Source organism: Podarcis gaigeae (assembly GCF_964106915.1).
Source record: "Podarcis gaigeae genome assembly, chromosome: 12".
NCBI classification, from domain to species: Eukaryota; Metazoa; Chordata; class Lepidosauria; order Squamata; family Lacertidae; genus Podarcis; species Podarcis gaigeae.
This window is the reverse complement of record NC_139688.1, coordinates 31989337-32477203: the sequence shown is the minus strand read 5'-3', so window position 1 is coordinate 32477203 and position 487867 is coordinate 31989337. Positions and strand designations below refer to the sequence as shown.

The window sequence follows — 487867 nt, the reverse complement described above, 5'->3', positions numbered from 1 at the left end:
CAGTGCCTACTCTTATGTCATTTCAACACCAGACACAACTATTATTATTATTATTATTATTATTATTATTATTATTATTATTATTATCCCACAGTGATCCCAGCAACTCTTCCCAGTAGGTCTTGCCCCAGTCAGGCAGTTGCAAAAACAAGCTCCCTGCTTTCCCACTACTCTCTAAGGCTCCTGCTCCTGTTCCTTCCCCAGCAGCCTAAGGCTCCTTCACCTTGTCTCTTTATTCTGCCCTTTTCATTCCTCTTTGTGGTCACAGGAGGAGAGGGAGATTCCTTGGCTTCTTCAGCAGCCTGTTTCTTGACCCCCACTCTGCTTCTGCCTCTGATTCTGGACTGCTCTCTGCCACAGCCTCTTCCTGCTCACTAAACCCTGTTACCTCTTCAGCTTCCGATACCTCTACCTCCCAGTCTGCTCCATCTTCCTCTGACTACTCATTGTCATCCCACTACCAATCCCCAGGTTCTGAGCCTTGTTCCCCTTGGGGTTCCCCAGCTGGTGCCTCCCACCACCACTTGGCAATCCATCCAGAGCCAGTGTGGTGTAGTGGTTAAGAGCGGTAGTCTCATAATCTGGAGAACTGGGTTCGCATCTCTGCTCCTCCACATGCAGCTGCTGGGTGACCTTGGGCCAGTCACACTTCTTTGAAGTCTCTCAGCCCCACTCACCTCACAGAGTGTTTGTTATGGGGTAGGAAGGGAAAGGAGAATGTTAGCCGCTTTGAGACTCCTGAAGGGGAGTGAAAAGTGGGATATCAAATCCAAACTCTTCTTCTTCATCCAGTCTACGACAGCCTCCTTGGTGGGCTCACGTGAGCCTTTAATTTTATGTTTTTTTCAAGCATACAAGCATACCCCAGCATGCGGCTGGCAAAATCTTGTCTCAGTAATATCAAGTAATGGTCAAGTTCCTGCTTTTCTCCTGCCAGCCGCCCTCCTGGCTCTAAACAGATATTAAACGATAATAAGATCTTTTATCATTGCCTAATTCAATATCGTTCCCAACTATTTGATTTTGATATTGTTCAGAACTACATTCATCTTGGGGCATTATTTCTATTCAAATCCTTTGCTTTTCATTATACTGAATTAATACTCATTACATAGCCTATTCCTCTGTCGATCCCACTTGCCAAATCTGTCAAGATTAGTGCATAAAATAGCGACAGTCCTCAGAGCCTTAAGAACTCCCCCTATTTTTGTACCATTTGCAAATTTAATGATCCTGCATGTAGGAGCTTTGTCTAAATCCTTGTATAAAATATTCAAGAGTGTCAGAGCTAATCACGAGCCCAGTGGGACATCACTCCTCACTGACTCACTGTGCCTCACCGCAAACTCCCGTTCTTTTTCCTACAGTGTATGCTAAGTGGCACCTCATTTCTCCTACTGACATTTCACAAGCAAACAACTGAAGTCACAAGATTACAGAAAGCGAAAATATCCTAGTGTGAGAAATATTAGTAACAGGAACCAAAGCGGCTCCTAATAAAAAAAACATTTTTAAAGCACCAAATTCTCAGCCTCAGGCATATTTCACAGGTACAATTTAACTGTCTTCAGAATTTATATCCTGTCACATGTTACTCCTTTGGGCGCATTCCATTGTCTCTCAAGACAGACAGATGCCAACAACAACAACAACAACAACAACAACAACATGTTACAGGGGTAGCCAAGCTGGTGCCTTACTGATGTTCCTTGAGTACAGCTCCCATCAGCCCCAGTCAGGGATAATGGGAGTTGTAGTCCAGGAACTTCTGCAGTAGGGGGTTGTTGCAACTGGTGCTGGGCCAAAGCCAGAAGAGGGCTGAGGCTTTTCTTGTCCTTTCTTCTCATTTTACTTTTTTAAAAAGCATTGCCATCACTTAACTAGGTGATCATCCATAGTTATTTAAAAAGAATAAAAGGAGGGGAGAAACCTAGTCTTGTCTCATTTTTTAAAAAAATTAGAATCCCCTCCCCAAAGGTCTTAGAACTTCACACTCTGAAACACAACAGATACCTCACTCTGAAATTTCCTTTGTGGAAGATTCCCTTTTGCCTCCAAGGCATTATAGCTTTCATTGTGGAAGATCCTGTTGCAGTCCCACCACTACCACCAAATTGTGCAGATGTGGGTTTCCTTCCACTGCCTTATCTTTTGCTGCCACCAGCCATTCCTGCTTGGTCTCCTTCTGAGCCAGGAAGTCTCTCTTCCCTCCTCTGTAGGGAAAGGACTAGAGGGGTCATAGAAGGAAATGAGAACGATTTGTAAAGATAATTTTTTTTTAAAGCAACAATAATAAACTGGGAATATGGAGAAGGAGAGGCTAAGGCAGGAAAGATGTTAAAGGAGGAAGTGAATATAAAAAATAGGACAGTGAGATGAACAAAACTCAGTTTGGGAGTTGCAAAAGGTACAAGTTAAGTGTAAAAGGAGAGAGGGAGAAGAAAGGGCAGGAGATGAGTGAAATATTTTTAGAAGCATGTGGGGAGAGGAAAAACATAAAGTTTTTGTCTCTTAAAGTGTTTGGTGCCTTCCAGAACCAGTGTCTGTGCTTAGATTGAGGAAAGCTGAAATATGGAACCCTCTGCTACAAGCAAATCACTGTTGCAATGAATTTAGCCATTTCCAAAGAAGGATTGGGCATCAATAGGAAATGATGTCAGCAATTGCCTGCTAATTATGTCAGTCTCCATTTCCACCTCCCTCGGCTGTGCTGCTGGCTCCACCCATGCACTATTTGGTGAATGATGGACCTCAGACATTTTTCGGCCTCTCAAGTGGGTCCCAAGGGTGGAAAGTTTCAGAATCCCATGTCTGTTCAACCACTTTCTGACATACTGTATACCAGTCATCTTTAAATAATAGACAATGAGTAAAGACAGAATGTTCCCACTTGGAAATAAGTGCTTGACCACTGTCCCCATTTTTATTTCACTGTCCAGTATAAAAACAGTTAATGTTACAATGGCACAACTGCAAACCTGCTAGGCAACACTTCCTTTTCTACAATGGTATCAGCTCCCCTCTTTCCTGGCAGATCACAAACTGTAGGCTGGTGTTCCTGTGATGGCAGAAGGACACAACACAGGAGCCAACTCCTAGGGGCTGAGGGGGTCTTTGCCCCCCCCCATTAAAATATTTGAGGGGGCCACCCCCAAAGTTGATGGGCATTGCCATTCAAAGTGCCATTCAAATGGTGTGTGTGCACTATGTCTTGTGATCGATTATGGAGGGGGGCTTACCTGCTCCCCATATTTTATTCATTGACACCCCTGGATAGTAACATTTGTGTCAGTTGCTTTAGAAAGTTTAAGGTTATTCCTTCAAAAGGAAATTCAGTTCTGAAACACATTGAGCTACACTACATGGCAATAGTTGACACTACGAAGGGCATGCATTGGCTTTCTGTGTGTACCCCAAATAATCAGGGTGATTTGGGTCAAGATCTCACATTTCTGACTCAGATTGTGCCATTAACAAGGTGTGCCAAGACAGGCCAGGGAGTCCCTATACTTCTGAGTAGCTCTGTTTCTTTGGCTTTTCCAAAACTTTTAAAACACAACATTTTCTTTTCTTAGTAATAAAACCAAGCAAACTGGGGAAACACCCAAAGCTTGAGAAAGGAGGAGGTGGGAAGGTAGTGGAATCTTTAACTTTGACAGAAACGGTCTAGCTATTAATCGCAGTGAATTATTTCCCCAGCGCACTCCAGTCACAGTGATTTCAGGAAGCGGATGTTGAAGTAAAGAGAGTTGTCCTTCAGATGGATCATCATTACTCTCAGAGTTTGGGCTGTATATATTTCATTTTAAATATGAATCACATTTGAATGCCCATATGCATGAGCAGTCACAACTATTAAACTATGCACACATGCCTGTCCTTTCAAAACCTTCTCCTTGGTTTCAGTGACTTTTCTGTGAGATTCTCAAGAACACTTATACCAGGGAACAATAGTTAAATCTGCTCAGGGGTAATCAGATCATATCATAAACCATTCACCATTGCTTTACTCTTTATTTGTATTAATGGAACCAATTAATTAATTAATTAATTGAATTTATATACCACCCTTCATCAAGAGATCCCAGGGCAATTCACAGAATAAAATACAAGATAAAACACAAGTAAATTATTAACCCCAAACAACAAACAATAACCTACCCTCCCTTCCAACAGACACATTTAAAAGGCTATAGGAAATTAAGCAGCAAAGATCTGGTTTAAAGGCCTGCATTAGACTTCTAGCCATTCCTCCACAAATAATTTCTTCATTTCCTTATTCAAATATTATAAAATAAGAGAGCCAGGCAAGCTGTGCCAGTTATATGCTCTGAAACAAAATGGATGAGCTATAGTTTCAAGGGTTTTGCCCTTGCCAACATGATACAAGGTTTTGTATTAAAGGGTAGTTAAAAACCCATTCAGTCATCATGACCAAAATGACCTCTAAAATATACAGAGGCCAGCACAAGAAAAAATGTGTGTTACCCAAACTTTTGTCTTGTGAATGGAAGCAGCCGGGAGCTTGTATGATTCTTGTATTGCAGTTGTACAAAGGTAATTGGGGTCATCCAGCAGTGATCTATCTCCTCCACAAATCTGGGTGATTGTAATTGAAGATTAAATAATGCACTGTGGAGGGATTATTCATGTCTGTGGCAGATAATTATACTTGCTGAAGTAAATAGCCTGATACATCAAACTGAGGCATTGATTAGTAATAAGGAATTAGCCTGGGTCTATCACGCTTTGAAGCAGTAGCATCCATACCTAGCGTGAATAAGTATTTTCAATCTTTCTTCCGTAACCTTTAGGTGTGAAGTTCCTAGAAATAGATTTGTACTTTATTAATGATTCTGAGCAACAAACACACACTTAATTATGCAACGTACTCGGACATGTCAGTATAGTTTATTGGTCTAGTCTAACAATTAATATGTCTTGGCACGGCTTGTATTTTTCCCCATTCAGCTGCAAATGCCATTTTTGGCATAAAAAATAATTAACACAGTGTATTTCAAAGGTCAGATTGATAAAATCAATAAATTATAATGCTAGGATGATAAACAGAAAATATTCCTAGCAGCAAATGGATTTATTGAGTTTTTTCAACAGCAAAATTTATCAGTCACAAGTTACTATTATGTCCAGATAATAGGACTCATTCTCACATGCAGGTATATTATATGCAGTTTCATTCCTCAATATAACATATAGTAGAGCTGAATGTGTCATCTCCTTCCCTTGACTAATATTGTATGGAAGAAAATTTGAAGGCTGCGCAAACAGACTTTAATTATATTAGCACATGTGCCTTGTATTTTTTCCCTGTAAGGAGATATTGTTGCATGCCCCCCCTCCCAATCTCCAGGCACTGTGAGATTTCAGGGGTTCCAGGCACTTCCCCAGGGTTTGTGTTTCCTTTTGGAAATGAGGCACGGGGGAGACTGTGGTGTCTTTAGTATGTATGGTTTATGTACAGTACACATATATACAACCTGCGTCTGTTATATCTGTTCACAGCATCAATACCCCCCAAAAGGTCTTGCTTTTCCCATAGCTGCAGCCTTGGATTCCAGCAGAGACTCAGCATGGTTCTTTGTCTCTCAGTTTGCAGATTTGCTTCTAGGTCACTTCACCCTTAACTCTCCACCCTTGTTGTTGTTGTTTAGTCGTGTCTGACTCTTCGTGACCCCATGAACCCGAGCATGCCAGGCACTCCTGTCTTCCATTGCCTCCCGCAGTTTGGTCAAACTCATGTTCGTAGCTTTGAGAACACTGTCCAACCATCTCGTCCTCTGTCATCCCCTTCTCCTTGTGCCCTCTATCTTTCCCAACATCAAGGTCTTTTCCAGGGAGTCTTCTCTTCTCATGAGGTGGCCAAAGTATTGGAGCCTTAGCTTCAGGATTTGTCCTTCCAGTGAGCACTCAGGGCTGATTTCCTTCACAATGGATAGGTTTGATCTTCTTGCAGTCCATGGGACTCTGAAGAGTCTCCTCCAGACCATAATTCAAAAGCATCAATTCTACGGCGATCAGCCTTCTTTATGGTCCAGCTCTCACTTCCATACATCACTACTGGGAAAACCATAGCTTTAACTATACGGACCTTTGTCGGCAAGGTGATGTCTCTGCTTTTTACTCCGGCTTTTGTCCTTCTCATTACCAGTGAGTTGAGGGAGGGACCCTAGCCATTCATATCTCCCACAGAGCCCCTTCCTTTGTTCTCCTTACACTTCACCAGGAGGCTAGCCTGGTTTGATTAGCCTTTAACACTTGCTGGATCCAAGGATTAAAAGTCTGGCACCCATCTTAACACCCTACACCTTGATTAAATTGTAACACTTGCTGGATACAGGACACTATAATAAGAAAATAAAATTAATAAAACAATTCCAAAAATGCATGAATGAACCAAGTTGGGCAGGGGTTATAGGAAGGTTTCTCCTTCAAGTTTCACATTTACACATAATCTGTTAATGCCAATTTCTTATCATGGTCTAGCACACACAAGGAGCTTAGTAAAAATTGGCATTCATGTCTTCTTCCTATAAATCTATTGAGGATTGTCTAACATTGTTCCCTTCAAAGGTGAGGACTATGTCTCAGGAGCTTCTAGTATGATGTGCAAAGAAGCGGGGAGCCACCATTTTGGGCAGAACTAATTGTTATCCATTTACTCTGGAGCATGGGTAGGCAAACTAAGGCTGGGGACTGGATCTGGCCAGATCGCCTTCTAAATCTGGCCCGCGGACATTCCAGGAATCAGTGTGTTTTCACATGAGTAGAATGTGTGCTTTTATTTAAAATGCATCTCTGGGTTATTTGTGGGGCATAGGAATAGGTTTATTCCACAAGGTCTGAAGGACAGTGGACCAGCCCCCTGCTGAAAACGTTTGCTGACCCTTGCTCTGGAGAGTTATTTTGAAAGCAATGTCAAGCTCTCATTGGTTTTTTTAACCATCCCATATTTATTGATGTCATCCACAAATGTCTAGCTACTGAATTTATAGTTGTTTGCAAGATCAGTACCATAACTGTACCTTGGATTTGATGGAATATTTCCTACCAATAATGACATGGTTAAATTTCTGTTTTCTGTCTCAACAAAATCAAGAAGACATCTTTTTTAAAACCAAAATGTCACAAACTATCCTCCTGAAAAAGATATTAACAGGCCAAATTGAAAAAGAAGTGCAATTTTAGATGTTCTGTTTCTTTCTAGCCAACCAATTAAAACATGGCCTGAGGCTGAAAGTCTGTATGAATATAAGGCACTTGGAAAATAGCTTCTACCTTTGATGTCAGTCAGATTCAACAACATGCTGGACTTCTGCCAAAGGAGTAAAGAACAACAAGATGTACAGCAAAACACCATGTCTAGCAAAATAGCACCAACAAAGGAATGGCATATACAGCTGGCCTTTTTGTTGAATATGGAGGACCTTCTCTGCACCTTCTAAAGCTATTTGCACCTATGTGCAGTGTGTAATCAGAATGGTGGCACTTTTCATCTGCTTGGCTCAAGTGTAAATAGCCTACTTTGAAAAGTAATCAAGAACCAGATCCCAGAAGCAAAGGTCTCCTAAGTCTATTGTAGACAAAAAATAAAATAAAAAAATCAGACATTTTGTTCCAAGATTGCTGGTATTGTTAAAGCCCTATTCAGACATTCATTATCTACCTGAGCAGGGCTTAAGAGTGGAAAGAAAGCACCTGTCATATCTCAAATATCTTTGTCCCATGTCTGACATTTGCACAAATAGTTAACATACTTTAAGCACTAACATAAGTGTCATACTTCAGTCGATCAATTGTACTTACAAGAAATTGTTTCTGCTTTCAAAAAAAAAGAAAAGATAGGGAAAAGATGTCAATCACAGAGAAGATTTTAATTACTGAGCCGAAATAAAAGCCTATGTCGCCGTTCCATCATTTGAATGGGGATTGTGTTGAAGATCCTGATGGATTGTGCCATTTAGTATTACTTGCAGAAACTTCAGAACTATTCTAGCAAGACAAATGATCAACATATGAATTGGCCTATTTGTTTTACACTATAACCATCTGCAGAATAATCTGGGATTATTCAGTCTGTATCAGAGGACTGCATGAAAGGATATCATGTTTAGATTTGCAGCAAAGTTGGTGTACTTTTATGCAAATCAGAGCGCAGCAACAAACATCTGGAGAGAGATGGATTTTAGCTAGAGCTGAGTCAACACTATCCCCCATTTTGTGTTTGTTTTTCAGGAATTTTCGGTAATTTTTAAAATGTGAACACATTTTGTTTTAGTGCTGTTCTTCTTGGAGCTATTTTCCTCCTTTGTTATCCCTGTCCCCATTTGTCCACAGTTCACTGGGGTACTCCAGTTCCACCATCCTGCTAAGCCACTTACACAATCCCTTCTCGCAGCCCTGCAGAGCCAGAGATCTGCTACCTGCTCCTCCACCCATCAAAGCATCTCCTCTCAACCCTAATAGCTAAATGCAAACTCCATGTTCTGAAGTAGTCTGTCTCACATTAGCAGTTGCTGGGAACAAACAGCAAAGGGGTTGGGGATGTTGTGAATTCACCAGAGAAGTTTGTTTGCCAACACTTCTTGTACTATTTGCTCATGTAGTTGAAGCTGAAGTTGACCTGACTCAGAATACAGTTTTTCCTCTCTCGTAATGCTTGGAGGCATCCTGGATTAAGTGTCATTTGCCTTCTGAATAGTGACATGATAATCTAGCAGCTCCTTGTTTATAATGTTTATTGACCCCATTTATTGGTTTCCCAATAATACAGTAGTATGAAGCAGCACTAAAATAGCTGCAATAAAATGGAAAGGGGAAAAAATTTAGTAAGCAAAAGGCAATGCAACCCTCTGCAAAAACCAAAAACCAAAGAGTAAACAAGCCAAATTAAACAACAAAATGCAGAATTAAATGTAGTCCAGCTGGTCAGCAATAATGGGGATTTTAATCCAGCAATATCTAGAGGGTACCACATTGTCTACCATTATTTGACAATGGTCTTAAGGTTCAGCATCTCACACAGGGTAATATGGATGTCCATTATTCAGATTGCTCTATAGCAGAGAATAATCCTAGAAGCAGAATAGATCATTACTCTAGTAGGAGAGCATTGCATTCAAGAGGTCTCAGGGCTTATCTCCAGGTTTTTTTGCTGAGGCTCTGAGATCTATTCTCAATCAGTGTTGAATATCTAGTGAAGCATCAACAAGCATTCCAGTCATATATATAGTGACTGTTCAAACATATTGCTGGTGTTTACAATACTTCCATGTAACTAAATTATCAAGGTTGAACTCTCCAATAAATTATGTGTGCTGCTGTGTATTAAGGGAAGCGTTGAGACCACAGGTGCTTGGTGGTGCAGCCAACAGTGTAGCATATTTGTAAGGACATGGTTGGTTGGCATCTGTCTGCCTCGGGAACAATGGAAGTGCGTCCTCGGGGGTGAAGTTAAATCATTAGACAGTTACAGCATGGCAGTGGCTGTAGAGACTGATATGGGAGAGATGTGTTTTGCTGCAGGTGGGGCCGATGAAGGTGTCCGGTTGTGCTGGTGCAGGTGCTTCCTCTTTCTGCTCTCCTCCCAGCGGTCATTCCTCCTCTATGCAAAGAAATGGTAGGCAATTATTTATTGACACTATATATAATTCGGTTTTGCAACTGACTGCCACAAACTGTGGTGGTCTCTGGTTTAAATGGTTTTAAAATTGAACAATGCAAATTCAATCTGTATAGTTCTAGAGGGCTGGAACTGTGCAATAAACAGGCTGTGAATGGGCTTAGTTGGAAACCAGAGAGAGGCTGATTTTGTCCTCCTGCTTCACATACTGAGATTCTGCATTCCCTAACACAGAGGTAGTCAGGAACATTGGCTGTTCCTGGCCTAAGGCATTTGTAGTGGAGCTATGCAAGGAAGAGAATGGGTCTATCAATGTCTATTAGCGATGTGAACAACAACAATAAAAACCTCCAGAAGCATCATCTCTTTGAATATCACTGTTTCAGGGGCAAAACATAGATGGTGTATGAGTTGCAAGGTATATTAATCAGCCTTCCCCAAATTGGTGACTTCTAGATGTTCTGGATTACAAATCCCATGACCCCTGGCCATTGGCCACACTGATGGTGGCTGGTGGGAATTGAAATCTTAACACCATAGTGGAGATGGGGAAGGTTGCATATGTTGCAAATGGCATGGGCAACTTTTAAAGGACAAATGGAAAGGGTTTCTAGGAGAGGTTTGGGCTGAATGGTTGAAAGCACCGCTTAAAGTGAAAAGTACAAAGCAGGCTTTTATTTTTTAGCTGCATGAAATATGCGTGGAACAAATAAACAAAAGTTCTTTTCAGCCTTGGCTGTTACATTTTACCGAGAGGGGATTAACCACCCACTACCTACAGTTTCTTCTGAGAATAATTCAATGTGAGGATTGGCTTAAATATAATCACATCAAGGGCTTCTGAAGGCCTGGTTATATTCCGATAATGAACAGATCACCTAGAAGTGTTTCATCTGCAGATAAGTGTTCTGGGTAATGTTTTCAAGTGTCTTGTGATTTGTACCCACTTCCCTTTGATTTTTAGTAGCTGCCTAGAGTGACCTGTGCTTCTGCAGTTAGGTCGGTATCCTTTCTGCACTGGATGTGTAAAAGGAACTGCAATAGCATACTAGTATCCCCTTCCTCTTATCAGGAAATGGCACAGTAGCTTCTGCAGCTCCAGTGAATCTAAAACACATATAGGATGCCATTTAAGATGCCTCGAGAGTGCCTTCCCTCTCTTTTATACATATTCTTTCCCACAATGCTGCTATACTGTACTGGAAGCATGTAGCAGAACAGTACCATCTGGGTTATATTTCCTAGTGCCAGCATAAGGTCAGGAGACATGCGTTTTGGCTGTCTTACTGCCTGAGCCTGTGAATCATTTGCAACAGTTTGCAAAAACATTTGCAAAATAGGAATTGCATCACAAATAGAATAGAATAGAATTGTCCCTCACCAATCCACTTGCACACCTTAACCCAGTGGTTCTCAAAGGGTGTGGCAGGAGACATTCAAGGACAATCAAATAAACATTTGAACATTTCAGTAGAGTATAGAATAATATTGAGCCTGATTTGTTTGCAACAAAGCTTGCCTGGAGGTTATACAATGTCTGATCCGAGCATTCATAGCAATTTATTTGCACAGAGGTTATATGAATCCCACTTTTTATTGAGCATCTGTCCTGATTTGTTCGTGCAGAGGTTTATGTCTGATCAACCAATTTAATGCTTTCTGGTGCATTTCTCATCACTTTCCTTACTGCAAAAAGCCTGGTTGCTTTGAAGTGGGTTTTCTGTGTGCGTAAGAGTGCTTTAATCTACTTTAATTGCACATATCTAAATTTATTGGAATGCAATCAATTCCCTCCTGCAAAATAGAGACAGGCTGGAAGTGACCTTAGTCATCAGTTTCAGCAGGTTTTACACCTTTGTGCTTTTTCTGCAGTTAAATATAATAGTTGTGGCCGTGCAGTTAAATAGAAACACCCTTCAGCTATTCTAAACTCGAAATAGCAGAGATCACAAATGTTTTAAATGAGGTCTAGTTTTCCTACCCAAAATATTCACACTGTGAGAAGTGTCCTATTTTCACAGTGCCTGTTAAGAACAAAATATGCGGTAAGGAAAAGAAGTGACTAGAAACCTCCAGAATACATACCACCACTGGTATGCGGTCCCCAATGAATTAACCCCAAAGGAACATGCCCTTGACAGGGGAGGTTACTCCCTTCTGATGTCTACCGTTATGCTGCTAATGTCAGATTTTAAAGCCCTGTTCAGGCATTACTCTTGTGTGGACAAGCTAGAGGGGTGCTGTGCTTCTCGCCTTCCACATCACTACTTTAGCTTGACCCTCTGATCAGTCCTGAGCTTTGTTGTCTGCAAGGGGATCCCTTTGCTCAGGCTGCTACTCCACCTTCTCTGGGGCACACAGTTATTTGAGGTTCCGGAATGCATGGAGTCCTTAAGTGTGAGCAATTGCATAGGCAAAGGGTTTCATTTGCAGATAGCCATGCTCAAGGCATTGTTGTTGAAGGGCAGAGCTAGTGTGGCAGCAATGGTAACTGGACAAGGAACTTTTGAGTGCTCCGCATGGAAATAATGCATGGATGGGACTCTATAGTTTGCCATTAACGCTACAATACTATACATGTCCAGTTGGAAGTGAGTTTCATCCTAGGTTTGCAGCTATAGGATTACAACCTTGACCTTGAAGACCAATACTATATTGTTTTAGGACCCCACCACCACTACCACTGATTTATTTATTTATTTCAGCAATCCAACCCAGACATACAATTTAGTTACTTCTATACATTTTAGTTGTTTTACTGAATGTTTTAATGATGATTATTTTGTGCATAGTTGTTTTTAATAGTTGAGTGGCATTCAGCTGTGTTTAAGCTACAATTTTATGATGTACACCACATTGAGTGCTCTCTGATTAAGCAGTTTGGAAATCTTTCTAAATAAATGCAATAAAAAAATAACACCGGCAGCTCTACATCCACAAATATTTGCAAATTCTCAAGCTGATCTTCTGCTGAAGATAAAGGAGAGGTGGGAAGGAAGTTGAAATATTTGGTTTTTCAAATAAATGTTTGCTCCTAATATTTTCTTTTGTTTGATATTGAAGACATTGGTTGTAGTTAAATAGTGAAGAGGGTTCAGGCTCTTGAAGCAAAGCTCATCTGTGCACATAAATGCTGTGAAATCCAAAGAAGCCATTTCTAATTCTTCTTGGTTCAAGGCTGAATTTCCAATTCTCTTATTCCCAAGTCATGCATAAGAGTGATTGCATGCATGACAAACATTCAAAGTCACTGTCCTTTCCATTTTGTTGTTGTTATTATTATCCCCCCTCCTCACATCTTGCACTTCTGGGGATGTCTGGCCCACTTTAGGCTAAAAATAACTCTGCTGCTGCTGAACGTGACTGAGTCATCGCCCGCGAGTTCTCAGCTTTGCAACACAACCTCTCATCTTTCAGCATTTCTCTGCAATTGCAAGCAGGAAGAGGCTGGTTGCAGGGAGTGCACTGCTTCAGTGAGATTTCATGTAAAGAGATGTCTGGGGATGTCTGGCCCTGGAAATAGCAGATACAGTGGTACCTTGGGTTACAGGCGCTTCAGGTTACAGACTCTGCTAACCCAGAAATAGTACTTCAGGTTAAGAACTTTGCTTCAGGATGAGAACAGAAATCACACAGTGGCGGTGCAGCGGCAGCAGCGGGAGGCCCCATTAGCTAAAGTGGTACCTCAAGTTAAGAACAGTTTCAGGTTAAGAACATACCTCCAGAACGAATTAAGTTCTTAACCCGAGGTACCACTGTACACACTTAAGTGAGCTGTGCAGACAGTTACTTCTAAATGGTATTGATTAAGGGCTGTCAAAATGCCTGTCACTAGGATGAATGGAATGCATGTGTATGCTGCAGGGATCCAGAGTGTGCAAGGTGTGTGTGTTTGTGCACTCTGCACACCCAAGATGTAATGCACTCCTCTGTGAGGCCCCAGTACAGAGAACTGATGATGGGCAGCAATGCAGCGATTGTGCCAGAATTTTCTACCACTTCAGTGGGGAAGCCCCCATATGCAGTCCTTCCAACCCATTGCCAGAGAGGGAGTCAGCAGCATCCCATGGTTCTTCAGATGCCCTCCCATGTTGTTCAGGGTTTCTCCGGACAAGAATTACAGTTTCAAATGGCTCATCCTGAAGTCTTGGGGAAGAAATAAACTTCCTGAGATAGCTCTGCTAACCACTTTGGCTTTTTGTTTTAGCCCCTGCTAAATGTAACCACGGGCTGGTTGAAGCGTTATTATTCCTGTTTGTTGTTTTTAAAAACACATGTGCAATTTTATTGCTTTTGATTTGAACTCTTCCAGATTTATGTTGGCACAGTAGAAATTCCAGGGCTGCAAGTCCATAAACAGTTAAGGGAGAACAGTAAAAACTATATCCATACTGGCCTGGTCCACATGTACTCAAACAATGGTTTTGCTGAGACTGCACTGCACTCCTGATCTTTTGTACTCCGGTGACATGCTGAGCTAATCCAACGTTTGGCTTAGCATGTCTTCCTAACCTGAGTTTGTGCTTAAGAAGAAACCTTGGCTGCAGCTCATGGTTAGCAAGGACAGATATTAACCATGAGCTTGAGTTTGGGCAACATACTAAGCCAAACCTTGACTTAGCTCAGCCTGGCTTAGGAGTCAAATAAAGACCAAGGCGGAACAAAGCAGCTGCAAGCTCCTCTCTGGAAGTCTGTATATTTGGCTAAGCAAGTTATGTGAATAAAACCGTTGTTTTATTTCAAATAAAAAATAACTTTAAAAAAGAGTCAGTTGGGTGGCCTTTGTGCCAAATGTATTGTTTGCTCTTAAAGTAGCTCCATGGGATCAGATGATCGATTCTTTTTATTCTTCAGCTCCAGTTCTTCTTTGCACATATCTGCAATGTGAGTCTAGGGAATACAGCTTGGTAGAATAAATGAAAAAGCCTGATGCTTCAGTATTGGTGCTGAAAAATTAATTTTTATTGCTGGTACAGTTGTATCACTGCAGAAAGTTATGCCCTAGCAAAGTCAGTCCTCCTGCAATATATGCTTCTACATGAACAAATCTTATTACAGGGATGGGTAAATTGTCCAGAAGGAGATTTATCTGCGTTCAGGATTCCTGCTATTGGAATTTTGTAACTGCTACCCAAAGTTGCCCATAGAAACAAGCGTACACCATCATCTTGGCACGTTCTGCAAATAACTTGAGGCCAAGCAACTGAATGTGGTCTTCTAGTCCTCTCTGTCTGACCTTTTGTAACTCTCCCCAGACCACATCCTTCACAAGCCCTGCTTTGCTCTCTCTTTACTGGAACATGTCTTTGAACTCCAATAATAAGCATAATCTTCAACTCCTTGAAAGATTGCATCAACAGTGTCTCCGAAAATTTTTACACATCACTTGGGAAGACAGGCGAACTAATGCCAGTGTACTGGAAGCAAAGATCACCGGTGTCAAAGCAATGGTTCTTCAACATCAACTTCGTTGGGCTGGTCATGTTGTGTGGGTGCCTGATTATCATCTTCCAAACCAACTACTCTATTCCAAACTTAAAAATGGAAAGCGTAATGCTGGTGGTCAACAAAAGAGGTTTAAAGACTCTCTCAAGGTAAATCTAAGAAAGTGTAGTTTAAACACCGACAACTGGGAAACACTGGCCTGCAAGCGCTCCAATTGGAGAAGGTGTTGTGGGCTTGGAAGATGCTCAAACACAGGACAAAAGGGAGAAATGTGCTAAGAGGAAGGAATGCTTGGCAAACCTTCACCATGATCAACTCCTGCCCGGAAACCTATGTCCCCAATGCGGAAGGACATGTAGATCCAGAATTGGCCTACACAGTCACTTATGGACCCACTGTTAAAACCATGTTTATGGAAGACAGTCTTACTCAGCTATCAGTGATCACCAAAGGAGAAAAAGAAGAATGTCTCTTGCTTGTCTGGACAGAGGACAGAGATGGGTGTGTGAACATGTGTAGAAGCTAACCTAGTGTGCAAAGGTAAAATTTGCATTTGTTGCTCTACTGCCATGCACATGGCACTCTGAAGGTTGCCCAGAAAGGAATGTGGGTGAAAAGGTTCCCCACCCTTGTCTTTAAGCTTTTTTTTTCACTTCAGCAAGTCTTTGGTGAGCAGTTCAAAGTGTCCCTTAAGTGTTTTGATGGTTTGCAATTTCAAAAAACATGACCGGCTGTCCAGATGTTTGTAAAAGCCCCATATAGAGGCAGGCATTGAGAGAGAGATCCATTAGTTGCCATGTGGAAACTGTGTTGTAGATCAGGAGCATACACTCCTGCTGCATATGTGTGCTTTGGAGAAGGGACAGTAGGCTGCATCAATATTCACAGACACATCAAGGTATATGCAGCTCTCTGCAGTTCTCTGAACTGGGGTGGCAACACATGTTTTTCACTGCAGCCAATCAAAATATCCCTGTGTTGTTTGTCTTCTAATCAGCAGAGCGTATTTGCCATTGACCGAGGCATTTTAAACCTGACAAAATTACACTGCTGAACTCACAGAAGATTTACTCTCATTAACAATGTACCGTAAGCTCTACAGAGGAATTTCACTGGGAAATTCTGTCGGTGGGAAGAACAGAGGATAATTTAAGAAGAGGAGTTTTTAATGAGTTGCAGCTTAGCTGTGCACCAAAGCCAAATTTTAACACATTTTGTAATTGTTTCCATTGTGTTCTTTAAACCACAGGGAAAAGAAACTAGTTATGAGGTGAAACCTCCAGAAAAAGTTGTTGTTGGCTGAGCAGGGAAACATGAGCTTATTGGACTCCAAAGCACAACCCTTAATACATCAAACTTATCTCATTTGTTACTGTCCATGGTGCTGCTTCTATTTTTCCCTTCTGCATCTAAGGTCACATCCACACCACTGCCATTTGTTAAGCATGCTGGGAAGTGTAGCTCACTGAGGGGTAAACTACAGTCCCAGAATGCCATTTTCATTCAATGTGCATTCAGTGAACGTTAAATGTATGGTATGGATGTTGACCTCAGAGCAATCTTTCTTGGGGGGGGGGGCTGTGGAGGAGCCAGTACCACTTCCTACCTACAGCCTGCCAACTTTTTGCAGCTGCAGTAGCAAGCGTGTACAGTGAGGTGGCTGTTTCCTTTTCCCCCTTCATTTTTTAAAATAAAATAAAATCCTTCCCATTGATGTCAATGGAAATGAACTCTGCCACAGATTCCTTTTTACCATTCCAAATTTAATATTCAAATTCAGCCTGAGGTTTCCTGTTTTGCGACTGGAGCTGTCTGCTTTTCAGAATCTTGGAAATGTGCAATTGAAGATGTGCAAAGTGCTATATCTTTAAAGACAGCAGGGTGAGACATTAGTGAGATTTCTCATTTCTCCGTAATAAGCTCAATTTTTATTAGATTGCACAAAGCACTCTGAGAGGCACTTGTATGGCAGTGTAATGGAAATTGAATTAAATCAGTAGGATGAATTGATTTGGTTTCAAATGTTACAAATGAAATCCTGGCTTCATATCATTTTATTCCACTTGTTTGCTGTAGGGCACAGGATAAAACTAGAGTCATGTGCAAATGAATGCTAACAGGAATTGTAGCATGATACCACAGTGATCCCTTTCTAAAAATCTTGGCTTTCGGTTCTTCCTAGTTAACACCAAGCATCAGTTTTAGAATATGTTCTAGCCACAACTGAAGTAAACTATGGAGCTCAAGTAGCGAAGGTGTTGCCTTCAGGTGTTGCTGGACTATAACTACCATTATGTTTTGGGGCCCAGTCTCTGAAGAAATGGCTCCTAGTGTACTAATCTTCCTGTGCAAGTCTTTGTGTTTTATTTTTAGAAGTACATTATTTGTGTACAAAAGAGAGAGGCTTCACTGTGGTGGCACCCTGAGTGTGGAATGCCTTCCTGATGAAGGTATGTCTGGCACCAACTCTGTATTCTTTTCAACTTTAAAGCTTTTATTCTTTGCTCAGGCATTTTAGATATTTTTTGTTAGCTGAATGGTTTCATTCTCCTTCGTTTTAATGTGTTGTTGGTTTGTATGTTTCCTTCTCCCAGCTCAAATTCTCTCTTAATCTAATCAAACATTGCCCCTGCTTTCTGCTTACAGGGGTTAGCCCGCATGAGATTGATAAATGGATGATCTTGCACTGAGAAAGAGCAATTGCACATTATATTCATCACCTGACCTCGGGTGGTATCATTCTACACTAATAAGGAACATCTTATGAAATACTTTGTACAATATATAATATTTGCTTTGCCTAACGTTCATATGAGCCATTTGGGGGAAAGGGTTCAGTTGCAATCTCTGTGTGTTTGTTGAAATTGTGAAAAACAGACTTAACATTAATATATATGAGATCAAGACAAGGACAAGAGAGCTGCTGCAGAGACTGCAGTAGAAATTCAATTCTCTGTACAGTGGAATAGAGAGCGAGGCCTGGTCCTCTAGCAAAACGGATTGCTATTCTGCATTCACAGGGCAAAGCTTGTAAGGGTCTAGTGCATTTCAAATTGCATTGCAATTTATTTATGCTTCAGGGCAGTGCGTTGTCTCAGAAAACATACCGTTTACTTGTATTGCTGAAAGTTATCCCGAGAAGCAACTGCAAGTTATACAACTTGACTGATTCTAGTCTAAGCTGTTTAATGGTACATTTAATGCCCTGGTTTGTAGAAACCGCATATCTAATATTTTTTCCAGATCAATTAATTCTCTGAGCAAAAAAAAGAATTAAATTATCTAGTCAGGCAGCACATCTTCTTAAAACGTTTAGTTCTTGTGCTCATGTATCCTGCCTCACAGCCAACACATGCAGACAGAGGCTCTTACAAGTAAGTAAGAAAGACATCATTATTCAAGCAAGTAATGGTGCAAACTTGCAGCAGACACAAAGTTCAGGATTTGCAGAGTTCATGCTTTTCAAAATTGCTTGCAAAATGTCACACAACTGATCATTTTCTCTGAATATTCATTGGACCATGATGCACTAGGCTGTCCTTTGGAAATGTTTTTTTCAAAAAACTTTTTTCATAATAGCAACTCCTGCTATGTTAGTTTCACTTTAGGCAAGTAATCTTAATAAAACAAGTTCGTTTATTTAGAGTCAATATATTCTGCCTTTTGATTTCTTTGAATTAAAATGGCATCAGTTTCCAGTAAAGCTTTGTGTTTATTCATGAAATATCGTTGTGTCAGCAGTTGCATGTCTGAAAGCATGCACTGTACCTTTTCCCTGGGATGCTTGAGAACATCTGTTCAATGAGAGGGGGGCAGTAATTCTAATAGAAATACAATTAAGGATTCCCTTCCACTGGTTAACACAGCATTGCAGGCCTGCTTTAAGGTCTGCCATTCAGTGACCCAGTCAGCAAATCTACATTGCATGTAAACTGCATTTCCATGCACTCTGGTTTCCGTCATGGTGTTCCATTGTGCCAGAAGTGCTTTTGCATGTGAAAGGGGCTTCTTGCATTTGCAGAGAGGTAGAGAGAAAGAAGCTGCACTACCATATGTCAGTGTTGTGTGGCATCCAAGATGGATTAGCTGCACAAACCACCTCCATTGCTCTTCTTGCCACCTGTGATCCCCCAATAAGGTAATGACTTTTTCCTTTTCTCTCTGATCAGTTGTACCCTGGAAGTCGAACAGAATCTGTTCTGGAAGTCCATTTGACTTCCAAAACATTCAAAAACCAAAGAGCGGCTTCTGATTGGCTACAGGAAGCTCCTACAGCCTATTGGAAGCCGCAGAAGCCCTGTTGGACATTCGGCTTCCAAAAATAGTTCATAAACTGGAACAGTCACTTCTGGGTTTGTGGCGTTCAGGAGCCAAAATTTTCGAGAACTAAGCTGTTCGAAAACCAAGGTACGACTGTACCTGTATTTGGAATCTGGACATCTCCACCAGGGGTCTTCTAGCCCCCTCCTTTCTTTCCTGCCTTTCAGTTCCTTCTATGCACCCTCCCCTGCAGTGGTAACCATTATAACCATTATATGGCCAGAATTCAAGTTATGAAACCCATATTGAGGTTCTTGAAAACAATTATGAAACTTTACACAGGGAAAGTGCGAAGGGCATCAAAATTATGAAAGAGAGAGAGCTGCAAAGTAGGATGGGCTCAATAATTCATGAAAAACCAACAAAGCAAGATGATATCTCGAATTACGTTCCTATTCAGGAGCCATGAATCAAGAGTTCAGGAATCAGGCAAGATATTCAGAACTAGACAGAAGCAATGAAAATGTCCCAATAGCTTCCATGCCCTGCCCACCAAGCTTTGAAAGATGAGGTGTGGCAAGCTGACTTGCAAAAATACATTCACTTTGTGGGAATGTTGAGATTGCAAATACGTGCTACTTTAGAGTGGGCAAGTCTGCTCCCATCTGTGAAGGTTTTGCCTGGTTCTAGGCAACAATTCTGTATCCCTCTGTTCAGGAAGCTGATCATTTGTTGCTACCTCCTCAGTTGCCTCCCTGCTTAGTTGCCCACGGCCCTTCCCAGCCTCCACTGAGACTTTCCTCTCCAGGGGTGGAGCTGGAATCACTGCCCCTTCAGATATTGCTGAGGTCAAGGTACAGGTGGGAGAGTCCCCTTCAACAACCTCAGTTCCTATCAGTCAGCACTCTATTTGCTGCTTTCTCCTCCTGTATGAGGGCCTCCCAATGCAAGCCTGATCCTGGCAGCATTACAGGGCTTCTGACACTCAGCTGTATTGATCATGCCTCAAGCATATTAAGTTTTGCGTGATAAGCTTAGTGCAGTGTCCATATTATTCCATTTCACCTGAAGGCTGTGGAGGACTTCATAAAGAATTTAGATGAAATGGAGCAATTCAGAACATGTGGTCTACCTTTTCAATCCTGCAAAAATTGTCCATTTTGTTCTTTAGAAATTTTGGTTGGTTGGTTTGTTGCCCACTGTATCCAAACAACTTTACAGCTTTTGACATGAGACAAACTAGACATCTTACCTTTTATTTAATTTAATCTTGTGCCCTGCGGAAGATTTTATTTATAGACAAAGCAGAAGGTGAAACGAGATTGCATTTCCCTTAATGTATCAGTGACACCTTAGGTTAAATAAAGCCCAGTGAAACCAAGTTCACAAATCTGATTAAAACTCAATGAGCATTTAATGCCACATAAAATGCTTCCATTTATTCTCAAGTAGGAATTAGTTTCAATCCTTGGCTAGATATGATAGGTTTAAATTTGAAAAAGAAAGCTTGCTGTGACACATGTGATGAAGTGTTAATCCTGAGACTGGATCCATATATTTGTTTAATTCATTTGCTTCCCTGAGGAAACAAGGTTTCTAGACCCTTACCACAGTTTTTAAAATGCCTTATTAGTGAAAACACAAACAACCAGGAAAAGCCATGAACTTCACAGTTGCTTCATCTCATCATAATGACTTTGCTCGGTTACAAGATGGCTGTATACCAAGAAAGACTGAAATGAAATTACATGACTTAACACTTAGAGTGCAAGTAGAGGGTTTTTAAGAGGGTTGTTTTGTTATCTTTTTTCTGACTTGCTTTGTTCTTCTTTCAAGCAGAGGAAGGGAGGTATGTGACAAAGATGCCCTTCCAAATACTACAGCAATTTATCAATTCCTTCCCTGTGTGCAGGCAGGCCTCTCCGGTTCAGAATGTAAGGACAGACAGCAGTCCGTTCCATGTCAGTTTCACATGTACTCAATCATATGTCTGTTTTGTCCCAGTTTTTGTGATTATTATTTTTTTTAATACCAGTATATTGTGGCATTTTGTATGCATTCTTCCCCAAAATATGCATTTTTGAATTGGTTTCCAATTGCATTTCCCTCTAAAATATGCATATTTGTATTTGGGCTGTGCATAGCTGCCCCATTCTGCCCCATGGCCCTGAGCCAGGGGTCCCTAATCAGGCTGACCCATCCTAGGATGGCCCATGGACAACCATCTCTGCCCTGGATCCAGTCCCTAATTGAACATACAGCTGGCAGGGGGAAGGAGACTGAGGTGTCAATAGAGGTTAGGAGAAACCCCAAAGTTTGCAGAAATACAAAAAAAAATCTTTAGGGGCGGGGAAACGCTAAGGGACAGATTTTCCCCAAACAGTCCAATCAGGACTGAGCATACTCAGTGAACATGGAATGCTGTCTTACTGCTGGGGAGGGAGAACAGAAACATAGGATGCTGCCATGTGCTGTGTCAGACCATTGGCCCATCTGGCTCTCTACTGTTTCCGTTTATCGGCATCAACTCTCCAAGGTTTCAGGCAGGGTTCTCTCCCAGCCCTACCTAGGGTTGTCAGAGATTGAACCTAGGATCTTTTGCTGCAAAAAAGATGCTCTGCCACCGTCCCCAAAGGAAAACTGGTGTTGTTGTTGTTGTTTAGTCATGTCCGACTCTTCATGACCCCATGGACCAGAGCATGCCAGGCACTCCTGTCTTCCACTGCCTCCCGTAGTTTGGCCAGACTCATGTTTGTAGCTTTGAGAACACTGTCCAACCATCTCATCCTCTGTCGTCCCCTTCTCCTTTTGCCCTCAGTCTTTCCCAACATCAGGGTCTTTTCCAGGGAGCCTTTTCTTCTCATGAGTTGGCCAAAGTATTGGAGCCTCAGCTTCAGGATCTGTCCTTCCAGTGAGCACTCAGGGCTGATTTCCTTCACAATGGATAGGTTTGATCTTCTTGCAGTCCATGGGACTCTCAAGAGTCTCCTCCAGCACCATAATTCAAAAGCATAAATTCTTCGGCGATCAGCCTTCTTTATGGTCCAGCTCTCACTTCCATACATCACTACTGGGAAAACCATAGCTTTAACTATACAGACCTTGGTCGGCAAGGTGATGTCTCTGCTTTTAAGATGCTGTCTAGGTTTGTCATTGCATTTCTCCCAAGAAGCAGGCTTAGGGGGATAGAATGCAGTATCCTGGGAAAGGACATAGGTACTGTAGCTGGCTGGAAACCTGAATGAGAGCCCTCTATGCTGCAACATTTTGCTTCAGGCCTCACTTTGGGGGGGTCTTTTTTTTTTACCCCCTGCTTCACAAAGCTGAGTGCCTGGATCTGTGATCCTCCCTGCAGCCCATTCCACCCACTCTCTGTATGCTAGAAATGACAATTCCGTTGTTGCTAGCTATCCCAGGGTAAAATGTGAATCGAGAGTCCCTAATTTTGCTCTCTCTCACTTCTGATTCACTACTTGAGCCTGTAAACAAGTCAGAAACTGAAGTGCATCAGAGGTAGCCACCCCAGGATAAACGATTATGTAAACAGGCCCTTAAAAGAAACCATGTACGACATCAACCTCTGGGTAAGCCTTGGGTGTTTATGTTCTCTGAATCAATCTTTCTTGCTCTCTGAATAAGTGATTTGAAATAGACTTTAACAATAATATGTAATTTGTAAGCTCAGTAAAATTGCTGCCTCCTGTAATGAGTTCTTCTCAGTAGAAATTCTATTTCCCAGGAAGCAATTTTATTCTTTTTATATAACACTTCGCCAGTGATAAAAAGGGGTATAATTACAGAATTGAGAGTACTTGAAGTTCTGGCTGTATAAAAGTGACAAAGCTTGTAAGATGGTGAGAGTGCATGCTCTGCTTTGATGGAGTTTGAAAATAATGACAAGGAGGACAATAATTATACAAAAGGCCATTGGCTAGATTTGTCCTTGTTTAGCTTATTTTTAATGCACCAAATCTAGTATTCATTTAGGATACACATGTAGTAGATAATCTTCTTTCTAAGGTATTCTGTGTTTGAATTTCCTATGTCTTTGGGTTGTTTACGTATCAGTTAGTGAACAAATGCATCACTTCACACCTTCAGGACTATGGTCCCAAGGAAAGGGTCCAATAGTACAAGATGTAATTACCTTGCTTAAAGGAACCAGGTTTGAGTCTGGTCAATTCTAGGTAGGAAATCACCTTTGAACCTAAATTACACCATCCTGAGTTCCATGATGGAACAAAGGCAGGTGTGTGTGTGTGTGAGTCTGTGGGTATTACCTTTTAATTAGGTCCTCAGAGAAAAACAAATTCTAAATTCAGAGTATAGTAATATGCTCTAGTGAGAATATGAATAGTGACCAAAGAGCCTGAACCAAACCAAAAAGAAAGTGAATTAAAAGATATATTAATCAAAACTGACAAATGGTATACAGTTGTACATACACACTTTCAAAATAAATAGTAAATAATGTAGAACTGATAAAACAGCAAAAGCATAATGCAAAATAAACAGTACATGAAAACGTTTACATAAATAAAGGAAATAATTGAAATGGGGCACTAAATAAAATGTAGAGCTGATTGCACTTGCTGCTTAAGGTATCTAATAAATTATAAATGGAAAATGAAATATAAGAGAGCAATTGTTTTCCTAGCACCCTCCTTCCAGTCCAGCTAACTTAAAGAGCAAAAGCAAGCAATGGGTTTCACTATATTTTGTGAAGTGGGAAAACATACTTGAGATGTTAAAGTAAAATATTGACTTAGGGGCTTTGCACAATAATGAGTCAAAGGTTGTTGGAGAGAGGTTTCCACTGGAAGATTATAAATGGGGGAGTATCTAGTTCATATCCTATATCCTCCTTTAACCTCATCATTAAATAGGGGTTTTCCCCTTGAACAGCTGCTTCTCAGTTAACTCAGAGACATAAACTCTTAAACTCTGAACAGGAAGCATGTAATATGAAAAGGTATCCCAACATATAAACCAGGCATAGGCAAACTTGGCCCTCCAGATGTTTGGGGACTACAATTCCCATCATTCCTGACCACTGGTCCTGTTAGGGATCATGGGAGTTGTAGTCCCAAAACATCTGGAGGGCCGAGTTTGCTTATGCCTGATATAAACTCATCAAATTAATGGAATATTTCATACCTAATGAAACAAAATATTTTGCATTGTTCCAGCACAGGTTGCAGAGATAAATTCTTTCATTTTCATTCCTTTTAATAAGACTAGGGAGTAAGCAGAAGTCACAGATCAGGGGAACCCTTTGGTGCTGCTATGAGAGAATTGTCAACCACCTAGTTGCCCAACTTCAAAGGTTGATATACAGAAGTAGCTACTTTTATCAGAAGAAGGAAACCCCTGGCTCCATCCAACCTAACAGAAATAAATTTGATATAAGAAGAGCTAGCTTCATTAGACCAATGACCCATCTAAGCCAGCATCTTGTTTTCACAGTGCCCAACTAGATGCCTGCAAATGGGATAGTGTTTTGCATTATTAGTGTTTTATGTTAGTGTTTGTTGTGATATCTATAGTATATGTCAGGCTTCAGGGAATCCCAACCTTCCCCCTCACGGCAGGCTGTCAGCAATAGATATACAAGAAGCTCTTACCAATGTCTTTTATTCAATGTTCACAGAGAGAGGCTTAGAAATGCTGCCTCTTTGGGTAATGGAGTTGCTCTGAGTAATCGCCTCCCCCCTTCCCTTCTCAGTCGTCAACAGCACAACCACCCTTACAGTGGTTCCTTAAGGCCATTTGCCTCTTTGCTTTCTGCTCTCCCACTTTCACTGCCCACCAGGTTCTGAGAGAAGCGGGGTCTGGAATGCTTTCTAATGATAACGTGTCAGCCAGCTGCTCTGGCTCTGTTCCTCCCACTTCTTCTTCTTCCATTATTTCCCAGCTTTGTCCCTTTTCTATCTCTAAGCCATGACCTTCTGCAAACCACTGTTGTAAATCTATACTATCTTCCTCTTCTCTGGAAGGTTCAGAAGGAGGGGGAGGCGGTCTCCACCATTCCTCCTCAGTCCAGTCCCTGACATCATACAGCATTAGGGGTCTACCTTTAGTAACTACCTGTGAACAGAGCTCACTGTAACTTGCATACATCACTTTCTCTATATGATGTGACTGCAGTCTTTATCAGCATGTGTTTGTCCCAGGGTATTGTCTAAAGGCATAGGAGGCCACCACTTTGCCAAAGCTAAGGAGGTCTGTGTCTGCTTGGGTGGGTGACCACCTGGGAACCACATTCGACTCTGTGGTAGAACAAAGGCAGGGTGGAAATGTAAGCAAATAAATCAACATGATTTCACAGCTTCCCTTGAAGAAGAATTTGTTGTGAAAGCCACGTTAATGTAATAACAGCCTGCTGGATGACACCAATGGCCCATCTATTCCAGCATCCTGTTCTCACAGTGGCCAGCCGGATGCCTGCGGGAAACCAGGGAGCAGAGCATAAGCACAAGAGCACCCTCCCCTCCCATAGTTTCCAGGAAGTGGTATTCAGAAGCATTTCTGCCTCCAACTGTTCTCTCACTTATTTCTTAGAAACCACGTTGACACATATACCCCTGTGATCCCAGGCAAGGCAACCACATTTGCTATGGGATGGGGCTGCCACCACACTTAATAATATGGTGGTATGTATTGTGATGCATGTTGCTAGGAGAAGAAAGGGGAGGGACACACGCTTAATTTAGCTGAACGCATTTGATGCCTTTCTATAGCATGCACCATATTATTGTATTACATTCAGTTTGTGCTTTAAAAGGAAATGTCAGCCAAGCGGGGGCTGCTTGTGATGACCCAGTTTTATGGCAGGTTCATGCATAGCTACACTGAAGACCACGGCTTACTTTTCCTTTATGTCCCAGTCTTTACAGTATCACACAATTGAACAAGAAAGTCTTTTATTCCACTTCCCACTGTGCACTATAATATATGCAACATGTATGAATCTCTGAATTACATAGGTTACATCACAGAGATTACAGATAGTTGGCTTTTGAAGAAAATAATGTCACCAAAGACTGCAGAGACAAATATGCAGCCCTTGAAAAAAAAGCACAAAATAGCAATATGCTGGTTAGTTGTCGGATAATTCCCTCCTCACTGTATTGATCTTTGGCACTATCCACGCATCTCATCTCTTTACACAAACAATCCCAGATGGGCTTTCAGCTGAAAAACCTGTGAAGCATTTACTTGCTTAACTAAAAGAAAGTGTTCTTGCCCAAATCCATTAGTCTCATATGGAACTGAGATTAACCTGTGATTTACATTGACTATGGCTGCAAAGGTGTGGTCAGCTTGACATTATTGGCTTGCATTTTCAAAGGGCATAGGGCAAAACTCCATTTTAGGTGCCAGGAAAGCTTGTCTTTCTAACATCATCACCATTATCACCATCATTGTTATTTTATTTTATTTTATTATTATTTATGGATCACTTCCTATGCAGCATCCTGAAGCAATTTCACAACACAAGAAATGTGTGTTTCTTTTTCACCTAGATACAGATAGGTAGCCGTGTTGGTCTGCCATAGTCAAAACACTGAAGAAGTGTGCATGCACACGAAAGCTCATACCAAGAACTAACTTAGTTGGTCTTTAAGGTGCTACTGGAAGGAATTTTTTTTGTTTTTCACCTAGACAATTTCTTTTGCTTAGTCTATGGGTATTTATTCAGTTGTGCTTTGGCCATGGCACAAGGAGAAGGGGACAGAAGGGGACGGCAGAGGACGAGATGGTTGGATAGTGTTTTCGAGGTTACCAGCATGAGTTTGACCAAACTGCGGGAGGCAGTGGAGGACAGAGGTGCCTGGCGTTCTCTGGTCCATGGGGTCACGAAGAGTCGGACACGACTGAACGACTAAACAACAACAACAGCTTTGGCCATGCCAGTGAGCTGCCACATGGGAGCATTTCTATTTTTTTATGTATTTTTTTTATTTATTTCATAGAATTTATACACTGTTTGATTGTAAAAACAAAGCAGAAGATAAAACAAGAAAACCAGGGGTCCCCACACAGATTCTTAATTGTATTGTTCAATAGGCACCAATGATGTTTCCAGACAGTTGCTATTTCCAGTTGCTATTTCAAATACTGGAAAATTCATGTTTCACGATCATAGTTGATTGGGAGGTCATGTGCAACAAACTCTCTTCTCCCAAAACTGAATTTTTTGAAGTGAGGAAAATGACAGGAAAATACACTTGACGTGTGGGATAACACTTGCTTGGAAACAATGTCATCTAACTCCCCCACAAACGAAGTAGAATAAATACTCATTAAATAGCTAACACTGTCTACTCAATAAACTGGTCACCTGCAAGTACCTATAGTGTCTTACCCAGGTAATATTGGCTTCTCAGAATGGGAGGGAGCCTTCACCCAGTCTTTCCACTTCCCCTTCCTGCTCAGCCTATGCCAACCCATCATTATCCATTTACCCTTGGTGGTAAAAGGGCACTGAATTGGCTACGTGCCCAAACATTTGTAGCAGCAATGACCTTATTGATTTTTCCCAGTGACTCACTTTCTTGGAGGCATCCCGTACAGGAAGTTCTTGATGCCACAGATACTTCCCCTTGGCCTTGGAGAATTCTGGACAGAAAAGGCTAATGGCAGAGGCCAATAGGTTCTTCTGTTAGTCATCTCCAGGGAGGCTGCTAAATGCCAAAGGCTGCTAAATGCCAAAACACACATTTGGGGAAGCCATAAGGTATGCCTTTTTTGGAACAATAATATTATAAACAACAAGTGATATTTGCAGATATTAATGCTCCTTAAAAATATACATCTCCCTGTACATAAAAAATGGAGAATAACAACTTAGATGTTTTAGTCTGAGATGCTGATAAGGAATTTCTAATTTACTTTTTGAAAACTTGGCCAGTATGACAGTGAATTTGTCTTTCCTTTTAATGGATCCAGTGTCTCTAATATTTGTGCAGTGGTCTTTAGAGAAGGGAAATCTAAAGAATTACCAACCAGTTGTCAATTTCCTTTTTCTCGGGCATGGTTCTTGCATGACTGGTCACAGACCAGATCCAGGACCTCTTGGAGGAAACTGATTTTCTAGATCCATTTCAGTCAGGGTTTGGGCCCAGTTTTGGCACAGAAACTGCTTTGGTTGCCCTGTATGCTGACCTCTGCTGGGAGAGGGACAGGGGAAATTCTTCTTGACCTCTTGGTGACTTTTGATACCATCAACCATAGTAGCCTTCTGGAATGGTTGCCTTGAATTATGGGTGGGGGTACAGCTTTGTGATGGTTCTGGTCTTACTGGATTGTCCTGTACAGAGGGTGATGCTTGGGGAGTGATCTTCGGTCCCATGGAGCCTTCAATGTGGGGTTCCTCAGTTTTATCCTGTGCTGTTTAACATCTAAATGAAACTGTTGGATGGAATTATCTGGAGTTTTGGAGTACTTTGCCAGAAATGTGCTGATGACATACAGCTCTTCTTATCTTTTACATCTGCTGGTGTGGCAGTGGATGTGCTGAACTTATCTTGCCTTAGTAATAGACTGGATGAGAGTCAAGAAACTGATAAGACAGAAGCACTGTTAGTGAGTGGTTCCCTCAACTGGATAGACATGAGGTTGCCTGCTTTTGATAAGGTTACACTCCCTCTGAAGTAGTGGGTATGTAGTTTGAGGCTACTTCTGAATCCTTTGCTATCGTTTGAGGCTTGGTTGGCCTCAGTAGCACAGAATGCCTTCCATCAGCTTTGGCTGGTGGCTCAGTTGCACCCCTGTCTGGACAGGGATAGCTGAACTTCTGTTGTCTATGCTCTGGTAACCCAGAGGTTAGATTACTGCAATGTGTTATACATAGGGATACTCTGAAGTCAGTTTTAGAACTTCGGCTGGTGCAGAATTCAGAGGCTAGGTTGCTCACCAAAGTAAGACAGTTTGAGCATATTACACCAATCCTAGTCTTACTGCCCAATTCAAAGTGCTGGTTTTTACCTAGAAAGCCTTAAATTGCTCAAGACCACAATACCTCAAGGATTGCCTCTTCCCATATGAACCATCTCAGACCCTGCGATCATCATCTGAGGCCCATTTTTGTTTGCTTCTTCCATGAGAGGCCCAGAGGCTCACTGTTTGTGAAGTTTTTTTCCCAAGGGAGGCTTTCCCAGTGCTTTCATTACATATCTTTTGGCACCAGGTGAAAATGTTTCTTTATAACTAAGCCCTTGGCTGGTTCTATGGTCTTTTAAATGTGCTTGGGGGGTTATTGTTTTGTTTTTGTTTTATTATGTATTTTGTGTTCTCATATTGTACTTTTATGATGTGAACTGCCTTGTGATCTTCAGATGAATGGCGGTATACAAAGTTAATAAATCATCATCATCTTGGGTCTGGTTTGCCAAACAGTATTTCAACATATTTCTAATATCCCCACTTTTTAAAAAGTATTTGTACGTTGCAGTGTTGGGGTTCTGATCTTGGGCTGAGATCCATACAGGAAACTGACACTTCCTAAACATGGTGTGATTGTTTTCAGCACATGTACACAATCCCAGCCATCAAGCTACATGCAGAAGCACAGGAATTGTTCATGTAAGTCAGCCTTAAGACTCTGAGGCTTTCCTTCCTGTCTTGACTTCTGTGACTTTCTCTGTGGCTTTATAGCAAGCAGTGACCTTCCTGTCTCAATGTCATGTATAAGTACATGCCAGCTTATATTGCAAAGACAATAAAATACTCTCATGTTGACAGAAGCAGAGGCAACCCGTTGTGTTCTACAGAGATGGCTTGTATTCACTAGAAAAATGTAGCTATTTTTAGATGCTGATGTATTCTTTTATGAGCATTGTTGTTTATTCTTTGCTAAAAGAATCTCTTCATTATGAAGAGAAATAAACAATCAGAAACATTAATGAAGTCAGAATTAAGAGTCAGGGCTTAAGTATTCACTATTTTCATATTGCTTTCTAAATGCAGCACACCATAATTCATAATTAATTTACCAAGGTTGTTTACGTTTTCTCTGTGCCACTTTGCGAACCCTGAACCATCTTGCTTTGGTACAACCTTCCTCCTTGAATTGGGAGAACCAACACTGTATACATTACTGGAGATAAAACGCGTCATTAGCCTATGCAGAGCTATTACGATGATTTATGAATTACTCCCTGCAACTTTCCTAATTGTCACAACATTATTTTTCTTTTTGATGGCTAGAGCAGGCAGAGCACTTATTTGTAAGCCTGATTCATAACGCTTTCTAGATCTTTACTGAGTGCATATATGCATTTGAAACTCAGTGAGAGCAACTTAGAGTGAAGAAATCATGGGGAAATGGGAACCACCCATCCCAGTGCTACCAGACTGGTGTTGGGTGATGGTGAGCACCTGGTTCTTCAGGCTCAGGGAAAGGTGTCCATGAGGGTGCAGGATCTGTCCTTATAGGCCATGGTGATCTGGGAGGTTCTTCTGAGAGTTCTTGTCCAACCACTTCAGGTGCAATGGTCTCTCCATCTTCTGCACTCAGCTCTGAGCCCTGACCCAAACCTAGCTCCCCAACTGGTGCCCATATAGTCTTTCTGCTTTGGTGTCCAGATCACTACTAGATACAGGAGTCATGACTTTATCTTAATTTCTTCCCTGTTACATTATGGCAGAACCATGGATGTGTAGGCCAAATGCAGCCCTCTAGGCCTCTATGTCTGACCCTTGGGACTCTCCTGAGGCCACACATCTCAGAAGCCCTGCTCTGCACCTTCCTGGAGTACGCAATTACCCCTGCTGGAATGTGTAATTGAGCTGTAACAATGCCATTTCTTGCTTGTATGGAGGATGGAAAGATACAATTGTGTGTGCAAAAAGTTCTGGTTTTTGTGTGGCTGGGGTGGAGGCTACTGTACAAAGATAAGAATCATAAACATTTTTTTCTGTCCACTTGTATCTGTGTTCTTTGCTGCATTGCACAGCACATAGTTAAACTATGGAACCCACTCCCACAGGAGGCAGTGATAACCACCAACTTGAGTGGCTTTAAAATAGGATTAGACAGATGCATGGAGGACAGCTCCTAGCTACAATGGCTGTGCTCTACTGAGCCAGTGTGGTGTAGTGGTTAAGAGCGGTAGTCCCGTAATCTGGGGAACCGGGTTCGCGTCTCCGCTCCTCCACATGCAGCTGCTGGGTGACCTTGGGCCAGTCACGCTTCTTTGAAGTCTCTCAGCCCCACTCACCTCACAGAGTGTTTGTTGTGGGGGAGGAAGGGAAAGGAGATTGTGAGCCGCTTTGAGACTCCTTAAAGGGAGTGAAAGGTGGGATATCAAATCCAAACTCTTCTTCTTCTTCTTCACTGTCAGAGGCAGTACACCTCTGAATACCAGGTGCTGGGAACTGCAGGTGGGCAGAGCGCTGTTGTGCTCATGTCCAACTTGCAGGCTTCCTATAGGCATCTGGGTGGCCACTGTGGGAACAGGATGCTGGACTAGATGGGCCATTGGCCTGATCCAATAGGGCACTTCTTATGTTATGTCTTTTGCCTTGTCCACCTTGTGACCCCTGAAAGCTTCCTGACAAAGACATTTTACCCTTGGGAAGAAAAAGGCCCCTGACCCCTTGCAACTGCATCCCACCTCTCCATCCCTATGTAATGTTTCAGTCCACATCATTTTCATCCTGCACTTCTGATAGCTTGCTCTTTCTCCCCATCAACTAATGTAACTTGGTCTCATTAAATAAGGTTGCAATATTGCATACCACTTCATTGATTGATCATGTTCTGGACCTCAGTGTTTGAAAAGCCCTCAAGGTTCAATGTGAATCAGTAAAGGTTGTTCAAATCTTACATAAATGTATGAATGATTCAGCAGGGATTCCAGGTAAGAACTGTTGATAATTAATCATGAACTTTGCTTGGAATTAATTAACTGAACTTATGCATATGACTGAGCAGCCAGTGCTTCTGTAATTCTTCTATATGTTGCCTGAATCTGTGAAAACATTTACCTGTGTTCCTCCCTGCATCCCAAATCCCTAAAGGGAAGGGAAGGGGAACACCACAGTAAATTACTGGAGGGCAGTGTGTAAAAATAACACACTTATTGAAAAAGCTCAATGGCGAAAGAAAGGATTTCAGTAGCTTCCAAAATATCCTTTCGAATAATACTGCATATCCATTTTAGTGATGTGATTAAAGGCAGAGAATTAATGTCCATACATTAGGGTCTAGTTCCTCTTGGCTCATAGGAACATAAGCAGGCCATTCCTGGATCAGTCCATAGACCCATCTAGTCTAACATCCTGTTCTCTCAGTTCTCTCTTTCGTACCCAAAGTTCACTCACAGAAACCCCATTTTCTCATCCTCACTGCCACATCATTCTGCCTGTTCTTACCCAGAAGTTAAACCTGGGCACATTCTCTGTTGTGGTTCTGCCTATAGGTCTTTTACAAAAACAACAACACATACTAATGTGTTTCCATATTTTTGTTTCATATGAGATTCCCATTCTTACTAAAGACAGTTAAAGACGCATATGTGTTTCAAACTGTCAGTTTTTGAATTTAAACTGTCAAGAATTTTGCTATGCCAGCATTCCGTCATCACTGCGCCACTCAGGCTGCACATTGTGTGAGTGTGTGGGAGACATTTTGTCAAACTCGGGAAGTGCACAAACAGTGGAGATGTGTGGTATGAATTGAAATTTTGGAAGCAACAAAGAAATTGAGTAGTGAGAGATTTAGTGAAACCATCTGTTGATGCTTGTCTCTTAAATTGTTTTTTTTTCCTGGCCTCAAACTCTTGAGTAGCTCCAGGATGTCAGGCTCTCTAGATCACATTTTAATTTATCACAAATGCCCCCCAATGTCAAGCATCACCCTGAGGAATTGTGGGGAATGTAGAGAATGGCTAGATGTAGCCATTTCACTTTGCTTGGGCTGCTGTAAACACAGCTTGGTAGGCCCCATTCACAGAAGGGGACATCCATTGTAGGACTCTTTGACTATCTTCTCAAAACTGAGTAGATACCACTTAAATAATTAAGGTAACTGACTTGCAAGAAATGTGTTTACTAAAAATGTCCATGACCACAGGTGGAGAGGGCAAATCACAAGGCAGTGTAAGCAGCAAAGAGTTGAAACTCACAGAGGACATCCTGTCCAGAAGTCCAGCAAAACTGAGAGTCATGTTCTAATGATACCCATAAGGCAAAATGCAAGCTGTTTTACTTGAGTCATTTAGATAGGTTCTGATGATAACCCCCCCTTTTTTTGCCCGTTATAGCTTGCATGAGAGGATCCCCTGCTAAGCATTTGAACTATCTTAGAAGCACAGTACAAAATTCTAGTTACATTTTAATGTTGTTTTGTCTCAACTCTGCCCCTCACTCGCTAACTTGCTCCTCCAGCCACTAACTTGCTCTCACTCCATTGTTCTCCAGAGATCACATTCTTCACTAACATACTGTTTAGCTCAGCCTCACTGCCTTGGTCTCACTGATTATGACTATCTCCCCTAACACTTCAGTTCCCTCCAGGTCTATCTCCTTACAAAGCCCTAGTCTCCACAAAGGCCTCTGACATGTCAGCCAGCAGAGAACATGTCACAATGGACTGCATGTCCCTGTTACTTGAGCAACCTTACTTGACAATGGACATTGATTCTCTTTATATCAAGCTTAGAAGTTTATGGCTTTTAATCTACTCAGCCTGTTATGTGTCGCAGACATATTTTATCAAGCTGTATGATATTTGTCTGGCCCTGCTAGCTAAGCCCACAATTATGGTTGTCCATATTCTATCCCACCCCTCCATAGAAGCCCTCCTGCACCAACTTGTGGGAAAGGCAGTAGTGTGGTTGCTCAGAAGGGAGCCTTGCAAGGCTCAAATCCCCAAGCAGCCATGAATGCATCATGGGTACCTTCCTTACAGCAAAGGTGGTTGGGAAACTTCCTGGTTTGATCAGTCACGGTTGAGGGTTATGCAGCTCCTCCAAGTAACTATGGAAACACCACAGGTGCATTTATTGCAGTTGAAGCTGACTGGGATCTTGGCTTTTGGAGATGAGGTATGATGGACACTCACCTTCCTACTAGAAAAACAGACACACAGAGACCCCTTCCTCTCAGTCTTCGGGTTATTGGCTTCCAAGCAGAATTCAGATTGTTGGTGTTGACTTTTAAAGCCATAAAATGTCCAAGATACCTAAGAGACCACTTTCTTGAACAAGGTAGAGGCCCTTTTCTGTGTCTCCTCTGTGGGGAAGGCTCTTTTGACTGGGACCAGAGTGAGCACCTTCTCACTTGCCACACCCAAATTATGGAGCACTGTGCCCCATGGAGCCCAGGGTTTCCCCTGCTCTGTTGTTCAGTCTCTCATTTTAAAAAGAGGGCAAGATCACCAAGAGACTCTACTTCCATTTTCTTTACATCTAATTATTTTAGTGGTTTTTGGCTTTGATGTTTCATCTGAAGAGATTATTTTATCTGTTCCTGCCTGTCTCTGTTCTCTTATGTTCTATTGCTAAATTTCTGCCCGGCATGTCTCTTTCATGACCAGCGTTCAGGTTTTCAGAGCTGTGAGCAGTGCCAATGGAGGCCTCAGATTCTAGAGTTGCTCTTGGGTCTAGTACTAGCAACTCAACTGCTAAGTTTTCATTTTCTTTTTGGTTTTCAATTTGCTCTGCCAAAACCCTCTCTTCTCCCTTCTTCCTCCATGGCTACTTTTTGCTGCTCAGAGACCTCTACCTCCATGGCCTCTTCACCACTCAGGGCCTCTTCAGCAGCATTGGAGGCAGATGGCAACTGGAGAACAGTTGAAGATGAAGGACTTGAGCAGGTCCCTTGATGTAACCGACCTTTACCCATAGGTCTTCTGATCACTGAGAGCCAGCTCTTGACCTTATTGTCTGCATGTTCTGCATTTTGGCTTGATATTGGGGTTTTCTTGAGAAATGGTGATCTAAGCCGCTTTGTGTACATGTCAGAAAGGCAGGGTGAAAATTCTTATATAAATAAAACAAGAGATTGCTTTCCAGTTCCTTCCAGGAATGCAATGGAATATCTAAAAGAAGGCATGGCTAAACAGGGATGGCCGAAGACATTTTGCTGCTTGAGGCATAATAGCAAATGACACCACCATTCAGAGTCAAGGTGCAGAATACCCAAGGTCAGCCACATTATTTTGGTTCATGATCAGGGACTGGTTGGATGAGGAAGAGTGCTGGGAGCTGCCCACCAAATAATTCCTCAGGGAGGACCACAGAAGATTACGACTTAGATCCTTGTTCGTGGTGGTAGGACACTGAAGAGCAGTCTGCAGAAGGGATGAGCTGGGAGGTGCTAGAAGCAAGGGGTTTGAGGGATCAAGGGGGGGGGGTCAGGAGAAGGAGGGAAGGGACTTGTCTCTGTGCCAGAGCATCTGCTTTTTAGGCAAAAGGTCCTTGGTTCAACTGCTGGTATCCCCAAGTAGAGCTAACAGAGAATTCTGTCAGAAATCTGGAGGTGCTGCTGCCAGTCCGTGTAGACAGTATTGAGACAAATGGTCTGGCTTAGTATAAAGCATCCTCCTACATCCTGTGTTCTTGTGCTCCATTATGCTTTCTCTCCAGTGAGAAGAAAACTGCTCTTTGAAACAATAATTTGTGGGAGCACATTCTAATGAAAATAAATACACTGGGCTCGATTGTCCAGACTTCATACTTAGAGTGCAGCAGTTGAAGTCAACATGGCTAAATCCTGAGCCAACCACTGAATTCCTTGTAACAACTTATGACTATCTCTACTTCCAGGTCTTGCACCAGTTCACTATTAGCCTACAGGGAACGGGTCTGAGATCCAAAGTTAAGGCTTAAGTGGAGTGTAACTGCCTCTTTCTGTGAACCATTAATATGCCTCTTGAATTCTGATTTGCACCCGAATTGGCAGTTTCTGACAAAGCTCTTTTCTGTGAGACTTTAGGCCAGGTCGGGGTGGGGGGTGGAGGTGGAATCGGCCTTGTTAGCTTATGAAATAATTGGTCATGCTGTCAGTAGAGCCTTATTTAATATCAAAGCAGAGGCTGTCTTTGGTGGATTCATAAGATAGCAATTTGTGGTCATAGTCAAGGGGAAACTGCCAGATGCAATCTTCTTGGTCATATGTCTTGTGAAACATAATGGATTTCAGGGGGAGGAGGAAGCATGGAATAAAAGGGGAAACATTGGCCAAGGAAATGCTTTGCCATTTTTGTTTGCCAAAAAAGTAAAATTGTGGCGTATCTTTCTTTATGTCCAATAATGCATGCTTCCCTTCTTTAATAGCAGCTGCTCAGATGTGGTTATTTCCAAGGCTCTGCTCAGGACTCATTTTAGACACCATCTCCGGCATGTTCCTTTTTCTGAACAGCATGGCTGTAGGTTTATCTTGGCAGTTTTAAAGTCTGGCAGAGAAGTTTTCATACAGAGCAATTGAGTTTGCCTGCAGACTTGAACATGGCTTGAATGAGAATGACTTATTCTCAGTGCCTGTACTTTATAATCCTTAGAGGTAAAAAAGTATCATTTCTCCACTTCACATCAAAACTGCTTATTGTTTAGAGGATGGGGCAGGTCTGATTTATTCCTTGTTGAGTGTGAAAAACGTCAAGATGACTAGCAAGAAATGAAAAGTCTAGAGGGAAAATACTTAGCAAGCCTTTATTCTCAAGTCTGAGTGTCAACGGATTCCCTGTCATGGACAAAATTATTATTATTATTATTATTGCTTGTGCTTCACACAATTCACACAAAGGTATAATAACAGTGTTGGCTGAAAGTTGAGATCAAAGCAGATGTTGAAGCCCTATCCCACTGAGCCCACTAAGGTTTTGACAACCATTTTGAAGATTTTTTTTTTTTATGGAAGAGGTTGCATTTCTCCTCATAGGTAAGCCATGTACCTACCCTGATTCTGATTAACCTTTCTCTCTCGGTTGGTGTGAATGTCAGTGCTGCTGACTTCACCTTGAAATGGATGATTTGCACAACAAATTCAAACAGGGATCCATCTTCCATTTTCCTCCTTCCATTTGTATTTCTGTCCCCTCACCTCCTCCACTCTCGTTCTATAACTGGGGAGCTTTCTGACAACTTCTACTACTTTTCTAATTGTCCTTCCCCTGTCCTGTAACCTTCACTCAATTGGTGAAGGTTTTGCTACTGTGAAGATAAATGTTGGGGGGGGGGGCTTCTTCACCTGTTGAATTTCTACATGTCAGGCTGCTGTTTAAAGGCACAGCTGCAGACCCAGTTGGAAACCCTAAGCCTGGCGAACTGATGAAGATCTAATTTATGCAGCTGGGCCACATAGCTGAATTCTGCAGTTCCAAATCTGTGGTCCTGGTATTATTTTTAATGCTCCCAAAGGGTAGATAGATATTAGGTGTTTTGGAGGGGGGATATCCCTTGCACTATTGTTGCAATCTTGCTTTTTCTATATGCCTACTATCTCTCTCCCCCTCCCACCATAATGTTTTATGCAGAATCATACATTTAAATGTTTTATTTATTTATTTAATTGTATGGGAGACTGGTAAATTGGGGCTCAAAATGAAATATTTGATTGAAATGCCTTTTTGTAATAATACTGAGTCTAGATCTATCTGGCAGAGGAGTGTCCAAATCAGAGCTAAACACAAAATGTTCACTTCTCCGTCCTTTTAAAGCACACACATTGATAATACCCTTTAATTAATGTATGCCCACAAGCTCTGCATGCAGGTTTTTCTTCTTCTGCCCTGTGATCTCTCCTCTGCTTTGTGTAGCCAGAGTTAATGCTGCTAATCTGTATTCAGTGGGATCCATTTTCTTACATAATCACTTCTGGCCTTTTTTTAACACGGCATACTGCAGAGATTATTCTTTTCTTGGAACAATTCTAAGTATCTGTAATGTGGAGATGTAATTTTTCCACCCCCACAAACTCCCACTTCCTGACTTCCACCTCTTGGGCCTTAGTACCAATAATTACAAATAATTTGCCCTGAATTCTAGGGAAGAGAGCCAAAACGACCCCAGAATGGGCAACACAATACCTAGAAGATTATTTCAAGGACAAGCCTTCAAAATTTTCTTACCTATTCAGCTTGCCCATTTTCCCCTCAAACCTTTTCTTGTTTGGCACTTCAGTGTCATTGCAAATGTTATCACAGTGTCATCCTTCCCGAGAAGTAAGATACGTGCACACAAAAATACAATATAAATTGAATGAAATCTGTTAAGTTAATGAAATAAATATTTCCAACTAGAAAAAAAACCCTTTTCATCAATAATTAACAAATCAATCAGCAATCGAGAAATCACATAAACGCTTTAAGAGCTGCTGAAGAATTATGTTCTCAAGTGGATATCTACAATTAAAACTGAGGACAGAGGTGGATTTAAGGCAGTGTGACCGGTTCTGCTGCACTGGGCGCTGAGCCTAGGGGGGCGACACAGGGCGTCACAACTATGACGTGGTGAATTGAGCAGAATGGAAGGTGAGAGGCAGGGGTGTGACGGAAAAGTTTGTTTTGCTGGGCAGGTTGGGTCTACAAGTATTTTCTTTTTCATTTTCCCTGCCAGCAATCAGGTAATAAATTGCAGCCTCTGATTGGCCAGGGTTCCAGGAGAGGGAGTTGAAAAGGAGAGGATCTTGAGAGATGGTTGGTTGGGACAGAGGTTGGGAGATAGGTTAGGAGTCAGGTTGGGAGCTAGGGAGTGAGAGGAGAGAGAGTTGGTTCTGGGTAGAAACATCCACTGTGAGGAAAATATCAGAAGCTAGAGAAAAGAGTCTCTGAGCTTAGTGTAAAGGACAGTGTGTGGTGTCCTGTAAGAGTAATAAACCAGGAATTAACTGGGAGGCTGAGGCTGAGCCAGGAGAAGTAAAAGCTGTGAAAATAAAGTCTACTTAGGACTCATTCCAGTCAGGAAGGGAGAGATTCTTCTACAAAAAGAGAAGACTCTCAAACCAGTTATGAGGGGTGTGGAGATCCCTTGGGTCTGTTACTTGGAGTACCTCAGGAGTAGGGTTGTCTAAGGGGTGTGTAAGAACCAAAGTATTGTGGTTCGAGGACCCGACCCCCGCAATGTGGAATGAATACACAAGGACATGTGATATAAGGTTAATGGGCAAGAAAAGGCCACAACTTTATTGGTTACAGCAGTGAAAAGGTATTGGCTTAGGCATTGGATGTCTAAAACAAGGAGGGTTTATTCACCAGTAGGTGGAGCCTGTTGATGCTAATCCAACTATAGGCTCTCCCCTGATGTCACCGAGGGTCGTGCCATGGCCTCCCGCCAAGCAGGCATCGGACAGAATACACGACCGCCAGATTCCTTTAACGGAATACCCAAAAAATTGAAGGCATAGGCGATGGCCACACCTAGCTCTTCGACAACACAACACATTTTTCCAATACCCACCAATACCACAAAAGTTGTGACGATTGCTACGAGGTGCTGGAGACTCCAATTTTTTAGGTTTTCTCTCACACAAATCCCCCACAAGATAATTTGGGGTAGTTTGTAGGAATTTGTGGAATTGGTGTTCTGTGAGGTGGGTGCACTATATTTAAGTGAGGGCGGCCCCAACGGCACCAGGGGGAAAAGTGCCATTGCGCCGTCAGAGGGGGCACCAAATGTTTGCCTCGCACAGGGCACCTGCTGGGGATTGTTTCATTTGCAAAACATTTGCTTCAACAGTTCTTCTAGGATTACCAGAGTGAGCCTAGCCCCTACTCTGCTGTGCTGGAGGCAGTTCAGATAGCATGGAAGAAGCCCAGCTGGGAAGGAACATCCCAACACTCTTATTCAAATGGTAGATGGAAATGACCACCAGTGACATCCCTGCTGGTTGTAGCATTTTAAAGGTGGGGAGGGGCTGGGCTGGGCTGGTTCAGCAGGATCCTCAGCAGACTCTGCTGCTAGGAATGGGCCCAGTCCAGGCAACTCCACTGCACTAGCCTGCAATACATTTTCCCTCCCCCTTACTCTACCACCTTCCATTCTGACTGGCACTAGGGCTGGGCTCTGAATGCAGCACTGACTGCCATTTCATAATTCACTACCATGGCTGGCCAAGATGACTTCAGCAATATTTGGGGCAGTGTGCCTTCCAAATTATTTCTTTACTGTGTGTGTGTGTGTGTGTGTGTGTGTGTGTGTGTGTGTGTGTTTAAAATGTGTTTCATTAACATGGTAGGCTTTATTCAGTTTCTGGGGTGTGTGTGTGTAAAACATAGATAGCATATTAAAGAAAGTGAATATTATCTCATTTCTCAAGGATGGGTAATGTATGATCCTTTACAACTCCCAATCTCCCTGTTCATTAACCATGCTAATAACTGGCCACAGGTTCTCACTCTCCCGAGTATAGTACTGAGGTATGGCTCCTATCTTTACTGTGTGGGTATTTTGCATGTGACATATCACATTCTTTGCAGTTGTGTTGTTGTTTTCTGATTAAGAGCTAGCGACCATGCATGGCATTGTGGGAGGTGGGGATTAATCCTTTACCTCTGTGAGAACCTGATTGCAATTGTGTACACACACACACACACACACACACACACACACGGGATGGAGGAGAAATGCAACATACATTTAAAGGCGAATGTATGAAATCTGCGCTTATGTGAACTGAAAAACAGCTATCTTTCAAATTTTGCACTTACTTGAATTTTGTAACACACTTTTACAACCAGTGTCTGAAAAATGTATATAACGGGGAAAACTGCATTAAAATAACTGTGTGAGTGAAAATAACATACAAAAATCCATTATATTATGGAAAATTGCTTGCTATCGCTCTCTTGCTCTCTCTTTTCTTTCTTTCTTTTCAATGCATTCCTATGGGAATCCGTGCTTCGCAAGATGAAAAATTCGCAAGACGAAAAAACTCGCAGAACGAATTAATTTCGTCTTGCGAGGTATCACTGTATTCCATGAATAAACAGACTAAATTTCCATTCATGGAAATCCTACCTGTTGCACATAAAACAAATAATTTACAGACAATTTTAAAGAGTAGTACACTACTATTATTTCTTTCATTAAATGAAATTAAATAAGGAAACTGAATCATCACATATCATTTCTGTGGGAATGTTTAGGGATGCGGGGGAGGATATATTGTCTAAGATATCCTATCCCAACTTGTCTTTACAAGTTCAACAAAATCAGCAGAGTTAACATTCCCCTTTTTTAAACACATGCACAGCTTCCTGGAGAACAGGCAAAGACCCAGCAGACTGGAGGAGGGCAAATGTTGTCCCTATTTTCAAAAAGGGGGAAAGAGAGGACCCAAATAATTACCGCCCAGTCAGTCTGACATCAATACCAGGGAAGATTCTGGAGCAGATCATTAAGCAAACAGTCTGTGAGCACCTAGAAAGGAATGCTGTGATCACCAATAGTCAGCATGGATTTCTGAAAAATAAGTCATGTCAGACTAACCTGATCTCGTTTTTTGACAGAATTACAAGCCTGGTAGATGAAGGGAATGCAGTGGATGTAGCCTACCTTGATTTCAGCAAGGCATTTGACAAGGTGCCCCATGATATTCTTGTAAAGAAGCTGGTAAAATGCGGTCTTGACTATGCTACCACTCAGTGGATTTGTAACTGGCTGACTGACCGAACCCAAAGGGTGCTCATAAATTGTATGCTAAAATTACATGGCTGCTAAAATTCCTTGCCTGGGTAGGCTGGCTGGCACACACACACACACTCGCACAATTTTTTTTTAGCATGAACTAAAGACAATACAGTGAAGGTGTAATGAAAGCTATTTGATAAAAGTCATATCTAGTTTGACTCTAAGTTGAATGTAACTTTCTCCCCTGCAAGTATAAATAAAACATGCATCTTTACTTTAAAGCAAGTCTCAGTGTTAGGTGGAGTTTTTTTACCAGGTAATCTTCAATGCAATCCTGTAAAGTCTACAAAGATAAGTCCCATTGAGTTTAATGGGGCTTATTTCCTAGTAAATGAGTTTGGGATTGCAGTCTAGATATATATAGGAGTGCCGCCTTAATGTAGTATTGTTCCCTGTTGGCTCGCCAAAATAAAGCACTCATGAGATTCGGCTGATCTTAAAAGTGCTTAATCTGGGCAATATTTGCATTTTAGTGGTGTTATGTGGGATTAGTTTCATTTTGCACTATTCTAGTTATACTACCAGCTGTCAACTATTAGCAGAACTATATGGTTTCATTAGGTGTGATAATAAACCTCTGGGTAGAAGTAGCAGTGCTGTTACCTTCTAGCCGCTATAATCAAAGCAATGCTTAATATTTCCCAGTGCAAACACTGTGCAAAAAGTATAACTTTGGCCCTGGGCTAGGTTTTCTGTGTATGTGGATATTAATAGAATCTACAGTAACAGAATATAAATTTTGGGGCTATACCAGCAGCATGTTCTTGATGATATTATTGAATATGAGTTAGACTTTTGACTGCTGTGGGATTTGCAACCCTGTAATAACCCTGGAACTACTGCCTTTGGGATTCTAAGGGTCCAAAGCTTGATCATATTTATAACTATGTCACCTCTGCGCTGCCACTGCTCTGGGCATTCATTGACTGTGGAACAAACTGGATGTGACAAAAATATGTCTTTGAATCTACCTTGCAGGGTTTTGCCCCCCCCCCCCAATTGCACCATTGTGTGTGGGTGGCTAACAAATAACAGAACCAGGGTCATCATGAAGAAGGAGTTTAACTCCCCCCCCCCCTGCTGTGATCTGGAGGAAAATCTCTTCTCTGAAGTTGCTGTTTGTCTGGGTGTGTGATTCCTCAATAAAGCCAAGAGCAGATTCTTCTCCCCACAATACAAGCTTCAGAAAAATGATTTTCCTCAGAGAAGGACAGGCTTAAATTCCGTCTCCAGGCTTGCTACAATCCCATTTATTCTCCCTCTCCCTCTCCCTCTCCCTCTCCCTCTCCCTCTCCCTCTCCCTCTCCCTCTCCCTCTCTCTCTCTGTGTGTCTCACACACACACTCCAATGATGCAGTTTGCCTTTTAAAAATGCTGTTGCCCATGTGCATTTTACCACTTTTATATCCTTCTGTTTTCAAAGTGATTTACAGTGCAAGCTTATAATGTCTATTCAGAAGTAAGCCCTATTGAGTTCTACAGGGCTTATTCCCAGATAAATGCATCTATGAATGCAGCTTTGGTGTTTGTAAATGTTTCGAATGGCTATTGGTTTAGTTGGAAGCATGTTCTAGAATAGATGGCTAAGAAAATGAGTAACTTGCAGTGTGCTGGACTTGGAACACATGAATATGAAATCATGTGGTAATATAAATTAACAGATATCTACACATAAAGAGAAGCAGCTGGACTTCTGCGAGCCATGAGGAATGTACAGCAGTTCCACAAGTATGACCTGCTTCACCTGTGTCAGGGGAAGGGGTGGGTGGTCAGGCATGGAACAGAGGGAGGTAGGGGAGAATCCTACGTTGTCTGGACTATGCCTCAATAGTTTAAAAAGTTATGAAACAAAGGAAAAACAGCAACTACCCACCCCCATAACCATCACATTGGTTGCTTTATAAATTCAAATTAAGGTTCCTCCCTTTGGGGCATACTTTATCAGGAAGCTACTATATCTTTTTTCTATTGAATAAACGTCAGTCTTTGATGACTGTAAAGGGTTATGGACTCGTTTACCACATTTCACAAACTCCTGTTTTGTGACTGGATGCAACAGACAAAGCAGAGAGGAAGAGCCTTTCAGTATTAGCTTACCTACATGGTTGTTTGTCATAATGAAGAAGGGTTGCCATGCCAACATGAAGCACAATGCTGCCACTCCTTTAAGTTCTCCCCTCTCCTGAACTCTTGCCCACACATTTGTTCACGTTGAATAGTGAGTACTAGTCATAATAGCTGTAATTACCTCCAGTACTAGACCCAGTGTGCCTCTGAATGCCAGTTGGAGCAGCGCACAGGACATAAAGTAACGTGCTCATGTCCTGCTTCCCATAGACATCTAATTGGCTGCTGTCAGAGCAGAATGCTGGACAGAACAGACCTTTGGTCTTTTCCAGCAGGGCTTTTCTTACGATTAGATGCATATTTGCCTACTTTCCCTTGTCATTGCTATGTCTTTTAAAAACACAACTTATTAAAGAGCAGAGGCCATCTTCTGGGATAGTCTCTTTAGACCCAAGACTGCCCTTTTAAGGCCAACCTGACTTGGGGTATGATTTTCTACTGTGTACCCACCGTTCTCTTAACTTTTTTTTTGTAATATAACATATATAACATATAACACAACACATATACCATCACATAAAACATAACATAAGATAACATGGTGATGGTGCTATCTGAACAACAACTCTTAGGTAACAGTATGATAATAATCCACCAGCTGAAGACCAATGTTCTAGGAGAAATCTGGGCCAATGGACATGAAGTGTTCAGAAGAATCTGCTTGAACAGGTCTTCCAGCACAGAAAACACAACTAGATTGCCTCCATGGATACGAAAACCAATTGAAAAAGGAACCACCTATATCACCTTTTTGTTGTTGTAAAATTGGGTCAAATTTGCAGGCATGAAATTCAGAGTGCATGAATGCTGCCAAATTTCAGAAGTATAGCAGAAGTGGTTTTCCTGTTAAGGACACCTTTACAGTTTGAGTTGCTTAAAAAGGGATTCACTTATTCTGCCCTTTTGTTTCATGGGCAATTTGAAGGAAAATATAATGCATGAGAGAAGTCCCCTTGACTCAGAATCTGCCAAATTTTAGACATTTTTTTTTAATGTGCTAGGCATCTTTAAGGTTGATTTGTGGGGAGGGGGAGAACTTATAGTTTTGAGGGCAACAATTTTATTATGAAAAGGGCATGCAGCATAGAGTTCCTTCGGAAAGTAACTTGCAAAATTTCAGAAGGATGCGTGCAGGGACTAGGGAGTTACAATGAATGGGAGGGAAAGAGCTTGAAGCTCCTATTCTGCGCAGCTGGCACCAGAAGTCACAGAAATTAAGTGCAGAGTTGATTTCGCAGACATGAATGTATGGGCATATGTCACAGAGGCAGAAGAACTTGGATGCCCCTCATTTTCCAAGTGTGCATATCTAGCAGAACTGACAAAGAGAACAGAACAGTCAAGTATAAGGTGATAAATTACTTCAGCATCCCTTTCCCCTTTAACAGAACCCAGGACTGTGAGTCACAAAAGAGTTCTCCCTGCCTTCTCTCCCCATCCTAGTGTATATGGCAAGCTTGGGGGGAAATTCAGTTTTTGTAAACCTGCCACCTGCAGGGGCTTTTAAAGATCTGAATCATCCTGGAGCAGTTCAGAAATTCTGGAATCAGTGCAGCAGGCTTCAGAGAGATTCTGCTTCTGCTCAGAAAAACCACATATTTGTTCAAAATGGTCCTTTTCCAGTTCTTGATTTGGGATTTGTCCAAATCTTTTGTAAACCCATAATATATCATGGATCAATGTGGCTGCCTGCATTTTGCAACTCTCTTTGACAGCATAGATCTGGACTTCAATAATGTTACCACCACACCACTGATGTCCATGCCCAACCTCTGGAATCACCTTCATGTGGAAGACCATCTGGCTCCTTCACATTTTCAGTGTGCCATGAAGATGATGTTGTTTAAATAGGTTTCTAAGGGTATGCTGAATATACCTGGATGCTGCTGATTCCAATGTTCTCTTTGCAAAATCTGCTCATTAGGATTGCTGCTGTTTTTATTATTACATTTTTTCACTGTTGTGATATTTTACTGCATCTCATTTTTTAAATATTCTGTTTGCAACCTTGGATGCCTAAATGACAGAAAGGCAAGATGGAAATATTTTAATCAACTGAATGAGTGAATAAACAAACAAACAATCCTGTAATCCTCATTGCTTTTCTAGTGTACGAGACCGATCTGTGATGAAGTAATGAACAGCCTTCACTAGGCTACCTAATTAAAGTCTCTAATGAAGATGGAAAGGAGAAGCTAAGATATATGACCTTCAGTTTTTATTCCCTTAAATCAAAACAAAGTCCTACAATCGTGTGCAATTACTGTGCAGTTATAAATTCCAGCCAGATGAGATATTGTTGACGGGCACATTTTCAGTTAGTTTCTCAGGAGCTGGGTACCTGGTGTGTACTTTTCCCGTCTCAAAAATTCATATTAGCACAATGTAACAATAGCTAGAGCTCCTCAATGAAATTGTATAAAAATATAAATTACGAGATGGGTGAGCTGTGAAAAGCTTGCCTTGGATTAGTTTGCAACTTACCTGAGATCCCCCCCCTCAAAACACACACACACCTCTCAATAAATTTATACCAGTCAATCCAAGGATTTAGCAAAATCGCCACCTATCCCATTTCCTTTGGTCTTTCTCATCAACAGGGGTCAGCAAACTTTTTCAGCAGGGGGCCAGTCCACTGTCCCTCAGACCTTGGGGGAGGGGGGTGGACTATATATATATATATTTGGGGGGATGAATGAATTCCTATGCCCCACAAATAACCCAGAGATGCATTTTAAATAAAAGCACACATTCTACTCATGTAAAAACACCAGGCCCCACAAATAACCCAGAGATGCATTTTCAATAAAAGGACACATTCTATTAATGTAAAAACCTGCTGATTCCTGGACCGTCCGCGGACCGGATTTAGAAGACAATTGGGCCGGATCCGGCCTCCGGGCCTTAGTTTGCCTACTCATGATATAAACTAACACAGTGCCCCTACTCCAGTAGTTGCATTGGGGGGGGGGATCCTGTTGGAACAAAATATGGGGGGGCAATCATCTTCTTGCTGAGGACCAGTGAGAAGTAGGACTCCTCAGATTTCACCCCTGCTTTGCTTTCTCTCTAAGCAAGTAGAAGATATTTGATCTAAGGGAGGACATAACTTTGCAAGGCTAAAGCTAGCACTTGGATAGTTTGGGTTTCAGCTTGAGCTGGAGAAGACTGTGAGGGCTTGTGAATATTGCCTCTTCTATGAGATAGTTTTAATGACCAAGTTGAGTACTTTTCTGAGCCGGACTCAGGAGAGCATCTCCAGTAGTTAGCATCCTCTGGAGTAGATTTTTAAATGTTTTGGTTCATGAAAGGTTTATTCGGGTACAAAGTCAGACATTGGGGTGGGGTGGAAATTGTGGGATGTAAAAATGAGGTGCAGTCAAACACAACATTACTAGAGTAGACATGAAGGTTGTCTCAGTCCTCCAGCTGGAACTTCCTGCTTTCCTGGACTGAGACGAAACTTCCTATGTGTAACTTGAGATGGGCGTGGCCTCTCCTGAAGTAGTAAGACCCAGAACCACAGGCTGGCGACCATCTTGTCTCCTCTTGTCCCTATCAATGCCATCTTAACAACAGCACTACTAAAATGCACACTTGGCTTCAGGCCAAGAGAAGAAAAGGGGGCTTTTCCCCATAAGGAGATAGTCACCACATTTAAATTATGTTCTAACCTTTTAAGTCTGCCTTCTGGGAACCTTTGTGTGAACAGATGATTACTTGTGAGTAAACATTTTATACTTTACAGAAGACTGCATAGCATCTTATTTTAGGAGGGATTAAACGGGGGAAATACCAGGAAATATTTACAGAGACTCTTAACGAGTCTGCGCAAGCTATCTTAGAATCATAGAATCATAGAGTTGGAAGAGACCACAAGGGCCATCAAATCCAACCCCCTGTCAAGCAGGAAACACCATCAGAGCACTCCTGACATATGGTTGTCACGCCTCTGCTTAAAGATCTCCATTGAAGGAGACACCACCACACTCCTTGGCAGCAAATTCCACTGTCGAACAGCTCTTACTGTCAGGAAGTTCTTCCTAACGTTTAGGTGGAATCTTCTTTCTTGTAGTTTGGATCCATTGCTCCGTGTCCGCTTCTCAGGAGCAGCAGAAAACAACCTTTCTCCCTCCTCTATGTGACATCCTTTTATATATTTGAATGTGGCTATCATATCACCCCTTAACCTTCTCTTCTCCAGGCTAAACATGCCCAGCTCCCTTATCCGTTCCTCATAGGGCATCGTTTCCAGGCCTTTGACCATTTTGGTTGCCCTCCTCTGGACATGTTCCAGTTTGTCAATGTCCTTCTTGAACTGTGGTGCCCAGAACTGGACACAGTACTCCAGGTGAGGTCTGACCAGAGCAGAATACAGTGGCACTATTACTTCCCTTGATCTAGATGCTATACTCCTATTGATGCAGCCCAGAATTGCATTGGCTTTTTTAGCTGCTGCGTCACACTGTTGGTTCATGTCAAGTTTGTGGTCAACCAAGACTCCTAGATCCTTTTCACATGTACTGCTCTCATGCCAGGTGTCACCCATCTTGTATTTGTGCCTCTCATTTATTTATTTTTTTGCCCAAGTGCAATACCTTACATTTTCCCCTGTTAAAATTCATCTTGTTTGTTTTGGCCCTGTTCTCTAATCTGTCAAGGTCGTTTTGAAGTGTGATCCTGTCCTCTGGGGTGTTAGCCACCCCTCCCAGTTTGGTGTCATCTGCAAATTTGATCAGGATGCCCTTGAGTCCATCATCCAAGTCGTTGATAAAGATGTTGAATAAGACCGGGCCCAAGACGGAACCCTGTGGCACCCCACTAGTCACTCTTCTCCAGGATGAAGAGGAACCATTGATGAGCACCCTTTGGGTTCGGTCAGTCAGCCAGTTACAAATCCACTGAGTGGTAGCATAGTCAAGACCGCATTTTACCAGCTTCTTTACAAGAATATCATGGGGCACCTTGTCAAATGCCTTGCTGAAATCAAGGTAGGCTACATCCACTGCATTCCCTTCATCTACCAGGCTTGTAATTCTGTCAAAAAACGAGATCAGGTTAGTCTGACATGACTTATTTTTCAGAAATCCATGCTGACTATTGGTGATCACAGCATTCCTTTCTAGGTGCTCACAGACTGTTTGCTTAATGATCTGCTCCAGAATCTTCCCTGGTATTGATGTCAGACTGACTGGGCGGTAATTATTTGGGTCCTCTCTTTCCCCCTTTTTGAAAATAGGGACAACATTTGCCCTCCTCCAGTCTGCTGGGTCTTTGCCTGTTCTCCAGGAAGCTGTGCATGTGTTTAAAAAAGGGGAATGTTAACTCTGCTGATTTTGTTGAACTTGTAAAGACAAGTTGGGATAGGATATCTTAGACAATATATCCTCCCCCGCATCCCTAAACATTCCCACAGAAATGATATGTGATGATTCAGTTTCTTTATTTAATTTCATTTAATGAAAGAAATAATAGTAGTGTACTACTCTTTAAAATTGTCTGTAAATTATTTGTTTTATGTGCAACAGGTAGGATTTCCATCAACGGAAATAAGTCTGTTTATTCATGGAATACAGTGATACCTCGCAAGACGAAATTAATTCGTTCTGCAAGTTTTTTCGTCTTGCGAATCTTTCATCTTGCGAAGCACGGATTCCCATAGGAATGCATTGAAAATCAAACTTGCAAGACGTTTTCGTCTTGCAAAGCAAGCCCATAGGGAAATTTGTCTTGCAAAGCAACTCAAAAAACGAAAAACTCTTTCGTCTTGCGAGTTTTTCATCTTACGAGGCATTCGTCTTGCGAGGTACCACTGTAGCCGCTTCTATGAATGGAAGTGACACAGATCTTGCTGAGTCTTCCATGAACAAAAGCTGAGGAAGGGATAGTTTTTACTGCTTCTTCTTGCAGCTTCCTGTGCCATCTTCCACATTGTTCCAAAGGATCCCCAACATATTTTTCAGGAGATGGTTGAGGTCTATGTGCAGAGACAAAGCAGAGTCCTTGTTCCTTGAGCAGAACTGCATTTACAGTACTCTGAATCCAACCCAATGGGCAAAAGGTTGGTAGGTGAAGCAGGGAGGGAGCCAGTGTGGGGAGGGGCTTGCTTGCTGAGCCCCACCCTTCCGTCCATGCATTCTGAGAATGAATGAAGGGAAATGCCTGAACAGGCATGTAATGGCAATGAGCTGAAAACACAGTCACTTGGCTTTTTTTTTTTACTCCAGAACAAGCAGAAAATTAATGTTTTACCCATTATCTCACTTTTGGTCTTGACCTTGTCTGAAACCACTTTTATTGCTTTCATCATTAAAATGGGCTTTGTTCGTTCTCTTAATGCCAACAGGCCATCTACCGAGTGCCCTCTTTGTACCCTAGCAAGGAGAGCAAAGGGATGACAGCTAATGTAATGCCCCGTTTGGTGACTTTTGACTGCTGAGCACATAAATTTAGCATCTTGCAGTCAGATCAAGCAAACACAAGGGGAAGCAGTTTCAGGGTAATTTACAGCCAATAGGACAGGCGAAGGAATGCATTTTACCATTTAGAGAGAGAGAGAGGGAGAGAGAGAGAGAGAGTAAAAGGTAGAAATTTATGGTTTTGGTCTTCAGTGTCAAGGGAAGTGAGTCATGAATTCTCCATCATGCTGAATTGCTTTGTCTGAGATCAAACTTGCTTAGAAGACTGTGCCCATCTGTGGGGCCAGGTGGAATTTGTATACTGACTCTGAACAGGTAACGCACCTTGTTTGCATTTTTGTTAATCATTGTTATATCAGGAGTAACATCTACACCAGGAAGAAAAAGTTGCCTATATTATGATTCTCCCTTTTGTAAAATTTCTCCCCTACTGAAACCAATGGCACTGGTTGGAGCTCTGGTCCATGGGGTCACGAAGAGTCGGACACGACTAAATGACTAAACAACAACAAGCTCCAAGCTGTCACTGTTCATAGTCAAGGAGCCCAATCCTGGGACCTCTTAGAGCAGTGATGGCCAAACTCGGCAATTCCCATTATCCCTGACCACTGGTCCTGTTAACAAGGGATGATGGGAGTTGTAGTCCAAAAACAGCTGGAGGGCCAAGTTTGGTCATCACTGTCTTAGAGGAATGAAGAGACTCCAGAGTCAAAGGACCCAGGGCTACCTCTGTCCAGTATCTGCTCCTCGCCCCCCCCCCAAACTCTCAATTTGAGAGCTTATCTCTAGATACCACCAGCAAAAGAAGTATCCAAAGTAGCCATTGGAGACTAGCCCATTAAAGTGAATGGGGCATTGCCTCACCAGCCTCACTTTCCCCTGATCTCAGCTGCTTGCCTTTTTTCTATATAATCAGTTGGGGTGGCTCTGCCTTTTCATTTGGCTCTGGTTTCCACCTACTGTTGAAGGGGCCTTCTAAGAACATTTGCCTGAACATGCTTAGACGTCTCCTTGCAATTGAAATCCCTGATAACACTAGATCTAGCAGGGCTTTCCCCGCCCTAGCCAAAACTTGGTTCTGGCACCAATCAGGTGGGTGCCATTGCTATTATAAGAGAACAAGGTGAGGTCCAGCACCTCTTTTTCTAGAAAAACAGCACTGGCTTCTAAGTACATTTAGAGTTGAGGGGGGGGAGGAGGGAGATCAGGACACTCAACATGGGGCTGGTATGCCCACATCTCCTCCTTGGACTTACCTGCTTTACATCCACATTCTTGTATATGCATAAAAAAGACTTCCATCTGATGATGGAGCCCCAAAAATTATTCTCCTCAGGTTCAGGAAGACAAAAAAAGTATCAGTCAACATGCTGTTTACAAAGGTCTCTCTCTTATTAGTACTTTGAAGATGGCTGCTGACAATGAATTGCATTAATCAAATACTGTTTTGGCTTTGTCCCTCAAAGCATATACTGTCTTTCAATAAAGTTTCACTATAATTCCAAGTGGCACCTGCATTTTCCTTCTGTGACACTTTTATTGATTGTCGTCCTTAGATACAACACTCGCTTTTCATCACCAGTCGTTCTTTTAAGGTTCTATCCCCCCCGCACTTTAGTTTTTTAATTGATTAAAGATCTTCTGTTATGTCTCAGAATACAAAGCATATTTTAATCTCTGCACAATAATACTGAAAAAAGCAACTGACCTGAATAGAATTATTGAAACAAAAACAAATAATTTTTTGAAATAATTTTTATTTGATTTTGCAAGTGTAAGATTATACCATTACCAAATACCTATCCATATTTAGAGATTTATCTGAATTTATAGACTTCCCACCTTCCCCTCTATGGGTCCTATTATAAACCTTTTCAACTGTGTATTATTTCATCATCCAAGTTCTTTGTCTCACCATTTTGTCCATAGCAATTTCTATGTTACAAGTGGTTTTTTTTATTAAAGATTTTCTTGTTTTACAGAAGTATGTGTAATGTTGCAATCCTGCTAATGTGTTCATCTGCTTACAGTGCTCTATCAAGTTTTCCCCATTCTTTATTAAAGTTATGGTCCTCTTTGTTCCTGAGCTTTCTGGATAGTTTTGCCAATTTGGCATTGTCCAACAGCTTGGTTTGCCATTCTTCTCTGGTAGAGATTCTTTCTATCAAGGAAACAAAAACAAATAATTTAATCAGTTTTTTGAAACATAAAAGCTAACCCTTCTGCTGTGATTGTCAAAGCAATGCTATGAATATTTATTCATAAGTAAGAACATAAGATGTGTCTGCTTGATCATCGAGTTCCACAGCCTGTTTTCATAGTGGCCACTCAAATGCCTTTAGGAAATTGACAAGCAGGGTTTGAGCACAACAGCACTCTCCCCTCCTGTGATGGCCTGGGACTTTGGATCAGACTCGGAGCCAGAGGAGTCTCAGTCCGCACCAGATCCTTTGCCTCAGGCGGCATCTGAACCAAGTCTGGGGCCTGATTCTGAAGAGTCCCAGTCTGCACAGGTTGCCCTGCAACAAGCACCAGCTGGACCAAGTCAGGGGCCTGAGCCTGCCCTGGCTCCAGATGCGGGGATTACCTCGTTGTTCTCTGCTGGGCAATCCCTTACAGCTGCTCCACTACCAGTTGGGTCAGGAGAGGCTGAGGCGGCCTCTGGGTCTAGTAACCCATCAACATCTCTTGAGCTGCAGAGACTGAAGTCTGAGAGAAGGAGAGACCTGAGACAGGTTTTTCTCCCAGCCCTATCTGGGGATTGAACCTCAGAGCTTCTGCATGGAAAGTAGAGGCTCTACCACTAAGCTGCAGTCCTTCCCCTTTTCAAACCAGCATTTCCAGGGCCTGCACAGAACATTTGTCTGTCTGATGCAGAACAGAAAATGACAGTCCCAAGACAAAATGCATGATATCCAAGGCTGGCCAGGTTGTTATGTTCTTGAGACAGAAAATCCCACAGACGCTTTTATCCAGGGAGTAAAAATCACAACAAGTGTAAATTAAATAATTCACTATGTGCTGCCCTTTCACGTTACCCAAATTTGTCTGCCTGAGGCAGCTGTTTCAGTCTGCCTAATGATGAAGCTGGTCCTGAGTGTTTCCTATCTAGTGATGTCACGGTCAATACCTTCATTCTCCAAGAAATTTTGTGCCCACCACCTTCTGGTAGTATGAAAGAGGCCAAATCCCAGGAGGAGAATTGTAATGAGATCATATTTGGGGGTTGGAAATTAGAAATGGCAAACAATAAGGTCTGTACTCAGGATCACGAATGTTCAAAGGGACAGGAAAACACACTCACTAAATCAGTTTCTGTTAAGAATTTATGCAGTTGTTTCTTTCAAATTCCTTCTGGCTTTCATGTTCCACTGTATGACTGCAAAGGTTTCACTACTGTGATAGGCTAAATTTATGTTTAAATGCCTTGAATCATTAAGGAAGTTAAGATGACATTAGGAAAGGTATCCCCACAACACCCCACCCCCAGCAAGCACATTTAAACATCAGATTTAAGCGATTAGACCTGGCCTGCTGCGCGTTAATTAGTTGCCATAAAATGAAAACAAGCAAATAAGAACTATGAGCCAGAGACTAGTTGGCATTTTGTATCTCTCTCTCTCCACCCAACTCCACCATGGAACTCCCCAGATGCCCCTAAAACTCCAAGCTGCTTAAAGAGAAAGTGAACCTGATGAATGCACACAATATCTCACAAGTTTCTCCTTCCGTAGCATTCATAGCAAATGTCTGCACTTTCTAAAGTCTTAAATGAGCCTTTAAAAGAGAGGTATACAGTGATGGTAATATTGTAGAGTTTGAAAAGTTTGGAAAAGGGAAACCCAAATGATCAAGGGGATGGAGCAATTCCCCTTGGATGAAAGGTTGCAGTATTTGGGGCTTTTTAGTTTGGAGGCAAGCAGGGGACAAGATGGAATAAGTCTATGTAAAATTATGTATGGCATGGGGAAAGGAGATACAGAAAAGTTGTCCTCCTCCTTTGAACATAGACCAAATATTGGAGGTTTCAGAACAGACAAAGCAAAGCACTTCTTCACACAGCATTGTCAAAATATGGAATTTGCTCTCACAGGAAACAGTGAAGACTACCAGCTTGGATGGTTTTAGAAGAGAATTAGACAAATTCTTGAAGGATAAGGCTATCAGTGGGTAGAAGCCATCATAGCTATACAGTGGTACCTTGGGTTAAGAACTTAATTCGTTCTGGAGGTCCCTTTGTAACCTGAAACTGTTCTTAACCTGAGGTACCACTTTAGCTAATGGGGCCTCCCGCTGTTGCCGTGCCACCGCCGTGCGATTTCTGTTCTCATTCTGAAGCAAAGTTCTTAACCTGAGGTACTATTTCTGGGTTAGCGGAGTCTGTAACCTAAAGCATCTGTAACCTGAAGTGTCTGTAACCCGAGGTACCACTGTATTCTGCCTTCAAGGTTGGAGGCAGTCTGTTTCTGAATACAAGTTGTTGGAGACTGCAGGGTAGAGTAGTGCTCTTGTGGTGCTTGTGGGCTTCCAGTGGCCATCTGGCTGGCCACTGTGAGAACAGAATGCTAGACTGGATAGGCCATTTTTTATGTTCTTGAATGAAATAGGAACATGCACACACAAGTAGGCCCTTCCAAGTTGGTGTGATCTTCCAGTGGTCTTGCCATTGCAGTAGACCATGGCATAGAAGCAGGTAGCAGAAGCATCATTGCAGCAGGAGCGGAGAAATGGGCAGTGACAAGGATGGGCAACAAATGGTTGTTTGAAAGTTGTTTAACTTTAGATTTCTGAATATAATCCTGATTGGCATAATTAACAAGTTTCTCCTTCACCGTAACCATATGTTGTTACTTCAGTGTCTATTTCTGTAGCTAAGTGGCCTCTTGATTTGCAAGCAATTCTTGATTGCTTACTTCCTTTCTTGTCCCTGTCTATAAGTGAACATAAAATAAATAGTTAACAACATCCTAGGTGGCATAACGTTTTTGCTTCCTAAGGAACTGATAAATAGATAGATGGGCCATTGCACACAGCTGCTAATGGCCAAATCCATTTTGTGCTGCATATGCCAGACATCATACACATATTCTATGGGCCCATACCCTCATGAGACAATCCCTTGTGGGCTTTAGGATTCGAGTGCATAGATGGAGCATCTATGCTTGCATAGGCTTGCTCAATGACTTTAATATGAGAAGCATATTATGCTTTGCCAAAAGGTTGCTGCCATCTGTGGTGATCACATAGGGTCCCCGGACGTTTAAAGGTCTGTTGATCCCTGTGTTACCACTGTGCTCGCTTCTCCACTGCCACCAACCCATTACTCTCTGGTAAGACACTGAGTCCAGACAGTTGTTAAAATTGAACCAAATAAACAAGTTTATTTTATAAGCATTAACAAGTTTATGGTTTCTCAGATAATATTCCTGTCAGTTTCTTAAGTTTAGTTTCTTTACTGGCCTATACCTTCCTAATACCTTTTGACTGATTATATCAACTGTTTGACTGACTCCTCTTAACAGAATCTCTCACTCTCTCACATCAGACTAGCCCAACCCACAGATGTATCCTCTCTGTCTCTTCTCTAACTTCAGACTGACTTCTTAACCACCCTAACTCTAACTCTAACTCCTCCCCTTGGGTTCCCATTGGTTAGTCATTTTACAATTAGTTAACCCTTTCCTTAAGACCCCAGTATGATGTCACACACCTAGGAGGGCAAACACCACACCATCTTACAGAGATGCCTTTTGTTATGTATGTATGTGGCTGCTACGCACTTCCTCGTCAAAGACGCAATATAACAGTGTTTGTGAGGCATGCCTATAAAAGCTATTTTGAAATTCCCCTGGATGACCAAGACAAGAAATGGGCTCCGCATATTGTTTGTCACAATTGTGAGACTGGAAAAAAGGAAAACGCAAGAGTATGCCTTTTGGGGTTCCCATGGTTTGGCGAGAACCCAAGGATCACACAAGTAACTGCTATTTTTGTTTCCTAGTGGTATCTACAATTGTTATTCAGGTACTTGGTAAAGCCTTTCTGTTGTCCAAGCAATAAGTTGACCATTTTGAGATCCAGATGATCCAGTTGTGCTCCTCACCATGTTTACTTCCTTCATCTTCAGAAGAGACAAACCTCTTAAAAACTGGAATTGGGAGTTCCTCAGAGTACGGGATAGGTCTAATTGCTGAAGGAATAGTGGGATAGGTGACAGAATGTTGGTTTTTCTTGCCAATACCCTTCGTATTGACCAGACAAAAATAGCATTAAAAAAGGCATCAGGCTTGTTAACACATTTTTGTCTACTTGAAGAAGCCATGGTCCAATCTGAAAAATACAAATATTTAGGTTACAAAACTGTAAAAATAAAGAAAAATTAAGTTTACATAACAATAATTACCACGTGGTTAGGGTAGATCAACGTGTCAGTGTCCACTTATCCCCAGTGTAAATATGACATATCGGCAAAAGTTGGAAATTGAAAGATAACTATAGAATGTACACGAAAATTGATTTCAGATTTGAAATCAGCATTGAAAGAACATATAAGAACAGTTGAAAAATCTCATGCAAAAGAAAATGAGAAAAAAAAATGTTCCCCAGTGTCAGGGAACTGCCATCGGAACCAGAGGCGGAGGGAAGGCTCCAGAGGGATGCCGGAGAGGGTCCCAGCAGGCAGAGAGGCAGCCCATCTGCTGGGGAAGGAAATCAGCATAACACCAGTGGAGAAGGGGGGCAGATGGGGGAATCGGAGAGGAGCCTCCAGGACTCTTCACCGGAGACCAGCGGAGAGAGCATGGGTGCTCCGCTGCCCACACCCTCCCTGCGCAGAAGACTTCCGCGCAGGGAGAGTAGGAGGAGACTTGGCGTCAAAGAACTTCTTTGCTGGAAGAAGTTCTAGAAACGCCCACTGACAGATTCTGCCAGCGACTGAAACAGCCACAAAGTGAAGGGCTGTCCAGACAGAAAGGGTTCAACCAGGTAACCTAGCCAGGAGTGGCGGCAACTTACGCACGAGCAACCCCTATAACCATTACACCCAGTATACTGTGCATCCCAAGGGAATACATTTTTTTGCATACCTCCAACTGTACATAGATATACATGTTATTTTCAATGCTATACATGTCATGTTCAATGCTATAGAAGCCACTTACATTTATACTCATATTGTACTACTTTGGCTATGTGTTTAATAAAATATTGAATTCTTGCATTGTGGAAAACAGGATTTTTTTTAAAAAAACCTAGAGCTTACAGAACAAAACCAACTTCAGATATGAAATCAGCACGTTGAAATTAGATTAGAACAGCTGCAGGTGTCAATGCAACAAAAAAATTGTTCCCCAGTGTTCTCATACCTACAATGCTGCCCGCATGGCCTGATGAGGACCACAGTTTCCACCTCTATCATTGCTGACAGCACTGCTAGATAAGTGTCAGAAGGAAAGGATGTGAACTTTCTCTGGTCTGAGCCCAAACTTCTAAGAGGGTTTGAATTCAGCTCATAATTATACTAGATATTCTGAGCTGGAAAAGTTTTACTTTCCAGTTTTTTCAAAGAAGCAAGTATCTGTGCAAAATCTGTTAACATCTCCACAGGGTAAACAGTAGCATCTCCTTGTTTGAGAGGGAGTTATTCTTAGGTCAAATCTCTTCACCACAGATTAATAGGAAAACATTATTCCCTAATAGGTTTCCTCTTCGCACATGCCATGCAATTTCTGCTCTTTTGAAAATTCATTGATGTATTGTCCAGGCATAGTCTAGTAAATGGATTCATGCCCACAAAAGCTGCAATAAGTGATTTAGTAAATGGATTCATATCCACAAAATAGCATTTGTGCAACGTAAGAGTTATGGCAGCTGTGATGTAAAATATCTCAACTGTATTTTATGGAGTTGTAAGTTGCTTTGAACATTTTTATTTATTTTTTGGTAGAAAGTCATGATTAAATTCTAATAATATAATAATTAGTAAGAATAATGGCACAAGATATTTGATTCTCAGAATGACATCTAATAAAATTAAACCAGGAATGATAACCTTTTGTATTGCCTGATTATCTAAACAAGGAAGGAATTTAAACCAGTCTGGATCACTGGTGCAATATTCACACCAGAAGTTGTCAGAGGAGGTAGGTAAAAAAGGTAAATGAGTGAGTGGAGTGAGAGGAGACCAGGGAACTTGAGAAAGTTTAAAGGATATGAACACATACTTTTAATCAGCCAGTTGTTTGGCTCCCTATTCATCCCAGCCAAGGTCACTGTGACCATTAGAAGACATGGAGGATGGTACTTATTCCTACCGTATTGGCCTGAATATAAGCCACACCTTTTTTTCCAAATGCCGACTATGAAAAGTTAGTGAGGCTTATATTCGCAACCTTACGATATCACTGCTGAAACAGCCCAGCATGCCACCACGAGGGCCGTCTCACCCTCCACTCCCAAACCTCCCCTGAACCATCAGAACAAAGGGGGAGGCTGCCGGCAAAGCAGTGTGGTGAGCCCCCCCAGAGTGCAGCCCAGGAGCACGGGGCAACGGTACGCAGCCCACCTGCTGCTTCCAAGCCTTTAACTCTTGCTGGAGCCCTAGCAAGTGGGGGTGGCGGGTACCTGGTGGCAGCGGCCGGTGCTGACACTTCACGCTGTGGGCCTCTGCTGTCATTGGTGGGGCGCCCAGTGCTGGGAGCGGTGGGCAGTGGGATGGTAAGTGCTAGTGGGGGCTGCTGCCGCAATCCCCCACTGCCTGCCCAACCAGCCCCCCGCACTGTTAGGGAGTGGGGGGTGCCAACTTGGCATGGGGGGGCATCCGGCAGCAGGTTGTGGGTGCCTAGGCAATCCACCACCGCCCTCCGCAAACCTCACCCCTGCTGCACTGTGTAGGTCCTCTAGGGCCACAATTTTTTTCTTGGATCACGTGGTTGCTGCCAATTTGAAGGGAGCATCTTATATTTGGGTATTGTCTCCCCCCATGAATTTTAAAGGTGCAGCTCATATTTGGGCCAATACGGTATAATGAATTCCCTTGCCATATCCTGATTGGTACCCATAGGATGTAGAGCCAACACAAGGGGACCAGGGGGCTTTTCTAGCCCTCACTCCTCCTATTTAGGCTATATCCTTCATGCATTATAGGGATGGGGCAGAAATTCAATTCAATCCACATTTAACTGCCTACCTAATTCTCACTTTCCAGAAACAATATGCATACTGAAACACAGCCATCCCTCAACAGTCACACTTCTCTGAATTTTGCAATGCAGTTCTTTAACCAAATAATGTGCACAGAAAGCCACGTGCTAGGTGTGTGTAAGAATGTGTATATTCCTGAAAAATAACAGACAAAAGTGCATTTAGGGAAATTGCTTTACAAAAATGTGTATGGTCGGCAAAATCACATACAAAGATGTTTATATTAGGAGAAATTCACATTAAAATTATTACAAATATTTATGAGCATTTTTAAAAAATGAAGATGGAAATGTGGAAAACTGGATTTAATGCTGGGGAAATGAGAAACTGAGAGAAACTGAAATTGACAGATTTGTCCCACCAGCCTCAATATTTTCAAGTCTTGAATGCAATTCTGGCTACTCTCTTTCCCCCTTTCTCCTGCAGCTCTTCCAGTTACTGCTGTCATATCCATTTTAAAATCATATGCACTGTAACTACCATAGGTCGATTGTACTGAAGCTGAACTTTCAGCTAGTAATGGGGAGGCTCCTGAAATCACTAATTATCTTGTCCAAATGCAAATTTGCTCACATTCTAAGACCAAAGACATTTTGCTGACTGAAGCAGATCCCAAATGCCTCACACCAGAGCCAACACTTTAAAGAATCTTGATGCCTCATTCAGACACACTGGCGCCTGCTTTCATCTGTCTCTCCCTCATGCTGCCTTCTGAATCAGATTGCTTCACTCTGCCAAATGCCAACTTGTCAAGCTCAAAAGCAAAACGAATGGCACATTATTTCCCACAAAGGCCTTTTTTCTCTTGGAATGACGAATGAGATGTGTTTGCTTGTTTATTCATATATATATTTAAAAACTGAATACCATCAATTCATATGAAATATCAAGGAAGTGTACCACAAGTACAATAGCACATAAAACGCCACAAAGGCAATACAAAAATCATCATTAAGATGACTGACTAATCAAGGAAATTTAAACAGTTGCATAGGCCTCTTGGTATAAAAGGGTTTTCAAGAGAAACCTGGTTCTGCACATGCACTGAACTCTTTTCCTCAAGTCTCATTTCAGTCAAAATCCTGAACTCCAAATGCTGCTCACACAGCTATAATTACCAGAGTGGTTTAAGGAACAATCCCTTTTCCCAGAAAACTCTGGGAATTGTAGCTCTGTGAGGGGAATAGGCACTTTGTAACAACTTTCAGCACCCTTAACAAAGTACAGTTCCCAGAATTCTCTGGGAGAAGCCATGCCTGTTTAAAGTGGTATCATAGTACTTTAAATCAGTGGTTTTCAACCAGTATGCCGTGGCACCCTGGGGTGCCTTGAATGATGGTCAGGGGTGCCACAGACAATACTGACCTCTGTCCCTCTTTCCTTCCCTCCCTCCCTCCCTCTGATGCCCTCTCGCGTCTCTGCCTCCCAAAGGCTTATGCAGCTGTTTGTTGAAGCAGCCCTGGCTACAAGCTCCCCAGGCAAATGGTGCCTCTAGGGCTGCTCAGGGGTGCTGGTTGCCAGGAGCTGAGGCAACTTCAGAGTAAGCAAGTAATTGCGTGAGGGAGCCCTGCCAGCCAATCCACCGGCCCCTGCTGTTGGGAATAATAATAATAATAGTAATAATAATAATTAATATTTATTTATACCCTGCCCTTCTTGGCTAAAGCCGGGCTCAGGGCGGCTAACACCAGTAAAAACATAATGGGGGGGAACCAATTTAAAATACAGGTTAAAATGCAATTTAAAATGCAGCCTCATTTTAAAGTAGCCGATAAATCAAGACCATAAGGGGAGGGAAAAATAAGGGTCAGACTGAGTCCAAACCAAAGGCCAGGCGGAACAGCTCTGTCTTGCAGGCCCTGCGGAAAGTTGTCAAGTCCCGCAGGGCCCTAGTCTCTTGTGACAGAGCGTTCCACCAAGTTGGGACCAGTACTGAAAAGGCCCTGGCCCTAGTTGAGACCAATCTCACCACCTTGCAACCTGGGACCTCCAAAGTGTTGTCATTTGTGGACCTTAAGGTCCTCCGCAGGGCATACCAGGAGAGGCGGTCCCGTAGGTATGTGGGTCCTAGGCCGCACAGACAAGTGGGAGTCTGGGCTAGCCGGCGCTGTGCTGGCCTTTATTGTGCTTGCTTTGTAGAAGACCTGTCTGGGAGCTGAGAGCCCAGTGCTGATGAGGAGCCTTTCTGCCATATAGGCCCAGCAGTGCCTGCTGCCACCACTGCTGCCTCCCAAGGTGAGTAATGTGCTGGCTTCACATTCACCTTTGGCCAGTCTCTGTTGGGCCACTAAGGGGGCAGCCTCTTCCCAGACCCCTGTGGGGCAGTGCGAGGAGGCACCTCTCTTTGGGACAGAAGGGGCAGCCCAGAGACCAGGGGCAGCAGCAGGCGGTGTCTTCTGGGTAGACGAGAATTAGGGAGAATTGGGGAAACTGTTCTTAGCAAGTTGAGAGCATCAATCACATTACAGCTTGGACTATGCTCACAGGTGGGAACTGCTGCAAATAAGGTGAAAAGAATGTGATTTCCTGGAACCTGACCTGCTCCAAAGTCACCAGCTTTAAACAGGGTGGGAAGCATTTTAGTGGGTCTTAAGGCAACTCTAACTTTATCTAGATTTTGTCCCTTGACTTTGCTCTTTCATATTATAGATTGCTCCTTAAAACACCCTTGCAGTAATTCTTAACCCAGAGGCTCTGTCACCTCTCATTTGTGAATATGGTTGTGCTGCCAGACATTAAACTAATGATATCTTTAGGCATTTATTTAAGATGGCAGGTAACAAACGGCACTTGCACACACAGTTAGCAGGTTTCAAAGAGCCATGCAAGGAATTTCTCCACTTTGTCTTCCTCCTATGCTTCCCTCTACTCATTACAGACTCCTCCTCTCTGTCAAAAGAGACTCCTAGAAGATGGATAATTTTTAAAATAATAATATTAATAATTGGCGGGAAATGGGGGCTGTGAAGCAATGTCACAACCTGCACATCCATCTGTTTGCTGTCTTGGATAAACAAATTTGGAGAGAGCAGGCAAAAGTATACTAGTTTCATCCACATCCACAGTTCCCTGATTCTAGAGTTCTACATCATGCAGTAGTCTTGGCATCTTGAGGAGGCTTCCCCAGTGCAGATGGCCTTGAATTTGTGTGGGGCAGTGAGGGTACGAGCTGAGGTTACTCTGCATGGCTTCTTTGTTTAGCCAAGATTATTGTTGGCATCCTTCTGTTGCAAGAGACAATGGAGTGTGCCTCTGAGGCTGAAGTCAACCCACTACAGAATCACAACGCCTGTTATGGCCGCAGAGACCAGTAACTCATAATTGCTGCCTCCCATGTTGCTTTTCCTGCATTAGCAGCAGCAAAGTGACTTCTCTGGGGCGTTAACCCGGGCAGTGTGTATGGGGGTCTTGGACAGCAAGATCCACCCCCTTAACCACGCTGATGTGGTCCAAATGAAAGCAGAGCACTGCATTTGGCACCAGCTTGGCTGCAGGAGTTGCTGGAAGGAGGCATCCAACCATCTTAGGATTTGTGTAGGGTTTACTCCTTAGCCTTTTCTTCTTCTGAAGTTGTCCCTCAAGGCAGCAGGTATGAATTTAATCCCAAAGCCTTTCTGGTGAATGAGAAAGCAGCAGAGGTTTAGGATGAGAGTTTTCCTCCTCCTAGTTGAGCTAACCTCCCAGGTTGATGAATCCCATTTGTCCCTCATTTCCCTCTACAGCGTCTGCAATAACTGCCTTCTTGACTGCTGGAACTACTATTTTTCTCATCTGCTCAATTCACCAGAGCCTGTCTTTGCATACTGGGGACATCCCTAACTCACTGAGGGTTTCAGCCCCACCTGGTTTAGCTGACCAGTTGAAGCTGTTTCCTGGGGTGTGGCTGCTGTCGGATGCTGACAGCTTCTAGGAACTGAGTGCAGAGTAGGGACCAAAGGTGGACAAACTACCCCAGAAGGAACACAACATATCCCCTTCCAGTGGTGTTAAAGGTAAAGGTAAAGGTACCCCTGCCCATATGGGCCAGTCTTGCCAGACTCTAGGGTTGTGCGCTCATCTCACTCTAGAGGCCGGGTGGTGTTACTCCTCCCTTAACACCGTATACACTGTTTAGCCAGTATGGTGAATGCCTAATTGGGCATTCAAAAAGGAAATCTGGTAAGATTTAAGTTTGTGTGTGTGTGTGTGTGTGTGTTCTTAAGAGAAAGATAGGTACATATATGAGACTTTTTTGAACCCACCAATCCCAAACTGCACACTCTAAAATTCAAATCAGATATTGTATAGATTGATAAGCACATTTCAAATTCTTTAGGGTCACTTTTGTTCCCAAGGCACTTTTCTCTTTTCCTCTGAAGAACACATTTAGTTTCCAATTTATATTAGGAAGCATCCGGCATATTTTCTCAGCCGATGATCCTTTCAGTGGAGATTTCAATGCTATCAAACCCTCTAACATGTTTAATCATCTATCATGTTAAAAGTGCCTGATTTGGTGGTACTGATAAAACACCCATTGCAAACCCTGCTTTTTATTCATTCACTGAAAAGCTCTGTCTTGTATTATTAGCAGTAGGAATCAGATCCTATAATTTAGTTTAGCTACGGATTTGTTAATACTTTTTTTAAAACTTTCTCTTAATCTCAGGTTGTAATAAAAACCCTAGTTAAATACGAATTCAAATCTATATGGCAATACTCTTCTGCCGAAAACCAATAAATCTCCAAATCACGACACACTGCTTTATAAACATTGCAAAAATCTATTACATTTTCATGCCTTTCTTTTGCATTGTAAATATATTAAGGCTCAAGGTAAGTACTGTAAAATGCCTCTTTGTACTTAACATGCAAAATTAACAAAATTAATTTATCCTGGGAAGCAAGTGGGGTGATGGGTAAGAATACATGCATGGCAAGGAATTGTGCAGAAAGGATGACGCAGGGGAATAAGTGGATTTGGCAGGGCTGGATTAACGAGTAAGCAAAATAAGCATGTGCTTAGGGCATCGAGAGAAGGAAGGAGGGCTCCACAGATGGCTGGAAGACCAGGTAGGGCTAGGTAGGACCAGGTAGCTGGAGATGAGAACAACCTCTGCCTAAGAGTCCCTGGAGAGTCCTTGGTCTGGATGGGCACTAAAGGACTAGATGGACAAACAGAAATATAGAGAGCTTCCTTATACCAAGTCAGACCATTGGTCCATCTACCTTGGTGCTGCCTGTGCGGATCTGCAGCAGCTTTCTAGTGCTTCAGAGAAAGGATATTCCCTGACCTAACTGGATGTACTGGGGGATCAAACCTGGGGGTCTTCTGCATGCCTAGGAGCTGCTCTACCACTGAGCTATGGGTCTTCTCCATAGCCTGACTGGTATAAAGAATCTTCCTACTATTTTGTACTATTTTGGGATGTTGCACCGTGTGTTGTGGTGAAATCTATGCAGCTATTGAACCAGCTTGATATCATGGGATGTTTTTAAACATGCTGCCTTCGAGAGAAATGCTCTTTGCAACATCCATTCACAATTCTAGTTTCTGTGAAGGATGCAGGGGGACGCGGGTGGTGCTGTGGGTTAAACCACAGAGCCTAGGACTTGCCAATCAGAAGGTCGGCGGTTCGAATCCCCGTAACGGGGTGAGCTCGCGTTGCTCGGTCCCTGCTCCTGCCAACCTAGCAGTTCAAAAGCACGTCAAAGTGCAAGTAGATAAATAGGTACCGCTCCGTCGGGAAGGTAAACGGCGTTTCCGTGCGCTGTTCTGGTTCACCAGAAGTGGCTTAGTCATGCTGGCCACACGACCTGGAAGCTGTACGCCGGCTCCCTCAGCCAATAAAGCGAGATGAGCACCGCAACCCCAGAGTCGGTCACGACTGGACCTAATGGTCAGGGGTCCCTTTTACCTTTACCTTTATATGAAGGGTGCAAGGGGTGGCTTTATTGGAGAAAGAGCCTATGCGCAGGTGGTCAAGAACAAAGATGGGAAGGGAACCTGTAACCCTCAATATGTTGCCCACATGGGGTGAAGCTCTCAAGCAATTGCTTCACTAAAAATTCAGCTCAGCACAAGAGCCATTCAACTGCCATACTGACTGAATCAGGGCGTTTGTATGAAGCAGCTTTTACTTGCAGGCCTTTGTCTACCATACTTCTTTTATTTTATTTTTTAAAAAATCAAATTTTGTTTGTAAATAGGCATTTATGCCAATGGTCTAATGAGGAGTCTGGTTAATTGCAAACTCATATTGTGTAGTCACTGATGTGTGTGATGTTGCAGCAATATCTATAAATTAATTTATTTTAATTATTTTGTGTCCCAGCACAGAGACAAATTCATCTCAAGTAGTGATCAAGCAGAAGGGTGTTACCACATACACATTCATTTTTATTTTTATTTTTGAATCTGAGACAACTTTTGGGTGTGTTTTCATAGCACTGCATTTAATACAGAGACCATTGCATAGAAGGAATCTTAGTTTCAAGGTTTGAATTAAAATTCACATTGAATTGAATTACTTTTGTATACTTCATGCAAGCACTTTCAGTTTGCAAGTACTAGCAAGCAGAACAACCATTGCAGAATATATACAGAAATAATTCTATTACATATCTGAGTCACATCAGAATCAAGGAAGCTAGGACTTCTTAATAACTGTTTTGAGTTATCTTGAATATTTTTGACAAATATAGGTTGGATCAAAGAGTGGTTGATGAAACAGTAGCATTGTTTGGATCCCTATAAAAAGAGATTCTTCTTTTATGCCTTAGATCAATTTAAGCAGCTCTTTTCAGACTATTTGGATGTCTTAAGATCTTTTATTCAGTAGTTGTGTGTTACAGATGGTATAACTGCATAATCTGGCAAAAGTACTTTGGCTCCAGTTGAGCACCTGGGCACATAAACCTAAGTTTAGTTTTGATGGCATATATGAATGAGTAATTGCATACAAGCCTAGATATATGGATGCATTCCTCCTCTTTCCCAATGGAGGATCAGGTGTAGCAATTCCAAAGGTCATCTGCTCCATCTGTTGGTGCATCCAGAAATCCTTAATTTAATCCCGGTGAGAGGCAGGGATGTGCTGTGCATTCATATAACAGGGCCATGACTATTTGCTGCCTCATTAGAAGCAACAAAGGTCTGAAAATGGAAGTTCTAATGAGCAAGATGAGGAAAGGGGAAAGGGGCCAAACTAGGCTGGCTTATGCCTCCCTCACCACAAATGTAGAGGGACACTTCTCACAATTACAATTACATCTGCCACTGACTGGGCAACAAAGGGACATACTGGGGAAGAGAGAGGACTCTACTTCCTCCTCCCATGCCTGTTGCATCTTCATTACTCTCATGCACTGACATTCACTCCCTGCCCTCAACAGAGAAGGAGCAGGACTTCAGCCTGTGAGAAGTGAGTTGATTTACAAATGTTGAATCTTGTAGTCAGAGACAGGCACTTAGCTTTGGTCACATGACCTCACTGAGTGTAAATGAAGCCACTCCTGAGCAAGGGCAGGCCTTTCTGCATTAGTCCCATGGATCATTCCAGCCAGTCGGCAAACATATTGTGAACGGGATGATGTCATAATGCTACATCACCAAGTAAAAACAAAGCCAATGCAGGAAGCATTGCCCTCATTCTGAATAGGCAAATATTTTAAGTTCCTTTGAAGGAATCACTAAAAATTTGCTATAAAGGGGGTGTTTTCTGGCATTGCCACAAAAAATGTGCCCTCCATTTTGACTTAAATCTAGTTATAGTTCTGGAATGCCAACCATGTTTTTGTTTTTTGTTTAAAAAAAAACTGGCTGGGCATGTGTGCATGAATGAGGCCCACTAGAGTCATTTCCAGAAAATCACATACAGGACACTGGTGATAATAAGGCCATGTGGTGAGACTAATTAGTTGTTTTTTTGTCATCCCATTGGTAATCTGGATTTCTGTAAGGAAATGTATCTGCAGTAGGCACTGCTGATAGCTTACTATCACACATCAAATGAAATTATCAGCCTCACCTCTTTTCTACAAAAAATGTGTAAAAAAACTACTAAAGGGAGGTGGGGGTGGAAATGCCACCTGTACAATTCCCTTACCACTGGTGATTTTCAGTGCAAGCATCGATATGGATCTCTGGTCACTGTGCCTCTTTGATCATCAATGCTCTAGAAGTTCCCATTGTTTTTTTATGTAGAACTACAGCCTTATGTTCAGTAAGGGAAGAAACAGCAGAAATACAAGGAAGATTCATACAGTGCTTTTTAACGCGGATATTTATAGAGATATGAATTTCCCCACATTTGAATGAAATAAAGAAAAGCTTGTAAATATTTCATTGGCTTAGCAATAAATACTCTTCTACTATTCCATAGAGCTTTTGTTCTTAAAATGAGGATTCCTCCCCCCACACAATTTGTTCTGCATCCATATGCAATAAGGGGAAGGCAGTTTGCATGTGAAACTGTTACTACACCCGTCTGTTGGTAGAGTACAAACACCACCTCCCCACGTCCCTAACATGAATCACATATTTAGTCACCAACAACTTCTGAACAGATGCCAAACCAACATGTTTGTAGACTACAGTGATACACATGCAAAGCGAGATTTGGGAGCAGACAGTTAACAGGAGCTTTTTTCTTTCCTTTTTATTCAACTTTCTCTATGGCCACACTTCATTAACTTATAGGCCTGGTTCGCATGTCACTTTAAACCATAGTTAAGGTAAAGGGTAAAGGGACCCCTGACCATCAGGTCCAGTTGTGACCGACTCTGGGGTTGCAGTGCTCATCTCACTTTATTGGCCAAGGGAGCCGGCGTACAGCCAGCATGACTAAGCTGCTTCTGGCGAACCAGAGCAGCGCACGGAAATGCCGTTTACCTTCCCGCCGGAGTGGTACCTATTTATCTACTTGCACTTTGACATGCTTTCATACTGCTAAAACGTAGGGCTTATTCATACCTACATTATGCCCAGTTCTTTCCAGGCACAGATCCACACTTAAAAGCTGTGTGTCTGAGCTTTTAGTTTCTTTGCTTTTCGCCCCTTAAAAAAGCACTCGGAGCAAACACTGGAGCAAAAGGAAGTGCAGATAAGCCCTAAACTATGGTTTAAACTAAGCAGTGGTTTCAATATGAATGTGCCATGTGCTGGTGCAAGCCATTGAAATCACAAAGCGCTTCTCTCTCCACCATCCCACTGCTGCCAGGAAACAAGCCAAGATCTGACTTAGGGTTACGTCAAAATCCAAGATTGTGCTTTGTTCCTCTCCAAACCATGACCACTCTTGGCTTACCCCTCATGGCTTGTTTGAGAGAAACAAACCATGGGCACAGGATCAGATATAATGCTAAGCCAGGCCACGGTTTATTTTCAAGCAACACAACAGTAGCAAGAATAGAGATGAGTGAAGCTCCCACCATTTCAGATAAGTACACCAGCATGCACTTAACCTTCGCTTAACAGTCGTTTAAGCAGATGTACTATTGAGGCCATACTAATTCTAGTGTGTTTTCCAGAATATCAGAAAATAGAATGGTAGTGGTTCCAAGGAGAGCATCTCAAATACTCTTTGGTAAAACAACAACAACCCCTAAACTCTCAGTACTCTCAGTATTATGATAGAAACGTTCAAGTAAAGAAGCTGGGGGAAAGTAGGCTAGTATACCCTTTATGCAGCCATTAGGAATGAAAAACTAGTTCTCATTCAGGCCTCGTAATGCATAAAGGCAGACGAGCACTGACTAAATAAGTATTTGAGATGTCTTTGATAGAAAGCAGGAGCTGGGGGGAAAATCTAGTTAGTCACGGTAAAGGCATAAAGACTCTGAGGAAAACAAAAAAGACAGTGGGAATAAAGAGCACTGGGGCAAGCTGGAAAAAGCCTGAGAGGAAACGTCAATGTACGGAGCAGGATTGAGAAGACAGGGTCAAGGGGTTGAGCAACCAATCCAGTTCATGTTTAGCTACCCTTGATTTGCAGTTAAATATACATAGCAAATAACTATGGTTTTCTTTCCCAGTTCAGACATTTTGACACCCCCAACCGGCTGTGACATGCACTGTGATGTGGTAGAGCAGAGTTGGGGAACCTGTGGCCTTCCACATGTCACTGAATTTCATTCAGCTCACATCAGCCCCAGCCAACATGGTCAGTGATAAGGGATGATGAGACTTGCAGTCCAACTGACTGATGGAAGGTCACAGGTTTCCTACCCTGTGGTAGGGGATGTGGTGGCACAAAGTTGAGTTGTGGTGGCACCAATGTTTGGACAAAGGGGAAGCCATGGTTGCAAACTTAGCAGCTTACCCCTTGAGACCTTTCTTGGCAAGCTCAAACTGCAGTGAAACCAGTCCCTTTTGATTTAGAGACTCTTGTTCGAAGGATCACAACTTCAACGCTTGGTGCTTTCAAGTGCATTTTGTAATGCAGAAAAAGATGACTAAAGAAAGGCTCCAACTCTTATATAAAGCTAAGATAATACTAAAATAAATGAATGAATAATCCATCTATGTTGAGGAACACATAAGTATCAATGGATAAAAAGTCATCTTTCTTTTACCATACTGCATAGATCAGTGTAGACACAAGCACATCTGATCAACCCTGCAGAAAGCAGTTGCTGCAATGTAAATGAAACATCAAAACAATCTGGAAAACATCATTAATTAGATAGTGTTTGTAGATATCTTTTGGATGAAACATTGTGAGCAAATACTGATTTGTATTCATTTGACCAATTTTTGTTCCTGACCATAGATGAACACGTAAACCACGGCATTTTCTGCTTCTGTTTACAGCTGAATTTCCTGACACCCCTATGTGTCATTAACTTTTTTTCTCAGCCTGCTCCTTCAGTGAGTTTTTTCTATCTATCCCAATATTTTGAATGAATAGCATATGTTTGGTCTAACACATCTGAAATTGTTCCTGTGGCAGATAACCAAGATGAGTTAAGACAGAAATATTTTCTTTCTGAACAGATAAATGGTGAAACCAGTTCATGGAACGTGACATATGACTAGTGATGGCGCCAACATTTGAAAAAGACTCGTCATTGCGAAGTTACAAGCTCATCTCTTGGTGTCACTCATGCCTAGCCTTGACCCCACTACCAGACACTGAGTCTTCACAGGAAAACCTGATAGCCTATAGACCAAGGACCTTGGAGAGCAAGCAGGATCCCCTGGAACCAGTGCTGAGGATTCTTTTGTGGGATCTTCCTGGGTGATACCCATTGAAGAAGCATTGTGGCTGTTGGAGGAGGAGACAGAGCCACCTCTCAGCTCTCAAGAATGCAAACACCAAAAGATCCAGGATGAAGAGTGATGAGGTAGTATGCAGCTCAACAGTAGGGATGTAAGAAGGCATTGTTTTCCATTTTGCTCTTCATTTGTCGCATGCAGGACTGTTTCCATTTTGCTGCGGTTCATCCCAGAAACTCCAGTGGGTGCAGAATGCTGCAGCGAGGCTCCTCATGGGGTCTCTGCCATGGGAGCATATTCATCCAGTGCTTTTCAAGCTGCACTGGCTCCCGGTGGAGTACAGGGTCAGATTTAAGGTGCTGCTATTGACCTTTAAAGCCCCTCAGGGCCTAGGACCCTCGTACCTACAGGACCGCCTCTCCCGGTATTCCCCACGGAGAGCCTCAAGGTCCATAAATAGCAACGCCCGAGTGGTTCCAGGCCCTAAGGAAGTTAGATTAGCTTCAACCAGAATCAGGGCCTTTTCAACTCTGGCTCCGGCCTGGTGGAATGCTCTGCCTCATGAGACCAGGGCCCTGCAGGATCTGATTTCTTTCCGCAGGGCCTGTAAGACAGAGGTGTTCCACCTGGCCTTTGGCTTGGAGCCAATTTGATTCCCTCCTTCTCTTTCTTTTTTCTTTTACTTCTCCTCCTGCGAGGAGGCTACATTTTAATATTTTAATGTTTCAATATTTTAATGTTGTGTTTTAATTTTGTTTTTAAGTTGTAATCATTCAACTTGTTTTTATTATTGCTTGTAAGCCGCTCTGAGCCCGGCCTTGGCTGGGGAGGGCGGGGTATAAATAAAAATTATTATTATTATTATTATTATTATTATTATTATTATTATTATCTTCCACCAAATTCTACATTATTTGTCTCACTGTCGTGGAATTATATAATTTACATAATTCATTGCATAAGTTACATTGTCAAGATGTTGTTCCACTGCATTCATTTCAGTGCAAAGGAAACACAACACAAAGGGGTGTGTGTGTGTGTGTGTGTGTGTGTGTGTTTGTGTGCAATCAATCATATATCATTTGCGAATTGAAAGTAACAAAAGCAGTGAATACTTATCATATTCAATGCATTGATTTCCATTCCAGACACTGGGGACCTGGGCACCCCAAAAAAATTGTTGTAGGTGCTTGGCACCCTCACCATGGGGACGTATAAGCAAACACCAGCAGTTTCCGCTCTTGTTTCAGTCAGAAGTCTCTGACAATGCTACTCACCACCTGTGGAGGTCTCAGTGAGACTTGGGGTTCGCCATGAGAACAAACAATAATACCTGAAAGAAATTTAGCAGCAGCAGCTGTGACTAGGATGTGGTATAGGTGGCTATAATATAGGTCCCCGACTTCTTGAATCTGAACCTAGCTCCTCTATTTAGATTCCTTTTGGCATTGACCTTGGATGGTTGCTTGTCCTTGCCTTGGGATTATGTTCTGGACTTGGACTGATGCCCTGTGCTTGACTTGGGTTGTTTTAAACACACCTGTGCCTTCATCCCAGCTCTCATTGGTGAGTGTTTTGGGTAGGAGGCTCAAACCACCATGGACTGGAATTCTAGTCCCTGATGGTAGCTAATGGAATATGACACCTGAGCCACTTCTGAGCTGATCCAAACTCCAATGAAATTAAGGACCCCTCTGGAAAAGCTTACGTATGCCATAATCTCACCACAACAATTATATTCTCTTGTAGCTGTGGCAACAGGAAGATCTCAGCTGCATATAGAAGCCTTGTAGGCAGAAATGCTGCATTTTAAAATGTTTAAGCCTGGGGGATTCATAGAATTCTAGAGTTAGAAGGGACCCTAAGGATCACCTAGTCCAAACCCCTGCAATGCTGGAATATGCAGCTGTCCCACACGAACCTGCGACCTTGGCATTATCAGCACCATGCTCTAACCAACTGAGCTATCCAGGTGCAAATATGCAATGTTTTCCATGTGAAACAAGAGTAAAATCTGCATAAATTAGCAACTTATTTCTGGACTGGAATATGGCTGGCACCCCTAACTGTTCATGCATTTCCCCCATTTAAATTCAGGTACCTTTTCTTGACTTGAAATTGTCACAATTTAGCTTTTGTAGGTAAGTGAATAATAGGCATCCATTACTAACTACCATATTATGTACAGTGAAAATAATGGTGACAGAAAGAAGAAAAAGGTATTGCCAGTAATATATTATTCCTTCAGCAAGAAATACCAAATGCAATAATTAGTCTATTCCCTTGAAAAATTACCTACTTGCACTTCTGGTCTCTACCCAATCCTTTTTATTAGCTTGATGCAAGAATTATTTAGTGGTGTCAGGACTGCCGCTAGGTCCCAGCTCACAGAGGACCAACGCCCAGTGGATGTTATATACAAAAGTCTTTATTAAAGTTTAGTTTCCATTTCCAAGCTCTCGGCACGCAGACCCACGTCTCGACGCTAGACCGGCTAAGTCCCCTCTGACTCACTGCTCCACCCACACCAGTTTAAGATTCTAGCCCGGCTCCACCTCTTGCGCTGCTCTTTCCTGCGCTGGGTCCTTCTCCCCTCTGGGGTTCCCTCCTTCCTGGACTCCTCTGACGCTGAGCCTCCTGAGTCTTGCCCCTCCCTCCGGCGGGCTTTAGGACCTGGCTCCCTTCCCGGGCTCCCCGCTGTGCCGCGCTCCTGTACATTTGAATTTGGTGCGCGCCCCCAGCCGGTGACTTTCCTTCTGACCGTTTCCCCGCTTCCTGATGTGGGTGTTGCCAAACCTGACTCCTCTCCTCCCTCTGGTGGTGAGGACACTGGTCCCGACTCCTGGGACTCTCCCTCCCCACTGCGCTCTGGTGGAGACGCTGGTCCTGATCTCCAGCTGCTGCTCAGGGACTCCCCGCTGGCCCCTTCCTCCTGGGGCTTCCCCCCTGGACCCCCCTTCGCTCTGGCCACCGGCGCTCCCTTCTGTGAGTCCTCCGATTCGCTAGAGAGGCTTGTGGAATAACTCTGGCCACTATCACTGCCTGCGCCCCCCTCGTACTCCTCCTCCTCACTCTCCATTTGCTCCCCCTCCTGTGTCTCTCCTTCTGAACCCCTGACAAGTGGTATTCTATAAATCATGCTCTGCAGTTTTATCCAGAAGACAGAATCACAGCACAGATGTTGATCATATTGCAGAGGCTCCTCTTAAGATCGATAGCTGTTCAAAACAGAATATTTTAGAGTACACTGATTCAGCTGTACTACTATTGATGCCTCTGAATATAGCTGTATTTGCCACTTGCTCGGAAGGCTCTTAAATTGGGCTTGGTTCTTGAGCTGGATGACAAATTGCAAATATGGAAATGAAGGTACTGAATAGGGCTTTGAGAAAAGGTGAAACTTGATTTAAATTGGGAAACAACTTCAACTGGTACTTTAATACAAAAGACTTTCTATGGAATTATCTAGCAACCGACAAGAAGCTCTGTGTTGTTTATCCCTGAACAGCTCTCTGGCTCAGAAAGAGAATACGCTCATAAAGATTCTCTCCTCCCAACTTTAGCTTTTTTATAGACCCAGGATTCTTTTAGATGACTTTGTAGAAGGCTGATAGAGGTACTTCTGCTAGTTTCAACAAGACATGGTTAGTTCTCGTTCTCCTTTCATACTCCAGATCAAGCAACGCAGAAGTGTAATAAGTCTCCCAGTGGCATGGACCATTCTGGCTGGAGCTGATGGGAGCATATGAATGGCCACAGGTTTCCCTATCCCTGTGTTACAATTCTGATCATCTGCCAGTGAGATACAAGAAACTCACAGCCAATTGTGCCTTTGAAAACCTCTTAAAATCACATCCACTGAATAATATTTTTCTTGTGCCATTGCAAATATACTTCTGCATTGCCAACATGCCAACTTTTGCTGCTTAGGAAAGGCAATGTGATTAGGACTACAAGGAAGAGCAGTCATTCACGGTGGGATATTTTTATTTGCTGTATATATACGGTTTGTATTTTGCAAGTGCCATGTGACCATTATTGACACCACACACCCACACACAAAAGACGAGTCCAAGACATTTCATTGCCTTGGATAAAAGATAAGCTGGCATCCCCATTTGACATACATAAGCTGATCAATCTGTAGGCAGCATTTTCCACCACACCTAAATGGCTGTAAGGTACACAAAGCAGATCTCCCTTTCCCTTTCTCTGTGGTTTCAAAATTCCCAGAGATGGTACATCTCTACAAGGGATGTATAAGAAGCAGCATTCCTGTATGTGAGCAGGGCTCAGATCCTGCAGCACTCTATGATTCCCACAGGCTCAAGCGAGATACGTCCTTGCACTACTTCCTCAAACTTTCCTGACACATAAGAGAAGAATCTCTGCAAGGCAATGCGCCTCCTTTCCAGTTCTTCACAGCAATTCAGGAGGATTTCATGGCTGATGGTACTTGGAGGCTGTTGAGAAATGGAGGAAATTCAAAAGGGGCACACTTCCGATATCTCCCATTTAGTGTTATTCACCAGCATAGCCAAGAAGCTTTGTACAAAAATCAGGTCTGAAGCCAGATTGAAATGGGACCATATAATCAATGAAAACTTGAGCTGGCCAGCCATAAGAATCAAGGATCAAAAAAACACGTGGCTCTTTTACAGACCATGCCAAATGTCTGATCCGCATCATCAGACGGCAATAACTGAAACTAATCCTAGCAATGAGCCAAGGCCTTGGTACAGACCCTGTCGCCAAACAGGAATTTTAAGTGTGAATGAATGTGAGAGATTTCATCGGTAACGTGTTTTAGCAAACATGTCCGCACAAGTTGCTGAGCCATTGGGATTCTCTGCAGAAGGCCTAAGCATAACTAGGTCGTGAAATACTTGGGGAAATTCTGCTGGATGACACTATGCAGACGCAATTGTATGAAGTCTTCGTACAATAGATTAAGGCTGTGCACATACCATACCCTTCAAAGCGCATTCAAAGCACATTATTTCCTTCAAAGTATTCCAGGCGCTGCAGTTTACCCCTCACAGAGTTATAATTCCCAGCAATTCTTAACAAACATTAGTGCGGAGAATTCTTTGACCAGCGAAATGTGCTTTGAACATTCTTTAAAGGGATACTACGTCAGACACTTCTTAGAGCAAGTTTTTAGATTTCAGGTATCTAACAATTAACATTTGGCAACTTTTTATTTTTTTAAAAAAACCTGAATATCAATAACTGGGGAGCAAAAGCATGCTTTGGTTGTGGGGTTCCTGGCTGGCTACTGTGAGAAGCAGAGGGTTGGATGAGATGGGCACTTGGGGTTCATTCAGGTGTTAGTTTTCTTATCTATAATGCTAGTGCTCCTGAACAAGTAACACTACTTTTCCATTGCATGACCTGCTGGCATTATGGAACTGCAGCTTGATAGTAATGCACTGCCATGCCGTGCTAAACTTTATTCAAACCAGTGGATGTGGTGTGAGACGACAGCTGGTGTCATTGGACCCATGTCACCACCCTCTATGAACATCCACGCTTCTGTCCCCCCATGATTCACCCATGAAAATGGCAGGAAAGAACTGTATGATAAAATAACACCCCACATTTCATCACATGGCGTGAGTCGTGAAAATGGCGGGAAAAATTTGCAGCAAAACTCCCATGATTTCCCAGCATATCAATTGATACGGAAGTGAGTATTAAACTTCCACTAGATTCCACTCAATCTTACATTGTGTTAAAGATCACATAAACTGTGGAAGTGAGCTGGTCAGGAAACACAGAGGAAATTGAATAAAGTGAATGCAGCCTTGGTGTTACCCAGCAGCCTTCTTATGCTCTTATTTTTCATTTTAACAAAAAACTTTAAAAGGTTCGCTAATAATTGTAGTATCTGAACAAAGATGTCAGGAGCAATGCAGAAATGTCTAAACACTGAAGGAACATTGTGTAGCATTCCTTTTGGAATCAACAGTTTTATTTACTTATTTTTAGCCAAATTGCTATGCTCCTTGATGTCACTGTCACTATGACAACATTATGATAAGAAAGGACTAGTCACTCTAGGCTACCTAGAAAAAAGATTTGTCATCTACATTTTTGCATAAAAGAATAAGAGCTACTGTGTGAAAGTTTATTGACTACAATGCTAGGTGGCTTGTGGTGAACTGAGCAGTGACTGCTTGGAATAATAATAAAAAAAACACCCTGCTCTTTGTGAGAGGTAAGAATTTATTCAACCTAACTGTTATTATTATTTTTACTCCACAGCAATCACAAGGGAAGTAAGGATGAATATTGCCATTCTGTTGGATGCTTAGTTTTAATTCCCCAAAATGTAATTGCTATGTTACTGTTCAAACTAATATTCTGAAGAGCAGGGTTGGGGGACTGAATGCGGCCCTCCAGAACTCTTTACCTGGCCCTTGGTACTATCCCCAGCTACGCAACCTTTCTTAAGGCCATGCTCTTCACTGCCCCTGCTCAGTGTCCTCCTTGAATGTTTTTGCTTCGCTGGAAGATGTCCTTGAATGCTTACTTGCCTGGATGGAAAGTGTGTGAGAGTGAATGTGGAAACTAACTAACTGTAAAAAAAGCAAACTTTGCATGCATTGCTCCACCTATTTTTTCTCTTTCCCTGCCCACAACTCACATGTGGCCCTTGGAATGTTTCTAGTACAGTGGTACCTCAGGTTAAGTACTTCATTCGTTCCGGAGGTCCGTTCTTAACCTGAAGCACCACTTTAGCTAATGGGGCCTCCTGCTGCCACCGCGTCGCCAGAGCATGATTTCTGTTCTTATCCTGAAGCAAAGTTCTTAACCTGAAGCACTATATCTGGGTTAGCGGAGTCTGTAACCTGAAGCGTATGTAACCTGAAGCGTATGTAACCTGAAGCGTATGTAACCCGAGGTACCACTGTAAGGGGATGTGGCTGTTCAAGTGAAAAATGTTCCTCAGCCCTGGTGTAGAAGATGTTTGAGGAGATCTAAAGCCTGCTTTTGTAACTACTGTGGAACTGAACATTGATGATCTTAGCTCAGGTATTTTTATTCCTTTTTTTAAAGAAAAAAACTGCACTTCAACCTCTAATTTCCTTTTTATTTTATTTATAGGAGGTTACAATATTAACTTTTAATGTGCAGGATCAGAGTCATTAAAGTCCTAATTTAAATTCAATTTTGCAACCTCAAGTTCTTCCCCATGTTAAAAATATTATAATTGCACTGGCAAAAGTATATTCCACTTCAACGGCAGAATCATCCTGCTCCTATTCTGCTTTCCTATGGTGGCCTGCCAACATTATGACACTTGCTTTTTAGGAATATGCAATGTGATTGTGGCATGGGAGTATGATTATATAAATGCTGTTTTCCCTGGCACTGTTTGAATTCTTACTGAATATAAGCTGAGTCCCAGCCAACATTGTTGGAGGGACTGTTTATGTCTCTGCGTTGGCTGTCTCTTACTGCACAAGCCTAATTAGTTAAATATAGCCACAGTGTGCTGACTTGCTTTATCTTCTTGGCTTACTTGTTACAAAAAGGAGAAGAAATTATCAATGAAGGAGGGAGGAAACCTGCCCCTCTTGTTGCCATTAAAAAATACTTAGCCGGTGGGAAGCACATTCTGGTCCCATCTGTTGGCAAGAAGAGTAAGGGCCACTGAGAGATGCACCTGCTTCCTCCCAAGGAGACATCATGGCAAGGAGAGAACCATTTGACTCTAGCTCTTGGTCAAAGAAGCAGCAGCTGCAGGGAGCTTACTTCCCTCCTCCCTGCCAGAAGGAATGCTTCCCATTGCCATATGGTTGACCCATGTGTGAACAACAATGCTGGACTGGATAGGCTTTTGGTACGATCCCACAGGGCTGCTCTTAAGCACTCTGGGACCTTGGACTATTGGTCCATCTGTCGCAGTAATGCCAACATTGACTGGCAGCAGCTCTCCAAGATTTCAGACATCTTCCAGCCCCAACTGGAGATGCTAGGGATTGAACATAGAATCATAGAATGATTGGATCGTAGAGTTGGAAGGGACCTTGGAACCTTCTGCATGCAAAGCAGATGAGCTACCGCTGAGTTACGTCCCTTCCCACTCTCTGCAAAGTGCCCTTTGACCTGGGCTGACTCAAAACGAAGTGTACTTTGTCCTCTGGATTAGCCTGTTGACTAAGGCCCTCTAAAACAACACATAGTCTGTTGTGAGGATCACTTTGAGGATCATTCAACTAAAAGACAGGCTAGAATTCAAAATAATAAATTAACTGTGCAGTCCTATATGAATATATGTTGTTTAATCGTTTAGTCGTGTCCGACTCTTCGTGACCCCATGGACCAGAGCACGCCAGGAACTCCTATCTTCCACTGCCTCCCACAGTTTGGTCAGGCTCATGTTTGTAGTTTCGAGAACACTGTCCAACCATCTCGTCCTCTGTCGTCCCCTTCTCCTTGTGCCCTCCATCTTTCCCAACATCAGGGTCTATATGAATATATAGGAGACCATATAACACTGGTCTGAAAGACCTACATTGGCTCCCAGTACCTTTCCAAGCACAATTCAAAGTGTTGGTGCTGACCTTTAAAGCCCTAAACAGCCTCGGCCCAGTATAGCTGAAGGAGTATCTCCACCCCCATCATTCAGCTCAGACACTGAGGTCCAGCTCTGAGGTACTTCTGGCGGTTCCTTCACTGAGAGAAGTGAGGTTACAGGGAACCAGGCAGAGGGCCTTCTTGGTAGTGGCGCCCACCCTGTGGAAGGCTCTCCCATGAGATATCAAGAAAATAAACAACTATCTGACTTTTAGAAGACATCTGAAGGCAGCCCTGTTTAGGGAAGTTTTTAATGTTTGATGTTTTACTGTGTTTTTAATATTCTGTTGGGAGCCACCCAGAGTGACTGGGAAAACCCAACTGGATGGGTGGGGTATAAATTATTATTATTATTATTATTATTATTATTATTATTATTATTATTATTATTATCTGCTGGATCAGGCCAGTGGCCCATTTAGTCCAACACTCTGTTATCACAGTGGCAAACCAGACACCTATGGGGAAACCTACAAGCAGGATTTGGGCCCTTGAATACTCTCCCCTTCTGTAGTTTCCAATAACTGGTTTCCAACATGTTTGCTTAGACCTAAGTACCATTGTTTTCAGTGATGCCTACTCCCAGTTGAATGCTGACAACGTTGCAGGGGAAATAATTCAAATGTCAATGAAAGATGAAATACTTTATCTCATATGGAATCAAGTGATGTTTTTGCCCAATCTGAGCTTGCTTTATTTATTTCACCTTTGCGGAGAGATTATTTTGAGTGAGAAATAAACATGCTTGCTCTCTAGGGCTTGTCATTTTTTCTATGTTTCTCCTTATTACACTGAGAGCAAGCAATGGAGCCATTTCAAAATTACAACTAAAAATAACAGTATACTATAAACTTCAGGTGGTTTGTGAAAATTAGATTACGATGATGATTCAGACAGTACCAGCTGCTATTTCAGCAGAGCTGGGGAAACTAGAAAAAAACCACCTAGGTTGCAATCCTAAACTGCTTTCCTGGAAGTAAGTCTTATTGAACTCAATGAGGTTTATTTCTGAATAGGCGTCCATAGGATTGCACTGTTAATGTATTTTCTCTCTAGAGTGAAATGCTGCCTCGGCATTAGGAGTATCAATGCAAGCTAGTTGTCATGTGCTGATCAGTATTTCAAATGATGGCTGTTGCTTCAAATTGAACCTATAAGTAAGCAGCAGCTCACCCATGAGAGCTGGGTTACTTTCTCTATGCTGCGACAAAGAACATGCAGAACTCCTCCTTGCTGTTCGACTCACACATTCTCCAGAGTGACCTTTGGAGCCAATCCTCAGTGGCTGAATTACCTCCTTTCAGTCTGATTGGCTCCAATCAGCACAAAAGGTGAGAAGGCTTCCCTGTGGTTGAAACTCTTCCCTTTCATGTTGATTGGGCAGCTTTAAGATGCTGGAGACAACGACCTTGCTGGGACTCTGCTACAGAAACACTAAAGGGTCTTTCATCTCCCCATGACCCTGGATCATTGCACCTCTTAGGTTTTGTCATTGCATCCATCCTCCAAAAGCAATAGGGAGGAGGAGGACCATCCGTGCTTACAATGTACTTTGGAGAGTCCCCACTTTTTGCTGCTGGCTAGGAAGGTGGAAAGTCCCTGGGAGCATGCAGAATGTTGTGCGCAGTGCCTTGGATTCTGGTTTACTCCTTTCCAGCCTGTGGGGTACAATTGTATAAATAAATGTCTTGAGGTTGGTGGTATCACACCTGCTCATATTTCTCAACTCATCATCATCTCAGGACTTGAAGAACAAGTGAGACATTGCCAAATATCATCATATGGTTATTGGGTCCCTTAGGTGGAAGATATAGACATTCAACAACAACTGGAACCTTGCATAGTAAATTCCCAGAAGCAGAGAAATACAGAAGGCAAATTCCCAACTGAAGGGATCTTGAGGCAGCTTAGTCTCAGAGATAAATTCCTCAGTTTGTCTTGGAATATTACCTTGCCAATCACAAAGTACTTGCCAGAAATTGTTGAAAGAAATAACTAATTACCGTACTTTTCCGTCTATAAGAAGAGGGTTTTTTATTTAAAAATTAGCTTCGAAATTAGCCCTCTTCTTATACATGGGTAGTACAGAGGGGGGTTGGGCGATTGGTCTCAGCTGTGAGCAGGAGATTCTCAGCAGCGATAGTGTGGGTGATTGGTGGCTGTGAGAAGGGCTGCAAGCAACTGGCTGCTGCTGCGTCAATAGGGTGGCCATTTTGTGGGTGCGTGTTTCGGCTACGCATGCAGTTGTCAGCAGCAGGTGAGCGATTTTCTGCACCCCTCCCAAGAAGCTCAGCAACTCTGGGAAATCCAAATCCTCCCCCCAAAAAAGCTCAACAACTTTGGGCAATCCTCCCCATTTTCTTAATTTTGAGTCCCCCAAAATAGGGGATGTCTTATGCATGGGGGCATCCTATAGACGGAAAACTACAGCAACCCTCCACAGAGTGATCATAAATTTGCATTCCCATTTAGCAACTGATATGGGCATGGGAGTCCTGATGCATGCATAGGACACCTCATCTCCTAGGACAGGTTGTTAAGACTTCAACTTCCATTAGCTCCAGCCAGCATGATCAATGGTAAATGATGATAGGAACTAGGTGATAGATTATCTAACAGCATCTGGAAGACCTCAGGTTCCCCATCTGTGCACTCATAAAAACATATCTCTAAGTGCATTCCTTCAATGTATGCAGAGGCTCTATATGTCTGTCACATAAGTTGGCTCAAAAAGCATTTTCAGGTTGTTTGTGCCCGCCATTTTTGTTGGATGTCTATTGTAGGAGACCTGCTGAGTGCTGGAAGTTCCTTACCAACTGCATGATAGAGATAAGCATTGAGTTGAATTAATTAGCTGTTTCATGTACAGTGCTTGAAAACATTGAAATAACAATGTTTAATTAATGGGGGAAACAGAACATTGTGGGGGAGTCTCAAATGTACTGATTGTTAAATCTAAAGAAAGAACGCCATTTACTTTTAGACTTTAAGCAATTATGTGGACCATGAACCAATGCTGGAGTTTCTAGGTTGCTGCTTGCTAAAATGTTTTGGATAAACACAAATATCAGGTGTTAAAGTGATTTGGCAAGTTCTTAGCTTTAACACTGTTAGTGTCAGCTGTTGGGGACAATTAAATAAGGAATCACAAATTATAAATGGAAGTAGAATAGGGTAAAAAAAAAAAGCCTGTTTATTTTGAAGATCAATAATGAGTGAATAAAAGACCCAACTTAAGCTTCTTCTAAGCCAATTCATGAAATTATTATTATTTATTTATTTATTTATTTATTTATTTATTTATTTATTTATTTTAAAGGGCTACAGGCTTGGGGCTTTTTTGATGGCAGGGTGGGAAGGTTTGAACTGAAAACAATAAATGAATTTTGTAACCAGAACAGCATTCTTGTGATATATCGCATTATTTTCCTCTCTGAATATGTTCACCTAGATGGTCTCCTTCTGTTTGATAGATGTTGATCTTGTGTGTTTAAATGTAGAACTCCTTTTTAGAACATAGTAGGTGTGGCTGGCTGAACTAACCATTCTAACCAAATTGTGTTGATATTTCTAAATCATTAATAAAACTGGCTATCCTGGGAGGGTTCCTTTATTGTTCATTGCAAACAGATTTTTGATGAAATTTACAATTTTAATTACACTGGCTTTTATTTCCACCTTCCCAGTGGGATGGTTACTGCAAAGATTCTCCAAACTAGAGCTATGCATGGACTTTGATGCCTACGTATGCGACTTTAGCATTTTATTTTAATACTTCATCCGCTGAAACAGAGGATCACTTATAAGTGGCAAGACCTCTGTGCTATTGTGTCTCTTGTGTTTATTATGTTAGATAGAACCCCAATGAAGTAAGGGAAACATGACAAAGTCCCATTGGAATTAACAAGGTCTAAGTTTACAATTAATTACATTTAAAAGCAAGGGGCAGTTTGTGCCTCATGTGGGTATTGCAACGTGGAACAGTTAAAATTTGTAAAAGCATTTTTCATATTAAAAGTGCTGTTGGAATATTCTCATGGTTCATTCGTTTCTGTGTATGGCTGATCTGCAGTCACCTGTGTTGGCTGGTGTCTATTGGTAGGGCAGGAGGCGGGGAGGCCAATGACAGGTGGAGCTAGAGTGAATAACAGGCAGAACCAACACATTCTCATTTTGACCCTGTCTTTCTCTCTGCGAACTTCTACAGAATCAACACTAAGATTAAGGAAGACAGAGCCAGCAGTCAAGGCCAACTTGTGAGATGGAAGGGTGGTTGAAAGCACATTGAGGTTGCTGGGGCAGTGTCTTATTCCTTCTAACAGAACAAGCTCCACCGTCCATAAAGAAGGAATATTTCAGAAAAATAAAGAAGTAAATCTCATCTCAAAAAACATGGTCCACCATTCCAGGGGAAAGGGGATGGTTTGAACAATATTTTTTTAAAAAATGGGTTGGTGCACAAATTAGATTCCCATTGGGAGAATGAACCAAGACATTTTCTGAGCAAAATATCTGCAGTGGAAGAATTACCACCACCCCCTTTTTAAGAGGAACAACATAGAAAAAGAGGGTAAAAAATATGACACCCACTCACAGACTAGCTCAGTTAAGTGCTAAGCATTGTTATTTTCAGAGACGCTAAAAAGAAATCCATTTCCCCCTAGAATTGATTATTTGATCTGTCACTTCCTTGACAAAAGTGACAGGAGATTTTAAAACTATTGATTTCTCTCCTTTTTTATCATCTAAGCATAATTAGAAAAGAAAAATGTATGATGAAGAATTTTCCCATATTTGTGTCTAACTAAAAAAAGGCCGAGGGCTTCTTTTACTGCTGCATAAATATCTCATTGAAGATGGACAAGGTGCTTGAAACACGTCCAACAGCTCTGTATTGTCTACATTGGCAGCAGCTGTCTAGGATTTCAGTTGTGTTAAGTATAATTGGTTTAATTCACACAGAAATTGTGAATGCTAGTGTATTGCTGAAAGGGCTTTAACATGGGGATTTCCCATGGGCTATATTAAAGCCAAGAGGTGGTCTCTGAACTCCTTGATAATTAACTATTGTTTTCTACTAGCTAATACATGAGTGTTTAACCTTAGATCATATGAGAGGTATTGAACTGAAATTTCGCCATCTCTGAAGGGTCGTGGCTGGGGTCATTATTCTCAGACTCAGTGAGAGTGAGGACATAAATGAAGCTCTCCAGGTAAACAGCTTAAGGCAGGAGAGACAGACCTTTGCTTTTGAGTCTGTTTGGAGTATTTCATATGGAGTGGCATATTATCTTATGGAACTGTTTGGATGTATCATTCTGTTTTGTTTTGAAGAAAGTTCTGCAAGTTAAGTTTTGAATAATACCTAGTGGGTCTGGGCAATGCTTCATTTTCAAAGGGAGTCAGTTTTCATGTATCCAGTCACTTCAAAATGCACAATATTAATATCTGGTTGTACCTGGAGATGGGGGGCTTCCTGCATGCAAAGCTATAGCTCTGCCAGTGAGCTATGGTCCTTAGCAAGCCAGCATTTGTCAAAATGCTGTTGAAATGCACTGTAGTGTTGTAACAGCTGAGGAGCCAATTGCCTGTGTTAAAGTACACCAACACCACCTTGTTTGTGGTGCTAGTGACTCACTGAAAGGCTTTTGCTGATTCTCTCTGATCATTAAAATGCAGGAAGAGCACAAAATTACTATAATTTGAGGCTTAAATGTATGACACTGCACTGACTTTTTTTGCTTGCCTGTATTTGGGGCTAAAAAGGTTAGATTTCTATAAATAGCACACAATCCAATAATCGGTAGAGTTGTCTGTCTTTGGCTCCTGGGAATCTTCGGCATTTTCTTTTCTTGATACCAAGCTCAGGAACTTTAGTTAACAACAATTTGGAAGGAAGAAAATAAATCCTGGATTGATTGCCTGCCACTTTGCATTTCTTTCTTAAATTTGCCAAGCTTTTGCAGCATTGTCTCATGCCAAAGAATACCCAGTTCTCTTGGAGAGGGTTTTTGGATCTTGCATTAAATCATGTGTGTGTTTCATTGAGTGCAAATTATCCTTACAGCAAATGGCCTTTCCACATGTCCAAGAAAGGGCTCCACAGAGTTTTCCTAGCTTATAGTTTATAGCTTTGATCCTAAATGTGCTTATGTAGAAATGAATTCCACTGAAATCATTTGACCTCTGATAGTAAGTGGCCCAAGGATGCGGGTAGCACTGTGGGTTAAACCACAGAGCCTAGGACTTGCAGATCAGAAGGTTGGCAGTTTGAATCTCCATGATGGGGTGAGCTCCCGTTGCTCTGTCCCAGCTCCTGCCAACCTAGCAGTTCAAAAGCACGTCAAAGTGCAAGTAGATAAATAGGTACCGCTCTGGCAGGAAGGTAAACTGTGTTTCCGTGCACTGCTCTGGTTTGCCAGAAGCGGCTTAGTCATGCTGGCCACATGACCCGAAAGCTGTACACCAGCTCCCTTGGCCAATAAAGCGAGATGAGCGCCGCAACCCCAGAGTCGGTCATGACTGGACCTAATGGTCAGGGGTCCCTTTACCTTTACCTTAGTAAGTGGCCCAAATGCATAACTGGCAGGTGCTGGCATATGTGGCACCAGAATATGTGCCAGCTGACGAACCTCTTCTGTCTCTTTCATTAAGGTCTTTGTGGCTGGGTTGTTCTGAAACCAGTCACCTCTTTGAATCTGAAAAGAGAATTTGGTAGCTCCCTCCCTTCACACATTCGGTGACTATGGGAGCTTTCCTACTGGAGCTTATAGCAATTTGTGATTTAGTGGTAGCTGTGAATGCAAAACACCCCAGTTTCAATCTACTGGTAGTGCTGGTAGACCCTTCTCTGAAATTCAGGAGAGCTGCTGCCAGCCCGTGTAGGTAATGCTGAGCAGGATGGCCAATGGTCTGACTTGAAATAAGGCAGCTCCCCGTGTTCAGGGAGGTGGATTCTTGTGAGGTCCACAGCAGAAGAGGACCAGGCAAACCTCCCTTCCTGTAGTAGTCCAGCTGCCCCCCCCCCCAGTGCATTAATTATCATTTTTGTTTAAAAAGAAAAAGAAAAGGAACACTGTCATGATTCCAAGTGACATATCTTGCCTTGTTTGGTCCTGATAGTGCTATACTTGCTGTTTGAAAATAGTGTGAATTGGTTCTTAGCCTCTGGGTGTTGGTTGAAGGCTCTTAGATGTCCTGTGACAGATGGGACATTCTTCTCTTTCTGCCAGGACATCTCTATCTCTACTACAGGTTTGCCTTTTGGACAGCTATAAATAAGACTTCTAAGACTCGTGTGGCTAGTGAATAAGTCTCAACGATCTTGAAAGCAGCCATACAATGAAAAGCAATTAGAGATGACTAATGTGTGTGCATCAGAGATGCTATGCTATAAAGGCTTTACTAAATTGTGGTTTTTCTTCTTAGGTGAGAACCATTGTGCGGTCTGCAATGAAGAACATTTTCCCCCCTAAGGTTAATTTCTGCACTGGGCAGGGGACATTATTTTTTTGAGTACTGGTGAGGCATTGAACCTCCTTTTCTTGGTGTGTTGTGGTGCTGATGAACACACACACACACACACACACACACACACTTTGTGTTAAATAACACAAAAGCAAGCACAGACAAAGCTCCATGCTGACCAAACCCTCAAAACTAACATTAAGCCGAGCAAACAGGATAAATGGGCGCATGTTAATATGCTAATAAACATACAAGTGAGGTCACTGACAAATGCACTTTTCTTCAGTGATAATTAAAGTCTAAGGGCTGTTGTGCCCCTTTCAGACTTTCAAATTCCATCTATAAATGCATATAACAGGAGTCATGTCTACTGTTCCCACTCTGGACCCCAATGTGTTGATCAGCTTTGTATACATTTTGTACCTGTGAAGACTCAATTCAAGCAAGGCCCTGCTTCCAGCTGAGGAATCACACACCTCCCAGAGCTAGCCACCCCCACCCCACCCCTTACCTGGCCAACTACAGAGCTGGGCTGTGGGCTCTTGCCTGTCTCAGCCTCCTATAACATCCCTTCCAGTGCTCCCTATGCCTCAGAACCTACCATGTTCATCGAGACAAGGGCCCTCTGGCATGGTGAAGGGTCCTGCTTCTCTGGTTCCTGTGCACTGACTCCCATCCTGCATCACACTGTAAATACTTCCTACACCAGCCCCTCCGCTCCCACCCACAGCTTGCCCCAGTGTGTTCCAGTCCTGGCTACACCCCTTTCCGGGATCTTCCTCCCCCCCCCTATTGTTCTGCCAGTTCATGACAAATAGACAAATGTTTGATCAGTTTGAGTCAATGGAGCAACAACAGCAACAACAACAACAGCAGCAAATGGCCTTCCCCAACCAGGTGCCTTCCCACCATCAACTCCCACCATCCCTGATCATTGGCCATGCTAGCTGGATGCACATTTCAAAGGACAGCTACATTTCACTTCATGTATTTTTTCAGGAAATGCAAATTAGTTAGGTTCACATTAAAATGCAAACCAAACTGAATTCTGCCCCATTGCTACTTCCAGCTAAGCCTATGCTGGTACAAACTGTGTGCCCCATTTGTACCCTACAACATGTAGGGCACACATTGCATGGAAAGAGACTACCTGGATCCAGCTTGTACCCATGTATGATCTATTCAAAAATCCTAATGAAGGTTAGAGCCAGGGGCAGCAGCTGGAATCTTGCTCTGTCCCCCTAAGCCTGATTTGTATGTACCATTGCACGTAGGCCTTATGTTATGGCTAATTGTCCATATTAATGAACAATGCACAATAATCTATATCTTTTATACGTATTTGGCTAGTCCTGTACTTTAAAAAAATGTTTTGAAAAGTATTTGTGGGACATTGTTGTTCTTAAATGTACTTTTATTTTACGGGAACTCTCTGAACTGTACTAGCCTTTCTGATTTGATTTGTGATATCAATAAGTTGTTAAGCACAGAGAATGAACTTAGTACATTTGAAGAAAGGTTAGTACATGTTGGAGGGCTAGAAAAGCTATTGCACTCTGTTTTCATTTTTTAGGATATCGGCTTACAAATGGTTGTCCAACAAACCTGTCTTTACTGCACATAAGTAGGCTATAAATAGCCCTCCAACTTAGAACGGTTTCAAAAATGCTATTGATTTGTATAGAATGGTGATCTCAGTGGGTGCTCCAGTTTGATATATGTCATAGGGTGATCCTTAACCTTGATGAACCCTGCCAAAGAATCAACCAGCAGATGGGTTGATGCAAGATTATTTGGCAGAGTTCATCAAGGTTAAGGATCACCCTATGACATATATCAAATTGGGGCAGCCCTCCCTTAGATCACCATTTTTTTGGGGGGGATCTATAGCTCATCAGCTGTAGTCTGACAGAAGCTCTTTCCCCTGGATCCCTTTAATGGTGTACCCTGATTCCTTGGAGAGGAGATCATATGTAATTGGCTTCCTGATGTCTGGGTCTGGAGGGTGGTGGTGCCTATGCCAGCCCTCCAGCAGCTTGCATAGATGGAAGTAATAACATGGGTTGGGGAACCGGAGTAATTTCCAAAAGAATGTGGTTGCGGCTACATGCAAGGACATGGTCTTGGCAGCTAACCCCCGTTCTTTATGGGACATGGAGTGCTGCAGGACATCTTCCTCCCATTCATGATAGAAGTGCGAGCCCACCCCAAACTATGACCTAAAGGCTTCACAAAAATTCCATGTCCTAGAGTATGTTCGGAATGTGGAAGGAATAACAGGATTGTAATACTCTCTGCATCATGGTGCGCCTCCAAGCACCCACAGGATCTCGGGAAAGGGCTCTGGCTGAGCCCCGGGTGCCAGAGCTTGAAAGCAATCATCCTGAAGTCAAGGAAGAGCTTATGCTCTGCTGTTATTGGAACAAAACAGTTTTTGGAACAAAACTGGCTGAAAAGAATAGGCTAGCCTGCAAATACTGGAGCGTCAACTGAAACCAAGGCCTGAGTGTGGCTGGCTTTTATAGCTAGGGAGTGGACCAGAGGGAAGAAGTTCTCCCTCTGGTCCTAGCATGGCTGGTGGAGAAGGCTGCGCCAAAGTTGGAAGGTCACCTACCTGCCACAGGCTGCGTCAGCCCGCAACTGGCAGTAAACACCCACTATTTCTTTAAAGTCACTATGTTGTAATATTTATATTAATCCTGGAGAAGGGAGGGATAATTATGAGCTACGTATTTGCAAATATGCTTCCTCTAGGAAAAAAAAAACCTCCTGAAATTAATTATGGCGGGAGAAACATTATTTTTAGAAGTGACAAATCATTAGTGTACTTAATTATATACTTGATGATTGTGAATTTTAGCCCAGAAATTGGATTTAAGTTCATACATCTGTTAATGGGCATTTAATCAACATGCAGTTCATGTTGGGTTTTGACAGGGTCCTAAAGTCCTCCTGTCTCCTTCCCAAAGCCTAATTGGTGCTTTCCCAGCTTTGGGAGAGCTTTAGGACCCTGCCAGAGCCTCCTGCCCAGTGCCTCCCTTAGCTGACTTTGGGAAGGCAGCGCAAAAACTGAGGGGGCATCACATTTTGGCCTTGCTTACCCTACGTGTGATGAGGCAGTGTGCAGCCCATGGGTTCCATGTTGAAATACTCTTGCGGCCCACTCAATATGAAAAAGTTGGACCTCCCTGGGTTAGATGGTTGAGTAATATCCCAGCAAGAGCCGGTATCCCACTCCTGACTGACTCATACACCATAGTAGCCATACTTCATCCAACTTGGGCATCTTGAGGGGCTTCCCCCTCCTTTTACCTTCCACTCAGAGTTTGAGAAAAGTGTCAAGGGGCAACAGTCCTGAGTTCTGGTAGCACCAAACCTTGTAAGAGTTCCATCCTGAGGCTAGATGAAGCCAGATTGTGTTAAGGCGAGGAAAAAGAGCCCTATGTACCACCCTAACAACCAAGAAACAGGATTTTTATGTATTTTATTGAATGGTCTCATCTCGATAAGGAAAGAGACATATGAGGTTGCTGATCAGTGTATTAGCACCATGGACAGCGATTAGACAACAGCAGGGGTTGTCTATGGTATTATTAATTAATTAAATTAATTAAATTTATATACTGGCCTTCATCCAAGGATCACAGGGCAGTTTACAATATTAAACCACACAAATACATAACATAGTAACAAACAAAAACAAATACCCCCACCAGTTTAAAAGGCCAGATATTGTTCAATTAGCCAAAGGCCTGGGAGAAGAGGAATGTTTTGCCTGATGCCTAAAGATACATAACGAACATAATGATGAATGCTCCAGGTGAGCCTCCCTGGGGAGAGCATCCCACAAGCTGGGAGCCACCACAAAAAGGCCCACTCTCATGTTGCCACCTTCCATACCTCTTGTGGAGGAGGCACACAAAGAAGGGCTTCGGATGATGATTGCAGGGTCTGGGTTGGTTCATATGGGGTAGGGATATCATCACCTGTTGGATGGCTTACCACCTGTTGTGGATCTTACTACAATACAGGAGCTTCCCTGGGAAAAGGAGGTGGCCATAAGGGGCAACTCCATGCATCTTGGTGTATATCTCATAGTGTGTCTCATGTTGTGTTGGCAGGTGGGAGCTTCTACCATAAATATATAGCCCCTCAACGGTTTTATTTTCAGTACTGGTTTGGACCCTCAAGTACTTTTTATAATGCGGCAGGTGGCCTAGTTTTGTCAATGTTGTGCAATTGCTTTCCATATTACCATGATATCTGAGAACAAAATAGAAGCTTTTATCAATGTTCTGTAGTACATTTTAATCAGCTTCTAGAACAGTGTTTAGCTTTCTTAATTTTGTTTAACAAGGCTCTTCATGTCAGAGTGCTTACATTTTTATTTCTAAAAGCATGGTACAGACTTTTTAAATTGGGATGGCAGATATGTGAAACGTTAATCACAGTTAACGAGAATTGCAGAGCATGTAAATAAAAGTGTTTTCCATTTAGACATCTTGATTGCAGATTCCATAAGCCTATTTTGCAGCCTTAAGAATATCTGCGGCAAATGTTTATTTATTTATTTAAGCATCCCATTCATCAGTCCCCAATAACAATCCATTTCCCCTCAAAATAAAAACAGATTAAACATCACAATTCCAGTGAAGCAGGAATCAATAAAGCTGCAAATAAAAGAACTCTAAAAACAAAACAATCATCCCGAAACAGAGAACTAGAGAGTAAAGCATTACAATAATCAATTAATAAAGAAAGCCAAAGGGATAAATTCTATAGAACTAAACCACTGTGTGAAAACCACAGTATAATGAACATCATCTTAAAAGAGAGAGAGAGAGAGAGAGAGAGAGAGAGAGAGAGAGAGAGAGAGATTACATATTTTAAAGATGTCGGGGAAAACAAAATGGAGTTTGCCCGATGCTGAAAATACATTTAGGTAGGTGCCAGACTGGACTGTCAGGGGGGAAAGCTAATCACTCTGTGACCAAGAGGGCAGTGTTTGTGTCTGTTTAAGTAATCAGAGGCTTGGTAGGTGCACGCAAAAGATTTCAAGGACAGTTTGGTGCCCATAGGCAGCACGTTGGCAACCCCAAGATTCCCTGCAGCTTCCTAGAGACTGAACTTAGGTGGCCTGCAAGATTCCTTACTCTCCAGTGCTGCTTCCCAGAGTTAGCTCCACTGAACCTAATAAGCCTTTCTTCTGAACAGACATTAGGATTGCACTGGTTATGGAGAACAAGGCTCTCAACTGCAATGGTTATATGTTCTTCCTCCACTGCCAGGGACATTAGGCTGCTGAATGCCAGTCTGCTGGGAACTGCGAGTGGGCAGAGCACTCTTGGGCTCACATCCCGCCTGCTAGGGTTGATCTACTATGAAATGAAGATTAAGCTTCAGGACCCCTAATCCTGGAGGGGCCCCAGAAGCAAATTTAGTCCACAATGGGTCTCATTGACCCAAATTTAGTCCACGATGGGTCTCGTTGACCCAATTTGAGTCGCATGACTAACATGGATTTTTGTTGGAAGCTGTATGCCAGCTCCCTTGGCCAGTAATGCGAGATGAGCGCCGACCTAATGGTCAGGGGTCAGCAGCAGAGAGGTTGCAAAGTGTGGTGATCTATCATGGAACAACCCCATTGAAGAAAGGCTAACCCAGACCTCCTTGCTGGTTGCAAAAAGGGCATAACAGTTCAGCCCCCCCCCCCCAGTATAGGTCTGCTACTGTGCCCTGCTTCCCACACAAGGGTGCCAACCTGAATAAAATATTGGAGGGGGGGAGGTACACCCTGTCCCAGATAATCACGTGACACACACCCCCCCTTTGAATGCCCATCAACTCAAATATTTTTTTGGGGGGGGGCAAAGGGAGCTCGGCCCCTAGGAGTTGGCTCATATGTTCCCACAGGAGCAGGCGCGCAGGACGCCGGCCTAGACGGCTCCAGACGATTCCATCATCTCCAGGTGAGGAGGCTGCGGCGAGCGCGCGGCGTTTCCTCGCAGCACCTGGCGGAGCAGCAGCAGCATCAGCGACCATTCGGCGCCTGCCGCCTCCGCCGCCACGCAGCCGGCAGCCCCTTCTGCGCCGCCCCCGGGAGACCCGGCGGCCACACGGCGCGGGAGACTCCGGGGCCCGCGTCGTCAGCCCTGCTCCGCCGCCTCCGTGTCCTCGCGAGGGAGACGGCGGGCGGGCGCGCGGGCGCGGGCACACACACGCTCTCTCGCTGCCCGGAGGAAAAGCGCCTCATAAGGAGCCGAGGCAGCGGGGAGAGGGGAGGAGAGCTACCGCGGCTGGCGGCCAACAGGTAAGGAAGGCAGCGGCGGCTGCGTTTTGGCGCGCTGGGCTGAGCGAGGAGAGCGTCGTGCTGGAGGCGCCCGCTTGGCTCTTCCCCAGTCCGGCTGCCCCCCAGCCAGGGGGAGGCTGCGGCGGGGCGTCCTGCTCCCTGGACGAGGGCAGCCTGTGGCGCTGCCCCTCCTTGGAGGCTTCCTGCGTCGAGGCGAGCAAGTGCCTGCTAAGTAGGACTTGGGGTGCAGATACGTGTATGTATGTATGTGTTTGTTTGTGAGAGAGGGTCGGCGTGCGCGCGCTATGGGCGCGCGAGACTCTGCTGCTGCTGCTGCTGCTGCTGCTGCTGCAAAGCCAGAGCTTGGATGCTTGCTGTGTTTCTGCCTAGTTGGTATTATCTCCTGTCTTCGCCACCCGCGCCCCAAAATCATAACCCGTGCTATCTTGTAATTGAGATGCATGCAATATCCTCGGTCTGCATTGCACCTGCAGCAAGTTAGCAAAATCCCTGCCTGGGTGGCTGGATCGATTGCAGCGTCGGGAGCCTTGGGGACAGCCTTTATTTATGTCTCTGTGTGTATGCGTGGCTGTTTGTTCGGCTTTTGTTTTTCCCCCTTCTTCGGTGTATGCATGTAAACATGCCAAGGGAACCTTAGGAAGAAAGTTGTGGCGAGCAGCCTTGATGCTCTTCCATTCATATCTTCCTAACTTCTGCCTTTTTTTCCCCCAGCTCAGTGAGTCTACTCTAAATTTATCTGTGACGTTGGGGTGATTTCATACGTGTCATGTTGGTTTATACTGCGTTTATATATGCTGCCTTGGTGATACAAGCATTTTTTTTAATATAAAAAACATGTTTTGTCTGCATATAGAAAGTTCTGCAGTGGCTGGTCACTAGAAACTTTACTTCATTTAAGGTGGCAGATTCTCCAAATGACTTGGGGAAATGTGATGCTTGCTCAAAGTTATATGGCTGCTGTGTATGTCAAAATGAGCCTCACTGGGTTCAGTGGAACTTAGCATAGCATAGCTCTGGAACCTAGCATTACAGTCTGCACAATTCAACTTTGATTGTACATTTTCTAGAGGACCTAGGCTATTGGGTGACTAACAAATATATTAAAAAATGGGTCCCACTGAGAATTGGACTGCAGCCCTATACAGACTAATCTAGTAGTATGTATAAATGAACTCAGTGGGACTTTCAGTCTGAATCAGAAGTATATACATTTATGGACAATTTGTGTTTTGTGCTAGTAAAAATAAAAAAGAAGGATCCTTATTTAAGATATTTAAATTGTTGGTTTCTAAAAGGTGATGCACCTGCTAGGCTTTCTTTGCACTGTTAAAATTCTGTGAGGTTGAATTCTGTTTTGGTTTTTAAGTGTTCTTGCAACACTAAGAAAACAAACAATGGGTTTGAATTCAGACTAATGCTTTAATCCTGACCCCATTTATCTGAGGGTAAGCCCCATTGAATTCATTTGGTGAGCGTGCTTTAGGCTCCGCTGTAAGTAGTCCGATTTGGGGCCCTGTTGACAGTGAGACCTAAGCGCAACAGAGGTAGGGTTTATAGGGTTTACTGTAGCTTTCAGTGTGATTCTATCAGTATTTACTTCAAAGTAAGTCCTGTGGATGTCCCTCAAGCTTATTTCCAAAGAAGTGTACCTACAACTGCTGACCAGGTCTGGTTTTGACTTAATATTTCAGTCATCTTTTAAGTAGAATTTACCTATGAAAATGTGCAATTGGAATGTATTCTGAAGCCATGAAGCAGAGGACAGTGCTGTTTCTGAATGGCAGCACAGAAACAGATTTTCTGCTCATGGGTTCTGGACTGCACTGGTTTTAAGCAACTGGTGTTTCTTCTCCTGCCTCCTGTGCACCCCTCCCACACAACTCCACAGTGGTGAAATGTGGATGCCTTGATTCCTTCCTTTCTGACGTCTCTTATTATCGCTTTTTTTGGAAGGGATAGTTTAGAGGCCCTCTTCTCCATCCAACTGAAAAGGTGATAAATGTTGTATAGCAACTGATTAAAAATATCTTCCATGCCAACTAGATTAAGAACATAGGAACTAGCTTATCCAAACCACTGGTCCATGACCATCTAACTCATTATAGTAGAAAATGACTTGCAGTGACTCTCTGAGATGTTGGATAAGGTCTCTAAGCTGTACCTGGAGAAGCCAGGGGCTGGACCTGGGAACTTTTGCACGCAAAGCAGATATTCCACCACCAGGCTATGGTCCTTACCCTAAAAGAATTAGGTCAGCATTATTTCAGTATCTTAAATTATTGTTTAATTACATTTTGTAAAAATGTGATTTTAGATATAGTAAACCCACCTCACAGTGGCCTCAGTTGTGTGTTCTAAAATCAATTTCTGCCCAGTTTGAGCTTAGAATCATAGAATTGTAGAAGTGGAAGGGATCCCAAGGGTCCTCTAGTCCAACCCCTGCAAAATGGTTATGTGCTTTGGATTTTGTGAAATGCCGACTCGGAAATTCTGGTGTGCCTAGCCTTCCAAAAATAGCATATGTAAACTGACAGCACCCCTGAGCGATGTTTCTGTTCTTTAAAAAATATTTCCAAGCTTCATAGTGTTGGTGACTCCAAGCACGGGTGATTAAAATGAGGTGCTTATAACTTTCCATAGCCAGTATGGAACATATTGTGATAACTCTGTGTGATGCTTAGTTCCTCTTTAAATTGTCTGAAGATTTTATAATTGTGTGCTGTGTTAAACACATGTGCTCCAAGTTAGTAACATACAAGTTTTTAATACAGCTGTGTTTAGCAGCTATTTATTTCTGTGTCATGTTGCTTTAATTAATGCAAATTGGCACACTGTGGTGAAAGGCACCAATATTTCCATAGTCAGTTCACATGAACCAATGCATGTGAAGATTTTTACGCTCTTAGTTCATGCATATAGTGCATTCATTCCCTGATAGAAACGTGTACTGAAATATTTGCCTAGTCAGAAGCAAGTAAAACTGTACATTTCTTCATTTACCAGTAATGGCTAACATTGTACAACTCTTACATCACAAGCCTATGAATGTCTACTCTGAAGTAAGCTCTGTTCAATGGGGCTTACCCCCAGGAAAGTTCGCATCAGATTGTACTGTAGCCTTTAAAATGCAGCCTTCAGCAATACTTTCTGCATATGTTGCCTGAAACAATGGCAGCATCCCAATATGGCCCCTGAACTCTCCTAAGGACATAAGAACAGCCATGCTGGCTCAGACCAAACAGTCATATAGTTCAGCATCCTGTTTCTCAAACACCCTGTTCCAACTCTGCCCCAAAAGCAGGATACCAGGACAATAGCACTCTCCTGCTGTTCCCCAATAAGTGGTATTCTAAGGCTTACTCCCTCTGATCCTGGAGGTAGTATATAGTCATCTTGACTGGTATCCAATGATACCATTATCATTCACAATGTTTTCTAATTTCTTTTTAAAGCCATCTAGGTTAAGTATGAATCAGAAGGCTTGACGGGACCACAAGGATCATCTAGTCCAACCCCCTGCAATGCAGGAATCTTTCACCCAATGTGGGGCTCAAACCCACAACCCTGAGATTAAAGAGTCTCATGCTCTGTGGTTGATGGCCGTCATGATATCTTGTGGTACTAAACTCCATAGTTGAACTATGCACTGTGTACATGGTATTTCATTTTGTCTGTCCAGCAATTACAGCTTCACTGGTTGACCATGGGTTCTTGTGTTATGAGAGAGGGATAATTTTTGTCTCTCTATCTGCTGGCTCCACACCCTGCATAATTCTATTGTTGTTGTTTCCTCTACCCCATTTGCTTGCCTTTTTTCTCAGCTCCAAATGTTACCATGCCCTTTGGAGAGTTCTTTGGTCCTGTAATCACTTTTGGTTGCCCTTTTCTGCCCTTTTCCCAGCTCTATATTCTTTTGAAATGCAATGTCCAGAACACAATACACTGAGTGTGGTCCCAGCATAGATTTCTTGGCCCTTTCCTAATTATCCCCAGTACGAAATTCACCTTTTCCGCCCAGCAGTTGCACACAGGGTTGGCATTTTTATTGTGCCCATGAGATGTCTTTCCCGGTTGCTTAGAGCAAGCTCAGATCCTATCTATATATATGTAGAGTTTGGATTTTTATTTTTTTATTTTTTGGCTCCAGTTTCTCCATTGGCTACTCGGAACAGCATTTGCTGCTTTAATGCCGTTCAATTTGGAAATAACCTTCTGAAGCTGCTCAAAATCTCTTAATAATTTGGGCTGTGTATGCATTAGCATTTACTCTGCCTCCAGTGTGCTCCCACCATTAGTCTTTGAAGCTGTGAATACAGAGCCGGCCTGCCTATGAGGCAGAGTGAAGCAGCTGCCTCAGGCTGCAGAAGCACAAGACCCTTCTGTCCCACCACTTTTGCCAGTGGCAGAACACTCTTTGGGAGCACTGCTTTGCTGCTCATATTCTCCCCCCCCCCAATTCTGCGTCAAAGCACTGCAGAATACTCCCCCAGGGGGTGTGCTCTGGCATGCAGCCTAAATGGGGTCAGGGCTTGGGGGGCAGGGAGCAGCACATTCAGATAGTGAAGGAAGATGGGTTGTTTCTGTAGGTACACAAACATGAAATATCCTGTTGTTTCCTGAGAAACACTCCTGTTTGATGCATTTCAAAACAGTTTCCATCCAATTTTAAAATGTATGCCACCTTCACTTAATAGTTAACCTGAAGTGTGTACATTTGAGAGATCCATTGCACATGTGCAGATGACAGTGAATGGACAGGCAGCCTCATAAATCTCTCTCTCTCTGTGTGTTGCTGGTACAGGGAAACCAAAAGGGTAATAATATTCATTGGGTAAAGACATCCCTGCCTCCTCTCTGGTTTGTACAGCAATGTGCAACCACGGTTTGAGGTGCAGCAGGGAAAAGCAACCTTGCTGTGTTTCAAGCTGCTTGTGTGTACCTAGCCTTAGTGTCATTAGTAAGCTTGACCCATCTCCGTGCTCACCCAATCTCATCTCATTTATGAAAAAGTTTGGGAAAGCCAGGGGGTATTCAGAGACAGTTTGTGAAATGAGGGTGTGCCTCTTTAAAATCCCACTGGGCACACCCAAGATTTTGGACATGCTTGAGGTATATTTTTACAAAGGTTGTATGCTACCCCCAATCTCTGCCGAGTGGTGCATGTGATTGCAGGGGGCTTCCAGGCACTCACATGGGGGCTGTGTTCCCTTTGAGAAGCAAGACGCAGTGGAGGCTGTAGTGTCTTTAAGAAATATGGTTTAATTACACATATTTGCGTCTGAGTTTAGATGAAGGGGGTGCAGATATTACAGCATTGTCATCTCAAGAGCAGCTTGTTCTTCATAGCAGCCCAGCACTGGCGACAGAACCATCCTAAGCATCATTCCTTTGATCCTGCTTCCCAGCCAGCTCTAATGTTCTGCCCTTCAGCCCTTGTATTATGTTCTCCCTTTTTGTTCCTTCTCCTTCCCAGAACACATAGCCAAGCCCAACACCTCCTCTTCTGCCTGCTCACCCCTTTTACTAAGCCTTGAGTCCAAGAGGCAAACTTTCCTGGGTGGCCTGAGGCCCTGCCCACCACATTGCCATCCCTTGTTTTGCACAGACCCAAACACCTTTCTTGATGAGTAGATGCCTGGTCATTGTTTCACAGTGACTTATGTTCAATCAGCCCAGCCAGGCTAGTTTGCATAAGCTAAACCCGGGAATTTCCATGGCACAGTTCAGGAGAACTGCAACAGCCTGTATCTTCTCTTCAGTGTTACAAATATGATCTAGATGCTACCACTGACTAATTCCTAACATTCACTAACAGACTCTTGTACCCTGGCTATTGCACTATCCACTTCTCAAAAAAAAATCATCTGACCAAAGATGCGATACAAAAAATAAAGGACAGAAGAAATCTGATTTATGCAAAGATACATACAGAACAGTTAGTAAGGCATTTGAAAAGAAACCTAGTTTCAGCACAACATTAGATCATTTCCAGGTAATTCCCAGCTCCCCTGGAATCTTTCAGGCTTTCCCCTTGGGGTACACTCTGGTCAATTCAGCATCCTAATACAGCTTACCTATTCACCCACATTGCCCTAATGGTGGTTTTCATAAGCCAGGATGCAAGCCTTGTTGCCAGTTATCTCACCCAAAAGCACTTCTCCATCATCATCATCATCATCATCATCACAATCATTACTTATCAGAACAATTCCTAAACTCCTGTATCCCAAAGCACTTTTTAAAAACACACACTGGAGAAGCCCCACAATCTCCATCGCTGTTCAGTTCTCTGTTCCCCATGTCAAAATGTTTACCTCCAGGGAGGAAGAAAGGGCAGTGGTTGGGTACTCCCATAGATGTATTAAATCCCAGGAAATATGGTGGTAAAAGAAGGTCCACGTTGTCAGGAGTTCAGCCTACCCTTGAGTAGGACCCTGGCAGAGGCACATGCCTGACTGGCATGTTCCCTCCCTCCTGGTTGTTTGTTCGGGAGCTTCAAAAGCTTTCTTCTGCCCAAACATCACAGTGACCGATGCCAACAGACATTGGCACACTTAGGGATCTGCAGAGTCTTCGCAGCTTTTTGTGACAGACCTCAGCAACTCAGCATTTTGGCTAATCTACTTTATAAACACATATAAACACACACAGAGCACTGCAACATGGCTCCCTCTCTCTCTAGCATCAGACAGCAAAGACAAAGAACAAAGGACAATAGTCCCACTTCACGGAACACAGTAACACAAACATCCTGTCTCCGTCACTTCCCACTCTGTGGAGTCAAAACATATACCGTCATGTCAAAGTCAACAATCCCATGACTGCAATCATGGAGCAGGAATTCTAACACATGTAACATTTGCAATCAAGGAAGGGGCTGCAAAGGAAAACATATGTGGGAATGTCTGCCACCACCTTTCATTTCTCCTTCCCCAAGGTAAGGTTTCTATGAGGGAGAGGAAATGAATGGAAAAGATCAGAGAGGCCTGATCATTGTGGGCTGTGCTTGCCACAATTTAGCTCTCAAGAACTGATTCAAGAGTGCTTGACTGTTATGAGAACTCCTCAATATGTAGAGGTCTTTACACGCCAAGTTTATACCTGATGCCCAAACTTTATATCTGATGTCAGAATTGTTGAGAGGGTCAAAAATGAAGGAGCTGCTGCGAACATCTTTTTAAAAATTATAGCTGTATTTCTGTATACCATATGCTGTTAGAAAAAGGTGTTGCTAGGTTTTCATTTCATAATGTCTGAAGATGAAATGGCATCTGTAAAATAAATAAATTGCTAAGTTGGCAATTTCTCAGATTATTGACTTTTTTGAGTAGTTTCTAATAGATCAATACAAACAAAAGAATTAATGAAGGCATTCCACAAGCAGACAATTTTGTTAGGAGAGAAACAGAGTTGCTTTTTTAATCCATAAAATTGTCTCCGTCCTGCAAATCTATCTAAAATGGTTTTGCAGGACTTATTTATTTCTAAGTAGTATTTTGTAGTTCAGTTTGGGGAGTGCGTACTTAGGTTTAAGATAAAGTTTGTGAGCATTTTTAGTAATGGGTCCATATATATGTAATTACTTTATTCTCTCTCTCTCTCTCTCTCTCTCTCACACACACACACACACGATGCTTAATATTTAATTGAGAATAAAAGGGAACTTATTAATAGTTTGTTCTCATTAGTGCTGCTATTCAGTGTCAGTTGTTGGCACATTGTAACTCTCTTTATTATGCTGGACATGAATGTCCCCATTCCATTTTTAATTAGAGAAAATCCTGTTCTGTTTGGACAAGTTTAGTGACCCTGCTTTCATATAGTGTTTGTTTTTTTAAAAGATCGTTTTCAAAATGTAAGGATAGTATACAGTGCTTTGTAGAAAGTTCTGTAGCTGTGCATTGGCAAGTTTTTTTTAGTTTTTTTTTAGTTTTTGGTTTTTTTGCTTTTAAAATCTGTGCATATTTACCCAGAAGTAAGTCCTACAGATACTTGGAAAAAGTAAGAATAACCACAGTGACCTGCATTTTATCTTTTTCTGCAGGGTTTTTGTGTGTGTTTTTTTAAAAGCTGAAATTAGAAACTGCAAATTACATTGCGGGAGGGAGAATCTGTGACTTGCTGTAAATGTACAAGAGTGAATGTGACAAATTTCATTCAGGGTTTCCAGCAGCCCAGACTGTTGTTTTAATATTTCACTTCTACAGCTGTACTGACAGAATGTTGACTACATAAGCAAACTTTGAAATAATTAAAGCTGTTATGTTGACAGCTAAGCAGCCAACGTGATATGTATCCTGTGTCCCTAAAGCTGGTCCTAATATATTTGCGAATATATTATTAAAAATTGGCTTCCAGCATTTTGATACTAAGCATTTGTCATAGCTCTCTTGTTCTGTTGCAGAGTCAATGGAACATGGTTTCAAAGAGAGCTGAATCAACACTGTGGCCTGGGTCATGCATCTGGCATCCTTGTGGAATGTATGAGGCTGTTGACAGGCTCATGAGCTGGGGCCCATGTGGAGAGCCATGTGGTTCATGTAAAAAATGAATAATAATGATGCAAACATGCAGATCCAGGGCACCATGTTTCATAAAAACATACTGTTCTAACTAGCCCTCTATTTTGTGATGTTGTACCAATATCACCACAACCCAGGCAGGCACAGAAAGCCTTCTGAACACTTTTTTTAGGACTTTCTGGACTATTTTTTTAAGCACATTGGTTGTGCAATTCTTGTATGAGGCCACAACATCCTTCCTCAAGACTTGTACTATAAATATCTTACCTTCTGAGTTCACAAACAGCAGTATTCTGTTACTGGTAAAAGGTGATCAGTTATTTTCCCCATGGCTGTTCAATCTCTTGTGATCATGAGTATTGTGTGGAAGGAGGTAAGTAAAGGATGTTTGTCAGTGAGTGCCCATAACATAGCTAGTGATGAATGACACAACTCCCTCCACCCCCATATCCTTGTCATTTTAGTTGTACATCACAAGTGATGGGAGTGCTGATTCCATATGAAATACCTACATGATTATTTAACTGCAACCAGGCCACATAGAAGTCACACACAGAAAATAATAACAATAACAGTAACAGTAATAGTAATAATTTATTACTTATACCCCACCCATCTGGCTGGGTCTCCCCGGCCACTCTGGGTGGCTTCCAACAGGAGATTTAAAATACATTAAAACAACAGTCATTAAAAAACTTCCCTAAACAGGGTTACCTTCAGATGCCTTCTAAATGTCAGATAGTTGTTTATTCCTTTGACATCTGATGGGAGGGCATTCCACAGAGCGGGAGACACTACCGAGAACGCCCTCTGCCTGGTTCTCTGTAACTTTGCTTCTCGCAATGAGGGAACCATCAGAAGGCCCTCAACGCTGGACCTCAGTGTCCAGACTGAACGATGGGAGTGGAGATGCTCTTTCAGGTATACTGGACCAAGGCCATTTAGAGCTTTAAAGGTCAGCACCAACACTCTGAATTGTGCTTGGAAACGTACTGGGAGCCAATGTAGGTCTTTCAGGACTGGTGTTATATGGTCTCGGTGGCCACTTCCAGTCACCAGTCTAGCTGCCGCATTCTGGATTATTTGTAGTTTCCGGGTCACCTTCAAAGGTAGCCCCACATAGAGTGCATTGCAGTAGTCCAAGTGGGAGATAACTACTCCACCACTCTGGTGAGACAGTCCGTGGGCAGGTAGACTCTCAGCCTGAGTACCAGATGGAGCTGGTAGACATCTGCCCTGGACACAGAATTAACCTGCACCTTCATGGACAGCTGTGAGTCCAAAATGACTCCCAGGCTGCACACCTGCTCCTTCAGGGGCACAATTGTCCCATTCAGGACCAGCAAGTCCCCCACCCCCGGTCCCCCCAAAACAGTACTTTTGTCTTGTCAGGATTCAACCTCAATCTGTTAGCCGCCATCCATCCTCCAACCACCTCCAGGCACTCACATAGGACCTTCAGCGCCTTCACTCGTTCCGATTTGAAAGAGAGGTAGAGCTCTCTTTCTGATTAGAAAGAGAGGTAAAGTGTTTCTTGCCTATGGAAAGTTTATTTTAAAGAGTTATTTCAACAGAGGAAGAAAACTGGTTGGAGTCTGTTACTTTGTGAGTTTTTTGTGATACATTTGTGATACCACTGTATATAAATATAATGTATAAATAAATCATAAATCACTGTTGCATAGTAAGTGTTTGAGGAATTACATCTTTCCTAAGTCCTGTACACAGTGGCTTGAGCCACATTTCTTGGACGAACGCATGGGTTGCATGGGTTGCAAATTAGGTGTCCACTGGATTTTGCATTTCTTTGAATGCCGTGACAGTTCTTGGCAGTTTAAATAAGCATTTAAAGATGTAATTGAGAGGAAAAAAACATATATTTAAGTAAGTACATATTTATTTTGTGTTACATATGTATATGTATTTTTAAAATCAGAAAGCAAATACTTATGGGTAAAACCATTAGAAATGAAAACACATATATTGTCCATTCCTAAACCATCTACCCAGGAAAGCTAATTCCTTACTGAGTTTCCTGGCAGAAGGAGAATTTTCTCTCAAATTCTCTGGGTTAGCTTTCTTCCTAAGGTTCCTTGAACAGTCAACTCCACACCCGTGTAAAATTGCCATTCCCCAATCATCTCTCCTGTTTTATCTGAGAGTAAAATACTCTACTACAGTTCTTATTTTTGCAAAGAAATGGTTGCTATGGGGAAATAGTCAAGGTGCTCTCCTGATCCTTTATTGTATATCACATGAATAGCTTAATGCAGTAGAAAGTGACTAATCCTAGTCAATTTTCTTCTACGCCTAGTGCATAAGAGCTGGAATACAGTCTATGATCTTAACAGTTGCATGTTGGAACTTCTCCTGGATAGCGTACTGCAGTTTGCATTGAAGGTGAGGGATTACCTGTTTGAGTGCATGTGCAAAATATAAGCTGCCTGTTCATACAAAACAACATGTTAGAGAAGGATTCTAGTTTGGGGTATGAATGAATAATTTTAATTGGGAGGAAAAGAAAATTTCTAAGCTGACACGGGGTCAATGTCATAAGCGAGCTTGTTTCTATTATATACAAGACTTTTCAAGTGGCATTTGTCTTGAATTGTGATGAAGCAGACTCTGCAGCACAGTTTAGAGACAATAGGGCTAGCACTTAAAACACTTTAATTGCAAAGAATTAAAAAAACCGTGAAAGTTAACAAATCTTTGGCAAACAGATCTTTGGCAAACACATGCCCATGCCCCCAATACAGACAAAGTTAGTTGTGCTTAGGTCTGAAATGAGTGATGTTTGCCTTTAGGCAACTCTGGGGTTGTGGCGTTCATCTCGCTTAATTGGCTGAGGGAGCTTTCGGGTACAGCTTCCGGGTCATGTGGCCAGCATGACTAAGCCGCATCTGGCGAACCAGAGCAGCACACAGAAACGCCGTTTACCTTCCCACCGGAGTGGTACCTATTTATCTACTTGCACTCTGACGTGCTTTCAAACTGCTAGGTTGGCAGGAGCAGGGACCAAGCAAAGGGAGCTCACCCCGTTGCGGGGATTCGAACCGCCGACCTTCTGATTGGCAAGTCCTAGGCTCTGTGGTTTAACCCACAGCGCCACCCACGTCCCGTGGATGTTTGCCTTTACCCTCTCTTAATTGAGCCATGCCTTTTTAGATATGTTCTAGAGCAAGTGAGTATCGCCCCACCTTAAATCATAGTCCCATAGTGTCTGGACTGAAGTAAGTCCCATTGAATTCAGTGGGTATAGGACTGAAGCCCTCATCAGTTTGTTTTAGCTTTGTGACATTTTAACTGTCCATCATTAAATGCACCAAAGGCTGGAAGCACAAAATTTCATATTGGTCTTGCAGAAGCTACTAAGGCATCACTTGAAATTATCATGATGGATCAGTATGAATTTCTTTCTTGGTTAATATTGCTCAGGATACCATTACTGTTTGGTGAGCTTTTCTTGTCTCTGTGATGAGAAAAATAAACTTGACGGATGATCCAGTATTTGAAATGCACAAGATTGAATTCTTACTTCAGCGTGGATGAACATAAGGTCACAGGCATGCTTTTTGTCATTGACAACACAGGAAGAAAATCTGAAAGCTCTCCAAACAGAATTTTGTGGCTCTTAAAATTGCAGTGATAATTCTTTTAGACTAAAATATTCCTTATGGTCACATACAAAATGGACATATAAATGAAAAATGGTGAATATAACCAGGATATAATAGCAGTATGCATCTATGGGAATTGTTATCTTTTCTATATTCAAAGTTTAGACACTTAACAAGCGATTAAAGTTTTAAATTAGAACCAGCTATTAACAGTGACTGCATTTTTACATGTTCTACATTTGTTTTGACAAGGGGTTGTTGCATAACTGTGATAGGATAGTCCATGTAAAAGGAATGAAACTCGGGGATTAAGAGAGAGTTCTTATTTTTGCATTCCCCACCCTGCAAGAGTTTCCCAAATATATGCTGCATGTACTGTTGCTGCCAATATCTTCTGGTTGATGAATTTTAGTTGGGTACCTAGCTTGCCTTATTAGTCAAACCGTACACCTACACCAATCCTGCAGTCCTGCAAAGCTTCTGTTAAAACTGTTCTATGCAGCTGAACAGAAAGCATTCACCTCCTTGACTTGTTTGATGGAAGAGACGCAGGGCCCATCCAAGACATTCTGATAAAAAGTTGCAAGACATTCTGAAGGAAAGGACAAATGATGTCTCCTGCCCCATTTGCCACATACAGAAGCTGACTGGAAAGACTGTGAACTTTACTTCATAGCTGGTGATGGGAGAGCAACCATTATTGCACCTGAGTCATGCAGGCCACAACACACATCCACAACACACATTTAAAGCACATATTTCCCTCTAGTCAAAGAATCTCAGGAATTGTACTTTTCCCCTTGTAGAGCTACAATTCCCAGCAACCCTTAACAAAATGCAGTCTCCAAGGTTCATTGTGAGAAACAGTGTGGTTCAAATATGCTTAAAATGCGGGGCTTTTTTCCCAGCCAGAACTTGTTGGAACTTTGTTTTGGCGCCTCTCATGCAGCTGCCATTGCCTTTATAAGAGAACAAGGGAGGCGTTCATGGTGAGTTCCGGCACCTCTTTTTCTAGAAAAATAGCACTGTTTAAATGTATGGAGTGAGTATTAGAGGCAGGTTATGTGGCATACACATCTCCAAGAGAGGAAAACAATTGGAGGATTCAGAAAGAACAGCTGGGTAGACCACCACTGCTGTCCTCTTCCCTCCCAGAGTCCACTAGCTGAGGCAGATGCCCCACTCTGCCAAACTGGCCCTGAGAAAACAGTGAGCATGTAGAATTAAGAAAGGATATATCTGGGTAACTTTGAGGTATTAGTCATTGCATCTAGTAGGTCCTGACCTAGTGACTGTGGCTGTAATCTTCAGATATACGTGCCAATGGAACAGTACACAGTCTCTCTTGCATATGCTGTTCTGTAACTGCTGTCATGGTGGGCTAAAGTGAAAGCAAACTAACTGTAATTCAAATGACCATACAAGAAGTAAAAAACAGTTGTATGTGTTGTTGTTTTTTAAAACAAGCCCATAGTCCAGGTGAAACAAATATAATGCAGGAACAGGTTAAAAGACTCAAGGTGGTGGTGGGGAGGTATTTGCCTGGAGTTGAAATGACATCAAGCTAGGCTCCAGATAAGCCTCTCTGAAGAGGGCATTTTGTAGCCACCATTCAAAGGGCTGCCTCCCTAGTTGCCATTTCTAACACTTCACCTGGCAGGGGCACTCTTTGAATTCCCTCTTGCTTGCTTTGAAAAGAAGGTCTCTGGTTTTGTCCCAGATTTTATATCTGCACCAGTCCTAAATATGGCTAATGCTAACCATCTTAACTAGGCATAGGCAGACGAGGCCCTCCAGCTGTTTGGGGTCTACAAGTCCCATCATCCCTAGCTAATAGGTTCAGTGGTCAGGGATGATGGGAATTGTAGTCCCAAAACAGCTGGAGGTCCGAGTTTGCCTATGCCTGATCTTAACCACCTTAATGACAGTTACAAATTGTTAGTTTTGATGGAGATGTAATGTGAGAATCCAGGGGTAGTCAACACACGGTATCCTCCAAATGCTCACAGAATCACAGACTGTAGAGTTGGAAGGGATGACAAGAGTCATCTAGTCCAACCCTCTGCAATGCAGGAATCTTTCACCCTATGTGGGGCTTAAACACACATCCCTGAGATTAAGAGTCTCATGATCTACAGTTCCTGTCAGCCCCAGGATGTAAAACCAGGGATTGTGGATGCTGCAATTCACACCATCTGCAGGGTATCACATTTGTTGACTTTATGCAAGACTAGGAGATTGTGCACTATTTATCACGGTGGCAGCGTATTGTATGGTACAGAATGAGTCACATCCATGTTATTCAGAATGCCATTTCATGGACACATTATGGATATGCTCTTCGAATTTCTGGAAACTGATTGTCATATAAGTGACTCATGGCACTTATAAGAGATGGATTTGATTACAAAGAACACTGATTCTTTCTATATGCCCAAGTGAACTTTGGACTTGTGTTTTCAAAGAGCAATCCCCCATGTTGCATGGAAAACTTTGATTGACACTAATGAAGTTTTCAAAAGCAATTTTAGTTATGGCCTAGGAGCCTGCTGTTCCAAAAGAAGAGAAAATCAGAAATTATGCTTGGCACATTCAAACACATCTCTTGGATCCTGGCCATTGCGTATTATCAGAACTGTAGCAGAATTTTATTTAGCTAGTTTAATACTTACAGCATAATAACCTGCAAGATTCCTTTAGAAATGGAAAGCATTGTAAAACTATAGTATTGCATAAACCCCAGTTTCCTACTGAAATCATTGTAAAAATATTTTTATGCCATTATTTAACTTCTGAATAACTTTTTTCCTGTATTTATAGTTCAGCTGCATATGTAATGAAGTTTGAAGTAATATAAGCTGTTAAATATTTTCATGATGAGTGCAGTGTTTATTGCTTATTAGATTAATGTCAGCTAGGGTTGGGCTGTAATCCATGAATAAAATCCACAGCTTCCAGAAAAAATATATATCTACTTTGTTTCTTCGGGACCGAAGCTGAACTGTTTCACAAGATCTATATAAATTTTGAAGGAGCTAATGCAGTCATTTATTTTTTGACAATTAAAAAAGGGCATGTCTTTAATCAAGCAAAACTGTAAATTGAAGCCTGGCAGTTTTTGTTTGGAACTTGTCTGGAGTTTTGTTTCTTAGCCACAAGTAATTATAATTTTCAGGGTTGAAGTTTGGACATATACTTTTTTTCTTATAGAATACTTTAAACACATCAACATCTTTTTGCCTTGAATTAAATTAAGTAGTCTAAAATACCATGTCTGCAATGAAAGAGCATGTTCTACAATTCCCTTCCTGAATTCAAATGGTGTCAAATATGCTCACATTTGTTTGAAGTGTTTCTAATGACCAGGATCTAAAGAGTTCCTTTAGGAGCACCCAAGACCTGGTATGTCTAGTGGGCTTTTTCTTCTTCTTTCTTACCTTGGCATTCATAGACTCCTGTGCTGTATCACAACCTACTTTTGAAGTTCCAGGTTAGGTTTGCTGCTGGTCAGACTTCCATTCAAGAAAAAGAAATCCAAATCTCCCTTGGGCACATGCAACTAGTCATACAGTTCTCTGGATCTAGTCCAATGTTTTTAGGATTAGGCTGCCAGTAAACTGTTTTGATTCATTCCTAGAAAGCACAATAGGGGGAAAATGTTTTCCTATGGTGTGCAATGAACCTCATAATTTCTTGGGCAAATGAAAATGATTCATGGCGCTGCTGCATCTGCACTGTGCATCTTATCTGGCTGTTTACCATTTTCTCATTGACTTGCCTTTGTTCTAATGGAGTAGATGCCTGAAAAAAACTGATAAGTGGAGGTCGGGCTTCATGCCTTTTTAACACGCCCAGGCTGTGCTGAAAATTAAATGAGTCATCACTGAAATATCAATAGCTGCAGCAATGCGAGTTGGAAAATGATATATGCTGCTGTTGCGGTAAGTTGGCAGGTGTTGCAGGCAAATGGGTGGTACAGATATTAGGACGGGGATCTTTCTATTTATTTAGTTCATTTAAAGGATTTTCATTGTGCTCTTTGCCCGCAAAAGGCTCACAGGGGGACGTACAACAATGAATACTAAAGACAGTCTAATGCTTACAGTCTAAAAGGCACGACACAAAGGGAAAGGGGACTGTGAGGGGCTTCACCAGGGTGAAGGCTCCAGCTGTAACCAGGTGGGTGGGAAGATACCATGGGCCATAATCAGTTCAGGTAACTAATCAAAGCTGCAAGGTGCTTTGGGGATGAGGAAAGGGCACTGGTCGCTTTGGATCTGCTTTATCCAAACCCCAACAGACCTGATCCTTGGACTCCTTGGCTTGCTAGCCTGGCACTAGCATACCCAAAGCTAGGAGAACAACAGCTATCCCCCATCATCTGCTCTAGCTGGTGTGAGCGAAGCTTAATATTTGGCAGTGGATCTGCCTCTCCGCTCCTCCCTAGCCCCGCTTAGGGCTGTCCAGTTACTCAGTTTAAAAATGCCACTGGGAACGGATAATTGATGCTGGAAGGAAGGGGGATTGGTTTTGTGGTTAAGTGTAGCAACCAGTGAAGGCAACCAGTGCTGTTCTCTTTGCTGTAAAGTTACAAAACCGCTCCCAGCAGCTATAACAGTATACTGCATTGAATCTTTTTCTTTCTTTCTAAAGGCATAAGCATAAAATTTCCCACCTACTGCATGACTAATGAAGCTGTAGGTTTATACAAAGAAGTGTGTTCACAGCTAATAAAGCTGAAGACCTTTATTCAGAGCACCCCAGTATTGGACATTTCATTTTCAATGTTTTCCAACTGAAAAAGAGGAATAAAAACAAACATTTTTTTATGTCAACTGATATTTCATACAATGCATATTTTTATGTGTGTAATATGAAGATGCACACACACTTGGGAGATCTAAGCCCTTGATGCCCTGTTTTCCCCTAACCCTTTTTATGCTACTGTGAACCAGTTAGCTACCAACATTCAAACTGTAAAGAGCATTGACATAATTTGTAATAAAAGCATAGCTGAAGCATAGGGAAGGTGAAAGAGAATTGCCAGAATCTGTAGCTGTTCTAATCTGGTGGGTAGTCTCTTCCAAATGTGATCTTGAACAGTTAAAGCAAACCAACTGAAGGTTCCCTTATTGGCTTGTGTTTTTCCTTTGCTTTTAAGTGTTCTTTCAGTTCAAGTTAAGGTTGTGCATCCCTCTCCTAAGCATTGGTGCCAGTAAGGCTGCAATCCTGGACCCACTTCCCTGAGAGTAAGCTCTATTGGATTCAGCAGGACTTTCTTTTGACATGCATAGGATTGTGTTCTAAATCTACTTGCAACGCTGTAACATTCTTTGTAGCATTGTTGTGTGATCACAGCCCTGTAAAGTTGGCCATTACTGTTATCCCCACATTCTAGGTTCCTGGCTAAGAGACAGTGACTTCTTTAAGACCTCCTGGTGTGTTTTATGACTGAGTTGACATTTGAACCAGCCGTCTTTTGATTGCTGCTCCTTCTCTTAGCCACTGTGCAACACCATCTCTGCATCTAAATCAACTCTGGCAGCTTTGAGACCAGTGGCTTAAGACTGTTTTTCACAATTTTAGATTTTTTAAAAAGAATAATTATGTGTTTGGAATCCATTGGGAGGAAGGGCAAGGCCCGGACACTGAGGTCCAGCATCAAGGGCCTTTTGGTGGCTCCCTCAGTGCGAGAAGTGAGGTTACAGGGAACCAGGCCTTCTTGGTAGTGGCCCCCTCCCTGTGGAATGCCCTCCCATCAGATATCAAGGGAATAAACAACTATCCGACTTTTAGAAGACATCTGAAGGCAGCCCTGTTTAGGGAAGTTTTTTAATGTCTGTTGTTTTAATGTATTTTAAATCTCCTGTTGGAAGCCACCCAGAGTGGCTGGAGAAACCCAGTCAGATAGGCGGGGTAGAAATAAATTATTATTATTATTATTATTATTATTATTATTATTATTATTATTATTATTGTAGCTTTAAACTTGGAAGCTAAGACAATGTTGATTTAACCTTCTAGAAGCAATAATCCATGATGCTTTAAGGCAGACTGGATTTCTCCTGGTGTTGCCCCTTTTCTCCCCCTTAAAAACAACAGCCACACACTTATTATTTTGTGAAGAAGTAGTACTTACTTACATAAAATGTAAAGCAGAAGTTACAGTAGCAAAATGAAGGCAGGTTTATAACTAACATCTAAATTAGAAAAGTACAGAATCTAAGTTCAAAATGGTGCCTGAGCTGCAGAGCTCAGACATGCATGTGTGGTCAGCTTCAATGCATGGTGAAGAAAAAGAGAGATGCCCAGGCCCAGTTGTAGCGTTACAGCTTCCTGTCAACACAAACAAAGGAAGTGATCTCAGGGTTCTCTCAAGCAAATTTTATAGGAAAGCTGTGAGTTCCTCAGCCCTTCCAAGTGCCTATCTAGCAAAACATGAATGGTTGGTTTGACTGCAGTAATGTCCCACATAAATAATAAATAGTGAATGTTAGGGTTTTCCCCTGTTGTAATTGTTGGGGGCCTTATGCCTCTGATGGCCACCCACTACTCTTTATCTTTTTCTCCCTCTTACTCTCCATCCAGACAATTGACTGAGGTCTGAACTGATAACTTGCAGATACTTTTTGTCCTCCTTTCATCACTTTATTTGTTTTCAGCCGAGGGCCTTACGCTGTTGCCCTCAGCACTTGAAGCTTGTTTATTATAATTCTACAAGATTAATTAGTGTCTAAGTAATCTTGTGGAAGAATAATAAACAGGCCTATGATGCTAGGAGCAACAGTTGATTAATTCCCATTCTTCCTTCCAGAACACACACACACACGACAACACGTGTTCTTTGACAAATGGTTCTTTATGTTAGGCTAGGACCCCCCCCCATCCCATGTACATTGCATAGTGAAAGCAAGTCCTTTCATAGAGATCCCTTTATTCTTCCATAAGTGCACATGCTTTGAGGCAGTGATGGGGAATTTGTTTCTATTTGAGGGCCACATTCCCTTCTGGCCAACTTTATGGGGGCCACATGGCATTAGTGGGTGAGTCTAGTGGACAGAAAGAACAATGAATGTAAATTGAGCAAGAGATTTTGTCAGAGTTCAATGACACATTCCAACTAGGAAAAAAACCAGAAAAAAACAGGTGTGTGAAGCAGAGCCAGTGCAGGGGGTGACCTGGGGAAGAATTGCATCGGAAGAATTCCAAATAAAGGGCTATGGAGGGGGCAAATTTGGGCCTCAGGCCTGAGGTTCTTCAACTCTGATGCAATACGATCCCATGAGTGAGTGCCCACCAATATCTTGGTTACTGATTTCTACCAACTGGAGTTTCCAAAGGATCTTCAGAAGCTGGTCCCATGCACAGTGCATTATAGTAAGAGTTTGAGGAAATGGTATCTAATGTGCAGGGTTAGAGCTTGTATGGCCCATATGAAAGAAGGAAAGGGGACCCCAAACAAACAAGCTGTCAACAATCCAAGCAGAAGTGCCAGTGTCAAGACTGCTTGTCTTATCGCTGGTTAAGGAAGGAAAAGGTCCCTGGATGCACACATTGCGCTGTGCTTCCCATTCCAAACATTGGGAACACCAAATCCACTAGGGTCTCTAGTCTGTGGCTGCTGGAAGCAACGAGCAGTGGTACATATCCCTATTTCACCTTTTCTGCCTTCAGTCTGTTCTGTCTATTCTTTTCAGTGGCATTTTCTCTTACAATAGATGCACTAAAAGTTACAGCCAGTATCTGAAGTATATTATTGTTCCAGTTATAAATGTTATGTATAATGAGTGGATCCGAGAAGAGAGATCGTATCTGAGAGAAAACATTTTTCTTACAATAGCAGAATTAAAAAAGATACAGAATATGTTTTCATTATTATGCAGGGGCACGAATACAGATTACAATGGAAGACTTTTTGCTGCTTTATATTTTAAATCAGACATTCTTTCAAATTACAGTAAAGCATTTAGAATTCTGAAAACAAGGTCCTTGAGATTTTTTGTAGAAAGCTCTTGAATTAAGTATTCACTTGTATGACTCAAAGTAATATCAAGTCTGAAAGATAATTCGATTTAGCTTTGTCACCCAAAAGGTACTCCCAACTGGAAAAGGAAGGATCTTTTGTGTGTCCAGAATTTTAACTAGCACATTTTAAGCATTTTTAAAATAATTACCACGGGTGCATTTTTTTAGAGAGAAAGACCAAAAATGTGAAACATGAATTGAAATATTCACTGCAGTGTTTAAAACATGATATTAAATACAGTATGGTCTTTTTAAACTAAGGAAAATATACTAGTGGTTGGATCCCAACTTAATCATACTCAAGCGTGTATTCATTGAAATAGGTGAGTAAAATCCCATTGCTTTCAGTGGGGTTGACTTAACCCAAAGCTCTTATTGAGTCTTCCTGTACTCTAGTGGATCAGCTTTCTTAAACACGGGGATCTCTTTTCAGATGATAAAATAAATGTGTGGATGTCAGGCGGTATTAGGATTGTGCATTTTCTCCATGCAAAACATCTGAAAGGAGCTTTATGTTTGTTGAGTTGACTCCTGATAAACTTTTGCGGGTGTAAAGAGTTTTAAATATTTTTTCACCTTTCTCCATTCCTACTAGAAATCTGTCAAAAGTATTTGATTTGTTGTCTTTCTTTCTTTCTTTCTTTCTTTCTTTCTTTCTTTCTTTCTTCCTGCTTCATGTTGGAATCTCTTAGTCATATAATGTTCTTCCAACATTCTAAGACCTTTTCTCCTTTGCAGTTAATTTGCCAGATTTACCATTTAAGCTTCTAATGGTTCTATTGTTCTCTGCATCATTGACCCAAGCATTGGCCCTGTTTGGACACATAGCTGGCTACAAGCCATAGTTAGACAAAGTAGTACATGTAGCTTGAATACTCCCTGCTGTGCTGCTTCCTTCCTTGAGCAGGAAAACAAATTATATAGTGGCTGGTTTACGGTTATGTCCTAACACACACCTGTGGTCCTTCTTCCCACCGAACAAACTTTGACTGAGAAGCCAAATTTAAGGTAATACAAAGTCAGCTGCTCAGTGGTTTGTTTTCTTGCTCAAGGAGGGGAGAAACAAAGTGAGGAGGGATTGAGAGGGGTGCACAACCATGCAGCATGTTCACAGGCTAATTTGGCTAAGAACATTCTTTATGGTCAATGATATGTGTAAATCATTTATGTCTAAATATGTCTATGGTCAGTGATGACTAAAAGTGATGACTGGTTTATACACAGCATCATCATTTTACCAAACAAGAGTGTCTGTCCTATTCCTTTTTCTTTCTCTGGGCTTACAATAGCTTCTTAATCAGCTATTGATGTGAATGTTGATGCTGATTTGTTCAAATGAAATCTCTTTTATTAAACTGCTGAAGCAGGCTGTCACTGAACTCTGCACGTTGACATTAAAGCTCTGGAATGTAATATAATTAGCAATCCCAGTAGTAGCTTTAATAGCATTAAGTGTTAAGACAACAATAAATTACATGGGACATCTATTTTAAAATAAGCTGGTTTTCAGAAAAATAATTCGCCGTAACCTGAAATGAAGCCTCCATGATTTTATTGAAAGTTCCATTCTGAACTTTTCCTCCTTTGACATATTAATTAACCAGAGAACATCCTCAAATTTTAACTGTAGACGAATGGCAGAATGAGCTGCACTGACTGTAGATCTTTCTTTTCACTTTTTTATAGCTTGCTGTAATCAGAGGAGAAGAGGTTTTGGGCACCAGTGAGAGTTGGGTCTACAGCTTCCCAAGGGTGCTATCTTTGTGCTACTAGCTTTGTACAGTCAGTACAATATGTCTCCTTGTTGTGTACATGGCTGGCATAGGAGAACATTCTGTCAGCATAGTTATGTACAGTGCGCAACTGCCTTCCCATTGTGGAGGTTGCTGGTGGTAGCAGAGGGGGATAAGGCGGCAGAGAGGTAGCCACAGTGTGATGATAATACAATCCTAGAGTTTGAAAGGATCCTGAGGATCATCGAGTCCAACCCTATGTAATGCAGGAATATGCAGTTGTCTCATACGGGGATTGAACCTGCAACCTTGACATTATCAGCACCATGCGCTAAGCAACCGAGCTATCCAGGTGTGTTGGATTGACTCCCCCAGTGTATCTGTCCCACACTGGCCTCCCTACCCCTCTCCCCCTTGGCTGCTGGCAGTGACCTCTACATTAGAAAGGCAGATGAGCAGTGCCTCCCCATCATGTTCTGCCCAGGTGACTGCTTTGAGTTAGTATTAGTGCCAACTTTAAGTAAATACAGACGGAGACCAGCAATAAAGCATTGCAGTGAATCACCAGGTCCATTTCTATTAAGCCCAGGAATTTTGAAGCGGGGAAAGGGTTAAGTTTATTCTTCCTGCATCTCCTGAAACCTCCCCAGTGTTGCATCTAAAGAGCTTAGGTTTGAGCCTTGCTGCTACTCCTGAAATTGGTAAGGGAGTTTTCAAGAGAGGGAGAAAGGAGAGAGAGAAAGAGAGTATTCTTTTTAATTTCCTTCCTCTTGAAAGAAGTGCAGGGCAGGAAGCAGTGTTGTTCATAAACTCATGTTGCATATCGCTCTCCAGATCGTGGCTACAGCTGCAAGCGGGCTGGCTTGTTCTCTTTCCACCCATCCACAATATGCACTCATCATTCCACAGGTCCTTGAAGCAAGTGAGCTTGTCGGGTCATTTGAAAAAATTATAGCAATTTGCAGGCTAATGTCTTTTTGTGTACCTGAGTGCGCGGAAACATGACCTTATGATTAGGTGGCCCTGTTTCACCAGCAAAATGATAGGCAAGAGACCACACAAGTTCATTGTTAGAAGGATGATAATTTTTACCTTGCTGACATTTTTGTGGCTTATTTACGGTGCTAGTTACATAGTTTGTATGTGCAGTTTTCTATTGTAACCTTTCAAGTTCTATGTTTTGTATGCTACCTTGGGCAATGTTCTATTTGAAAAGTGAAGGATAAATACAGAAAGTAATAAGATGCCTGCATCCACTTTTGGGAGACAACTAGACCACTGGTGAGTTTCAGCAAAAGGACTACTATCTTGCAAATATATGGTGAAAGATTAATATATAGATCCCTAAATGCATGTTTGGGTTAAAAGTGGGTCTTGGGTTAGAAAAGGTTGAGGATACCTGACCTAGACTATTGAATACTAGTATTATGTGCTAGTATGCATGGGACTGTAGCCATAGCCGTGGATTCCCTATGACGGTTACCAGATGCTCTTCAGTAAACTAACTTTCTTTGTTTTGATGACAGAGCTCTTGTGCCTTTGTAACACCAGCATGGTTGACAGAAATCCAGCTGGTGAAACTTCCTTAAAAATGCACCTCTATGGGACAGAAAGCACCACAAATTGAATTTCTGCCTAGTATGTGACTTTTGCAAAGGCTCAAGAGTCCTCCCAAAGACTTCACTCATACTCTGTCCCTTGTCTCCAGCCCTGCAATGGATGACATGCAACATCATGCTTTAGAAGGCAGAAATCTTTTGACCATTACAGGGTACCTTGGGTTACATACGCTTCAGGTTACAGACTCCGCTAACCCAGGAATAGTACCTCGGGTTAAGAACTTTGCTTCAGGGTGAGAACAGAAATTGTGCTCCGGAGGCGCAGCAGCAGCAGGAGGCTCCATTAGCTAAAGTGGTGCTTCAGGTTAAGAACAGTTTCAGGTTAAGAACAGACCTCCGGAACGAATTAAGTACTTAACCCGAGGTACCACTGTATTGTTCACCTGAATCCCCTTCCCCTGGAACTATTACAGTTCATTTGTCCGTTTACTGCACTTTTTTTTACATCTCAAAATAATTAACAACTTGGCATATGAGGGGGAAATATGATTTAGGAAGCAAAGGTGCCAGCTGAGCTGAGAGAGTGCTTTATTCTGCTTGCCAACTAATTAATGCGAGGTTTAGATGCTGAATCCAGAAAATAAAAGTCTCCAAGGGAACTCCTTCAGTAATTATTGACTTTGGTGCAGTAGGATCCTTGTTTTAATAAAACAATTGGGGGAAAGACTAGGATAAAAGAGGATGAAAGCTTCTATTGAGACACATCCGTATTACACCTTGAGGGTGAAATGCTCTAAAATAGTTTATTATAACGGGAAGTATTAGGCAACATGCTTGACATAAGAATTCCACTAGAACAGCCCTGGAAAAGTAGCACAGAGGTTTGAAGAAGATTCCTATCACAACATGTACCATTCTGATTCTTAACCATCCTTGTCTGGTTTGTATGTTATGTAAGCTTTTACTTCTGCTCTGCAAGTTATTGAGCAGTATGTCATGGATATTTTCCGGCTCACATTTTTCTATATAAAAAAAACTTCCTATCCTTGTTGAAAGTGTGTTCCCTCCTAACACATTGCAGATTTAACTTGCATTCTTAAACTTTTTTGAATCTTAACGGTTGTATCCGAAGTAGCGCTACCTGAATGTTCTGTTAGTGCAAGGATTACTGTGTGTGCAATCAATTTTTAATATATGTTTAAAATGTGTATTTGAAGTTATAGATATAAGAAGCCATTGGCTTCCATTCTAACCTGTTTGCTGCATGTACCATTGCTTCTGTTCTGCTGCACTTCAGTTTCTGAAAAGCTATGTCATTCATCTCACTGGCCACTGTGGTGGAATTTTACATAATTATAGGGAACCCAATGCAAATGGGGAGAAATGTCATGTATTGCTTGCAGACTGACAACAATGAATGCCAATCATAGTTGCTGGATTGATTTCTTTTCTAGACATGGGATGAGTCAGAGAACATAGGCAGTTTCTGTTTCTGTCTGAATTCTTCAACATACATAATTTGAAGCCCCAAATAAGTTGTTATGTCATTTGATGAGTATATAGTAGGGTCCAGTCTTACTGTTGTCCAGAGATCCTAGTTCCTTGTCATACAGTGTGTGAAACCTGCTTGACAGTCATGATATTAGGGTCAAAATTCCAGCCCTGATCTTCAGCAAAGTTGACTTCTGAAAAGTGTGACTAAAAAGTGTACCTAATACAGCATAAAACTTTGGAGGGCAACTAACTGCATAAAGTCTGGGAATTTCCCATGTCTAAAGCTGTTGGTGGTTGTGGCAGACAAAAATGATTTGCCATACTCATGGAATGTTTAGGAATATTTTAGCATATATCATCAAAAGCAGCACATGCACATTTCTGCATCTCCTAATCGTGGCTTTTACTTTTCTTTTAACAGTGTTTTCATACACCATCAGTGCCAGAAGCTTCAGAAAATTGGCACCATCTAGAAGTTAGCGCAGATTGATTTTCTTCTTCCTGGATATCTGATAATTTGAGAAACTAAACTGTAAAAACTTCTGGGGGGGGTATTTTGATTACCTCCACTTGAAGCAGACAACAAGACTGGTATGTAAACTGCACTTTGCCATCATTATGATGAACACAGAGAAATGGGCTAACCTCAGTCCTTCGGAATTCTCTCAGCTTCAGAAGTATGCAGAATGTAAGTACTCAATTTTTTTTAAAACTTTTATATTTCTGTGTATTTGTATCAAATTTTCAGCTATATGAAAATGTAAGACATAAAAGTGTCCAAATGCAATTTGCTGTCATAACAATTTTTTTGTAAGTAAACATATGTATATATAGAGAGAAATTATTCAGTTGTGTGTGTGTCTGTGTGTGTCTGTTTGTACTTGGTTTTCAAACAGCTTAGTTCTCGAATGTTTTGGTTCCCAAATGCCGCAAACCCAGAAGTGACTGTTCCGGTTTGCGAACTATTTTTGGAAGCCCAACGTCCGACGGGGCTTCTGCGGCTTCTGATTGGCTGCAGGAACTTCCTGCAGCCAATAAGAAGCCACACTTTGGTTTCTGAACATTTTGGAAGTTGAACGGACTTCTGGAACTGATTCCGTTCGACTTCCAAGGTACAACTGTGTTTATATATATATTCTGCCTTGACAATAGACTCTTGAATGCAGAAAGGTTCCCATTTCTGGGAACTCTTCCAAAACTCGGTATCAATTAATGAAAGGCCTCTAAAAACTGATGATAGAAGCTCAGATCTGTTTTCCGTGCCTATATTTCAGTTAGGTTGTTGGTTCACTGCAAGTGGCCCTGATCCGGTGATGATTGGCCCTCCTTGAGCTCAAGAGGCTATGTGCTCAGTCTGAAAATGATATATAGAGTAGCTCATGCATTCATACCTTTGTGCTTTTCCAAGGCGAGATAAAAAGAAATCTTAAATTTTCTACGATCTCTCTGCTGCCTGTTTAAAGTTTTCAATAAAACCTCCAGCTACCATACTAGAGGCCAGGATATTTTGTACTCTGGCAAGTAAGTATGGCCAGAGGCTAGATGACTGTGTATCCAGAGGCTTTGCAGCTTAATCTGAAGCAGAAGGAAAGAAAATCTGGAGTAGATTTTCTTTGTTGTGAGAGAGACTGCTGAAAATAGAGTCCTGCAAGTCCGCTGGTTAGAAACCTAATGGGAGAACAGGATCTGCTGGGCTTTTAATGTTGTAAATTTCTATATTACGTTCAGCCTCCATGCATATCTACATAAAACCTTACATCATAGAAATGCCATAAACCTGTCCTCTTCATTTCAAGGAAACCAATTTTGGGGCACAACCTGGAATCCCAGAATCGTCTTGATAGCTTTCTTTTTCTTTTTCTTTTTTAAAGTGTTCTGTTTCTAAAATTTGGTTTGACTAGGATAAAGTTGGCTCTTTGACATTTTGTTCAGAACACTGGGCAAAATTTGATCCAGCCTTGAAATTCAATTCAAGCCCAGCTAATGTAAATTGAAAAGAAATTGCTATTAAAGTGACTGAATGACGTATTCTAGGTACAGTATATGCAAAACCTTTTAGCTCTTTCTCACTGGAAACTTTTGAAGCTATTTTTCTCCCTCTCTCCTAACAAATTTGACATCACACTTCATTCTGATCTAACCATTGTGGTTGCAGCATATTAATTACCCTCGGAAACAAGGAAAGATATATGAAGCCAGCGCTATTTGTTTATTGCAAGCAGCCTGTTAACTCTTTTTGTATAATATAAGACATTTCTGAGATGCAACTGATATAAATCAGCCCACATCCTCTCACTTTGGGTGAGCACTTTTTATACCTTGCATCTATCCAGTTTGCTGTGTAGACATTTTCGCAAGGCATACACATAAATGAAAGTACATAATAAAAACTCTGCTTTCAGAAAATGCAATAGACAGGCTAGTTTACAGCAGAGGGAAAAACTTCCATTTTTTATGTCTTGTATTAGGAAGGTTTGAGGTTCATTTTGTGGTTTTTTCCTAACCTCTCCATCCCCACTCTTGTTAATTAAGTGAGGGGGGTGCTTGTAAATGCAGACATTAACTGGAAGAATTCTTATTTCTCCATTTCCTTCGGTATTTTAGAGTTCCACTTGGTGTGGGTGGGATTAGAATTCAGATTCTTAATTCAATAAATTGCAGCCATAGCAGTGGCAACTCTTTGCTCTTAAAGAGAACTTGTTGCCTTTTGTGCACTGGGGTGGGGGCATATTTTGATGGACACTTGCTTTTTCTGTACATCCAGAAAGTACCAGCACATACATCACAGCACAATCCTAACTGTGTCTACTCAGAAGTAAGTCCTCTTGAATTCAATGAGGCTTACTCCCAAATAAATGGCACGGTGGGGGCGGGGGAGGTTAGGATTGCAACATAAATCACTTTGAAAATAAAATTAGATTGCAAACCTGTCAAAAAAATAAAAACAAACATTATGCCCTCACAAAACCCCATAGATTTGGAAACAGGATATAGATTATATAAGAAGGGAGTAAATTAAAAGCTACTTACTTGATTTTTGTTCTTGTTTTATGGATACAGTGGTACCGCATGTTACACACACTTCGGGTTACAGACTCCGCTAACCCAGAAATAGTATCTCAGGTTAAGAACTTTGCTTCAGGATGAGAACAGAAATTGCATGGCAGCAGCGGGAGGCCCTATTAGCTAAAGTGGTACCTCAGGTTAAGAACAGTGTCAGGTTAAGAACGGACCTCCTAACCCGAGGTACCACTGTAATTAATACTTAAATTGTCATAATCCCTGATTTTCTGAAACTTGTACTGCCACTCAGTAAATTTGTGATGTTTACATCAACAGAATGCAAAGCAATTTGTAATATTAGGTGCCTTCTGGTATTGGTTGCTATTTCCCCAAAAAGTTGTGAAGTCCTCTGAAGCAACAGCCTATGAAGTGCAAGGAAGGTAAAATCAGGCATTGTGTGTACATTTGCATCCTTCTGGATATCCACTGCATTTGAAAGCTAGATAGCATAATTTATTTAAATTCCAATGCATCATGCAGACTTACGGTGTCCATGTTTTACAAACCAGTTCTAGATTTGTAAGGTACCATTGATAGGGAATGTTTATTTAGGTTATGAGACTTCATGGTTCCGTATACTGAATCAAGAATGGAGTTCATTTTTAGTTTAAACGAGCCTTCCCCAACCTGGTGGCCTTCGTGTATTTTAGACTTATAACAACAGCCGTGCTGGTTGAGGCTAATGGGAGTTGTAATCTATAACATCCTGAGGATAGTGGGCTGGAGAAGGCTGACCCTGATCAGTTTCTTTCACACATGTAAGACACACAAAAACCCCTACCTGGCACTTTGACCTGCATGCTGTGCGCAAGTTTCCCCTAACGCGGCAAGTAGCAGCACTTTGCGTGTGCAATTTTCACTGAGAACATGGAACAGAGAGAAAATGTTCACCCCCTTTTCTCCCCCAGTGCCACAGTCTCTGTCTGAACTGCTTTTGCTATGGCTGCCATTTGCATCAGCCACTGGCCTTTGAGTATAAAATGCAAACACGTCTAAACAACTAAGCATTGAAACTAATAATTAAAACACCAGCTGTTGCAATTTGTGTACAAGTATAAACACAAGAACACTATGAAGCAGATAACTGAGAAATATGGTAAGTCATGAAAATATCCGTTTTCTAGTACAGCATTATGATTCTAGGGCATTGTCACCAAATATTTACAAAATCTGTTCCAAATAATTCTACTCAAGACTTCTGTGATCCAGTTTACATTTTCATGTAGCTCATGAATTTTATGTTGCAGTTTACATTTTACACCACCTATTAGTAATTATATATTGCTCTTCTTTTTAGATTATAAACTCATTGACCTCTTGTTCTTCTAAGCTTGCTATTCCTCATTTGTGGTTCTGAAATCTTAAAAGTTTCCTATAGGGTCATAATATTAGGCTCCTTGTGATCCCCATGCCTCCTGTCCTTGCTTTTCTACCAGACATCTCTGATTAAGGATGGGACTGAGAACTGCTCTTTTTTTCCTGGCTGTTCTTGGAAAAACCTATTTTTTCCTCTAGGACTTAAAAGGATTTTGCTTCAATATTGTCTGGGAATCCTTGGATATCATTCTCTTGGTACTCACTCTATATTGCGCATAGTATTGTAGTAGTATGATTTAGGCAGCAATAAGTAACCTTTAAATAACTGCTAGGAGAAGCATTAATGTTTATAATTCAGCCTATGCATGTGTTGTTATTCATTAATGTTTATCTAATCTTCGCCATTCTGCTGGTTTTCCTTCTGATCATTTGGAGGATTGAAATTTTGACTATTTGTTGAAAACAGGCTTTGGTTTTGGGGTGGATGACTGATGTAAATATACTGTACTTTGTATTTCTTGTTTTGTACAAGATGAATAAATTGATGTCATCCGTCATTGTTTTTGCAGATTCTACAAAGAAAATTAAGGATGTTTTGGAAGAATTCCATGGTAATGGTGTGCTAGCAAAGTACAATCCTGAAGGGGTAACTTTGTCTGTCTTTTCTAACTTTTAGATATTTGCACTAGTTGATTGAAATTAAAGTTGCCTGACACTTTGTGCTCCAGTTGATATAAAGTAGGACTCTGGCAAATCAACAGCCCTGTGCAAAGAGCTGCAGTCGGGGTTTTGGCAGCTGGTCTCCACCCTCCATGCATAATTTTTGTTTTGTGAACTGAATAAACCTATGTGGATTCTGTGCCCATGATTTTGGCAAGACCATGCAGCGAGCCCACATGCATATAACTTATAGGCAGGTGGTGTCTTGCATCCAGAACCTAAATGTGGCTGTGTGGCAGTTTTGAGCCATATCCTGATTGTGGTCATGTGTGCAATATTTCATTCAATTCCTTACCTGTAAAATGGGAATGAAATCAATGGATGGTTGTAATGATGAGTATGAGGTGCTTCTGAATCCCCTTTAGAACCATAGAGAGAGATTCACCTTTGTCAAGTGAGAGTTTGGGCAGAGTTGGGTGTACTTAGATCATTAAAGGTAGCCTGTTCACTGGGAACATTCAGTACAAATATAGCAGTTCCTTGCACACCTACATTAAAAATGGTGGAAACAAGCCATCAGAACTTACCCATTTGGGGTCTTGTTTCAGCTGGACCCTTCAATTGTACTCCTGCAACATTAGCGATTTTCCAGACCCACACCAGACATGGTAACTTGTGCCTTCCTGGTGTGCTAATTCAAAAAGGGACTATCCAAAGTTTATACCATTTGTTAGTTTGTTGTAGAGCAATTTCTTTGTGCTTATTACTAACTACATATAAATAGATTTACTATCACTTACCGCATTATTACTTTCTGATCTTCATAGTTGTAAAAAGACTTTCGGCTGAAAATGCTGTTTTTTTAAGAACAGAAATTCAGAATTGCTGAACTGTATTACTATTATTTATATATTCTTCTTTTCCTTCATGCACTCCAGAAGCAAGATATTCTTAAACAAGTAAGCACCGTTGGTGGTTTTTTGTTTGTTTATAATGTATCTGGCATGTTACTGATTTTATGGAGCTTTGCAGAACTCTTGATACTTTTTTCTAGTTGCATGCACCTCTGCAAAAATAATACAGTTACAGAAAATGTAGACTATAGACTTCATGATTACTTCACTTTCATACTGTTCCATCCCACCCCCACCTGCACTGTTGTTTTTTGGGAAACTCATGAATAGACTTTGTTGCTGCTGTTTTCTGTGAAAGGTGAAGACACACATGTTTTGCTGGACCCTGCAAAGGCAGGGTCTCCATTGTGCTGTCGTATACATGAACTTTCCTGTTAAGATTGCATCCTTGTGGTATGTACAGAACAGCTCCAGTATTATATGGAGTAAGTAAGCCTATTCTTAAAATAGCATTCTGTGCACATTGAAATACTCATGGAGATCAGGATTGGACTGTATGTTATTTATTTTCCAAAAGAGATGGATAGAGCATTATGTATATGAACAATCAGATTTTCTGAATTCGCATGAAATGCATTATCTAGTTGCCTAATTATACTTATAAACTCCAGTCACGGAATAGCGGGAGGAGCTTAATTCATGACACTGGGTCTTATAGATATTGTTGGAACTAGAGACTAGTGATTCATTGTCTTGATCCATATTTTGTAAAACTGTGGCTTTAAGCTGGTGTGTCTGACTTGCTTTTGTCAAAGTCCTTATCTGTAGAATGAGATGTTCTTCTACCCTGTCACCTGTGAACACCCTTGTTCATAATAACCCCTTAACTTAGAAAGGTCTCTTGATAGTGAGATAGATTGGCTCCTATTTTGTGGTCCCATTTTGAGGATTAAGGACTCAGTTAAAAAAGGTAAAGGGACCCCAGACTATTAGGTCCAGTCGTTACCGACTCTGGGGTTGCGGCGCTCATCTCGATTTATTGGCCGAGGGAGCCAGCGTACAGCTTCCGGGTCATGCGGCCAGCATGACTAAGCCGCTTCTGGCAAACCAGAGCAGCACACGGAAATGTGATTTACCTTCCCGCCGGAGCGGTACCTATTTATCTACTTGCACTTTGACGTGCTTTCGAAGTTACACAGCTGCAAATAAAACTTTTCAAATGTGTTGTAAAGTGAAATATACAAATGTGACACTAGATGGCGAAAGTGAGCTATGCATAATTCAATGTATTTTCTGAAACTTTTTTTCCCCAAAGAAGCATTTTCACAGCATTTTTTATATGTGTGTAGATTCCACCTAAGAGCGTGGGAAAGAATAGACTAAGTTAGAGCAATAGAAATATATTTCTTTGTATACAGTCTTGCATGTTTTTGAACCTCCTTTGGCTATTCACATTGTACACCTCGAGAATGAGGAACTATGTCCTTTCTATTTGTATACCTACTAGTCATCAGCCTCTTGGACGGAGTAGGCGCATGTTTAAAGGAACTTTATAAGGATGCTTCAACAAAATATATTGTGCAGCCTGAAAGTCATTGTGCATGTATTGCTCTTATTGACATGCTTATTAATATTCTCTAAATTATGCCAGACATGATTTTTGGTTATGGGTGTCGTAAATGATTTCAGTATGATTCACCACCCCTCTCTTCTCATACTGCTTTCATTTATGATTATGGTGGCTGTGCATTTGTCGGACTACGTAGGGCAAAGGCATCTTGCTTGCTTTCCCTTGCAATTTGTAGCTGTTTGCATATAGATATTGCAATTTATTTTTAGTGTGTTTGCCATGACACACAGAGCAGGAGTGTGCGGATGTGTTTAGAGGACAGTGCGGACTAATAATTCTTACCTCACATGGTTCCCACAAGCTTGGTGACGCAGGGACATAATAAAGTGGATGAATATTCTTGACCACCAGCTGTAAAAATGAATAAGCTTACCTCTCCCATTAAAATTGCTCTCAGGATATTTCTTCCAAGACATCACAGATGCAGAGTCTGCTATTTCATTAGTTTTGTATTCTGGTGTTGTGTACTGCATTCTTTGCCTTCATACAAATAAGAAGTTGCTCCTTACTGGACTGGAAGAACTTGCAGTCTTAATCTAAAAGTATGTAAAACAGATTGCTATTTTCTAATATTGTCATTTAGAAGACCAAGGATGAAATTCATGTGATGGAGAAGTGCTGCACCTTTAGCATCAGTACTTAATAAGTTTCCCTCCCTCCTCCTGCTACACCCACAAAAATCATCAACAGTGTTGAGCCATAGACAGTTAAGAGTTTGACTATTGCTGGAGGGGTGGGGTGTGTGTGTCCAGTGCTTGTCACTGGGTTGTGTGAGTCAACAGTGATGCAGGTGGCACTGTGGTCTAAACCACTGAGCCGCTTGGGCTTGCTGATCAGAAGGTTGGCAGTTCGAATCCGCACAACGAGGTGAACTCATGTTGCTCTGTCCCAGCTCCTGCCAGCCTAGCAGTTCAAAAGCACACCAGTTCAAGTAGATAAATAGGTACCACTTTGGCAGGAAGGTAAACGGCATTTCCGTGCACTCTGGTTTCTGTCATGGTGTTCCTTTGCACCAGAAGTGGTTTAGTCATGCTGGCAACATAACCTAGAAAGCTGTCTGTGGACAAACACCAGCTCCCTTGGCCTGAAAGCGAGATGAGCACTGCAACCCCATAGTCGCCTTTGACTGGACTTAAGCATCCAGGGGTCCTTTACCTTTTATCCTTTGCAACAGCAAAAAAAAGCTAATGCTATCCTAGGCTGCATCAGCCAAAGTATAGTGTCCAGAGCAAGGGAAGTAATGATCCCACTCTATTCTGCCTTGCTCAGACCACACGTGGAATACTGTTTCCAGTTCTGAGCACCACAATTTAAGAAGGATATTGAGGAACTGGAATATGTGCAGAGGAAGGCAACCAAGATGATCAAAGGTCTGGAAACCAAGCCTTAGAAGGAACAGTTGAGGGAGCTGGGTATGTTTAGCCTGGAAAAGAGGAGACTGAGAGGAGATGTGCTGATAATCTTCAAATATCTAAAGGGCTGTCACATGGGAAATGGAGCAAGCTTGTTTTCTCCTGCTCCAGATAGTAGGACTCAACCCAATAGGAGATTCTGATTAAACATCAGAAAGAGCTTTCTTTCAGTAAGAACTGTTTGACAGTGGAACAGATTCCCTTGAGAGGTTGTGGACTCTCCTTCATTGGAAGTTTTTAAACATATGACCATCTGTCATGGATGCTTTAGTTGTGATTCTTGCATTGCAGGGTGCTGGAGTGAAACAAGTATTATCTCTGGTTTAGACATAACACTAAGGCCAGGGATCATGGTTTGTCTTGTCCTCACTAGTATGTGGAGGAAACAGACAGCTCAGATAGGTGTGTTCACTGTGAATCATTGTCTGGTTTGCTGTGACATACAAACTGGGTCAATAAGTATAAAAGAAATATAGAATTCAGTGTCTGGCAGGTTGAGAGGAGTTCCCTACCAGGACAGACTTTGCTCGTGTGCTCAAGACATTGATTCCATAAAACATATTTTGTTGCATTGTGCAAAATATGAGCAAGCCAGGGCTGAACTGGTGCTATACTATACTGAACTGATACCCTTGCTGGTACCTTTCCCGGGAAAATCAGAGGCTCACTATGTCAGGTTCCTACTGGAAGACCGGACAAATGCTAGAACATTAGCAGTGGCAAAGTTTTTATCGGTGGTTGAAAGAACAAATGAGCCCTATATTCTAAACAAAATGCTTGCTTAACCTGGAGGTAGGCTGTATGAATTGTGTATTGATTTGTAATGATTTGTTGGGTCTCTGGACCGTAATAAAGATTGATTGATTGATTGATTGATTGATTGATTGAATTCAGTGTCAGTTGAAAAATGGTCATATGTGTGCACATCCCATGTGTGATAGAGGCCTTGTGCCTGCAATGATCTTTATATATTTTTAGAAATTTTCAAAACAAAACATTACGTTTCATCCTAAAATACTCAGGTATAGATAATTCCCTGTCTTCTTCTACAGACAATTGACTTAGAAGGATTCAAGTTATTTATGAAGACTTTCCTGGAGGCTGACCTCCCAGAAGAATTTTGTGAGCATCTATTTACCTCATTTGGCAGCAAAATCCCTTATAGTAGTCCTATGGTAAAGAATAAGCCCCCGCTCCTTCCAGGAGGTAAGTAAATAAATAAATAAATAAATAGATAAAATGTGGTGCTTGGCGGTCTTTGTTATTGTTATCACTGGACCTATCGTTATAGTTTTGGTTAACGTGCCACCTGATCGAGGATTTAATGAAAAGGCTTTAATACTCTTTAGTGACTCACATCTTTTAGGGATGACTCAGCCTTCAGCTAGTGGGAGAGGAAGAAAAACAGCAGTCGCAATTTCAGTTTGGGCAGAGAGGGATAAAGGGTCACGCCAGGAGCTTTGCTGGAGTTAGCCGTACTGAATGTAGTCTTTAACAAATACATGTTTGAAAATGTTGTAGGAGGAAAAGCCATTGTTCGGGCAACAATTTGACAGGGGAATGGTTAATACCCCCAGCTGATTCTCCAATCCAAACCACTCTTCTCAAAGCAATGTTTTCAGTGGAACCAGGACATGTGGTTCGACCTCCGAGATGCTCAGTGGACAATCTTAGGTCCAAGTTTCATAGGTGCTTCCCAGTGTTTTATTCACCTACTCCCTTAATATTTTTACACGCTTCCCCAATCTCCATGAGTGTTGCGAGATTCCAGAGGTTGCCCGCATGCTTACCAGGGTCTGTGTTCCCTTTGGGGACAATGAGGCACAGCAGAGACTGTGATGTCTTTATGACATACGGGTTTTATTTAGACATATATACAATCTGACCCTAGATGGCGGGATTGCAGAGCATTCACATTCTGTGAGGGTCTGGCTCCCCTCTTGAGGGCAGCATTGGATTCAAAGGGCAGTGAAAAGCCGTCCTCTGTGTCTCTTCGTTCCAGTCTGTCTTCCCCAGTTCACATGGAGTTCTGCACCTCCTCTTCCTCCCTGCTAACCAACACTAGGTGCCTCCCCACAGCCTACATAGTTCAAAGTTGAAATGCTAAACCTGTGCTTTGCATCTGCCCACTAGCACACAGGAAAGAATGGGCCCCACTCCCCCTTGCCTGGCACTCTTGCCCTCCAGTGGTTTCCTTGATGGGCCACCACTGACCTTTCCAGCTAATGGGCCATCCAGCTGGCACTGACAAGTTGGCTTGGCTTGTTAGCATAACTAAATCCAGCAGGGGTTCTGTGTTTAGCAACGTTTAATCAGAACTTGATTAGATCTGACGTTTACTACATCCAGGTATTATGGGGTGAATCTGGCACCCAGGAATTTAGGCGAATCTGGCCCCACGCAAACTCACAACGATATTCATTAAGTACCGAAAGTTACATGCATAGTAGGCCTCTGCATTTTCTGTTGAAGCACAAGGACTGGGGGTGCTTCAGTATACAGCTTAGTTCTTATTTAGGTTTTTTTTTTTTCTTCCAGCACTCAATGCCCATTGAAATTACTGGGACCAGATTGTATTTGTATTACTGCCGTGGTTTGTACAAGGACTTTTAATTGTCTTGTTTTTGTTTGGATAATGTGCTGTTCGGGGGATTGCTGTTAATTAATATGTACTAGGTTTTGTTCCTTGCACTAAGCAAATAAATGGTTTGTTCTAAGAGGGCTTTTTGTGTCCAAATTGCCTTCAAAGGCAAAAGTTGCACATTCAAATTATACTATGTTGTTTTAAAAAATAACGGCAGGCAAGTTTACATGAAGGTGCAAATATTCAGAGTTAACCTGAGGAGCAAAGAACCAGTAGCATAGTACCATTAATTAAAAACATTTGGACACCTAACAAAAGAAGTGAGAAACCTTTTGATTCGTTGAAATTCCTCATTAAGCTGGGTGTTAAACAAAAGTTTCTCTCTCTCTCTCTCTCTCTCTGTGTGTGTGTGTTTGTGTGTGTGTGTGAGAGAGAAATACTTTTGTTTAATACTCTCTCACACTCTGTGTGTATGTCTGTGTGTGTCTGTGTGTGTGTCAAAGAAGAGAGAGAGAGAGAGAGAGAGAGAGAGAGAGATGCTTTTGAGCATGGTGAAAAGCTCTAGTTTGCAGTTTTTATAATGGGGAAACCCAGCCTTCTAACAGCTCTCAGTGCCCTTAACAAACCAGTTCCCAGGATTCTTTGGGAGAAGTAATGACTGTTTATCATTGTATCGATGGACTGGGGTCTTTCTGACTCTCCTCTCCCTCCTTCTACACTTGCACTTAACCCTGCCTTCCAGAACTGTTCCTGTCCCTTCTAAGGAGTTTAACGGCAGGTTGCTTTCAACTGATGCTTTCCACCAGGCTAAGGATTTAAGGCATCGTTGGTGTTTGGGACAGCTGCTATTTTCTTCCTCACATTTGTATCTGAAAAACTGGTGGGAATAGCAGAACATAGAATACCGCATTCATTGTACTCCCTTTTTATTATCCTAGCTGAACTTTATCCTCTTGTTCTCCAACTTTCCTCCACTCTTCTGCCACTTTCTCAGTCTCTAACAAGAAAGAAAAGCAGCTACTGAAAAGATTGCTCTGTTGCTGTTTTCCTTCCTTCTAATGGAAACGCTAATCTGCCGCTCAGTTGGGTAGTGGGGGTGAAGGAGGCTAGACAGGGCCCCTCCAGAGACAGGATCTGTCCCAAGGAGGCAGTGGTTCTCCATTCTAGGTTTTGCCCATCATTGGTACAAAAAATGGTAACAGGTTTCACAGATGCTACAGGGAGAAATAAGTTTTTCTGGGCAGGAAATCAAATGTGGGAAGTCATTTTTTAAAAGTTCTGTTTTATTGGTAAGCATTTTCTTAAAATTAAAAATGTGAATATTATTTCAGGTTTGCGAATTACTAAAAGCATGACACCATCTCGCCCACCGCCCTCCACTTTGCACATACCAGAAGTTATCCAGTTGAAAGATATTGTTTGCTATCTTTCCCTTCTTGAAAGAGGAAGACCTGAAGACAAACTAGAATGTATGTAGTATATGTAGAGTATATCCGTGCTGGTTTTTTGTGTGTGTGTTTTTAAACTCAGTTAACCAATGGCAGTTGTATCTAATTGTTGCAAATTTGAGGTGTAAAGGATGTTTATGACAATTTGTTACAATCTCCATTCAAGGCTTATTGACCCATGTATGAGGATATATATAATGTGATTATATAAATTGATTTTCTGAAGCTTTGCTTTCAACTTTCTCTCTTAGGTTTTATAAACTCAAGTGTGTACCTATTTATTTGGATCATCATTTGTAAATAGAGAGGTTTTACTCAGAGTACACCCATTGGATCCATTTCAGTGGGTCTACTCTGAGTAAAAGTTAATTGAATTCAATCAATTATGAAAATTCAAATGCCAGAATGTCACAAATTTCCCACTTTATAAAAAAATGTAATGATTAATATTTGATCCTGGACCATGCGATCAACTTTAACATGAAAATGACATGATACATTTTCATAAAACCTGCATCAGCTGATTTTTCAGATTTTGACATTTAACATGCTTAAAAGATGTGGGATTAATAAAACTGATTTCAGCTCATTTTGTAGAAAAGCTCTGAGACGCAAGGGCCTGACCATTAGCACCTGGGCGATATCCAATGCAGGTCATATTCATAGTAGACCCATTTAAATCAGTTGACTTAAATCCATTGGTTTCCAATGAATCTCCTCTGATTACAACTTTAATCACCCATTATCAATAGTTGTTGAAGCAGTTTGTTTTCCAGACGATGTTTTACGGATTTGCTACCTGTAGAATAGAAATGACCCAAACTCAGTTGGAACCCAAAGATGGATCTTTGTCCCATTAGACTGCAAGTATGGCTGAGCTCATGATGTCATTTAAATGTAAAAAGCAACTCAAAGAGAGAGGTTGCCGTACCCACAAAATAAACCCATTATGCAAATCTGTGGACCAAAACATTCAGTCTATCTAGTTAAGCCCTTTGGGGTCCCGACCTTCTCCTCCTTTAAAAACCAGTAAGAGTTAAAAGTGTGTAATATTGACTGAATTGCACTCCTTTCATTAAAAACCCAAGATCTTGAATGTTTTCAGGTCTTTGATGCACTTGGTAGCAGTATGGGTTGTTAATAACATTTGCTGTGAAATTGTAGACAGTAGGCTCTATCTGCTGGAGATTCAGGTTCACTGCAAGCTGAGAGATAAGAGTCACCCCCCCCCCCACACACACTTGTCCTGTTTGTAAAGTACATAACTTGCCTAAGGATGTCATGTGAAGCAGTTTATTTTCTGAAGATTTCATTCATATGGATCTAACTGTATTGTGTTCTTAGTGTGATCCTTTCTGTTATATTTCATTAAAATGTGTGGTGTGCATGTACATGAATGAGAGATGGATGGATGGATTTCTAAGGCCTGGTTTGCATGCCCTGTTAGACTACAGTTTAAAATAAACTGTGCTTTAATGTTCATGAGTTCTTGCCTCCTCCCACCTGACACATTGCCTGTGCCACGCAGGGGAAGAACAAACCAAAGTTTGGCTTGTGGTGTTGTCCGAACCTAGGCTGCTGGTTTGCTTCTCTCCATGAGTGGCAAGCCAAGGTTTGTTTTTGCCTTATGCTGCTTCTGACTTGTTTGTTTGTGGTTGCCTGTGTGGCCCACTAGGAGTGGGAGAGAAGCAAAGCACCTGTGCACGTTAAGCCAATGTTTACTTTATTTTACATTACTTTACTAGGGTTTTAACATAGAATGCAAACCGGGCCTAAGACTGGTTCACAGAAACTGCTTTCCTTCTGCACACATGGACCCCAGGCTGTTGCCTGGTTATAGATTTATGGAACTCAAAGAATGTGTGTGCTAAGCACTCTCAGATACAACTGGCCCATGAAGCCATGTGATGACGCTACAAGGAACGTGGATATTGGCTATACCTGTAAATTACCCAGTTCACATGTGATGCATATAAATTCATTTTCTGTACAAAAATATGCTTATTTTTTAAAAAAAGAAATAAGCTATGAGGGGAAGTAAGATGCGTACAAGTCTCCAACTTACATATGATAGGTGATTGCAATGATTGATCACATCTGGTTTTTCAAGGGGAGGGCATAGGGTGGGGAAGGGAATTGACACTTCTAGTGAATATTTCCCCTGTTAGGCATTTGCTGTTTCATTATAGATTCTTGCTTTAAAAATATTTAATATTTAAATATTGCTGAAAACTGAGTTAAAATATATGTGGTTGCCCTCATTCAGAAAAAGATGATAGGTTGATTCAGGTGAAACCTTAAGTCAGGCTGTGGAAACTATGATCATTCAGATGTATTGAACTACAGCTCCCTTCACATTTGCATACTGCAAATGATGGCAGTATGTGGGAGGATGGTAAATGGAAGAGTTCTGGTCTATTGATGACGTAAATTAAAAATATGAGCTCATTGCTTTCTTACATAATGGTTTTAATATTTTCTTTCTCCTTAGTTATGTTTCGCTTGTATGACACAGATGGCAATGGTTTCCTGGATAGCTCGGTAATTTTATTAATTCATGGCAGCATTTGTTAATGTTGTAATGTGACAGAAACAGAAAATTTGTAAGAATTTGCAGGTGTTTGTGTTAAATACACAACAGATAGTTTCATCAAAATTGCAGCTGTAGAGTTTGATCCCAAATAAGCTGTTCCCGACTAAGCTGTTTGCACTTGTTGAGTCAGAACTGATGTCAGTGGGAACTAAGTTTCGCTGAACAAATCACCAAAGTGATCTCACAAAACCACTGCTTTGTGAGGAAGTTCTTTCCACTTGCTAAACAATACCTTTTAGATTTAAGCCAATGTAAGAAATCCATGTAAATGAAACAGGGATTTGTATAAGCAAGGCAAGAAAATAAACATTTTTTTATATAAAAAAAGTTTTCAAGTGGTAGGTTGGAATGAAGCACTTAAGTTGTATGTAGTTGTGCAGAAAAAAAAATATTATTTGCCTCCATGACTCCACAGAGACAGCCATGTTTATTTGCACAGTTTTCCCTGAGAGCAACAGTACATGATGTTACTGTTGGTATATAAAGCTCTCATCAGCTTGAAACTAGTTTACTTGAAGGATTACCTCACCCCATATATGCTTAGATCTGTGGAACTGGCTTTTAAACAATGAATGGATCTTTCTGTGTGGTACCATCAATTCTTGCCAACCCTGCTTGATTCTGTAGCCCCTTTCTGCTTTCAGTCATGTTCCAGTACGAAAATTCTAAAATGTTATTATGTTATTTCAGCAAGATGAATTAATGTTTAATACTTGTTTTACCAAAAATAAACCCCCAAAAACATTGTCAATTAAATTTTAAAATACCTGTTTAGTTTGTGTTAAAACAATTCAGTTAACTTCATTAAATTCAAGGAGAAATATGCATAAATTAACAAGCAATTTTGTAAGCATGTTTAACAAGGATCATGTATCTTGCTTTCATGCCTAGGAACTGGAAAACATTATCGCTCAGATGATGCACGTTGCAGAATATCTTGAATGGGATGTCACTGAACTCAGTCCAGTAAGCATTTCTTCAGGTCAATGATTTAATTAATAATGAAGGTATCTAAGGTCTGTTTTGAATAATTTGATTTAAGGTTAACGTTTTGTTTGTTTGCTTATTTAGATCATTGCCATAGCACTTGTTATATAAAAATATGTACATAAAACGAAAACAGCAACGCACATATTACACAATATTTATAATAAATTGTTATTTAAAAAAGTCATTAATACAAATTGCTAACGTATGCTGATATTAGTGTCTTATCACAATACACTTCTCCACTCAATGCCACTCATTCTCTTGACTCTTACCATGACTCCAACCACCCATCTCACAAGGTTCCCTGGAACCTGCTGACATCAACCTGGTCTCTAACTCAAGGCTTGCTATTATGGGTAGGCACCAAGGGAGATGGAGCTCCCTCAGGTTGACCACAGATGTTTCTCATTTAGCCACTCTGGATGCATCACATTTAGTTTTATGAGTTTCCCATGAGGACCAAAGAATGGCAAATAGGACACTCTCTGCTCGGAGTCCTTTCTCTGACCTCTGCTTACCTCTCCTTCTCCAGCTGCTTTACTGTTATAGCAGAGTGGCTTGAAGTTAAACCTTTTGGCTTAATGTTGGCGCAGACATCAAAGTAACGGGAACTTAATTCAGCATCATTTGTGACTGGAGAATGGTCCTGAGTGGTCGAAGCAGCAGCTTCTGCCAACTGCTGTCATATTAAATCGTGATAACAGTGTGGTGGTGTAGTGGTTAAGAGCAGTAGATTCATAATCTGGTGAACCGGGTTCGCATCCCTGCTCCTCCACATGCAGCTGCTGGGTGACCTTGGGCCAGTCACACTTCTTTGAAGTCTCTCAGCCTCACTCACCTCACAGAGTGTTTGTTGTGAGGGAGGAAGGGAAAGGAGAATGTTGGGCGCTTTGAGACTCCTTCGGGTAGTGATAAAGCAGGATATCTAATCCAAACTCCTCTTCTTCTTGTGTCACGGACAAAGGTTTACCCGATTTGAGCTCTTAAAATAAGATGCAAGGTATTTTTTTAACGCACAAACCCTTTATCTCTGAACTTGACGAGTGCCTTCCGTTGCACTTAAGTTTTAGAATCTCTTGATGGAAGGACTGCCTAGGGAGAAAACAAAATCCTTGCAAGGTCTGCTCAGTGAATAGGTACAGCAAGTGACTCATTAAGTGTCGCAGATAGGATTAAGTACAGGTATATTTTTGTATGCTTTCCAGTCTGTTTCCTTAACTACACCCTTTTTCTACAATTGATAGTTAAACTGTAAAGAGCTGTGAATCAAAAGGGAAGAGGAAAATAATTATATTTAGATTTGAGTTCCTTTGTTCTATTACATTGTGATGGAGTGCAATGGTCATGGCGGTAAGGAAGAGTCCACTGGCAACTGGCTGAGCTAATGGAGTTGAGACCACACTATTCCACCTCTCCTTTAGATGCAGCCTGATGGAAAGGGATCATCCCCTTGGATCCACCAGTCAGACTGACCATTTTGTAGAGATCTGGTGCTCTCAGATGACAGTAGGCAAGAATTTTCACAAAAGCACACCTTAAATGTATTGATGTTTTATCTCACCTTTTCCTTTCTTTTACTATTATAAGTAAATTTACTAATATAAACAAATAAGACTGCAGTCTGGTTTTTTAAGTGCTTTTTTGAAACTTCCCTCTTTGCTAGTCAGAATTTCAGCGATAGAATTGAAGCAAGCACTGCTGGGAGATGAAAATGGAGAAACAAAACAAAGCAAATATAGCTTAAGAAGCTATACTGTTCCATAGGTAAGGTAAAGGGACCCCTGACCATTAGGTCCAGTCATGACCGACTCTGGGGTTGCGGCGCTCATCTCGCTTTATTGGCTGAGGGAGCTGGCGTACAGCTTCTGGGTCATGTGGCCAGCATGACTAAGCCGCTTCTGGTGAACCAGAGCAGTGAATGGAAATGCCGTTTACCTTCCCGCCGGTACCTATTTATCTACTTGCACTTTGACATGCTTTTGAACTGCTAGGTGGGCAGGAGCAGGGACTGAGCAATGGGAGCTCACACTGTTGGGGGATTCGAACCACTGACCTAGGCTCTGTGGTTTAACCCACAGCGCCACCTGCATCCCATACTATTCCATATTTCAATGTAAAATTGTCTCAAGTGAGAAAAAATGTTTTAGCTTTATGAGCTATGTCACTTTCTATTTTCATGTGTAGTAAGTGGTTCTCAGCTTTCATGCGTTCTTCCTTGATGTCATTTACTTTAATATTCGGTTTCCTTCCTTTATTCTAACAGATTCTTCATGAGATGATGGAAGAAATTGACTATGACCATGATGGCACCGTTTCCTTGGAAGAATGGATCCAGGGAGGGATGACTACAATCCCACTCTTAGTGTTGCTTGGACTGGAGAGTGTAAGAGCCACCAAAAAGATAAATCAAAGGATGAATGAACCACAACCCATCATATCATTTCTCTTGTGTCAGTTGGTGTAAACCCAGCATATGATTGCTTTTTTTGTTTGGTTGTTTAGGGCGAAACCCTTAGTGGCACCTCTGAGAACTTTTTAAGGGTCCTGGTATTCCTTTTATCCTGGAAATCTGGAAATAACACATGATAGGGTGGCTATAAAAATGAGAGTTCTACTCCCTCCCTCTTCTGTAGAGCATTAAAACAAATAATAGGATGCTTTGTATAGCAGCAGTCCATGCCTAACTGACAAGTGTTGTTGTGGGTTGGGTTTCATCACTCTTTCTGAAACAGAATTTTATTGTTGTGAACTGCTTTGGAAGCTGAAATTGTGTCTGGATTTGGGAGTTTTCTTCTAGATGCAAACACTCATGAAGAATTGCCCAATCTGGATAGGGATTAGGACTGTAGCAAAGGGTTAAAACCTGCCTCCCCCATGCCATGGTTCTGGTGTCAATCATTCCCCGTGGGGGTTCTCTTTAATAGAAAAAAGGAAGAATGCAAAAGCCAGTCATGTGACTAATGTCTTTCTGGATTGCTTACTGGGTCTCTTTCCTTGGCCCCTGAAGCTTCTTTTAGCCCCTCTCAATTTTTCTTTTAAAAATACTACCTTAAAGTGATGGCGATGCTTAACTTTGGAACCACTGGATGTATAAATTTAAAAAGTTGGGATTCTATAATTTCTATATAATCCATTAAGAAGTGCAGCTCTCTTACTGAATTAACAGCTTTTTTAGTCTGGAAAAACCATATAAGTACATGGAAGGAAATATTTTTAAGTGTCTTGTAGAAAAATGATGCTATTGTGAAATAATTATCCCTATCTTATTTTTCATTCACTTTCTTATTATTTCCCTTATTTATTTCATGCTCTTGCAGCTTCTCTGCAGGCATAGCTCTTATTGGGATAAATGGGAGATTTGTCTGCAGAGCAGCTGCAAAATTGACTAATAATAGTAATAATAATTATTATAATTGCATTTCTATGCCACCCTTAGTACTACAATTAGGTTGCTGAACAAAACAATTAAGATACAATGCAATTATATGGATTAATTAACTAGATCATATTTACATAATGCAACTATCAAAAGTTGTTTTCTTTAATGTGTTATTTGTAAAAGTCATTAGAAACAAAATTCACAAAAACGTAATAATTAATTTCTTTTATACTAACCCAAGAAGCCTTTAATGCCTTCCAGTTTCAATGAACAAAGTGTGCAGTTCCCTTTTGACATCTTCAGCATTATGAAATATACTTATTCTTTAGTTAGATTGGCTTATACCAAGAGCTACAGCCCAGAGGTGGAGCATATGTTTTGCATGGGAAAGGTGTCAGATTCAGTTCCTAGCATACCCAGTTAGGTAGAGTTGCCATATTTCAAAAAGTAAAAACCAGGACACCCTGAAAGTTGTTGAGTGTTTTTTTAAAGGAAGAGCCCAGTTTTTTGGCACTTTTTAAAGGAAAACCCAAAGGTTGGTAAGCTTTTCTTTTTACAGAAACACGTTTTTGTTTTTTTTTGTTGTTGACTTGCCTAAGACCCAAGACAAAGCGCTGCCTTTCAGAAATTCCCCCGGACATCAATTCCGCCTTTGAAATCCCTCTAATGTCCAGGAAAATCTGGACGTAATGCAGCCCTACAGTTAGGAATGGTAAGACTTCTGTTGAGAAGTCTGTGTAGATCAGGGATGGGGAACCTGTTGCCCTCAATTAATTTTGGGCTATAATTTTCATGAATTCCAGTGGTGGGAACTTGCAGCCCTGCAGATGTTCTTCAACTCCAACTTGCCCCAACCAGCATGGTCAGAGTTGATCTGAAGGGCCACATGGGTCTCCTCTCATTTGTGTAGTGCTATGATTCTCAGTTCTTCCCCCCTGTGATGGTTTGTGAATGCTCTTTACAAGAAATACCTCTGCTCACTCATATATATACACACACACACACACACACACACACATACATACACACATATACATACATACACACACACACACACACACACACATATATATGTCTTTATTTTACATATGTACAGGCAGTGCATTACAACCATGCATCCGAATCCTCCGGCTCAGATTCTGGGAGTGGCTTATGCCGGCTCCTTCTCCAACAGAAAAGGCGGGGAAGTTTCACGTGATGCCTCTCCCCCCTCCTCTTTAACACTCTCCTTTCCCTGGCAGACGGAATAGGCATTGTTTCACTGTCTGTGCCAGAACTTCCTGTGTGGTGTTGAGGCTCTGGTTCAACATATGTGAGCCGTCCCGCCTCCTGGCTTTCCCCTCTTTCCTCAATTGCCACTTCCTGCCCCCCTTCCTTTGCCTTTCTCTGCTCCCCCCCCCCCCCGCATTCTCTGGCAATACCATGACATCACCCCCCCCTTTCTAAGACCCCCCCCATCTGCATCACTCTCATTCTCTTCTGAGGATTGAAAATCTTCCTCTTCCTCAGAACCAGAACCAAACAGTAAAACAAGAAAGAAATGAAAAATTTGTCTTATACGATATTTTTATTCCAAATTCTTCTTTTTCGACTTCCTTCATCCTGTACACGGTTTTCTAGTTTCTCCTTCTAAACTGTCTCTTTTTTGAGTTATTTTTCAAAATTGTAACCTAAGAACCATCAATCTTCCTGCAGAAGTTAATTGAAACAAAACCAGGTATTTATTTGGGGGCACTCCTTTTAAAATATTCTCTACATTTCCCCATTCTTTCTGGAACTTTTGTTTGGGCCGTTCCCTAATTGCTTCCGTCAATCTGGCCAGTTCAATATAATCTAACAATTTATCTGCCATTCCTTTTTTGTGGGCGTAATTTCCTTTTTCCAATTTCTGGCAATAGGTATTCTAGCAGCCCCTGTAGCATAGAGAAATATTTTTTTATTTTCTTTTGTGATATCTGTGTCTGTTATCGCTAACAGGAAAGCTTCTGTTCTCTTTACAAACCTCTGTTTAAACATTTTCTTTAATTCTTCATAAACTAAATCCCAGAAGCATTTGATTTTGTTACAGGTCTACCAAATATGTATGAGTGTCCTTTCCATTTTATTGCATCTCCAGCACAGGGCTGTTTTTATTTTATACATTTTTGCTATTTTGCCTGGTGTTAAATACCATCTATAAAACATCTTGATTAGGTTTTCCTTTAATGCCTCACAAGCCGTGAATTTCCAATTCTTTTTCCATTATTCCTCCCATGATGTTAAATTAATAGATTTTCCTATATCTATAGCCCACCCGATCATTACATCTTTGACCTGTTCTTCTTTGACTTCCCACTCCAATAATGTATCATAGGTTTTATAGATTATTTTAACCTTATTTTGTAACAACACTTTATCTAATCATGAGAGTTCTTTAGAGAAGTCTTTCTTCTTGTCTGCCCTAAACACTTCATGTAATTGATGGTATTGGATCCAAGCTGTTAGATGTTGTTTTATTTCCTCGTAGTTTTTTAATACCAATTTGTCCTCTTTCTCCTTTACTAAATCCTTATATGTGGCCCAATTTACCTCCATATTTTTCTTTTTTATTGTTATTGTTATAACAATATGATTCTCAGTTCTCTACCTGAAGTACAGCTGGAGGGTATGGACCCCTAATGTTTTGCTGATGGGCACCACTCTGTCTTCAAAACAACCCTGTGGCATCTGCCTAAAGCTCCCCCTCCTGATTTTTTTATTTTTTAACTTTGTGTTTGTGTTTGGCAGGGGGACATTGCCTACTTTCTGGTCATGTTTTACTTCATGGGTGGGCAAACTAAGGCCTGGGGGCTGGATCCGGCCCAATCGCCTTCTAAATCTGGCCCCTGGATGGTCCGGGAATCAGCGTGTTTTTACATGAGTAGAATGTAAAATGCATTTCTAGGTTTATTTAAAATGCATCTCCGGGTTATTTCTGGGGCACAGGAATTTGTTCACCCCCCCCAAAAAAAAGATATACTCCGGCCCCTCACAAGGTCTGATGGACAGTGGACTGGCCCCCTGCTGAAAAAGTTTGCTGACCCCTGTTTTACTTGCTTCTTTCGGAGGTTATTTCTTTAGTGCCACTCAGAACCTCTCCCAATCTTTCTTCTGTGAAATGGGTATTTTGTGGTGCCCATGACAGCTTCTTAGATTTCCCAAGTGCCCCTGGAGCAAAAAGGCTGGAGACCTCAGATGTACGTCAATCATTTTATTAGTGTGCCTCCTCCTTCTCCTTGTTATTACTATTGTTAATTTATTATCTGCCCTTCTCCACATCCAAAATTTGTCCCTGTTCACAATTTTTGAACTATGCATACTTTTAAAAAGAAAGGTATATACTATATATAGCTGGATGATTTCTACCCGCTTCACCTTACTCATGCCATTTTTCAGAGCTCTGAATCCTCCTCCTTCTCGCTTGAAAACACATATAAAAATATATCAACATGAGATACAAAATCTCAGTTAAAACCAAAGCAATGTAATGAATAAAACAGCACAAGAGACATGAAACAAACAAGTGCAGAATGGGTCATGTGACAAGAAGGTTATGAAAAAACTAAATCAGTTTAATAACGCTTGTTGAAATATCCAAGTTGGTGTACAAAACACATTACAGATGGTGCCAGCTTCATTTCATTAGGGAAAGTGTTCCCTTATGCCTGGTCCAACTGCACTAAATGCCTAATTTCTTGTTGAAGACGCCAGGCCTAGTCACACTTGCTTCAGCAGCAGATTGCAATGAGGGCAGGGGTGTGAGAAATAAGGCTGATTTTAAAATACTCTGTCCCCAGGTTCTTTAGGACCTTATGTGCTTAATAGTAAGACCCTGAATTCTGCACCACGTTCACCTTCCAAACCAGTCTTGAAAGGCAATTCCACAGAACTGATTACAATAGCATATCTGTGAGGTAAAAAAAGGTAAAGGACCCCTGGACAGTTAAGACCAGTCAAGGGCGACTATGGGGTTGCGGCGCTCATCTTGCTTTCAGTCCGACGGAGCTGGCGTTTGTCACAGACAGCTTTCCAGGTCATGTGGCCAGCATGACTAAACCACTTTTGGTGCAACGGGACACCATGACAGAAACCAGAGCACACAGAAACACCCTTTACCTTCCTGCCACAGTGGTACCTATTTATTTACTTGCACTGGCAAGCTTTTGAATGGCTACGTTGGCAGCCATGGTTGGTTAAAGGCACTCCTTTGCCACTGAAGTCGCCTGAGCCTTGAGTGAAAAATTATCCTCCCTGCATCTCTGCTGGTCCTCTTCCTCCTCAAACAGCCATTCAGCCAACCCTCGCATCACTGTTGCTTTCTCTGCGTTGGTAAACTGACACAGGAGCAGCAGTGGTGAGAAAGGGGACAAGCTCTCACTTTTGGCAACCCATCACTGCTGCCATCATGAAGTTGTTACAATAAGTGCCACACTTTAACAACAACAAAAAGAGATGGCAGTATTGCATACTGTTGAGTACCCCCTGAAAAAAAACAACACTGGTTCAAGCCATGCTTAAGGTGGCTTACAACATGAAAAAATACTTTATTCCACCATAACAAAAGTAGTCATAAACAATAAATAAAATATCAAAAAAATCCACAACCAAACTGAACAATATTCACATTAATCATAAGAGCTAAAATAAATGTGCAAAAATAATATCAATAACAGCAACAATCCTCTGCCCAACAAAACTCTCTAAACAAATACTCGAGCCCAAAAATCTGTTCAGCTTTTGTAGCTGGAGACAGTCAGGGCCCTACCCTCCCAGAACAGGTGGAGAAATGTCTGCAAGGCAGGGAGCATGTCTTCCAGGGCTCACAGCCAAAATGAATTGGTTTGGTAAAATACCCGACACCATGCCTTTCCCCCTAACTATAAAAGAACTACGGTACTTTTTGGAGTGTGCTCAGCCTTTGTAATTTGTGTTCTCTTTCCCTGGCACTAGATGTCAGAGTTGCACTGCAATTTCTTTTCCTGTGTCATCCAAAATGTGATTTTTAAAAGCTTCGTAACAGGTGTCCTTGTAACATGCAATACTATAAGTCCTATGAGCCTACTGAGTTTTAAAATTAACCTTTTAAAAAATAAATATATGAATGAATAAGTAAATATGTGGCTGATGAAAATTTACATTCAAAGTATAGAGAGTTGTTGCTGAATTGGTCCACAAGCAGATAAGTATGATTGATGCCAGAGTGATTATCTCAATGCAAACCTTCATTGTACCTCCACTGCTACACTTTGCAAGAAGGATGCATAGTTGGGACTTGTTTTGCAGGGTATATATACAAATTTATACAAGAATGCACAATATATCTGATACATATAAACACTATTGAAAATTTTAGAATCCCTCATTCAGCTTAAGCAGAATGTGTTCTTTTATTCCAGTTTTAAAATGAGTGTAAAATGGAAGACTATCTATGACGATCTTAAAAGTCTGGAGAGTACTTCAACAAATTGTAGGATATTTCTACACATACTCTGACACTGTGAGATTTAGTGAGGTTTAAGTATGAAATCCTGTTTTCTGGAGAAATATTTCTTGAAGGAAGTTTTATTGCTGTTCTTTGGATTTCCACAGGAGGGAGTAGCTTTAATTCTTTTTGCAAACTATCTCAGAAACCGCTTTGGGGAGCTGTTGCAAAGTTCATATTCTTGAGCAAAGACGAAACTTTGCGAGTGCTAAGAGTTTCTGTTATAACCTAGAATGGTTTTTCCCACCCTGTTGGATTTTGAATTTTAATATGGGACATTGCTAAAAGGATTTTCTCATTCCCTTTTCTCTGATACATACACACTAAATAAGAATAAAATAAGGGTGGAGAGAGAGGCAACTGCCTTACCAATTCCACAGCACATATGCCAAGTTTATTTTTCTTTATTTTTTTATATGCTGCCTTTCATTGCCGCCTTTCATTGGTACTTATGCCAGGGTAGGGTACAACATAAAATAAACATCAGTAAAACAAAAACCAGTTCTCAAAAACAACAGCCAAAAGAAGCAACTAAAAACAGCGCTGCAAGAAGGCTAAATATTCTGAAGCAACCAGAACCCAGTGAAAATTGCTTTAGCTGTCCAACCTCTTTGCAGAATTCAATCAGCTTTACAGACAGTGAGGCACACAACTAGTGAAATAGTGTAACCCCTTTTTTCCCATTTGTACCCATTTTTACTGTTAGTACTGATAGTACTGAAGTCCATGGCAAGTGAGTTTTTCCCTTGGCCTCTTTCTTGTTCGCCACCTGCAGTCCATGCACAGATACCAAGCTAGTGCATGACATGGAAACCATAGTTAAGAACGTGATTAAGTAAAGATAGACAAATCAGCATTACTACATGTGGGAAATTGGAAAGAGGGGGAGAGAGCTAACAACTACAAATACGGAACAGAAAAATGGGTGAAATCTTTTTTAAAAATATATATATTATTTTTTTACAAAGAAAAAAAACTTTTCAAATTTTAATATAAATCATAAGTTACTTTATCAATTGGCTTCCCATCCTCCCCTTCCATGGTTTCCATATTGACCCTTAAATGCTGCATATTTTGCCTATACTATTCACCACATTCAATTTAATCTTAATAATTCACTCTGTTGCTCATATTTCAAATCCTGCTCACATTTTCTTCTTGCTATAGTAGTTCTTTAAATACTCAATAAAAGGTTTCCAGTCCTCAAGGATTATTTTTTTTTGTCATTTTGGTTTCTAATCTTTGCTGTTAATCTTGCCAGTTCCACATACTCCATCATTTTCAAAAGCCAGTCTACTTTTATTGGAACCTCTCCTTCTGAGTGAAATCTTAACTGTTGCTAAGTCTTCTTTCTCCCTTTTTTTTGCCTGTAACCATGAGGTTCAAGGGTGGACTACAACAATTGAAAGCACAATATTAAAAATAAGTTAAAACAAATGACAGTCAAGAGGCTAGGGTGGGTCCTAAGAATTTGGTATAGATAAAAGGAAGTTGGTGGGTGACTTGTGAGAATTGCTCAACGTAGTCCTACGTATTTTATTTTAAATCTCATTTATGGTGGTGATATAACAACATGACTTTTCCATTCTAGAAATTATTTAAGTTACAATTACACATAATTATATGTAACAGCTAAGGTGGCTGATATTTGGCAGAAAACCAGAGCAAAAATCTAATATGTTATTTTCCCAAAGTGCACTGTATTTATGTAATGGGATCTGTGGATCAGTTGCAGCCTGTAACTCAAGTATTTTAATTGGCAGAACACCCACATTCAAGACTTGTTTGTTTCTCTGATAAGGAAAATGCCAGCTAAGTCGCTCCATATGTTCTGTTCCAATGGAGGCGAAATCACATGTAATGACCATTCTTTTGAATAAATGGCAAAAATTAAAACTGCTGTGCAACTATAAATATCTCTTAATTATGCATTTTATGTTATTTTTTAAAATAAATATATTTGAGATATCTGTTCCCCTTTCCTGGGGGGGGGGGGGGCTTCTTGCTGGTGACCAGTTCAGTGTCTCTGTGTGAAACTTTCGGTTTAATCTGAATTCAGATGCTTTCATCTAGTGATAATCTTTCATGAACTGAAAGCCAAGCACAGGAAAAGATTATTAAAGGAAAATGCCTTGGCATAGCAAGGGCTATATGTGTTCACAGCCCTAGCTGGAGAAGAAATCTATGCATGCAAAATAATTAAATAAATGTATATCATTCCAGACACAATAACAATGCAGGAAAGGTTGCATACATGTTGCTTGGGCAGATATTCATTTTATGAACTTGAAAGGATTGTATTACAGTCTTAGCCATAGGTAAAAAGGTTCTGGAAATACAACTCTGAGCTTAAAAACCCAACCCCCCAACCTCTTGTTACCATATCAGCACATGTCTGTTTGAAAGAATTGTGTTTTGATCTCTTGCAAATTAATAAATGAAGAAGCAGATTGTCTTTTATGTTCTTGAGTCAATTTCAATTTTTTATTGGCACTTATGGGTTTCACTGTTTATGCCATTAAATGAAATCCATTTCTTTTTATGTCTTCTGCAGAATGTGAAGGATGATGGGCAGCATGTATGGAGGCTGAAACACTTCAACAAACCTGCCTATTGCAATCTTTGCTTGAACATGCTTATAGGAGTAGGCAAACAGGGCCTCTCCTGCTCATGTGAGTATACATCCCGTTTAGCTCTGATTGTGCTCTGAACGAGATCCAGCCCTGTTCACCATCCTAATCAGGACACAGATTTTCATTAGATCAAGAATTTTCAGGTGTAGAATGCCAAAGTGTAGAAAAAGAGACAAACATATGAGGCTCTCCTTATACGGTGGAATCTATTGATACTTTCCAAAAATTCAAGGTAACTTTTGAGACAAAAAACCGAATAAAACTAATACTAAATCATGGTGTGGGTGTCCTAGGATCCTTGAGAATGAGTGACTGCAGTCCTTGGGCACCTCCTTTGTCGCAGCCGCCAGGAGAAGTTTGGAAATTTGCTTCTACTTTATATGGAGTTTATAATATAAAATTATAATATAAAAACTGCCCTGAGAACTCCAGGTATAGGGTGGTATATAAATTCAAATAATAATAAAAATAATATGCATATAATATAAAATACTGTCACGTCTGAACCTGGACAAACTAGTTTATATTATCTATGGTTTGTTGAAAGAAAAGGCATCTTCAAATCATCGTGTATGAAGTTGGCTTGATTAAACTACCCCTAGTTAAGATAACCTATGATTTTTTTCCATGTTTGGATGACTTACTAAACAACAGTTAACAAAAAATAGAAGCAGAAACTTATTTTACGTCGAATATAGAGAAGGATGCATTCTCTCTACTTGCAGTGGCTAGTTCTTGTAATCTTAAACCGTGGTGTAGTATTATGTTAGAAAATGGCTTCTCTGCTCCAAGGACAAGATAATTTTGCATCTGGAGAAGATGATTTGCAGTCACTTCCTGCTTTATTGTACAGTTTATACCAGTGCTTCTGCTAAGAGAGGATTGTTCTAGTCCAGGGCAAGTCAAAGAAGAGTATGTGCCTCTGATAGCAATGGCCCATGCCTTTCTTTGGGAGACTCAAGTCCAACTTAAAAAATAATGTCAGTATATTTAAAATCATTCAGCCTGGATTTTGAGTCCCTCAACTTGATAGTATTTTGTAGATGCACACCCTTGTCTACAATCCATACTGTTTGCCTTGTTTTACCTTGATTATGCCTCATTTATTCTGGCTACAAAGTGCCTAGCTATAAGGTTTTTTGTCCTCCCCTTTTCTGTTCTTGTCACTCATCTCCTAATATGTTTGTAAATAGTTATTCACATTCTTCTTTAGTCATCCTCTGTGTATAACGGTATCTGTCAAAAGAGGCACTCACGCTTTCTAACTACATTTCTGACTGTTTCCCACCAGTCTTTTCTGGTGTCCAATAAAATGACGGCACTACATGATTGGGTATGCTATCCATGTTGAGCTTCAGTTTTCTTTTTTAAAATGATTATCTTGTTAAGCACATATTAATAAACCTGCTCATATGCTTCTGCACCCATCACTGGTTAGGGATACACAGCTTGCCCTTCTTCTTAAAAAATTGGCATTAGCATCTCTTGCTATTTTAAAAGCATTGTTGCTGCTTTTCATTAAAGTGTGGTTTGCAGAAGGGGGGCAGGGTTCTGGAGGATACATTTGGGGCCGCACAACCCTCTGTGGCCAATCAAGTTGCAGTATATTTGATTTATAGCTGGATCATCCATAATAAGTGCAAAAGAAGTGGTCAGAAAGCCTTGTACACGGCTACCCTTGAAAATAAAACCTGGGATAAATGGTGCTTTTGTTTTGAATGTGGGTGAGCTTTTGACTACAGTGGTACTTCAGGTTACATACACTTCAGCTTACATACGCTTCAGGTTACAGACTCCACTAACCCAGAAATAGTACCTCGGGTTAAGAACTTTGCTTCAGGATGAGAACAGAAATAGGAATCCGGCGGCGCAGCAACAGCAGGAGGCCCCATTAGCTAAAGTGGTGCTTCAGGTTTCAGGTTAAGAACGGACCTCCGGAACGAATTAAGTACGTAACCAGAGGTAACACTGTACTGAAGTTAGCATTAGTCCACCTCATAGCGGTAATTTTAACTGCTCAGTCACCACAAAAATATCAAGTGTGGAGTCCATTTGATGCCCTTGTGTTGGCCACTGCTAACAAAAGGAGAAGGAAAGTTCTCTCTCCCCCTGCAGCCCCCAGAGCCCCGAGATTGGCTCCAGAGGGTTGGAAGGCCTTCCAGAACTAAGTGTTGCGTGGAATGGGAGCTCCAGTGGGTAGCAGGGAATAGGCAGAAAGTTCATCCCTCTCCTGTTTTAGCAGAGACATCCAATGGATCAAAATGCTTCCATGAGCACAAGAGCATCAATTGGATTCCACTCTTGAGTCAGTATTCCATGAAACCATTTAAGCTTTATTGTACCAATAAAGGCTACAAAGTGCAGAAAAGCGATGAAGGGCAAGAGGGGAGATCTTGCAACAGAAGCTTTTCTGGGGAATGGAAATTGGCAAGGTGAATGATAATTGAACGTTGTGCATGATAAAATGAACAGATTTATAACGATTTCTATCCGGAAAGAAGACTACCCAAGGTTGATAAATCAATATAGGGAATAATATAAACTTGCTGCTTTTTGCATTTGGGTTTGCCAGCTGCTCTCATGCCTATAGTTGGTAAAATATAGATAGTTCCTTCTTGGCAATGACACAAATACATTTGGCAGGCATCAGTTTGTCTTCAGTATTTGCCCCTCCTTCAATTTAGGAACGATTGTTGACATTTTAGCAAGGGCTGATTCAGTTAAGCATTTCTTGCTCCACCATTGAGTAGTCTTAGATTATTACATTGACCATACTTGTTTTTCATTCGTTCGTTTTATTTGTATGCTGCTTTTGTTGTTGTTGTTTAGTCGTTTAGTCGTTTAGTCGTGTCCGACTCTTCCTGACCCCATGGACCAGAGCACGTCAGGCACTACTGTCTTCTACTCCCTCCCGCAGTTTGGTCAAACTCATGCTGGTAGCTTCGAGAACACTGTCCAACCATCTCATTCTCTGTCATCCCCTTCTCCTTGTGCCCTCCATCTTTCCCAACATCAGGGTCTTTTCCAGGGAGTCTTCTCTTCTGATGAGGTGGCCAAAGTATTGGAGCCTGAGCTTCACAATCTGTCCTTCCAGTGAGCACTCAGGGTTGATTTCCTTCAGTATGGAGAGGTTTGATCTTCTTGCAGTCCATGGGACTCTCAAGAGTCTCCTCCAGCTCCATAATTCAAAAGCATCATTCAAAAGCTGCTTTTACACACACAAAAAACACCCACAAAAATGTTCATTGCTGCTTACAACAAGCAGGAAAAAATTTCTTACAAACGATACAAAAACAATTTTGTAATAACATAGCAAACTTAAAACATAGAAACACACAAAATACCACATTTCAATATTATAAATATTGAATTACGAGATTACATAAACAACATGCAGCATCCAACAGCAAAAAATGACCATTTCACCTTAGTCCTAGAAACACTCCTCCCATGATGTTACTGATATTAAGCTGTATTTCATTTATTATATGGGCTTTTTGATTCAATGCAAATTGCTAGATTTGGATTTCCATGCTCCTGATACAAATAATGAACTGTCTTTTGATAACCTTAGTTATTCAAAATAGGTTTCTACAAAATTGTGTCAATAACAACATTGTTGCATTTTCAGTTTGTAAGTACACAGTCCATGAACGTTGTGTTTCGAGAGCACCAGCTTCTTGCATCAAAACATATGTGAAATCCAAAAAGAATACTGAGGTGAGCCACCATTATTGTCTTCACTGTGTTTTGGTGGGTTTCTAGCATCAATTCAAAGTGCTGGTTTACATGTTAACACCCTAAACAGCATGGGAACCAAGGTACTTAGAGGACAGGCTCCTTTCATTCAAACCTGCCTGATCTTATAAGGTATCGTATTTTTCGCGCTCTAAGACGCACCAGACCACAAGACGCAACTAGTTTTTGGAGGAGGAAAACAAGAAAAAAATATTCTGAATCTCAGAAGCCAGAACAGCAAGTGGGATCACTGCGTGTGAAAGCAGCAATCCCTCTTGCTGTTCTGGCTTCTGGGATAGCTGCGCAGCCTGCATACGCTCCATAAGATGCAGACACATTTTCCCTTACTTTTTAGGAGGAAAAAAGTGAGTCTTATAGAGCAAAAAATGCGGTAATTTTCTAAGCCTGTTTTTTGGGTATTCCCTCACCCTTTGAGGACAGTAGTGAGGTAGTCAGTGATAGCATCTCCTATGTGGAATACCCTCCCCAAGCAGTTTTTTGAAGGTGATTTCATCAAAGTTATTTAGGTATCAGGTCAAAACCTTACAATTTTGATTGATAGTTTTGTTGTTTTTGATTGTTTTTGTGGCCTGCTTGCTTATTCTTCAATATTTGTTGACTTAAGGGTATTAACTGTTCAGTTTTATCAGTATGTAGTTCCTCTTAATTGTTCAATGTTGCTTTGCATGCTTTGGTAGAGAAGTGACTCTTTTGAAAGTGTCTTTTTAAAAAGTAAAGAAATGAAATATTTTACTTACGGCTGCACTTTTCTTTCCTAGGTCATGCATCACTTCTGGGTAGAAGGGAATTGTCCAACCAAATGTGATAAGTGCCACAAAACTGTAAAATGTTACCAAGGATTGACTGGGCTGCATTGCGTCTGGTGCCAAGTCACAGTGAGTGCCTTTGAGTGATAATAGTGGTTGTGATTTTGCAGGCTGAGGTACCACAGCATTTTCTACTGGGGCACATGTGCTCCCTGAGGCTGTGGCTGAAGGGACTGCAAAAAAAGGTAGCACCAAAGCGTGGGGTCCTTACTCTAACCTGGGTCTGCCTTTGTGTGCATTTGAGAATTTAGAACACTTAAAATGCACAACTGGTCTGCATGCAAGGCAATAGAGTCTGGATGCTGAATTGTGCCTCAGAAGAGGTTGGGGGAGAGCCAATTTAAGTAGATTGGTTGAGAATCCAAATCAACATCATTGGTTGTAGAATGGCTTAAGTGTGCGTTATTATGGTAAAAATGGCTTCGCCACTAAGGCAGGGAATTAGTGTGACAAGTTTTAGATTATGGGGTGAGCAAAAGACACCCACAATAAAGCTTCAGTACTTGGAGGAAATATGTAACCTGTAATTCTACCACACTTAACCAGGGAGTCAGTCCCATTGAACCCAGTGGAATTTTATTTTGACCAATTTTTTTAAGGATTGCAATGGTAGTACTTGTTTGCTTAGGCTGCAATCCTAATCTCTGGGAGTAAGCGCTGTTGAATTCAATAGGATTTATTTCTGAGTAGACATGGTTAGGATTGTTCAGTAAAAGTCTAATTTCCAGAGACCCAGCTGTGTTAGTTCGTTGCAGCAAAAATACGTCATACCTGTAACTTCGGATAACACTTCATGTATCTGATGAAGGAGGACTTTAGTCCATGAAAGTTTATGCCTTAAAAAATCTTGTTAGATTTTCAAGTGTCATAAGATTCTCTGTTACCAAGTTTCAAAGGTTATTTGATTTTAACAGATTATTGTTGTTTTGCTGTTACTTTGTAAGTATCATGTTTTTCAGCTGGTCAACTTTTTCAAAGTTAGTAACGTGACTTTTACATACATATTTACTAAGTCATGCTTTCTCTGTGAAATCAATTTCAGTGCTACTTATTCATGTTCTATTTGAATTTGTACTTTTATCTAAAATTGGTCACCTTCAAAAGTCTATTGTGTTTAATTATTGTTTTATACATCGTAACAGCTCAGTGTATTTCAGCACACTCACATCGACCGACTCCTATGACATTTATATTCTTAATAATATATTTTCTCTCTCCCTCACTCACATTATAGCTGCATAACAAATGTGCATCACACCTAAAACCTGAATGTGATTGTGGTGTTTTGAAGGATCATATTCTACCACCCACATCTATCTGCCCTGTAGTATTGGTAAGTTCTTGTTCATCCATTTCAAAAGAGCTCTTCTGCATTAAAGGCATCTTAAGGCTACAGGAGAGCTTCAAGGCTGCTGTTACTACAGCCTTGTGCTGACAGCACAATCTAAACAAAATGCTAACTCACTAATGATAGTACGTTGTATTTCCCTCTTCCTTCATGCGACTGAATGTCTTCTAGAACGTATGCTGTAATTGAAACTGATTCTGGTTTTATCATTTAGTCATGCTGAATTTACGAGAAATTGTATAGGCCAAATACTTGCACATCCTACTTCTTTTATAGATCTAGCTTCCCAGAATAATGAAGTTATTCTTATGGACACATTTTGCTTGGGATGCATGTTACATATCTGCAATGCTAAGGGCTCTGATCTCCACCGGAGGTTACCTAGAATGATGGCCTTGGCCTTGCAGCAAGCAATGCATCAACATTATATGTTTTATGCTGCTAGACTGAGCAGTAAATTTACCTGTCTACAAATATAATTACTCAATGAAAATGGCAATACAGATGCTCTGTGAAGAGCGCTACAAAGAGCTTTTGAGACGGACCTTTAAAGTTTATATTTCAATAGAGTTGTGCAAACTCTGTACCCCTGTTGCACTCCCCTCCAACTGCAGGGGGGAAAAACCACTTGTTCGATTTGAGCGATGATGTCTATTGAACACGCCTGAAAAAATGTATGTGTGATTATACAGGTATTTGTAGGATAAGGGGGCCTTGGGAGTAGTACTAACAGAGGAAGCAAAATAATCTTGTAGGACTCTGGTGCTCATAACTCCATATAAGTGGGGATCTGTCAATGCGTAGCCTGACTCTGACTTCGGAAATTTGTGCAGGCATCAGCCTTTCATTTTGCACTCCAGAGCCATGTTAGGTGTGATCATGTTTTTAAAATACAATAAACAGAAAAATTGTGTACTCTACTAAATAGGGTACATTCTTCGGAATTTAAAGAACTACAGTGGCACACATCTTAAGCTGATATGCTGAGCTCAGCATTTCTTTAACCATAAATTATGTTAACAGTGGTCTTTCCGAATACAATTGTTTTTCTTTAAATAGGCTTCAGAGTTTTTAAAAAGTGATGTTGCAAAGCTACAGTAATGAGAAATGTAAAATTTGCAAAATTCAAACTTAACGCCACTATTTTCTCTGAACAATGGCTTTTCCTTTACTGATTTTTAAAAAAATGAAAATTGGATGGTAAATTAGAATGGGTAGCATTCGTGGGCTGTTTCTTCTGTTGATAACCTGCAGCAGTGACTTCTATAAGTTAACTGTGCACTGGGTAAAGAAGTACTATAATGTGTTCCTCCCATTGCTTTGTTGATGATACAATTGCTTTTCTTCCTGTAGGGCTGGTTTAGATGTAACACTAAATGTTACACCTGTAGCATTATGGAGGAAAGCCACAGAGAGCCTTAATCTCATGTGCCCCCCCCCCCCTGCCCACTCCATCCTTCTCTGGCACATCCATGATGAGTTTAGAAGCTTCCACTTTAGATTATTCACAATTTACCACTTCATCCACATCTGGACAAACTGTGGTTAATCTTTACTATGATTTGTTAATCCAGCTTCAAACCATGGCTCGTGATGCTGTATTCTTTCAGCTATAATTCACCTTAAAGTTTAGGGCTTAGATGGCCACTAAATTTCCAGTTAATCTAAAATGGAAGGTGGGTGGCGGGACATGCAAGACTAAGTTTCGCTGTAGCTCATTCTCATAATACTTAACCAGGATAGTCAATGTGGTTTCCTCCAGTTATTGCTGGACTCCAACTACCATCAGCACAAGCCAGCCTGGCCAGTGGTCAGGAATGATAGGAGTTGTAGTCCACGAACCTCTACATTCATGGAGGAAAGGATTTGAGAGAGTTGGCATTTGGGCTTCTGACTCCATCTCTGGCTGGTTTTTGGATGTGGGCAGGTCACTCGCTTCTGCCTCATTCAGCATTCTGTTTCCAATAAAGACCAACAAAATTACTCTGGGAACCTTACAAGCAGAACATGATAGAATGCAGTTTCCCTGTTTGTCCCAGCAAACTGATATCCATCCAGAGCTATACTGCCTCTTTTAGGTCTCAAGGTTTTTAAGTTGGGCACCTGTGGTTGGAACTTAATGGATGAAACTTTTTGGAGGCACTAGGCAATTCTGAATGCCTGTTAAGTTTTTTCTGTATTTGAGGCAGCATTTACTATGCCTTTACAGTGACATCATAATTCTGTTCATCATTCTGGAAAAGGATCCATTCACCAGCTTGGATCTATGAATTTTAAGAAATGGCCAAATCTGCACAATATGTTTTTTCACAGTAGGAAATTCAGCTTTTAATCTTGGTTTAGCAGTATGTGTTTGTTTGGTTCAAGTATGAAGGTTTTGTTTTGTTTTCCTATAACGTAGGAGATAATACTTTTACATTGTTGCTGTGGAACTCTTTCTTGATCTTAGGATCTTTCACTCACAGTCTAGTAACATTGTGAGAGTCTGCAGATAAGATAACTTGAAGTAATGATCTTACTGGTCAGTTTTCTATGCGAATAAAATTATGCTAATGAAGAGGCTAAACAACAGAGTTCCAATATACCTTTAATATTGTGGCTTATCCCATAGCATCTTAACTTACTACATTGTCTGTCCCATGTATGTAGACATGTGTAGATACTCATCATTGTATTTCCTTTTTATTGTACAACATGCTTGGTGATTGAACCAACTCTTCAAGAAAAAATGCAATAACAGTACTAGGTAAACTTGTATCCCATGATAAATATCACTCACAGAAAATAGGATTTCATGCTGGATTGTCTGATGCACTTTGCATTCTTGTCGTTTTCCTCACCACCACCCGCTTTTTAAGGACGCCACATTATCATGAATAGCCTCACCTCAAAACATGATGGGCCCAGGTCCTTCCAAATTTGGATGTGCCCCAGTATTGGCTTAGATTGCTGGCTGTCATGACCCATCCCAGATAAGGAAGGCATATGTGTAATAGTTAACTTTATATTGGCAAGAGAAACACCTACAGCAGCTTCCATGGTGCTCCACGCACACACACATGCTTCTAACCTCTAGATGCCTGTCCACAGGTCTGGGCCCAATGGAGCAGTTGCAACAACAGTGGGGGACCCTTCCCTCTTCTAGCTTACATACCCTCCTCTGACAGGTTGCATGACTGCAACCTGAGACGACTCCTGCATGGAAGTCTTCGCTGCTCTTCCTTTTCAAGTCTCTCCTGGTTCGAGGAGGCAGTGGTGCAAGGGAAGGTGGGGAATCTATTGACCCATCCCTCACCTGACCCATCCCTTCTTCCTCCACCACATTCTGCGCACCTTCCTTTGCCTCAGACTGTCCCGACTCTTCCTCCTTCACCAGCTCTTGCCTTGCAGGTTGTGTGACACCCCATAAATCACTGGTCCCCTCTCCTGGGTCACTCCCCTGGTCCCCTGCCTTTGCCACAGACTCTACGGATCCCTGCCTGTCCTTGACACTGGCCAGCCCTCCTTTTTTCCTGCCACTCTCTTCCTTCTCCAAAATGTACTCTCGTTGGGAGGTGAATGGCATCAGTAAGGTGTTTGTCTATCTGTCTGCCTAAGTTTGCCTCTCTCCCTGTCTCCGTCCTCTCTTTCTTAAAGAAAATGCTGCAACAGCGGTATTCCAGGCCTAAGAAGTCTTGGAAATCATTGTTCTCTAAAGCTCCTGAGCCCATGGAAATTTTTTAATACTTCCTGGCAGTTATTGTGTGGCCAGTTACTAATGCATCTTATTTTTGTGTATTTGGATTTTCATTTTACATACAGCATTTTAGGTTTGTTATTGCTGCATTTTATTTTATGTCCATTGGTCATATTTATGAACAGTGTTTAACTTTTAGTCTGCGTGATCTCCAATTTCTATTGCTTTTTGGAGCATGGAGTGAAGATATAGTCCAGGAATTTTGATATTTCTCTTTTCTTGACATTCCTGTCTTATCCAGAATGTTGTGGTCTTCCATATAAAATAAAGTTTAATAAATCTGGAGTACATCTTAGCCTTGTTCATTGCTCTCATTTTCACTCCAACCATCCAAAACAAAGTAATACTTCTGAGTCTCCCAGAAGAGTTATTCAAGGAATACTAAAACAGGAAAACTTTTTACCTTTGCAGACGTTATTCAAGAGGAACTCTGTACCTGTGTGCATTGATATATTTTATGGTGATCTTTGTGACTGAAATTAAATGATTTCAGTTACAATCTGTGCATGTAGATCTCATGGTAGTCTTAATAGATGCCAGAAACAGTTTATAGCTGCCCTCTTATTTCTGTAACATGTTAATTAATTCACACTGATCAAATAAATGTACACTGAGATTTGTTTCCTAATGAGGGTGCATTTAGAAGAAAGGTTTTGCATCCTTCTGATATCCTGTGGGTAATTATATTCTAATTATATGGTATGGGGGAGACTATAACTCAGTTCTGAAATTGTTCATTGGATCCAATTAATTGCATGCACATAATGAAAGTTCATGATGAGGTTGACGGGCAGTGAGTTTAAGGAAACCTTTAACTCAATTTAATCCTAGCTTTTGTATTACAATAGAATTAGATTATAACAAGATTAGAAGCAGAGTATTGGCATGAGGTGGTTGTATGCAAGGAGAAAAAATACCTCTGCCCTTACTATGGCTTATTTTATATAATTCTGCATATGCAACATAAATGCATGCAGTTGCAGTATTTAGATACATACTTTCTCAACATTTTACCAGTTTGTAACAGTACTATTTTGTGAATAGAATCAGTAACAGATTACTAATACTTTCGTGCTCTGAATTATAAATGGCAGATGTCCATTTAACAAACAACAAAGATGTGAATCTCTCTCTCTCTCCACCTGCAAATAATACTGTAATAATAGGACAACTGTTACTACTGATTACTGGAGAATTGAGCAGTACACCATCCATGGTTTTTTGTTTATTCACTATCAATTAAATATTTTAAAAGTTAGGGTTTTTTGGTTTTTTTGGTTTCGGAAGCCCACAATTTAGGATTGCACCTAAAGCCAAAATCTCATATAGTCAGAACACATGGGGTGCAATAGCAGGTGGGATTGCAAAACTCATTTTCCCCAGAGACCTGCCTCCTTTTCAAATTTGCCAAGCACATAAAGCTGAATATGTACAAGTTAAATGTAAGTTGTGAGTTTACTAGATAGATAGATGGATAGATAGAGCATTTAAAACACATACCATTTGCTGTGAAACATTGTCTCTGCGCTGAAAAGAGTTCACTTTGAGGACTCAACCTCTATCTAAGCAGACTAAATATACAGTTGGAGTGTTGCACAACACACAATGAATGCAGGATTGAAACCAGACATAAAATCCCTTTCTCCTTCATCCCATCGTGTCCATAGTTCCTTTCCAAGCAAAAACTGCAAAAACTGAAGTATAAGAGTGTTCTTATCTACAGCAAGAACTATTTTTTGTTTCTTCTTCATGTCAGATTGAAATTAATAACTGCCCCCCAGAGGAAGATGCATTTTTCAATTAACTACCATTGTTCAAGCTCCTCTCAGCTCCGTGTTGGGAATGAAGAGGATGATAAATTGTAGCTGGCACTATTCACTCATCCTGAATTTTACCTAGGGTTGTCAACGCTGTAAGCATCAAGTGTCCTGGGCAAAAGGGAACCAACATTTTGACAGAGATTGTGATACAATGATCTGTGCTGTACATGTAGCTGGTATGTTGTCAGGGCACTGACTCGATGGTAGAAGCATAAACTGCTGTGAGGCACTGAGGTGAGGGCTGATTCATAAGTCACCGAAGAGATGTGGGAACTTGTATTCCCTGTGGTTTGGTCACACAAACTTCTGGGAGTACCATGGGTGAAGTAAAGGGCATGGCTCCTTGCTGGTCCTGAGTCTTCTAGTAGCTCTTTCCAGCTTAAGCAGATATGATAGCACCTCATAAATAACTTCCATGATGATTTGTGTTTGAGGATGGTGAGCCTTTACCTTAACAAATGCAGTTTGATAGAAGTGGATATGCAGGTACATGAATCATCATGTTTGCTAACTCTTACTCTTAGGTTCTCCAGAACTTGCACATTACACAACAATGCAGTGAATTGAAAAGTTGCTAATAATTATGTTCAGCAGTCAGTAATGTAGCTAGGGCTATGCTTTGGGGCCGAAGTCCAGGGCCCCCAATGACTACCCTGAAGCCAGATATGATGAGGCAAGCAGATTCAGTGTCAGCAGCTAAAGCCATGTGGGCATACTGGGTTCTACTGGGGCCTAGAGTCTAAAATTTCCTAGATGTACCTCTGATGACAGAACACTATTTGGAAAGAATAAAAGGGAAGCAAAGGGTTGTGGGCTGTGTTGCACAAGGTTGAAAGAAGAATGGGAAGCTATAGTGTAAACCAGGACCAATTCTGTCCATGTAAACCTTACTGAGCCCTATGATCAGTTTAAGATCCCCTCTGGCTAGTCACTAGCAAGGATTCAGTTACTGGTAGCGATGCTTGAGGAATTCATTTGTTTGCGAGTTTCAGTATGGATTGACTTGATTTACACATACATTTTTTTATGGATTATTATTTTTTATTGAATTTATATACCGCCATATGCCTGGAGGTCTCAGGATTAATAAAAATAGATTAACGTAGTAAGAGGATGTGAAGGACTTATACATGAACCTATGCAAAGCCAAAACAGACTGGAAATAGACTGACCAAACCATCCTCAGTTGTCTGATACCAACCTTTCTACCTGGGGAAATCTGCCAACCACTGTCTCTTCCCATTTTCAAGTGAGCAGTGAAAATATTTTTGTTCTGAAAGCCATTTTATGATGAGTTTTTGCTTTATGCTGATCTGTATGGTGATTTTTTTTTATTGCTTTTAAGATTTTGTTTTTGTTAATTATCTTTATCTTATTTGTGAAAAATTTTATATAAACAAAATACATCCACATTACTTTTCTGTAATGACTTGACTTGTAATGGAAACTGCTTTACTAGCTCAACAAAATGGCCACACATTCAAATTTTATTTGCAGGAATTGTCTTTAATTAATATTAATATTGTAGCTGAAACTGTTTTTCTCCAACAGACTCTACCTCCTTTAGGAGTTTCGCTTCCTGAGGTGCGTAATATAAAAGTGTTCACAGATGCAAATAAAAGTTGTTTGGTGTTTTGACTTCCTGCCATAAAGTACATTTTGGGGCTGGCATAGTAGTTAGGACAGTCTGTATTTCTTGCAGCACTCCAAAAAGCAGAAGACCTGCACATTACATATTAAAAGAAGACTCTTTTATCAAAGGATAGACTCCCTAGAGTGCTCCTAAATTACTCACAGTTGAGATTAGACTGGAACTGTTGAAGTTTTAAAGGTCATCCAGGGTTGTTAACAGGGATAAGCAAGCCAGTAAGGCCTGCTTTGTACAGTTTTGGCAAGGAATCCATTCTGTTCCACCGAAGCTCAAGTAGAGTGTGATATCCGTAATGAATTCTGCTATATCTACTATTGGCGTGTGCAGAGACAGGTCTCTGCCCATGCTTGGAGACAACAGAGCAGCAATACTGACATTCTCTGAGCGTGATGGAGCCTTCACAGCAGACAAGGTGTGAACAAGTGTGATCCTTTGAACCACTTTGGACTGTTCCATATCTATTCTGAGGCCTTTGGCATGCCTAGTGGGTGGTCTTTTTGGTACTCCAGAGGCTCTTCACAGACTAGGGTAGAGCTTGAGCTGCCACAATAATGTCCTCCAACCATATTAGGCCTTGCCTTGTGAATACTGAACATGAGATATGGGTACAGCATGACATAGCAACTCACTTGGTTGTGCTATGCCTCATACGTTTCTGAAACTGGTTTAGGTCCTGGTGCATGAAGCATGCCCTGGATCCACTCAATGAATTCAATTCCAACCAATAATTGTAGTTCCAATGTGGATTCTGGTTTGGGTGGAGCTCTGCTCTATCTCTAGGCAATTTCCTAGAATCATAGAGTTGGAAGGGACTCTGAGGATCATCTTGTTCAACCCCCTATGATGTAGGAATATGCAACTGTCCCATACAGGGATTGAACCTGCAACCTTGGTGTTATCAGCACCATACTCTAACCAACTGAGCTGTCCAGGCTGAGCTATTGATAGCTAATAGGTGCATGAAGATCCTGTTCTTCAGAACTTTGCCTTCAGCATATTATAGAAGACCTTTGTTCTCATTTCTGGGACTTTATGAGTTGCATCACAAATGTTCCTGTGGCTTTTAGAGAATTTGAAATGGTGATGATTAGATAATATGGTGGAGGAGAGTGGCAGAAACAGATTTTCCCTCATGTCTGTGTGAAATTGATTTTTTTAGGCAGCAGAGATGACGTATACAGTCTTCCTGAACAAAATTCACTAGAAGTTTACACCATCAGCTAAACATCACTTTGTTTTTTTCCCCCAAAATATTTTTATTGCATTTTCAGTTTACAGAAGAAAAAGAAGAAAAAAGAATAATACTCCAACTTCTAAAATACATTTTTAAGTTATTATCTGGACTTCCCCACACCTCCCTCCCCCTGCGTTCTTTACAATAAAACATATCAGCAAATTATTACCTTGTTTCGTATCTTATTTATATCTTTCAAAATATTTTACTTCTGAATTTAAAGTACCTTTTATCCAGTGTTTATGCCTTGAAATAAAAAATATAATAACCTTAAATTTCGACTTTTTCTTAATTATAAATTATCTTCCAATTTTCCCAATCTAGTTGCAGGAGCTAAATTCCAAAACATGCAGATTCTTAACATTCATACAACTTGTATTGTTTTTGCAAATAGTCCTTAATTTTTTTCCAATCTTCTTCCGTTGTCTCTTCACCCAAATCTCGGATTCTGCCAGTCATTTCAGCCAGTTCCATATATTCCATCAACTGCGTCTGCCACTCTTCCAACGTGGGAAGATCTTGTGTCTTCCAATATTTTGCTATAAGTATTCTTGCTGCTGTAGATGCATACATAAAAAATGTTTTATCCTTCTTTATCACCCTTTGGTCCACAATGCCCAGGAGGAAGGCCTCTGGTTTCTTGGGAAAGGTGTACCTGAACACCTTTTTTAATTCATTATAGATCATTTCCCAGAAGGCCTTCACCTTTGGACAAGTCCACCAAAGGTGAAAAAATGTCCCTTCAGCCTCCTTACATTTCCAACATTTATTATCAGACCGATGGTAAATTTTTGCAAGTTTGACTGGGGTCATGTACCACCTATATATCATTTTCATAATATTCTCTTTCAAGGCATTACATGCCGTAAATCTCATTCCGGTGGTCCATAACCTTTCCCAGTCTTCGAACATAATGTTGTACCCAATATCCTGAGCCCATTTTATCATGGCTGATTTAACTATCTCATCCTGGGTATTCCATTTAAGCAGCAAGTTATACATTCTCGAAAGTACCTTGGTCTTAGGTTCTAACAGTTCTGTCTCTAGTTTCGATTTTTCCACCTGGAATCCTATTTTTTTGTCCGACTTAAAAACTTCTTGAATTTGAGCATAGTGAAACCAATCTTGCACCCTATTCTTTAATTTTTCAAAGCTCAGCAGTCTCCAATTGTCTCCAGTTTTTTCTATCATTTCCCAATATTTTGGCCATCCGACCTCCATATTGAGTCTTTTTCTAGCCTTGGCCTCCGCTGGTGATAACCACCTCGGGGTCTTACCTTCTAGTAAGTCTTTGTATTTTGTCCAGACCATAAATATAGCTTTCCTGACAATATGGTTTTTGAACATTTTATGAACCTTTACCTTGTCATACCACAAATATGCATGCCATCCAAAAGCATTGTCATGCCCTTCCAGATCTAGGACATCAGTGTTCTCAAGAAGTATCCAATCTTTCATCCAGCAGAAAGCCGCAGCTTCATAATATAACCTTGAGTCTGGCAGGGCAAATCCCCCTCTCTCTTTGGCATCAGTTAGTATTTTAAATTTTATTCGGGGCTTTTTTCCCTGCCAGACAAACCTAGAAATATCTTTCTGCCACTTCCCAAAACACTCCACTCTGTCCACGATCTGTAGGGTCTGGAACAAAAATAACATCTTTGGCAATACATTCATCTTTATAGCTGCAATTCGGCCCATCAAGGAAAGTTTCAATCTTGACCAAATCTCTAAATCTTTCTTAATTTCTGACCAACATTTTTCATAATTATCTTTAAACAGATTCAAATTTTTGGAAGACAAATTTACCCCTAGGTATTTTACTTTTTTAACAACATTTAATTCTGTCTAGCTAAACATCACTTTGGAAAGCATCATCTGATTCTTCTGCCTTAACTATATGAACAAAACATTGTTAATGCAGTAAGAAGGCTGAACAACCTCTGCTCCTTGAACATAAACAACATAAAATAGAGATCCGGTATAATGGCACAATAGAATCTTTGTGTTGTAATGTCAGTGTGCAAACCGAGGAAAACCTGGAGCAACTCAGTGTATGTTTTTATAGTTCCCACAAGGCCTTTCCTTGTCTGCATCAAAGTCCATTGTATGCCCATGGGTAGAAGATCAACAGTGATTGGACTTGTGAATGGAAGCATCCAAAGCAAAGAGAAGTTGCACTGGTACATTCTCTTAATCTGTAACACTATATAGAATAACAGGAATAGGATATTGCTACCTAATCAGCCTCTAATCAGGAATCCAATGTCCTGTTGCAATACTTTTTGGATTTTTTTTCTAGTCTAGAAGTTCATGGAGAAAACAGAATACTTTCACGTTGCAAGCCGTCAAAATGTGCATTAGTGTTTTATTGAGTAACTTTCACTCAGCATTGCCTGTGTCCATGAGACAAAATGATTACAGCCACATCAATCATTTTGTATACCCTAATAAAATAGTCATAACTAGAACATATATGCTACCCAGAAAATAAATATCTGCATTTTGCAGTGTCATTTATTTTCAATAAGTGTCAGCTTCACCTCCATTTTTATATAAGAATATCGCACAATCGCCCTGAGATTTTACATAGTTGTTGTTTTTTGAAGGACATGCCAAATGTGGTTTGATCTTCTTATTTTAAGGTTTTAATATTTCAGTCCTGTAGTACTACTGAAGAATTCTAACTGCAAAAGAAAAAGAAAAACCCTTTATTTAGGCAATGTTTACATCATCCCTTCTATAGAGATGAAAAGAATCTACAGGTAGAAATAACCTAGGAGAAACAGATAAGGATTTAGCCAGCCAGCAATTATGCAAGTTATATGGAAAATTGAAATAATTATCTAGGAGTTCAATGAGGAGGAATAAACATTGTATTTTGTATTTGAAAACTGATTTGAAAATGTCACCTTTTATAAAATAGTTGACACCCATTGTAAAGTATAATAACCCTAGGAAAATTAGGAAGATATGCAGTGCTGTTGATGAGATAATGTTAAGGGTGATGCCCATTCTAAGCATTTTTCTAAGAAATTTTTGAATAGGAATGTGCTAGGTATTGCTTTACCTTTTGGATTCTGTAGTGATCTTGATTTGATTCTTGGGAAAGATAAGAAACAGATTTTATTTAAAAAATATACACTCTAGCAAGACAGCTTACAAATGTTAAGAAACAATAAAATTATATACAATAAAGAACCTGAATACATATTTTCCTTAAAGATATATTTCAGTGGCCAAAAACCTAGTAAATGAAAATTGGCTTCAGAACAAATCTACCTTAGGCTGCAATCCTAAATGCATTTATTGGGGAGGAAGCCCCATTGAACACAGAGGAGTTTACTTCCAAGTAAACATGCAAAGGATTGTATTGCACGTTAAATCATAAACACTTAAGGTACCCACTGCATGAAAAAATAAAGTGAATATTTTGAATTATCAGTCAGAATACTATACACATGTATGTAAAAAAGATCTGTCCTCTGTGTTACATTTAGAAGGAATATAATATTCTCCTGAGGTTTTAGATGCCTTTGATTTCTCTTTTTATAATTTCTTCTGTGCTTCATTTGTAGTTTCTGAACATTGGAATAAAGGGGCGGCAAAGCGCATAATTGCAGATAGCGCTTCTTGTTAGCAGGCACACCTGATTTCCCTTTAACATAATAGGGGCCCAACTTAAAGTGAATTTATGAAGCGACCGCCATAGGTGAATAAAAAATGTCACAGCCTACTATTTTAAAAGACAACAAAGCAAGAGATGACATACCTTTTTTGGATGTTTATCTAGGTCTGCATGGATTCTGGAGGGCCTCAATATGATCTATATATTACTATTTTTTTTTTTTTCAATTTTACCACCATCCTTGGTTCTTTTCTTTCTCACTGCAGCAGCAGCAGCAGAAAAAATCTGTCAGTGTTCCTTACTTTGCAACATTAGTTCTTTTTCTATCTCTCCCCTCCCACCCCCCATCCCCCTTTTAAAGGCTGTAAATTGATCACGACAATTACGAATATTATTTCTGGCAGTCTGCATTTTTTCTGTGTTTAGATGTGTTTTGTTACTATGAAGCATAACACCTGCACAATTAATTTAGTTTCACTTAACAACGACAACAAGAAGCCAGTAGCATTACTGCCTACACCTGCATACTTTCCTCATGAATGTGCCTGTAGAAATATTTCTGGCAGCACAAAGTAGAGGTGTTTAATTAGTAGAGCAGGGGTTGCCAACATGGTGCCCTCTAGATGTTGTTGGACTCTCAACTTCCATCATACCTGGCCATACGTCAGGCTGGCTTTGACTTACGTGAGTTTGCATCCAACAGTTTCTGAAGGACAGCATATTGGATTCCCCTGCTCTCCTCATTGGAGCAGTTAGCTGTCCTCTTGAACTGTCACTTCTTGTAGGATATATATATAGTGAAAGGAGGGACGTGGGTGGCGCTGTGGCCTAAACTACTGAGCCTCTTGGGCTTGCTGATCAGAAGGTCGCTGGTTCAAATCTCCGCAATGGAGTGAGCTCCTGTTGCACTGTCCCAGCTCCTGCCAACCTAGTAGTTTGAAAGCACACTAGTGCAAGTAGATAAATAGTACCACTGTGGCGGGAAGGTAAATGGCATTTCCGTGTGCTCTGGCTTCCGTCACAGTGTCCCGTTGCACCAGAAGCAGTTTAGTCATGCTGGCCACATTACCCAGAAAGCTGTCTGTGGACAAATGGCAGCTCCCTCGGCCTGAAAGTGAGGTGAACGCTGCAACCCCATAGTCACCTTTGACTGGACTTAACCGTCCAGGGGTCCTTTGCCTTTACCTTTTATATAGTGAAAGAGGATCTGCAAAAGCTTTCAAGTCTAACTGAGATTGAGCGACTGGGATTGAGTGGCACAGAATATTGACTAGGCTATTTCTTTTTTTCTGTTTGTCGAATTAATCCTCAAAGAACAGTAAGGGAGGTGACAGAAAAGATGCTCCTGGTCTTGAGTTGCTTTGGCACAGTTGATGCCCAGCATTCTTGTCTCCTATTGTATCTGCCAAATTCCTTCAGCCATTATGGGAATAGGACCTAGGCTTCAAATGTAAGCCTTTGAAAACTCGGGGAAGTGAAATCTGGTTTTCCGATCTGCTGCCAATCTGCCTGGACCACCACCTGTTCAAATGTTGCTGAAGACCAGGATGTACTGGTCACAAGGGGGTAGGAAAAACCAAGGGATATATTGGGTAGCTCTGTGGACTCTGCAGTATAGGAGACATTATTATTATTTTTTTAAAAAAAAAAGTTTGCTAGGCTTATGCAACTGAGGAATGAAATTCCAGAGGTGCATACTTCCTTACTGTGGTTCCATGCTGGGTTCAGTAGTGCTCCCTGCCTTCCTGCCAGTTGTGTGGCTGTAAACACTGGAAGACTGTGAATATATTTCAGGAACAAGTCCTCAGTCTTGGCATTGTGTGCAGCGTATCTCCCTCTGTCCTATGGATATTAAGTGAATGTTATGTATTCCTAAAATAATTATTTCATTCACTTTTTCTGCTTGTTCAGTGTAGCTATGATTCCATGTCTTTTCCTGTCTAGTGCCTTTCTCCTAAGCCTCTTTATCTACAGTTGCTGAGGAGGTGACATATTTTCACCTGGAAAAATGCTTCTTAAAAGCATATGTATGTAAGAAATAAAAAATAAATAAATCACCACTTGGAGAATGTTTTTCTGCTTTTTGCATGCATTCAATCTTAACTTTGTATTATCCAGATAGTCCAAGTTTGGTTTTAGGGCTGAAATCCTATACACACATAGCAAGGACTAAGTCCCATTGAGGTCAATGGCACTTACTTCTGTGTAGACATATATAGGATTGTGTTGTAGCTAACTCAGATTAGTGAGGTTGTAATGTAACAAACCCTTTTGAAAACTTCAGATTTTGGGTAAAGCAGATTGCAAAAACAATTGTGCTTTTTAGTAGGTTTTTTTTTGTTTTTTTTAGAGACTGGGGCCAAAACGCGATTGATTGATCTCCTTTTTCGATACGCTTAACCATACAGCTTAGATGACCTCATGATTATTACCAACTTCATACCATTGCATTAGCACTTATTGTGACAAAATACAATATCACCTATCTATTTATTATGTTTAGATACATAAATAGATGTATATGAAGTTGGGCTTCATTTAATTATTTGATTGCAATCACTGAACCCATTATCACTGATGTGGTATTTGAATGTATAAAGCTAGAATGAGAGTCTTCAATTTCCACCATAGTAAGATACTATAATGCACTAATCTGCTGCTTCCAACCTCCCTTTTAGGAACGCCAGGCAACTATGAAAAAAGAAAAGGATGGTTCCCAACAAACAAACAAACTAGGTGATCGGAACAAGATGCAGAGAGCAAATTCTGTCACTGTAGATGGGCAAGGTCTTCAGGTGCGATTACTTCTGTTGTGTTTAAAATTGTGTACAGCTACTCTTCCAATGTCTTCCCATGTCGCAGAATGAGTTTGGCCCAATATGGGGCCCCAGCATAAAACTGTAGTATCCGGTATCACATTTCAGATTTTCCAATTACAGGACAAAACTTAGAACAGGGGTGGAGAGTCTGAATGAATGCTCTTGTATAATGTTAAGATGGTAACAGGATGGTTGCCTCCTTACATATATTTGTGCCAAGATCTCTACCTGCAACATGGTTTATGAAATCATACCATTGCCTCGTTCTGCCTTCACACAGAACAAAATCGCCTCCAGGTGTCTCCATGTTATCTTCCGTTAGGAGTGAAGAAGGCAATAGACTGGTAACGTTGAAGAGAACATTTTCTGCAATAAAATATAAATGCACAGTGAAACTCTTGGCAGATTCTCCAGTTCCTTTCTAGGAATGCCATCTGCACAGGACTTTCAAGCCTGCTTTTCAAAATTGGTAGAACATTTTGCTTTTAAAAGCCCAGTAGGTGAGAAGGCAAATCATTTGCTGGCTGTCATTCACATCTGCATTAGCATATATCCTGATCAGTGATATTTCACTCCAGTTGTGTGATTGGGTTTCAGACATTTAACAAAAACTCGGCTGTTATATTTAACACGAATAAGTTCAACTGTATGGGTTATTCCCTATACACACAATAATTTGTAAAGACTTGCACTCTGATTGGCTGAATCATATACAATACTGGGGTGACCTCTTAAAAAAAAAATCCATACAAGAACTCCCTCTCCTACCTCAGACACCTCTCTTAAGATATACTAGAAGCCAGCAGGTTGCAATATGTTTGTATGGAATTAAAACGTATATCCGCATAGTTATTTATTATTATCTGAGATATCAGCGATGATTCCCTGTGTAACTGGTAGATGGCTTAGAGCCAACATGTGGAAGCAAACAGAGAGGATCTCTGAGCAAAAAAGGGAAGCAGATTTAGCATTATACATAATCCTATAATGGCTTGTGTTTTAACACATGAAATATAACAGTATAACTAGATATTCAGTTTAAAGTGGATTCTATGCTCCTGTGACAATGTACAGACTGGTGAATTCAAGTAGTTTCTTAAATGTGTTTCTAAGCTTATCCTGGCATCAGAGTAAGGAAAAGATAACATTTCCCAGATCTGCTGCAATTTTTTAAATAAAAAAATGTATTACAGAAAGAAAAGTTTTAGAATATTCATTAATATTTTTATGCTGTTAAAAACATAGTCATATAAGACTATGCAGGCAACTCAGTGGCAGAGGAGATTGCTACTTAGGTACAACTATTATTAATCATAGTTAAGCACATTCATCTTATTTCTTTCTAGCTTAACCAGCATAATGATCAGGATTATTATTTCTAATTAGAGGAAGTAATATATCATGTATAACCTTAGGATGAGCCTCATTAATTAACCTGAATCCATAGAGACTTCTAAGAGGCAGTCCATCTTTGTCACAATGAGAACCATTGGTTTATCCTTCATTCACAGGAACAAACACCCCTGGAATTGGACTAAATAAGTAGAATTGATTAAAGCTCTAGATGAGCATTAAAGATATGACAGTTTTTGATAACAGGCTGTAATGTTATGCTATCCATGCAGAAGCGTATGGGACTCAATTCACAGGCCTTCCCCCCTCCGCCCCCGTTCAAACAGATAATTGCCTGGGGAGCTGAAAAGGGTCCTGAACAGTGCTGTCTTTCCTTAATAGCAGAGAAGTGGGAGTTACAGATGTTGTAGGGCTTAAACCCTGTTAAAAAATTAAACTTTATTAAAAATTTACACCCGTCAGCCAAGAGCGCTAGGGTTAATAACCTAACAGGATTGCAGCCATGAACAATGGCTTGGATCCTGAGAACCATCAGAAGGGGCAAGATGATTTCTCCCTTCAGAACCCCACATCCCATCCCATAGTGTTCAGAAAGGCTCATTGGTGCTATGTAGATGCTGTATAGGGGGCATAGGGTGCTACAAGGGGTAGGAGGGAATGAGAAATGAGGGAGTGTGGGAGGTGTGGGCCCTTGTCTGTGACTCCAGCCCTAACCAATTGTTCCTGAGGACCCACAAGAAATTATTGACTAGACTATGTAGGCACCCCTCTAAATCAAGGGGATAGGCAGCTCAGGGATAGGGGGCCTGGGTTCCTACTCCTACACATGTTGTTGGCAATCATTCTGAATTAAATATTATATAGACTTTAATATCTTTAGAGCAAATCATCGTAAAACCTTTTGGGAATGTACAAACACTTTAAAAAACCTTAAATTGAGGTCTTAGCTGGATATAAGTCCTCTGAAACACAGAAAGGAGAAATAATAATAATAATAATAATAATAATAATAATAATAATTATTATTATTTATATCCCACCCATCTGGCTGGGTTTCCCAGTTGTATTTACAGCCAAACCAGGCAATGAGAATTGTAAGCCTATCCTAGACCGATAGCACTATCAAGCTAGAAAAATTAAATACATTTTGGTGGAATATATTACTGGGTGTGAGTTATGAAGGGATCTTCAAGTACATTGTTTGGATATTTTTTTAAAAAACTATAATTCATGGATGCTTGGAAATTACAGTCTATTTGTTAACAATGATCTGGATGGCCATATGTCAAGTTTAGGGTGGGGGGAGCCCGGTCTCCCTACGGTAGATATTTGGTCAACAGGAATATGAGAAATTGCATGTGATTAAACTAACAAAGGCAATAAGGGTTAGAGGAAGAAAGCAGCAGGATAACAGGTTTTTCAAGAGATGTAGTTCAGTGGAAATACATTACTGGGGAAGTATCGATATGGTAAGTATTAAACTAAGTGTTAGTTTCATAGGGTGGAATGATAGCATAGCTTAACATAGTTATAAGGTAACAACATGAGTATTATGAATAAAGTATTTAGGATCGTTTTGAATAGTTATTAAAATTGGCAATAAATGACGTTAAAGTTGCACTAATGAGCTGATTTAATATTATCCAGTTATTACATTAAACACTCTTATTACATTAAACACCATTACATGGTGATGTGTTGGATGAAGTATGGATTTTTTAAAATAAAAAATGTATTTATTAATATCATTAGTATAAATTAAATGTCTATACTGTCCTTCATCTGAAGATTACAGGGAGCTTTATAAACACAAAAATACATAGTAACAAAAACAAAAAGCAACCCCACCAGAAACATTTTAAAGTCTCAGTAGTGTAACCTTGTGTGAGCATCAAAATAAAAACAAATTTCACTTATATCTTAACAAAATGTTTTAGCAATGAGTTAGTGTCACACACCCACACCCACACTGTCAATCAAAATGTTTATTCGGCTTTACGCCCATCATGAAACACACACAACAACAACAACAACAACAACAACAATAGATATAAGGAAGATATAAGGAAAATCAGAATTAAAAACTCAAGATTAATGGGTTTCTGTGGCAATTCTCTTAGATTACACCTACTCGGGGTACTCATCCACTTCTAGTTTTCGTCAACCCTAAGAGCGGTGGAAAACAAGGAGAAAGGTATGCATTTATTGCTCATGATTCTTTCCAATGTTTTTCTGTGAGGAAGTCAATTACTTGTGTTAATACTTGAGGGGGAAAATGTGTGTCTTACATTTCATCCTCCCCTTACACCTACCACTGATTATGTGACCCAGTGTACATTACTAGCAATAAAAATGAACTAGGACAATATCAAATATATAGATTTTTGTGTGATTATTTTGCTAAAAACAAGTCTTCATTCACAGTCCTACTAAAGTCTTCCTCCCTGCCCTGCTGAAGATGAGGGTGGGATGGGAAGGTGGGATGGTGACCAAGGAAATAATCTGTTACCGTTTCAAAGCCAAATAGTTTCCTAAGTAAAATGATATGATTCAGTATTTTAGGTTTTATTGCAGTCAAGCAGCATATCAACCTTAAAAAGTAACAAAGAGAAATGAAAGTAACCTATTACGACTAAATGTTGTTGGTAGAAGTCCTGAAATCATGAACTTGGACTGTGTACATACATTTAAAGCACGTGTCTCAAGAACTCCTAGGAACTTTTGTTTGCCCCTCACAGAGCTACAGTTCCCAGCACCCTTTAAAAACTACATTTCCCATGATTCTTCGGGGTGTGGAAATTTGCTTTAAATGCCTGGTGTGCACACAGCCTTGGTTTCCTTAGAACCAGGAAGCATAAGTTTAGAAAGCTGCAAGGGTATATAAAAAAAATCTACGTGGAACCACAAAGAAGCATCTCTCACAACCTAGAAACGAGGGGTGGGCATCTTATTTGCATTTAATTCTGAATCCTGGATGTGGTTCCTGGGAGGAATTTTGGCCTTGCCAAAGCAAGATCTGTACAAGGGTGCATGAGTTAAAGCACTTTTTGGCACTTTAGTGATCCAGAAATTTTTTTAAAAGTGCTGTAGACAAGCATGTGCTAAAAATAAAATAATGCCTATATACTTATCATATGGGGACGTGGGTGGCGCTGTGGGTTAAACCACAGAGCCTAGGATTTGCCAATCAGAAGGTCGGCGGTTCACATCCCCACGACGGGGTGAGCTCCCATTGCTTGGTCCCTGCTCCTGCCCACCTAGCAGTTCAAAAGCACATCAAAGTGCAAGTAGATAAATAGGTACTGCTCTGGTGGGAAGGTAAACGGTGTTTCCGTGTGCTGCTCTGGTTCGCCAGAAGCGGCTTAGTCATGACTTGGAAGCTGTATGCCGGCTCCCTCGGCCAATAAAGATGAGTGCCGCAACTCAAGAGTCGGTCATGACTGGACCTAATGGTCAGGGGTCCCTTTACCTTTACCTATACTTATCATATAAGAAAAATGTCACAATGTGTCAAGAAGGGAAGTTGCTTTTCAAAAACAAAACATCTATCTCTAGTTTAAGGAAAATACATGGAATGGGATGGGGGTCTTTATGACTAACAGGTTTAAACTGTAATGAAAGGTCATGATTTTACCAGCGCTCTCCAATTCCAGTGTTTTGTGGAAGGAAGCAGCTTTGTAAGAGTTAAATGTATGTCTCCAAACACTAAGGTAGATGCCAGCTTGGGGGCCGGGGGCAGAGAGAGAGTGTGTGTTCTGTTGTGGCTAATGGGTCAAGGTTGTAATGCCACAAAAATGGCAGGTTGCATAAGAATCAAGATGGACCTTTCACTCTAGTTTTCTCGCAGGCGCTTCCAAATAAATGTTTCTCTCTTTGGAAGACTTTATTAAATAGATTAGCATAGCATATCGACCCTTTTCTTACTCCAAAAGAAGATAGGGAAAGCACTGATAATTTGTGGAAAAGTTCAGTCCTGTTAAAACCCCAAGCATATCCACCTGTCAGAAGTCTAGTTTAGTCATTGTCATTGTAGTATTTCATCCATCCACGAGTCAAACCCAGTCACCCTGCACTGACTTCCCCCTTCCTTTGGATCACGTCCAGGCTAGGAATAGTGCATGAGTTTGGTTTCCCAAGGATTTGACTGGCATTAATAAACATTTGATAAATGATCAGGCTGTTCAGATGTGACCAACTTACAAGAGGGTGAAACTTAAATAAGAGATGCAGCTACGTACCTTTTTTCTGTTTTCATGTGTTATAAGAGTCTTATATGCAATCATAAAGGTTAAACCAACACACACTGGTTGATGCAGCTCAGGTGGGCAAGATTTTGTTTAATCCAAATATCTTGGTTTAATTTAGGATTACCGATTGACTATCTAATAGGGCCTGCTAAATATTTCTCCCTTTTTTTCACAACTGCAGAATTTACAGAAAATTTCAGTATCTTTTGAATCCTCGTCAAGTTTATAGCCTTGCTGGAAATGGGCCAATGCCAGGGTAAGTGTAATCCTAAATGTCATCAAACATGAGCTTTTGGGGGGTTGGGGGGAGAAATACAGCTTATTATTTTCAGTGTACTGGCAGCATAAATTTAACTGCAGAAGCAATGCATGGAGAAAGATGACACCCACAACTTGTGTGAAAGTTGCAATTTGTCCTTAAATTTCACTAACTCATAGTTCCTTTCTCTGTCTAATTCTTTCACTTTATCAGCATGCAGATCATCTTTTTCCTGTACCCTGAATTTCCCCCACATCAGTCGATTGGCTCTTTTTGAAATCTATGCCTTCTACCCCTCTATTCTTCTTGCTTCTCTATTCCTTCTCCTTCCGTTAGCCTGCCTCTCATTGTTTCTTAGCATCTTACTTCTTTTATTGACTGAGTTTCCCTGATTCCCATTGATGGAAGGTGACTGAGTTGTATTCCTATTGAAGAAACGTGTCTCCTGGATTCTCTAGTGAGGGCTTCTTTGAGCACGAGCACCTCTTCTCAGGCTTATCTGCATCTTTCCTAGGAAACAGAGATCTTGCTGCTGTGGTGCTTCCCCTGATGGTTAGTTGTCTGGACTACTGTAGTGTGTTACAGGCAGAGCTGCCCTTGAAAGCAGTTCAGAACTTTAACACCTAGTTTGACAGGCAGGTGTTAGCTCCCAGAAGCATATATGTCCCAACATGACAAAATACTGCATTACTGGTTTCTAATTTACTTCAAGGCTAAATTGAAGATGTTGGTTCTTGCTCTTTAAAAAACACACACCATACAGCATGTCTGAAGCTCTTACTATAAAATGACAGCCCCACAGAAGCCAAAGAAATTCCTCAGGATTACTGAGATGCATTACGTGAAATAAGATTCTGTTGTGGTGTGGCAACCACACGAAATACCAGTCTGTTCCCTCATCCAGGCTACTTAAATATGCTCCCCACTGCACTCTGTGGACCTTACTTCTGAGTAGATGTGTGCAGGATTGCATTGTGAATATATTTTTAAAAGGTTTGCAAGGATAAGGTGTAGCGTACAGCCACAAGAGGGCAGTGTTCAGTGAAGACTAAAATTTGAAGTACTTTCCCATTCTCGGTTTCTGCATTTAAGAAACTGTGTTTAAAGTCCAACTTGTCTTAGAAAAGTTAGGGAGGTGACTTCAAGAAATTTCTGATTAATTATCTAGCCAATATTTCATGGGGATTTTGAAAAAATCTTACAAAACTTAATATAATTGTCAGTTACCAATAAATATCCATATCTGCAATTATGTTGTTCTTCTAGCTGTACACAAATCTCTTTTTGCAGAATGCTTTGCAAATATGCTCAGTTCAGTGGGAACCATCTTGCAAATAACAAGTCAAAGGGTGGGTGCCACTCTCACACACTACTGTGCCTTTGCCCTACAGCTGCTAGCTGCTTTCCCCCCTCCCAGTTAAAGCGCTATCCTTGTGTAGCCCCACCCATTTTTGTAGCACCACCCATTTTAAAGGCAGCTGCCCTGAGTCTATGTTGTGACAGTTCGGTGTTTTGACAGCTCCAAACAATGCCACCCTTGGAGACCTCTCAGAGACTCCAGCTGCTTCAATACACACAAGCATAGGCTGCAACAATCTTGTCTTGTGCTGGCTTCCTGTGAATTTCCAAAGGGAAGTCAAGGTGCTAATTCTAACCTTTAAAGTGTGTCATTCCAGATGACCAAGCAAATCTGTGGCTGGAAACACTTCCACTTAATGAGTTGATTGTCAGTATTTGACCAGCATGTCCCACAAATTATTATCAGTGATCCAGAGTGTAACTTGCATGGCACAGAGGAGAAGCTACACTGTGGTATAGTGAGAGCTATAGCAAGTGGGCACTGTGGTCTAAATCTCCAAGCCTCTTGGGCTTGCTGATTGGAAGGTTGGTAGTTCGAATCTGCACGACGGGGTGAGCTCCCATTGCTCTGTCCCAGCTCTTGCCAACCTAGCAGTTTGAAAGCACACCAGTGCAAGTAGATAAATAGGTACTGCTGCAACAGGAAGGTAAACAGCATTTCAGTGTGCTCTGGTTTACATCACAGTGTACCATTGCGCCAGAAGCGGTTTAGTCATGCTGGCCAAATGACCCGGAAAGCTGGCTGCTGGCTCCCTTGGCCTGAAAAGTGAGGTGAGCGCCACACCCCATAGTCGCCTTTGACTGGACTTAACTGACCAGGGGTCCTTTACCTTTACCCTTTTTACCTATAGTGAGAACTATGTGAGAACTATGTTGAGCAAGGACCAAAAGAGCAGAGTTCAAATCCCCACTGTGCTATGAAGCTCACTGGATGGCCTTAGGGCCAGTCACTCCTCTCAGTCTGACCTACCTCACAGGGTTGTTATGGGGAATAAATGAGGAGGCAAAACCATTTAAGCCACCTTGAGCTCCTTGGACAAAAAGGTGGCATCTAAAGACAGCAAATAAATAAATAAATAAGTGTGCTCCTGGTGGAAGTGGAGTACTCTTGAGGTCTGTCCTCTTTATCTTGCTGCTGAGCAGGTTCATGTATATTAAACTCTCTTTTGGGGAGCTTATTAATGATTTGCGTACAGAAAGGCTAGTAGGTCTCTACTTTCAGGGAAAATAAAGGGCAATGCGTTCAGTAATTTCCAGTCCTCCAGTAAAAAAAGCCTTGCTTTAGTAGTAACTTAACATTTTAGTAAACACACTTTGTAAGTTTGAGAGGCCAAAATGAACCCTTCAGTTAATATTAAGAGTTGATATTTGAAAATTAGTAATGAGAAAAGTAGTGTAAATTGGAGAAACGATGCAGGCTCAACAGCTGAGCCTAAATATGAAAAGTACTGTATATTTATAAAGAGCCACAGTTAACAAGATGACGTGAAAATTGCCATTCTGATACACTGCACAATTTGTAATGAGCACTTGTTTTTACCCTGAAATGAGTTTCACTGTTCAGTGGTTATGTCTCTCTATAGGAGCCATCCAGCTCTGACAACAACTGTTACTGTAAATTTAATTATGCTGAAGCATTTGAAATTCAGTCATTATTTGCCTTCTAAGTGAACAACAATTGTGCAACTGGCAGAGAGGCCACCATTTTTCCTAGAAAGATTCCATAGTCCACTCCGTTCTATGCTTGAAATGTCTAAATCATGCCATCTTAAACTCTGGCAATTGGATCCCTCATTGTTGTATCTGTGTTAACTTATTAAGAATGCTATATTTGTGGAAATAAAGTTTTATCATTCGAAGCTTCTTTCTGTCCACTGGGAAAGATACACAAGATTGCAACATTAGTTATTTGGGTCTTGTCTTTTCCTTTGTGAATCTGCTGACCTTTTCATGCTGTGTATTTCCTTGGATGAAGAATGGTTACTCTTGACACCATTTCTGCCAAAAGCATATGTCAGAGTGGTACATAAATCAGGTTACAAAGCACAGGTTCAACAGGTGCACCAGAGGTTAGCACATGTGGCTAAGCACAAGCCAAGATATTCTAACATGCAACATGCCCTCTGTTGCACAGCTGTTTGTGTGGTAAGCAGCCCACGTTCCAGTGCAAGCAAGGACTCCATTGAACAGATTGGCTTCACAAGGCTTGCTTGCTCTGGTGCTGATGCCGCTAGAGACAGAGACAGAGCCAAAGCTGACTCAGTGGAATTTGCTGCCAAGGAGTGTGGTGGGGTCTCCTTCTTTGGAGGTCTTTAAGCAGAGGCTTGACAACCATATGTCAGGAGTGCTCTGATGGTGTTTCCTGCTTGGCAGGGGGTTGGACTCGATGGCCCTTGTGGTCTCTTCCAACTCTATGATTCTATGATTCTATGATTCTATGATCAGACTGGCTCCCAGTTGCACTTCCAGAATGGAGGGACTGCTCACTCACAGGAGGTGGTGTCACTGCAGTTGTTTTTCAGCTCTGGGCATCTAGTGTCTCTTGGGTAGAACGTCCTTCTCAGAGCCTGCTTGGCTCCTTCCTAGGATATGAACCTCAATCTTCCAGCTCACAGCCTCTACCCTAAGAATTAGAGATCTCCTGGGACCCACATCTCTCCTCCCCCAGACTGCTTGGCCCACTGGTGTCATCCAACCCCCCAGTCTGCTCCTGTTTCTCTTCCACCAACTGATCATCCTCTCCAAGACCGGACAGGTATAATAGAGTTGGGCTACAAACTGGAAAATCGTCTCTCCTCTGCTGAGCAATGGCATTTTGAGGGTTTCGTTGCCATCGCTGCTATTGACAAAAGATACTCAAATCATGATTTCCTACCACAGGGTACGTCCATCAGGTCTTTTCTCTTGTTTGCTGCCATTTTCTGCTTTCTGCTATCACCTTCCCCTTTTAGAAAATATTGGAGAAGAGGGTGCAATAGATACTGGAGAGCAGGGTTGGGGTACAAGCAGAATCGTGGCAGGTGGCCTGCTTGAGATGGGTCATCTCAATTCTGCATTCTGCCATTCAAGCCAGCATGCTCATATTTGCAGGCATCCCCGTTGTGAACAGTTACCCCATCCCTATTGGCCACCAATAAAATCTGGGTATCTTGGTACAGCGATGAATCTAGAAGGATGTTTAAGGGTGCTGTCAATTAGGATTCACTGGTGCTTCTGTTTGTGGCTGGCCACCATCAGTTCAGTTTATCTGAGTTGGCATATATATGTATCAAATCTTTATAGATAATAGATAAACACCAGAAGGACAGGAAAATTAAAATGGTGTGGAGACATTATCTGTCTGTGGATCACAGCTATATATTCAAACCTATATACATGGACCACAGACTTGTGTAAAGGTAAATGACACAAACCTACTCCTGAAACTAAGGGTGCCTGGCCCTGTAAACTATCTGGATGTAATCCACTCTCAGCGGTTTACATGGAAACCAGGGTCTAAGTCTAGATAAATAGTACTGTGCATTGTCTTTGTGTGCATTGAACTGGAGGGTGGTTAGAAGCTTATAGGTGATGTTTTGAGGGAATGGCAAGCAACCAACCATTTCCTTATTATAAACAAGTATAACTGCTACTTTTAAATTAAATATCTCTTTTCTTTATTGCTTGTAAAATGTTCTCCTAATTCAGGGGTCGGCAACCTAAGGCCCATGGGCCACAAGCGGCCCATGGGGGTTGTTTAACCGGCCCATGGACCCCCACCACCTGCTTGGTTGGCTCCCATGTGCTGCGCTAAACCGGCGCAGAGCAGAACAGGGACCGCCTTCTGTGACGCTGACCAGGTTCCCATTGGCTGTAGGAAGTGCCTTCAGCCAATGGGAAGCTGCGCACACCTCCTCTGCCCAGAAAGGAGCGTCAGAAACAGTGCGCGCACACACACACACTCTCCAGCGTCTGCAGGACCATGAACCAGTCCAAGCCACCAAAACTTTGCTTATCCCTGTCCTTATTCAACCAGGGATGAACTTCCCTTAAAAAAGAAAAATACATAAATAAAAATTAAATATATATATATCATGACTCCTAATGCCTTTTTTGGAATTCAAGTATTGATTAGGGCCCATATTATCAAAATTGCTCGCAGTCAACCTCAGTACTACTATTTCAACATGTGTATCTGTTCTTCAGCCTGCGACATCCATTTCTTCAAAAATTTGTAAGCTATGGCCAGTATAAATACATTTGTCCTTGAAATGTATCTATTTCTAGTTTATGCCTCCAAAAATATTGCCAGTAAATTATGGCTGAGCAGGTGCTGGCCTATATCATGTTCATAGCTAGTTTCTCTCTTCAGAATGAGTAGTGATGTTACCTCTCATTATTCCTCCTGTCATTGATACTGATTTCTTTCCATGTTCTATTGTGTTTTGTCATTAGCAGATAATAAATGGTGCAGAACTGGAAACATATGTGACTTATCAAGTGTGTTTCACTTAGAACGTGTACAGCCCAAGTAATTTCACCCCAAAAAAACCAACAGTTTATTTAACAGAAGTAATTTGTTTTTCTTTCACTGTATCTGTCATCTCTATTTTATGAGCATACTAGACACTCATGAAATTTATTGATGGAAACACACAATACACCATTAGTTCAGATATATATGCATGTGTGTATCTTCTGTGATTACACATGTGCATTTTTGAATAACAAGTGAATTACTGATCTACATTTCAGCTTGGAACTTTATCAGTCAAGTAATCTGTAATAATTCTTTTAATTAGTATTTATTAAAGATTTTCTTTTGTTACAAAGCAACCAAATGAACAAGGAAATGTGCATATAGCATCTCCATTTTTGATTCATAATATCTTTTTCACAATTTGTTTATGTATTGTATGAAACACAATCGTCAAAGACATCATGCAGTTGGGGGGGGGGAAAGAGAGAGATGGGAGAGTAATGTTTTGTTCTATTGCATAGCGTTTGTGTAGGGTATCGCGTCAGCATCATGTGACACATGCCCTTTATTGTACATTTATTTATTTACATTGGCATTGCAATAGTTTGGAGGGCCCAGTGCCTGCTTGGTTGCAGTATGGTTTGTTTGCATGCATGAGGTGGTGGTTGTTGGGTCAGATTAGCGATATTGATTCATATGCTGTTGGGGATAGGTCATTGTCTGCTTGTGCTGTGTATGTGATAAAGGGGGAACCACAATGGGTTGAAGACATCCTTTGTCCTCTTGCTAATTTAAGTTTTGTTGGTTAACTTTTCTAATAAGGCTGTTTCCCATACATTATAAGCAGTTTGAAAAGCATTGCTCATTTTGTTGAAGTTCATGTAACTTCACTATATAGCCCATGAAGCCCCCTTTGTGCGTTACTAATGTGAAGACAAAATGGTGGTGACTCAAAAGCAGGATAATGTTCCATTGCATGCACTGCCTGGTCCAGTCTACAGATCTCCAAGTACAGTTGTACCTCCAAAACGTTCAAAAACCAAAGTGCGGTTTCTGATTGGCTGCAAGAAGCTCCTGTAGCCAATTGGAAGCTGCAGAAGCCCCGTCGGACGTTCAACTTCCAAAAATAGTTCACAAACTGGAACAGTCATTTCTGGGTTTGCGATGTTCAGGAGCCAAAACGTTTGGGAACTATGCTGTTCGACTTCCAAGGTACGACTGTATTAGCATATAGCTGTATGCTGAAAAGAAGCCTTTGGGTGAGTAACTGCTTGCATGTAGACTTCCATGTTTTCAAGGCATTGAGTCATGTTGGTGTTCTGATTACTTGGAAGCCTACACCCAGGCTGCTGTTCGTGCCAGGCTTAGGACCAGGAGCTCCTCAGTTGAGGACAACACCACAGCTAGGGCCTCACTCCTTAGTAATCACATGATGCCTGCTTCACAGCATTTTACCACAGCTTGTGAGTAACATGAGAAGGGTGCTCATGTTCCATTTGTTTTAATTTGGCTTTTGAAATCATTTGAGAACTCTTGCAAGTCAGCCATAGGTTGCCTAGATCCCTCTCTGAAAAATGATGTTCTTTACAGCTACTTGGCATCTACATGCTAGTTAATCTTTGTACATTAAAATATAGTTCCCAGGAGATGAATATTTTACTGCTCGCCATAATAAACTGCATGTTATAATGAAACTAATTTTATTGGATCACTTTGCAGTAATTAGCATCTTATGACTGGTTCCCTTATAGCATAGCCCGTTGTATCTGAGAATTATATTCATCATGAAGCGCGTGCTTGCAAGCTGAGCAGAGGAACTGCTGTGCAAGTATTCTGTCCACAGAGCATTGAGAGAACAAGGTTGTGGGTCATAACTTCACACACGTCCTTTCTATTTCAGGTTGAATTTTTTCCGAGATGTGTCTGACTTTCGAGTATTAGCATGTGGTGGAGATGGAACTGTGGGATGGATTTTGGACTGCATAGGTAACATGCCATTTTTTGAGCGATTAACTCTATTTTTTGAACCTTTTATCAAAAGTCTGCGATTTGAGCTTTATGTACAGTTGACTCTTGGGATTCATCAGAGGTAGGAAAACTTCCTCTGCTCCTTGCTAAAGTAATCAAAAGAGAGGAGGCTGCAGAAAGGAAGTTGGTTAGGAGTGTTTGGGGAATTTTTGAAAGAGGCGGTTGAAGTTCTAACTTAAGCTCTCTAACCATTTTCACATATTGTTTATAGAGAATATCTCATTTTAGTGCTGATCCTCTTTCATTACACTGGACTTTTGGCAGTATTAGAGCATATGCCTCATTAAAATTGGCTCTCTTAATATGAAGAAGTATAGGAGTATTCTTTTTCTATGTCATAGGAAAACTGGAAGCTGGCTCATAATCAGTAAGACCATTAGGGTCAGTTATTTGTGTCTTCTTGTGGGAGCCATCAACACAGCTTACCCGACAGGTCTGAAAGCACCCATTTTAGCCAGAATATTGAATGCCCCCCTCCCTCCACACAGCGAGACTAATTTTATTGAGCTGTTCATTTCAAGGTTTCTGATGCTGCCACCGACCTTCTATATAAAGTTTCTGTAGAGAAGGTCCACTTATGGGATGTTCTAAGAAAGTAGATTCTTGAAGCAACTTAGAACTCCTATTCAATCACTTTGACCTTTGGGATAGACAGTAGGTTGTAGCCAGCTTGAGTTCTACTTGACACAGACCTATTGAAATGGATGGACCCAAGTTAGCCATGCCATTCACTTCAATTGGTCTACTCTGAGTAGGAGTAGTATTAGCTGCAACCCCATGAAAGCACATCTGAACAGTGTGTATATGGGGGGTGGTTGTGCAATTTTCCTATTCAATGAGATTGCAGGGTCTCTTCAAGCACCTATGAAGTGTAGATATCTCTCTGTAATTACTCACTTCAGAAAGGAAGCATTTTCTTTCCCCCCGTTTTGCATCTATTCATGTATTTACTTGATTTATAATGTACCCTGGCTTCATATAAAGGTGGATATGGAACATATATGGAACAGTTTAGAGGTGTTTTTCTTTAACAATCAAATGGTATATAGATATTATGAAATATGAAATAAACATATTAGGTTGACCTGTTCAATAATTATAAAGAATAACAATTATCAAAAGATGGCCACTTGAACAAAAACTTGAAATATTATCTTCTTTGCTTCTTTTCCAATATAAGTCAGAAACTGCCAGAGCTCTAGAGCTGTGTGATTCTCCCACTGAAATATGAAGCACTGGCAGCTAGTCAGTGGCTAATAGGCTATATGCCAAAAGCGTCTAAAATAATAAATAATGGAATAATGTATGAGAATGGCAGTTGCAGGAAAAATGATAACTCAATTAATTTGGAAGGCTGCTTTTTTCCTTCAGTAATACAGCCTAATGGTTGAGTCAAAACATTATCTGACCACAATATTTATGCAATTAAATACTTGTTTGATCTATACATTGGCTCATCTGCTTTTTACCATTTAACAGTATCTACTTCCTTTATCCACAGAAAAAGCAAATCTGATTAAGCACCCTCCAGTTGCTATTCTTCCCCTTGGAACTGGGAATGACTTAGCCAGGTGTCTGAGATGGGGAGGAGGTAAATAAAACATTATTTCACTTGCTAACATGTAGAATAAATTTCCTTTGTAAAGGTATATTGCATGCAGTTCTTTAACCACCGTTCCTGTTTCCAGGGTATGGAATGATTTTTCTCCAAAGCAATGCAATCAGGCAGTGGCTCATTGGTTCAAACATGACAATTCTGGTTCCTTTTTACCATTGTCGCCTTGATGTTTTCTTCTCAGTGCCTGCACATCACAGTCATGCCAGCCAATGAACATTGCCCCACTCTGGTAGGAGGAGTAGGGAAAGCTAGGAATGGACAGATCTGTCAATTTTGGTTTTTCTCACTTTTCAGTCTCAAGTTCAGTCCTCCCTTTTTCCACATCAGTTTTATTTTTTGTTAACTATAAAGTTCCAAATGAAAGTTCATGTGTACCGTATTTTTCGCCCTATAGGACGCACTTTTCCCCCTTCAAAAATGATGCTTTGGCATCACTCTGGCTCCCTTCTGGGGGCTGGGGTCGGGGGAAGCTCGGGCTTCCCCCGCCCCCTGCCCCGCAAGCTCCCAGAGCGATGCAGAAGCTGTGCGCATTTTCAGCATCGCTCTGGCTCCCATTCTGGGGGCTGGGGTCCGGGGATACTCGGGTTTCCCCCGCACCAGCCCCACGCCTGTGGGGAAAATAAAATAAAATTTGTTTTCTTTATCCCCCCCCCCAAAAAAAATCTAGGTGCGTCCTATGGGCCGGTGTGCCCTATAGGGCGAAAAATACGGTATTTTTCTGTGAATTTAGCCCACTGTGTGTTCCTTTTGGTTTGCTATTTTGCCTAATATGCATGCTTTTAAAGATCATCTTTCTCTAATGTAATGCATTTTTTGGTACATGGTTTTCAATGAGAGAATCATTTTGGGCACAACTTTGTTTTTGAGTGAGCGGTTTTTGTTTTTTGCTTTTGTTTTTTTGTTGTTGCAAAGTTGCATTGAGATATTTGGAAAAGACATATTTCAAAAGATAACTTGTCTTTCACTTCATGTAGTGGTCCAGAAAGTGGCATTCAGTTCCCAAACCAAGCCAATTTCTCCATCCTTTTAACATACAGCCAAGAAGAGCCTTGCATCTTCTTCTGCAGCCATCGTTAGAAGTTTGGGAGTGGAGTGTCCCTGAGAACTGGAACAAAAATAAGCTGACTTTGCCCCACTTTCTGAGCACAAATTCTCACTTGGTTTCACTGCTGCATGTCAGCACTTAGCACTACTGCATGTAAGACAAACCCATAAAATCAGAATGGCAGAAGCATGAGTGATACTATTCTGTAGTGATGTCAGTGCAACCTGTGCTGATAACATATTAGGAAGAATGAACTTGTGGACCAAGGTTCTGTCTCTGTATATTCATCCCGTCTTTAGTACAGGCTGTGTATGGAAGTTTGGATGAATATGCAGAGGTCATGGATTGAGCTGGCGGCTCCAAACCTTCACAGGGCTAACAAGAAGTTAGCAATTTCTATGAGTTTGTAATAATGAAATTTCTAAATATCAATTATTTTTTCCTTTTAAAGCAGGATTGTACATAATATAAAAGCATTGTTCCGCTCCGCCCCATAATCTAGAAACAAAAGCTTGTTTCTTTGCTCCTGGCCTTCCCCCCAAAAATGATCCGAAGTTTAGTGCTATTTTTGTTCAGGGATGTTAAAAACCAAGTCTCAAATCATGCAATGCTAATATATTGGATGTTTGTTTGTTTTTTAGTTCTTTCCTTCTTTTCTCATCCTGCAGTAGATTTCAGACAATCAGTCTTCTGGTGCTATCTACCAGGATTCCTGGAGGCAAAGAATAAATAAAACCCACACATTTTTTTGTAGATCCAGCACTGTATAAAGGGGAGGACAGTAGAAACTTACACAAGATGCCATGAGAAAGATATTGCCAAGGAAACAGGAGGCCTTGTGATTATGTAAGTTATACCGCTTTAAGGTATCAAAGCAGTCTGTAAATGGCCTTAATTATGCTTGTCTACATTTCAGTCTCCAGAAGACTCTTCTAGATCCCTTACATTTGAAACTTGGTGTCTAGTATTACAAAGGTAGTACGTGACACTCTTACATTGCTGAAGTTAAGCCGGTGAGAATATGATCACTTCCTGCGTGGAAGATTCATGAAAGCTGCTCTGAGCTTCCTAAACAAATGGGGAGGATAAAAATACAGTCATCGATAAATGAAAATTATTTCACACATATCTCTTTCTCTATGTCCTCAGTGCCAGCTTCCAAAAAGTATTCTGCTTTTTGTTTGTTCTCCTTCACTCTTCCATTGCGAGTACATAGCTTTAACTAAATGGTATCTTTTACATTTAGACTGTTTCCTCTTCCTCTGGTTCCTTTGTCCAGGGCTTCAAAGTCCCGCATACTAGCTTTGTTTGGTTGTAGCTCTTGGTTAGCTCTTGGTTAGCTTTCACACCATGAACTTTGTGCTCACTGTGATCCTGCCTGCCTATGCACATATATTTTGGTCTTTTTCCAGCTTCACTAGTATTGGTGTTGAGAATCTTTGCTGCAATGCAAAAAAGCCCCCGACAACTAAGTTTTACCTAATTTTGTGGTAACTCTTTTTGATCACGAATATATCCAGTTTGAATGGGAAAAATAAATTTCTCTCTTGGTTGTCTTCAGCTGGTCTTGAACACATACCTCAGAGCCTGAATGATTCTTCTTGGTCTGTCTTGTTACAGATCATTTTCTTCCCATAGGTGTAGCCCTCTGGGGTTTTTCCCCCCCTCCACAGGCAGACTAACTCAAAATTATGAAAGCTAACCTTTCTGGGACTTTGGTATGACTTCAAAAATATCCAGCTTGCTGTTTTACTCGTGTAATGTTATAGATTGTGCTCTAGGAAATTATATGAATATCTCAAAGAAGAATTCTTTTCAGATAATAACAAATCTGCTGGTTAGCATGAAAGGCTTAATCACAAACTATTGTAGTTGTAATATAATCAAATTATTCAGAAAATGTGTATTATTATTATTATTTAAAAATAATAATCACTGGAGTTTTCATCAGAGATCCTAGCATTATGCTTAGAGCTGGATCAGATTTTAGCTATGCCTTTCATGTTGCTGTCTTAAATACCTTAGTCAAAATAATCTTGTCTCATCGATTGCATTCGGCCTTAAATATTACTAGATTTCTGTCATAATTAGGATCATTACCTGTCTATGTAGTTGATCAACATTTTCTTTCTTTCTTTCTTTCTTTCTTTCTTTCTTTCTTTCTTTCTTTCTTTCTTTCTGAAACTCACTACAACACCAGCAAAGAGCTCTTGTATATTGAATTAACAGTTAACCTGAAAGTCCCATAGGTGTAGCCCTCTGGGTCCCCCCCCACATGCTGACTTTGGTATGACTTCAAAAATACCCACCCAGCCTCATCTAAAGCATCTCTTATCTTGACAGGCATTGTCTGCATGTAAAAAGAATATTTAATTTCTATATCAGCTATAAACATCCTTCTATGTGTGAGTGATGAAAGCTCACACGTGTTGCTCGTATTCCTTAATCTCTTATTTACAGAAGTCCATTGTAAGCCAAACTGTAAATATTTCACCTTCTTCCACAAAAGAATGGACTTTTTTGGGAATGTAAGAAGAACCCTACATTTTTGGGAATGTAAGAACCCTAGAAAAGCAATGACAAACCTAGACAGCATCTTAAAAAGTAGAGACATCACCTTGCCAACAAAGGTCCATATAGTAAAAGCTATGGTTTTCCCAGTAGTGATGTATGGAAGTGAGAGCTGGACCATAAAGAAGGCTGATCGCCGAAGAATTGATGCTTTTGAATTATGGTGCTGGAGGAGACTCTTGGGAGTCCCATGGACTGCAAGAAGATCAAACCTATCCATTCTTAAGGAAATCAGCCCTGAGTGCTCACTGGAAGAACAGGTCCTGAAGCTGAGGCTCCAATACTTTGGCCACCTCATGAGAAGAGAAGACTCTCTGGAAAAGACCCTGATGTTGGGAAAGATGGAGGGCACAAGGAGAAGGGGACGACAGAGGACGAGATGGTTGGATAGTGTTCTCAAAGCTACCAGCATGAGTTTGACCAAACTGTGGGAGGCAGTGGAAGACAGGAGTGCCTGGCGTGCTCTGGTCCATGGGGTCACGAAGAGTCAGACACGACTAAACGACTAAACAACAACAACAAGAAGAAGAACCCTACTGCATCAAGCCCATCTAGTGCAACATAGCTATCAGATGGCAATGGTGGTTGCTCATGAGTAACCATTCAGGACTCTGACCTGTCTTTTACAGGTTTTATTTTGGTGCAAAAACTATTTACAGCGCAGAACCACAAGTTCATGTCTGCCTCAATCGCTAGCAGAATCCGGGAGTGGTCATTTCCGGGTCCTCCCCCAACATATGAGCTTAGACACCCCCAGCCTTTTCCTTCCTTCTTTGCGTTTTACACCTCTGCGCAGGATGGGCGACAGAAGAGGCATACTTCCCTCCTGGCCTGGTGCTGAGGTTCCCAGCAGCATCCTCTGGTCCCTTCCCATCTTCCCCACTAGAGGTGTGGCTTTCCCCACCAAAGGAAGAGGAACTGCTTCACAAGATTTTCAGAGCTTCCCTGTAACCCAACTGCCCCTCTGCTTCCCTTCCCTGTTCCGATGGCAGTCCCCTGTCAATAGCCATCGTGGCTAGAAGCCGCTGAAAGCCTTAATCCTTCCTTATCCAGAGAGGAGATAACCTGCCTGTATACATTCATAGCCACTTCATGCAATGACTATGTTTTCAGGCTTTATGTGAAATCTGGTATGCGGACCAAGCTGCTCTGCCAGACAGGTGGATATGCCAGCAGGAGGAGAAAACATTTATCAGTGTGCTCCATAAGATGCCTAACTGGTAGACTCCTTCCTTATGGAGCTTCTTTCTGCTTCCTCTGATTGTCTGGAATGTTCTGCAGAATGGGAGAAAGTAGGGGTGTGCCTATCAATGCAAGTCTGCACAATGGTGATTCGTTTTGTCACCGTCCGTCTTCTTGGACCCTCCATCACTGAACTCTGTTACTTCTTTCTTTGTGGACTGTCCACTCTTGACTCGCACTTAACCACTTAGAAAGCTGTCTGTTTAAACTAGCAGGGGAAAAATAAGCCCTCAAGTTCTCTTCTTTTCACTATTCTTTGCCTCCTTTTCCCTGGTAGCTGATGCCACAACACTGATTTTTTCCCCCTCCTGAAACTTTTCCATAGGATTGGAGAACAGAAGGGAGGCCAACAAATTTGTTTGCTGGTGAGTAATTTTCCCTTCTCGATGGTGCAAACTCCTGGCATGGATTATGAATTATTAAACAAATAACCTGTAACAATTTTACAGAATCAACTTCATTGCTACTGAATGCATTGCTTGGCAGTACTAATTTATTAGCTTTTATAGTGAGACGATAAGATCTCACTATCTTTTAAAAGGATTGAGCCCCCTCTCCTGTTTATCAAACAAGCATGTGTGTGGTGCGCATTTGTAGGGAAGATAATTGACACAGTATTTTTTATTTTATTTTATTTTGTTTATTAGATTTATATGCCACCCATCACCCTCTCAGGGCGGTTCACAGAATAAAACAGTACTGTTTTGTGCCCACATAGTAAAAGAAAAAAGAAAAAGGCAACCTTTCAAACACTATAGACACATGGTGGCTATCACATAGTTGCAGCCATACATTTTCTAACAATTCTCAACTGATGAAGGACTTTTAAGTAGTGTGATTACTGACACAATAAAATCTTTATGGAAAGATTTTCCTCAGATTAGACTTCTCAGCTTTCTCTGATCTTATTAAATAAGATGTTTTTGTTTAACAGTGGAGTGTATTCGCTCCTTTTGAAAGCTAGCTACAACTAATAAAGGCAATTTATTTAATATATTTATAGCCTGCCTTTCTCCCAAGTTGGGAATTAAGGTAGCTTACATTTGAAAATAGCAATTATAAAAACAGTAAAAACAAACTTGACTAAAAAAACAAACCAATAATGAAAACACATTGCATCGTGTTTAAAACCAGCTGTTGAAATGCAATTTACCAAGACAGCAACACAGTGATCAGCTCTGCCTCCATGTTGGTTTCCAAAGGCCTGTCATTGGAAGGACTTAGCAGGAAAGACTTAACCTTCTGGAAGAAAGATAACAAATCTAACTTCTCTCAGGAAGGAATTACACAATATGGGAGCAGCCACAGAGAAGAATAAAATGTTATGGGCTCCGGGGAAGATGGTGTGTAGCAACACCTTACCTCCATGCTGAGCCCATGAGACTGCTTCAAATTGTTTTAGGCAGTTCTGGGGAATGTGCAGAAGGGTGAAACTACCCATAAACATACCCCCGAGCCTTTATTTGAAGAAGAAGAGTTTGGATTTGATATCCCGCTTTATCACTACCTGAAGGAGTCTCAAAGCAGCTAACATTCTCCTTTCCCTTCCTCCCCCACAACAAACACTCTGTGAGGTGAGTGGGGCTGAGAGACTTCAGAGAAGTGTGACTAGCCCCAGATCACCCAGCAGCTGCATGTGGAGGAGCGGGGAAGAGAACCCGGTTCACCAGATTACGCGTCTATCGCTCTTAACCACTACATCACGCTGGCTCTCTGATTCCCTCTCACCTCCTCTAATCGTACACCTCAGTACCATATCAGAAACCCACTCTATTTTTTTAATGTGTTTTTCCATGTGACATGCAGGAGCTGATATGTGGAATGTAGAAAGCCCCCAATCCCTTTCAGTGCTTTAAGAAAGAAATAGTCTGCTTGTATATCCGATGATGGGATAAACTAGACTGTTCTCAACTATGTTATTGGGCACCTTGACAAAAAGTCACATATAAAGGCAATAAATAGAAATTGTAAGTTATTGTTAATTTAGGCTCCGTGAAAGCAGGGTGACCTATTTTGCATTTGTTTGGTGGAAAGCTGAAGTTGTTTTTGTAGTTCCTTGGCCTGGAGCAAAGCCATCACCAGGTTTGAGTTGGGTTTTTGTATAGTGTTGCTGATAGCAACTGCTCTGGCTTACTTTGCTACCACCCTTTGTTGTAGCTTTCAGCAGCTGCTGTCACTTCTACACCCACAGCCACACACCCCACACACACCATGGCTGTCTGGTACTGTAATAGTCAAGGAGACTAGGAGCCACTGTCTCTAAACCATGCTGGGTGGCTGTCATGTGCTATGTTTTATGTTATCATTTTTAATTTGTATCCCGTCTTTCTATCTTGCAATACTCAAGGCGGTTTACAAGCTGAAGAAACAAAAAATGAACATCTTACAACAATCTAATGCAATACAAAAATGTGATAGTAAAACATAACTTTCAAATAGGCAACCTACATCAAAAAGTAACATTCAACAATCATCAGAATAGTATTAAATAATAATAACATATAAAGTTAAGCAGAAATCTACTCAACAGTTACAATAAATAATTTCTAAACTATAATCAATAAAACAACGGCAAGCCTCAGTACATAAAATAATACAATACAAATTGGGAAGCAGGCAGACCTTGGATCCCAGGCCATGATAATGCCACAGGTAAGGTTGTGAGGAGGAAAGAGTGACTGGCGGCTCCATCACTACAGGAGCTGGACTCACGTGACCAAGTGACAGTGGATGTTGGCATCAGTTCTGTAAGGAAATGGTAGCTCAGGCATGGTAACAGCCCTGCAGGGCAGAAGAAACTTCCATATTATGCTAAAACTGACCCAGGTTTCCACATTTTAAATGCATTTTTTCTCTTCTGAAATGCTGCATGGTGAGATTGTGGTGCTTAAACTTGTGTGAGGAAGTAAAACGAGCAGGGCAAAGGCAGTCCTGTTTAAAAGTCGGTGTGCGTGCCTTTTTGCAGGATATGAAGGTGAGAATCTTCTGAAGATCCTAAAAGATATTGAGAACAGTACAGAGATCTTGCTCGACAGGTGGAAATTTGAAGTCATACCTAATGATAAAGATGAAAAGGGAGACCCAGTGCCTTACAGCATCATCAATAATTACTTTTCCATTGGAGTGGTAAGAATTGTGCTTATTCTTCTGTGGTTTTTGTTGTGTTTTGTTTTTGCTGTTCTAAGTAACTGTTCAGAATTGATGCTCAGAGTGAGGGATGGCTGAGCACAGATAATTTATTTTATATACAGTTTTGTCTAGAAAAAGGAATACATAAATGAAACAATTTGCATAAATTTATTTACATAGTCAAAATAGAATTATTTTCTCAAGCTCTTCCACCTGTTCATGTATGGGCAATATAATCACACAGTTCCTAATGGCTCATATGAAGAGCTGTAGCTCTAAATTAGTGGTGCCTATACAAATATAAACTATGAATCATTCATTAACACCTCTTAACTGTCATGTTGGTAAATATTCAGACTTTCAAAGGCACACTGCTGAAAAAGGTTTCTTAAATATATTCTTTTGTTTTAATGGACAGAATTAGGCTTGCTTCCATACGTTACTTGATGAAAAAAGGTGCAATCTATTTATTGTTTCCCTGAATCCATTACTGATCTTCTGGATGACACAGAAACCAAATAAATAGTGTTAGCACCAAGGGAGGGCCATGACTTCGTGGTGGAGCTCATACTTTGCATGTAGACGGTCTCAGGGTTCAACCCCAGATAGAACTGTTTGCAACCTTGAAGAGTTGCTCCTGACAGTCAGCATAGACTGGGCTTCCCAAATGGTGGTGCACACAGACCACCCGTGGTCCACAAGATTCATTCAGATGTTCCACAGCATCCCTGTAAAATTGCAATTAAAAATCATGCAGCTCCTAGCGCCATGCATTACAATTGCGACAACTGGCAGAAAAATAATGACGTGGTTTGGCAGGACCCTCAGCAAATTTCAAGTGGTCTATGGGGCAGGGGGACATGTGGTGACCACTGGAGTCAACGGTGCTAAAGTAGATTGATCAATGAGCTGTCTGCATGAAAAGCAGCTTCCTACCATAACTAGAGGGAGGATGTGGGGAAAGGAGTGGCCAGATATTTTGTTAGTATTATATTGATGAGTGGAAGAATACAGAAGACATTAACACAGAACCACTTCCGTTTGGGATGAAATGATTGCTATGTGATTCTCAGCTATTCATAGAGCTATACTACTTATTCATTATTTTGCATTTGTATTTTGAATTTGTATTATCTTGCTAATCTGTCCAGTACTCAACCCAGAGTACTAGTTACACCAGCTGCCTCTTGTTTGTTCCTAGCAGTTTCGAAACCAGAGGTGCACAGCCTGAAAACTAACTTATTCTCTGCAACCCTTAAAATCCTTTCTCCAAGTTACTTAAGCTAGTGACTATTGCCATGCCTTGTAACAATTAATTACAAAAGTCAGTTTGGGGCTGACCTTAAAAAGTTTAGCTGGTGCAGAATGTGGTGACACAACTCGTCAAAAGGCAGGGAGCAGTTTCCCATACAGACAAACAGGCAACTGCAATTACAGTGGTACCTTGGGTTACATATGCTTCAGGTTACATACGCTTCAGGTTACAGACTCCACTAACCCAAAAATAGTGCTTCAGGTTAAGAACTTTGCTTCAGGATGAGAACAGAAATCGTGCTCCGGCGGCCAGGCGACAGCAGGAGGCCCTAGTAGCTAAAGTGGTGCGTCAGGTTAAGAACAGTTTCAGGTTAAGAATGGACCTCCAGAACGAATTAAGTACTTAACCTGAGGTACCACTGTACTTGTCTATTTGTGTGGAGGGGAGGCAGCAATCCAACCCCACGTGAAGAGACGCTCTATTTCAGATCATGTATGAACATAGGTTAGATAATACGGTGGCAGAACAGTTTATAAATCAAGATTAACCAACCATAGAAGCAATTCAGTGAGAACAACTAGAGTTAACAAGAAATGTTCTCTCGATTCTTAGAGAAGCATGCCTTAAGTCTTAACATTATTATTATTTTTTTTTAAAAAAAAAAACCTAGTCTACCATATTGAGACAAAATTCATTCATTGTTGCTGATGAATAGAAATTTGTATGTATTCTCTTAAAAGTTATTATCATATGGTAGCAAAGGTCTACGGCAAAGACAAGTGTACTTTTACAACACCTAATATATTACCATCCAAATGCACTATCAAATAGAAATTTGCATGATCATGATTTAATATCCTTCAACTATAGCCAGTCACTAAGAGCCTCTTATTCTGCCAATAGGAAAAAAAATATGACTGCTTAGTTCACATAATCATAAATTTGGTGTTGTTATGGGTCTAGCTCCCTTTCACAATCCTCTTAAGTTTTTAGCCTCATGTTTCTTTCCATAACTTTAATATATTCTTCCAGAATGGGAAAAGAATCTGAGCTACAACAACTTAGGATCATAACTTAATCTTATATTAGATGAGGATTTATTACCATCACCCACATGTACTACAAGCAAATAACACTGGTGTTTCTGACGCTAAGATGGCAATGCAGACTTGTAATTGATGCTCATCTAAACATGATGGCAGTAAATTAAAGTGATACCCAGAAAAAAAACAAGAAATACAAGACAAGGAAGAGGAAACCTTTTAGTACACCTAGTCATTTTTAAAAAGACATCAGCCTATATCTAAAATATAATTAAAAATTATATTTCAGCCTTTTTTATGTACTTGTTTAAAATACTTATATCCTGCTTTGAACATCAGAATTCCATCAAAGGGACTAATAATAATATATAAATTATAACAAAATTTGCATCTGCAACACTTAAAAGCATTGAAAAATGTACTGGAAGTCTAAACTTAATAAAAGCAACAAAAACCGCTTAACATATATTTACAGGCCTATGTCCCCAAACCCTGTTGTAATCACCAAGTTTTCAGTCCTCACTGAAAAACAAACTATGATAGAACTATGATAGAAGCCAGTCCTTGATAATTTTGTTTATTTCACACATTTAAATATTCCCTGTCAGCTAAATGACTCCCAAGCTGAAATGTAAAGTAAGGGTAGAATCTGAAGTGTCAGTGCACATGATTGCATCTCATCTTCAGGCTTTTCTGTCCGAAACTGATTATTTAGAGCCACTCCAGTCTGGTTTTCGGCCGGGTTTTGGAATGGAAGCTGCCATGGACTGAGAAATGAATAGTAGGAGCCCTACCTTGCTGATTCTCCTGGTTCTCTAGTGGTTTTCAATATCATAGACCAAGGTATTCTTCTAAGCCCGAGATGGCTAGAGAGTCAGTGGTAGAGTATCTTCTTTGTGTGCAGAAGGCCGAAGGTTCAACCCCATGCATCTCCAGGTAGAGCAGGGAGAGAACCCTGTCTGGAAGCAGGCAGCAGGCAGCAGGCAGAGTCTTATCTCCAGCCATAGCCATGCAAACGTTTAACATTAAAACAGCAAACAGAGGCTTATTTCCAGTGTTAGTGCTGTGGTCCATCAAGGTTTCGATCCTTTCAAATACTCCTGTGGTTTTGTTTTTGCATATGGGCTTTCCTTCAGAATGTAATCAGCCACATTCTTAGAGCTCTCCTGAGCTTGTTGACTTAGAGAGCCCTGGGCTCAACCCTATGCTCTTCTTTGCATTCTGCATAGATCATAGGAACAAGATCTAAGCAGTTGAATATTTTATTAAAACAGCACTACAGAATACTGCTTTGGAGTACCTCTGCATTTTATATGGGGGGGGGAGAGAAAATACTGAAGCTACATGAAGGAAAGCAAATGTTCAACTGCAACTTCAGAATTATACAGAGACCTAAAAGCTCAGATGAATGTAACTGTCAGCTAGGTGGTGTATAATTAGCTTATAGTTATGTTAGTCCGACTATACTGTTAATTATTTATGGCATTATTTTCTCTATATGAGATTTGTAATTCACTAAGTAATGATTAACAGTTCATCATGGTGCTGTATTAATAATAATCCACCATAACTGTGATACATTCTCATATTGATAATATTATTTCTAACAGTCACTGAAGTATAACAGTGTGAAGTATTTCCTCCCATGAATGTCTTGTTAAGGATTTTCTGCTTAAATATTGGACAATATAGGTTAATTCCAGAATGTCTGCATTCTGTTTCACTTTGTTTTTGATTGCTTATAACCTTTGATGGTATGTTTTATTTGGCGCATAATGTAGTGATAGGCACAGTATAAATAATGAATTCTACAGCTCCCCATGTCAGATGTTGTATTCCTGTTGTAAGAGCATAACACAAGCTGTTGTTGTTGTTGTTGTTTAGTCGTTTAGTCGTGTCCGACTCTTCGTGACTCCATGGACCAGAGCACGCCAGGCACTCCTGTCTTCCACGGCCTCCCGCAGTTTGGTCAAACTCATGCTGGTAGCTTTGAGAACACTGTCCAACCATCTCGTCCTCTGTTGTCCCCTTCTCCTTGTGCCTTCCATCTTTCGCAACATCAGGGTCTTTTCCAGGGAGTCTTCTCTTCTCACGAGGTGGCCAAAGTATTGGAGCCTCAGTTTCAGGATCTGTCCTTCCAGTGAGCACTCAGGGCTGATTTCCTTAAGAATGGATAGGTTTGATCTTCTTGCAGTCCATGGGACTCTCAAGAGTCTCCTCCAGCACCATAATTCAAAAGCATCAATTCTTCGGCGATCAGCCCCAAACAACAACCGTATAGTTAAAGCTGTGGTTTTCCCAGTAGTGATGTATGGAAGTGAGAGCTGGACCATAAAGAAGGCTGATCGCCGAAGAATTGATGCTTTTGAATTATGGTGTTGGAGGAGACTCTTGAGAGTCCCATGGACTGCAAGAAGATGGTAGTAGAGCCCTATTCTGGATCAGACCAAAATCCAGCATAGGCCAGCATCCTATTGGTCCTCAGCAACTGGTACTCAGAGGCATAGTGGTTCTGACCATGGAGGTATTTTAAAGCCAAGATGGCAATTAAATGAACATGGGTATTTCTTTATTTTGTTGTGAATTTGTGATTCCAGAGATTTTTCTTATTGTCAGTTTGAGGTACTTTCTCCCCTTGGGACAATATACATATATTGGGAAAACGTGCCATCAATATTTGATGCTGGTTTCAATTGATCAGGATACAACCATGTCATAGTACCTGACACAAATTAAAATATGATTGTTGTGTCAGTCTAATATACAAAGCCAGGTATTTGCAAGGAAGATAAAAAGAATGAATGAAGATCATTCCATGTGTACATCTGGTCCATTATGATAGTGCAATACCAAGGCATCGTTGTTTTCCCTGAATGTAGGAAAGGACATACTTCTTCCATTGATGGGCATTTGCTTAAGAGCTCTGGGTGAGTGTGGGAGCACATGTGAATCCTTGTATCTTAGCTTGGTATTTTAGATTATCCATTTATGAACTTCAGCAGTAACTGTTGAATACATGTCTGTCCAAAAGGAAACACTTACCCACTAAGCCCAACCATTTCTATTCTGGAGAAAGAAACAACCCAGCTGTTGATCCTCATTTTCTTTTTATTGTTCATATTTTATTATGGAACCAACTATTTACATTCTCCTCTCATTATCTACCTTTGAAGAATGGGTGCTAATTTTTTAAGAGAGGGGAAAAAAACAAAAACTTGACAATGGGGGTCTAATGAGAAGAAATTGTTTTCTGAAAGGCAACTGTGATCATTTTTGAAGTTATTAGATTAATAAGTGCAGGCTTAGTCAATGACATTTCCTATCTTAGGAGGGTTATTGACATTTTGATATGAGACAGAGAGACCTTTAATGAGATCTCAATCAAAGGTAATATTTAGATAATGATACATGAATTCATAAATACTAGTCAAATAAAAATGCTGTAGTCCATTTTGGCTTTCACCTTATGGGAATCAGCACAGGCCACAAGATTAACAAGATCATGATTGACTATTATACCCTCTCACTTTAACGCCTAATTATGTCTGGCTAATTGTATGAGATAATGTTTGAAGCTGAATTTAACAATGTAACTTAATCCATCATCCAGACAGATTCCCTGGGAAAAGATACTTACCACACCAGGTATTAATAATTGCTGCCAGTGTTAAATGTATAGTGTTCGATAGTGTGGTTATATTCAGTACATTTTCAACCCAGGCCAAGTGATTTCAAAATCTCTGAAGACAAAATCCTATCCGGGAGTTAACTGAATAATACAGAGTGATAAAATAAAGTTATCTTTGCACCTTTACTGATTTGCATTCTGGGAGAGGAGGCAATATCTGGATGTGAAAAGCAACAACACGTGATTGGCACCACCAACATGGTTGTGGTATTAATCAGTGTACCACAGGCGTGTGAGATCTCACTATGAGGAAACTGCTCTCCCAGACATGTTAACCACCAACCCACAGTGCCTCTGTTTTCCCTGGGTTCAAGCTCAGTTTACTGGCCCTTATTCAGTCTGCCACTGCTCCTAGTCCAGCCCATCCTGGCTCAGAAATTATGGAGAAATAGAGCTGTGTGTCATCCGCATATGGATCACACTTTGCCCCAAACTCCAAATGACTGCATGTAGTGACTTCATACAAATGTTAAACAGCATTGGAGACAAGATGGTTCCCTATGGTACAGCATAGTGCAAGGACCATGGAGCCTAAACACAGTTCTCCAGTGCTGCTCTCTGAATACAACCCTGTAGGTAGGAGCAGAACCACTGTAAAACATTGCCCTGCAGTGCCAGTCCCACAAAATCAGCCCAAGAGTATATCATCATCAATGGTATCAAAAGTCCATACCCTCCAACATTTCTCAGATGAAAATAGGGATGTCCTACCATACCCTCCAACATTTCTGTGGTGAAAATAGGGACACCTTAAGGAAAAACAGGGCATTCTGGGATCAAATCAGAAATCAGGATGGCTTCTGTAAATCTGGGACTGTCCCTGGAAAATAGGGACACTTGGGTCCGAAAATCGCATTCTGCCTGTCCCACTCTTTATACATGTCATCCATAAGGGTAATCAAGGTTGATTCATGCCCCAAACTCTGTATGAACCAGATTGAAATGGATACAGGTTATTCATATCCTATAGGAACTCCTGCATATCATATGGTTTATGATATAAACCGTAATATCCAGCATGGACTTTTTCAGGAGGGGGCATACTACCTCCTGTTTAAGGGCACCAGGCACCAGTCATTTCCATAATGCTGCATTCATCACATCCCTGGATCTGTTCCATCAACCACTTTCACCAGCCAGGATGGGCAAGAGAGTAACAAGCTGGCCTCATCATTGCAAAGCCCTGTCTGCATGATCAGGCCACATAATCTGAAATTGGCTACGCAGAGTATGGGAAAGCACTGCACTGGCTCCCTCAGCTGGAGTTGCAACAGTAGTGGTATCTAAGGCACGATGGAGCTGAGCAAATTTATCATCAAAGCGCTGTGCAAACTGCTCACAACATGCCATCAAGTGCTCCAGAGGTCCATCCAATGCTTCTGGTGCACCCAAAACAACTCTGCTGAACTGCTCTTTACAGTTGCAGTGGAGGCAGCAAAGTTTTGCCTGAGTAAATGTGGGGGCAGAATTGGCATCTGGATTTGTTGCCAAATCTGTTTCCAGGGTTTCTATCACTGATGCAGGTGAGTAGCTTTTTGGGGGGTTAGGGGTCGTCTGCCTATCACTTAAGGCATTTGAGAGGGGAGTATCATTTTCTATAATGGAGTGTAGATTGTTGACAATATGTTGTCAGCTCAGAACATTATGTGTCACAACAGAAATTAAATTCTACTAGATATTATGGAGTAGGCTGTTGGGGATTTTGTTTTCTTTTGTTTTGTTCGAAGCAGCTTCATGTTTGCTTTTGAAGTCTTAATTCGACCCTCTGATTTACCTTGAGATAAGTTGCTGTTCCTTTAAAAGGAAAAGAAGTGCTGCAATAATGAATAATAAAAATAAACCATTTCTCACTCCCACAGCAAGTGGTTACAAGTACTACCACCTGGCATCTTAGAGAAATATAATAATAATAAGCATGCTTTCTTGGGGGGAAAATCAGTGATTTGATGCATGGCAAGAATAAGCAAATCCATACAAGTCAGTCTTGACTTGATTATATACAGAAACAAAAAGAAGATGCATTTTTGCCCCATGTACAGAGGACAGTTTTTAAAAATATGATGAAAAAAACATTGTTTTCCATTCATTCTTTCAAAAGAATTCATCTTGTTTGGCTCCAAATGCAATTTCTAGTGAATATTCTCTCTTTCTCTTCTCTTGACCAGGGGTTCGTTCCAGTGATTTTTTGCATGCTGAGAAAAAAAGTTGATTGAAGCCAATTAGCTTCATGTTGTATTTCCCCCATTGCAAATCTCACTCTTGTTTAGAAGTAAGCTTCAGATCTGGTAGTTTTTCACCTATTCCATATGGTCCCACCTGGTTTTTAAGATCTGCTTTGGTGCCTTTGTGCCAGATTTTCTCTCTCTTTGGGAAGAATTATCTGATGGGGATAAGAGCCCAACCTTCTTTCTGATTTTCCTGACCTTATGAGTCTCACTCCTCAAGGACATATGCATTTTTGTCATTAGTGAGTGCATGGGCACATCAACATGTAATCAGAAAATTGAGTTGCGAGTGAGAGTTGCCCAGTAAAATTAGTTGGTTCCACACTTCAGTAGGGTCCAAGTATGGAAGAAAGAAATAGGGGCATTTTGCCCTGGTGGGGGGTGGGGATGCCCAGGCTGCAAGTCTGCTATGATGAGGAAAAAATGTTAAACCAAGATTGTAGAACTGACACAAAAACAAAACTCTCTATGTGACACTATGCTGCTGTTCCAGTAGGATCATGACAGAATCTCAGGTAGATATACAATTGTAAATACTTTAGTAATGGGTTACCAGGCTAAACCAATAAAAGACATTCATGCTCACAATTCATTTATGTTCTTGCATAACTCCTTGCATCAGGATGGCATCTCAACCCTTAAGCAGCAGGCCTCTAGTGATTAGTTCTGTATGAAACTAAAGCAAACAGTATTTAGTTACCAAGAAGACCTCCTGTCATTCCTCCTTGTTCCTTCTTCATTTAGTTCAATTATTCCTCTTTCTCTTTCTTGCCCTCAGTTTTGCTCACACCTATGCCCATATGGATTTCTACAAAATCAGCGGTACTGATTTAAATTAAACACCTATGGCAGGGCTAACAATCATACATTGACTTTCAATTTTTTAAAAAATAGTTAAGATGCATTAAGTTATAATTTTAACTACTAATGTACTTCAACTTGTGCAAACTAGACTGAATCGGTTCTTAATCAAATTAATGCAACTCCTAGGTGTGGATATGGTTCCAGTTCACACTCACTCTGCTAGGTCTATTCAGACACTTTTTTGCTGACAGTTCACATGAATGCAAAACTGGACAATGGCCTGCCACGCTTGCATGGATTGCCAGCAAAGGGTGTGAGCCTGTATTCATTGATGAACTGGGTCAAATGTGAATTTCTTTGGTGTGGCTGCGTTCAGTGGTCTTCTCCATGTGGAAAAGTTTCAAATGCCTGAGCTATTTCTTCCTGTTTGGTACATCAGAAAAAGGGTAGCACAATCTGACAAGTTTGAGGAATTTATGCGTACTAAATAGAAATGACTATACAGTATTCAACTTTCCTTTTTCCTCCATGCAAGAATGCTCTTTGTATATTCATTAAAATTAGGACGGAACCTGAATAAATCATAGAAAGGCTGTGGTATAATGATGATGACTTTGGCTTGCCAAAACTCTGAGGCATCTCAGGAATTTGCATCTTGCATAGTAAAGAACATAACCTCAGCATACCCCTCCAAGTCATGGCAGAGGGGAGCGTCCAAACACTGTAGCCTGCCTGTTCAGCTTCCTTGCATACATGGTGCAATTCATGGCTTCAGTCATTGGCTTGCACTTGCCAGATTTGTGAGCCTTGAAAGAATTTGCTGTGGTGGTCCAGTACTTTCTGTACCAGCCACAACATTCCCCAATGATATATTTCCTCTTCATACCTGGACACCCTAGTATCTGACTTAGATGATAACATTTCTAGCAGTGGTTCCACTAACTTGTTCCTTCCCCAAATAAAGGTTTAGCTGCTACTTTATATGTAAGTTGTTGGAGAGTAGCTACTTTCATAGATGGCACATAACTGGTGGGGACATATGGCTTTAATTAAGTACCCTATTCTAGCTCCTTCTTAGGCAGCTATCCACATGGCAAACGATCTTTGTTGAACACAAATCAAGTTTCACAGCTGTCTCTTAAAAGAAACTGATTTAATGACATAGGTTGCTTTTAAACACTCTGTTGGGTTACGTTTTAGAACCTTAGGAGATGAAGCCAACAGAAAAAGATGGGTAGGACACATACATTAAATATCATATGGTTCTTCCCCCCCCCCTTCTTCTTTTTCTTACATTTTAGTCTCCTTGAAGTATTATTTTTGAAGAAACAATTATGCAACAGTAAATGTTGGCAGGCAGCACTTTGAAACCAATATGATTTTTTTAAAAAATGTTCTTGTATTTTTCATAATTTATCAACCAAAATGTGGCTTTTACAAATAGATAAATTACAGTTCTTTGGAGCTGCTTGTTAGAAATTTGTTGGAATTGTTTTTAACATGTGTGGAACTCAAGCAATAAGATTGCTTTAGCAAGATTGGCCAATGCTGTGACTTGTAAGTGGATTTTGACTCTTGGACAATTCAAAGTATTAAAAGAAAGGTACTGCTATCCAGCAGACATACAAATTCTCTCATACCCAACAAAAATTGAGAAAATCCTAAGGATTGTTTTCATTCCTGTTCATAAGTGTTCATGAATCTGTAAGTTATAAATGTACGCAGAGAACCACAGATTTGGGGGATCTTTAATCTAGAAGTTGTACTCCACAATCTAGAGTTTGTAATCCACGTGGGCTATTGCACTGTGTTTGTACACACTTAATTACTTGGAGGAATGATCAAAAGACAACTGTGTCTCACTTTGGGCTAAATAATAATAATATTTTCATTGCCAAATTTGTGGTCAGTGAATAATGAAAGGCTCATTGGCTTGAAGCACCTCATGTGGTGTTGCAGAATAGCAAGGTGAATTGTTATAAATGCTAGATTGTACACAACCTTTGTACACAAAACCACATTGACTGAACCAATAGCTTGCACTTAGTTCATTTCTATGATGGGGATAGAGCGGTGGGGGGCAGGGTGTGGAGAGAGCAGGGAGGAGCACTAGGGAACCGACAGGGCAGCAGTGGTGGCCTCCACATACCAGAGGAATTCTTGAAGGCACATGACTAGGGTTCAGATCTCATGAGGACAGTGAGATGGAGGAGATAGAAAGGGAAGAAATGAAATGCTAATAGAAAAGATGATTCCCTGAGTTCCACCATTACCCGAGGATGCTCAGTCACAGCTGCATGCCAAGGTTCTAGGAGCAGCTAGGCATGAATTCTTTGGTGCCTAGACTGTTCTGGACTCCTCTAAATTGAGATTCTGCGTGATTCCAGTAAAATAGTAAACATGAGGGAGGTAAAGATAGGAATGCCTTTGTAGGTTGTTCGTTGTAATTATTGGGCACATGCAGAAGGTTGACTGAACTGAGCTGCTTGGTAACATAAGATGGCTCCTTGATAATTCCTTCTTCAGCTTATGCTGAAAGTCAGGTTAAATGACACTGCATAAAGTACATTCAGAACAATACGTCTAAAGTAAGTCATTCAGCATAATGCTCTATAATATATTTTATGCATGGTTTTTTGAAGGGGGTTGAAGAACACTGCCTTAATGTGACATGGTAGCAAATCTACTTTCCAGATTATAGAAGTCTTTGATACATTTAGCAGGCATTATTTTTATAATTAATAAACAAATTGACCTGGAAGCTGTGAGCCCCCCCCAAAAAATCATTTTACTGTGTACCATCTCAAGTGATTTATAGTTTGACAGAAACCAAATTCAGTGTCATGTCTGACATAGCAAAAACAATAATTTGTATGTATTTTCAAATTGGAAATTATAAATCTGTGAGATAATGTAATTTTTAATTGGTGTGAAAAACGCAGTAATTTAACTGTGAGCACCAAAGTGATTTTGTGTCAAAACATGCCTCCATTGAGACTTCTTCTGAGGCTGTTGCTCCTAGACGTATCATGGTTTCTTGCTTCCTTCTTTCCTGTTATTTCTGTTTTTAATATTAATTTTGCTTAAAAGATTAATATTGCAGATGCCAGCCGAGCTTCCAGGGTGATTTACAAAAATACAAGACAAAATTACCCAAATAAAATACAACAACAACATGTTTAAAAATATGAAAAATATATATTAAAAACCTAGCAAGTGTGTGTGTGTGTGTGTGTGTGTGTGTGTGAGAGAGAGAGAGAGAGAGAGAGAGAGAGAGAGAATGTTTTTATCTACTGTACTGTGACCCTTCCTTTCTTATTGCTGTCAGACCCAGTTCAAGCAATATTAATGTGGGCATTGCTGTTGTCCATTGTCACCTCCCTTGCCACCTTGGTAATGTCCCAAGTTCTGCTTTTCATGGGCCACCAGATGTACAGGGGTACACCTGACACCCCAGGGAGAAGACAGTCTGGCATTGGAAGTATCTACCTTGTTCCAATAATCTTCCTAATGCGCATGTGGGCACACACGTGCGTGCGCGCGCGCGCACACACACACACGATAGGACAACAACCAATAGGTTCAAATTACAGGAAAATGGGCTTGGACTAAATATTAGAAAGAGCTTGTACAACAGTGAAAAAAGTGAGCTCAAAGTGGTGGATATGCCTCCATTTTAAAGTCATTTTTAAGAGGCTGGATGGCTACCTCTCAAGGATGCTGTAATAGTGGATTTCTTTAATCTGCCAGGGGTTGGACTATGCCTTTGAGGTTCCTTCCAGTTCTGTGATTCTATAGTCTGACACATATATACAGTCTTTAGAGTGTTCTTACACAGCGGAACAATGTCTACATAACTTCCAGAAAGATAGCTGACTGTTCTTTTTTTCCCTTTTTTTGTAACCAGAACAATGGAGTCTCGCGGCACCTTAAAGACTAACAGATTTATTGTGGGAGTGGGCCTTAGTCCACAAACGTCTGTGTAGTTTAAGTGTAGTCATTCCTCATAGTGTGTGGAAGATACAGCTCATAATCTTGGCAATCCCTTTCAGCCCTGGGATTCTATAGATGTACGTTCTGTGTTCAAAGACCATCTGTGGGTTTAAAATTATGACTGCACTATTTCTTGATAATATTATGTCATCTTGGCTCTTTGTCATATGACCATTTCATTTGTTAGCCTTTTTATGTACAGAATCTTTAATGTAAGCCCTGTCTCATTCAGCAATTTGGATACTGTTGATTTTTACAGACGGTAATTGCTCTGTTTCAGCAAAGCACAGCACCACAGAGGCTGCTGCATCCGTTGCTAGAGAAACATTCCTGTATAAAAGTGGTCAAGATTGTGTTAAGGATCCAAAAACATTAATAAACAGAAGCAATTTTCTGATAAATATGCTGAATATTACTGGAAAATATCTGTTAAATGTTTCAGAAATGAATTGTGATTTAAGTGTTCGTGTAAACAGCTTTATCTTACATTGAAAACAGATGTTGATTCTTGATCACTCTTTTGTTCCGTTTTAGCCAGATGTGCTTGTAGAGCTTAGGGAACAAAATTACAGTGAACTATTGCAGGTTGTTTTGTTTTTTTTTAAAAAAAGGACCTTTCTAAGAATTTTACTGTGATCTTTATCTATATAGGTGAGAGAAAATGTACTTTTCATTAAATATATTGCAAAAAATATGTTCAAACCATTTTGGCATGTGTAGTAGGATAATAAAGTGCAGGCTGTCTTAATCACCAGGCCTTATTTAATATTAATATGCTGTCATTAGCTGTACCTGTTAAAATACATGTCATTTTATGCCATTCAGGAGATTTGCTATCAAATACTAACTACACCTTAAGCAGATGCAGAAGGTCCTTAATTAACCATTAGATTGCCGGGGTGAGGTCTGAGATGAAAAAGGTTCTGGGTATCATATAACCAAGGTGATTTCCAAAATGCATATAATGCATTTCTTTGAGCACAGTATGCAGACTCATAGAGTAGTCTAACGCTAAACAGAAGCATGCCTACTCTTGCAAAAATAAGATGCTTATTGTGTACATATTCCTTTTCATTTGCTTCATCAAGAATATTGCTTTTGAAGCTACAATATCCTGTTCGTATAGTAAATCAATATGTGCCTGATTTCTTTTATGGGATATACAAATTTATAATCATGTGCATACAGAGTGGGTGATATTCAACACTAGTCATGCTTCAAGTAGACCCACTGAAATAAATGGACTTGCATTTATTTTAATCAGTCTACTTTTAGTCTTTTAGTATGACTCGGTTGGATATCACCCTGTGAAACTTAAATGGCATATCAGGCCCACGTTTATAAAGATCAAAATTTTAAGGCTTATTGTGCTGAAGGATGGCATGTATTTGGATGATAACTACACTTTTCCCCACCATATCTGCACCAGGTATTTGGTAAAATGTTTTACTACTTGGGTATCATAGTCATCTGTGTGGGACCCCTGTAGGCATATGTATCAGTGCAATGGTTCAGAACTAAGTTGTAAATTTCTAAACATGATATAACCTGTACGTCACACGTTTCTTAAATTGTGTTCAATTAAGTTACATAAGGTAAAGGTAAAGGGACCCCTGAACATTACGTCCAGTCGTGACTGACTCTGGGGTTGCGGCGCTCATCTCGCTTTATTGGCCGAGGGAGCCGCCATTTGTCCGCAGACAGCTTCCGGGTCATATGGCCAGCATGACTAAGCCGCTTCTTGCGAACCAGAGCAGCGCACGGAAATACTGTTTACTTTCCCACCAGAGCGGTACCTATTTATCTAGTTGCATTTCGTGCTTTCGAACTGCTAGGTTGGCAGGAGCAGGGACCGAACAACGGGAGCTCACCCCGTCGCGGGGATTCGAACCACTGACCTTCTGATCAATAAGTCCTAGGCTCTGTGGTTTAACCCACAATGCCACCCACATCCCTGTTAAGTTACATAGGCACCACCAAATGCAACCTGAGCAGCAGTGATTGACAGGGCACTACAAACTAATGTGATTGCTAAATATATCAAACCTTAGCAATGGAGCCTTGTGCACAAAGGGGACAGATTGCTGCCATAACACCATTGCTGAGATGCCCATGTTTCTGAGTAAGCACCAGTTTGTGTAATGCCAAACCATAGTTTAATGTGATGTGTATGAAGGGGCTCAAACTTCTGGCTCATGCACTGACTCCTCTTCCTGTGGTTTCTCAACATATTTATGAGTTCTTGGCAAACAATACTTTGCTATTCTCTCTGAATAGGACAAACTGTGATTTGACTAAACTGTGGCTTGCCGAAAACCCAGAAATAAGTTTAGAAATGTAGGGGAAGGCTAGGAACCTAATACTTGTGTACCATTACAGTGGTGTCTTGGGTTACATACGCTTCAAGTTACATACGCTTCAGTTTACAGACTCCGCTAACCCAGACGTAGTACCTCAGGTTAAGAACGTTGCTTCAGGATGAGAACAGAAATTGGGCAGCAGCAGCGCAGCAGCAGCAGCAGGAGGAGGCTCCATTAGCTAAAGTGGTGCTTCAGGTTAAGAACAGTTTCAGGTTAAGAACGGACCTCCGGAACAAATTAAGTACATAACCAGAGGTACCACTCTATGTTTATAGCTTTGGCATTACATCTGAATTGGAATTCTTTCTCTGACAACCTGCCAATGATCATTATTCAAGGTAGAGAGAAAGAGAGAGGGAAGTTATTCTGCATCTTGTGTAGCTAAAGTCTTCTAAGTATCATTATAGGTTTTTGGGGGGGGACCCTCCTAAACCCTGGAAATTAATAAATTGTAGGATTTTGATTATTTGGGATATGAAGGGAAAATACCAGCTGCAGATGAATTCCTGGGCTAGTATATGCAAAATGACCTGGCCCAAGCTTAGAGCCATTAAGAAACAATACAGGACCATTGAAGGCCATTGGCAATGCAAGAAAATTGTCCTTCCCCCTCTACCCTGAGCTGTGAACAGAGGCAAGAGATTTGGAAGGTTGCTGGGGTAACTGAGCATGATGTCACAGGAAGAGTTTGGGACCTTTGTCATGAGGCTTAGGATAGCTGAGCAAAAGGGCAGATCCTTTGTGGTCAGGCTGAATGAAGGCAGCTTGGTGCTGTGAGGAACAAGACCCTCTTGAGATGGCCATGTTGTAAGATCTAGAGTCCCTCCATTTAAATTCAGTATGTGAATGAATCATATTTCTTAAAGCTACAACAGCCATGTCTTGCTTCTCAAAGGAACACAGACCCTGTGTGAGCTCCTGTAGCTCCCCCAGAATCTTACCGCGACTTGGAAAAGATGGTGGGTGGTGTCCAACATGTAACAGTATTGTACATATGCTGAAAGATAAGACAGTCCCAGCTCAAAGGTTCATAATCAAATGATACAAAAGGAAATAAGAATGAAGTGGAAGAAGCAAGCAGTGGAGTAGCTATTCCTTCACTGATGTTCTTGGGAGGTAAGGGTGTAACCTCCCAGTGAAGCCAGGTTATGTCTCACTTGGGCTCTGTAGTCCTTCTCCTTTGGTGATCTGGCTGTTACATCTGTAGACTGTTGCTGATGTCTGGAGCCTTGAGGGATATCCTCCCTAGAGGTAGCCATAGAAGTCACTGAAGCACATGTTTTTGATCAGCCAAGGTGGATATTCCTCATCAGGGCTCAGGTGACAACGCAGTGTCTCATTCTCATTCTTAGAATTATCCCCTTCTTACACTGCTTAGATCCCCATTACTCCAGGAGTCAGGAAACAGAAGGAAGAAAGCATGCAGAGCTAGTTATTCAGGTTTTGAGTAGAGCTATTCTCAGGTGACTGGCCCCGATGAGTTTTTGCTGACTTTATTCTTCTGAAGGGTATTACAAAGTGAGGCTGACGATCTGCTACAGAAATCTGCAAGTGATAAAAGTTAATTATAATCTTCTTTTTTTTACAAGAAAATATCCCACACAGAGAAACATATTTTATATATAATTTGAAAGTTAATCCAGTTTATAATGATTATTCATTATAAGCATAAGCCTGATAGATTAGGATGGACAACTGTTTAGAACTTCATGGCTGGGAATAGTGCCATCTCTACCCACAATTGATGCACATACGTGGCTATTTGGCTGTCTACCTCATCCCATCTGCTCACATGGCATGGTGCCGGCTTACAAATTGGTTAGACCTGTGCCAACAGTAATTGATGTAGTTATAAATACAAAAGATTGCATGTGCCATCTCCTGGAACAAGGTTCTCTTGTGGCCCCTGCAGTAATGTGGCTCTGAACTTGGTGGTATCTTCAACCCATCATATGAAAACTTCATAGATGTATGATATTTAAAATCTGAATATTCACATTGTGAATCCTTAGGATGAACATGCATGTAATATAAACAGGGAGGCCACAGCTCTATAAATGCATGTTCAGCAATGCTAATACTAACATCTGCCTCTAGCAAATCAGTGGGGTTTTTTATTCACTGGTATGTCATTCTCCTTGCATCCTGTCCTGACTCCTTTGCTGCTATGACCTCAAATAGTGTGCTTTCTCTTTTGCTGAAGGAGTAGGGATGCTTCCTCTTGTAGGTTCTGTAAAGGCATGTGGGATCATGCCTTTAATAGAACACATACACAAAGTAAAACTCACCTGCAAGATTTGTATCAGGAAAGACTAATCTTTTTTTCTACCTAGACGTTGTGGGTGCCTTTGGTTGACTGATTAGGAAATAATGAAATCGGACAATCAGACTAACCACTGAAAGTTCACAACGATCTGTTTCTCCGCTTAGAGGCTTAGAACCGAATTGGCATGTAGAAGAAATTTGATTTCTTTTCCTGTGTTTCCTGCCGCCCCGTGAGTAAAATCTTAGTGGATGTGGTAGAAATTTGCACTCTTGCGTAAATGTTCAGCTGCAGCCAGAAAGATCTGGGATGTTATCCCAGAATGCAGACTGACACAGACTGTATTGACTCCGACACTAAGGGGTTAATAACCATGGAATTACTTTTCTTTAGGAAACTTAACCCCCCCCCCAATGTGTATGTTCAGTCTGAGCATGCTTAGTTGAGTCAGTATGACATCACTTATGTGGGTGGATTTTTCATATTTTAGTTTTGTGGGAGGCATGGTATTTATCTCACTGTTAGGAGAGATGTTGCCAATGTCCTTTATTTTAAGATATGAAAAAGGAGCACTGATCGTCTTTCTTTTCCTCAAAGGATTTGTAGATTCAATTAGGAAGTTGTAAGGAAATATGTTTTTAAAGAAAAAGGGGGAAATAATCTGATGAATACATCTGACCGTGTGGATAGTGTCATTTATATAGTTTGGTCACTGGACTTTGTTGTATCGGGGTGGAATGTGAAGTTTCTTGTTGGTGTTCTGCTGTGTTTAAGAGAGAGAGCTGGACAACAAGCCATCAGGAGCACACAGTTATGTCCTTACCTGATCCACACTAATACCAGATATGTTGTCAAATGTGGGGCAGGTAGGCATGTCTTGGAGAAAATGACCCTGTAGGCCAAATTTGGACCAGTGCCAGGTTGAATATGGCCTTTCAAGTCAGAGGGTCCTACCTTTGATATATAGTCAAGATATGAAGCAGTGTCATATCACGAATAGTAATGTTTCAACAGTGATGAAGCAGACCATGGATATTACCCTAGTGCAGCAATGTGGATATTGAATGGTTCTGTTGATATTTGCAAAATGTCTATTTAAAACTCGGTGGAGAAAACGATAGTTAATGTTTTGTACCAATTTTAAAAGCAAATTTATTTCAGGTTTATTTAAACGGGTCTTTTGTGAATTTGGAACTTCCTGGCCACGTATGCCATTATTTACCAATACTGTTCCAACTTCACATATGCGCGCTGAGCATTAAAAGAGGTGTTTTGGGGTAGATGGCCCCAACCTTTCCCCCGAGTCCCTTATTCATAAGAAAATCTGAATAGAGCTATTCTTCAGAGGTCCCTTAAACATTGGGGAACTGATCTGTGATGCCTCATTCGAAGGAATAAAAGTTTGCTTTTCATCTTTTCATCCTTTAGTCCCCTTCTTCTTTTTGAAAAGAGAATGGGATTCTTCATAAATTGATTAGCACAAAGTATCGTTTACAAGCTAGAAAGGGTGGCTTTTCTGAGCTCTACTAAATTCATTTTTAAAAGTCACTTTGCTGTAACCATGTAAACCTATCTAACCCAACACTGTTGTTAAAACCAACTTAAATGGTCCCTGATAAGAAAACAGTCAGGACTATCCATTCAGCCAGAGATGATCTGAACTCCAGCTGATTGTCCTAGCAGCTGTGTGACTTCATTACCATTAGAAAGGCATACAGCCAAGCCAGCTGGTAGGCAGAGAGGCTGTTCAATATACATAGCATGTCGGGTTTGTTGGTTTACGTATCAGCATCATAAGAGGATCCCATGGAAAATAAAAGAGAGTAGAGAACACTATTCCCATCAAGGCATATTCTGAATCTGGCACAGAGTTGAGTCTCATTGGGACATTTTACAGTGCTGTATATTATGTTTCAGCCCTTCGTTAAACGGAGACAATGTTAAAATTTGCATTTATGTAGATTCCTGATACAGATACATACGATAGTATCTCAGTTAATAAAAAGTCTTTGCTCTATATTAGACCGTTACGTTACTGCTTCTGCTGATGTGAACTTAGATACAATCAGTCAATGCTTAATTTTTTCTAGGCAGCCCAATCCTTAATTGTTAATATCTGGCTACACCAATATGAGTATTCAGTGGTGAAAATGAGGAACACATGCTTAGAAGCTCTTATTTTTCATATTTATTCCCATTTTCCATGGATTGCTCCATTATCTTTCATTGAGTGCGGAGTAAAAATGCTGCATGGGGCCATTTTGGGGAATAGGAGGAAGCCAGACCTCAAAAGGTGGTCTTCATTCTGATTTCTCTTCTTCATTGTAAGCTGATGTAGTAAAACAGCTACAGGAGCTAGCATGGTGTCAGAGAAAGACCAAATTTGATTCTGCCATGGGGGAATGCTATGGGTTTTCTGTGGGTTGTGGGCTTCTTCCCCCAGTTCAATATTGCTCCTGCCCTATGTGTGCTAATTGAGACTTCACTAATGGGGCTGTTTAATTACTTTGTATGTAAACAGAAAGAAGTGGTGATTTTTGTAACCAGAGTTATTCAGATTTCTCACCACCACCACAAGACTTGAGTATTTTTCCAACTTGTCAAAGAAAGCTTTGCAGGATTCACCCATCTCTACTTTTTCACTGGACATCTAGGTAATGTCACCGAATCACTATACAGCTATGCTTTTATTATACTGCAGAAAATTCAGTTTTGTGTACAGCCTTCTTCTTTTTGCCCCCAAGGTCCTCAGGCAGATGTGGGTAGGCTGTATGTGGCCGTGACTGGTGCTGGACTGGTGATTGGGCCATTCATTCTCTCTTATACTTTCCCTCCCTCTCTCATACGCTTGAGGAAGAAGTGCATGGGGAAGTCTGGGTAGAGTGTGGTTTATGTGGGGATGGTGTGTGGGGATCTCTCTCTCTCTCTCTCTCTCTCTCTCTCACACACACACACACACACACACACACACACACAGACACTTTATCCTCCCCATCAGTCATGTTCTCCCCAGTCTGTCAAACAGCAGTTTGCTGGACTGGGGGAGTTCAGTTTACATGGGTACAGTACTGTGTGCGGAATGTCCTGTCTCCCATCCCCCCACGCATCACCCTTGCCATGTAAATTGAACTCCCCTCCCCCCGTATGGTAGACAGAATCCCAGTTTTTGCAGCCACAGCTAGTCATTTCCCACTCCTTCTCCTGTCCCCTGGCTTACTTCCCAGGTGGGGGTTCTAAGGTATGTTTGCCAGTTAACTGGTGGTGGTTGGAGGAAGTTGCAGAAGTGGCATGATTAAGCACAGATCCAATTGGTCTGTCAATTTGCCCCTCAGATGTTGCTTTGTATGCCAGTGGTACACACAGGACTGATAATCCCAGGTTTGCTGCTGGACATGTAGTTCATCTCCAAAATGTTCTGTATTGGGGGGGGGGGGGATCCAATAATTTAGTTGGATGCATTAACTGACATTAAATGACATTACTGTATAAACATTGTAAAATAATAATAATAACAGTTTATATGAAGTAAAAATAATAATCCTGCATATAGCATCAATTCAGCTTACTTCATTACCATCATTAGAGCCAAACCCACATACCAAATTACATTAAAATAATTAAATGTCTCTGTGTGCTTTGTTGGGCCTTAAATGTTGGTAGATAAGTTATTCCTCCTAAAGCGAATGATATTAGGAGCGGGGACTTATGGCTCTTGTAGTTGATAATAAACAGAACATTTAATTGTGAAAGTTGAAGTTGAAAATGCTGATTCAGTAGTTGGGAAAAATACATTTAGGTTAAATATTAATTTAAATGTCCTCAATAATGGGTACCTATGCTATTTAAGGAAGTAATTATGCCACAGTGTAGTCAACAAGAGTATTGATTAGAATTTAATTCACTGCAAGAAGACTCCAATCATTCTTAACAGAAGTTTTTTCCTCCTCTTTAACAGTATACTGAAGCTTGTCTCTTTTTCGGTTCTTTTTTTTCCCTTTGGTGGTCAATTTAGTAACAAGTTTGCAATTAATCATTTGCTGATTGCAATGAATGGTCTGTCAATAATATGCAGCTCACGCTGCTAAAAGGGTTATACAGTGCTTTATTGTTTTCCTTTTGTCTTGGGAACACTTTGTCTAGCTATGTTTCCTAGAATGGATTTTGAATAGATGTTTTGAAGTAATGCATGCCAGTTTTAAAGAGACACCATGGACTGATTCGGCGTATTAATCAAAATAGGCACTAACTTTTTCTTTTGGCAATTCAGTATACGGACATCTGTTGACTCCTAATATGTGAAGTTGGACACTCTGGCATTACTGAAGAGTTTCATTATCTTAAATGTCATAACATTTGTTTGAATTACTCTGTGTAGGTTTCAGATGCTGAAATTATAATCTTGAATTGCTTAACAGATTTCAGTATCCTTTGAAAAATGCATAAATGGGAGCTTGTTAAGAGTGCCACCTCTCTAATTTTTAATTTATGCAACAATAGCAAAATTACTGCAAACAAGTAATATCCCTAGATTTTAAAATAGTTAAAGAGAGCCCTACAGCACTTTTGCACTAAGTAAAACCATTGGTTTTGAAAGGAAGGAATTAATGCTAGTAATATTTTAGACAATAAACAGACGAAGAGCACATTATGCTCAATTTCCAGTTCATAATTAATAAATTACAGTAATTCTAACTCTTTCTGTGATATTGCTTGAGGAAAGATTTGAACTTATTTTGCTCCAACGTGCTGTGGTTCTTACCCTTACTATGTCCCTACAAGGAAAATAGTTAATAAAGAACTTACACACTGTCTTGGGAAACTTAATTTTACCCATCTCTGTCTATAGCAGCCAGGTTCTACACTTGCCAGAACTGCACTATCAGTTTAACCTTTGATTCATGACCTCTTTTGGCAGGGTTTCCCAAACTTGGGTCTCTGGCTGTTTCTGGACTACAACTCCTATTATCCCTTAGGTAATCAACACCAGTGGTCAGAGATGATGGGAGTTGTAGTCCAAAAACAGCCAGAGACTCAAGTTTGAGAAACCCGTCTTACAAGAAATGTTTATAAAAATGTTATTCACAGTTTTTTTGAATTAAAAGAAGACTTCATCAGGGCTGATAGAGTTTGGTTTGACTTGTAATTAGTGCGGCTTTTCCAGAGAGAGATTCCATTTCCACAGTTCAGTGACCTCCCTAGTTAAAGTCATAAAAGGTAAAGGGACCCCTGACTGTTAGGTCCTGTCGTGGACGACTCTGAGGTTGCAGCGCTCATCTCGCTTTACTGGCTGAGGGAGCTGGCGTACAGCTTCCGGGTTATGTGGCCAGCATGACTAAGCCACTTCTGGCGAACCAGAGCAGCACACGGAAATGCTGCTTACCTTCCCGCCGGAGCGGTACCTATTTATCTACTTGCACTTTGACAGGCTTTTGAACTGCTAGGTTGGCAGGAGCAGGGACCAAGCAATGGGATCTCACCCTGTCGTGGGGATTCGAACTGCCAACCTTCTGATTGGCAAGCCCTAAGCTCTGTGGTTTAGACCACAGCGCCACCCGTGTCCTTTTAGTTAAAGTCATAGCCATCCCTATTTCAGGCTATGGGCATTATTGTTGCAACTTGGAGGGGCTCAGGAGTGGATTTACTTGGCAGGATTACAGTATGGGTTCCATCATGGCATGGTCCGAGACCACCTGAATCACTACTTCAGCAGACTTTGCCAAGCTGATCCACAGGCACAGATAATCTTCCAGCTTTATTTGCCCTTCTGAGACCTGATAATAACTGCAATCTACTTCACAGAGTTGGTGTGAGGATATTAAAAAGATATAGATTGCAAAGCAATCTGAGTGCTGAAATAGCTATATACATTATTTACTTCTGGTTATGTTAATAGAACAAGCCTTGAGATCAGAATTTCAGCTCCGTTCTCCAGAAGTTATGTGTTTTTATAGGCCAGGCCTGTCACACAGCAAGAATAACATGGTGTCCAAAGTATATCTGCTATGAATTATTTGTGCTTATAGCACAACACTTTGTTATCATAATTGAAACCCTACATGGCTATTAATATTATATAGCACTTCGAGCATGTAAAGTGGTTTACAGCCCTTATTTCATTCATCAATGTAAGGGATAGGGTGATTATGATGATAAAATTTAAGTGACTATAAAGCCGTGGGAAAACACTGTTTAAGGCTGGCCGGTGAATATGACCCAACACAGATTTAACCATGGAAGCCAGTCTTCCCCAGAACGAAATTCCTGCTCACTTCCCTTCTTGGTGAAGAGTTAATGTGTACCCATGTTAACGGTGATGAACACCAATCAAGTTTCTTTGGAAACCATTATTTGCATACCCCCTTCATATGGTTTCAAATTTTGAAGGTGAGACTCTGGATTATAAGGAAGTATACCACAGTTAAAGAGGTTACATATGTAACTCTAAATAGGAATGTCAATTTTGGTTCTCTCTGCTTCCGATTTTAAGTTTGGTTCCCCACATTTCTACAGCAATTTGTGATTTCTTTACTTTTTATTTTTGGTAATCCTCATGAAAATTCTTCAGCGTTTTAGAATTTCTCCTAATATACACAGTTTTGTGCCTAGTTTTGACTAACACACACTTTTTGTGAGAAATTTGGCTTTGAATGTGATCTAAATCGAGTTTCTCCCCCATCCCTGCTCTAAAGTAGAGCTACCAAAAGAAGCCTTAAACTCATGGAGGGACAGTTTAGGGTTAGGTTAAGAGACGTGAGGCTGCAGATCACATTGTAAAGGCCTGTGGGGCAGAGAAAAGGGAGCAAATTTACTCTAGAAATGGGGAAAGCAACATGTATTTGTCCCTGAGCCTAGTTCTCAAGTCCCAAACCTTGGGTTGCCCTGAAACATTATCTTCCCTGGAGGGGCCTCCTGTTGTTGGAGTAAGGGAACCTTTGAATGCAGCTGCTGGAGCATGCATTGGTTTTATACAAGAACTAATGTGGGTGAGTTATAATTTGAAATTATACACAACACTTGTTTCATAAGCCCACCCTCCACCAAGAGGTTCAGAGGGGGGGGAGTTACATATATAATAAAAATCACATAAGAACATTCCACATAAATATCCCATTAGACCAGTGTTTCCCCAACTTGGATCTCCAGCTGTTTTTGGACTACAGTTCCAATCATCCCTGACACTGGTCCTGCTAGGTTGGGATGATGGGATTGGAGTCCACAAACAGCTGGAGACCCAAGCTGGAGAAACCCTGCATTAGACAATCATTAAAATGCCATAACAACTGAAATTCAAATAACATAGTCCCTCCATGAATCAAGCAGCCTCAGTGCAGTATATAGCTAGCATGTCAGTAACATAGAAAATAGCACTTTATCAAATGCCTGTGCAAAAGGTTGTCTCTGACAACCAGATGTCAACAGTGGTGCAATATGTGCCTCTGGGGATAGGTAGTTCTAGAGTTAGGGCACTTGTCCTTTGACTTACCTGCTGTATCACCAAAGTGGGAGGGTCCTAATGTTATTCAGTTGTGGGCAAGTCTGTATGGGATTCGTTCCCTCAGATATTCTGTCCCCAAGGTGTCAAGTCTTTAAAAGTTTGCATTTACACATTGAATTGTGTTTGGCAACCATTGGGTGAGATTATCTGAAGATTTGAACAGAAAATGTAATCCGTGTGTCTCAGCACCACTACAAGATAGGCTGAGGATTTTGCTAATGAAAGTTGGCTCTTTGCACTGCAAATACAAGCCCAGATTTACCTGCTGATTTTGATACAATACATCAAAATACTCTATTTTAAAAACCCTATTAATTCATTTGACAGTAATAAATAAATAAATACAGTCCTAGCTTATTGAAACTATCTTTTTTTTCCCTTTTGAGCAATCTTGTCAGTGAAGGCAATAGATTCTACTCTTAATGCTTTAAAATCACATTATTTTCAGGATTCAGGAGTGGAAAGCTTTTGTGGATATATGTTTGAAATGTTTTTCAAATAACTTGTGAATTAATGTCTTTACATGACATAATAGAACGTGCCAGCTAAATAAATAGAAGTAACATTTTACTTCAAAATATTCCACTGTCAAGATGACAAAAATAATAAGCGTCTCTTTTGAATACTGTAAGCTGGGTATTAAGTCAGTGGGAAATGTTTTTGCCTATCTAAATTATTTAGTCAAAACAGATATTCAGAAAAGTGTTTCAGCAGGAAGATGCATGCAAATCATTTGTGTGGTATAGAACTACTTTTATTACAAAGTGCAGGTATTTTCACAACTTAAGTGCTTGACTTTAACCCTTCACCCATCCTCTCTATTCAACAATTTTTTATTTACATACCCAGACCCATACATTATTCTCTCTCTGTGGTCTAGCTAATTTAGCCAATCCAGGAATTGAGAAGCCATCACAAAGTTTAATTCTTCCCATCTTTAGAATCGGCAGCAAATATTTGCTAGTGATATACACAAAACCCTTTGCCTTCTGCAAAACAAAACAGATCTCCATTTCAGGGAACTTGCGGGGCATGCAGAATAAAAGTGAAAATCGTTTCCATCTTCAAAGTGGCAGTTTCTGCACAGCTATATCACACCTCCCACTTTTGACAGAACAATGTAAAGGGAACAATGCATCATACAATCCCTACTGCAGGGGTGGGTAACCTGTGGCCCTTCAACACCCATCATCCGCAGCCAGCATGGCTAATGATCAAGGATGATGATAATTGTAGTTCTGCAACATCTGGGAGGCCACATGTTCCCCACCCTTAGCAAGCACTTTGCCAACAATAGCATTCCCATCACCATGTTAGAAACCCTACATGGGTAGTAATGTCCCTTTTCAGACTGATGTTGCTCATACATCAGCTGGGCCGTGTTTTCCCGTGTGTTTTCATAGGTACCAAGCACCTGAACAGAGACACAAACAAGCTGTGGTGCCAAAATGTATCTGGGTCTCTCATTGTAATCGCTCACCAGAGCTGACCAAGACCTTTTGCTCCCTGAGGCGAAAAGAGGGAGATGTCACCTCCTCATTCCACTTACAGAAACTGACTGGATTGGCAGCAGAATCTTACTTTAACAGTTGTGAAGGGAGATAGTTTCATCCATTGTATCTGAGGCATCAGGGAGCCATAACAATTTGTCTAACGTATACAGTGCTGTCCTCCCGCAGAGGGGCTTGGCCAAGGGCCTTAGGAGGAACAGCCAGGGCTGTTGCCTGTGTTTCTCCCCCAGTCTCTGCCGCCTGAGCTGATCATCTCACTTTGCCCAATAGTAGGGCAGGCCCTGTCTGTCACAACAGGTACATCTGAATACTATATACAGTGGCACCTCGGGTTAAGAACTTAATTCGTTCTGGAGGTCTGTTCTTATCCTGAAACTGTTCTTAACCTGAAGCACCACTTTAGCTAATGGGGCCTCCCACTGCCACCATGCTGCCGCCGCTCGATTTCTGTTCTCATCCTAAAGCAAAGTTCTTAACCTGAGGTATTATTTCTGGGTTAGCGGAGTCCGTAACCTGAAGCGTCTGTAACCTGATGTATCACTGTACAAATATGCCATCCTTTGAAACTTGCTGAGTGTCTACTTGAGTTGATCGAAACCATTCCAGTTCCTGTAAAAGCTGTAGTCTATGGTTACTTTTCCCAGTCGAAGCAAAGTCTCTGATTCTTTCTTGCATTCTATTTTTATGAATGCACATTCTTCTTTGTCAGAGGCTTGGCAAGACAGCCTGGTTTTTAATTTTATGTATATTTATTTTACAAATGTTGCCATAGCAAATATTTATTTTAAAAAGAAAGTTATTGGAATGGGTTTTAGCAGGTTCCACTTTGAGGATAAAGACAAGAAGATAGCATGTGATATTAGTGAAATTCACTGGAGGGGAAGGGGGGAAAGCAGAAATCTTCTGTTTCTACATTTTCTAGGAAATATTCAAAACTGGTTGAAGAACTTACAATATAGGCATTAAGGCAGAAATTTTGTGTGATTACACTTCAGTCTTAATCTACATCTGGCAGCTAACTGAGACCAATGAAACTTACAATTTTGGCACGGTTTGCACATCATAGTAAACTTACTCCCCCTCTAGTGTTGGTGGGAGCCATAAACCACAATCCCTGATTTAGCAGTCTAGCCAAACCAAAGATTGTGGTTAGTAATAGCAATAATTTTTAATTTTATTGTTTAGCTGTAACACAACAAAAAGAAAAAGAACATTCAGAATTGAGCCACAAATTTAGCTCTAAGTTTCCTGGCTGCCAGCACAGATAAAGAAACTTGCAAACTAACGGTTTTCATTGTCAGATGGCGGAAAAAAAACATGCAAACTTGCTAGGTGTAAGAAAATTCTTTCTGAGACTAAACACAGATATTTTTCATGATTATCCTTATAAACAGAACATTTGAAGCCACGTACTTGAAATGTTTGGTGTGGGTATGTCCAGAGACAAGTTAAAATGTCTTTATTTTCCCAAACATTTTTTAAAAATACCACTTTTACTTCTGATTATTTTTAATAAATAATTTGCATTTTACTGATTTTTGCTTTTATTGGTTTAAGGGTTTTTAATACTATGTTAGTGTTGCTGTGAGTTTTCTTGAAGTCCTTTTAAATTGAAAGATGGGATGTAAACATTATGAACACGTGTAGTTTGCTTAGATACTGGCTACTTCTGTTATAAATTAAATTTTACTAATTCATTTAATTACCTGTGCCAAGCCATTTTGTCATTACTGATCTAATTTAAGTATCCCTTTGACAGTAGAGTATATTTATGCACATATATTATCTTAGAACAGGTATCAGGAAGTTAGCAATGACAGTAAAATTATATAAAGAATCATTTTAGTTGATACATTACTCTCAAGCCCACCTTTTAAATGCAGAGTCAATAGTTCTGCAATCCATTCTCTCAGCTCTTACTGCGCAACTTAGTAACGGAATAATGCTTTGTAATTTACATTGTTCAGAAACATTTCACTCGCTTACTAAAGGGTTTTATTTAAATGCTCACAGATCTAGGCTAAGCCTTTTTGCTTTTATTGTCAGTACCTATTGTTACATTTATTGATGCTGCTTCTTACAGAATTATAGGCTGTAATGCTGTACGGGCTCACAACCCCATTTATGAAGCTCTTTCTCTGTTATGCTCTGAAGCCCCACTTTGTACCTATTTTCATCTTGACACCCAGCGATGCCACTGGACAACAGGGTGTTTGATGGACCAGCAGCATCTTCAAGATCAAGAGGTTTTCTGGTAAAGGAGATGGTGCTTCTGTGGACAATAGCAACATACATAAACACACACTCACTCTACCTCTTGGTCTAGCCTCGTACTGGACCAGGCATCCATGATGGTCACAACCATGCGCCTAATTTCAATTAATCTGACAAATGTGCTTTGCAAAAATGGAAGTTTCTGCTGATCCAAGTGTTCCCTATCCCTGCTATAGAAGAAACCTTGCTTCTTTATGAACCATCATCAGAGGTCCTCCTCCTGGTGCCGCCAGCTTGAGGGTCAAGCAGGAATAAAGCTTTCTTAGGAGTGGCAGGCCGATTCTAGATCTCCTTCCTGAGGGAAATTTGCATAGTACCAATCCAGTTATATTTTAGGCACCAGGTTGAAACAAGTTTATTTGTTTCTCTCCTGTCCCTCTACCTAGGAGGCTTCTTGTGCCTTCATAATGTGCCCTGGGATTTAACAGTGGTTTGGATTTCATTGCCGCTTACGAGTTTTAGTGTGGTTCATTATATTCTTATGGTGCACTTTATTATTTTTATATGCAGAGAAGTTATTGTGAGGCGCATTTTGGCGACTTTATTTTGGAAGATATTTTTCTTGCATTTTGCTAATTTCAAAGGTGGCGTGTAAATTTCCTAACTAAATTGTGCCCAGAGAGTCTTTTGTCTCACGTGGTTAAAAGAACCTCAACAATATTTTACAATATTTTGCATTTCAACAAAAAAATGAGATATCTGCTCTTCTTTTTCTCCCCTAGGATGCTTCAATTGCTCACAGGTTTCACATCATGCGAGAAAAACACCCAGAGAAGTTCAACAGCAGGTGAGACCCCTATACACATATACACATACACCTTACCTAGCAAGAGAGGCTGTTTTTTTTCCCCCAGATGGCGAAGAAGCATCTGCCATGACAAAGAAAGTTATGAATTTATCATGAATGGAATAGTGTCACTGGCCGCAATATCAGTACACCTTTCATTAAGGTGTGTCCTCACCAGCACTCTCGTCACTTTTCATTTCAGTTTCCCCCTCACTTCCCTGGAACAGATCTTTGCATGTACCCATTTACAAATATTGGCTTGTTTCCTTTTCCCCCTTCTCCTTCTGGAAATGTTGAAGTGGATTCTAATTCTTTTAAGTCCTTATAAATTGTATTGTGCCCAAGCACAATGAGATAAATGAGAGCCAACTTGGGCAGGGAAAAGAGAAGGATGGGATTTGAGTTAGGATTGTGAAATATCCGAGATCCAGGATCATGAAATAATTGTGATTAGCTTCTTCTATAGAAATATGTATAGGTGACCAACAAGACATCTCGGTGGATGCTGAGCAGCAATGGCACAGGAAGCCAGTGTGGTGTAGTGGTTAAGAGCGGTAGTCTCGTAATCTGGTGAACTGGGTTCGCATCTCCGCTCCTCCACATGCAGCTGGTGGGTGACCTTGGGCCAGTCACACTTCTCTGAAGTCTCTCAGCCCCACTCACCTCACAGAGTGTTTGTTGTCGGGGAGGAAGGGAAAGGAGAATGTTAGCCACTTTGAGACTCCTTCGGGTAGTGATAAAGTGGGATATCAAATCCAAACTCTTCTTCTTCTTTATAAAGGGGTTGGGGGAGAGATTCAAGTTATTCAAGTCAGCAAGGGGAGCAGCAAGTGAAGTGTGTCCTTAGCAAGCAAAAACAGGTACCTCTGTTAAGAAAAAGGTACAGCCTTGTGTGTGGAATAGACAACTCTGAGGATGTGAAGCACAAACGATGACAGATCCAGCATGCTTTCTTTGCGCTAGTATCGGTAGCAGATTGCGTCAAACACTTTCTGTCTATATGAACTTTTCACATACAGTGGTGCCTCGCAAGACGAAATTAATTCGTTCCGCAAGTCTTTTCTTCTTGTAAGTTTTTCGTCTTGCGAAGCACGGTTTCCCATAGGAATGCATTGAAAATCAATCAATGTGTTCCTATGGAAACCGCCTTCAGACCAGGTCCGGGGACAGTCTGTCCCCCGACCTCTTCTGAAGGTCGGCGGGGGGCGAAAGTCTTTGCTTCCCCCCGCCTGCCTTCAAAAGCCGTCGGGGAAAGCGGAGAATCGCAGCGCGTTTCTCCGCTCTCCCGGGAAGGCAGGCAGGGGGGAGCAAAGTCTTTGGCCCCCCGCCGGCCTTCAAAAGCCATCCGGGAGAGCGGATAATCGCAGCACGTTTCTCCGCTCTCCCGGGAAGGCAGTCAGGGGGGAGCAAAGACTTTTGCCCCCCGCCGGCCTTCAAAAGCCGTCCGGGAGAGCGGATAATCGCAGCGCGTTTCTCCGCTCTCCCAGGAAGGCAGGCAGGGGGGAGCAAAGACTTTTGCCCCCCGCCGGCCTTCAGAAGAGGTCCAGGACCTCTTCTGAAGGCTGGCGGGGGGGCAAAAGTCTTTGCTCCCCCCCCCCTGCCTGCCTTCAAAAGCTGTCCGGGAGAGCGGAGAATCGCAGCGTGTTTCTCCGCTCTCCCGGGAAGGCAGGCAGGGGGGAGCAAAGACTTTGCCCCCCGCCGGCCTTCAGAAGAGGTCCAGGACCTCTTCTGAAGGCCGGCGGGGGGCGAAAGTCTTTGCTCCCCCCCCGCCTGCCTTCAAAAGCCGTCCGGGAGAGCGGAGAATTGCAGCACGTTTCTCCGCTCTCCCGGGAAGGCAGGCAGGGGGGAGCAAAGTCTTTCACCCCCCGCCGGCCTTCAGAAGAGGTCCTGGACCTCTTCTGAAGGCCGGCGGGGGGCGAAAGTCTTTGCTCCCCCCCGCCTGCCTTCAAAAGCCGTCCGGGAGAGCGGAGAATCACAGCGCGTTTCTCCGCTCTCCCGGGAAGGCAGGCAGGGGGGAGCAAAGACTTTCGCCCCCCGCCGGCCTTCAGAAGAGGTCCAGGACCTCTTCTGAAGGCCGGCGGGGGGCGAAAGTCTTTGCTCCCCCCCCCCGCCTGCCTTCAAAAGCCGTCCGGGATAGCGGGAAGCGCTTCCCTGCTATCCCGGACCGCTTTTAAAATGCTAGCGGTGGGGAGCAAAGCCTTTCGGCCCCCGCCGGCCTTCCTGGACCTCTTCTGAAGGCCAGAGGGGGGGAGGCTTTGCTCCCCACCGCCAGCATTTAAAAGAGGTCCCCGGAGATTTCCCTATGGGCTTTCTTCTTGTGAAGCAAGCCCATAGGGAAAATCGTCTAGCGAAGCGACGCAAAAACCGAAAAACCCTTTCGTCTTGCGGGTTTTTCGTCTTGCGAGGCAATCGTCTTGCGGGGCACCACTGTATAGGGTCCCCTCCCCCTTCTAGTAAAATCAGTTGTTTTCCAATATTGTAGCTGAAGTAGGTACCATTCTAAATAACAAACTGCTCTGGCATATAAAATGCTTGCCTCTCAAGACCAGCGTGATAGAGATGATGATGCACTGTGTGGTATTTGAAGATCCCTGAGTTGACACTTTGCCATTAGGCATTGCAGAACACTTATTAGGCAGCTGCAGCTGTGAATCCTTATGTTTTGCTTCTACTCACATACTTGTGGAGCCTCTTTCATACTCATCGCAAGAGCCACTGAATACCATTTTACAAATATAGTCCTGTCATTCGGAATCCTAAAAAAAAATGTGTGAAATCTGCAAAAACGAAGCTTTACACAAGTTCCTCGGGACGGGTTGGGGGAGTTGTTCACATGAACTGTGCTCCAAAGGTTATTTATATAAATATAATATAAATTATATTAAAATTAAGTAATAATAATAATTTATTATTCATATCCCACACATCTGGTTGGGTTTCCCCATTTGGGGTGGGAGGTAGGTAGGAAGTGTTAATAAATACACATAGAGTTTCTCATTTGGTTTTTTTTCTTTCCCCTATTTTTCATTGGGAAGTGGGTAGGGATTTTGTAACAGAAAGCATGATCCTTAAAAGTGCTGACTTGGCGGACTAGCCTACCTCCCCCAGTTGTCACAAATGCTGTGGTGAATGGGAATTCTGAAGGATTCTTAGCATTTATGTAAGCAGGTTTTGATGTGTTAAATCTACGGGACCGCCTCGCCTGGTATGCCCCGCAGAAGACCTTAAGGTCCATGAATAACCATAGTTTAGAGATTCCGGGCCCTAAGAAAGTCAGACTATCCTCCACCAGGGCCGGGGCTTTTTCAGTAATGGCTCTGGTGGAATGCTCTATCTCATGAGACTAGGGCCCTTCAGGATTTAACCTCCTTCCATCGGGCCTGTAAGACCGAGCTATTCTACCTGGCCTTTGATTTGAATTCAGCCTGATCATTTATTTCCCTTCTCTTCCCTCCCGCTCCCCTTTTATGAAGATCACCTGCTCTGAGACCCCACAGCTAATTCTCCCCTGGCCTCTTCGCTGGCCCAAGTAGGACCAATTCAGCCAGCTAGCCCTGGGGATTATCTAAAGCTTATTTCCCCTAAATTGATTTTTGAATTTTATTGTTATTCATGTTTCTATACTGTATTTTATGCTCCTTTTATAATTTAAGTGTTTTAAATTTGTTGTTAGCTGCCCTGAGCCCAGTTTTTGAACCGGGAAGGGCAGGGTATAAATAAAAATGTATTATTATTATTATTATTATTATTATTATTGACAAAAACAGGGGAGGCAAACCTCAGGCCCAGAGGACAAATGCACCTCACCAGGGGTGCCAACTCTTGGGGGCTGAGCCCTTTTGCCCCGCCCCATATTGGGGGGAGGGTCCAGGGCCCCAGTGTTCAAAGAGCACAGAGCCAACCATGGCACAGCTCCAGTGGCTGGCTCCTTTTCCCAGGTTCGAATCAGCCTCCCACCAGTGGCAGTGCCAAGAGAAGGCGGAAGAAGAGGATCTGCCAGCCATTGAAACCACACAGTTGCCATGTTCTTGGCTCCTTCTGACACCCTGGTGTCCCGTGTGAGATGTTGCGCCCCCCCCCCCATGGCCCTCACAAGCTGGCACCTCTGCACCTCGTACCCCTGCCAGCCTCTCTATCTTGCTTTCATCTCTGTCCGCCAGTCGTGCTACTCTCCACAGGCCACTCTCCTTGCTGGCCGTGCTCCAGGCTCTCCTTAAGAGCTTCTGTCTGGTTGGAATGTATCTTTGAACTGTGACAATTCCTCCTTGCTTGCATGGTTGGATATGTGTTTGTGGAATCCCTTTCTGTGGCCCTGCCCACTTTCGCTGGCATGCTGCTCCTGGGGTAACAGAAAAGGGGTAACAGAAGAGTGGGGCCTGCTCCTGGGGTATTTCCCTCGATTCTCCGGGTCAGTTTAGTTGTTGACCTGGTTTGGGGGATTTAAATGGCCTTTGCCACCATATTTGGGAACCATGATAGTTGAAAGACTTCCCCTTTCCATATTAGTCTAGGCATAGGCAAACTCCAGCCCTCCAGATGTTTGGGACTACAATTCCCATCATCCCTGACCATTGGTCCTGTTAGCTAGGGATGGTGGGAATTGTAGTCCCAAACATTTGGAGGGCCGGAGTTTGCCTATGCCTGATCTAGAGGCCGTGTTCCTGATGCTCCTGGCTTCTGAATTGAAGTGGAATAGGACTTTCTCACTGGAGGGAGCATAATTTATAGTGCATAGGAAACTCCTTCTCAGCTTCCATAGGCACATTAAGACCTTCCTTTTTAGGAGAATCTTGGAAGAGGAGGTAGTTTTAGAAGACATCTGAAGGCAGCCCTGTTTAGGGAAGTTTTTAATGTTTTATTCTGTTTTTAGTGTTCTGTTGGGAGTTGCCCAGAATGGCTGGGGATACCCAGCCAGGTGCGCTGGGTATAAATAATAAAATTATTATTATTATTATTATTATTATTATTATTATTATTATTAGTTTTGTTTGCTGGTAGTTGCTGTTGCTTGTTAACATGCTCACTATTTTAATATTCCAGTGGTTGCTCTTTTTACTGTTTTCATTGAGTTTTCATTGTTTTTATTGTTAACCAACTGGGAGGCCTACATTCAAGCAGTGTATAATGACATTAAATAAATAAATAAATGAATAGATGTTTTATGAGATACATGAAGAAGCCAGATGGACAAAGCATCTGAAGTACGGCAAATGGGTTTGGTTTCTGAAGCAGCTGTAGATGAAGCTGAAATTGTGGTGATACAAGGTTTTTGGGACTATGAGAACATGTTCCTTGAAGTCTAGCACCACCCATGTGGAACTGTATACTGTTATAAGTTCCTGTTTTACAGTAGCGCATCTCCAAAATGGTTCTCTCAAGAATGATTCTATAACAAGAATGCAGCTTTGGGCTAGCCAAGGTCAGTCTAAGTGCCTGTAGAGACAAATGGTAGGAGCTATCAAACACTTGGCAAATGCAGGATTTCTAGCCTCTTAATAGTGAAGCTGGTTTATTAGGGTCCTGCTGCATATTTTCAGCAGTTGGCAATTATAAGTTATAAAAAGATCAGCTAATCATATGGTTTCGGCTCAGATTTCATGTCACAATAAATCATATGCCATTAATAACATCTGCTAGCCGTCTCACCTTGAAATTCATCTATATTTCAAAGAACCTGATGCCTCTAACATTATCTTAAGGAAATTAATTGCAAAAATATATAGTCTTACTCCTTATACTCTTTGCTGTGTAGATACTTGAAGAATTTGAGCGGGAAATCATCTAGTACTGGGATAATTCCCATCATGAAAGGTTGTGCAAAATAACTGTCAAAGTTTAATTTGCTGTGCAACTACTATATTATGTTTGCCTATTGTGAAGACACTTCTTATGTAAAAGCACTTTAAAGAAGAGAACAGAGTCTATGCACTCTCTGGCTTGGTTCTCACATCATGCCAAGCCAAACCATGGCTTAGTGTGAATGTGCAAAAAAAAAATCTGGGCTCTGGGAGACGAGTTTGCAGTTGCTTTATTCCTCACCTATCATTTTGGTACTGTGCTTTATTGAGCCAAACCACAGGCTGGCATGGCATGTCATCTGAACCCAGGCTTGTGGTTAAGGTCTCCTGGACAAACCATGAGCCAGAAACCAAACCTTGCTTACAGCTTATGGTTTGTCTGGAGAGCCATGAGCCTTGGTTCGGATGACATGCTAAGCCAAACTATGCCTTAGCTTAGCACAGTGTAGCAGCAGAACAACTAGGGTGGAGTGAAGCGGCTCAGTTTTTTTCTCTTGAAACCTGCATACTTGTGCATTTGTGCTAAGCTATGGTTTAGCTTAGTGTGATGTGTGAACCAGGCCTCTGTTGTGGATGAACATTCCCATCAGGTAAAGCTCATCTTGTTACTCATGCTGAAAGACCCAAAACATTTTATAGAAACAAATGTCACCTTCTGAACTCTTGTTATGATGAAGAAATACAGCACCCCAAATGTAAATGCATCATCTTGGAAGTAATCAAACTTGCTTCTAAGTTAGTAAAATGGCAGGCAGAGTCTGAAACTCTTTGCCTTCTGATTTTTCTCCTATGTTGCAGTCTTGACATTTTCTGTCTGTCAGTGTAATTATGGCCCTGTTTGGTGCCAATATCTGCCACTTAACATCTGCTGACAGACTCACTTCATAACACCATATACTTAACCATCTTGGATGCCACATGCATAAAGTCATCTACTAAAGTATACATAAAGTATGATAAAGTCTCTGAGCCACAAGTATGGAATTTAACTTTTGAGGAGAAGAAAAAGATAAGACAAACGGTACCTACATCATCATCCTGACCAGGTTCCATGTTTTGAAGTAAACCTTATTCTGTGTTATATATCCTTCTAGTACTAAGGTAGATGAGGCCTTGGACTTAATAGTGTTGCTTCAGAGTTTAGGGCTGGCCTGTGCAGCAATAATTTTCATGGAGCGCAATTAGTGCCTGTGATCCTAGAGGACATGCATCTTGCATTTTATAGTGTTTCTAAGATGTTGCCTTCTTAGTTTGTGATTTTAACAGGAAAATGTCAACCATTATTCATTTCCATGGATAGCGCCAATCAGGTTGTATGCATGAACCACCATGGTACGAGGTCCACTTTTGGCATGTCACTAGACTAGAATTAACTCCCCCCCCCCCCGCTTTTTGCTAGTTTGTAGCAGCATAACAAACTCTGTATTGTGCTTGTGCTGGACCATGAACATTGTGAACCCTGACTTAAGGAAAATGGTGTTGTCTATTTCCTGTTTCTTTAAAAAAAAACCCACATATCTAGCTGTTTGGTTTTGTTAAAGGCTTAAAAACAAACAAAAAACAGTAGTGGTAGATATTTGTACTTGTAACACCATGGCCCATTTGTTTAGCTATGCAAAAAAGTGCGAAGGGTGAACATGGCCCACAAATAGTCTAGAGAACATAAATAGCACGCAGGCCTGTACTCACCCATTCCAAACCACTCATACATATTCCAGGCCATTAACACAGTTTCTGTTGAAATCAGCTGAAGTTTTTAATGCAGCTGGAGACTCACCTGTTTGTCCACCTTAACTTAGGAGTTACTTATGAAAAAAAATCTAAGAAGGGATAGAAAATTAAACCTATAGCTTTAAGCTATTCTTCCTTGGGGGAATGGTGATGCTTCTTAATCTCTAGAACAAGACCAGAATTATTGTGTCAGTGACTGCCTTTCAGTGTACCCTTGAAATAATAGATGTCAGCTTGACAGGGCTCTGCTGTCAGCATAGGAGAATCACAGTCTGCACCACAGGCTGACAAATCCAGGCACTCTTTAATGTTAAGCATCTTTCCCTGCTGAGTTGAAAAATTGCCCAGCATACACTCTGCAAGTACAAACTGTTGATTCAAAACAGATCCATATGCTATAGGCCAATGTCAATAAAATCTAATTTTCTTCAAAAGATGTCAGGCAGGCAACATATTTTCATTACATGGATTACTTTGAGTACTTCAGAGTCGCCGTCCCCATACCCTGCACAGTTAACCCAGGATGTTGAAGTGTCAACTGTGTATCATCTTATTCATTAAATCAATGGCCGTTCAGTAGCCATTTATTTAATGGGTGTGCAAAACCTTTTGGCTTGGCTTAGAAGTAAGCTTAACGGCTACCAGCTTTTGAGAGAATGAACTTGGTTTCTTCCAATTTCATTCGAGCCCAGTCAAACTTGTCCATCAGTACTACCATCTATTTAATACTACCTAAATTTAGTATTACCTAAATAAAAGGGCATAAGCGCCATCAGTGGACCACAAAGGACGAGCACTTCCCATCCATTTGCATCAACAGAGCACTTTTTCAGTATACTAATCTTTAGCTTATACACAGCCTGTGGAAATTTAGAATCTGAAAAACTGGGGAAACCTTAAGTTTACTTTATTTTCCATGGTCCTCCTTATACAGACAGATCAGATCCTGATTTTAACATGTAAATTCCTGCTTTTTGCAAAGCATTCTTGTTTATAGAGCTGTCCACAGAGACAAAAACACATTATCTAGCATGTCATCATTCTTATATTCTTCCCCCTTGCCTTTAAGCAGAAGAATGAAGTGGAGGCGGCTAATGCATAGCCTTTTAGAAAGTGTATCTTCAACATTTTAGAAACCATTTTTCAGTTCCTGCTTGTGACAATTCATTTGAATTGCTTGTGTTGTTTCTTAACATGTATCACTTTTATGCAAATAAAACTTTGTTTTGACTTGATCACAGTTTGCATTTTTAGAAGTAGCATCATTCAGTCATATTGTTTTTCATGCCTTTGCATTAGGATGCTCGCATAACTAAACCCATTTACATCTCATTCTTCAAAGTAGAGGATTGTGTTTGTGATACAGAACATTATCGAGATTGCAGACTTCCAGTGTAATTCACCATCTCCTTAAACAATTGCACTAGTATTTAAACTGGCTTATTCCCATTGAACTGTTTAGTCTGCTGCTGCTGTTGTTGCAACTGCTGTGGCACAGATAAAGCCTTTCCTTATCCCTGACAAGCATGATGAAGCTGCCCCACTTGTCTTCAAACACATCTATCATACCTTGTTACTGTGTTTTGCCATTGCAATCTTGTCGGATACTAACTAAAGGGACATAGCTAGTCTAAGGAATTCTGGGCTGAGATGCAATAGGTCCTCTTCTGACCTCATGAAACCTTTGTCACCTTCTTCCTCAATCTACAGACATCAAAGCTGAATCACTGAAGTGGCACATGCACAAGTTTTTTATCCTAACTTCACGATGCACTTGCACATATATTCATAGGGATTAATAAAGCAGTGCCCATGAACTCATACATATTGTGATTCATCAGCACTAGCCCATGTACACCAATGAGGCAGGATAAAAGACAAAAACATGGATGAAACACATTGCAGGTGGATTGCATGTTAAGACTTATTTTTGCATTGTGTTTTATCAATACATAGACATGTACATTAGGCAGAAGGGTGGAAAGATGAGAATGCATCGTTTCCGTAAGAATGGAATACAGTGGTACCTCGGGTTAAGAACTTAATTTGTTCTGGAGGTCCGTACTTAAACTGAAACTGTTCTTAACCTGAAGCACCACTTTAGCGAATGGGCCCCCTCCTGCCACTGTGCCGGCGCTGCACGATTTCTGTTCTTATCCTGAAGCAAAGTTCTTAACCCGAGGTAATATTTCTGGGTCAGCGGAGTCTGTAACCTGAAGTGTATGTAACCCAAGGTACCACTGTATTCGACACAAAGTCTTGCTAAGAAGAGTAATTCAAGGCTGCGACAGAATATATCTTCTTTTCCCATAGTCTGAAAAATTGGCTTTGCTAAAATCTTCAGACATCAGTTTTAATAACAAAACCTCTTGTCTGGTGTAATATCCGGGCTCCATTATAAGTGACATATTGCTTCCATTTTATGACTTTCTGAAGAGTTTGCAACTACTCAGAGATAGCAAACTGTTAAATAGTTTCAATGTTGACCAAATAGTTACAATTTTTTGTATTCAATAAGCATTACTTGTATCATTTACTATCATATCCTGTCATTCACTGCTTGGTAAACTGCTTTCTTCCTTTTGTTTTACATGCTAAAAGAAGCTTGTGGTCATCTCATTTTTAAAAAATTGTTTGCTTTAGAAGACTAATTAGCTTTGCTAGATTTGATAAATCTGCCATTCAGTCTTTTCTAGAGTAATCATAGTCACTCTAGCAATAGCAACTTCAGATTGAGAAGCAGAGTATACTGCTTCTACTGTATATTTATTGAAAAGATTAGGGAGCTTGAGGAATTTGAACTTTGTAGATTCCTGTGCAAAATAACCTAATTCACACTTCTTGAACCAACGTGTGGATAAACTTAACTCTCCACGTTCCACTCCAGATTTTGCACTTCTGTTAAAAGGTACATTTAAAGAAAGAGGTGTTACTGTTTTTCAGCAGGATGGAATTATGCAAAAGTGTCACAGACAGGAAGTAGATGTGTTCATTCTTCAGTAAAATGTTGTTTCCTGAATAAAGCACTGTTGACCTTCTTAACATGCAGAATTGTGTTTTGCCATGGTTCTTCTGGAGTGGCTCCCACATATACTAAACCATGTGCAGAGGAATAAATGCATCTAGCGCACTGTGGCATATATGCAGCATTCATGCATTACATCTGCCACCTGCATCAAAATTACTCTTTCAAGGACTGCCCCTACTTAAACCTGCTCTATCTTTGCAGTGATCAAAACAACATTTGCATCATTTAGGATATTTGAGTTAATTAATCTTCATCTGTTGAAATGAATATGATCTGCAGAAGTTAGTAGAGCTTCCATCTTTGCTGCTTCTAATTTGACTAGACATTCAACCTCAAAGGAAATTACTTCTGTTTCTCAGCCTCCACATTTGATCTCTAACCCTAAGAAGAAGAGTTCTGGATTTGTTGCCAGGTTCCAGACTATTTGTGTGTTGAAGCTAAAAAACTACCCCCCCCCAATTTAAATAACCATTAGGTATATTAGTTTTACTTGGCCTAATATTTTTATGGTTTCTTTGGTCTTGTTAAATTTAATCTGTTCTTTATTTTTACCCAGTGTCCCTTATTATATCCTCATGTGCATAATTCCAGTTCACAGGCTTGGTGAAAACAGCAACCCTCCCCAGCAGATCTTGCCCCAGTGAGGCAGTTGCAAGGACTGAAGATCCCCACCTTCCCATGGTTCTTTCCTAAGCAATCTGAGCTTCCTTTGTCTTGCCTGCCTCTGCTGTGCCCTCTTCATACATACCTCTGTGGGTTCTGGGAAACGGGGGGGGGGGGGAGCGCAGGAGAAGAGGCCTCATCTCTGCCTCTTGGCCCCCCTCTTCTTCAGCCTCCACTTCTGCCTCTGATTCTGGGCTGCAGTCTGCCACAGACTCTTCCTGCTCACTAAACCCTGTTACTTCTTCAGCTTCCCACACCTCCTCCTCCCAGTTTGCTCCCTCTGGCCACTCGTCATCATCCCACCACCAATCTCCTGACTCTGAACTTTCTTCCCTTGGGGGGTTGCCCAGCTGATGCCGCCCCCCCCCCACTCTTCTGCATCCAGCTAGTCCATGACGGCTCCTTAACTTCCTTGAACTCCCCTTTTGTTCTGACTTTCTCCCCCTCCTCATTCCTCTCGCTTCTTCTGTTCCTTTAACAGACTTTAGTGTCATGTGAAATAATAAAGGCTGAAGGTTTCAAGTATGAGCCAGGATTTCAGATTTTATTATAAAGTTAAATCAATAGCTACTTAATGCCCTTGGTTTAGTGTTTTAATAAAATAAAATAAAAACTGACAAGCTGACAGACCTGCAGGAAAATGCTGTTAAACCATGTCTGTTGCATGAAATTTAAAGTCTCTCTCTATTTGAGTAGTATTTTCTTCAATACATTATGTCCTTTGACAACTTAGGACAGAGACCCACCCCCTATAAACTTTGAAGAAATTCCACTGAAGTCAGTGAGCTTGAGGATCCTGAAGTGCATTTTTTTAGTGTGTATTCTTTAGCATTTGTCTATGAACTAACAAAAGCTTGCTTCACGCTTGAAAAAACTCTGGCACACATGTCAGTAACCGATATGGCCATATACTGTGCAAGGGTGCAGCAAGGAACAAGTGACATATATCTCTTTTGGAGACAATATTAGATTTTCTCATGGAGGTAATTTTAGAGAAATGCCTTTGCACATAAATGAGAATGTAAACTTGTCATGTGCACGCTTTTGCCATCTCAAAAGTCAAGGTATTGAGCAGTCCGTAGCATGCTATTTGCAATTCAATATAGAACGTGACTGCCTCTTTAGCAGTATAGTAGGAATATTTGTATTTGTCAGAAAGGGTTTTGTGGTGGATATGTCTCTAGTCTAGAGCAAGACTGGGGAACCTGAGCCATCTAAATGGTGTTGGACTCCAACTCTCAAGAGTCCTGAACCTTGATTATGGTGGCTGGGGTTGATGGAAGTTGAAGTCCAGAAACATTGCGAGGACCATAGGTTCTCTATACCTGAGCTAGAGCTACTTAGGCATGTGGCCAACAGACTTTATTATTATGGCCTAAGGAAGGGACGCGGGTGGCTCTGTGGGTTAAACCACGGAGCCTAGGACTTGCTGATCAGAAGGTTGGCGGTTCGAATCCTCGTGACAGGGTGAGCTCCCGTTGCTCAGTGCCTGCTCCTGCCAACCTAGCAGTTCGAAAGCACATCAAAGTGCAAGTAGATAAATAGGTACCGCTCTGGCGGGAAGGTAAAAGGTGTTTCCGTGCGCTGCTCTAGTTCGCCAGAAGTAGTTTAGTCATGCTGGCCACATGACCTGGAAGCTGTCTGCGGACAAACGCAGGCTCCCTCGGCCAGTTAAGCGAGATGAGCACCGCAACCCCAGAGTCGTCCGCGACTGGACCTAATGGTCAGGGGTCCCTTTACCTTTACCTTTTTATGCCTGTTGCAAGTACAAGGAAGTAAGGGGCCCTTCCAGTGGTCTGAAACAGCACGGTCCTCATGTTAGAACCATACCAGCTTAGTTTTCTTTGGTGCAACGAGGAGCTCTTCCTCCTCCTCTTCCATAATGTGAAAAACCAAGGACCATAGTAAGTAGGTGCCTCTTAAGTAACCGACAAAAGGTGTAAAACATCGGTGCCAAATGTATATCTGTGAAAAAGCAGTTTAACAATTTTGGAGCCAAAACAGAGCAGGAGTGTAGTGGAAGGAGAGCTGACCTCTCCCCCCCCCCCCTCCAAGGAGGCTGATATGGGACTAAAGGCATTAGGCTTTAGGCTTCCTGGGGATCTTCCCATCTTTCTTGTTTACTATTTCTGCTACAAGTTGGCATTACATATTGATGTTTGTTCACATTCACTGGTTGCAGTTAACATGGCAGGTCACAATTTGGGTTAAAGGAGCGCTTCTCCCTCTTGTTGCTTTATTAGATCAACATTTTTAGATGAGAATTCTTCCTTCTATTTTCCTGTTTATCATAATTTAAAAAGGTGTGATGTGGCCCATTCTGGCTGCAAGCCCTGCAAGGTCACACCTTCATCCTTCTCCTCCTTCTCCTCCTCCTTCTTCTTCTTCTTGAAGGGATGGGGCAGGAAAGGTGGACAATTGACCCTGCACTCTGTCAGAGCAGGGTATTATACTTGGTTAGGTCATTTCTAGCCTGTAGAGACAGAAGAAGCTGGGAGAAAGTGTGCTGGAAATCTGCTGACTGCCAGACGTGTAAATTATGTCTCTTGGGAGATCCCTTTTTTACTACTATGTTAGGCATAGAGGATTGGATTCTGCCTTCTGTCCCTGTCATACCTATGTGGCCTTAATATTACAGTGTGAAGACTGGTGCTAAGGATAGCAAGGATCAGAGAGAGCTCTCTGTTGCCCCATTTTCACACAATGAGATATTTTTGAGAATTTCATTTACAAAGGGATAATGGTTATGCTCTCTATAAGCATAACTTTTAGGAATGTGCCTACACCTGTTGTAAAGCAATTGGCTCTAATGAAACATCCTTCACACTCAATGGAATTCCTGATTCCTTTGAGCTTCGTGTTTTTCACCTTTTATTGCAAGACATGGCAATAATCCTCACTTTAAAAACAACAAAGAAGTGTAACCGGCAAAAAGCCCCACCTATTTTAAAATGTGCTTCCTTGGGGGCAAGTATGATCTTGTCGGCATCTATAAGTAACATTTGAATCTAAACAAATTTTTGATTTTGCAAGCTAGGTTCACTTTGCATTTTACACATTATGGTGTTCCAGAAGCTTCATATTGACATAATGAATAAATGAGAAAGACAGACAATATTCTAATGTCCTGGGAAGAAAGTATGTTTACTCATGCACGTTTATATTATTATGTTACTTTATTATTTTTTTCCTGTGGAGAGGGGAGAAATGATGGAGAGTTGGCTTCTTGTGGTTCTGAGGAATAGAACAGTCATATATTACATTATAATAGAAAAGTTTGGAAAGGTTTTATGTAGCCTAACGAACATGATGGTTTGCGCTGATTAAAGCAGAGAGAAATGTCTTAAAATGTATACCATTATATGTAGCGGTGCCATTTGATGTAGCATGGAGACGAGATGAAGTTGTTTGAAAGTGCAATATACAGTTTGATCTCCAAAGCTCATTAGAATACGTGGAAGAAAGACCACCCAGGATTCTCTGCTAAGTTCGTGGTGGGGATGCAATCATAAATGTGAAATGTTTGGGGGAAACTGAGAAGATTAACATTTCAATATATGTTCACACTTGGTTATAATTACCTTTTTATAATAGCTTAATACACCATATTTGACAGAATTTCACATATATTTTATAATTGGGTATGAAGCCATCTTAAAGTGATAAGTGTAGCCTATCATGAATGTACCTTGAAATGTTACTCATCAGATCTCCAAAAATGTTTCACTCTTGGACTTTATGCTATTCTTCTATCAAGGGCCAAAGAACTCTTGTACTGGGATCTGCCTCTACTGTAAAGTCTTTTAAAGGGGCATGTGCCAAAATTATATGTGTACTCTTAACTCTTGAAGCGGTGTTGACATATAATGTGCTTGAGCATCTCTGAGTCCAAAATGTAGCATGTGGTGCCAACTGAAGCTTAAACGTCAGCAAGGGACATTTGTTGTGGACTGGATACAATTGGGTGTAGATCAGTGATGGCCAAACTTGGTCCTCCAACAGTTTCGGGACTACAATTCCCATCATCCCTGACCACTGGTCCTGTTAGCTAGGGGTGATGGGAGTTGTAGTCCCAAAACAGCTGGAGGACCAAATTTGGCCATCACTGGTGTAGATGAAGCTCACAGAATGGCCTTTTCTCCCCATCATTGTGAGGCAATATGAGAAGAATTGTGTTGTGGAAATGTTTTGTAAATTATTAGTAATTATATCTTGTTTAGAATTGTCATTAGCACTAATGTTGCATCAATTAAGTTCAAGAGAAGAGTTTTAGCCTTCAAGTCTATAGCCAATTTTTCTTCACTCACCATTTTAAAAATGCATTATCCACTGAATAATGCTGAGTACACACTACAGAAAGAAATATTTTTAGCGTGTGCTAAATTGCAGTTAAATGTAATGTAAAATACATACAGAACATTTTCTCCTTTACAGGTTTAGGAGGAAAATAGCCTTAATTAGTATTTAATGGTTAATACTTAATAAACCATTAAAATGTTGCAATATTAATTTTAAGATGCAGTGGTAGTGGGGACCTTCAGAGACATGGGGTGAAGGTTAGGGTTGCGTCCTTAATATAATGAAACTTAACAATTTTATTTGTAAAGAAAAACATTATTTAATAAAATGACAAGCTGTCCCACTGTAGGATACACTAATTTGCTTTTAAAACTCTGCCTTGTACTCTATAAGAAGGTGATAATTAGGTTTGCAGATTAGAATAGCTTAATCAGACCACTTGTCTAGATGCTTGTTAAAGTACATTTTCCCCTTCATATAAGCCTCCTAATAATTAAAACCAATGTTTAAAAGTCACTCGTTTTCAGCATCATTTTTAGAACAAAACCCCCCCTAATAATATGCCGTGCCATTCTTAAGCTTATAAAACTCTTTAAAAGGTTAATATTTGAAAAAGAATATGAGAAGTGATTAAGTGATAAGTTTAGTCATTGCAATTAGATTGGTAGAGCACCTATAATATAAAGCAGTACTCATTCATATCCTGATTTAATTTCTTTCACTGCTATTATTAGTTGTTCCACTTAACCTTTTTTATATAAAAAAATCACATAAAATTATCTTGCATGAGTAAATTAACACTCATTTTTTTATGTCTCTGCACATGTGAAATGTTGTACCAATATATATGTATGTATCACCAGTTTTCTAATTTTAAACAAAGCTGAAAGGGACAGTCGGTGAATCATTGCATGTTAAGTCAGTACAGGCAGTGTACCTGATTGCAGTACAAATAAAGCCAATAGATAAAATAACAATGAATGTGCAATGAATAGTTCAAGTCTAAACAATTTTAGGTTTCTCTGGTTGTCACAGGATTAGAGCTGCATCTACTGGTTTCTGAGTTTCTTCTTAAAAAGAAACCCAAGTCAATTTCCTATACTTTGTATTTTCACAGCATTAAATACTTTTTTACTTGAGTCCAGGAAGGTTGTTGTTGTTGTTTTTAAATGTGAAGTAGACCGACTCAGTTCACTTCAGTGAATAGTTTTGTGTACTCTGAGCACCTACAGACATGTTTTGCTGCTTCTTCTTTTTGGAAAAGACACAAAATTGGTTTCCCACAAAAGGAAATCTCCCAGCAGGAAATACTTTATAGTGAAGACTTCCTAGTATGCCAGAGTTTCTTTATAAAGTCACCATGTTTCTATTCTGATGTTAGATTCATAACACATTCCTGGGAGGCCTTGAAGGTCTTGAATCAGTGTCTGAGAGTGGTGATGAATTGGATGTCGGCTAACAAATTGAGGCTTCATCCGGACAAGACAAAACTGTTCTTGCTCAGTAGAACTGCTTTGTTTTGATCAAAAAATCAGGTGTACAGGTTGTTTTGTGTGTGTGTTTACTCCCAGTCTTGCTCCTGAATGATCAGGGCACAGCTGTGGCCAGGAGTGCTTTTGTACACTTCAGGCTGGTGTGCTAACTTCCTCCAGTCCTAGAGGAAGCATATTTCATCACAATCATATTTTGCCTTAGTTTCACCAGGATTCGATTGCTTGGCATGCTTGAGATGGGGGCTGCCTTTGAGTGTTACAGTGGTATCTTGGGTTACAAACGCTACAGGTTACAATCGCTTCGGGTTACAAACTCTTCTAACCCGGAAGTAGTACCTTGGGTTGAGAACTTTGCCCCAGGAAGAGAACGGTAATCGTGCGCCAGCGGCATGGCGGCAGCAAGAGGCCCCATTAGCGAAAGCACATCTCAGGTTAAGAACGGTTTCGGGTTAAGAACGGACCTCTGGAACGAATTAAGTTCATAACCCGAGGTACCACTGTGCTTGGAAACTTCTGCTGAAACAGCCAAAGTTCTGAAGGAAGTCGGCATACATTGTTGTCCTTCTTACAATTTAATCCACACAATAGCCTTGTAGTAGTAATAGTAACAGGCAGCTTCCAACACAAATAAGAAAACATAATAAAACATCAAATATTAAAAACTTCCCCATACAGGGCTATCTTCAGGTGTAAGGTAGGTTAGGCTGAGAGTTGGTGACTTGCCCCAGGGTCATCAAGGGAACTTCACAGCTGAGTGGAGGTTTGAACCTTGTTTTCCTAGGACTAGTCCAACACTAACTGCTGCACAATGCTGGCTCTCAGATACTTAAAATACTGTCTGCTCCGCTATCTCTGCTGCATGTCCTACTTCCACCAGAGCTACTGTTCATGGGAACACAGGCAAGGACAGCCTCTCTCTGCCCCAGGAGATTTTTAAAAACTTTTAAAAACAAACAAACCATAAATAACAAACACATGTAAAGAATTACAGTACATAGAAGTCTTGTTTTGTTTGGTATGCAACACTATGTTTTGAGTCTTTATTCTGTTTTTCAAAGAAAGAATACGAAGAGCAATACATTATTACATCTCAAGCTATCAAGTGAAGCTGGTGTTGAGGTCCCCAGTTTCACTGGTGATTAACCATAGAATGAACCCACACCACTGTCCTACAAAATCACATTCCATGTTTGTTTGTCTTGTTGCTTGCATTTCCTATGTCAGTATTTCCATTAAGGCATATGCCCCAGGAGATCTGGCTGACCCCTTCCTTAATGGCATGTCAGGTGAAAACTTCATTGCTTGTTTTGGCAGGCCGGTTGGCCTGACCAGCTCCTGAACTGCTATCCACCAGCTTTTTTAAAAGGTGGATTTATCCACTCTTCTTGTTCAGCTTAATATTATATGGTGTTTTTAATGTTGCCAGCTGCCTTTGGCATCTCAGAAAAGAGACAGAAAGGCGAGAGACAAATATATTTAAATAAATAAACTCTATTCAGGTGAAATTTGTTTGTTGGCAGGAGTTTGCATGCAGCTGCAGAAGTTTCCACTTCTGCCCTTAGACAGAAGGAGAAGGAAAAAATGTCATAGAATTATTTAAATGCTTGAACAATAGGTTCAGGAATAGTAAAGGTTAGAGGCTCTATCAGGTCACTATATCTTTTTTTTTGACTGCCTGAATTCTAAAGCATTCTCAATATTAACCTTTTGAAAAGGCAGAAAGAAGTGGTAGATGATTAGGAGATACTTAATTATCTGTTTCTTTAAGGTAGCTACGTTCTCATCCGACCTCTTAAAGCTGCCAACATTTTCATAAAGCTGCCAGGGAGAGAGGGAGAGTTCTTATAACTATCCGATTGCACAGCCATAATTTGAGATAAAATAATGCATCTAGCTATGCTGTCATCTATAATTCATGGGCACTTATGAGTGTAATTCATTGAAATTTCACCTCTGGCCCAACCTCTGCAGCTCCAGGAAGCCAGATTCATAACACATTTCTTTATGGTTTTATCCAAATCATTATATGAGCCTTATAGGGGGTATAGGCAGTAAATCATACAAAACAAACAGAGGGCAGGTGTCTGGCACAAACCTGAGTCTTTTAATAATGGAATCCGTGTCTATTTCTTTATTTTTATTTTCTTCTCTCTCTTTTTGGAATATGAGGGAGGGGAACGAGAAACAATTGAGTTGGCCTCCTGCTAGGCCTAAGCTCTCCTCAAATGTCAGCTGTTTTCTAGGGCTCTAAAAAATTGAAGATCCTTCTCCTCTTGACCTACTAATACATCTCAGTCATAGTTCACTGAGAAGCTGTGACAACATGCACACTGATAACAAGGCATGCTGTTTGATCCCTATATTCCTAATATCTACCTGTACAAGCATATCATGGAGCAAGTCTGGTCAGCAATTGGAACTAACGTGAATTAACCCAGGTCACGTGGCCCATTTGCCTGATTTTTACCATCCACCTGCATAATTAACCAAAAGTGGGCTCCATTAACCGAAGCCCAGACCATTTTGCATGTTGCATTTACAGGGTTTTGGCTCTTACTCTGGAGGAAATCTAAACTCTGCCCGCCCTTGCATTACAGACCCATCAGGAACATCAACAGCAGCATAAGCGGATACCATTGAAAGATATAGGATATTTCTGTTGAACTTACCTCTCCTTCTTAAGACCAAACTTCACCTGATGCTAAACAGGTTGCAGAAAACTTTATTTTACTCTTAAAAGCAGGTATGACAGCGTACATACACACACACACAACTGGATGAGGGTCAGGAATACAACATGTGGGATGGGAAAACAGCTAATCCTTTCCTCTCCTGCCGTGGCCATAATGATAATCAATCCCCTGAAGCTACTATTGGGAGGGAGGACACAAAAACCATGAGTTATCCATGTTGCACACATACCATTTCTCTGTGTTCCAGAGATGCTCTTTCAGGATGCAAATTATGACAATTATCTAGCTGGGAAACATATTTAGGAGGTATGCAATCAACGTAATAAAGCTAGTCAAATAAAGATTGCCTGTGGAATCATATTTGACAAATTAATTACAATTTCCTAATGAATATTTTTTTAAAAAAGAATTTGCTGTGCATTTAATTCATTTGGTTGACTGCCTTCTACTGCCGTCTGTCCATCTCTTTGCATTGTTTGCTACCCTGCTAAATCTTGACTCCCATCTTCTTTTTATTTAGTTCTTCACTTTCAGTAATCCAAGCCTTTCATCTAGACCAGACTTAATCCTGGAGCAGAGTTTAGTGATAATGGTTAGTCTACTTTTGCATCACTGCTTCCTTTCTATAGCAGGCACTCAGCTACATTAGTAAAGAAGCAACTATCTGAATGTGCTATAAACACATAGCTGTCAAGTGTCCCTTATTTGAAGGGACAGTCCCTTATTCCAGCGCCATGTCCCACTGCTGTCCCTTATTGGTGGATGTCCCTTAAATGTCCCTTAAATGATGTCCCTTAAATTTCAAAGGAAGCAGCTCCTCTCCCTCCCTCCCTGCTGGCCAGGGAGAAGGGAGGCTCACCCAGAACGACTGGGGGGTGGAGCTTGCATGCCTTGTGCTGATCAAATCGGCTGTGTTCCCTGGGGACTCGCCTTTGCTCAGTGCTTCCCAGCGGAGTGGTGACGGTGGTGGGGCTTTCTGCCTTTGGCTCAGAGGGGCTCAGAAGTTGAACATACCTGTGCTGAGTGCTCAGATTGGAATCGGATGGATACGTCATTGACGGCCCACTCACCCTTGCCGGTGAAAAGGTCTGCCTAGAATGGGGGCACATGGTGGGGGAAAAGGAAAGGCGATCTCGTGGGGGGGGAGGCTGTGTGTGTGTGTGGCTAGTTAATGCAAGCTGAGGGGTTTTTTGAATGCTGGACGCCATTTTGTTGCACGTGCTGCTGCAAACTTTGCAGTGCAAAGCCAGACCGGGGAGCCATCTTAAGTTGAGGCTGCATAGGCCTTGTGGTGCATGTGATTCAGATTCTATTCAGTTGAACCTCTGGTTACCAAGTTGGTTGGACAGTGTTCTCGAAGCTACCAGCATGAGTTTGACCAGACTCCAGGACAGGAAGACTGGAGTGCCTGGAACAGGTGATGCTGCAGGTCCCTTATTTTGGCTGCTGGTCCCTTATTCTCAAGGCTGCTGGTCCCTTATTTTCAAATCTGTAAGTTGACAGCTATGTATAAACATGCAACATCAGATAGTGCCAGAGAGCAGAAAAAAATCTACTCCGTTTTCTATAGGGTTTTTTCTTTTGTTGTAACAATCTAATTTCTGACTTATTTATAGCATTTTGTTCATGTATGTAGATCCACCCCAGGTGTGAAGAGGCAGTTGGAAGCAGCCACTTTCCTTTCTAATTAACCACAGTTTGTATTTGGCTTGTTTAGGAAAACTGTAGCTCAAACTAATCCCAAACTGTCCCTCTAACTGTAGCTAGAGGAGGCTGCTAGAAGGAGCAAAGAAAAACGGGGAGTGTTCAAGCCCAATGCTTATTGATGTAGCACTAAACTCTTCAGTTTAATGTTATATCCAAATGGAACCATTTTCTTTCTGTATCCTCTTTTCCACTCCCCCCCCCCCCTTTGGTTTTAAATAGCAAAAATATATATGAAGGGCTACACCATCTACATGCAATCTATTTTGATCATTTTTATGTATAACCTCATAAATAAATTTGTTGAAGAAACACTACTGAATTACAGTTCATCTGCTGCCATTGCTAATCACTGTACTATGTGTTTTCTGGAACAACAAACAATGCCTTTCTTTTGCTGTTCAGTATTGCTATGCTAAGCTCCTTACATCAGATGTCTTTTGCTTGTAATCATTGTTTCATCAACTCAGCTGACAGTCACCATTGTCTTTCCGCATCCCATTTGAAACAGCAAAACATCTCTTCTTACTGCCATTCAGCTACTGATTAAATCAAATCCCTGCTGATGTATGTGCAAGCAAATATGGACCACATTTCTTCTGTCCCTGTTTCATGCATATACGATATAAAAACTAGAAAGAGTGTGGGAGAAAGGATTTAATTTTCACTTTATCCAGTTCATACAATGAATTTGATAGGTCTTTCTTAGTACGAGATAAACTTTTGTAAGCTAAACCATGATTGGGACCCCTCTACCTACAGATGTGCAGACAAGGAGAGAACTACTGTGGTATAGTGATTGGGATGTTGGATTTGGGTAAGAAGTACCGCTCCACACTCAGCCATGAATGGCCTTTGACAAATGACAATTTCTCAGCCTAATCAACTGCACAAGGGACTCCTTTTCATGGAAGCTGAGTTCTGCTTGCAGGAGGGCTGCTTCTACTCCTGGAGGAGAATGTGGGATGCAAGCAGGGGCAGCCTTGCATGAGGCAAGGTGAAGCTATTTGCCTCAGGCAGCAGATCTGACCCCCACCACTGCACTGTTGCCGTCCCTGCCAGGGCTTCAAGCACTGCTGAAACATTGTCCTCACTGCTGCACCCACTACACACTCACTGCTGCATTGTGGTTGCAGCATGTGTGCAGCTGCAGGTGAAGATACAGTTGCAGTGATGGGTGGGTGCAATGGTGGGGCAGGGAGGGGGCATGGTGGGGACTCAGTTATGGGGTGGGGCAGAGGCTGTGTTGTTGGGTTTTGCTTACAGCAGCAAAATATCCCAGGCCAGCCTTGAATGCAAGGCGAGGTACAGTGGTACCTCGAGTTACAAACGCCTCAGGTTACAAACGCTTCAGGTTACAAAGTCCGCTAACCTGGAAGAGTTACCTAGAGCTGAGAACTTTGCCCCAGGATGAGAATGGAAATCGTGTGCAGTGGCAGCAAGAGGCCCCATTAGCCAAAGCACGCCTCTAGTTAAGAACAGTTTCAAGTTAAGAATGGACCTCTGGAACAAATTAAGTTTGTAACTAGAGGTACCACTGTATTGGTATTAGCTGGGGATCTGAAGATCTCCCTAATGGATGGGGAAGTTGCTAATTTACCCCCCTCTTCCCAAGGTCATAGGATACTCCAGAGCCATGCTTAGTATAGAATGAGGGACTGCAGTCTAGGGAGAAAATCATTGTGAGATCAGGAAGACCTCTGCCAGAGCTCCCTTGACTCTGCATGAAGTGTGTACTGGACTATATGGACCCATAGGGACACGGTGGCGCTGTGGTCTAAACCACTGAGCCTCTTGGGCTTGCTGATTGGAAGGTCGGTGTTTTGAATCCCCACAACGGGGTGAGCTCCCGTTGCTCTGTCCCAACTCCTGCCAACCTAGCAGTTCAAAAGCACGCCAGTGCAAGTAGGTAAATAGGTACTGCTGGGGCGGGAAGGTAAACAACATTTTCGTGTCCTCTGGCACATCACGGTCTCCCGTTGCACCAGAAGTGGTTTAGTCATGCTGGCCACATGACCCGGAAAGCTGTCTGTAGACAAACGCCAGCTCCCTCAGCCTGAAAGCAAGATGAGCACCGCAACCCCATAGTTGCCTTTGACTGGACTTAACTGTCCAGGGATCCTTTACCTATTATGGACCAATGCCTAGAATTCGCTAAAGGAAGTTTCATGTGATAAACTGCTCTTTTTTGTTCTAAAGCAAAGGTGGACCCAACAAAATAATATTCTGCAAATCTCTCAGGCTGCAGTCCTGCACGAATTATTTGTGCATAAGTTCCATTTGAGTTTTAAGTATACTTAACTGTGAACGAAACTGCATCCTTAATGAGTAGATTAGACTTTGCAAAGCCAAGGAGGTTTGGAAAATGGAACCAAATGTAAGATGCCCCTTATCTATAAAAGGACATTTGAATGCTAACTTATAAAAGACCTGTTGATTTGACTGAGCAATAGATGTGACCCTTAGGGCCTATTTTCCACTTATACAAATGGAATGTGTATACAGCCCCTGAGCAGCTGAAAAATATTTTGCCTGTAAGTTTCCTAAAGCTGTTGCATTCATTTCGGTGGCTCAGGAGTAAGTGCTTTTATTACCCACTGAAGCATAGCTGCCATAGCCCTTAGTATCTGTCAAATGTCAAGATGATGCAAAATATAACATTTGTAAATAATGCATCCAGTCATAGTGTGCATTTATAGGGACTCATTCATTCTTTATTATGACTATAAATACTCTATTATATGTATTGTATTAAAACAAAATATGTATGCCTTCACAGCATATGGGTAAATGTGTCCCTATGTAAATTTACTAAGTTGTAGTGCAAATGCAGAAATAGATTCTGCTGGTATTAATCACGTTAATTATTTAATTGTTATTAAAATGTTTGTAATGCTTCAGTGTTTAAAAAAACCCTCAAAGCTGATTATAATGATTTTTTTTTTTACAATAAGCCTGAGCATGAATAAGCCTAGGCAGATCAGAAGAAGACACATTTCCCCCCAGAAAGCATGGATATGGGAGAGCAGATTTCATAACAGCACTTGGTGCTTCAGAAGGTTGCGATTCCATAAAAAAGCTCTATCTATAAGCCAACTCCAGCAGCAGATTTGATGTGGAGTGCAATCGCATCCAGAACTGATTTAATACCATGTACTATTTCTTATGAGTCTCAAATCTTTCCATTACCAGAGAGTTTATTTTGGATCAGAACATGCACATTTGTATTTGATTTTTCAAACACAAAACCAGCAAAAAGCTGGCTCCAGCAAATGACTGGTTGCTGTTGCATAATGGCGAACATCCAGACAGTCATCTGTTTGCCTGCAAAATGCTTTCCCTCACACACAAGTAGCAGCTCCTATTTTCCTTCTGGTGGCAACTCTTCATGGTTCATGGGATCCTGTTTAGGACGCTTCTTTTGTAAGGGCCACAGCTCAGTGGTAGACCACCTGCTTTGTAGGTTTAATCCCTAGGAGCCTCCGGTAGGGCTGAGAGAGCCCTGTCTGTAAACCTGGAGAGCTGTTGTCAGTCAGTGTAGACAACACTGAACTAGATAGATCAATGGCCTGACTTTGTGCAAGGCAGTATGTTGCACGTCGAGACCCGCAGCCACCCCCTTGTTGGAAATGATTCACACAAGGACACAGATATTAGGTTTATGTTATTGGGCAAATTTTGGCCACAACTTTATTGAATTACAGAATGTGAGCAGTATTGGCTTAGGCATTGATTGGACCTGACTATATCTGACTCCTGCTCATTGTGCAGGAAGTCCAGTAAGGGTAAGCTACCGGTAGGGGGAACCAACTCAAGCTCCCCCTGGTGTTCCCGTTGGGGTTGTGTCAAGGCCCTAGCCCCCAGCCGGGCTTCGGACTAGATCAACACCCCCGGATTCCTTTAACACAATACCCTTAAGCATGAAGGGGCAGGTGATGGCCACACCTCCCCTCCCCCACACAAGGTCAAACAATGCCTAACCGCCACAAGAGCCCAAAGGCTCACCGCCAAATACCCTCACATCTGTAACCAATGCCTCAAGCCCTCTGCAATATCAGCCAGCCATATATCATTCCCCCAAGTGGCATAGAACGGGGGATAACCAAGGGGGGGGGGGAGAACGATCACCTGAAGAGAGAACACAGGGCTCACGGCAACTCACCCCACCAGCGCTGGGGCTGACCTGTAGAGTCCACACGCGGCACTTGTCAGCTGTTCCGCGGGCAGGCAAAGTTGCCGATCCAGATCAAAACACTCCAAATACCTCAAATACCCCAAAATACTCCAAAATAAAGCCAAACTCCAAATAAAACTAAATAAAATTAAAGCCCACAGCATTAACGATGACCACCAGGATTGAGGAAGTGAGTCCTCTGGCTCGCTCCTCAGTTTAAACCGCCCCAGGCAACGGGGCACAAAGTCCACCGCAACTCCACCCCACTGGCAAGTGGAGCGGATTTCCTAACCTTGGTGCGGGGCTCAAGATGTTGCCCCGGGGGTGTGTGTGTGAAAAGCTGAATAATTCTAAAGAGAGCAAAAGGCATATTTGGAGAGTCTCTAGACCCATGATAATCCTAACGCGATGTTTTTTGTAAATCATATAGCTCAGTTTAGACAGCAGTATAATTCAGGTGATTCGATCTATAATGAAGCAGTTTATGCCAGTAAGTACATTATCAAGTAATGGCATTGACAATCAGCATTCTTGTCAACCCAGTCTGTCATAAACAAACCACTAATGAGACAATGAAAATAATTAATACGGTGTTAATGGGCAGAAATGTTTGTAATTATTTTCTAGATATAGTCAGTGAGCTGGATGAGTACAAGCAGTTCATATATTGCTTTGTAGTTGTTGCCTATTTGATGTAAAGCCTAATTTATCCCAAAGGGCTCAGGGTAGGTAAGTGCAAATTACAACATACCTTACTTTTTTTCTTTTTTTTACAGTATTAGCTAGGTTATTTTCAACTATTTCAACTTGTAGATCAGTTCTTCATATCATTGGGTTAAAATGCTTGTTTTTAAGTGAACACCAAAATATCATTAAACTTCACATGGTTTTTTATAAATCCTACAGTTTTGAGGGGTTTTTTAGAAGCTATTTTAAGTTGAGTCTCTTTTGGACTTTGAGGACACATGATACAATCCAGTCTAATGGCCGTATCCTGTGCTTCTGTTCTGCTAGCGCAGCAGAGTTGCTTTCTCTGCCTTTCTCTTCTCCTGCAGTCTCCTGCACACCTTCAAAACTGGAGGGTGTTTCTCTAGGAGTGCAAAGTACAGAAGACATAGCAGGTTAGTAGGATTCAGCCCAGACCTATGCTGAAAGCACTAAGATTTTAACCACAGATAAATTACCCATATAATTGTCAAATTTGACATTTGGGGGGAAAGGATGCCTGAATTCAGTTCTTTCTATCCTGCTCAAAAAAACAAGCTTGAAACTCTCAGTTCCTTCTGATAATATTTTTGGCCAGCATTCAAGGATGGAGTGCCCCATATGTATGTCCAACTATAGGAAATTTAGGTTTTTCCATACTACAGGACCACAAAAATTCATCCAGGCACAGAGGCCTTCTACACTTACAGCTTTTTGGTCCAGTGGCCCAGATCTCTATCTCCTCACACAGCCTTATGGACCAACTTCAAGTGATGGGCAGGATTTCCCCATCCATCATCTGACATAACCTGTCAGAGTTGGCCCCAGGGGTGGGGAGTAGGAGAGATGTTCTTGAAGGGCTTGCTCAGACTAGTACTTTCCAAATGCCCAACAAACAGCTGGTTGTCATGTGCTTGGGAAGCACTGTGCACAGGGTTGAGCAAGCTTTGCAAGCCTTGTGCTTGGGAAGTGTTGAGCGCAGGGTTTACGAGAGCTTTGCACAGTGCTTCCCAAGAACCCAACAACAACTGGTTGTTAGGTGCTTAGTAAGTGCTTTGCAAAGGTCTTTGCAGCAAAGCCCTGGACTTACCTGCCCCACAGGTAGCACAGGTAGTCATGGCTTGCCTCAAACAGCTCCTGAACTGAATAGGGAAGCCTAGTGGGCCAGCTTTGGCCCATGGGCCAGAGGTTCACCATCCCTGAGATACAGATTGCCCTTGCAGGAATGAGGCATGCAACTTTTTGAAATATGTTTTGGAAGGATTTCATGTAAGTCTTTCAAGAAAGGAGTCTGGGGAGTGACTGATGGGCTTGTTATTACTTGAATGTACCTCATAAACTGCTTTTAGATGGATTCAGTTTCCAAAGAGGCTATTACGTGATGATCTCTTCGGTCCTTTTCTCAAAATACTACAGAAATCCTATTTACACAACCTCCTAAAAGGGTGGGGAGGGGAAACCTCCTCCTAAAAAGAAAGCACAGTATGTCTCCAAGGTTAAACGCATTCCCTGGACAAGACCACAACTACACTGTACTAATTTAACTTTTATACAAACACAGCATAATATGTTTTAGAGGTTTGAGGGCTAATGAGAAAACAGTTGCAGTAGTCATTTGTGCTACCTGATTAAATCTTTGCACAATTTAATTTTAAATGTGAGAATGAATTTCCATCAGCTAGCTGATAGCCACCATCAGAGAAAGGTTCACAAAGATTTAATACCAGTTGTTTCTTCTGGTTTAAGGCTATTTAAAGTATCACTTAAGCATTAAATGCTTTTAACTGAGGTTTAACACTTTAAACTCAGATTTTTTTTTTTAGTTTATGTTCTGCTGGTAAGCAAAAAGAAAAAGAAAAGCTGTATGTTTGCCAGAAAATGTTTCAATTATTTAGATAAATAATGCAAGATAATTTTATGGTTTCAGGCTTTTTACTAATACTGGAATTATTTTCAAAGAAGGTTTTGCCTCTCCACTTAAGGTACCTTAGGGACAGTAGATAATGATGTTTTCCTTTTACGTGCAACAAAATAGAGTATTTCTCTGCAATCAAAAGGCCAAGACAGAGGTTAATACTCATTGTTCTATGGAGAGGCACATGCAACTCTTAGGAGCATATTATCACTGGTCATGTTGGCAAGAAAAAATATGTAATTATTGCTTTATTAGGAGACTCCAAAGAGAGTTGCTGAAAATCTCATTTCATTCAAAGTTTCCAGTTTTTCGTGCAACTTAGGAGCAGCAGCACACAGGCACACAGAATTATACACAGTTCATTTGTTCGTGTTAATTGCTAATCCTGGCTCTCCAGAGTGGAGTGGAAATAGGAAGAGGTTTGAGATGGCCTTCATTAAATTGAAACCTGTAGCACTACCTTTTAATGGCAAGTTATTTGTCTACAGAAGCCTATAAAAGTGAAAATCTGCCTTCGCAATGCCACCCCAATGTACATTCTTGTAGGCTTACGATGGCATTGCCGTAAAACACAAGGTTTATTCACGTGGCATGGATAATTATGATGTGAATAAATAAGAATATAAGAATTCTGCATACCTTGTCTGCAATTTGGTTCTCACACTGGTCAGTGAGGTGCAAATGGGAAGCCTACAAGCAGGAACATGAGCAAACACGAAGTAGCACATAGCCAACATGACTAACAGCCATTGATAGCAGTGAAGGTATGCTGATGGGTGCTGTTGCACCCTATGCGGCTGACTAATGCACAGCTGAGGCTCAGGCATTGGAGCTGGAAGTGGCAACACGTAAGGTGGAGCAGGGTTCCTGAGAGCATCCTGCAGCAGATTAAAGGGCAGTGCCAAAGATCTTCTTCTCTTGGTCCCAGTGGGAAGCAGGAGGAGGATGGGACCAGGGTGAAGGAGAAGAAAACAGAGGAGACAAAGGAAAAGTGAGAGAGAAGAAAGAGACATGAGCGGTTATGACCAAGGAGGGAGAGGGGCACAGATTACAAAGGGAATGAGGGTTGCCACAAAGAGCATACTGAAAATGAAGAAAGATAAGAGAAGGAGAAAAGAGGTTCTGTAGGCTGCCAACCACAGTGATGGGTTAGTAAGAAGGAAGGGAGGGAGGGAGGGAGGATAGATAGAAGCAGAAACTGTGCAGGGGAAAGGAGGAGTGAGATGCTGAACTGGTCAGAAACATGAAATGGGAAAAAAAAGATAATGGTATTCAGTGATAGAAAGGGTAACCAAACTCTTGGTGTAAGGTCCCCACCAGCTGATTCTCTGAAGAGAAAAGATCACCTGGGGTTCTGAGGATTCATGGGATCTTAGGTAGGTAGGTAGGAGCTGATGATAGTCTTGTACTTCCTGATTTTGTCTAATTCTCTTTTCAAAGCCATCCAAACTGGTTGCCATTGCTTCTTCTTGTAGCAAATTCCATTTAATTATATACTTCATGAAGAAGTTCTTCCTTTTCCTGTCCTGAATCCCCCAACATCCAGCTTCCTTGGATGATGATGATACGTTATTTATTATTATTATTATTATTATTATTATTATTATTATTATTACTATTATTATTATTAACATTATTATTAACATTATTACTAACATTATTATTGACATAGTAACAAACAAAACCAATACCCCCACGCACAGTTTAAAAGGCCATAGATTGTTTAATTAGCCAAAGACCCTCATTAATGACCTGGGCTCTAGTATTATAGATTGCAAGCACATGGGCAGGTTGTTCTAATTGATTGTATATGAGCCACTCTCAGAGCCTTTCTGGCCAAAGAGTGGGGTACAGATGCTCAAAATAAATACAGTGGACACTCAGGTTGCGAACGTGATCTGTGTGGGAGGCACATTTGCAACCTGCAGCATTCGCAACCCGCAGCACCGCGTCTGCACATACATGGGTTGCGATTCGGTGCTTCTGTGCATGCGCAAAGCGCAATCTCCGAAACCCAGAAGTAACCCGTTCTGGTACTTTCGGGTTTCGGCAGGTCCTTAACCTGAAAAAATGCAACCTGAAGCGTCTGTAACCTGAGGTATGACTGTAAATGGGAGAGGGAGGGGGGGAAATCTCTTACCTACTTTCACCACATCATTTTCTCACATGCATAATTCTGTAGGCCTCCAGTCCATCCCCTTTCATTTGCCTCCCCCCCCCCCCAAGCTGAAAAAGTTCCAGTCATTGTATCCCCTCCACATAGGGGAGCTGCTCCAGGCGCTTGATCGGTTTGTTTGCCACACTGAGGAAACTGTCACACATTCAATTAAAAGTGGCTGCCAGGTGACAGCTATTTACATGTGGCTTCCCAAAATAGGAAAATAGTATTCAGCGGTTACTACATTGGGATGAAGATTAAAAACAGACCGTAAGGATGGATAATCTAAATTGTAAAGTTCTTTTGCTTGAGTGACGCAGCTTTTAACGGTCAGGTGCAAAGTGCCTGAAAGATAGGCATTCAGTAGTTTTTGGGAAGAACATTCTAGTCACAGTAATGCACCTCTCCCTACCGCTGAAATGGACAGTTTTACAGCATATGCTTAAACTTCCACTATTGAAATTGAAGGATCGTTAAAGTACTTAACTTGGTCTTGTTTATATTGTTGAAATGTCCTTGCAAACAGCAATCTTCTATCTTTATTAAGACAGTCAAGGATAGCTATACAAGCTGTAGGGTACAAACCCTATAGACAGATGCCTCTCTTTGCTGGCAGTCTCAGAGTAATATGACAGTCAATCTAAATGCTTGCAAGATTGACATGACATTAAGATGGCAGTTCTGCACCATAAAGCTTTTGATGGAAAAGATGAGTACTGCCCTTTCTGGAGTTGCTTGGGAAATGACAGATTGTCAGAATTAAGTGCCATGTCATTCAGGTAACAACAAAGCAAACACTGTGAAAGCTTTTCATGATAGCGAGGTCTTCGGTTCAGGACCTGTTGCCTACACCTTGCAAATGTATGTTAATAGCACGCTCTCCAAATAATTGTCCGGGGAGAAGGGTGTACAAAAGAGTTAGATTTTAGCCTTCGCTGACACAAACAGGTCAGCTTGCAGCATCCTTTTAAAATATATGTCTATTTTGATGGGCTTTTGCTAGGAAATAGGAATAGTTATTGGCCTCGCTGCTTCTAATCCAAAGGAAAATAAACCACAAGAACCTGCTTGTTGTTATCATTGAATATGGGTAGAAATCTGTAAGATGGTAATGTGATCTTTGCTGCTTGGATTGCAAGGAATGGAAGAAAGGGGGGGAATGTGAAGAAGCCACATAATTAGGTTCTTCTAGCCAGTCATTTCCAAGAGTGGCAATCACACTCTTGCTGTACTGCAACATTTTTTATCATTACACACACAGAGAGAGAAATTACTGAAATCATAGAATTGTTGAATTGGAAGGGGCCACCAGGGTCATCTAGTCCATAGATTGTATCTCATTTTCCTTGGAAGGATTTAATGTGTCCCCTTGCTTTGATGTAAGTGGGCTATTTGGAGGAGGGGCAGGGTAGTAGCTTAGCCAATAAGCACTTGTGTTGCATACAGCAATCCCTAGCATCTCAAGTTAAAAAAAAAACAACTTCAGGTGGCAGGTGAAGACCTTTTTGAGGAAGGGACATAGCTCAGTAGATGAGATGTGTTTTGCTTGCAAAATGGCTCAGACTCATTCCCTGGCACCTCCAGGTAGATGTGTCTGAAATCCTGGAGAGCTATTGCCAGTCTGTGTTGATAATAATACTGAGTTGAGCAGACCCAGTTGTTTGATTTAGTATAGTACATTACGATTCCAGGATAAAGTGAGCAATACAGTGGTACCTCAGGTTACATACGCTTCAGGTTACAGACTCCGCTAACCCAGAAATAGTGCTTCAGGTTAAGAACTTTGCTTCAGGATGAGAATACAAATTGTGCTCCAGTGGCGCGGCAGCAGCAGGAGACTGCATTAGCTAAAGTGGTGCTTCACGTTAAGAACAGTTTCAGGTTAAGTACAGACCTCCGGAACGAATTAAGTACTTAACCTGAGGTGCCACTATATTTAATGTGCTAGGGTTTATGTATGGAGAGAGAGAAAAGGACAAGAAAGGGTTAATTATGGTGTGCTGGTTAATTTTAGGTGTGTTTGTCCTGCACCTGCAACTAGTTAAGTGTGAGTCAGCAAGCATGTGAGAGTGATTCAGCACAATCTACCATTTTGTTTGAGGCAAGTTTGCTCTTGGCTGGAGCCTAATCTGTGTTGGAGTGCTTAAGGGAGACACTGTGCTGCGGGAAAGGCTGTATACTACAAGTGTATGTATCTGGTAAGCTGCGGAACTGCATTATACTATCAGTAAAGGAACTGGCCTGCCCCAAACTGTCTAGTGTTTTTCTGTTCCATTGGCACATTCTGCTGGTGTGTTGAATGGGTACTCTGCACATGCCCCAACAGTTTATGCTAGATCCTTCTTATGTTTAGCTGATCACTATGTGCAGCTACATGATGACAAGATAGATGTCTTGATTAGGCATGGAGGAGAATTTATCTTGGTCCTTAAGTAGGAAACATCTGTGTGTTTACCTGATTATACAGTGGAGTTCACATTTGAGTTAACATGTATAGGAATGCATTTGCAACCCATTGAAATGAATGCAATTAAGAAGTGAGTTTTTGTCTAGGCTTTAGCCCTGTATGCCTGAAGGAGTGTCTCCACTCTCATTGTTCAGCCTGGACACTGAGGTCTAGTTCTGAAGGCCTTCTGGCTGTTCCCTCATTGTGAGAAGTGAGGTTACAGGGAACCAGGCAGGGACTTCTCGGTAGTGGCACCTGTCCTGTGGAATGCCCTCCCATCAGATGTCAAAGAGACAACCTTCCATAGACATCTGAAGGCAGCCCTGTATTGGGAAGATTTTCCTGTGTGATGTCCTATTGTGTTTCTGTAGAGTCTGCTAGAAGCTGACCAGAGTTGCTGGGACAACCCAATAAGATGGGTGTGGTACAAAAATATTATTGTTATTAATTTCCTATTGATTTGGGCAAATAAAAGAAACCTGGAGTAGCGACAAAAGGCTAGTTTAAATTTCAATGCTATTTTTTATGTTGTTCTTGCGTTAAGTACATTTTCTTAAAAGTTGTGTATATGCTTACATGTGCCTTCTTAGCTGTGTTATTAACCTAACTTGAATGAAGGGCTGTTGAAAATTGCATATGTTTTATCATTATAATTATCACCATAAATCAAGGACAACACAAGATTAGCCTTTGTGTTTAAGAGAATCAGCTTTTTATTGACTGTCTTCCATAATTAATAGCATTTTACTCTGTTTTTCTCTAAAGGTTTAGTGTGAGATCATTTTTTAAGACACTAAATGACCTTGACAAAAATGAAGAATCAATAATGCGTTGATTAGCAGTCTGTTTGCTGTAATATTGGATGTTTCCCCTGTCGTTACTTTTTCCTGTTGCAATTCTTATAGAGGTTGAAGGTCACTGCTACCTCCTGGTTATTCTGCTTTCCATAAATGGTTGATCCTGCTCAGTTTAACACTGATGGATTCACTCAGCTATCTGTATGGATTTTCTTAGTGCATCTTTAATCTATTGTCTTTTTGCTCTCAAGGTTATCCTGTAGGAATATTCATCAAGCCTGTTATCAAGAGGAAATAAATTGTTGGGCATCATGAAACATGTTCTGATGCCAGTCTCACCTGTCGATTTGGAGTTAATAAGATAACTGCACTTCAGATTTAGGACCGAGAAAGGTTGGTTCTATCATAAGGCCAACTAGGGTGCAGACCTCAGAAGGGGCACAGTTGTATACAGATTATTCAAAATGATTTGTATGCTAAAACATTTTTTAAGATAAAGAATTGTTGCATTACTAATTCTTGCAACTTAAAATAAACCTAGCAGTTTTGGGGTTTCATGCTTTTCATTTTTGTACAAGACTTCTGTTTTTGAAAAGTTAGCAAATTTGTGGCGGGGCGCAAAGTAGCCTAGCGCAAATAACCAAACCCCTGAATTTCTCAAAGCCCAGCATTTATCAGGATATTTTGTTTCGCTTTTCTGAAGCACCTGGGTGTGACTATGACTGTGTTGTGTTTGGTGGAAACAAAGCATTGGACAGAAAATTGAAGTTGAGAAAGATGGAAAGGAAGAATTTTTTTAAAAAAAGTTGTCCTTACACAATTACTTTTGAAAGGTCAGGGTCAGTGCTTGTATTCAGAAGCTGTAGTACAGGGCAATCCAATATATGACCCCTCCTTAAGGCCCTTCCCTCACTTGATCACCTGGCTGGGAACAACATTATCTTGAAGTTAGGAGAACAGGAGAGCTGGTCTGTGCAGGAGTCTGACTGATGCTGAAAGTGAAGGAGACACAGAGAGGGTCAACTTCCTCTCTGTGTTGAATCCAAAGCTATGAAACTTAATAGGGAGGCAAGATCTGTTGGCGAGTTAATGCCGTGAGCCCTTCTATCCTGTGTTCATGTTGTATATATGGGTAAATAAAACCATATTCAAACCTAGACAGCATCTTAAAAAGTAGAGACATTACCTTGCCAGCAAAGGTCCGTATAGTAAAAGCTATAGTTTTCCCAGTAGTGATGTATGGAAGTGAAAGCTGGACCATAAAGAAAGCTGATCACCGAAGAATTGATGCTTTTGAATTATGGTGCTGGAGGAGACTCTTGAGAGTCCCATGGACTACAAGAAGATCAAACCTATCCATTCTTAAGGAAATCAGCCCTGAGTGCTCACTGGAAGGACAGATTGTGAAGCTGAGGCTCCAGTACTTTGGCCACCTCATGAGAAGAGAAGACTCTCTGGGAAAGACCCTGATGTTGGGAAAGATGGAGGGCACAAGGAGAAGGGGACGACAGAGGACGAGATGGTTGGACAGTGTTCTCGAAGCTACCAGCATGAGTTTGACCAAACTGTGGGAGCCAGTGGAAGACAGTGTCTGGCGTGCTCTGGTCCATGGGATCACAAAGAGTCGGACATGACTAAACAACTAAACAACAACAACAAAATGATACAGCTGAAAGACACCACAGCCTCCATAGGCCTTCATTTCGAGGAAACCAAACTCTGGTTAAGCGCTGACCCTCTTGTCACTACGAGATTGGGGTGCACACAACAATATGTTCTCCCTGATCCAGTCAGGGCACAGAAGCCCATAATAAACTTCTTTCCCTTCACTGCTCCCACACAGAGATCTTCCCTTCTAATTTCAGTAAGGGAAGTACATATATATATATATATATATGCTTTCGTAGATTTTCACGGGTACAGGAATGCAGGTTTTGGTGTCCTCGGGTGTCTTCCCGTGTAAAAGTTGGGGTGTCTAGGCGACGTTTCGACGAGGTCTCACTCGTCATCTTCAGGCTGGTGCTTTCGGCTTCTTGTTACTGGAACAGAGCGGGATCTCAATGTTTGAGTTCCTATAAATACTGTAGAGGGGGTGTGGTGTCTAGCCTCCAATGTTCTGGGCAGAGAGGAAGTTCCCAGGCTAGTGTGCCTTTTCTTCTTTTGTTCCTTAATTACTTGAGAGATACCTTGAGTGATTTCTTGAGTGATATCCTGAGTACCACTTAGGTGGGTCATTAGGTGTGGATTAGTTGCTAAAGTCTTTGTGTCTTGACCTCTTGAACTTTGTGAAGAGTTTTCCTGAGAAGATGGCTGTATTGCACTTAGTTGTGCTTTGGCTTGGCTTCGTGTATAGGGGCGAGCTGTGGTTTTGTGGCTTGTGTCAGCCAGATCTGTGTAGGGATTGCAGGGGGGTGCAGCATCCGGAGGTGCCACCATGGATTGGCTACTGGATGGTGTCAGTAATTCATCTGTGGAGAGGGTCTGGGTTTGGGTCTGGTGTGGTTGATTGGTGTTGGCGTTCTGTGTGCCTCTGGATCTGGTGTCAGTTTTTGTGGAGAGGGCTAATTTCCAGATGTCTGGCAAGCGGGATGTGTCGTCACGCTTGTTCATGTTGTGAGGGTGTTTCTCTATCTCGATGGCTTCCATGATTATTCTCTTGTGGTGATGTTCCGTGTTAAAGAGCAATTTGGAATCTGCAAAATTAATTTCGTGTCCTGTTTCTTTCATGTGTTGGAAAAGAGAGGAAGTTTTTTCTTCTTTTTTGACGGCATTCTTGTGTTCTGCGATACGTGCATTTATTCGTCTGTTTGTTTGTCCAATGTACGTGGCTGGGCAGACTTTGCAGGGTATTTCATAGATCCCTTGGTTTTCCAACTGGATTTTATCCTTGGGGTTTCTGAGGATATTGGCTATTTTTTGGTTGGTGCAAAAGGCTGTTTTGATATTGTGTTTATGGAGGATTTTGCTAATTTTATCTGTAGTGCCCTTGATATAAGGAAGGAGGGCCATGCCATTGTTTTCTTCTGTGTCTTGGTTTTTGGGGGGTGTTTCCTTTTGGATTAGCTTCGTAATCCTGTTTTGCTGGTATCCATTGGCAATTAACACATTTGAGAGATTCTGTAACTCAGTTGTCAAGTGGTCTTTGTCAGCCAGGCGTTTGGTTCTGGAGATGAGAGTCTTGGCTACGGAGTTTATTTGTGCAGGGTGGTGGTGTGATTGTGCATGTAAGTAGCGGTTGGTGTGTGTTTTTTTCTGGTAGATAGTGTGTCCTAGGGAGCCATCAGGTTTTTTGTAGATTAGGACGTCAAGGAAGGGAAGTTGGTTGTTGGCTTCTATTTCCATAGTGAATTGTATTTTGGGGTGTAAGTTGTTGAGATGTGTGAGGAAGCTATCCAGTTTTTCCTTCCCGTGTGGCCAAATTACAAAGGTGTCGTCAACATATCTGAGCCAAAGTTTGGGTTTGTGTTCTGACTTGTCTAAAGCATTGGTTTCAAAGTGTTCCATGTACAGGTTTGCGATGACCGGTGAGAGGGGTGATCCCATAGGTGCTCCTTCTATCTGTTTGTATCTTTGTCCATTGTGGATGAAGTACGTGTTGGTTAGGCAGTGGTTGGTCAGGTCCAAGATGTATTCGGGGGGATTGTATTTGTTTTGAATAGCTGTCAAGGCTTCATTAATGGGCACTTGTGTGAAGAGAGATACAACATCGAAGCTCACAAGTAGGTCATTAGGATGTAGGTTTTGCTTCTTTATTGTTTCTATGAACTGGAAGGAGTTTGGTACGTGTGAAGAGATGGATTCTGCATAGGGCTGAAGTTGCTTGGCGAGAAATTTAGCGAGATTTTGTAGAGGTGAGCCTATGGAGCTGACTATTGGTCTGAGTGGTGTTCCTTCTTTGTGTATCTTGGGGAGGCCGTAGAGTTTGGGGCATCTGGATGATTTTTCTCTGGGGATGATTCTTAGAACACAAGAATGCCGTCAAAAAAGAAGAAAAAACTTCCTCTCTTTTCCAACACATGAAAGAAACAGGACACGAAATTAATTTTGCAGATTCCAAATTGCTCTTTAACACGGAACATCACCACAAGAGAATAATCATGGAAGCCATCGAGATAGAGAAACACCCTCACAACATGAACAAGCGTGACGACACATCCCGCTTGCCAGACATCTGGAAATTAGCCCTCTCCACAAAAACTGACACCAGATCCAGAGGCACACAGAACGCCAACACCAATCAACCACACCAGACCCAAACCCAGACCCTCTCCACAGATGAATTACTGACACCATCCAGTAGCCAATCCATGGTGGCACCTCCGGATGCTGCACCCCCCTGCAATCCCTACACAGATCTGGCTGACACAAGCCACAAAACCACAGCTCGCCCCTATACACGAAGCCAAGCCAAAGCACAACTAAGTGCAATACAGCCATCTTCTCAGGAAAACTCTTCACAAAGTTCAAGAGGTCAAGACACAAAGACTTTAGCAACTAATCCACACCTAATGACCCACCTAAGTGGTACTCAGGATATCACTCAAGAAATCACTCAAGGTATCTCTCAAGTAATTAAGGAACAAAAGAAGAAAAGGCACACTAGCCTGGGAACTTCCTCTCTGCCCAGAACATTGGAGGCTAGACACCACACCCCCTCTACAGTATTTATAGGAACTCAAACATTGAGATCCCGCTCTGTTCCAGTAACAAGAAGCCGAAAGCACCAGCCTGAAGATGACGAGTGAGACCTCGTCGAAACGTCGCCTAGACACCCCAACTTTTACACGGGAAGACACCCGAGGACACCAAAACCTGCATATATATATATATATATATATATATCTCCATGTGTTGAAATTAATGCATGCAAGTGATGGATTTGCATCTGACCACACCCACACACCCACACACACACACACACCTGGATGTGGGCAACTTTTTTTTTAAGGGATATAAATCATTTCATTTTTACTAAAGAACACATGATTTTAGAATCAGGGTTTGCTTTCTGTTGTTTACTTATACGTAAATTTATCTATAAGAACGCAATAATTTATCGTCTTAAAAGTGTTTAAGTAAAAACATTAGATCATACCAGCTGCACACATCTTAACCGCAGTGGCAATATAATTATGCTGAGACTGAAGAAAATGGGAAAGTTTTATCTGCTTTTGTTCAGAACAAAACTTTGCATGTGGTGAAACTATTCTTTAAAATATGATATTCAAATGAGATCAGAAACAGAAAACTGATTGGATCCATGCTTTCTAGGCAGGGGACAAGCCCTAAATTTTATTTAAGTGCCTCAGGATTTTAGCCTCCATCTGAAGCTATTTTATGAAACTTGGAAAGATAATAGATACAGATTTTATTATATGGTTTTAAGCAGGTCTGTTTTCTTGGTGACAGTACTCACTGGTACAGAATATCAGTACCTCATTTATCCCCTGCCCATGGAAGCCATTTTGTGCTGGCACCCACAGCACTTTTTAAAAAAAATAATTTTTATTAACGATTTCCTTGGTTTACAAGAAAAATCTAGAATTCACCCTTTTTACAAGATCGGTTAAATTTGATCAGTATATGAGTACTCTCTCTTTTTTTACCAACAAGCATGCTGTAGTCAGTGTGGAAAGCCATTTAAGTGGAGATATTAAATACTTAGCCATTAATTTGCTGGTTCCATTAGCTAGTCTATTAATTCACATTATTTATTAACAATATGCATATGCCGCCCAGAAACAAAGTTCTCTGCCTCTGTTAGATCTTGTAAGGGAGTGGAATCTTGAGCTGTGATCACAGCAGCCAAGCTTAACTTCAGAAAAGCCTGGTAAACTGAGCTATCTTCTTTGAAGGTACATTGCAGTATTTAATGGGTCACCTGACTGAGTACTCTTATCAGCTTATCCCTATAAAGTCCTAGCCTTCAAATGTGTTCCTTATTCTGATTGATTAGTCTCACTAGAGAAAGCTCAGGCTCCCTTGCCCTGTAAGGCTGCCTTTTCAAGCCCCAAGCCCATGAGTTCCTTGCCTTATGCTAACTTCTTCTGGGCCTTCAGTGATGGCTTCTGCACTGTGACCTCTTGCAATTTGCAACCCCAGGCTGACTGCTTGAGGGTCTGACCCTGATAGTTCTTTAAGAAGCCCAAGAGAGAAGATGTTTGAGGCATTCTCATCAGATTAGTACCTCAAAGAATAAACAGGCACCAGGGGGCTACAAACCAGATGAGACATAACTGATGTTTGGAATATTTTTGGGACCATTCTACCTAGTTCCAGGTAAGGAAAAGATGGAACATTGCCGTGCATCTTCCTTCCAAATTTTAAATAGAAGCAGCAGCGGTTTCTCACTGCTAAGCTACTTCTGTTTCATTTTTTAGGGAGGTACAGATCTCCTAGAGTAGGGGTGGCTAACCTATGGCCATCTAGAGGTCATTTGACTACAACTCTGATCATCCCTGAGCATTGACCACACTAGGTAGGTCTGATGTGAGTTGGAGGCAAATAAGCTCTATCCACATCAGCAGAACTTCGTAGGAGACCTGGAGGTGCAGAAGTCATTTGCCCATAATAAAACTGGCCATGTCAAAGCACCCTAAAAGTTTGCAGAACCAATGCCCGTTCTAAGGAGGGGGGGGGGAATGAGTGATTAACAACTCTTTAGCTACCGAGTACCCTTTACAATAAAGAGAAGCTATTGACAGTAAAAGCACTCAATGGCTTCGTCAACTGGTACTGAACTCCTTCTGCTTACATAGAGAATGTATATGCACAGTGAACATAAGTACTCAGTGTCACGGCCTATAACTATCTCTGCCTAAGAGCACTGGGTGTCTAATCATATGAGGGCTTGCTTCTGTGTCCTAGGCAAGGGGGAGGGGAAATCATTTTGGTCCAGCAAACATCTGGTAGCTAAACTTAAAAAGCACTGATTGGTTCTGACAGCTGTCTGCTTCACAGCAGTATTTAACCGGAAATATTTGAAACAGATTGATATGAATAATGAACAAATTGTGTGATGTATGCGTGACAGAAATAAACAGCGCCAAGATTTAGCTCATTAATGTAGAAGTAATCCTGTATAGAAAATCGGGGATTTAAACCCCTGACATTTTCCCCCCACTACATTTGCCCATTTCAATAATCCACCAGCAAACGGGACTTTAAAACAGTTCCTTCTGCAATATATTGCAACTGTTTCATTATGAAATAGGTTGAATGGGATGTCATCATCTCTTAACTTCAACAAGTGCAGCTGATGGATGTGGCCCATTTAAATGTACAACAAAGAGCTGAACTAGATAACGAACTTATTATTACTCTCTGTGGATTATAGGTTAGTCCCAAAGGAGTGTAGTAAGCCGGTGAAAATCCATATTTACTGGCTAAACAATGGCCAGAAGGCTGACTGGAGATATTGATTTACTTTCTAGGCCATTTAGGCCTTAATGGTAGAGAAAAGCTGAAGTGCTGTTTACTTTTCTGCCAGAATCGACCAAACAACCAGCCCATTTTTTACAGACTTTTGATTGATTTCGCTTAGAGGAATTAGAGGTGATTTATTTTTAAGCTGAAAGCAACTCATAAATATCTCCCACTACACAGGTTTCCTAAGAGTAAATGTTAAAGAGAAAGACTTATTGAGAAATTCTTTTGTCGCAAATCAATGTCAGCAGGTAGTATTATTTGCTCGCTTCAGTACGGTGGTGGACACCTATTCCAAGGCGCAGTCAAGAATGCAATTGCGCTACATGAGATTCCATGCTGTTGAAAAGTTTTGTGAACTATTTGTTTGGATTTGAGATAACAGCATCCTGCTGCTTTTTGAAAGAAATGTAAACTATGGCACTATAAATACATGCGCCAGTGAAGCGCAGTTTATCAGATGCATACATTTTCTAAGAAATGTGACAGTCATACTTGGAGCATACAAACACAAACATTTCTTGACAAAAGGGGAACTTAGTTGTGGAAGGAAACAGGGTTATAGGATCCCCATCCCTCCCTTAGAACTTCTCAAAAAGGAGAGTCCATCTCATGGTACAAAGCCAGTGTCCCAGATATTTAGCTTTGACCACAGACAGGTAAACATGGAAGGAGGATTGCCTGTGACATTAATTGAGAGCAGTCAGATTTAACATCCAATATTTGTTCTATTGTTTTGTAACAATGTTTTGAAATGTGGTTTTTGGACTATATCTGCACTAAATATCACTTAGTAACTTTAATTTCTAGGAAGAGTTAAATATTGCCTGGTTCAGAAGTAGACTAATGAATTCCACGTGGTCCTGCCTTATAGGGAGGCAATTCATAAAAATGCTTTGTACATTTTTGATTCTGAAATACAGTAAGAATTATGCAGTTGGATCCGGCAGCCAGGATTTTCTTCATAGAAACCTGATCATAGCTCTATGGAGAATTATAATAATAGCTTCATTAATTTAAGTAAAAGTCTGTGTCAGGTCTGCGTTAGCATAGCAGGATATTAGAGGTAAAGACAAGGAAAATTGTTTTATTCCTCTGACATAATTTAAAAATGAAGTGTGAAGTTCTATGACCTTGCTATAAAGTTAATAAGGTTCTCTGTTATAAGTCACACAATTACAGAGATTTTATACTGTGCTTCATTGATTTCCCCCAAATGCATCAGAGCTGGTAGTTCCAAAGCTGTTTACGGATTTTTCAGTACAACCCTGCGCACGTTTACTCACTAGTCCCACTGTAGTTGGGATTATGCTTTAGGATTGCAGCCTCCATTATTTAATGTACTGTATTTTTTGCTCTATAAGACTCACTTTTTCCCTCCTAAAAAGTAAGGGGAAATGTGTGTGCGTCTTATGGAGCGAATGCAGGCTGCGCAGCTATCCCAGAAGCCAGAACATCAAGAAGGATTGCTGCTTTCACTGTGCAATGATCCCTTTTGCTGTTCTGGCTTCTGAGATTCAGAATTTTTTTTTCTTGTTTTCCTCCTCCAAAAACTAGGTGCATATTGTGGTCTGCTGCGTCTTATAAAGCGAAAAATACGGTATATGCTGCAATGGATGTGAGATAAAAGGAGAATGTCCAAAAGCTTTCTCATGAAGGCATGAAGACTATGGAAATAGTAATAGCAAGAATTTGTGATTCTGTACATCAGTTGGTCAGTATGAATAATCTCCAAAAGAATGGGGAATCTGTACAAGGTGACCATGTCAACCTGGTTGCATTTCCACTGACTGGCTACCATAGCCATTCTCTACTTCGAAACTAAAAAAAACCTTGCCCAGACAATACACAAAATTTGTACGGAACCGATGTAGATTAACAAGATCTGTAATCAATTCACATTGTTAACAATGTTCAATATTAATGAGTCAATGATCAATATTAAGAAGGCATTTGAGTGGTCTGTTTTGTTCAGATTTTCCATGCATTCATTTGGTGCACAATTGCCCGTTGCACAGATGCACAACTTCTATTAAGCCATATATAATCACAACTCTCATATTAATATACCAGTGCTATGTCAGCAGCTGCTTATAGAACTGTGAAGCCGAGAAAATAAGCAAAAACTGTCAGGAAAAATATAAATGTATATTTAGTGTAGAAATCTACACAATCAAATGCAAAAGACAAAAACAATTTTACTTTTTATTTTTATTTTTTGGTATCACCCCTCCACACCCGCCTGATGTCTACCGTGCGGATAACATTTTTTCACAAGGCACTAATAAGCATCTTACTGTGATTATGAATAGTGGCATTTGCTTTTGAAGATAAAGCATCACGGATCAGAAAGTCTGTTCACTTAGGCGGGAAGTCTCTTGTAAATTATTATCATTCAGATATCACACTGCTGTGTAATTGCTGGTTTTATACCAGGTGCTGGTTTTATACCAGGTGCTTGAGGTAACTTCTTGTTAATTTATGCCACTTGAGAGTATCACATTTATATAATCCTGATAAAAGATATAACCTTTGGGGAGTTTAACAAAGCAGCATAGTGCAGGTGCATCCTAAACTGTATTCTTTCAAAGTAATCTTTAACTTCAAGGCACAATCCAGTTCTTAGTTATCATTTTTTTTAAAGAGTAATATGGATAAATTGGAAGAGTAAAAGTTTATGCCAAAAGGATTTACAGGTTTCTTCCTGGGCCGACAAAACAGGGAGTGAGAGCATGTTGGCTGGTGGTGATTGGTTTTGTAAGACTAAGGAACTGGCAACTAAATGAAGTTTTTTTGGAATATTTGAGAGGGTCAGCAAACTTGAATTCCCCTCTCCCTTTTTCTTTTGGATCATATCTTTCAGATCATATGCCTGTGCAGTAGCATATGTATGAACATGCAACTAAGATTATGGAGAGCAGAGTCCAAACTACATTGATGTGAAACTTAAGGAATAGACAGCATAAGCAGGGCTTTTTGGGTGATAGTACTGGCATGTCTATGGGACCCAGGTGGCATTGTGGGTTAAACCACAGAGCCTAGGGCTTGCCAATCAGAAGGTCGGCGGTTCGAATCCCCACGACGGGGTGAGCTCCCATTGCTCGGTCCCAGCTCCTGCCAACCTAGCAGTTCGAAAGCACGTCAAAGTGCAAGTAGATAAATAGGTACCACTCCAGTGGGAAGGTAAATGGCGTTTCCATGCACTGCTCTGGTTCGCCAGAAGCGGCTTAGTCATGCTGGCCACATGACCCGGAAGCTGTACACCGGCTCCTTCAGCCAATAAAGCGAGATGAGCGCCGCAACCCCAGAGTCGGTCACGACTGGACCTAATGGTCATGGGTCCCTTTACCTTTTTACTGGCATGTCTGGAATACTGGTATGTCTTCTTCTTCTTCTTCACTGCCCATGGCAGCCTTTGTTTTGTCAACCTCGGCACTTTTTCAGTATATTAGTACTGGTGCCTCATTTTCTACTATAAAAAGGGAAATGAAAGCGCCAAGTGTAAGTGCTATCAAATGCAGTTGGGACACAAAGTTTAAGGAACGTGGTCAATATGGTGCTCTGCACATCCATAGGGGCACAGGTGGGGCTGTCACGTGATACCATTAATAAACATACATTAACCTGTCATGTGCAGATCTCTAGTTCTCTGCAACACATTTGCATAAGCACCACACTACTATGTTTGGATCCCAGCCATCTGTTTGCCCAATTTTTATGATGGTTCTCAGTAAAGCTGTAGCCTATTTTCAGCGTAATGTATGTATTAGTCTCTTTTTCTTCCTTTCTGCACACAGTTTGAATTTATGCTTGCTACACGGAGAATACCACCAAGACAGTCAGCAATTGACTGACCACAGAGAGCTTTAGCTACACGCTTTAAAGTTTGCAAGTACCGGGTTTTTTGGTGTAGCATTCAGAAAGAGGAGTTTAAACCACTATGCAGAAAGATATTACCTCTGATGTGCCATTCCTAGAGTTAGTTATTGGAAATAAAAAATGTCAAAGATGAGCCTGTTATAAATCTTTCTGCCGACATATAAAATTCTTCTGGATATGCATTGCCACTGACCATTTCCTTATCTTTTCATTTGATTCATTAAAAAGCAAAATGGGGATTATATGATAGCCAAGACAGGACTGAAAAGAAAAAGAGAACATTAAAAAAAAGTCATACAATCTTATTAATATATATTATGTGCCACAATGAAATCATTTTACCTAAGTACAAAATTACCTAGGTAATAGATTTATGAGCAATGAGAAAAGGCTGTTTTTCAATGAAAAGTATTATTTTTAAAAAGCATTAAAATAAATTAATACTAATTTCTCCTTATTGTCTAAACATTCGTTGTGCCTAACTGTAGGGGTGTTGCCTGATTTTATTTGGATTTTTTAAACGTTACTGCAATCACTTTTATCAGGGATGGTTGAATTTGGTCCCAGGCAATGAACTTTTCCAGACAATTTCTGGCAATTTTTAAATCACACCGTTTGGTTTAATGTAGGCCCATGATGAAGAAGTTGATGCACTATGTTTTAACATATAGTTGCACTGCCTTTCCTGTTTTGTACTGATCATCTGTGCAAAAAGTTGTCCTTCAGTATATTTCACTCAAGAGTAGACTGCATCATGGATCTGCAGTTTTAAACTTTCTGATCATACTTGGAATAAATTCAGTGATTTTAGGAACAAACATCAAAATAAATAAACAAATGAGTCATCTTGACACACAAAAACTACTGTTCTCCCCAGAATAGGTAAATAATACTGATAGAAAAGTCAACCCTGGATGAGTTTACAAAAGTTGGTTTAGGTGTGAAAGCCGGTGGCATACGAAGGTTTGTGTGGTGGGTGTGGGCTGCCCTGGGTGTCATCACTGAGGGCGGAGGTGACCGTGGGGCCTTGAGGAGTGACGTGGTGGCTCAGGCACCTGCAGGCTCTGCGCTGCCTGAAATGGCAGCGTGGGGCTTGTGGACTCTGTGGAGGTTCGGCACAGCGTAGCATGCTCTGCCCTGGCTTGCCCCGCCCTTGGGTGCAGGGTATTTGTGCCGCCCGGGCACCTGAGCAGCTAGCTTCGCCGCTGGTGAAAGCATTATATTACATGATAACAGATGTCATGGGAATAAACGATACTTTGTCCTGTCCTTTAAAACACTAAAACTGGCTATGTGTGAATTGGTGACTATGCCACTTTCGGTTTGGTGATAGGATGAATATAAAAGCATAGTGGATCCAGGTGAACTTGTTTTTCTGCTCTAGACTAGAAGTGGGGGTGGGGGTGGGATTAAATGGGCTATAATGCTACTGAACCAAAGCTTTAAAAACTTAGTGGTGCCAGTTAAGTTTGAGCAGTGAGGCTTGAGATGCAAACTCAACTGGAAAATGGTGCCCCATTTTGAGGTTACCCCAAACTGAAGTCTGGGATGGACTTGAAATGGAGTTCCCCCAGTTCCCCAGCTGCAACTAGCCCCCTCTGCCTTACCTCCATGAAGCCGGGGGGCAGGTGAGAGTGGGGGGAGCTCAAAGACAGGCTTCTGTCTTTGCAAATGATGCTCTTGTGCATACTCAGAAGCTCCTTTTTCAGCTTTGAGCAGGAGAGGGGCAGGTGCCTGTCCGTGAGCTCTCCTTGCTTTTGGCAATCTCCCCCCACTTTATGAGTTGCTGTTGAAGTAGAGCTGGCAGATGATGTGTGAACACTCTCTGGGTTTTGCAAGTCTTCCTTTCAAATGCTCAAAAACGTCCTCCTTGGTTTTCAAGCAAATGAACAATTCAGAAAGCTCAGATTGTGTTCAGGGTTAGGGTTATTGCTGTAGCTCATTGGCAGAGCACATGTTTTACCTGTATAAAATCTTAGAGAGTTCCTGCCACTGAGTAAGGGGTAATCAGTTCCCCAAGCTGACTGGGGCTGATGGGAGTTGTAGTCAAGCACCATGTTGGCTGCCCATGTAGACAGTACTGAGCTAGATGGGCAGGTTCAAAAACCTATAACAAAAACTTTGTAGCTTGAATAAAAATAAAGTCAAAATGAATCTGAACTATTAATTGGAAGCATACCAAAACAAATATAGTGCAAGGTTTTTCAGTAACTCAATTGCAACTTTCTCGTGAATGTTTTAAATAAAAAACCAACTATTCTCCCCACAAACATTCCTGACAATAACATTATTTGAAAAGCTCATGTCCTGAATATAATTTATCCTATTCCATCAAGGGTGCTCTGTACTGAGGGCAAAGGGAGCCTTTGTCTGTGGCCCATCCTGCTTGATATATAAGAGGTTTCTGCATGCATGAGAAGAAACCCGTATGCAGCACATCTCATTTGTCTAAATGGGACAAAAGACTGATCTCGCCAATTTTGCATATGTCAAAAGGGCAGCAGGTTGTGTGGTTTTTTTGTTATTTAATTGTCACATTTCCCAAGGCTATCGATAGTGGATGAATATGCTGATAACCCACTTTCTACCTTCTTGCTATCTTCGGGAGAAGAAAAGGAAAGGAGTAAACCCTACACAAATCTGGAAAGGAGTCCCCAAGATGCTTGGATGGTACCTTGTACACCTCCTTTCAGCAACTCCTGCAGCCAAGCTGGTGCCAAACATTTTGCTCTGCTTTCCTTTGGACCACATTGGCAAGGCCAAGAGTCTTGTTGCCTACGTAGCTTAGGACCGCCATAAACATTGCCAAACTTGAGCCCCAGGGCGGTCACTTCTGTGCTGCTAACGCAGTGGTTTGACTTCTCCCAAGGAGGCACACGCCATTGTGTATGTTTTTGTTTTTATTGCCAAGGAGAAGGAAGAGCTGCATGTGGCATTTTCTACCTTGGGTGACAAAATAAGTTGACAAGCTTTGGATTCGACACACCTTGCCTTGACGGGCCAGGGAGTCAATCTGTTCCTCTGCCACAGGCAGTAAAATGTATTGGGCTGGCCTTGATTTTTGGCATCTTTTCACCTACCCTGCTCTTCTCTAATTTATTACTGGTACTGACAAAGCTGACACCATTGGCTATCTATTCAGTAGGGCAGATTCATGTACACAGCAGCTGCATCTTAGAAGAATCCCTAGATCAAGGCTCAAGTGTGCAAAAGTGTGAAGAATTATAAATACACTTGACTGTTCTTTAAATACTGATAAAGTTGGGACACTGTAAATTGGGCATCTGTGCATTGCCTGTGTGTGCTCTCTTTAAGGTGGAAAGGGCTTAGTTTTCCAAAATAACATTACACCTACCCATTTGATTCCTTTCTATTAATAAACAAAATTCATCGTTATGCACTTTTCTAAAAAAAAGTTTAGCTGTGCCCACTGTGATGCCGTGTTCACGTGCTCAACTAGTGTATAATAAAACATTTATTATTTCCATATTTAGACTCAGGGCAATTTTTTCTGATAATATGCCATCTAATTGCTTAATCAGAAAGGTTATATAAAATAGTTTTAACAGTAGGGGGCTTTTTAATTAACATCATAATGCAGAGCTGCACTGCAGCCTATTTTAGTATTGATAACCAAACTGGCTCCACTAAACCTACAAGAAACTTTGGTGGCTGTAGCTCTCTATACTCTCTTATCCTGCATTGAGAGAGCCAAGTCCTTATGAAATGAGCACGCTTGTTGGGGTCACGACAAAACACTGCTCTTATCTATAGTGGGGGAACGGAGTACAGTATATAGATCTCAAATTAGGTAGCCATGGGCTGTGGCAAAGTCATAGAGAACATGCTTTGCAGGAAGAGATTCAATCTCTGGCACCTCTGGGTAGGGCTAGGAAAGGAGATGTTGCCAGTCAGTGTGGGCAATAGTAAAGTAATTAGATCAATGGATTTGGTATAAGATGGCTTCCTAATAACCAGGATGAAGTGTCACAAAGCACCTTGCGGACCATTACTGCCTCATAGGGAACGTATTCCATGTCAACCATCAGTCCCTATAATTCAATATGGTCTACATTGACTGGCAGCAGCTGTCCAGGGTTTCAGGCACGAGTCCTTCCCAACCCCACTTGGAGATGCCAAGGGCCGAACCAAAGACTCTTTGCACTGCCAGTCAGGGTAGACAGCACTGGGCTGCCCAACAATGGTTCAATGTAGTATCAGGCATTCTTTGGGCTGTATCCAAAGTAGTGTTGAGTAATGCATCCCATCAATGCAGGATTTCTCCTTGCACAGCAGGATTCCCCACCCCAAATTCTGTTCTAGGGGCTTCCCCAGCACCTCCGGAGCAGGTTGGGGTAGTGGTGGCAGGGAGCTGCATTGCAGAAATGGAAATTCCTGTACTGATGGGGCATGCGAGGTCAGTATCCAACTAACTTTGGGACATATGGGTCTGATGTGTAGTGTATGAGCTTCTTATAAATCATAACTCATTGGTTAGGCAAGAATGACACAATAGCTTATGCGTGGAGGCAAAAACACAAAGGTTGAAAAGAGTTGCTTCTCCATGACAAATAATGTAGTTTAGTGCAGACCGAAATTCTGTTCCTTGGCTTTATAAATAAAAGTTATATAAAAGAGGGAGTGAGATCTCAGCGTGAAATCCTCCACATTACAGCTTTTGCCCCTGGGAAGAACAAAAATTCTTATTAGCCAGTATGAACTTTCATCTGAATTGTCTCTCTTGCATATATATATATATTTCTGAGTTTGCATAAGGTTGGCGTCACTATAGTACTGTATAACTGAGATATGGCCACATGCAGAAATAAATGTGTAGTCAGCTAATGGTTCATTTTTTTAAAGTTCTAGCCAGCTAAGTCAGAGCAGGCCCATGGAAGTCAGATACAACCATATTTGGATGTGAGGAATAAAATCCTATGTTTAAAACGAGTCACAATAACTATTGCTAAAACTTGATGTCACTTAACAATAGATTCTCATTCCTGCTTAGCTTTGTTTTCTGAAGTTTATGGCTGAGTCCAGTGGCAGAAACGACTGCAGTCCTATGGTGCTGAAGAAATGCTATCTAAGCCTTTGATATAATGTGAAAAAGACCTTTCCATAAGGACAATATGGTACTCCAGATTAAGTTCTGATTTTCTGGGAACCCAATTAGGCCATTCCTGAAGACTATTGATCATCCCTTCATTGCATGTAGTTCCTACTGATGCAGTGCTTTCTGTATCATTCGGAAATATCCTGAATTCAGGAGCATAAAATTTAAATTAGGAGCAACAGGCTGACAGCCCGTTGCAAATCCTGTAACTCGAGAGGAACAAGATTTGGGCCAGTTACTCAAGGACCACAAGGTGGGGGAAGAGGGCTCATTTTGTACTATTGAGAGTAACTCTGCTAGAAATGTTGTGGCAGATTTCAATACGTACTTTCCCATGGCTGCAATGTACTGCACATGTTAAAATGATAACATAGGAAACGGTCCTAATTCAACATCGGAAGGCTAAAGGCTACCAAAGTACATCAGAAGCACTCTGTTTGTCATCATCAGCTTGCAAAACATTCCTCTGTCTTCACTACCAGGCGCAGTGGTGGTGTTGTAGCACTGTTTATGCAGTTTGTGAATGGGGATGTTTAGACCACATTCACGTCATACATTTACAGCACTATGATACCACTTTAAACAGTCATGGATTCCCCCCCAAGAACCCTGATAGATATAGTATGTTAAAGGTGCCGAGAATTGTTAAGAGAGCCCTATTCCCCTCACAGAGCTACAGTTCTCGAAGTAGTTTAACAGTCAGGCCCTCTTCACAGTGAAGTATGATACTGCTTTAACTGAGTAGTGCAGATGGAACCATTAGAGCCATTTTTTGTATAGCAAATTTTCCCCCACCCCCAAAGTGCATTTTAAAGTTAAGTAGGGGGGGTGCAACAAATTAGCCTAAATTATACATCTTCCACATAGCTTTATTTAGATCTGCTTGCAACATTTAATATACCTATTAAAGTATGGCCCAGGAAAATTGTCATGTATGTTTCAGTCTGAAATATTATGTAAATATTAGTGTATTTTCTGTTAGGTTTTATGGGGCAATTGCATCAGCTAACTCTTTCTGCTTGCTTCTTAAATATTAGTAACTTGTTGTGTATTCCATTTTCCTGTCAATACGTCTGCCTTACAGCCTATTAATTTAAAGATCTGGAATACATTGAATGCTTGTGTTTTTATTTTTTTAATACCTGTCATAATGAACAATAAGCCACTGAATTAGCTTGGGGAAAGACTTCTTTTACTTCTCTTTTCCCACCTCACTTCATTATGATGGCATACCCTAGAACTGGATTTTGGACAGCATCAGAAATCAAATTAGCAAATATGACACATAAAATGGGACTCAGTAAGTTTTCAAGACATGTCTCTGGTTAAGTGGCAATTGCCAAAACTCTCTAAGAGTTAGCTAATCTATCTCTGTTACAGAACTTTCCTGTTATAGCTGTAGGGGATATTATATCTCTTGACAGCTGCATTTAAGTTTTTGAAAATTATGAGATCATCTATTTCAACCTGGATGTCAGATCTTAGCATCTCTTATGATGAAAGTCAGGATGCTAACTTTTTTTCTTTTTAAAAAAGAAATGTTCAGATATTGATGTTTCTTTTCTTTTGTCTTCATGTTTCAGAATGAAGAATAAATTTTGGTATTTCGAATTTGGCACTTCTGAAACTTTTTCAGCAACCTGCAAGAAGCTGCATGAATCCCTAGAAATAGAAGTAAGAAACTAATTGCTATATGTTATTCTAGCAACTGGAGGGTTATACATGAAGCCAAATATTTATTTTAATCTATTCATTTATTTTAATTTATTTACATAATGTGTATCCCACAACTTCAGATTTATGTTCCCAGGGCAGGTAAGGAACTAGCTAGAAACAAAAAGTGCAAATTGAAATAAATAATAAACATATGTATGAACCATTTCTTCAAAGACACATTAGGAAAGGTCTCTATACAAATAAAAATGTGGGAGAGATGCTGAGTTCAAAAAAGGTGCAGTTAGGCAGCATAATGCATTCTACTTTGAAGCCATCTCCCCCAGTGTAATCCTGATGGCATTCTTTTGTTATAGCCCTGAGCATTTATTTATTTATGAATATTTATAAACTGCTTAAATTCCAAAGCAGTGTACAGATTTTTTCTAAATTTACAGTGTGACAATACAAAAAAAACACCATAAAACAATTTCCCAAATCTGCAATGACCAGTGAAATAAAGTGACTGTTGATGAAATTTGGACACTGGAATAAGATTCAGTTTTGTTATTAGGCAAGTATTATTACAGTAGAAAAGGGAGAGAAGTTTGACCTTATTTCATTTCATTTTATACCTTGCCTTGCCAGTCACCTTTCATCCCACATAAGAAGAGCCCTGCTGGATTAGACCAGAGGTCCAGTGCCTATGGGAAATCTGCAAACAGGATCTCAGAACAAGCACCACTCTTCCTTAATGCAGTTTCTAGCAACTGTTATTCAGAAGCAAACAACCTCCAGCTATAGAGATACTATGTAACAGCTAACAAGCGCAAAAGTAGGGTATAAAACCACCCTGAAATACAGTATATTCTTAAAGCAGCTGAAAAAGCAGGAAATCAAAACTTAGCGACTTAGCATCAGGAACCAACTGGAAAGTTTACGATCTCTATAGCACAGGTTTGGTTTTTTTAGGGGGAAAAAATAGAGGGGGGAAGTTGTGAAGGCAGGAATAGCTTTGGGAATGTAAATTTGAAAAACTTATTTCTATATATTCCATCTAAATTTTATAACCTTTAAAGATGAGTTCATGAAAACTATACTCACTTTCCTTAATTAAAGGTTAAAGAATGCATTTGGGGTGTGAGGGAACCATTCTTTTCATAAAGTAACTTTTGTCTGTGCACAGAACTTCAGTTTGCAATTAGGTGATGAAGAATTTGAAAAGAGAGGGGAACACAATCAGCGTTCATAAGCCGTGGCCAATATTTTGGGACCATGTAGCCTCTTTATCCTGTCTTGGTTCTTATTGACTGTGGGTGTACAGCAGCAGGGTTTTCACCTATGCCATATGGGCAAACGGTGCAGGTGATTTAAGAGGTGTAGTCTTAAGCAGGTGCAATGCAGCTCAGACTCACAAAGAGGCGCTCACTCAGCTCAGGAACTATAGTGACCAGCATGAGGCAGCTTTTACCATGAAGAGAGGAACCTGCAGACCCCAACCAAGAAAGCTTTGAGACTCGGGGGACAGGGACACTACTTGGATCTGCTCATTCAGACAAAGTGCACAGAGGGGCTGACATGCTCAGAATCCACTCAGTACAGCAAAGGGCTATGAAGGACTATGAGTAGGAAGACAGCTATTCTGGGACCCTGAGTAAGGAGGCTGCATCCATTAAATGGTTAAGCCACAAGGAAGAATATTCCTGAACGTTAAAGCAACAGAGGCCCACAATATACGGAAGAATTTTAGTACCTATTATTCCATCCAGGGGCAGAGCCTTGTAAAAGTTGTGATTTAGAAGTGGTTGCCCATTTGAAATCCAGATTGGTGCTTAGCAAATTACGGTGGATGTCTAGCGGTGAAAGGAGAGGCCCAGCGACTTAACTAACACTTTAGAGAGATTTAGAAAGTTATTCTTGGTGTGGAGAAAGACTTGGAACAAGCAGAACATATTTCTTCACACGACAAACCATTAATTTATGGAATTGACCAATGCAAGATGTGACACCTGACGCTGAATTGGGGGTTAGGGACTTGTAGCCCTCCATATGTTGCTGCACCAAAATTACTGTCATCCATGACCATTGGCTATGCTGGCTGGAGATGATGGGAGAGTGACAACATCTGGAGGGCCACAGACTCCCTACCACTGCTTTTAAGGGAGATGTGATAAACCGATGGAGATTAGGATTATCAATGGCTGTTGCCCATGGTAGCTAGATGGAATGTCAGTGTTCAGATGTAGTTTGTTGCTGAGCACCAATTGCTGAGGAGGGCTATCGACAATAAATATGACACAGAGACTTCCTGGAATCCCTGACAATTGTGCGAAACAGGATTCTTCACTGATTTCAGTCTGATCCAGCAGGGCTTTCCTTAGGATAGTGTGCAGCCACATGTTATAAAGTCATTTTCTTCATTCTTTATCATTATCTATTTATGCCACTTTTCTACATGGTGCTGTGTACTAAATACCATCATTTTACCTGACAAACACAATACCAAATAAAATATATTTGCCTTTCTTAATTCAACTTTGATATGTTAGCACAATGGAAATGGACATGTACTGAAAATTCCTCTGTCTGAACAAAAGAATTTCTCCTTTAGCAATTCTGAAAGTAACTCATCACAGCAGGACTCCGAGGCCTAGTGAAATAATTGTCTTAGTATACTGCCTGCTGTGTTCAATATTGAGTGAATATGTTCCCTGCACCATCTTATATCACAATTCTCCCTTTATTTAAATAATTTTAGTCAGTTTGGGGGGCACAAGACCTTTATAAATTAACAGCAGGGAAATACCAAAGGTGTCAGATTGCATATTTATCATCTTTTTCGTGTAATACTTAAATATGTATTAAGAAGTGACTGACATAAATTAGGCAGATTTCAGAAGCCACAGGCTGTGGCTTGTAGAGGACCCCCTTCTGCTTGACATTTCATCCTTGTCAAAGATCAAATTATTTTAATTTAGGCTGCAAATTATAAGGAATGAAGACTTCTTTGTGGGAATTCCCTGTGGTAATCTGACTTTTGTTGTTACTGCTGCTTGTCAGTGTGCAAAAGATATAATATGCATGCAAATAAGGTTAAAAAATATGTACTATCTAATTATCCAGCCAGTACATTCCACTTGAAGACAGTGGGAGGCCTGACACACAGTATGTGTTTGATTCATTGAGGCCTGCAGGGTATTTACACAAGATTACTTTTAATTATGAAATTAATATCTGTTTATCGAGAATGTATAGCAGTAAGTGAGTATACACATGAGCAGAATTTTTAGTAAAAAAAGAATTCGTCTTTATGTTTAACATGTATGTGAGGTGTAAAAGCAAACCCCAAAAGTTTGCTTCCAATACAAAACTTAGACACTTTCTCACCCCTCACTGAAAAGGAAGTCAATAAAAATGGTTTTTCATCCCAGCTGCCAAGTGATTCTAAGATGTGTTACTGGAGGTTTTAAGCTGCCTTTCATTAATATTGTATGCAGATTTAAACTTTTGATCCAGAAAGGCAAATTTTGGAATGGAAACCTAATGGCTCTGAGTCCACTTTCTTCCTCCCACTTTCAAACATTGTGTATGGCAAAGCGTGTTCTCCCTAACAGAGAGCACGTGTTGCGGTTGGGGGAACAGGCCACCCTGTCATGACTAGGCAAATTTGGTGGAACCCAGCCTTTAAGAGGTTAATTGGGTTGCTGGGGATTTTTGCTTGTTGCCAATTTGGAGGAGGGGTCAGAGGCTTTAAATATAGGGGCCAGATGATGGGACGTCCTCTTGGCCGTTTTGCACTGGATCACCTGCCCTCCCTCCCTTTAATAGGGTGATTTTGCTCACTTGACCTTGCTATGCCTGCCATGGGGTCGTTCGCCTTGGTGCGGGGGCCTGGTAGGAATTTTGCCATTTGGCTGATTGGCTGGTGCCATTTGGTTTTTGCCTACTACGTAGCAAATCATCACAACTTGTAAGGTTGGCGGTTAGGCATTGGTTAAATTGGTGCTTGGAGGGGTAAGTGCCTATCCCTCCAAATGATGCGGAAAGGGAATTCCGTTAAAGGAATCCAGGGGCTTGCCATTTTTTCGTCCTTGTCCGTGGAGCCGGACTTGGGCCGTGCAAGCCCCACCGGAACATGAGGGAGAGAGGTGATGGTCTGTGTCCCAGCTTCATTTTCTCACCCAATACTTGTTTCCCACGCTGGCTTCCGGTGGTGTCCGGAAGGGACCAGCTCTGTCCTCTGGCTTCCGGTGGTGTCCGGAAGGGTCCAGCTCTGTCCTTGGGGGGCAAGGACAGATAGTCATAACCAATGCCTAAGCAACCACTCACATTTTTTGTATTTGAATAAAGTTGTGGCCAAAATTATGCCAAAAACCTTAAACAAAAATTGAAGCGTGAAGTGTGAATTATTTTTGGGGGTGGCACTGTGGGACTCAACACGCAACACATAGAACATATACAAATGGCTACATTTCAGAGAGCCTGAAATCTAGAATGGGCAGATAAGAATGGAAATAGATATATACCAAGTAGAAGGGACAGGTTAGGAAAAAGCAAGATAGGATAAGGTGAGATTTCAATGATCCAGGGTTTATTAATTTTTTTAAAGTGAACCTTGGGAAGGGAACTGAAGGCAACAGTGACTAGCTGCAGAAGAGCTTGCACCATTTGGAACATTATTTGCACCAGCACAAACTATTGGGCACACTGCTCTGAGCTCATTGGACATTGTGCATCAAGCAGAACATTTTCATAGGGTAAAGGGAACAAATTCCAGTCAATGTACCTGTATCCATGAACCTTCCCATTGGGCAGGTCATGTTGACCTGGAGGTAGACATGTCTGGTCAGTGAGGTCCCATTGCCTCCATTTTGTATGATCCATATAAGAGTTCATTCGTGTGGAATAGAGTAGGACTAGGCTAGCCAAGGAATAACAGAGAACCCTTTATTGTATTTTCCAGTAGGAATTACTCCTTTTGTTCCTAAACTTTCTTGGCCACATTTTCTGGAATAATATCTCCTCAAGTGACATATGAAAGCAGTTAATGATAAAAGGCAGTAAAACTAATAAAGCACCATTAAATAACACATCGTTAATAATATTAATCACAAACCAGGGTCTTGGGATCTACCGGAAGTTAGATTCACCTGCCCTAAAACTGAACAGTTAAAACCATGACAAATTAAAAGGACAACAGCAAAGTACAAAACCAAGTTACTATCTCAGCAACAGAAAGCTAAAAATAAAACAACAGTCCAAGAGACTGGATAAGCCTTTTATTTAGATGATTTTAAAATTGGATTCAAATCATCATGATGTTAGTACACATAAGCAATCGTTTAGTATCTCACCCTTTTTGGCAGTGATATGAATGATAGAGCGGCACCCTAATTTAGCAGCAAATAAAGGTTGGGGTTCAAATGGTGAATTAAAGGACTTTGGAAATATTAATACATGGACCTCAAAGGATAGTTTTTCTTTCTACATCACTGTTTGATGTCCAGGTTGCACATGGAGATGGAATTAACGTATTATAACAACTCAATACCCTACTGTAGTTAAATGTCAACTTGGTAACCATATGGTACAATTTACGTCTGTATTACCCTTGCTCCAAAAGGTGGCTTTCAACACACTTCATCACAATTCAACAGCATTTTCATGTCAATTTTCTGAATAAATGCATTATTATATGCAATTTAAACTAATCTGCAGATTTTGCCAGAAATGTCCCATAATAATAAAATACAACTTTTGTATATACCTTTTACTAATATAGGCAGTTTTCCCCTAACATATATAACACTTTTGTACACATTGTTTAGTCAGAGAACTGTATCACAAAATTTGAAGATGTGCCAGTTTTAAAAGAGAGCTGTTTTTGTTGTTGTTTGCATATTGATTCAAGAAGTGTGTGTGATGAAGTCTCTTATGCAAACGAAACCAGTTTTCTCCCCTAGCCCAACTGTCAGCCCATTATTTTTTTCTCCACCCTTTCCCACTTTCCTCCTCCTTGCTTGTCACTCAAAGATGGTTCCTAATGGTGGCAAGACCCTTTGTTCACACCACGAACAGGTGCAGCTCCACACTTAAACTTCCATCATTAGATGTGCTGTGGTGACATTTGAAGGCCTATGACACAATTAATAATAAATAATAATAAATTTTATTTATATCCCGCCCTCCCCAGCCGAAGCTGGGCTCAGGGCGGCTAACGACAGTCAAAATAGTTCAACATTCTAAAAACATTCATTATAAAATTAATTAAAATCAAATTAATGGCAACCATCCAGCAAAATTCTGTGCAGGTTGCCAGAGGAGGGGGTCAGGCTGTGCCCTGACCAAAGGCCTGGTGGAACAGCTCTGTCTTGCAGGCCCTGCAGAAAGATGTCAGGTCCCGCAGAGCCCTAGTCTCTTGTGACAGAGCGTTCCACCAGATTGGAGCCGCGGCCGAGAAAACCCTGGCTCTAGTTGAGGCCAGCCTAACCTCTCTGTGGCCTGGAATCTTTAGGATGTTTTTATTTGCAGACCGTAAATTTCTCTGTGGGACATACCAGGAGAGGCGGTCCCGTAGGTACAAGGGTCCTAGGCCGTATAGGACTTTAAAGGTTAAAACCAACACCTTGAACCTGATCCTGTACTCCACCGGGAGCTGGTGCAGCTTGTATAGTACTGGATGAATATGATCTCGCAGCAAAGACCCCATAAGGAGTCTCACCGCGGCATTTTGCACCCGCTGGAGTTTCTGGGTCAGTCTCAAGGGCAGCCCCACGTAGAGCGAGTTACAATAATCCAGTCTGAAGGTGACCATTACTATTTCCCATCTATGTGCAACTTCTCATTTGCCATCCATTTCTTTCTTCTAGTCCTCTGTCAACAGAGAGGCACACTGTACTACCCTCCATAGGTCATTAAACAGGTAAAGGTACCCCTGACCGTTAGGTCCAGTCGCAGATGACTCTGGGGTTGTGGCACTCATTTCGCTCTATAGGCGGAGGGAGCTGGTGTTTGTCCCCAGACAGCTTCCGGGTCATGTGGCCAGCAGGACTAAGCCGCTTCTGGCGAACCAGAGCAGTGCACGGAAATGCCGTTTACCTTCCCGCCAGAGCAGTACCTATTTATCTACTTGCACTTTGATGTGCTTTTGAACTACTAGGTGGGCAGGAGCAGGGACTGAACAATGGAAGCTCACCCCATCGCAGGGATTCAAACCACCTACCTTCTGTTCGGCAAGCCCTAGGCTCTGTGGTTTAGACCACAGCACCACCCGCATCCCTTCCATAGGTCATTACTTAATAATAAACCATAAGAAGAAGAAGAACTGGGAGACAAATTGGGAGTTATATGCCTGTCACAAAGACATCCGTGGAGTGTTGTCATGATTTTTACCCTAGATTACTAGGTGAATATAGCTTTCAACACTTATTATGAATTAAGGTCAGAATTAGAGCCATATTATATAAAAATTAAGGTCAGAATTAGAGCCATATTATGTAAAAATTAAGGTCAGAATTAGAGCCATATTATGTAAAAAAAAGCAACATCACAATACTTTACTAATGAGGTGTGAGATGTCACAATAGATCAAAGTGAAATCCAAAAAGCATTTGAAATGTGAAAGGAGTCATAGCTTGACTCAAGAGGCTAGCTGTTGCAGTTCTGCTTCTACTTGGGCCACTTTCGCAAAGGAGATTTCAGTTTTTCACTCGCTGAAAGAACCAGATTGAGCAGGTAGCTGTTCCTAAAACAAAATATGAGCAAAATATTACCATATGCTGAGGCATTATGTAAATGGCTGTGACTGTAGTTTGGACTGATTTTAACCATACCATTGTAAACTTCATACCAGTCCAAGCCCTCCCACAAGAGATATGCCTGGTTAAAATGGTCTAAGAAAACCATATAGAAAAGTAATATATTAAAACACCTGAAACTTGGTTGAATGAACGGAAGCAAGTTTGAAGACTGATGATGTAGCGAACCATTTAAGTGAGAACCTCCCCTTCTGGATTTGGCTAGTTCTATATTGTTGCTTTTCTCCAGAAGCTCATCAAATAATACAGAAGGTAGAACTCCTGACCTTTTCTTTTTAGTGCCACGGGTAAATGAAACTTTTGACAGAGAGAGCTAAAGGGCCCATTGTTGCTGATTGTGACGATAGCTTGAACAAATACCAGTATTTGCCCACTAAGCTCTGTGATGTCATCACAAGTGCCTTCAAAACTGGTGACAATTGGGGACTAGATTTGAAGGTATTAGTTCTTTTGCTATCACATTTTTCCATTTTCCATTTCGCAGGTGCCCTACAGTTCAGGGCTGGGGTGTGGAGAAAATGTTAGTGGTGGGGTGCAGACACTGGCCTCTATGCTTATTTGTATTGTGTCAGAAACTGAAACAGAGAAAATGAGTGTGTGTGGAAGTGAGCTCATGTAGCAGGTTAATTCTGATCACTGATTTCTCCCTTTATTTCTCTCTTCTTCTTTTTCTGGCAAGTGTGATGGATTTCAGATAGACTTAAACAATATTTCCCTGGAAGGGATTGCCATTTTGAACATCCCAAGCATGCATGGAGGATCAAATCTTTGGGGTGAGACCAGGAAAAGGCGAAGCCATCGTCTATTTGAAAAGAACAGGTCAGATAAAAGAACCACTGTTACAGATGCTAAGGAACTGAAGTTTGCATGCCAAGGTGAGAGTCCAAGTAGAAATAAATAAAACTTCAAGATTTTATGTATACTTTTACAAATAGTTGGTGACTGTTCAATGTATGAGAGATTATCTGGCAGCAAATCCTAAAGGTGAGGATTTATAGAATAATTCTAACTAGGTCAGGTGAAAAGTTTAGATCTTTCAGCTATCTAAACAGCCTGCTTCCTGTCTGGGCTCAGATTTGGTGATTTCTTGACAGCTTCAGAAAAGGATTTCTGTTTTCAGATTAATGTCTTTTCCTAGCCTATATATATAAAGTTATTTTAATATGTTTGTGTATCCCTGGTTTTGCATTAGTCTTGTGCTAACGTCTGTTTTGCTGGGTTGAGAACTGAGAAACAAATATAAGCTTACTGTTCCATTATTTCTTTATGCTGAATGAATATCCTGTCAGATGTTTTTATTTCCAGAGTGAAGCAATAATTGTTAGCCCTGACAAAGCCACAGATTTGAGAGCACATCCAGGAGTTTTCTCAAGTTCTATTTTTTCCTAATATTTTAGTTTTCTTAATATGACTTGGTAATTCATCTGTAAATTAGGGTTCCATTATGTCTACAGATACCCACATGTCAAAGGGAGTGTAGCCTTATTTTGCAGCACTTCATGTAATCCAAAACCAACCAAATAGATGTGTTACAATTTGGCTAGGGTTAGAATGCCATGCAGGTAGGGGTGGGGGATAAATCGGTTTGGTTTGCGCTATGTTGAGAATCTTCCTAAATTTACACTTCCTCAACCAGTATGCAAGCTGAAACAAGGAGGGGCCATGAGGAGAATGGAGCCATAGAAACCTTCACCCAGGGACTAGATGCAGGAGAGTGTATGAGCTGCTGTTAGGCAGAATAGAAGGAGCAGAGATTTGTGGTGGAGAGATACAGTGGCCAGGGTTGAGGGGTTTAACTCTATTCTCACCACCATTTCCCCTCTGCAAGCCCTTATTATTTCTGCAGCACTATGATGGGGAGAGTTATGCTGGGTAAAATGGCAGCTTAAAAAACACAGAGGTACATCAGAGTATTTGCAAATCTTTTAAGGTGGAAACAAGTAGGGCAGACTGAATTTCACAGAAGGCTTATCCCAAGCTCTCTCAAATGTGACCTGGGTTTTGGAATACCATCTATCCCAGAGCCTCAGACTGTAGAACAATTGCAACAAATGGAGGAAGTCACACAATCTTTTCCCCCCTCCCAGTACAACCAAAGCAATTGTGATGAGCAGCAGATTCCAAAAGCAACACGATTTTCCTGTCTTTGGCTTGAACCTCTGTTCTTTTCCTACCAGTTCTCCTTTTTAAAATGCGAGCTCTAGTCCAAAGCGGAGAGTTTCATTTTCACATAACATGTGAGAATGCCTAAAGCTAGCAAGACACCTCTCACTCCCAGGCACATACCTCTGCACATTAAATTATTTCAAGGATTAATTTTAATATGCTCATGTGCATGCTACTATAAAGTGATGGAGTCAAATGTCTGGTAGAGCTTACACCAGCATCAGCAAAAGAGCATCAGCATTCCCCATCAGCAAGAGAGCATCAGGATGGGAAATGATGGTCCAGGATCTGTGTGGCCTTTGTGGTTTGTAAGCATTATTCAGTTTCCTAAAGAAGCTGCATGTTTCCAAACAATTGTTCAGAGACTTCACAGCAGTTGCCAGCTAGATTGGCTCTAACCACTGTCATACCCTTTACTATAACTACAGACATTCCACTTTTGTCTTCAAACCAGATGTCATCCATTACGGAGAACATTCTCTCTGCAGGTGCATTAAAGTCTCTGCATGCCAAAACAAATTCAGCAAGCGGCAGAAGATTTTTTCTGATGTGCTTTTAAAGAAGTGATTTAGAAATTTCACCCATCTAACAGCCAGTTCTCACCAGCAATTTAAAAAAACAAACTCTGTGTGGGTGTGGGTGTGCACGCACACACACGCATGAAAGATGGGGAAAGCATTATAATTCACATGAATGTGAACCATGTTCATAGCTTTGGGCAGGGGTCTGAATGCTAATAAGGATGTGGATCTTCATGCAACTTTTATTTCGAATATTTGGTGATGTTCAAATATTGACAATACATTTCATATTGAGAAACATGTGGTTGTGAAGGGAAACTGCAAGCTTCTATATATCCTAGCACAATGGACATCATTATAGTAGGTGTGGAGTGAGACCACTCCTTAAGAAACCCCCACTGGATTCAGAAAACTAAGGAATTACTGTCCTTCTTAGCCAAGGTTCTTGAGCGAATGGTTGCAGCCCACATCCAGGCTCTCTTGGATGAAGCCAGTTTTCTAGATCCCATTTCAATCAAGGTTTAGGCCCAGGTTGGGCATGGAAGCTACTTTGGTTGCCCTGTATGAGTCCAACCCTCCGACTCTCCCTCTGACTCCAACTCAGTCAGTTCTGCCAACTGGCCAGCTGCTTCTTCAGCTCCTCTGGCCCAGCTAACTCCCCCTCTCTTACAGAGGTGCACAACAACAGTGTTGTGGGAATCTCTTACCCATCACTACTTGAACTCCCTGCTGCCGCGGCCACTAATCTTGGGCTCCTGGTCCTCTGGCAGAGCCTGTCCAGGCTGGCACCACAGTCTCAAGTCACCTGTAGGGGAAAAAAATTATAATTTAACTTTCCATACAAGAGCGCATTACCCCATATTGCTGAAATTATTTTAAAAAATAAACTATTGGCTTTTGTGATCAGCCATATGCTCAAGAGTGACAGTTCAAGAGGGTTTGAAGAACAAATGTAAGATGTTCAAAGGTGTATTTATGTATTAACAGCTAGAATAATCAACCCTCAAATTAATACTATTTATTATCAATAATTTGCACTTCAATATTGGTGCACTTTTATGTATTGAGAGAAGTGGTAATTAGCAAATTTTTAATATACAAATGTTCTCATTGTTAGGGGGAAAGACCATCCTCAGTACCTTTTATTTTAATTCCCTTTTAGAGTAACACATCAGAACCAAAATGACCTCAAAAATAAGCATGTGCCCTCAACCCTCAGATTTGCTGCTTAAATTTGACCCCTATCAATTAACTTACCAGATTTACCTACAGATTTAGCCAGTAAAAGCTTGAAAACCTAGTTAAAACAAGTAAGTTCAATAGCAGCAAAAATACTGTTAATTCATTTGTGAATTACCTCTTTACACCACAGATTTTGAGGTTTACAGCTCAACATTTTCCACTGTGACCCTAATGTAACTCAACAGCAGAATGCAGGTAGCATTTACCAGTTTGTTGTAGTTTTCATGACTACAATACATGATAGATGTTGATATAGATATAGATTATATAGCTATAGATATAGATATGAAGGACAAGAGCATAAACTTGTTTGACTCCTTATCAGTCTAACAAAAGCAAGTTCCAGCATTTTACATCATTCACCTTTCTTTTTTTGACAGCTGTATAACAATGTCATTCTCCATGCTGTTCATGCTAGTTAAATGGGTTCTTTCTTTTTCAATTATCTAGCAACATTTTTGTCAATTATCTAGCAGCTCACATTATCAAAACTTGCCATAAACTGGATAGTTCAGTCACATTCCTATAATGATGGAACATATGTTTAAAAGGCACCCGTGTCCCGACAGAAATCAAACATGTGGCCTAAGCGAAAAGAGATCTGATGTATGTGCTATTAAAGGAATCTAGTTTCTGGATTCAGCGCTTCTGAATTCAGTGGCCACAATGTCACCCTTCCTTTCAAGTTGTTGCAAATAGTTCCTTCTTTTTTAAAGGAAACCTTTCCTATTATCTTTTGTTTTAGCAGAATCAATTCATTTTCCAGAGGAGAGATCTGCCTTTCCCATGTGCCAGTTTGCTAAGTGAAAGGTTTTTACCTGCTCAGCTATGAACCCAGGCCAGAGCTGAGAGCGCTAAAGAAGCATTTGAGAAATGTGGGGTTTTGAAAAGACATGCTATTCCGAGGCTCAGCTTAGAAGAATTAAAAACAGATTTTACATAGCCCTTTATATCCCTTTATGTAGGAACAAGAGTGCCATCCGTACCCCTAACAAACAAAAGCATAAAACCAAAGCAATTTAAACAAGTGTTGGAAAAAACTTTGGTTAGAAATATAAACATTTGCGCAAAGGTTTTCAACAAGTTTGGGTAGGTTTGTTACAGAAAAACTTTAAATACATTCCTACACCAGGAGCTAGTAGTTTTTCAGTGCCAGTATAGTAGAAAACATAACTCATTACTTATCAGACCTATTAATTTATATCCCCAAACCAATATACAAGACCATTCATTGATATGGCATGGAAATTGAAAATCATAACCTTGTTGGATTTGAAAGGTTAGAATACAGAAAAGCAGCTGACAGATACAGTATTCATATGTAATTGGGGGGGGGGGGGGATGTGTGTCTTTGTTTCCTAAACAGCAACTCCCAGGCACACATTGTTGCAAGTGCTTTTGAAACTCCAGGGAGTTTTTAAGTCAGACTCACTGGTTAATGATATTGGCTTATTAACCATTGTATGCCACTGTGGTTGAGATGTCATTGATTTTATCCAGATGCCACTACCAGCATTTAAAAACTCTTTACCATAGAAGCCAACAAGCTTTGGCTCCCCATAAAATATTTGAGGGACTGCAAGAAGATCAAACCCATCCATTCTTAAGGAAATCAGCCCTGAGTGCTCACTGGAAGGACAGATCGTGAAGCTGAGGCTACAATACTTTGGCCACCTCATGAGAAGAGAAAACTCCCTGGAAAAGACCCTGATGTTGGGAAAGATGGAGGGCACAAGGAGAAGGGGATGACAGAGGACAAGATGTTTGGACAGTGTTCTCGAAGCTACCAACATGAGTTTGAACAAACTGTGGGAGGCAGTGGAAGACAGGAGTGCCTGGCATGCTCTGGCCCATGGGGTCACGAAGAGTCGGACATGACTAAACGACTAAACAACAAAGCCCCCCCCCCAAGTAGAAGGGCATTGCCATTGGAATGGTGTGCGTGCCCTGTGTCATGCAATCAATGGGGCACGGCTTACCTGCCCCCCACTATTTTATTCAAGTCTGCACCCCTGCTTTAATATCAATGAAGCAGGTATATATTCTCTGGGTCCAGAATGAAATGATAAATAGGGTCCTTGCCTGTAGTGGCTCAGTTAATTGTTCCATCAGTCTTCTGATTCCTCAGATATCCACAGCAGCTCAAAGCGACTTGCCTAGGCTACCAGTCCCCATTCACTAAACAGCAACAGAGAGATGTAAATCTCCAGATGTCATTGATCTACAACTCCTAGAGTGATGTGAAGGGCAGATGAAGCTCATCCACCTAGGAAGGTAGCCCATCTAGGAGAAGGAAAACTCTGGTCCTAAACCCCCACTGCTTTGTGGGATATCTTCATGAGAAGAAAAGGCTAAGGAGTAAACCCCTACACAAAACTGGAATGCAGTCCCTCAGGTGGTCAGATGGTGCCTTGTACGCCGCCTTCCGGCAACTCCTGCAGCCAAGCTGGTGCCAAACGTATTGCTCTGATTTCCTTTGGACCACATCAGCAAGGCCGAAGTCGGGTGGGTGGGTGTGGGGAGGTCAGGTCTTGTCATCTCAGCAGCCCGGAAACTCCATACACACTGCCCAGGCTTGCACACCGTGGAAGGCCACTTCGGTGCTGCTAATGCAATGATTTGACTTCACCCCCGGAGGTGCACTCCATTGTCTCTTGAGACAGACAGATGCCAACAACTCCCAGAATCCCTCCCCATTGGCTTTGCTCCCTGGGCCTGGTGGGTGATTCCCACTGGTTCCTCCCGTCCCTATTGCAAATGAAGCAGCTCTCTTTAGCACAGCACCCAGAGTTCAATTAGGGCAACCAGAGTTGGTGGGATTCATGGCAGATGGTGAGATATCCCCTTGCTGGAATTCTGTTTGGCAAACATATGCCTTGACAATGCTGCAAAGATTCTAAAAACATGCTTCAAGGGCTTGTGATAACCGAGGACTAAAAAAAATAAAATAAGTGCTTTAGCAAGACACATGAATGACAGCCAGTGTGTTTGTGACCCAGTTACTTGGAAATAGCTGGTACAGAAACAGTTGGCACTCAACTTTAAATAAAACTATAGAACTCTCTCAGCCTCTCCACTCTCGCTGTGTAAATGTGAAAGTACTGTAAATCCTGTTGACAGTTATTGCCATATCTATTGGCACACAGTCAACACCAGCTATTTGAAAAGTGTTGTGCCGCAGAGCTAGTGCCCATTACCTGTCTCCCTATATTTTCTTACAATTTATTTTCACCCCAGCAGGCAGCACCTCACAATGCCATTAATTTGTAAGGCGGCTTGTTCTTTCCAGTGCAGCCTGTTTACAATATGCTCATGTAAACAACCCAGGAGTTTACTGGCAATGCTTTACGGTGTCAGAAGGGACACCACAATTTAAAAAAGCAGTAGAGGGAAAAAAGAGCAGGTCAGGCAGGTCACCCACATCCCAAGCTCGCCTCCTAAGCCCTGGGCCAGTCTTCCTCCTCTAAAAAGAGATGCCAGTGCCTAAATAATCCATTGGATTGAGCTACATGGTGGATATAATTTAAAATACAGAAACTGCATTTCCAGCTGCACACTAGATTTGAGTACACAGATTGGGCGGTGTCTGGAGCAGATGATAACACGTGTGGCGATGATGATGGGAAGAAAGGGGAAGTGGAGGAAAACAGATAATTCAGCAACCAGCAGAGGTGAGGAACCTGTGTCCCTCTAGATGAGGGATAGCCAACCGTCTTAGAAACATCGTTCCAGTTTTGGGGGGAAGCAGGTGAATTTTATGGGGCAGTGGTTGGTTTTGTCTCTCAAGATGAGGTGACATCATAATGTATTATCATAGCGAAGGGCACTCTGTCACAAGAGGACAGGAGGTCACAGCTTGAATGAGCAGCAAGGCTTTTGTATGTTGTTGTTTTTTAGAAAGGTACCTCTCAGCTTCCTTTTATTTAAATGTAAGATGAACGTTCTTAATGTTCGTTTGTCCGCTGAAAATTTACAAATATTTTCCCCCTTTTGTGGGGGGGAAAATGGTCCTGCAGAAGGGGCTGATGGTCATAAACCCAAACATCTCCAACTGAAGGAGAATTGTTTCAGCTACAGGATGTTATTTAAATCTTGTTTTTAACACGCACCATAACCGTCTATAAGTGAAATGCGTTACACTGAATAGAACTCCTTTGCAAAATAGCTTAAGGAATTAGACATTTCTATATTCAAGGGATAAAGAATAAGCTTTTCTGCTGAAGCAGGTTATTTTCCACAACATCCAGTGAAGAATACGCAGGAATATCTCATTTGTATTTTGGAAAATTATTAATCTGAAGATCCAGGTGTCCAGGGCAGGGTTAAATGGATAATATAGTGTCAGGCGTCTCTAGGGAACATGTGTCTACAGTTAAACAAATTGAATAGCGATGACAGATTTTCCTGCCTCCTCATATAAAGGTCAGCGGGAGAAACCATCTATTTGGCATTACAAGATATAAGTGTGACTCTTAACCAAACCCAAATTCAAATACCTTATCATACTAAAGTCAATTATTTTAATGTAATCTTTTTTTATTACAATTATTCACCATCTTGAAAGATCCCTAATACAGAAGAGCCTCAGAATTATCCGGCTCTTGAATGAATCCAATTTTTCCTCAGACTGAATTTTTATCAGTTACTGAAATGTTTTCATAGCACATAGTGCTGTTTTAAATCACTATGCTAAATTACAATAACAATATGGATTATTTTCCCTGCAAAGGAAGCACCTGTAATCGTATGTTGTTAATTACTCCTTCTCCAACCCCCAGTATTTGGGGGGGGGGGAATAATCTGCTTACAATTACAAATAATTTATACCTGGAAAATATTCAGAGAGGTGGCTAACAAACATGGCAACACAAATCAAAGAACAAAACAGATGTTCTGAATCTGTCTATTAAAGAGATTTTTTTTTAAAAAAAATGACAGCAACAAATGGAAGTATTGTATTAGATGCTATTTAGCCACCCACTTTTCTTCTTGTCCAAAAATACCTCACAAAAACATTGGATACAAACAGTGGGTCAGAGCCAGAGGTCCTGTGAGTGGAGCTCCAACCATAGAACTTTCCGCTCCGAGAAGCAAGAAGGTACCATATTTTTTCCATCTATAAGACACCCCCATGTATAAGACGCCCCATATTTTGGGGGACTCAGATTTAAGAAAATGGCCTCAGCACTATCCGTGTTTAAGACGCCACCTGATTTTTGACATAATTTATTAGGGGGTCTTATACATGGAAAAATACGGTAATTTTCACTCATTTCCCCTGTCCCCTCTGAAAATCTACTTTAGAAGACCCTCACTTGTCTGAGTGACAGGCTCCACAACATCCCGAGTCCTTCCACAAAGAGGAGGAGCCCTTCCATTTGCAGATGAGCTGCTCTGGATCCAAGCCTGCCAGGCGCTTGGAAGCCACAACGCAAGCCACTTTGCCAGCCCTGTGCATTGTGCTTTGAGAAGCCCCAAGCATAGCACTGGCAAAGGATCCCCCCCCTTTTGCCAATCAGTTGATGGGGGGGCAGAGAAACGGAAACCTGCATTTTCCAGGCATCCACTGCGCAAAGGGGAACTCCCGCACACAGCCGATGCCTGCTGAAATCTTTCTGGTGGGAAAAGCAAAGGCATCACATCAGCTGTGGGGAGGGGACTTCCTTCTGCAACCAATCCCTAAAAAAAAAAAAAAACAACTAGTTGCCAGCTGATGGGAGGAAGAGAAAGAAGCCTACAGTCTGCATTCATTAATTGTGCTCAGCATCTTTCTCCATGGACGGGATGCCTGGATTCTGGAGCAAAGCATACCAATAGGTTTCTACTGAAACCACCGCTATATTGAAGGAAGACCTCCATTAAATCTGCACTAGCGAACTTGATATTTTTACACTGCATTTCATGGGAGAATGGAATTTCCAGCTTCTTTGTAATGAGGCAGGTTTCTAGCATGTGAAGTTTTCTGTGAAAGGTTTACAAAATTAAGTGGGCGCGTTTGAGGGGGCTTCCATATATCAGCATGCATCCATGAAGTCTTCTGTGCTTTGGATCACGCACGAGAGGAAGTGAGCTGGACTTCCTCTTCCACTGGGCATCTCCCTTATGACATTGTTCACATAGGAGCAAATTCACAGGCTCGGCTTCAGATATTCTAAACAGGCCTAGGAACAAGGTAAACTAATCCACTTCCTCTTGCCTCCTCGTTTAAGAATGTTCAGAAACACACTCGTTTTAATACTTCCATGGTAAAACACGAGCCCTTCCATAATACCTTTTGAGAAAAGTAAGTGCATTGTTTTCACAGAGGTTCTTACACCAAAGATAATGTTAGGCCAACACAGAGATGTAGGACTTGTGGTGCTTCAGATCTCATTGGACTGCGGCTCCCATCGTCCCAAAAAACATTGACCTTGCTGGCTGGAGCTCATGGGAGTTGGTGTCCAACAATATCTGGAGGGCTACATATTACCCACCACTGACTTATAGAAACTTGCATCCTTTGGGCTTTGTTGGCTGGGCATTTTTGCCGATTTCTTGAGCTGGAGAGTTGTTGCGTTGTTAATTCATCAGCCTTTTTATGACGGACTAAGGTTAGGTTACATCTTTCCCACACCTGGCTCTACAGCTGCCCACATCCTTTTAAACGAGAGTTAGATGCACTCCTGGGTAATGCCTCTGCAGCACAGGAGAAGATTAAACATTAAATCTAGTAAGGCCAGAGTAGAAAGATTTATGACAGCACTTAATGAAAGCTAGTATCTTTACATTTTACAGACTTGAAGTGAGGTTTAATCATAACCTTACAAGTGGTAGGTGCCAGCATTTGGCTAGTGAGCCCTTGCTAAAATTGAAATGGCGTAATAACAAAGTATGATGTTGTCTGCACATAGATGGCAACATTACAGAAATTAACAGGGCACTTGCATAAATTTCAAACACGCTTTTTATTAATAGTGATTGCCACACACACACACACACACACACACATATATATATGAAATGTATATGCACACAACGTTAACTTTTCCAATATATTGTGATTAGTTTTTGTACTCTACACTTAAGCAGCTGCCAAAGCAAACAGAAAAACCTGAAATCACAGTCAGAATACCCGCTTCATTTCCAATAGGACAATTATTGAATTATGTAGCCACTGTAGCAATTTTAAATTTAAAAGCTGAAAGCAAGAGGCAGTGGCTAAGAGCAAAAAAATCACGATTCACCTGGGAAAATCCAGATTCACTCTGTAAGTGAAAAGGCGCACTTAAAAAGAAATGCTAATAATATGGTTTACAAATTACTAAGCACAACCCTGTGCCTATCTGCTTGGAAGCAAGAGCCACTGAGTTATTGGGGACTTTCTTGCAAGTAAGTGTGCCTAGGACTGCAGCCAGCCAGTGTGTGCTCTCTAAATGCCAACCATCTGTTGGCAGGCAGCTTTTAAAAGACTAGAATTCAGACACTCCAAACCTAAATTATTAATTTTGTAATCTCCCCCTACCCTCCCGGCAAAGCATAGTGTTTTCATTTGGTTTTTGGGTGTGTTTTTTAAATGTGAAGTTTCAAAGTTGAGGCATCAATAGGAATAACAGTTGCTTTGAAATGGTATGTGATGTTTTGGAAAGTAACAGCCTAATCTAAAATAGTTGGAAGTGTTGTAACGATGTGGTTTAAAGATGTTTTATGATTTCCCAACCTGTGCGCATAACATATATACACACACTCGGGGTGGGAACAGCACATGCCACCGTTCTCCCCTCTCCTTTTGTTGATTTTGAAATCAGGGACAGAAAAAGATTTCTTTCTCGCTATAATCATCTGAATGATGCCCCCAGCTATGTTATATATAGCGCAATTCAATAATAACTACCATCAGTGTTTATTACAATTATATTCTTTTGTGTAAGATATTGGTAAGAAAGGGGGGTGTTTATGACTTGGGATAGCATGCGATATAGACCTTCTAAGGGAAATTAAGCTTTGAAGGGTCTCTCCTCATTTTCTGGGCATATCGTATATTTGGTGATGCTTGCTAGCAGCTGAGATTCTGAATGCCGTTGAGTCTCACCACCCTATTTACAGTGTGGAATTCAAGGCTGTTGACAGAATAAAGTGACAAGTACCGTTCTGTTTCTTTGCACTGTGTTGCTTTTTGTTTTGGCTGATTTATTCTGCCCAAAATTCACATCTGTATTGCTCAATGAATCCTATGATGGATGAATTGAGAGCTGGCTTTGGAAGAAAGAGTGAACAGTGAGCTGGAACAGTGAAGAAAAGTTATGTCAGCTTTCAGGCTAATAATTTGACTGGCTGAATTAAGATAGCTGCTTGCCACACAAATATGAGCAAAGCAATCTAGATTGGTCCTATCGTTGGTTTTTTTTAATGTAGATGTCTGCTTAAATATACAAATTACAATAATTCGATACCCAGTTCAGTTCATTATATCTCCCTATCTAGTTTCATAGTGCATCTGCTGCTAGTAAAATAGTACACAGCATGTTTCCTCTGCTTTTTCTGGGCTTTCCTTCTTTCCTTTCCTTTGATTGGGGCATGCAGGGCCAACTTGTAAGGACAATTTTATCTTCTTGCAATGTTCCCAAGGGAGCATTCATGCAGAGAATGCTTTGTGTGAAGCCAGCTCTCTCCCCCCCCCCCACACACACAGAGAGAGAGAGAGAGAGAGAGAGAGAGAGAGAGGGAGAGAGAGAGAGAGAGAGAGCGCTATGGCTTTTGAGGAGAGACCCTCGTGACTCTGTTAACTGGAGAAAAAATGTGCAACCACAGCCATAGAAAATGCTTTCGAGGACTCGCACCTGAAACTGCAGATATCCCAGGTCTTACAAAATACGCTCTGCACAATTACATTACCAGGGGGAAACTTAGGGAGCGCTATGTAGAAACAAAATTTGCAGGCTTGAACCAGCTCATGGTTTGATTTAATTGCCTGCATTATTGAGGAGAAAGTACAGGTCCGGGTGCAGACACATCACAGAAACGCTTCAGTTAAACACATTGTAAATTTTGTATGAGAAAGCGGGTTGGCAAAAACAGAACTCCACAGCGCCACCTGGTGTCACAGTATTATAATGCATATACAATGCTTTTTCTTCACCGATCTAGCTGAGTCCCTAATCTAAGATAATGGAGTTGTTTAGGGAAAAGTCGAGCAAGGAGCACAATAATAAGACTGGAACTTAGGACCATCCAGTGAAAGTGAACGTTTGAAGATTTAGGACAGACAACAGAAAGTACTTCTTTGCACAGCACATTGTCAGAACTACAAATTCAGAAAAAGTAGGAATTGCCACCATCTTGGATGGCTTTAACAGAGGATGAGAGAAATCCATGGAGGATAAGTTATCGATGGCTACCAGCTCCAATGTTGGGGGCAGTGTGTTTCTGATTACTGGAAAGCACGCGAGGGAAGAGTACTGTTGCACTCAGATCCCTTGCGTGTGTCGTTGGACACAGAGAGCAGGGCACCAGACTAGAATGGCCGCTGACCTGATCCAGCAGACTTCTTATGTTCTTACATTACAGCTTAACATTTCCTACATTTATGGAATGGGTATCTTTGGAACAGCTGGCACTATAGCATAATGGCTAAGAGTATGAGCTAAGAACTGGAAATTGTGGGTCCAAGTGTAGACTGGAACTGCCAGAGGCATTGGGACAAATGCAAGCTGCTACTCAATGTAGCTCTATTTCCCCTTCTACTTTCTTCCCAATAACGTTTACTATGTGTGGTGGGTTGTTTATTGAATCAGCATATTAAAACCAAAACATTCTTAAAAATGCAACTGCTCCAGCTGCAAAAGGAAGAGAAAGAGATTTTTCACAATCCTTAAAAGCTGAAGTGTGTGTAACATGTATGAGTTTCAGTCATGGTAAGCATAATAATCCTTGGTTCAGATGCGGGGGAACTTGTGGCCATCTAGATGTTGTTGGGCTCCCAGATCCCACAAGCACCAGCCAGTGTGGCCAATGGTTAAGGAAGTTGGAAGTTGTCATCCAATAACCTCTGGAAGGCCTTGGCTTCCCTATCCTTGCTGTAGTTATGGAAAAAACCAAATCACAGAGAAGGTGCAGGTAAGAGAAAATGCTTATAAAAAGCAGCTTGGTTTCAGCTAATGATTCCAACCATTGAGGGGTAAGCTGCACTTGCTGAAAGCCTTGCACTGCAACAATTGTCCATTGCTGTCCAATTAAAATGTATGCAAATCGATCTTTTCGGTGACAAACACTTTGAAATCCCCAATTCCATGTTTGCAGTCCAGAAAATGCTGAACAAGTAGTGCATCAGTGACAGGAATTCAATAGTGCACTATGAGAGGAGACATTAAAAGGAATGGACCCATTGGACACAGTTTCTTGTGGGTGAAATAATCTCATAGGAAATACCATCCACAGAGCAATCCCATGCATATTTATTCAGAAGTAAATCCTATTATGTGCAATAGGATTTACGACAATATGGCAACGTGGTTTGTTATATGTGGGCTGAACCATATAAGCTACATAGGATAATGGAACACAAAAGTAAAATTAGGCAGACATCACTAGATTTGGGGTTTTAGAGGGTTTGCTTTAGAAAAAATAGAACTAAGGTTAGGTGGATAGATTGAGTTTGAATTAATTTAACAGTAGAATTCTGCATATGCAATACTGGATAGCAGAACACAAAAATAACATTTTAAATTTATTGGGAAAGATTGGAGCTCAATGATAAGGTCAGGTGTGCCAACTCTAGTGGGCCAAGGCATCTTCAGCCCCCTCAATATTTGTTGGGGGCCCAACGCCCTCTCCTCGGTTCCCCTCTGCCCTCCTGCCTCCGCCACATACTTGCCAGAGTCCTTCCAGTCCCTGACATATTAGATGTAATGAACAATGTTCTGATACTATTTTCCACATTCTTTGAGTCTACCATTGACCTGTTTTTCCACCACACAATGAAAGGACTGGCAGCTGATTCTTTTCCTGACCTGAGCAAAACAATATTCAGTGCATCGTTATATTATTTCCTTGTTCCAATTTGTAGAGAAGTGTTTGAGAGATGCAAGGAGCCATTTTAAATGCATTACTCTGCATCAAGCGAATATATGAAGACATTTCAGTGATGTCTTGCTGTCATTACTGGCCACTTAAATTATGTCTCCAGGTGTATCAGCACTATGCCAAAGCATTTGTACCGATCAGATACCTAAATCAGATACTGCATAGATATAAGAGTCAGGTAGTTAGAATAGCTGGCTCAGCACATGTATCCCCATAATATTTTTAAAAAGAGGCTTTGTGTAAAATTAGACATTGTGAAATACAGTATTTCACATTGTGAAATGTAATAGCACTGATACCAAATATAACAAGAAAGTAGTCTAATAACATTCCATTGCAATTTAGGCACATCTCTCATGTTTACTGTCATAAAATTTTATGGCTGCACATAGCAGCCAAATTAGCTACAGGAAGTTAAACATTAATAAAGTCCACTTTAAGTATGCAAGAACAGACTAAGTCTTTTCAAAGGACTATTTAGACAAGCAGAATTCGAGAATTGAAAGTAGATGGTCTGTGCAGGCATGTTTTAATTCATAGGACATAATCTTTTTCTTACGGAACTCAATGGGAGTCTTGTAATTATTTCAGGAAGAGCACAATTAGGCCTACCCATTTCAGCTAATCAGTAATTCATTTTAAATCTCAACTGTGCACTATTTTGAGTATTGAGAATTGTGGATATTTAGGAGTAGAATCACTCCCTTTAATATGCTATGGAGTGTATAAGGCATTGCCATTGGCATCCTGCAATGGCAACATGGGTCTCATTCTGAATGGAAGGCTTAAGGATATAAGCCTTATTATTTAGTCAAGTGTAAGTCTGAAGATTTTCTAATATAGCTTCTTTGGCTGTATAGAATTATTTGATGTCAACGCCTCATTCTGTTGTCCTAGTATCTAAATAGTTTTAAGTTTATGGAAGGCTTGTGGCCTTCACTCTTGTTGGCTATCTACATCTTTCAGGATGGCTCAGTGGCGTAGCGTGGGGGGTGCAGGGGGGCTGGCCGCACTGGGCGCAACTTCTGGGGGTTAGGGTTAGGGGGCGCAAATCCAAGGGTTAGGGGGTGCAAATTACTTGCCTTGCCCCGGGTGCTGACAACCTACGCTACGCCACTGGGATGGCTCTTTCTACATTTTTTGGGAATGATTTCTATGTGTGTCATGTGAAGAAGTATTTCCTTTTGCCTTTCATCACAAGTAGAGCCATTTTTTTAAAAGTGTGTGTGTGTATTAACATTCATTTTATCATATGATCTGCTACCTTTGTTTGCAAATGTATAGTCGTAACAACAAGAGGCAGAAATATTTAGAGAGGCTTTCTTAGAAAAAGCTACCAAATAAATGGTTGAGATTGTTTCAGAACCTACTATTCTTGCAGTGTCAAATTTTGATTTGCTTGTGGGGCATGTGGATGATCAATGGATGCAAAGAATGTCCCCTAGTTAAAGCAGTCTCCTCCTTTCACCAAATTATTCTAGTTCGTTTATTTAAAATATTTTAACCTGCCCTGTGAATCCATGGTGGACGAAAGGGTGACTTACAGCACATCAAATATAAAACAAAAAACCCATATAATTAAAGAACACGTCTGTGCAGGACAACCCAGGAGCAAACAAAACAAGCAGGAGCAATATAGTACAGTCTTACAAACATCGCAAGGGGTACAGTCTTAGCTTTACTCAAGAAAGCCAGTAGGGAGGGCACTAGGCAGACCTTCTATGGTGGAGGGTTCCATAAGCACTATGGTAACAGCCACATCCCTTGTGGCCACTGCCCCACTGCTGGGAGGGGGAGGCATACCAAAGGGTTTCTTGGAGATTATGTAAGTACCTGGTAGATCCTAGAGGAAAAAATGTGATGTATGGGCTAGAACTGGGAAGACCCAAGTTGAATAACCAGTCAGCCAGAAGCTCCCTGGGTGACCTTGTGCAAGTCAATGTCTCTGAGCCTATCTTACTCTACTCTGAGTATAAAAGGTGGGATGCACCCCATATTCTGCCCTTTGTCCTTGGAGGAAAAGGTGGGATATAAACATAATAAATAAAGCAATAACACTCATAACATAGGAAGCTGTCGTATACAGTGGAACCTCGTGTTATGTACCGTCCTCCTTGCAAACGCTTTGAGTTATGAGCTCCGCTAACCGGAAGTAGATGCTCCCGGTTGCGAACTTTGTCCCGGGATGCGAGCGGAAGTCACACGCCGGCAGCATGGCGGCGGCAGGAGGCGTCATTAGTGAAAGCGTGCCTCATGTTACGAGCGGTTTTGGCTTATGAACGGACCTCTGGAACGAATTAAGTTCGTAACCAGAGGTACCACTGTATCAAGTCAGACCATTGATATATTTAGCTCAGTATTGTCTACAATGACTGGAAACAGCTCTTGAGGGTTTCAGACAGGTCCCTACTGTATGTGGAGATGCCTCGGAACGAACCTGGGATACTCTGTATGCGAAGTAGATGTTCTACCACTTAGCTATGTATAGCCTTTTCCCTGTGTAAAAAAATGAATATTAAAAGTGACGGGCTACAAGAAGATGCTGATGGAACTAGAGCATTGCTTGATTCAAGTGTAGATAAAGGAAATACAACTGAACCTTCAGTTCTGCTTTTAACTCAGTCCCACCAGCTTCCTCTAAAGCGTACAGTAAACCACGAATCTTAAGATAAAGAATCCTGGAGATAACATCGTTACACTGACGCTGTGAAGGATGGCCACAACTGAATGCTGTTTGGTTACCAAAGAACCTGTGATGAACGAGTTGCCACATACAGCACTTTACAGATAAGCGTAACTTGGGAAGGTTTAGGGTTACTTGTAGCTTTTGCATGGGCCGCAAATTATGTCTGTTCTTCACTTTGATTTGCTTTTAGCATGCAAATCCGTATTTGGAGCTCTTAGTAACAGAAAACAATGAAGCATAGGAGGGAAATTAAATAGCCATGACAGAAACAACAAGCATAATTTGTTTTTAAGTTTGCATAAGTCTCCTGTCTTGATTTGGTTACTTTGTCCTGCATCTCAGCAAATAAATTATGGCAATCTTGCACAGCCTTCAAACAATTTGACGAATACTCACACTTCTGTTTCTATGGGCCGGATGTCTCTCGGTTTGAGACTATGAGCTACTGGAAAGTTATTTTTACGAGCTGATAATGTTTAGTTGTGCAGTGCCATCAGTGTTCATTGGCACTTCATGTTGGGTTCAGTGTCTTTTCTGTCTACAATTCTCTGGTTTTATTAAAATGATAAACGCTACATTCCCATCACAGCAGGCAAGTCATTAAGACTTCTACACAACTCTCAAACATTACAGTGATAATGGGTCCATTCTCTGAATTAATTCACTGCATGGTATAGTGACCAGAGGCTTGCTATGGCAGAGATGAAAAGGAACAACTTAGCCTTTGTCCTCCCATGTTGTTAGTCTCTGGTTTGCTTCCTTCAAATTGAGGAAATAATCAATAATACCAGCTGCAGCCGTTTCTGTCCCTTTGTCTGGCAGTCAGTCATTTTCAGCTGCAAAATCAAATCCGCAAAGCAGCTTGCAGTAACTGGAATTAGCAAGACACAGATGCCTATGACACTTACACAATGTCATTTTAGAATCAGAAAGTCTTCAAGACCTGGAAGGTAAGTGTTTGCATGCCTTTCTTTAGGCTTTGTTTGCATGATCCAAATTACTGATGGTCTTACCTGAGAGAAATTAGCAATTTTATCCCAAGTTAATAACCATTTATAGGTCCTTCGGGCTTTCCTGCTGCTTCCTATCACAGGTCAGTTTTGGGTCACATTGAGCTTGCTGTAAATGTGCCCAGCTTTACTTATATGACATTTCTGGTCCTGATATTGTTGATAAAGATACTTAAGAGAGGTGGATGCTAAATTAATCTGGGGTCCTGCACTATGCGTCACTCACTTGAACCTGAAGGCAGAAAGTAATTGGGTGGTTGTTACCATGCGATAATTGGCAGTAGAGAAAATTCACGTATCAAGCAAACTAGACTGACTCTTCCTAGAGCACTTAAGTAGTTATGTAAAGTAAGAGACTGTAATAATTATGTTAAAGGAATCATAAGAGAATTTGCTTTCCTGAACATACAACGCTGAAGTTAACTAGCAAATATGAAAATATCCTGCTTTGGAGCATATTTTTTAATATTAGCATTGGCTGCAGTTCTTTCACATGACTTGTCTCATTCATAGCCATCACTATCCTTTCTGCACCATGAAATTTCAAGGCCATTTTAGATATTATAATTTTGTTGGGCATAAGGCAACAGTTCCATGTTGTTTACCCACTGAAACTCTAAAGTTTGAAGTCACTTTGGATACCAACAACATCCTTCTAGGATGCAACCAAAATAGTGACTTTGACTTCTTCTTCTTCCTCTTCCTCCGTAAATCTGGTTTTTTTAAACCACAGGTCAGTAATACTCACACATAAAACTGTCATAACCCCAGCAGCTTTTCTTGAATTTCACAAGTATGGAGGCCACCTCTAAAACCTGTTTACTTTCTGGAAGAGTGGGGGATAACACATTTCTTTGGTAACACATTTCTTTGGTAATCAATTCTGAGTCTTTTCCTACATTTATTCCCCATACTGTTTTGTTTTGTGGTTTTTTTAAAAAAGACTTGATCATGTAATATTTACCATTGCAAGGGTTTTACAGAGCAGCCTGCAGTTTCAAATATATGCAAAAAGTCCAAATTAAAAGCCTTAATTTTCCAGGATTAATTTACCTTGATTTAGGAAAGAAAAGGGATAATGAAATTGTACAAATGGCAATGTGTCATTATTAAACATGTCCATACAATATTCCTAAATTTATTAGTATGAGGTAATAATAAAATGGGCAGAGAGGCTAAAATGCTCATTATTGCAGGGGAAAAGGCGATTTCATGAGGCAGCAGCATAAAATTCCAAGCAGAACAGGTTTGTGATATGTTAATAGTGCACTCCATTGTGGGGAGGGGAAAACTATTTCCTGGCCTGTCCTGCCCTGTCCTGTCCCCACTCTGTCACTGAGTAGTATATTTTTAACATGAACATTTACCAAAGGAGTGCTTTTGTAAATGAATAGCGAGTGACATTCTCAGTCTTTAAGGCATTACAGTATCACTGTCTTCAGTCAATAAGAGCTTGCAATGTAGGGAAGCATTCATAGCTAAATGACAAAGGCATGTATTTGATGGCAGACAGTGTGTTTGTATATATACTTCCGTAAACATTTCAGTCTAGAGGTTTATATTATCTGGGTGTGCAGTAGCAAAGCCCAGATACATTGATTTTCTTTTTCTAATGAGACATCCAAGACCGTTATCTTTTGTTTAATTTGGGACCTGAACTAATTCTGCACTAAAAACCATGTGTGCAGAGTTTTTCTCGAGGGAGGGGTTAAGAAGGCTGGAACAAAAAGTTCAAAACTTTTCAGACGATATTAGAGGATACACAAGTGGACTATATATATTTACAGATAAATAAATCACAAGAGCCAGATTATGTCCAGGCATGACTTCTTAGGAGTTTCCAAGGAAAAATCTATAGAAACAGAAACAAGATGTCTGTCTGTTCGTTAAGAACAGTTGATGCATCACAGGACAAAACAATGACAACAGGTGTCATCAGCTTGGCCCATTTGTGGATTGAACCATTCTGCCCTTCAAACATTTGTTTGGCAAAAGGAGATTGTCTTCCGGGATTTGAACACTATCTCTTTTAAGAAAGAAGCGTGATAAAAGCAAAAGCAGAAGAAGAAATGGTTACTCACAGGCTCATATACCAAGTTGTGATTTAGCAGGCAAATAATTTTACCTGTTCCAACACTGTACTAATTATTACCAACATGTGCTTTTTTTTTGTAATGCCTCAGATTATTTTAGAGATTGGAATACAGATTTATTTTTCTTTCCTTGTGAGCTGTTCTGTTCCAATTCTTTGAAAGTAGCTCCTGGATGTTACTATTAATTGCATGTAATTTATACCCTTCCCACGACGGGATATGTTCACTTGACTTGAAATCTAAGGGGAAGAGTTACCTCACAGTGTCTTTTCCATCCCCAAACAGCAATGTTAATTGGCCCTGAGTCATGATACAGATGACAAAACTACGACTTGGCATTCACTTCTGTGGGGTTATTCTAAGAGGTTATTCACACAGCTCCAAAGGCAGGCTGATATATATGGACTGTGAGTATTTTACGCTGAAATTAAGCCCATGGTGAAGCAATTGTTTGATTAGTTTACCACATGCCCGCGTTCCAAATTTATCAGGTTGGGCTGACATTCTATCGTGCTTCTGCTGTCTGGCTTTCAAAAGCTTTTACACAGCTTGGTTAAATGTGCCAAGGAGGGCAATAAGATTAATCAATGGCATGGCCACTTAATTGCATACTGAAGTGTACTTGGGGATCATGATCCGTTGGCCCTGAGGTTTCAGTCAACAGAACTAGTAGGAAAGGAAGATGAACGAGCTATGAAAGTGAGACTATACAGAATGATTATGTGGGCATTATGCAGCAATTAGATGGTATTTTTGTTGTAGCTTTTTTTTTTTTTTTTTTAAAGGAAAACTACAGGCATCAATGGCATCAAGGCTCTGTCTTGGCTACCTGCCTAGAATTTCAACATTCATCACAAAATAAAGAACACCAAGTTCCCCAGATGGAAGAAGCAATAGATTTGTTAACATTGTTATTACCATTGCTACTCCCTTATGAAGTAGGGACAAATTGAAGCCTATTTTAAACTAGAGTGATACAATTGCCCATTAATGACCAACTTTTCTACTCCATTCCAGAGGAGTTGCCATTTTAGGCTACTGAAGTAAACACAACACAGTCCCACAAAGTACCTTAAAAGACTGATTAATTGCAGTACAAGTGTTTGTAGACAAGAGGCAAATGGAGAGCTAGATTTTTACATGCCGCAATGCATTCATGCACAATGCAACCAATGAAACTTGAGCTGTTACACGCACAACACAATATACAGTGTCACATACCACCACAAACCTCTATGATTTTGTGTGCATTGTGCAGCAGCACATGCATGAGACAATCCTGAAATTAATCTGTGTCCTCCATAAGATCAAGGCTTCATGTTTTTCATGTATATCACAGCAGCTGGTACTGTTTTGTGGTTATTTATGTATGTACAAGGCCATACAGTCTGTTCATACATAGTTAAAAGCACCCGAAACCATTCATTTTTATCTCACTCTTGCTCCAAGAAGATCAAGGTACCATATGTGATACTATACACAGCATTGCTGTGAGTTTGATTAAACTGGTCTTCCCCAACTTGGTACCCTCCTGATGCTGTTGGAGTCCAAAAAATCTGGAGGACAGAAATTTGGGAAAGATTGGTTAGGTCTGGAGTAGACAGCATGGTCCCCGTCCATCTGTTCTCAGATGTTGTTGGGCCCTATCCCATCAGCCTCAGCCAGCATGGCCAATAGTCAAGGATCATGGAGTTGTAGTCTAACAATTTATGGGCAACTCATTGGCTACCACTGGATTACTCAGAGATGTAGTGGCTGGCCTAAGATAATCTAATGAGCATCTGGGCTGAATGGTGCTTTGAACCCAGGTTTCTTTAACCTAAGTACAACTCTATACCATGCTGGCTTTCAGTGGATTTAGGTGTTGCACATTTCACATGATTTAGGGCAGATAAGGTAGGTGCAATGATACTCCTAGTCCCAACTTAAATTTAGAGTTCAGATTTCTGGAATTGAAATATTAACTAGGTTAATGGTATATCATTCTGATTATGGAAACTTACATTATTTCTTAAACTGCAGCATATTTGTTAAAAGAAAAGTATTTAAAATAAAAATTTTAATTGAATACCTATAAGTTTTAAAGCCTTATCAAGAAAAACAGCTACATTTCATTTACGTCAAATCTCAACATGCTCACACCAGATGGTGCTTCATTTCAGGTCAGAAAATAATGGAGGAGTCTGGCTTTAAAAATCTAAGTAACAAGAATAAAAAGATGAAAAACAAGGAATTACAATTTGCAAGAGCACTTTTCATTTAAAACCAGCCTTTCATAATTTTTCATATATCATTATTTAGCATTTATCAATTTCTTTTAATATGGATGTAATGCATTTAAAATATGAAATATTTAGATTATTTGGGTCAGTAATTTCATTCACACACACACACTTTTTCTACATAGCGTTCAGCTGTGTCTTTCCCCCCACCCATTAAATTAATTAATTGTGTAAGGGCTTCTGATTCTTATCAGGAATGCAGCATGTGGGGAGAAGAAATTCGTCCTTTCCCTCCCCAGCCTAAATCCACACCCAGTGTGCATGGCTACCAGCAGATTTAACAGTTTGCGTTGGTGTCAATGGGAACTTCTCTCTCTCTAAGAATTGATAACTCTTTCTTCCCCCACTTGCCCTGGCAATGTAATTAATAAAGGAAAAACTGAACATGTAACAGCACATTCCTCAGTGTGTAGTTTTGCTCTGTGCTATTCGTGTTAGGGGGGGGGGGAATGCTGGAGGATGGGCAGTTGAAAATTCAGTTGTCAAGAGAATAAAACTGTTTTTCATTAGAGGACGTGATTACAGTATAAACAATCATAATGCAACTTTTACACAAACACAGCAATAGAATCATTTGGGTCTCTTCTCATATATATATTTCTGGCGCTGAACTTGATAGTTATTTAATGGTTTCTGTGGTGTAGTCGGCACAGATGAAAGTTTCTTACTCCATCATTCTAGTGAATCAGGCGCTCTGGTAATAAACCTGAAGGAAGTGTGTGGAAGCAAGTCTTACATCGCCTATGAGTGTCTAACATGCCAGTGATATCAGTAGGAACCTTTTGTGGATGTTAGTGGAAATGGACATACAGATTTTATCCAAATGGTGTAATCTATAAAGGATCATTTTTTGCATATTATTAGCAAAACCTTGTCGCTTTCGAGTCCAGCTGGGAGCAGGGTACTCATCCCATACAGTAACCCCTGATCCGGATCCAGACCCTAGTTTGGGGGACAGTAAGTTTTAATCCTTTGTTCCCTGTTGAGGTCTCAATCTGGATTGGGCACGTTGCTTGCAACCTGTATTGCCAAAAAAAAGTCCTGTTTGTCTGGGATGCTCCATTCCATTTCTCTCTGCCTTCTCCATTTTCTTTTTTCTTTTTATTCTCCATCATTCCCTGGTTCTGAACATCCTTAGTCCTCTTAAAGGAGGAGGGAGAAATTCAATTCAGTTCATATTTAAAGGTGAAACTCCCTGATTTTTGCTTGCCAAAGCGATAGAAAAAGAAACGCTCAAGTATCATTTGAAATTTTCGCTTTTCTGAATGGGGAAGTGAAGTTATCGAGCCAAGTAATTGTGCTAAAGTGTGCTTTAAAATGCATATATTCATGAAAATAACATACTAAAATGCATTATATTAGGGGGAACCGATTTGTAAAAAATTGCAAATGAGACAAAATTGCATACAAATTTATGTATATTAGGAGAAATTTGTCTAAAACACTGATGAATTTTCCTGAATACCTTTTTTAAAAAAATACCCAAACTGATGCAGAGAACTGAACTTAAGGTTGGGAAAATGAGAAATTGAGAGAAACATCTGCAATCCTAAATAAGTTTACTAGTGGATCAGTCCCATTGAAACTAGAGGGACTTAAAAGCATTCTTGTTCTACCAGCCAGTGGTGACTTTACTCCGGAAAGGCTTCTCAAATTTTGAATTTTAAGTCTGTCATGTAAAACTCTAGTTCTAGAGCTCACTACAAAGAAGCCTCTGAAAACACAGCCTGTGATTTATTAACTGATAGCTGTATTGAAGGAGGTTGTTTGTTTATGCAAAGCTACCCTCATCCAAGCAGATCAAAGATGATACAGATTGTTGGTGGGGAGGGGGAATTGTGTGACTTCCATCTTCAAACTAAGAGCCAGCACCAGGATGAATGAAATTTATCACATAATCCAGAGCCAGATGTATAAAATACTCCAATGCATAGGATGGGGCTAGGAGTGTAGGAGTTAATCTGATGTACACAGATGCTTGCTGTCAAGATTTCTCAAGCTGCCCTGACATTTCCTTTGCACCTGGCACTGGAGGTGTCAGCCATGCCAGTTTCGTCCCCCCAACACAGATGTTCTTGTTGTGCTACTTTGTATGTGTAACATTTAAGTTGATGTTTAGCTCAAACACAGCACACATAAATACTGTAATCCAGAGACCACCCATTTATTAGTGCACCTGCATCATTCACTTCCTTTCATTCTTTTCAAAGTGTTGCAAGTTATCTCCTGCACTTCTGGACTTAGTGTCGAGACTAGGGGGCTTCCCCCCACCCTTTTTGTAAGAAGGAGAGGTTAAAATGTCCCTGTTGCTTTCCTATGTATAGATGACTTATGCTTTTGGAAGGGGAAAATATTATACCGCGCACATCATACATCGTCGCAGTGTGAGTTGCAAAGCACCCTTTGGGTTTGCACTGAAGCCACTCTATCTCTTGTCTTGATTTAGAAGAAGCATTATTTTAAAGGCCTCTATTTTCTCATCTGAACCCTTGAAACACAAATACGGCGCAGAAAAGCACTCTCCGCATACTTAACTTTAAGCACATAAATAGCCCCATTGAAGCACGCATTTAAGCCTAAAGTACAGCCCTCTGTGTCAATTATTTCAATATTTTGTTAAAAAAGGATTCTTGCCAAATATGATCAAGCAATCTTTTCCATTCACTCCTATCAGCAGGGGGCTACAGAATCCTGCCACCAGGTTTTCCCCCTCCCTCCTTATGAACATAGATATGCAAATCAGACACTTTCACCCAAACTTTACTCGTTAGCATAATTTAGGGTGACTTCACATGGGTGTTGGATTTGCCCTATCTGATGTTTTTCCTCTCTGTATGATATTTTTCTCCTCATGGAGGAAAAAATATTCTCCTCCCACTTTGTTATCCCAGTTTGGAGAAGTATGCCTCTTTGGTAATGTGTCCATGCAGCTTATTTCATATACAGTGGTACCTCAGGTTACAAACACCTCAGGTTACAAACACTCCACTAACCCGGAAGTAGTACCTTGACTTAATAACTCTACCTCAGGATGAAAACATAAATCGCGTGCTGGCGGCACGGGGGCAGCAGGAGGCACCATTAGCTAAAGTGGTACCTCAGGTTAAGAGCGGTTTCAGGTTAAGAATGGACCTCCAGAACGAATTAAGTTTGTAACCAGAGATACCACTGTATTTTTATTAAAGCTGAATTGTTGGAACAAAACCCCTGTTTTTGCCAATCAGATTTTGAGCCTTATCAGGTTTCAGAATTATTTCCTATATAGTTTCCCTCAAGCAGCTATTGGTACTGCCAGAGTTTTTGATGTGGCTTGTTTGTGATCTCAGAGAGGTCTTAGAAAGTTTGGGCGGCATCTCGCCCCCCACCTTCCTTGAATGTTCACACATTTGTAACAACTTACACAGATTTTGATGTGGCTGTAGTCTATGAAAGTGATTGTCAGATGTAGGGTCTGCTTCTCTGTGAAGCACAAAGGAACCGTACCATATGTATGTGAAAGACCACCATCCTGACCATTAATGGACTGTTTGTTTGTTGCATTGATATCCCAACTTCTTCTCCAAGGAGCTGAAGGTAGCATGCATAGATCTCTCCCTGCTCAATTAATCCCCACAACAACCCTCACTAATTAGTTTAGTGAACTTCAGGGTCCAGTGGGAATTTGAACCCTGGTCTTTCAGGTCCTAGTCAAACATGCTAACTGGTTCCTTTTGTCACTATGGCATCTGCGCAGGGCTGTCCAACAGAAGCTTTCTGAAGAGTCCAGTGTCCGCTGCTCAGGGTGGGGAACCACAGCACTGGGAGATGAATGAAGCCCTCCAGGCCTTTCTGCCTGCACCACAAGACTCTCCCCAGCTCCCACAGTCACTGTCCTGTTGCATGTTCACCTCAAGTGCATTTGCCTGACTATAATGTGCATCTGAACAAAATGAATGCATCTGCTTGCCCTGACAGAAAGATGCAAGTTGGTATATGTATGCTTAGAAATCTCTGCATTTTACATGCCTCCTGGACAGAGTACGTGTCAGAGCAGATCCCCAAGGGTTCCTTAATACTCTATAGTAGCCTTTCTCAATCTTGGGGCCCCAATTCTTGGACTCCCCCCTGTTATTTCTAACAAAGTTTCACAATTGGCAGTAGTGGAGTCACTGTGCGGTTGGCACCCTCAAGATTCAGGAACCCACATGTTGGAAGTCTAAGACCAGAGAGGGTCAAGCTAGGAATTTGCCCTGTTCTCTAGGAGAAGAAGAGGGCTGGAGAGTTGGCTTTATGCTTTGTCTCAATTGCAAGGGATTGGCTGGAGGAAAGCGTGATGGTCTTGGGTCCCAGGATTTAACAATTAACTGGCTTCCCCCCAGTTTCCCCATTTACCTCTGGGGCTGAACGTGACCCTCCCCCCAAAAAGTGGTGGTGACAGCACCTATTGGGTAAGAAGACCCAACAGGCAGCACTGCAGGGCTGTTGTTGGTCAAGGAAGGGGGCCTGAGAAGTTCTCCCCTCTTCTCCATATGAGATGCCCTGGAAACATTTATATTGAAGAGCAGCATATATTACACCAGTTGCTGGGAATCGCAAGTGAGAAGTGTGCTATTGCCTTCATGTCTTACTTGCAGGCTTCCCACAGGTATCTAACTGGCCATTGTGAGAATAGCATGCTGGGCCAGATGAGTCATTAGCCTCATCCATCAGGCATGGCTTAAAAAATTAAAACAGTTGCCTTGTGGAGGGATGGGTAGTGTTTAGTGCGCTTACAGAACATAAGCCACCTACAGATAGTCCATGCATCTAATTATCTGAGGGGAGAGGAAGATAAGATACCTGCAGGTATAGGGTGGTATAGAGATTTTATAATAATAAGTATGGTGAATCTGACTTTTCATGTCTTTTCTATATCGTATGTAGAATTGTGTCACAGTAGCATCATTAAGGTTCAGAAATGTATAATGTGTGCTTTTTAAGTTTCTCCATCTGCCCATTCTCCTTGGGGATACTAATCCTCATGACACATGCAAGATGTGACCTTAGTTTCCATTTAACCAAATGCCTGAGAACCGAAACACGTTTATTTGTGCACTCTGAAGTTTTTATTACTCTGGTTCATCTCTCATTCATAATTACCTATCAGCAGTCTATCCCTCTAACAGCAAATGCCGGTGTTGAGTGCCGACAGAAATTCAGCCAAAGTGGAGCTGCTGAGAAACCGGAGGGAGGATAGAAGTATGCTGGATTTGCAAAAGTACATGTGTCCTTCAAAAGGAAAACCTAGCAGGAATAGCCAACCCCAAGTAGCCATGGAATGTTGTGTTTAAGTTGAAAAGGGGGGAAATGGAAAACTGGTGAAAGGGGGAGTAAAATGCTATCCTTCAGTTTCTAACAGTGTATACCGTATGGTATCTTGGAGGGGGAAGGCATGACTGACTAGCTGGCTAGAACTCTAAACAGGAGCACTCCTGTTCGGCGGTGAAGAGGATGCTCACTGCCAAATTTTGATGCTGGCGCCACTTGTTTCTCTCCATTAACAATCTCTCCTTGCCATTAACCCCAGCCGTCACCTTGATGAAGGTGCAGGCGTATGAACTCCTTTGAAAACAGCAAGTGGTCCTGGATTGTAGGGTTGAAAAGATCTAAGCCAACGAGAGTGCCTCCACCCTTGCTTACAGCAGGAATGGGTACAATTTTTCTTCTTCCCCTAGGAAGCAACTCATTTGCTTTTGTGCATGAATTGGGCTTGACCAGGGAGAATGGTCCAAGGAAATAAGGGTAAAAACACCAAAGCATAAGACACTGAGATATCTTCACATACTTAAAGGTTTTCCTTGGTGGGAAAGGGTAGGGAAATAACATTGATAAATGGAGTATTTATGGGTGGTGAGTGGGGGAGGGGGCTTGATTGAAATCCTTAATTGTGGTTTGTCTTTTATTCATGTGAATACTATGTGAGATGTGCAATCTAACAAGATGCAGAACTCAGATGCAGATTGCATTGATTCAACTTTCTCAGTTCCAGTATCTTTTCTTTTCTAGGTAAGGGCATGTTTATAGACCACCGAAATGTATAATGTTACTAGAAACCATTTGAAGTAAATGCCAAAACTGTTAGAAGTAATCTGAGAACAAGATCTATTTCTGTTAGTGGAAACGGCCCTGATTTGTTCATATTGTTTGTGCATGATGTGCAGCAATCTGATATCGCCCGGACAAACAGGAAGATATCAGGTTTGAATTTCTTAAATATCCAGCTAAAAGCAGCGAATGGTCTGAGCACATTAAAATTCCATTTTCCCTTTACAAGTGTTTGCTTCAGATGACCCCCACTGATCTTAAATATATTTCTGTATCTGTAACTGAATAGAGGTTTTTCTGTACATCATGTTCTAATGATACTCTGGCCTTTAGCCAACAAGGCACTGAATAAGGCTATTTTTAAAATACAGAAACTGGGAACAGCTGCAGCAATCAAATTTGATAAAAACAGAGAAGAACTTTGCTTCCCCCTCCCAGTGGTTTTTTTTTAAAAAAAATACAGTTTTTCCAAGTTCAGAATCCTTTCATAGAATGGCTTTTGTTCCATTGCATGAAGGGAACCATAAAACCAATATGGTGAACATCCTTTTAAAACAAATAACTTTTTTAAAACATACGGCTTAAAATAATAGGCACCTTTTTGCGTGCACGGCCAGCTTCAAAGCAGAATTATGCTTCCAACTATTAAAAGAATAACTGTCAAAAGAGAATACATTTTCCCCAAGGTATACCAAAGGTTTTCCATAATGATCTCCTGAAAGTGCAAGATGAAACCCCTTGTTTCAAAATGTTAGAACCCTAGAAGTTGGTATTTGTTCTTAATGCTATATTCACAGAGGGAAAGAGAATAGTGCTTTCAATGCCCAAGTTCTTTTTTTTTCTTTTTCATTTTATGCTTTACTATTAATCAGGAAGTCTGCTTGTTTAAAGGGGACACACATACACTTAAGGAAAATGCTTCTTAAAATTTCTCACAATTAATTAGGTCTTCTGTTTTTCTCCTCTTACTTTCTAGTTAGAGTAGATGATTATATTTAGACTCTACATCTGCCACTTTAAGCACATTTTGAGTTGTCTTTTACCAATGTATGTGTGGAAGACAGAATGGAAGATCATTATTATAATTATAAATTTATTTGGACTCCGCCTTTTTCTCTGACGTGACTGAAGGCAGCTTACAAATAAAAATAAGAACTGCTAGAAATATCGGGGAGGGGGACAATCATTAAGAAACAAATAAACACTTATGAAATTAAAACTATGTACATATATGAAATCTATTAAAACAACACCAATAATACCAATGAAAAAGAGCATGGCAGCAGCCCTTTCATTAAAAGTAGCCAGTTCCCAAAACCCTCTTGGAACAAAACTGTATTCACCTGCTGGCGGAAAAATAACATGGAGGGACCCAGGCTAGCTTCACTAGTGAGGGAATTCCAAAGTCTGGGAGCAGCCACCAAGAAGGCTCTCTCCTGCGTCCCTAAGGGTGTCTGTGAGGGTGGCAGGATGTCCCTCAAACATCTCAAAACCATAGCTGTCAACTTTCAGGTTTGAAAATAAGGGATCAGCAGCCTCAAAAATAAGGGATCAGCAGCATAGCTGTCAACTTTCGGATTTGAAAATAAGGGATCAGCAGACTCACCTGTCCCAGAGACAGACTACGGGATATCTAACAATCCGGGATAGCAGCGGGAAGCAGCAGAAAACGGCATTGAAATATGGGAATTTCCCGCAAAAAAGGGATGGTTGACAGCTATGCAAAACTCAGGCAAGTTTGAGGGAATATGGTCTTTCAGAGACAATGTAATAGTACCTCACTTTGTTTGGGTCAGGACAGCACAGTTGGGGCTCTTACAGAGGCCTATTCCCAATTCATTTTGTATTAGAAAAATACCAGTACAGTACTGATCATTTGCCGTAGACTCCAGGATCAAATAATACTTAATATACCGGGGATGAGGAACCTGCAGCCCATGGGCCAATTCTTTTAATCTCACTTTTGAATTCACTCCTTGCGTGTATTGTAGGCATATTGCTAATTCTTATTCAGAAACGGGGAGACTGTGCCTTCCCCAGGTTCTGATGGACCACAACTCCCAACATCTCTAACCATGGCCATGCTGGTACAGTGCCATATGCCATTGTATCTCAGGTTCACAACCCAGAGGTGATTCACGCATGTGCGCACCTCCTTGACGTATCATCAGTCAGTTACTCAAGAGCCAGTGTCTCTTGGCTCACCATATGAACTGCCCACAGTGTTGTGCACCAGTGAGGATGAGGCAATGTCAAGTGACTGTAGCAACTCTGTAGGCATCAAGTCATGCAGTCATCAAGTGGCAAACTCAACCTTCACCTTATTTTGGGGTGAGCGTGGAATACAGCTCCGTTTACACCAGATACTGTTTAAGTGCCTGCAAAATGACCTGAAAACTTTCCTTTCTGAAATTGGACCACTGACAATGCAACATCATTTGGTCATTTATTTTTATATCCAAGCATTGAGACATTTTGTTACGGTTAGCAATAGTTCATCTTAAAGCATACAAACCTTTGACGTTAAGCATGCCTTTGGCACTCGCTGCAGCAGCAGTTCCTGTCTCTGTGTATGAAAACGTCTCTACCTTCCTGCATATTGCAAAACTGTGTTGTTTTGGTTGGGCTGCTTTTGGGTTTCTTTCTTTCTTTCTTTCTTTTTAATGCAGCACTCAAAGCAGACACTGGTGAATAGGAGAGCCTTCAACTCAGCACGTTTCCAAGGGCTCTGGCAGTAAGCCAGATTTCAAAAGCCCATGCTATATTTTAGCTAGAACCCAAACTTTTTCTCCCCAGTGTGATGATTACCATGCTTTAATTACATTTAGGAAGCCTTGTATCCTCATCTCTCTAAAGACAAACTGCCAACAGGGAGAGATTTACCACCAACCGTTGATGTTTTTTATGTAAATGTACTTGACTAAGTGCAGTAACCCCAAATTCTAATAGAGACTTTCAATCTCTTGCCAGGTCTGCAAGTGTTTATATATGGCCAAGATAAATTGGATATTTACAAAACAGCTTTATTATAGGGGAACAATCCTCCATGTGTAAATCACCACTTCTAATCATAACACTACTGGGTTCCTTTCCACCCCAGCTCTTGTTTATGTCCCTTGATTTATATTCACCGGGAAATGTTGGAATGTAGTGTTCGAGGCAATGGCCTGGTATTGCCTTGTAGCACAGACTTCTCAAAAGCTCTCGAGGCTCCTCAGTATATTGTCATCATCTTGGTTTAGGCACTGCAATAAGGGAACAAGCATTCACAAACGCAGCATTGCTTAGATTTCACTTTGTCCCTTTAATTGTTCAGACAGCCTGATGGGAGGAAATGGAAGGGAAATCTCCCTGGTGACTTCATCCTCTCTCCCGCCCAATCCACCCCATCCCCACACTTTGGGAACGAGGGCAAAGGGTCAGATGCCCCTCTCCACATGCCATTCGCATGCTGCTGACATCAGCAGTCACTCATGAGAGCTAGCTTTGTTTACCAACGGTGCTAATCTGAAGAGAGGCGTGAAGTAGTTTGGTTTGTGGAAGAGGGCAGAAGCGGCATGGTGCTGTGCAAACATTCCCACACAGTCTGATAGGTCATTCGCACAGAAAACAAGTGAAAGTCTTCATGTCGTGGGCAAAGTTCAGCGTAAAGCCAACAGGCTCTCAAGGATGCAAGGCCATCATAAGATAATACTCAGTGGGTGTCTGTATTGAGCCATTGCCTCTGGACTTACACTAACAATGGAGTGTGGGCATACATTGTAGGAGTACGTTGTGCTATGTTTTGCTCTCTGCTTGTTTTGTCTTTTACGTTTTTAAAAATGAAAATACCTTTTTTTAAATCCCAGCAAAAAGAAGATATGCAATAGTTTTGGGGAAGGTTATGACCCTCTAAACACATCACCCATTTATCTGTATATATCAGTCTCTCCCTCCTTTTCTGGAACTGATTATATTGCCTAATCTTGCCCCACTCTCTTAAGACAGGGAAGTTTATAGTCTAAACCAGGATTGGGGAACCATTTTTGGCCCAAAGGCTACATTTCTTAATGGGCAACCTTCTTGCCAAGGAGTGTTTGTGTGTGTGCCAGTGTTGGGCAGGGCTAGAGGCATAAGTGCGTGGAACAATGACTGTGATTCTTACTTTTGTACAGTAGGGTGTATTTCAGCTGCATAAAAGTCAGAGGTTTTGCCTACCCACACTTCTCTCCATCAAGGCAAGTGACCTTGAACATCATAGTTCAAGGATGCTAGGCAAATGCACTTGGGAAGAGTGAGGAACATAGCCATTGAGGACTGCATATGGGAATAAATTCTGGGTGCAATTAGCACATGGAACTCTGTTTCTGTGTGCACAACTTGGTCCTGAGAAGGTTCAAGGCATATTTAATTTGCACTTTTGGTAAGTTCTTCCATTGCTGTCCTAAATAGATATGCTTTAATGACCTCATTAAAGAGTGGATAGTGCTTGTTCAGAAGAAGTTCCAAGTTCCTTGGGTCTACTGATTTCCATTCATCAGTCACACAGTGAACTTTAACCAGATCCCACTAGCACTGCAGGGTTGGAGGAAGAGAAATACTGCCACTGAACTAGCATAGATCTTTAAAGATATAAGAAAGTATATTAGTATTTACATATCATACGTTTGTATGACTTATATATGTACTTGACTAAGTGTAGTAACCCCAAATTCACACTTGTGTGACACGTTTGTGGTTGATGTTTGTTCTATCATTCCTGGAAATAACATTTCCCATTAAAATTGATATTAACAACTAATCTATGAAGCAGGGGTATTTAGGCATCTAGAACTGAAGTAAAATGTTCCTTCTCCTTGTCCATCTGTTCCTGGCAACAAATTTGAGTAATCAATGATGTCTACTTGCTTTTTAAAAAAGAAAAAGTTAATACTTTTCAAATTCTGTGAGAGCATCTCTCTCTCTCTCTCTCTCTCTCTCTCTCTCTCTGTGTGTGTGTGTTTGTGTGTGTGTGTTTTAGTTACCAAAATAGACAAAGAGCACCTTAAATGATCATACTGTCAGACTGCATTCGTAAGTCCACTTGCACTCAGTGGGACTTCATCCAGAATAAACGCATTTGACATTGCAATGTACAGCTGCAATACTATGCATACTTGGGAGCTAATCCCACAGAATTCAGTGGGACTTGCTTTTGAGCAAACATGCATAGGACTGGACCGTAAGACCATGTTCTACTTCCTCCACATACAGAAAATGGAGTGCAGTGAGGCACATTATAGTGTACTGTGATCATTCCATGGCATTTCCATGCACTCTGGTTTCCGTCAAAGTGTTCCATTGCGCTAGTAGTGGTTTAGTTATGCTGGCCACATGACCTGGAAAGCTGTCTGTGGACAAACGCTGGCTCCCTTGGCCTGAAAGTGAGATGAGCGCTGCAACTCCATAGTCCCCTTTGACTGGACTTAACCGTCCAGGGGTCCTTTACCTTTTTTGCCGTTACCAGCCTAATGTTGGGCTCATCATCCACTCTTTTCATGGAAAAGGCTGCAAGCTTGCATGAGTTCCCAGAGGCTAGTGCCTTCGTCATCCAATGCATCAACATTTTGGGCCCATTTTGGATGTAGCGATTGTGCTTTAATAAACCATAATGTATTAATGCAACAATAAATTGCAGGCCTACACTCTCTGCCACCCCATATCTTGCAAATTCAGCACTTTAATCTTGGTCTCTTTGAAGCAGGTGTTGAGAACTTTGAGCCCTCTAGATGTGGATGAACTTCAACTCTTATAATTCCTGGCCATTGGTCGTGCTTGCTGGCACTGATGGGAGTTGTAGTTCAACAATGTCAGGAGGGCCAAAGATTATCCACACCTGGTTTAAACCACAATTGCATTACATTTCAAATGAGGAACTGTGGTTTAATGTCAGTTTACTAACCAGAATCTGAAACTGTGGTTTATTCTGACTTCAGATCCTCATTGGAAAACTGACATTAAGACAGTTGTATTAAGCCAAAAATGACTGTTTTTCTCTTACTTCCACTTCAGGCAGTTTCCCAGCCTAGGGTATTGTATTAATATTTAAACTTTACTCCTATTTTGAAAAGTCTGAACATATTTTCTCTCTCTTATGGTTTCTTATGATCGGTGGAAATAGCTTTTCTAAAAGCTGCTTTCGGCTTTAGTTTTTCTAGGGTTTTCCCTTTCAGTTGACATGTTTCAATGTTCCAAGACAAAATATTTCTAATAAAAGAAATCACACATGTGACAATGGATCGTTCTTCCACCCTGGTCTTATTGAGAAACAATGTGGCATAAAATTGTGGCAAGAAGTTATTAAGATCTGATATTGTCACAAGCTCGTGTCTCCACTTAGCAAAAATAATGATCCTGTCTTTCATAGTTGTTTTTTGACAAAAATTGAAAAATAGCACCTTTACTTTTTTATTATTTTTTAAGCATACAATTGACAACTCTGCAGAACAATGTGAACACAGCTGTTTCCATCACAAAGGGGGAAAGGGCAGGAGAGTTTTCTTTGCAGAGGAGACTGTAAGAACATGGAGCCAGTAGCCCACCATGTTTTGGGGGAGATTTATAAGAACAGGGAGCCATTATGTTGTGGATAGTGCATAAAGACATTAATAATTTTAGTTTTACATATATTAAAGAGCTTGAGAGTATGTAAGAACTTTTACTCAATGCAGGGGCCTGAGCATGAGATTACAAAACAACATACAGTCTCCGAAACCTAGAAACATTCTCTCTTTCCTGCAACATTAGTAATACAAAACAATGTTTTCAATTGCACGTTTTTAGGGATCGCTGGTGAGAGGGGAAGAACGAGACGAGAAGCTGCTGGTCTGGGCAGCAGCGATGGTTATCCTCCATGGCTTCTTCCTCTGTTCTAAATGTTGTGCTTTTGTTTTCAGATCTGAGTGATCAGCTGGTGGAAGTGGTTGGTCTGGAGGGAGCCATGGAGATGGGTCAAATATACACTGGGCTGAAAAGTGCTGGGAGACGTCTTGCTCAATGCTCATCTGTTATCATCAGGTAGGAACTACATTTTCCTCTGCAAAAGTAGGGTTGTGAATTTACTGGTTGGACAGAACAATATTAAAGCAGGGATCACCAAATTTTTTAGACCAGTGGACACATTTTTATGGGGGCACTAGTCATAAGTAGCTACTATGGGGCTCAGGGCATGGCTTAATGCAAAATGGCTGTGAATGGACACCATTCCATTCACTGCTGGTAATTAGGAAGCAATGGTTGGATTTCCCTCTTGGAAACCCTATTTGCTTCTGGGCCAGTATGCTTGTCTGCTCAGCCAAATCCTTCATTGTTAGCATAATAATAATTTGCTCACTCCTCACAACAAACAGATCAGCCTATAATTTGTTAGGTCAGTCTTCTCACTTTTCTTATATATTGGAAGCACAGTTCCTTCACTCCATCCTTGCATAATTGTCCTGTCTAGATTGTCACTTGGAACATGGCAGGGAGGATATTCAGACCACTACCTAGCATAAGTCTTCAGAAACTCTGGTGGTATAAAACCATTGCATTTACCATACTTTTCCAGTGGACTAAACACTGTATTTTGCTTCTGTGCCATTGTTTAATCTTAGCAAACACATTCTCCTTATATCCTTATATAGATAAAATGACCCCATCCATGCACAGGAATGGAGGTATCAACAGCCTTGGGCAAGGACCCACATTTTGTACAAGTATAAACAAATGTATATGTCAGTATACAGTATAGGGAATGAACCCAATGAGGACTGAGCATGCTTCATGGGGCTTGAATGCCCATCTGATTAGGAGTGGAGGAAACAGCAAATAAAAAGGGGGGTGGGGTGCGAGAGGAGAGACAAAAAAGAATAGGTCCCCCCCCTCCTCCTCCTTTAAGCAGGTTTTTCTAAGAGCCCCAAAATATCAGTAGCAAAAACATTCCTGGTGCCCAGTTTTCTCCATTATGATGTTATTAACATTTGGAGCTTTGCATTTGGGTGAACTAGCAAGTATTTGGACATAAATCATAATAAAATATCAACTACTTGGATATCCTCCTAGGTCAATAATCTACTAGTCATAATTTAGGATACATAATAAATTGTTATTGTCCATGTTTTACTGCATGAAGTATGTCATGAATTTCCATCCACAATTTCAGCAGTCTTAATTTGATTTGGTTTTTTCTTGTACGACACCCAGGCCATTCTGACTCACTTTTGATATAGTAAAATCAGCTTAAGTAGCAAAGTGGGTCAGATGATTATCTCATCATGTCTGGAAGTTGTGAGCCCAACTTATGTTTTTAGCTCACTTCTGGAATGCTTTCAAGGATGTGCCAGCTTACAGAATGGAGACCTGTTGAAACAATGAGATGGCCAATTTGCCCCATGCCACATACACACCTTAGAGTGCCTCTGGGTGGAATATGGGGACATGCTGTCTGTTTAGAACACACACTGTATTATCTTAAGACACTGTACTTCCTGTAACTGTTTTGCTCTAGGACTAGCAAGTCTCTGCCTATGCAGATTGATGGGGAGCCATGGATGCAAACACCTTGTACAGTAAGTGTGTCTTGATCAGTATATGTAATAAAACATAAAAATATAAGTATCACAATGACAGTCTGTAATATTGTACAAAATGAAGTATTTATTTCCTCAGTCTTGTACTGTAACCAACCCTAGATTATTTCATTAAAGAGCTTGGATGTGATCCTGCAGTCTTACACACAGATTTCAGTATAATATATCTCCCTTCCTCGCTCCCTCTCTCCCCCCACACCCACCCATATATGCATTACTTCCTTATGTATGAACTCACTATACATATGTTTTTGGTTTTGCTCTTTCTAACGAGAATATGTTCAAATAAGTTGAATATTTCTGGCCCATCAACCTTTTTATTGATTTTATGCAGACCCATTCAAAGCACTGGAAAGACTTCAACAGGCACTAATTAAATAATTGAGGAAATTTAATTATAGCGCAGAGGAAAATGGGAGGAGATGCTTCTCTTTCTTAGTGTGCTTACTTGGGAAGAAATGGGAGAAATAGTTTAGATACCTCACAGAGTAATCATATACATGTCTACTTGGAAGCCAGACCCATTGAGTTCAGTGAGGCTTATTTCAGGTAACAAGATGCAGGATTACAGCCTTATAGCTATTCCACATATTATACCATACCTGACTTCTTCTTTGTATCATCATCATCATCATCATCATCATCATCATTAAAATTACCACAGCCAACATTGCTAATAACAGAATTACTTGGTTTGATATTTTATTCTCGCCGATGCTTCAGCTGTTTGGAATGCTTTAATTTCTTTATTATTAATTTATTTTCATAGAGTTCTTTAGCCACAGTTTTAAAAAGCCGCACTGAGGTGGACCTCCTTTTCCCTTCCTCGTGCTTCTGCTTTTTTGGCATAAACAATGATTTCTTGCTTCCCTCTTTTCTTATTCTTAGCTTATTCTGATATCAAGTCCTATTATTGGGAAGCTTAGCTTACATTTTAAGATCTTAATTTTGGAGTGTCCTGGTGCTGTTTCGGTCGGGTCCTGAGGCGTTTCACAGCTGGGAATGCCCCTCCTTTTTGCGCTGAGGTTCTCCCGTCGTCTTTCCACCTATATCATGCCAGAACGACTGGACCGTTTCCCTTGGGGGGGGGGGAGCTCCATTGGTTGGATGCAACCACAGAAAAGGCCCTTTCTCCATTAGCCACCCACCTAATCTCTGCAGGTAGGAGCAGACAAAGAAGGGCTTCTAAAGACTATTTCAGCTACTAGGTTTCACCTGGACACAGAGGATACTTCTAGCACCCTGTTTCCATAGTGTTAAGGGCTTTAATTTTATTTATTTTTAAGTACTTTGAACTGTGCTTGGAAATCACCTGGGAGGCGATGAAGCTCGCTGAGTATATATAGAAAACGCTTACACTGGTGAGCATTCTTAAAACATATTAGAAGCACACCTGGAAAAAAATCATGTGGTTTAGGTGGACCAAAATGAATACCTCACCCCATTCACCAATGGCAAATTGTAGGTAACCATTTGGAGGGGTTGGTTATATGATGGGGATACTTCTTGACTCCCATCCACCCTCATTTTAATGTCTTGTGCTCCTGACTGTGGTGAAAGTTTAATTGGTGTCATATGGCAGCTTGGAAGCTTTGGCTTCGGCCACGACCCTCCTTCAATAGCTTTTTGGAAATGTAGTACCTCCTTTCCTTCAACAAATCATCTCACCAGTCATCTGCACTCTACAGCCCTCCTGGATGCTCACACTTCAGTCAAAGCCCAGGGAGAAATACGTACTCAATAAGAAGGGAGCCCAAGAAGGATGGAAGTTTCTAAAAGGAGAAATATTGAAGGCCCAAATGCAGACAATACCAACAAGAAAGAAAAGTGGGAGGCATCTAAGGAAACCAGTGTGTGGCTGCATAAGGAGCTGACAGATGAGCTGAGAGTTAAGAAGGTCATGTATAAGAAATGGAAGAAAGGGGAAATCACAAAGGAGGAGTATAAATGAGTAGCCAACAACGGCAGGGGGGAACTCAGACTGGCTAAAGCTCAGAATGAGCTCAGGCTTGCAAGAGAGCTTAAAAATAATTTTAAAAAGGTCACTTCAGCTATGTCAAAAATAAGAGGAAGAACAAGCAAGTATGGGGAACATGGATAAATTCTATTGGGTGACAGAGAAAGGGCAGAACTACTCAACACTTACTTTGCCCCTGTCTTGACCCAAAAGCAAAGTGATGCCCAACCTGATGATGACAGAAGAAATGATGTAAGGAGGGAGCTGCAGCTAGGAACACCTAGCTACTGTATTTTTCACTCTATAAGACGCACCAGACCACAAGACGCACCTAGTTTTTGGAGGAGGAAAACAAGAAAAAAAATATTCTGAATCTCAGAAGCCAGAACAACAAGAGGGATTGCTGCACAGTGAAAGCAGCAATCCCTCTTGCTGTTCTGGCTCCTGGGATAGCTGCGCAGCCTGCTTTCGCTCCATAAGACGCACACACATTTCCCCTTACTTTTTAGCAGGGAAAAAGTGAGTCTTATAGAGCAAAAAACACGGTACTTTAAAGGAATTCAAATCTCCAGGACCTGATGAGCTGCATCAAAGGGTACTAAAGGAACTTGCAAATGTAATTTCAGAATCTTTGTCTATTATCTTTGAGAATACTTGGAGAACAGGTGAGGTTCCTACAGACTGGAGGCAGGCAAATGTTGTCCCCATCTTCAAGGGGGGGGGGGAGGAAGACCCGGGTAGCTATCGACCAGTGACCTTGACATCAATACCAGGGAAGATCCTAGAATAGATAATTCATCAGCCTGTCTGTGAGCATTTAGAAAAGGATGCTGTGATTATTTAGACCCAGCATGGGTTTCTCAAAAATAAGACATGCTTGACCAATCTTTAGCTGAGATTCCTGCATTGCAGGGGGTTGTATAATAATAATAATAATAATAATAATAATAATAATAATAATAATAATACTTTATTTGTACCCCACCCATTTGGCTGGATTGCCCCAACAAGGGTCCAAAAATACATCAAAATGTCACACATTAAAAACTTCCCTGAACAAGGCTGCCTTCAGATGTCTTCTAAATGTCAGGTAGTTGTTTGTTTCTTTGACATCTGATGGGAGGGCATTCCACAGGGTGGGCGCCACTACCGAGAAGCCCTCTGCCTGGTTTCCTGTAGCTTTGCTTCTCGCAGTGAGGGAACCTCCAGAAGGCCCTTGGCGCTGGACCTCAGTGTCCAGGCTGAATGATGGGGGTGGAGACGCTCCTTCAGGTATACTGGGCCAAAGCCGTTTAGGGCTTTAAAGGTCAACACCAACTAGATGACCTTTGGGGTACCTTCCAGCTCTAAGATTCTGTGAGGTAATTCCTCCCATGGGGTTTTTTCATGTCAGGAAGAATGGGCAGCCAGGAAGGCTGCAGAAAGCACTGGAGGAATGTTTACCTGTAAGGAGAAAACACACCCACACCCACACACCCACCCTGGGTGCTTTGTAGTCATAGAATAATCTCAAAATCTCCCAGTGGCTGAAATTCTGCAGCACCCTGAGAATTAGGCCAAAAATGGAAGGAAAACTGCTGAGAAAAACTGCTGAGAAACCAGAGGACCAGAGGACATTTTCAGCCCAACACCTGTTAATATTCAAACTTGTCTATCTTCTTTAGGTAGGAACTTCTCTAATCTGCATACATTTGAGGGTTGATGTGGTTGGGTATTATTTTTGTGTTGTTGTCGTCCCACACCGCACAGTGCATACATTATTTTTGTTTACCTATGCATATTTTTTTTTAAATTTCACAACAGGTTCTTCCTCCCCTCCCCCTTCATATAATTGACAATGCAATTTACTGCATGTGTGCTTTCTGCACCTTAGACAACTATGCTGAGATGTAATGCACCTACCTCTCCCGTTCAGATTGTTAAGAAAAGAATTAGTTGTGACTAATTGCCAATTAATTTGTAGTGGTTTAAAGGTGGGGGGAGGGGTGAAACAATTGCACCTACTAATTAAAATTTAAAATATTCCAAAGTGTCATCTGTAGGTGTCTGTGGAATACATAATTTCCATTTTGGTTCTGTGCTGGATCCTGTAACAACCCTGAGGTTGACAGCTTTATTAATTTAAAACCTCAGCAATACCTATTAGTATAAAACATGAAAAAAATGTCATTAATCATTTATTTTAATTTTGCAGCTCTGTCATTTTCTCAGTGTGTTTAAAAATTATGATGACACTACCATGTTTTCCAATTTACCTGTGTGAAGGGGAAACGGATCACACTACTTAGGAGTGATACTAGAGTATATTATTAGAGCTTAATTAATGCCAAACTAATTAGATTTAATTTCAGTGGGTGCAATGCTATTGCTGAGAAATTGTTTTAAGAGAACAGACTTATATATATAAAACCATTGAGGCGGTCCATAGGGCAAGACCAACGTTATGCAGAGTGCAAAGCAAGATACACTGATGTGATTTGAAAACTTATTCTATGTTTAAGTCTACTACTAATCCCAAACTCCTGGAACTTCTGGTTCAGAATACAGTGGCCAGATTATTAATAGGAACCACATATAAAAGCATATTAAAGCTGTGCGGGTTTCAATTCTTTTTCTGGGACCAATTCACCTTTTAAAGGTGATGAGCTTAAAAACCCTAAATTGTTTAGGACCCGGTTATCTGAAGGACTGGAGGTGATCCAATTGCAATATCACTTGGTTGAGAGCAGGGAGAAGGCCTTTTCCATTGGCTGTGCCTAAGCTTCTGGGACTCCTTCCAGAGGGAGGCATATCTTGCCCCTCTTTCACAGGGAAGTTGGTCCAAAACCTTCCTTTAAAGAAGACCTCTAGCATTAGCTTTAATCTGCTGCTGTTGGTGCATTCTTGTGTTTCGTGGAACTCCTAGATTCAACATTGTCTAGGGAGAATACATCTCCATGGGTTTAACAGCGGGTAGAAAAAGTAATTTTGGCAGCGTCAGCTTTTTACTCCTCTTTCTTCTAAGCTCTGAAAGCAGACACAGATCCTCATTAGGACTCTTCCCACTATGCTCCTCTCAGGACCTCTGCTTAATGGCAGAAGCAACTACTGTGCAGATGCATTAAAACAGGAGTAGGGAATCTATAGCCTTCCAGATGTTATTGGATATCAACTGCCCTAGCCAGCATGGCCAATGGTCAGGTATAATGCAGCTCTGTTTTTTCATAACACTGGCATAGGCAAACTTGGCCCTCCAGATGTTTTGGGACCACAGCTCCTATCATCCCTAGCTAACAGGTCAGGGATGATGGAGTTGTAGTCCCAAAACATCTGGAGGGCCAAGTTTGCCTATGCCTGCCATAACATCTGAATCAGGAGAGGCTGTGAAAGCTCTGGAAGGGTATCTGAGCACAGTGATGGATTGGATGAAGGTCAGTAATTGGTACTTGAATCCTGGAAAGGTGGAGGATCTTGGGGTGGGGTGGCTCCCATGCTCAGGTGATAGGCAAGTTGATTTGTATAGCTCAACTAATTAGGTACACAAATTGTACACATGTTGAATGTAATGTGTGGAATGCTCCTGCTTTGAAATGTGTTGCATAAAAGTCTTCTATTTTAGACTGTACTGATAAGAACTGTTGACTTTCCTTTGAGTTTCTTGTTGCTATATAGACAGGTAATCCATTTCCAGTTTAAGGGTGTTACAAATCTCTTAACAGCTCACAACTTGGAACAACAGCCTAGAAGTTTGGTTTTATTTTTATTTTACTTTTTTCGTTCTTGGTATGGGAAGAATTATTAATATACCTAGTAGTTTTGATACACTAAGGTTCCAGAAGCTGGCGGTGTCAGTTTCTAATACCAAATTCATTATGTTCTGTACCTTGATGGCTGCTTTCTGCTTGGTATATTGTGAAGAAATATGTAGCCACTAATACTCTAAAGGGTGCCTAATTGGGTGAATTTGCAGGAATTACAAATGAATGTTGCCTAGAGCCTTTTTTTATTTTAGCGATTCTGGTAGAGTTATGCATACAATTTCACATATGTTAGCATAGGGAAGAGTAAGCTAGGATTCTAGAAGAGTTAAATAAAACCCACTTATCCTGTTGAATTTTTTACATTTCTGTCTCTTTTGATTGTAAAGTAAATTTCCACCCCAAGAAGCGGGCTGTTCCCTATTTTAATGAGCCTGTCCTCTCAGTATACACCACCACCACCACACACACATTACTATTAGTGAATGACAAGTGAAGGATATTCATTTTAGCTTGAAAATGTCAGGTATGCACTTTAAGAGATATATTTTTTGCCAGTTTTAATGAGGCGGTGTTTCTTTTTGAAAGAAATACTCATTTGTGATGTGGATACTGTGCAGATGACAACTGATATTTAATAAGTGATGGTTCTTGTATTAGTCGTAGTTCACTAAAGAAAATGTCCCAGATAGCTTTTGAAAAACTGTTAGCGTCACTAGCCCAAAGGCAAGATGTGACCTTTTTATTACATAATGAGAATCATTTATTACCTTACAATGTATCTTAAAGTCACAGACAAAATGCCACTTTGATAATTGCTTTCAATTAGCTTTGAGCATAGCATACATTCATAAAATGTCTTCTCTAATTTAGACTTGAATTAGAGAAAATTGGAGACATAATCTACGTTAAGGTTGTCTCATTTAAGGTGATTTCTAGTTTTATATCAAAGAAATCAAAATGAGTAGCTATAAAGCAGTCTTTCATGGTGTTTTAAACAGGCCTTTCAATATTTGATTTGATTTTACTATCAATTAATTAACAAATTAGAATGCTACTCCATCATTTTTGACCTTTTTAGTAAGTTGGCTTTTGACTTTAATTCCTAATGGTTATTTTGAAATTCAGCACTGAAGTTCACGTTAAGAGCAATGAACAATGTGATTAGGAGAAGTATAAATAAGGCATGCTACTGTAATCAAGTGTCTTATTTTTAATTTGTGATGTGTACAAAAAAATCATTATCAGTCTCATCTAGCGGCAGAGCAAAGCACAGTAGAAATGGCTTCTACTCATAGAGCTGCCATACAGGGGATGGCAGAAACGGCAGGCTGTGGAGGGAATTATCTCCTATATCCAGCAGTTGGTAGGATAAAATATGGGCCCATTACCCTAGTCAGTGTAGCCATGAACAAAGCAGCAGGTATGTAGCCTTATGCAGCATTTACATTTCCTTGGGTCAGAACCCCCTGGTCCCTTATATCCCTGCCTGATCCCTGATATCTTCTGGAAAATCCCTGCTAGCATTCCCCATTGGCTTTGATGCAGCTTGTATCTATCAAAAGCCAAGTGTTCAGTATTGTGGACCAAATTTATGGACATCCCTTCCAGTTGAGGTCAGACGTGCCCAATCCCTGTTGAACTTCTGGGGCCTACTGAAGACATTTTATAATTTTAGTTGGTTGACTGGTATTCTGTGCTGCTTTCCATTCAAATGAATCCCAAATCGGCTTGCAAAAAATAAATAAGAATAGCATAATGGAACCCCAACAAGTGTAGCATATATCATGTGATGTAAATGAACAAATCATCAGTAAAGCAACTGCGATCTATAAAACACTATTAACAAACAAACAACCAAAAAAAGATGCTGAACATCACAGTTATAAGTCGTACTCTATGATTAATGAATCAGCATAGCGTTTATAATCTACAAAACAATAGTAACAAAATAGCAACTAAAAATAAGTTAACACTATTAAGTACATAATACTTAATAGTATTCCCCAGCCCAAATGGCCCAGAATCTTTCACTCTAACCAGTTCATCAAAATACACATAAACATCTATTATATAGTAGGATTGTGATCTGATAGAAATACCTACAACATAGCTATACTTACTTATGGGTTTTTTTAATTCATTTTTTATTCTCATTGTATTGAGTTTCTTGTACACCACTTAAAGACCTTAGTAATTAAGTATTAAATGGATTGTCTAAATGAAATGAAGCAGGTATTTAATACTATTTTTTTAATAAAAAAAACTATGTCAATCAGATCAATAATCAGTTAGAACTGTGCAGATAAATATAATTCAGGTGTGTGTGTGTGTGTGTGTATAAAAAAATCTAAAAAAGGAAAATGGTTTTTTACAACACCTTATGATGTTAATTTGTATAATTAGAATTATGTCTGATAACTGAGATTCTGCCCAACCATGAGTGTGATTTTTTTCCATACACCAATAATTGCCTAGGCAATGGTCATTCATTCATTCATTCATTCATTCATTCATTCATTCACCTCCCCTATTTTTTTAACATAGCATTGTTCAATTGCTTCTTTTAAAGTAACAAACATTATTTGTGAACTAGAATGTATAATAGAACTAGATTGTGAACAAGAATAAGAACAAGAAATTATAATAAAATTGCTGTTGGATGTGTAACTAATAAGGAAACTGAAAATAATCATTTTTTGTGATCTATTGCTATCACATCTTTCGATTAGGTAACAATTCTTTTCTCTCTCACCAGATAAAAATCACCCACAAGAACCAAGCTCCAATCCTGATGGGACCACCTCCCAGAACTGGGCTCTTCTCTTCCATCATTAAGAGAACAAGGAACTGCAGCAAAGAATAAGCTCCTTTTAGTTAAATCCTTATAAAATCAAATTAGCAGGGATTTGGAATATGTACGCTGGAAACCTTTCAAGGGTTTGAAAATGTTCTCTACTGCATAATCATGGAATCTGGAATAACAGTTTCTGTGACTGAGCTAATGTAAAACGATGCTATTAGAATAATTTATTGCCACAGTTTTGTAGGCATTTTGCATGAAGAAAGCTAATGTTTACATAAAGTGATAAAGCATATTTTTGTTGCATGCATTGCCATTACTAATTTGCAGGCTAAATATGCTGTGGGGCGGGGGGGGCGGGGAGGGGGATGCAACACTGTTGGAAATGTGATTTTTCCCAGGATGTGAACCTCAGATTGGTCTTTCAGATGGCATATTTAACCCATTGGACTACTCCGGCATCTTCTGAAGAAAGTGCCATGAGGCTTATTGCAGCCTTGGTTGGCTTCCTTTCCTCATTAATTCTGAGGAATAACTAACGTTCATCCTAGTATTTGCCCAGCCATCCCTCTTAAATCTCACCCATTGAATTCAGTGCAGATCTGATCATTTAAAGCCTGGCACATGAACTCTTTGTGCTATCTTGTTCTCTTAGACTTCACACAGAACAGGAAGCAACCAGCCTCATTTCCAGTTTTCGGAGGGCCCTTGAGCGAGGCAGACACCCTGCAGGGGGGGCCCCTCTGTAAGAAAGGACACAGGTTGAAGCTTTTCAGGTCTGTGCCTGAGCACTCTTCTCTTTGCCCTGCCGATATCCACAAGCAACCCCACTTTGCCTGTTGAAGTGGAGCAAACTGCAATTGGCAGGAAAACCCAAATTGCCATTTGCTCCGATTCAGCTGTAAAAAGTGGGTTTTCCTGGGGAAAGAAAGAAAAAAGTGCTTGGACGTAGACCAGGAAAGTACAGACCATTTCCTAGAAAGTCCAGAGGTGGAGCGTATGCCCGCACTCCCAAGGGGAGGCGGGGCACAGAGGGTGCCCTCCCAGGCGTGGGATAGCCGCTTGGGTGCACAGAGCGGCGCACGCGCCCTGCAGCTGGGGGCGGAGCGAGCCACCCATGGGGGCAGAGGGAGACGCCAATGGCAGACATTTGGTGCGCCACCCACGACTTCCAAGCCTCCCCCAGCTGTCAAAACGAAGGGGGAAGGGGGGAATGCGGCACAGCTCCCCCCTTCCCCCGCCACCTCAGGGTAGGCTTTGGAGTTGCGGGTGGGCGGCGTGCCAAATGTCACCCCCTCAGCGAAGACATCTGGGGTGGCTCACCCCTGCCGCACCTGCCTGAGTCTCCTTCATCAATGGAGCAAGCCCAGGAAACAGTTGCCACTGGGGCCTCTGCTGGGCTATGGGCTCTGTGTAAATGCCCACTGATGCTCCCCCCCCCCCAATTTTTTTTAATTAATTTTCCAATATTTTTTTTAAAACAAACAAACAAATACACAAGCAAACATAAATCTCAGCCTATTTAAACCAATCTTTGTAACATTGTTAAGTGACTTCCCCATATTCCCCTGGTTGAATTTCAATGTATATCATTTTAACAGTTTTCCAAAACTAATGTTCTTATAAAATTAACTTAATCACTTAACGTCTTTCTTTCTTCCAAATTTGGCATTAAACATATTAATTAATCACGTCACATATTTAAATCCTAAGCCTATCTGATATTTGCAAGCTTTCCAATTAAATGCCCGCTGATGCTGGTCCATGGAAACAAGTCCTCGCAGTACCCAGAGGGAGGCTTCCCCCCCCCCCCAATAAGCACATTACATAATAGGCTGTTTCGTTCCACATGATCAAACTTCAAAATATTTCCATCGCAAATATGGGCCCACACTATAGTGTTAGAATAAAAGAAGCATTGCTAACATGCATCTGAGCTGGAGAACCATTACACATAATACAAGACGAAACCCTGGGTTTGTCGCTGAGCATTGACTCAACATGGAGACTCAGCCAATCCTGTCTCTCCGACAGGTGTTATTTGTACGATACATTTGTCTGTTTGCCACATCCATACTTTAATATTTTAAGTGTACATCTAAACATGTAAGAGCATATCTGGGAAAGAAATGCAGTGGTTGAAACCAAGCCAAAAATTTCTCCACGTTAAATCTTCATAATATATCAAACTTCCGAGCAGTCTTGCTTATTAGCCTATGAAGCAGTAGGTGTGCCGCATCGTAACCAAGCCACATGCCTGATAAACCACATTTCCACCAAAGATTTAGCAAAGCGAGGTTTCAAGGAAGACTGGCTGGTGCAAAAGTCAGCGTTTGGGATCAAAACCCTCTTTTGAAAGCTTTTGACCACTTTGGCAGTGCCTGTACCAAGAAAGGGGACTGAAATTCACTAATTACAATTAATTCTTACTAAGTATTTATTTATTTATTTATTGTGTTTATAAAAGTAGTCCATGAATCAACTGGTCACCCCAATCAGATGGGCTCATGTGTGCGTCCATTGACCTTGGGGAGGTTTCGTATCTTGTATTTCAGAATGCTCATGTGAACAAATGGGGAGCAAGTTTAGAAGCTGCCTCTAAGGGTCCTGTTACTGCATGCGCAGCAGAGACACTGGATTCGGAAGACTCACAGTTATGGCCATCATAATTGTGTCACTGGCTTGTTTCCTTTATAATTGCAAAACAACTGATGATATTGCTGCCTTTTTTGTGTTCTCAATTCCAAGAATTTCTGCTGTGATGATTTTGTGCTCAGTACCTTACTTCCCACCCATGGCTCCCTGGAAAAATGTATTAACAGCTTGGAAAACTGCAAAGCAGCTTGTTTTGTGCAATATAAGTGCCGCTGTCTTATGGTCAAGGCCAGCCCAGCCAACAATTTCTATGTTACGTATAAACTTATACATCTATAGCAAACTGCTTTTGGGGGAAGCCACTGTGATTTTCAACCCATTCCCCTTTTAGTTTGAGTTTCATCCTTGCATGCTTTGCTTTCAGGCATTCCACCAAGAAGAGCAACTTGCTTGAAATGCATGATTTATTAATGCCCTCGCACCTTCTAATCTATCTCATACTTTGCTAATGATTTATCAAATCTCTTTTCCTATTGATTTGTTCATCCTTATGAAATGCAAACAACATGAAATCTTTCTGTTGTGCACGGTATTGTGCATGGATGTAAGTACATTAGATACAGTTTGAGTACATTATAGGATTTGGTAGATTTCGTCTGTGTGTAATTGAAGAACACAGAAGCAGTATATTGCTGGCAAAGACAATGTACAGTACGTGAAAAATACTCTTAATGTTCTGTAAATGTTAGCAAACTAACGCCACTTAACATAACATTCATCATTAGGCTAAGAAATGATATTATTATTATTATTATTATTATTATTATTATTATTATTATTATTATTAAAATTTGTATACTGCCCTTCATCCAAAGAACCAGGGTGGTTCACAATAGATATGTCTGTCTCCAAACCTAAGGATGTACAGTTCATCATGTCCAGTGATGTTAACTATAGTGTCAGAATTATAATTCTCTTGTAAGCTACAAACAAATGTACACCTATATCTGATGCAATGGCTACTTCAGATATCCATGACTCAAAGGCAAATCCATCTTGCACATACTGTATCACATGACATGTTCATTGATTTTATGAAATTATGGCTATAGGTAATAAATATTTTCACATTATGAGTACAGTTTTCTACAAATGATATTCACCTTCTTTGTAACCACACTTTTTTTCTTTAACAGCCCCAACTCCTTGATGTAACTGTGTGATAATATTACAGGCATAGTGTCAGAGCTGCCTCTAGGTCCCAGCTCACAGAGGACCAACGCCCGGTTGATGTAATGTACAAAAGTCTTTATTGAAGTTTAGTTTCCATTTCAAACCCCAGAGCGTGCAGCCCTACGTCTTGACTCTAGATCGGCGAAGTCCCCTCTGAGTCACTATCCCTTCCGCACCAGTTTAAGATCCTAGCCCGGCTCCACCTCCTGCGCTGTTCCTTCCTCCTCTGGGTCCTTCTGCCCCCTGGGGTTTCCTCCTTCCTGGACTCTTCTGACGCTGACCCCCCCTGAGTCTTGCCCTTCCTTCCGGCGGGCTTTAGGACCTGGCTCCCTATCCGGGCTACCTGCTGTGCCGCTCGCCTGTACATTTGAACTTGGCGCGCGCGCCCAGCCTGTGACTTTCCTCTTGACCGTTTCCCCGCTCTCCGATGGAGGCGTGGTCAATCCTGACTCATCTCCTCTCTCTGGTGGTGAGAACACTGGTCCCGATGCCTGGGACTCCTCCCCCCCACTGCGCTCTGGTGGGGAAGCTGGTCCTGATTTCCAACTGCTGCTCAGGGAGTCCCCGCTGGCCCCTTCCTTCTGGGGTTTCCCCCTTGGCACCCCCCTTGCCCTGGCCATCGGCGCTCCTTTCAGTGAATCTTCCGATTCGCTGGAGAGACTCGTGGAATCTCTCTGACCACTGTCACTGCCTACACCCCCCTCGGATTCCTCCTCACTCTCCATTTGCTCCATCTCCTGTGTCTCTGCTCCTGAACCCCTGACACATAGTTTCTCCGAAAACTAAAATCTAATCATAATTTTAGTGGTGTGAGATCTGCTTCCCTATGGTTCTTCCTCATGCTGCTCTGGTATCTTGCGCATGAATTTACTACACAGGTGGGACCACTGAGCTAGTCCTTTGCCCTGCACCTATTGTCCTTGAACAATGGTCTTGAAGGAAAGTCCTGCTCAGGTTATTGCTTTCTGCACAGACTTCTTGAGCAGCAGACTTCTTGAGGAAGCCACAAGAAGTATCACACTTGCCACAGTGGGTGAATGCGGGGCATAGACTACAGGATGCAAGAAAGCGAAATTGCTGCTTAATTGTGGTACAAATATTTGTCGGTAGCTAGCTGTTTCAACAGATCCTTGACAGAAGACTGCGGTGGATGGATCAGTCAATTTCAGTATTGTCCATTTATTATTTTTCCAATCTTAAATTCAGTTCTCCACATTTCTGCAGCAATTTGCAGAATTAAAAAAAAGTCCTCCTAAAAATTCATCAGCATTTTATGTCAACTTTTCCTAATAGGCACATTTATGTACGCCATTTTGACTAAGGTACAGAATTTTGCCAGCAATTTTCCTAATATAACGCATATTTATATTTTGTTCTCACTAATATATTCATGTTTATGCACACTTTCCCTTAATATATGCATTTTTGTAAACATTGGAGAATTGCATTGCAAAATTTGGATGAGCACAAATTTGGGTGGATGGTTGTGTTTTGGTTCTCCTATTGTTTCAGAAAGTGCAGATTCATCTTTAGGTGTGAACCAAATCCAATTTCTCCCTCATCCCTTATCCTCCCTTGGTGGATACTACAACAAGGCTTGTTAAGAAATATGTCCAAATATAAGATTAAGTCATTTGCTGTGTTGTGTGGGAGAGTTATCTAGAAAAGAAAGAAGTGTGTTGCAGAGGTTCTGCGGACAAACAAACCCAGTGATTGTGTTTCCAGGACAAACCGGGTTAAAGGGCTCTTTGACCTGTGCTGAGGGATTATTTGAATGAATCACAGAGGTCTGTACTGCTGCACGCTTGATGGAGCTGGGTGGGGTGAGTGATAGTTAGAATGCAAGAATCTTTGAGTAGCAGTGGATCAACTTAGATCTAGGTTGAAGGTATTCATAGGTTAGTCCTTAGCCTGTAAGTCCAGGGTGAGGAACCTATGGCCTCCAACTCCCATCAACCCCAGCCAATTCCCATCAACTCCAGTACGACCAGTCATAAGGGTGATGGGAGTTGTCATTCAGCAGTACCCATCACTAAGTAAAGAAAAACGCCATGGATTGTTGTGCAATGAAGATGAATATATTTGTTATTTACTCTTCTAATTTGGGCTGCGTACACCTGGGAATAAGGCACTGAACACAGTGCGACTTCTTTCTGAGTTAACATGGTGGAGATTCCTCTGCAAACCTAGCCTGGGGACAAACTTCTGAAACTGGGACATAGAGGCAGGTGGTGTTATTTAGAACCATTTGGTTGCTTCAGACATTTTATGAATCTGGGCTTCAGCTAGTAAGTAAAAAAGCCAAAAATCATCACACAGGGTTGGCGCTAGTGGAGAAAGTCGAGCTTCCAGAAAGTAAATCATCCTCCTATTTTATTAGGAATGGTGTGTTTCTAAAACTCTGGCAGTGTTTTATAAAACCACACCTTGCTGAAGAAGAGTTGTGGGTGGGCAGCTTCCACCTTCTAAGAAAAAGACAGTGTTCATGTCACTTGCCACTGCCTCTTTTTCCAAAATGCCTGATGCTATGGACTTGAATCCTTCCTTCCCTTTTCTTCAGTGAATCTCCTCGCATCTCCAAGACTCTTCTAGCATGGAGCCATTTCACATGTTTCCTAGCTATGATTCAGAGTTTGCTGAAGAAGCACCTTGGGACGGCTTGCAAAGAGTGAGTCATACGAAAGAGTAAGCAGTCACTGCAGCGTTTTGGTATTTACAGAAAAAACAACACCTGTGTTGATGATAGACTAGCACAATTCAATATTTACCGAGTGCTGCTTTCAAATAAACACAGAGTGTCATTCACAGAGATTGCCAGCCCCAGGGACTGAGATCAGAATGTAGACTAGCTAGCGTGCCTTTAGCTGCCTAAGAGTTCGCGCCTGTGCTCTGCTGCACATAGGCATGGGCCAACAGAGCAAACTCAAGCTTATATCGCTACGTTCACACAATCGTACGCTGCTCAGGAGTTGCAGAAAGTGGCATTTCTCTCTTGTGTAGCAACAAATGGGGTGCAGCGGCTCTAGTCTTACCTTTTGACTTGCATGTTTTAAAATATATGCAGCACAAGCCACTACTGCCCTTGGGCTTATTTCAGACCTGAAGCAGGCTTGGTTAGGTTCCTCCACATTTGGTGCTAGGTAGCACTTTTATAGATGGCTTCAATTGTACACACAATATTAACAGATAAGAGCATTCATTTCTCACAGTTAAGAAACTCAGTTACCACTTAGCTGGTCTGGTAAGAAATTGAATGCTTGAGTTTAGTCTGTCTTTCTTCTTGCCCATCTCTTTACTTGTACAGTACCATCGTGATGCTTTGCACCATGATGCTTACCCAACTTGATGCCCTCCAGGTTTTGCTCTACTACAACTCCAATCAGACTCAGCCAGCATGGACAGTGGTCAGGAATCATGGGGGTTCAAAATATCTCTAGGTTGGAGAAGGCTGGTTTACACAGTTGAAAACAGTTATACCTCACTAACTTGAGAAAACAGTGATCAACAGATGCATGAAAGGGAGAGAGAGAGAGAGAGAGCAGATTATTCAGCGAGGGCTGGAACAGATGTGGTTTAGAATATCCATTATTATATCTTCCAACATCTTTGTTTATTTATTTGGAAGCAAAACTGGAGGCAATTTGGTTTTGGTCTAAGATGCATGGAGGGTTAACTACCAATTCCCTAATGCAAATCAATCCAGCTAGACGCTACTGATATGCTGTTTCTATGCTAGCCAGGATGGCTGTGCACTATTTCCCAATATCTGAAGCATTATGCCTGTGAATATCAGTTATCAATCACAAGTAGGGGGAGCCCTGTCGCACTCAGATTCTCCTTGTAGGTTTTCTATGGATTGACCACTGTGAAACCAGGACACTGAATTTTCCAGCAGGAAAATTTCAAAATGGTCAGGCACTATTATTTATTTACTTTTCATTTATTTAGCACATTTATCACCTCACATGCATAAAAAGGCCCCGGCGCAGATTACATCACAAAAAAAATCAAAATATAGTTGTGCAGTTAAAACCGCAACCAGTGAATAAAATTATCTGCAGGAAATAAGCAACTATTAACACCCCCTATCCAAAAAAGCCTGGGTAAAAAGATATACCTTTGCATTTTTTCCTCCTGGCATGATACGATCACAGTTCTCCCCCGTAATGTGCTGTTTGACCCTGAACTTACTATAAATGCCATTCATGTCCAGTTTTACAGTTTTAGAAACCAAGATGGAACTGAAGCACTGGGGGTGTTGCATTGCTGCTGTTTTAGTAGGAACGTGGATGTGAACACTTGAAAGGGTACTAGCGTGAAAAGGGCACTGGACGAATGCTCTAAGAATAAGAGGAAGTTAGGAAGAATGAGGTGGGAGACCTTGGAAGTGAATAAAGGTAATGTGTTGAGAGAGCGTGGTAGTCTGCACTAGGGATATGGGGACAGATGAAAGGTAGAAGATAAGCGTTTGGCAAGGCCATGAAGAAGGTACAGACCATATGTTTACATTGGAAGTGAATTAAGATATTGGCAAAATTTGTACTTCCTTAGCCTGGATATAGGGAGGGGGTTGGGGGGTTATAATGTTTATTCAACAGAAATGGCGAATATTGGGACCTCCAAATCTTGGATTAAATTGTGATAATTCTTATCCAAGCCGCTTCCCAACTAGTAATTCCCAACCCTCCTTCCCTCCAAACCATGGGTAGGCAAACTAAGGCCCAGATCCGGCCCAATCACCTTCTAAATGTGGCCCACGGATGGTCCGGGAATCCATGGGTTTTTACATGAGTAGAATGTGTCCTTTTATTTAAAATGCATCTCTGGGTTATTTGTGGGGCCTGCCTGGTGTTTTTACAGGAGTAGAAAGTGTGCTTTTATTTAAAATGCTTCTCTGGTTTATTTGTGGGGCATAGGAATTTGTTCATTTTCCCCCAAAAAATATAGTCCGCCCCCCCACAAGGTCTGAAGGACAGTGAACCGGCCCCCTGCTGAAAAGGTTTGCTGACCCCTGCTCCAAACCATTCATTCTCTTATCTCCCACTTACGGTACCTGGCTGGTTTGGCTGCTGGTGACAAGCATCTGTGAGGAAAAGAAAGACAGAAGTCTCTCCCTCTCCATTTAGGACAGCATGCCAAGGCAGAAGGACACCATAGTGCTTGAGGAAAACTACATTTCCCAGGGGTGACAAGAACCTTTGGTTCTCTTGGCACACCGTTCTGCAGCGTATCAGGCACCAGGTGGAAGAGGTAGAGAGAGACCTCCCCTCTTTGTTGTTTACTGCAGCAGCCAGGTAAAGGGGGCTTGGGAGATCAGGATGGGATGGTGTTTGAGGTCTCTGGGAGCTTTTGGCCAGGCCAAATTGCTCACACATCTGAATTAGGGAGCAACAGCTTGTTTCCTGGCCAATCCAATGCAAGCCATGCATAGCTCACCCACTTGTATCAGCAGGATAGAGAGTATTGTCAATGTAGTCAGTAAGAAAACAATAAATCTGGCCATGAAATAGTAATATACAATGCACCAGGGATACCCAACATGGTGACCTCCAGATATTGTTGAACTACAATTCCCATCAGCCCCATCCAGTATTGCCAGTGCACAAGGATGATGGGAGCTGTAGTTCAATAACATCCAGAGGGCACCACATTGGCTAAAGCTTTAGGGCAGAAAACTGTTTTCTTATATAGGGTTGCCATACGTCTGGAATTTCTGGGTCATATCCGTAACACTGCAGTTGGTAGCAGTGTCCTGGCCGAAATTGGGCAAATATCCAGGGGGAGGGGATCCGGACGTATGGTAGCCCAGGTTGGCAGTGCCGTTTTTGTCTGTTTTCTATAAAATAGTTCAAAAAAGCCCAACAACTTTGGCCAAAAATAAAAAAAAATCTGGAGGGCAAAAAAGAGAAAAAAGCTCTGTCCCGATTTTCACTGTTTGAATTATGGCAACCCTATCTGATATTTGTTTCAGACGGCTGCTTGAGCTGAATGTATGGTATCAGGCGAATTGCACAAAAGCAAACAAACAAAAACCCTGAACTATGTTGTCCTTAAGAAAACAAATGTCAATCACCACCATCGACATCAGCCATTGCCTATGTAACCCTCCTCCAGTAACTACTAAAATTGTAATTTCATTAAACACCTAACAAAAATAATCTCATCAGTGACGACATACTACAATAACAGTTCCTTGCATTTCTAGTATTGTGAAGCAATCGTGCAATACAGAAAATAAATACAATCACCTATGGTAGAGGTATATATACTGAATTTAATAGGGAAAATATGTACAATTTAAGAACATGCTATCTATGCAAACTGAACAGATTTTGAAATGATGTAGAGTAATGCAGAACTGATGAATAAATCCAAAATATGAGAAATTTCTTTTTTATCCAGACAGAATCTGGCAGTGTTTCTGTTGCTTTCTGGGCAGTATTTACAGTAGGGATGTCAAGGAGAGGAAAGACGTGATAGACTAAAGCTGCTATCTTGTACCAACTTACCTGGAAGTAAGTCCCCTTGGACTCACTTTTGAGTTAATATTCAGAGAACTGCGCTGTAAATACCCTCTTGGATTTTTGAAATTGGCAGGTATACATCAAATATTTTGATATACATTCCTCATTAAACAAAGTGTTGCATTCCACTTTATTACATGTTTGTTTATTATTATTATTATTATTATTATTATTATTATTATTATTTGTATGCCACCCATCTGGCTGGGTTGCCCTAGCCACTCTGGGTGGTTCCCAACAGAATATTAAAAACACAATAAAACATCAAACATTAAAAACTACCCTTATAATAGGCAGGGTAGTTGATGTTGTTGGATCACAAAACCAATAATCCCTGACCATTGGCTATGCTGACTGTGTCTGATGGGCACCACACTGAGATAGGCAACAGAGAAATATACCACCACAGATCTTTCCAGTCAATTCAGCAGCCTTGTATTTACAGATGAGAAAGTAAAACTACTGCAAGAGGTAGTTCTGTTGTTTCTGCTAACAATTTTGCCTCTTGCAAAAGGTGTGGACTGTTTGTCATTGTAAAGAGGCCTACAGCATCCCTTGGCACAATGACTCTTCAGCAAAAAACAAAACCAGGCACCTGCTGGTAGCTTGCTGTTAGTCTGAACATTGAAACATCTGTTCTGTAGTCAGTGAGTAGCTCACACTTGCATTCAGCTCCTCTACTTAAAGGCAATGGGAGCATAAAGTAAAGGTAAAGGTACCCCTGCCCATACGGGCCAGTCGTGTCCGACTCTGGGGTTGCGCGCCCATCTCGCTTAAGAGGCCGGGGGCCAGCGCTGTTCAAAGATACTTCCGGGTCACGTGGCCAGCGTGACAAGCTGCATCTGGCGAGCCAGCGCAGCACACAGAAACGCCGTTTACCTTCCCGCTAGTAAGCGGTCCCTATTTATCTACTTGCACCCGGGGGTGCTTTCGAACTACTAGGTTGGCAGGCGCTGGGACTGAGCAATGGGAGCGCACCTCGCTGCGGGGATTCGAACCGCCGACCTGACGATCAGCAAGTCCTAGGCGCTGAGGTTTTACCCACAGCGCCACCCATGTGGGTGTTTGGTATGAGAGCATACCAAAGGCTAAATCCTTCACCACATTTAAATGATGCATCTTTTAATTGCCACTTGGTGGAGTCTTTACCCCCACATCCCTGGAGCGAAGGCACAGTAAATGGTTTGAACCAGAGGCCATAACTTTATTAATGTACATAATCTGATCCAGATCGTTAGCATTCTTAACTTGTGAAAGCCTTCTTCACCCAACTCACCCACTCAACTTCACTATGCCAGGGTCCCAAAAACCAGCAGATGGCTCAACACCCTAACAGTGCTACTATTTGAACTTTGCAGTGAATATCCGAGGAGATCAGATGCAGCCTCAGACTGCATGTCCTGCTTTTCCAAGCTATGGGGATCAACTGAAGATACCATGCCCAAGGGCCCCCCAAGAGTCTAGAGCTACCACCATAGGCACCATTATTTCAGAATAAGTCCTGCTGAAAACAAAGAGACTTATTTCCAAGCAAATTTGCCTAGGGACATTTGGTTCACGTGTTGGGGAGCATATCAGTGGTCACAACTGCTTTTCATAAAGTAACAGCATCACTGAGCATGTGCTCTGCAAATGAGGAGGTCCAATGGGAGTACAATTGCTATGCTTCAGGGTAAACGTTAAAGAAAGGAAGGAAGGGGGGAAAGGAAGCTTGAATCCTGAAACAAGCTAGTTGGGAAGACCTGGTTAACGCTAAGTGCGACTGTTTTTCCAAGTTAAACACAACAAGCAGCAAACGTTGATGTGACTGCATGACATGCTACAGGCAAAAGTGAACAATGGCAGACATATTTTCAAGTGTGAAGCACTGATGCATCTCTATTGTTACAGCCTTTGGCGCAACTTCAGATCTTGCTACACCAAGTGCAGCCAACCAAACTGAATACAAATTTCATTTTTGGCCACCCATCTCCTCCATCCAATTGGCTCTGGCTTTCCCCTCTGTACGTTAGGCCCATGGCAAGAAAGAGCACTTGCATATGGCAGCTAGATGACCTTCATAGTCCCTTCCAACTCTGCAATTCTGTGATTCTAACTACGTATGTGTGCAATCAATAAATCTGGTTGTACCTGTAGAGCCTTTTCTCACCTTTGGCATGATGTATCAAGGTCAACAGCAGCAAATCTACAGACGGAAGAGAGGAAGGCCAGCTTGTGTGATATACCCTTGTCACGTGTTGACCAAATGCCTAGAATAGAAAGGGAGACTAGTTGGTGTTTGAAAACAGAATGCCCTACAGGTGGGGAACCCTACAGATGTTAGACTACATCTCCACAACTCCAGTCATCCTTGACACTTGACCATGCTGGCTGGTGCTGATGGGAGTTGTATTCCAGCAACATCTGGAGACCACAAGTTTCCCATCCCTGGAATAGACAATATTGGACTGAATGGGACACTGGATTGCCTTGGTATAAGGCAGTTCCATGTCTTAATCATCGCTATGGAATAGCAAATGTAAGTTTCCGTGTCTAAGGTGAGACATCCTAAGAAACATGATCCCTAAAATCTCATTCTCCTCCTCCATCATCATCATCATCATCATCATCATCATCCAAGGTCAGCTATTTCTTGCTGAAACAAAACAAAGAAAAACAAAACAATAATTTGGACTCCTTGGTTGAACATGATGTGAAGAACTTGTGGAACCACGCCTACAATCAGGCAGAAGAAGGTGGCTGCCTCAGGTAGCAGGTGTGACAGTAAGGTGTGGAGGACAGAGCTCTGTGTGTCACCTAGACTGTCCTGCACCATTTAAGCTCACATGTTGTCCTCATATATAAGATTCAACTACCTGTTGGATAGGTTTCTGTACATCTTCACCTTGGACAGCAAAATGTATTGGGCCAGCCCTGTGAGGAAGCTAGAACACCTTCAAAATAAGAAGACACTCGTCTTTTCTACTCAGCCTCTGCATAATGTATCTTATATTTACTTCCTTTAACGGATTTCAAGTGGTCTCCCATCCAAGTAATGACAAGGCCCTGATTTGCTTAGCTTCAGCCCTCAACCTAGTCAGTTGCTGCCATTTCTTTTTCCTGACAGAGACTTTCTGATATTTCTCAGCTGTGTGACAGGCAGAAATTCAACCTGTGCTGCTTCTGAAATCTCTACAGCAGGAAAAGCTGTGGCCGTGGTTATTCTGCCCATCATGCAGCTGCTGATGACATGGAGCCTCTGTGAGGAAGAAGACATTCCAGTCGAAAACACCCCTCTTTGGCGTAGCTCTGAATTACTTCATGCAGAACTTAGCTGTATGGAGAGGGGTCCGTCACGATCCAAGACAGAAAGTTTTCCAAGAAAAACCCAAATATTTTAAAAGTGGAAAATAAGGCGATTACTTTCATTAACTCCCACTAACCCTCTTCTGTATTGCTTCTCTGCTAGCACCTGTTATTTCCCACCGGTGTTTGCCAGAACAAGATGTTAACAGGATAAAACAGAGTAAGATTACTAGGAGTCAGGGGAAATTAATGTGTTATTTGCTACACAGCTGAAGTGTAGCACATTGTACGGAGGGCAGCTTTAATTAAAACTTATTTCGGAAATAATGACAGCTGAAGTCCACGTGGAAGCAGAGAAAAAGGCAATTTGTCGTTCCCTTGTTTTAAAAGAGCCTCAGAGGGGCCTCGTGTCACAGACCTTACGTAACCATATCTGTCTCCTAGGAATCGGGGGGAAAGGGAGGGGAGTCTACTATTAGTAGAGTGGATTTGTTACCGTTAGGCTTCTATTCCCTGTCGCCACTAACTGAGGAGAGGGTCTGCCAAGGTCCACAGCTGGAGTCCTGTGGCTTTAAAAAGGGGAAAGGTGGGAACAGAAATAGCTGGGGGAACAGATTCTTGGCCCACGTTCATTCCATACACTTAAAGCACTGTGATACCACTTTAAACAGGCTTCCCCCAAAGGATGCTGGGAGCTGTAGTTGGTTAAGGATGCCAAGAGTTGTTATTCCCTTTCCATAGCCATAATTCCCAGAGTTTCCTTGGAAGACAGATTAACAGCCAAGACCCCTCCAAGTGCCTTTTTGATCTCCTTGGATGGCAACAGTTGAAACTCATTCTACAAAGCCACACTAGATGGTAGACTGGTCATTTCTCTGGATTGACTCGTTGACGTCTAACCAACGCTGTCCTCACAAAGCCTAGCAAACATGTCATAGCAGATTTCCAGACGCTATCTCCATGTGTATCAAGTTGGCCCTGAGCCAACCAGAAAAGCTCTGAAGGACAACACTGAGGTTGCAGCTGTGGTGGTGAAGTCTTGCATCTTTGCAACCATCACTGACAGAGTTGGCTCAACAATGAGCTCTCCCTTATTTCCAGCTTTTTCTGCTTCCAAATATATTTCTGGTTCACACATCTCCCAGTCTTCTTCATTATCCTTTGCTCTCTAGTAAACCAAGGAGCTGCTTTGAAGAAGTTGCTTCAGAATGATGATGTCAGTCCCTTTGGTCATCTCCACCTTCCACAAAATGGCCAATGCCAAAGTTCTGGCAGGGTGGCCACCCCTGCCAAACTCCCCAAGGGCATGTAAGAATCAATAAGATTTTCTCTAAGACTCTCTAGGGTTCTAGGTTAATCACTTGCTACATAACCCTGTTTTACTGGAAAGGCCAGGAAGTGTAATTGGATCTTCTGCTCAAAAAGTAGAAGGTCTACAACTGACCTATCATCCACACTCCTAAATGACTAGTTTAATTGTGAGGCTGGATGTGGTTCCTTCTTCTCAGTTTATTTGATGCACAGCTGTAGGAGCAGCCTAAATAAGAAACTCATTATATGTCCCTGCACGCAATCATAAGTAAGGGATGGTGGGGATGCTACCCTATATGATAATAATGTGCTATTATTTTAATTATTGCTGTTATATACCAGCTTTTTCTCTAAGGAGCAAGAGGTGATGAACAGTGGTACCTCGGATTACATACACTTCAGGTTACAGACTCTTCTAACCCAGAAATAGTGCTTCAGGTTAAGAACCTCTGGAACGAATTAAGTACTTAACCCAAGGTACCACTGTACATAGTTCTTCCCTTCCTCAATTAATCCCAGCAACAATGCCGTAGGTAGATTAGGCTGAATTAAGGCAGTGACTTGCCCAAGGTCATCCAGTGGCCAAGTGGGGATTCGAACCTTGGTCTCTTAGATCTTAGTTCAACAGTTTAACCAACACACCATACCAGCCCTCAGTGTCCAGGATATTGTCCTTTTGAAGTACTCCAGTATTCTTCCTAGTAATTGCCGTCACCTCCATTTTATTTACTTATTTTATTTATTTATTTATTTATTTATTTATTTATTTATTTATTCATACATACATACATACATACGTAGAGACCCCACCTTTTCACCTGATGGGGCTCAAGGCGACTGACGGGTAAAAACAAGAATTGCTAAAAACACAGAAAAAAACAACTCAACATTGATAGAACTGAAACGAAATATATGTATGAAATCTGTTTTAAAGATACAAATAATTACAATAAAAACAGCATGGCACCCGCCCTTTAATTAAAATCTTATATATATATAATGTCTCTCTCTCACACACACACACACACACATATGCATAATGGTGGTGAAAAGCATGAAATCAACAATAAAAGTACATTCATAAAACAAGCACAAAATACAAACTGGAACCCCTGAGAATTCTAGGAAGCCTCAACAAACTAACACTCTTAGAAGCCTTTGTAGGAAATCATTACAATTAAAATGCTATAAAAGTGGGTAGTGTAACTATGTACAGAATGTGCAAGATGTTGTTGTTTGTGGGGGGTGGGTAGCAAACTTGGCTCACTAGTCTATTTTTAGGCAAACAAATCCATTCCTATTAACTTTTGGTTGCCTCCTGAGATTACGTGGAAGAGAAGGTTCATTTTTATATGAAGGGATTGGAAGGGAAGGGCAGGACTCGAACATAAATGAATGCTTTCAATGCAAGCTGGCCTCCCAGAAGATCTACACTTCCAATGCAGTGGGAGGGGGGGGGGCAGATCTACAATGTATGGTTAAACATGGTAAGTTATGCAGAGTTTTTTTGGAATTGCACATAAGTGTTTTGACACTGGTATCAAAAAGAAGCTAAATATTTGCAGAGTGCTACTCTGCACATTTGCACACAGCTCTGTGTTTGAGGGAGAGGAAGCGGCGTCCAAAGGTTTGTCTGAAGCCAGTCAGAGAGAGAGAGAGAGAGAGAGAGAGAGAGAGAGAGAGAGAGAGAGAGAGAAACGAGAGAGACACCCTAAATCCAATCCTCACTCTGCTATTATTTGAGTCAAATCAATGAGGTTAAGGATTAATGAGATGGTGCTTTTCTTTGGCAGATCCTTGTATTTATGCTGCATTTTCTGAAAACTGTAAACTTCAGAGCACTATGTATATCGTGCTGTTCACATGGAACTCTTCATGGGTGCAGGCCCCATTCATTTCAATGGAGGGAATATTGTATTGAATCTATAGAGGGAAGCACAAGTGAAATCTGCCTTCCCCATTTAACAAGAAAGGGGAAAGTTTGTTATAGTGTAAACTCCCCCCACAACTCAGGCTTCATACTAAGCTAGGAAAACAAAGCTCTTTTGCACAAAATTCAGCACATACTTTGGTTTATTCCAAGTGCAATTCTGCACAGTGTCAGATCCTGTTACGTCCCCAACAAAGGTGCAGTGGTCTGGGGCTTTGCCAGGATGTGTGTGTGTTTGAAGACCTGTTAACTATTACTACTATTTCCCTGCCTCCAACATCTGAGAGCTGCCAATTAGCAGAAAAAGGAAGCTTTTCAACTACTGAAACATCATCTTTTGACCCTTTAGGCTGATTAGAAGAGGCACTGAGGATTGGCTCATAGGGTCACTCTGGAGAAGGTGTACAGGGAGAACAGCAAGTAGTTCTCGCTTTGTATGCGGCAAAGCTAAGCATTTAGGAAGACTGAAAACATAAGGTGCTTCTGTTTCAAAGCAATGGTGTGCAAATTCCGTTACATATAATGGAACTTCAAGGGAGAAGATACTGAAGCACTCCAAATCATTTCCCCCGTGTACGAGGACAAAAAACAGTAGATCTGGCTGAAAGGCTGGAGAGTTGCCAACACTGACCTCTACCTGCAATATACCTGCAAGCCAAGTAAATGTGTACTCTCTCTCTCTCTCTCTCTCTCTCTCTCTCTCTCTCTCTCTGTGTGTGTGTGTGTGTGTGTGTGTGTGTGTGGAAAGGGCCCCCCCAAAAAAACCTTCATGGTACATGGATTCCCCAAACAACCCTGGGAATTGTAGGTTAAGGTTGCTGGAAATTATAGCACTGTGAGTCCAAGGGTGCTTTGGGGATGGCACATGCTTTTAATGTGTTTTAATCATGCTTTTCAGGTATGTCAAAATTCAAGGTGTTGGTGCTGACCTTTAAAGCCCTAAACAGCCTAGGCCTAGTATTCCTGAAGGAGCGTCTCCATCCCCATTGGTCAGCCCGGACACTGAGGTCCTCCTCTGAGGGCCTTCTGGTGGTTCCCTCACTGTGAGAAATGAAGTTACAGGGAACCAGGCAGAGGGCCTTCTCAGCAGTAGTGCCCTCCCTGTGGAACACCCTCCCATCAGATGTCAAGGAGATAAAGAACTACACAACTTTCAGTAGACACCTGAAGGCAGCTCTGTATCAGGGAGTTTTTAATCTTCGATGTTTTTATATGTGCTGTTAAGCTGCCCGGAGTGGCTGAGGAACCTAGTCAGATGGGTGGGGTATAAATAATAAAATTATTATTATTATTATTATTATTATGACTGAAATGATAGGATTCCATTAGAGTAGTTTTATCATGTAACTCGTATGGCTGCTTTCCTTGTTTTCATCTTCTGACAACACGAATGTGACTGATTTTTCAAGGCAGGCGTCTACACGTGCTAGTTGTGTATTTGCTTGTTTTAAAAAGGAACCCTTGTCTTACACCCTGCCCCCCCAAACTGAGTACAAGTGAAGCAAATCTTCATCATAAGAAATGGAGAAAGCATTGCAGGCAACCTGGATGGTTGTGTGTGCCTGCCTGTGTCTCAATCCCAGTTAACATTCAGATCCAAAGCCTCTTCTAGATTTGCTATGCCAATCATATTCCACTCGACAGAAAGACATGAAGGAGGGAGAGAGAACACCAGTCTGCTAGATTGGAACCAATTCCTTACTCATCTCATGGCAAAGAAGCTTCATTTATCTGTAGCGGTGCCAACAGATACGGCAAGTGACAGATGCAGCAGTTTGTAACAGTTTGGATAAGAAGTTTAAGACACGCTTATTTCTCCACGATGAAATGACCTTTGGGATTGGCAGGGAATCAGGATGAAATTTCTATGAGGAACATTCATGCCGAACAGGCTCTTAAAAATATCCTCAGAGCTTAAAGACATGTTGATGATTTGGGTAGAATGATTCTGCACAGAAGACACACACACACCCTTTGAGGACCATTCTTTCCCTCTGGAGGGAAAACAGTTCAGCCTACAGAGGCAATCAGATCTTAGCCCTGCGGTCCGTAGATTCACAGGTCAATGGAGTTGGAGGGGACCTCAAATGTCATCTAACCCCACCACAGCATTGAGCGAAAACCACTACTATTGCATCCCTGCTAGGTGGACATCCTGACTCTACTTAAAAATATATGCTTCACCAACTTCTGGGTCCCTTCACTGTCAAAAAGCTCGTACAGTGGTGCCCCGCAAGACGAATGCCTCGCAAAACGAAAAATGCACAAGACGAAAGGGTTTTTCGGTTTTTGCGTCGCTTCACTAGACGAATTTCCCTATGGGCTTGCTTCGCAAGACGAAACGTCTTGCGAGTTCTTGCGAGTTTGTTTCCTTTTTCTTAAAGCCTCTAAGCTGTTAATAGCCACTAAGCCGCTAAGCTGCTAATAGCTGTGCTTCGCAAGACGAAAAAACCGCAAGACAAAGAGACTCGCGGAACGGATTAATTTCGTCTTGCGAGGCACCACTGTACTGCCAGGAAATTTTTCAGAAAGTACAGTCAAAGTTTGAAGTTTAGCATTTTAATTTGAACCTGTTGGTTCACATCCTGCCCTCTGGATTTGCTCCAGCTATAGGGCAGCCCTTCAAACAGATGAAGATTGCCCTCATATTACTTTGTAATAATCTCTTCTCCAGGCTAAACATAACTCTCTACTTTTACCTTTCCTCATAGGTCTCAGAGCATCTCAAGGCCCCTCACGAGCCTCTGTTCAGGCTCTGGTCTGTCACCAGCCCACATCATTCCTTCTCCTACTGCCACAATTATCAACCTTCTCTCCCTCTCCCCGCCCCAAGCTGTCAGTATTTAGCAGGAAGGAATAATGGACCTATTGGGAGATTTAGGTTTGTATAGAGGCAGATTAGGAGAGTGCAACTGGTTCGGTTGCACTGGGTGCAGAGCCTAGGTGACGCTGCTGGGGTGCCACAAATATGATTTACGATGGAGCCTGAGAGGAGGAGGGGAGCCGAATTTGGGCGTCGCACAGTGTGTTGCTGAATTTTGAGACCCACCACTAGTTTGTGCAATTGATGTGGATTAAAAAGGTCTCTGTCCTACTTCTAAAAAGGAAAGTGTTGGGTAAGTGCATTCAGATGTGTAGATGGAAGAGATGATTATCAGGAAGACATGTAAACACTCCTCCAGCAAATCCAGATGACTGTCCATTGTTGTATAACCTCTCCACAGACAAATCAGAACACATATACAGTAAAGATCAGGTACAGCCTAAGCTTTGGATATTTTATTATTATTATTATTACTGCTGTTTTATTATTTATTGCATGTTATTTATTGCAAGAGATCTGGGTTCAAATCTCTGCTGAACTATGAAGTTTACCAAGTTAGTCATGCCATCTGTCAGGCTACTTTCCTTCAAATAGCTGTTGGGGGAGTTTAAATAGGAGTACCTCCATGTTGAAGAAAGGTGGGGTACAACTTTGAAAAATAAGCAAAGGTTGTAAATTCTATCTGCCAACACAAATCTTTAGCAAAGATAAGATGCAACCTGTATAACCAGTAGAGCTGATAACAAAGCTAATGCAATACCATTCAAGTCCAACATAATTAAATCTGCAACCTTTTCTTTTTTAAAAAAGAGAATCTATATTAAAATGGGATAAATCCTACATATTGTCAGTAGTCCACTTATATACTGAATTGTGCCCAGATCTTTCAGTTGACAAGTTTCTATCGTTGGCTTTTGAGGAAACAAACAGAGGAGTCTCACACTCTTGTGTGTTGTTCCATTTTCACCTTAACAGTTGTTTCCCCCAGAAAAGTGTGATTGATCACTTGGGATAATACAAAGATAGTGCCCCCACCCTGTTCAATTGTATTGAAAAAGAATACACAGTTTGAGGACAAGAGCTGACTCTGCAGATGTCAACCAAAGCCAGTTTTGATTTGTGACCCACAAGATACACAGACCTTGAGGGTGATCTTTTCCATACAGCCCTGAACTTTGGAAACAGCCTTCATGTGACAACATTGTTATCATCCACAGGTGAGAAGATGCTTCATTCCTGTTGGTTTCAAAGGTGGTTCAACAGGTTCAGCCTTTTTTTTTTTAATGAGAAAGTTAAAGATGAAAAAAAGAACAAATAATATTGTTTGAGTGTTGCAGAGCCAGAAATAATGTTTACAAGCCAAGATTTGGAAGAATAGCACCTTTCATACAAGATGTATAATGGCATGCTTAAGGCTAAGCAGATATAGTTTTTAAAAACTGTATTTTATTCAAAAATATTTCACAAAGAAACAAAAAAGAGCAGCAGAGCAAACGTGTGTACTCAAACATCAGCACAGAAAATTCAAATAGCACTGAAGAACCCAGAAAAAGGAAAGCTTTACAGAGTACATCTGTCCAAAGAAATCTTTGCTGACATGTAAAATGAATTTCCATGAAGATATCTGACTGCGCAAAACCATGTGATCAAAAACTAATTATGGTGTTCTCCATATCACAACCCCCAGGTTACTAACACCCAGAGTTCCTCTTGGTTCTGCACTTAGAGCCTCATCTATTTCTTCCCACTCCCTGTTATAAACACATTAATCAGTCACACAATTATCTCTGGATTCCTTGGGAGATGTCCTTCTCTGTCGCTCTTCACTCCCATACCTCCATTCTTCCAGCTGAATGCTCCTGCAATATACCTGAGTTTGATGCCAAACAGCTGGCGTTGAGGAGCTAAGCAGTCTCAGTAGGGCTGGCCCAATATATTTTTCTCACTGAGGTGAAGAACATGATGGCAATGCCATGTACAGAAGTGAACTGGATCAGCCACCGAATCTTACTGAGAAGAAGGTGGCCCAAAAGAGGCCATGTGGCAACAGAGAAGAATGGCTGGAGACTCAAGAGGAATAGCCAGAATAACTTGAACATTTGCTGTCTCAGGTGGTTGCATCACTTTGTCTAATGCTAGGGCCGGCCCTGAGCTTCAACCTTATCACAATAATACATGCATGCATGAAGAAGAAGCATTATCCAAATATCTGGGTGTTGATGGGTCATTGCATGCACTAAGGGCTATCATGAGCATTACTCTTGATATCACCACTCAGGATGTGCTGGGTTGAACAGTGCCAGCAGCATCTGTACCTGGCATTCTTCAGATCTTGTCCTGAGGCCTGCACTGCTACCAGGACCGATTTCAGATTGGTAGGTTTTGTCACAGGAGAAGGAAGAAACAGAAGGGGAGATGGATGATAGGAACCTGGATTGGAGGGGAGGCAGATCTCTCCGTTCTGCCCAGCTTCAGCTGCTATGGAAGCAGGAGCAGGGATGCTTTCTGAGTGCAGAGTCTCAGTGAAGGCTGAGGAGAGCTTGGAGCAGCTAGGAGGGCAAGGTGGAACTGGAAATGGCAGAGACTGAACAGGAGTTCAAAAAGGAAGGCACAGTCTTTTGCCTAGAACCGGATGCCACATTTGTAGGCAGGAGAAGACGCACCCCACAGGAGCGCACATTTGCAATCCCAACATTCATGCAAGGCGAGCGAGTCTTGTATTTAAAAGCTTGGTCAGTGGGGCATGGAAACCTTTTGGGACATCTTTGTTGTTCATATCAACTTCTGAACTTCTTGCCCTGCTCTTGAACTCCTGAACCATGGTTCCTGAGCTTTGTGTCTGCTGTTCAGCCTGTATCATAATTCAGTACCTGTACTGAATAATTGCAAGTAAGATCTACTGCTTGTGTGTTTTGGGGTGAGAGCCAGAATGGGACCATCACCAATGCCTGTTCATCTGAAGCAGCACTGGATAGCAGTACCTAATTGCATACCTTCCAACATTTCTCCAATGAAAATAAGGACATTCCATTCCATAATGATAATTTCACTATTTATACCCCACACATCTTACTGGGTTGCCTCAGCCACTCTGGGCAACTTCCAACAAATATAAAAACATAATAAAACATTAAACATTAAATAAAAGACCTTCCCTATACAGGACTGCCTTCAGACGGTTTGGGGTGTCAGATGCCATTTTTATTTCTCACAGTGCCCTGGAGCAATGCTATATTGGAGCATTGTGGGAAGTTAAAATGGTGACCAGACCAGACCCAGCTGCTTGGTGTTGCTTGAAGCATTGGCCCCTCAAGTCGAGGGCTGGTTCTGGGTTTGAATCAGTGCCATGATGTGCTGCCAGCTGCTTTAGGGACAAGGAGAGGACATAACAGAACAACAACTATTTTAGTCATCTGTGGAGACAGAAAGCTGGAACCAAGATTTTTAAATGGGTGTGTGCTTCTTTTAAACTGCAAGTGCCCAATTTGGAGTGTATGTACTTTGTCTTTTCAACCTTTAGCACCTCATAAAAACTGGAACATTTTTCTCATCAGCAATATTCAGACATTTATTTCATTTCTGTTCGTTAGTCCTTTGTTTAAAATACCAATTACATCTTTCCCCCCTCTTTTTCTCTCTCAGCAACCTTTATGAAATATGTTAATCAGTTTGTTTATAGTATGAATCACTCTTGCGTCTGCTCTAAATGTCTTCTTCCCTCTTTGCTAGAAACCAAACTCCAAAGTCCGTTTTGCTTTTTTAGACTAAATGCTGCAAGCTTGTTTCGTGTAAAAACTCAGAAAGATTTATCTTAACCAATATATGGATAGAATGATGAGCACCCACTCGGCTCAGCTGACAGGTAGATTCTATGTTAAACTTCTTCTACGTGAAAAGACTTAATTTGAGGGTTTAAAAAATAAATTAAAACATTACATTTAAACCAGTATTTTACTTTGTATGGTTATTCCCCAGTTCAAAAATGGAACTTTATTGGAACAAGGGATTCTAAGACTATATGAATTTTAGAATTACAATTGTATAATTTATAATTAATTTTATTGTATTTTTAATATTTTTGGAAATGTGGTGTAGTGGGTACCACAATAGATTAGAACAGGAGTGACCCAGGTTCAAATCTCCTCTCAGCCCTGAAGCCCACAGTCCTTATATTAGTTATTCCCTCTCAGCCTAACCTGCCTCATACGGTTGTCGTAAGGATAAATAGTGGAAACCTGGAAGAATTTATGCTGCCTTAGAGCTAAGGTAAAAAATGCAATAAATAAAAATTCCCGCTATTATTCGTAAACACGGTAGTACATGCTCTACTGAACTAAATCCTCCATCTTTGCAGAATGTTTTAGAAGACAAGAAGGCAAAAGTGTAACCCCATTGTAAACTGGCTTCATGATTAAGCATAACCTTAACATATAATTTGACTCTTAATTCGCTCCATATGGAGCTATTCAAGGGCACGGTAGGGACGCGGGTGGGGCTGTGGTCTAAACCACTGAGCCTCTTGGGCTTGCTGATTGGAAGGTCGGTGGTTCGAATCCCTGTGACAGAGTGAGCTCCCGTTGCTCTGTCCCAGCTCCTGCCAACCTAGCAGTTCAAAAGCACGCCAGTGCAGGTAGATAAATAGGTACTGCTGTGGAGGGAAGGTAAATGGTGTTTCCATACGCTCTCGCACTTGTCATGGTATTCCATGAGCCAGTAGCAGTTTAGTCCTGATGGCCACATGATCCGGAAAGCTGTCTGTGGACAAACGCCGGCTCTCTTGGCCTGAAAGCGAGATGAGCGCTGCAACCCCATAGTCGCCTTTGACTGGACTTAACCATCCAGGGGTCCTTTGCCTTCTTTTTACCTATTCAAGGGCACACAACAGCCTGATCTTTTATGTAGAAATCCCTCTAAATGTATATTTGTACTTGAAATATGACTTAGACTAGAGCATTCAGGTAAAAGAGGCTTTGCCCCCACACCTATTTCACCATTTTAGACGCTAAAACAGCACAAGTGGGCATCTTTTCATGCAGCAAGGCCTTTCGTTCCTGCTCTCCCCCGTGCAGCCCTTCAAGTCTCCCCCAAGCCTGCTCTGGAGGGTTGGGGGATCCCCTAGAGCAGAATTTTGGGGTGTATGGATGGGCTGGAGGTGGGAGGTGAGGAACCAGAACTCCCATTGCACAAGTGTTATTTCCACTGCACAAGCAAGCAGGCATCACTGAACGCGGCCCATAGGCATTTACAACGAAGCTCCACATATTCAGAGAGTCTACTAATTTTCCCAGTATACTAAATCATCATATCAAAACTTTTGAACATATGTACTCTTAGTCTCCGAAAGCACCTCTGCCATTCTCAAAGGGAACATTTTGCTGTGTTTTCTTCAGCTGCTCATAAGCAGCACACTTTTGTACTTGGCCTAATATCAAACACTGCGAATGGAGAGAGTGGGATTGTTTTGTTGCGTTTCGAGTGTCCTCAGCATGTTGGTAGCTTGCAAATGGCATCTCTTGGAAATGGTGCCACAGACAAATGAATGGAAGACGTGGCAGCACAGCCATGAATACCAGCAAGTTTATTTGGGTGATCTTTGAGTTTTAGTAAGACGGGGAAAAGCAAGGATTCAGTATTCCATGTAATGTGCACATAAATATTAGGGGTTTTTTTTTTAAAAAAAACCACTCAGGTTTCTCATTGGTTTAGACTGGCAATCCATAGGCACGTAACAATTAGGTTTGTTTTAGTTTTTCTGTTTAAAATTGCTGTATCTGCAATATACCTTGCTTGAATATTGTAGGGCTGTATGCTAAGGAAATGTCATTTTGAAGGGAACCACATATTCCTTTACAATTCCTTGCTGTTACAATAAGGATTTTGGATTTTTTTGTCTTTGTTTTCATCGTACTGAAAGATTAAGATGGGCACCTGAAGTTAGAGTGAGCTGCTCTTATTCCAAAAAGGGATACTGGAAAGAGGATAGTTTCTTTTAGAAATCACTGCTTATAGAAAGATGTGTGGAGGCACATTGAAGGGAAGGGTTAAGCCTAGGTCTTTAGTCAATGTGCACTCATTTGTACCCGCATCCTTGAATGTGAAAGTCTTATCTCTGAAACTTGGAAGCAAGGATCAAGTGGGAAGACTCCGTCTGCTAACAATGAAATGACATGCCTTGTAAGCAAACATTTCATTCATTTGCACAGACTTTGACCCAGGCATTAAACTCAGGAGGATGTTTTTGTGTGTGTGACCTTTCCATCACCCCGACCTCACATTTCCCTTAAGTGTATGGTGGGAACCTCGAGACAAGAAGCAAAGCTGGTTCCAGATACCCACCTCCCAAGTGCAGAAGCTGGCACGGCACAGAATGCCACTGCACAGAGACAAAGTGATAAAGAGGTATGGCTGCTACAAAACAGATGCAGATGGCATCGTGCATGCAACAAGTCCAGTGAGAGCCTGTGATGCAAAATGACTGGGATTCTACAGTTTGATGACACCACTTTGACTTAAAGGATCCAGTCTCAACTAGCCTGTTGGGTTATATTGGTGTAGGCTCAGTTTCCTGTGTAAGTAGGAAGTTGCTCACACACACAGTGTCCCCAGCTGTGGACTCACCCTGCATTTATGTGAGATGTGCAGACTTTGTTTGCTTATTCTTAGAAACATAGGAAGCTGCCCTGTACCAGTTCAGACCATTGGCCCATGTAGCTCAGTGCCGTCTGCACAAATTTGAAACTGCTCTCCAGTGTTTCAGATGGGTTTCCCCCAGTCCTTCCAGGAGATGTCAGAGATTGACTCTGGGACCTTCTGCATGCAAAGGACCAAGTGGGATCCTTTTGAGATATGGCCTTTCCACAGTCTTCTACAACCAGATAGTTCATCAGCTCTTTCACTAAAGAGTGCTTTCTGCCTATTCTGATTGACTGCATTTTCAAAACCAGAGGAGAGAGACAAGAAACATCTCTTTGCAAATCCAAGTAGCTCTTGGGAAGAAGGTAGCCAGCTCTTTTCATGACAACTACCTGTCTGCATGGAGCAAATGGTTACCTAGGTCTGCTTAGAAGCCCAGATCCCATTTTGAAATGGCTTGAAAGCCAAATGGGTTTTGCAAACTATCCACTAGACTTGGTTAGCTGATCTTGGTACTCATTGAGATCAATGGGAATTTAATCTGTCTTCCTTTTCACATACAGGTCAATGGGATCTAAGGGGGCTTCCAGTTGCTATTTTTGGACAGTATGGATGCAGTCACATATTGCCCTATTCAGGTTGCACCATTAAAACACACTCTTGCGCAATGAACCCACTCCTCCCCCAAAACTGGACTGTCTGAGATAAACAAAATGATGGGAGAAATGTATTGGAAAGTGTGGGATGACAATTGCTTGACACGACATTGTATAACCTCCCCACAATCAAATCACAGCGAAGACTGATGTCATTTAACACTCCCACAAATGCTGTGCAAATAAATCAAGACAAAGGCTCAATCAACAGGGCATCTGCAAGCGAGGTAAGTGTGGCTATCTTATTCGAAATCTATCCATCTCAAGGTAAACAGTCTATTAGCTATAAATTGTTGCATAAAGGGGCTATTTTGCCTAAGAACCCTTACATTTCCCTGCTTTTTATGTTTCTTGTGATTTTATGAGGTTTTCTTCCTCATCACGTAAACTCCGATTTCCTTTTAACGATGTGTCGTAAATGCTGAAAACCGTTGGGATTAATCAATAAATTGGAACTACTAGTCTGATCCTCTGATAACATTGGGGTTCTGTTCCTAGAAGGATTTGAATGAGGCCTCTGGTGGTTGGATCAATCTACCGGGATCCACTTTGAAGAGCAGATTACACACACACACACACAAGCGCACACACACACACACACACACACATTATATGTAAATTTAAAATTACTTAGCAGAATACAGTTCTCATAAACTATGAAATGCCAGTGAAGACCATTGGTTCCTGTGCTTACTAATTATATAAGAACATGGGAAGCTGCCTTATACCGAAGCAAAACATTGTTCCATCAGGCTCAGTATTGTCTACATTGACTGGTAGCAGCTCTCCAGAATTTTACAGGAGTCCTTTCCATCCTGACCTGGAAATGGTGAGGATTGAACCTGAACCTGAGACCTTCTCCCTGCAAAACAGATGCTCTACCACTGTCCTACAGCCACTGACCACAACTGTCTATGACTTAGATCCCTGTGTTGGTTATTACCAGCTAGTGAGGAAAAGAAAAAAAACCAGGGTAGGGGGCATAGATGACATAGAAGGAAGGGGTAAATTATGAGGGGTGGGACAGAGAGAAGACGAAAAATCCATCCAAAGGCATAAACAATTCTTTCCTAAACATTACTCTTTTAAATTGTGAAACTAGGGTTTGTTTTTTGTTTGGGGCTTTTGCAAGGATTCATTTAACCATTCTTCAGGGTACCATTTTCAGCTCTGATATGGAGTACAAATACCTAAGTGGTGTTTTATCTCTTGGTACTAGAGCAGAATTCTCATTTGAGCTGTTAGTTTGCCCATATTTCCTGATCTTTCAACCCTTTCTTAGCAGAAAACCTTGTTTTCTCCCCAGTACAAACGGCTCCTGAGGCCTCGGCTTTGGCAACATTCACCCCCACACCGCTTGCTGGCTGAAGAATGCCTGCCCAGACTTTGCAAAACAGGAAACAATTTAGGGAACCCTTTTCACTGGAAAGGTCAGATGCCTTTGGCTTAGTAGGCTAGTGATAGAGGAATAGTGTGATCCATGTGGAAAGAAGTCTTGTAACCTCTCCTAATGAAAGAGATTTTGTTTGCTTTCATTATATTTTTGAAAATATCATTCAAATATTAAAGCACATGAGTTGGAGCCAGTCTACGTTTGCAGTACTTCTTTCCCTTTGAAATCAATGGGACCTAATTACAATCAATGACTTTTGTTGCTGGGTGTCCCTCACAGAGCTATAATTCACAGAGTGAATCCACCCCTCTTCCCAGGGAATTCTGGGTAGCGGAGCTCTGCAAGGGGTATTGGGGGCTTCCGAACAACTCTTGGCACCCTTAACAAACTACAGCTCCCAGAATGCTTTGCGGAAAGCTATTCAAAGTGGTATGAAACTGCTTTAAATGTATAGCGTAGATGGGACCATAAACAATGGGTCTTTTTATATACCCCATGGAAGCACAGCAGGGATGCTGTAGCAATGGATTTCTTACATCAACAGGGGGTTGGAGTAGTTTACCTTTGATATCCTTTTCAATTTCATAATTCTGTGAGCTAACAGCCATGCTGGTGGTATGGAGAATAGAATCATAGAACTGAAGAGTCGGAAGGGACTGCAAGGATTACCTAATCTAGTTTCTCAACCAGAGGGCATATGGCCCCAGGATATGACTCAGGATAATACCCCCAGGATATTCCAGGGGGGGCCACAGGTAAAATTATATAATTTATATATTTATTAAAAAAATAGAAACAAAACATGTTCTATTTACAAACAAAATAGCTACCTTTCTACCGGTAGGACAGGGGGCCCGTAGGAAGGAAACAAGGTTAGAAGGGGGCCACGGTTGGAAAAAGGTTGAGAAACACTGCAATGCAGCAATCTCAACTAAAGTCAACTGTAGATTAGCAGAAGAGCCAGGTGGGTTGTTCAGGAATTGGAGTGAACCAACCCCTCCAGCTGCAGCCTTCTGGGAATGGCAAACACACTTTGTGAGGCGTGCCATATGGCTAGAGTGTTTGACACTTTTGGGGAGATACCAATTGGGCTCCTGGAAAGGAATATAGGAATCTACCCTCTACTGACTCTGACCATTGGTCCATCTAGCTCAGCATGATTGTCACTGACTGGCAGCAGCTCTGTAGAATTTCAGGCAGAGTTCTCTCCCACACTTACCTGGAGATGCTGGAGATGGAACTGACAGCCTTCTGCATGCAAGGCACTGTCCTGAACCCTGGCACACCTGGTGACCAGTCCCACTGGTGTATACAGTCCCAAGGGCAAACATCCCGGCAGTCCAATATGTCAGGAAACACAGTCCAGGTTCAAAACAGCAAGTCCAACAGTCAGGCCAGGTTCCTGCCTCTGAATCCGGTCCAGGGTCAGGGAACCTGGAGTTCAGTCCTGAAAAGCACAGTCTAAGCCACAAACTGAGCAAACCCAGCACCTCAGCTCTGCTTCCCTTCTGTACTTTGCCTGCTGATTGCAGCATCTGGGCTTGATGAGGCAAGTGACCCTCACCTGTTCCAAGCCTCCTCCAGAGGAGGAATCACACACCTCCTCTAGCGAGCCCCACCTGGCCAGCTAGGGAGCTGAGCCTGACTCAGCCTCCTAGAGTGCACTTCCTGCTGCTTCCTACACCGCAGAGCCTGCCACGTTCATGGAGACAGGGGACCCTCTGGCTCTGAGTCCTGCTCCTTGGGTTCCTGTGAACAGACCCCCATCCCCTTGCCCTTCTCTGTCGCCCTGTGAGTACTTTCTACACCCCCAACCTTTCCTTCTCCACCCCCTGCTTGCCCTGGTGTGTACCAGTCATGGCTACACCCCTCACTGGGATTTTCTCCTCCCCATTGTCCTGCCAGTTCATGACAGGCAGACGCTCTATGTCCCTTCCCCTGTTGCTTTATGGAAACTTTGGCTTTATTACCTGTTGACTTCAAATCATGGGCGTAGCCAAGATTCTTGTTAGGGGGGACAGGCCTTTTGTTTGGGGGGGCAGAACCTCAGTTTGCTATGTCTTTTTATTGATTTGTATTGATTGGGGGGGGACAGCTGCCACTCCCTGTCCCCCCTGTTGACTACGCCCATGCTTCAAATCAAACCTTTCAACTTGTATCATTTGAGATAATTAATTTTTTTTTAAGAACAGGGTGAGATTGTTGCTTACCACTCAGCTTTACGTGTGGCTTAGATGCCAACAGGCCCACCTTGCCGACGTCTCGATTGCCACTTGCCTGAAGCACTTTGGGGTAACATGACCACATACATGGAGACAGAGGTCAGACTGAAACCTGACCTGAGGCATAGATCTGTCTGCTTCTTCCCTTGCTGTGAGTTTTCGTGTCTTTCCTTTCTCCTGTACAGGCTCGTTCGTTCGTGCTACACTTGTTCTTTGCTTTGTATTGATGGGACTTTCAAAACCCAAAACCGCCATAAAGGCAGGAAATGCAAAGTGTGGTCACTTTCTGAAATCTATTATAAAAGAAAATGGCTTGCTCTCCTTTGTGTAACATGAGGTTTTAGTTATTGATTGAGAATATGCATCCCCATCCCAGGAAATATTTTATATGTTTTGATTCTACGCAGAGAAAGAAAGAGCGAGAGAGAAATGACAGGGTTTTGTTTTCATCAGTCATTTGCTATCAAGAAGCAGTAACTATTTTATTTATCTAAAAAATAGATATTCAAGGCAGATAACACTTCCCCCCCCATAAAGAAATTATTATTAATTAGTAGTAGTTGTTAATTACTTATATCCCGCCCATCTGACTGGGTTGCCCCACTTAAATCCAATGAACACTTCTGCTTCATTATATGTAAAAATGCAACATATAATCCACCATAATTGCATGTCCTGAATTTGTCAGGATTCCACCCCAAGGTAGCAAGCCTGGAAGTGTCCACAGCAAATGTCATCTGAACTATTGCTCACCATACTGAAGTCTTTGCACCTTAAAATCACAAAGTTGTAGAGTTCAAAGGGACTCTGAGGATCATCTAGTCCAGAGCTTTCCAAACTTTTCAAGTTGGTGACACATTTTTTGGACAAGCATCATTTCATGATAGTAATTCAGTTTGACTAGCCAACCAGAGGTTAAACTAACCCTTTTCCAGCCCCTGGGGAGGAGTACGGGGAATGTTTGTTTGACATAAAGGTAAAGGGCCCCCTGACCATTAGGTCTAGTCGTGGCCGACTCTGGGGCTGCGGCACTCATCTCGCTCTGTAGGCCAAGGGAGCCGGCATACAGCTTCCGGGTCATGAGGCCAGCATGACTAAGCCGCTTCTGACGAACCAGAGCAGCACACAGAAACGCCGTTTACCTTCCCGCCAGAATGGTGCCTATTTATCTACTTGCACTTTGACATGCTTTCGAACTGGCAGGAGCCAGCTGGCAGGAGCAGAGACCGAGCAACGGGAGCTCACCCCGTCGCAGGGATTCGAACCGCCAACCTTCTGATCGGCAAGTCCTAGGCTCTGTGGTTTAACCCACATACCTACACACTAATGTGTCACACACACAAACACACAAAGCTGTGATCTAGTCCAACCCCTGCAATGCACCTTGATCATGTGATGTTCATTTCTGGTCTTACTTGCAGTGCTTCTACGGAACCATCTAATAGAAACAAACCCAGGCTTGGCTTTGTACATTGGCCTATATTCAGCCCCTCCTGTTTTATTTTAAAGAAGACTCAGGCAAGCTAACAATCAACCCAACTCTATAATGACATCCTACCTAAATTTTTATTGTGAACTCCATTAAGCATGTAATTCAAAAACAAGTGCACACTGTTTTAAGGGACAATCCAGTACTATAAAAGTGTGTTATCCTGTTGTGTAGTAGGATTCATCCAGAACATGATTCGTCTACTTTTCAGATCACATCCAATTGATTTAAAAGTTAATAATCAGGAGCTTACATGGTATTCATCATCGTAAATGGAGCTTAATAGTGCTCAGTGGAATTAGACACATATTTACTGAGTAGTTAGTCTCACTCACTTCTCAGGGGTATGTTCCCAGCTGCATGGGCACAGGATCACACCCTAAATGCAGCTAGACTGATAAGCCAGTGTCAGAGTCTTGTTACCGGATTGGCCTGACAATGGATTCAGAGGTGGCAATATTTGGGTTATTGATCACCAGCAGCCCTCTGAACTGTTGACATAATAATAATAGTAATAGTAATAATAATAATTTTATTTGCACCCTGCCCATCTGACTAGGTTGACCCAGAGCAATGAGCAGAATCCCATACATAATGATCATATTATACTCGTGTTATTAAAGGGCACGTTCCACCAGCAATGTCCCTAATGCAAGTCCCATTGAATTGAATGAGTGTTCTTTCCAGGAACTGAATGCTCTTCTGGAATGTGCACTTACTTACTGGCTTCCTGAGTAACCCAAAACGGTTTTGCGTTTCAGCTTAAAATAAGTTGCAAACTGTCAATAGCTAAAGGAATGTGTGTGTGTATATGTGTGTGTGTAATATAATATAATATATCGGGGTGATGAGAGCATTAGCATCACTGCATATATAAATCTAAAATATGGGTGTTAAAATGTCGTCTTTGAGTGGGAGAATTTGTATAAGACTTTTTCCATTGACATCATAATGGCTCAGAAGTCAGAGGAAGTACAGGAGACACTAATCCATTATACTATCAATGGAAGGGTATGAAATGCTGCAATTGGCAGGGCTGAATGGAAGTTGAGAAGTCACTTTATGCAAGTGTGAGATACATTCATTGACATGTATGGGATACTTCTAGAGATGGCCTTGAGCCAATGTCATTGTTCCTTTATGCCTTTGGCAAGGGAAGAATCTATGGAAGGGTAATAAAAAGTGCATGTGTCGTAGTTATGCAATGCCTTGGCTGTCTCTCAAGATTTTTGTTTTTAATTACTGGTGACTGAGTCCTGGAAACACTTAGGCAGACAAGCAACTTGGCTCTCAAGCGTCATCCTAGTGAACCGAAATGTGCTACTCATTTGAGCACAGCTACTTCTGTACACAAGGGGCTACAGGGTCAAATCCAGAGGCACGAAGCCACAGTAGGATACACGGCATTAAATGAATGTAAAAATGAAAAATGGAGAGGGAGCAGAGAGAAAGGAAGATTGCGGGGGGGGGGGGGGGAGAGAGATAAAGGATAAAATATGCAGCTGATACTTTTTTTTTATTTGTAACTGCTGCTAGTCACAAAATTCACATTTGGCTGTTCCGCAATTAAACAATCCAAATTACACCATAAGGGAAAAATCCATTTTGGCTGGCAATCCGTACGTTATCTCTTGGTTTAAGCAGTTTCAGTTTGAAAGGAGAAATTTCAGGGGTGTTTAAAAGGGGAGGGTGGAAATTCTATGGCAGACCAAATGTATTATTAGAACACTTATATCCCACTGGAGCTCAAGGTGGCAAACACAATTCTCCCTATCCCCATTTTATATATATAGTGACTGAGCCAAGGTCATCCAGAGAGTTTCATGGTGGCTGAGTGGGGATTGGGGATTTGAACCCACTCCCAAGTCCCAGTCCAGTGCTCTAACCATTAGACCAGACTGGCTCTCTACAAGACTCTCTAAGTCCTGTCTAAAGTTCCTGACTGATATCACTGGGGATTTCTTGAGGAAGCTTTACTCTGTTGTGTGTGAACAAGATGTGTTCTTTGTATTGATAAATGCTTTCTAATCTCTATTTTCTGCTTCAGAATTAACAGGCTTTCTGTTTCTTTTGATTACAGTTCAGTTTTCTTTTGTTGGATGATGCCAGATGCAAAAAAATACAGTTGTAAGGAGTAGAATTCCCCCAAGACCTTGTGTTGGCATGATAATAGCTTGGCAATTAAAGGGAGGACAATCCCTTTATAATATTAATGGAACTTAAGTCAGCACTACAGGCTGGCTCCAGAAGCTATGCATTGTCTTGTCAATGAGGCAAGATATCTTAGTGGACTATATCTAGCTTTTCAATACAATTGATATTGTCCTTCTGGAAATTACATCTATTTGGGTAATTAAAATCACATGGTAATTTTCTACCATGCTCAAGATTAAGGAAGTTGTTTAAAAGAAGCTGTGTGGCTCTTGTTGAGATATCACTGACCTGCAGGTAGCTGACATTAGGGGGTTTTCTACCAAAAAGACTTTTTAAGGGATTAAAGTCTAATGATAATAACACAAGGGGATTTCTAGGGTTCACAGTGTCTTACATTCATTGTCCCGGCAAACCTTCACCAGCCTTCTAAGGCAGGACATTATCATTAGCTTCATACTGCAGCAAGTGAATTGAGGCTGAACATATACAGCTGGGAATAGCATTGAATGTTAACATCTGAAACTCTTGCTCAGCATATTCAAGCATTCTTAAATCTACATTATTAGTGACTTCATTGGGACCAACATGGTTTAATTTCTTATTTATTTATTACATTTGTATCCCTTCTTTCTCCCAAGGAGTCATGCATGGTTCTCCCACTTCCCATTTCATTTCATCCTCCCAACAACCCTGTGAGGTAGGTTAGGTTAAGAGGCAGTGAGACTGGCCCAAGGTCACCCAGTGAGCTTCATGGCTGAATGGGGATCTGAACCCATGTCTCCCAGGTGCTGGTCCAGCATTCTAATGACTACAGCCACACCGGCGTTCTCTGAGTATGTGAGTATTATAACTCAGAAATGGCAAGGGACAGTCATTTGATTACAATAAAGAGATCTATTGTTTCCATTTCAAATGTCTTGTTTCTTTCGAATATGAATCCCTGGCTAGGACTTCTCACACAAAAATTAAGTGCTGAATAAATAAAACATAATGGGTTAAACATTAGGAAACCTAGATTGTTGTCCAGCCCAAGGAATGCACATGGCAGAGAGTTCATTCTTGATTGTCAAACACTTACAGTAGCTTCTACAGCTCTACACCTACACACACCAATCCTAACAGGTAGGCAGCTAAAATGTAATTCTGAGCATGATTGGCTCACCAATGGCATGGTACAAAGGTGAGATTCAGGGTCATAAGATGGTTATGTAAACTGGTCTCCAATTACCAATTCATTCAATAAATTTCAGCTTATGAATTTGGCTACTTGTGGAAAACACATCTATGGAACATGACTTTGTTTCTGCTTTCTTCTTCTTCTTCTTCTTAGTTTTGACATCCTTCAAATAGCCTGATTAGGAAACTAGTGCAAGGCCTTTGCACACAGAATTCAAAGCAAGGGATGTCATCTTGAGCTGCAGGCAAGTTGGTGCTCCCTGTTGTCTTCCACAAGGAGAAAATACTTGATATGTGCAGAATTGCCTTTTTCTGTTCAAAGCCCACTGATGCAAATGCAAGAGCTAGTTGATGCGGAACCATGTAACCAGGAAGCCACTGGACTGCAGTCAAGGTGTCCCATCCTAATTAACTGTACAGATACAGTTCAGAACTCTGTTTCCATCCTCTGTGCCAGGAGTACGAAGCAAAACTGTTGCCAATGGGATCGTTTGAGCCAGAAATCTTTTGGGACAGCCCAAGTGATGTTGAAGAGCTAATCAGACCTGACAAACCAAAGAAGCTGCCAAACTTACAGAAATGGCATAATTATTATCTTTGGTTTCAAAATGATTAAGCTGTAGGGAAAGCACCTGATTTAATGAGGAACTCAAAGGCCTGCTATGACTATCTTATAGATGACCTCTTGAATTCTGCATTAAATGGGCACACTGAGTTGTACTTAGAACACGGAATTGCTCACCTTATAGAAGGCATGTCACATATCTTGTTTGTATCATTGTATATGGAATACACATCATGCCGTATGAATAGGCCTGAGGCATGACTAGGATCTTTGCCACAGATGCAATTAAAGACCGTATTTGTAGCTTGGAAAAGAAGTGCTTGAAAGCTATTTTATTAGCCACTGCATTGCACTTGCTGGCACGAATCAAAGGGCAGTGTGTCTTTCTTCACCACTGCTGGATTTCCAAACAGAAACGCTAGAAAGTAAACTTCCTATCAAAAACGAGACACAGTGTAAACAAGAACAAATGTAAGCAGCTGAATAAGGGAAGCTTCTGATTCTGTTGCAATACCTCGGGATGTTATCGTTCCACAAGTGACTTGAGCTGATATAGTCACAGGGCAAACGGACACTTGGCATATGGACACGTGGGTTCTGCTGTTGATTTTTGGTTGCTCTCCTATTAAAAAAAATGATTACCAGACAGAAAGGCATATATCAGGGGTGGCTAACACGTGGTCTTCCAGATGTTGTGGAATTACAACTCCCATCAGCCCCCAACAGCATGGCCAATGACCAGGAATGATGAGAGTTGTTGTTCAACAATGCCTACAGCACAGAGGTATCAGTCAGAGGGCTTTCACAAGACCTGAGACTTGATATTCTCTAACTTGAGAATGAGGAACTTGTGGCGCTCTGGGTATTGTCTGACTCCAGCTGCCATCATCTCTAGCCGGTGCAGCAGAGGGCCATAGATAATGAGAGCTGTTGTGAATCAATGCCTGAAGGGCCACAGACATTGAAATCACTGGATAAGCCACGTGAAACCCAACTGGGATGCAGTTCACTCAATGTATGTGCTTCTTCGCTGGAGACCTCTCTCCCTCTCTTCCCAAGGGGAAGGCCACTTTGGGAACTGAGTCTAGAAGCTGTTTTTAATTCTAGGCTATAGGTGGCTTTTCACCAAAATGGTTCCAAAAGGGTTCAGAGAGCAGGTTCCAGCAAACATTGGATAAGAATCATAGAATCATAGAGTTGGAAGAGACCACAGGGGCCATCGAGTCCAACCCCCTGCCAAGCAGGAAACACCATCAGAGCACTCCTGACATATGGTTGTCAAGCCTCTGCTTAAAGACCTCCAAAGAAGGAGACTCCACCATACTCCTTGGCAGCAAATTCCACTGTCGAACAGCTCTTACTGTCAGGAAGTTCTTCCTAATGTTTAGGTGGAATCTTCTTTCTTGTAGTTTGGATCCATTGCTCTGTGTCCGCTTCTCTGGAGCAGCAGAAAACAACCTTTCTCCCTCCTCTATGTGACATCCTTTTATATATTTGAACATGGCTATCATATCACCCCTTAACTTCCTCTTCTCCAGGCTAAACATGCCCAGCTCCCTTAGCCGTTCCTCATAAGGCATCGTTTCCAGGCCTTTGACCATTTTGGTTGCCCTCCTCTGGACACGTTCCAGTTTGTCAGTGTCCTTCTTGAACTGTGGTGCCCAGAACTGGACACAGTACTCCAGGTGAGGTCTGACCAGAGCAGAATACAGTGGCACTATTACTTCCCTTGATCTAGATGCTATACTCCTATTGATGCAGCCCAGAATTGCATTGGCTTTTTTAGCTGCCGCATCAAATTGTTGGCTCATGTCAAGTTTGTGGTCAACCAAGACTCCTAGATCCTTTTCACATGTACTGCTCTCAAGCCAGGTGTCACCCATCTTGTATTTGCGCCTCTCATTTTTTTTTGCCCAAGTGCAATACTTTACATTTCTCCCTGTTAAAATTCATCTTGTTTGTTTTGGCCCAGTTCTCTAATCTGTCAAGGTCGTTTTGAAGTGTGATCCTGTCCTCTGGGGTGTTAGCCACCCCTCCCAGTTTGGTGTCATCTGCAAATTTGATCAGGATGCCCTTGAGTCCATCATCCAAGTCATTGATAAAGATGTTGAATAAGACCGGGCCCAAGACAGAACCCTGTGGCACCCTACTAGTCACTCTTCTCCAGGATGAAGAGGAACCATTGATGTGCACCCTTTGGGTTCGGTCAGTCAGCCAGTTACAAATCCACTGAGTGGTAGCATAGTCAAGACCGCATTTTACCAGCTTCTTTACAAGAATATCATGGAGCACCTTGTCAAATGCCTTGCTGAAATCAAGGTAGGCTACATCCACTGCGTTCCCTTCATCTACCAGGCTTGTAATTCTGTCAAAAAACGAGATCAGGTTAGTCTGACATGACTTCTTTTTCAGAAATCCATGCTGACTATTGGTGATCACAGCATTCCTTTCTAGGTGCTCACAGACTGTTTGCTTAATGATCTGCTCCAGAATCTTCCCTGGTATTGATGTCAGACTGACTGGGCGGTAATTATTTGGGTCCTCTCTTTTCCCCTTTTTGAAAATAGGGACAACATTTGCCCTCCTCCAGTCTGCCGGTACTTCGCCTGTTCTCCAGGAATTCTCAAAGATGACTGCCAGTGGTTCTGAGATCACATCTGCCAGTTCTTTTAATACTCTTGGATGCAGTTCATCTGGCCCTGGAGACTTGAATACATCTAAACTAGCCAAGTATTCTTGTACTATCTCCTTAGTTATTCTGGGCTGTGTTTCCTCTGCTGAATCATTTGCTCCAAATTCTTCAGGTCGGGCATTGTTTTCTTTATCGGAGAAGACTGAGGCAAAGAAGGCATTGAGGAGTTCAGCCCTTTCTGTGTCCCCTGTTTGCATTTCACCATCTTCTCCTCTGAGTGACCCCACTGTTTCTTTGTTCTTCCTTTTGCTACGAACAAACCCATAAAAGCCTTTTTTGTTGCTTTTAACCTCTCTAGCAAGCCTGAGTTCATTCTGTGCTTTAGCTTTTCTGACTTTGTGTCTACACGTGCTGGCTATTTGTTTGAATTCCTCTTTGGTGGTTTCCTCCCTTTTCCATTTTTTGTACACATCCTTTTTTAATCTTAACTCAGTTAAAAGTTCTTTAGATAGGCACCCTGGCTTCTTTAGGCACCTTCCATGTTTCCGTCTCACTGGTATTGCCTGAAGTTGTGCTTTTACTATCACCCTCTTAACAAACTCCCAGCCATCATGAACTCCCTTTCCTTTTAGTATTACTGTCCATGGGATCTCACCCAGCACTTCCTTAAGTTTCATGAAGTCGGCTTTCTTAAAGTCAAAAAATTGAGTCCTAGTATGCTTGGCTGCTCCTTTCCACTGTATAGTAAACTTCAGAAGAGCATGATCACTCGTGCCTAATGATCCTTCCACTTCTACCCCACTAACCAGGTCATCAACATTGGTTAGGACCAGATCTAAAATGGCTGTTCCTTTTGTTGCTTCTCCCACTTTCTGGACACTTTCTGGACAATGAAGTTGTCTGCAAGGCCAGTGAGGAATCTGTTTGACCTTATGCTCTTGGCTGAGTTTGACATCCAACAAATATCCAGGTAATTGAATTCCCCCATTACTACTATCTCCCTTCCTTTTGCATGCTTGGCCATCTGTTCCAGGAAGGCATCATCTATGTCCTCCGTTTGGCTTGGGGATCTATAGTAAACTCCCACAATGAGGTCACTGTTATTCTTCTCTCCCTTAATTTTGACCCAAATGCTCTCACTTTGGCTTTGAGGTTCTAAATCTTGGATCTCTTCACAGGTATACACATCCCTGACATATAACGCCACTCCTCCTCCTTTCTTGTCTGGTCTGTTTCTCTGAAATAGATTGTATCCCTCCATTATTACATTCCAATTGTGGGACTTATCCCACCAGGTTTCAGTGATGCCTATTATGTCATATTTAGTTTGACATAATAAAGCATAACTCAGTTCAAACAAATCAAACGCTAGCCAGTGTGGTCACCCCTGGATGTTGCTGGACCACAACTCCCATCACTACTGACCATTGGTCATGTTGGATGGGATGGATGGGAGTTAGAGTCCAAGAACATGACTATGACGGGTCCGCTGGAGTAGATGGTTTACTATGAAATGGGATGGATGAATTATGGACTCTCTGAAAGACAAAGGGAATTTATTTTGGGTATATAAAACCCCAGAATCTCAATGGGGTTCTTTTATGAGCTTTATCTGATACTTTCTTCTGCAGCTTTGTACTTTTAAATCAAATGCTTCAGCATAATGATGGAGACTTATTTTATGATTATTTCATTATTTATAAAGCACCCCAGCTATTAAGATGGCGCTGTCCAAATATAAAAATAGCGGTTAGGAATCTTGACTGAAGAGAGATAGGGAAATCAAAACCAGTTGAGAGGCGGGGAGGGAAGTCAACTGTTATAGGGCTAAGCTTGTTATCATCCCCGCCATTCTTGAGGTTTTATTGGTTTCCTTTTTGGCAGTTTGTACAGACAAGTGCAGGCTTAAATAGCTGCGGAAGCTGAACTCCTTCTCACCCTTACAGGACTTCCAGAAGTAAGGCACAGTTGCAGCCCATAAAGGGGCTACATCATGAATTGACTTTCCCTTTGACTCTTTGGATCAATTCTTGAAGTTCTGAGACTGATTGTCAAAAGAATAGTACTTTTAAAAAGCAGTTCACAGGAAGAGGTGAAAAGCAAGTGTTGGTGCATTACTTGCTAACAGAAGCAGCAGATACATTTGTTTCTAACCAGTGCATCATGCCAGCTATATGGCCAATGTATTTATGATGTTTCTATGCCTTCTATTTGGTTGTTATCCTGCTTCCTTATTCCGAAGGATCCCCAAGGCGGGTTGTATAAAAAGCCGTTTCCAGGTCTTGTGGGTAAAATCAACATGCACGAGGGGGGACAGGGATGTGGTGAGTGGCTTGCTCCCTCACCTCATGGCATAGTGGATCATGTGTAATGCCATGTGTCAGACGTGGTTAAGGGCAGCATGAAAGGAGCTTCATTTTTAAATTTTTGGATCTGATATGCACATCCAGGCATTACTGTCCTGCGTGAAAATGGTATGCAAGGGGGCAGTGGAGCCACACCCAATTGGCTTGTGGTCTTTTTTTTTCAACTGGAACTCACAGAAACTCAGTTCCGGCATCTCTCAGGTGGGCACCATTGCCATTCTAAGAGAACAAGGGAGGTGTTTGTGGTGAGTTCCGGCACCTTTTTTTTAGAAAACCAGCACTGCCAAACACCATGTCTGCTGAGCAGCTCCTTCTCCTGGCATCCATGCCTACAGTGTGCACACCTGTAGGCTGTCTGGGGCTGATGGGAACTGTAGTCTGAAACATCTGTAGGGCCCCAGATTCAGGAAGAAGGCTGTCCGAAACCACCCCCTGGTACTTCCGCCTGCCCTCTTTTCTTCTGCACAGGAACCATTGTTTGTAGTAGCAAGGCACTCTTGCATGACTTTGGAAGTAGGGATGGTAAGTGCTTCTAATACAGAAGCCTAGGATATTGTGGTAAGCACTGTGAAACAATATAATTGCTCTTGAGTGCTCATTTCCATTGAATCAGCAGTGACTTTCAATCTCCAGCAAAGAGACAGTATTGATTTTTGGTCTCTGCAAGAGTCGAGAAGATGAGGAAACTCGTGCTTGCAAACGCCAAGTTACTGTACTCTGTTATTTTACTCAAGTTCTTGGTGCGCAGATATCGAGAAAGCTACCGATGTGACGTGACAAGTGAACCAAAATTGGAAGGAAAAAAAAAACTTTGGCTAATGAAGGAGCTATCGTTCCAGCTTGGGCCACATCTGATCTGATCAAGCCAGTGCAAGGAGATTGCAGATTAATTTACTCTTCCATGCAACGAATCCAGCTAGTTTATTAGGGGAAATCAAAGCTTTATGTTTGGAAATACTAAGAAAAAGAAGGCGAAGGTGTGGGTTTGGGGGAGCAAGGGCGAGAAAACCACATGCCTTTTCTTTCTGAAACCCAACTTTTTAAATATATATATTTGAAATGGCGGATAACAGGTGCTTTACTGATTTAGAATGACGAAGGAGAAGAGGCTTGGCAGCGGCAGAAATCTTGTATGTACCGCCTGCCACGCGTCTACCTCACTCTTTGAAATGTAGACGGTGTTCTCTGCTTGTTTGTACACCATGTTCTAATGCTCGGTGTGTGTCCTGGCACAATTCTAATTAAAGAACAAGAGGGGGAAATGTGATTTGCTGAAAAGCAGGAGGCATTTCCCCCCCGCCCCCCACACCTTCCCCCAGAAGTTGTGAGAAAAGCGGATGCAACTGGTAGCCACCATTATAGTTTCAAATGTTGGAAGGGATGTCCATATTCAGATTCCAGATGAGTAATCACATTGCTCTGCTGCAGAAAAAGACAAGAGGGGATCTAGTGGCTTCTCAGAGTGTGTGTTTTGGACTACAATTCCCATCAGCCCCAGCCAACGAAGACTGACTACGAAGACTAACATTGTAAGACAAGTTTTAAGGGAATAAGCTGATTTCCCCCCCTGATAACAGTGTACAAAGGTGTGGTATAGAATTGCTCTAATTAAATCTGTCTAATGGAGCAATCCGAACTACAGGAAGCCGGCATAAATGAACCCTATTCTAAATTCTAGTTCTGGAGGAATCAGATTGGCAAGTATTCAAACTGCCTTTCAGCTTAGTCACGTGTCTGAGCAACCCAGTGGAATTAATCAATATATTAATCAATGTATTAATTTAATACATAATATTAATTTAATAAATAATATTCTATTAATAAATAACAACAACAAATAATAGTTGTAGTCCAACAATGTCCAGAGAATGCCAATGCTGGCCTTTCCTATGCTAGGGCCTGCATTGAAACTTTATTCCTGTAATTTTTCTGGAGTGTCGCAGTTTCTGAAGTGTGTGTTTTTCTTCCTTCCCTCCTGACCCAGGACCTTGGGGTAGGGGCTCTAGTGGTGGTAGCAGTTGCGGGGAAAGAAGAATTCAGAAAAGAACCATCAGTATGTGCAAAATAATTATTACATGGGTTGGTTATCCCACTGGAATGCACAGGGGAGCTGAACCAGTTAAGGGAGCACTGCAAATACTGGAGCTGCAGCACCTGAATCTGAAATCTGGGCATCAGAAGCATCCTGCCGGATGAGAGCAAAGGACCATCTAGTCCTGCATCTTCCTTCCTCTGAGATGCTTGTGGGAAGGTTACAAGCAGAGCATGAGAGCATTAGCTCTCTCCCACTGGTCCTTCCCAGCAACTGGGATTCAGTGGCAATCTATGCATACTAACTGCAAATATTCTCTACAGGTTTTAGAACATTGCAATGTGCAAACACGGCAACAGCCCCCAAACCAAGGTGTCTGTGAAGCTGTAACTTCACCTTGAGACCATTGCTCTTATTGGGAATGTTTATTTCTTTCCTTTAATTCTCTTTCTCAATCAAGATGCGATTTCGAAACACATGCAAACAAACGTCAAGCCCTTGCTTTCTCGCTTGCGTTCCCGTTCTGAAATTGGGCCAAATTGTAAATTTCCATTCAGAGTGACTGCCATTTGCAGATTACCTTTATAACTAACAGACACGTGCACACTTCCTAAATTAGTCTTGTAGTTTTTTGTATGGCGTTTTGAGACCAGCTGCCTTTGTAGACCTCCCTAATCTAGGAAATAAAAACTCAGCCAATTGCCAGTAGCTTGACCACAGTCATTCAGCACTACTGACCTCCCAGATGGATTACTTTAATTTGTTCTTTGTGGGGCGGCCCTTGAGGTCTGTCCAGAAACTGCAGAAATGAGGAGAGGTAGAATATAATTTCTATAAATAAATAATGGGGGCGGGGGCGGCAAACACCAGCCAATTAGTACTAACCCCTAAAACCTACTATCAACAGTAGGGGCTTTACGTTAATATATTTTCCCTTTGACTCATTATTTATAAAAGCGTTTATTGGGCACAGCCTAACCAAGGGAACTCACAATATCATAACCGATAACAGTAACAACAGCAGTGCAGCCGGTAACAGTAACCGATAACAGTAACAACAGCAGTGCAGCGAAAAAACTATGGCAGCAATATGGCCCATTATTTAGGACTTTTGTTTGAAGTCTTTCTCAAACGATATCTTTTATATGTATGTAGAATGGAGGAGGAGGAGGGGGGAGTGCATTAACCTGAACACAAACTCCCACTGGGAATCAGCTGCGACCCGGGTGCCAGGATGAAGTTCCTTCACAGAAATGAGCAAGGACTGGATTTGCAAGAGTTTTGACTGCACCCGTCAGTGCTTCTGACCATCTTGACAGCTGCTGGCAGGAGCATGCTCAGAGAAGAGCTGCGGTGTGCCTGCTGCCCAGCTAGGTCCCACCCTTATGCCCTTGAAAGTGGGGGGAGGAACCCAGCAACTAGTGCTACTGGTGAAACGTTTCCCCTTCTTTTCTGCAAATGCAAAGCAGCAGGTGAGCAAGCAGCAGAACCAGGCAGTGACTGCAGGCCAGAACCATAACTACAGGGGGGCTAGCCAGTTTGTTTGTTTTTTGGCCCGGGTGAAGTCTCCAGGGGCTCCACTGAGGCTCTGTGTGTGTACACAAATGCACGTGTGTATGTATGTGTGTGTGTGTGTGCGTGCGCCAAGCTGGGTCTTTGACCAGGGTGAAATAAAGCCTAGCTTCACGCCTGCTGCAGGCAGATGACTATCAACCTGCTCACTGGGAAGAGCTACCAGAGGCAGTTCCATGGGGGGGGGGGCTCAAACAATAGACTAGATCCATGGTGGGTCATGTGTGTGTGTGTGTGTGTGTACGTACAGTGGTACCTCTGGTTATGAACTTAATTCATTCCAGAGGTCCATTCTTAACCTGAATTCTGAGGTACCACTTTAGCTAATGGGGCCTCCCGCTGCCATGCGATTTCTGTACTCATCCTGAGGTAAAGTTCTTAACTCGAGGTACTACTTCCGGGTTAGCGAGTCTGTAACCCGAAGTGCTTGTAACTCGAGGTGTTTGTAACCTGATGTACCACTGTATATATTATAAAATTTGATATCATTGTCAAAGTTTATTTGTTGTTGCAACTTTCCTGGTCGTTTCAACCAAAAAGGAAATAAGAGTATTTTATGCATACTGTGCAGAATTGCATAGATACATTGTTAAAATACAGAACATCATATAAAATACAGTATACTATATAATTTGATATAAGTAACTCTAATTTAAATGGAAATACAGGTGACCTCTCCATAGTGGAGAAGTCTGTGACCTAGTGAACTGTGTACCTGCAAATTCTGCTCCAAGCCCCTTCCTGCTCTCCCTTCTTATGACTTTAAGCAGGACTTAAATCCGGCCTCCCTTCAAGCAGAGGACTGTAAAGTAGGAAGATAAGGCCACCACAGTTCAACTCATGAAGGACCAGCAGGGGAAGCCGATCACCTGAATATACACTCAGTGGGGGAGGGGATGCACCCTAGGATGTGGGGGGGGGTGCGGGGAGGGGAGGAGGGGAATGTGAATTTGAAAAAAATAAATCCAGAAAATTCCCTTTATGCAAATTAAGCTGATTTCCTTAGGGCACTTTGCATCGGGAAATTTCCCGATGCCCTAGAGGGTGATCTAATTTAGCATGTTTGCCTTACTTGTATTCAGCCAACAAAACAAAGCAAAAGTCAAAACTGTCAAGCTTGCCTAATGCTATATTTGCAGAGTTGACATCCCTTCGTTGTTACTAATGAACTTACGAAACATTGAGTTTCCCGTGGGAAGAATATAAAACACTGGAAAACTTTCCACCTTGCTTCACTGGGTGCACCCAGCGCTTGGGCTGGTGGAGAGGGGAGATGTGAAACACACCATGATGTTTCCACCTTAACATCCCTTTTGTTTATGTGTCCTAGTGGACCCCTGGCATACTATTGTCACCATGCAAATCCTTTCTCACAGGCTGGATGTTCTCTCAATGTGCAGATTTCAGGCATTTGGGATCTACTTGGTCCCCTCCCCAACCCCCGAGATTAATCAATCTTAGCCAACCCACAAAACAGTGGCTTAAACTGGTGGAATTACATTAAGGTACACATGCTCAAGTCTAGGGATTTTCAATCAGTACCAAAACCAAGCCTTTCACATAAAAAAGTACTCCTTGTTTCTCCCAAAGCAGTCATTTTTAAGCAGTATAATTTGTAGGGAGAACACTCTTTTTAGTTGCTGCTATTGTGAAACAACTAAGTCAGAAACTTTTGCTGATCTTCTCCAAATCACCCAGAGTAGCCCCCTTTTAAAGACACTTACGAGGCCAGGGCCCAGAACGTTCTTTTGAGCATTCCAGTTCTCTTTTTATATTTCATTCATTTTTATGAATTGGTTCCTGCGAAACGTCTCAAAGTATTGTAGCAATATGTACTACCGTAATTGCACTGCATGTCAATGTCATTTTTCTCTTACCTGGAAGCCCCCCCCCCCCCCAATGAATTCATATAATCATTTATTTTAAGATCTATATTTGATATAAGCAGCAGTACGTTAGGATTCCTGATCTCGAAAACGCAAAGGCAAAAATTACAAGGGTTTCACTTGTGCTGTATTCAGGGGTGTATCCAGAAAATTTCGCTTTGCAACTACGCATACATAATTTGTGTGCATACTGCTATAATACACCTGGACATTCTCATTCTCTCTCTCTCTCTCTCTCTCTCTCTCTCTGTGTGTGTGTGTGTGTGTGTGTGTGCCTGTATGCTTTGTTCCTTGGAGTAACACTCCATGACATTCAGAAACCTACAATGAGTTGCAGAAAATCTGGGCATCTGAAAGCGCTAATGCCGAAAACATGGACACACACACAAACAAAAGGCGGGACTAAAATAAAATAGGGAAAGAAGCTGTGGACAGAAAGAAAGATGGTTCACTCACTTGCATGCATACCCACCAGTCAGTAATCTTTCTCCTTTATATCTTCGGGGCAACTGAGTCTGTGCCCCACAGCACTGCTGCCTCTTTTGCTGCACAGCTGCTGACAGTAAGCATCGCCCTGCCTCTTCCTCTCCAGCTGGGCCAATCAAAAGGAGAGGGCGGGGACAAAGCACCAGGGCAGCCTCTAGAATCAAAAAGAGGGAAAAGGAAGGCCCTCCCACATTCCTTTCCAAGTGTGCAGGAAAGCAGATGGAATGTTCTGCAGCCAGTCAGCTGCTTTCTTCTTGCAAAGCAGATCACACCCTTAGATGGTAGAGCATGAGACGCTTAATCTCAGGGTTGTGGGTTCGGGACCCATGTTGGGTGAAAGATTCCTGCATTTCAGGGGGTTGGACTAGATGACCCTCATGGTCCCTTCCAACTTTGCAGTTCTGTGATTCTGGTGTGGCCAGCAGCTGAGGCCAAGAGGCTTTCTCTCTCTGTGGCCAGTGCTCCCCATTGCCATTAAAAAGGGCCTGTCCCAAAGATCTACCGATACACATTTTGACGTCACCAAAAACGTTTACACGTGGTGGTGAAAAAATTGCATAAAAGTTATCGGTGATGTTTTTTAAAAAATGAAATGGATACATTTCTCGATCAACAAAAAACCTCTAAGCAGTTCGCATAAGAAGAACGTAAAATACTGGTGAAAAATAACAAATGAAAGCAAACTTTGGAAACAAGTAGGCCTAATAGGTATCAGAATAGAGATAAGATGAGTAAATTGAAGAACAAATATAATAGAATTACATGTTTGGGTAGGCTTGCCTCAACAACAATGTATATATATTTTTAGCAAACTTTGAAAACAATGCAACAAAGTTGCCTGCCTATTATTGATAGTTCCAGAAAGTAGACGGGGAAGCATCATGCGGAAGGGCCCGAGTCCAAAACCTTGCAACACCAAAGAGGGCTGGGAATGTCCACTGCCAGAGAGCTGTTGCCAGTCAGTGTTGGTAATACTAAGCTAGATGGGCCAGTGGTCTGTCTTGGAATATGAGGCAGCTTCCTATGTTCCTACGACACGCTGGTGAAACAATCCTAAACCCAACTACAATGTTAATTTCACATTGCTTGTGTGCAACGGCCTTTGCAGTCTGCTCTAAAGTAGGAAATCAGCTGGCATTCGACTTGTCTCCCCCACAGGCAAGTTCTTCATATTAGGCTGCGGACCTGATGGAGAGCTTTGGGCCAGAATCCGGCCACCGGCTGGGGTTGTATCTGGACACACAATTGATGATAAACACACAAAACAAATCGCACTTGTTACATTTAGTGCGTGCAATTGCTGGCACTGTGAGTTGGTGGGGGGGGGGCGTCCCTCCAAGTTGCTTAACAGAATCGTTTCGTGCTGGGGTCGGGGGCGCAAAATTACCGGATCTGGGAGCCCCAGGTCTGTCTAGAAGAGGTGCTGTGAATCCAAGAGTCGCACAGATCCTTTGCATAAAGGAGAGTTTATTTTGGAGGACCTATCTTTTTTATACATACACACAAGATCAAATGACGAAGTAAACGACCCGTCGAATCCCCTGCCGAAATCCGGGAGGATCCGGCTTTTCCCTTTTTCCCTGAGGGGGTGAGAGGCAGTCTGAGTGACAGGCAGAAATCTGATCCTGTGAAAGACGCGGAGAGCCAATGGGATGCGGAGATCCATCAGTTTGGATTGGAGGCCCCTGGAGGAGAAATAGAGGAAAAACCACCGAATAAGAAACCCTGTCAGTGGCGCTTTTCGCTTCCAAGGGGGAAGTGCTGGGAAATAATTAATGTTTTTTTTAATTAAATTTGGAGGGACTTCTTTGGGGGCGTGCGTGTGCGCGTGTGCGCGCAGCCGATCGTCCGGCGGTACCTTCAGGTGGGTCTTTGCAGCAACTTTGTTGTTCGTAGCTTCGGCTGATTACGTGGTTGTGGTTTGCAAAAAAAGAAGAAAAAAAAGAAAGGTAGCTCAGCCTTCTCTCTCTCTCTCTCTCTCTCTCTCTCTCTCTCTCTCTCTCTCTCTCTCTCTCCCGTTAGGTGCAACGCGAGTTTTGTCGTGCGCCATTGCTAGTTCTGCACACGTTTACGAATGAACGGGGCTAATTTCCCCCCCAGCGCGCTCCAAGGGACGAAACGGGCATGCCAATAAACAGCTTTCCTTCTCCATTTGATTTCTTGTATTAAAAAGTCCTTTCCTTCTTTCTGGCTGCCTTTTTCCGGCTCTTGCTTGTAACCCAGCAGAAAGCAGCGCAGAGAGCGAGAGAGGGAGGGAGGGAGGGATGTGTGTGTGTTTTTTTATGAATGGGACTCTGGGAGGATCATTAGCTATGCAAATTCAAGCGGTTCATTCATAAGTGTGTGCGTGTGTTGTTTTTTTGAAAAAAATAAATCTAAAAGCCATTTTGTGTTCTTGTTTTTAGGCTGTTGGAAGACTACATCTGGAGAAAGCCTCTTTTAAGTCCAATGTCCAGAAAATAATCACAATAACAACAGCAACAAAAAATACTTGGCAAAAGTCTGCAGAATGGATGGATTTTATGACCAGCAAGTGCCTTACATGGTCACCAATGTGAGTGATCAGTTCCAAAGTTGTTTAAACTTGGATTTCTTGGGGGTCAGGGGGAAATAAAGGGGAGGGGGGAGGAAAAGCTTTTCAGAGGATATATATATATATATATTTGCAGTGAGAGGAGGATTCCTGTGCCGTTTCTGTGAGGTAGACTTTTATTTCGATATATTCTGGTTTTTTTTCTTCGAAAGACCACCTCAGACTGGATAAAAACAACCCCCCCCGCCTGCCCCCCAGTATTAGTGGAAGAAGATAAAAGCAGCAAGGTCTGATCCTCCTTTCAAAGTTTCTGCCAGATGGAACAAACTTACATTTTAAAAAAAACCCTGTCTATTTTTTTTTTAAAAGGGACTTTGATGACAAATAAGCCTTGAAAACAAAGCAGCCTCTTGTTATCAGCTCCCTCGTCTCCCAACTAGCTTTAGTGAATGGTTGACATTAAAAAAAAAACTTTTAAGTAGGTGTTAGTGTTGTAAATTTCTAAAAATATGTCATATACTTAATGCAGTGCTTCTCTGTAGAGATGTGTGTTTTGAGTAAGTGGGTTGAGACGTAAAATATTCCCCTGAAGAAGAAGAACGATGGTGATCCGATCACAAAATTCTAGTTTGCAATTTAGCTTTTGAGCCATTTTTAAACAGTTTTACCACATATCTCTTTCAGCTCTTAATATTTTTTTAAATATCCTGCCGGTGTGAGTTGTTGTGTTGCCTCTCCTTCTCTCCCCCCCTTTCTTTTCTTTATTCTTTCAAAGTAACCAATCTTTTCTATTTGTAGAATCCCTGTGGGAGAAACTGTAATGAGCGACCAACAAATGTCAGGAAAAGAAAATTCATTAACAGAGATCTGGCTCATGACTCAGAAGGTGAGGATTTGTGCTAGGGGAGGGAGGGTGAATAAATTGTATTGGCTCCCCCCCCCCCCATGCCACTCTTGATGACATGTTGCCCTATGGTGTTTTTTCCTAAATATTTTGTTGTTTTTATTCTCCCCCACCTCCCCAAGCTGGGATTCTTGTCTACCTCTATTTATAGAAATGAGACAAGAAAACCACATTTAATGATGTGACACAAGATGACAAAAGCAATTCACCGCTAAGCTGCTGTATCTCTCCATGAGTCACCCTTCTCTGTGTTAGGTATTGCTGCACAGAAGGGACATAAATAATGTCATACACCTGAGGTGAGAATTAGGCGGGGAGTGACATGATGGACCCTAGAAGCGTGTGTGCAGCTCCTTTGCTTGGAGACCTCGCTGGCTCCCCATTGCAAGAAAGTTTGACCCTATTGCTCTTCGGAGAGATTTCGAACTCTTGATTTAGATCACCTGCCCAACCAGGGTGTTGTCCACATAGGTGATAACAGGGCAAAAGGATCTGTGGCACTATTAAAATAATAAATAATAATAATACATTTTACTTATACCCCACCCTCCGTGGCATGAGCTACCCTTAGCATCCTGCTCTCTTAATTTGGCCAGTAGCATTGACAATACCATGAAACACAAAGAGGGAAATGGGTAGCTTATACCTTAACCTCAAAAAACAGCTCATATCAGCAAGTCCCCCAAAGCTAACTTCTTAGAAGTTCATAGCAGTGTCACTGCAATCCTATTTCAGGTTGTTTCAGCCAGGAAGGAGATTCCTGTGCATGTAGTGATCAGCTGTTCTGCCGTGGCATTTCTTGTACAGATTGTTCTGTGTGATGACAATCCCTTGGGTGAGGTGGGTATATGGAGACCCACACAACTTTTTCTCACACTGCAAGTGAGGCGCTGCAGCCTTTTGTGAAGTTGGGTGCCCTAAGAATTTCATTTAAAAACCTTCACAATGTCCACACCGTCTGGACACTTGCAACTTTCTCCCCCAAGCTTGGTTTTAGCCAACAAACTTCACAAGCATTCAACATCCACCTGCAAAGACTGATCTGTAGGAACTGGGCAGTGGTTAAGTATTTGCAAATATTCTGTTAAAACTCTCTCTCAAATAAGAACCTTTTGATCATTCTGAATCAGTTTTCCAAACTGAGGACTGCTGCAGTCCTGCAAGTAACTAAATGTAAACCAGAATGACTTGAGTCTGGAAAATGCAGATATTGGGTTCAAATTCTGCTCAGGTTTGGATTTGAGTGTGTAGTATAATAAGAAACCTGGAGCCCTTGCTTTACTCTGACATAAAAAAAGGGGGGAAATAGTGCTTCATATCCAACCCGGGTGCAAATCACCGCAGCTGTTCGTGCAAAGCTTTATGGAACAGGTCTTCAATTGTTTTAAGGAGAAACAAGAGTATTTTAAATGAAAACGAGGCTAGGATACTGTGCTTGGTTACCTAGGAGTAAGTCCCAGTGAAATCAGTGGGACTTACTTCTGTACAAACATGCAAACAGTCATGCTGGGCATTTGTCTTTTGAGTGACTAACAGTGCAATCCTATGTGCGTCCACTCAGAAATAAGCCCCACTGACTTCAGCAGGACTCACTCAGAAATAAGTGTGCCGGGGAAACAGACATGCTGTGCCATGTGTGCAAGTTAGCTGAAAAGGGTACTGATTATTATTGCCTGGGTTGATAGCGAAATAAAAGCGCTCGGTTACATATTTTTTTTGTCTAATTGGAATCATAATAATGCAGCACGATGGGGGTATTTCCAGTTTGAATCTAGCCAAAATGAGATAGAATAGAATTAACAAGTATTTGTCTTTAACAGGGGTTGGGGTTGGGGAGTGAAGTACATGCAAGCACTTTATGTATAAATTGAAAGGTCCTTTATCCATCTCTTCCTCTTTTCCTAGAACTGTTTCAAGATCTGAGCCAATTACAGGAGACATGGCTTGCAGAAGGTAAGGGGAGAAAGTCCTTTTGCAAAAAAAAAGGAAAAAGGGAAAAAACAACTCTGGATGAAAAAAGGGGAGGGTGGGTTGGTGGAGCGGGAGGGGAGGGAGGAAAAAGTCCTGAACTTGCTGTCTTAATGCTCAGCCCAATTAATTGAGCTCTAAAAAAGCCACCTCATGTGTCATGCATACATTAGAGCCTCTGATGAGTTTGTCTTTAGGGACTCTGGGGCTGCTCTACCCAATGTCATCACAAATTACCAGGAGAAATTGCTTCCAGCTCACAATCACATCTGCTTTTGGCAAGAACTAATGCTCCAAGACTTCAAGTTCCAAGCCTCTGTTCAGATTTTAATTGCAATTGATCAGGTTTATATTATTGTACCTCAAGAGACTGCATACAGCCAGATCTGGGCTTGCTCTTTCCTTTAGAGCAGTGCATACAATTGTTTGGTCTTCTGGTGGAAGTACTTTTCTGATGGCAGAATATAGTTTCTCTGGGTTCATCAGGACGGGATGCTTCAAGATTTAGGTGCAAGTGTCTTCTTCCCACCTTGCTCACAACACAGAACATTAGGTGTGTATCGAAATGCTGAAGGGGCAATGCGGTTTATATGTTTTTTGTTATTTTGCAATCCTTTTTTTTTCTTTTAAAAAGAGAAACTGTCTTTCCTCCCCCCCCTTGTTTCTTTTATTTGTGATCATTTGAAATCTGATGCCTTTGCTGCAGCACTGCTGACAGTTTTAAAGAAAATAAGTTGTAATACTGAAGTTGAATAGCTGTGAATTTTTGACTTGAACAGAATGAGATGTTAGAAGTTTTGCAAAGGCAAGGGAAGTTGTTTCTAGCTGAGTTATATTTTGATGCTGTTTTCTGTGACGCATTCGGCTATTTTAAATCCTGTTTATTTGCACCATGAAGATGACTCAATATAGATTATCTTACATTCTTTTTAATATATATTACCTTTAACTAGAAACATCCCATCTCATTCGGATGTAACTAGTACTGTACATATATTCTGACTTGCTTGTACACATTGAGAATTCAGGGTTTTATTTTTATATTTTTTAAATCTCTTGCTGAATGTGCATTATTGTTTGTTTGAATAGACATTCTGTTTCTTTCGGAGGGGAGAACCAGAAGGGAGGGTTGAATGTGATTGCTTAAGATAGAAAGGAGGAAATGCTGTAATGGTATATAGACTGACTAGCTTTTTGATATTTCTCCATATAGTTTTGCCAAGTTGTTAGCACATATATAGCGTAAGCTTTTCCATCCTTTTTTCTAATCTTTTATTCTTAGTCATGCTTTTTATATCCAGCATTAGTTATGGAGAAACCAGGTGCCTTGTATACATAAGAGATGGTTAAACTTTAAATTGGAAGAGCACTTGAAATAGGACCTGCTCACTGAAATCCCCCTTAAAATGCAACAGTGACTCATTATGTTAAGGTAACTTTACTGAACATCTCTGAACAACTTCTTACTCAGCTTAATAAACCAGAACATTATCAAAACTGCAAAAGCTGGAATGAGGCTCTTAATTCCCAACAGAGTGGTGCAAGTTTTTTTTTTTTAATTACAGTTTGTTTGAATCTATGTTGGATTTGGGCTAAGTTGATAGTACCTAGGTATTGGCAGTCATGCGAGAAATTATTATTGGAGTCAGTATTCTTGCTGTTGAATCACTGTTTTTGAAAAGTGATCGAGTATTTTCATACCTTCCATAAGAAAGTTTCTGTTGCCTATTATGTTCAGGAAGAAAGGATTTGAAACCAGTCATCAATTTGTATGTGTACACATCCATGCTGGTGAACTGAGAATTTAAACTGCAATCCTGTGCACTTGGATCCAGCCCAATGGAAGACAATGAGACTATCTTCTTGGTAGACATGTATCCCATATCCGCTTTCCTGGGAGTAAGCCAGGAAACTCGGTGACACTTATTTCTTGAGTAGACATATGTAGGCTTGCACTTTTAGTGAAGCTAAGTAAAATAAGATAGTGTTACTGAAATATGCTACTTGAAAAGAAGGACTGCACAGAAATATGTATATATTGTGAACTGATTCAACCACTAAATAAACTTTTAAAGGTGGCACTGATCTAGTTACTTCCAGATTACTTAGAAATAACTGCAGTTTAAAGTTTGTGTGTTTGTGCATTGGAAGAAGAGGACTTCCTTTTTTTAAAAAAAACAAACCCAAAACAAACAAACTACACCATCACAATTTCTTAAATTGCTTTTTGCATGTTGAAGGGGTTTTAAGGATGGGATGTGGTGCAAAGGTTCAATCCATCGGGGATGCAGTGCCAACTGCAATTTGACTTTTTAATCTCTAAACAGCTCTTTAAACTAATCTCCTTTTTACCTTTCCCTCGATTTTGTCAATTGATGTCCTCCTGGTTCTTTATAAAGTTGCAGCCCTGCCAAACTGGCCACCTTGCTACATGTTCACATAATTATTTTCATGAAGCTCTGTGGCCAGGAAAGTGACCGTGACATTTTGATTCTCTCTCCCCCCCCCCTTTTTTTCTTTTAAAAAACTTGGAGCAATAGCAATTGACAAGATTCTCCTATGAGTTCGGAACTCCCACTGGGTAGTAACCAGGTCAGGGGGAAAAAACCCTCCTCTCTATTGCACTGCAACATACTTAACTCTGTGGATATGAAGGATTGAGGGGGTGGGGATGAGAAAGAATTGCCCTTAATAGTTGAGACGCTTCAGCTGCATATTTATCAGCATCCCTATTCTTCTGCAGAGAATGTTGCTTAAAATGAGTAATCATAAACAGTCTATTCTCTTTTCAGTGTAGGCACAAAAAAGTGCCATTGGTAACAATGGGATTTACATATGTATTGGAGGAAGAATATAATTCAAAGTGGTGAATGGAAGCAGGCCATCTTATTTTGTCGCTGTTGTGTGATGTGTACACTGTGCCAAACCCAGAATGTCACATTCAAAAATTTGTGGCATCCTGTAGTGCAAGGACGCTGCAGAGTGTTTGACAGAATTTGTTCCTTCTTCACATGGGAAGAACAGAATTAAATCACTGGCCCCTCAGTGGGGGGGGGGGTGAAACAAAACTCCTGTTCCTTTTTTGTAGTGGTGCTGAGTCATTGGAATCAGCAATCGATATCAGGGTACTAAGAAATAATAAGGAACGCCTGTTAATAATTTCCTCGCTTAGTCAAACATTAATATCGTCTCCTTATAGTGAAATACTACTTGGGCTCTTTTTATGCACGCGTGTAAAAGTTCCCTTAAATTGGGGGAACCTGCTGACAGGTGATAAAAGGATTTCAGTACCCCTGTGTGTGATTTCTTCCCCTGCACTCTCCATACCGTCGCTGCCCAGGGTGAAGTCATGGCGGTCCCATTCTTGACCCAGCATACTGTAGAAGCCCTGTACTGTATCTGTCATTATTGCATAAGTTTGCCTTGACAAATCGAAGTTAGCTATTGACTTGAAATAATCAGCTCAAATATGAATGTAATGTATTTTTTTCATTATGGGAAGCTCCAGCTGTTTGTTCTGTAACAACAACAACAAAGAAGAAGAAAAAGAAAAAGGGGGGAAGTAACTGGTGCTGAAAGCCTGCTGTGTTATGTTGGAAACACTTTTGTGGTTGAAAGAAAAATGAGCTAAAAGGGAAGTATGCTTTTAAATCCTTCTTGAAAACATTAAAAAAAAAGATGAATGGAATAACCATAATGTAAATATTGTAGGAGGGACTATTAAGCTCCTCTTTCTGTTAACATTAGTATTGATTTGGCAAAGTGTCATCTGGAATTTTTATGTAGGCTAATCTGTTAATCAGAAGGGTAGGTGAAGGAATTGCTTCTCTCTGCAAGGTGGCGCCCAGGTAATAAGGTCTTGATTTCTTTAAAATATAATGGTCCTACTGAATATTGGTCAGCTTTGGTGAGTAAATCTTTTAAGAAAGGCTATGCATTGGGTCACTTTCTACTGTCAACACCTGTATATTATGAGCACCATTGTCAGCTTTGACTCTTGCCTCTCTCTTTTTAAAATGAAACTAAATGTTCCCAGTAGAAGTCGGTGCCCCCTCCCATAACACTCAAATTCTCATTTCAATAGCAATGCAAAATGTGAAACATCGTGGTTTTTTTCTAGGTGGTGTAAATCAGACCAACTTCCATCTTCACCCCACCTGTCCCAGTCAAGAGAGTTGAAATAACTTTGTAACTGCAATCCTATACTTGTTTACTCAAAAGAGAGTCTTGCTGACTTCAATGGGACTTGCTCCATGTTAATTGGATATAGGATTGCAGCCTTAAATCTAAGGATCTTCCTCTGCAGTTGTTGGTCCAGTGCTTGATAAAAAAAAAGTCTTCTCTTTCTTTTTAAGACCACATAATCCCATGAAGGAAATAATGTCGAGAAATCAATCAGTGGGATTTTGGAATGAACCCAGTACAGTAAAAGTGTAGAAGTATTTGAAAAATGATATTGAAATCTAGCACACATGATTATTCTTTTTTTGGGGACAGAGGTGGACTTCAGAAACAGCAGCCTTCCTGAAGTCAGGCGGGGGGGGGGGGAATAAGTTTTAAAATGTCAAAAATGATGTTCCAAATGGGCAATTCTGAGCTTTATGAGGATCAGTGTGCCATTGAGGATTACTAGCTTGCAGTTCACCAGCTTCACAACCTTCGGGGGCTGTTTTAAAAATGCTTATAACTTTATGTTAAGTCTGAGCCGCACTTTTAAAATCGCCTCAAATTTTATACACTGTTCATATTTCATGCAAAGGTGTGGGTTCTTAAAAGTTGTTTGCACAAAACAATTTTAGTACATCCAGAAGATGCAAAAATGCCCTGGCCTTTCTTCAGGCTGTCTTATGTACTCTTGTAGAGTTCATTTTTGAATATTCACTGGTCGCATAGAAGAGAGCAAGGTCCAACTGATTTGCTAAATTTTAGCCACTCAATAACTTGCTTCCAAAATAATCAAACTAATATTTATTCCTGGTTTGTGTTCTATTTCCTCTCCCAAGGTGTCTTTGCAGGGCAGGTGGGAGACTTCTTTAAGGAAATACCTAATCCCTTCATAACCCGAAATTACTGATATCACGAGTGGAAGTGCTACCATACTCTGAAGAAAGTTCTTTAGACAAGCAAAAGGATAGAAATAGGAGTCTCTCCTCTAATCCACCCCTCTAATCCACTTTATCTTCTCCTCTCTTTTCCAACCCCTCTCCTCCTATGTCCTATAACCCTCTTCCTTCTGACAGCACCTTTTTAGTCTTTTCCTTGACTTCCCATTTATATTAAGTTTGCATGTCCTTGTAGAGCCTGTGCCGTATGTGAGATGAAGCAGGGAAATGGATGTGTTTATGTAAAAAGTTCAAGTTTACTCTGTTTTCTCTCTCTCTTTTACTTCTTTTTTTTCCCCCTACCGGGGTGTGACAAGAAAAGATTGTGTTGAAGCCAGATGTTTCTTGCTGGATTCTGTTTTTTTGTGAATGGAGGCAGCGCTCCAGTTTTGACTGCTTGTCTTGAAGAATTGCTTAGGAGATCAGCTGTCTCATTCACTGGCAGAAAGAATGACTCCTACGTCTTCTGCCTTGTTTGGCTCCAGGTCATTGTTACAGTGGGTAGAGCTGGTTTTAATTAAATAGCAGCTTCTTCTTTTTTGTATGGGCTGGTGCCTAGTTTTCCATCCTCTTCTCCCCCTCCTTCCCTTCAGTGCTCTTACTTACTTTTTTTTTCTGTATACTTTCCAAGAGAAGAAAGTAAAGTGATCCTCGGCTTTTGGCTTTTCTTTTCCAGCCGGCTTCTGGCTTGCTTCATGCGCTAAAATGCTGCTGTCTCTCCTCTCCTCACCCTGCTCCAGCTAACGATGTTCAGATTTCTTCTTCTCCTTATTAAAAAGGGGGTCTGAGGTTCATTTCAGTACTTGTAATAATAATAATAATAGCAACAACAATTTGTTATTTATATGTCGCCCATCTGAGTGGGTTGCTCCAGCCGCTCTGGGCAGCTTCCAACAAATTAAAACACAATAAGACGCCAAACATTAAAAACTTCCCTAGACAGGGCTGCCTTCAGATGTCTTCTAAAAGTCAGATAGTTGTTTATTTCCTTGACCTCTGATGGGAGGGTGTTCCACGGGTTGGGCGACAACTACTGGGCTTTAAAATGCCAAGAGATCAAGCTGCACGGTCCTGTGCACACCTGTGCCCGTCCCATTAAGCTCAGGTCGGACTCATCATAATGCAAAACATCCTATGTAGGACATTGGGCTGAAAGGAGCTCGTGATTTTTAACTAAGCAAGCGATTTCTAGGGAAGTTGGGGGGAGACCCCATCCAAACCAAGAAAGCTCCCCTGAAAGATCTTAATTAATGCGGTGTTGCCTTGGCTTCTACCCGTGGGAAACGGTGAGAATTTGTGTGGGGAGGAGAAGCATTTGGCAACGATCAGTCTTAACCAAAGAACAGATGTTGGTCTCTCAAGTCGGTGGCAACTTGTCTATTACCTTAATGCAGAACGAACCTGACAGAGCTGTTCCCAATATTGCCACATGTTTGAGTGTCTCAAAACGCTTCTGGTGTTTATTTTCCCCTCAGTCTTGCTTCATTAAATAGAGCGGGGAGATAGTCTCCATTGTGTTTTTTTGTTTTTTTGTGGTTTTTTTTAAAGGTGTAACCATTACATGCATCTAAACGTTTTTCTGTCTCCTTATCTGCGTTCGGCAAACACTTATGTTGACATGCCCTCTTCCTCCCCCCCTTCTGTAGCCGCCATCCCTCCCACACACACTGTCACTGTATTCAAAACCACTGTAGCTTTTATGACAGCCTCACAGAATTGCAGCGTCGGCATTGACAAGAAAAGAGGAAATGAATGATATATAAATGTGCCTGCAGTTACAGCACTCCAAAGTCATATTTTTCTTTTCAGGCATCCATGTTTTTAGCCCAAGTTAACCGCCTGCTTGCTGGTCTGACTTGTAAGTCCTTCAAGGCTGAGGTGTGTGTGTGTGTGTATATATATATATATATATATATATATTTGCTTTCGTAGATTTTCACGGGTACAGGAATGCAGGTTTTGGTGTCCTCGGGTGTCTTCCCGTGTAAAAGTTGGGGTGTCTAGGCGACGTTTCGACGAGGTCTCACTCGTCATCTTCAGGCTGGTGCTTTCGGCTTCCGAAAGCACCAGCCTGAAGATGACGAGTGAGACCTCGTCGAAACGTCGCCTAGACACCCCAACTTTTACACGGGAAGACACCCGAGGACACCAAAACCTGCATTCCTGTACCCGTGAAAATCTACGAAAGCATATATATATATATATATATATATATATATATATATTTGAGGGGGGAATATTGTGACGGCATTTTTGACAAGTAAGGGCCTTAATACACACTTACCTGGGAGTGTCCCATTGAACCCAGTGGGTCTAACTTCTGAGGCAACATATGTAGGATTGTGCTGTAAATCACTAATGTACGTCACCAGCCCCCATTTTAAAGGGAGGTTTTGTGGTGTTGCAGGACATGAGCTTTTAGTACTTATTCTGATTCCTTCTCTGCATTTCATCGACATTTTCATTTCTGTTGTTAAGAAGAGGAGTGAATATTTGCTCGTATTCATCAATATGGGATTGAGAACATCTCCAAGGGGAAGCGATTGCACCCAGGGAAGAGCAAAGAATGTCAGAGCAGGGGCTCAGTCACGATTTAATTTATTCCCCATGAGAGGTAAAGCTGCTACATTTCAGACCTTTCCACAGAGTTTTGTAAATTGTTTTGTAAAGTTCTTTCTTAAAATAAAAATAGGTTCTTCTTTCCCACCAGAGTCTTGTTGTGTGCTTGTTTCCCTCCCTCCCTTGTATATTTTCTGTGATAGGCAACTGTGGGTGCCCCTTTATTGTGAAGCTGACACATCAAAAGTCAGGGCAGATGTAAAACCAGTGATAAAAATGAATGTTAATGGAGGATTTGTGCTGCAGATTTTCATTCCTTTGAAAGGGGAAGCTGAAGCTTGGTTCTGGTTTGTTTGTAACACTACGAAAACATATTCAACTGGTGTGTTGCAAAGTATAATTTCTATACAAATGGATGTAAAGACCACATTCTGCAGCTATCATATGTAGTTTTTGCTACATGTGTCTGGATTCTATAACAGAAGGGTGTGTGCTGATTTACATAGATTTGGGGGGGGGGTTGTTTTTAAAAGAACTGTTTGAAAACTAATGTTGGCCTTTTCATCCCTGGGCCTTAAATATATTTCCTACTTCCAGTACAGAGAGACTGAAGCTATAGGTTCTGTTTCGTTGTACCAGATTCTGAAATGCATGATGATGCTCCAAAAGTTTGTTTTATCCTTTTTATAAGCTATTAAATAAATGATTTGATGCATTTTAATAGTTTTTAACCGGAAGGGTGTCATGTTAGTTTGGGAACTTTCATTTATAAGTCAGTTTCCCCTCCACAATATGCAATGCATATTCTGTTGCTCTGAATAAAACAACTTGTGCTTTTTCTCTTGGCCTTGAGAACCAGCATAGTACAGTCGCTATGTGTTTAGCTTTGATGTGGGAAATCTGGCTTCAAATCTTTCCCAAATCAGCCAAAGCCTACCTCACAGGGTTGCTGTAACACTAAAATGCTTTCATTAAAAAATAAAGAAAAATAGGACACCTTCTGTTCTAAGCCATTGTGGTTTCTTTTGATGTGAAATGAAAAGGAAGGTTAAGTTGTCATATGGAATTCAAATTGTTTTTAAAATCCAGTCCTTGTGGCATCTTCATAGTAGTTGGTCTTATGTGGGAATGAAGGAGAGCAATGGAAACGATTCCACACTGCAGTTTGTCAGCTGTTTTTTCTATGGTCTCATGACTTCCTCAGAAGCATTTAAAAGCGTGGTGGTTATTCTGACACCTTTTCTCCGTAGCATGTAAACAGGAGATGCTAACTTGGTTATATAAATTAAGTTGTATAGATAATGATGGCTTTGCCTCAGATATGCCTTGAGTCTAATGATGTCCGGTTAATCAAAAGATGATCAAGCGGTGTTGGGACAGGTGTGATCTCAAAAACCAGGCCTAGATTGAGACAAAGGGAAAAAACTTAATTCCAAGAGCCAAAGGAATCCTTACACAAGGCTTGCTCTCAGAGAAGTCATTGTGCTGTTCGGCAATCTGTCACTGGAACCCCAGGGGCGATTCAAAAGGAGCTCATCTTAGGATGTGGGGCCCAGTTATTCAAAGAAAAACTGGGCTGGTGCAACCCACATGCTTGAGTCTAAGGAGCTATTTGGATCACAGCCTTAATAAACATTTTTTTATTGTTGCCTGTATGAACTCATCTTGTAGTGCTCTATTCATTCTTCTTCTTAACTCATCAACATGATTTCACGTTAACCTTAATAGGCGCGGTACAAATGCATCTCTCTTGTGTGTGCTAAGATAGGAAGCCTGTTTGAAAGTGCAAGTAACACTATCTTCATTTATTAGGGCTAGAAGGGTCCAGTAGTAAGTTTTTGTTCTGCTCACTCTTTTGCATAATGACATACTGCTTATAAAATTTGTGTGTGCGTCATAGAAGGGTTGGAAGGGACCCTGAGGTTCATCTAGTCCAAACCCTGCCCTGCAGGAATAGGCAGCTGTCCCACAGTGGGATTGGACCTGAAACCTTGCTGGTGTTATCAGCACCACACTCTAACCAACTGAGCTATCCATGTGTATAGATATTGGAAAGCGTGCGAGAGAGAAACAGTGTCAACTTCTGTTGCTTGATGTGAAAATGACAGTGTCTGGTGGTGTCTTAAAAGCAAGCTCCCAACTAATCTTGATGTTAATATCAATAAGGGCACGACTTGTACTGCTCATTGCTGATTAATTTACCCATATGCATTTCATTAAGTGACCCCAACGATGGATCTGATCACAAAGCAAACTACCCTGTATTGATCAGCATGAATTTCTAGTTGGGCAATAAGCCTCTTGGTGAAGATAGAAAATAAAAAAATACTTATTTCTGAATTAAGATTCATAGGATTAGGGGGCAGAGCTGTAAATCTAATTTTGCCAGGAAGCAAGTTGGATTGAGCTCAATGGGCTTCATTTCTGAGTATCTATGCATAAAGAGAAGCCTTGAGTTATATGCGGCTCACTTAGACTATGGAGACGTGAAACTTTGCTATATAATATACATTTATTTAGCGCCATGTGTTCTTTAAGCACACCAGTAGATGCGTAGTGGATCCCTGCTAATCTTAGCATCTGATTTTAGGATTCTTTGCAGAGATGCTCTTAATCTCTAATCTAAATTGTGAATGTGTAAAATATGTTCCTGTCTTTAGAAGCATTGAGGGACGCAGGTGGCGCTGTGGGTTAAAGCCTCAGCGCCTAGGACTTGCCGATCGAAAGGTTGGCGGTTCGAATCCCTGCGGCGGGGTGCGCTCCCGCTGCTCGGTCCCAGCGCCTGCCAACCTAGCAGTTTGAGAGCACCTCCGGGTGCAAGTAGATAAATAGGGACCGCTTACCAGCGGGAAGGTAAACGGCGTTTCCGTGTGCGGCTCTGGCTCGCCAGATGCAGCTTTGTCACGCTGGCCACGTGACCCGGAAGTGTCTCCGGACAGCGCTGGCCCCTGGCCTCTTAAGTGAGATGGGCGCACAACCCCAGAGTCTGTCAAGACTGGCCCGTACGGGCAGGGGTACCTTTACCTTTACCTTTTAGAAGCATTGAGCCAAGTTCCCATTTGTGCTTGAATTTGTGTGTGTGTGTGTGTGTGTGTGTGTGTGTGTGTGTGTGTATGTGAATGATCAGCTTGGAGTTCTTGGTACAATTAACAATGTTTTAGATGGATCATATAATTCACTAGGAAATGCATCTTTTTTCATCTCTTATTAGCAACTATTCTATTCCCGCTCCCCCTGTAGCTTTTCTCTTTTCCATAAACTGCTACAGTTGATCAAAGGCAACAGCCTAAAGTGCTTCCATGGACTTCTGCATATATTATATTTGACCCCCCTTTGCTACTTTCTCTAGTGGTACCAGCTTGATTTATTACTACAGAGATGCAGTTCTACCTCCTCAGTGTTGGTCAGATGCAAGCATAAATCTAAGATGGGCAACTACTGCCTACCACTAGTTTTACTGTCAGGGGTACTTGGCAACTAACGCATCGCCTGATTTACCGATGTACATACTGCCATTTTCTAAAATGGGTGTAAATGTTCAGCGGTAACAACAAATGCAGAATTCTCACACTCGGAGTTCATTTTGGGTTGTTTCTCGTACATACGTCAACGCTGTGTTCATGCTAAATCATCTTCTCGATTTGGGCACTGGCTAGTGCTAAGAGTTAGGATCACGTCGATGTTTTGCTGGCTTGTGGATGTTAATTCCTTTCTTTCTGTTTTCCCCCCACCCTATCTTCAGCTCAGGTACCTGACAATGATGAGCAGTTTGTGCCAGACTACCAGGCTGAGAGTTGTAAGTATTGTATGACTCACCACTTTTGCTTCACTTAAGAAAATGTCTTACCTTTCTTGTTTTGGTTAGCCGGTACTCACACGATAAGTGTGGTTATCAGGCCGTGGCATCACCATAGAAACATGTGAGGAAAGAAATTGCCGAATTGCAGCCGGGGTGGTTTTGGTGGCGGGTTTGGCTGAAGGCGGTGATATCATTTTTCCTTTTGTGAAGGGGCTGGTGGGTGATTGCAAAGAGTGCATTCTTCTAATATAGGGATGAGCAAGCTCTGGGCCTCCAGATGTTGCGGGACTACGGAACCCATCCTCCATAAGCAATGGCTATATGAGCTAGGGCTGATGGGAGTTGGAGTCCAATGAGACACAGAAGGCCACAAATTGCTCTACCAAAACTGTTGGACTCCCAACTCCCACAGGTACACCTGGCACATAGGTTGCCAAAGTGTGCAGCATTTTGCCTTTTGAAATTCCTTCCACAGTTTTACCATCCTTACAAAATGCAGTTCACTTCTGTTGAAATGAGATGCGAAGTTGCCTTGTTTCTCCCAGCTAAGATGGAAGTTGACCTTGGGAGTAGGCTTATCAGAAGGGGGAAATGTGGCGCTGAGGCTAATAAGGCATCGAAGAGTTTATATCAGGTGTCGGGTGGGCAGTTCAGCGCTTCCTGCATTGTATTGCTGGAAAGAGATTCACATGCATGCACACAACTGAAGTGAAAGGGGGTCCCTTGAAAGTTCACGCCTGCCCCCCAAAGTTCTTGTGAACCGTTTTTAGTAGGTCTGTTGTTGTTTTCTTAAGCTGCAATCCAATATCCCAGGGATGAGGAACCTCAAGTAGAGGGGCTGGATGTGGCCCTTCATGCCTCTCTGTTTGGCCCTCGGGCCTCTGCCTAGGCCACAACTCTTCACTGACCCTGCTCTAAGTCTCCAGTGATATTACCTAACTGGAATGTGTCCTTGAACCTCTTGCTTGTCTGGATGGAGAGTGGTCTGTCTCTGGCGACACTTGGCCACACCTGCCGTTGGATGGCTGCCTATGATAGAATGTGACCCTCAAGCTGCTTTGCACATTCAACCTGGGAGTACAGTGAGCTTGCTTCTGAGTAGACAGCAATAGGCTGCTCTTCTGGAACCACTGGCAGTTCTACCAACAGCTTTATTTAAAGAGTAAACCTCTTTTCCCTATGACTGATTCTGTGGCCAAAGAGTCACCACTGGTGATTTTCCTCTCTCATTTTATGTGATAAAGAGGTTTTGTGAAAGAACTCCCCGCCGCCCTGTCATTCGCAAATCATAGATACTGAAAATAACATCAAATGTTCCTTTCAGAATATGGTAATGTGGTATTTTGCCATGATCTTGTGTGTGTGTCTTCCACCTCAAAAACTGGTGTTCTAAAAAGAGAGAGAGAGAAATACCCATTTTCCTTGAAACAAAGCGACAGAGCTTCAAGAGTGGCCCTTAACACAGATCCTTCCCCTCTACACATTTAAACAGCTTTAAAGTATGACTGGATTCAATCCATCGTTCCCCTTGAGGTAAATATGACAATTCCAGTCAGCTTGGAATTGTTTTCTCAAATTTGACTTCCTTGGCAACCCTTCCGTCTTCCAGCAGACTGTATAACTAATTTTTCGCTTGCTTAAGTAAGTTATTGATGGGGGGGGGGAATGTAACCTTTGAAATCAAGTACCTGTTAATTTTAACATTAAGGTGTTGTAGAAGATGACATTAAACAGATACAAGTGAAAGAAACCTGTTGTGCTATGTTTAGTGATATGAGTAAAACTGTGAAATAATAGCCTGTGAGCCCCTTGTCAAATGGTATCTCTCCCCCCCCCCCCCCCCGCATGATATGAAACCAGCTGTGTTGCCTTGAAATGGAGTTTGGACAAAACAGAGTTCAAAGACAGTATGTTAAACTTAAGTTTTCAAACCAAGGACTTCCGTCTGCACAATACATTTGGAACAGTGTGATGCCACTTTAACAGTCCTGGCTTCCCCTCAGGAATCCTGGAAACTGTTCTTCTCACAGAGCTGCAATTCCCACAGTAGTATAACAGTTAATCCCTCCTTCTAGGGAATAGTAGCTCTGTGAGGGGAATAGGAGTCTCCTAATTACTTTCAGCGCCCTTAACAAACTACCGTTCCCCAGATTCTTTCAGGGAAGCCATGGCTGCTTGAAGTAGTATCATAGAGCTTTAAATGACCCATATGCTTTCAATGCCACTTCCATATATTATAATACTGCTTCCTATATTATAATACAAGAGCCCCTTTAAAGGCCCAGATGACCCTCAGGGTTCCTGCCAACTCTACAGTTCTATGTGCAAAAAACCCGATACTAGAGAACTCAGTTCATATATTTTGAATCTGTTACCCTTTGGGCTCCTTTGGAGGAAGATGTGGGCTAGAAAACTAATCTTATGATATCTTTAAAAATAAAATAGCAGGGGTGTGTGACTTGTGACCCACCCCACTAAGTTGGGTGTCTATACTGAGGTCAAGGGCCATTTCTAGGTATTACCCAAATTCTTTCTCTGGGAGTGCAAAGTTCTGCTGATTGTTTCACTGACTATTGTACAAAATAAATCAATGATTCGTAGAGAAGGGCTATGAACTGTGAATGAGAAACCCTGTCAAATATTGTCAGGGTTTCTTGAGTAAGCTCTTCCCCCTCGGACAGAAATGCCCTAATCCAGTTAGAGGCTTTCTGCAGGGATAAGCAGACCTGTGCCTAGCCTAATAATAATAATAATAATAATAATTGTAGAAATGGATGCTGCATGCATAGTTCTCATATCTGATCCCGTTGTTAGAGAGAGCTGTGTCTTTCAATCTGCCATTGGTTTGGTGAGGAATCTGGGGCAGGCAGAGAACTTGAACCCAGCTCTCACTTCCCCTGTTTAGGTTGCATTTTAAATGGCTTGAAAGGAGTTCATATGCATGACTTTGGCTGTCCTGAGCACACACAACTTTTGGATTGGGGCAGGCACTCCCAAACTCAGCCCTTCAGATGTCTTGGGACTACAACTCCCATCATCCCTAGCTAACAGGACCAGTGGTCAGGGATGATGGGAACTGTAGTCCCAAAAAATCTGGAGGGCCGAGTTTGGGGATGCCTGGATTGGGGCATAGGTGTTTTCTTAATGTTCTTTGTTAACTGGAACCACCTCAGCTACAATTTACACAATCCTATCAAAAGAGCATTTGTTTGTTTTGTTTTTTCCTTGTTTTCCCTTTCTAAAGGAAAGGTCAGGAAGCTTCCTGGGGAGTTAATCCGGTAAAGGTTGCAGAGTTTCCAACACAGATTTAGCTATGTAAGTTACATCCATGAGCTGCGTAAAATATTGGAGTAAGCAAAGCTGTTGGGTGATTTAAAGAGGTGAACTCGGAATCTCTTAGAGGTACATTGTATAGATTTGCTATGTATAGCGCTATAAATGCAGGCATACGGTTTTGATTTTTGCAACAGAGAACTTTGCAGAAGTAACAAAGGTTATGCTCTGTGAGAATTGTGAAGACCACAGAGAAACTGCAAATCTATCTAGAGCAGAAAACAACTATTTGGGGCAGAGGGGGTCAGAGAATGGGGGCAATGTGCTTATACATAGGTGATTCTCATAAATTTCAAAACTGATGGGAGTGGGAAGGTGGGTGGGGGGAATCAATGCCAAGCCAGTAGCAGATTCAAAGTGGATACAAATCCTTATACAGTGGTACCTCTAGTTATGAACTTAATTCGTTCCAGAGGTCCGTTCTTAACCTGAAACTGTTCTTAACTAGAGGTGTGTTTTCGCTAATGGGACCTCTTGCTGCCACTGCACTGCCAGCACACGATTTCCATTCTCATCCTGGGGCAAAGTTCTCAACTTGAGGTAACTCTTCCAGGTTAGCGGAGTTTGTAACCTGAAGCGTTTGTTGCCTGAGGCATTTGTAACTTGAGGTACCACTGTAGTGCAAAGTGACACAGGCTTGAGCAAATTGCAAGGAAGGAGAGATCCATTAATGTGTCCTGCACTGCCATACAGGTCAACAAATTTATTATGGCACAAGCTTTAGTGGACTGGAGTCCCCTTCATCCGTTAACATGTAGTCTTTAGTCCATGAAAGTTTATACCACAATAAATCCGTTAGCATTTAAGGTGCCACAAATCTCTTTGCAACAGGGTATGTTGGGTACTGCTTTGAAGACCATGAATAGGGTGTGTTCAAGCGTACTTGGGAATATATTTTCTTTTCTGTATATGTGCCTTAACTCCAGATATTTCCATCTCCTTCGGTCAGGGCCATATAGTAAATTTCTGCATTGTTGTAGGGAGCAAAACAGGGATAGTTGGTACATATGTAGAATTGGCTGCAGCAACAGGTTGAAAGTTCCTTGAGGCTCCTTTGTGGCTCATGCAATCACCAGGCAGGTGGCTGTGTTAGTTCTTGGGTGTGCCAGTTTGCTTGGAAGAACAGAATCTGGAATAGTGCCTGAGGGCTCATTCACTCATGCACTAGTGTGTTCCACTGAAATATCTTTCTTAATCAACACTCCAGTGCTGAATTGCCTCTTTTAAAGTATTATAATTTGAGATAATGTTGAGTGATGTGAAAACTTTGTTTTCAGGCATTCAATCTGCTACGTTAGTTTCTTACATGCAGGGCATCACTTAATGTTACTATGATGGAGTAATTCTCTTTTTTGTTGAATTTGACTCAAATTAGGTGATATTTAAAAAGAAAGCAGGGAAATAGATTGAGTAGAAGAAGCACAGGTATTTTCTTCTTTGCAAATCCTGCTGAGGGCATTTTTTTTTAAAAAAAAATGATGCAAAGATACTCTTATCAACAGCCTTGCAGAATAGTTCCCTTTGAAGTTAGAAAAAAAATTCCCATCTCATCTCAAGGTTTTTGCTTTCTTGGGAATGTTTCTTAGCAAATACAGCATTGGTGTTGTTAGAAGTGAAAATATGATGGTAGATATGGCAAAAGTAGCTTCTGGCTTTTAAAAAAAGAAAAGAAAAAAGTCTTGAATATATTTTTAAGCCGTAGTTGCAGGGAGCATCTGATTAAAGCAATGATAGAACCCTCCCTGTGACCCTCGAGATGTTCTTGGACAGGTTTCCTCAACCTCGGCCCTCCACATGGTTTGAGTCTACAATTCCCATCATCCCTGACCACCAGTCCTGTTAGCTAAGGATCATGGGAGTTGTAGGCCAAAAACATCTGGAGGGCCGAGGTTGAGGAAGCCTGTTCTTGGACTTCAGTCCTAGGCAGCATGGCCAGTCCTCAGGGATGATGGGGGCTGTAGCTCAGAGTCATCTGGAAGGCCAGAGATTCCCACCCCTAATCTAAAGCTACCGTAAATAATAAATAAATACATTTATATCCCACACTCCCCAGCTGAAGCCAGGCTCAGAGCAGCTAACAGCAATAAAAGTAACGCAATTTACATAAAATCACAATCAATTAATTGAAATCAGGCATTTCTCTTGAGGGGGGGGCGCTGTGGGGAACAAGGATGCTAGCTCTGTCTCATTTTGCTGGTTTGATCATTGCCTTCCCCAAGTTGGAGGGAAATGACTGGAGAAGCAATGTGGGACAAATCTAGCTTTTTTTGTTGCAAATCCCCTCCCCATGAAGAATGCCTAAAGAGAGTTTCTCTGTCCGTTTGTCTCTTCAAATCAGTCATCAGCCCAAAGATTTCAGCAAAATCTGTCTGCCTATTGCACTGAAATAATGCACACTTTAATTTTGCAATATGTCAAGCTCCTCTAGTAGTGTAAAATCTCCCATACTCATACCCCTCGGGATTCTTACTTGGGAATCTTTCATTTATGCTGGGTTCCCTGCCTGCTGATTCTAGAGCCTTGCAGTTCATTGTCTGTTATTGCTTTGTGTGCTTTGGACGTGTGTACAGATAACCACTACAACATCCTAGGAATGCTAAAAGAGCCCTACTAAGTCCAAGCAAAGGACTTAACCTAGTCCAGCATGCTGCTGACAATTTCTAAGGGCACTTCTAGGCAGGTGTTTTCACTGGGGCTGTTGCTGCGTTGACTTTGCAGTCACCTCAGGCCGTCGACTATGTTGTCACTCTGAGCTGGAGCCATCTTAGGGAGTTGCAGGTGGCATTTATGCATGACTGCTGTTATACTGCTGTGATCTCATTGCTGCCATCTGCAGAGGACCATAGTAGCACTGGCCTAGGTTCCCCGCGTTGCTACTCTATTCTGTTCTTGAGATTTTAAGATCTGTAACAGCCTCCTGCATGCTATGCTGAAGCAGTAGTACTTCCTCTTTCTTTTGAGCCTGCTTTTGTGTAAAGACTAACAATTGATGATGATGATTTTGCAATTAAAGCCCACTTTTTATCCATGGAGCTCAAGGTGGCATATATGGTTCTCTCACTCCCCATTTTATGCCCATGACGACAAGCCTGTGAGGTAGGTTAGGCTGAGAGATGGTTGCTGCCCAAGGTTCCCCAGTGAGTTTCATAGCTGAGTGGGGATTTGAAAGGGATGTTTTAGGAGCAGGTAGTTCAGTAATGCATGTTCTGGATCACAGTGGCTCTTCATGGTCTCAGGCAATGGTTTTTCACATCACCTGATGCCTGATCCTCTTTTGAAAAAACTGAATCACTCCACAATGTTAAAAAAACAACAAAAATATTATGCATCTTTATCCAGAATCTATCCAAGTCAGAAATGTTTACTAGTGCTGTGCCAATTCTGCCCCCCAACCATATATTCAAGAACTATAAAAGACAGGAGAAGATACTGGAGAAATTTTCACAGGTGAGGTGTTGCTGTGCTTAACCTTTCCAGCAGTGATGTAGGTTTTCTGGGATATATTTAATTGGAAAAATTCCCTATGTAAATAATTTGCATTTGAGTATAGTCTGCGTCGGGCAACATGCATCAGAAAATTCACCAATGCCCAAGAGAGTGCTCTATTTTGGCATGTTTATTTCACTTGTATTTAGTAAACAATGCTAGAAAAAATGCCGGATATTTATTTGCAATTGGCATCCATTCATTTTTACTAACGAACTTAGGAAGTAGAAGATTTTCCGCAGGAAAAAACAAAGCACTTAAAAAATTCTGCCCCGTATTTCAAGGGGGCCCAGGGGTGATTGTGAGTGTCCTTTCTTTCCATACCATCTCTCTGGTTTTCTGCAACTGCAGCCACCTTGGGTGCCTGCAATCTATGTCTTCAAATGGGCTTTCCTATAAGTAGGGGAAGTTGGGGAGGCTGCCTACTATGCATCTGACAGCTGTTTGTAGTTTAAAGAACAAACTTCTCTCATGGGGCCTTTTCAGATTGAAGAAGTTCTGGCAGTTGGGAAAGCTGCAAAAATGGGGAGAAATGTATAATTCTGGGCAGAATGGAAATTGATGCCTTTTTCTATCCGTATTTGCAGGGCAAGGGAAGTTTCCTGAAATTGGAAGTCAGGAATGGGCTTTTACAGATGAGAGTAAAGTAGTCTTCCTTGACTACTACTCCTCTCACTTCAGCTGAGTGAAATAATTTTAATAATATAGTTGACTGCTTTCCTTTGCACCTGACCTCTATGGTTTCATTTTGTGGTTAGCCCCAAGCATTAGTCTGTATTTAGCAGTATTCCTCCCTGCCCCCGCTCTTTATATATAAGGATTGAAGACTTACTTAAATTTGAGGAAGGCTATTCTTCATGAATATAGCAAGAGAGAGAAGGCTTGCCACTGGGCTCCTCCTAGTCAATAATGCCTTTAATCTGTGGTTGTAGTAGCAACTTGAAAGCTTTATTTTGGTTTTAATAAGTAGTTCTTGTTTTTCTGCAGACTGTGGAGATTTTTTATTAATATGTAACTCCTAACTCTGAAGGGTACAAAGACCTTGATATATTTAGCCTCAGTATCGATCTGATACACAACTGGCACAATATTACTATAAAATAAATGGCTGCTCGCTGCCAATGTATATAGACAGTATTGATGTTTAATCCTTTTGGAAACTTTTTTTTTTTAAAATGACCTTGCTGCTATGAGGTGAACACGCTTTGCTCACTGAAATTGCCCTCTTGCCATACATGGAAGTTGGCAGGTCTTGGGCCCTATTCCTTTGACTTACTTTTTGACATTTGAGGCACATGCGTGAGATTTAATGACCTGTCTTTTCTTTAACCTACTTGATTTTTTAAAGTGTAAGTATGTTATCATTGTTGAGGATTTTTTTTTCACTTGTCAGGCCAAAGTTTTATTTCACTAAGCTCTGTTGTTCACTCTTTTATTAGGGGTTTACATCTTGGTTTGCATTAAGAAGGTTAAATTTCCTAATCTTAGATTAATCTCAGATTCCTTCCACATGGCCTCAGATACCTCACCACTCCATATATTTTCTTTTCTTTCTTTTTCAAATTGTGACATTTATTTATATTTTCAAATGTTTCCTTCCAAGGGCTGTAATCAGGGCAGCTTATCTGAAAAAAATACACTGGTAACTTTGTGGCATGTTTCTGTCTGTCTTTTGTTCCTGCCATTTCTCTAAACAAGTGCTATGTGCTTAGCTATTGATTCAAGAAAAAATTGCTCACCTGTGTTTGTGCTTGCAAACGCACATCTTGCCTTGACATTTACTTACCACTGAAAATGCAGGTTTATATGCAGTAAAGCTGGTGTCCATTTAAAAGTGTGAATGGCACTCAGCTTTGATTTCATGTAAATAAGCTTTTTGCTTGATAAACAGCGGTACATATGATTTTGCATACTGTATGTGATGGTTCAGTTCAGACGCTTACAACTGCAAATCAGGGGTTTTTATTCTTCAGGATTTGAAGTGGTTATGGGGGCCGTGGATATGAAAGGTAATTCAAGCTCTTTCTCTCTTTCTGATCCCATGCATTTGATTTTTGTCGCCCTGTCCAGCGTTCGGTCTTGCTCAATGCCATCTTTACATATCGTGTTGGTGTTCTTAGGCTGGAAAGACACAATAGCTTTTTTCAGAGAGTTTGATGCAGTTTTAAGGGGTGGAAGTTTCCTGCTTGTAAGCTCATTCAACTTTCACTTCCGATAAAGCAGGTTCTGTAGGCATTTGTTCAGTAACCTCCAAAGCCCACTTGATCAGAAGAGAGACCTTCTCTCAACTGGGAGAACAATCATGTACACCAGGATTTTGTTCTTCCATAGAGGGCACCACCCAATAGATGACACCAAACAGTGCAATGTAAGAAAAGCTGCACGTGAATGGGTGGAAGTAACCAAGAAGAACCTGTCCCTGCATTAAGCATTTGAGACTGCTGGTTATCTCCCACTTGGATTACTGCAATACACTCTACGTGGGGCTACCTTTGAAGGTGACCTGGAAACTACAACTGATCCAGAGTGCTTCAGCCAGACTGGTGACTGGGAGTGGCCACCGGGACCATATAACACTGGTCCTGAAAGACCTACATTGACTCCCAGTATGTTCCTGAGCACAATTCAAAGTTGGTGCTGACCTTTAAAGCCCTAGATGGCCTTAGCTGCCCAGTATACCTGAAGGAGTATCTCCACCCCCATCGTTCAGCCCAGACACTAAGGTCCAGCTCTGAAGGCCTTCTGGTGGTTCCCTCACTGCAAGAAGTGAGGTTACAGGGAACCAGGCAGAGGGCCTTCTCGGTAGTGGTGCCCAACTTGTAAAATGCCCTCCCACCTGATGTCAAAGAAATAAACAACTATCCGATTTTTAGAAGACATCTGAAGGCAGCCCTGTTTAAGGAAGTTTTTAATGTTTGAAGTTTTATTCTGTTTTTAGTGTTCTGTTGGGAGCTGCCCAGGGTGGCTGGGAAAACCCAGCCAGGTAGGTGGGGTGTAAATAATAAAATTATTATTGTTGTTATTATTAATAATAATAAAATAGCAAGTTTATGTTTTTGAAAGGGGCTTAATGAATAATCTGATGTGGTAGACTTTTAAGAAGGATCAGGCAGCGTGCTCCTCTTTGCCTGTAATAAAACAAGAGAAGAAGTCATTGCTCCGTGACTACAAGACATTTGTGTCTCCTCCAAAGTTTTACATTTAGACCCTGAAGTGTGTGTGTAATAGAGAGTGTACACAATAGATGTCCATCTCAATAAAAACCAGCTTTTTAATCTTCTGTCTTGCCTCTTCACAAACTTGATACCTGCCCCATAGTCAACCTGTGTCAGATCATGAGAAGTGATACATAGGGGTGAATGGCAGTCCTTAGATCTATCTAATTGGATACCTTGGGAAAGAGATGGATCATGCAATCTTGGCCTTTTAATAGCTCCGTTGTATGCCCTTATGTGAACAGCAGATTGCTTTTCCTTTTTAATAATCTTCATAGTCTTCAGCATCCTTTAATTGGAGCATTTTCCTGTCCCCTATTACAGCTGAGGGAAGTGTACGCAGTTTATCGACATAAGTAATGGCTCTGTCATAACATGAAATAAGCATATGCTGTTCATTAGATTAGACATGGTTACTACTTACATTTGGAAGAGCAGTGTAATTAATTGAGGTTTGACTTCGGGAATCAGGGCTGCTTTTAAATAAAATAATCTACAGTTTGATTGCAAGTCTGCCTAAAGGTGAAGACTGAAATGTTATTTTACATTTGGCAGGTAGAAGTTTGCCTGAGAGAACTGAAGATTGTACACACATGCGCGTGCACACACACACACAGAGTATTTTCCCTTCACTTGATATATATTATACAAAGGATTTGGTATGCAACTGGACAGATAAACAGTGGCTAACTGGAAAAAAGTTGAAGGAACTAATAATGACCCCCTACAGATCTAATAATGTCCATCCTCAATGGGAAAACTATGCCTGTTCATTCACACTATGACATGATATTTGCCCTCACTCCTGGCACTGTAAGGTAAAGGCCAGGCCCCAAGAAGGTCCATAGGGGATGGATGCTGTATTTCCCTGGGGTTTTGGCCAGTACTTTGCTTTGCTGTGTGCCCAATGCTGTGGTAAAAATGTAAGAAAGGGACTCCCGCCACTCACTTCTGCCTTGTAGGACTACTGAGGGGTCCCCTATGAGGATGGTGCATATGGTTCCCAGAGAGCATTTTGCCCTGGGCCTTCCTAAAGATGACACCAGCCTTGAGGCTTCTGAGTTAGGAAAGCGTTGAGCAAATATTCTTTCTGGTCACTGGAATAGTCTCCGGCATTTATCAGACACAGCCAGGGCTTTTTTTCAGCCAGAGCTCAGGTCTGGCACCTCTCAGGTGGGCGCTAGTGCCACTCTTAAGAGAACAAGGGAGGCGTTCATGGTGAGCTCCAGCACCTCTTTTTTGAGAAAAATAGCACTAGACACAGCCAGTTAGTTGTGGTAAGACTACGAATCTTTCTATTGGTGGAATTGGTGATCTTTTAATGAAAATGTCACGTGGCCCTCCAATTAGACTCTATTCCTGGGCTACTTTTCTGTCCTCAGATAATGCGATTTTTAAAAAAAGGCTTGGGGAGGCGGATCTAGGTAACTACTGGCTAGTAAGCATAACTTCTGTCCTGGAAAACTGTTGGAAAATATTGTCAAAGATAAAATAACCAAGCATATAGAAGAATAGGTCTTGCTGAAGCAGAGCCAGCATGGTTTCTGCAAGGGCAAGTTTTGTTTCATGAACCTGCTAAGACATCTTTGAGAGTAGCAACAAGCATATAGATAGGCACGATCTGGTTGACGTAGCATTTGACATTCAAGAAGCTTTTGACAAGGCTTCTCACCAAAGACTTTTGGGTAAGTTGAGCAGTCATGTAATAAGAGGAGACATTGTCTTGCGAGTCAGGAATTGATTAAGTGGCTGGAAGTGGAGAGTACTAATAAATGGATAGAATTCTATACAGTTCTCCATATGGAGAATGGGGCTTCTTGGTTTTGAAAAAAACGTGAGCAAGATGTGGCATGATAGAAGTTTATAGGAATTATGTATAGCATGGAGAAAGCGGATAGATAAAAGTTTTTCTCCCTCTTCCATAACATTAGAACTTGCGGACATCAATGAAGCTGAATGTTGGAACATTTAGGACAGATCAAAGGTATTTCTACACACAGTACACACAGTTAAACAATGGCACTTGCTCCCACCGGAAGCAATGATGGTCACCAACTTGGATGGCTTTCAAAGGGACAAATTAGTGGAGGACAAGGCTGTCTATGGTTACTAGTCATGATGTCAGTATTCTGTCTCTACTGCCAGAGGCTGTATGTTTCTGAATACCATTTGCTGGGACTCATAGGTAGGCAGAGTGCTGTTGTGCTCATAGGCTTCCCACATACATCTGGTTGGCCACTGTGCAAACAGGATGCTGGACTGGACGGGCAATCAGTCTGATTCAGCAAAGTCTTATGTTCTTAAAGTATTCAGAAACAAACAGGCTTAAATACACATCTTGAAAAGCAGGAGTAATTGGCAGGCATGGTTGTCACCAGCACTCAAAGCTATTATAGGCAGATATATGCTCATCTGTTCTCAGCACCATAACGGATATCCTCCTTGTGACTTAATAATAGCAGAATTCCTATAGACTCATCTCATCCCATTCATTGAGGGCTTTAGGAAGGGAGTGTGCTTTTCATGGAATGTTGGTGCTCTTTCAATTCTGTCAGCAACTTGGTAGCTTAATTCTGCAAGTTATTCCTCAGTCCCATCTCACTTGGCGCAGTCAAATTGGAAAGGTTTGTTCCACCATGTGCTCCAGATTGATCTGATGGAGGGCAGAGAACAGGAACAGACATTTGTAGTTGGAATGCTGACCTGAGAAATGTGTGGTGGTTGCAGATATGGACAGCATCATTCCTGGTCGCAACTGTGTGGCCTACAGATAATTAAACAACTTGCTTGGCAAATCATGCCGTGAATGATTTTGAGAATAACAAATGTTAGATGGGTTGAATGGAAAACCTGCTCAGCGGAAGAAGCCTAGTGATCTGCTCTGAATATACACTTTGGAATGTTTACACGTGGACTTTTGGGTTGTGTTGGCACTTTTTAGCAGTGTTGTGGAAGCGTTCCTTTCAACCTCAGATTGTCTTTTCCCTTTAATTTTTTAATTACTGGCAAACCAAGGAGCAGCTCTGAAGTTAGGAGACTAGATTTGTAAGCGTTTGAAGTTAGGATATCTGAAGAGGGTAAGGGAAAGAAGAAGCATGAGTGTCTGAGACTCTCCAACCTTCTTTTGTGGGGATTGTGGGACTGGAGATGTTCAGATTCTAATTTAATTTTAAAGCTCTTTTCAGGTGTCAGAACCAGGGACAGGCAACACAAATAGAAAAGTCCTACATTTTCAAGCCTGAAACCCTTTATCACGCATCTCCTTCCGGCTTCCTGTTTTCTAGTGTTACTTCTGTAACCCTACATCTTTTGCTTGCTTGGCAGAGTTGCTATCTTAAGCTTTATATCTGTGAGGCGTTGGAACTTTTAGCAACATCAGCCTTGTATTGCGCTTACATCTATTTTCCACCTACAACTTCCTTCGCTACCGGAAAAACCAGGCACTATAAAAGGGGGGGAAAGTGTGCCCAGTGCTCCTTAATTGTCCAAAGTGGGTGATGCTCATTGCTTAATGCTGGCTTTGCATGTGAAGGGGTGGGTTTCTGCACAGAGGTAAGATAATGATGGATCTATATGCTATTCACCTATTTGATGTGAATTGCTTCATTTTGGACTTAAAATTCTGTTTGGTTGGTACATCCATCATCAGACGTGTAAGGACAGTATCTCAGTTCCTTTTCTTTTTTTAGCAACGTGCTTCTATTTAAGCAGCCTGCGAACTTGTTGGCTTAAGATAAGGAACACGTGCAAGGTTTGATAACAACTTGGCTTACATTTCATGACACTGTCATTGCGAAATTCAAAAGACTGTGTTCCAAATGGCAGTGCTATCCCAGGGTGTTTGTACTTAGAACATTCTGAATATTCCAAGTATTGATGTACTGGAGGATCTTGTAGCTTCTCAAGATTTGAGCAACCTCTTATATACAGAGTCCATGTTAACAAATGAGATTTTGCCGTAACTGAACTTGATCCACCTGACAAGAGTGCCTGAATTGCAGGACAGTGATGTTTTGTTAGATTCATATGAAAATTTATGGTGGATGTGAAATTCACCATAGTGATGCTGCAAAGGATATTTCAAGGATATCATTGGTTGCCTTATTCTTGGTTTACCTAATCCACTTTTGCTTATGGTGACTGGCAATGGTGGCAGAGGTCAATCAAGTCTATTGAAAATCCTTTCAAGTAGTGGTGTAGACAATACTTGCATATTTCTTGGCTTGGAAATATGAAATGTAGGATTGTAATGTTCGCTTTAAATATGAGGTAATCATTACATCACCATAATTCTTCTCTGGCTTGGATTTTAACCTCATAAGAAGAATAAAACTCCCTCTCCCCCACTTCCCGGGCAGCAGTAGAGACGGAGGACAAAAATGTGGGAATGGCATTTCTCCCCTGTGGTTCCTGGCACTGAGGTAACACATCACAGTGTGTATGAATATACCTGGCAGGTGTAGTTCTCCAAACTTTGGAAAACTCCATTTCCCAGGGTTACTTTCATGGTGTTCCTGCACCTGCAAGGGGCGGGGGGCAGAATTCTTTGCAATTGCAGGTATTCAGAGGGGATGGATGAAGATACAGGAAGGCGAAGGAGAGAGATTTGCAAGGATGGGAGCATGATTGGATCTCATTGTGTCCCCAACTGGGGACATGATGGGGTCTGAATAAATTCATTATTTGGACATAAACAAACTAAACAATTTCTTGATTTATTTCTTTTTGAGGTGAGGAAAATAGGTCAACTTACTCTAATCCAAATTGAGAATGCTCCTCATTACTTGAATATGTTAGATATTGCACCTAGAATATATTGCAGAGGAAGCCCATACTTTCCCATTTTGCTGTGGGCTGTTCCCATATGATAGCTGGACCTGTACGATAGCTCAGTCAGTAGAGTATGATGCTCTTAATCTCAGGGTTGTGGGTTCGATCACCACATTGGGCAAAATATTCCTGTATTTTAGAGGGTTGGATTAGATTACCCTTGGGAGTTTTCCCGATTCTATGAAATGGCAAATGCCTTGTCCCTGTGGTTTCTCTGAACTCTGTCGCTATTTTGTCGCAGTATGCCTATTAGTAAATCAGTATTGTTGAGCATCTTATTGTTCTTTTATTTCTGGTGGGTGTTTGGGGAGAGCAGGCACTTGAAGGGGGAGAGAGAGAGAGAGAGAGAGAGAGAGAGAGAGAGAGAGAGAGAGCACTTGCTTATATAAGAGGCAAAGCAGAACCTGAATGGCAGTCAACAGGCTCCAGTGTTTTTTGGCAATTATTTTTTTTAAAAAAGAAACCGCATACCAATTAAATGAGGTATGAAATGTTTCAGGAATTCTCATTCTTGGAAGGACAGTGTATGATTGAGCAAGGTTAAGAGAGTTGAAAACCTAATCTGTGACTTTTTACCGTTCCACATAAAACTGTACTTCATGATTTGTGTGCACTGCATCTCCATTGCTTTAAAAACTTTTACAAACTTGGTTTGGTGATCCATAATACACCTCTACTTCTGTATTAAATTGTTATGGCTGATGGGTGAAAACAACAACAACAACAACAACAACAACAACAACAACACGTTTGATTGGATCCAACCACTCTTAAGGAATAATGTGTAAATAAAGAGAGCAGAGTAATCTTACATGTTTTCTCTTCTGTTGGAATACTTCCAATTGCTCTATTATGGTGGGGATAGACATATAATGGCATCATCCCTGACCATTGACCATGCTGTCTAGGGCTGGTTGGAAGTTGGAAGGCCACGATTCCCCATCCTTGTCTTCTTGTCTTCCTTTGGTATAAAATGGATCTGCATCACTTAGCCTATCCTTTTGTCTCTCCCTCCCCCTAGTCAGATATGCATACTCCCCAAAATGGTTGACTAATTTGTAACCTTCCAGATGTTGCCAGACCTACAGCACACCTCATACCTGACCATTGACCATGCTGGCTTTGACTGGTGGGGGGTGGAGTCCAGCAACAGCTGGAGGAGCACAGAAAGCTGCCCAATACTGACTTGTTCATCTCCGCTTTTCAAGGGGACAACTCCAGGATACACTTGTGACTTTCTGCTAGCATTCACATCTGAATGAGGCTCCAAAATTAGGCAGGAGCAGACTGAAGGTTTGTGGCCAGAATGCAGACCACTTGGTTTACTCGTTCCTGACTCCCTCACAATAAAGTGCAATAGCTAAGAAACAGTCGTGTGCAGTAGGTATTGTGGCTGTTTTTGTAGTGATTTTTAGAAACAGAGTAATGCAACCAAAAGAACGGTCCCTATTCTAAGGAGCTTCAAGTTCATACTTAATCTTGCTGGGGTTATGGATGGAAAAAGAGCGGCAGCACAAACTGCAAATGGAAAGGAATGTGAAATATACACCTATATATTTAAGAGAGCTACTGCCCTGAGTACAAATGGATGCAGCCTTCTAAATTACTGCATTCAACAGGTTTTCAAACACCCCTTTGTTTTCTTTAAGATGGAACATTTCCATAAGAGACATGAGGAATTTCCTTTTGGGAGGAATATTCCATGGCAGGGAAGGAGGTGGATGGGATTCTGACAGTTTTCTATTCATCCCTTTTCGCCCACCATTATTATGCAAGTATCTTCTTCTGATTTTTTTTTGGGGGGTGGGGGGTTGTTTTTGTCTCTTTGGTGTTTTATCACCACATCAGTTATTGCTTTGGGATGCTTCTTTTGTCTTACTCTATTTGCATTTGATGAGGAGACATATAATTAGGGCCATTTCCAAAGGCAAACAGGCAAATGTCTAGAGTGAAATTAAAGCATTACCATACTACAACCAATACAGGGGAAGGCTCAGAGTAGGCTTAAAATAACTGTTTTGAGATTGCATTTCTGTACCAAGTTTCCTTTTGGAACCTAGTGAGACTGTTTGTATTGTAGCAGCTGAGCTGGTGTAAAATATTCCAAGGCACTGAGAGAAAGAGGATTCAGAAGCTTTCACCAGCAGTAGAGGATTGGGTGTTCATGAATGAACTTGCAAAATGTGTGCTATAATTTGGTATGTATGTCCTCTCCCCACCCCTGCTTTTTATAATTTCTTTTTCCCCCACCCTCCTCCTACTGTTGACAGAATCTTCTCAAGTCATGTGGATTTCCAGTCTATTAACAGCTGAAACAATTTAGGACACTATCAGTCATTTGGCCTAACAAGGTGTTTACTGGCAGTGTATTGAAAAGTTTTCTTCCGTAATTGCTTTGTCTCTGCTGTTTTGGAAGCAGGTTATATCCTTGGCATTTAGTGGAAGCTTCTCTTTGACTGCAGCAAACTGACTTTCCTTTTCTCTCTCTCCCTCTTTCTTTTTTTCTTTCTTTGGTGTGTAATGTGCACAGGAGGGGGCGGGAATATCCCTCATTTGATATTTAGAGCATATTTGCAATTGTTAATCAGTGGGGTGTCTTCCCCCCCCCCTTCTTCAACAAAAAATAAAGAACTAATAATGCTTGGTTAGGCTTTAATCATGTCATCACTGGAATCATCAGCACTCTGCAAATGTAAGTCCAGTTAATTTGCAGACCACCTCATCCTTCCCTAATGTCACAATGACTCTGAGTAGTTCTAAATAAGTGCTTCCTTTTTAGGTTTCGGGCAAGTGCAATATGTGTCATGCATGGCTTATTATCCAAAGATGGCTTGGAAATATTTTCCTTACCATAGGTTTTTTTTTTTCTAACTAGAGGGGAGGCACTGGGGATCAGCAGTTTGCAAGACCAGCAGATTCCCAACTGGGATTCCCACCAGTGGGCAAGGAGTGTCTTACTGGTCATTTTCCTGACTATCTGCAAAGCTTGTTGGGTGCTTGTAGCAAAAGAACCAAAGGCATATTTGCTTCTGAGGTGGAATGGTTGGCAGTTCCTATTAGTGGTGCAGCCTTATGAATGAGATAAAATATTGCCTCACCTACAACAGATTTAACCTGGCACCTTTGCTAAACTTTGTTTTAAACATTTTGCTCTTGTCCTCTAGGTTTTGTTAGCCTCCCTGGCTTTCTCTCTCCAGCTGAAATTTAGCTGTTGACAAATCCTCCAAGGAGATGCGGCTGGTTGTTCCTTTGAATTTCAAAGCACCAGAGTTGTGGAGGCGAAATACAGTATCAGTGTCATTAACTCATGGATACGTTTCCTGATGTTACATTTAAATAGGCCGTGATTCCCACCCCCCTTTGCTTTAAAAATGTTGCTGCAAAACTGTTGTTGTTGTTGTTGTTTACATTTATATACTGCCCTCCATCATAATATTTCTGGGTGGTTCACAGAATAACAGAATATTGGAACTTGGGAGTCAAAATTCCTGATTGAAACCAAGGCATGCCATTGGGTAGCATCAGGTTTTTCCATGTTTAGTCAAACGAAAAGAGGTTAGGAAACCCTTTTCAGTTTGAGGGCCATATTCCTTTCTGGGCAGCCTTCCAAGGGTGTGCGAAACCAGGGTCAGGTCAAAAGAAGGCCGAGCAACAGATGTTTATCCTACCTTTGGTATATGAGAATGCTTTTTTCTACACTCTCACAAATACTCCAGGCACGCAAGTGGTATGACCAAAGAACATATTCCAGGTGGCCAAACTCTCCAGGAGGGCATGAAGCAGGGCTAGTGAGGGGTGTGGCCTAGCAAGAAAGGGTGTGGCTGGAGAGGTGATGGGGTCTGAGGAGAGTCTCAAGAGTCAGATACAGGTGTGGAGGTCCACATTTGGCCTCTGGACCTGAGGTTCCCACTCCAGTCCTACAGGAAGTGAGCAATGTGAGTGGAAGCGGCTACTCTTCTCCTTGTTCTTCACTCTTTGAGCATTCACAGTGACAATGACAACAAATAGGAAGAACGGCATGGCCATGGGACTCTGGAGGTTGATTGTGGGCCTTGGCAGGTGTGTGATAATGCTGACCCTTGCTTGACGCAAGCACAAAGGCTCACAGGCATTGCAAACTCATGTCCCAGTGCAGTCGCATCTTTCCTTGGAAATATACCTGTGTCAGGAGGGTTGACATTCAGTTGTCATATGTTACCAACTTCCCCTTTTCAAAGGACTTGAGCTAAAGCAAGGTCAGCAGCACAACTTATTCATAACTTTGGCTTGATTTGTGTAGCCTCTTGTCTATCCTTGCTTCCTCATCTGTGTGATAGCCCTTTGGGGCTAGCATTATGCTTGTTTCAAAGTGGTGAAATATAGTGAAATGAACTGTCTTGCTAATGAATGGTGTAGCATCCATAAGATAGATTTCTTTTGTGATCTTAATATGTGCTGGTTTTATATTGGAGGTGGAGGGGGAGAATTGTTGGCTGGGTAATGGATTTGGACAGATGATATTCTTAAATTTACTTGTCTAATTTTCTGAGTCCTTACTTTCTAGGAAAGGTAGTAACTTTTTCTTTATAGCTGTACTTTCTTTTTTTTCTTTTGGGTTAGATAAATGTCCCACATGGCTTCATCTCGCCCACATGGTCCATTATTGCCAGTTGGCTCAGTCATCCAGTGCTTGGGCTCATCATACTGAATTAGTTTCCAAAAAAGAGATGCCATGCTGTTTCCATCCACTAATCTAGTGTGGGTTGGAAGGATCTGATCTGAAGCCAAAGCAGAACCAGATAGGATTGGATTGCATCTAATATCCTTGGCAAAGTATTGTCAAGTTTTGCAACTTTGCTTTCTGAGAAAAGGCTGCTTTCAGTATTAATGTTTTTGTTCACATAAATGATTCTGTAAATTCCATGATGCAAATTGTAATGTGGGAAGGGCTTATGATATAATTAAGGCATTAAGCAAAGTGCCATATGTATTACTCAAGAGTAATGGCTCCTATGCACAGGTATAAATCCTTCATAAATGGTGGTTTGTAGGAGCATAAAGGATAAGCCCACAATGTTGTCCAAATTGTCAGCTAGTGCAAAAGCATGGGCAAGTTGAGGGAGGGAGGTTGGGGCACTTCAAAAGAATGGCAACCGTTCATATCTACTAAAATAATGTCCAGGAATAATACATTCACAAATGTCAATGCTTTACTGTAGTTTACTTACCTTCTAACACATATAACTGGCTATCACAAAAGTGTTGCATGCAATTTGCTTTCTTCCATTTTGCATTTGATATTTCCAATGGATGCGTTTGTGTAATTGTAATTTCACCAACAGAGGAAAGGCCAGCTGTATGGATGCTGTTTAATTTCTCCACAGATGCAGCTCTTGAGGGCTGGATTTTTTGGACCAGCAACACCATATGCATAGATTGATGCACCACAGCAATTCACACTTAGTGGCCCAGGCTAGAGCCAGGCTATCCCACAGCTGGACCAAGTCGTGCTCAGAGGGTCCAGAAAGAGAAAGGCTTCTGGTGAAGAGGAGAAGGGCATTTTGAGAAGTGTGTTGGGGATGTAACCGGGGGTTGAAGGATTACAAGGTTAGCCAGGGGCCCTGGAGTCCGCAAAGTGTGCCCTGGAGGCTTTTTGAGGAGGTTGGTCCAAGATCATGTGCACATTTCTGGTTCCTGGAAACTAGGTTTTGGCTGATGGGACAGGGTGATCTCCATACTGCCCTTCACTCCAATCATGCTGCAGTTTTCTCAAAGCCTCCAGGATATGTCAAGGGGCCTGTGCCCTTTCCCTTTGACTTGGCCAAAGCTACAGCTCAATGTCTGTTGCTTCTGTGATGTGGATTCTTGCATGTTAGTGGCAAAAAGGCTGAATATTGGGGAGTTTCTGAGAGGTAGGTACTCAAGGAAAGAAGCTCATAGGGTCTAAGTAGTTTTTTTGTCCTAAAATAATACTTGAAAACCGTGTTTTGAAACCTGTTAAGTCTTTGTGGTCTTAGTCGTCCTGTAATCGGGATTTGTACCTGCATAGGTGAAAGGCTAGAGGATTATTTTTGGAGCATGAGGTCATTGTTCCCCTTCCCTTTAGTAGTGTATTTTGGGTGCCAAGTTCATTGATAATGGAGCAGAGCCAGGACCTCACACCCTCAGTTCCTTTTCTCTCTCTTTTGCTACCATGGCTGTAGGAGAGAGGGCTCAACAGGAAGGTTCTAGTACACAGTCTACCCCATCAGTTTCTAAAAGGCTTAACATTGGATTAATTGAAGTTTCGCATAAATTATCTGAAGAAGCTAAGGTTGTATCCCTGCCAAAAATGCTGGATTCCTTGAAACAAAAGGAGACAGTGCACCAAAACAATATTGTGTCCAAACAAAGAGGCCGATGGATTCAGAAAGTGGTTTTTTAATATAAATCTTACCTATACTTGGAAAAGTTATCCTAACCTGTCTTGGGCTGATGGGAGTTGCAGTCTGTTGTAGGGCACCAGGCTGAGGAAAAGAAAGGGACTAACTGGATTCGAGTCTCATGACATTTGTACAATTCTAAACTAAAGTGCTCCTGGAAAATATATCTAATATCATTCTTCATCTCTGTTTCCAGCACACTTCTATGGTGGGACTCATGGGGACTCTATGGTTCCAAGATCAGGCAAGAATTCCACTTCTGTTCCTCATAGATATTAAACCCATAAGCTTCCAGTGAAGTCTGAACTGGAGACATTTCCATGGTACACATAGTGAAAGATGACAGGGCTAATAAAAATTCATAATAATTAGATCTGGAGTTTGATGTTTATTTAGTGATGCCACTAGATTATGCCTTCTATAAAACAGGTGCACATATATAAGTGAACAAATCCTGTTAGCAGGGACTATAGCTTTTAATTTGTCAACATTGTGGGACTCAGTCCTGATTCTCTGGAAGCTTAATGTCTGTAATTCTTTTCTTCCAGAACCTTTGATAACATGCCCTATGGTCAATGAGCATCCTTATATTTCCAGCTTAGAGAAAACAATTGTGGAATCCTCTCCTGCTGTCACTTGCAATAGTTCATGCCCTTCATTCCAAATATTTTACGACATAAACAGAGTGCACCCATCTTTTGGGGATCTTTGCAGTCTCCATTTAAGAGCACTGAAGATCCAGGTTTTTTGGGGGTGGGGTGGGGGTGGGATTGAGTATGTTCTTTCCATGTCTATAAAAGTGCCATGCGCAGGATGGGTGTAAATGGATTGCTCATGTTCTTTCCCCCAAAGCCCTCTGATCCTTTCCCCTGTGTCTTGTGGTACATTAAAAAAAACAACAACAACTCTAGAACAGGAGTGATGTAGAAACTCATTTAAAGTTTACTTGGATGCTGTCTCAGCTAATATATCCCAGTTTAAAGGACAGTATCTTCTCTCATCCAAAGAGAAGTTTCTGAAAGGCATATTTCACAAGATTGTTCTAGTCCACACTGCAGCACCACAATTTAATTTAATTTAAGTGAAGTCCTCTGAACCACTTGCTAAATGTTCATTAGATTGTCTTTTCTTCAGCATTGTGCTCTTGTAGCATTTTAGTTACTCTAGGAGAATAGGTAAGCAGGAGCTTAACACGGCAACACTTGGTTTCCAAAAACGGATGCAGATGACTTTTTTCCACAACCCAGTTTAGAATGTCTCTCTTCCCCTCTGTCCTGTGTTTCCTGTACACATGGGACTTCTTATTCCCCAGGCAATAACTAGATGGATTATATCTGCAACTTAACTGCAAAGTCAACAGATTTGTCCTTTCACTTTGAACGTGGTTGTTCACTCAACACAAGCCCAAGCTGCCTGCAACAGTACTTTGAAGAGGGGGGCTCAAAAACTGTGCAGAATGACTGCTTGGTTGTCCATCCCTACTCAACTTTGTGAAGTGCACGGACCCATTGATATTGATGGCAGAAAATAAGCCATTGTGAGCAGGGCAGTCTTCAGGAGCATTGGTGTGAATGAGCCTCTACAGTTCCCTTCTGGGCAAGTTGAGAGCCCAACCCCAATGATGGGTGAGGTCACAGGCAAAAGTGGATGTAGTAACCTATGTTGGCTGGTTTCTTCACACACCCCTCTAGCTTCCGTTTGAAGAAGAAAGAGGCATTATCAGAGTCCAGAGATACATTCCAGGCAGCCTGAAAGTGAGGGGGGTGGCCTGGGGAGGGTTCTGAGGGCCAGATACAGAAGCTTTGAGGGCTGCATTTGGCCTTCAGGCCTGAGGTTTCCCACAATTGCTTGGCCCTCTTCTCCAGGTCGAACATGAAAAATCTCCCAATTGTGGGACTGCACTGAGGCTTTGAAAGATAAAACAGAATCATACTTGGCAATAAGAGTTGCTTTTTCAAAGACACCAGTCAAACAAGGGAGGGTAGGAAGAGTGATTCAGACTCCAAAAGGTCTGGGAGTTTCCATGTAGACCTCAATGGTTAGGCTGCAAAGCCATTTGAAGAGCAGCAGATAAATGCAGCTATGTTTTTAATGCTGCATTTTCAGCATTTTCACATAAATATGTCAGACTAGAATGCATCTTGAAAGTCTTCAGTTTTGCATCCATCTCTTTGGCAAGTCTATACAACTAGGACTCCAGTTTGCAGGATGCATAAATGGATTTAAACATCGTGGGTAGGGAAGTATTATTGCTATTGTATTTTAAGCATCTGTTTGCATCAGAAATTCTTGATTCCTCTTGGAAAAAAATAGTATTGATCGGTTCAGTTTGTCAAGAACACTTATCGGTAGCAGAGTCTATGGAGGCAATCTTTTAACATTTTTTAATATTTTTGCAAGGGAGGGGGTTACATTTCTGAGTGCTAACCTTTTTGTATTAACTAAAGATACTTGAGATGATAAGCATATCTTGCCTTGTGTAAAACCCCACCCACAGGAGTCCCACCATTCCCTGTAAGACCTTCTGTGTGTTTGTGTGTGTGCAGGATCTGTTTGCCCAACTTGGAGCAGGTAAAGAAAACTGCAAAAACAAAATCAGGGCCCCTGTCCTTTAAATGTATTTCAGTTTGCATTTTGATTGCAGTTTAGAAACGTTATCACCCACTTTGTCACAGACATAATTCACATCTTTCTTCAGGCACTGTAAACAAGAGAAATGGTTTAATGGCTCCCTAAAAGGCACTCTGCACTGATAGCTGAGATTAGACCCTTTAGTAATGGATTTTTGCGTGCTGGAGAAAGAGGGGGGAGGGAGGGCTTGGCAGAGGGAAATGTACTGGAAAAGAATCTTTGAGAGGCAGTGATGATGTATCTGAAGTGCCTTCTGCTCTAAGTCTTATGCATGGGCAGGTAGATGGGTTTAACGAGTCTTTGACACTGTGGGTTTTATGAGTACCCTTTTGCCTCTGGAATTTAACTGCATATTAATTGAGGTCATCTCAATCAGTTCATCACCTGGAGACAGAGTGAGATCAGCCGAGATAGAGGAGTATGGCTGGCCCATCTTTTCTGCTCGCTCTCATGAAAAAGCATGTGCCCTGTGCACATTGCTTCGTTATGAGACTCTTCATTCCAGAGCACTTCTAAAAATTCCTTGATTGGGCCGAAAGTGAGTAAAGCTTTCTTGAAGACGCAGCTTTTGCTTTGTGTTAGAACCAACCCACACACCCATTTCTGGTATATGTTTCTGTGGCAAGTCTTGTGTCTTCTTTTGCTTCCTTTTGTGGTCGAGTGCAAAGTTTCTCTGGTGTGCATTTTTGGGATCTGGCATAGATAAGTTGCATGAAGGTTTGCAGAAGCCAATGATTTGTAACTGGCAGTGGTTTGCACCTGTCTCTGCATTGAATGTGTCTGTACTTTGATTGTTTTTTTAAATATACAGATACCTTTTGCTCTGGATTCTACACAATGCAAAATTTCAGCGTCTAGGGTGGGAGCTTGTCAAAGATTGAATAGTAAGGGTCGTGTGTGTGTATATGTGTGTGTGTACGCAAACATGGAAGTCTTACTCCAGGCTTAATCTCTTTCTCATTCTGATCAGGCCAGGCATTTTAGCTGAAAAGACTTTTAAATTTAATGTATTTTCCATCCTTTTACTGAGAAGTATCCAGCACAATTTGCCTTTCTTCAAGCTTCTCCCATCATTCATGAGTTGTTCTGTTTGAAAGTCATTGTAATTCACATCTAGTACCAGCATTCATATGACTCTTGTGCACTTGACTCCTTGAGATGATGAGGCCTTGTCTGTATGTATGTGTTGCCTTTTTTAAAAAACAGTGTTCTCAGAGATTTGAAAAGTGGTTTGCAGGAATTTTCCTTGGACTTGTTCTTTCTCTGGGTGATTCATTTCTTGTCACCCTACTTCATACAAGCATCCTAGGTGAACATCAAGATTCAGGAGGTTAGAAAAGGAAATAAAAATGAAGGGAAAATCTAGGTTTCATGAAATCTGTACAGAGACTTGCATGTAAATACAAGCTTCTGCCCAGTGTAAGTGTTCATGTTTGTTAATGTGTGATTTGTGGAAGGGGCATTTCACTAAAACTTCCTGGACTATAGGATTTAAGAAGATGTCCTGAGGGTCATGTCAAAGGATTTGGTGATCAGCAAATTGCGCTCCCCATTGGTGCAATAATCCACTTCTAAATGCAACAGTTCATTCTGATCTTCCAAGAAGTAATACTTTGTGTAATCCAGCTCACAGTGCTCAATCTCATTTTTACTACTTTCCTCCTACGGCTTAGTTTTATACTAGATGATATGTGGTCTTAACGCTGAAATACTTAGTTGTAGAGAACTGAATGACAGAATTATTTCTCCAAATCAGCAACAACAATCTGTATAACTTGTAGTGTTATAATCTTTCATAGAAGATATTGGTACAGTATGTTTGAAATCTAGAAATGCTCTCCAGAAGCAATTTGGGGGAGGGAAAGTTCCTTTTCCCCTGTATCAAAGGAACTGAGAACCAGGCAGCTGAATTGCTTAGCTTATTTATAGTTGTGTTACTCTTTTCTTATAGATGCTGATAGAAGGTAACTAATTTATCCAAAGTCCTTCCCCGCATTTAAATACAGTTTTGAAGATTCCAATATAGCATGTAATTGTAATATGACATCAACAGTGAAAGCAGGTGACAATGGAAGTTTGGCACTAACAGTCCGGTTCCTAGCACCTGGTTAGTGTGCTAGTATAATTCATTGAAATTTTAAATATGGTCAAACAGCTACCATTTGAAACAAACACAAAAGTCTGCCTCTTGCTTCAGCAAGCTGGGCTGTTTTTAAATGACAGCGCATAAAAGTTTTGCATAGTAAACATACCTGCGGAACACCCAAGGATTTATTCAAATTTTAAAACCATGTTATCCACTTTGGCAGCAGTGAAGATCAAAATCTTTGGAAGACCATCTGCAAAACACTACTGCTTTGACCTCACTGCCCTCTCACAATGAAGATTGTACAGAAGCAATGCTTGGTGAATTGCCTCTTGGGAGTTTTTGAGGGTCCTGTCCCCTAAAGAGGGGAGGGGGGTGAAATGAAAGAGTTAACTTCCCTAATCCGAGATGCTGCAGTTTAGAGAACCCAAAATAGCGGGGGTAATCTTAAATTAAAACTCCAGCACAGCAGCCTCCTAGCTTTGCACTGTGGACCTAGCTAGTCCCTTTTCTGTAAAGCAAAATAAAATGTACCTTGCAGCCGAAGCAGAAGGCAGGAGCCGTGTTCAGTGAAAGTAATTTAATTAGTGTTGATCATGACTCCAGATGATGGTGATTTGATAAGGAATAATTTAGTACTTAACAGCCTTTTACATCTACCAACTCCATGTGGGAAGGTAAAGCAAATTGCACAAAATGAATGTGCTGCTTTTGCTTGTCTCAGTGCCAGTGAGCTGGAAAACTGCCTGTTAGCAGCCGCTCAGGTTCTCCATGCTGTGGGTGAAAACACTCCAGCATTTCTCCACATCGGAGTGTGATGTGGGAGTTTCTGTGCTTTCCCCCATTTTGAAATAAAAACGGGAAGCTATTTTTACATACAGTAAAATTGGCTGCGGGGAAGGAAACAAAAAAGCAGAAAGTTCAGAAAGTAAAGTGGTTTTGTGTTGGGGTACAGGATATACCAGTTTCTGGAAGCCACAGGGGGGGAGAGGGCTCTTGGTCTCAGGTGGTGCTCCTGACAAGCATCTGGCGGGCGACTGTGAGAACAGGATGCTAGACTTTGATGGGCCATTGGCCTGATCCAGCAGGCTTGTCTTATGTTCTTATGATTCAAAAAGGGAAAGGAATGTTCTGAAAATTATTTGTGTAAAGGCTCTGGTTCTCTTACTACTCCTTTAAAAACATGAAGAATGGAATGTAGGCCTTTAGATCCTGATAAGATGCTTGATGACCATAGCACTCATATCTTGGAAGCGCAAGGATAACTGCTTGATATCAGTACATCCAAATACATCATAAGGCGTTGAGGAACAGTCGTGCCATCACTCCTGGGCTTATTATTGTTTATTATATTGATATCCCACCTTTCCTTCAAGAAACTCAGTATGATATACTCTGTTCTCTCCGAGGCCATTTTATCTTCACAACAACACTGTGATATAGGCTTGAGGGGAGCGGTTAAGCTGAGAAATGGTCACCCACTGAGCATCTTGGCAATCTTGGTCTCCCAATTCTAGCCAAGGGATGAAGAAACCTGTGACCCGTTAAGATGTTGCTGGAATACAGCTCTCGTTATCCCTGACCATTTGCCATGGTGACTGGAATTGGTGGGATCTGGAGTCCAAAGCAACTTGAGGGCCACAGGTTCATCTCTCCACTCCCCTCCAGCTACACTATACTGACTCTTCATTAGACAGCAGATTTGGACCACGATGGTGAATATTAAAACCTAAGAAGAGCTTGAAAACATGTGTTTTCTTGTCTACTGGGTTCATTTTCTAGAATAAAGCTATTGAAAACTTCTGGGTAGTTTGAAAGTTGCTGGTAGAGGTTGGTCTAGTGAAAGAGATGCCTTTTCACCTATTTTGCATCTTATTTTCTAGAGCCGATATAACGATTGTTGGCGCCGAAACCAAGTTGGTGCCTTATAAACATGGGTGCTGGTGGCCTCTTTCACATGTCATGCTAAGAGAAACTACTGGGCTGTACGTGCAGTTAGGGTGGCAGCAGAGGGTTGAGATAAGTATTTTAAAAGTTTAACCACTATATCAATCTTAGGTAAAATATCAAAACTGAAGTGGTAGTCTACTTTCCCATTCTTCTTCTACAGGTTTAAAAAGTGAACCTGTAAGAGGGAATGTCTTTTGGCCCCCTGGCAGTGGGCAGCTTCTGCCCACTTGGGCAAACAGGGCAAAGGACAGGGAAGAGAGGGCAGGGAAGCTTAAAGCAGGTGGTGCTGGGGTAGGCAAAGCCAGAGTTCTCAGTACATAGAGCACACTGACACATGCAGTGAGAGATGCACACAGAGTTTAATTGAGGGAAGGACAGAGAGAGAAGGGAAGAACCAGAGACTTTCAGGGATAGCCAACATGGAGCCCTCCAGATGTTGTGGGATTGCTGTTCCCAACATCCATGTCGTTGGCCATGCTGACTTGGCAAAGAGTGAGTAATTACAATGTGGAGAAAGGAAGTGGGAGAGGGAACTCTGGTGTTAAGAGCTGTAGTGTTGTACGTCGATTTCTGTCCCTTTTGCCATTATGGTCCACAGCCCAAGTCTCTCAGGCCATAATGTGTTTTGCACAGGTATTTTTGCTCCAAGTCTAGAGCAGCTGTCCCCAACATTTTGTCTTCCACATGTTTTGAACTACAACTCCCATCAGTCCTGTGGAGCAGGGCCAATGATGACAGAAGACTGGTGCTGTAGTCCAACAACACAGAGTTAGGGAAGGCTGCTCTTTACCATTTCGTGGGCCATTTGTGCAGCTTAGAATTATTTAAATGATGTTTTTTAAAGCAGCTGTAAATATAAGTCAGAAGGAACAAATTTTTAGTGTGTTTTTATTTATAATATTTTTATTTATACGACCTTTGTTTCCTAGTTTATGTAGCAGATTGAAGGGACACACCCTGACCCAGGGATTAAAAAAAAAACAACTGCAGAAAATATTCTGTGGTAGATTTGGCCACATAATGGATTGCATCCAGCCTAATTTTGGCTGTATACACACTACACATTACACAGGTCCTTCTTTTTCTCAATTCGGATTGAAGCTGGATTGGGAAAACACATAAAAAGAATGGTAGGATGGATATGGATTGTGGCTGTCATGTGAACACTGCTTCCCAAACCAGTGGTGGGAAAGCACGGGATGCAGAGTAAGCAGGAGTGTGTACACAGGTAGGTCTCATTGGCATAAATGTGAACAGTGAGTCATATTTTTGTCCTACTTTATTTCAATGTGACTCAATACTTAGGCTGCAGTCCTAGTATACACATTTATTTGTTGAGCATTGTAGGACTTACATTTCCGTAAACATGCAGCGAGTTGATCTGGATCCAGCTGCACATGTTCTTGAACATGTGAACAAGCGCAAAGAATGCTGAAGAGCGCATGGTTTGTAACAACCCTATATTGTTTGTTCTGCAGTATGATGCCACTGCATGTGATTTTGATAACTGGTAAACAGTGTTAGAAACTGAGAATGAAGCTGAAAATGAGTAAACTGTAGCTAAAATAGTATGTTCATTTTTTACATGGTATAGTCGTTCCCATGCCCACCCCTCTACTATTCTTAAGTGGGTCTCTTCTCCAGTTTTCAGAGAGCAGCTGGAAGTGGGGTGGCAGAAAAAGGTCCTCTCTTCCTTCCACGCTGCAGTTTTAATCTGAAGTCTCAGGCACAGGACTGTGCCCAGAGCTCAGAAAGGGCTCGCGCTAATGAAATTCCCTGTCGTAAAATGCACCTAGAACAATGGGAGTTTAGAACACTGCTGGTGAAGGCCTTCTGCTGTTAGGCTCTGAAATTCACTGGATCAGGATTGCATTCTGCAACCAAAAGTTGAACTCTTCTCCTCTGTACTCCGGCTCCCCAGCCCAATGATATTTTGAAGCCCTTTCTTGTAGTAAGTACAATACCTCTGATATAAATTATAGTAGCTAAAAACAAATGCAAATGGGTCATTGTTTGTTTGCTTGCTAATGAGCTGGAATCTTGGCCATGCTTCAGTTTTAAAGGGTAAAAGCACTAATAACACAAAGGATCCTTGGTGTCTATTGACACCCAAAGATGTTCCTGATAATTCTCTCTCCCTCCCTCCCTCCCTCCCTCTCTCTCTCTCTCTCTGCATTTTTACTCCAGTGATTTAATTAATCATTCATTTTGTTAGCTGCACTAAACCAAGGGTAGGGGGGTGGCTTCCTTGTCCCACATTGAAGGCAAAATTGGAAATACAATGAGCTACTGGGCTGCAGCTCATTTGCTTACTTTAGATATGTTGAGTTAATATAAGCACTGGATTTGCATATCATTTGCATGAATCCTGGAAGGTGCCAAACTGGAGTAGATGGACATGTGGTGTTGATGCACCTGTTCTTTCCTTTGAATGTTCTATGCTTCTAATAGGCATTCACCACTTGCGTATACAGTATAGCCTTTGTAGAGGAGAACAGGAAGCACTTGTATACATGGTTGGGGTGCTAGATTGTGTCAGTTATCATCGAACGTGGAACAAAAAATTGGCACCCTATAGTGGGAAACTTAATAGGTTGCTTGGAGCATTGTGAGAATTACAGGTTGTGGGGGGGGGAATACATTTTAACGTGTCTTTCGTTTTGCTACAATCCTAATCCTTAAGCATTTTTTTTATCACATTTCCATGAGGGCTAGAAATGTGTTTTACGTCTTTAAATTCTGAAATCCAAGCTTTACATATTTAAGGATCTGCAGACGACAACAACATGCTTTTTGATGCCCGTTTTTAATGTGAGACTGTGCAGGCTGAAATATGTGTGTTTGTGAACCAAGCCACACAGCCAGGTTCATGCTGAAATTCAGGCAGCACATGATGCACTGTGCAGTGCTGAACAAATCAGGATGGTGCTGACTGAGGCTACAGTATCATAGGCTGAGCCACACAGTTTTGAAGTTCTGATGGGTGGGAGAAAGTATAGTCAATATGGTGCACTTCAGATGTGCAGCTCTCATCATCCCTGATTGGTGGGGGCTGATGGGAGTTGTAGTCCAACCACATCTAGAAAGCATCACGTTTGTTACCCCTAATCCAGAATCTTCTTCGAAAAGCAGGTACCTGTTGTCCTGATGACACACGCACATCAGTAGAAACTTGATTTTAGACAGGAGGCGAGAGCAGAATAAGGGAGCAATTTCATTCCGCCCCGTGCCAGGTTTGAAATGGAGCTGAACCCTCTTGATTCTCTCATCTGATTGTTATTGCTTGAAATGGCTTAGTTTCTGTTCTCTGTCTTCTTTCTTTCCAGTGGCTTTCCATGGTCTCCCAGTGAAAATCAAGAAAGAACCGCACAGTCCGTGTTCTGAACTCAGTTCGGCTTGTAGTCAAGAGCAACCATTCAAATTCAGTTATGGGGAAAAGTGCCTGTACAGTGTCAGGTAAAGTAGCAGGTGTATTTTTGTAGTAAAACTAGCACAAAACCACTGATAGGAGTGGGGGGAGGGGGACAGAACTGTGTCTGCCTGGAGAAAGATATTTTTTCAGACCTGTGACGTTTTAGAATAATCCTCCTTTTAGGAACTTTTTGTTGGCAGTAACAATTCTCGTCCAGTGCATCAAATTGTATAGTAAATAAGAAAGGGTATTCCAAAATACATTAAGCCTAAAATAAAACAGTCTTCAAGCATCTGGGGTTCATTCCCAACTCCCTCCCCTCCCCCTCACTGTATTTTGTGGTAGCATTTTCAGTGACAAGCTGTAGTATTAAAGCTATGATGGTAATTGAGCTGTAAAAGTTCCCCTTCCCCTGCAGCTGCAGCCTGGTCTAAATACACAACAGAATAAAGTTGAAAAATCCTGAGGCGTTAGAATGGACTATACTACTCTAGATTGAAAGGGGAGGTAAACAAATATTTTAACAATCTACTCTTCAGAAAACTACACAGCAAGAGAATGGGCTAGGTTAGAACCATTCTCTCTGAAATATTTTTTTGGGGGGGGAGTGTTGCTGTTTCTTACTTTCATTTTAAAGTGGTACAGTCCACTCTACTGCCTCAGGATTTTTCCCACATCGAAAAATAAATAAATAAAACCACCTAAAAATACAACCATTCTCTTCCTTATTTTTGCTGTTTTTCGCTTTTTGTGTATTAGAAAATGAAAATTATAAAAACAAACAAACCAATGTTACAAAGCTTTAGACCAGGCACCCCTAAACTTGGCCCTCCAGATGTTTTGGGACTACAATTCCCATGATCCTTAGCTAACAGGACCAGCGGTCAGGGATGATGGGAACTGTAGTCCCTAAACATCTGAAGGGCCGAGTTTGGGGATGCCTGCTTTAGACTGATGAGAAGAAATTTACTGAAGAGCGATGGATATATTTACATCCTTACCCGACACATTCTAAATGTGGGTGTCCACTGGAATTTTTCCGGTGTGGTTGGCGGAATCAAAACATTGAAAAGCGGGGTGGGAAGCAAGCTAGTTTTGCTCACACAGAAAGAGAAGAAGAATGCCCGTACACTTTGCCTCATAGCTCAAATTCTACAAATACTAAAAACTTTTTTTTTAAAAAAAAAAAAAAGCTAGGGAGTTGGAGTTTATGGATAATTGGAGGGGAGGCACCCCATGATTCTAAACTTGTTTTAAAGTAATAATATTGTTACATATAGCCACTAAGCATTTGCCTTCCCTTACAATTTGAATTCTAAAAGGGAGATTATTGGTTGCCCCAAGGTTGGTAGGTAAGGGTGTGTGTGTAAGTACTTTTTAAAAATGCATTACATGCATTAGGTTGAAAGAGTCCTTCCTGCATAGACAACAAGCCTGGGCAAAATGCATTAGGTGTTCTGTTAACTTTTGCAGATGATATGTGTGTTCATTCATGGATGATTACTAAAAATCACATTTCATTCGGCTTTACAGATACTATTATCTCTTCAGAAACAGGTTTCTTCCCTTTGGGGAACGAAGGGTGGAGAGCAAGACTTTTTTAATGGCTTGTAGAATAATTTTTAATTGGTGTGATAGCATTATGCTCTTTAATAGCTTTCACTTTTGGAAGCTTTAGTTTGCTGGCACAAAGTTTCTCCATGCATTGCTTCTCCAAAATCTCAGAAGAAGGATTATAAGTTGACTGCATAGACAGACTTATTTCTCCATAGGAACTTTCTACAACATGGTCAACAAACTTTTGCCACCACCAAAGGACGACAGTCCTCTTATAACCAGCAGTAAGAACACAGATGCAATTCTTGCCCATTATATTTCCCCCCAAAATGTTGTAGATAAAACCTCAGTTAACAAAACATATATTTGGCATACAAATATGCTGTCCGACTTAAGCTAGTTCCTTGTTGAAGACCTTTTTGTAGTTAGAGGTTGTAGTTAGGCTCTAGTATTTTGAAATGTCACCAGTGTCTACATTGTGTATACTATTCCTACCAGTTGGTAGGACAGTTTCCTTTTGACAGTATTTAGGCTTTTTCAAAAGCTTGTCTTCGGGATGGCATTTGGATTTCTCATGTTTATAAATTAAAAAAGAACCTAGCTTGCGTGTCACATTAAACCATAGTTAAACACAAATAAGAGTCTGAGGGTGCAGGCGGCTTAAAATTCTTCACTTTGCTCCTTGTAGTGCTGGTAGCAACAAACCATAAGCCTTAAAATGCATTGTTTGAACCTGGACTTGTGACTTGTGTCTCTCCAAACAAATCCATGTGTTCTGCCACTGAGTTTGTGACTGTACTGGCTGTATGGCACTGTGTATATGGGGCTAATGTGTCAATTATTTGCAACCCTTTATTTAACTGGCAGTGCCTATGATCAGAAGCCACAAGTGGGAATGAGGCCCTCCAATCCGCCAACTCCATCCAGCACTCCAGTCTCGCCACTGCACCATGCATCCCCAAACTCAGCTCAGAATCCTAAACCTGACCGGGTTTTTTCTGCTCACCTGCCTCCATCTCAGCCCATCCCAGACAACAGCTTCCCCATGGACCACAGGTAAGAGATTGCTTTTCCTTACTGCTTCCACAACAGGTGCTGTTTTCAGTGAGCATATTGTTTTTTTTGTATCAGTGTTCTTCGCAAATTTGGCCATCGCCATTCGCCATGTTTTTAGTTTTGGAAAGAAAATGATGAAGCTAAGTGTCCTTAGGCAGTCTTGCTACATTTCACCCAATTGCCAGGAAGATTATGTATGTGAAAGTAATATCATATAAGGGATAGTAAAGGGTAAGGCTGTAGCTGTATATTCCATTGATTATTATTGTTGTTTATTAATATTTATTAAATTTATATACTACCCTTCATCCAAAGATCTCAGGGAGGTTCACAAGATAGAAATATGGGATAAAAACACAAAACAAATAGTCAAAACAAAACAACAACCACCACCCCCAAAGGCCATAGAATATTAATTGGCCAAAGGCCTGGTTGAAGACTGCCTTTCAACAATTATGCTGTCTTCTATACTTGAAGCTTTTATAGAGGAACAGGGAACTTCTGGTTCACCATATTCTTTGGAACTACAAGTCTCATCAGCCTCAGTCAGCATGGTCAATGGTAATGGATGATGGCTGTTGTAGTTAACAACAACAGGAGGGCTCCATTCTTGCTCTAGTGCCTGCTTGTGTCTCTGGGTGTCAGTGAGCAAAAGGCAAACAGGAACACCTTTAAGGAATGTGAAAGGTAGGCGTTATTCAGAAGTAGCAGATGTTGTAAACTCACAGCTCTAGGCCCATGTTGGTACTAACTCTGAAGTTCCACTGTCGCAAATATGATCAAATGTAGCATAATATTTCTATAGATCATACCCACTGTATGGGAGTAGGACAGAAAACATAGAGTATATGTACATCTATGCATTTGTTTTTGAGGAGCCAGATTGATGGGTAACGCTGTGTATCAGGGTTTTGCAAACTTGGGTCTCCAGCTGTTGTTGGGCACCAACTCCCATCATCCTTAACTAGCAGGACCAGTGGTCAGGGATGATGGGAATTATAGTCCCAAAACACCTGGAAACCCAAGTTTGGGAAACACTGGTGTATGTCATTCAGTTCAGGAGAATGTGGCTTTTCAATACAGCAGGTTACTATTCTGAATTAAGTTCTTTATAGCCCAGGTCTACAGGCATTACTGCTTGTTGTAACAATTTGCATAGTATCCATTGAAAGGGTGTGGGTTTTTCCCCCTTTGAGCTTTTTGAAATGCAACAGCTTAGGAAAAGGAAGTTAAGCTGCCAAAACAAACTACGTTCAAATAACTCTAGGCTGAGCAAAACCACAAAAGCTAAAAAACTGAATTGAAGCTTCATCTCTACGTCCCTAAATCACCCTGCTTAGTCTTTGTGTTTGAAGCTCCTAAGGCAAAGCATTCATTGACTGAGCTAAATCTATTTTGCTTAGATTTTGCTGTGCCTATGTTTGAATTGTGATTGTAATTGTTTATGCAAGTCTGATCAAACATTTACTTATTTGGTTATGTTCTAACCTGCTCAGAACATACTCGAGGAGCCAGCTCTGATGTCATGTGTCTTTACTTCCCTAGCCCCTGTGAAGTAATGTAAAGACCCACAAATGGCATCATATTTAATGGATTTTCCCCATTGTGGCACAATTTTGCCATGATGGCCCATGCAATTTGATGGTGGTTCCCTGCGTCGTTTTGACTTATGTATCCTAGCATGATCATTCCAACACCATATAACTGTAGCTTTAGGCTATAGGAGTCACCCATGGGTTCAATATTGGTGCCTGTGCCCTGCTTATGTAATACTTGATAATTGAATGAGCTTCTTGCCTTATAAATGGCCTCTGTTAAATCACACGTTTCAAGAGCATGGCCCAATCTCATGTACGCTTGCTTGGAAGTAGACGCATTGAGCTCAGTGGGGTCTTACTTCCAAGTACCTGTTCAGAAGATTACATAGCCATGCTGCTCTATAGATGGTGTTATTGCAGCAGCCTTCTTGGCAAATTCCTTTTTTACCCATGATGATGATGATCTCTCTTGGCATCCTGGCTCTCCTGTAATTGTATGGTGGCAGGGCACAGCAAGGTTTGGGGTGGGTGGGAAACAGTGCTGTATGGAAGAAAGAAAACTCCCAAGAAGTTTGCGGAATTGAGTGAACCTCTGGCTTAGCATACCTGCTGCTTCAATAACACAGTTCATAAAAAGGAACAAGTATGTGGAATATAAATGGTCCTAACAAGCACCAACAGGAATCAAAGCCACTTGTATAAACACATGGCTTGATTCCATACAAAACTTCCAGTGCAAGTATTATTAACATCCTTTGAGGCTTCATAAGTGAGACTGTTTCTTATTTTAAGTTCACTCCTTGGCAGTTTTTAATGATGATTTCTGCTTCTTTTCTTTACTAAAGGGGAAAGGGGGGGCAGAACATGAGCATAGTGCCAGTCAACGTAGCTATTTTCTTGTGCTTTAAGGTTAATACTTTATTTTCTGAATACGTGGGCAGACTGCAAAGGCACCACTCCTTTCACCATGGCACAGAATATTTTTAGCGGTGTGAAATAGACTTGCTTCCACACCATGTCTCTTTTATCTTTCTTTGGAATGAATGAGTTCAGCATTACTTTGAATGAATCTGTAAATTTAAATTAATCCAAGCGCAGGTTTTATTTCTGATCATACTTTTAGCCCGATCCTGTTGTTGCTGTAGGCAACGCTGATCTAGCTTGAACATGGCACAAGGACAAGATGCACTATATAATATAAATAATAATACTCTTCAGTATTGGGGATGCTCTGCCTACTGTAACTGCTCCAACTTCATTTAATTCTGCTTGTCTGAGTCAATACAATTGCCCAAATAAATTAATATTTCCAGTTTCACTTTTTAAAATAACTTTAATTAATAGATTTGAATCTCTGGAGTTAAAATAATATGAGAGCTGACATGGAACACATGCTAATTTGTGGTTTACATGTAATGGTCAAACTATGGCTTTCCCATTGGGACTGTGTTTCAGGCTTGCTGAAACAAGAAAACATTCAGTGGGTTCCATGGAGTGTCTAGTACAGAGGTTTTCAACCTTTTTGGATCCACAGCTCCCTTGACCAACTGCATTCTTTCTTCTGCACCCCTGTGGGGCTCAGAAGCCCAGTTACGCCACCTCTTGCCTGCAGAGCTGGCAGCCCCTTAGCCCTCCCTTGTGGAGGGTTCCCTCAGCCTCCTCTCTTTTCCTCTCTCCTTGGGAGTCTTCTGGACAGCTGCAGCTACCGCCCCTGATCTCTGAGCTATCTGACCTGCCCCACAGAGAGGTGCCTCCTCACACTGCCCCACAGGTGCCTAGAAAACACCCTCTGGCCAGCCCCAGAGGAACAATTCACCTGGGGAGCTTGTAGCCAGGGCTTCTGCAACAAACAGCTGTGCAAGCCTTTGGGAGTCAGAGATGCGAGAGGGCCTCAGAGGAGGGAAGGAAAGAGGAACAGAGGCCAGTGTTTCCTGCAGCACCCCTGGCCATCATTCAAGGTGCCCCAGGGTGCCACGGCACACTGGTTGAAAACCACTGGTCTAGTGAATGATCACCTTTGTCTTCTAGGTCTTACCACTTTTGCTTTTACTTATATGCTTCAATTCTCTCCCTCAATTCCTGATTCCATAGTTTACCAAAACTTATCCATGTAAACTGTGGTTTGCACAAACAGTAGTTTGCTTCAATAAACCATAGTTAATATTAACCATACTTAGGGGTTTTGACATTACAATAGAATTAGTTGACAAAAATCAAGCAAAAACTGCCAATCTCCTTATGGCCACGCTGGAGTTGGTTGTGGTGGGAGGGATGTGTGAGCCTTGAAGACTTCTTCTTATTCCCACTATTATTGAGCATGTTTTCTGAACCAGCTGTGCCCCCAAATACCTCAGTAATAAGATCATTAAGTTTGCAGATGATACAACGGTGGTTGGTTTAATCACGGCTGGAGAGGGGGTGGCGGCCTATAGGAAGGAAGTTGAGCAGTTGGGGGAGTGGTGCAGGAAAAACAACTTACTCTTTAACTCAAAGAAAACAAAAGAGATTATTGTGGACTTTAGGAAATGTAAATTGAAAATTCAGCCACTTATTATTGAGGGGAAGTGTGTGGAACAGGTCTCAGTGTTTTGATTTCTGGGAATGGAGTTGAGAGATGACCTAACCTGGGGAGAAAACAGCAAAAACCTGATGAAGAGAGCACAGCAGAGGTTATATTTTCTGAGAATCCTCTGGAAAAATAATCTCTCAAAGGACCTGTTGATGGCATTTTACCATTGTACTGTTGAGAGTATATTAACTTATGGTCTCTGTGTGGGGTTTGGGAGCTGCATGGTCAGGGAAAAATGCTGTCCAGGGTTGTAAAGACTGCAGAGAGAATAATTGGGTGCACTCTTCCCATCTTGGATCAAATCTATGCTTCCAGGTGCCATAAGAAAGCTGCAGAGATAGTGCAGGATAGTGCGCACCCCGAAAATGATCTCTTTCAGCTTCTGCCTTCTGGAAGAAGGTACAGGGTTATAAAGACTAGGACTAGCCGCTTGAGAAACAGTTTCTATCCAAATGCAATTTTGGTTTTAAACGCAGTGTAAGGTAGTCTCTATGGGAGTATATTGTATTTAATTACGGGGTATCAGAGTTTTTAGGGGCTAAACAGGCTGGGATAGCAGGTTTGTTGGTTTTTGAATGTCTGATGTAGATTTTTTCAATTTCATTGTTCTGTATGGGACAATGACAATAAAGATTATTGTATCATACAAAGTACATTACAATGTTAGAGATGGGAATATCACTTTCGCAGAAGCTAGTGTTTAAACCATGATCTTCTGAGCATTTGGAAGTTGAATTGGAGAAAGTAAAAACTTGAATGATATGTGTGTTTTATTCCCCCCCCGCCCCATATCTCAAGTGACCAAAAATATTCAATATTGTGTTTTCTAATAGTTGTTTTTTTAAAAAAACCCACCTAATTTCTATCACTTATGAGTGGTGGTGCTAGGAAAATAATTTTATTATGAAATCCTTCTCGGGGGCAACTCTCCTTATCTAATTCTTGCAGATTTACCTTTATGTTTACCTTGTAGAAGGATTTCCGTCCCAGAAAGCGTACCACCACAAATTGTTTCTCACCTGTTGTGAGAGTTTTTCCCATTTCTCGAATTTTTCATGCTGACTCCCCCTCCCACCTTTCCCCCATTCCTGGATTAATAGTAGTAACACTGCTCTGTATCTCGGAACTGAACTCTCTCTGTGTTTGTATCCTAGATTTCGCCGTCAGCTCTCAGAACCTTGCAATTCATTCCCTCCTTTGCCTACCATGCCAAGGGAAGGACGCCCGATGTACCAACGGCAGATGTCTGAGCCAAACATCCCTTTCCCACCTCAAGGGTTTAAGCAGGAGTACCATGATCCAGTGTATGAACACAATGCCATGGTTGGCAATTCAGTCAATCAAAACTTCCCCCCTCCTCTGATGATTAAACAAGAACCTAGAGATTTTGCGTATGATTCAGGTAGGTAGAAGGTTATTTTCTTTCCTCTTTTGTTTGGTAGGCTTTTCTTTATTCAACGATCTGCCTCCTCGGTAAGTCTCGTAGGAGAGGATAACATTCCTGATAAATAAGAATACTGTACTCCTTTGAGTTTCCATGTTGAGATTGTTGGGGTAGAAAAGGCTTTATTGTACTAGACACCAGACTAGCAGCCCTATCTCATCAGAACAGATAAAGCTGCGTTCAAATTGCCTTGCCATACTTTCTCTCTCTCTTGAATACTTTCCTGTTAAATTGCAATGGAAAGAAATCATTTCAGCTGTTGAGGAAGAGAACTGGTTGTTGAACGTGATGCTGTAGCTCGTAATACAGTTATACATCTGTCTATGTAGTGATGGCTGAGTTTCTCATATTTTAGTGATGGCTGAGTTTCTCAATATTTCTCAATATTTTAGGAACAGAATTTAAACCTTTACATTCACATAGCCATATTAGAGACTTGATTCTTCATCTTGAGTGCATTGGGATTTCAACAGGCCAATCGAAACAGGAATTGGGTGTCTATGGCCCTCCATCTCCAACCAGCATGGTCAGTAGTCACCGGTGATGAAAAGGTGCCGTCCTCCAGCAACATCTGGAGAACCACATGCTCCCCACCCCCTCCTCTGGCCATATCTATATCATTGAATCTCTCCATAAACACCACTTCTATTGATCTTAAGAATTCTCTAGAGATTTTCATACTGAATATTCAATTTAGATGAATTGCGTTTGGATTGTATCCTGGCTTTCAGTTGATACTGTTCTTTTCTTTTTTAAGTAATTAGTAATTATGAGTACAATACATTATGAGTACAATACATCACGAATGTGCTCGCTTTTTTGGTGCAAGGAGTAGGCAGCCTATTTCAGGTTAAAGTTCCCATGGTGTGTTATTGCCTTGTATGGTTATAAGATAATTTTCCATGTCTGGGAAGCCAGGTCAACAGCATCAGAGCCTGCTGTTCAGAGAACCCTTGTCCTTTGCTTAGCAAAAGGCCGATGCTATCGGCCACCTATTAAGTTGCTCAGGAGGGGCTAGTTAAGGTTCCAATCAATAAAGCTTGAGCACTTTCCTCTTAGAATTGATTCCACCACCACCCCCACACACCTTACAGTAGGATTAAATGTGGAAAGATTTGTCCACGATTTAAGAGTTGCTCAAAACCTTGGAACTGCTTCCTTTTAGCATAGCATAACAGATGTCGCTCCTGACACTGAAATAAAAGGGCCTACAGTCCTAGTCACCATGTTATGATCTTTACAAGTGCACTTGTTCAGCCTACTAAATTTCAAGGGCAACAAGGCTCTATTGTCAATGTGCTTTTTATGTTTAGGCAAGTACTTTGTGCAATTTCCCCCACCCTTTGTTTCCACGGGAGCTCCTACTCATTCTTTCTCATTTATCCATCAAATGATTTCTCCCCTTAACCCCCTTGCCTTTCACAAAGATTATCATCTGGTGCAATAGTCTGCAAACTTCAGTTTTCCATTGCTGGTAGGGAAAACTCCGTGCCCCCCATACAGTTTTGGACAAATAGGGAGGCCACCTCAATACTGTCAGTATTTTGCAAGAGGGGTTCTGGTAATGTTAGATTTGCCAAAGTAAAGTAAAGTAAAGCAAAGCAAAGCAAAGCAAAGCACTCTGTTACTGTGGTACAACAAATCCACCATCCCGCCTGAACTCTTTGCAGTTAGGAAAGTAACAGAGAAACATGTGGGATGAACGATGCATAGCTACCACACAAGCATATGAGCATATGATTTCATGATGAATGATCGTTGTCATATAACTTCCCCACAAGCAAACTGGAACGAATGACCAGTTATAACCTCTGTGCTATTTGACGGTGAGTGCTCAATATACAGGTTGGTTGGAGGAGCCTGAAATATCCCTGATAGTCAGAAATAGCCTAGCTGAACAGGGGTTTAATGTCTTAAGTGGTTCTTTCCCTTGCCATCTCCTTTATATTCGAAAATTAAAGTCCTTGATTATCACTTTATGAAGATGGGAATATGTATGTTTATCTCACCCTTCCTTCAAGAAAGTCAGGGTGGTGTACAAGGTTCTCTGTCCCCTGTTTTCTCCTTACATCAGCCCTATGACGTAGGTTAGGCTGAGAGAGTACGATGGGCCCATGGTTACCCAGTGAACTTCATAGCTGAGTGGGGATTTGGAAGTGGGTCTTCCCAGTGCTAGTCCGACACTCTAAGTCAGGCATGGCCAAACTTGGCCCTCCAGCTGTTTGGGGACTACAATTCCCATCATCTCTGACCGCTGGTCCTGTGAACTAGGGATGATGGGAGTTGTAGCCCCAAAACAGCTGGAGGGCCAAGTTTGGCCATGCCTGCTCTAAGTGGTCCACCACACACACTCTATGTGCTTGTGTCTATTAGATGCCTTCCACACAACATTCTTCCCAAAGTCGTCATCATTGCAATTTGACAAAAATGCATTGGGCAATCCCTCCATCCACTTGCGCACTTACAGTTCACAACCGGGCCCAATAAAACCTCCTCTCCTTGTACCACATTGTACTAGCCATTAATCTAGTCCTCCATCACTCTCATTTGTTTATTTAAAGTACTGTTTTCCCATTCTTCAGCCAGAAAAAAAGCTCTTGGAGTGGCTTAGAAATGTCAGTGATAAAGACTATCCCTATTCTCAGGCTTATAATATAAACACGATATGAAAATATAAGGGAGGAGAAAAACGGAACACGCAGGTTACTATTTCTCACCCACCTATGGTGTGACTTAGAATTTGCATAGAGTGTTGAATTTGAGTATATTCTTCGGTTGCCTGAAACATTGACTGTGCTGTCCTCCCATTCTAGGTAATGGATAGTTTGGACACACAATGGGGAATGTGATGGCTGGCTCTGGTGGAGCATTATTCTGGCTCCTTGATGCACTTTTATTTTTAGTACTCAGTATGGGGCGCACTCCCCCCCCCCTTATTCCAATATGTTTGTTTCTGATTCCCCTTCCTTTCTGCCCATCGCTATAAACTTCAGAAGTTGGTCTCTTTGCTCTTGCAGGAGAAGAATTAGTTCTAAAAATGAACCAACAGTGCAACTAGTGGCCATTAAAAATTGATTTGTGGCCTCAGAGTACTTCTTATTGACTCCAAAAACCCCACATTTAAGTTGACACATCTGTACACAACATAAATTGCAGTCAACAACTAGGGTCTGATGATATTTTGTCGTGTTGCCATCTGTTCTCCAGAAACCATCATTTTCCCTTTCCTTGCTCTAAGGGTACATTAAATAACCCTTTTGGAGACATAATGCATTTGCCATTGAATCATTGATTTTATTATGCTTATGGATGTTTGGGTATAAGTCGCTCTGACAAAGAGCTTGCATAATATTACTTTGCTGTCCAGATAAAAATTCAAAAATCTGTTTTGCAAGATTATTATACTAAGATGTTCCTTCTGGGATATTTTGAAAGAGCCTCATAACTGCTGATTGCTTTGAGCACTGTATTCTTACCCGTTTTGGAAATCTGGTGAATGAAAACCATTATTATGGAATGATTATAACTCTATTAAAACATGACATTAATTATGACATCGGAAATGGCAGATCAATTAGTTGTAATTGTAATTGCAGGTATGCAATTTCTATTGCAGAATGTTGAGATAATGGAACATGGAAAAAAAGAGAAATGTCAACAGAATAGAAGCTGTTTTATTTTTCCACCCATCCTAGGAGCCATGCTGAGGGGAAAATCGAGTAACATAAAATAAGGCAGTGCCTTTGATTTCACTAATTTCTATTAGAGAAAGAATACGCAAGCTTTTCAGTTACACAGAATTCTGCACAGTAAAGTATTCTAGGTAATTCAATAGCTTGTATACTCGAATAGCCAAATGAAGTTGGTCGATTTAAAATGGGAATTTGCTTCTATTGTGATGTGTTGTTTTTAACAACCATGAGTACAGAACATATCCCCAGTCAGCTATCACCCTACCCCAATTTTCCATTTTGGGGAACTGTTTCAAGTGTGCCTGGATACCTGCCATGTTTTTTTTTTAAAAAAAGCTCTTTTAGCCTGAATATAGCACCAGGACTGCTCTTGTGGCTTAGATTATCTGTGCTTAGACAACATTAGGATAAATTGTACCCTATTGTTATGATTAGGCTTGATAATACTGGAAGTGCAGATTTCCCTGGGACTTACCTCAAGCTGATCTGTTCATTTTTCTGAGGGGAGGCATCCCAAAGTTTGGTGTTGAGCAACGGCTTATCCAACCCCTCACTTATCTGTAGGGCTCTGCAGGGTTTATACTTGCTTCCCATCATCTTCAGAATATGGGTGCAATCCTATAAACTGCATAGCGTACCATCTGGTGTGGTAATACCACACAGCTGTACGTACAGCTCATTTTCATTCAGCCCACTTCCTGCCAAATTATCATTTTTCTTATTGACAAAATGGACTATTAAGTATCTTCTGCTTTAAAGTGGTTTTGCATATTACAAACCAGCAGTGATAGCAAAAGTTGCAAGACACTTGCGTATGTCCCCCCCCCCCCCCAGTCCTGGTTAAATATGTCAAGTGGATGGTGCTGCAAACAATATCTGGTTTTCAACATCGCGATATATCACCAGCTAAACATCACGACATATTGATATATCACGATGTCTGAAATAAGGATGGAACTATGTAGAGACATTGGCTGCCTTCACGGGTTTTCCCACATTGTGATTTTTGCATAGCGCGTGCGCACGCACACACACACACACACACACAAAATGATTTACAATATATTGCCAGGTCAAAAACTGGAACCGATATCACAATATGGACTTCAAACTGGTTTGGGGCGATATATCGCCCAGCTCTACTGTACACACATGCATGTACCAGTCCTAAAAGATCCACATTGGCTCCCAGTACATTTCCGAGCACAATTCAAAGTGTTGCTGCTGACCTTTAAAGCCCTAAATGGCCTCAGCCTAGTATACCTGATGGAGCGTCTTCACCCCCATTGTTCTTCCCGGACACTGAGGTCCAGCTTCGATGGCCTTCTGGCAGTTCCCTCACTGCAAACCAGGCAGAAGGCCTTCTCGATGGTGGCGCCCGCCCTGTGGAATGCCCTCCCATCAGATGTCAAGGAAATAAACAACTATCTAATTTTTAGAAGACATCTGAAGGCAGCCCTGCTTAGGGAGGTTTTTTAATGTATGATGTTTTATTCTGTTTTTAATCTGTTGGGAGCCACCCAGAGTGGCTGGGGAAACCCAGCTGGATGGACAGGGTGTGTCTGTGTGCTTGTGTTTATTTTATACCCCACATTATGCTCTGTATGCACTTGGTGCATTTCCTCCATTGACATCATATCTGTAGCATCAGATGTAATCAAATATCCCAGTGTTGTGTTGGGAGGTTGAATGTGGGTTAGCTTGTTGAGGCTAGACCATAGTGAAATAAATAAGTCTTTCACTTTTACTTTATTTGAGAGTGTGGGGAGGACTGAGAGAGTAGTAGAGGGTGTCCCATATTTAATGGGTTCAGCTTGTAATAGTGAATAATTTTCACAGCCTTGAACATTTCTGAATCCATTACTTCACCTGGTTCTTAATTAGAAGTTGTGACACAAAGTATACCTCCCCTGCAGTCACATTTAAAATTTATTAACTTTGTTGCCTCATAACATTGATTCTTTCGAAATACTTTACTGTCCTTTGACAATATTCAACAGGTCAGCTGACCAAGCCTAAGCTTATGCAGCCTGTTGCTAAACTGTTGAGTGTCACAAAGAAAAGGCAGGCTAAAATGGCAGTGCCTTGTCGAAACTTGCTCTATGTCTGGAACAGAAATTTCTCTGTCAAAATATTCCCTCTTCACACTTTGGGAATGCTGTTTATTTTCTTCTGCTTGAAATATTCAGAGAAAACAAGGCACAAGCATGACAGCAGTCTGTCACTTGTAAACTTAGTGCTCAGTAGAGAATTGGCATGGGAGTTGAAGAAAGGATAACCAGAACAGCAAAACTCTTTCAAAGATAAATGATTCAAACTCCATGGTGTCACCATACAACGCAAGATTACCATAACATACAAATTTTTTTTTTAAAAAAATGGTCATTGCAAAGGTGTGTAAAAATCTGGTGTTTATGCTGTTTACTACATATAGGAGTCAGAACGAAAATATTTTTTAAAATGGGGCAAGAAGAGTGCCACTGGCAGCGAGGGCAGGGCAGGCAGAGTGACATAATCAAAGCAATACACTATCTTGCCTCAAGAATATTAATTGCCACAAATTGGAGAGGAGAGAAAATCCCAGCAAAGCTGGAGTGGCAAACTAAGTTGTTAGAGTTCTCTGAGTTGGCAAAAATGACAAACTGAGAAGTAATACCGACCAAGCATTTATTAGGAAAGATAAAAATATCTTATTGAATACTGCAATAATATGACGTCAGTGGCAGGATTTGAATGACTTCTGTGGTAGGATGAACAACCATGAGGCACAGTAACATTGATGAAAATTAACAAAAAGAAAATGAAAGTTAACAGTGTGCTAGATAGATTAAGTGATAAATACACAATGAGGCAATGGGAAGTTGTTAGAAACTGAAGAAGAATGTACAGTGATATGATGTAACAAATTGTATCATTTCCTTTTCCTTTTTTTGATTAGCCCTTATGTTTGTTACTTCTTTTTAATCTCAATGAAGCATTTAAAAACAAACAAACACACAAATCAATACACTATCTCTGTGCAAGGACCATAGCTCAGGGATAATCCCATGCTTTTGCTGCAGAACATCAAAGGCAACTTAAGGGGGGAAAGAACATTTAGTAGGCAACATGAAAGATATCTGTTGTAGAGCAGGGATTGGGTGTGTGCGTGTTTTCCATCCTGAGGGCCACATTCTTTTGTGGATAGCCTCCAGGGTGTGGGGCACGGGCCAGTGATGGGGAAGGCCATTGTCAAAAGTAAGTATGCAAGCAAGAGGAGTATATGGAGCAGGTTCATTGAGGGTTGTTGCTTGCTGAGGGGGTCAGGCAAGTTCTGAGGGCCAGGTGGACCTGAACCACTGCAATTAAGAAGGTTGACAAATAAACTCTGTTGGAAGGTTGGGAGGCTGGGTGGCTTGTCCATCTCATCCAGTATTATCTACTCTGACCAGTAGAGGTTATCCAGAGTCTGAAGAATAGGTCCATCACACGCTAACCTCTGCTACTTGGTACTATACAAAAAACCCCGAAACCTGGAGGTGTCTGGGATTAAATTTCTCTGTGCAAAGCATATCCTCTACTAATGAGCTACAGCCCCTGCCTGGGATACACAAAGTCTGTACTGGCATTGTGCATAACTTCACCAGAGTGAAACTCAACGCTGCTTAAACAGCAGAAGGGCTGTTGGGTAGAGTACTGTGGGGAGCACTTTCTCTCCACCCTTTATGACCACGTTTGATGCCCCGGGAATTCTGTGTCTGGTTTAATCCACTGCTTCCATACAGCAAAAGGTTGAATGTGGCCTACCCCACCCCCATTCAAATCTGAATTTGCCTCACTTAAACAGACTGGTAAAAAGACTTAAAAACAAAGCTTTGAAAAACTTTTATGGTAATTTGGCTGGTTGTGCCCTGGTTTGTTACATACGCTTCAGGTTACAGACTCCACTAACCCAGAAATAGTACCTCGGGTTAAGAACTTTGCTTCAGGATGAGAACAGAAATCATGCTCCGGCGGCACGGCAGCAGCAGGAGGCCCCATTAGCTAAAGTGGTGCTTCAGGTTTAGAACAGTTTCAGGTTAAGAACAGACCTCCAGAACGAATTAAGTACTTTACCCGAGGTACCACTGTAGAGACTTCTGAGTAAAATACATATGTTAGCACTGTTAATGATGAGATATACCTTAATATAACACAATTATTTTCCATTTGCTTAGTAGGTTAACATTAGGGACAAGTGCTGTACAAATTCATGTAAACTATCCTCTGCTCTACTACTGCTTATATATATTTTTTCATTAGTATTTCTTGTCTGGAGTTTTCTAAGGTTTTGTTTTGTTTTTAAGTTCACACTAGTTTTGAAGTTCCAATCAATACAAAAGAAGTAGTTTTCAATGAATTCCTAAATGCCTTATAATGTGGAAACAACTCTTCTGTTAGTTTATACAATTTATTGTTCTGTTTTATCCAATGCAAAGAGTTGTAGGGACAGATATTCAGTGCATGTTGCTTCACAACATTCAAGATTGTTGTGTATGGTTGTTTCTGCCAGACAAAAAATGGTAACCGCTTGCCATGCGTATATAGTAATGGCAGCAATTGTCCTTGATACATCCTTGGAAGCAAGTTTATATTGATGGCCCTGATAGTTTTTGTTTTTGAGCCCCTTCAAATAGCAGAGCTATATTGCAGTAGGCTGCTACACTTGTTAATTGTTCCACAGCCTCTACACTTGTTAATTGTTCCACAGCCTCTATAAAGCTGAATGTGTTGAATCAAGCTGTTCAGAAAGTTTATTTTTCTGATCAACAATTGTTCCTTTAAAAAACCCCGACAGTAAACCCTTGTGGTGGTTGCAACACAGACTTGTTAATTTTGCCCTTATGAGTCGCCAGGACAGCCTGATCTGGCAGGGAAACATCTCTTGAACCACAATCCTGTGCTGTACAAACAGATAAAGGCACTGAACTCTGGCTTGCCTTGCACTGAAAAGACTTAATCTCCTCTCATTGCTAATTCTTTTGCTGCAATAACACAACCACACAAGGACTGCTCAATTAGGTCCTCGAATGGGGATGAGTTGTGTTCCATTTTAAGAATTTATATGTTAGGCTGTTGCCTCATAATATGAATGAATGAAAGAAATGATAGATAGATTAGCTGACTGTTACTACTTTCTTATTTCTCATTGGTAAAGAAAGAAGAAGAATGGAGGGAGGGAGAGAGAGAGAGAGGCCCACAGGTGTTTGTAATGGAGACAGGGACAGACATCCTGTTGGCTTTCAGCCCACACAGCTGTTGTGTTGTTAACATATTTGCAACCCCGCCGTTCATCTGCACAGATACTAGGAGAGAATGCAAGACACAAAAACTTACTTACTTACTTTATTTATTTATTTATTTATTTATTTATTTATTTATAGCAAGCTTTATGTACTGCTTAATCAGAAAAAAATCAAAGCAGTTTAAATAGTGTAAACTGTTAACTAAAGATAGAAAAAAGCAAACTTTAAAAACAAAAGACACAATAGAATTATCAAAATATAAATAAAAACAGTTTACAAAACCAAATGTACATAGTAAAACTGTGTGGGTAGGCTGTCTTAAGCAAAGTTTTTAGCAGGCATCAAAAACATTACAACAGCATCTGCCTAATATTAGTAGTACATAAATAAATTATATGTGCACAGTTCCTAATATCACATTCATACCCAATGATAAAACCATAAAATACCTCCCAGCCAATGGGGAAGCTAAAACCACAGAGCAGGATTAATCCAATTCCAATCAGCTAAACTACTAAAAGTGCCTGTGAAAACAGATGGATCTTAACTTGGTGCCAGAATGATGTGATGTCACCATCAACACTAAGGGGAGGGTATTCTGCATAACACACTTTGCTTGACAGTGGAATGTGGAGAAGCTTTTCATCTGAATTTCATTGAAATGGACAGTATGGGGAGAGATGATCCATCAGGTATTAGGGTCCCAAGTCATTTAGGGCTTTATAGTTAAATGCTGGCACTTTTGCAAATCAGCACAAAATGGAGTTGGAAGAGGGGCTCATACCCAGGAACTTGTGGCTCGCATAGGAACTGCTTGCACCCATCTAGAAAGGCTTGCCACATGCTTTGAAGGCCAGTATCATGTAGTCTCAGTACATCACTAACGAAATCATGTGACTATGGAATCCAGCAATTTCAATTATTTGTCGACTGGGTGATCTTGCCTGTTGGCCATTGGCACTCCTCTCACACCAAGCATTTTGATAGAGGTTCACTCTGACCGCTGTCAGAAGAAAATGGCATAAACAGACAGTTTTCATCATGTCACAACAAACATGGAAATGGTGTATATTATGGGGAGAACATTGTGCAGCTTGAAACTGTTTGTTCACATTCAAAAGTGCCTGCCTTAGCTGGTATTCTTCCTTCACTTCCCCCATGTCCGTTTTCCATGTGTACACAATGTTTAAAAAGTTAATTGCCAAGATTATTTTCTTATTTAGAGGTATAACCCTATAAAATCCATAGCTCTCTTGCAGTGAGTGCTGCATCAGTTTGAACAGGCAATATCTATAAAGTTTTGTCTCGCTCCTCCCTCCTTTTTCAAAGAAACGGATAAAATATCCTCTGAATCTACGGTTACAGTAAGTGGCACTGGCTAATGATTTGATTTGAGAATTGAGAATACAGTCTGGATTTACTCTCTATGCATTAACGCAGGTCAAATGGACACGGGCTGCATTTTAAATCAGTAATGGAAGGCTGAAGCTTTTCTTAAACCAATCACATCGGCCTTTCCAAGACTGACTGATCCCTAGAGGCCAAGCCTAGTAAGCAAAGCTTTTATATGAATGGACTCTGTGCAGCCTGGAGTTTCATTCATAAAATGGATGCTGAAGAGGGGAAAGGGGGAGGGAGGCGGCGGGAGGAGTGCACACATTGGAATGTCCATTTATAGAGAGCTGAAGGGTGTAGTGTTCCATCAGCTGCTTCCCTTGCCCGTTGACTTAAAGTAATGATTAATGCTTGCTGGCCTCCTCTGCTTGTAACTTGACACCATTTATGGCCTTGGTGCGTTCCTAATGTATGGTGAATGAGAAGGCTACATAATCCAATCAGAAACATAAACAGGAACTGGTTGGTCTGAATTCCATTCAAATATGTCACTTCAGCCAGGCAGTGTTTGTAGAACTTAAATTTTATAGACTGAGAATGGGATGGAGGAGGAGCCATGCAGATGTGTGTTTTTTGCAGCCAAGGCTCACAAAAGAGAGAGGGGTCTTTTTCTCTGTGTGTTTTCTCTGTGTTTTTTTTCTTCTTGTAAATAGCAACTTAACGTACACATAGTTTGAGAGTGACCCCGTACGACTGAAATAAATATAGAGCGTAAAAATGGAGAGCCACCAGCTGGGACAGGATTGTACATTTTTTAAAAAAATATGACGCCCTTTTAATGTTTTGGTTCTGCTGTCAATAACAAGTAGCCTTTTGTTGAAGGAGGCTGCTGTTGCCTAATGTGTTTTCTGAAAACCGGATGTCGTGATGATGCCAGAGTAAATCAGCAGTTCGCTATAGAAAGCAATCTGGTGTATTTCAGGGAGGAAAACTGTGGATTTTATTTTGCATGTGTTTTGGTTTCTTTTGGAATTGCTTTAGCCAAATTAGATTACAACTTGTAGGTTGTTTGCCAGATGAGAGGTAGGGATTACGTTCCCTCTCTGTGAAGCCTGGCTTTTGAATTTATTGGCATCTTGTTGTAATGCGATGTTTCTGTTACTCCGAATTAATTTTAATTTTTAACTTGATTTTTCAGAGACATCTTTTTTGCATCCACCTTTAGGATAACCCTGATGTCCTTACCCCAAGTATTGGGAATGTTGCTGACAGTACTTGTCTGCATAAATAGAATACTTTAAACTAAATATTATCTTTATCCAGCAATTCTTGGTAGAGTATGTTGGTACCCTTATCTGCATGGACTCTGCTCAGCTAAGCGAGGTAGGAAGTCCTCAATTCAAATTCACTAGGTATTAGTAAACAGTTCTCTTTCTCATTCACACACATCCAGTGCTGGATTACGAAATAGGCAGAGTAGGCACCGACCTATGAGCCCCACACCTTTTAGAGGATCAAAATAATATTCACAATTTTTTAGGGATATGTGCCCGAAAAAAGCACTGGTATCAGGAGATATTTTGCGATGGACCTCCCGAGATTTCAACTGCCTAGGGGCCTCCACAGGGTTTAATCCAGCACTGCACACATCCCAGTATGCAATATGGGAATAATAATACTGGCTTAATTAACAAAGATCACTGAGTGAAGGTTACTATATGGAGTGCTTTGAACCTTAAAAGAACTACAGTGGGTTAAGTACTTAATTCGTTCCGGAGGTCCGTTCTTAACCTGAAACTGTTCTTAACCTGAAGCACCACTTTAGCTAACGGGGCCTCCCGCTGCTGCTGGGCCGCTGGCGCATGATTTCTGTTCTCATCCTGAAGCAAAGTTCTTAACCTATTTCTGGGTTAGTGGAGTCTGTAACCTGAAGCGTATGTAACCTTAAGCGTATGTAACCCGAGGTACCACTGTATGTGGATGTATTGATACTTCATAGTGGATCCGAGCGCTCTCTCCCTCTCTCTCTCGCTCTCTCTCTCTCTCTCACACACACACAATCAAATCAATCAATCAATCTCTCTACTATATATTTTGGAAAGTGGTTTATTTGTCTGGCTGTTCAATTGAGAGATCGCCACCCTGCAAGAAGGGTTCAACTTGCCTGCTCTCTGCAATGCAGTTGGGAGAAGAGGCAAATAAAGCTTGCTGACTCCTTCCCCGCCCCCTCTCTTGACGATATACAGTTTTAAAATCCTAATTGCGAACGGGTCTAAAACTAACAAGTGACACTGTCCGTTTAAAAACTCCAGTGTTTGTGGGTTTCTTAGATTTCATGGACAATGCTTTAATTTAGCAGCCTATAAAAGAAAGGTGTCCATTGTCTTCATTTGAATCCCAAATGAAAATTAAGATTGTCTTGTTTTACTTTCCGCTTCCTTTCAAGAGTCATAGCTCAGTTATGTCATCCATTGTCGTTGATTCTTAAATCCTGGAAATGTTTCGCGTGAGAACATAGGGAAATGCCTTATATCTTTGGCAGGGTGGATTTGATTTAAATCAGATTGATTTAAATCACAATTTAAATCACTAGTCAGTAAGACTTGATTTATATCATTTTTTTTTTTAACAGAAAGACTCATTCTTGCTTGTATCATCTTAATATTGACAACCAGAGGAAGGTTTCATTTTTGGAATAATAAATTTTCAGAGTTGTTTTTGCAGTTATCTTAAAAATTACTGATTTGGTTATACTATTAGAAATACATAGACAGATAATTATGAAATTATTGTGAGATTTAATATGTTAACAGTTTATTTTCAGGCAACTTTTCTGCTGTACTTTATTGGAGGGAGAAAAATAATCATTTCCTTAATAACAATTTAAACAATTTATTTAACTAAAACAATAACATTATAGCATATGTATCCATGTTTGTTAACTGATGTGGTTAAACATTTTTTAAAAAACAAAACAAAACACCATAGACTGAGTTTTAGCACACATGAAAAACTTAAAACAAATCCTTATTTCCTGATTAATAGCTTTTGGACTATAATGTAACTTAAATAGAAAACTATCTTTAGAAAGATTTTCCCCCCAAAAGCATTTTATTTCAAAAATCTGATTTAGTTTTTTTAAAAAATTGTTATCTCCCCCCCCCCCCCGTTTTTTTTATCGTTTTTTTTATCCACCCTGATCTTTGGACCATGGAGCTCATTATTACTTGCATTCCCAGGCACTGTCTCTCCAGGATTTTGAGCAGACATCTTTTTCAGACTTTCTTGGTGGGGGGTTCTACCCAGGGCCGTCTTAAGCATATGCGGCGCTGGGATGCAAAGATCCACTGGCCGAGAGAACCACCAAAGTTGTTGACCTTTTTTAAGGAAATAGTTGTTTACACAGGGGCATACAAAGGTGGTTGCGGGGTTCACGAGGGGGGGATGTTGGGCGGCATAGTCGCAGCACTGTACACCCGCTGCTCCCCCCCCCCCCGCTGCATGGCGGCTAACTGTTTTGGCTGCACACAGTACCCAGAGTGCCATGTAATGTTGTGGGTTCTGCGTGGCGCATCCTGTTGCATGCGCCAAGCTGAGGGTTCCTTTACTGGCTTTTCCACTGTTAGAGCACACTCCCAGCGCCACTCACCATGGGGTGCCAGCACAGAACGATGGGGGATTCAAGCAGGAGCAGAGGAAAGATCTCTGGAGGGGATCTGCACGCTCCTATTTGTCGGGTTTTGTCATCGTCCAGAGATGTTTCCTCCATGCACCCCTAGCGTCAACGGTTAAGATGGCCCTAGTTCTACCTGGTCTTCAACCTACATGCAAAACAGGTGGTCCTGGAGAAGAAGGAATATTTTCCCCATCTGAAAGCTAGGGTTTCCCCCCTAGTGCACTAGTGTCATCCTTCTGAAACTAAACTATATCTCATTGCTATTTATCACATCTGTGTCCCTATTAGACGAAAATGTGTTGTGTAGCAGAAACCATCAATTATGTTGCGATTATAATAGAACAAGCTGGCGGGATTTGCAAGGGGAGCCATCAGTGCAAAAGGCAACGGTATCTGTGGAACAATTGCCAAACTAGCTTTCCAGTTAATAGATTTAACAACTTGGAGTCAATAAGCTGTATCCCTAATAAATACATCCTATGGATTTTCCTCCTGTTTTCAATATTCAAAGGCTATTGCTGATGCCAAGATATGGTCGCTGGTTTTAAATTGCATTGTACTGTACCAGTCAGGTAATGTAAAATTGAAGGTCTTTATCATAATTATGCAGGCTGAAAATAGAATAAGTCTGTGTTTTTAGGCAAATTTCTTGAGACAGGGAGAAAAATTGGCGCAAAATTTCCACATCCATCTTGCCTTATGCTTGGGATTAACAGTAAATACATATTGCTGCCATCACACCATCCTTGTTTACCTCCCTAAAATAGTTATCTGGCCCCTGTAGGGAAAAAGGGTTGTGGGTTGTGATCTTAAACGGACCCCCCTGCTCCGATTCAGATGTGATTCTTGAATTATGAACATAAGATGAGCCCAGTTCCAGCTCCTCTTCTCATGGTTGCCAACCAGATTCCTGTGGAAAGCCTACAAGCAGGACCAGGGTACAATAGGGCTCTCCCTACCCTTCAAGTTGTGATTCCTAGCAGCTGGCGTTCAAAAGCATTCTGCCTCCCATCTGTGGCTAGAAGCCATTGGTGCAATTATTCTCCATGCATTTGTCTAATGCTGTGCACATTCGAAGCACATATTTCCCCCTCAAAGGATTCTGGGTACTGTAGTTTGCCCCCAACAGAATGAAAATTCCCAGCAACTGAATTAAAATTCCCAGTGTGGGTGACCCTGTGGTCTAAACCACTGAGCCTCTTGGGCTTGCTGATCAGAAGGTTGGTGGTTCGAATCCCCGTAACGGGGTGAGCGCCCATTGCTCTGGCCCAGCTCCTGCCAATCTAGCACTTTGAAAGCACACCAGTGCAAGTAGATAAATAGGTACCACTGTGGCAGGAAGGTACGTAAATGGCATTTCCGTGCAATCTGGTTTCTGTTACTGTGTTCCTTTGTGCCAGAAGAGGTTTAGTCATGCTGGCCACATGACCTGGAAAGCTGTCTGTGGACAAACACTGGCTCCCTCGGCCTGAAAGTGAGATGAGCACCACAACCCCATAGTCGCCTTTGGATTAACCATCCATGGCCCCTTTACCTTTACAAACCACAGTGGCCAGAGTTCTTTGAGAAGGGGGAACAGTGCTTTAAATGGTATATTGTGTTCACTACTTTATCCTCTTTTAAAGCATCTGAGTTCTAATCCTCTACAGTGGTACCTCGGGTTAAGAACTTAATTCGTTCTTAACCTGAAACTGTTCTTAACCTGACGTACCACTTTAGCTAATGGGGCCTCCCGCTGCCGCCACACAATTTTTGTTCTCATCCTGAGGCAAAGTTCTTAACCCGAGGTACTATTTCTGGGTTAGCGGAGTCTGTAACCTGAAGCATCTGTAACCTGAAGCGTCTGTATATTCTCTCTCTCTCTCTCTCTCTCTCTCTCTCTCTCTCTCTCTCTCTGACAATGCGAGTTGGTTCCATCGCCCTGTTTACTTGTTACATCTTGCTGCTGCTTCAGTTTACTTCCTCCAACTTTGTGAGGAATACAGTTGTGAGTGATTTGTCGCGTCTCCATTTATATTATGCTCTCCCTTTACGCAAGATCGCTTCTTACACTCCTGCAAGTTTATGGTCTGGAAGGGCTGCTATGGTTCAGCTCTGCTTAACACGAGCTGTATATTTGACGCCGCCGTGTCGATTTATGCATCTAACTTAACAATTTGTGGCTCAAGTAAAGCAACGGAGCACAATTGCTAAACTGAAAACATCGTAGGGAATGGATGTTGTCTAGAGTTCTGCTGCCTGATAAGTCTCCTGCTCTCTTCCCCTGTTCATTTCAGCTTATGACTGCAAAAATAGCTGAGGCACCCAGTGTGCAAAAATGCTCCCAATACCCAAACGAGGAGGAGAGGGCCAGAGTATCTTTCATTTAGGGGGGAATCCCACACAGTACCCTTCAGTGTATGCCGCTGAAAAGGTGGAATATAAATGATATGAATAAATAATTAAGCCCTGGCCAGGGATGGGAGGATTTAATTGTGCTGGCCAAACCACAGTCAACTGGCCCAGTTTCGCTCTGACAGAACACATTTTGCCATGCTGGTCTCAGAGCTCAAAATTACAAAAGAACGCAGGAAACTGCCTTGCACAGATTCAGAATATTTGTCCATTCTCTGTGGTTTCAGACTGAACATTCGAAGGCCTACCAGGAGGTGCCACGGATTGAACCTGGGGCCTGCCACAAACAAGGCAGATGAAACAGTTGTTTCAGAGGCAAAAGTGGCCATAAAATATGGCTTACATACAAGCTATAGGGAGATATCAGGGGTAGGCAGGGAAACGGGTTTAGAGACAGTGTGAGCTTAGGCACAGTGTCTCTGAGCTCACATCTTTCCGCCCAGTGCTTCAGGGCCAAAGTTGAACAATTGGTTTCAAAACAGTCACTGGTGCAAGGGATTTCCCCTGTGAATGATATCGGACGGACACATTTGTATTTCCTTCTAATGGACCAGCTGATTCTCTTAAGTTGGCTGACTTCTTTCCTCTTTATTTTCTAGGCAATAAACTTCCTTTAACACAACACTTTCCTCTTTAGACGTCTCAGGTTACCAGATGACTAATACTTCACCTTCTCTTGTCTCGGGCAAGGGGTGTTAAAACTGCCAGGGCCATGAAGGAACAGAGGTTTTGATTGACCACATCCCCTCGTCGATGCCAATGTTCTCTGTTACCCACGTGGCAATGGGATAGGAGTGGCAACTTCTGGCATAGAAACCGGTCTCAGGATTTAGGCTTATTGAATAAAATGTGTCCTTTGGGAAGTCTTAGGTTAAAAAATTATAATGGAAAAGTACTGTTCTGTTCATAGACCACGCATATGGCTCAAAATGGCAACTTGTTTTGCAGTCTGAATACTACTGCTGCAGATTCCTCCCCACCCCACCATTTGTTGCTCTGATTCCTGCTCACTGCTTAAACTCATATGTAGGGCTATAAGGCGCTGACATTTACCATGTACTGTCTACCTAGGTCAGCATTACCAACACTGACCGGCCATAGCTCTGCAAGGTTTTGAACAGGAGCATTTCCTTGCACTAGCCGGAGATGATGGGGACTGAATCCAGGACCTCTGCGCACAAAGAAAGTGGATTGGCAGCCAGTGTGGTGTAGTGGTTAAGAGCGATAGACTCGTAATCTGGTGAACTGGGTTCGCGTCTCCACTCCTCCACATGCAGCTGTTGGGTGACCTTGGCCTAGTCACACTTCTCTGAAGTCTCTCAGCCCCACTCACCTCACAGAGTGTTTGTTGTGGGGGAGGAAGGGAAAGGAGAATGTTGGCCGCTTTGAGACTTCTTCGGGTAGTGATAAAGCGGGATATCAAATCCAAACTCTTCTTCTTCAAACTCTTCTTCCATAGTGGATTTTAATCTGACATAGGGTAGTAGGTCTTGTGCACGACAAATTATAGCAAAATATAGAAGGTGAACTGCTGAATTATGCTCGGGGGGGGGGCATGTGTAATTAAAAAAAAATATCTAAAAAGTTAATGGCTCTGTTCTGCCCAACAGATTGATTCCATCGTGAAGCCAGTTCCTAAACTTTGCTGCATGGCATCTTTCCTTTCCTCCTTTTTCTCTTTTAAAGGACATCTTGGAAACAAGAAGTAAACATACAGTTTCTGTTCTTCATTTGCTGCTCTCTAATGTAACCCCAGTTAGGTAGTTAAACCTATTCCTGGGTCTTAGTCAAGCATTTAGCACAATTTAAAACTGCAATGTTAAATTTCATTGGTTGGCCTTTTTATTAGATAAAGTAGAAATGAAAGCAGAAGGCAATTTAATTGGCAGTAATTTTTCTGGGCAAGTCATTACTTTGATGAACTTCAGAGCAATGTTTATGGCTCCTAATTAACCATGTTAGTCATTTGATTGAATAATCACTTTGGAAATGTTTCTACAATTTGATTAGAGTTTGACCCATTCTGATAGTCATAAATTAACCAATAGCACTTTAGAATAATAAGACTTTAGGTACTTTGCAAGGAACAAAGTCTTCTCAGACATATCCCTCCCCGCCCCCGCCCTGTGGATTGTTTAATCATATGCTTATGCTGTAGTTAACGTTGTTAAATACAAGTTGCCTCTTCACAAGTGTTAGTTTTATCCCAGACCTAGGGATCCTTTGACTCTTCATGTATTGCTGGACCACAGCTCCCATAATCCCTGACCATTGACTATGCAGGCAGGGCCTGATGGGAGTTGGAGTCCAGCTACATTTTGAGGCTGCAGGTTCCCAAACCCTGTCCTAACCAGACATACACAACATACAGTCTAATGCAGTGGTTTTCAACCAGTGTGCCATGGCACCCTAGGGTGCCTTGAATGAAGGTCAGAGGTGCTGCAGGCAACACTGGCCTCTGTCCCTTCCTTCCCTCCCTCCTCTGAGGCCCCCTCGCATCTCTGCCTCCCCAAGACTTGCACAGTCGTTTGTTGCAGCAGCCCTGGCTCCCCTCTCCCTGAGTTTAATGCTTCCCCACTATAGGGAATTCCAGAGTCACCTGGTGGAATTCAGGCAGAATGATTTTGGTTGAATAAGCCATGGCTTGTCAGACCCAAGACTCTGAGCATTTTTTTGTGCCTTTGTTCCTCCTTTTCTAATGTCAACATTTCCTGTTGCATCTCTACCAGGAAACTGGGGCTACATGCCACAATCATAAATCAAGATCTGTTAGATAAAACTTTGACTCTCTTATCCTGCAAACACACACCTAGCAAATGTACCTAGCTTATTATGCAGCTCATTTTGTACAGGTGGTTTTGCCTTTTTTCCACCAAAGTTGCATATCTCTGAGAGAAGTAGAGGTGATACTTAGCAAGTTCACCGCACACTTCAGCTAATGTTCAGGTGGACTTACCAGTGTGATTTCTCTGCAAGCAGTAACCTTGGTGTTGATGTGGGGCAAATGCAAAACATGAGGTTGCAATACAAGTAAGTCAGCCTAAACTTTTACAGGAAGAATTTAGCCCAAGGCCCTCATTTTTGGTGGTAGCCTCCTGTCAATCATTGCATCTGGTTCTGTCTTGAGTTTTGTGACTGCTTTTTAGATAGGGATTCTGAATCACTGGAGGTCCCAAGCGATAGACACACTTCATCGTGAAAAAGAGTAATGAAAATTTGTGGAATGAGATCATGGGTAGATGAACTTCCGTTGTAATAAGAGCACTTGCTTAGTGAATTCAGTGTAAAATCTCATTTTCTTCTCCTTCCAAGTCCTTGATACTCATCCCTAGTCAGTGAACAGTGAAATTCAGGATTGCATTTTGGAAAAGACTTGCACACAACACTGGACAAATTATGTTTGGTCCTGTTGCAGGTTTTATGTGAGTGCTTCTCCAGTGGCTGATTGAAGAACATAATGCAATGGTGTACTGAACAATATTTTAGTTTTCAAATAGTTAAGGTTCAAATGCTGGCTACATGGGAATAAGCCTCGTTGAAGTCCACAGGACTTTATTCCAAGTAAACTTGCATAGGCTTGTGCTATATGTGTGATGGATGTTTTGAACATAAATACGTTTATTAGCAGTGCAGGTGTACTCGGAGTTAAGTCTCATTTCCCAGGTTTACTGCTGGCCTACGAGTGCAGAGAATTGCAGTGTAAGAGAACAAAAGGTTTTCATGTATGTGTAGATACTTACATTGTAGCAAGAGTGTGAGATTTAACAGAGATAATACAGTTTTAAACAGTTCATTTAATATTTCAACTGAAGAGTCAAATTCCTTTTTAAAAAAACAACAACCAACAATGTAAGTTCAGTACACACACAGTACACCGTGTCCCCATTTGTATGTAATGTTAAAATGTTGTTTATTTTAAGTCATGGTTTAATTTGAAGAAGCCATTGCAAACTACTCAGAAGTTCCCACTTCACTCCTCCGCTGCTCGTATATGTGCCATACCAGGAGGAAAACAAACCAGAAGCTGGCTTAATGTTAAATCTGAACCAGCACTCGTGGTTTGTTTCTCTCGAAACAAACCGTGAGCAGAAGCCAATGTTTGTTCTTGGCTTACCATGTGTGGTTTCTTTAGAGGAAACAGACCACGAGTGCTGGTCCCCATGTTATGCTAAGTCAATCTCTGACTTGCTTCCCTCTTGCCCCACCCGCATAATCGATCACAGGACACAACGCACACATCCCATTTGAATGGCAACTTGGGGGGGGGGGGGCTCAAATATTTTATTAAGAGGGCTGAAGGGACCTCGGCCCCTAGGAGTTGGCTCCCATGGTCAGTACCCAACAAGACATGAGCCTCCAAGTGTTCAGGTTTTAGGATCTGCAAAGTAGGGTTAATGGTTGAAGAGGAACTGGCATGGTTTGAGTGGCCAGGTGGCAAATAATTTACAGTGGTACTTTGGCTCTCAAACTTAATCCGTCCCAGAAGTCGGTTCCAAAACCAAAGTGTTCCAAAACCAAGGCACGCTTTCACATAGAAAGTAATACAAAACAGATCAATCCGTTCCAGACTTTTAAAAACAACCCCTAAAACAGCAATTTAATATGAATTTTACTATCTAACAAGACCATTGATCCATAAAATGAAAGCAATAATCAATGTACTGTACTGAAAAAGAAATTAGACAGTATTGTAGATGATAACAATTTAAATTAATTTTTTTTCCTGATGATAGTCATAGTTTGGATGGGGGGCTTTTATCCATTTCCACAGTCAATCAATCAATCAATCAATCAATCAGTACCTGAACTGGGTTCCACACAGTTACAAAAACAAATTAACCAAAAAAGCCTCAAAAACACAAAATGAATAGCAAAAACAAAAGCATCAAACTTAATCCGTTCTGGAAGTCCGTTTGACTTATGAAATGTTTGAAAACCAAGGTGCAGCTTCTGATTGGTGCAGGCGCCCTGGAAACAATAGTCGTTCGGCTTCCGAAAAACATTCAAAAACCGGAACACTTCCGGGTTTTCGGTGTTTGGGAACCAAGGTACCGCTGTAGTCCAAGATAAGGAAAAAAGCCAGATTCAGTGGGTTGTAACAGGCAGGGACTGGACTCCAAAAGTGAAGTTGGCAAGGTCCTCTCTAATAGTTGAGCTGCTCCTATTGCACAGCCCAGTATTGAGGCTAGTGCTTTATCAGGCCATCTGGATAGTCTCTGCAGAGAGCTGAAACAATACTGCAATAGCTGACAGGATCAGAGCCTCGGCAAATATGGTAGCATCCTGGAGGTTCAGAGCTAAGTCTGCCAGACTGGGCTGTTGTGGCACAGGAAATTAAGGTGCCAGACTCTTGTCTACTGGAATCCTGGGTTGCAGCAGTTACATGGCACCTTAATGTGGATGAATTGATCTGTTTTTACAGGGGAATGTTCTGTGGGTGAATGCCTTCCCCTTCTTCTGTTTAGCCAGCACATGGCAGAACAAGGCTATCACCAAGGTGGAGCTGCATTAGTAAATTGCAGCCTGGGTACGGCAGCTGTATTGATTTTGGTAGAACCCACTCCCAGTGGTATTGCTGATCACTTCCCTTTTGTATATGCTGAATCATTAGAATATCATATGTTTATATGTTCTGGGTATACAGGTTTAACTTGGTTAGCATGGAAACTGACCATGTGTCACCTGTAGCCTTTTTCACTAGGCATGTCAGAAGTTTTATTGAAACTTGACTCTGAGGCTGATTGTGATGATCAGTTTGCTAATGAATTTGATCACTGTTCTTTGTGGAAATATCTAATCTTTCAAAACTCATCATTTTGCTGTACGTTTCTGTTCCATCTAGCCACAGTCCTTCAAAAGCATGCTATGTCAGTTGTTCAATAAGGAGGATTCTGAATTATTATGCCATATTATACCAAATTTCACATACAACTACATTTTTTATTTGGACTTTATTAGTTTTTCTTTTCCCCCTGCTAATTGTAATGAGCTTCACCAAAAGCTCCAGTGATGATTTAAATACAGTGGTACCTTGGGTTAAGTACTTAATTCGTTCCGAAGGTCTGTTCTTAACCTGAAACTGTTCTTAAGCTGAAGCACCACTTTAGCTAATGTGGCTTCCCTCTGCTACTGTGCTGCCACCACACGATTTCTGTTCTCATCCTGAAGCAAAGTTCTTAACCCGAGGTACTATTTCTGGGTTAGTGGAGTCTGTAACCTGAAGCATATGTAACCTGAAGCGTATGTAACCTGAGGTACCACTTTACTTTGTTTAATGATCTATGTTGGGTATGATTTATATAAATCACATTATAGTTTTCCTTTCCTTTCCTTTATTTTGCCTTCCACATGCTATTCTAAACTCCTAAATGTTGACAGGTTGCCATTCCCTGTAGCTTCATGTGTGCTCTTTTTCTCTCTACAGCTTCCCTTATTTGTTGACTTGTGTCATTCCAAACAATATTCTACTAGTGGGAGCTTCATTCTTAGTGCAAATCCAATGGGCGCCTTGCATTTGCTCCAGATCTCTTACCACAACAGCTGTTATTATTATATATTGTTATTCTCAGTAACAATTAAGGTTATGCATTGCTGCTTACGGAATGTTGCTCTCAAACTGTATGTTGAAATCTCACACATTACCTTCTCTTTCCAGAAGTGCCTAGCTGCCATTCCATTTACATGAGGCAAGAAGGCTTCCTGGCTCACCAAAACAGAACAGAAGGTATGTAAGTGTGTATGTGTGTGTGTGTAGTTCTGTTTTGTCCATAAGCAAAATTTAGGTATCCACATAATAAAAAAGCGGAACATGGTGCTGCCTTTGAAACCCTATTCTCATAAAGGTTATAAATAAGGATGGTTATAATCATGCATTTATTTATTTTTTCCTTTTGCAGAACAGGCACCAGAAAGCTCTAGGAGAAATTCTGGAGCTTGCATGTCTTTTCTAACATAGGAAAAATATGTTTAAATTGCAGCACACTTTCCTTCATGTACAGCCATGTTGTGATTACCTGAAGGCACACATCTGAACTGGCAATTTAAGCCCATCCCTTAAGATATAGCCTTGAGACAGCAAAAAACTAGTGCCTCTTTGAAGCTATAAACCCATCAGCAAGGGGTACTGATTTTTATTTTGAAGTGAGAACACATAAAGACTAGGCTTTCCTTGACCACTTCTCTCTGTGTGGAGAAGCACTGTACACAGTGTAGAGTACATGCAAATTCTCACCCATGGTGATTTCCTCAAGGATCAACCTTCTTGGCAAAGCAAACATGTCACCGTGGGTTTTTCTGGTTTTCAAGACCATGAGCAGCTATACTGTGTGTCTCCTCCCACACACACTCTCATGTATGCATCTGAGCCTCTTCTGGTAACTTCTCATGGCAAGGCCATAGTACCGGACAGAGTGATGGGGTCGTGCTGCTCACCTGAACCTCCTGCAACTATGATTTTGCTGCATACCAGGATGGGTCAGCGGGGTCTGGTGCTCCTGCCAGCACATTTGGATAGCTGCCGCCTTGCCTCTGCTACGTTCCTCCTGGTATGCAACAGCAACACAATCAGAGGGTGGTGTGATGAGCAGCTAGGCTTGTGGCCGATTGCTTGGAAAATTCAGTTGATGCATGAAGCTTCCCATTTCTGCCTTTTTTTGACTGGGCAGAACCACTGCTTTAAGAATATGCAGCAGTGGGGATTCTCTAATGGTGGAGGCTGGTATTTTGCACAGGACTTTCCATTACTAATGCATTCTCTTGTTTGGAACAACAACAACAAAAGGACTAACACAACATACACACGTACCTTTACTGCTTAGTTTTAATGGGGATGCCTGCTTTAAATTGGTGACCCTTCCCCCCCCCCATTCTGCTTGGTAAATACGTTTCTCTTTCTCCTAAAAAATTCCAGGTTGTATGTATGAAAAGGGGCCGAGACAGTTTTACGATGACACCTGTGTTGTTCCAGAGAAATTTGACGGTATGTTAGATGCCTGTGTGTTTGTGTCTCTTCGCGCGGAGAGCTGGAACCGTAAACGAGTCGTTTCTTTTTCCTCGATAGATAGTAAAAATGAAATGAAAGGTTAGCAGCATTCTGACTCCAGGCCATTTAATAGACCATTTGTCGCATGTCCAACCAAAGACTGACCTTTCCCTCCAGAAACCAAAGACTGCTTTTCAATAAGATGTCATTCTATTTTTGCTAGCAAGAGATTCTGTACGCAGAGACAAGATAAAGCACTGTCGTTCTGGCTGTTCTGAGAAGTAATAGGAGGATTTCCATTGCACTGATGATCACATACAGCTTGTTATTAGAGATTTATTGAAAGCTGATCCTTTAATTAACGAAGCAGAACAGAAAGCAGCTACTCTGGATTTACTGATGACTAATGCAAACTCTTGTCTTTTTTTATCCATGAAGAGATGAATTATGGAACACAAGTGCCACCGAGCTATTCAGGGGTTTCTGTGTGTTTAAAGAGAAAGCTGTGCTTTGTTGAACGTTGCATTAGTTTGCTTAATGAAGCTGATGCCTAAAGAGCAGAATGTATAATATCCGTTTATTTTTTCTGAAAACGTTCTTGGGGATGGCTAACTAGTATCAAATGGCTTATGAAACAAAACATAGCCTCCTCATTATTAGCTATAAATCCAGCGTGTATTCTGTGGGGAGAAGCGCTAATGAGGTTAATGTTGCTTTTGTAGCCAAAGGAATTTGGACCGGTGTTCCTTCTCACAGTAATTGTGCCACTCTCCAGCTTTTGGGGGAGTTTGGTTTGCAAAACAAACAGCTAATTGATTTAGTTGCAGGTATGGTGTCATATCCATACTGGTACAGAGCTAAAAATAATTTAGGCAATGTTAGTTATTGCTGCCAAAGAGTGAAGACAGGCATAAAATGAAAATGGGGCTTGCAGCTGGAAAGACGTGTGTGGATGCCATTTTGGAGCTGAGCTCAGCTGTCAGGCTTGCTCCCACCTGCCAGTCCACTGCTACTATCTTCAGCTGAGGACAGTGAAAAAAGCACTCTGCAGCCAGGTGCCTGAGATGCGAAAAGGTCATTCCACTCCCTCCGTCTCCTCCCTCCCTCCCTCCCTCCCTCCCTCCCCCCTCCCTTCCTTCCTTTACTTTGCGCAGGGGTCGCCTTTCACCCTTCCGCCCATTCTGCTGGGGAGTAAATTTCCACCAAGCTCTGAAGGGAAGGGAGGAAGTGATGCAATATTCCTTCATCCTAGCCATCCAGTTGCAGGGTGCTCAGTTAATTTTTCCCTACTAGAACAGGTGGAAGAGGTGGTTAGCAGCAGGAGGAGGCAAGACCAATGGCTGAATTCATGTGTTATTTATTTCACTGGTATGCACCACCTGTCTTTCACATATGGGCCTGGGCTTATGGTATTTGTTTTGTTTCTTTTTTATTTATTTTATTTATATACCACCCTTCACCTGAAGATCACAGGGCAGTTTGCAGCATGAAAATACAAAATGAAAACACAAAACACATAACGTAATGACACAGACAAACAAAAACCCAATAAACCCTTTCCCCAGAAAACAAAATTAAAAGACCATAGATTGTTTAATTGGCCAATGGCCTGGTTTGTTTGTTTGTTTAATTTATATGGTGCAGGTATGGAGTGCACTGTGGGGGTTGTCTTCTTTTTCTGCTATTAGAATTATTGTTATAATAAGCGTGACATAAGCTCTTTTGTGCTAGGGGGGCAAATTGAGCCTTCCTCTGTGGGCTGGAGATTATTCCACATCTTCATGGTGCCCAGAGCTGGAAAATTTACTTATTTTATTTTCATACAGTTATGTTACATATTAGTGGCAGGATTTGAATGCCAGAGTTCAACATGTACTACCCTTTTTTTGATACTGAACTGCTGTATCTAAAAGACCATATTCCCTCCTAAGAACCTGCTCAGGTTTTTTCCCCTTGAATGCTCACAGTTCAAACAAGAAAATATAGAATATCTATATATCTCTATATTTATCTATCTATCCATCCATCTATCTATCATCTATATCTATCTATCTATCTATCTATCTATCTATCTATCTATCTATCTATCTATCTATCATCTATCTATCTATCATCTATCTATCTATATCTATCTAATCTATCTAAATTTATTATGGCTCTGTCTTTTTCTTGACAACAGCTCAAAGTGGCTTGCAGATGAAATAAGAACAGCTAAAAACATAGGGGTGGGGGGAACAGGGACCTGTTAGTCTTTGATTCACTAATGTTAATGAATTGATTTTACTAACAGCTTGGAAGGGTTCCGACATGAAATGTTAGTTGGGATGGGGCATACCTGCTTCTGAATCATATTCTGGATTCTCTTCACCCAGTGGAGGTGGCACTTCTCTGCACAATTTAAAAATTAGTTTTCCTATCCATTTTAGAACTGATTTTGCTAACATAAGGCTGACACATCTATATGCAGATGACTTTCCTGAAAGTCAGCCTGGTACTCTGGGAATTCAACATATGTTAACTATGGTGTTTTTTTTAGCAGCTCATATTGCCTTTTTTTTTTTTCCTGGAGTGCCAGACCCTGGAGTCCTAGTTTTTTGTTTTCTTTTGGCTTCTACTGCAAATTTCCCATTTAGCAATGAGGACATGTCTGGCTCTTGCATATATGGTTAAATATCACCAAATATAATGTAAAGTAAGGGTGTGAAACTGGATCCAACTAGCACTCTGGGTCCTTCTTTTCTCTCCCCGCACCGTAAACTGAGGGAAGAGTTTAACAGTTGAGCTGGGCTGCCCATCAGCCAATCACAATAGTCTTGGGTGACCCATTTTTGCATAGTGCTGTTCACAGGTTCATGAGCCACAGATATGCTGATTGGTGCCTGCAAGCCCCCTTTTGGCCCAAACATATATTTACCTGCCCCATAAAGGTGTAGGGCAGGTGGACATGGCTTGGTCAAAACAGCAACAGAGGCCTATCTGGGCTGCAAGCTGCTTTAAAATAATGTAAGTTGGCAAGACAGAAGAATTAATTTAGCTTTCAGAAATACTCATTCGCTCCTCCTGTACTCTATTCTGCATGTGCAGGAGCTATATGTCTGTGTCCCTCTCAAGACATATCACAACACTTTGTGGAATGCTTAGACGTGAAGACATAAAGTCATGAAGTCATGAAGTATCAACCCTTTGTGCTATCCAAAGGGTGGGTCAAAGAACAGCAGACAGTAGCAAAGGATTGGCTCAATAACATTTGGAACATTGAATTCTACTCCTCTACTTAAGAATCAGATTTTCAGTCATTCTTTAATCTGTTTACAGATTCCTCAGATGTAAACAGCAATAAGGATCTAATTGAAAGAAGGGCACTTAAATAGCAATATTTCTATTTGGTTCAAAACAATAGGGGTGCTAGCATGTTTGTAAGCGTATTGTTGTGAATAGCCTTCTTTTGCCTATACTGTATGAACAGGATTACTGTAAAGTTGTTATGTACCATAGCACAGGGCTTCAGGATGCTTTTTATATAGATTCTGTACTTTGCATCAAAGTGGGAAATAATGCATTTTTGCTCAAAGATCAGGCATTGCAGTCATCGTTAGTGGGGGGGGGGGATTGTAATCTTACTTCTGAGCTTTTCAGCTGACAATTCTGTGAGCTTCTCAGTGAGATTATATTAAAAACTGTCTTCTGTTGAGCATTTGAGTTTTGTTGGCTTTTTTCCCTGCTGGGGACAACTTATGATAAATTTTCAGATTGCTCTTGTTTTGCCTTAGCAATTGATATAGTGTTTTTCAAAAGAATTGCTAATGCACAGCTAAACCATGCTAAATATGAACCCATTTTGCATGCAAGTCCAATATGCCAAAGAGGAACTTGTCTATCCGCAGGATTTGCATACCCATACCCATACGTACATAAAGCTCACGCTGTTTAAGTCCTAGTCAAATACTCTGTCAAATTTTTCTTAGAAGAATTTGCATGCTAAAGGCACTTCAGTCATAGGGTTTTGCAGATATATAAATCATACATTGCGTTTCCAAATGAGGGATTGTACAAAGTACTGTATACAAATGGAGTCCCTCAAATACTTAAGTGGTTATAAAAGCGGGTCACGGTCTTTCAAAGCTAAGTCTTGCGTGATGTTTGCAAGTTGGTTTTGCATGGATTGGGAATGGGACAAACAAGTGAGACAGCAATTAATTTTGCCGCTTTTGGAAGACTCGTATTTGGCTAAGTTGATAGTGATTTATTAATTGCTTTGTGTACCCTGTACCCATATCTTGTGTGCTGGACCATTGCCAAAAGGATACTCAGTACTGTAGGCTAGAGGAACATGGATTCCTTTGCTGCAGGTGTTGGCTTGTGTTGATACTTGATGTGACAAATTGAGTCTCATTAAGCTCTGTTTCGTTTTGTGTAGGTGATATCAAGCAGGAGCCAGGAATGTACCGTGAGGGGCCCACATACCAGCGACGGGGCTCCCTTCAGCTGTGGCAGTTTTTGGTTGCCCTCCTTGATGATCCGTCAAACTCACACTTCATTGCTTGGACTGGCCGAGGGATGGAATTCAAGCTGATCGAACCGGAAGAGGTGAGCATCATCTCTCTTGGAATGCGTGTGAAGGTTTTGGCTGAAGAGCATTGATGCCTTGTTCTGTTGAAGTATACTTTTCCTTCTCAAAATAGAAGCTAGTACGTTTATGCCGCAGTGGACTTTGAAGATAGGTTCCCATGGGACACTCAAACACTGGAAGGGAGAGCTGGAAAAAGGGCAGCCAAAATGATGAAGGGGGTGGAGCAATTCCCCTATAAGGAAAGGTTACAGCACCTCTTTACCTGGGCCCTTGACACCTGAGATATGTGTTTTCAGGACCCAACCTGTTCTTTTGAATGTAACATTTTAACTGTTTTAATTCTGAATTTTACATTGTTGTACCGCATTGTTGTACCTGCTGGTGAAGGGCAAATAATAAATTGATGGTGATGGGGCTTTTTAGTTTAGAAAAAAGGTGACAGGCATAAATTATGATGCACAGTGGGGAGAAAATTTGTCTCCGTGAGATTCAAGGCCAACTCTGGAACTCACTGCCATAAGACATCACAATGGCCACCAACTTGGATAACTTTAAATTTCTCCTGGTTTCAAAAGCAGCATGCACCTGAAGACCATTTCCTGAGGGTCACGAGTGGGAGATGGCTTTAGTCCTCCTGCTTTCTTGCAAGCTCCCCATAAGCCTTATCTGGTTGGCCACTGGAAACAGGACACTGGACTAGATGGGCCTTCAGTTTGATTCAACAGGGCTCTTCATATATTCCTACATTCTTACAATCTGATTTGTTGAGAAATGTTTCCCTGTCATTAGAGTAGAGCCTCGCAATCTGGTGGGGCCTTGTCCTTGGGAGCATGCATGCCTGGCCCCCCCCAGCTTAGTGAATTGGAATATGCCATCTATCTTGAGATGCATTTTCCTTCCCCTTCGCCAGAAAGGCGTACCAGACCGATCATGTGAATATCAAATATGTCATTGTGCGTATTTGTAGGCTCAGCTACATTGCTGGATCTGGCCAAAGACCCCTCTAGTCTAGCGTTAAATAATCAAATTTATTATTTGCACCCCACCCATCTGGCTCTCCACTTGTGAATCTCAGCAGCTGCTATACAGAAGTAAACTGCCTCCAACACTGGTTAGACTGGTTAGACACTAAAGTTAGAGAGATTCATATTATATATAGAAACAGCAAACTGTCTTTATGGAATGAAAATGTCCCCATTCACACAGAAGGGGCAAAGTATCAAGGTTTGCCAAAAGAGTGTGGTGTGTGTGTGTGTGTGTGTGTGTGTGTAGTATATAACTAAAGGAAAAAAGGCCTCTGTGAGGGCTGAGTATGCTCCTTGGGTATGGCATCTGGACTGACTACTGGAAAGCAGGGAAATGGAATGGAGTATCCTGGAATAAGGCAGAGCTGGAACCTTGTTGCCAGTTCCACTTGTGTTCTGGAATAAATTGCATACTTGAACCCTGAGACTTCTGTATTACAAAACCTTTGGTTTGTAGTTTTGACCTCTAGGTTGCCTTTTCTTTTGTAGAATGCAGCTGCAGGTAAGGCCTGCTTGTTAAATACATTTTAACAAATCGGTGCTAATCTCTTTCTGTGACAGGTGGCACGTCGCTGGGGGATTCAGAAAAACAGGCCAGCCATGAACTACGATAAACTTAGCCGTTCTCTTCGTTATTATTATGAGAAGGGAATCATGCAAAAGGTGAGCCGTTAATGTGGTGTTAAATATTTCACTGGAATGTTGCATCTATAAACTGGGTTTATAAGGGCAAAGCTGTTGTAAATTGCCTTGTTCTGAAATTGTTACCAATATTAGGGAAGTGCTGCAAACCTTTTAAGATTTTTATCTGCTATGAAATGGAGGTTTTTCTTTCTCTTAATGCAGAATCTATGGGCCCACATGTAGAATTTCACCACCACACTGGTGAAAATTCAAAAATCGCACATTCTGTATTGGATTTGAAATCTACCCGTTTGTATCTTCTTAAACACCCTGACAGATTACCCACATTATTTATTTATAGCATTCCTTTATTATTAATATTTTCATCCTATTCTTCCTTCAAGGAGCTCAGGGTTACATGTTGCCCCTTACCCACCAAAGATCCTGTTTTATCCTCATAACAACCTTGTGGGGTAGGCTAGGCTTAGGGAAACAAGAAGCAGGACAAGAAAAAGCCAACTTTGTTCAACACATTTATTTGCATTTCTTAATTTAAAAACATTTGAACTGCTTTTCTTAAAACCAGTCCCAGCTCAAAACCCGTTTAACAATAATCAGTATAGAGAACAAGACTTTGCCTACATGTCAAAATAAAACATTACTAAAGGAGGTCAGTTATAGAATGCACATTTAAAACAGCATAATTAGCAGGAGAAAACATTGCATTTCTGCAGCTGTTGCTGACAGTGGTGGTTTGTGGCAGGTGGCGGCTATGAAAGCTCAAGCTCAATTACCTGGGCCTGCACTAAAAGACCTGCAGCGGGGGGTGCGGGACACCCTGGGTGTCACCACTGAGGGGGTGACAAAATGCTGGGCAGCACTCACCACGGGGCCTGCAGCACACCCGAGCCATGTGTCTCTCCTGCCCAAACAGTCTGCCCGCTGCCTCTCCCCCCCCCAGCTGTAGCGCGGCTGAGTGGGAGGAGGCAGGCAGACTCTGAAGGCCCCACAGTGCACCCGCCCCTATGAGGCCCAGGCACCCGAGCTGCTTCCTCTGCCCCTGGAGACCTGGTGCTTGGCAGAGAAGCAGGGGACTCTGTGACTCTGAGGTGCTGCCCCTGGCAACTCTTCATTTCTGTATACCTGATGGAAAAGCAGATTGAGGGCAGTTTGCCTGGAGCAGAGTGCATCCACACCTCCTTTCCGATCAATCCACACACCCTCATGAACGGTACTTGTATGCAAGACAGAAAGTTAGCTGCTGCACAAGCCCTTGGGCAGAGGACACCTTCCCCTCCCACAAGGCTGTGGTTTGGATTGTTCAAGCGGCACTGCGTATAAAATATCCGAGGCATCTCCAGAAAGATTCCTGGCTGTGTTTCAGCCCTGAATTTGATCTCTGCCATCTTTATACCAGATCAGACAATTGGGCCATCCAGCACGGTTCTGTCTACGGACAGCAGCTCTTCAGGGTTTCAGGCAGGAATCTTTCTGGAGATGCAAGAGCACTCAGGGAGGGATCAGGGCTGTTGAAGGGTGTGGTCTGGGAAGAGTCCCAAGAGAGGCCTAGACCTGTGGTTACTTATTCCAGTTTGATCATGCCATTGCTGCCCGAATAAGGACTGGAATGTGTCCTTCAACTTCAGTAATGTTTCTTGCTTGCCTGAATGGACGATAGAGAGAGGTGCATGAGTGTAAAAGGGGCCTGTGACTTTTCCATACAAAAGTAAGAATCACACCTGCTGCCTCATTCACTCTTGCCTCTGGCCTTGACCACCAGAAGGCTGCCCATGCTTGGATTGAGAAAGGCGATAAAGTGATCATTGCAAAGTGTTGCATTTCAACAGTGCAATTGGTCGATCTCTCATTCCTCTTAACCGGGGTCTTCTGCTTCTCTTGCACATGAGGATGAAACAGTGCATGATCTTGCTGCTGGAAGGAGATTCCACGTCTTCCTCTCACACCCTTTTCCCCACCCCCTTCTCTGACCTTGCCCCTAAGGTTGCTGGAGAAAGATACGTCTACAAATTTGTGTGCGACCCCGAAGCCCTCTTCTCTATGGCCTTCCCGGACAACCAGCGCCCGTTGCTGAAGACCGACATGGAGCGCCATATTAACGAAGAGGACACCGTGCCGCTGTCCCACTTTGACGAGAGCATGGTCTACATGCAGGAAGGAGGCTGCTGCAACACCCACCCTTACAACGAAGGCTATGTATATTAACTGCAGTGACACTGAAGAATCCCACCCCACCCCAAGCTTCTCCTCTTTCATGAGACCAGGAGGAAACCCGAATCCCCTTAAGTTGGTTTTGTAAAAAAATAAAATAAAACACAAACAAACACAAAAAAAAGAATTAAAAAGAATAAAATAGTACTATAAAGGGGCTTTTCCTGTTGCATCACTCCTATGGTCTCCCATGGACAGTGCACTTTATTTGAAAGGGGGAGATTGGGGTCTATTGATTTTATTCTGTGGAACAAGAAGAAAAGGGTGGGTTTGTGTCCCCCCCCCACCTTAAGGTTGGGAATAGAACATACAGGTTTTAAGTACAACGAAGCTGTATCATGTCTGTTTTCTGTTTCATATTGGCTTCAAGATATTGTACAAGTTCTCTGGGTATCCATAGTACAGTTAATTCTAGATGTGATCAATAACCGTTTTGTACACGACTTGGGAAATTCTATTAGCCACAGGCATGGCCCTGACCGGCCACACCCTAGTCTATTTTCTACACCTGGATTTTTTTTTTAAAAAAAAAACCCGAACCAGACCATTTGCTCCAGCTTAGTTCAGTACTGCATGTGCACTGACTTGAGCAGATCTCCAAGGTTTCAGGCCGGAGTCCTTCCCAGTCCTACAAGAAAGTGCTTAGGGATCGGACCTGGAGCATAGTGCATGCAAAGTGTGGGCTCTGCTGCTGACCTGTGGACCAGTTTTGGAAGCTGCAGAATTAGATAGGAGCTAGAAGTGCTAGTGCACCTTTCTGGTTTTGTTTTTCAAAAGGCATATTTGGGAGGGGGGGTTGTTTTCCCCCTCTGTTTTTTTTAAAATGTTTCTACATATCGTTTCTGTTGCCTTGTGCTCGTTAATGGCTCATTAAGGAAGGCATTCAGGGTGGAATGGAGAGCACTATTCCTGGCTTGAAACGGATTGTGGTTTCGCTCCTTGTATCTGGTGCCATCTTGCTATGCAAGTACAGCGAATGTAAAGCCTTTTAGCCTTTTCCAGAGCCACCTGAGTACAGTAATGCCATGTGCTGAACCATTCTGGATATTATTTCAAGACTGAAAACAGAATTGTGATCACAGAGGAAGAAGTCGCATTGTGTCCTTCCATTTACTTTTATTCATAAATAAGTTATTTAATCGATAGGAATTAACTGTACTAGGTCACATATCTCATGCTGTTTAGACCACAGCAAGCACTCCTTGAGCAAAATATCCAATACACGAAAATAGGTACTCTAGTAATGTTTTTTTTTTTTAGACATGGTACCCATTAATATGCATTTAAAACTTTTACTGCTGTGTTGCGTTGATAACCTATATACATACTAGATAATGCTAATGCTTCTGCTGCTGTCTTTTTTTCTGTAATATTCTCTTTGCTGAATTTACTATGCCCATTTATAAGCAATGCTGTAACTACAGGTAGCATTTCAGGACAAAATAGATGACTTGAACCATTTATTGCTTAGGAAAAAAATAGCTTATGCCACAGCTGTTCTATAAGCAGCTTTTACACGCATTGAGAAATGAATAGTAAGCTTCAGCTTGCTAAGAGGAGCTCTGCAGAACATTTTATACCTTTCAGTGGAGCCGAGACTTATACAAAGCGTCAAAGAATACAATGACTTTGCTGTATGATGTTGTAGTGCTGGCACTGATGCTATCAATCAAACTTTTGTTTTTTGGACACTAAATGTAAATGTGATCAGATACGTTTGGGAGACGATTTAAAGGTTTTTCTGATTTTTTTTTACAATGTTTTTAATTTTTTAATTTTGAGAAGGGTAATAGTGAAAGCAAGAAACACCTTATTCTACATATAAAAAGAGAGAGAGAGAAAGTTTTAAATATTTATGAACACCTTTTCTGAAACGTTGAGTTTCCTAGTTTGAAAAGGATAGAAATGAGATTTGAGCTGTCCAGTGAGTATTTAAGCAGTATCTTCCAAGTATCTCCCCCCCCCCCCCCACATGCCCATCTTTCCCAGATGCTAACAACTTTGGAGCAAAAGGAAATTGAGAATGGGACTCCATAATCGTTAGCCTCAGAAATAATGTTTCATTGTAAATGACATGATATCAAAGAAGCCTTGAGGTAGAGATTTACTTTGCACTGTGTGTCGGTCAGGAAACCAGTGCAGTTATACATGATTTATTATGCAATTCATTTCAAAGTAACAAGTGTTAGCCACTATAAACCACAGTTACGGAAAAGCACACTGGATATGCGTCTTAATACACCTAGAAGCATAAGATATCTTAATAGGTGCATGTGTACAAATCCAGGGCATTCAACCCCCTAGAGAAACCTCAATAGGAAGCCTTTTACCTTATTCCCACTAATAATCAATAGCCCTAATGCTCCAATTGACAAATAAGAGAACAGACAAAAAGCACCCATTGGTGCAGACTAGAACCTTTAAACCAGGGGTATGGAGCTCTGTAGCTCTTCAGATGATGTTGGATTCCAACTCCCATCAGCTCCAGCCACTTTGGCCAAGAGTCAGCTTGTCTATAGGCCAAACCTAGCTATAATACAGGAGGGGCCAATTTTTAAGGTGGGGAACCTTTATACATGAATAGGTTGGATTACAACTCCTAGCACTCCTGATAATTGGGCATACTGGCTGGGGCTCACGGAGACTGAAGAAGTATAGTGTGGGGTAGGGAACTCTTAAGGTAGTCGTTATTTTCAATGAAATAGAACCCCTTTGAATGAAAAGTTATTTGAATGCTTTCGATTCCATCAATATTGGCATGCAGCATTTATTGTCAGGAAGAGATGTATATTTGGTGAATGGGGCGGGTGGTTTAAAAGAAAAAGAAGCCTAACATTAATTCAAATGTCTAATACTATTTTTTACAAAATTATATATACTGTATAAGGTAGTGATTCACTGAAGAAAATAGGCACTTCACCCACCATTGAATGAATTTGTGGGGTGGATGGGTGGGGAAAATGGTACAAAAAGATGTTATATGGAATTGATTAACCCTTTTGAAACTGTACCTTTTAAAAGAGTTTATTTTAAGTTCTGTTTTTATTCCACATTTTCCAGGTAGATTAATAAATCTGGCAGCTGATTTCTGAAAGGTGGTGGTTTGGATTTCTCGTGGTGTTTATGTATGTTCATTCACTCTTTCATCGATTCAAGACAACTAAACCATTTTCTGGAGCAGCATCTGGAACAGCAACACCACTTACTGACTCAGGAACAATGGGAGCCAATTGATCATGTGCACTTAAATGTCAAAAATGCACCCCATAGCACACCCTGGCACAACTAGCCATGCATAAATACCATTTCAAGCACAACTAGAGTTGGACCATGGCAAGAAAATAAGAAAGAGTGAATTTGATGACCATCAGAAATGGTCTAATCATGGTTCTTGAATGATCTGAACAGCGCCTTTCCTTTAGATGGGTGAAATAATGTTTAGATGGGTGATATAGTGTAGGGTTGCCATATTTCAAAAAGTGAAAATCCAGAGACAAAAAACAACCCTAAAATAGAGTTCTCCAGTAAAACCTTTAGACCTAGAAGAAAAGCATTTTACAGAGGTACGGCCTGTCTTAAAAAGAAAGCAGGTTAAATATTTAAAAACATATTATGTAAAACGTATAATATCAAATTGCATAAAGCATGTTCAAAGGAGGCAATTTAAGAGCAGTATACTCTGAAGTCAGTTGGACAATGGCACTCTTATCTGGAGTACAACTTTGGGCCCACGGATGACATATCGGCAACCCCATAAGTTCTCATTTTGTCACATCAACATCCTTTGTTCACTAAGAAGTACTACTTTGTAGTACCATGGGACAATCAGTTTAGAAAAGTGCTTGGTTTCTTTAAACACCTATGCATACTTTTGGGGGGAAGATGTTCAAATAATTAAAGCAATGTGGTAATTAGGAAAAAATACTACAATGAAAAAGGAAGAATAGAGAAATCATGCGGTGGGTAAACAGCTATATGGTGAATAAGGAGAGGTCAAGGCTTGTAGTGGGCAGACTGAGAGAAATGAGGGCTGGGTTGTAATGCGGGGAAGATTAGGAAAAAAAAATCGGGAGAGGTCAGGCTACAAGTTGAATGTATAAATAACTCAGAGGACTTAGCCACTGAAAGATAGTTTGCTTCCCTGTGGCATGGAAAGCTAATGACTCTAGAGTCAAGCCCAGAGGGGAAGAAGGAAGTTGGATAGCACTGGTTTATCATCTGAAACTGTTGCCTGTCAGAGTCAAATAGGGGTATAATTTTATAGTATCATTCTAAGAGCTCCTGATAACTGAAGATCAACCCTCAGGTGGTCAGTGTTCATTACCTGGAATAGGAAAAGGCTTTTGAGCAAGATCTGATAGAAGATAATCCCACATTGATGTATACGGCTAACTGCAAGAAACAAGATCTGATCTATGATATTTAGCCTTCCATCCAATTATTTCAGTTCCATTACATTTTGTGCTTTGGATCCTGCAGGACCTCACTTATCTCCCATGGTTTTCAACATCTACATAAACTTCTATGGGAGGTCATCTTGGGATTTTGGGGGTGAGGGTAAGGTGTCATCGCTATAAAGTAACGGTAAAGGGACCCCTGACCATTAGGTCCAGTCGTGGCTGACTCTGGGGTTGCGGCGCTCATCTCGCTTTATTGGCCGAGGGAGCCGACGTACTGCTTCCGGGTCATGTGGCCAGCATGACTAAGCCGCTTCTGGCGAACCAGAGCAGCACACGGAAACGCCGTTTACCTTCCCGCCAGAGCAGTACCTATTTATCTACTTGCTCTTTGACGTGCTTTTGAACGTTGGCAGGAGCAGAGACCGAGCAACGGGAGCTCACCCCGTTGCAGGGATTCAAACCGCTGACCTTCCGATCGGCAAGCCCTAGGCTCTGTGGTTTAACCCACAGCGCCACCCACGCTAATTCTAATTCTCTTTTATCAGGTGAGGAAGTAGGAAGGCTGAATGGGTGCTTGGAATGGGCTGGATGAGGGCCAAAAAACAAACTCAGCCTTGACAAGACAAGACAGGGGTTTCGTGGGCAGACGGTGTTTCAGTTCAAGGAGATTGAGTCTGCAGCCTGTGGGGTGGGAGCTATTAGAGCTAGCTTTAGAATTTGAGTTCCATATGAACTAAGTTGCATGGAGTGCCTTTTGCCAGGTCAGGTTGGGACACCAACCTCTCATAGAAGGAGATAGTCTAGTTACAATTATCTATGCTTATGCAACACTCATGAAGGAAGGCTTGCTTTGATCCTCTCAGGCCTTTTGCATTCTTTCCTTACCACTTTTAATGCCATTTTATTTGCCATGTTACCATTGCCTTGTGATGGGGTTTCATTTTTGTCACCCCACCACCACATGCATTTGTGACACTGCGATTCCATGAAGGTACAGGCACCGCAGTCCTTCTCCATTCACAATAATAGCAAATTCTTCCTCTGGAAACAATGACTGGCATTCCTGAGCGGGAGACAGAAAAGAAAGCCCAATTGCTCTTCTGGAATGTAAAACTCAGCCTGTCCAAACAGGATCTTGAAATGTGACACTTGATTGCATGGTAGTAAAAGGGCACCTCGGAAGGAGTCAGGAATCGGGATGGAGCGGAAGACAACAATTATTTTAATTGCAGCACAGATGAAATAAATATTTTAAGGGAAAATAAAAAAAATCTTAGATTAAAAATGCACAACATCCTTCCACACGTCTCCCACTTATACACACACTGAGGGGGGGGGGGGAGAGAGAGAGAGAATCAAGGACAAAGTAAAACAGAAAATCTGAGCAATTGAGAAAGAGAACACAAAATAATAGAGTTGGAAAGAACTGCCAGCCATCTGTTCTGGCTCCTTACAAATCGGTCCATGAATAAGGAGCAGGTACACTTTGGAATGAGTGAGAGCAAGGATGTCCCAGCAGCTTGGGACTGATTCATTCGTAAATGACATAAAGGAGGCCTGGCTTAGCACACTGGGAGATTGCCGAGGGTCTTGTCGTACATGAAATGGATGGGAAGGAGGAGCAATAGCACAAGCTCTTCCAACTTGGCCTTTCCCAAATGGCACGGGAAAGAGTCACGATGCACTGATATCCATGCTCAAACATAATGCAAGAAGAGTGCGCCAAATCTTCTCCAGAAGCAGAGGACTTCTGGGTGGTTGTGGCTTGCTATAGACTTTGGCTTGTTGTCACAGGAGGATTAAGAAGTAAATATCCCAAGGGAGAAGAAGGACCATAAAGCAAACATGACAGGGGCCAAATAACACTTCCTGACCCCTAAATTTGGTTGCTGAGCTGAATACAAATCAGGTTAAATAACACTTAGAGGCAGGTGGTGTTGTCTTTTAACCATCAAGGAATGTGTGTGATTAGAATTTACACAAAAAATATGTCTCACACTCGTGCATTCCCCTTGCATGTGCATAGATGCTTTCTTGCTTAGGCCCCATCTGCACTAGGCATTTAAAGCACTATGATACCACTTAATACAGCCATGGCTTTCCCCAAGAAATATTGAGAACTGCACTTTGTTCAAGGTGTTGAGAGGTAATGGGAGTACCTTGTACGCCTCTCAGATGTGCAATCCCCAGAGTTCCCTGGGAAAGGGGATTGATTATTAAACCATTTTGGGAATTGTAGATCTCTCCCCACCACCACCCCCATTACTGCCCATTTTGAGTCTGTCTGTCTGCCCATTTTTAGCAGGATTTTTTGTGGATTTTTGTGTGAGAGGATTTATGGGGTTGGCTAAGATCACAGCATACAGGGGATCCTGGAAACAACAGTTTCCCCCTCCAAGAGCTACAGTTCCCAGCACCTTTAACAAAATGCAATTTCCATGAAGCCTTTTGCATTAACTGTGATTTAAATACAGAGTGTGGGTATGATCACAGGCTTGAAGATGTCTCTGGTGTTCCCTCTCCCATCCTTAGGTACACTTAGCTGTAGAGCTCTGTAGCTGTGGTTATAAAACCCTGGGAAAAATGCTTGCGGGGGTGTGGCTCTGTCAGCAGATTTCCCTGTACCTCTTTCAGAAGGCAGAATGGTGCCAATTAGAGGTCACCCATTTTGGAGAAGATTAGTGTGAACAAGACCAGGGGCTCCATTTCTACCCCAGAAACCTTCACTCTTCTGGTTGCAGGATCCTATTTTCTATGGCTTCAGCAGTCAGGCCAAGACTTCCCCTTCCACCAAATTACACTTCATTCAGAATAATGCTAAATACTACCGAAACCCGCATTCGTAAGTTAAAACTCACAATGCTGCTATTCCTTGTAATGCCTTCTGTTATTGACAATATTGAGACCTTACTCCTTATGTGATATTATGTTCATTTCAATAAATAATCTATAAATGGCTGCCAGCTGTGCTGCCTCCATATATCCACATTTCCTCTTTTCAACTATACTGTTGCTTAGTCATTAGCATTCTGTACCAATCCTTCCTTTACCATTCCCAACGCTGCTATTTTTTTATGGTACCATATGTATTTATTTTAATTCTTCTTTCTATACCCCCTTTTTCTTCCATCATGGTGTACGATAATATTTTCCTCTGAAAACGTCTTGAAGAACCTTAAAACTCCCACAGGAGCAATACAGCTGCTAGCACAGTATATAAAAAATTAAAAATAACAATGGACTTGCCTGTGAGAACGCAATACATGTAGAAGGATCCCAGGTAGGGCTGGGAATGTTTCTTGGCTGTAGCTACCAGACAGGGTAGGCAATAATAGATGGACCAATGGTCCAGTATACAGCAGCTTCCTATGTTTTTAAAGACTAGAGGCACTGAAGATCAAAGTAAATGTGGAGAAGATTCAGTCATAAAGAGCCAGGAGAATAGAAGCATCTTAAAGAAACACCTGGATTTAAAAACAGGAAGAGAGTTAGGAGATGGAAGAAAGGTGTTTCAGTGATGGGAAACAGCAACAAAAATGGAGCAAGGTAGAAAGTAGGGATGTGAGCTTTACTACAAGTACAGAAAATGGTTTGAGAAGCAGAAAGAGGAAAAGATAACATACCGGTACCTTTGGGTGCAAAGTTCCACTGGAATGGTATATTACAACAATTCTCTTAAAAAACCATATTTAGTAAAAATTATGTTCCTACTTAGGAATGCATTTGCACTGGTGTGTTGATACACTTCCCCTATGATCATTTACCTATTTATTTTTCACCTTTAGGCAACACCTGAGCGCACTGTGAACTTACGAAAATATAAGCCATCTAAAATATGGTGTTCTATAGCAACACTGTTTTGTCTTCCTCGCTTCCCTTCCTTCCTATTGCCTGTTCCTTTTAAGCCAGTCTGGGGAACCATTGGCCCTCCAGATGTTGCCAAACTACAACTCCCAACAGCCCCAGCAATTGGAGGGCCCCAAACCTGCTTTAAAGGCATCGGGATAGAAACCACTGCTGAGACACCACTCTGAATATGTGTAGCAAGATCGCATCAGTCCCACTTGTGGTCACTGGGCCCTATATGTGTTCAGCATGAAAACACTTGTGCTCACACAAATTGTGTGCCTAATGTCACCGCATGTTTATTTGGTGAGTCCGGGACATTTTCTTCACACATTATTACTCTTTCAGACCTCACAAATGCCACGTGCAGGAGGCAAGGCGTGATCTCGCTTCTCCTTCCACATACCCTCCGTGCTACATCTAATCGAACCTCTTGTTTAAGACGTCTCAAACAAGGGGCATAGGACATCCAGGGAAAGGGTAGAGCATCTGAGCTGCATGCAGGTTCAATATTTCCAGGTAGGGTAAGGGGAGACTAAGCCAGGTGGGCCTGTGGTTTAACTCAGCATATGGCAGCTTCCTGTATGCCGACCAACTTTAATTGTTTCCTACCGCTCCTATTTGTTTCTAGCCAACTTTACCACTAATGCAGCATAATGCCTCTTACAGTCGGTGCTGCCAAGCTATGTATTTTTGTTGCACAACCCCATCCTTGGTGGTTTGCTGTTCTCAGATAAAGCATAAGATCTAGACATAATCATGACAGGAGTAGACCCATTGAAATCAATGAGACTTCAGTTAGTTGGGAAAATCTGTGGCTGTGCTTGAGGTCCCTCACCTACAAGGGATCCTGAGGTCATGGTGCCAGCCAATGAGATACAGAAATCTTATAGTGACTAAACAGCGACTGCTTTTATAACTTCAGTTTTCATTAGGGATACAATTACATAGCCCTAAGTTTAAATTTGTCACATAGCAGCTGGATGCAAGACTCTTTAAAACGTATTCTAGTAGAGCAAAGGAACTAATTTGGGGAAACACTGATGATACACTTTTATGCTGATTAGATCATATAATTTCAGGGATGATTAAGGCTTCATGGTAAAGTTTAAGACTTCTTCTTTTTGTCTGATGTAACTACTGATTTTAATTGTTGAAACTGTAATAGGTTTATTCCTCTGACAGAGACCAGCAAAACAAATACCTCAGGCTACCTGTATGAGCTCTCTCTCTCTCTCTCTCTCTCTCTCTCTCTCTCAAAAAAAAAAAAGCTTTCCAAGTAGGCATAACAACCTCTGATAATGCTGCTCATTTTTTAGACGTCATGTCAAATTTAGGGGAAATGATGCTAAAACGAATACATTGTAGTGTGGTCTACAGTACAATCAAATGATCGCAGTGGGTTCCCCCCTCCCTCCCTTTCTTCATCCAAGCAGATGGCTTTAATGATTTTTGCAAGCCATCGTTAATTCATCTGCAAATAACAGAGATCGGCTTGCAAATGCGTAGGGCAAGAGAGAGACATTACTGTTCATAAATGCTCCCAAAGTTTGCTTTGCCCTGTCATTAGCGACAAATGGTGTTTGCTTAAGGTAAATTATTTGTGTGAACCACCTCGGAGTCAGTGTTGCTGGCACAATAAATTACCTGTAAAGTGAAATGAACATCACCTGGTTAATGTAGTTAGTGCAATTCGCTGTGTGGAAGATGTGAACATCAACTATTTCCTTTTAGATTAAAATGGCACTGTCCACACAGTTTACATCTTTGCTGAATGCAGCCTGCTTAAGGTTGTGCCTTCTTTTTACCCCTCTCTCCTCCCCCCCCCATTCCTCTTTTTTACCAGTTTAATTAATGTAATACTAATGTTGCTGATGAGATGTAAGGACACGCAGGCAATGCCACATGCTTATTCCCTGTACTAATAACCTAATAATGGCATTAAATTGATTTGGACTGAAATAAGTTCAGAGCAGATCTAATTACAAAAATGTGATGTACAGTAGGACTCCAATTATCTGAATCTCATTTAGCAGGATCATATTTTTTATACAAATTAACAGTTTGTATCCTATGTATCCCAGTGCTAAACCTGTTAATAGCACTCTCTTCTAATTATTTGTTTGTTCCCCAGACAATGTAGATCAAAGGAGGATGGGTTCCCATGAACATATCAATTAGTGCTGTGATAAACTTTTCACATGCAAGATGCTTTTTTTCCTCCTTGAAGAACAGCTGCTTTCATGACCAAAAGGCTGTATCCCTGAGAGGCGGCACATGCTAGAAGTTTCAGATAACCAGTTGATTGTATGTCAAATGCACTCATCGCGCACCAAGGCACAGGACATAAGGACCCACGAGTTGTTCCATCTTTGATTCCTTCTTACCCCATTCTTGTTTGGGGCTGGACTGAGGAGGAATGGGGGGAACCACCACCCCTCTTCCTGCACCTTCCCGAGAAGAGGAATTTTTTACTTCCTCAAACAGGCATTTGTCACTTACAGATGTGAGTAATGTATCCAATTAGGCCATCCGATACTTGCTTTCTTTCCAAAAGCGATCTTACTTGAAGTTAAAAGATGCTTCTTGATTTATGATTGATGGCTTGCCAGTTATGCCATTTAAAATATTGCAGGCATATAGGCAAAGGTGTTTGGATGACATTGACTATAATAAATAACGCGATATATGTGTTAAGAAAACTGTGAAATTAGATATTGAAGAGCATTGATGCTTGGGGTTGTCTTGATTTTGAACAAAAATTATAAACAAAAAAAGAAAAAAAAAGTTGTATTAGATCAAGCCAAGAAAGTTGCTTTGGCTTTCCTGATGGACAGGGCCAATATTTACTCTTTCTAGGATAGCAGAACAATATTGGCAATGTATTGGTTTAGCCAGGTTAGTGATTCTAATCCCACACTGGCAGCCGTAGGAAGACATAGTAGGGACAGGAATGCCATACGATTGCAAGGAACTTGTTCCTTTCTAGTAAATGCATGAAATGCCTTAATTTTTCATCTTTCATGTGGAGCATCTGCTACAGGCTAGCTGCAATGAATGGTATTTAGACACGAGGATACAGAAGGACTCTGTGTTTCTGCTTGAAGATCAGTCCAGAGCATCACTTGTAAAAACTTATTTATTCACTCTGATTTGCGATGTAGTATCTCATCCTGCCAATTGTCATGAAAGAACAGCAGCATGCCAGTGCTTGCACAGTGCTGAAATTCCCAAATAACAGCAATCATGTCAGCTATCTGGCATGTCGCATGAAACAACAGCAGAGGTGGATATGCGAAGAAAGTACAGATAAGTAATGATTTTCGAACTGAGATCCAATTTCATTTGGAAGGAAATATATGACCATTGTGTTAATGATAAGATATCATGATTAGAATAAAGTAACCTTCCCTTCCACACCTCCTGATGCTAAGATGGCAGCAGGCATTGTGAATAGAATGCACGTTAGTGGAATATACAGGATCTTTGAATCTCTTGGAAATATATGGTGCACCATCCCTCAAGATCCAAAGCACACATGGAGAGGTCATTCAAGTATTGCACAAGCAAAGTGAATGAAAATGACCAGATAAGTCAGCTTCTAAAGCAGAGGTGGGAAACCTCAGGCTGAGGCATGCTCTCCACTCCTATACTGTGGTACCTCAGGTTACATACGCTTCAGGTTACAGACTCCGCTAACCCAGAAATAGTGCTTCAGGTTAAGAACTTTGCTTCAGGATGAGAACAGAAATCGTGCTCCGGCGGCAGCAGGAGGCCCCATTAGCTAAAGTGGTGTTTCAGGTTAAGAACAGTTTCAGGTTAAGTACGGACCTCCGGAACGAATTAAGTACTTAACCCGAGGTACCACTGTATATAAATACTTGTTACTGACTGCTTGGCTAGAAAACCTGGAAGATGGCAGTCAACTTAACTTTTGAGCAATGGCCCAAGTTCAGTAAAGTTTGTAAATTGATACAAGGACTTTAAACTTGCTTTGGTAATAGTTGGCCAGCCAGTGTAGATGTTTTAACAATGATGCCACATGTTGCTGAACACCTACCCTCATCAGCAGTCTGGCGACTACAGACTGCACCATATAGAACTTCTGGACCAAGAGCAATGCATTTAAGTAATCCAACCTCAGCATTGCCACAGTGATCAGGCTATCCCTGTCTGGGAATGGCTATAGCTGGTGAACCAAATGAGGATGCTAAGAAAAAAAGGCATTCCGAGTCACAGAGGACACTTGGACCTCCAGATGTAGGGAAGAATACCTTCAAGCTGCATGCCTGTTCCTTCAGAGGGAATGTGATCCCCATCTAGAATGTGTAACATGCCTATCTGCTAGACGTGGAAGAGCCTCCATCTTCCCACAATTTGAACACAGCTTATTGACCCTCATCCCATCTAGCACTGCCATTGTACACCAATCCAGAGCTTGCAGAGCCACTCCTGGTTCAGCTGTTCTGACTGCCCGGCCCTTGGGACCTTCCCTGGGTTACACCCATCACAGCCACAGCCCTATCACCTCCTTGAGTGCTTTTGCCTAGCTGGAACCTGTCATCCCAATAATGTTTGCCTGGATGGAGAGAGGCATGTATGTGTATGTGCATGACAAAACCCCTCACTTTTTCATGGCTGGAATGACCACCTTCACTGCTCTGTTCACTTTGGCCTTTAGCCATCCCACTAACATGCATTCCCTGGATGGTTGCCTACAAAGAAGGATGCTCCTTGGGCTCAAAAAGGTTCCCTGCCCCTGCTCTGATGTGATACAGAGGCCCATTAACACCCCTAATACTTTAGTGAGCAGATGAGAAAGAGGGAAGAAAACCGATGCAAGGATTAGATCAATGGGCAGGTAAGTTCTCTTGAGTTAAATTGAACTTTTTATCTTGGGTAAATGTGCAGATAAATGCCACCTCGATGTATTCAATCCCCCCCCCCCTTTAAACATATATGTCTCCTTTAATTTATGCTGTTCAAAATTAAAATAATTCAAAAAGAAATGCCTGCTTCCGTGGATTCTGAGATATGGCACTCCCGTTGAGTGCTTCATGCCTTCAGTCAGATGGCTTGCACTACAAATGACAGATTCCGTAGCCAAAGTAGATCTAGGATGACAACTTTTTGGGGTGGGGGGAGGTTTTACCCCGTCATTTTGCAGGGATGACTTGGAAATGGAAATGCCAACCAACAAGGCATCTCAGAAAGCTCTTGAGCTGCTGGGATCGCGGTTTAGTTGGGATCACAGTTTAAATCTTGACTTTGCTAGTTAGGTTGTCAGAATTGAATGGGGACTTGCCAGCTCTGTTTATTGGGGAATAATGAAAGAAAGCAGCCAAACATCAGAAACATGAGCTCAGGATGAGCTTGTCATTGGATCTTAGCAGCAGGAGACCTGCAGTCAGTAATCGTTACAACTGTCTAATCTATTGCATGTTTACTTAGTCAGTGGGGGATTAGGGTAATGGTGCTAAAGAAAGCTGTTGAGAGTATGACTAAAGAGGCGTAATGAGAATTATGTGTAAAAATAATATACATGGGACAATGTGTCAACCTTTCTGTATTAGACATCATTGGCCTAATAAAACAGTCATTTACAGCAAGGTAGAAATCCCCTTTAGGGACCTAAATTCACATTGGTGATAGTTTTGGTGTAGCACTATCAGAAGACTATTTTAACAATTCAGAACCATTAAAATGCAGAATAGGTTTAAATTAGTTTAAGTCTAGGAAGAAAGGAAGAAGTTATATTATTGAGTAATGCGTACACTCTGAGCATAATTATTACAACTAGAAGTCATTACTAATGCTGTAGTTACTGCTCTACCAATATGATAAGATGAGATGAGTTAGCTGCCCTGCTTTTCAGAAGAACAATGTCTGTCACTGAACAATGCTGAGGAGACACACATAATAACAGAAGATGGCCCTCTCTATTATGTCCTGCATGGGCTTCAAAGAAACTTCTGACTGGCCACTGTTGCAAAATTTAGAGAAGGATGTCTAAACTGGATGGAGCTTGGGCTTTGGTCCAGCAAGGCAATTAGGGCCTTATGATGTCTTTGCCTTGTCTTTAACAAACAAACAAGAGCATGGATCTAGCATTTCAAAGTACCCTACAATGCCATACATTTCATATGTAGACGATTTCAAGAACTATTTTGAAATATGTGCCATCCATAAAGCCAGTCTCACAAGAGTTACTAGAGGAAGAAAAGTTAGAGGAGACATCTTGAGGGAAAATATGTGGAAGGATTATACATGGCAGATCCTGTTGGGTCCATCAGGACATTCAGCCGAAACCACAGAGACTAGAGAATAGTCCGTTACTGCACAAAATGGACCGTCCACCTACCAGGAATCTCAGTGGTTCCCCTAATTCAGGTGTATGGAACCTTTGGCCTGCCCCAACTCCCATCATCCCTGACCAAACTTGCTAGAGGTGATGGGAATTGTAGTTCAGCAACATCTGGAGGGCAAGGGTTCCCACACCTGGCTTAATTATTAAATTCTTAAACAAATTTTCAAGAGCACAATTATCTTTTTGTTTCAGCACCATTTTGATTATCCAGGTACTTTGCACCAGGGCTGGGGTTCTGGTTGCCAGAATCAGAATGGTCATGAATCTTGCAAAGTAACTTCCTAAACTTTTATTCAGAAAGAAATAGTATGTACCAGAGATGTGACAAGAACACGAGGGGTCTATTATACAAATGGGATAGTTTTTATTTAAAGCAAAGTGAAATGTTAAGGCTTGTTCTTTGCAGACTACGCTATAGTGTGGAAAAGATACCAAACAGCTGACTATGACAATTACCCAACTGCCTTTTGGCAAGTCTGGTCTGCTCAGTGTTTAACCTCTAAGCTGATATGTGCAAATTGCTTTACAGTGGTAATAAATGCATTCTTGATCAGAAAAAGGGGAGACATAAATGAATTTGCATCTGAGTGTTGAGGTTAGTGATTGAGCAAGCTGAAGTGATGGAACAGTTTTGTGAACATTGTTGTTTCCAGGAAGATGATTTACGAACTGTGAACCCACCCTTGATCCACTTATATGCCTTTAATATCTTTAGGTTTTCTGTCGGAAAAAAGTGAAGACAGTGCGTCATTATTCATTAGCCACTTTCACAGCTCTGAAATCGCACACAACCGGGCTATAATAAGGTGTGTTGAAAATGCATTCACTTATTTGTGATTTTAAAAATTAAACTCCTGCATTTGTGAATGTGCCTATTGTGCAGTAAAGTGTTCCTCAATTCCCAGCGGTCCAGTGGCAGCACTATAGGATTTGGGTCCCTTTGGATGACAGAGCACTGAGTGGTGGCTTATAGTGTATTTGTTTATTTACAAATGTAGAGGTAGAGCATATTGGAAGCAAGTACTCAGGCAACAAAACCACTGATCCTGCATTAGATACTTGGTGAGTCAAGAAGCCATTTGTCTGTTTACAGTCCAGTTAAACTCACAACTCAAAATTTGCAGGCCTTTTTCTGCACTTGTCAGGCTGCCAGGCAAGGCTTGCCTTCCCCCTCTCTTTAGATAACAACACGAAGCAAAAGCAGACTTTTGCAGCAACAGAGAGGTTTATTAAACACAGCACAAATATTAAGCATCCATTCTCATCGTGCAGGTACTTCCAATTGAGTTGCTATCACTTCCCTCTAGTTACTTCCATCTTCCCATCTCCTCACCATGTGGTCCCTCCACCACTGAGCCTTCTGAGAGGCTACCCTATCCAGACGCCTGGCTCTAGGGCTCTAGGGCTGCACACTTTCTAGTGAGGGAGATTCAACCAGCTCTCTCTCTCTCTTCCTGTTCCTCTCCCCTTGATTGCTCTTCTCCCAGCTCAGCCCAGCTGTCAGTTCCCAAACTGTGTCCTTCCATGAACCATTGCTCTAGGTCGATACTACCCTCCTGCTCCAGAGGAGCTTCAGGATTAGGCCCTTGAGCAGAGGGAGAGTGGGGCTCCCACCATTCTTCCTCAGAGCAATACCCTTCAATCTGGTTCCTGACAGCACCATATTGGTCACAGACCTGCCCTGAAGATTGTTATTAGGCTGGGTTTCACAATCCCTCTTGTCCAGGAAAAAAAATTCTAAACATTCGCTTCCATTCAGCATGTCTAACTTAACTTCTTCTCCAGCCAATTCAAAGATTGTATGCAATTTCATTCATGGGGTGGGTGGGGGGACTGGAACTATTGTATTTCTCTTGCCTGATCTTCTGTCAAACTGGCTAAAGCCTTCCCTCTGCTAAGCTACATGACTTGTTCATTCAAAAACTCAATTGAGCATGGAATCATTTATTGCATGCTGTCTTTATTACTGAAATTCAATACCATGAAAAGGGGCATCATAAACCACCGGTGTAACAGAAGGCTTTCATTGAAGGCCCAAAGCCGAATGCCTAGCATCGCTTAGTTAAGCTAAACCAGGGGTAGTGGTGTGTCCTTCCAGATTTTGTTGGACTCCATGGACCATCAGCCCCAAACACCACGGCCAGTGGCCAGGGATGATGAAAGTTGTAGGACAATACAACTGGAGCACTGTAGGTTCCACTTCCCTGGATTAGATTGTCTTGGCTAGAGGAACCACTACTCCTATGTCAAGAAAAAGCACTGCAGGGAGAATGAGCCGCAGAAGAAAACTCATAGCTGCAGGGCATTCATTTTCTCTTCTTTCTTGCCACCCCCTTTCCCTCCTGCAGCTGTCTCCAGGAAAGAAAAGTCCCCTGCAGCCGAGTGCCCGAAACTGAAGCAAACTGTCCATCTCCTTCGTTTTCCCACCTGTGTTGCATTTGGTTCTCCAACAGGAAGAGGAAAAGGCGGTGTCAAAAACAGCTCAGCCAGTGAATGGAGGAAGAGCGTATATACTTAGCCATCTCTTCAATCACACTTCCTCAACAAGAGATCCCAGGGCAGTTTGCAAAAGACAACTGCCATCATAAAAATGCAGGGAAGCATTAAAAATACAATATGCCAGTGTTCAATTTGCTTATAAGCGACAGCTGCACATGTTTGGAAAAAAGAGACGAGAACTCAAAGTGCATTCGCAGCCCTTTGAACTTGTTTTTAATGGATACCTGTGCGCATCCAAAGAATCTCATAAGCACTTCTTTTCAGGCTTTCGGTTCTCAGGCCTGAACTTCTAACATTGGAAAATCAAAGTCAAACTACCCCCCCCCCAATTCCTTCCCTCTCTCCTTTTCGATTTCTTTTCCTCTTACTTTCTCTCTTCGCCACGATGACTGTATCATACTGTGTTGCTGGTTACCGAGGTGCTGCTTCACCTTCTGCAATGTTGCTTGATCTTTGATTTCCTGTGAAGCACAATGAATCTTACATTAGACTGTTCAAAGTCAGGTGGTGCACCATCTGTTCCCAGGCTTAGAAAACACTGAGTAACAGAGATCAACAGAAAGCAACAGCTCTACCAGTTTCATTGGAATATTCATATTCACACAGTGACAAGGAGGCAGATGACTCTTGTCTTCCAGCAGCGGAGAGGGTGGCTTTCTCCTCTGCAAACCCCACCACCACCCACCCACCCCCAAAACAACAACAACCCTGATGTGTTTTACTGTGGGTTGAGGTTTTTTAATGAAATAAAAACTTTATTTAAAACGCGTCAATAATACTGATGAATATGAACTGCATGGGTAAAATTGTGTTTGTGAATATGGGGTTATTGGGGGCTGATGCTACGCAGACCGTGTAAAGCACAGCACAAAGGATGTTTAAAATAAATGGCACTTAACGACAGTTGTTCATAGGAGCTGCCAAGGCAGAAATAGCTGACGAGCTCTACTAAGAAGACACAGATACAGCAGAAGATATAACAAACGGAGAGATTAATAAGCCCCTGGTTGGCTGCATTGAAACATCCCATTTAAAATCGCAGCAACTACTCTGTCTTCCCCTCTGCATTTAGTGCTTTCCTTACGCACTGTAGTCTTCATACATACCCTTTCTTAGTAATTAAGCTGTACTAGTTCTTCCTCATGAGCAGTTTATTGCTAGAAGGATTTATTTATTAGTCTATCCAACCTCATAGGCAGGGCCCTGAGGGCAGCCCACAGTGTTATCATGATAAAAGGGATAAGCTCAGTTCAGTACAGGGACTTCTGAAGATAGTGTCTCATCTCCATTTGTTTCAACTGGTTTTAATATTGGTTTTTTTAAACCCACTCTTTGTATTTTGAACCCACTCTGGAACCTCATGTTGAAGGGTGGGCAAGAAATGTTACTGTCGCTGTTGTTGTCGTTGTTGTTGTTATATTATTTACTTTGAGGAGTTGATTTCTAGGCATAGAAACGCCTCTTAAGATATCATAATTGAGATTAGGGAGTGGTTTTTTGTCTATGTTTAAAAACAACTGGATGCTATTTTGAATCAAGATGGCACACCCTTCTGCATTTTCCCAAAGAAAATAATGATAATTTTACTATTTATACCCTGCCCATCTGACTGGGTTGCCCCAGCCACTTCGGGTGGCTTCCAACATATATAAAAACATAATAAAACATTTAAAAACTTCCCTATACAGGGCTGCCTTCAACTGGCTCAGTTGTTGGATAACTCCATATCCTGCAACATCTCTCGGATGAAAATAGGGATGTCCTAAGGAAAAGTGGGACATTCTGGGATCAAATCAGAAACTGGGATGGCTTCTGTAAATCCAGGACGGTCCCTGGAAAATAGGGACATTTGGAGGGTCTGAAATGGAGAGCTGAAGCTTTCAAAACTGTCCTGATTTTAATCACTAATTATGAAACTGTCCTGATTTTGGGGCTTTCTTAGAATTCCCAAGTAACATTGCCACCACTAACATCAAATGGTCAATTAGTGGATTCACTTCTGCATGCAGTATTTCATTGAATATGGATGCCCAATGCAGCTAAGGAGTTTTGTATGCTGGACTTCACTCACTGCACTAGGACGCATAGGTAGAATCCTGATACGCATTCAGATGTGCATTCAAGTGCTGACACCGTTGGTCCCTATTGTGTTGTGTCTAATGGAACATGCATACAACCATGCATCTTGAGCCACATTCTGTTGCAACTTGACGCGCATAAATACTTTTTGAAAGGCTCATGGAGCTGGACTGGGATGCTTCTGTGTACAATTTAATCCCACAGATCTGTAGGCTGTGGAATATACTGACTGACTGAGAAGAATAATTCAAATAACAGGGATCAAAGTTTCTAAGACAGATAACCCATAATGGTTTAGTGTTCCATCCCACGCTAATGCTAACGCAGCTCAAGTCAGATTTACAGGAACCTGAAATTGCTTTAACTGCTTTGCTAAATATTGTGCCTATTATAGAACAAACTGGAGGAAAGATTTATCACATTTTTAGCAACCGTCTAAAAAGGCTTCATTGATCTCCTCCCTGCACTTTAGCTTTCCAGCACTTGTTTTCAGGCATTATAATATAGAAAGCTAGAAATTAAGAACTGCCAAAAACAAAATGAGGAAATTAGGTCAGAGAGAGAGAGAGAGAGAGAGAGAGAGAGAGAGAGAGAGAGAGAGGACGACAATTTTGGATCCTATATGCCTCTCCTTAGGATTCTGCTTTTGGATAATTTCAAAAAACTTGGTGCAATTTTCAGTCCTTCTCTGCTAGCACAAGCTTTCCTGGGAAAATTCTCTGCTCTGTTTTCATTGGTCCTTATAGCTCCCATGAAAGCAAACAAGAGGCTCAGGCTCATGGGAGCTATTTGGCTTCATCTTCTTTTGTTTTGTATCTGTTGGGTACAAGCAACCTTGCATGCCTCCAGCCAGAAGAGGGCATGTTAAAGACTAACAGATAATCCGGGAAAATACATTTTGTGGTGTTTCCTGCCAAACTCCCAAGCTCCATTCTTCCTCTTCCTTGCTCTCTCTATCTTCCCTCATGCAAGAGGCAGCCCTAGGAAACTAGCTCTCAGCCATATAGGGAGCAGCGTGCAATGATTGAAAAAGAACGATTAAATAAAACATAAGTTCAAACATTCATGAAAACCATACTTAAACCGTTCCAATCGGCATACAGTGCTGCAGAGGGAGGGGACAGTTGATCTAATATGTTGCTCATTGATCCCTGAAAGCCAGGCCAAAGAGGAATTTCTTAATCTGCTGTTGAAAAGCAGAAAGCAAGGGGCTTTGATGCATCTTGGAAGGGAGGGAATCCCATAACCTGGTGCCCATCAAAGGTGTCACCAGTGCCGGATTTACATATAAGCTAAACAAGCTATAGCTTAGGACCCCACTCTCTTGCAGGACCCTCCAAAAAAATAAAGAAGAAAATTGGAAATGGCCTTAGATACCTGTTAGGTCCATAAATTACTATATAGCATATATTCAACACAAAGAACAGCGACAATTTGTTGTTGACAAATGACAGCTAGACATATAAAGGGCCCCATTACCTTCAGTAGCTTAGGGCTTTATCAAACCTAAATCCGGCCCTGGGTGTCACAGATAAATTTTGTTGTCCAGGAGTGCTACACTTAGGAAAATGGCACCTTCTAAATTGGGTCGATGCCCTCCTCTTAGCATGCAAAACCAATTGTAAAATTCACCCACATTTTGATTTGCGGAGAAGGAGGACAGCTCCTGACAGACGTTGCTCCGTACTGTATATGCAAGCATAACATATGCCCCCAGATTGACAAGGGAAGATTCAAAATAAGCTTCAAGCACTTCCCTCTGGGCTGTCTTGTCTATTTCGCTCTCTGGGATAGATGAACACTGCCAGAACTGGCAGCCTCAGCTTGGCACCTTCCAGTGTAGTAACAGCGAAAATGTTACAATTCACAAAACAAACTCCACACATCTCAAACTGATATTGTATAACTCAGCACATCACCAGCAGCATGTGCAGCAGAGAGGTGTTGTGTATCATGCTGTAGATGCCTAGAAAAGCTGTCTCTCTCCTCTTCTTATGCTCCCCCAACCCAACAAGAAAGCCCTTGGAAAAATCTCGCAACTGATTTGGTAGACCTGGGCCTTTGCTTATTTTCAGGTTCTGGGGCATTCTGCGCTTAGTGGAGGGCAAGGTACAGGCACACTTTTAGGGGACTTTTTCCAGTTCTTCAAGGAATTATTACTATTATTTGATAGCTTGCATTGAGTTGGAAAGTGGTGAGCAGTGGAGATGACTGCATCTGTCATTTTTGTTTCCTCCCTGTTTCTTGTTTTTCCAACCTTCAGTTCACTTCATCACATCACTTCGTCACCATCTTAATATGCCTTTCTCCTTAAAGTCACATTTTTGTACGCAGTTTGCCCCAAGACATGCATTTTTATGCACACATTCCCTTAATATTTTGGCATTTACTTCTGCTTGGAGAACTGCACCTCCAAATTCAGAGAAGTGTGAATTTGGAAAGGTAGCTCTTTTTTTGGTTTGTGTATTGTTTGAGGGTGCGTGGATTAGGTAGGGTCATATTCAGATGCAAACAATTTCTCCCTCACCCCTAGTGAGCCATGGACACACCTGTAAACTAGATACCTTAAGGATTGCTGCAGCCCTTATATTACAGTCCCACCACTGAGATCATCTAGTGGAATGCTGTCAGTTGCCCCCTGCCAATTTATAGAGGCCTAACTCGCCCGAAACAGAATTTGGTGGAGATTTAGGGCAGATCTGCACCATACAGTGAAAACATCCACAGCACATATTTAAATCACTTCCCCCAAAGAACTGTGGGAATTGTAGTTTGTTAAGCATATTGGAAACTGTAACTCTGTGAGAGAGAACTACATTTCCTTTTTTTTAGTGTTTATAGAGAAAAATACAAAACTTAATATAAAATACATTTCCCTTCTTTTTTGTCGAAACTAAGGCTTTGATCTCAAGACAATAAAAACATGGGTGGGAGAGAAAGGAATAAGAAAGAGAAATAAAGTAATAGAAATAGGAAACAGTTTAAAAGAAAAAAGAAAAAAGAAAGAAGAAGGTAAGGGACTTCCAATTCTTCGCCTGCCCACTACATAAAAACAATATTCAGTACATCCACTCCAAAATAACACCCAACAAAGCCACTTTCTATTCAATGACTATCTTCAATCCTCAAATCCAATTGTCATTATTTCTTTTTCCTTTTCAAGCAAAATATCTACGAGAGGTTTCCAATCTTTAGCACGTGTTAACAATGACTTTTCTCTGACTAAACATGTCAATTTCGCCATCTTAGCTATGCCTGTTAGTTTTAACAGCCATTGTTCCATTGTTGGTCATAATGGGTCCTGCCATCTTTGTGCATACAAAAGTCTCGCAGCCGTAAACTACAGTTCCCAGGATTATTTGCAGGAAGTCATGTGCTTTAAATGTGTGGTGTGGATCTGTTTATAGCCTCATGCTGGTCCCAGGCTGTAGAATGCTCTTCTAGCAGAGATTCGGTGGGCATCCCTTGAAGGCGCATGGAGTTGTTAAAAAAATTTCTGGAGCAGCCATTCATTTTGAAGTATTGGTCCATACTCTTTCTAGTGCGTTTGCAAATACAGTGGTACTTCGGTTTACGAACAGTCCTGTTAACGAACAATGCGGTTTACGAACTGCGCAAAACCGGAAGTAGTGTTCTAGTTTGCGAACTTTAACTTGGTTGTTGAATGGAAGCTGCAATGGTGGAAGGGCACCGGTGGCGGGAGGCCTCATTAGGGAAAGCGCGCCTCGGTTTAAGAATGGATTTGGTTTAAGAACGGACTTCAGGAACGGATTAAGTTAGTAAACTGAGGTACCACTGTAATGTTTTCTTTTGCTTTACACTGACCTGATATTCTATGAGAGAGCAGTATATTGGCACTTCTGTAAACAAATAAGTAGACCAATGACCTGTGGATCTAAACCAACACGCTGGATGGAGAGAGTTCTTAACAGTGGCGTAGCGTGGGGGTGCAGGGGGGCCGGCCGCACCGGGCGCAACATCTGGGAGTTAGGGTTAGGGGGCGCAAATCCATGGGTTAGGGGGCACAAATTACTTGCCTTGCCCCGGGTGCTGACAACCCACGCTACGCCACTGGTTCTTAATGCCCTTTATCTGTTGAAAATGTGTGCAGTTCAAATTGTAAGCTTCCCCTGTGTCAAAGGGGCAAATGCGACCTTGCAAGGTAAGCCAGTCCTGCATCACACATCCGAGACCAAGCTTAATGAGAGATTTGCAGAAGAGAGAGCGCTGTACGAGTACTTCAGTCAGGATTGATGAAAAAAGCAGCCAGCCAAACCCCTGCCACTATCCTCTCCTCTACTTTGTACCAGCCCACTTCAATCCTGGCTTGGATTTTTAATGCCTCTCAGCATACACATGCCATGCAACTTCTTCTGGTTTAATTAGAGATCTGTGAGGAGTGGATTCTCTAGAGATGAAAATCCCATGCTCACCCCAACCACTAATTATCCGCCTTTACTTTGAACAGGTATTTGATATTAGAAGCTACTGTTCTTGGGGGAGGGAGGGGAAAAATATATATATGTGATGACCTTTGATGAAACATAATACAAAGTGAATGAATGTAGTAGGAGCTGGTGAAGACGCGATTAGCTTGGTCCCAGCAACACTGATCCACAAACCAGTCAGAAAAATAAAAAGAAACAGGGAAGGAATTCACGCTGGCCTAACCTTGTTCTCGTAAGCCCCAATATCAATTATATTTATAAGCCAGGAGAAGCTGTTGTTCATAAACAACGGGGGTTCGTAGCTTAGTATGTTTCTGCTAATGAATTAAATGTTGATTGCACTGTTGGCTTAATGGAGCTTCTGAATCAGGCTGAGATTGAACCACTGCATACAACAAATATATTTAATCTTTCTTTTTTCTTTTTTAAAAAGGCATATGCTCCAAAACGATAACAACTTTAAGGGCTGCCAAAAGAGCAAAACAATAGTGTATAGATGAGTGTGCTATAAAAAATGGGTTTTGTTCATGTTTATTTTGAATATATGCAAGTATATTAATGTGTTTGCCACAATGTATATTCTTTGTACAGAAGGTCTTGTTTTATGTATGCGACTGCAATAATAACATACCCTACAACATTTCTCTGACGAAAATAAAGACGACCCATTCCATAATGATAATTTTACTATTTATACCCCACACCTTTTACTGGGTTGCACCAGCTACTCTGGGCAGCTTCCAACATATATAAAAACATTAAATATTTTTTAAAAAACTTACCTATACAGGATTGCCTTCAGATGGTTCAGGGGTAAGATAACTCCATAACCTCCAACTTTTCTCCAATGAAAACAGAGACATCCTAAGGAATGGGTCTACTCTGGGGCACTCCAGGATCAAATCTGAAACCAAAATGGCTTCTCTAAATCAGGGACATCCTTGGAAGATAGGGACACTTGGAGGGTCTATAATAAGTTGTATCCACTGTTAGTTTTATTCAGAGTAGACCCATTGGAATTAACAGACACGAGTAACTTAGATTCATTAATGCTGGATAATGCTTTTTGTTTGCAACTCACCTTAGCTAAAGGGGCATTGATGTATGCCTATAATATGGGATACCAAGTGATGTATACAGCTTGGTCAGTTCTGTGTATCACTATAGTTTCCACAATGCCACATGGCTCTGAATACACCACAAGCATGTAGCAGCACTCAATGGGGGTTGGGGTTACGGTTAGGGGGGGAGCTAGGACCAGGTTACATGAGAGACCACCAAATCCTTTATGTACCCAGTAGATCACTGTGGTCTGTAGAAGAGTTTCTCCTAAAGGTTCCAAAGAGATCAGAAGTTCTCTTCACAGTAACTCAGAGCAGGGTTTTTAGTGTGGCTGCCCTGCTGCTGTTGGGATAGGACAGGCACTCACTGTCTGCACTTTCTGGAAACTGCTGAAGACAATTCTGTCCTGACAAGATTTCCCACCGGATGAACATGTCTCTGCCATGGGTGACTCCTTTTATTGTTTTATATACATCTGCTCTTATTTTTCTGTGCTATTTTAACTTCTACCTTTTTTTTAAAAAAAAAGGCCGTTTCTGTTACTTTGTGTACATTGCCTTGAGACATTTATTTAGAAGGGTATTAATTGATTAATAATATACAACCTAATCAACCATGTTCTCTTGCCAGGTCACAAATTTAAAATTCAGTAAAATAAAAATAGGCTCACCTTTGGGGGGGGGGGGAACCAACACAAAAGATGGATTTATAGGGTGCCCACAGCTGAATTTTGTACATTTGGCAATGCTTGTTGCTGATCTTTATTCTGTAGTTAAGAAAGCTGTGACTTTTAATGCTGAACTCGTGTAATGCCCTATATCTTCACTCCAGTTGGGAGTATGTATGGCAGTGGGTTTATCTCTGCAGATTCAACAATGCCTTTTCCTACAACCATTGAAGATTAAGAAAGAGACAAAAGAGTATTCTTCAGTTGTTGTTTTTTCCAATACATGGAGGAAAACCCATCTTCTTTTAACATTGCACCTTTGCTCAAGGGCCTAATGTCTTCACAGGCAGGATGCCAACGGGGTCTGCACTGCTATACTCTTTCTATATAAACAAGGAACAAAGAAACAATGGCCCTACTGTAGATAGGGCCAAGGCTGCAAGAATCAGAGTTTAGACAGTGACTTTGGTGCGTTGAAAGGCATAATCCTCTCCGGTGGTCAAGTCAGTGCCAAGATGCCAAGCAAGTCAGGCTTGCAGAGACAGGCTTACAGATGGACCA

The 487867-nt window shown here is 41.5% G+C and overlaps 2 protein-coding genes and 4 long non-coding RNA genes across 18 annotated transcripts; 3 read left to right on the top strand and 3 right to left on the bottom strand.

The window, feature by feature from the left end:
- Window positions 1-26020: 26020 nt before the first annotated feature.
- LOC310828240 lies at window positions 26021-32910 on the bottom strand. 2 transcript variants are annotated; one of them, XR_014556769.1, is made up of 4 exons: window positions 32675-32910; window positions 30343-30413; window positions 27900-28032; window positions 26021-26410 (listed from the first exon to the last, which is right to left on the bottom strand). It is a non-coding gene; the product is annotated as an uncharacterized lncRNA (long non-coding RNA). The 2 variants fall into 2 exon arrangements; XR_014556770.1 differs by having other exon boundaries at window positions 26025-26410; window positions 32726-32904.
- Window positions 32911-32921: 11 nt separating this feature from the next.
- LOC310828242 lies at window positions 32922-71303 on the top strand. Its single transcript, XR_014556772.1, has 3 exons — window positions 32922-32961; window positions 33616-33665; window positions 70705-71303. It is a non-coding gene; the product is annotated as an uncharacterized lncRNA (long non-coding RNA).
- LOC310828262 lies at window positions 55827-72851 on the bottom strand. Its single transcript, XR_014556794.1, has 3 exons — window positions 72380-72851; window positions 72204-72259; window positions 55827-56858 (listed from the first exon to the last, which is right to left on the bottom strand). It is a non-coding gene; the product is annotated as an uncharacterized lncRNA (long non-coding RNA).
- A 1326-nt stretch (window positions 72852-74177) lies between these two features.
- On the top strand, window positions 74178-326166 carry DGKB (diacylglycerol kinase beta). 6 transcript variants are annotated; one of them, XM_083705271.1, is made up of 27 exons: window positions 93093-93289; window positions 104126-104211; window positions 118664-118930; window positions 123192-123268; window positions 124221-124241; window positions 128231-128384; window positions 131094-131231; window positions 133702-133751; window positions 134695-134769; window positions 137057-137176; window positions 146227-146344; window positions 149937-150025; window positions 150823-150939; window positions 152105-152203; window positions 159326-159358; window positions 166963-167079; window positions 170577-170650; window positions 172885-172959; window positions 180681-180766; window positions 182310-182399; window positions 190250-190410; window positions 220047-220111; window positions 271719-271809; window positions 280285-280480; window positions 315641-315761; window positions 317233-317293; window positions 325767-326166. In XM_083705271.1, the coding sequence occupies exons 3-27, from the start codon at window positions 118861-118863 to the stop codon at window positions 325872-325874; spliced, it is 2406 nt and encodes an 801-aa protein (XP_083561397.1). In that variant the 5' UTR covers window positions 93093-93289; window positions 104126-104211; window positions 118664-118860; the 3' UTR covers window positions 325875-326166. The 6 variants fall into 6 exon arrangements, with proteins under 6 accessions (XP_083561398.1, XP_083561400.1, XP_083561397.1 ...); XM_083705272.1 differs by lacking the exons at window positions 93093-93289; window positions 104126-104211 and adding an exon at window positions 74178-77146; XM_083705274.1 differs by lacking the exons at window positions 93093-93289; window positions 104126-104211 and adding an exon at window positions 92876-92948.
- On the bottom strand, window positions 282999-372847 carry LOC310828268. Of its 2 annotated transcripts, none has more exons than XR_014556802.1 (3): window positions 372762-372847; window positions 338313-338412; window positions 282999-283097 (listed from the first exon to the last, which is right to left on the bottom strand). It is a non-coding gene; the product is annotated as an uncharacterized lncRNA (long non-coding RNA). The 2 variants fall into 2 exon arrangements; XR_014556803.1 differs by having other exon boundaries at window positions 372746-372841.
- Window positions 372848-374476: 1629 nt separating this feature from the next.
- ETV1 (ETS variant transcription factor 1) lies at window positions 374477-465032 on the top strand. Of its 6 annotated transcripts, XM_083705357.1 has the most exons (13): window positions 374477-374639; window positions 375181-375329; window positions 376107-376194; window positions 378118-378165; window positions 389584-389637; window positions 420899-421028; window positions 423409-423597; window positions 428859-429106; window positions 452165-452233; window positions 453419-453487; window positions 457908-458077; window positions 459647-459748; window positions 461711-465032. In XM_083705357.1, exons 2-13 carry the CDS (start codon window positions 375285-375287, stop codon window positions 461930-461932), a joined length of 1434 nt encoding a protein of 477 aa, XP_083561483.1. In that variant the 5' UTR covers window positions 374477-374639; window positions 375181-375284; the 3' UTR covers window positions 461933-465032. The 6 variants fall into 6 exon arrangements, with proteins under 6 accessions (XP_083561483.1, XP_083561484.1, XP_083561485.1 ...); XM_083705358.1 differs by lacking the exon at window positions 389584-389637; XM_083705359.1 differs by lacking the exons at window positions 374477-374639; window positions 375181-375329; window positions 376107-376194 and adding an exon at window positions 377765-377868.
- The last annotated feature ends 22835 nt before the right edge of the window (window positions 465033-487867 follow it).

Bases quoted from the DNA above. Each gene is read 5' to 3' on its own strand.
- ETV1 (XM_083705357.1), top strand. From the start codon at position 375,285: ATGGATGGATTTTATGACCAGCAAGTGCCTTACATGGTCACCAAT. The intron at 375,330-376,106 runs GTGAGTGATCAG...TTCTATTTGTAG, and splicing joins TGCCTTACATGGTCACCAAT to AATCCCTGTGGGAGAAACTG. The intron at 453,488-457,907 runs GTATGTTAGATG...CGTTTTGTGTAG, and splicing joins TGTTCCAGAGAAATTTGACG to GTGATATCAAGCAGGAGCCA.
- DGKB (XM_083705272.1), top strand. From the start codon at position 118,861: ATGATGAACACAGAGAAATGGGCTAACCTCAGTCCTTCGGAATTCTCT. The intron at 167,080-170,576 runs GTGCGATTACTT...CAATTCTCTTAG, and splicing joins TAGATGGGCAAGGTCTTCAG to ATTACACCTACTCGGGGTAC. The intron at 172,960-180,680 runs GTAAGTGTAATC...TTTCTATTTCAG, and splicing joins GGAAATGGGCCAATGCCAGG to GTTGAATTTTTTCCGAGATG.